At 45.5% G+C, this 533,381-nt stretch overlaps 7 protein-coding genes, 2 long non-coding RNA genes and 1 pseudogene across 34 annotated transcripts; 4 read left to right on the top strand and 6 right to left on the bottom strand.

The window, feature by feature from the left end:
* Nucleotides 1–8,445: 8,445 nt before the first annotated feature.
* LOC142776541 (uncharacterized) lies at nt 8,446–14,361 on the bottom strand. Its single transcript, XM_075880387.1, has 2 exons — nt 13,193–14,361; nt 8,446–9,105 (listed from the first exon to the last, which is right to left on the bottom strand). Exons 1-2 carry the CDS (start codon nt 13,303–13,305, stop codon nt 8,862–8,864), a joined length of 357 nt encoding a protein of 118 aa, XP_075736502.1. The 5' UTR covers nt 13,306–14,361; the 3' UTR covers nt 8,446–8,861.
* An 11,426-nt stretch (nt 14,362–25,787) lies between these two features.
* Nucleotides 25,788–31,129, bottom strand: LOC142776537 (uncharacterized). 2 transcript variants are annotated; one of them, XR_012887618.1, is made up of 5 exons: nt 29,884–31,128; nt 28,442–28,559; nt 28,195–28,347; nt 27,258–27,506; nt 25,788–27,180 (listed from the first exon to the last, which is right to left on the bottom strand). It is a non-coding gene; the product is annotated as an uncharacterized LOC142776537 (long non-coding RNA). The 2 variants fall into 2 exon arrangements; XR_012887617.1 differs by having other exon boundaries at nt 25,788–27,506; nt 29,884–31,129.
* A 257-nt stretch (nt 31,130–31,386) lies between these two features.
* On the bottom strand, nt 31,387–35,787 carry LOC119184946 (PCNA-associated factor). The gene is made up of 3 exons (XM_037434097.2): nt 35,596–35,787; nt 35,412–35,501; nt 31,387–31,707 (listed from the first exon to the last, which is right to left on the bottom strand). The coding sequence occupies exons 1-3, from the start codon at nt 35,627–35,629 to the stop codon at nt 31,529–31,531; spliced, it is 303 nt and encodes a 100-aa protein (XP_037289994.1). The 5' UTR covers nt 35,630–35,787; the 3' UTR covers nt 31,387–31,528.
* Nucleotides 35,788–35,950: 163 nt separating this feature from the next.
* On the top strand, nt 35,951–96,832 carry LOC119184945 (activating signal cointegrator 1). Of its 9 annotated transcripts, XM_037434095.2 has the most exons (11): nt 35,951–36,454; nt 36,571–36,677; nt 36,768–37,073; nt 44,989–45,137; nt 45,857–46,001; nt 49,903–50,082; nt 50,749–50,939; nt 56,730–56,851; nt 83,975–84,078; nt 92,484–92,580; nt 96,685–96,832. In XM_037434095.2, exons 1-11 carry the CDS (start codon nt 36,436–36,438, stop codon nt 96,753–96,755), a joined length of 1,491 nt encoding a protein of 496 aa, XP_037289992.2. In that variant the 5' UTR covers nt 35,951–36,435; the 3' UTR covers nt 96,756–96,832. The 9 variants fall into 9 exon arrangements, 7 of the variants coding, with proteins under 7 accessions (XP_037289992.2, XP_075736487.1, XP_075736484.1 ...); XM_075880372.1 differs by lacking the exon at nt 36,768–37,073; XR_012887616.1 differs by lacking the exons at nt 35,951–36,454; nt 36,571–36,677; nt 36,768–37,073; nt 96,685–96,832 and adding exons at nt 37,119–39,624; nt 67,679–67,716 and having other exon boundaries at nt 83,978–84,078; nt 92,484–92,577.
* Nucleotides 66,196–127,481, bottom strand: LOC119184944 (transposable element P transposase). 12 transcript variants are annotated; one of them, XM_075880365.1, is made up of 9 exons: nt 126,233–127,481; nt 125,127–126,127; nt 124,787–125,016; nt 124,364–124,494; nt 117,203–117,299; nt 114,251–116,300; nt 111,360–111,469; nt 103,159–103,329; nt 66,196–66,871 (listed from the first exon to the last, which is right to left on the bottom strand). In XM_075880365.1, the coding sequence occupies exons 2-6, from the start codon at nt 125,949–125,951 to the stop codon at nt 116,285–116,287; spliced, it is 1,299 nt and encodes a 432-aa protein (XP_075736480.1). In that variant the 5' UTR covers nt 125,952–126,127; nt 126,233–127,481; the 3' UTR covers nt 66,196–66,871; nt 103,159–103,329; nt 111,360–111,469; nt 114,251–116,284. The 12 variants fall into 12 exon arrangements, with proteins under 12 accessions (XP_075736480.1, XP_075736479.1, XP_075736473.1 ...); XM_075880364.1 differs by lacking the exons at nt 66,196–66,871; nt 103,159–103,329 and adding exons at nt 109,389–109,552; nt 109,682–109,787; XM_075880358.1 differs by lacking the exons at nt 66,196–66,871; nt 103,159–103,329 and adding an exon at nt 109,389–109,552 and having other exon boundaries at nt 109,682–111,469.
* A 66,774-nt stretch (nt 127,482–194,255) lies between these two features.
* On the top strand, nt 194,256–194,786 carry LOC142775484 (E3 ubiquitin-protein ligase MARCHF3-like). The gene has a single exon (XM_075876902.1). The coding sequence runs from the start codon at nt 194,256–194,258 to the stop codon at nt 194,784–194,786; it is 531 nt and encodes a 176-aa protein (XP_075733017.1).
* Nucleotides 194,787–259,387: 64,601 nt separating this feature from the next.
* Nucleotides 259,388–431,582, top strand: LOC142776536 (uncharacterized). Its single transcript, XR_012887614.1, has 3 exons — nt 259,388–259,525; nt 266,838–266,922; nt 431,096–431,582. It is a non-coding gene; the product is annotated as an uncharacterized LOC142776536 (long non-coding RNA).
* Nucleotides 431,583–436,057: 4,475 nt separating this feature from the next.
* Nucleotides 436,058–487,219, bottom strand: LOC142775483 (putative ATP-dependent RNA helicase DDX27; annotated as a pseudogene).
* On the top strand, nt 478,959–509,454 carry LOC119184760 (tubulin gamma-1 chain). Of its 6 annotated transcripts, none has more exons than XM_075880353.1 (12): nt 478,959–479,167; nt 482,520–482,704; nt 485,039–485,089; nt 485,159–485,220; nt 485,307–485,474; nt 486,622–486,770; nt 487,224–487,437; nt 489,485–489,634; nt 492,148–492,300; nt 497,311–497,472; nt 503,306–503,507; nt 504,814–509,454. In XM_075880353.1, exons 5-12 carry the CDS (start codon nt 485,376–485,378, stop codon nt 504,837–504,839), a joined length of 1,155 nt encoding a protein of 384 aa, XP_075736468.1. In that variant the 5' UTR covers nt 478,959–479,167; nt 482,520–482,704; nt 485,039–485,089; nt 485,159–485,220; nt 485,307–485,375; the 3' UTR covers nt 504,840–509,454. The 6 variants fall into 6 exon arrangements, with proteins under 6 accessions (XP_075736468.1, XP_075736469.1, XP_075736467.1 ...); XM_075880352.1 differs by lacking the exon at nt 478,959–479,167 and adding an exon at nt 479,324–479,561; XM_075880354.1 differs by lacking the exon at nt 482,520–482,704.
* LOC119184761 (piggyBac transposable element-derived protein 3) lies at nt 505,804–506,999 on the bottom strand (the record flags this gene model as incomplete). The annotated part of the gene is given in 2 exon segments (XM_037434055.2): nt 505,804–506,612; nt 506,615–506,999. Coding segments are annotated over 2 exon segments (1,194 nt in total), but the record flags the coding sequence as incomplete, so codon positions are not given.
* Nucleotides 509,455–533,381: the final 23,927 nt, after the last annotated feature.

Raw genomic sequence — 533,381 nt, 5'->3', positions numbered from 1 at the left:
CCTGCGTTCTGTGCACACTAACTAGGAATTCTTTAAGGGCATTGTTGAGCATCTTATTGATGCTTTTGTGCCGCTCAAATCTTTCAGGTGTGAGAGGGAATCACCTTGGTTAATTAAGTATATGAAGAGACTGTCCAATAAAAAGAAACGTCTGTTCCGCTCGCATTATTGTGCCGCATTATTATTGCCTGTCTTTGTCATATTTCACTCTGACTCAGTATAGTATTTGATGCTAGATGCCAAAAAATAGATTAATATGTCACTTCTCCCATTCACCACGAAGAGGTTTCTTTTTAAGCTATTGTTCAAGGCAGTGATGGTATTCAGCATTCTGCTGTAGAGTATATGAGCAATACTGTTTGTTTGTACAGGACGCTATACCATCGGTCGCATATACATGCTTTTTCGGTCTACACATGTAGCTTTAAAAATCATCAGTGTAAATGCGGCTGTCTTTATATAAATATGAAATAGTGCATTAAAAGAAAGAAAGTCTGTATCTCTAATCTGACCCTAAGGTGAAGGGAAATGGTGCCGTACAGTCAGGGGTGGATCCAGCCAATCATTTTAGGGGGAGAGGTGTTGCTTAAAGTAACACCGGAGAGAGGGGCGTGGTCATTACTTTTTGTTTTTTTACTAGCTTAAAAACTCTATCATAGCATAATTACTATTAATGTGTGCTTGAAGGAATCCCAGTCATTCGTCCTAATTGGTGATAACAGGTGGACGGCAGCCCCGCCGCGGTGGTCTAGTGGCTAAGGTACTCGGCTGCTGACCCGCAGGTCGCGGGTTCGTATCCCGGCTGCGGCGGCTGCATTTCCGATGGAGGCGGAAATGTTGTAGGCCCGTGTGCTCAGATTTGGATGCACGTTAAAGAACCCCAGGTGGTCGAAATTTCCGAAGCCCTTCACTACGGCGTCTCTCATAATCATATGGTGGTTTTGGGACGTTAAACCCCACATATCCATCAGGTGGACGGCAAGCACTGAAGAGAGGGGGAGGGGATACTGACAGGCTTTGGGGCGGGGGGGGGGGGGGCAATCGCCTCTAGCGCCCCCCTTCTGGATCCGCCACTGCGTGCAGTTCTGCACAAGATCACAGGATTGATTCCGAACCTCAGGAGTCTCATTATAATAGTTGTGTTATGTACTAGTGCCCTAGTTCTATGCACCCAGGGAGATTATGAGGTCAAAATAATTAAGCTCTAACTTTAAACAGTGCATCTCATAACCAAATTTTAGTTTTGTGACATGCAACCGTTGAACTTAATTTTATTAATTCTTCTCTAAACCAGCATAGATGTACATTGCTTGCGAAATTCTGCTACCAGTTTTTTTTTTTCATGTGAATGAGTGGTTCATCACAGAATTCATGACATTATTTAGCAGTGCGATTTTTCAAGGCCTTCCCTATTGCCATGACCTTTTTTTTCACATTTGTTCAAACCAGAAGACAAGTTCGCCAGGGAACATTTACTGCATGGGAGGGTGTTTGAAACAGTTGGTTGTGTGTTCAAGTTGGCCCATACACACACCTTTTGCAAATCAACAAAATTTCTTCATCTTCACTAGGCAAACTAATTCTATATAATTGTGCAGCAGTCATGCAGCTATACTGTCAAAGAAATAATGCTTCAGGACAAATAGAAATGTTTAATAAAAGTTACTGACAAGAAAATGTAAAGTTAGGTGTCTGCATGTCATAATCATATGGTGGTTTTGGGATGTTAAACCCCACATATCACCGAAAATGATAAGGTAACCTTGCCTCAAAAAGTTGCTTGTTATTTACTGCACACCTCAAAGATCAATATGAATTCTCTGCAATTAGAGACAAGTGCAAATCTAGAAAAAAGTGCATCTTAAAACCAAATGAGGGAGCAGATAAACATTAATGCTACTGAGCACTTTTACTAAATATCCTATCCAAGATTGCAGCAAAATAAGCTCCTGCAAACATATGTGCTAGTAATAACAACAGAACGCTCAGCTTGAGGTTTTTGATGCAGGAAAAATAAAGAAGCTGTGAAAACGACCACATGTTGGATGATGAAGCCAAGACAATGCTTTATTAGCAGTTTTTAAAATGCTTATCTTATGGTTCGTTTCAATAATGTTCCTGACTTAGCTCATTGTGCACTTGGCTGGAGTGCAGATTCATTTCCACCACTGTCACTTATCCTCCTTTGAGGTCCTTGGCAGCAAGTACACCTACCTGTAACAGACATGGCAAATTACCCCACCTCCTCCTTTATTTTCCTGTACAATTCAAGCAGCAGCCTATCTTTCCACTCCTAAATAAAGGTGGCGGTAGGTAAGCTGTGCATGCATGAACTTCACTGCATGACTCAGGCTGCAATTCAAAGCATAAACTCTCATAAGAAACTGTAATAAGTGTCCACTTTGTTCAGACTACATATATTTAAGCAAAATTGGTTGAAACACAAAAATATGAAAACAAGTGTGCATTTTTACTGTAAAGTATTGCACATGTGAAGAGAACACTCGCAGATAAAGCAGCTGAATTGGTGGCAAGCGTTCCTTGGTTGTACGGGTAGTCACATTCAATGGGCCTCTTGTGCAGCCCTGGCAATGCTATGAAAAAAAAAAACACATGCTAGTGTCTCCATTCCAACTTCAATTGCGAGTGGCCACTGTAAAATACAGAGCAAACGTCCCCTCTCCTCCTGCAATTATTTTTCAACCTGTTCTCCACTACGGAATTCCACAGCAGCAGTTCTTTGGAACCAAAGTTCTGAGAGTCCTTATATATGCGCAATATTGTTTAAACACTTTTACAATGTGATGCCTCGAGGCTGCATTCTGAGTTGTCACAAATTGTCTGAACATTTGTAGAACATCTTTCCCGCCTTGTCATAACACCTGAAATTTCACACAAGGATTCTCCTCGAGTCTGTAAAACAGTAAATGCGTGTGTATTCAATACAGCATTTCATTATAAGCACAGGTGTGCATTTTTCTTAAAAGCACTTTTATATTGAATAAGTGTCCGAGACCAAGCAAGGGCCCCCTTCCAGATCATTTTTCAGCGCCGAGGGAGTGATTTCTCAGGATTTTACAGTAGTATAAAGTTGTAGGTAGTGCTTTGGCCAGTGTGCATCTCTCACTCTAAAGTACTAAGAACTTGGAAACTTGTACCCCTACGCAAAGAGAAGAAACACAGCATACCAAATACGTTTGCACTGTTCCAAGTTTTAGTTCACCATGGTGAAACTCGCATGTTCATCAAACAAGTTGTGTGAATGAGGACAATCTTCAGCCATGTGTAGCCTTTGAGGTTGTGAGGACAGACTTCCCACGTTACCAGTCATAGTCAGCATGGCTATACGCTGTCGTCCTTTATGATAGGAAAAACGTGAGCATGTGGCCTGCGCTCAGCGGCGATTGGCTACACTACCATCAACCTACAGCTGAAGAAAGCGTGCCTGCTTCTGTTTTTATCAGCGCCTATCCGCTGGCCATAATTAATTCTTTTGTTTGCCAATAGATGCCTTCAAAAGGCGATGTGCTTTGTTTAGTGGTTGTTTTGGTTGTTCCAATTCAGTTAGTGAATAATGGTAAGAGAGTACCGACACAAAAACTGGACGTGTCATTTCTTTTGTTGCAATGAGTGGCTAATGACCCAGTTATCTCGACTGCAAACCTTTTTAACGAAGCGCACAACAATTACATTGTTTAAAGACATTTTCATAGCGCTCTGCTCGGGCGTATGAACGTCACCTCACAAGGTACCACAGTGCTGCAGACTTGTGAGACTGCATATTTTTTTTGCTTGTTTGAGAAAAGCAGTGCACGGGTTCATTTAAATGTACATGTAATGTGTGACTGTTGCAATAAATTGTCCTCTTTGTCATGCTTCCTATCTTCCATCCTCCTAGGATTATACTTATTGAGATGTGATACACCTAACAATACAAATACACTGACTTTCATTTCTCTTTGGGCCAGGTGAATGAGCTGGTCAGCTACTCTAAATCATTCTTGTTAATTTTTTTTCTTTGGGTGTTGGAGGGAGACTAAAGAGCGAAATAATTTTTCGCATACTATTCAAGTATGATTTCACAACACCACTCTTACTACGACACGACGCTTGGCAAATGCGAAACCGGGCAAAGAAAATGCCTCACCGAACACAATGACATCATTAAGTTTGATGGCGTTTGCTGGGTTCTACATAGCTTATAATCTATAAAAATGAAGGACATTGTCATCTGTGGGTGTCATAGACCTAGCATACGAAGTTTCAGAAAATATCACAGAGCCAATTGCAAAATTATGAAAGATACATTTAAAAACTTTTGACGTCACGCATAGACATTTCTGCACAACTTTCAATAGTTAACTTCAACCTTAATTTTCTCCGCTAATATTGAACTTGGGATAGTGGAACATATGGCATTGGCATTAGAGTTCTCAGAGTACAGCTTGTCAATCTAAACAAGGTTACTGTTTCTATTTAGTATCCTTGTAATGCTTTTGTAAAATACACACAAAAAGCTTGTGAATCTATTACAAAGCTGCACAGCAAACTGTTGTTGGGAGTACGAAGTTTGTACATTGTGATTTCACCCATGTCACATTGCTGCAGTGAAGGGAACCAAACTGCTCGAGACTACAGCACCAGAGGCCTATAAATCTCTCCAGAGTTTCCTTCCACAGTTTCAACCAATGGGTTCAATAGTAGTAAAACATGACATTTATTCCACTTGTTCTTTACAACTCTATCATAAACAGAGACTAACACGTGCATTTTTCTTGGTTTAAATGTAGTTTTTTTATCTTTCAGTGGATAAGTTGTTTTGAGGTAACACTGATGTTATTGAAAATAGAATCATTTCAAAGAATAGATTCAATAGCTTTGCTACAAGCCTCCTTTCTGATTTTCTGATGCTACCGCTTGCTCGAAACACCCACGGCGCTCGATCTCCCTTCTTTGAAGTATCGGTCAGCTGAGAATCACTGCCACATCACCAGATTCGCAAGAAATAATACCGCAATCCATACACACCGGCGCTTAACGCGACATTACATTCCAGCACCGTTGCAGAGCAAGCGGTAGCGTTGAATGACCAACATCCCGCGTCGATGTGATATGCTCAAGTGCTGGCTGTCATGTGTGTGCTGTGTGGTGGTTTGTGTGACAAATTTAGTTTCCTGCTCATTTGATGATACGTTAGTGTTAGCTGGTTTATGTGAGCTGTAGCGTTGAATTACACCAGCGTAGGCGTGATCATGTTTGTGCAGACATATTTCCGAATGAGATTTAAGATCTGACACACTTAACTGACAACACCACTGTCACACGGGTTCTTGTTTGCTATGTCGTACCCTTTTATATTGCAGTTAGATAACGGCTGCACCGTACTTGATCTGATTAAATTGGGCAGTTAGCGGTGACTAATACTGGTGTCACTCGAATACTTCTGATCGAGATCAACAGGTCTGTCGCTGCTGCGCCGGATCGATTTGGCGCAGACGCCCTAGCTGATTGCAATCAAAAGTGCCCGTGTGACACCGGTATGATCGCACGTGCGAATGCTCAAACCCTTTTTGTGCACTCTTGTGGTCTCTAGTTTCTTGGCTGCATGTTGCGTCAGTGGACGAGCATGCAATAAAAAACAGTTTACTACATATCAAGGCTATTCTATCAAAATTATGCAGAAAAGGTGCATCATACTGGGTAGCTATGTATGTAATAATGGGACGTCCGCAAATAAGCACAAGTACACAGAAGGAATGAAAGCTGGGCCAATTGGTGACAGTACTTTAACACAGCGCACCACTATGCGGGCACAAGAGCGATTTGTCCATTCTCTAGTGTCTGTGTAGTCCTGCCCTGTGTTACGATATGTTCAAGCACATGTATGTGTTCGGTCTTGCTAAATCAAGTATCACATGTAAAATTGAAGGACATTTCATTCTTTAGGAAGTACAATGTCATTTTGGGTCTTATTACTAGTTTTCCTGCTTGTTATTTTTTATTCAAAAGGATGTGATGTTTACTTCACTATCAGATTAGCACACTTGTGCCTGTTTAGTAGTCAGTGCATGATACAAGCTTTTGGTCTTCATTGATGCGTGTGCGCAATATTAAATAGCATCAAGTTACATTTCTCGGCTCCTCTATAATATAAATAACTTCATTTCTTGGGATAGGCACAATGATAAAGTAATATGGTTCTTGTATTGAACGAAATTTCTCAAAATTTTGTTGAGCCTTGTAAAAGACAAGTGCACTTGTCAAAACGTCGTCTCCAGCACCCACCCTTCGTTTACAAAATTTTCATGGCTCCCCAATGTGTAATTTTTACTAATAAAACTCTATCTAGCAAAACCATCTTACGCAGTTTCTAATTTAGTGAAGAATTTCCTTTCACCAGCAAAAATCTGTAGAATGTAATGTTGTCTCCAGACCGATTTAAAGTTTTTTTAAAATGACTATGTAAAAAAGCAGTGATTTTTTTGATAATTTTCCTGCAACAGATTTGGGTATGTGCTCTGACACTACCACATTGAAGCATTTATGTGCCCTCACTTTACTTTTATGGAGCTGCATGCCGTAAGCCTGTGCAGAAGAACAATGAATGCAGCCTTTGGCAGTGCTCTTACGTTCCAGATGGTGGCAGAGGTGACGGTGGTTGCTTTTGTTATTTCATGGCTTATGCGGCAGAAGGCACTGGTCACTCTTAGCCTTTTTCTAGCTTGGAATGCTCGCACAATCACTGCATTCATTCTCCTTGTCATTGCATATCGGTAACTTGTCATAGCCTCATGTCTCCTTAGTCTGCATCACCCAGACACGGTGTCCCTTTATGTGAAATTTGCCCCTACGGATTTTTAAGACACAAAGGTCAGGCTAAAAGTACTCTTTGCTATTCTAATCGGTCCATGTTCTTGCAGAAGCCACAAAGATATGGCTGTTTTTAATGACCAAATAATGACAAAAAGGGTCTAGGGGAGCTCAAAGTTTTGACAGCTTATTCATCATATCCTGCATCAAAAATTGTAGGCACACATGTGTGGAGTAAGCTAGGCTCACATTGAGAGCATACTAACTAATCACAATCTGTGAACTTGTTCTCTACCTACCAGAAAGATAAAGTATCACTGATACCTAATGAACCTCGTGATTTTATACAGAATGCATCCATGCATTCTCGAGTAGTTGTGTCCCTGCTTCTGCCAATAATTCAAACCTTATCTAGGTACGGCTCAAATTTATGAGAATCGCAATGTGTCAGCAAATGTGCCCCATCTATCTTTTAACGAAAGCTCACGTTTCTGTGCATGCCCATTCACGCATATTCTTGCCCGGCCAACGTTCATGTTTTGCCGTAGGATAGTGCAAATTCATAAACGACCACGTTGACACATTTTGTGCATGATTGGCGTGCCTTTGTTGCTTCCATTATATAGTATACATGAGAAAGCTGAGATGATTTTCGTGGCGCAGAAAAAAGAATCGGCATACCAACTGTGTTTGCAACCGTTTTTAGGTCGTGTGCAGCTCGGTACATACACGGTACAACCTCAGGTCTCGCTGTTCTGCGCTCTTGCTCTACCCCAGTACCGTGGTGTTCTCTCTTGATAGTCTGGTGGAGCAACTCAGCTACAGCGTTAAGGAGCATGCGAAGGAAACCAACCACAGACAACCTGTCCAATCGGTTTTGAAAAGTCTTCTGCATAACTTGTGAGTACGACCCTGCACATGCATACTCTGGGCATTGTTCAGCTATGGCCTTTTTCACAGTTTTGGAATGCGTCAACTCGTATGAAAGCAATTTTTCAGCCCACCTAGACAAAAAAGCCAACAGCCGTGACGACTCTGCAAGGTAATGCGCTAAGCCAAAAACTGCAAAAAGACACAAGCCTTCAACTCATGTGTAAACACCAATCCTTTTTCAGTCTGCGAAAGCCTGCTAGAACATTGTTAACAATGGGCTAATATGTGACGGTGGTTAGTTTCTTTAAAATAATAGAAAAATTATCATCATACGTAAGAACTTCCACAACCTCCCACAAATTAAAATTTTGGTGGAACGTAATAAAAGCAGTTACGGTCAAACATAAGAAATTGCACAACACAGGAGCAACATACGAGCTACCTTTAACATAAAACTTGAGAAGGGCCATAAAAGCTTATACTGCCATGCCCGCGGCATTTCTGAAGGCAACCACACCACTCTCGTCCGTGCTACTTCTTATGTAGAAAAACAATTCACCGTGCAGGACAGAATAAAATGAGTCCTCAACATCTACCAAGAACAAGTACCCATCGCAGGATTCTTTGCAGCAAGTAGATGATGCATGAGAAATTCTCAGTTTAAAACGAGTCTCTTATGGCAACTGAGTCTAGCCGCTTCATTAAAAACTGACTAATCATTTCTGCCAGATACCTCAATCACTCACAATTGTCCTGAATGAAACACCGGGCTTATGTGTCTTGGCCGTAGCAAACACAGAAAGGGTTTCTTTTTGCTAGCTGCAGTATGCAATAGACTCTGCTAGTTGTGCTAGTTCCAAGTCCTTACTCAGAGCCACTGCCTCGCTTTTCAAAACTTTTGTTTTGATGACTTTCAACTTGACGAAGTTCATGTAGACTGCTTGTCTTGCCTTGAAAGTTGCACAAATCTACATTCATTACTACGGAGCCACTACTTTTATCCACTTGAAATGGGCACAAATTGTTGCACCTGAAGAATGACAACACCTACCAACGTATCCTACTCATGAAGAGGGTTTTCCTCCTGTTCTTTCTTGAGCTTAGACATTGTCTTGTAAGCAATAGTCCCAAACTGCGACATTGACTTTTGCCGCAACTCGTCGGTGCAATGCCAGTAATTACTGAGCCAGCAACAAAGGTTCGTGGCTATATTTTGGGCCTTTGTTGAGTACATAGCGTACACTTTCTGCAATGTGAACATTTCCCAGCCCAGTGAGGCCTTCTCGGGTCGTGCGAGCAGGGTTCTTCAGTATGAAACAGCGGGCATGCCTCATCTTCAGGTTCCAGTTTGCCTCAGTGATGTGGGCTGCTGAACACTTGGCATCGCGAAACTTCTTCAGTGCAAGCCACTCCAGGTCCAAACTGAAGCGAATAGAATGAAGCAGGTAAAGAAAGCACACATGCTGCCACAAATTATGATTTCACATTGTTACAAGCTGCCACTCTAGCATCGCCAGCTCAAAGTCGGCGATGAGAATGACAGCAGGTTAGCTCGTTCCGTACGCAAGCAGAGACAGTGAAGAGATCAGAGACGTGAGAAAACAAAACAAACTTTATTCTAGTGATATTGCAGCACACGGGATCTAGTAAAACACTTCAATACAACTAACAAAATAAATCAGCTTACACGAGAGAACTATTACAAACTACACAAACTACCAACAATAGACTACGGAGGAGAAAGTTCGAAGATATAAACAGGTGAAGGCATACGTGTGATGACCGGCAGCGTTGCGTCCCCGACGATCGGATGCGAGGAGTCGAAGAGAGTTCTGGCACGACTGCGATGTCGGCGGTGTTGCTACGCTGGTGGCTTCGGGAGGCTAGTGCTTGCAGGTGACCTCAGGCAGGTTGAGCTAACTCGAGGCGAAGGCCAGATGTCTACCTTGCAGACGTTAATATCGCGTCACAACTAGACGAACGGCTAAGTTTAGGTGGCCAGCCGATACAGAGCCACACTAAAAACTTCTAGAAGAGATGCTTGTTGATTTGTTTCTACACCATGTTGGTCAGCGACTAGTCTGCCTAGCAGGGCAAAATCCTGCACTTAAATCCCCCTCGTGTCTCCTCGCTCTCTTCCTTGGGGACAAGAGACCTCTTCATGGATCCAATCATGTGCGTTTAATTGATAAAAACTCCGCCCCAAAAATATTTTGACCCCACCCCTTTTTAATTGGGAGAGGGCCCTCAATGAGCGAGAGTGACAACCTGTCGGGTTGTCGTCATACGGCTTGGCCTTTAGAGCGTTTCCCACGCTTTTCCCCGTGGGAACGGTCAAACCGTTTGGCTCTCAGCCGGTGCGTCTCGTAGTCTAATCCTTGTTCGGGGTATACCGCGGCCTTCTACGACCTTGCAGACGCCGCCGCAGTTACAAAGGATCAAACGTCGGCGGCGACGTTCAAAGGAGAGCACCCCATTCTGCACTTCTTGGCTCTCTTTCATGCACCCGTCGTTCCCACGGAAAGTGGGGGAGTACGGCGCCCGTTAATTGTCGTGACGCAAGGTCGCCAAAAATGGCCGTCCGTGACACACATACTTTCGTAACATCACTAAATGAAGGTGCAACTTCCCCAAAAAGAGCACTCACTTCTTGTAGAACATGGCCTTTCGGGGAAGTCATGCCTTCGTTTGGTTGTGTTAGCAAATATGTAAAATTTTAAAATCCGATGTGTGGTGGCAGGTGCGCTTATTTTTTTACCTCCTTCATGCAATGTGCTTTAGTTTAGAGCTGGAGTGGTTGGTGCTAAAGAAGTTTTGCAATGCCAACCGTATCATACTTGACCAGGCACAATAAGAAGTGTCTAGTCAGGCATGTGTTATCAGTCGAAACGCGTCATCTCTCAGAATTCATATGCTGAAAGCACCCTGAGGAACCATGCATCTACGGTTAAACAGGCACGCCTTTCCACGTGGTCACTCTTGTTCAAAACAGCCCAGCATGTCTATTAGGTCACGCATGCTCCTGGGCACACCACGTCGGAACCCACAACTTCTGCAAGGTACCACGAATTAAGCCTGGCTGCAGATGCACTGTACAGAGTCGGGGTCATGGCTATACATGGTTCTGGTAAATCTTCCAGATATGTTTCAACGTTGCTAGAAACATGTCGAAAAGCAGTTGGTAGTACAACTACAACACGTAAGCAGTAGCACTGCGATGCGAGTTGAATAACCTGTTGGTATTGAAACCAACATGCGATGTGCAACAGCTCGATAACGCATGCTCTTCTTGTATATCAGCCTTTTTTTATGTCCAATTCTATACAAAGGCTTCTCCCAGTTACCTACAATTTTCCCAAGCCTGTGCAAGCTTATTCGATCTTATGCATGCAAATCCCATCTAGCCTTCTGCCTTTCTCAGTTATTTTTTCCATATTTTTGTAGCCACACAATCTCTCTAACTGGTCACTTGTCTCTCCCTCGCATTGCTTGGCCTGCCCAGGTCCACCCTTTTTTTTTTTTCTTAATGTCAGCTAGAATGTCATCTAGCCCTGTTTGTTCTCTATCGAGTTCTGCTTTTTTAATATCTCTATGTTATGCTAACTATTTTCTGTTTCTATTTTGCATAGTTCTTAATCTGTTCTGAACTTTTTTTTTCTTTTCTTCTTCTTTTTTTACTATCATTCAAGTTTCTGCACCATATGTTAGTACTCACAGAATACAATAGTTGACCACTTTCTGCTTTAGGGACAGTTGTAAATTGCCTTTTAATATTTGAGAATGTCTGCCAATAAAGCTTTAGCCCATCTATATTGTTTGGTGAATTTTCTTTTCGTGAGTAGTGTGTCCTGTGAATATCTGACTTAAATACATATATATTGTAAGGATTCTAGTGTGCCGTTGCGAACTCTCACTCTCTTGTTTGGCCTCCTAAGATTAGATCCTTGTCTTTTACTTATCTGTAACCCTACTTGAACACTTTCTCGGTTTGGACCCTCAGTTCATTGTAGTTCAACGGCACCACTGCTGAAAAGCAAAATGTCATTTGCAAAGCGCAAGTACCGAGATATTCCTTGTAAATGTTTATTCGTGTTTCTTAGCAACATGGTGGCTCAAATACTTCTGCTAAGCAAGCTGTAAATATTGCTCAGATTTCGTCTCCTTACCAGATCCACTTCACGAATAAAATTTTTCTGCTCTGCGACAGCTCCTCCCCCATAAAGAGACTTTTGTAGTCACCCCTCAAGACCTTAATAAAGTTCATTGTTTTTCTGTCTGTCTGCTATGGACTCTCTGTAGATGTTGGCTAGGGTATTCACGCATGCATTATGCACTAGCTACTCTAAGACTGCTGGTATCTCTACAGAGTCGAATGCCTTTTATTAGTCTCTGCAAGCTAAGTAAATGGATGTATTCCGTTTCGCAGATTTTTCAGTTTGACAGCGCGTGACTACGATCCGTGAGCCATTCCTCAGGCATCTTTCTAGAGGAGGCGTTGGTTGAACTTTGTTTGCTACAAATTAGGCCAACGCCTCCCCTAATAAGACGCCTGAGGAATGGCTCGCGCTCCCAGCGAAGCTGGCCTGCCTTCATTTTTAAACAAGCTCCGCGATGTGGCGCTCGCGACCGACACTATTATGCCCTCCGTGCCGAGCAGGACATGAGCAGGGGAGCTTTCACAGTGGGGAGTATGGGAGACACTGTGGTCCAGAGGACATTCGGACATGTCGATCAAAGTGCCATAGGCGCTGGGCGAAGTGGCAATGCTTCCGATTGTGTTTTCTTAACATGCACGGTGCCCGCCGGGAACAAAAGTGGGGAGAGCTGTATAATGCCCTGAGAGACGAAGAGTTCTCGCTATGTGCAGTGGCAGAGACCCACTTGCGAAATCTGGAAGAGCCACCAATTCAGCCAGACTGGCACTGGACGGGTCAGAACAGATCTGGCCAGAGTCACAAAGGGGGAGGGGTCGGTGTGTTATGGCGCCACGACCTCCATTGGCAACGTTTGGATGGGGAATGCAGAGACCACATGTGGGTAATAGGAAATGTGCTTTGTGTGAACACTGCGGTGTGTGTTGTATACTTGTCTGTGCAAGGCCTACACGAAGTAAGGCTTATTAGATATGTACGCGAGGACGCACGACGACTGCAGGCAGACGAGCTCATCGTTATTGGCGACTTTAACGGGCACCTGAGTGAGCTGGACGGGCACCTTGATGCCAACGGGGAGCTGCTCCTGCAGTTGGCCGAAGACTTAGACCTGGTCATCATGAACCTCGAGCCACAGTGGGAGGGACAGTTCACATGGTGTGCTCGCGGCAGCGCCACCAATATTGATTATGCCCTGGTCTCTTTGCGTTTGCATGCAATGCTACATAGGTGCGGTGTGGACGAAGAGGGAAAGTACAGTCTCGGCAGCGACCATAACCGCCTCAGGCTCGACTTCGGACACTCCTGTCATAAGGGAAAAATAATTTCCAGACGAAAGAAGATCAAGCGGTACCTACCACACCATTCCATCGACGCTGTCGTTGAGGACTTCGAGACTTGTGCCGAAATGCACGAGGCTACCACTTATGACGAGTACATGTTGGCCCTGCGACGGGTGGTGGAACGACATATGGTCCCAGACAGACAATCGACACGAGCGTTAGAGAGTCCGTGGTGAGATAGCGATGTTAAGGAAGCCTGGAAAAGGCGTCGAGAGGCAAACAGGGAGCATCGAAGGATGGTGCAGTCGTCGGATATAGAGACATGTGCAGCCACCTGGCAGAGATATCTTGAACTGAAGCACAAGGTACAGGCATTGGTGCAGGCGAAAATTGCCGAGTACAACAAGAAGCTATTTCAATCTCTGCGCGAAAAGGGCAAGAACGCAGCCCAGAAGTTCTGGCAATATGTGCAAACACTGTACAGGCGACAACAGAATTCGCACCAATTGAGGGATGCTGACACCAACCAGCCAGTGGCACATGTGCGGCAGCACCTGACACGATACATCAGTGGACTGTTAGGCTCGACGGGAAATGACGGCGACAGGGATGCTTCCGTGGCCGCGACACTGCACCCTGCCCTCAGCGAAAGGCAAGAGAAAGAGGAACCGCGCTGGGCGGTGAGCAGTGTGACAGTCATCCGTGCCTTAGCTCGAATGAGCACTCGTACTGCAACGGGGCCCGACGAGGTGCCAGCGCGCCTGGTGAAGTGCCTCCGCCCACAGGCTAGGGAGAAGCTTGCAGACCAGCTGTCGAGCATCCTTTCTGGCGCTGAAATCCCGAAGGACTGGCGTCAGGGTCGGATAACATTGATCCTAAAGCAAGGCGGCGCGGCGGACCTGCTGCAGAGCTATCGTCCTATTACGGTCACTAGCGTGATGTACCGAATGTTTGCCGGTATCCTATGGGAATGGCTAAGTGGCTGGGCTGAGACGAAGAACTTGCTGATGGAACTACAAAATGGGTTTCGTTCGGGTCGTAGATTGGAGGATAATATTTTCACTCTGACCCAGTGTGCCGAAATAGCGAAGCTTGAAGGGCGATCTCTGCTATGCTGTTTTCTGGATGTACAGAAAGCATACGATAGTGTCCCGCAGGCAGCATTGTTCGATTGCATGAACCACTTGGGCCTTCCAGAGATCCTCATGTCGACCGTGAGACGTATGTACAGAGGTAACACTGTAGTGGCACACTTCGGAGATGTTCAGTCAGACCTCGTTGTAGTAGTGAAAGGCCTGCGTCAGGGTTGCCCACTTTCACCATTACTGTATATTCTTTACGTCTCAAGCCTCGAGAGGAAGCTTCTTAGCTCCAGCCTTGGTTTTCGGCTCCACCACACGACCAGCGGTATCGACGAGAGGCGTCGTCTACCGGGCTTAACGTTCGCAGACGACATCGTGCTCATGGCAGAAAGCACCGAGGAAATGCAGGCACTGCTGGACATCTGCCAGGATGAAATCACCCGCCTGGGGCTCTGCTTTAACGTTAAGAAGACAGCCCTTCTCAGACTTGTGGGGGAGTGCACCAAGGAGAGTGTTGTGACCCTGGGAGATGCCGAAGTGAGCAGCTGCACCGAGTACAGGTACCTGGGTGTAAAATTGTCAGCATTAACGGACATGTACAGCCTACATGAGACGAAGACGCGTGAAGCTGGACTGCGGGCTCACAGCATCCTCCGGCGCCGCTGTTTGTGGGGCTGCAACCGGTATTTAATGATACGTGACCTTTGGAAGCTCGTCCACGTGCCTGGGCTGACGTGTGCGAACGCAGTCGTGATTATGTCAGCGGCCACCCGGGAATGGTTGGAGCGGCGACAGCGGGATGTAGGACGCATCGCTCTGGGCTGTCATGGCATGGTGGCGAACGAGGCGGTCCAGGGGGACATCGGCTAGTCGAGCTTCGAAGCGCGTGAGGCGGCCAGCAAACTGACGTTCCACTGCCGCCTGATGTACATGGCCCGCAAGAGGTGGTCTCGACGAGTTTTTGACTACCTCATGGCAACATGTCTGCGCACCAAGTGGGTACGACGAGTGTACCAACTTGAGAAAAAGTTTGGGTTTTTCCAGGCGCCACTGGCGGCCGAAAAACAACGGGGGCGCACTAAGGAAATTTGCCAACGTATTAAGGAGGCCGAGGAGGAGAAGTGGAGGCAGGCACAAGTGAACAAGTCAAGTCTCCTCCTCTACCGCCAGCACAAGGACACCATTGCTCCAGTCCCACTGTACGACAATGGCCTTGGAAGTGTGCTGTTGTTTGAGGCGAGAGCAGGGGCCCTGCGTACTCTCGTCCGTAAGCAAGCCTACGACGGTGAACTCGTGAGTGTGGTGTGTCGCGCGTGTGGTGGGGCTGACGAGACCATCGCACACATCGTGACTGAGTGCCCGCAACTGAGTGCCCGCAACTGAGCCCATCCAGTTCGAACACATATCTCGCTGCCGCACTGGGTTTCGTGGACACAGGTGATGTGGTGGACTACGCCGCAGTGAGGCGCAGCAAAACTCGCCTAGAACAATGGAGGAAAACAACTCTACGGGGACTTCGGGAGGGTTCTTAACTCGGCAACCCGCCCAGCCTGTATTTTATTTTTTTTTATTTTCTTTGTATTTTTTTATTATCGGCTAGGGCGCCAAAGTGTGCCCGCCCGTTACAAAAGGAATGGCCTCATTATCATCGTCATTATCACCTTCTAGCCAGCATAGGGCGGTACCAGCCAACGTTACTAGATACTAGTAACGTTGGTACCAGCTAAGCGTTCTTCATCTGCAGCCCATAGGGGCACGTCAGTCGAGAATTGTTTGAAATCTGCAACTGTGCGCCACTTTTTTAGAGGCTATGCAAAGTGTTGCGTTGTTGCACCGTCCGCCACAAGTGACGCTAGCGACGGAGAACATTTTCAATTATGAAGGAGAGAAAGGGTGTGGCAGCTGTTTTTTTTTTTTCTCATGCGGCAGGCATCTTCCTAGAGGAGGCGTTGCTTAGGCTTACGTTGATCAGGCACTACCAGCATTAATGTACGCAGATGATATAGTGCTAATGGCCAACATCAAGGAAGATTTGCAGAGATTGATGGACATCTGCGGTAATAAGGGAGATAGGTTAGATTTTAGATTCAGTAAGGAAAAATCAGCAGTCATGATTTTCAATGACAACGAAGGTAGTGAGCTTAGAATACAGGAGGTCACGCTAGAGATAACAGATAAATACAAATATCTGGGCGTATGGATAAGCAATGGGACCGAGTATCTGAGGGAACACGAAATATACGTGACGACTAAAGGTAACAGGAATGCAGCAGTCATGAAAAATAGGGCACTGTGGAATTACAATAGGTATGATGTTGTGAGAGGAATATGGAAAGGTGTCATGGTTCCTGGGCTGACGTTCGGCAATGCGGTCTTGTGCATGAGATCAGAAGTTCAAGCAAGATTAGAAATTAAGCAACACGGAATAGGTAGGCTTGCTTTAGGAGCTCACGGGAATACACCAAATCAGGGAGTACAAGGTGATATGGGATGGACATCATATGAGGGCAGGGAAGCTAGCAGCAAGATTAAATTTGAGAAGCGATTGAGGGAAATAGGGGAAAAGCGTTGGGCTAGGAAAGCTTTCAGCTACTTGTACATGAAGAATGTCGATACAAAATGGAGGAAGCGAACCAGGAAGTTGACTGGTAAATACTTAGAAAACAGCAGGTGGCCAAACCAAAAAGAACTATCGGTTAAGAAGAAAGTGAAGAAAACGGGGACTGACATGTGGAGAATGGGCATGATTAAGAAGTCCGCACTAGAGATCTATCGAACTTTTAAGCAGGAAATTGCCAAGGAAAGGATCTATGATAATACTCGTGGTAGTTCTCTACTGTTTGAGGCCAGGACGGACGGGAGTACTGCGAACCAAGACATATCGGGCCAAATACGAAGGGGTAGACACAGTATGCAGTGCGTGTGGAGAGGAAGAAGAAACTGCCGAACACTTGATAATGTTCTGTAAAGGGCTTCATCCTATAGTTCAGGATGATGACGCAGAGTTTTTCAAAGCACTGGGGTTTAGAGACCGGCAGGGCAAAATAAACTTTAAGCGGGTAGACTTAACTAGAAGGAGGTTATCTGATTGGTGGCTAAAGTCAAGGCACGAATGAAAATTAAACTCTCCACTGCAAAGTACGAATCCTCAAACTCACTTTTTAAGGGGAAAAAATAAATATAGTTTTTGGTTCATTAGGTATTACGGCTTGGTGACGCTAGCCACCGCTCGATCTAAAGGGTACAGCCATATCCATTCATCCATTCATTCTAAAATAAAGGAAAGAAAGGGCATGGCAGCCATTTTTTGGTTTCATGTGAGGAAAAGTCAACGTTACTAGATTGATTCGCTCGCAGGATTTCAAGCTGGACGGTTGTGCCCTCGCGATCTCCGACTTCAGCGTAGCTCCCGCCGACTGGTTCGCCCTCCGCGGTCTCCTGACGCCGTGCAGCTCTCGCATTGTGGCACCCCGCCCTTGGACTGCTTCGACCGGATCCCCACTTTCCTATCTCCTTCTTTTTTCCTCTCGTTGGCTGTCTTCTTCTCCGTCTATTTTCCTTCATCCCTCCTTCCCCCCAACCCTATAAGGCACTGCGCCGTGTCGCCTGAAGGCAGACAGAAATTAGGTGCCTTTTTCCTCTTCATTCTAACCACTACCACCACCACTAGATTCTAGTAACGTTGACGAAAATATCTAGTAACGTTGAGGAAAAGTGTCATGGCGGCTTCCGGTTTTGTCGTTGGGCCAGCGCGAAGTTCAAGCTACGTGTTTATTTGCGGCTTGCACTCTTCCTCGCGATAAATCTACTCTTCAGTGACGACAGTGATGAACACAAATGTTCACAGCTACATAATGCACCTCGTGTCAAGGACGGGTAAGCTGTCAACCTCTAACTAATCTCAGGATGAACGCGCTTTTGCACCTTTAGTTTCGTGGCAGTGATAGTAATACCGCTCTGTGTTAATGTACTGCAATTCGAAAACGTTCTCGCTTCGCAAGTTGCTTGGTTTGTACAGCAGCGTGATGAGATTACTGTAAAGGCTAATATAGATCTTCACAATAAAAGTAAGACTTTCATTGATTACCGCACTTACACCGTATGTGTTGCGTATTTCTCTTGTTGCGATACGTGTACTCGTGATGTCTTTATTGTGTGTGTAATTTAAACACGTTGCTGGTTTTCGGATCACGGTTCGCTTTTCTGCTGTGCCCGATCTGCAGCCGGAGCATTTCAAGCAGGTAAAATCGGCTGCACTGACACTGAGTGACGGACGAGTGCTGCATAACAAATTAGAGTGATACGTCACATTTGGCCCACTTTTCAAATTGCTTTGCTATTTGAACTAATGAACCACCGGAAAAAAATGCAGATGAGCGTCGGCGGGGGGGGGGGGGGGGAGTGTTTCATTTTCGCCCAGGAATGAACTCTTCAATGGTTAGCCAGCAGTCATGCTTCCGGCACTTGACATGCTGGTAATAAAATAAAAAGACGCAATTACTAAATATCCTAATTTCGGTGCTACAGTGTAAAAACATCATTCTTTTTGTTTTTTTCATATTTTCAGTCTTAGTACAGTACGGACTAGCCTGTAGACGCAAGATGGCAGGAAATATATGAAGAGCAGTCATTAGTTCACTAACTCAGCCAAATTATTGCTCAAAAGAAACTAATACAATGGGTGCATTGAAGATCTACCAAAATATAGACAAAAATGAGTTATTATTAACATGGATTATACAAGGTAGTACCAATTTTATTATTTTTTTAAAACCAGAAGTGTCATGTTATGAAACCAAAAAACACAGAAGTTGTGAGGAAGACAAGCTTAAAGAGATGAAACGTTTGTGAACACGGGTTGTCACTACAGCCATCGTCTCAACATGCAGACTTCTTCAAGGCTGCAACTGCCGACCTATCTGAATTGTGTAGGGCAGATTTATCAAGATGAAGAGAACCCACATACACTGGTGCTAACAATCAGCAAATCACCACAAAGCATTTCACATATGTTGTACCAACAAGGCCAAAATGCATTCCTTGCCTACCTTAGTGCATTTTGTATATTTTCATACCCTCTCCTCCAACTTAAACAAAGCAGGGAAGGCCACATGCAAAAACGGGGAGATGAAAACGAGGAGTCGGCATGCTGAACTGGGTGAGTTAAAAGCCAATCCCCCGTAATGGGTTGCACCAGGGTAAAAGGGGCAATCAATCAAAAGCCCATGAAACAGGAAGAAATGAGGGGCAGGAGGGAGGAAGTGTTTTGCATGGATGGGTAGAAAAGGAGAAGACATTTTGCTGAGTTATCTTTGCCTCGAGTAAGCACCACCTGACAATAGGGATAATTAGCCTTAGAAATCCCTTGAAGAATGGCTTATTTTTTTATAGGTTTTCGTTGTGTATGCGCCATGTCAAATTGGTTCATGTGCCCCCTTTGAAACATTTCTACTTGTTGGCTGGAATGTATTAGACTTGTGAATAAGGTGCAGCAATTTTGCTTTTTCGGAAAGCTGGTTACTGTATTTAAGGTTTAAGATCGTTGAAGATATGTCCTGCCACTATAAAATGCTGCACCACTGCTTGCAGTTTTTTGCCATGCTTGCTTGATGCCTATTTAATGAAACGTTATCAGGTTGTCCTGTTTGTTCAGTAGGGTTGAGAGCTGGGCTAGTTGGTGACATATTATTTTAACATGTGGTGTAGTAGCGCAACTTCAACGAGGACACAAAGGACAAGAAAAGCGAGTGTCGTGTTTTCTTGTACTCTGTGTCCCTGTCGAAGTTGTGCTACTACACCTTGTTAAAATGTTGTCCTGTTTGCGACAATATGTATAGTTAATCATGTAGATAATGTTTGAACTAGTGCAGGTAAAACTAGATTTTATACTATGCATAAATCACTTCTAGTGCTTTTAATTCTAACATAATTTTGAAGGTATCTGCAGGTCTTAAATCTTAGATGACAACTACATACTATGTGTACAAAAAAAATGCGGGTTTACTTTTGCATGCACTAACATGTCGGGGAACGTTTCCCAAAGCGGCTCGCTGCTAGTTTATGTCAGGTAGTACTTGCGAAAGATAATATTTCAGTTTGGAAGTGCGTTTCGGTATTTCATTGCAAAGGCTAGCAGCTGGTTAGGCTGTGCTACGGGAAATGTTCAGCTAGTGATGATTTCCTCATTTTCAAGCTTCATTTTAAATTTTGTTCAGAGTGTTGTGCAGGTCATTTTGCCAAATGTCTCCTTTGGCTTACTAATTCATGAGCATAGTGATCGTTGTCGCTACAAACGCTATTTAAACACTTTGCCTGTCTGATGAATATTTCTTTGCCGTGTGATAGATGATGGCTTGTGTAGTCAATGTATTATAGTTGGCTATTCGTTGGCATTATGTAGAGCGTAGCCTTTGATTTCTCTGTAAAACAAAGAACTCCAAGACAGCCCCATTAAGATGCGCATCACAAAAATTCACCACTGAAAATTAAATTTCGCCAAACATGTTAGCAGCGAGAACAACATTGTAAAACAAACAAAAATATTTTTTTTTTCTTCTTTTTGTCCTGTTCGACTGGGGGTGGAGCCCGCTTCTCCTGCACACTCTTCCCCCTCAAAATTTCACTTGCATCTGACCTATTCATTTTTCTTTTCCGATTGGCATTGCCTGCTATATGTTTATAATGTGGGCAGAGGATTTGTATTTTTTTCATACCTCACATTAAAGAATGTTTCAGTAGATACTGTCATATCTAGGAAGTTAATTTTGCTGAAAGGGTGGTGCATGGTAAATTTACTACTAGGGTGAAACTTCTCACAATTGCCAATTAATGCAATTGTCATGAATCCATGTCAGAAAAGAGGCCAGTAGCAAAGGTAATAAATCTATTCTTCGAAATGATTCTATTTTCAATAACATCAGTGTTACCTCAAGACAACTTATCCGCTGAAAGATAAAAAGCTACATTTAAACCAAGAAAAATGCACATGTTAGTCTCTGTTTATGATAGAGTTGTAAAGAACAAGTGGAATAAATGTCATGTTTTACTACTATTGAACCCATTGGTTGAAACTGTGGAAGGAAACTCTGGAGAGATTTATAGGCCTCTGGTGCTGTAGTCTCGAGCAGTTTGGTTCCCTTCACTGCAGCAATGTGACATGGGTGAAATCACAATGTACAAACTTCGTACTCCCAACAACAGTTTGCTGTGCAGCTTTGTAATAGATTCACAAGCTTTTTGTGTGTATTTTACAAAAGCATTACAAGGATACTAAATAGAAACAGTAACCTTGTTTAGATTGACAAGCTGTACTCTGAGAACTCTAATGCCAATGCCATATGTTCCACTATCCCAAGTTCAATATTAGCGGAGAAAATTAAGGTTGAAGTTAACTATTGAAAGTTGTGCAGAAATGTCTATGCGTGACGTCAAAAGTTTTTAAATGTATCTTTCATAATTTTGCAATTGGCTCTGTGATATTTTCTGAAACTTCGTATGCTAGGTCTATGACACCCACAGATGACAATGTCCTTCATTTTTATAGATTATAAGCTATGTAGAACCCAGCAAACGCCATCAAACTTAATGATGTCATTGTGTTCGGTGAGGCATTTTCTTTGCCCGATTTCGCATTTGCCAAGCGTCGTGTCGTAGTAAGAGTGGTGTTGTGAAATCATACTTGAATAGTATGCGAAAAATTATTTCGCTCTTTAGTCTCCCTCCAACACCCAAAGAAAAAAAATTAACAAGAATGATTTAGAGTAGCTGACCAGCTCATTCACCTGGCCCAAAGAGAAATGAAAGTCAGTGTATTTGTATTGTTAGGTGTATCACATCTCAGTAAGTATAATCCTAGGAGGATGGAAGATAGGAAGCATGACAAAGAGGACAATTTATTGCAACAGTCACACATTACATGTACATTTAAATGAACCCGTGCACTGCTTTTCTCAAACAAGCAAAAAAAATATGCAGTCTCACAAGTCTGCAGCACTGTGGTACCTTGTGAGGTGACGTTCATACGCCCGAGCAGAGCGCTATGAAAATGTCTTTAAACAATGTAATTGTTGTGTGCTTCGTTAAAAAGGTTTGCAGTCGAGATAAATGGGTCATTAGCCACTCATTGCAACAAAAGAAATGACACGTCCAGTTTTTGTGTCGGTACTCTCTTACCATTATTCACTAACTGAATTGGAACAACCAAAACAACCACTAAACAAAGCACATCGCCTTTTGAAGGCATCTATTGGCAAACAAAAGAATTAATTATGGCCAGCGGATAGGCGCTGATAAAAACAGAAGCAGGCACGCTTTCTTCAGCTGTAGGTTGATGGTAGTGTAGCCAATCGCCGCTGAGCGCAGGCCACATGCTCACGTTTTCCCTATCATAAAGGACGACAGCGTATAGCCATGCTGACTATGACTGGTAACGTGGGAAGTCTGTCCTCACAACCTCAAAGGCTACACATGGCTGAAGATTGTCCTCATTCACACAACTTGTTTGATGAACATGCGAGTTTCACCATGGTGAACTAAAACTTGGAACAGTGCAAACGTATTTGGTATGCTGTGTTTCTTCTCTTTGCGTAGGGGTACAAGTTTCCAAGTTCTTAGTACTTTAGAGTGAGAGATGCACACTGGCCAAAGCACTACCTACAACTTTATACTACTGTAAAATCCTGAGAAATCACTCCCTCGGCGCTGAAAAATGATCTGGAAGGGGGCCCTTGCTTGGTCTCGGACACTTATTCAATATAAAAGTGCTTTTAAGAAAAATGCACACCTGTGCTTATAATGAAATGCTGTATTGAATACACACGCATTTACTGTTTTACAGACTCGAGGAGAATCCTTGTGTGAAATTTCAGGTGTTATGACAAGGCGGGAAAGATGTTCTACAAATGTTCAGACAATTTGTGACAACTCAGAATGCAGCCTCGAGGCATCACATTGTAAAAGTGTTTAAACAATATTGCACATATATAAGGACTCTCAGAACTTTGGTTCCAAAGAACTGCTGCTGTGGAATTCCGTAGTGGAGAACAGGTTGAAAAATAATTGCAGGAGGAGAGGGGACGTTTGCTCTGTATTTTACAGTGGCCACTCGCAATTGAAGTTGGAATGGAGACACTAGCATGTGTTTTTTTTTTTCATAGCATTGCCAGGGCTGCACAAGAGGCCCATTGAATGTGACTACCCGTACAACCAAGGAACGCTTGCCACCAATTCAGCTGCTTTATCTGTGAGTGTTCTCTTCACATGTGCAATACTTTACAGTAAAAATGCACACTTGTTTTCATATTTTTGTGTTTCAACCAATTTTGCTTAAATATATGTAGTCTGAACAAAGTGGACACTTATTACAGTTTCTTATGAGAGTTTATGCTTTGAATTGCAGCCTGAGTCATGCAGTGAAGTTCATGCATGCACAGCTTACCTACCGCCACCTTTATTTAGGAGTGGAAAGATAGGCTGCTGCTTGAATTGTACAGGAAAATAAAGGAGGAGGTGGGGTAATTTGCCATGTCTGTTACAGGTAGGTGTACTTGCTGCCAAGGACCTCAAAGGAGGATAAGTGACAGTGGTGGAAATGAATCTGCACTCCAGCCAAGTGCACAATGAGCTAAGTCAGGAACATTATTGAAACGAACCATAAGATAAGCATTTTAAAAACTGCTAATAAAGCATTGTCTTGGCTTCATCATCCAACATGTGGTCGTTTTCACAGCTTCTTTATTTTTCCTGCATCAAAAACCTCAAGCTGAGCGTTCTGTTGTTATTACTAGCACATATGTTTGCAGGAGCTTATTTTGCTGCAATCTTGGATAGGATATTTAGTAAAAGTGCTCAGTAGCATTAATGTTTATCTGCTCCCTCATTTGGTTTTAAGATGCACTTTTTTCTAGATTTGCACTTGTCTCTAATTGCAGAGAATTCATATTGATCTTTGAGGTGTGCAGTAAATAACAAGCAACTTTTTGAGGCAAGGTTACCTTATCATTTTCGGTGATATGTGGGGTTTAACATCCCAAAACCACCATATGATTATGACATGCAGACACCTAACTTTACATTTTCTTGTCAGTAACTTTTATTAAACATTTCTATTTGTCCTGAAGCATTATTTCTTTGACAGTATAGCTGCATGACTGCTGCACAATTATATAGAATTAGTTTGCCTAGTGAAGATGAAGAAATTTTGTTGATTTGCAAAAGGTGTGTGTATGGGCCAACTTGAACACACAACCAACTGTTTCAAACACCCTCCCATGCAGTAAATGTTCCCTGGCGAACTTGTCTTCTGGTTTGAACAAATGTGAAAAAAAAGGTCATGGCAATAGGGAAGGCCTTGAAAAATCGCACTGCTAAATAATGTCATGAATTCTGTGATGAACCACTCATTCACATGAAAAAAAAAAAACTGGTAGCAGAATTTCGCAAGCAATGTACATCTATGCTGGTTTAGAGAAGAATTAATAAAATTAAGTTCAACGGTTGCATGTCACAAAACTAAAATTTGGTTATGAGATGCACTGTTTAAAGTTAGAGCTTAATTATTTTGACCTCATAATCTCCCTGGGTGCATAGAACTAGGGCACTAGTACATAATACAACTATTATAATGAGACTCCTGAGGTTCGGAATCAATCCTGTGATCTTGTGCAGAACTGCACGCAGTGGCGGATCCAGAAGGGGGGCGCTAGAGGCGATTGCCCCCCCCCCCCCCCGCCCCAAAGCCTGTCAGTATCCCCTCCCCCTCTCTTCAGTGCTTGCCGTCCACCTGATGGATATGTGGGGTTTAACGTCCCAAAACCACCATATGATTATGAGAGACGCCGTAGTGAAGGGCTTCGGAAATTTCGACCACCTGGGGTTCTTTAACGTGCATCCAAATCTGAGCACACGGGCCTACAACATTTCCGCCTCCATCGGAAATGCAGCCGCCGCAGCCGGGATACGAACCCGCGACCTGCGGGTCAGCAGCCGAGTACCTTAGCCACTAGACCACCGCGGCGGGGCTGCCGTCCACCTGTTATCACCAATTAGGACGAATGACTGGGATTCCTTTAAGCACACATTAATAGTAATTATGCTATGATAGAGTTTTTAAGCTAGTAAAAAAACAAAAAGTAATGACCACGCCCCTCTCTCCGGTGTTACTTTAAGCAACACCTCTCCCCCTAAAATGATTGGCTGGATCCACCCCTGACTGTACGGCACCATTTCCCTTCACCTTAGGTTCAGATTAGAGATACAGACTTTCTTTCTTTTAATGCACTATTTCATATTTAAATAAAGACAGCCGCATTTACACTGATGATTTTTAAAGCTACATGTGTAGACCGAAAAAGCATGTATATGCGACCGATGGTATAGCGTCCTGTACAAACAAACAGTATTGCTCATATACTCTACAGCAGAATGCTGAATACCATCACTGCCTTGAACAATAGCTTAAAAAGAAACCTCTTCGTGGTGAATGGGAGAAGTGACATATTAATCTATTTTTTGGCATCTAGCATCAAATACTATACTGAGTCAGAGTGAAATATGACAAAGACAGGCAATAATAATGCGGCACAATAATGCGAGCGGAACAGACGTTTCTTTTTATTGGACAGTCTCTTCATATACTTAATTAACCAAGGTGATTCCCTCTCACACCTGAAAGATTTGAGCGGCACAAAAGCATCAATAAGATGCTCAACAATGCCCTTAAAGAATTCCTAGTTAGTGTGCACAGAACGCAGGAAAAGCTCCTGCAAGTAATCATCGAGAAAAAGAGCTAGCTCACGATTTATCGCGTTGTAGTCAGCACGTTTATAGTCTTTAATATATTTTGTTTGATTGATGTGTTTACAGACAGGAGTTTCAAGATCAAAATGGAGTAACGAATGATCACTGAGACCAGGTAGATACACGAGTGAAGAAATAACATGCGGTACGTTAGTTAGAACGAGATCTAAAATGCTGGATGTGGCTGAGGTAGTTCGAGCAGGTTCAGAGACAAGTTGTGACAGGTTGAAGTCCAGACAAGCCATCAAGAACTTGTTACACTCAGTCGAGAAAGGGCTAAAATAAGGCGATGCATTATTCCACACACGCGAGGGTAGTTGAAATCCCCAGCCAAGAGGATAGGAGTGTTGGGAAAACGTACAGTGATCATGTTAAGCGCGTCATGCAATTCATCAACGAAAGTGGGACACGAAGATGGGGGACGATAACATATGCCCAAGATCAACTTCTTAAAACGTACGCAAAGCTCAAACCAGAGTAGTTTCAGGTTACTTGGGGAATTAATGGGCAACGCAACAAAATTATCTGCAACAGCTATCAAAACACCACCGCCACATCTGTGCCCTCTGTCGAAGCAGAGTACCTTGAACTTCTTTTTGCAATCAAAGAATTCCATACTCGTTACCTTAGAAAAAGCCATGTTTCAGTCAACAAAACAACATCAGCACCACAGGAATCGATTATAGAGTCAAGTTCATCGTGCTTTGGTAATAAACTTCTAATATTTATAAAAAGAAAAGAGACAGAATTTGTGGTAGTAGGCGCTGAACCACTGCCCCTCGCGCAACCCTACAGCGCAGGGTGCGGTAGAACAGTGACATCACGGGTTAACTGCTGACTCTGGACCAGCGGACGAGCAGAGCGATCAGTATGCTGAGTACGTGACAAGTCAGAGATACTAAACAAACGCATGAACAAACGCATGTTGTAAAGCAACCATCCAACAATGCTGTTCGCACGCCCACTGGAAGGCGCGGGCCGTTGGCATCCGTTTATTTCCAGAGGAAATGGTGATGTCGCAGGCGATGAGCTGAACTTGTGCAATGGAGCCATGGTCCAGGAGGGTTGCCAAGGCAAGTCATGTCCAGCGTAGTCTTCATGGCGGTGGCCGCAATCAGTAGGTGCGCACGAAGCGATAATGGCTGGAACGTTTGATGCAGCGCAAACTTGAAGCCATCCCGCTATCTGCATGAACAAACGCATGTTGTAAAGCAACCGTCCAACGATGCTGTTCGCACGCCCACTCTGATGAATGTGCTCACCGGGTTGGAGGCAAACATAGAACACTTCCAGAGGTCTTGAACGCAAAGCTGGTCTGATAACAAACAGGGGATACCACCCTTTCCAAACTGTAGGACCTCTGAGATACTCTGTAAATGAGTCGTGGCTGCTCGCAGCTAAGCTTGAATTACTTTCGCTTTCTTCATCCGTATGGTACCCTCATTGGTTGGGACCAGGGCCACAGGAACTGCGGAGATACCGTTACGCAAGAACAGGTCCACAGGGACCTCCTGCGGTGAAAGAGAAGCGTACCAGAGGAAAGCCTTTGGTCCATGTGAGGAAAACGGCATGCATGCCTGAACGTAGAAGCGCAAAAAGCACTCACTGATAAACAATAGAGCTATAAAAACACTATGCAAGAACAAAGTTTGGCTGCAAACACATAAACTTTGGCCACAACCCCCAAAACGAGAACGGCTTTCGCGAACCTCCTTATCTTCTAGCAGCTCTGACCCAGCACGCGCACTGTGCCGCACTGTACTATTCAGTTATCAGGCCTTGCGGTTGCTACCTCTGCAAGACATTTCTCGCTTAATGAAGGGACGAGTTCTTGCACAGTTTCTTTTTTTAGAATTTTGACAGTGTCACTCCCAACATGCACGCGGTATCAGTAACTTTGTTTCAGCACTACTGTAGCTGTACCTTCTATTGCCTTGCAACAATCTTCACATTCACAGCAATCTATACTCAATGAGAAAAGGAAGTGCTGCAAAATATGCACTACTACAGGCTTATTTGTTACCTAGTTATATGTGATACTCTATGCGAAGTTTGACACGTAGAGTGAAGTACAGTATGAGCACTGCATCACATGCACTGTCCAAGAAATTTGAAGCTTGCACATTTTCTGCAAACTGAGTAATTCATAAGGCAAGAAAGAACAATCTGTGCATCCAGTTTGGTACAGCTTGAACATACCGTACACTATCACTGCTTTCCAGTATAAGGTTTCCATTTGTCCGCCTGGTATATTGATGGAGCATGGGGATGTCGCTATCGCAACTGTTGAGCTTCTTACATCTTCATGCGGGTAGCAATTGGAAATCAATGGTCTCTCTTTTGTCCAGTTTTCTGATAATAATAAAAAAAACAGAATCATGAGAAGGGTAAGACAGAAATGGTGTAGCAAAAATAGCTTCAATAAATAAAGTGTCTTAAACCATACCTTGCGAGGATTTTGGCCCATGAGCATGCTTTCAGTGACGACACATTCTCCGCTGGCTTGAGCTAGGTTCAGTGATGAAGCATCCGAGCGTACAATGATATGAGGAATTCCTTGGAGGCTGCGGTTGGGTTGCAAGAGAAAAAACAATCCTGGTTACTCTGGTAGAAGGGTGAACCGATCTGGGATGCATGACTCAACAGAATGTATATGTTAACACTGCATATAATAAAGATAGCGTTGACATAACACTGCTATTTTTGCGAATTTATCTTATGGATGTCAGTTTAATGAAGTTGTTTAGGGACATTCTTCAGAAGACAAAGCTAGGTAATTGCCCAACTGGATAGACTATATGGTCATGCAAATGTAATATACTTGATCGTAAACTTGCGAAAAATATACAAATGCATATGTGTACTAAAGGTTCACTTGGCTCTATCATGTGTTTAATTTATGAGCATGTGTTGCAACAGGCCCATTTTGAGCAGAAACAGGCAAAACTTTTGCTGTGATGATGTGGTCTGTGTTACAAGGTTTAGCAGTAAAGATACTTTCAGCGAATGTGACAACGAAGTAAACAATCTCAAACATTCACAAGGTGTGCTTGTGCACAAGGTGTGCACAAGCTGTACAAGTCGAAAAGCCTTGTGGAATGACAAAAACTTTTAGCACAGGCAAAAGAAAGGGGCTATGTTCAGATGCAAAGTAGCGCATTCTCACTCACCAGCGAGAACACGCCCATTGTACATGATTAATCCGTTTTTGTAGGCAGTCTCCGAGCGATTTGCCGCCGTTGAATTTTCATGCTGGAGGCTGCTGTCTTTGCAGCCTTGGCAGTGACGCAAAGGGAAATATGTTGTTAAAGTGTAGCAAAATCTGGTGGTTTCTGGAACTTTTTGTTCTTTCCCAGCATGCTGTTTCTGCCATTGTACTAAGTCATTTTGTTGAGCCACTGCTTACACTCACCTGATTATCACACGTATGTTGTCTCTGCAGTACACCCCATCTTCCCAATTTTTCTCGTTTTCTCCATATGCATGCTTCTCTAAATAGTTGTAATATGGAACAATACAATACCAGTGGATTTGTTTATTTTGTGTCTCAATTGTGTTGCATACGTGATCCTACAGTGCTCTTCATTGTGTCGCTCAGGTAGCTGCCCAGAATTGTAATCATGTATGGACGTGCTATTTCTGCATTCGAGTTTTTGTGTCCTTTTGCGTCTCGCCGATTAAGAGCACTAATCGCAAAACACTTTATCATAATAAATATAGTCAATATTGCAAGAGTAATCGAAGATCCAATATTAAAGGGCCTGCGGACGGGACCACCACCAGCAGCAAGTCAGGCTGATGAGGAGGCGCAAATGCTAAAACAATACATGCGTGAACAAACAAAAAAACAGAAGTATCGATAACTGCAATGGGACTTGAACCACCGACCTCACCAATTGATGTGTTGCTTTAACCAACTACGCCACAGCTGCCGATCAGTTTGAGATGGCAAACAAGTCAGTTTTGTATTGTTGTCACGCTAAACCTAATTTCGTTTGGACGTAATTTTAACTGCTTTTATCGTTATGTCTAGACGTACCGCTAGACACTCCCAACTATTCAAACAAAACGCCTAACCGGAAAATGCATGACGTCTCTTCCGTGCGACGTAGCAGCCGTTTCTGTGTGGGGGTGGCTCGTGCGCCGCAGCAGTCACTGCCTTTCTTTGGAGTGGGGGGGGGGGGGGGCTGGGCTGGAGCATGAAATGGGCGCTGCCATGATTCTATTACCTTTGGACATTATTAAATAAGTCTGATCGACAACTATTCTATAGGTGGTTTCAAGGGCTCCGGAAGTCTATGTTAAGTGTGGGGGCAGGAATATATGCATATATAAAACTTGAAGGGGCATTAATACATATCTCGGTTTTTGCTAAGGTGTGAAAATGAAAGAAGGGGGTCATAGCAGCTGTTAGTGGGGTGCATTCCCCCCCCTTCCCTGGGGGGATGCGATACTTAGAGCTAAATCAGCCCCCAATAGCACATTGCCCCTGCTATAGATAAGCCATCAGACAGGGCATTTGGCAAGTTCTGGGGAATGGTGGCTGGATAAGATTTAGTGAACCCTTGCAAGAAAAATACATCAGCCAGCCAGCTTGGCCACTGTCTGAAACTTTATTCCTTTAGAGGGCACATGTTCTGCTGTTTCAGCATACATGAGCCTCGATTTTGATGGTATCTCAAAGATGTAGGAGTTTGGAAACCTCTCAGTCAGCAGTGCTTTTTAGGTCATACTTGCTAAGTATTATCAATAGGACTAAAGATTGCCCAATAAAAAGTGCCTGGCTACAGTAGAGCTTTGTGTTTACAGTAATACTCCCTCCTATTGTTCTACAAAAGGGGTGCTAAAAAAAAAAAAGTGTTCAGTGGATGGAAACTGGTACGCACACTGTCTATCCTCCCAAGTAGGCAAGTGTGTGGTGGTTTCAAAGCATTTTTTTTTAAACAAGGAAACATCACCTCTTGCTGATGTCTTTTACCTTTGCTCGCTGTAATGCGGGATTGTTTGGCAAGCCATAGGTGTAATGCAAGGGAAAGTTTGCTTGGGCATGAGAAGGTCTTGGGAGATGAAAGCCAGATAAGAAAATAGTTTCATCCCAGAACCCCCTCCTCAATGGTGTGCAGTAATCACACTACACAGATAGCCCTGTACTGAAGCTGAACTTTGTGCGTGCGTGCACACACACACACACACACACACAATGGTGCAATATTCAGTGTGTGTGCCAGAAAGCTACATTTTTGTATTTATCGAAAAGAGATGCAATTCATTTAAATTTTGAGTGAAAAACTATTCCCTTCTCCCTCCATCCTTCTCTTATGAAGATAGTTTAGTCACTCCAGGCCATTCCCTCTTTTTGCGAGTGGCAAGAGAATAAACTGAAGGCATGCAGAATGTTGCAGATACCACAAGGGGTCTCTTTATTCACATCGGATTGCAAAGCATACATATATATATATATAAAACCTTCAAAATGACTCCAGGGAAGTCTATGTAAATGAGAGAGTAAAAACTGCAGTGCAACTGCCAGTGACTAGGAAGACGAGCTGCCACATGCACCGCTGTCGGATGCATCAGAACTAGACGCCGCTTCGGATGGCTGAGGCTTATGTTCGTCTTCGGGTGGCCGTGCCGTTACGAGGAACCCGGAAATTTCTTTCTGCCAGGGTGGGGTTGGCTGGGGGCAGTAGGAGTTTCGACCTGCATACTTGCCTGAAATTCAACAAAATGGAAATTATAGCATTCCAAGCCAAAGCATCTACTTTCATAAGTGAAACATGGGTGGAGTCCCTGCATTTTTTGGTCGAAGCATAAAGTACTTGCAAACACCAGCAGCATTGGTGAAATTGAAGGTTTTTAACAGCCACTCTGCGAGCAAATTGAGTGCACGCAAACCCGATTTTAACAAAGTTGCATCCTACACAAAAATAACTGCGTTATAACCAAAAATTCATTGTAAAGGTGTATCACTAACACATCGCAAGACTTATTAGTTCGTCATATCAAAGCTGAAGGAATTGCCTCATGCAGGTGCTACTAACCTAAGAGAAAAAAAAAAAAAAAACTACAATGAAGAAGCGGAATGTAACCAGCTATTCGGAAGCAGCATCATAGATCTCAAACGTTGGAGTACATTAAGCAGAGAAAACGTGGCCGCCATGAACCAGTTCAAAACACTGCAGTCAAATTAAATGTACTGAAAGACAGGTGTGTTTGCATTGAGAAGCGATAGCTACATATGTAACCAGTTTGAACTAGAATTAGGTTCTTATTTTAACTGCTGAAGATTTCTTGCCAATGAGTTGTAAATCCACACTGTTGCAACCTTACAGAAAAGCGCCGCATTCCAGCATTCTTCATAGCCCTGACATGGCCTGGATCGTGGATGTTGCACAACCTTTGCAGAATGGGCTTGTTACGGAACAAGATTTCTTCTTGAGCAAATGCTGGCAGTTAAGTTTACTGGTGCAACTTCCAATAGTATATTTTCTATGTCTGTTTGCAAATGCAGTGCATGAATGCCAGACTGAATGAAGGTTGCGGTCAATCCTACACTTGTGCCGCCCATACAGGACAAATGCGACCAAGCCAGGTACCTTTCATAGCAGATACCGCTAGTTAATGCACACACAGTCACTTGGTAAGAGAAGTAGATGTACAACTACTTACACAAGAAAAGTAAATCTACATGATAGAGCTATGCTATGACACCATCCTATAATGAAGCACAGAAAGCTCTCACCTCTGCAGCCTACGTAAAGATGTACTGGAGGGATTACGATTGAAGTGAACGTGTAATGAACGGATATGAAGAGAACACTTTCCCATCCAAACCCACTGCCCGCCTACTTTCTTGCTGTACCCTTCTTTGAACAAAGATCGCATTGTCAGCAAATCTTTGAGGTTTAGATTGGTTCTAGTGAAAATTTCACCATGGGGTAGCAGTTGAGATTTGCTATTTGTATTGAAGGTTGTCATGGTCATGCTTGCTTAAGAAATACCAATACTGGGTGACTGAGAAGGGTGCAAGCCAACCCTGTTTTTATAGAAATAAAAACAAAGACATGCACCTGCATAGCCCTCCCTAGCTTGGATCAGATTAGTGCATGTCAAGAGCGGGGAAACTTGAGCGAGAGGTTTTTCTACATCTTTTGACGTATGTGCACAGTTTCAGGTTTCGGTGAAATCGCCGGGAAAGGCGATATCCTCCAGTCATGTTCAGGCAGTCCTTTTTGAAACAGCGACCCTCTCCGTTTTTTCACATTGAAAAGTTCATCCCGATCGTCTACAGTCCCCGTACATCCACTTTTACAGGGTAAAACGGAGGCAGATTTTATTCGTAAGAGTTGCAGATATTGAACTTGAGTATTGGTAACTGCCTTTTTTTTTTTTTTGCGTTATACCTTGGCTTGCCATGCGGCATATAAAACTCTGGCTGATCGTATGAAACAATCTGGTGGTAGCTCACGGAAATTACCGTCTACCTTGACCTGCAGTCCGAAACTGAAGTTTCAGTATGTTATGTAATAATTACTTTACATTTTATGGCAACTTTAGAGAAAATTGAACGGAAAGCATCTCTTCATAGCAAGTCACCCTATCTGTGATGTATCCTTTGGTAGACCACTGAGTAAGTAGGCACAGATAGGCAGCGACTATGGAGACGGGGCCCGTCAACGCAGTACTATCATTAGAGTGAGGGGACCCGTCGCCACAGTGCAATGGTAAAAACGAGTTTGGGCCCATTGCCGTAAGTTGGTAGCCGTTTTAGATGCCACTGCCTAGCTGCTCTGGTGGTGCAGCTGTGGATGTGGTCGTGCTGCAGGTCATCACTATTCCTGTTTGGCCAATATTGTTTTTATAGCGATGCATCAATATTGGTTGATATGTGGGGCTTAACATCCCAAGTGATTAGAGAAGGTTTCAGTTGTATTTATTTCTGTACTGCTGCGCGAGGTACCTATGTGCAAGCTCCCTACCTACCCTCATTGTAGGATACATCGACGCTGCCAGATGTACGTTCATTCTTGCGTATTCGTTCCATTTACTCGGTCACACCTTGTGGTTTACTCAAGCCCGTAGCCGCACCAGCCAGCACTTGCAAATCAAAGCATCCACGACCGGTTACGCCCACGACTTCAGCGTGCTTGCATTTGAGTCATGAGAACGGTATGGAACACAGTTCGCTCCCCAGGACAAGCGTCATCTCAGAATGGGAAGACTGGTACAGAGAGTACACCAACATGCGAGTATCTACAGCACTGCAGAGAGCTCGGATGTTGATCTACGTTTGCATAGCAACAGCACATATTCATGGGACGGAAGCGACGTGCATATCCCCTTGTTTAGAGGAGCCGACTCGATCACGGGAAGGAGCGAGATTTCGGGCGAAGTAGGCCCGAAGTCCGAGCTACATGTATTGTTATATGTACTGTGGTTTTGGGACTTCCTGAAACATACTGTGAAACTACATATATCCCTCAGGGTTGGAACAGATTCTATGTTGACCTGCACGTTTGGCATCAGCCCATTTGTCGCCATAATACAACGACAGAAAAAATAAAAAACACTAGAAACAGATTATGTGGGAATATCACATTATGTGTAATGAATTAGTAGTTGGAGCTACGATAGCGATGCAAAGGAACAGAAACCCGGCCGACGGTGGTTGTTCAATGCGATAATAAAGTTAATTTGCACGCATACAACAGAATCTGCTCATGCAGCGCAGTATCAATCTTAAATCACTAATAAAGGTTTTCATTTCATGTTGGACGTGAAAGAAAGCCGATAGTTGAAACCCAGATGAATGAACACAATTATTACAAAAAATAAGGAACAGTACGTGACACAATGTCGCTAGGAGAAAATGCTAGAGAAATGTTGCTAGGAGACCGAAGTCGGGCACCAACTACACTGCGCCACGAAATCCACATGGTAGGTCTGTTTAACAACCGCCACCGCCAGCAGCGTAATGTTCTTGAATTACCTCGAAAAAAAAAAAAGGGGGGGGGGGTGAAACATTCAAAACCGGACCTCGAACTGACGACCTGCGTCACGTTTGCTTCTCCAACCGCGCGTCAAGCCACTACGCTTACCAGAACAGCTAGACGGTGGCGTCGAAAACTGCGTATTAACGGCAACGGCCCCCCTTCATTTATACAATACCATAGCCTGCAGCACCCCCCCCCCCCCCCCCCCCCCCACTAACTATAGCACTGCGTTAACGGGCCTCGTCACCATAGTTACTGCCGCGCTGATTTGCGACAGCGCTCGTGTGACAACTACCGACTCAATACGAGCAAAAAACGTCATTGCGCTTAAAGAGCAGAAGATTTCGCTCGTTGCCATAGGATAATACGTTATCACTGTTTTGCAAAAAAGCGCACAATGCCGCGGAATTTCTGGTCACATACCTCCTTTCGTCTTGCGAGACCTGGACGAGCTCGAACTGGAGGCACCTCCGGGATTGCTCATGCTTTTCCTGAAGGCCTTCGCACCAACGGCTACAGAGGATATTTATATAATACACAGTCAGTTGAAAGAAGGGCGCCCCATTTTCTGAACTTAGCAAAGCGCGCCCAACTTGAAGCAACTTACCTCGGCTGGCACCATCTGCCTTCGTTCGCACCATGTTGCGTTGATTTCTTAAAATAATAGAAAAAACTCTCGGTAATGCTTGCGAGTGACAAAACCCTTTCTCTAAAAACGCCGAACTCTATCCTAACCGCAATCGCTCGTACACTACGGCCGCGCAGCACATCAGGGACGAGTGTGGCGCGCAAATTTGCGTGCGTATTTATGCGGTAATATACATTCGCTGCGGTACAGTTTTTTGTACGCTTATTTACTTTTATAAAACAAAAATTACAAAATATCACTGCTAAATAAATATGTAGAGTTGTTTTAGTTATGCACAAAATTAATTAGTAAGTAAAAGTATAATTTAATTTGCCGCGGGCCTAAGCAAGTTGTTTGGTGCCCATAGAGTTAATATACAGACTGCTGCAGTTTGTATATTAACCCATGTATATCATTGTTTCTAGTTCTAGAAACGTTGATGCATATTAACTCTATGCTGTTACCCATAGAGTCGTAGAGTAATCACTTATTATAATGCATAGAGTTTGCAGCTGCGCCATGGTGCACCGGTTCATTCTCTCTAGGCTGCGCCGTGCTCCCTACCGGGCTGTAGAAAGTCAGGCCTTCTTCTTCTTCTAACCACCACCATTCTATCTTTCACGCGCATTAAGGAAACATCTCTAGATATTCGGTAATCTTTCTGTTAAACCTCCATCATTCCAAATCTGAACAGTAAATTTCGAAACCACACGATCAACAACAACAACAATATTCGCGTACGCTGTGGTGCTGGTTCTCATTGCATTAGTGGCGGTGAAGCGAGATCTACAGGCGTGTGAACATCGAAGGCGACACACCATGAGTAGCGCTAGTCAAGGTAAGCATCGTGTTATTAACCACCGCCACTTATGTAATATCGGCGCCGTTAAACGTGCTCTTGATGACATTGTCGTGGCGCAGAGTAGTCCACACACGCATTCATTTGTTCTGCAGATGGTGACGCTCCCATGACAGTGTACAAGAAAGCAGAACTTCAGGATTATGTCGAGCCACAAAAAACAAAGTCTTCGAAAAAGAAACGTTCTGGTTCTAAGCACGAGGCAAGCACGTTGTTTTAAAAACTTACGCGTTCATCAGACGTGTGCCTAGGTATATAATACTTGATTTATCGGTGTTTGTCCGCATTGCAGCCAGCACAAGAAAGTTCGGAGGAGTTGGAGTCGAGCCTGTGTGGTGACGAGGAAATGAAAAAAGAGGCTGTTTCCGAAGAAGAGCGTTCGAACATCGCCATGACGCAAAACGCAACGCGACGCAAGCAGCGTTATGTCAACTTGTACAGCCGGGAAGGCCGTGCGCGCGACGTCGTGTTGTTTCCTGGCCGCCATCCGTGCGAGTGTGAGGCCCGCCGGCACGCGCTCATTAACAACTGCCTTCGTTGCGGTCGCATAGTCTGCCGCCAGGAAGGGTCGGGACCGTGCTTCACCTGCGGCAATTTGGTGAGCCGCCCTCCCGTTACGCCATTGGCCGCTGTTTCACAGTAACGCCGTTACATGGGCTCCTGCACCCACGTGACAAACATACAAGCGAGAAACACACACACATATATATATATATATGCAACTAAGGACCTTAACAAACAGATAATGACGCCAAGAAAGGTACAGGGGATGTTAATTGTGCTGTTTAATCTGTATTGTAATTTCACATGCATATAACCACCCGATAAAGTGAAAGAGAGAATGACCGCTGCCATAGCTCGATTGGTAAAGCATAGTGTGCGTTATCCGAAGATTGTAAGTTCTAGCTCTACCGGCATAGACTTTTCTTTACGTCAACTTTACTTTCCTGACATTTATATCACAATTACTACAATACAATTGAACATTACCATGAATGTTTCTAGAGCTTCTTTGAATTCATTATGTGGTGGTTTTCGTTAAAGTTGTTCAACAAAAAAACTAGCCCTTAATATTCCCTCCTTTTGTTTACCAGTGACTCAATTCAAAGTTCCTCATCTTTAAAAAAGAAAGAGAAGCATTTTAATTTGGTAATTATCCACGCTGTGACTGTTGACATCTGGTTGGGCTAGTGTGACGTCCCTGCTGCCACATCAAAATGCCTCGTGATGTCAATCACAGCTGCCCACTTTGTTGTTGTGTCGGAAATATGCGCATTTTGTTTGCGCACGAGCTTGGCGACTCACTCACGAGCTTGCCAATGCATGAATAAACTTTATTTGAAGTCCGGCAGTTTATTCCGGCCGAGGTGGGGGAAGAGGGGATTAACCCCTGTCCCTGCCCACTCTCCGTCGATTATGATGGCAGTGCCTCAGGTGACTGCTCGAAGTCCTTGGACCCGGGCGGCATCTTCGGCTTGCCGCACGGCCCAAAGTTGGTCGGCCAGCTCGTCGCTGGTGAGTGCCGCCTCCCAGCGGCAGCGAAGCTGACGTAGGCGATCCGGAGCAAAAAAAAGATCAAGCATTGAGGGACTAAGGGGGCCACGGAGTGTGGGCGCACGTCGTACCGGCTCCGCAGTTTTTCTATGATTATCGGCACGATATCAAAGTTCCTAGCACCATTTTTCACACCAGTGGACGACGGAAGTTCTGAAGATCTTCTGGACACCACGTTTTGACAGGCGGGCTGCATTTTTTTTGGTGCAACAACCTTGTTTTCTGGGTCACCACGTCAACGTGACAGCTAAGCTCAGCGAACACTAACTGGACGCTAGTGTCTCCACCGCCGTGGCGGTGTGGAGAGCTCGGCTGAACGCGCCGTCGGAGCTGTTCGGAGCCCCCCGTTCCTTTTCGAAGGCCCGATTTATGCCGAAATGGAGGTCGTAACTGTGGATGGAGAAGACTTATCACCAGAAGAGTTTGAAAAAGGGTCAGGCTGGTGCGAAGTGCGAAAAGGCGCCAAGACGCAGGTCGACCGGGAGCCAGGCTCAGCGGGAAATACGCAGCGAGAGACGCCCTTCGCAGAAAAGGCGCCAGGAAACAAATGGAAAAATGAGCGCAACGCTTGACAAATCATCAAGGCGAGTCGACTGCCTAATCTGCCGACGGAAGACTATAAGGTTATTGTGCGTCCGCGTGGTGGGCTTAACGTCTCAGAATACAGGATGGATAGCATATATTGCTGCCTGCGCAACGCTGCGGGTGTCGGCCGGGAGGCGGCTGTGGAAGACAGTATGTGCATCAACAACACGCAGAACATACTCGTCATCAGTACACCATCCGAGGATCGAGCCCGGCAGTATGGAGCCATTACCAAACTACGATTAGGTCAGTAGGAATTTGAGACCTGTCTGTACAGGGCAGCCCCGGAGAACACGTCAAAGGGACTTATATGAGGGGTGTCCAAGGAAGAGAGCCCAGAAGACATCCCTTGCAACTTCGTCACTCCACGTAACCCAGGAGTCCTTCATGCGAAAAGAATGGGCAACACGGACAATATTATTGTGCTGTTTGAGGGGTTTGGCATTCCGAGATATGTGAGGTAAGGAGCAATGCTCGTTAAGTGCATGCTCTACAGAAAACACTTCGATGTCTGCTACGGTTGTGGCAGACTTGGACATAGAGCAGATGTGTGTCCCTACCCCAACGACAAGGTGTGCAGGGAATCTGGAAGCGGTAATCCAGCGCAAGATCACCGTTGTGAAGTGGAATGCAAGTTATGTGGCAAAGATCACCCCACTGGAGACAACAGATGTAAGGCAAGATACAAGATACCGTACCTGGTTAGGAGGCGTCGCTGCGAACGGACGAGGCGAGACGAGGAGGAAGCACGGGCAGCGTGCGCTGAAGCCTGCTATCAGTACAAGGAAGTCGGCGTATGCCATGATGAGGACCACAACACAACAACCAGCCAGCAGTCGGACAAGGACACTAACAGGCAAAACAGTGCGAACGGCCACGCACAAGACCACTCCGCATCATTCTCAAAGCTTACTGGGGGAAAGAGTCTAAGACAGTCCAGGTCTCGCTCCAAATCAAGATCAAGGCCAAGGTCCCACTCAAGAGCCACTCGAGGGAGCGGCAGCACGCAGGTGAGCTTTGCAAGTGTGGTCTCCGGCACTGCCTCTCCAAGTAATGTTATAGGGTCCGCCTTATAAAAGGAAAGGATGCAGATTAAAAAAATGTTAGAACAGTTCACTAGAGCGAACCTAACGCTTAAAGAAAAGATTAAGCAACTGAAAGAAGAAAATGCGAAGCTTCAGGAGGTGCGCAACGCGGGTGCGACGCCTAACACTCCCTCTGTTAGCAAAATATCAACGCTTAACCGAGCCCAAACATCTGTTCCTTCGCAAACGAGCGGGGAGTCACCGCCACTAAAAAGGAGGGTGAAGGAAGAGGCAGAAAAATCCGGTAATTTTTCTATTAGCGAGGTTAAGGGATTGTTCAAAGAAATGTTTGATGAAATACAAAACCAAGTTACTTGCATGTACGTCGAAATAAAGCGGAGATTTGATGGACTCGAGCACAGGGTATTAGCGATAGAGAGCACGCCGAAGGACATTAGGTCGTCTGGTGCGGGGCCAGTTAAGTTAAAACCGTATAGCAGAACACCCACAGTAGAAACCAGCAAGGTCACCGGGGAGGATCCCATAAATAAACATGGCGCCACGTAACCAGTACATTATTTGGCAGTAGAATTGCCGCGGATGCCGTAGGAAACCAGGGAAGCTGCAGCAATTCGTGATAAACAGGGAGGCGCCAGATGTTATCGCCCTGCAGGAGACCGGGGGGACGGCAACGTTATTGGGGTAGAAGTCATATAGTACTTCTGGTGAGAAGGCAACTGTGACAACTCTGGTGCATAGAAACCTCACGGCTGTAGAGCATGATACCGGAGTGCACAGCATAGACCACGTCCTTATAGAAATAATACCCTCCTGTAAGAAAGAGCGAAGCCTCTTCGTGCTTAACATTTGTAGCCCACCCCGACAGAAGCTCAAGTTTGGTCCACTTTTCCACAAAGCCTTGAGCATAGCGGAGAGACAGGCTCTCGTCATAGTCTGCGACTTTAACGCATCGCACGCTGCTTGGGGATACACTGTCGAAGATATAAAAGGACGCAACTTATGGGCAGACGCTCAAAACGAGGGCCTTACGCTGATAACGAATCCTGAGGAGCCCACAAGAATAGGCAACAGCGTTAGTAATGACACAACACCGGACCTAACTTTTACGAAGAATGTAGCAGACTCGCGATGGGTAAACACGTAGCAGAATTTTGGCAGCGATCATTATCTTGTAGTTACAACGGTGCATGCAGGCCCTCAAAAAAAGCAAGGCAGAAAGCTGGCACTTGTAGAATGGGACTATTTCCGCAAGATACGAGAGGAGGATTGGATGATGCCATAGTAGATATAGAAAAATGGGTAGAGAAGCACTAACAGAGTGTCAAGAAAGCCACTAAAATTGTTCCCGAAGAAGAGGGAATGGCGGAGATGGACAGCAAACTGTTGCATCTCTGGGAGGAGAGGACTAGCATCCAAAAGCGCTGGAAAAGACAAAAATACAATCGTAATTTAAAAAAGAAAGTAGCTGCATTAGACAAGGAAATAGAGCTCCATGCGAATCGGCTGAACCAACAATAGTGGGAAGCCACGTGTAACTTGATGGATAGAGAAATGAAGATGTCAAAGACTTGGAACGTTCTCTGAAGTCTCCTAAACCTGCAAAGTACAAAGACTGCACAGAGGCATAAGCTGCAACACGTAATACATAACTATTCAGGAACAGAGGAGGAGCTCTTTCACGAGCTACGAAAAAAGTACTTCGCAGACGCAACAAAAGAACCACTTTCCGGTTACAAGGGGCAGGACAACCTTATAATCGATGCTGATATTAACAGAGGCCGAGGTTAGATTCGGCTAAACCCGAGGTCTGCTCCGGGACCTGATAAAATAACTAATAAGACGTTCAGAAACTTGGACGACAAATCCATTAAGGCGCTCACTGAGTACATGAATAAGTGTTGGAAGAGTGGGACTATCCCACGTCAATGGAAGACTGCTCAGGTCATTATAATTCCGAAGCCGGGAAAGAAAGCCCAGTTGGATAACCTTAGACCAATTTCACTGACTTCATGTATCGGCAAACTCATGGAGCACGTCATCCTTACGCCTCTCACTACCCACATGGAGGAGAATGGACTCTTCCCACATACCATGATCGGTTTCAGACCTAAACTATCAATGCAGGACATAATGTTACAGATTAAGCATGAAATACTCGACGCGAGGACCAGATCTTTAGACTCTAATGCTATCCTCGGCCTTGATCTCACTAAGGCCTTCGATACCATCACACACAGAGCCATATTAGAGAATCTTCAGGGACTGGGGATAGGGCAGCGCACCTACGCATATGTGAGAGACTGCCTATCCGACTGCACTGCGAGAATTGGGGTCGGAGAGGCAAGGTCTGAAGAGATTGAATTGGGCAGTAGGGGGACACCACAGGGTTCGGTGCTGTCTCCCCTGTTATATAATGTGGCGATGATTGGCCTACCTGCAAAATTTGACCAGATTGAGGGCCTCAGACATAGCATATACGCAGAAGACATTACCCTCTGGGTGACGGGTGGGAGTGACGGCGACATTGAAAACATATTACAAAAAGCTGTTGACACTGTAGAGAGATGTAGAAGGTAAGGGGCTAAAATGTTCTCCCGAGAAGTCGGAATTGCTCATTTATAGGCCCACATGTAGGGGACGCAAAAGCATACAGGAAAGGCCAGACATCACGATTTTTGCAGGGGGAAGTAAAATACCCACGGTAGCGAACCTACGAGTTCTCGGCCTCCGCATATCTGAGAATGGCCACAATATAGAAACTATTAGGCTATTAGAGAACAGCATCCACCAAACAAGCAGGCTGATCAAACGAATAGCCAACAAAAACTATGGTATAAAGGAACACAACTTCGTTCGTTTAGTCCAGGCTCTTGTAGTCAGCCGCATCGTGTGCGTTGGCCCATATCTTAAACTACACGCAGCCGAACAGAGCAAAATAGATTGCATCATTAGAAAAGCGTATAAACAAGCAATAGGTTTACCGTTAAATACGTCGAATGACAAGTTCTTGGCTCTAGGGCTACATAACACGCTCGCAGAGCTAATAGAGGCCCACACGACAGCACAGTATGATCGGTTAACCAAGAGCCCTACGGGCAGGCATATTTTGGACACAATTGGCATCACGTACAATGTGCAACATGGGGTAAAAAAGGGCATTCCATGGGAGGCAAGGGGGCTTATCGTGGTGCCTCTATTGCATAGAAATATGCATCCTGAGCATCACCGCGCTAGAAGGATAGAAAGGGCGAAAAGCCTACATAAAAAGTTCGGCAACGCCCAGGACGTGGTCTATGTAGATGCAGCAGAATACGAGAATGGCCGAAGCATGGTAATCGTAGCTACAAATATTCAAAGGGATTCCAACGTCAGTGGCAGTGTACGTACAGATAGGGCAGAAGCGGCGGAGCAGCGGCTGTAGCACTAGCAATAGCCTCCACAAAAGCCGAAGTCGTGATCAGCGACTCCAAAACCGCTGTTAAAAATTATGCCAAGGGAAGGATCTCACCAGAAGCGCTAAGAATTCTGGCAAACTTTTGCGACGAGCGGGTAGTTCATATTGTATGGGCACCTGCTCACTCCTCTCTCCCCTGAAACGAAATTCTGGCTCTAGAACTGGCCGGCCGAACAGGCGCAGCGCGAAGTCCGGGGGCGGAGAGGGACCGCATGATTAGTTATGAAGAGATCACAAAACATTACAGGCTAGGAAGGGTCAGATTCCCCTCGGCACATATCTCGCTCAACAAGCAGCAGGCGACGGCATGGTGCCTCTTACAAACCAACACGTTCCCGAACCTGGTAAGTTTTCACTACATCTACCCAGAGATATTCTTAGGTTTCTGTAAGTTCAGTTCAGTTTATTACCTTAAAGGCCCCCCTTTCTAGGAGGGGCATTACATAAGGGGTGGGGTTTTATTTAGGTTAACAATAAGCAGTAAAAGTTGTTTTAGCATTGAAGATGATCAATAATACGGTCTTGAAAGGCAGATGATGAGGCGATGTTGGCGATGTCCCGGGGGAGGCCGTTCCAGTCCGTGGCTGCTCGAAAAAAAAACGAGGCAGAAAAAGCAGTGGTGCGCGAAGATGGGCGGGAAACCTGAAATGGATGACTGGTTCGATGAGATATGCGTGCTGCGACTACTATATAAGGTGGCTGATCAGTTCTGCAATCAAAGGGCGGATCTCAATCATATAGTGTGGGCTTGCTCTTAGTGACAGGGAAATATAAAAAATACAGCAATGGAGAGCAGTGGGAGACCGCACTGCTAAGCGCAGACCCAGAAGTGCAACTCGACGTCCTTTGGCAAGCCGAGGATGCCGCCAGAGCTCAAGGACTCATGGTTGCCACCTAGGGGAAGGAGATGATTCTTCCACATCTTGCCGCTTTTTTTTATTTAATAAAGTTATTTCCTCCTCCTCGAGGGACTAATTTAAAATTGTCGCTTCTAAACCTAAGCAACTTAACGGCTGCGAGTCACCGTGGTATGAGTGAGCCTTGAAGGGGCACGAAAGAGAAAAGCAGTTTTTCTCTTACTAATGAACTACGGCTTCACAGTTGCTGAAAGCATCACTCGTACTGCGAGAAGACTCTTGGTAAGCGAGAAAACCTAAAAAAAAAAAAAAAAAAAAAAACGGTGGCACCACAGCTTTAAAGTTCTCGTTCCAGCTTACCATGGCATCATAAGTTCTGATGGTCTTGTCTAGAGCCCACATAGTTGATTGTCACTAAAAATGTTTCCAATTGTGTTCCGACGAAACAAATGTCTTACCTAAGCAAGTACCGAAAAATGGTGAAGCCAATATACCTAAAATGTGCAAGAAGACTTACAATTTCATGACATCACACCAGCATTCCTGTACTTAAATTCGAGCCCGAACTTCAGGCATATAACTTGGACCTTCCCTATCCTATCATTGTAAAATCAACAGAAATAGTGTTCCAAACGAATAAATTATTGGTTTAGACTGATATAATATGCTACTTTAGTGTCCCCATAATATTTGCACAGATCCCTTCTCAGAAGCATCTTTGCAGATTGACTGTACATTTTATTGAACAAGGCTAAAGTAAGCCATCCTGTTAATAAGTGTTTAATTAATTCGTTAGGCAAGGGGAGGCCTCTTTTTAAAAGGTTCAGTGTTGAAAAATGTGGAACGTCTTTTGCTGAAGAACCTAGTGGTTGGAAAACACAGTAGCAACAGCTTGTACAACAGTCTAGGTACACCTCCTGCTAATCTTTCACAAAACACTATGCAGCTGTGTGGAAAGTTCATAAGGGGCTTGCCAATGGTTCCTACATTTTTTAATTTCGTGCCTTCCTCTGTCAGGTATGCACTAATGAAGAAAAGGAGCTCCTGTCTCGTGATTCGAAGAAGAGCCTTGAGCTTCGGAACAAGCTGATGAACCATACCGTCGATGAGGGTCTTGCCAAGGCTATTGAGCAGAAGAATCGGCTTCTGGAATATGATCGTACCTCGTGAGTCATTGCGCTTCTCATGGAATTGGTGTGAACTGTTTGTCGTGTGCGCATATGTCGCCAAAGTGTTGCCTGTTTCATGCCCACAATTTTTCTGGTTCCAAATGCAGCCCCTGGAGTGTTTCGTGCTTGAGATTGGCATTGAATTTCTTGGAATTGTGGGTAGGCACAAGTACGAAATGTGGTCCTTCCACATAATGTGCTTGTCTACAAAACACAACATAACGTGTGTGCTTACAGTTGATAATGCACAGGAGACATGACATGAAACAGAAATTAAGAGGGAAACTTTGTGCGAATGCACAGTCTCCATGCGAAATTTTCTTTGAGGGAAGCGTTCAATAGTTTGACGTGAGTGTAGTGCTAGTTCTGTAATTTTGAATATTTGCACCAAGATACAGCGGCTCTTTAGGAAAGGTTACATTTTCATGCTCTGTATTTTATTGACAGTTGAGAAGATAAGAGCGAGATGCAGATCAGCAAAAACGTTCGAACCTTACGGTGCATGAGTATCAGTCTGTTGAAGGCTCTTCATATAGCGCATATGAAAGCTGTGTACTCTGGTGCTCACATTGAATTTCTGAATTCTCATCGACACAACACATGTCCCAGTGTCAGTCAGTTGAAACTTATTTTCAGGCATTTGTTGTTTATTTGTTCAAAAATGACTTTTTTGGTGCATTTGCTTATTCCCAGCTACATGGCGGCTGTCGTTGCAGGAAGCGTCGTACCAAGGTCATAGATGACAATTCCGACTATTACTCCTCAGACAACAAGTGGCTGACGCTTGAGCAACGAGAAATGATTCGTAAAAAGGAAGAAGAGTTGTACGCAGAGCAACATGCTTCACGACGACAACAGAAGGTTTGTGACAAAAATAATGACTATACAACTCAAGCTGGCCTCCTCTTGTATTTGTGTTATCTTGCATTGTTTAAGATGTTATGATGTCACTAAATTTTCCCTCCTTTGTCACACTGCATTACCGCAGGGGTCTAGTGGCTACGAAGTCCTGCTTATTAGGCCGTAAGTTCGATTTCCAGCTATATCATCAGTGATCCCACTCCTACGCCAAAGTGCGCCAAATCAGATTTACTGCACCATTCTGATAATATCAACGAAAATTGCACCGAACTGCACCAAAGTCCGATTTGGGAGCGTCTATCATCGGCAATAGCCACGCTGGTGTGTCAATAACATGTGCACCTTGTATCTCGGGGCCACCAAAGTCGCAATTACTTACCTATTTTATCATGCTGAATAAACAGTGGTCGGGTGTGTGTCTAAAATCCAGGATGCCATGTTTGGTGCCGACGCAAATTTGTTGTGCAAGTCCGCTTAACGGCGAAATGCGCTCTCCGCAAGGGCTCGTGACGTCTGGTCCAATCGGTAGTGTGAAACTGTGGCGGCCTTTCATCGGCGGATGTCGTTCTTTCAGGAACGCTGCTGATAGTTTGTTTGAAGAGATGCGCGGCTTGTAATCCAACAATTTGAACTAATAACTACACGCGTGCTGCCGCAATGTCTGTCAAGTCATGTCTGTACATCGCGATTTAATTTTCCATGCTTCGCGTCTGCAGAACACATATATGGTGGGAACGCGTTGATAAGTTTCCTCTAATATACTTTATCTATGGTTCATCATACAGAAGAACTGTTTTGTAATTATTTGCACCAGCACATCTGCATTTGTAATTGCTATGGTGGTAAAAGCCCCTACAAGACTGTGCCCTTTCCACTCGAAGTTGCTAGGCTCCGAATTGAAAATTCTCGTGTGCTCATCGGCCATACCATGCTGAATGCGTTGGTTCTGAAAATTTTCGCAAGTTTAATTCTTAGGTATCATCTCATTTATAAAAGCTTGTCTCCTGGTCGGAGCAGCCACAATTTAGTTTTAATACGCGCAGCCTTGAGGCCATCGCTGGCCGTTTTGGTGTTGGAATGCCTGTGAAGCGGCTACGCCTTAATACATTTCCACCTCTCGCTTTCAAAGGTTAATAGCTGATGGTTAAAAAAAAAAAAATGAACACAGCTTTATATTTATTGCTTCGTTTTGAAGGGAGGGGTGAAGGGGAGGCTGCTGTGTCGCTTGAAGTAGCTGGAGCACGCTATCTCGAGGCATAATGAGGCTGCTCGTGAACTTTCTGCGCTACAAAGATCTGCTTCGCATTTAGATACCTGACAGCACGAAAGCTTTAAAAAACTAGAGTGATGATTATCCCGTTAGCCAGCGTTCTTTTTAGTTACCCGATATCAGATCTAAAAAATACAATTTGTTAGTTTCATTTTTGTTAGTTTCGCTCTTAGCAATGAATGCGATATCAACAAATTGTATTTTTACACCAAATAATAAGGCTTGACGTCATCTGAGAGAAGTGCTAGGGACGGGGTTGTTATTTCGAAGGTCCGCGCACTCACAACAACTTGCTGCGCGCGCCGTGTTCGATATCCGCGACTTGGGTGACTAGAAACCCCCGAAATATCTCTTGCACGCCAATGTATATACATATGGAACGAGACTTGTCTGGAGCACCCAGCCGGCCACTCTAGCTGGAATTTTCTTCAGAAATGTCTAACAAGAGACGCGGTAATGTTACTAAACATAGCTCTTGCACGCCAATGTATATACATATGGAACGAGACTTGTCTGGAGCACCCAGCCGGCCACTCTAGCTGGAATTTTCTTCAGAAATGTCTAACAAGAGACGCGGTAATGTTACTAAACATAGTCGCGTGTTAGGCCTTTGTGTTGTAATGCTTACATTACAGCACAAGGTCCATTTTCAAGGTTCTTGCACTCGCAAAAGTAGCTGCACGCGCAGTGTTTGACACCATTATGCTGAAATGTAAGCATCAACGGAAGCTTGTAGTTAACGTGAAATAGAAGTCGCTTCCAACAACAGTGTCGACAGGCACGCCCTCCGTTGCTGTGTGCCAGTCCGATTCTATCTGTACAGCATGACCGGCTCTACAATGGCACGGCGATAATGTGGCTGCCTTGCGATCAAGGCTCAGTGCATGCCCTTATATGGCCGCTCTGGAAAGTGAAGCGCTTTACGCACAGTCTTTTTACGTTGAGAGTACCAGGTAGAAGGGTACACCAGCCGTAAATAGCCCGTGCCCCAGCGATCACACCCTTAAAGTCAAAGTTCATAACAATGCCCACCCCCCCCTCACGTTGCTAGCTCGATCCTGCCTGCCTCTTTGACACGGGCGGTGCGTTCCCCTCTGCTTGAATACCAATCGATGGGAGGCCTGGAATGCGAGGTGATGTTATCGCATCCACCATCAGTGCCAAGGGGATAGGTCGGCTCTGCTAATCTCTGCTTTAGCTGCGTTCGCCGCCCCCGCTGGCGCGTTTTTACCCACGTGTAAATCGCGATGCGCAGGGGAATGTTATCGATTAGGACATTACACAAAACATGACGGCTGGTGGCGTAGCCGGGGGAAGGCGCACATATAGAACGTGCTCCCCCTCCCCACTTCCTAAATGTTTTTTGCCATGGCAAAATGATCTTTTGCCTGCGCCCCCCCCCCCCCTTCAGATCAAGGTGCATCTCCACCCCAATTTAAAAAAAAAATTGCTGACTGCACCCCTGGAAATGGCAAAAACCAAATGAAAAATGTCCAAATAATTGCTATCCCATTAAAAAAAATAGATCTTGCCTTGGCGTGGTATGGATGGGGTACCCTGTGAGATTTTTTTTTTATGCACTGCTTTCTGGAGGACATAGTAGGGAGTTTTTGGAGTATAGATACAACACCCTAGCCACATAAAATATTGCTGCAAAAAGAAAATGAAGTTTGTTACATTGTGTAGTTTCAGTACAGAGATGAGTGCCAAAAGAGGTTGGCTTTCTGAGACTAGCTGAATGACGTAATGTTACGTCCTGCAGTTTGATCAGTCAAGAAGAAAAAGAACCTTTTTTATTCTTGAAGTCATCTTAGTGGAATGCACTTGGGACTGTTTGAGGCTCTAGCGTTGTACGTCAGAGCGTTTGTCTACCTTATCTGCTTATAACCAGTTGGGTGTATTTTGATGTTATTTCAGATATACCTACAATTTTATTGAACCAGTATTCTGTTTATTTGCTGCGGAAAATAATCTCTGGACAAGTTTTTTCAGAATGCTCAACAGCATGACATCGTTATTCGTACATCAACTGAAATAGAGAGTGCTTTTTAGATGGTTGGCTCTGTGAAGTTTGCAATGAATCTAAATATTTCTAGCTCTTTAAAGAGCCTCAGAATAATTATTCATGTCCTTGATTGTAAATGCAACTTGCTTCTCCAGAATTTGAAGTTAGCGGCTCCAGATTGCTCCAAAATGAAAAATTCTGCGGCTCCAAAGTGCTCCAAATCGGAAGACCTCGGTGGCATCACTGTATCAGGCATTTTTAAAGATGGGAAAGAAGCAGAAACACTGCTGTACTTATTCTTAGGTACATATCTAGGAGCTCTGGGTGGTTGAAATTCATCGTGGGCCCTTCAATATATAGCACCCCTTGTTCCTCAGGTTTGAAGTATGGAATGGAGTGAAAAAACTTTATTTAATGAAAAAACTTTATTTGTTTGAAGTATCATTTATTTCTTTAGAATGCCACACTGAGAACACGGATTGATGATATTAATTTGCTACTTTAGGGGTTAATTTGCCCAGAAAGTTTATTGAGGTAGGAGTGTGTGTATCATAGTCCATTGTGAAGCTTGAAGACACCAGTCATCCTCCGTGTTTGCCTTGTTAACAGCCGCGTAATTTGCACAGGTGACGCTAGATTTTGCTGGGCGCCAAGTGGTGAAGGAAGACCCACGGCATGCCAGCATGCAAAGCTTGTTTCAATCACTTGTAGAACCTATGGCTGAAATAAATATCAATGACCAATTGTGTAGAGAAGTGGAGTCCATACACTTTGTTGATCCAGCCTTGGATATGCCACCATTCGAGGTGAGTGCACTTGTCTCATTGCACCAGAGTCGCATTGTGTAGTGGTTATTGTGCATGGCGGCGCACCTGAAGGCTGCAGGTTCGATTTTTGTCATGGCAGTCACATTTTGATGGAGACAACATGCTAGAGGCCCACGTAATGTTGCAATGTCAGTGCACGTTGGAAAATACCAGATGGTCAAAATTTCTAGAGCCTATCGCTATGGCACACCTTGTGATCATAAGGTGATTCTGGCATATAAAACCCAAGTAATAATATTCTTATTAGAGTCTCATCTGGCTCTTGTCAAACCCATTGCATGATCTTAAGCAGTGGTTTTTTGTTTTTGTCCCTATTTTCATCATGTATGTTAGCGTTGCGCTAGTAAACTAGTGTTCTGAAATAGTGAAAAAGCTGAATGCTATTGTACAGTTCTGAACGAACAAAAGAGAGTGACATGAATGTCTCAGTTTTTTGTCAGACACTGTCTAATGAAGCCAAGGAAAGCATAAGCTTGATCCCTAGCCCTGATAAGTTTTTTTTTTCATTTGTATTTATTTTTTTTTTACTACACTTCAGCTGAAAACTACAGTTACGACCCACCCCCCCGTGCCTCCTGGGCTTCATAACGTTGTCTAGCAGAGTTTGCCGATTCTAAACTAATGATGACTTGCTCTGTCACGCAGTATGTACCAACCGAGGTCCTCCGTGCACCGACCTGTCCAATGGGGGACAACAGCCTGGTATGCACCTCAAGCAATGGACTAGTCATCAGCTCCCGCATTCAGGATCGAGCTCTCATGGAAATGTCTGATGATGGCTTTGCACTTTCCGTGCAACAACCATTTGCCGGTCTGCTAGTGGCCGGAATCAAAAAGTATGATGTCATTCATGACTGGTTTTCTATGTGTGTAGATATATAGTGAAATTATTGTTTGTATTATATCTCTTTGCGTATGAGCCAGGATTGGTCTTTTCACTGCAAGAGCCGAGTCATCTTCTACATTACACCAATGGCACACTCAAGCCGAGCTTGAGGTTTGGGTTCAATGTTGGTCGCAGTGGTCGAATTTCGATGCAGGTGAAATGCAGAATTGAAGTGCCCACAACTTTAGTTTTACATGCACATGAACTTATGAAGTTGGTCAGCGAAATGAGTTCGGGGAGTTGGCTGAATAATGAGAAATATTGAAGCCGAGAATTCGTGGCTGCGGCTGCCAGTGACAAAATGTTAATGGTGCCATGGTTTCACTAAGCGTTACCAGTCCTGCCTCCCTGGGGTTGATACGAAATGGCAGCTGAATGTACAGTGAAATCTCGTTGATTTGTAATTCTGGTTAATTAGGCCACAGAATCTGGTCCCGTCCAAAATGTACATTGTTCTATGACTGAAAACTGTCAATAATTCGGGCAAATTCGGCGCGCTTCGTTCAATTCCAACGCCCAACCACGGTCGAGTCACGACGGGAAGCAGCCGCGGATTCTGCCAGCCAAATCGACGGTGCAGGTAACAACTTTAGAATCGTATTGTGTCCTCTGAGATTCAAAACTTTGTCCATAGGTAGTACATCTCGGAGGCACCTCCCCCCCTCAAAAAAAGAAAAAAAAGAAAGAAAAACACATGGTGGTTTAAACAACAGAAATGGAAGGCAGTGCATAGCTACTGTCATCCGCAATGGGCTACCTACTAATTTGCCTTTCCTTTTTTCTTGCGCGTCGAACACGTTTGCGGGACGGTTGAATTGGATTAGTCCCTTTTAGTGTGCTTTAAATTATTTATCTGTACCTGATTAGGGCCACCTGCAGTTTTACCGTCTGCGGTTTTTTAAAAAGTTTGTCGGTTTTTATTTTGTTTTTATCACCGTGTGTTGTTTTTTGTGTGTGTGGGTTTGTGTTGTCTACTTCGTGCGCGCACGTGACCACCGCGCGAGCTACGCCAAGTTAGCTTTCCTTCTGTCTCCTGCTGCCCCAACCACCCCATCTCTCGCAGCGAAGAGGGCGAAGTACGAAGCAAAGGATTTGGATGTGAAGGTGAAAATATTGAAGGCGTTTCGAGCGGGAGCATCTCGAAAAGAAGGTGTGGAAAAGTTCAATGTGAAGAAAAGCACGCTGAGCACTTGCGTGAAGAACGAAAAGCAGATTATGCAAGCGTACGACGGGGACATGTTCGGTGACCAAAGGAAGTGGCTTTGATCGGCAGCGCTGTTGTGCTGGATAGCCGTTTCGCGCGATTTGCATTCGCCCTTGAACGGTCCCCTTATCTGCGCACAAGGAGAAATGTTCGCAGTGACCATGAACATTGACCCCTTCAATGCGTTGGAAGGCTGGTTTCGACCGCTTCAAGAAGCGACACGGGCTGGTGGTCCCCAATGTGTGTGATGAAAGTGTTGCGGTTGACGAAAGTGTTGTGCAGGGCTGGCGGTCTGGACTATTGGCGCCTTTCTACGTACGAGCCGTGCAACATTTTCAACGCTGATGAGACAGTGCTGTTCTATAAGGCCCTGCCTGACAAAACAATCGCGTTTAAGGGAGACCTGTGCGTCGGTGGAAAACGAAGTAAAGAGCGCGTGACAGTTCTTCTGGCTGCTAACATGACCGGCACAAAGCGGCTGCCCCTGCTGGTGATCGGGAAGGCGGTGAAGCAAAGATGTTTTAAGAATATCAAGCAGCTGCCTTTCGACTACAGAAAGGCTTGGATGACTGCCGAACTCTTTGAAGCCCGGCTTTGTCAGCTTGACCGCCGCTTTGCGGCCAAGGTTCAGAAGGTGTTGTTCGTGCTAGACAACTGTAGTGCACACAAGAAGGTGTCCGGGCTCAAGAACATTGAACAGCTATTCCTGCCTCTGAATACAACGGGTTCTCTGCAGCTGATGAACCAGAAAATCATACAGTTCGTGAAAAGAGGCTGTTTATGGCAGGTACTCGAGCGGATGTGGCTCTGCATGGAGTTAGGCAAGCAGTACGAAGTAAGCCTGTTAAGCGCAATCCACATCATGACATACTTGTGGAAAAACACACCGCCTGCAGTAGTCGTAAACTGCTTCAGGCATAGCGGCTTCGTGCACGACACCACTGATCCGGGGGTGGTGGCTGATGAGGAAACCGGCGAAGAGCAAGACGGCCGCTATGTGAGCATCATGCCAGCTGATGTGCCCCTAGGTGATTACTTCGCAATTAACAGCTATGTTGCCGTGGCCAGCACAGTGGCCCACAGCGATATCGTCGCCGAAGTCTTGGACGGCGTAGGGGAATCTGCTGACAAGGACGTGATGCTGACGAGCGTCCACGCCACACTGTGACGGAGGCTGCGCATGCGTTGGCCGTTTTGGAGGACATGTGGATGCTTTCCTCAGACAGTGTGCGCGGACTAAGCCACCTGGAGGAACTTTGCGAAATTTTGACTTCGTCGCACATTGCGTCCGTGAAGCAAACAGCGATTACAGACTTTTTTTGAGAAATAAAAGTGTGTGATCACCATCGAACTAAGTCGAGCCCGCGTATAGCGCACCATCCACTAAGTCGAGCACCATCCAACTAAGTCAAGCCCGCTTATAACGAACCTGAGCCTGACGCGGAATCCGTTCGCTGTATCCCGAATTTCGTAGTGAATGAAACACAGCTTGTAAAAAAGTTGCAAGTGAAAACACAAAATTTTTTGCCCAAAAAAGTCAGTGATGCACGTGTATCGAAGAACAGAAGTGATAAGGGCGGTCCCGAGTTTATTTCGAACGGCAGCGTGCTGAGGCATAAGCTGCGTGAGGCACTGGCTCCAAAGTTTCGGCGTTCTCGCAATCCGATTCCACCAAATCGCTCTTGCCACGTACTTAATTCACGATGCCCTAATTTGTGCACGGTTCCGTGGTGCATGCATCATCATCTACCGTAATTAAACAATCGCAACTTATGTCCCACCCGCGCTACCAGGTCGTAGTCGACGACGCGCTGCCACAAATCGCCGCAGGAGTGGTCCTGTTCGGAAGCTTCAGGCTCGGCATCGGGCCGGACGTCGACAAAGTCTGGCTCGTGAAAACAGTTTCGCGCGCATGTAGCCGTCACCGCCGCCCACGAAATATTCACTATCCCCACAACTGAATACCGGGATGCCCATAGCGTCAAGTTGACTGCCAGGTGGTCAACAGCTATGAGCAAGCGCTCCGCAACACGGCACCTAATGTGCGGATTACGCTCAAGCCAAGTGGTCACACTTTCGACGTTTTGTTGAGCAACAGGAAAAAGTGTGCAGGCCTGGAAAAAGTGTGCAAGGCCTGCCAACCATCATCCTGACCACACCTGCACACTGAGAGCGAGTAAGACGCGCACACGCAACACGCATGCCAGAACGCATGGTACAGCTCTGGGCCCGTTTACAGTGAGAAAACAAAACTTGTGAATTCGAGTCAGCATGACGCTGGCATCTCAGAGCGGTGGAGACGGGCGAAGGAGTTGTGTCAAGAGAGGAGAGCCGATTTGTGAGAGAAGGGCAAGGAGTAGCGATAGAGTGAAGAGAAGGGAGGATGTGGTGAGAAGGTGATCTTGAAAACCAAATCAAGCGAGGAGGAGGCAGGTCGGGCAGCTTGCATGAAAGGTTCGTGAAATGCGCAACCCGCGCATAGAATGCATGCGCAGAGGTCTAAGCAATGCTGCCTTGATCGGCGTGTGTGGCGGTGTTCAAAGAATCGGCGGCCGTGGTCAAAGAATCGTTTTGTTGCGCCACGGGTTTGCGTGGCCTCACCGACTTCGATATTTTGCAATTCGTATTGCACAAATAATTTTCGTTTTTACGCTTCTGCACGCGTGCGGAGGGCATGCTGAGCTGAGTGCAAAGTAAGTGAGAACAGGTCCTAAACACAAAGAATTGCGAATGGTGGGTGGGGTAGAGTACGTGCGTGCACTAGAACGATGCGATAAGACAAGACGCAGACGATGAGATGCAGACGATGTTGGCAAATGGGGCAAATGGTCTGGTCATTCAGGCCGAAGACGCCAACGACAGTACCAGCGATCCCAAACGGGAAATGGCCGACCTGTGTTTGAAAGAGGAGTTGCAGTGTGAAAACACGGGCCGCGTCTGGCGGGGTGGGGGGGGAGCGCAAAAGACGGAAGGGTGCGTAAAAAGAGCGGTCGGGGAGAGCAGGAACTGGAGGGGCGCGGATGCAGGGTCGGCGTTTAACAATAAGGATCTATCGGCACCTCGCCGATGCCTCATCCGTGGTCAAAAGTGGTTTCCCGGGAAGGCGGCAGAGTGCCGACTCTGTTCGCTGTAACCGATCGGCGGCGCTCGGAGACCTTGTTGTAAGTGCGATTTTGTGTCATTGAAACAACGTATATTTTCACAGCCACGCGAATATTGTTTGTTTTAAGCGACAGTTTTTTTTAAGTGGGGCCGGTATATGTGGGCTCGACTGTATTTATCAAATATGAGTATGAGGCAGTTTGCCATGTGCTTTGTCCCAGCTCATATTGCTGACCGTAGTACCTTGGTGTGTTTACCATGGTTTTATAATGTGGGCAATGTTTACCTTCAGATAATTCTAACATAAATCTTGATAACACAAATGCTTGGGCTGGTTAGTGATTTGGAATCAATATATTTGCACAGTACAAGACTACGAATAGTTACGACGTAGCAGAAGAAGAGACAAGGACAGATAAAGCGCTGACTTAAGGGTTCTTTCTGTCAGCGCTCTTTCTATCCATGTCTCTTCTTGTGTAGTTTCGTCGTAACTACTCGCAGTCTTGCGCTGTGCAAATATGTTGAACATAAATATGTTGTCATCGTTAATTTGAATGAATGCTCAAGTCTGCTGTATCTTTTTATGGAGCGAATAATCGAAATTTCCAATACTTTTGAAATAGTGTTGGCTATTCGATTTGATTCACATTGGAATATTTGCTATTCGAACTTCTCGTAGGTAAATGCAGGCAACGTCCAAATAAAAGTGAACCCTTTAGTTTTTAATATGCTCACCTCATTACACTTCCATATTGCGGTAAAGCTGCCTTTGAAACTCTGCTGTGGTTGCAAATGTATATTTACTCAAGAAACACTGGTTCCAACATGGAGGTATAGATGTGGTAGAAGCACGGGCTCACCTAGTGCTCTTTTAGACCTGAGATTCCGGCAACAAATTCGAAAAATCGGGTGCCAAAGATTTTTGGCAACCAAATTTTTAAAATGTTCTTGTGTGTATGTTCACGTTTATTTAGAACTCCTAACTCAAAAGGAGTGCGACCTTCTCAGCCACATCACTTGTGCATGTCAGAAGGTGAAAGAGGAGGAAAGGCTGAGAAAACAATAGCATCTTTGCCTTTCACATGTAATGTTCTCGGCAACACTTTGGTTGCACCAAATCGTCATATCATGCAATTCAGCCTCTCCATTGCCTCATTCTTGATAAGACAACCATGAAATACCACCTCGCTTGTGCTTCATCAATCTAGGGAAAAAAGAAACACTTTCGTGTTATATTTCATAAAGATATGATTAGGAATCCTCTCCAGCATTTTAGACCCACAATTGCGCTTTGAGCTATAAAAAAATATTCTAGAAATATTTTAGAAATAATTATTCGATTCGATTCACACTCACACTTCAATATTCAAATTAGTTTCTCACCCAAACTTTCGCTGTTCGCAGAACCTAAATTTTCCACCTTACTTTTTGCAGGCATGAAGGGCGTGCTTGGTTCACAACATACAGGGGTCGTCTCTGGATTCATGCAGCCTGCAAACAGCCCTCACAGGAAGACATCACTGAAGTGACTGGCATTTATCGCCAGATTGTCAAAGGTAGGGTCCTTGTATTTCACTGTTTTATGTGTAAATTAAAATGCGCTGTTGTCATGAGGGCTTGAATGAGAGTTATTCAATCAGACCAGTTGCACAACTGCGTTCCAAAATCTGGACACGCAGTTGGCCCAATTTGTCAGAAATTAGCTGACTGTCGTGCCACCTGAGAGAGGCAGTGCAAATGCGTTTAATAGTGGGTGTCATGAACAACAGGTGGCGTGACAATCTGCTCACTCCCAAAAGGGGTTGGGGGGGGGAATGAGGTGTTCCAATTTCTATAAGCGGAGCCTAGGGGGAGTTTCGCAACTGATATGATTTAAAAACCCTGGACTTTAACTGCTTAACAGCAGGATTGCCAGGTTTCACTATTTTGGGCCAATTCAGCTACTTTTTAGGCCAGTAGCGACAGATACAATGTTTTTGAGCACTTGTATACCTTTTGGTTACTTTGTTGTTGTGCTGATTTGAACCAGGTTATCAATATTAGGTGACTCTCCAGCCATTGGCATACAACTATGCGTTGTAAAAACATGATTGTTAAGGTGTGTCTCCGGCCTCCAAAATTGAGTTAGGTACTTGCATTACGTAAAACAAAAGGCGTTTAATATGTGTGGCTCAGCCTCAGAGAATGCTTTTACGTGGGGCCCCATTTTTCAAACCACCTATTGCTGAATGAGACTTGAAATCGTAATTGGAAGTGACGAGTGCAATCGAAAACACTTCACATTCTGAGCGCTCTGTACTCGCAGGCATTAGAAATCGAATATCCGAGGAACTTCTTGTGTCATTTCTCAGGATTTGGGTAAGAATTGCGACTTGGGAGTATTGTCTGCTCAGGGTTCGTCATCATGCAAGAGGTTATTACGAAAATGACTGCAATATGTGCTTTAATATCATTATCTATTGTTCTGCGAATAGTACAATTCACATTCAAAAAGAACATTTATTTGGCTGGAATTACTTCTAATGGAATTTGAACAGTCAATCCCCTTTATAAAAAGAATGCTCTAGGCAGCAGTTCTTGTTTTTTATATGAGATCTCTCCTATAAGCAGGGTACCTTGTATGCATTTTCTTATCAACCCATACTTTTCTGTAGGCACGCTGCTGTATCTTATGTCCATTTGTTTCTTATATCAGTGTCTCTTATAAAAGGGTTCGACTCCTATAAGAGATACTGAAATAGGAGACATGTATGTATAAGAGACAGCAGTGTGCCAACAGTAAAATATGGGTTGATAAGAAAATGCATATGAGTTTCCTTGCTTACAGGAGAGGTCTCATATAAAAGACAAGAATTCTTCCCGGAACTCTCCTCTTACAAAGGGGTTTAGCTGTATATATTAAATTGCATGTAACCCCTTCTCCTTGTAAAGGTGGCTTCACTGCAGTGATGTGCTCTACCCTATCGTATTTACTCTCGTAATCTTCGCACTCGCATAATTCTCGCACCCCCCACATCGCACAACAAAAATACGATTTCTTTTTTTTCTCGAATAATTATCGCACCTCCCAAAACTGCCGCAATAATGTGGTATGCTCGTTCCAGCCACTGATGATGATAGAGGGTGCCATCTGGCGCCATCTCTTATGGATCAAGCGCACTATTATTGCACAGAGATTCAATTCAATCCAAGCCAAAGTGGCAAGTGTGCGTTGCGGCGAGTTTAGTATGTTGTGTCGGTAATCTTTTCACGTTATGGGGTGATGCTAAAGCTACAACGCTGCTTTCAAGTTTAAAGTGAAAGATCACGCACTAAACAACGGCAACAAGGCCGCCGATCGGCCCTTCGGTGTCTACGAGTTTTGTGTTCGCTACTGGTGACGGCGACTGAAAGCCACCAAGACACGTTGGGCCTGCCGTGTGCCTAAAACTGGGATTGATAGTAAAATTTATTTCTTCAGAAGGAAGCTGAGAACGATTCTGTTAAATAGTCATCAGCCCAATACTGACGTCCTATGGTTACCTTTTGAGGGCTCCTGTTGAGCGACAAACGCTACCGCTACGCCCACATGCTTTGTGTATGGTATTCTGATTCTCCACTATTTGCTTGCACTTTTTGTATCTCAAATAAATCTCACCTTGTGTTGAACCTGTACTTCTATTGTTGAGGTAAGTTTTAATTAGTACTTATCAAAGCTAGCTGTTAGTTGCTGGTGGGAGAATCCCAATTTGCGGCAACTTTGTTTTCTTTTTCGCTCTGTACGTTTCCGTGGAAAGTTTTCCCCGCGTAATTCTCGCACCCCCCAACTTTGCATCGGTTTTCCGCCTAAAGAAGTGCGAGAATTTTGCGAGTAAATACGGTATTACATCTTTTCAGCAAAATCCACACTGCTGTGTAGCACCACTTCAAGGTTAAATCAGAATATTGTTCGCACATCTATTCTTTGTTTATTAAGTTTTTAAAAGCTTGTTATGCTAGTTAATATGCCCCAAGTATAGTAAATTTAAAATGATATATTTCATACAGGTTATCAATTGGATTCTACTGAAAGTCAAATCCTATTTATATTCAAGGTTGCTTTCACTTAATTTGAACCAAAAAGAATGGCATTTTCACATGCCTTGTATCAAGGAAAAAAAATATTTATGTAATGTGCAGGTTGTGGGGTCTGGAAATTGCGAGCGCCACGCTCTTGTATGAACGAACATAGTTGACACTGTCGCACCAAACCAAGAAACACGCATTTACTTAAGTGCATTTTGATCGACGATATCATTAGCCGAATTATTATACATCAATTTTGATGCACACGCTAAAGAACTTTCCACAATAGTATACCTCTCTCACACATGGCAACTTGAGTGCACTTTGAGTGAGTACTTATGCTCGCAAAGTGTCGTTTTGGCGGTTCGCTGCTACATGAGTAAGCGAAGTATACTTTGGAAATGATGACAGTTGCAATTGTTGCGTTTGTAGCGCTATATATATTTGTTACTTTTGCGCCCGTGTCTTATCGTCGGACCACGTTGTCTTTCTGGAAGTAGCACCTGTGGTACATGCCAACTTAAATTACAAGGAACAACTCGCCTACACATGTGCAAGTGTGCCTGGAAGTAAACAACGCGACGGATGCAGCCATTGCACAGCATGTGCTGCCGCATCCCCCTTGCAGACGTGGCCCCAAACTGGCTGAGGTTCAGAGTAGCGAGAATTTTTAATGATTTCTGACTTGTTTTCATGCATACGTGAATTTTATATAACGAAAATAATAGTTTAAAATGAGTATAAGTACCGCTTTAGGTAACAGTGCATTTCTGATTTCTGTGCAAGCCACTGGTACCAAGGCTACACACTTCGTCGCAGCGAAGTGAGTTCGGGGAACGCACTTGCTGGTAAGTGTACTTTGCAGCGAGTGACACTAAACTTGCTTGTATAACAGCGCGCAAATGGCACTCGCGGCTAATTGTACTCGCTCGAAGAGCACTTAAGTTGCCACGTGTGACAGGGGTATTACACAGCATTCAACAACGTAACAAACCTAAGAAGACACTCAAGGCGGCTTCGCCAAAATTTGACTTACCACGACGGCCCCTGGTGCGCAACCGGCGATGCCGTGCACCGGGGACCCGCCGCTAGAGATAACCGTTCGCGCCAACCGCCACCCACCAAAGAGGTCCGTTCATCTCTCCGGTTTCACCACAAGGCTTGCCGCCACGAAGGCTTGCCGCGAGGCGGCACTGCCGGCGCCACTGTTCTAGCCATGATGATAATAACGCTCACGAGCACAATGCCACCTTCCGCTCGATAACTGCGACCGCTGACTGCAGCTTCTGCGGGAGACATGTGTGCTACGAAGGGACTACATTACAGGGGGTAACAGCACCCCCACATTTCCCCAGCCTTAATTCAACCCATCTCCCCCCCCCCCCCCCCCAAAAAAAAAACATCAAAGAAATCAGCTACACAAGCTCTAACAAAAGATGACAACACATGTCCCTAAGGAATGTCCGTGCATCGCGACACCGCCGCCGGTCGACACTGCTGCACTGTCCAGCTCGACGACTTCACCTCAGTACCAGTCCCGCAAAGGCAATGTTGCTATTGAGGCGAGGAACCGTCACACGTTCCGATACGTCTTCTGATTGCGACCAGTACTCACGAAGTCGCTGGATTGCAGGTAGTTGTGCAGGTACCAGGCATGTCGATCGCCCGATCTCACGACCGTAATCCTGGCCAAAGACGAAGACGATGTACAGAAGACAGCCAGCCGCGGGTTACATCACTCCCGCTGTGCATGTTGCAAACCCTCGACACAACAATGCAGTATATAGGGCAAAGGGAAGGGAGCTTCGGGCTCCTCGTCCTCGTGGTACGATGGTCAGTATTGCTAGCTAATACATCGGCGGCGACCGAGACGCCCAGCTCAAATAAAAAAAAAGGTCACTTTTCTTAACTCGTGCATCGCACGATAAAAAAAAAAAGGTGAGCGAAATGATCCTCCTAGTTGTGTCACGTGCAACAGCAGAGCCTTGTATCTACGGGCTTAGTTTATTTCGTCTCATATGGGTCTATTAATTGCAGTTTATATTTACGGTAGTGTCTGCGTGTGTGTGAGCTACTTTCGCTGAGGTGGCTAACGAACTACGTGAGTGATGACGGGAAGCACAATGGATGGTTTGTTTCTTTGTTCACTTTCGCTTTGCTGAGAGCCTTCTGATCACTAATGTAGACATCGAATGGATAACGGGGTGGAGTTGGTAATTTTTACTATATATCGCACTACATTGGCGTGCTTTTAGAATTCACTACCGTTGTGTACAAAGATTACTCGTATGTAAATTTGTTCTCGCTACGGGAGTACGTGCATAGTTCCTAATTTCATGGGCCTGTGCAACGTTTATTTTACTCATTTACTACGAATTTAAACGTGGAACTTTCGTAGTTGTTACTCTGCGTGTAATAGGAAACTTAAAAGACAATGCTCACAACTGCTATATAACGTTACACTAGGGTAGTGTAAAAAGTAGGCATGGTATACTTGTGGCTGAGCATTTGAATTAGACTGCTACGCAAGTTAAGAAAAGCGATCGTGTGCCTTTTTTTTACTTTTGACGAAAACAGCATTTTGAAGTTGTTTTCTTCAATTGGCAGCATATATAGTCTGTTAACAGGAACTGATGTGTGTGTGTATGTCATGTGTTTGTGTATCTGTGTGTGTTTTAATTTTCAAATTTTAACTTCCAAGGATGCCTGAGTAAGCAGGTATTTTTTTTCCATCTTTCTTCTATTTGTCCTGCATTCGAAGATGCACCTAATATGACTGTTTCGAATAGACGTAAACGTTAAGAGGAGAAGCGGGTCTTTGAAACCGAAAATCGCAAAAAATAAAAAAAATTTTCTAGGACGCTATATTTGGATTCTCCCACTATCGCTGCATAATCTCGCCAATTTTCACGCGTCCTAGATTGGTAATTTAGCTATGAGAGTACTTTCTATGATGTTAGCTGAATGTTTGGCGATGGACGTGTGAAAAACGGGCTTTTCAGCGCCGGGGTGTTGCCGTTCTACGCTTGCTACAGCTGCCGTCTTGGTTGCATTCGAAAGAGCCGGCCTTTTTTTTTTTTTTTCATATCCCGCCGCACTTGTTTTCGTTTGTCCACTCAATATGCACGCCGTGAATCCGCGTAAACAAAAAAGGCCCCCTCGCGTGAGCCTATTGGTGCAGTGAGCACACGTGACTAAATCGCGCCTTCCGATTCGCCGGGCCTCCTCAGCTGTCTGCTGCGTGCGGCAGCGGAGCGAGCGCACACGATCCGGCGAGTGCATGTCAATTCGATCTCGTTGGCTTCCTGAAATCGCGAAAGCTAGCAGGAAATTAGAGCAAGCATCTCTGTAGAGTCTCTACGTTCGACGGTATATTGGTACGGCGCTAAACGAGCTCGATGAAGCCCGCCGCAGCTGCCGGGACAGTGGGGTACGCCTACGCTCTTGGCCACCCTTTTCCGAGCTGTCTGCTGCGTGAGGCAGTGGAGCGCACGTGAAGCGGCGAGTGTATCTCGCTCACATGTCATTTTTCTCGTCGGCTTCCTGGATCCGTGCGAGCTAGCGAGAAATTGGAGCAAGTGTTTCTCAAGTCTGCACATTCAGGCGCGCCGCAGCCACCAGGCCAGTGCGTTAGGCCTACGCTCTTGGCCACGTTTTGAACCTGGCTGGAACCTTTCATCATGCCGAAGCCGTATCGCAAGTTACGCACCGCTCACAAGTTTGGAAAAAAGTGCAAGAAATCTACGGCAAAAAGAGATAATGGCGCAGGTATATCCGGCGCACACCTAGTACAGGACTGCGCGGCCGACGGAACAGGATCCGTCGGATGAAACGCCGACATCTCCACCCGTTTCCTCGGACGACATCGGCGATATGCAGCGCATAAGAAAAGACAGAACCTTTTTGACGAGCGCCGATCGTGCACAACAGCAGAAAGTGAGTGCTGATAAGATCAGCAGCTTATCGGCAACTTCGGCGAGCGAGCGCAAGCTGCGAACGCTCGAGACAGCACGCGAGGACTCGGACCCGTTAGCAGCTACCTACGGGATCGTCGACTTATCCGCAGTAAACAAGCTTCTTGAAAGAACAGCTCAGTGCTGGACATGCAGTGGGACCATTTCTATTGAAAAAGGGTGAGCGTGAATATGGACTTGGGATGAAACTGATTTCAGAGTGCCGAAACTGTGGTCTTCTTGACAGTGAGTGGAGCTGTGGGAAGGTACCCAGCCAGGCTAAATGCGCTGCATTTGAAGTGAATATCCGTGCGTCTCGTGCTGTGCAAAACACAGGGAATGGCCAGGCAGCCCTAAACGACATCTTCTTTGTAATGGGAATTTCTCGCAGGGGATTTCACCACAAAAACTATCAGAGCCATTTGAAAAATAAACGGAATCCTTCGGCAACAAGAGCTGCAGACAAGGTCTTTTCTGATTGTGCCATGTCAGTGAAAACATTATACCAAGATCTGTGCTTTGACAACCCAGGTAATCTGGCCATTTGTTATGATGGCACATGGATCACCAGAGGCCACCTGTCGCACATTGGTGTGGGTGTTGTTATAGAGCTGTTTTCTGGCTATGTTTTAGACTACGTTGTCCTGTCAAATTTTTGTGCCGGCTGCAAGTGCACAGCACCAAAAGGGCACCCAAATTATTTGGTTTGGTAGTCAACGCACATCTGCCAGAAAAATACACAGTGCAAATCAGGGCACATGGAAGTGGAGGCAGCAGTCACTCTCTTTGAGCGCTTAATTTCCCGTCTTGGCTTGCGGTACACAGTGATGCTGTGTGATGGGGACAGTAGATCCTTTCATGCTGTTGAAGACTCAACAGTTTATGGTTTGATACAGGTTCAAAAAGAGGACTGTATAAACCATGTCCAAAAATGAATGGGTACCACACTATGCAATCTTGTTCAAAAGCATAAAGGTTCTGGCGAAACACTAGGTGGAAGAGGCCGCTTCAGAGGTGATGTCATAGATAAATTGTTGAGATACTATGGCTGGGCTCTGAAGACCAATGTTGGTGACGTAGATGCAATGCAGCGGGCAGCCATGGCTACATATTATCATGTGACATCGACTGATGAAAGGTCCAACCACACCTTGTGTCCAAGTGGCAGTGACTCATGGTGCAAGCAGAATGCTGCTGCTGCAAGGGGAGAACCACTGCCAAAACACACCTACAACTTCCCACAAAATGTCTGTGATGCACTACTTCTAGTCTATGAGCGACTTTGTGACAAGGAGCTGCTAAAACGCTGCCAAAGAGGCAAGACACAAAATGCAAACGAGGCACTTCATTCTGTCATATGGTCTCTAATGCCTTAAGAGAAGCATGCTTTACTCATAGCTGCTGAGACTGCAGTTGCTGAGGCTGTGATGCGCTTCAATTCAGGAATGAAAGAAGCTTCCACACGTATTCTTAAAGAACTTCATTCAGCTAGAGTAAAACTCTATGAGCGAGCGACGGGCATAAGAGAAGGATTTTCGTCGGATCATGAGTGCCAAGCGAAAGCGTGCAGCGTCTTCCAGGTTCCTACAACAAGCAAAGCGGCTTCAACGACAAAAGTGTGACAAAGACTACTGCCCTGGTGCTTTCTGAGGCATTTATATGCAAAGAGAAGCATTTTTGCTTGTGTAGAATTCCTTGAATATACAGAACTTTGTTTTTTTGCCATTTTCTCAGTTTTAGTTTTTTGGCCACCTTTCATTATTCTGACAAGTGCTTCTCAGCTTTGATACACTGGAATTTGATAATTCTTGTGTTGCTGAGAAGCTGGATGCTTAGTGAGTGCAAGAAAGGGCCATATGCAACAATAGGACACCATAAATTTTTAGAAAAAATAAAGTACAAAAGTTATCTTTCCTTGATAATTGAAGGATGAACTTCTAAACTTTATAACTTTTGGTGTAGGAGAGCTAGAGCCATGAAACTTGCTTTTTACATTCTTTGGTAATTGTAGAATGTAATGACATTTAATTCAGCAAGATCAGTGCAGCCAGTTTACTGATAATGTGATCAAAAGAACATTTAATTAATTACTAATTGCAAACAAAAGGTCAAGAGGTACATAAAACTGAGTTCATATTTGACATCTGCACATTGAAATACACCTTCTCATAAGTTTTCATCACTTTAGCTTAAATATTAAGATGCCTGATGGCTAAGTGCCTCTTCCCCTTTTAAATCTTTGGAGCCTCCGTCTCTGAATTCACACAGCGGTCACATCTTCAAATTTTTCTCTCGTTTCCTTTAATTGCAAGCTCAGAAGCACATTCGTTAGAGTACAAATAACTTTTCAATTTATGTTTTGGCTTTTATTTGCAGAATATGATTGCTGGGAATACCTGTTCAAAAGAATCGCGGTGTCTGTGCTGCAATACAAAGCCTCGGCAGTACATAATTTAAAGGAGATGTTTTATTATTTTGTAAATCATGAAATTGAAGCCGCTTCTGATTTTGGTGCTGTTCTGTCTTAAAAACGACCCAGTGGGTTATCTCAACCATGGAGAAATTGTCGTCAAGAAGCGGAGTAGTTTACTCTGCTTATTTAACAAAAAACCACTGCAAGAAAGTGGTAAAAATGCTCAATAGTATTGCAGTCGTTGCGGGTACATCTAGTCAGGACCCTGTAAATAAAATATCCGCTATTGCTGCTTCATTAGCACGTCTGCCCGTTAGAACCACGCCATCTCAGTTCCGTGGAAAAGTGGTGCTTCTTTATATAAAACAAGTTTGATTGTTGTAGAACTGCTTTCCTGTAGAATAGAAGTGGTTTTTGCAGTCTTGCTTCATCATGAAAAGACAAAAATGACGATAATTATGTATTGATAAATGAAAAAAACAAGTTTTGAATGGCAAATCAATCTTTAATACATGTGGCTGATGAAGAGCGACATGGCAAACACAAGAATGCAGCTGCAAAGTGTTCATTAATCAAACATATGCAACCTACACACTGTAAAGATAAAAATACGCGCTCTGAGGACATCATAAATAAGATCGAGGGAGTAGACACCATAGTGTACCTAATGCAGAGCAGCTGCACTCATTCACTGCAGGTTTTGTCCTTTTGTATACAGTCGCGAACTTATGTGATTCTTAAGAGAGAAATGAAGATAAAAGTGAGCGTCGTAATTGTTTGGATCATATTGCGACACCTCAACAGTAGCTTATGAGGGATGGGGGTAAGTAGGGATTAAAAGATATAGATAGAGAGAGAGGGGGAAGGAGAGAGCGTGGCGCAGGCACAGCGACACCCAGAAGTAAGGAGAAGATAGGAAAGATGGACACGGTCGCAGGAGTCCGAGGACGGGGTACCATTCAGCGAGAGCTCTTGTCGGCGCCAGGAGATGGCGTATGGCGAGCCAGTCGGCCAGAGCTGTGCTTTCGTTGGAGATCGCGGGGGCACAATCGGTCGGCACGAAATCCAGAGAGCGAGTCACAGTCGTGAATACTCTGCAATGCATTGCTAATACGGCACATTTTAGGAGACCTTTGCTCTGTGCTCTTCTGTCGGCAGCCAGTCCCCTGCACAAAAGAGCCAAGAAATAATATTAGAAAAACGTAATAGACACCAAAGCCGCATTTTTCTTGACTTCTAGCAGTGCACACATTCATTAATATTTCTTGCATTCAAGAACAGACATGGTTGAATTATTGAGCTTTGACTTTTTCGACACATGTTTGGCTCAGGAACTTGGGCAGCTGACCAGGCATATAGTTATATAATTTCGTTATCTAATTGCACAAATCAGTGCCATAGCCAGCAATGCTTCTTTCGGGGTGGGGTGGGGGGGGAGGTGGTTCAATCTTGACTATTTAGACACATGTTTGGCTTAGGAACTTGGGCAGCTGACCAGGCGTATAGTTATATAATTTTGTTATCTAATTGCACGAATCAGTGCCATAGCCAGCAATGCTTCTTGGGGGGGGGGGGGGGGGGGGAGGTGGTTCAATCTTGACTACTTAGACACATGTTTGGCTCAGGCACTTGGGCAGCTGATCAGGCATGTAGTTATATAATTTCGTTATCTAATTGCATGAATCAGTGCCATAGCCAGCAATGCTTCTTCTTCGGGGGGGGGGGGGGGGGGGGGGTTCTATTTTGACTACTTAGACACATGTTTGGCTCAGGAACTTGGGCAGCTGACTAGGCATGTAGTTATTTAATTTCGTTATCTAATTGCACGAATTAGTGCCATAGCCAGCGATTCTTTTTCGGAGGGGAGGGGGGCTCAATCTTAAAACAAAAGCCATCTCATTATGTATCTGATGTATTTATATTTCATATATCAAGGTTTATAGAACACTCCATGCATTCTTGTGTACATGCAGGTTTCACAGAGCATGATCCTCTGCTTCATCCCTTAAAGGTGGGCTTAGTTGTTCATTGGTTTTGTGAGCTTTATAGAAACTGTATATGGAAGCTATGTTTCATGTGTAGTAGCAATAGCAGCACACTCATTGCGCCCAATTGTATTGTGTTTTGCTTTTCCTGAACTGTCTCTAATAGTGATCTGACCGAAGCAGGAAAAAATGAAAAAAAAAAACACACAAAAAAGCTTACCTTCTGGTCGATACAGACCGTCGTCTAACGTAGGTATGCTTTGCCGTAAATTTTGGCAAGGGTAGCAAAGATTCACAGGAGAGGAAGCCACTTCGAAGTGCAGTGAATGCAGCGCATCGAAAATTTGCTATTGCGTTTTCTTTCCGCTTGCTTGTCAAGCTTTCGCACCGCACTTGAACTGATGCGGTGTGCGAGCTTTATTGAAACACTTCAAAGCATTGGCATCCGCAATAAATCTCTGAGCACTCGCACGGCGAGTATACGCACACCCGAGGGCAGGTAATCTACTGGCTCATGCATGGAACAGAACACATCACGGCACTAGCGAGCGGTCATCTTGGCACTACACCCGCCTGTCCCGGCCCCACAAAAGCAGTTGCCGAACATTTTGAAGACAGCTCTGTAGTAATCGTGTACCATCTCTGCCGAAAGAACGGGGAGGTGGCAGCCTATTTAATCGAGAAACGCAGTCAAAGCGAGATTGGCTCCGCCATGGACGCGATGTTGATGCAGAAACTTTACTCGATGGACGACTGAAGGTGGCTCGATCGCTCCCTTGACAATCTCAAGGAAACACTCGAGATTTTCTCCAGTGAAGGAAGCGTTTCGGAGCGTTTGTGAATACGGGGGTTAGACCTAATGAGTCGCTCGACAACAACCGGCATCTACCGAACACCCAGCCTTCGCGCCGAAGAGGCAGCCGCAAGGAGACATTCACTCTGTAAGGTGGCCCTACTCGCTCGCCGCACACAGCAGCTTACCGAGCGATTGGCGCCCACTGACCGTCCCGAACGGTATCACAACGCCCCGGTGTTGAGCCGCAAGACAAGATAGCAACCACGCCCGCCTCCCAGAGCCCGAAGAGATACAGAAGCTACGATTAAACCTCTTTGTAAGAGGCATGTTTCGGGCAGCAATTCTTGTTTTTTATACAAGATGTTTCTTACAAGCAGGGTACCTCGTATGCATTTTCCTATCACCGATGTTTTACTGTAGGTATACTGGTGTCTCTTATACCCGTTTGTCTCTTATATCATTGTCTCTTATAAAGGGATTTGACTGTCATCATCATAATCATCATCAGCCTGACTACGCCTACTGCAGGGCAGGCCTCTCCCATGATCCGCCAATCAACCCAGTCTTGTGCTTTTCATTGCCACGTTGTACCCGCAAACTTTTTAATCTCGTCAGTCCACCTAACTTTCTGTATTCTCTTTGTGCGTTTGCCTTCCCTGGGAATCCAGTCACACCACTCGGGAAAACCACTCGGGAAAACGACTCCTTTCGGGAGCGTCTTCCGTTTAAATATGAGGTACGAGGGATGCTTGTGTCTATCTGACGTGCAACGGAGCATTGCCATCACTCTAGTTTTACCGTGGCCCGATGTCATCACGCGAACTTGCTTTGCTCCCTTCTTCTCGACGGTTGTAGTGCCAGGCATGTCGAAGAGGCGTCTGATAGGCATTCCCGATTTGCCTAAGCAGGTAGCCGTTGTGCCGCAAATTTAGGACGGACCTCTAAAAACTGTGAAGCTTTTCATCGTACTCCTCCGGAAACTTTTCATATATGCCCGTTCACCTTCGGAGGGAAAAGCCTCCCGTCTTCATAAAGTTAGTTAGCCAGCACCTGCTCGCTTTAAACTGGCTCCGCATTAGCCCTTTTTCTAAGGCTAACTGCATAGCCTGCACTTGGAGCAGTTCTGTCGTCACGGGCCGCTGTGCCACTCACTGCTCAATCACATACTCACCGAGCAGCTCTTCAATTTGTAGAAATTGACCCTGCTGTAGTCCAATGAAGCCTTTGCGTAAATCTTTGCTGTCGACAATCTTCTGCTTTTGTTTCCGCCAGTCTCGCATGCACGTTTCGGGAACACCGAACGACCGCGATGCAGCCCGATTTCCGTCCGTTTTGGCACACGCGATGACTTTTATTTTCAAAGCAGCATCGTGGTGCACTCGTCGAGTTTTTGGAGTCGGCCCTTCCATGCCGTCGATGCTAATGCTTACCAAAATGGCGAACTCCTCAGCACACGTACGAAGATCCGCACATGGGAAACACATAGGCAGAAATGGCCGATGCACGTAAGGGGCGGCCATTTTGGAAATGCCGATGGCAATAGAATGACCGTATTCGTTTTTTTTCGTACTCGATTCTAACACGCATGCGATTTATCAACTCGCTTACCCTGAAAAAAGTTGCGCGTTAGATTCGAGTATTTACGGTACTTTCCTCTTTAGGGTTAGTGGCAGATTGCCATTCACGATTTGAGAATGCTTGCGGAACGTGACCCACCCCATCCTTATTCTTCTTGTTATTTCACACTCATGGTTCTGCTCTGCGGTTACTACCTGTCCTAACTAGACATATTCCTTCATACTTGCAGCGCCTCTCCACCTATCGCAAAGTGTTGTTTTCCGCCGAGACTGTTGCACATTAGTTTTGTGCATATTAATTTTCAGTACTACTTTTCTGCTTTCCGTGTCCAGTTCAGTAAACATGAGCTGTAATTCATCCCCTGAGTTACTCAGCAAGGCAATGTCGTCAGTGAATCGCAGGTTACTCTAGTATTCCAATAACTCTTATCCCTAACTCTTCCTCGTCTAGGGTCCTGAATACCTCCTGTAAAGAAGCGGTGAATAGCATTGGAGAGATCGTGTCTCCCTGCCTTGCACCCTTCTTTATTGGGATTCTTTCGCTTTCTTTATGGAGAACTATGGCGGCCGTGTATCTTCTGTAGATTTCTTCCAGTATGTGTATGTTGGGTTCTTCGATGCCAATGATTCTGTAGTGCCTGCATTCCTGCTGATGTCTCGACAAAGTCAAGCGCCATCTCATAATCTATGAAAGCTATGTATAGAGGTTTGTTGTATTCACCGCATTTCTGTATTGCCTGTTTGATTGTATGAATATGATCTATTGTGGAGCAGCCGTCACGAAATCCTACTTGGTCCTTTAGTTAATTGAACTCTAATATCGCCTTAATTGTATTTGCAATTATTTTTGTAAATAGTTTGTAGAAAACGGAGAGTAAGCTGATTAATCTAATTTTTTAAGTCCTTGATGTCTCCTTTTTTATGGATTAAATGATGTTGGTGTTCCTCCAAGATTCTGGTACCCTTCCTGTCAAGAGACGCTTTGTATATATAAAGTGGCTAATTTTTCTAGCACAATTTCTCCGCCATCTTTCAGGAGGTTTATTGTTACTTTATCCTCACCAGCGGCTTTGCCTCTTTGCATTCCTTCTAGGGCTTTCCTTACCTCCCCTGTCGTTACTGGTAGGATGTCGAATTCCTCTTGTTCATTTTTGTTTCTCACGTTATTATCCTGGTTCTTTTGGCTTTTGTGCATCTCTCTGTAGAACTCCTCCACTATCTCGACTATCCTATCTATATTGGTTATGACAATGCCTTCCTTGTTCCTCAATGCATACATCCGATTTTTGCCTATGCACAAGTCTGCCTTCGCAGGCTTTAGGCTTCTGCAGCTTTTCACAGCTTGCTCAACTTTTCCATGTTATACATCCTGATGTCGGCTACCTTACGTCTATTGATTAACTTAGAAATTTGCACTAGCTCTATTTTTTGGTTGCATTGGAGGCTTTCATTGTTTGTCGTCTCTTAAAGGGGCCCTGCAACACTTTTTGAGCATGGTCAGAAAATGCTGCCGATCGGTAGTAGAGGCTACTGCACGCCAAATATTATAGCGCAGCAGCGGCCTGGAATTCACAATAAATTATTCAAGTCAGCTAAAAATTGCTCTCTTTTCTCTCAACAAATCTCGCAGTAAGCCCAAAAATAACTCTTAGTAAGCCCATCTATCAGCCGTTGGCTGATTTGATTATGGCACGCTCGGTCATTGCCGAGATCGCCGCGAAAGGCCGTCACTTGTCCACGTGTGCGCGGGTGATCGCACTGAAAAAAACCAAGTTTTCAAAGAAAAAAAAGTGCTCAAGGCAAGACCAGGAGGCGCGCGTGACATTTTTTGTTTGCCCCTCCCATTCCTCCCTGATTAGCTTCCAGCACTTTTGTCGGGACGAGAGTAGAGAGAAGGCGATTGCAGCGTGTGACAAATCTTTGTAACTCTGCTCGTACTGGACGGATTCTTAAAATTTTTGCGGCATTGACTTTGCAAGGCAATACGCTTTTCCAGTGAATTAATTCCATTTTTACTCAAAAAAGTGTTTCAGGGCCCCTTTAATAAGATTTTTCATCTCCAGCGATAGTTTGCCAGTTTCCTGTCTAGTGACTGTACGTCCAATTTCAAGTGCACACTTTTTGACGATACTAGTAAAATTATGTTCATTGTGTCAATGCCAACGCCGGTTATCTCGCTTAGTGCCTCGAATCGATTCTGAAGCGAAACTCTGAATTCCCGTATTTTCCCTCTCACCGGCAGTTCATTATTTGGCTTCTTGCGTATCAGTTTTTGTCTTTGATTTATTAAATCTAGGTGAATACGAGCTCTTACCATTCTATGGTCACTGCATCTGACCTTCTCAACTACTTCTATATCGTGTAGATGTTCGACTCTATTTACAGAAAATTGGACCAGCTACGAGGCTTCTCTACTTACTCGTTTCGGGCTTGGCCTACAGTCCACATGCTCTAAGCTTTGCTCACCCCAGAATGCAGGCCTCGTGGCTCTCATCCCAACTGAACAACATTCTTGAAAACCAGCCACACTCACAAAAAATCACTTGCGAGAAAAAAAAACTTAACGTGCGGACAAGTTCAAACACCCCTCAACAACTGATCTCCTCACTCTAAACCAAGCACACCGTCGACGCTAGCAATGAAAGTCCCCCTAGGCCTACTCTACCCTGGCTCAAACAAAAGCTCGTACCGAATCGCGAAAGCTATTGTCCGATGCTCCGAAGGCTCCACGTTTGGCAGCCAGTGTGGGGTCTCGAAATGGCGAGCGCCACACTCTTGGATTGTGTGAACACAGTTGACCCTGTTGGACCAAACCAAACAACACACATTTATTTACCTCCTTTTTGATCAATGATATTGTCAGCCGAATCATTATACATCAATTGTGATCCAAATGCTAAACAACTTTACACAATATTACATAACATTCAACAACGTAACAAACCCAAGAACAGACTTAAGGCAGCCTCACCAACGCTCGACTTACCAAGAGGGCCCCTGGCGCGCACCCCGCAGTGTTGCGCACCGGAGACCCACCACTAGAGACAACTGTTCGCGCCAACCACCACCCACCAAAGAGGCTCTCTCATCTCTCCCGTGCTACCACCAAGGCTTGCCACCAGGCGGCACTGTTGGTGCTACCGTTCTAACTATGATGATAGTGGTGGTGATAACGCTCACGAGCACTACACCACCGCCCGCTCAATAATTGCGACCTCTGACTGTGGCTTTGGCACGGAACACATGCACCACGAGGTGCAAACAACTTTACATGGAGTGTCAGCACCCCCACAATTTTAGTTGGCTCATGACAAATATCCTCTTTTTCTTTGCAATATGTGCGATACACTATACTGCCCCTATTTGAATACTTCGAAAATTCAAATAATTTAAATTAGAATATGTTAACATTCATTCTAACGCTTGAAGTGTCAAAATATTTGCACAAGCCTACCATTATCCCAAGAACTGTGATCTTGAGCCAGTCACGCCGTACTCATTTTTATTGTCACCGCAAGACTGTGGCTTCTAGTTCATGTGAAGAAAGTGTCGGCAAAAGGGCACGGCGAAAGGCCTACGGAAAACATGCCTGAACCAGCAATACTGTTTTTGCAGATCTTTCCGTCGATTTTCGCCGATTCGCCTTCGATAACCAGTGCCGATGCTCTGCTTTCCTTCATGGGCTATCAGCGTACGCACAATACGTATGTACCACATGGGTGGATCACCTGTCGAGGGTAGTGACGTCACTGATGGACAAGCTACAAAAGGATGAACGCAACAGAGGCACCTTCACAGGGCACGGCGAAAGGCCTACAGAAAACATGCCTAAAGCAGCGATACTGTTTTTGCAGATCTTGTTGAGGATTTTCGCTGATTCAACTTCGATAACCAGCGCCGATGCTCTGCTTCCCTTCATGGGCTATCGGCGTACGCACAGCATGGGTGGATTACCTGTCGAGGGGAGTGACGTCATCGGTGAACGAACTACAAAAGGATGTACGCAACAGAGGCACCTTCACAGGGCACGGTTAATGGCCTACGGAAATCATGCCTAAATCAGCTATACTGTTTTTGCAGGTTCGTAACCATTACAATACTGCATGCCTACGAACTGAAAACGAATTTTGGTTAGTACTTCCGTGCCCGGCTACTTGTGTTGCTAGTATTATTGATTGTTGTTCTATGGTCTTGATGCTCTTGACATCAGGTGATATCGAGGAAAATCCCAGACCAAGCACAGCACAGATGCTAGAAAAAAAATATCTTTGAAAATCAGGCGGCATCCGATGCTAAGCTAGATGCTATGCAGCAGGACATTTCGGATTTGACTGCTCAAAGCGACATACTGGCTGGTTGCCTTGAAGTCATTGAAGAAATGAGCAAATGAATCAGTAGCCTGGAATCACTTGTTCGCCAGCAAGCAGACAAATTGACTGAATGAGAGAACAGGAGCAGGAGAAATAATTTGTTGGTCTTCGGCATTCCAGAGATGCCTAGGGAAACTGTATCAGATTTGAAGAAAGCCATTCTTAATGACTTGTTTTACGAAACTCTGGGCATCACTGCAAAATCGGTAGATTGAGTACACCGCTTGGGTAGACAAAGACCAAATACCACAAGGCCTGTAATCATCAATTTTGTTTATTATAGAAAAAAAAAAAGCATACTTAGGATCCCTAATAAACTGAGGGATAGCTCTATTAGAATCAGTCTTGATTACGCTAAAGAAACAGTCCTGCGCAGGAAGATGCTATGGCAAAGTAGTGAAACAGAAAGAGCTAACGGAGCGAAAGTAAAGCTGATATACGATAAGCTTAAAGTAAATGATAACTTCTATGAATGGGATGACAGGAAGAACATGCACTGCCCATTTAAACGAAGACAAGATACAGTGCCGCACAAAGATAATCCGGATAACTGTGCCCTGAGCATTTCAGAGGCAGCGGGATCATTAGTCGGAATGCGCGGGAAGCGAGTTCTACCGTCACAATCGTAGCTCAGACTGCTTTCACTAAACGCAAGGAGCATCGTTAACAAATTATCAGAGCTCTAATATTTGTTACTTTCATAGGCCACATGTAGTTATAATAACTGAAACTTGGTTAAATAATACTATCAGAGACAGTTGCATTGTTTATCTTGGTTATGGGATCTTCAGGTGAGACAGATTGCGAGGAGGTGGTGTTGGAGTGGTGATTAAAAATAAAATAGTCGCAATAAAGATAAATTTTACCTTATCAGAAATGGTCTAGTGTAATAATAATTATGCTAAGACAGTGTATGTAATTGGAGCAGTGTACAGACCGCTTTACACTCCACCTGAGTTCTTGGAAGAATTAAACATGTTTTTATGCTATAATGTATATTAAAATACAAGGCTAATAATGGCTGGCGACTTCAACCTGCCTCACATTAATTAGGAGAAACTTTGCACGGGAACTGTTGAGACTTCTAGTCCTGATACGTTAATTTACGTCATGCTTGGCCATAACTTGAGTGAAATTGTAAAGGCTTATACAAGAGTTACTCTTACGTCGCAGTCATTGTTGGACTTGGTTTTCATCTCTAGTAAAGTGTACGATTATGATATAACACTTGAAGATGGTATATCTGACCACAGATTGATTTCTATAAATGTGATGTGGGGCCCAGTGTCCGAACAAGACCCTATGAGTATGTTTATGCTAAAGATTATAGCCACGCAGATGATGCAGCTATCTTTGATTATTTGGAGCTTTCGCTTGATTCTTTTCAGATTGCGTCAGAGACGGAATGAATCGAAACTTTGTGGAAACGTTTTAAAGAAATAGTACAGAACTGTATAGACAAATTTATACCCACACGAAAAAAAAAAAGAACAAAACAGTGCAGCCCATGGATAAATAGAAGCATCATTCATATGAAACGCAAGACAAAAAGACTGCGAAAAAGAAAGGCGGCGGCCACTGAAATTTTGATAATTAAGAGAAACATCAAAACAGAGCAGAGGCAAGCTGAAGACACTTATTTCACTAAAACGTTCACCAGCTTTCTGCAGAATTGTCCACGACAATTTTGGATTTTTTTCCAGTATAAGGGTGAGAGAATTGAGCAGATATTAGATGGAATGGAAATCGTACAAGAGCAGGGTGAAATTGCCAACAGGTTCAATCACTATTTCCAGTCAGTGTTCATAAAAACCGAAGACGATACCGAAGAGTATCAATTACCTTCTCTGCTGTCACGCATAGAGGAAGAAATGTGCATAACTCGTGAAGGAATATTTAACATGCTATTATTGTTAGACACAAAGAAAACTGCCGGACCTGACGGTATACCGACTACTTTTTTGCGACGGTATGCAGAGTGGCTGTCTTATTATCTCACTCTACCGTTTCAAAAGTCTTTAAAATGTTACTCGTTACCCCAAGACTGGCACAGTGCCATAGTAGTTCCAATATTTAAAAGTGGGTACCAATTGTTATTCAACAACAACTATATTGCCCCGCTGCGGTGGTCTAGTGGCTAAGGTACTCGGCTGCTGACCCGCAGGTCGCGGGTTCGAATCCCGGCGGCTGCTGCTGCAATTCCGATGGAGGCGGAAATGTTTTAGTCCCGTGTGTTCAGATTTGGGTGCACGTTAAAGAACCCCAGGTGATTGAAATTTCCGGAGCCCTCCACTACGGTGTCTCTCATAATCATAAGGTGGTTTTGGCTCGTTGAACCCCACATATCAATCAGTCAACAACTATAGACCTGTATCTCTGGCATCTGTGTGCTGTTAAATGGTTGAGTGCGTAATGTCAAAGCATGTAAGGCAGTTTCTAGAGGACAATAATATATTATGCCCTTTCCAGCATGGCTTCAGATCTGGTCTTTCTACTGTTACGAAACTTGGTCAAACAATTCATGACTTCACTACTTCTCTGGATGCATGTCAACAAGCTGATGTCTTATGTATAGATTGCGCAAAGGCGTTGGATAAAGCATCTCACGATAAACTTCTTTCTAAACTTCGCAGCCTAGGAGTCTGTACGCAGTTGCTTGAATGGATTCGTGCTTACTTATCACATCGCCAACAAGCTGTTAAATATAAAAGTAGTGTATCGAACAATTTAGAAGTTTATTCAGGAGTACCACAAAAATCCATGCTAGAGCTTCTCCTGTTCCTGATATATATAAATGACATAGCTTGAGTTATTGAACCATCAGTAAAAACTAAACTGTTCGCTGACGGCTGTCTTATTTATTGCCAAGTTACATCTACAGACGACCAACTTAAAATCGACGCTGTCTTCAATCGCTAGGTGAGTGGTGCGAAAAATTGGGGATTGAAATTAATAACAAGAAGACGGCCTACACACACATTACGTAAAAGAAAATTCCGCGTTTGTGTGAATATTAGAGGACAGGCTTCTCAATAGGGCGGCTAGCTTTAAATACTTGGGTGTAATAATTACAGACAATTTAAGCTGGAATCAACACGTGGACAACATCTGTTTGTCAGCATATAAAAAATTACATTTTTTGGGGAACAAAATACCTCGGAAAGGCGAAATAAAGTTTTAACAGCATTATTCTTGAAGCACAGATTTTGACAACTTTCTTTTGCTTGTTCGGTAAAAGTGGACCTAGGACAGCTAGAGCTGTAATTGTTTTTGCACAATGTAGCTAAATGTGCACAAAAACAATGCTGGAAGCCTATTAGTAATGGGCAGCTTCATTTTTTTATTTTAATATAAAAATTTCTGTATTTGGTTACATGCAATGAACTGTGCTGTAATGCAATGCAATGAACTGTGCTGTAATTCGAGAAGTACTCGTTCAATTTTCGATTATCTTGCTGCGTTGCACTCCTTAGACTTTCTAGCTTTCATTTATATGTCAATGGCCATGTGATTCTAAGTACATACATTTTTACAGTTAAAAATCTTAGAATTATATGTTTTCTTCATTTTCTCAAAATGGCAATTTTGCACACCCTGCATGAAAATTACTGCAATAGATCGGAAAATATTACAGATAGCAGAATATTTTTTTTTGGAGCATGAAGCTATATGTTTGGAGCACACAACATAGGAAGCAGATTTTGATTCATCTTGATGCAAATTTTTTAAACTAGTCTTTTGTGTGACCACACAATGGCCACATTCAGAGCTGTGAAGTTTAGTGTACTGTAGAGTTAGAAATAATGCCCCAATCTAAAAAGTGCTTCCTATGTTGTATGTCTTATGCTTCCTACTGTCAATCCCTATGTCATTTATAAATTTTTGATGGGTGGTTATTTTTCCATTGTGGTAAGAACAATAGAAATTGTTATCTTGATTATTTAAATAACTAATGAAGCTACAGAAAAAATCGCTACATTTTTAGAATCAGGAGAACAAACTAAGTAAGCATGCCAACTTTTGTCACATTTGGTTCATAAAATAATCACCCATGTCCCCCCTTAAGATCCACCAGGCAATGCATTGTAGTGATACTAATAAGCGGCAGCTAAGGCAATCTAGCCTTGCTACTTTCAGCGCAGAAAAAAAATTAATAAAAGCCAGTCTCGTGGTCAACTAAACTGTGTGCCTACGGAAAAAATATTGTGCTTCGCTGCAACACAGTGATGACGTGCGGGCAGCACATTGCATGTCTGTCGCACTTTCAGCGCGTCGTGAATTACCCATTTTTTTCTGGGATTGTAAGGAAATTAATAAAAGACAGTTTGGCATAACTTGTGGTGTATGCGAACTTCCGATTTCTAGTTGCACCAGCAACTTGCGCGCTTGTTCTGCTAGCGGAGTTCTCGCCTGCAATGCCTACTTCGAAAAGCAAGTTTGAAAGCTTCAACGATCATGTTTTCCAGCCAAAGTACATCACAAATCTTGTCACACTGGTCATTATTGACTTCTTTATTTTACCGAAAAGAACGGGCGCATGGTTGCATGATGACGTGCTGACGCAGCGAGATACTGGCGACATGCTGCCGGCGTGTTGCTATTGTGTTGCAGCGAAGATGTCTTGTTTTCCGCTGGTGCGCATTTCAGTTGATCAAAACAGTGTCCTCTTTTTTATTCACCGATGACAGCCGCAAGGCCCACCGTCCTCCTGTGTTTGCGACAAAATTTAGACCAGGTATTGCTGGAAAATCTATTACTTTAAGCCGCAAACTAACCTGCAGAGCAAACAACTAGCCCCGATTACTTAGAATAATTCCAGGTACCTCGCATCCAACTTACTTGCACCTTTATTAATTCGAAAACCCGTTGATTTCAAAGATTTTTCGTAGCCCCAGTGACTTCGAATTAAGGAGGTTTTACTGTATATAAACAGCTTGACAAATGGCCTCTGCGAACAGCTCATCACTTCGCTGTGCAACCAATACGAACCCGCACAGATTTGTTTCGTTTTTCTTTTTTTCGTGATGCCGTTAACTTGTGGAATAGTTTGCCAGAGGAAGCTGTGCAAACAAATGATGTAAATGATTTTTTGGTATTTTTAGACAGGTATTGTATCAATTATAATTTTGCTTGTTAGTTGGGCATCGTTATATGTTTGTGCCTGGAGTTGTTCATTGTGCTTTTCCTGTAACAACCTTCAAGTCAAGAGAGGGTTAACAGTATGAATAAATAAATAAGCAAATACTAGGGTTTATGCTGCATGGGCTGTATGCAATATTAGGAATTCGATGTGCTTACCCAAGCAGTTAGAGTATAACATATGCGCAGTGGCACTAAACGCTAATGGGAAACTCTGTGTACTTTCATCTAAAACTGTGTATTTTTAGAACATTGCAAGAAGATTCGTTAACCTGCACCAAATCATTGCTAAGGTGAGTGATCGAGGCTATATTCTTAGCAATTATGATTTTGGAAGATTCATGCAGTACTTGCTTAAATTTTTCCCAAAAGGCTTTTGCAATCAGTGACATAAATGAATAGGTCGCCATTGTTCTCACACACGCGTGGCTACTTTCTCTGCCCTCAGTGGCAGGGGCATAGCCAGAGAATAACACACAGGACACATGCCCCCTCCCCCCTCAGCCCCCAACTCCCCTCCCTCCAATTTTTTTTCACCATAGCATAGAGAGCGAAAAATGACCATTTCAAGGGGGTGCTTAAATCTTACTTTAAGTACCGCTCACAATGTGTAAAAATTAAGGATTCATTTTCTTCTCTCCAGGCAATAACCACAGGGGTTCCGCAAGGTAGCATTCTAGGACTGCTGCTTTTTAACCTATACATAAATGACATTGTCAAGGTCAGTGACAAACCTAAATACATAATATACACGTATGACACCAGCATTTTCTTTACAGGTAACGACATGACTGCCATGATCACACTTATAAACACTACGTTAGAAAGCTCAAACACATGGAGTAAACGAAATTAATTACTCATTAATGCAACAAAAACAAAAGCTGTAGTTTTTCATTCGCAGGGACAGATTTCCTTAGGCAATAGATTACGTATAGGTAGTGCGGCTGTTGAAATTGTAGGAACCGTTAAAACTTTAGGAGTACTTTTTAATTGCACAATGTCGTGGGATCCTCAGATTAATAATATAATTACCAACCTATCAAAATGTGTGGGCATACTTGCACGAATGCATTATTTTCTTCCAGTTTCTATTAAACGAACACTTTATAACAGCTTGTTTTTGTCGCATGTAAATTATTGTCTTTTGGTATGGGCAAGTACGACAGCAACCAACATAAGTAAAATATACAGACTACAAAAAAAAAAAGCGATCAGGTTTATAGCAAATGTCAACTACTATGCACACACAGATGAACTGTTTCAGCACTATATTATTGTCCTAATTCACAAACTTTATGGGTATTCCCTAGCAATAAGATATAAGCAATCTCTTTTTCATAACAATCGTGCCTTCTTAGATATCTTTGTTCTGGAAACGCATGCTATTCCGTACCCTACTCGTCACCAACAACACTGGAACCTTCCATTCTGTAGAAAAAATTTTGGGCAACAAATGTTGTGTTTTAGTGTTCCTTTGTTATTAAATAAATTACTGGAGGCAAAACTAATTCTTGAGAAATGCAGTGCACGTGACATTAGGGAAGTGCTTTTATCGTGAAAATCGAGAAAATGGTGGTCCAGGCATTCATGGAACTGTCTATATATAAATATATATATGTATATATATGTGTATATGTATATATATATGTGTGTATATGTATCTACATATATGTGTGTATATCTATGTGTATGTGTGTACACGCAATTTCTATGCATAGCATTGTTGTCATATATATAGTATTTTGTATTCTGTCATATTTTGCATTGTACTTCAGAATTTGTGCTGAAAGAAATTACTTACACATATTAGTCTCTGTACATAGCATTACTGTACGTGCATCTTCCGACTTGTACTGCGCCAAACATCTCATGGCCCATGTTCATTGCCTATATGTTCATGGCCTATGTTTCTTCACCCATGTCCGCGTTGCTTGCCATGTATTAGGGAGGCTCGGGTTCTCCTCAAGTGACAAAACGTCACTTTTCTCCTGAGCCTGCCCTCATCCTTGGGATGAAATAAAATAGAATTGAATTGAATTGAATCTCTCCTCCCGAAATAAAAGAGGTGCCCCCCTCCACCCCCCCAGAATGTCTGTCTACGCACCTGCTAACACAGCCGTAGATTAAAGACAATAAAGCTATGAAATGACACGGAGATTTAGGGCTCTCCTGTCGTTTACTTATGGCCACGATAGCTTCCGCACTTTCAGTTGCAATATTCAGTTGGCCTCTTGCGAAGCTTTGACACGCTCGTTCGTGCATTGCACTCTGAGTCCACCGCAAGGGTCGCCTGAGTATCATATTTACCTTTCTACAACTTGCCTCTGCATATAACTGGCACCCACAATCGCAAACTGCGTAAGTAAAAAAAAAAAAAAAAACTACCTGCATATTGACGCAATGTCACCTTCCTTGCATTGTTGTGCAGCCGTGCCCTGAAGCACCGAAATTTTCTTTTAACCCGCACTGTGTCTTTAGCTCCAATTTTCGTGCATATTTTGATTGCGTTATGTGTGAGAAAATACATTCACTCGTTGTGCGGCCAGGTAAGTCTCAGTTAACGAGAGTTGAATGTGTGCGCTTGCTGGGACGAAAGGGCGAGTCATAATCATCAGCTCTTGAGGCTCACTCACACCGAACGCGGGGCAGCCAAAGCGGCAAAGCGGAAAGTGGCAAAAATCTTTTCTTCAGGCGACAAAAGCGGGAGCAAAACAACGTGGAAAGGGCGATCGCTTTCAGCGCAATTTTTTGCCCCCTGCCGAGGCTGGCCGTTTGGCCGCAGCCAATTAGAATGCCACGCAGAGGAGGGTGCGGTGGTGGTGCGGTTTCAGCTTTGGGAGAAGCATTGCCACCTCATAGTGACACATGCACAAAATCGTCAAATGCCGGCCTCTTCTGCCGTGCAATGAGCCAAAGGTGGCGGGCGGGCAGAGCAGAAGCACGCTCTCGCCGCTTCGAAAAGCCCACTTGCGCACTTTGCCGCCCCGCCTTTGGTGTGACCTAGCCTTTACCAAATTTTGTTGTCTATAGATGAAATATCGCTACAACGATATTAACGATATTAATCGTTGTAGCGATATTAACTATCGCTACAACAATTATAACGGGTGGGAGGTTCACCACTGGAGGCGCGAATGCTTCAATCGCTGGGACTTGCAGGGTTGGATCACATGATCTTGCCTAGCTCTGGCGAAGGAAAGCTGGCAAATAGATGCATTGTTTTTAACGGCGAGTTGCGGTGTTTTCATTTTTGAACAGCGTTGTATTGCTCTGACTTCATCTGTGCGGATTTCTGCAGGCTGCAAGTTGCAGTAAACATTACCGGCGGCGTGCCACAGTGTGCTACGTACATGATGCTACTGTTGCGGCTGCAGGCAGTGGCACTGTCATCGCTCTCTTTTTTGTTGTGGTTGTTATTTTTTGCCCATGGGGTTTAATTGAGCACAGACCATGAATGTACAGATGAAAGCAGAACGTTTCAGTTTCAGCATGGGAGCTTCATACGCGATGAAAAATGAATGTGCAAACAGTTGAATTATGTATATTTTAAAATGGGACGAAACCTTCTTTCTTGCACGAAACCTTCTTTCTTGCACTACACATGTGCCGCTCTAATCTTCGGTAAAGCTTATTTCTCTCGCCACGGTAACTTTTATCGTGGTCTGCCCCACCACCATCCTCCTCCCCGGGCGTCCGTTCCCATGTGTGTACCACCCGACCATGTGAGCTTCCATCTGCCAGTGGCAGTTCCAGGGAGTTGCTGACCAAGCCCATGCCCTCCCTTCTCCACCTTTCCCAAATTTTTCCATGGTATATAGCATACAAAATAACGGTCGCCCTAACCTGCCTGCCCGGCCCCCAGTTCTAAGGTGGTGCCCCCTGTGAAAAAAATTTCTGCCTGCGCGCCTGCTCAGTTGGCTACTTCCTTGTTAGTTTCTCTAACTTTTTGCCTATTTTCTGTCTTTTCAGCTTGTAAACCATGCTCAACAGTTTACGGACAAGGCCTTGATAATGAATCTCGTTTCTAAGGCAATGTTTCTGATTTAGGCCTCCCTTGTTTGATTACTGTTGTCAAAATCTCTGGAAAGGCACTAAATGAGTCGTGCTGGAGCAGTTAACATAATGGGAAACATTGTAGAAGATAGAATTACTAGTATTCTGCGACAAACAAGTCAGCTCTCCTCTATAACTTCAACTGTACACTAAATATCTGAAGGATGTTGACAGAGTGCTGCATAAAGCTACAGATAAGGTTATATTAGCTTGAAAACATTTTTCAAAACAAATCCAAAATGATTTTTTAGAGTCTGTTTCAAACAGAGTGAGAAAATACCGTCAGGAAGTGTTTTCTCCTAAATTTTATAATCTCTTGTATATATTTTTTTCTCCACTTCTATAGCAGAGACCGAAGAACTGAAATTTCCAGACGAGTACCCAACGAGCTGCCTCTTAGGATGTGTCAATCTTGTTGATTGCCTGCCCCAGGACACCTACCGTGAACAGGTGCCCCTCTTTGTCTCATGAGAGTTCCAGTTATTTTTAGTGCTACAGTGACCTGCGGTTTTTACTGCATGCTAACATCGGATGTGATAAGCTGCACTTATGGCAACAAAGAAAGGGCACTGGTATAGTTGTATGTCATGGAGCAGCAAAGCAAGCTGCTGAGGCATAGATCGGAAGAGTTTGTGTATGAGCTGATTTGAATTGTTTTTTTAACTGCTGCTTTAAGGGAGGACACTCCACCTAAAAAAATTTTTTTGGTTGTGGGTGAATTTTGATCAAACTTCCAAACCTTATGTATTTCGACATGTTGATTTCAAATATGCCATTACTTTTTCTGTGCAACATGTACTTTTCAAAATATTGAGAAAAACTTGTTTTTTGAATTGCCTGATTTGGAGGTGAGTTTTCTCTTGTATGCTTGTAGTGATCAAAGACAGTGGCATATAAAAATGATGTTGTATAGTCAGAGCTTGCTGTGCTGCAAGAATGAATGCTCTGGACTAATTTGGGCCAAAGTTATAGCATGTCAAACTTTTGTAAGCAAAATGCTTTGGTAACACCTTGGAGAAATTATTACTTTTTGAAAACATTTCTCATGTTACTCGTTCAAATTTCATGCCTACTGCTCTCCCCATTGGCCCCCTTTTTCTAACAAAACAAGAATCACTGTGATAGAAAAAGTACCACCAGAGATATCCAAAACTACATCATGATAAAAAGGGCAGTTTTGAGAAAACTAGAAAAAAACATTTCAGGACAAGTTAGAAATAATTATGGAAAGTTGTTGAACACTGCAGTGATCGAGGATGATATACGGGTTCAGTCAGGCAAGAATAGTATTTTACAACACTCTCGAATAAAATTAGGGCATCGGAAAATTTATTTGTAAAATTAAATAATAGCTTCAAAAATTAATTTTTTAAATGTTCGTTAACATGTATTTATGTACTACCGTATTTACTCCAAAATGGGTCGGGCAGGAGAATAGGTCGATCCCTACTTAGTGTTCTACAAGCGAAAAAAAAATTCGAATTAAGGTCAATAAATGCTTTTTTTTAGCTTAGAATGAAATGTAGCACACCTTTATTTACACAACTTAGCGCCTTATCGCTGCCGGGGCCATCATCATCATGTCAGACTCAGATGTACAAGATGATCTCATCGGAGGCTTCACAAGCATCCGCGACTTCTCAAACGATGTCATCCTTGCTGCCACCGCTGCTGATTGCTGAGTCGCGAAAGGCACGAAGCTGACATTGGCCTGCAAACAGACGGTCCCGCTGCTTTTGGCAACCCCTAATCGTCTCATTACACAGAACTCGCGCTGCACGGCACAATTCTGCTCGAGTCTTCGGTAAAAAGTTTCACTTGGTACTTGAAGTCACTTGTGTAGCTCTACCGACGTGACATCATTGCGACCGCGCGCAACCGAATGGTGGTGGTGGTTAAAAGAAGGCGCCTGATTTTGATTTCTGCAGCCCGGTGGGGAGCACGGCGCACCGCCTAAGCAAACGCGAACCGTCATGCCGGTCGTACGATAAACAAAGCGCAAGGCTGCGAGGCCTCAGGCCAGTAGTGCGGCTGAGCGCCGGTAGGCAGCCTAGGGACTAGGGACTTCATGGCCAATACTTTGGGAAATTGTGGGTTTCATTGCTAACACGGCAGAGCAGCTGCATTTTGTGGGGGCGATACATGGCCGTTGCATGAATAACTACTTTTTTAATTACTTAAGTAGTCGGAAAGAAAACTAGGGTCTTTATTTCAAGTTTCATGGTATATAACATGAGTATTCAGCAGGAACCGCTTGAAGAACAGCAGGCGCGACAATTGAATGCCATAAGCTCGGCATTTTCGGTTGGTTCAATCGTGAATGTAGGGCGAGATTTTTTGGTCACGAATATAAGTCGAAAGCGAATTATGAACAACATTTTCAAAAAAAAAAAAAAGGTCGACCTATATACCAATAATTACGGTTCTGATACTGCTCTTGTCAAGTCACCACCTTTCTCACAAAAAAAGAATTATCGAGACTACTTCAGTAGAACCAGAGATATTGTTGCTCCATTATTGCACCATCGGAAATTCCATTTTGGGGAACCAGGTAAAAAAAAAGTTGCCGTTTCATTGTGCAGCTTCTGCCGCGACAGTCCCATGGACACGAAAAAATTGTTCATGAATGTCTGGCGGTTCCCACTACAGAGCATTGCACGCGTGGATAAAATGTTTATCTCAAATGCATTGCATAACATTTCACCATTGACTCTGCGCGAGTTCCATGCAGTCGTCACTTCGCCACAACAGTCGCTTTTCACTATTACTTTCTTATCGAGGTTGTAGTTGCGGCCACGGTCACCCGTGACTAGTTTTGCACACCTGCCACATACTTTGCACTACGCCTTGCACCGTAAGGAATCAGCGAGCAGCTCATTCAAGATCTTTAAGTCGAACATCAAATACGCAGCTGCAGCGTCCGTGGCAGAGGCCGGTATGGCGTGTGGCTTGCATCGGTGAAAACCGCAGTGTTTCGCGCTGTCGACCAAAGTCGTTCAGGCATGCCCTGCTCACGAGCACTCACTCGTGACAGCTTCAGTGTGAACTCGCACAAGGCTTGAGTCGGCGCGAAGAATGCCGTCGTTCTCAGGCAGATCGCTGTCACTTGCATTGTCGCGGGTCGCTTGCTTATCCTTTCTAAAGCTGGATGACGGCATGCCCTTATCTTGCAGACCGCCATTACCTGAGCCGACGAGGCTGGGTGCCCTGGCAGTGAGGGTCACTTGCTCATTGTTTGGAGAGTGGTGCAATACGGTGCCTTTGTGAAGCGGACTGCAATCACTTCCATCGCCGTTATCGGGTGCTGAAGCAATGACGCTCACTTGCTGACCGCTTGCAGAAACTTGCGATGTGCCGATAGCCCCCCCCCCCCCTTTTTTTTTAAAGTTTAGGCTTGCCTTCCGCCGATCTGATACACCGAGTGGAACTTCCTCGGTCCTCCAAGCACGTTCGTCGTAGGATTGTAACCAAAGCCGATATGGCGCCTCAACGAGCCAGGTTTTCAATAGAGCGCCCTAAGCCAATCAGACAGCACCATTTTAGCCACGTGAGCGGAAGTGGCCAATAGCAACGATTTACGCCTACTTTTTTTTTTTTTTTTTTGAGAAAGTGACAAGCTCAGTGTTACCCGACGGAGCGATAAAAAATGCCAAACGCTACAGCTTTTCAGCGATACAAAAATGGCCGCCTTAGAGCGGGCTGTTCAAAAGTTTCGGGCAGCTGAAATAAGCGCAATTTGTCCATAATTTAAAGGGCTGAGGGCATCTTAATGCATCTTTGATTTACTGTTAGGCCGCTAATACGTGTAATTTTGAAACGAAAATGTGCACACAGGGTGTGCGATGGTAGAAAGAATACGAAAATGACACTTCTTAAAATTCGATTTTCGGGCAAATTTTCGGGTCCCAAGAGTCATGTCTCTCCTTAAGCTGCTGTTTTGTGCATCGCATGCTGCTACGATAATTGTGTGTTATCCCTTGTGTTCAGTAGGGCATTTATTTTCATGCTGTTTTCTTACAGTTCTTGTCTGGTGCTTTTTGTAGCTCCTGCTTGAATTCCATTCCTGATAGCTACCACTGATGTTGCCAATTATATAGTCCTTATCCCTGTGACCCTTTATGCATGTTTGTGCCTGTATTTGTATGTGTGCTCTATATAATAGTTGATAGGCAGGCACCAAAAGCCATGCAGAGCTGGATGGAAAGCTCCCTTAACCTAAGCGTATGTTCACTTGTGTTCTGAAGATGACTACATTTAAACCTGCATATACTGAGTTGATAAATTTCCCAAAAAATTCGTTTTAAAGAGGATTTCATTATATGCAGGTTCGGACACAAACATTCGGAAACTAAATGCTCAAGTCAAACAATAGGGTAAACTGAAGGCAGACCTAACTAAAAGCACTTATTTTACAGTAAAAAACTGCTTTATTATTGCAATAGCAATTACATGAACATTCTCAGCGGGTTTTTGCCGTCGCCGCCTTGTTTTGTAACAAGTTCAAATCGATAACATGCCCCCGCGCTTCGGAACTTTCACGAGCGGGTAAAACAGTGCGGGCGCTTCTGAAACAGCTATCAAATAAGTCGGCCCATCCCTATCGCCTGGAAAGTGCATGAGATAACACCCCCCGCGTGTTTGAACTTCCGTCGAATGTTCAAACATAAATTAAACCACCCGTCTTGAACAAGCATAAAGCAACGCGGGGAGGGGGGGGAGGTATCACTCAAGTAGCAATAATGAACTTGGATTTTAAAGGCGGTTGCCATCACTTGTGTACATGCTATCTCGGCGAGTATCAGTGTGGTTTCAACGCGAAAGAACTGAGTGAAAAGAGCAGTTCTCCCTGGAGTGGCCGTATTTGCTCACACCAGTGTTTTGTAGGAGTTTCGTGCTAGCGGATCCAAAAGAGTTGGCTGCCAGCCTTACTTCTTACAACATTATATTTTTTTGCTGTCGCATTCATTGCATTGCATTAGACGCGCTGTCGTGTTGGCAGAACTAATCGGCTAAACGCGAAAGCTACCTGCCTGCGAACTCGCGGAACAGCTCAAGACGAAAGCGCATGACTAGTCGGCCTCCAAAGATCCGTCGTCAGCGTGGTCTCGGAGAGTTTCCATCAGTGCACAATCTGACATCCTCTCGGTGTTGACGACACGGTTGTCCGAAATTAGGGAAAGTCACAGTTTCGCCACAAGGGCAAAGCAATGAAGGCAATAGCAACAACTTGGAATGTAACGCAGAGAATGGCAAGCAAATCGAAACATGCAGGGCACTGCTTGCAGACCAATGACGAACGAAAACATACCCAGGACGAGAGCGAACTAACAATGTTTACCGCCCGACACTTAACGTGCTGTTTAAACAAAGACTAGGCACAAAAGGTAATCACAGGTACACATAGGAGTGCGAAGTAACAAGTGCCCCAGTTTTTAATTCACAGTGTTTGAAAAGTGGACTCTTTTCACAAACGGCGCCTGTCCAGTAAGCGAAGCTATCGTTGTGCACCCAGCAACTAAATCATAGTCGAAGGTGTGCGATTCATCCATCAAAGAACCAGCTTGGGTACAAGCTTCTACCCCCCCCCCCCTACTTGCAGGGCAAAGTACGTGTGGGAGATAAGCGCGCATCTGCGCATTGTGTAAGCTGGGGGCCTAGCGCAGACTTTTTTTCTTAAGTTTTCATGTGAAAACTCGTAGCTTTGCCGCAATGGCGAAGCAATGAACGCGATAGCAACAAATTGGAAGGTCACGTGCCCCGCGTTTCTCACGCACAAATAACACACGAAATGCACTTACAGGTACAGATGAACGCAAAGAAGCATCTCAGTTGTTACTTCGCTGTATCTGTAAAGTGTGCCCTTTTCGCAAATGGAGACTGTGCAACCATTACAGTGACCTTTGTGCGCCCGATAACTACAACAGAATTGTTCTAGTGAAAGCTTAAGGCCAGCCAATACGTTTGATTGTGCCCATCACGAGATAAGAGGGCGCGTTTAGTGTCCATCCTGCTCTCTCTCCGTGGGGCAAAGTACGCGTGGAAGATGAGAGTGCACGTGCTGCTTCGTTACGATGTGACGACCCACACTCATTGCGCCAATTTGATGGTAATGCTGTAAACACGATAGTTCTCCGCGAGATGCCCGTCACCAGCAGTAAGTGGTAGATATAAATAGCTTGCCGCTTGAACGTTGAAGGAGGTGCTCCCTTGTGGGTCAGTAGTTAACGCCTTGCACTCACAATTCAGAGCTCCCACATTCGATTCTGGCACCGGAATCTTTTTCTGAATTATTTTTTTTTCTTGTGTTTTCATATATATAAATACGCATACATATACGGTGAGTGACAGCGACGCTGGTTGCAAAATCCAGCTTAGAGTGTTTGTATAATTGCTATCTCAATCAAATAAATACATATACAGTCAATTCCAGATATATCAAACTCATATATATCGAAATATTGGCTATATCGAACTGTAGAAAAATCCCCTTGATCGTTCCATGCAAAAGTATGGGACCGGTTCACCAGTATATCGAACTCTCGCACAGCGGGATATCCGCTATATCAAACGCCGCGCTGCGTCGAAGCCCAGAAAGTGCATTTTCTGTACCAAATATTGATCAATTTTAGGCCGCATTCTAACAAGTTCCGATCCTTTTTCGTGTGTAGGGGACGAAAAAAACGGGTGTTGTCCCATCGCGCTAATCTGGTTCGTCGCGCAGCACTTTCTACATCTGTACGTTTGATGCACGATCTGCAGGTTTTAGCGCACGGACATAATGTTTTCCAAGAGACCGATTGCGGAGGGCACCGAAATGAGAATGGAAAGTGACTCTGCGATCTCAGTGCAATGATTGCATGTGGTTCGCATTCCCTTCCTTGTTAGCACACAATGGCATGCAAGCCTGAAAAGCATGGCCTTCAAGATGTGCTACCTTGTCACGTATTTTCAGTGTTTTCGGTTTCAAAACACTTGTCTTGGAGGCTACTTTTTTTTTTATCTTTTCGCATCAAGGCCACTAAAAGCAGCGGCTGCCAGCTACTAAGCCATAGTGACATCGATAACGCCAACATGTCGACGGTGGGAACTTGGACCAACTCGGCATTGTGTCTTTCGCGCCTTGTGGTCTTGTGCACTTCTCGCCTTGTTCCTGATAAATCCTCATTCGGGAGTTTTACTGAACGTTAACCCACACGTAGCGATAAAAATTATGGCTGGCGCTTGGAGCGACGTCAAGTAAAACACTGTTGTAAACCTTCCTTGCGGGCCAGGTGATGACTTTGGGTGCGTCATGACTTCTAACAACGGCATACGGTGCTTAGTGAATTCTGTGACTTATCAGCATTCCGGGCACCATCTCGGACAGTAGCGATTTCATTGGTACAGATGATGAAGTTGCTGTTTCTGACTGCATTGATGCTGAGATTTTGGCTGCCGTTGTCGGTGCTTCGGAAGTGTACTCGCACCTATATGATGAATATGCGAACGCCTTCGCTTCTACCGCTAACCAAGCTTTTGCCGCGCTACGAAGCTTGCATCGGCGTTCTGCGTCAGCGAACGTTGTGGCTGAAGGAGCTAAGTTCGCTTATTTGAAAAGCTTCAATGATATTAAGGATGACTGGAACTTGACAGCGCGCAAGAAGCAAGACAAGTTTACGGACTAAATAAACTGTAGTAACCTACAGTTTGCACCTTGTTTTTGAGCTAATCGTTATCTTAGCTCTTGTAACCATTTCAGAGACTTGAAATTCTTTAGTTTAGGCCCCAAATATGCATATTTTGTATTTTGAATTCTCGATATATCGAACTATTTCACGCTCCCCTTCGAGTTCGATATATTCGGGATCAACTGTACTAATACGGTGAATGACGGCAGCGGCGGCAAAAAATTAGCTTAGACTTTCTGTATAGTTGCTATCACAATAATAATACAAAAAAGCAAAGCTTATCGTCATCGGGGGCCACACCATGCGCGTGCAATAAAACTTTGCTTGTGCGCACGCCGTCGAAAATGAAGGGCGAACGACACGGACACGGATACCGCGGAAAACTATTTGGTAAAGCGCCCTCCATATGCAGCGTAGCCCCATATACGTGATGCTACCTAAAAACGGGGTACTGCCAACGTGCAGAAGTAGTTTTCTTCTTTTTTTAAATTTTGGCCAGAGCGGGGTACACATGCGCGTGCGGCCGCCGCGGCGAAAACGGTGGCATTGTAGGCTTGTGCGGTGCAGACCCGCCTGCCCGTCTAGCGGTCGCTCTCACTTGGTGCGCCGTGCACGCCGCCACAGCTTAGCGCTTCGGCAGCGACTGGCCAGTTGCGGAAGGTGCATGCTCGTACCAAAATTCCAGAATGCGGAGAAATATTCCTAGATTGTCCGTGGGGAAAATCCGTTGTATCAAGGTTGTCTCCCGCGGTTACTTTGTTACATAGAGGTAGCAAATACATGTGCTTCTATGGAGCAACGCGGGGAATAGAAAAACTTCGTTACATTGAGGAATTCGTTATACGAAGGTTCTTTATAAGCAGGTTCAACTGTATAATTTTTTTCACCTGTCCCCTGCCGCGGTGGTCTAGTGGCTAAGGCACTCTGCTGCTGGCCCACAGGTCGCGGGATCAAATTTTGGTTGCAGTGGCTACAGTGCAGATTAAAGAATCCCAGTTAATTGAAATATCTGGAGCTCTCCACTACGGTGTTTCGTAAAAGTATGGCGGTTTTGGAACGTTAGACCCCTCATATCTATCGATCTATCATTTTATCTGCCGGTCTTCTTTGCGGCTTTTGCCTTGAAACATGCTAAACCAACACATCCAGCTATCCGATCTAACCTTACTTTTTCTTTTTGTTTTTCAGTATCCATTTGGAGAATGCATTTCCCCTTTTGTCTTCATATGTGAGAGACCTCAAGGGCTGAAAACAAAGCTCCCTATGAAAGGACAACACAAAATCTGTAAGTGTACCAGCTGTGAGCTGTTAAAACAGTTACCGTGTAATGCGGAATATAGGTCGAGGCAGAATATAGGTTGACCCACTTACCTTGACCAGCAAAAAAAGAAAAACCCGGAAAATTGCTCACTGATTCACTTTATTCAGTCCTCAAAGCTGTTGGAGCTCTCCTCCGAGGACGACTGCTTTGTGCTAGCTCCCTCTCATAACATGTCGTTCTCGGTGCCGTCGAGAGCATTGCTAATGCAGCACTTCTCACATGCGTGCACCACCATTTCTTCAGGCAGAGACCTCCTTGCCTCGGACACCCCAACCACAAACTGTCGTGAGAGGTGTCCTGCGCAGCCGGCCTGTCGGGGTTTGTGTGTTGTATAACGCATGCACACGGTCTTTAAAAGGCTTGTTAAGGACGCCGTCGAGCGGTTGCAGTGTTGACTTCATCCCTCCCAGAATGACGACAAGATCGGTCCTTCTGTTGCGAAGTCTCTCCTTCACTGATGCCGTCGTATTCCCGTGAAATGCATCTAACACGAGCATGTTCCCATGCTGCAGGAAAGCTCTGGGCCACCGGTTCCACACTTTGGGGCTCCTCTCGCGCATTAGGGCATCCATGTACCTCTTTTCGTTTACGCGGACGACGACATCCCACAGGAAGGCCTCCTTTGGCAGCATTTTCCGCTTAAAGATGATGAATGGGGGCAACTATCTGCCGTCGGCTGTGCAGGTAACCCTAACAGTGAAGCGCGAATGCTCCCACTTCACCGTAATGGTTGACAAAAGCTTCACTTGCTTTGCCCCACGTTCACAGACTGACCTGGATGACGGCATGTCAAACCACATCGACATTTCGTCGGCGTTGCTGATCTGGCCTAACATATAGCCAGGCTGCCGCCGGAGACTATTCATGTAGAGTTGAAACTCTATCAGCTTGTCCTCATACATTTCGGGCAGCTTCTGGCAGATTGACCTGCGCCGTCTAAAGGCAAATATTTTGCGTCGCATGAAGCGGCGGACCCAATAAATGTACCCCTTGAAATCCCCCCTAGGCAGACTGACTTCACGGGTGAGCTCGATGGCTTTTGTGCAGATAAGCTCTGCATTCACTGGCAGAGACCTGGCACGGTACTTGCGGACGAAATTCGCTACTTTGTACTCGAGTTCCGGGTGCGCAGCTCGGCGACGGCGAAACGATGTCTTCCACGCGTTATATACCGACAGTTTGGATTTTTGGTTGTGCCAGTACCTGACCCTTTTCTCCGACACTCCAAACTGCCGCTGCCCCTCCATGTTGCATTGGTTCTCACAAATTCAGTAACTTTTATCTCACGCGGTGGTGAACTGGTGCCGCATCCCAGTATTCATAGCTGGTCAAAGAGCAAGGTTGCCACTCGCTAGGAACACTGAATGAACAAGAAAAGAAAAATGGCGTTGGCAGAAAACACGTCGGGTGTCGGCCCATGTAGGCGATGGGGATGCTGATGCCCAAGAAATATGCGACGCTCCCTGTTTCCAGATCACTCGGTTTATGCCAAGGGCCGGTATATAGGTCGAGAAGCGACCATTTAGTGACATTTTTGAAAAAAAAAAAAAAAAAAAAAATATCGACCAATATTTTGCACTTTACGGTACTAAAGCAACTGTTTTATGTTTGGCGTGTACTAGGTTGATTCAAACTACTGTTATAAACAGATAAAGAGGCACTTAGTTCGAAATTTCGCTGCTTAGAGCGCCCCAGGGATTGATTTCTATGTACATGCATATACCAGCTACCCGAATATGAACAGTCTCAGTAACTTGGAAGATAATTTATATGAACATTGCAGTGCACATGCACTATACATCATGCCTCGCGAAGTTGACAGTGCCTTAGGTTTCTTGAAAACGCGACGTCATTGCTGCAGCCACGTTCCAAGCTGGCACAGCCAGGTATGGTAACGTCAGTCTCCGTGCTCCTTTTGGTGTGCTTGTGCCAACAGAATAATATTTGGTGACTGCCCTAAAGTTAACGCGTGCCCTGAACGTATCGAAGGCCTCCAGAAAATCATTGTTACAAAATGACATGAACAGTAGCGATGACGCAGCATATGCAACAGAAGAACGATTGTGAGCATATGTCAAGCCATGCTGAAATGTGTCACTGTTCTGTGTGCTCATGTCGCCGAGTTCGTTTACTACGTTGCACAACCTAGGTTAGGTGATGTTAGTTGGACAGCTTGTCGTTTTCAGAGCTCTTGCAAACAACTGATTAGTAATAGAAAGGCTGTAAATATTATCTTTTGGGCTGAAGCAATCAATGTGCTCTGTTATGGGTAATGAGCTCCTGGCAATACACAAAAAAAAACTTGATCAAAAGTTTCGTTTCAGTGCCTCTGTAATGATAAGGCAAAAAAAAAAAGTGTTACACTAGAGAGCTTTAGGAAAGAAGTGTACATTGAAAGGCTCTTTTTTTTGTTAGACACAGTAATAATGAGAGCTGTCAGACAATCATGCCAAGAAATGTATAGAGGACGTTTTGAGAAGTCATTGTAATGTAAATGTGAAGAAAGAAATGGACATGGGCACGGGCCAAACCTGCGGCCTTCGAATAAAGCATCCAATGCTCTACAAACTGAGCTACCACGATGGCTATGCCCCATCCTCTTTATGAGGTATGTATATGCATTCAACGACCTACTGGCGGCGCTGACTGACACTCCCACGTTTAATGCATATACATCCTTCATAAAATTGACATGGGGATAGCTGCTGGGTAGAGCATCGGACAAGGTCGCATGTTCGGTCCCTGCCCACAGCAAGTTATTTTTTCATCCACTTTTCTTTCTTCACATTTACACTACAGTTCTTTTAATAATAATGTCTCCTATACTTTTGTTGGCATGATTGTCTAATAGATCTCATTATTATTGTGTCCAACACAGAAAACGAGCCGTTCAAAGTACACTCTATTACTTCATTCATCGCGATGGTCTCATTCCGACAGACTTTGTGCCTTCAGCTAGTATACGATGTATTTTGGTCAGCTGCCTGCTCTTAAGAAATTCACGTGTTACATGACGCCAAACAGGCTGATAATGAGTATTCCACATTCACTGCCATGGCTACTGGCGGCTCTGACTGACACTCATACATGTAATGCATAATAGTACATACCTCATGAAGTGGAAAGGGGGTTAGCTGCCATGGTGGCTCGGTTAGTAGAGCAACGGGCCCATTATTTGAAGGTCGCAGGTTCGGTCCCTGCCCACAGCAAGTTATCATTTTGTCCACTTTTTTTTTCGCATATACATCACAATTACTTCTACTTATGCTCCCCATACTTGGCATAGTTGTCTGATAGATCTCAGTTATAATCTGGTCAATGAACATAACTAAACTGAATCTGTGGTACCCAAGTTTGCAAGTAGAGATGGAGAGAGGTAAATAACTTTATTGGGTTAAAAAGAAAGGGGTTTAGGAGCCAGATGGGTGGGGCTTCATGTCCAAGGCTCCATTGGCTTGCGCCACTAGCCGGACAAGATCCAGGAGTGCTAGTTGCACCTCCAGGTCTGAGCTAGCGAAGAGTGCCTCCCACTGCTCCAAAGAGTTATCTATTCTATATATACGCTATAAGCGATCGAGTTCATTTGGCCGTTTAACACAGCTTTACGAGATATGGTAGAGGGTCGGTGGTGAGTCGTGACACCACAGACAATCATGCCCATACAAAGTCGGACGAATTTTGTGCAATCGTAACAAATTTGGATAAACTCCCTTTTGAATTTTGCAGAGGTCTGCGGCGTCTTCCCCGTTAAGAAATTCGTGGGGGCTGCCATATTTCGCCATATGGTACAAGTAGTGATGCCGAGATTGTGAACAAGTATTCTGTGGGGCACTTAAATGCCTTTGTTTTTGTTCGTTGTCAGTATTCCATTTCAGCTTTCTAAAATCTGTGGATTCATATGGATTTGGGGCGTCGCTATGCATTATATAGGTGCATTTTACTAATTTGTTACACAACTAATTCTAGCCTATTCTGTTCGCTGCAATGTTGTGCCCTTCTGTCGAAGCCATGAGTGTAATGCCACGCTTCACAGCATAATTTATGCCACGTATAAAATGTTTTTTACAGTCAAAATGGACTCTAGGCTGCACCATGTAGCCATGAAGACACTGCTTTGCCCTCAGATCTTGGAAAGCTGACCAGCTTTTTATAACTGTTGGAAAGAAGTCACTGTTTTTCACACAGAAAATAAACTTTTTGTTATTGTACAGGGGAATGCTAAAGGTGTGTGAACTTTCATAGCTTTATAAAGGTACGCATGAAGACAACCTTGTTAAGGAAGACAAAAAATACAACTGCAAGCATAAGCCAGATCCAGCAGTAACAAGAGCAGCGTAGATGCTCTTCAAGTCATTTCTGCTCATTCTGTAGTTCGTAGTTCTGCAGATTGCACACTCTTCTGAACAGCCTGGAAGCTGAGTGGAGTGTTTATAGTTTAGCAACACTGTAAAAGTCACATTTTACTGCCTGTACACAATAAAACCTTGACAAACAAAGCAGAGTGCGTTGGACCACTACCACTGTTTTCTCAAACTTACTTACTTGCCACGGTGGTCTATTGGTCACGGCGCATGACCCCCACGGGTCGCACAAGTCAAAACCGCAGCGGCCACATATTCAATCGAAGTGAGAACGCTTGAGGCCCATGTACCTTGGGTGCATGGTAGAGCCCCAGGTGGCCGAAACTTTTGGAGTTTTCCACCAACAATTATTTTTTCAAGGTTCCTTTGCTTGGACTGTAATTATGACGTACCCCGATGGCAGAATAATGTGGCTAAAATATTTGATAAGAGACATCAACAAAATATACCCACATTTTATTTTCAAACTCCTGCTTCTAGTTGGAACATGTTTTGACTAGTTAGTGCATCAATCCTCAAACATATATATCAGCATTATTCAGTTCTCTTGTTCAAGCACATCCATAGAATTTTGTTTATTTTAACATGTTTTCACATAAGCCTACACAGTGCCTTTATGTTTCTGTACAATAAGGAGACGACGAAGCCTATTCAAGCATAAACAAAAACATTGATTTCTCCATATTTTCAATGCATCTGTTTTCTTACCATTGAATTCAGTACAGGTTAAGGTTTGAGAACCTCTCTGCACATTGCTGTTATTATTACTTACTGCTAGTCATCAAGGAGCAGTTTCTAATCTTAGCCATGGTGGCTGTATTATGATGGGGTCAAAAGGCTGTGTACTGTGATCAAGATGCATTTTAAGGAACCCCAGATGGCCTAAACAAATTCAGGGGTTTTGTATGTCAAAACAGCAGTGTGAATGTGAGGCATACCATAATGGAAGATTTTAAATTAATACCTTGTTTATTTATTGCTTAGTACTCTATTTTAAAGAACACAGGTATGCTTGCAGTTCAGCCCCATCAAAAGGAGACCGAGGGGTTGGGAATCGAACTTGCGCATCCTGTGCAATGCCATCGCTACTAACCCACCAAAATGGGTCAGCACATGGTCAAAGTTGATGCAATCTCCATCCATGATGGCATCTGAATGGTAGTATACTGCACACGTGGGACATCATGCTTGAAAGCCACATTAACTACCAGCAGTGGACGCATTATTTGAAAGTTGAAGGTTTGGTTTCTGCCAGTAACAAGTCATCTTCTTGTGCACTTGTTTCTTCACATTTACACTACAATTTTCTTTCTTCACATTTATATTACAGTCGAGCCCTTATATAACGGCCCCACTTAAAACAAACTTTCGCTCAAAACGAACAATATCCGCGTGACCGTGAAAATATACATTGGTTCAATGGCACAAAATCGCACTTACAACGAACGTCTCCGAGCGCCACTGATCGGTTACAGCAAACGGAGTCAGCGGTCTGCTCACCTCCGAGGAAACCAATTTCGACCACCGATCAGGCATTGGTGAGGTGGCCATACATTCTTAGTGTTAAACGCCGACCCTGCCTCCGCGACCCTCTAGTTGCCACTCTCCCCAGCCCATGGAGGAAGGAAAGTTGTTTCCTTTCTCCATGCCCCGACTGCTTTTTGTTACGCACCCCTCTGTGATTTGTCCCCCCGCTACTCTGAGCGCCCCGCATCGCCAGACGAGGCCCGTGTTTTTACACTGCCACTGATCTTTCAAAGACCGGTTGGCCAGCTCCTCTGTTTTTGATCGCTGATACTGTATTGGCGTCGCCGGCCTGGAGTGACCAGACCATTTGCCAAAATCTTCGGCCACCGACTGTATCCGATAGTCTAGTCTACGTCTAGTGCACGTGCGTATGCTACCCCACCGACCCTGATAATTATTGATTCGTTTTGTTTTTAGGACCTGTTCTCGCTCACTTCGCACTCGGCTCAGCATGCCCTTCACACGCGTGCAGAAGCGTGAAAATGGCTGTTGACTTGCGCGAGACGAATCACGAAATATTGAAGTCGGTGAGGCCATGCAAACCCGCCAGCGCAACAAAACGATTTTTAGACCACGGCCGCCGATTCTTTGAACACCGCCGCGCGCACTGATCCAGGTGGCCATGCTTTGACTTCAGCGTGCGCAGGCACTCTTTCGAAATTTTTCTACGTGCGAGTTTCGCGAACCTTTCAAGCAAGCTACCCAACCAGCCTTCTTCCCGAGTGTTTTGGTTTTCAAGGTCGCCCTCCTGCCGCATCCTCCCCTATTTTTATCACAACTCCTTGCCCTTCTCTCGCAAGTCTGCTCTCTTCTCTTGATCGTACGGAGGAAAGAAAGTGTTTGATCGCAACCCCTTCGCCCGTCTCCAACGCTCCGCACGCCCTCCACCCTGGCTCGAGTTAGTTTTGTTTTCTGAGTGGAAACGGGCTCCGAGCTGACCCATGCGTTCTGGCATGTGTGTCGCGTATGCGAGTCTTGCTCGCTCTTGGTGTGCATGTGTGGTCATGATTGCCGACGAGAGGACTAGCACGCTTTTTCGTGTCGCTCAACAAAACGTCGCAAGTGTGACCGCTTGGCTTGAGCGTAATCAGCGCGTTGCGGAGCGCTTGCTCATAGCTGTTGACCACGTGGCAGCCAACGCCGCTTCGAGCGTCCCAGTATTCAGCTGGTGAATATTTCGTGGGCGGCGGTGACGACTACATGCGCGCGAAACTGCCGAGACTGTCAGCGACGCAAGGCACCGTCGACAAGGCCAGCCGGACTTCTGCAGCCAATTGAACCACCTTGCCGACCTTTGCAGCAGATTGGTATGGACCTACTGGGGCCATTCCCGACGTCGGCTTTCGGAAACAAGTGGATCGTGGTATCTACCGATTACCTCACCTGCTACGCCGAGACAAAAGCCCTTCTTAAAAGCAGTGCATCCGAGGTAGCTAAGCTCTTCGTCGAAAATATCGTCCTACGTCACGGCGCCCCGGAAGTCCTTATCACCGACATAGGAACAGCATTTACTGCCGACTTAACTGAAACGATCTTGGCATACAGCCAGACAAACCATCGCCGGACGACAGCGTACTACCCACAGACCAACGGCCTCACCGAGCGGCTTAACAAGACGATCGCCGACATGCTGGCAATGTACGTCGATGTCGAACACAAGTCGTGGGACGTCATTCTTCCGTACGTGACCGCATACAACACGGCGGTGCAGGGTACGATGCAGATATCTCCATAAAAATTGGTCTACAGAAGGAGCCTGGCAACGACGCTCGATGCCATGTTATCCAACGTCATCGACGAAGAAAACCTCGATGTGAGTGAGTACCTTCAATGCGCCGAAGAAGCCCGACAACTCGCGCGTCTCCGTATCAAGAATCAACAGACGATTGACAGCCTCCGTTACAATCTTTGACGATGCTTCGTGGAATACCCGCCCCTCTGAACGTGTTTGGGTGTGGACGCTGATACGCCGACGTGGACTAAGTGGAAAGCTTCTGCGACGGTACTTCGAACCGTACAGGGTGGTTCGACGTCTCGGCCCACTTGATTACGAGGTTGTCCCCAACGGCATCACGAACTCTCAACGACGCCGATCGCGACCTGAAGTCGTCCATGTCGCGTGCCTCAAGCCGTTTCATGCGTGTTGACAAACTGAAACAGTGTTTTTTGTATTATTATTGTATCGTAATTTATTCATTGTACTTTCTTGCATTATTGTTGTACCTTCATCTATAGTTAAAGCATCGGGACGATGCCTTTTTCAGAGGGGGGCAATGCCACGTTCCATTTCCCAAGTTTTGTTATCGTCCCAAAATACTACACGATTCTCAGCGCAAACCGCGCCTGCAGTTTTCGAGAAGCTTCTGAACTGTAGTAGATCATTTCAATAAGATCACGCCTACTCTGCGAACTGTACAGATTATTCTGGAACCTACGTCACCGCCAGCGATAACGCTACAACATTTGACGGCAAGAGAATAAATGCCGACGCGCTTCGCCGCTTGTCAGTAGTCGATCGACGGCCGACGCTCCGTTCACTGCTATCTGTGCAAGACTGCTACTGTAATCGAACTTTTCGTTTACCGGGCACAGGTTCTATCAAATAAACAGTTAAATCCCAACATAAAGTCTCCTGTCTTCGGCCATGTCACGAACCCGTGACAGTACGCATAATAAAGAGTGATGCAACATTCTTTAAAACCTGTGGGCTGAAGAAAACTTTTTAAAAATTCTAAACAGGTGAAATCTTTTTAAAATTTGCTATAGTTGAGATTTTCTTTAGTCGACCTCACTCTGCCAGTTAATTATTAAGCCAGCATCTGAAATCGTGGCAGAGATGGCCATTTAGCTGAAGAATGTTAAAATGCTCAATGCAATGTAGAGGCCTAGAAGTATTTCATTTTTAAAGATCATTTTAGTACATATCATTGCCATATGTTACAGGCTTGTGTTTTCAATACATTTAGTTAAGCTGATCTAACTATACAGGTCATGGTGATGCTTTGTTAGTGTCAAGCACTGCTTTAAGTGATCTGGAAAAAATACAGCGTTTTGAGTGCGACATTCCTATAGCTCAACGCAATCCTCAGCTTAAGAGTGGAGGGGGCCACTTGAAGTGTTCATGTTCTATCTTTCGAGGTCGATTGATTGATAAGTGCAGTTTAAGGTCCCCAAACCACCATTTGATTATGAGAGATGCCGTTGTGGAGGGCTTCGGAAATTCAGACTACCTGGGGTTCTTGAACATGCACCCAAATCTGAGCCCACGGGCCTACAGCATTTTCGCCTCCAATGAAAATGCAGCCGGGATTCGATCCCACGACCTGCGGGTCAGCAGCCGAGTACCTTAGCCACTAGATCACCACGGCGGGGCTATCTTCTGTGGTCCTGTGCTGGTGTTCGAGCAATTCAATTCATCGCTTTGTCAGCAAATATGTACGAATCGCCTGAGTGTTTGTCACTGTGTATTGGATTTATGGCATCAAACCTGAGTGAAGCTCACCATAAATGTGCCTTTTCAGAAATGTATTCCTCAAGGTGCCAAAACTGCTTTCCCTCGATAAATATGGTCACATTGAATTGATTTAGAAGCTGAAGCCCACCTTTTTAGGCCGATTTGTCATGTGTCTATTCCCTTAGTGCGTCCTCGAAATGCCGGGACTCGTACCCATATTATTCTCACTGCAAATGAAATAATGCAACATGTTTCTTCATATTATTTTTATATGATCTGCGAGAATGTTTCTGAGTGATATTAAGAAAAATCAAAGATGCGGTTTTTTCAATAATAATTGTCCAATACGCTTAACTGTTGCCAAAATTGAAAGTTTGAGGCCATTATTTAAATTATTTATTCGAGGTACAGCAATGGTATTGGCAGGCAATATTGAAAACATCATGTTGTAATTGGTCACCAAGTTATGAAACACTGGCTGGTTTACCTTAGGAGAAAAAAAAATGGAAATATAGCAACTCTAAAAAATGTTTCTTATCCAGACATTTTTCGAAAACCTTTTTCTTCAGCCCATAAGCTTTAGACAATGCTGCTTCACTCTTGATTATGTGTACATTCATTTAAAAAGATTCTTTTTGTAACATAAATATTTGTTTTTATACTGTTGTTAACTTTCAAGAATGACAAGGAACAAAATTGGTCCTTCTGTACAAAGTAAGTTTGATATATTCTTCCTCCTAAATTATGCAGTTAATAAAGAAAACTTCACTTTTGGGCTACTACGTGGCATGTGCACAAAATGTAAAAAACTCAATCAAAGCTGAGCTATTAAATTTCGGACCCATGTTAATATTTCGTGGTATCACCATACTAATAATATCCTCTATCTTTTTCAAGGCATTGTGTGTTATTTTTTGTTAACTACATACAGCTATCCACAATTCCAGTAAATGCCAAATGTTCTGAACACTCCTTTAATTTGAAAAGGAGGAATATATTATCTTCTAGAGTCCTCTGTAAAGTTTTATTACCCCTACACTGCTTCCAACACTCAAGTGTTTCTGGTACGCAAAGCAACATTTGCCCAGTTATATGTTTATCGCGTGCACCTGTCGTATGCGTCTTGTTCTCAGAATTTTTCGTGAGTGTTCTAGGGTGAAATCGTCTTGACTACAAGCACTGCAAAAACAAAATGGTTACCTCTGTGACCTTCTTCACAATGTGTCGAGTAAGCACAGCATTCTGCTTCAGGTACGGTCCATCTCCTCGGCAATCTTCTCCTTCATAAAGTTGCCCCGCCATGGTGGTCTAGTGGCTAAGGTACTCGGCTGCTGACCCGCAGGTCGCAGGATCAAATCCCGGCTGTGGCGGCTGCATTTCCGATGGAGGCGAAAATATTGTAGGCCCTAGTACCAAGATTTGGGTGCACGTTAAAGAACCCCAGGTAGTCAAAATTTCCGGAGCCCTCCACTACGGCGTCTCTCGTAATCATATGGTGGTTTTGGGACGTTAAACCCCACAAGTCAATCAATCCTTTATAAAGTTGTGGTAATGCAGAACAGTGTCAAAGTCTTCACCACTACCCTGACTTGGAACTCGTTGCCGTAATCCTTTGCTGTCGCTTGCTAACAGTTCAGAATAATAATAATAAAAAAAGCCTCGTGAACAGTTGGGACTGCACAACAAGTAATAGCATGACAAACACTAGGGACATAAAATGAAAATATTATGCGCCCATACGTACTTGCCATTTTTTAGCCATATATTATACACATTATCTGCACCTACATTATCACACATCTATTGGCGTTCATATTCACAACCTGAACTCTCCTAAACAATCACACTCGATTAGCTGCAGTCAATTGCTTCTATAACGTTCTCACCGTTTGTCGTGACAGAATATCAAGATTCCAGCAACACCTCGCGATATCACGAATTGCCTTGGTCTGCCGTTTAAGCAGGATTTCTTTGTCCTTGTCGACAGGGACAGGCTTTAAGGCGAGTTGCTCGTGGGCGAGAGCCTTTTTTGGACTGCTGTGTAACTAAAGTGTTTGGAAAAAAAAAAAAAGACATCTGCAGAAAATTGTACTTACACACAGGATCTGCTAAAAGTATTAGGTCTGAAAAAAAATGCATTAACAATAGAGTTACGTCATTATATGTCCTCCTGCGCCAAAGCAATGCGGCAGACAAGGTGGTCTCGCAAAAAGAAAAAGAAAGAATAAACAGCAGCCGGCTTCCAACATAGTTGTCGGCGCTTCCCCTGTCGAAACCTTGACCTTTGTGGACTTTTGTGATACCCTGTAAAAACTCGTGACGCTATTCCTGCAGCCTTTGCTGGGAACCAACTTAATCGTAACCCTCTGGCTTACAACACCGGGATGTAAGTGAAACCGTTAGTTATCCTTCCCCTATGCACGAAGCACACTAAGTGGCCTTGTCTAACATTCCCTCTCTCCCAAAATCATTATACCCGAAACACCATCTCGTTCTTCGGTAGGAGAAGGTGAGTGATGTTTGACTGAAAGTGCTCTTCCTTCACCATGTTACCTAAGCTTGCGGATGTTCGAAAGACTGTCAGTTTGGCAAATTACGGGTGGCGTATCCTGCCAAATTTCCACTTGCAGTCTAATCTAGCAAGTTGATAGTGCAGTAGGCGCAGTTGACAGTAGTTCGACTGGCCCCCGTTTCATTGACGCGAAGGTTGTGTATATTTCTTGAGGTGTTTGGTCTGTAACAATGACAGAAAGGAACTCTGCAAGTACAAAACAGTTGTAGTGTTATTTCTTTATGTGTGCCTCATCTTGTATTAATGCTGTTTATTGCTATTCATAAGTTGCACGTGATGTTACAGACAGGTTCTCTGTGCTGAGTACATAAAGATGGTGCGCACCGTGACTTTTTATCGCATTTAGAGAGTGCCATAGCTAGGAATGACAGAGAGTCGTTCACTCCTCAAATTCTTTTGTGCTATCCCCACTTCGTTATCTTCGCCAGCCGCATCAAAGGGGAACACAAAGAATTGAAAAGGGCACCGACACTTGGTTGATATCACAGTTTCTTGCTCTGCGTGGTTGAGCTAGAGTTCATGCAGCATCTTGGCTAGCTGGTACCTGAAGAGGCCGACTAAAGTGACGTCAAGGCGAGTTCTGTGATTCATACCAACAAGCCCAGCCAACCACATTCCTTGTCAGCGTTTCTCCTTTCTTTTGTCTGTTGTGTCTCACCCCTCGCCTTTCATAGTATATAGCCCGAGTTGGGCCACAAACAAACGCCCCCACCCACAAGAGACATTCTAGGGATACGGCTTTCCTTTTCAACCGACAACCTTCATCCCAACCTTTCAGAGGACAGAACACCTGCTTTCCCCTATTCACCTGAGGAGAGGCAAGAAGGAAAGACAGGTTCAATGAGCGGGCGGTGGAGGGCTAGTTGGGTGGGGACGAAAGAGGGTGCATGGTTTCAAGTTAGAAAAGACATCCTCTCCTGCGGTAAAATATTTGTACGCGCCACCCTAGAAAAAACAGAGCATTTCGATGCACTGCTTTCGCTTTGTTCATCTAGATGGCGTCAGAGAAAGATTTTTGATGTAGTGGTAAAAATAAAGTAGATTTATCAGTGGTCATGCACTGTTTGTGTATGATTCATGTGTATTATACAATCAGGAGACTGGTTTATATATATATAACAAGCTATTCATGCCGAGATTTCAACGCAGTTTGAAGATTACTGTGGTTTAGTTGGCATTTGGGGTATGATAAATTAAGACAAATTACGAGGTTTGTTTCGCATTCCTGCTAGCTTTATCGAAAAATGCTATGTTGAGGAAGTGGATCAGGGGCTATAGTTCATCTATGTGCCAATTCAGCCACAGAACTTCAGTAGCATGCCACGAAAATGGGCAGAAGTAGCTCCATGTATTGAGGAAGTCAGACAATTTAGATCACTCTAAATAAAAAACCAGAAAGTGTAAATTAGTGAAATTAAACACTAAGATGGGGAATGTTGTTTTCTATGCATGTCAAAAAAATGAACCTCCTCTAGCAAGTAGTGAGCAGCTAGTCTACAGCTACAGTTGCTAATTTTGGCAGTTTTCAAAAGATGACCAATAATAAAGTATAAGTCCAACATAAATTTGCCGCATTAAGGAAATAGATAATTATGTCCTGAAGGTGCTGTGCAAGAAACAGTGCTGTAACTGTAGCAGATTTTTCAGAAAATGGTCACAACAGAGTCATAGTCACCCAAACTGTGTAACTAGCGCCTATTGTTGTGTGCCCACCTCCAAATAGTAATGGTTAACTTGATTTTAATAGACATACTTGGAATGTGCGAAACTCAAGCTTTTCAGTGATATATAAGTCAACCATACAGAACAAAGAGAACAGCCGCCACATCAGTTGGAAAAGTGGTAAAAACGGTGTATTCGTGCCACAGAAGTGAGACCACTGCCTGAAGAGAGCGACAGCCGCCAAAAAGCGTATTGGCAGCAGAAATAACTGGACGATCATGAGTTTTTTTTAATAAGAACAAAATTTTTTATGTTTATGCCATCAAAATATACTTACAAATATTTACAAATATGAGAAAAAACAATCGGTGATATTTCGTCGTGCGATACACCACTTCTGAACAAACGCAAACATCATAGTTTGTAGACTTGTCTGATTTACCATTTCAAACAAACTACAGCTTACATGAAATTGCTACTTTTAGCTATAGTTCGACAAGAGTCCTACATAAAAATATCAGTATGCCTTCAGAGCAGCTGATGATACAATATTTATATCTGATTTCAAAGCTTTCATAGATATGACTATAGTACATAGAATATACAGCTCGCAAAATGTAGATACAATTACTTGAGATGTTCGGGGCCTTGCAGTGTTCACAATCTTCCCTCAAATTTAGTGGTCTAAATTTACAATCTACTTCTTGTTCACCAAAGCTTGTGACTTCCTGTTTCGTCTCCTTAAAATGGTGAAAGGATAATAAAAAGAAAATATGTATCTTTTTACAACTATGTATAGATAGCCTTGGAGATGCTTCCGCATTGTTTACTTGGAACATTTTTCACTGACTTTTCTATGATGTTTAAAAAAAAACATTGAAACACCATGATAAACAGAAGGAGTCACTAGATTTCCTACCTATGGCATACCAGAAATTGGATTAAAATTACAAAATTTCCGGAAAAGACATTCGCAACAAATTGGTCAAATAATAACGTATTCTGCAGTAGCTGTAGAATACGGCTCTCCTTTGAGCGCTATTATAGCTTCCCCAATGCAGTTTTGTAGCAGTTCGCTGACCCGAAGGTCACAGGTTCGATAACAGCTGTGGCAGTTAAAATTCAATGGAAAGGATGTGTAGAGGTCCGTGTACAGTGCGATATTAGTGCACGTTTAAGGACACCAGGTTGTAGACATTTCCGGATGCTTCAACTACGGTGTGCCTCACAATCACGTCACAATTTGGCAAAGGTATTCTCTGGTTTGGCATGCTACACCCCAGATATTATACGTTTTGATGCAGTTTTCTGTAGTGCTGCATGAGGACGCGGTACCTATTATCAATCTGGCGTTAATTTCCTAGTTCACCTTTGCATCCTTTCAGGCCCAGCCCAATGCAGTGAGTGTTTGGTATAGTGAGCAGGGTTTGCAGGGCCCCCTAGTCTGGGCTGACACATAAGCCATGCGTGTGCTCAGCCAGTGCAATGCAACATACTACCCAAAAACACTCTGCCAGACCAGGGATAAAGACTGGTGACTTTGATTCCCAGACTTCTCTACTGAGCAGGGCAGGGTAAGAAGACCCGTGCACTAACCACACGGTTGGAATTCAATATGCTAGAATACCGCATAAAGACACCGCTGTTTGCAGTATAACAGCGCTCTAGCCAATCATAGGCACTCCTCTGCAGCTATCATGTAGCCTCAAGTCCAATTCGGCTTACCATGGCATGTTTTATCACATCAGTACAAGCTGGTCTCTGCTACTCTTGCAGGGTACCATACAGTCAGTAAGGCTGTGATTTTTCCCACGCTTGCTCACAACCCTATGATCTCCAAAACATGCAACATTAACTTATTCTGTCAGCGAACTGTGAACACCAAGACACGACAGAGAAGAGCCACACCGCACGAGAGCTCTTCTGTGCCTGTTTTGTGTTCCCGCACTCCCAGATCGATGAACGAATATGAACTACCAACTAGCCCACCTTCCTATCCTGCTGCAACATGAAACCCATTGCATAGTTAACCCAGCATATAAAGGCACCCAAGCATTGCCTGTGATACATATTGTTACCACATATGTAATTTAGGTATGTGCACCTGTGTAGTGGAAAACAGGGTGGTGGCAGAGAAAGAGCACGATGGGTTGGTGGCAAAAGCTCGCAGGTGCACGCTCTCTGCTGTATACTGTCCAGTCGACCTTTACCTCGGCTCTGAATAAACCCCTCTCGTAGACGTATCAGAGTGGTGGAGGTGCTGGGTACGGCATGGACGAACCACAGAGCCACAGCTGTTCGGAGTTCGCTGGAGCAGTGTCTTGCCGGTCTGCCACCACCCTGTTTCCCGCTACACAGGTGCACATACCTAAATTACATATGGTCTGCCACCACCCTGTTAACCGCTACACAGGTCACATACCTAAATTACATATGTGGTAACAATATTGTCAAAGTGAGGCGAGATCAACCTACAAACTGTGGCAGCCTGATGGACATTTAATGACCCACACTCTCCCACAGGCTTCATGGTTTTTGGCATGTCCAAGAAGTAAAAAAAAATTGTGAAAAGGTAATGGTTTGCATAAAACAAATTTATGGTGCTATTTATTTCACTGTTATAAAATGTGTGTGTCAATTCAATTTAGTTACATACACATTATACGGTAAAATACACTGTGAGGCAAAAGGGTGTTAAAAGGGTGTGTGGTTCATCCTTTTGGGGACTAATAGGGCTGCCACAGTCATTAATTCCTTTAAGGACTAACGGCACCGTGTCTAACAGTTAGTCCCCACAGACGAGCTCAAGGGACTAACATTTAGTCCTCACATTTACACATTGTGAGTGAGTAACTGTTAGTCCCACAATTCAACTCAAAGGACTAACATTTAGTCCTCACATTTGCACCTTATAGAGCAACTGTCGATCCCCACATTTACATCTTACCGGATGAACGGTTGATCCACTCAAATACTCCAATTGCATGAACTTTTTGTCCCCAGTTCAAACATTGTTTCTTTGTTTTTCTGCCAGGCCTAATACTTTTTTCGCCTGTTTTTCTGCGCAGTGAGCAACAAACTGCGCAGAAAAGAACACGTGAAAAAGTAGTTAGCCACCTATGTGTGACTGCTTTCGAAGTCACGGCAACAACGAAAGACAAAAGTGAGACATCAAGATCGTTTTTCTACATACACATAAAGTTTCTTCATTCTTTTAATTGAATTCATGGTGAAGTGTACAAGTCTAGTCTCATTGTGAAATCTTGTTCACTCCTTGGGGAGCTCCTCCGACGGAAGCGATAGATGACAGGCATTGCAGACGCCAGCGCATGCAGCCTTCTGCCTGTTGTGTTCCCATGGCTGCCCGTACAATAATATAGTAAAAATAGTTAGACACACGCGACAGAAGATGAAGATGCACGCATATGAGAAGTACGTGCACGTTAATATAAGAACAAGCGTTAAAATATGACACACAAATAACTTTACCTTCACATCTCGCACAGTCCTTCTGAAGTTGCTCTGACGAAAGAGATGGATGACAGGCATTGCAGACGCCAGCGCGCACAGTCGTCAGCATGGTGTGTGCCCACGGCTGCACAATAAGTATGTAAAATAGTGAGTCACACGTGACAAAGGATGAATACAAATGCATATGAGAAATACGTGCAAGGTGAAATGAAAACATACGTGAGATATGACATGCTAATAATTTCACCGTGATGTCACACATCGTCAAAACTCATTTCGATCCCTGCAGCGCAACAGCTTATGAGCGGCGGCCGCAGCCACACCTCCGCGCACCACCGTGCTGCTAACAAGTCGGCGAGTCCTAAGCACGCGAGACCAAGCACGGCGCTACATGCGGAGTGTCTGCTGCCAGCAAACTTCAAACAGGAGAGCGCGCGTACACTTGGCCGCCACCACGAACAGCGTCGAGCTGGTTTGGAGCTAGCACCAAAGAAATGGACGGTAATGCAGCCATTTTCCACAAATTCGAGCGAGTGCAGCACGCAAACGCGCGTCTGCCGCCGCGGCCAACGGACGACGCCGAGCTGCTTGCGACCGACTGACGGGGAAGCCAACTGTAATGGCGATCAATTTTCAGTGAGTTCCGACGCTAGCGAAAGCCCCGCCAGCTTGTGCTGGTTCACTTACAGCGCGCGACATGCTACAACCAAGCTCTTTACGAGAACCCGCAACGTGTTTTCGACGACTCCCAACACTGCGACGAAGTCTCAGCCCAATATCGTCAGCCCGGAGCTTATCACGGCGGCGAAGACAGACGAGCAGTCGACGAGCGAGTGTACGGGAGGCCGACGGCAATGGCGCCGATTTCCAGGCGGTTGCAGAGCACAGGCGAACTGCAGACGCCGAAGCTGACCTTCGCGATGCATTTCGTGTGTGCGATATACAACACGACCGAGCCCATTGCTGGCAAGCGCGATCTGTATCGCACATGCAACAAGTAGAGTAGAATAAAGAACGATAACCTACTTGCCTTAGAATCCAGCGCTGTTTTATGCCCTGAGTCGGACTGAAGTATATATCCAATAGGCCTGTTATCTTCTCGGCCCCCATATTGGCCTTTCCAACTGTCGCTGTCGTGTGTTGGTCGTGACTATCTTGAAGCCAGAGGTATACAGTGTGGTGTGGTGACGTGTCGAGACTTTCTCCAGACTTCATGGGTGCAGCGAAACGCAAAAGCAGCAGCCCACGCTCAAGCAGCCCAAGCGCCCAAGCGTACACACAAGCACCACGTCGTAATTCTTAGATCGGCGAATCCAGGCGGCCGTTGTCGAGCACTCCGAGCGCGGCGCAACGCGAACTGTCGCCGACAAAATACGGGGAAAGACTGAGCCAGCAGAGGAGGAGAAAGAGGGCTGGTCACCTTGGCAACGCTTTTCGCGCTGCCTGCAATCCTGGGCGGTTCATTCCTTTGGAGCGTGTTTAGAGAGTAAGTAGTTTCGCACAGCACGCTTCCCTCTGTGGTTGCTCCTCAATGGTCTATCCATTCATCGCGCGTGCCTGTTGGGCTTCGTTACTCCTTTTTCGGGTAGTTTTGCCTTAGAGTGTATGCAGACTGAATACAGGCAAGAAAATGAATATTATGCACACGTATTTATAGTAAGTTTAAAATTAGCAGCAACAGCAGCATCTTTCTTACTTTGTTTCTTTCTTTGCTGGTGCAACAGCAGATGTAACTTGATCCGGAAGCCGCTCAAAGAACTTCTTCGGTGAGGAGAGGCTTTTCTCTAGCCAATTGTCACTTTTTCCCTGAAAAATTTGGCAAAAATCAACAAACCGTTTGTGCGATACCTAACCATATTGTGAGAGAACACATATGCACAGGGTTAAAAGATTTAACGTGTGATAGAACAGGATTTTTTTGGCAACGTACATTTCCGTCAACAATATGCTAAGCTGCACTGCTATTTTCATATCTCATTTCAATTTAGTATGCCAGAAGGCATACTAAATACATGGAGCTCTTTTACACAGTTTGCACATACAGTTTAGAGAATGAAGGAGGAGGATTGAAAGAGGAAGGACAGGGAGGTTAGTTATAGAATGAAGATGAAGATGGTTAATTAAATGGTTAAATTGAAGATGGTTAGTTAGAATGAAGATGGTTAGTTAGAGAATGAAGATTTGCAGTTCAGTCAGGACACGCTTCCAGTGTGAACACATAAAAGTTTACTCCCTCATTAACCAATGGTCATGCTAACGCAAAGTAAGAGATGTCTCCTTAAGCATCCTATAACAGGCTTTTGCATATTTCTTTGTGTGAGTGCGTCTTTCAACCACTATGTGTAATGATACGTGCTACGTCATTTGGCTCCCCCTGTACAATTTAGTTTTAACCTCACTACTAAGATAAAATAGAATCAAACACCAAAATACTGTCGGTAAATTGAACATTCTTTTCAACTTCACAGAGTGATACTAAATTAAACCAGAAATTGGCTGATTTCTCCCTGACTTTTAATAGATCTGTGAAAGTTCATTATATCCATGTTTGTTATATAATGCTAACTTCTTAATCTCATCTGCCAACCCAACTTTCTGTCTCCCCCTAACCCGCTTGCCTTCTCTGGGAATCCAGTCAGTTACCCTTAATGACCAGCAGTTATCCTGCCTACGTGCTACATGCCCAGCCAATTCCCATTTCTTCTTTTTCATTTTAACTAAAATATCCTTAACCCCGGTTTGTTCCCTAACTTACTCTGTTCTCTTCTTGTCTCTGAAAAGGATGGACTTATCATTTTCCTTGCCATCGCTCGCTGGGTTATCCTCAATTTAAGCTGAACCGTCTTTGTAAGTCTCGAGGTTTCTGCTTTATAGCTAAGTACCAGAAAGAGGCAGCTGTTATATGCCTTCCTCTTCAGGGATAGTGGCAATATACCAGTCATGATTTGAGAGTGCTTGCCAAATGTGCTCCACGCCATTCTTATTCTAGTTACTTCAATCCCGTTGTTCGGCTCTGCGGTTGTTACCTGCCCTAAGTATACGTCGTCTTTTACAACTTCAAGTGCACTATTACCTATCTCGAAGCGCTGTTCTCTTCCAAGGTTGCTGTACATTACTTTCGTTTTCTACAGATTAATTTTAAGACCTACCTTCTTGCTCTCCTTGTTTAACTCTGTAATCATGAGTTGTAATTCGTCCCCTGAGTTACTCAGCATTGCAATGTCATCGGCAAAGGGTAGCTTACTAAGGTACTCTCCATTAAGTCTTATCCCTAACTCTTCCCATACTACGCCTCTGAAAACTTCCTCTAAGCACGCGGTATTGGAGTAAGTAGGTATAAAGTGGCAGCAGCAAGCACAGGACCGAGTTATTGGTGGAATGTGGGAGATGCCTTTGTCTTGCAGGGGACCTAGTCAAGCTGATGATAATGGTGATGTTATATAATGGTTCAATTCAGCAATAAAAACCACAACAATCTTTTTTAAAAAAGATTTTCAGTAGGCAAAGCACTTTTCACTACAAAATATTTGCACACTATCATAGCTTCTACCTCTCCCTGGAGTCGCTATGATCGTGGCTTAAGGTTTTATTTCTCAAACGACTTGTTTTTTTTTGTTAATCTGCACTGAACTTTGTGATCCTGAGGAGCTTTCGCGGTAACCCCTATCGGGGACCTGCGAAAGCCGCTGGCTGCGTCCAAGTTGGTGCTGGGACACCAAGATGTTCCGCCCTTTCTTGGGCCCTCTGGATTGCCTGGATTTGCTCCTGGAGCAATGGGCTCCTGAGTGCCTCTTCACGGTCGGCTTCGCTGGATAGAGGGCCATTAGGTAACACGGGGCATTGCCAAAGCATGTGCGCTAAGGAACAATAAATTTCATTACATTCCAGACAACTTGAGTCAACGTCTGTGGAGATACGACTGAGAAGGCCCCGCGAGGGGAATGAGCCCGTCTGGAGCCTTCTAAGTGTAATTTACTGAGACCTATCTAACTTCCGGTGAGGAAGAGGATGGGCCCTTCTACTTAGCCGATAGTGAGATGTGATTTTATTAAACGTAAAGAGTGGATCAATATGCTGGATTTCATCCTGACCCCATAAGGCCTCCGTGCCGCTGCGGCGCATTAGATCTCGCGCACGGTCATGGGCAAGCTCGTTGAGGTTAGGTACGTGCTGATGAACGTCCGCACCCATATGGGCAGGAAACCAAGAGATTAAGTGAGTGCCAGGGTCTGTTCTTTTTTCTAGAATGGAGGCAGCCTCTCGCGCTAGGTTACCCGACTTAAAAGCTTTGATGGCCGCTTGTGAGTCTGGTAACACGGTGGTGTGTGAGCGGTCGGTCATGGCCAGGGCTATGGCGACCTGTTCTGCATTTGCGCTCGTAGCTAACCTGACCGAGGCTGAGGAGCGTAATTCCCCGTTGCCGTCAGTGACTGCCAGCGCGAATGTGCTAGACTTGCCGTACTGAGCCGCGTCGACAAAGACAGTCGATTCTCGATTCTCGGTGGCGTTCTGTAATATCGCCCATGCTCTGGCTTTTCGCCTCCCTAGATTGTATTGCAGGTGCATATTCCGAGGGAATGGGCTCACCACAAAGGTTTCCCGGACCTCCCAGGATAAGGTAATTTCCCGTTAAGCAAGCATTCTGGGAGCCCTGCCAGCCTTGTCCAGAATGCATCTTCCTGCCCTGGTTGACGAGAGCCTGATCACCCTGGCGGTGACCTGGAGCAAATAAAAGAGGAAGTAAATATTGTAGCTTTAGCATCTTCAAAAAGGCAATACCGCAGTACACATAAGGCAAATAATTTTTTGCTGGACGGGTCAGTGAAACTGCACTAAATGAATGTCTAGGGTTGATGGACAAAAGTGAATGATGAAAGACAGGTGGGTTCAGTGCAAGAAGCTACTGGGTCAAATGTTATAGTATTGGGTTAGAACATTCTGGAGTGACTGAAACAAATGCCTACTACCACTTTAATTCATACATGTTGTTAAAGGGGCTCCTTTAATTTGACAGCATTTGACAGAAATAACCACAGCGTTTTTTCCATCATAATAATGACATGCACCAAAAATGAGTCAATCACTAAAAACTGCCTTCCTTGCATATTAAGCATCTGATCATTTATGCAGTGGCCTTTACTAATGTAACAGACTTTAGAGTTTCGAGCTTCAAGACACAACATTTTATACTGTTCTTCAACTCAACACTATCTCTGCTCTATCGATTGTAGAAACAGTGATTAAAACTCTGCTACTAAAACAGCAGTTTTCAACAGCTGCACTTGAAGGAAGTGGGTGTATAAGGCAAGTCACACAGCAAAAGAAATAACTTGCAAATTCTTGGCGTTGCTTATGTCGTCTTTTGCTGTGCCATTCTGGTTAGTATTGTGTTCATTCATCCTGCATAAAATTAGGAGTGAGGGAAAAATGAGGCAAGAAAGCAGCTGACAAAAACGGGTATAATGGGCTAGGTACTCTTAAAAAATGACAATGGAAAAAGCTATTTCCACTATAAAATATTTGCACACTATCATGAACTTCAAGGTTGTGACCAATCCAAAGATATTTATACAATGTCAGACATGTAAGCACTTGGCATTTTCACCACAAACCTGTTACAGTTAAACATGTTTAACATATCAACAGTCTACCACATTTTCGGTCTTGCACTATAGCCAAGATTCTCCAAAGCATACTAGGGTATACAAAACCTACAAGAGTCTGAAGAGCACAGTTTCATACCTTGACGACTTTGATGACCGCTTGATGGCCTTGACAGCCTTGATGGCTGATTTTGCATCTTTGCCAAGTTCCGTTTTGGTTGCCTTGATCACTTTTCTCCTCAGCGACTTTACCAGCCTTGGCAGCTCAGCGTTTTTGGAGAGCCTTCTTCAGCCTTCGTTCCCTCAATTTCTGCATCCTCTCACCTCACAAAGCAGAGACAAGTCAGTATGTGCTCATACATATGTATGGTTTTAAGTTCACCACAGCAAGTGGTGCGAAGTAGCGCCATAATAAGTTTGTGAAAAAAAAAAAAAAAAAAAAACGTTTTCTTAGAGTACGCTAAAAGATAAAATAAGAAAGCATTGAGTAAGCCTGATTCTTTATGGAGTGTAAAAAGCTGGTGTAGAATTGTAAGAAATACTGGCATCATTCAATCAGCCTTACACAGGCAACATGTTTATTGTGTAGGATGCTGTGGAAACGCATGCAGGGAGGTAAATGTAAAAACTTACCATAAAATACTTGTAACACCAGGCTGTGTTAGCAAAATGGTAGAGTTCTAAGACCTTCCGATGGAGGCGGAAATGTTGTAGGCCCGTGTGCTCAGATTTGGGTGCACGTTAAAGAACCCCAGGTGGTCTAAATTTCCGGAGCCCTCCACTACGGCGTCTCTCATAATCATATAGTGGTTTTGGGACGTTAAACCCCACATATCAATCAATCAATCAGAGTTCTAAGACCCACAGAGCACTTGCAAATGCCAGCCTTCTGCGAATATGTACACATTTGACAATGCAAGTTCAGCTAACTTTCTCACCTCGACCTCCTGAGGTGCCAAAAGAGAAGCATCGCTCATTCTTTCTGGGTCGCCTCTTCTACGCTCAATGATGACTACTTTCACCTCAGCTGAAACCTGCGAGAGTAATAGCAAGAAGAAAAATTGTTCATAATTATGCTATATGTATACATTAAATGAATTAGGCAAAATGGCAGCATGTATAGACATATGCATTGAATTCACATTTACCATACTTACTAGACTGTAATGGAACCACAATTGTAATGTGATGGGTGACCTTCCATTGCTTACAAAAAAAAAAAAAGAATTTTTTTTGCATCATTGCACTTTTTGGACAACTTGACTTCAGGCATTCAATTGTAACATGAGGGTCGACTTTAGGTGGAAAAAAATCTTGCAGATGCTCGGGTTACAGTTTCATAAATATGGCAAAAATGTGTTGCAGAAATCTACGAAGCAGAGATGTTTCGAAAAAGGAAAACTAAAATTGTCATAGCAATCACTTCAAAGGTGGGTTCTATTTAGCTTTGACCCCAGGCAAGAAAATTCTTCAAATGTGAAGCTTTCTGTTAGCACATTAGCTTACTTATCAACTTTATGCTGCTCTCAGGTCTATGACAAATTCCTTTGCCAATCAAGCCAACGACATTTTAAGATATACTATATATATTAAGTATGTTATATCTGTTTACTCTGTCAAGAGAAAAAGTTAATACATTGGGGGATCATCGTTAGGACACAGTTTCAATGTTCTATTACATTATAAAGGCATATCTTGTATCCAGGCTTCCCACATGCTTCCCACAAGCTCGTAACAGTCCAATGAACTGGTGGCCTGACATGATGTAACCAATGATGAAAGAGCAAAAAGTCAAGGCTGATATCGTTTATGAATATATTAGTTCATTTGGCAGTCCATGGAACTCCCAAAGTTCTACAACACCACCACAGCTCAATAGAATAAAGCTGTTGCTGAGCTATTGTTTGTAAAACATGCCTAAACCAAATCCCCTTACCTTGCAGCAGCCTTTCCAGCACTTTTAGCATTTTTGCTGTCGGGAATGGAGGCAGCAGGGGGATCAAAAAAGTCTTGCACGTAGCATTGCATCCGCCCTGCACAGAAAGACGACACTTACAATTTTCTGTTCTTTTTTGCAATAAAATAAATGAATGATTTGGCTCTGCATAAATGTATGCATAAATTTTGTTTTTCTTACCACACAACAGAGACGAAGCATATGAAGACAGCGGATTCCATGCTTACATGAAGTGTTCAACAGTCATATGGAACTTTGATTAGCGTAGCTGCATATTGCAAGCTTGAACACTGATGTGTCTAGCAGCGAGCACCTACTTAATGAATATCATCATCATTATCATCATCATCATCAGCCTGACTATGCCCACTGCAGAGCAAAAGCCTCTCCCTTGATCTGCCAATCAATCCAGTCTCGTTTTTTCCGCTGCCACATTATACCCACAAACTTTTTAATCTTATCGGCCCACCTAACTTTCTGTCTTCCCTTCGTGTGCTTGCCTTCTCTGGGAATCCAGTCCGTTACCCTTAAGACCACCAGTTATCCGGCCTACGTTTTACATGTCCGGCCCTTGTCCATTTATTTTTCTTGATTTCAACTACGATATCCTTAACCCCGGTTTGTTCCCTGATACATTCTGCTCTTTTCTTGGCTCATAAGGTTACGCCTATCATTTTCCTTTCGATCGCTCGCTGCGTCGTCCTCAATTGAAGCTGAATCCTCTTTGCAAGCCTCCAGGTTTTTGCTCCGTAGGTAGGTACTGGCAAGATGCAGCTGTTATATACCTTCATCAGGAGGGAGAGTGGTAATCTACCAGTCATAATTTGAAAGTGCTTGCCAAATGTGCTCCACCCCATCGTTATTTTTCTAGTTACCTCAATCTCGTGGTTCGGCTCCGCGCTTATTACCTGTCCTAAGTAGACATACTTCTTAACAACTTCCAGCGCCTCTCCAAGTGCTGTTTTCTGCCTAGATTGTTGTACATTACTTTAGTTTTATGCATATTAATTTTCAGACCTACTTTTGTGCTTTTCGTGTCCAGCACAGTAATCATGAACTGTAATTCATCCCCTGAGTTCTCACCAAGGAAATGTCATCAGCAAATCGCAGGTCACTAAGGTACTCTCCAATAACTCTTATCATTAACTCTTCTCAGTCTAGGGTCCTCAGTACTTTCTGTAAGCACGCGGTGAATAACATTGGAGAGATCGTGTCTTTTTGCCTTACACCCTTCTTTATTAAGATTCTTTCGCTTTTTTTATGGAGAACTATGGTGGCTGTGGATCCTTTCTAGATTTCCTCCAGTATGTTTATGCAGAGTTCTTCGATGCCCTGATTCTGTAGTGCCTGCATTACTGCTGATGTCTCGACTGAGTCAAAGGCCTTCTCATAATCTATGAAAAGCTATATATAGGGGTTGATTGTATTCAGTGCATTTTTCCATTACCTGATTGATAGCATGAATAAGGTCTATTGTGGAATAGCTGGTACAAAATCCTGCATAGTCCTTTGTCTGATTGAACTCTAATATCATCTTAATTTTATTAGCTATTATTTTTGTAAATAGTGTAGAAAAGGGAGAGTAAGCTGATTGATCTGTAATTTTTTCAAGTCCTTGATGTCTCCTTTCGTAAATAAGATGATGTTGACGTTCCTCCAAGATTCTGGTACCCTTCCCGTCAAGAGACACTTTGTATATATAAGGTGGATAATTTTTCTGACACAATTTCTCTGCAATCTTTCAGGAGGTTTGTTGTTACTTTATCCTCACCAGTGACTTTGCCTCTTTGCATTCCTTCTAGGGCTTTCCTTACTTCTTCTGTCGTTACTGGTAGGATGTCGAATTCTCTTGGACTATTATAGTTTCTCACAATACCATCCTCGTTCTTTTAGCTTCTGTACAGTTCACTGCAGAACTTCTCCGCCATCTCGACTATCCTATGCATATTGGTTATGACATTGCCTTCCTGGCTAGTCAATGCATACATCCAATTTTTTTCTATGCACAAGCCTGCCTTCACAGCTTTTAGGCTTCTGCCACTTTTTACAGCCTGCTCAATTCTTTCCATCTTGTACCTCCTGATGTCCACTACTTTATGCCTATTAATTAACTTCAAAAGCGCCACTAGCTCTATTTTGTCGGTTGCATTTGAAGCTTTCATCGTTTATCCTCTCTTAATAAGATTTTTTGTCTCGTGACATAGTTAGCCAGTTTCCCGTCTAGTGACTGAACCTCCAACTTCAATTGCACACTCCTTGATGATACTAGAAAGATATTTATTCATTGTGTCAATGCTAACGTCGATTTTCTTATTTAGTGCCTCAAATCGATTCTGAAGCAAAACTGTGAATTCCTGTGTTTTTCCTCTCACTGCCAGTTCATTAATTGGATTCTTGTGTATCAGTTTTTGTTCTTGCTTTAAATCTAGGTGAATACGAGCTCTTACCATTCTATAGTCACTGCATCTAATCTCGCCAACATCTTCTACATGATCCTGTACAATGTCTGAGTGTGCACATAGAATGAAGCCAATTTTATTTTTGTTTCGCCATAAGGACTTCACCACATTCATTTATGGTTAGCCCATTTTCTGACGAAGGTATTCATAATCCGTAAATCACTACGTTACTACTAATAACTCCCCTCTGGCATTTCTAGAGCCGATGTGATATTCCCCCACTGCTTGGTCTCTAGCCTGTTTCTCCCCTACTTTGGCATTAAAGTCGCCCATAAAAATGGTATACTATGTCTTTATTTATGGCTGACTCTACGTCTTAATTCATAAAAGCGTTCAACTAAATTATCATCATGGCTCGATGTAGGCGTGTAGGCCTGTACGACCTTCATCTCTTACCTTTTGTTGAACATAATTATGAGACTTGCCACCCTCTCACTGATGCTATAGTATTCTTCTATGTTGCCAGCGATATTTTTGTATGAGAAAACCCACTCCTAGTTCTTTTCTGTCAACTAATCTACAGTAGCATGGGATGTGTCCATTCTTTTCAGCACTGTATAGGCCTCACGTTTCCTCTGAACTTCACTGAGCCCTATTATATCCCCTTTAACACCGGCCCGTGTACTCAGATTTGGGTGCACGTGAAAGAACCCCAGGTGGTCAAAATTTCCGCAGTCCTCCACTACAACATCTCTCATAATGAAATGGTGGTTTTGGGACGTTAAACCCCACAAATCAATCAATTTCCTTTACCACCCTCTAATTCCTCAAATAGAACTGCTAGACTAGCCACACTAGATAGTGTTCTAGTGTAGAAGCTAGCCATCTTCAGATTCAAATGGCGGCCTGTCCGTACCCAAGGATTCTTAGCACCCTCCGCTGCGTCACAAGTCTCATTGCCGCCTTGGACAGTTGGGAGCACGGAGGAAGGAAAGGTAAGGAGAGGGCATGCCCAGCCGGCGCAGGGCGTAAAAAATGTGGCAGAAATTACGTCACGCGCGGCCATATTCACTGGGCACAATGGCGGCGTTTCGTTATTGTTGATGTAGTGCGGTGCGGCACCGTTCAGGTGGTCCAGCGGCGGTGTGCGCGTTTTCACGGGCGTCGCACCTAACCGTGGCGTACTGCAGGTGTTCGACAGCATCCATTCTTTGTGCCGCATTGTTAGCTACGTGATTTTCCTCCGGTAGTGGTCGTAACCAGGCTTCTGAACTAGAAACCACGGAACGAGCACGCGTATACATACTCCGAATTCGCAGCGTCCGTCAAAATTATGCTGAAAAGCCATCATAGAAGATAACGACTGTGCTCAAGAATTCGTTCAATGAATGCCTTGCAGGTTAGTGACGGTTATGCGGTGTTGCTTCTTATGACAACGGACGATGCATTTGCCGTCCACAGACCCTTACTAAGACTGTTATCTAATCTTGCTTCTCATGTTCCTGTACAGTTACCACATGCTTCTGCGCATTAAAGTTCCTGTTGTGCTTCGCTTAAGATGCTCCATCTTCGCAATATTGTCTCGCTCTCCGCAATATTGTCTGTATTGTAGCAAAGCTCGTTGTAAGGTGACTAGGTGCACCTCACTAGATGCGCGTGCTTGTGCATTAAGAAGCTGACAAAGCCGTTCGAACTATGTTGACCAAATGATGTTGACCTTTTCTCACGCATTCCTTCGGCTAACTTTCCCACCTTTCGCCCTAACGCTATCCTGGTCTCCGTTCTCTGTAGCTACTAGTGCGCTTGAATCGCATTGGAGACGTGTTCCCACGCACTTTCGGGTGGTCTTCGCTGCTTTCGTGCTAATGAAATTATGGCCTTTGGGATATCCGTAGGAACCAGTGCGCGTAAGACAAAAGAGGGGCGAAAAAAAAAAAAAAAGAGGCCGGCGCAAACTCAACGGGCTGCCACGCACACAAGCTCCACCGACGCCGACTTTGCTGGCATAATTACTGACCTCCGGGTTTATTGCAGGGAAGACATTTTTTATTTTTTTATCGTTGTGTCTAGCCCACAGCCTGACCGAAAATTTTATAAAACCTAAAGAGAAGCGCAAAAGGGGGAAAAAGTGACCTGAAAGAAGCTGTACAAATTTCGGTGCCTGGTTCGCCGCACGGCAATGTCCGAAATTTCATCTTTATTTTCACAAAGAACACACCAAATAAAAAAAAAAGCTTAACGTGCAACTTGCCGTGTTTATCGTAAACGCCGGCAGTGCAAGAGTACAAAAGCTGTACGCAGAGATTTCGACAACCGTATCGTGGCAAGACAGCGTGTTTAAATCCGTTCCGTTGGTTTCGGATAGCACCGGCGCACGCGGCGCGCAGGCCACTACCTGCGCAGGCGCAGGTAGTGGGCTGACTGGAGGCTGTGCACTGACGCACTTTATGTCTCACCTGGTAGATGGCGCCACCACCACCTGCAATGGAAGCGACGCGTTGCTGCTCTCGACCAACGCAGCGCGAAGGTTAGTTTGCCAGCGCTTCAAGCACAAACTACTCTTGTGCAACCCCTGTTCATAGCCATTGTCGTTGCTTTTCTTCTTTTGCCTGAGCATATTCTTGCTTTGGCCGTCGTTCTGGCGCATGAAGTATCGCTAAACATGAGCGCGTCATCAGCGGTATGCAATATACGCTGTAAACAGCCAGTTTTGTATTGCGCTCTCGCAGTTTTATTGCCTTTAGATAATTGAATTATGAAACCACTTTCTGCTTATGAAGCACGCCGTAGTGGAGGACTCCGGAAATTTTAACGTGCACTGACATCGATTGCTTTTAGATAAAAGAGACTGATGTTTTCATGATCACTAATTTATTAAGTCGCAGAGTGGCATATAAGCGGCTCACATTTCTCCACCAATATGCTAGCGTTTGTACTCAATAGTAACTTTAGTGAAGTCGTACCCTCACTAAATAAAACAATATTACTACAAACTTAAGCACCTTACAAGCTCTCAGTTGATATATTCTCCTGAAAAGTGCAAGAAAATGTGTGGTAGTGCACAGAAGGAAAGACCTATCCTAATCATGCCCAAGAAATAAAAGCGAATTTGTAATGAAGGTGTGGAAAAAAATATAGACAACAATCGTTCACGGGAATAAGTTAAAAGTTTATTTGGTGGGGCAGCACAACGACCGTACTCCACAAAAGCCATGCATATCAATCACTTTCATTTTTTTTTCTCAAAGTGAAAGCAGATGGAAAAAGCTGAAATAGCTTGAAGAGGGCCTTGCCCCATTGTGTACTTATCAGCGTGTGCGACAAAGGGCATGTCTCCTAAAACAGCCCAATAGATGCTAGAAAAATATTCACAACTACAAATAATCACAAAGAGATGCTAAATATTTTCAATAGCACACTTGGCATAAAAAAGTTCACAAAAACACATGAACACTCAACACATATTGTTCACACAATAAGTAAAGACACTGAATCGGAAGAAATACTGAAAATGACAAATAATAGACACATTTCCATTCAAATAACATGCATTTTTATAGAGAGCTACACATGTTCTCGTAGATCATATTAATCGCACTGTTGATGGCATGTTAAGGACCAAAGTCACCATTCACAATTGAATTAGGCAGTGTTGCCACTTAGTCAAGGGTTTATTGCTATAGTATGCGTGGCGAGTGGCAACATACTATTTTGCTTGTTTTTCAAATCTGGCATTCTCTTGTATTTGGGTCAGTGAAACAGAAAAAGAATATTCAGAAAGGATTCATACATCAAGTTTAACCTACACTTGTAAAATCCACACAGGAACAATATTAAAATTTTAAAAATCTTCTAAAGCAAGGAAAAAATATTTAATAGCAGCGCCTTATCTTTAAGTGCTTTGCTTTCTAGCGTTTGCCTGCTCTGTCTGTATTTAGCCCCTTAATGTAAAAATGAAGTCGTGTAACAACATAGAATTGTATCATTTTTTGAGAGAGCATTGAGACATGGCTTGGGCACCCAACCTCTTGCCAAAGCCTTGCTTTCACAATGGTCAGCACATCTAAAATTCTGTCTGCATGGAGTTGTTCACAAGAAAAGCAGCCCGTGAACAAGACCTCAAGCTTCTTTATGAACCGAAATAGGCAAGCACTTGGGTAGAGGAGTCCACCGTTGTCACGAAATAGTGTCAACCTTGCAAGCTGAAAGCTTTCGTCTGGGGCAGGCGCAGTAAGTAGTATCAAACAATCTTTACAATTGCTTTTCAAAATGCACTTTCGTGCCACGTAGCCAGCAATGTAAAATATAATTCTCGAGTCTCTCCTCGCAACATGCTGGCTGTGGTCCTGGGAAGGTATAATCAACGCCTGCGCATTCTGAGAAGAGCTGTGTGCCAAATCCATGCTTGCTGCATTTTGCGATGTGTCTCGTGGGCTACTAACTTCCAAAAGGGAACCTAGCATGCCCTCTTCGCAGTTTCCTTGACTGACACCTTTAACTAAACCATAGAATGACATGCAGTTTACTGTAATCAAAAACTGAGTTGGTGTTGGATGATAATTACTGCCAGAAGATTGCCTGATAATACCGAAAAGGTTTTCCAAAGGATCCTGGCTAGTTTTTGCAGTCATTAGGTATTTAAAGCCAACATCTTCAGTGAGATAGTCAAGCAACTCTAGTGTACTCGAAATGGTCACACGCAGGCCAGCAGCAGTAGAATTGCTCAGAAAGCCTCCTCCACCTTTCGTATGCTGCTCCCATGCTTTGAGATAGGACAGAAAATACTGCAGCACTGCTGTTCCTGATGAACACGGTCTGAGGGCTTCAGCAGGGAACCGCGATGTCATCACTCTTATGAGCTGGTGGATTTTGCTGAAATATGCAAAACAGCTGTTTTCATAGTTTTGTAGTTTACATTGCATGATGCATTCTTCATAGTTATGAACGGCGCAAAACACACGAGACACAAAATGACGAAAAACACAAGGACGTCATTTTGTGTCTCGTGTGTTTTGTGCCGTTCATAACTATGAACCAAAACCAACTCGCCCAAATGTCGGTGCTAATGATGCATTCTATTAAGATATAATTTTCATTTACAAGTTGGTTATATCAGACATTTCACTACCTAATTTTAACCAGCATATGACAAGAGACGACTAACCTGAAGAACTCTTGTGTTACATCCATCCTTCCCAATGTTGCTTCCAACTTGTCTTTGTATAGGTGGAAAGCTTGGAGGACTTTTGTCCCAAAAAGCTGGAAGGCATAGCTGACCCTCATCTTCTCAAATCCATTAGGATCCAGGTGACACCGTGTTATGCCCGGCATCACTTTAAGGGTCACGTTGGAGGAGTCTATTTTGTGAGCTTCCCTTACATGTTGCATATCAACCTGCAATAAAATTAAGTGGACCATATTGAAATGCACCTGGTTAAGCTTGGAGATAATGTAAGCATATATGAAATCCAATGTGTGATATGCGTTAAAAACATCAGACTTACATGACCTGCAGGGGTGTTGAACCCAGACTTCAGCAGCGAGTTCCGTAGCCATTTGATGAGATGTGGGAAGTCAGATATAAAATATAGGTGCCGTGATGCATCACTGGGCTGTTCAATTTTCGAAGTAGTAGAGTCAGCTGTCGCTTGGATCCCAAGTACTTTCCACATATTTGTATTCCAACTTGCACCATCGCAAGTAATAAAATCCACAAAGAGCCCACTCTTTTCAGCTAGTTTGGTTGCTTCAATGACAACTTTGGCGAGTGTGTCACCTTTCATGTTTCCATGTGTAGCAAAGTAACCAATAACTTGACTCCATTTGCCTTGAAATGGGACGAAAAGGATAACCATACCGTGGTCACATGGTACACCTTTGTCTTTGGAAGTTGTAAATGGACCTAAATCCACAAAACCCTCAATTGCACCCGACTTCTTCACTGAAAAATGTTCTGACAGTTTCAGTTCGTCGATGACCAATCCACCGTGTTTCTTCCAAACATCAAGCTCCGCTGTCTTTTCCTTTAGCTGCTTTAGAACTCTCTCACTAAATCCAAACACAGTGCGGTATGCATGTACATAGCGCTTCAGGGTTGATTTACATGGAAAGGCTAGGATGTTATTGCGACGAAGGTGTTCATACAGGCGAGGGCTCTTCATCTTCATGATTAAACAATCTAAAACCCAGCTTTTCGTATAGCGCAACCCATTGGGTTTTACTCTTGAAGCTGCAAAGCACTGTCGTACAGCTTCCTGCTGTCTTGGTGGAAGCCTTGCAATCTGTGCTTCTAAAGTTTCTGTTTTTATAGCAGCATTCCTAATTTGCATTTGTTCCAGCTTCTTTTTCACACTTTTCAAGCGAGAAAACAATCTAGTGTTTCTTCTGGCCACAACACGCAACTTCAGCGCTGCATATTGGCAATTCTTTGTTGCTGTTCACTTCACCCGGGCTCGAAGGATTTGCAGTGATCGTTTCAAATAGCGGCAAGACACACATTGTGCACCTGAAAGAAAGGTGCAGTGAATTAGGTTGCAATAACTGGCAAGAAATCTTTGGTAGCGACAAGAGTTATAGCTGTCATACTAGTAAAAATGCACATTATAAATACCTTTTTATCAACCTGGCCAAGACAATTAATGCTGAAGTACATTTCGTTGCATGTAACCACATGGTCCTTTAGCCTCTTCGTAAAAAATCGTTCTTCATAGTCTTCGTGAGATATTGCTCCAACGCAAAGCACATACGATCACTTGTTTTCAGCACTTCTTCTGCTGCTGCCTCTGTTTCCACGGTGCCTTCTTTCAACAGGGTACCTCTGATGAACACTTTGCAGTAGCTCACAATGCGTGACTCAAAAAACATGACCACTTTTTCCGATCGTACTTCATTCTTCGGTGTCAACACGGACGTGCAGTACACAATGCCTTTGTGATCTGGAAAGATGTGCTTAGTCCAGTGCGGCGATGGTACCTCAAGACAGCTAAATAATGACATAGACTTGCGGTTTTCCTGCGGATTTTCTGAAGAAGAAACTTCTACATCGATGGCCAGCTGTTCGTCTTCTGGCCTCGATGCTGCAGCGTCTGGATCCGGAGTATTTACGGCGTGTGCAACACCGTTGAGTTGCCACTCGTGCACTGCCGGCGCTTCACTGGCGAAGCATGACTCTCAGACTTCCTTTTTCGAGGCGGCCTTTCTTTCACTGCTTTTTTGGTGAGATACGATGGCAAATTCGGCAAAATAGTGGGAACAGCGTCACTGCTCAACATAGGCCTCCCGCGTGGGATCCGCACTTCTTTACCGCCGATGGTGTGTACATAATCGCGAATTACGTACCGAGGCTCGAAGTGGAGTTCACAAACCACACTTGTGTCTTCGAGTGGCTTGTCCGCACGGTGTAAATTATTCTCCCACAGTCTTCTGAGTCTCTCATCCCTGGGGACGATGAACAGTGACGGTTCTGGAGCACCTTTCACGTGAACGTAGCCCGTCTGGCATCCGGACGCATAACAATGGTTGTGGCGACGTGGTGCCATTCCGCACTAAGTGTCGGTGACCGCGAGGTGTTCACTACCAATCTACATTATTCACAATTATAGGAACTGAAAAATGAAACGTATTGACAGAGCACTGCTCGGCCGTAACCCTACAGCGACGACGACACACAGCCAACACAGAAGCGGAGTGAAAAGGTGAAAACTCCCATTGCTGACGATGGTAGCGCCGCCACGCGGGCACTCAAGAAAACGAAAACTCGTTGACATTTTTTGCGCCACGGCAACGTACCCTCTCCCCGTAGAGTGGGCTCACTACCCATTATTCTAGAACACTATATCGCGGCTTCACAACGAGTCACGTCAGGACCTCTCCTTACCTTTCCTTCCTCCGTGTTTGGGAGGTTGTGGCTAGGTACTGCATCAGGGTGGCCAACCCTGGGAGTGCATTACCAACAGATGGTCGCCAGTGAGGCCGGACCCCAGACCTTTTTTTCTTCTTTTTTAAGGATTTCGTCCTCACGCATTTAAAGTAGACATACAATTGGGAATTGTTTGACATCTCTATTCGAACCGAATTTTGAAATGGCATGCTTGGCTGCTGCGCTATCTCCAAGTAGATGGTATGTTGCAGTTTATTAGCAATGCAGAAAAACCACCTGACCGCCTATAAGCTCCCAACTTCATCTGGCTCGTAGCTTGCCTCACCTTTTTCCCCCTAATTGTCTGAAAATCTAATTTCCTTATATATATATATATATATATATATATATATATATATATAACCAATGTAATGTAAATAAAAAGAAATAAAAGTGGATGAAAAAATAAAATATAACCAGCCCTGAGCAGGCTGGTCCTGCTCACGGCTGGTTATTTTTTCATCCACTTTTCTTTCTTCTTATTTACATTCCATTGGTTCTAATAACTTCTCCTGTACATTCGTTGGCATTACTGTCTGTTAGATCCCATTAATATTGTGTCAAAACACAACTGAACTTTGAACTTCTGACTTTGCGAGCTTGTACCGTATTAGTGCCTTGAATGACCCTCCTTCTCACGCGTTTGTTCTCTTTTAACTTCTTCCTGTCACGCTCGATATTGGTATTGTTGGTTTCAAAGTGTCCGCAATGTCAGTTTTGCTGATTTCAAGTGGTCGCACCCCTGCTTTGACGTTTCCTGTAAACTGACAAGTTGCGCGCACCTGTTTTCGGACTACTCGGCTACTTCCATGTGATTCTTACGCTGAGCGTATACGTTGCGGGCGGTTGGAGTGCACGAAAGTTAATCGCGAAAATTTTTTAGCTGCTGAAGAATAGACAGTTGCTGCCTTCAAGGCTGTATCCTATTTTGCTGACGTTTTGGGGTGGTAAGTAAAAAAAAAATGCTCTGGTAAATAGACATAGAAAAAGACAGTAGCCCTCAGATGGGAGTCAGCTATACGTACCGTGTTTACTCGCGTAATGAACCCACTGGCATAATGAACCCACCCTTTTAACCTTGATCCTTGAAAAAAAAGGGGAAAAATCTTTTTTAAACGTATCTGTTTATTTTATTTTGGTATGATAGCCAGTGCCGTTAATGGTAGAAACAACGTTAGACCAATCCATTATATGACAAAGTAACAACGCATTGAAAGCCAAAGATAGTTATGCAATCAGGCTAAACAGTTTCGAGCTGTGCGAGCGCAGACCATGTCAATTAAAATTTGAAAGTCTCCCGCCACGGTGGTCTAGTGGCTAAGGTACTCGGCTGCTGACCCGCAGGTCGCGGGATCAAATCCCGGCTGTGGCGGCTGCATTTCCGATGGAGGCGGAAATGTTGTAGGCCGGAGTGCTCAGATTTGGGTGCACGTTAAAGAACCCCAGGTGGTCTAAATTTCCGGAGCCCTCCACTCGGCGTCTCTCATAATTAAATAGTAGTTTTGGGACGTTAAACCCCACAAATCAATCAATTAATCAAAATTTGAAAGTAGCGTGATGATGGATGGTAGCGCAGACAACGAACACGGACAAGAGAAGGCACATAGACACAACACTCTTGTCCGTGTTCGTTGTCTGCGCTACCATCCATCATCATGCAACCATACCAACAAGCCCAAATCGCCACCCTCATTGAAAGTAGCGCTTTGTATGGCAAAGTGCCATCTGTCGAGTGCAGGGGAAACCTCTTTGCTGATAGCGCCACACAAACATAGTGGCGTAAAAACAAAACGCGTGGCGTCCTCGTGCTGTCACAGAACACCTACCAGTGCTGTGTCATAAAACACGCCGCGTGCTCGCAATCTCGGACCTATGCAAAGCGCAACCGCACCCACCGCGCCGACGGCGCGTTTGGCACCCGCAACGTCTAGTACAACGTTTGCGCGCCGCCATCCGATGCTACGTTTTCGTTGTTGGGTTTCTCGTTGTGAACTTAGTTGGGACACCTGCCGCGCAGGGCGCGTTCGGCCGGTACGCTAGCTACACGGCTGGTTACTAACAGCATGCGCTGGAGCATTGAGCTGAGTGGCTGGACGACACTTCGGCGTCGATCCATGCACCTTCATTACGGGACGAAACAAAAAAAGCTTCGGGCTACAAAAAAAAAAGTAAACAAAAATTGTCGCGCATTTCACGGGTGAAAACAAAGTCGCCACGCGAAATTTTCGCTGTTATAACTCCCGTGACTTTTTTCTCCAGCGTAATGAACCCTCCCCCTAAATTGGCGTCAACATTTCTGAAAAAAAAAGTGGGTTCATTACGCGAGTAAATACGGTATTAGTAATTATATCAACGGTTAGCCTAATAACTTAAAATAAAGGATGGAAGGTAAGGAGTGAATTATTTGTAGTTCTAGAAATTGGCGAAGAGGAAAAAAAGTTAGTACAAGAGCAATGTCGTGTTCGCATCACTCACCACAAAGCGTCAACTTGAATTTATAGACTCCGACGACTCTTCGCACCCACTCTGTTTAGCTCGCACATGCTTCTACGTATTGTCCTACGTTTGGAGAACTGGTGCTGGTGGGCGCCAATGCTTTAGGATAAATGTTTTAAACTTGCCTGTTTGTTTAGCGCAGTGTACAATTGTATTAGGTGCTAGAGGTAACGTAGCGTAGGACTTTATTGAAATAGTAATATAGATAATCTTAGGGTAATTATGCTCGTTAAACAGGTGCAAAGCAAAAAGCTAGTAACAGTGCTTAATGAATATCATTCGTCATTAATTTATGAAGTCAGTGGGGCACTTGCCTTTTCTCTTCGATCGTCTTCGTCCGATGAAAGCTCACGAGATAATCAATGTCGTCGTTCTCGTCTGAATTACTTCATGGAGCATCCATGGCCTTTTCTTCCCTATTCGCAAATGCTTGATTCCTCACTGGCAAGAGGGAAGTACGCGTCGTCGACAATAGACGACGCTTGCGTATCTCGTGCTTCACCGTGTTCACCGCCATCAGCCCTCAAGTCAAGATCCTTGACGATGTGGCACACGCTGGGAGATTGGCCAAGAACCGGATAGTTTTCAAGAATTTCTTCCTTAACAAGAGGTTAAGAATTATCTATTCACGAGAAATAAAAGAAAAATGCAACAGGACGAATTTGATGGTTGAATTGTTAATAATATGTAGTGTAATGCAATAAAGCGGCGTATTTGATTTAATGTGAATTTGGGAAAGTCAAAATCTACCGAAGAATGATTTCAACACCTAAACCTCTTTGAACTTTTGATGAACTCCTGCAATGCGTCAACAATCTTCCTGTCGCTGTGGCCAAGAGACAAAGCCCCCAAAGAAAGCACATTTTGAGCATTTAAATCTATTCCGAGAAGGTGGCAAACGGCACCTAAAGTGTTTTTTCGTAAGCCAGAGAATCTATTACAGTAAATGAGGTAATGTTAAGTTGACTCATTTACTCCACAAACAGGACAATGAGGGGAGGCTACCACACCAGATCTGTGTAAATATAAATTTAGCTGCGGAATTTGACAGCGCAGTCTAGTGATTGCGACTTCCGTTCCTCGCATTTGACATATTTTACTATTCCAGTGGTATAACAAGTGCTTGAATTCTAGTGTGGCTGTTAGTAAAGGTGCCGAAAATTCCTCTAACAGCAGTTTTCTTCTTAATCTAGCGCCTACCAAGAAATTCGATGCTGGTAATATCTCAATAACGGGCCCATTTAAAGATGACTGCCAGCACATCTGCCATTTCATTCATATAAATGCCCTTATGTCCTGGAACCCAGACCAATTTGATCAGATTGAGATGCGAGGGAACTAATGCTTTGAAAGCACTCTGAGCGTGCGAGTTCTCATTTGCAGTAAGGGAGGCACATACTGATAGGGAATCCGTTAAAATTAGTGCGGACCTAACTGAAGCAGTTTATTTTACTGAGAGCTAGAATTATCGCAAAAACTTCTGCTTCAAAGATGGGCACAAAATCTGGAAGGCGAAGCGAAAAGGACCAGTCTACGGCAGGAGAAAAAAATACCAATTCCACATTTTTCTTCCTTTTGCGACGCATCAGTGTATGACCGCTTGTATTGACGTATGTGCCAGGTAATCACTTAATATGCCTTCTAAAAAACTGAGCAGCATCAATTTTGAATTTTTTGCAAATATATCATCAAACTGTAATTTAATAGCATTGTTAATAGTACTGATTAAAGAAACAGTATTAGTTTGAATGTCTAAATCATCTAGAAAGCGATGTATAACCAGAATTTGGGGTATACGAAATCTCGATTAGTATTGCCCACAAAACAAGTCAGGACGGCTAATAAAAACTGTTTCTAAGCGCCTTGCCGGTGATTCATACAGCCTGAAAAATGCCTGTGTAGCTAACAATTTAAAACGGATAGCAAGTGAGGGAAGCCTAGCTTCCAGATACAAGATCTTGATTGCAAAAAAACTTAGGGAGACCTAAGCATAGTCTCAGCGCTTATCTCTCTATGAATACGAGAGGATGTATCTTCTAAGCAGGTGCTACCGCGTGTAACACGCACCCAAACTCAACCACCGGGTGAACATACATACAATACACTGAGATAAGAGTATTTCTCCGCATACCTAACCGAGTCTTACTGGTTTTCCTTAATATTCCCACCGCACGACCTCCCTTTGCTGCAATGTACTCTATGTGTGTCTTCCAAGACATTGATTGGTCATAGATCACCCCCAGATATTTCACATTCACTACTTGAGGGATAGGATCCAGATGATAGGAGAGCGAGATGTGAAATGGGTCTTCTCCTCCTCCTCCTCATCCCATGGCTCTTACCCAACGCAGGGGATTGGTCGAGTGTTAGGTGAATTTTTTTTGTTTCTTTGGAATGCTACTCGTATATGCTAGGGATAGGTTACACAACAAATAACTACTGAATAATAATATTTAAGTGTTTAAAAGAATGAAGAATTAAGCTCTATATTCTTTTAGTCTGACTGATAAATTCCTCTATGGCGTAGTAAACATCCCTGTGACTGTAGCCTAGAGTAGAGGTGCCGAATGCTAGAACAACTGATTCGGATATTTCCAGACCCAAGTTTCGTAGAGGTGGTGTTATGTATCTTCTTCTCAATGACGTATACCGGCGACAGGTTGACTGATTAGTAATGACTGATTGTTTCCTGCTCTTTACAGAAGATACACAGAGGAGACAATGCTTGACTTGCTCTATGCAGGTAAAAGTTGAGGGAGGTAACCTGGCAGCGAAGTTTGGTTATGGCTACTTCCATCATTCTCGACCGCGATAACTCACTGTTCCAGAGAAATAATAGGTGCTTATATTCTGGAGAAGCTGTCAAGACAGGGTCTAATAAGCATTTTTTGAAAGTGAAGGTGCGGAATCGTGCAATTGTAATGTATGTTGACAGTGGGAAAACCGAAATGATTGACATGAAAAGCGCCGCCTTTGCTAAAGAATCAGCACTTTCGTTTAGAAACAAACCCTTGTGTCCTGTTACCCAAATTAAGTGGAGAGATTGTAGGTGCGCGGGAACTAGTATTCTGAAAAGCTTTAGAAGAGGCATTTCACCAAATTAAGAGAGAGAAGAACACACGGATAATGAGTCGGTGATGATTGCTACTACTGTAATTAAACTGGGTAACTTTTGGAGAGCTAATATTATGGCTATAAATTCAGCTATGAAAACTGGAAAGAAATCCGGTAGGCGTAACGAAAAAGACCAGTCAAGTTGAGGCAAAATAATCCTATGCCAGCTTTTTCCTCAGTTTGCGATGCATCCGTTGCAATAACCACATTCGTTGGCAGATTATCTAGATGCTCTTGTAATAGTCCATTTAAAATTCCATGATGTAATAATTTCGCGTGGTTCAGAAAAATATTGTGGTAGACAATGTCTGTGAATATAGGTTCCATGGTCAAAGCACGCACATCACGAATTTGTACATTCAGGGAATCGAGTAATGTCTGTGCAAATACGATTTGTAGCTTGCAGAATCTAGGCCAGTGCTCGGAGAAAAATATATCGGGATTGGAGATGAAATTATTTGAGTGTGGTTAGACAGTGTTTTGAACAACCATAAGAAAGTCTGCACCATAAGTAGGTTAAATCGGTTTAACAGGGGTGGTGTTTTCGCTTCCAGCTATAATACTGCATTCGCCACATATTTTGGAAGGCCTAAGCACAGCCGTAAAGCCTCTCTCTCTAATAGGACTAGTGGCCGAAGCTGGTATGCTGGCGCACCGGAAAACAGAACGCAGGTGAATTCGAACACCGATAGTACGTACGTTTTCTAGACCATCAAAAGTGCTTTTCTTCTCATACGCGATCTGCGGCTGCTCAGCCTGGGCAATACGCCCATTGCCCATTCCTTTTGTTGTGATATATTTATTATGAGCTTGACAGTTTAGTTGTTCGTTATATATTACTCGGAGGTACTTTAATGATCCCACTTGCGGGATATCCTGCAGCTGGTAAGTCAGAGATATTCTCACCGGATCGTGAACCGGAAAAACCAGAATAGCACAACTGCAGTATATCTAGCCACTTTTCAAGTTCACTCAAGTACGACTGTAAAGTTTCGTAAAGGCGATGTATGTTAGCAGCCATACCGAAAAAAAGCAATGTCGTCTGCATAAACGTAAGCCTGCATCCCTCATCGAATAGGAATAGTACACATCAAGATGTTGAATAATGCTGGTAAAAGTACTGATCCCTGTGGCACGCCTCGGAATTGTGCTTGCAGGAAGACAAGCCATCTTTAACGCAGTAAAACTTCCTTTTCTTTAAAAATTCGAGGTCTACGTGTGCATTCCAGATTGAATGTCCAGATCTAAAGCCAAATTGGCTGGGGCTCAACAGCTGTTGGTCATTTACAAATCTTATTATACGTTAGAAGTGTGGCAGCTTGGGCTAGTTGGTATGGCATGACGATAGTTATAGCGCGAGAACAAAACGACGACACAGACAAGAAGGACACGAAAGACACGAGCGCTAACTTCCAACTGAGTTTATTGTGGAGAGCACGAAAATATATAGAGGAGACAGTAACCATGTGATAAAAACCATATGGCACAAAGAGCAGAACATGAGTAAGAAAAAAACAAAAACAAACAACACAAAAACAAAAGCACTGAAAAACAGCAAAGAAAAAACCCAGAAGAAAACGAAGCAGAAAGGTAAGGAAAATATAACTACCTGCGCGCACCGAAACCTTCGAGGAACCTGCGTTCCTTCTCGGACAAAGCCACGGAGGGCTTGCTAATACAAGGCACCTGTTCGCGTGTCATCTGCGCGGCCTTGACAATGACTCGGGTGCGCCCATCTCTGTGCTTGTACAGCGTCGCTGTATCTTTGAAAAGGGGAACATCATTGCACTCAGTGCAGTGCTGAGCAAAAAAAAAAAAAAAAAAAAAAACATCTTTCCCGCTCGTGTCTTTCGTGTCCTTCTTGTCTCTGTGTCGTCGTTTTGTTCTGGCGCTATAACTATCGTCTTATTATACGACCATGAAGGACCCTTTCAATAAGTTTCACTACATTTGATGTTAATGCCATTGGTTTTATATTGTCTACATTATATTCAGCCGTTTGTTTTTTAAGCAGTCGTATGATTTTAGCAGTCTTCCACGCATAAGCTATCCATGCCGTGTTAAGGGAGTAGTTTATTAGGCTTAACCGGTCCTGGGGGAATTCCTGATATATTATTGTTAGCATTGAGTTTGTAATTCTATCAGTCCCTGGTGCTGAGTTTGGCAACCCTAACATAGCCTGATCTAATTTGGAAATCGATACTGTGGTGTACTCAAAAATGGCTGGTGTATAAACCGATGGTGGAAGGCGCGTTGTGAATCTATTTTTAACTCTTGATTCAATTGATTAAGTGCTTCCTGTAATTCTTGCGAGGTGTAAACCACTGAGTCCACATTTCCTGGTATTGGAATTTTGTTTGTACAACGTAGGAAATTGAACAGTGCTCGATTCTTTTTTTACTTAGATATGTAGTCAAAAGGATTCTTATCATATTCCTCTTTTGCGCGTGATACTGCACGTTTAAATGTTGCCGCAATGAATTAATAATTTTTCCAATTTTGTGGGCTCTGATTTCGTATAAGGCGTTTCCATGCCGCTTTTCTCCTTCTGTAGTCCCGCGCAGACTCAGTGTTCCACCATCCACTGGGTGGAGCCCTCTTGGTTGACTCCGACATAATCACAAATTCCGAAGTGTTTTTTGATAATTCTAAAACAGAAAGAACATTCTTACCGAGGTCTACATTTCTATCACCGGATGCTACCTTAATGTTAGCGCGAAAACAGTCATCACACCTTTTATAATTCACCAGTGTTTTAGATTTTCTTTCAAATGATATAATGGGACACCCTATTTCAAAGTATACCGGAAGGTGATCACTGTTTGAAGCGAAATCGACTGTTCTCCAGGACTTCAGCGGAACTCTTGTGCTACAGAACGTCAGGTCTAATACCGATCGTGCTCGACCACAAACAAACGTAGGCTGCTTCATGTTTAGGCAGGTAAAATTTTTGTGCGTAATCCAGTCCCACAGAAAAGTACCAGCAGAGTCTGTTCTAAAACCCCATGACACGTGATGGGAGTTGAAATCGCCAGTGAGAATTGTTTCATTCTTGCAGCTACTTAAGACACGGTCCAATTGTTGTGTATTGTGTATGCCTGAAAGAAAATATGCATTTATAATAGAGAAAGGGCGGCATCCTGGCATGTTGATGTCAATTGCCAGAATTTCACAGTCAGAGGACATAACTGAAAAGCCAGACTCGCCGTGTGGCAAAATTTGTTTGATATTAATATGATTACACCACGCCCTAGTGAAGCGCGATCTAACCGAAATATTCCAAAATTTTTAAAATGATGATTTTCATTAGGCATGAGCCAGGTTTCTTGTAATGTTAATATGTCGGGATTTAACTGATCAACTAAGCAAAATGAATCTGTTGAAGCAGAAAACAAAGAACGACAGTTCCTTTGCAGAAATTTTAAAGTATCTATGGTGATGCGTAAAAGACTTCGGCAACGACTGTTTTCGAAATACTTTCTTTAAGAATGCGGGCGGGATTCGAATCACATTTTTTGGTTTTTGAATTGGGGCACGTAAATTTTACTGGGGACCCAGTTCACTTCTGGCGCCTGCCATCATGGCCAACTTCCATCTCATCCTGAAATTCTACTTTATTCGAGGTGGAATTTTCCGGTACAGTAGGCTTTGAATTTGCCTGCCGTTCCTGCTGCGTTGCAGAATTAGATACCTCTGTGGGGGCTGCTATTGTTACGCAAGGTGTCAGATTGGTCATCAGTGCTACAGCTTTAGAAAGTAGTTGTGTCATCTGTGAGCAAAGCACTTGCGAGACGCACTCAGTTGCAGTAGTTATTATCTGATCTAATGCCTTCGACATTGCTTTTTCAACTGCTGACTCAACAAGTTCCAAAAGTTTGACCTCATTTAATGACTCTTGCCTCGCAGCAACACCAGCATATCCGAAGGTGCGATCTTTGACAATAGCAATGGTTTCTCGTCGTGAACATTTTCGTCTATCCATTATTTCTAGCAGCTGGATTTCGTTTGACCTTGCCTGACAATTCATGTAATCAGCTGTATGGTCTCTTCCACATAGACAGCACTTTTCTATCTCAGCAGTGCATTTATTGGAGGGATGGTTAGCACCACAGGCTCGGCATCGGGAACCTGATTTGCAACCCCCTATAGGCTGTAGCCAAAACGCCAGCAGTTCCGGCACTGAAGAGGATGAGAACCTAGGCGTTCTACACGAAAGATTAGTGGCCATATTTTCAATTCAGATGGGCAAAAAGTGCCGGCAAAGGTGGCAATAACCGATTTGGTAGGAACTTACTCACCATTCATTACGCGGTACACCGGTATACAGCTATGACGCCATCATCCGACAGCTTCTCAAGAGTATCGGTTGGTGACAATCGAGAGTGAACTCCTCGAACGATTCCTTTCGTACATGCCAAATGAGGCGGAATGAACGCACTCACCGGAACTGACGCAAATGCCTTGCACTTTAGGAGGTCCGCAACACATGATGGATCTGACGATTTACATACCACACCACGGTCTTCCAAACTGTCGAACGTCGCTTATCAATTGAAAGTGCGATGTCATGGCCTGGAGCTCCACTTGGACAGCTTTTGGGTTGTTCAGCCTGATAAATCCCCCACTCGAAGAAGGCACCAGCGCAACAGGGATGTTGTTAACACCTGCGAAAAAAAGTGTTCCAATGGCAGTCCATCATTAGGAAAAAAGGCTGACCAAGGGCTGTGCCCTTGGCCAGAAGACGAGTTAGTCATTGCCACGGTTGCAGTCTTCTAAACGATAGTAATCAATGCCGCTCAGATATTAACTCCGGTCAAATTCACCCAAGACTTTGACAAACCACTGGTCAAAGTCCCAGCTCAGTGCCGCTGTCTGTCTCCTTCTTTTCTCTTGTCCCTTGTTATTGGCGCTGTTTTTTCAGTGAACCAGCTCAGCAGTCTTGGCTACAGCAGTAGGCTCCACTCAAGGCTCCTCCTCTTTGAGTGGAAATTGTTGTTGTTGTTGTAGTTGTTCTCCTATTGTAAGTGGCGCATACCCACTGTGGGGGATTGGCCAAGAATTGAGTGGTTTCAAAATTTACTGTTCAGATTTTGAATGATGGAGGTTTAACAGAAAGATTACCGATAGCCTAGGAAAGTGTGTTGCTTAATGTAATGCATGCAAATATTTACATAAACGAATTTATTCTTAGAATATAGCAATAGTCAGATTTTATACGTATATAATTATGTGGACCTGTTAGGATAATAAAACTGGTTAATTAGTCAACCTATTAGTTTCATCAATATAGTCCCGGACGGCCGCGCATACTGTCGCTTTAGAGAAACCAGAAATGGAAGCTCCAAAAGCCAAATGAACGCAAAGATAAGTCCATACCAATACCACGTAAAGGTATTTCTAATAGGGTTTTTCATAATGTGTTAAACCGCCTGCAGGTCAAAAAGAAATGGTCTATTGTTTCCAGTTCATCACAGAATTCACACAGTGGCGAAGGTGCCTGAGCAGACCTGTGTTTATAGAAATTTAGATTTGGTACCCGGCAACGCAGCCTTGTGATAGCTACTTCTTGTTTTCGAGTGCGGCAAAAGTCTCTTCGCCAGGGATATAATAAATGGCGATATTCTGTAGAGTTTGTTAGTGCTGAACCTTTAAAGACTTGCATAAGCGTACGTCTGCGGAATTGAGCAGCAGTCACATAAGCGGATGATGGACAAAGTGGTAGAATTGGTTCGCTGATTGACGACTTAGCTAAGGAATCGGCTATTTCATTTAGAAACAAACCTTCATGTCCAGGCACCCAAACTAATCGTACTTTTCTCAAATGCGCAGGTACTAGCAATCGGAACGCCTTTGTTATTCGATTATCAGCACCAACAGAAAGTGCCACACAGAGAGATAGGGAATCTGTTATTATGACAGCTGATGTAATTGCTGTATCTAACTTGCGTAAGGCGAGCACCACTGCCAGAAACTCAGCCACAAAAACGGGTATGAAATCGGGTAGTCGAAGGGAATAAATCCAATTTAAAATCGGGCTGAAAATACCAACCCCTGACTTTTCGTCGTATTGCAATGCGTCTGTAGCAATAATAACGTTCGTTGTAATACGGCGCAGGTGATCTTGTAGTAAACCATCCAAAATATTATGGGGAAGTAATTTGGCATTATTAGGAAAAATGTCGTCGAATTGAATTTCCACCGGGGCTAAATTATCACGACTCGGCATGATGTCGCTTATACGTACGTTTAGAGGCTCCAGTAAATTTTGCACAAATATAATTTGTGGCGTGTGAAATCACGGCCATCTAGCAGAAAAAAAATGATTCCGGGGTGGAAATAAAGGCTGTTTCTGAATGTCGTAATGGCGATTCATAAATTCTTAAGAATGTCTGAACAGTCAGAAGGCGAATTCTACAAGAAAGCGGAGGGACCCTCGATTCGAGATACAACACATTGTTGGCAACTGTTTTGGGAAGGTCAAGGCATAAGCGCAAAGTTTCTTTTCCAGAAGAATTAGAGGCCGCAACTTGTAAGCTGGAACTCCAGAGAAAAGTACACACCCAAATTCCAAAATGGGACGAACGTACATGCGATATATCATTACCAATGTGTCTCTTCTCATACCTATGCGGTAGTTGCTTAACCTACGTAATATGCCAATGGCCCGCACTCCTTTTCCGGCGATATATTCGATATGAGCTCGCCAGTTAAGCGACGTGTGATAAATTACTCCAAGGTATTTAACAGATTCCAGCTGTGGTATGTCCTCATGATGGTAAGACAGAGAGATGTTCACAGGGTATTGCAGCGGGAAAACAAGGAGGGCACATTTACTCGGATTAAGTAAAAAGCTGTTGCCATCGAGTCAGCTCTCCAATATATTAAGGTAAGTCTGCAGCCGTTCATATAAGGTCAGAATGTTATCTGCCATTGCAAAAAATGCGATATCATCTGCATAAACATAAGTTGTTATATCCTGTTTACGTGGAATGGTGCTCATTAGTAAATTAAATAGCACCGGGGAAAGCACCGAGCCTTGCGGTACTCCCCTCGTTTGGGTATGAGTAGATGATGAAAACCCATCTTTAAAACAATAAAATTTTCTGTCTGCAAGAAAATTGTGAACCCACGCTACTATGTATGATGGAAAATCAACGTATTCTAATCGATCTATCAAAATAGAGTGCTCCACGGTATCATATGCTTTAGCGATGTCTAAGGTAACTAAGGCTGCATATTTTTTATGCAGCCGAGCTAATTGAAGCCGACTCTCTAAATCAACGTGGGCATCCCAAATCGAACAACCAGCCCTGAACCCAATTCGACAGAGACTTAGAATTGACCTCATGGTAGTAATTTCATTAATTCGTATATTGATGATTCTCTCAACCAATTTCACTAAGTTTGATGTCAGTGTGATCGGCCTTATGTTATCCAACGTGTATGCATCATTTTCATTTTTTAGCAACAATACAATTTTGGAAAGTTTCCATTCTGGAGGTATCCATGCGTTCCCTAACGAATAATTCACTAGTTCTAGCAAAATATTAGGCGATTCCTGGAGTAAACATTTCAACATAGAGTTCGTAATCCCATCTGGTCCGGGAGCCGTCCTCGGTAAGCATAATACTGTCTGACTCAATTCAGCTAAAGAAACTTCTGTAAATTCATGCAAGTTTACCAGAACGGACTGAATAGCCAAAAAATTAGCAGTGAAGCGGCGTTCTAAACCTTGCGCTATGTCTTGTAGAGAGGTGTTCATTTCTTCCGGCGTCAAGACACATGACTGAAACGTTAAAGGTGCTGGCAGTACTTTTCTTGTCCGAAGATAAGCGAACAAAACACGCTTATTTTTAGATTTATAAAGATAATCAAAATGTCTACTGTCGTATTATTCTTTCGCGCGGTTCACTGTACGCTTAAATACGCCAGCAAGGAATTGATAGTCCTTCCAGTTTGTTGGGCGCTGATTAAGAAGAAGTTTTTTCCAAGCGACTTTTCGTCTTCTATAATCGCGCGTACACTCATCATTCCACCAACGAGAGGGAATCGTTTATTTGATGGAATAGAAAATTCGGAATTTTTTCTAGATCCCTCCAGCATTGAACCAATCGTAGATGCAATCTCCTTAGTACTGGCATTTCCAAGCTTGGAAATGGCAGAACGAAGGCAGGTTTGAAACTTGCTATGGTTGACGTATGTGCGTTTTGGCTGATCTAAAGTTATTGTTGGACAAGTAATGTCAAAAACTACAGGAAGATGGTCGCTGTTAGTTGCCGAATCCAGAACAGCCCATGAGAAAACCTTGATTGCATTGGAGCAAAACGTTAAATCTAATACTGAGCTAGTTTGACCTCGGACAAATGTTACATGACCTTTATTCAGACAGGAGAGGTTGTGATCAATAGTCCATTCCCACAGTCGCCTACCACAAGAATCTGTCCTTATACCCCAAGACAAATGATGTGAATTAAAGTCTCCTGTGAGTACAACTTCCTTTCTACATGCTACCAAAACGCTATCACGATAACGCGTACTTTGCACACCGGAGGGGAAGTAACAATTCACAATTAGCATTCGCCCAGACGATAGGGATGCACTGCGCTACCTATGGGTTGATCATATTCCGGCGAAACATGACCCGTTTCCACCAATTTTGTTCACTGGCGAATGACCCGCGTGCCCTTCAGTGCCAAGTCGAGTCCTTTTCGGCTCGCAGCGACGTTGCATCACCATTTACGACACTTCGAAAACAATTCCCCGAAACAGTGGAGTGTCTCAGGCAGTCATTTTTTGTTGACGGTTTAGTGGTTGGGGCGGACAACCTGCAGACAGCCCAACAAACTTACTCAGAAGCAAAGACCATTTTAGCAGGCGCCGGTACGGAGATTCGTAAGTGGCCCTTGAACAGCTCCTTGCTAGGAGAACAGTTCCTAACGGATCAGTTAGCGTTGGAAGATGACGACGGTGATCCGCCTACAACGAAGGTACTCGGGCTCTGCTGGAAAAGAAACGATGATTCAGTTATTGTGAGCACCGACAACGTCCTAAAGTTACCGTCGACTATGCCAACTATGAAACGAACAACGATTCAAGCATTTGCAAACTTGTACGATTCTCTTGGCTTTCTTACGCCATTCACACAGAGCTAAATTGATTTTCCAAGATCTCTGGAAACTAAAGCATGCTTGGGATTGCCCACTACCACAAGAACAGCACACAGCATGGAACGCCTGGTGTGCCGAGCTCCTGCCGCTAAATGAGGTTCGCCTACCACGACAAGTAAAAGGGGCGCTAGGTTATCCAATCTGCACTACTGAGCTACACGTCTTCGCGTATGCCAGCCCGCGGGCATACGGCGCAGCTGTCTACGTATGTACTGAATCGTAGCACTGGCAAGAACGCAGTACATACCTTCTTATGATAAGCAAGTGATGAATCGCACCACTGAAGGTTCTATCTCTGCCTCGTTTGGAGCTGCTTGCCTGTCTTACAGTAGCCCGCATCTACAACCACATCAAAAGCATTCCATGTTTCCTAAACACAAGACCACTCTTTTTCACCGACTCCCAGATATCACAAGATACAGGACATCGCGAGGTGTATGTCAGAAACCGAGTCGCAGAAATACAGCAGCACACAGCGGGCCACGTGTGGCAGCACTGCAAAAGCTAGGAAAATCCGGCTGATCTGTTTACAAGAGATGTCACGATTTTGCGTTCATATCTGTGGTAGAAAGGTCCTCCATAGCTCTCTCATCCCGAGCACACCTGGGAACCTGACACAAGAGCTACAAGGCTCGAAACACCCACTGAGAAATCAGTACCCGAGGATGCTTGTGTCATTACCCTTTCACAATAACAAGTGTTATTAAAGGTCCCTGGTTTGTTCCCGGGTTTCGGTACTAGAACGAAGTGTGAGAAACGAAGAAAAGGGACCTGGAACGGATCGTCTGGCTGCGTTGAAGGTCAAGGGATCAACTGAGCGAGCCAGCGCCCGTGGCTTGTGCGCGTGCCCACCACCCCTTCTTTCTCCTTTATTTACAACAAGTGGTAAAGGGCAGGAAAAAGGGTTTCCAATAGCACATCAACAGGCCCTGACGGCACCTCAATAATGTTAATAAAGAAATTAGAAGCAAACTCTAAGCAAACATTAAGAGAGGCAGCGATCAAAGCAATACTGGATGGTGAAGCCCCCAATGGGTGGAAACTAAGCAAGATGTGAATGATCTATAAAAGAAAGGTGGACGAAGCCGATGTAAACAGCTACTGTCCTATAACAGTGACATCAGTAGTTTACAGGTTGGTGATGCAGATCGTAAAGGAAAGACTACATGCAAGGGTGGAGAATAAGAGGGTGCTGGGGAACTACAACATGGGTTTCGTAAACTAAAGAGGTTGGAGGACAAGCTGTTTTTATTGATGCAGTGTATTAAAGGAGCGGAAAAATAACACAGGCCCCTGCGACAGGCACTTCTAGATATCAAGGGAGTTTACGATAGTGTGATTCAAGAAGACTTGTGGGGACTACTGAGCACAGTATATAAGGAAGATGGAATAACTAATCTTCTAAAGAACATCTAAAAGTTAACATGGTAGTTATCAAATGGGAAGAAGAGGTATCTGAACATATATAAATACAACGCGGGCTTCCACAGGGATGTCCTTTGTCACCTTCGTTATTTATGCTGTATCTACGGGGACTAGAAGCTAAATTAGAGGAGAGTCGACTCGGCTTCAGGCTTTTTTTCGCAATGCAAAGAAAACACATTGAGTAGTGATTACCAGCATTGATGTATGCCGATGATATAGTATTAATAGCTAACAAGGGAGATTTGCAGGGATCGGTAGACATTTGTGGTAATGAGGGAGATAAGTTAAATTTGAAGTTCAGCAAAGAAAAATGGGCAATAATGATTCTTAATAACAAAGGCAGTGGGCATAAGAGACAGGAAGTCACACTAGAAATAGTTGATAAATACAAATATTTGGGCATTAATAAATAACGGGGCTGGGTACCTAAGGGAGCACGAAAGATGCGTAATGACTAAGGGTAACGGGAATGCAGCTGTAATGAAAAATAGGACACTGTGGAACAATAGGTATGACGTTGTGAGAGGGATTTGAAACGGTGTCATGGTCTCGGGTTTGACATTCGGCAATGCGGTCTTGTGCATGAAATCAGAGGTTTAAGCAAGATTGGAAATTAAACAACGTGGCATAGGTAAGATTGCTTTGGGAGCACACGGGAATACCCCAAATCAGGGGGTACAGGGTGACATGGGATGGACATCGTTTGAGTGCAGGGAAGCTAGCAGCAAGTTAGAATTTGAGGTGCGATTGAGAAAAATAGAAGAGGAGCGTTGGGCTAGGAAAGTTTTCAGCTACATGAAAAATGTTAATACTGAATGGAGGAAGCAAACTAAAAAATTGTCAAGCAAGTATATAGACAACAGCAGAATTTATTTATTTATTTATTTACAGTACCTACAGCGCCCGCGAGGGGCATTAGTGTAGGGGGGAGATAACGATTTGAAAATGCAGAAAGGCGACAGTCCATTAACACTGAGTTGAACATAAAAGAAATACAGATACATAATAAAGCATCCAATGGTGACACGTAATAAACATTGACGTGTGTGAAGGTACAGCAGCAAGAAAAATATATATACATATATATAATGCCAAGCCAAAAGGAAACATCGGTTAGGAAAAAGGTGAAGTAAACAGAGAGGGACATGTGGAACATTGGAATGCTTAAGGAATCATCACTGGAGACCTACCGAACTTTTAAGCAGGAAATCGCAAAATAAAAGATCTAAATAATTATCGGGTAGTTTTCAGCTGTTTGATGCAAAAATGGGAGTATTGTGGACCAAGACATACCGAGTCAAATACGAAGGCACAGACACGGTATGTAGTGCGTGTGGAGAGGAGGAGAAAACGGCTGAGCATTTGATAGTGTTCTATAATGGGCTGCATCGTATAGTCTAAAATAATGGCACGGAATTTTTCAAAGCATTAGGGTTTAGGGACAGTGAAGGCAAAATATACTTTAAACGGGTAGAAATAGTTAGGAGGAGGCTAGCTGATTGGTGGCTACAATCAAGGCGCGAGTGAAATTCAATCCTAAAACTCACAGTGATAGTACTTAACTTTGTGGCTAGGTGACATGAGCCAACGCCCAATCTAAAGGGCACAGCCAGATCCATCCATCCATCCCAATCCCATCCCAATCCATCTATCCATCCATGCATGCGTTCGTCCATCCGTCCGTCCATCCATACATCCAACCATCCCAATCCCAACCCAATCCATCCATCCGTCCATTCATCCACCCATCCATTCATCCGTCCGTCCGTCCATCCACCAATCAGTCCGTCCGTCCGTCCGTCTGTCCGTCCGTCTAGTAAGCATACTCGAAACGGGGCAGCAGTAGAGATAGGCAATGAGAACCAATGTGGCCATTTCGCGCAAACAAACAACGATGAAAGGGTTCAAGGGGAGTGGAAACTTTTCACTGTTTGTTCCAAAATTACTGCAGCGCAATATATATGCTTTAAGGAAAGCTATCTATAGGCAAATAAACCAGACCGCACGCCGTTCATCGATTTGAACTTCTTTTTGCAGTGCTCGTATGCAGGTGTCAACATATTGGCACAGCCCAAGACTACAAATAGTTATGGCTCAACTACAGAAGAAGAGACAAGGACAGAAAAGAGCGCTGACTTCAACTGAAATTTTATTAGCGAAAGCGCTGAAAATATATACTTGTGAGAGAAACCAGCACATCACAGCACAATCGCGCAACCTATTGCGTCGCAGCCAAACAATCATTATCTCATAATGCAGGTACAACACCACACCTCAGCGCAAACTTGTGTATTGTGTCAAAGCCAGATACTCGATTTCTTTTTGAGTGAGTGCAACCGAAGGCATGCTGCCCATCCTAGATTGTGTACAGCGTGTGTTAAGCTTGGGTCCCAAGTTCGCCACACAACGTCAGTTGGCACCTCCGGAAATGCTGATTCTTAAAGCAAGTAGCCAAACGGGCTCCCGAGGCCGTAACAAATAGGTGTGTAGCTGAAGGCATTCAAGTTCTGGCACAGTCTAAACCAGACCGCCATAATCTGCCTTTTCACCATGTTGTCCCGTTCTTCTAAGATGATTCGCTAGGTTTGTTGACAGCAGATAAGTATAGGGGCTTCGCTGTGTTGCCGAATGAAGTGCTTCGTTCGAAAGCCAGCAATGCTATAAATTCCGCATTTGAGTGCCGAAGCCACGTAACGCTGACAAAAGTAAATACTGAAGTCAAAAAGTTGTGCAACGCACTGGAATTAAGTAAGCTAGCAAGATACATTGACACAAGTAAGAAGCTTAGCTTGGGTTTATTTTTCACAGTCAAGACTCACAAAGTCGACTGGTCGTTTCGAGTCATTGTTTCGGAAAATGGGACGTGGCAAAAGCAAGTGGCCTTGTTTTTCTGTTCGACTTTGTAAACTCGCGGCAGGGCACGCCGCCGCCTCTCTCTCGCTGTCACCCGTTGCGCATGCGCGAGCTCCCGTAGCTTGCTACTTTTCCCTCTTTCCGGCTTCACAAAATGTGACATAGCGGCCTCTCCTCAGTTTATTCCGTGGATTAAGGAAAAAACTCAAAAGAGGCCCTGACGTCACTTGTTGTGAAGCTGTGGTGAAGCCGGAAGTCGGCCATATTGACTGGGCAAATTCTCCTCTCTTGTTTACATCAGAATGTAAAGCAGATGGCGAGACTCCCTCTCCGGCTCGGAAAGCACGTGGGCTGCGCAGCGCGCGTGCCGTGACGATCCGAAACTAGTGGAACGGGGCTCAACACTCTGGGCCAGCGCGACACCTTCGGCGAAATTATTTCGTTCGAGTATTAACAGCGAGTAACGGCTCACTGACAACGAAGCAAGTACAAGAGAACGCGCGCTAGATGCACTGACAACGGCGAGTGTTTTCACGTCATTAATTAAACAACTGTACAGACATCACGATTGGTTGTGCGCCTTCTTGTACGGTCGCATTCCGACACGAGGCCGACGCGCCCGGCCACTGTGCCCGTTTTCTACGTGAAACTCCCTAGCATCAGCATTCTGCGACCGTGATAACTTCGGGCACGGTGCAAGTGACACTTGAAAGCGGTTGATATAATGTTGAGATTACAACGCCGGGAGCGAGTATAACAAGCGGAACAGAAAAGGTGTTTTATCACGCGCATGCAAGTTGTTACTGTACACTTACCGAGCATGAAACAACGTATGTGCACATGGTCCTCGTTGTGTCTTGCTGGGCACAACAGTTTCGTCCGTTGCCACAAGCAGGAGCACTGTCCTAACCGTCGTTCCGCTTCGTCATGGTGCCCAACGCAATTTCGCTGAACACTTCAAATGCTTCATCCGCATCATCCGCCGCACGACACATGGATATGCGCTCATGCTACGCACTGTTCAGCCCCCTGATGTGCGAAAGGTTTTGTAAACATTGCTAAAAGTACAGTAACAGCCAAGAGAACACTGCGTAACCAATAACGTGGCGCAGAGTTCGGATATTGTCCGCCACGGCTCAGCTCGAGATCTGCGGAAGCAGACATGCCGCCGCCATCCGCTAGTGCTCACTGCTAAAACAGCTACACTGCGCAACACGTAACCATAGCAATGCCGCCATTGTGCTCAGTGGATATAGCCGCCATGATGTCATTTCTTCCACACTTCTCACGTAGCGCGCCGGCTAGCTGGCCCTCTCCTATCTGTCCTTCCTCCGTGGTTTATTCCTTCCTCCACGTTACAAAATAAGCTAAACTTGCTGACTATGGAGCTTTCCAGAGCTCTATGCTTTCCAGAAACTGGCGCGCGCCACCTAGGCTGGTCGCAAAGCATTATGGAAAGCCGGAGTACTGGCGGAGCGTCGTCTGCTCGCAGAAGCGTTGGCTCACCTCGGTTCCTGCAGCACGCGGGCGTATGAGCGCATTCTTGCGGGAATATCACGCGTGATAAGCCTGCTTCAATCTGCACTCACAGAAGAGGCACAACGCAGAAAAACGTAAAGTCAGCAAATGGTAGGTACCCCTGACTTATTAGAGACCCGGGAAAATGCTAACGTACCCGCGAAAGAGCCCATTGAATTGGAAACATTTCTGGGCTTACGTGGCGAGCCCGTTCGCTTTGTTGGTCGCATTTCCATGTAGCAGAAGCTTTTCTCTTTTGTTTTATTTTCAACATGACCGTACAGCTTTACTATTAGTAATTTATATTAGGCACTATATCACTCTTGATATGCTTCCGCGTGATACGCTGTGCAAGACAGTGGCACTTCGCGCATGATAATCAATGCGAAATGCGACCCCTATAAATGGGTTTGATCCCCAATATGCTGGTGGATCGGAATTCTAATTGCCTGTTTCAATTGTTGTGCCTGAGAAACGTTGCACTTGGGACGCAGAGAGTATAGTAAAAACCAGCTTCTAGCACGCCCATAGAGTGGCCATCAATTGAGTGCTGTTGGGTGCGGAGATTGCATAGTTACAGCGCAGCGCCGCACTTCATAAAGCGAGAATACTCTGCACATTTGACTTCGCAGCATTTTTTGCGAAACAGCGTAAAACATGCTGTCTCTGTGTGGTTCCTGTTGAAAACTTGAAAATTTTCTACCTGACTGCGCAAAAGGTAAGAACGGGAAGACATATATAACCGAATGAGCATTGCAGTGTGCACAATTCACACAATATTCTAGTTTACTGTTTGAGCTCCTGTGATCCCTTGTTTCATTACAGTTTATGATTATGCAATTTAGTACTTTGTCGTTTCGATGCAGATGGCTCTCCAAGCTTCAGAAAACATACAGCCGTTCCGGTAACGTTTGCCATAACGGCCATGAGCAGAACATCTGAAGGACTCGCCTCAGGCGTATTCAGAAGCGAAAATTCCACAGAATAGAGCATTCTCATGGTGGTAATAAGCTCTCATTGTCTGGGCACAGTATGATCAGGCCAGAAAACGTTGATAAGTAATGCTGTTCAAGGCTGCTAATGGTGAGGCTGTGACTTTAAAAGCAATGGTGGAAGCCTCATTCAGTGTGGGAAATGTATATAATATTGCAGCAGTGCTTACATCAATTGACAACGTTACCTGGCTGCAAGTGTCGCTTTTGTATTTGTTATAATGAAACTAAAACTAGCACTCTTTGCCTTGACACAGGGAACAAAAAAAAAAAGGAGGCGCGCTAAGCCAAAATAGGTGAAGCCTCAATATTTGTTTATGGGGAATAACAAGCAGATCCTATCGAGTATAACCAAGCATTAAACAGCAAAATAAACGTTAGTAAAACTGCAATAAAATACTTGCAGTGTTTTTTATGGATCTGCCCAAGATGAAGGCGAAACTTCGGCTGTCTTTTTTTTATTCAGTCGGTTTATTGGTTCTTCATGATGACTTTACACTTTATGTGTAAGGTCCAGAATGTTACAGATTGTGTAAGGCGTGTGACCGTTCACATTCTGTGATCCGTTATGTCACGATGGCGTCCTATGGTGACGCGATGGATGACGCGATAATTTTCGCGCCGCTCTTGTTGACGCCACCACCATGGCCAGAGCCACCGATTGAAAATTTTTGTTTTTAAACGAGAACTCTAGGTGCGTCATCAAACGTTAAACTTGACTGTTTGCGTCCCGCGTCGGCGACGTCAAGTGATCCGAAAAATCATCACGTGGGGACTACAACATATATGGCGTCATGCACCGCCAAAAAATTGTGACATCGTTAAAACATGTGACTTCACATGACCACGTCATCGCATGTTATCCGAGATTGGTCAAGGTGGTCTGGTAATGAAGGCAATGCAAAACCTCATTACGCGCAGCAATTTTTCGGAGGGCATGGTGTGGATAGTGGTGGGCGTGGACCCTGGCAGGGGTGCAAAAGGGGCGCTTGCCCCATTCAAGCCACACCATTAGTTAGCCACGCCCATGCTACACCAGTGCTCTTCCATAACCGCGATGCAAGACGGGTCCGCACCCATGCTGCTGACACTCGTGGACTGGCTGGCGCTGAGCCGTGCTCCCAATTAGGGCTACATAAGTTGCGTCTTTTCCTTTCCTGAACGTCTATCTCTCTGTCTCTCATGAATTGGCGGGGTAGAATCTGCACATACACTTACAATAAACACGAGATGGTGTTCACCTTCATGTCGGCAAACGCGCATGGGACTCTGTGATTCTTTAATGAGGCACCTAACGGTGTCGCCTCTATAACTTCGCGTATTACGTGGTATGCTTCAACTGTAAAACCCCAGCCCCGTTATTGCAGTGAATGAGAACTGAAATATTGTTACGAGTGACTGTGTTTATTTACAGATGAGGTGAAATGGCATTCTGAAATATCAGCGTACTTCCGAGACAGGCCTAGAACGCTTCCACCCAACCACACAGTCCAGGTGCCACTCCACTACCCTTCTTCTTCTTCCGCGCCCCGTAGGCTTGCGCATCTTTGTTGCATTTCCCCCGGTGGCAGACGAAGCTCACCGAGCGAGTTAAATAGGCCTATGATGGTACCGTTTGAGGCGGGCTACGTGAACAATTTGCGTAGTGCGCGAACGCCGGTTATTGGCTGTCACTCGGGCGACAACGTAGTTCACGTCACTGAGACGAGTGACTATCACGAATGGGCCGGAATAGTTTGCTAGAAACTTCCGGTACAATCCTTTTTTACGAACAGGAGTCCACAGCCACACGTAGTCACCAGGAGAAAACTCTACGGGGATATGCTTGGCATCGTAGCGACTCTTGCTGTGTTCTTGCGAAGAAAATGTTCGAAGGCGCGCTAGTTGACGTGCTTCTTCAGCGCGACACAACGTCTGAGCGATGGACAGATCTTCCTGATGCGAGAAAGGTAATAGAGTGTTCAGAAAACTCTGTGGATTTCGTGCGTAAAGCAGAAAGAAGGGCGAATGTACGGTAACTTCATGCTTGGCGGTGTTATACGCGTAAGTAACAAACGGTAAGACGGCGTCCCAGTTCCTGTGGTCAGCATCAACGTACATCGATAGCATATTCGTGAGAGTTCGATTTGTTCTCTCAGTGAGACCGTTAGTTTGCGGATGGTAAGGGGTGGAGTGGCGATGAGAGGAGCCACAGAGGCGCAAAATTTCTTCAACCAAATCGGCCATAAATTGTCGTCCGCGGTCACTGATGAGAACCCGTAGAGCACCGTGACGCAGTATGACCCGTCGTAAGAGAAAAGAAGAAACAGCGGCTGCTGTGGCCGATGTCAGTGCGTCCGTTTCCGTATAACGCGTTAAATAATCCACACACACTATAGCATATCGGTGGCCCAATGGGGTCTTAGGAAGGGGTCCGAGCAAGTCGATACCGACTTTTTTAAAAGGGGATGTTGGTGGAGGGATGGGCTGCAAATAACCTGCCGGGGCAGTGGTGGATCGCTTGTGGCGCTGCCATATAGCGCAGCTGGTGACGAACTGTTTTGTGGTCTTCCACATTTTCGGCCAGTAGAACCTCTCACGTTGTCGATGTAGCGTACGTGTGAAGCCGAGATGACCGGATGTTATGTCATCGTGCGCAGAACGAAGGACGACCTGGCGCAGGCTTTCCGGCACCGCCAGAAGCAAGGGGAGGCCATCGGCTGAATAGTTTCTTTTATACAGCAAGCCATTTGAAATTTTAAAGTGCTTGTCGATGGAGTTATGTGCAGCTTCGAGCAAGGGTTTAAGGTTAGGGTCGTGCTGTTGCTCACGTTTGAAGCTGCTGGTATCTGGGAAGTCGGACGAGACAGAAACTAAATAGTCATCAATGTCATTGTCGTCAGCATTGGTGTGTACTGAAGGAAGGCGGGATAAGCAGTCGGTATCTGTGTGACATCGTCCGCTCTTATAGGTAACAGAAAAGCTGTACTCTTGAAGGCGCAACGCCCAACGAGCCAGCCGGCCAGACGGGTCACGAAGTCCCACAAGCCAGCATAGTGAGTGGTGATTGGTCACTATTGTGAACTCGCGGCCATGTAGATACGGTCGGAACTTCTGAATGGCGAAGACGACTGCTAAGCACTCGAGCTCGGCGACGGTGTAGTTCGTCTCTGCTCGGGTCAGTGTCCGACTGGCATATGCTACGACGTGCTGGCGGCTGTTGCAGAGTTGGACCAGCACAGCACCAACACCTAGCCCACTAGCATCAGTATGAAGTTCAGTCAAAGCATCAGGATCAAAATGCTTTAGGATGGGTCCTGAAGTCAATAAAAACTTTTAGCTGTTGAAATGCAGCCTCACATTTATCATCCCACAAGTACGGTGTGTCTTTATGAAAAAGGGACGCCAGTGGGGAGGCAAGTTGTGCGAAGTTCTTAATAAATCGGCGGAAATATGAGCACAGACCCAGAAAACTTCGCAGGTCCTTCACTGTTCGTGGTGGTTCAAAGTTGTGAACCACTGCGGTCTTCTTTGGGTCTGGTCGCGCGCCTTTTTTATCCACGAGAAAGCCTAATACGAGGGCTTGACGTTCTCCAAAATGACACTTCTTTGAGTTTAAAACAAGGCCAGCTTAGCGTAAGCATTCAAACACAAGCGACAAGCGGTGGTTATGCTCTTGAAAAGTCTTGCCGTAGATAATTACGTCATCTAAATAGCACATGCAAATTTCCCATTTTAGTCCACGGAGTACTGTATCCATAAATCTCTCGAATGTCGTTGGAGCATTGCACAAACCAAAGGGCATAACGTTAAACTCAAAGAGAACGTCTTGTGTTGCGAAGGCCGTCTGGTGTTACGAAGGCCGTCTTCTCTTTATCTGAGGGATGCATAGGAGTTTGCAAATACCCAGAACGCAAATGAGCAGAAGAAAAATAGGAGGCAGAATGCAGGAAGTCCACGGCGTCATCTATACGTGACAAAGGGTAGACGTCTTTTTTTGTGATGGCATTTAGGCGACGATAGTCTACGCAGAATCTCCATGAATTATCCTTTTTCCTGACTAGAATGACAGGAGCTGCCCACGGACAACACGATTCTTGTATGACGCCCTTCTTTAGCATGTCTTCAACTTGCTCAGCGATGACTTTCCTTTCGGAAGGCGATATACTTTAGGGCTTCTGATGTATTGGTGGTGCTTGGCCTGTATAGATGCGGTGTTGCGTACGTGAAGACGGTGGCGTAACGGTAGACGTCTCGGGCAAAGTCAAAGACTGAGGCGTAGCGTACGATCACCTCCTGCAGCAGCGACCGTTCAGTTGATGGAAGTGACTTGTTAATCATACGGCCAATGCTGGCAGAATAGTCGGGGTACGAGTTGGCGTGGGGTTTCTTCACATCCACCGAGAGTTGGAGTGACCGTATGGTAAGAGTACTTTGCTCTTGAAAGCTTGCCAATTTAAGTCTCGCAGGCACATATATGGGCTGCACGGAAACGTTCACAGTCCACAAATCGGCACAACCATCGACGGTGAGCACGAGGCAACGAGGCACAATAACGTTTTTCTTAAGTGCGTTACTGAAGTTCGGCTCGGCTAAACCATAGTAAGAACCCGCACAAGAACGTGAAGAGTTTACACGCACAAACATTGCGGTATGCAGCGCCAAGCAGACATCTTCAGACACGGAAAACACTTCCAAGCAGTCATCAGCGGTATCTTTCGTCAATGGAGACGGCAACACGGGATGAAAAATAATCCCACCACTACCACAATCTAGAGTTGCACCACATTCCCGCAAAAAATCTATACCTAGAATGACGTCGTGGATCGCTCGTGCAAGCACCGTTAGTTCAGCTCGAAACGTTTGATTTTCTACAGAAAGTAAAACAGAACAAACTCCAACCGGGCTCAACGTTTCTCCCCTACGCCGCGGAACGTAGCACTCCGATTCCCAGCAAACATTACTTTCGTCCCAAGGCGATTTTTAAAAGACATGCTCATTATGGAAACGGCAGCACCAGTATCAACTAGTGCAACAGTACTCACATTGTCTACAAAACACTCACTTTGTTCTCAACCATTACAACACAAGGGGGTCTTGCGTAAGATGATTTTGCGGCCTCGCCCCCATTGGTCGCACCAGTTAGTTTTCCAGTGGTGGTGGCGTCCCCGAGCGGCGACGCGGGGACGGGGATCGCTGTTGGCGTGCGGGTGGTGGGGTAACGCTGCGGTCGGAGCAAGGTGAGTCAGCACGTGCTGCATGTTGCCTTTGGAAAGAGCCCTGAAATGGTCGAGACTCGCCAGCAGGTACATAGGGCGTGTACACGTTGAATCGTGGAGCTCGCTGCTGGCGACGGTAGCAGTACCTAGCATGTGTCCAGGTAGCCCGCAGTTGTAGCAAGTACGGGTGTCGCGTCTAGTATTCCCCGGCGAAGTAGACCTTGTCGGTTGATAAAAGCCGGGCGATGGTGGCCGAGGAGTAAATTGCTGTGATGCAGCTTGCCTGCGTTCCTGGTTTTCGAGTGGCTGTTCACTCCTTCATTCGAACCGATCGGTGTAATTCGGGCGAGGTTCAAAGTAGCTCTGTCGCATCCGAGGTACCAGTTATTTACGGGGCCGTTGGTCAAATGCACACTGATGGCAGACACCAGCGGTGTCCACAGCTTGCAGTTGAGCAAGTTCTTCCTCAACACTCGTCTTATAAGAGAGGAGATGTCGTCCTGCGATGGAAGGTTGACACTTGCAATCATGGGAACATTCTCAAAACGTCCAAATTTCGGTAGGACTCTCCTCCTCTTTAGCGCTTCAAACGCTCGGCAGTGTCTCCTTAGGTCGGAAGGAAGTGTGTAAGTCTTCCTTAGTGATAAGAAAATTGTACATGTCTTCCGCAATTCTCTTAAGCAGATGACCTACCTTATCTTCGTCACACATGGTCGCACTCACGATTCCGCAAAGCTTCAAGACAGCCTCAATGTAAGTGGAGCATGTTTCGCCAGGTAACTGAGCTCTGCGTGAAAGCGTTTGCTCCGCCTGCTTGACCTTAGCTGTTGAGTCACCAAACACCTCTTCAGCTCGTCTACGAAAATGTCCCATGTGGTCAATGCACTCTCATGGTTGTCGAACCAAAGAGACGCGGTGCCGACGAGAAAAAACACCACGTTCTCGAGCTGCTTAGCAGTGCTCCAGCGGTTGCTGCGTCTCACCCTTTGGTAGTGCTTGAGCCAGTCGTCAACATCGTAATCCGGCTGCCCCAAAAAGGTCCTCGGCTGACGTTCCGGCATGCCGCTGCGATCTTGTCCTGGCGGGTGAGCTTGTTGCTCATCAGCAACAAGGTTGTTATGGCCTGCTCCCACGTCCTCCATGTCTGGTAGCTGCGGTGGCAAGCCTGCCAAGCGTCTGCTCCGTCGCAAAATCGGTAGAGCTGGGTCGTCCAGATCGATGTACCCGGCACCTTCCACCAAACTGTTACGAGTGACTGTGTTTATTTACAGATGAGGTGAAATGGCGTTCTGATATAGCAGCGTACTTCCGAGACAGGCCTAGAACGCTTCCACCCAACCACACAGTCCAGGTGCCGCTCCACTACTCTTCTTCTTTTTCCGCGCCCCGTAGGCTTGCGCATCTTCGTTGCAATATGTTAAAATATGTCAAAATTAGCTGCAGCATCACAAAAATGTAAGTCCTCAAGTACTGAGAAATGAAACGAGACGTCCGGTGTCATTTGCGTCTTATGACACATACTCAAAAAGAGAGCACGTCCACCGCTTTTCTTCTTCTTCGGCATGTTCTGGCATGATTCTGGCTATTTGTGGCAGGCACTACGAGCTAGTTGGCGTGCATGAAAATCTGCGAACTCAGGAGTAGCCATTTCTTCGCAAGTGCAGCACCTTACGCCAGCCAAAACCACTCACTGCACGTGATGAAAGCAGGCGAAAGCGGGAAAACGTCATCTGCTCTGCCCGCCCCGCGGTCTGCTTTTCTATATTGCTCCAGCCCTGATCCGCCTGTAGAAGGTGGGGCGGTGAAATTTCTAGAAATGTCCGTTGACGATCCTTTTCTGGTGAAAGATAACGACTATATTGTATTTATTTCATGTAACAATGGCCTAAGCGCCTGCTCCGTTGACATCAAGGATCTTTACTACTCTTTACCACATGGCACGCTGCTACAGTACGTTGAGGACTGCATGGACAACTTTGGCTCAGTTGCGTTCCAGAATGCAGCGGCAATAACAGTCAGCGGCTTTCTTGAGCTCGGATGAAGGCAATGTTCTCAAAAAAAAAAAAAAAAAAGAGGACTGTGCATCGGCACATGGATAGCGCCTGTTTTAGGTGACATTTTTTTCGCTCACCATGACCGACTCTTGGATAGCCAGCTCGACAAAACGGCTGTCGTGAAGTTTTTTCGTTTTGCCAATTTTCTTGTACTTTTTTACTGCGATGATAGGGGCTTCGGAGCTGCCGTTTCAAACACATTATGTCTTTTCGATAAGTGTATAGCACTTCTAATTCTGACGCATGAGCGGCCGTAGGATGCTTCGTTAGATTTTAGATTTGAGATTGACCATTTCAAGTGAACACAGCTATGCTGGAAATACGAGCCTAGAGGAAGCAAACAACTTGTATACCTGTCGGCTCATGCGAAACTCGTAAAAAGAAGAATTGGTAATCATCGTTTCGTAAACGCTCTCCACAAGCCTTGCAGCCACTCGTTAAACAGCAGCCTGATTGAGCCGGCTTCCCGTCTATCAAGCGCTGGTTTCCCCGACAATGTGCTAGTTTCGGTGGCAGAAAAGTTGCTTAGGACCGTTAAACAGGGACGTGAAGCACCAGTAAACTGGGTGGATAGTAGCTCAAAGCGCGTGGCTGTGATTCCTGATCTACATTAGATTTCTCACAATTTGAAAAGGGTAGGTGATAAGGTTGATGTGAGAGTTGTTTTTTCTGCTCCAGAAAAGCTTTCAGTGCTCTACAAAGTTGTCAATGTGCAGTCCGCACGAAGAGCCTGCTGCGCAATCAAAGATAGGATGCTTTTCTAGCATGTGTGATTGCTGTCGTCTACTTGATCCCGTTGTCATACGGTAAGATGAATGTTGGGCCAACGGGCGGGTGCCCGAATGAGCGTTTAAGAGCACCATTACCGTGTAAGGCCATCCGGGTATTCATTGTAGAGATTGTGGTTGCAGACGGGAATTCGAAAAGTGCACCGTTGTCGAAAAACATCGTAAGCAGCTAGCATGAGAGATTATAGAAGCCAATCAACTGCTAAGTGATTTATGTATCAGCATGCTTTTGGTTACACTCACTCAAAAAGAAATCGAGTATCTGGCTTTGATGCAATAGATTGTGAGTTTGCACTTAAGTGTGGTATTGCACTCACATTATGAGATAATGATTGTTTGGATGTGACGCAATAGGCTGCATAATTGTGCTGTGATGTGCTGGTTTCTATCGCGAGTACATATTTCTAGCATTTTTGCTAATAAAATTTCAGTTGAAGGCAGCGCCCTTTTTTGTCCTTGTCTCTTCTTCCGTAGTTACGCTGTAACTCGTAGTATGGCGCTGTGCAAATATGTTCATTCTCAATCACTAACCAGCCCAAGCATCTTTCTTATCAAGTTTGTTACGTACTTTTTTTCTACATATGCAATGGCATTCCCAAAAAGCAATGCACACATCGAACAGATAACGCTTAGTTCTATGCAATACATATGTACAAAAATGAGCAAAAATGAAGGCTCACATCGATCGGATAACATCTAAATCAAAAACACCTAGCTGCGATCCAAGAACGAGCTCTCTACCTGTGAAAAGAACAAAGTTGTTCCACCAATGCATAATAAACCTCGCGATTTTACGTGAAAAGCTTCCAACAGTTTTCGAGCAGTGGCAGCCTGCTTTTCCCCAAAATCAGAATTTTTTTTATTCAGATATGGCGCACTTGTGTGAATTGTAGTGGGCCGCAAATCTGTCCTTTCTTGTCTGGCTTTTCTCGTGGCTCGCTAATGTGGACAGCGTGCCACTGAATGCCGAGCGGAGGCACCGACAGGCGAGACGCCGCCGCGGCATGCTTCTTGCCAGTGCGCACGTAGTACCTTAATGAAACTAGCGAAATGGCCGCGAGAGCGCTATGAGCGTAGCATGTAAACTTGTTTTACATGACACGCATGTAATGATTATGTTCGCACCAGCCTTATACCTTCGTCATCCATTCACGTCACATATAATGCCATGGTATATGCGAAGCGCGAGTGCGTCATGAGCGTGGCATGTAGTTATATTCTTGCATGACACGCATGTCGTGATTATCATGTTGTCACCAGTCATATACCTTCGTCGTCCATTCACGTTACATAATACCAAATTTGGTGAATGTGAAGCTAGTTAAACGACCACGTGTGCATCATGAACATAGCATGTAGTTGTGCTCTTACATGACGTGCATGTCATGATTATCATGTTCGCACCAGTCATATACCTTAATCGTCCATTCACATTACATATTACCAAATTTGGTGCATGTGAAGCTAGCGAAATGCCCGCGAGTCCATCGAGAGCGTGGCATGTTGTCATGTTCTTACATGACACGCATGTCGTGTTTATCATGTTGGCATGAATACCATGTTATCATGTTCAACTTTGGGAAGGAGAATGGTGGCGATAGTTATTTAAAGTCAGAATAAAGTTGGTGAATATTTCTTATTTGTCAGTCGACTGTGCCTTTCAAGTTTTGGCTTTTCTAGTAATTTTGACCTCTTCACGTAGACCAGATCACGAGCAACAATTTTAAGATATCCCTCAGTCAACCCTTCGACACTATTTAATGTGCCTGCTGAAACTTTAGTATTCTTCCCATTGTTGCACACATGTACACCCCTCCCCTCTGGAATGCCTAGGCGTTGCAGTGCATGTGAGAGAAATTAATGAATGAAATAATGAAACCTAAGCACACGTTACACTTAGCAAAAATGCGGACGCTAGAACTTGATTTGCCTCTTGACACACTTTTTTCGCAATTATGGTACCATAATATTAAAAAAAGATTTGCAATTCTGTACCACTTATGCAATCAAACTTCCACATTCACGCTATGCAAGTGGTTGGTGTTCATCATGACGATCATGAACAAAATGACTTGGCTAATTGTAGGGTACATGCCACTCCCGTCTTTCTGCTATCAACCCGGTCCTCTGTATGCTGCGCCCACGTTAACGTCGGGAACTTATGAGTCTCATCTGTCCATTTTACCTTTTACCTTTTACTCCCATTTACCTCCCATTTGCGCACTTGCCTTTTGTTAGTATTCATGCCTTTCATTATAATCGCCATCAGTTATACTGACTTCTCGCTGCATTCTTATTTTCGACTAAGATATCTTTAACACTGATCTGTTCTCTCACCCACTATTCTATCTTCTTGCCCGTCATAAGGTCACACCTGTCATATATGTATACATGGCTCACTGCGTCGTCTTCAATTTGGCTCCAACGCTCTTCGCCCTCTCGTAAACTTTCTGGTGTCTTCCTGTATAAGTACTGGTGAAATGCATCTGTTGTAAAATTTTCTTTTAAAGATAGTGGTAAAGTACTATTTAATATATCAAAATATCTGTAAATTTGCACCACAGCTTTCAGATTCATTCAATTATTTCATACACATGGGTGGTATCTGTGATCATTACGTTCACCATATCGACGTATTCCTTTACTTGTTATAGCGTCTCCTTGGTTATCGGAAACCACTGTTTTCTTCCGGGGCTGCTCAACATGACCTTTGTGCATAATAAATTTTGCACGCACGGTCCTGCTTTCCCTGTCTAATTCAGTAATTATGATTTGAAGAAATTTCCCGAGTTACTCAACATGGTAACTGGCATGAGCGAATAACTGGTTATTAAGCTACTCTTCATCAACTGTTGTCGCATGCAGTTAAATATTCAATGCTCTAAAAACCTGCTAGTAAGACGCAGTGAATAACATTGGAGTGATTGTGTATGTATAGATTCCTATCTTACATTGTGTTTTCAAATTCAAACGTCAATGTGTTTTTTTATGGAGATCAATGGTGGCTGTGGAGAAACTCTTCATATTTAACCAAAGTTTGCCATCAGAAATATTTCCACGTGACATGCGAATTTCCAAACGGACAGTGATATTCAAAAAGGGAGATAAAACTGAAATGAGCAAATACAGGCCGATATCTATATTACCAGTGTTTCCGAAAGGTTTCGAAAAGAATAATTTAGAGCGCTTGTCAATATTTCTAGACCACAATAATTTTATGCATCTGGTTTAGCTGGTTTTCATTAGAAGACATTCACCGAGCTTTATTTCAGTATGTTTTAATTCACAAAATTTCTGGCCAATTCTACCAACTGGGCGGAAAATAAACAAAAAAAGTTTTCTATATTTTCCCGTTTTTTCCCACACTTTTCTTCTCTAGCGGTGGAACATAATAAGGCAGAAGGGAACAGCACGTTTCAGGCTTATTAAACAGACGGGCCTGGAGCCATAGTCGTAATCATAATGAAGTCGCATGGTGTGCAAATTCGCTGCTTTTACTGTGTACTTATGCAAAATAAGTACACATTAGGTACAGATATTGCTCTTGTACCGTCAGGCTTCCTAAGATAACTGAAGGCAACGTATATAAAAACAAATAAAAAAGCTGAAAATAAAATTTGAATTTGTGGAGCTCTGAGGGCATGGTTAATCACAAAATTTTGCGTGCTTTAATCTAAGAACGAACTGCTGCATGAGATCTCGAGAAGACGAGTTCCAGCACTTTTTGAGGTGTATTGAAGTTCGACCAAAATAAACGGCAAGACAAAAACCTAAGCATCGATGGCGGCAACAAGCAAGCGAGCAGAATGACGTTACTGCTATAGACACCAATTAGAGGAGACTAGTTCTCCCGCTTTCGTTAATGCATGTGGGATGGGCTTGCTATGTATAATTGCAAGCGCAGCCCACACAAACAGAAAGAGATGTTGGTTGATGTCAGACCTAACGATGCTCCCTCCTTTTGGACGTCTCGGAAGAATATGGCAGTTGCACTCAGGGTAGCCTTTGGGTCGATTTGAAAAGAAGCCAATACTTCAGCTAAAAGTAGTCAAAATAGGCACACAAATTGACCTTCACACAAGTCGTGTAGTCAAGCACACAAATCAAATGATCTCATTCTGTATAAGCAAGGAACTGATTATAACGAGCGTACTACGTCCCTTTTGCTTGATCTCCAAGTCACAGGTTACTTGATAATAAATAATAAAGTATTACACTTTTAGTGCGCCCACACCACTTTGACTACAGTAGATATAGTTCTTGCTAGAGTAATAACCGAACATTAAAAAAGAAGATAAAACGTTGAAGCTGCTTTTTCGTTCATTATTGTGAAGGCTTAAGTCGGGATTTGTACAAAGCTACAATAACTTTTGTCGGCTTAACATACCACTATTTGATCGAAAACAATTAGTCCAGCGTCATTTCAGTGAGAACAACTATTAGACGCGCTGCGATTCCCCATAATGGAATCCTGCCGTTGAGCCTTGTGCTACAAATACACCCGTTTCGTTACTTCGGCGCGTCTCTCCGTCTTTTCGAACGAAAGGATGCTTGTTGGTTGCCTCGGTGCTTATTAGCCCACTGGCGGCCAACAACACGCGCACGCCTAGGCGAGCACAATAGAAATGCTTTCAAATAATAGTTTTTTTTCATACTTTCTTGATGTTCATTTTTTAATAGGAAGAAAAATGAGAATAAAGTGCTGCAATATATGGCCTCAGAAAATCAGAAAGAAGCCAACCTGAATATTTGTCTCCCGACAGGTTCAGAAAGTAGCCAAATTGGCGCAAATCAGCCATCAGCTCCAAAGCCCGTTGTGCTTTTTCACCTTGCGGTATCATTGCTGAATTTAGATGAATTTCATCAGTTCGCAATGATCACTCTAGGCCACTTTTTTAAATTACAAAGGGCCGTTCACTCAAAGGTTTTGAACTATTTTGTTTGGTAAAACCACATATACCTTCAATATTTAAAAAGCTTTTTTTCATATTTTGTAATTACTAATCCAAATTATGTGTGTTGCCATCCTAAGAAAACTGAGGTCACAGAGAAAGTAATTGTGAAGGCATTGAACAATATTCCCGTTTCTTTGATCTTATGAAAACTGTGGAACCATTTCTTGCGATGCCAGGTGTACATCACAGTCATACACATAGTCGTACAGAACCTCACCGCAGCAGCAAAAGCACAAGAAGACGCCTATATTTGTGATCACATTAAAACAAAATCTGTATATTTTAATATTGTATCTTCTATCTTCTGCCTGCGAGAGAAGTGGGGCGAAGCTGTTGTTTCTGTACATGAAATTCAATCCCGGAAACCTATAATAAATACACAAGGAAAAATGACCGAAATTTCACAAAGATGGCAACATAGAGTATGCACCCTGCATAATTAACTGCTTTCTTATGTATAAGTATAAATTGAGTGCATAGCAAGCATATCCAGTGGCATCGGGCTCCACTGTTGTGAGAAATGCAAGAAAATGTATGCTGAGCAATAAACGCCATAAAAAGCGCGGTGTGACAGAATCATTATATCTTTCGTGACGTAGACATGAACCTTACTTTACGCTTTCAGCTTGCTCGCGCAGGCAAATAAAAAGGTGCTGCTCCAAGTTGATAATGTTCCATTAGCTGCATGCATCGACCAATCTAAGTGAATGTGAAGTTCTATGCTTAAGTATGCATCAACACAGCTGCAGGCATGCGTATTTCTGCAGATCTACCATATGGTACTCATTCGATTAGTTTATTAAAAGGAATACAGTACGGCGCACAACAACATACACATATTTTATCTGTATTGCACAAAAACACCATGCCACTGAGCATACATGACGGTATGCGCATTGAGAAGGTATTTAGTGCAGGTAACTTGTAAAATTAAGTATTGTACAGTTACGTAATAAAATGCGAATGATACTAGTGTTCTTGAACTGGCTAACATTGACACGATTATATAATAGAAGAATTGGCTATTGGGTCATTCCACATTAGACGTCCCAGCCATTTTGGCGACCTTCTCAAATGTATTCGAAAAAAAAAATTTCGGTGATTTTACTGCATTAAAAAAAGGTAACTGCTAGAATATTTCGCTGACAAATATTTTTTTGTCACGTGGCTGCCTCCTGAACTTTCCGGAATCTCGTATGGGTGTTTGTGAAAAAAATTATTTCATAAGTACCTCTTCTTCTTTCGTGCCAACTTTGGTCTACAAGTGAAGTAAAGGGCTTGCGCAAGTGTTTGAAGCTCAGTAATATTATTACCATTTTTCGACCACATACGCCTAGAATGATTTAGGCGAAATGTGTTATATCTGCATTTTTCTATATTTGCATTTTCTATATCAATACTGCACCTTGAATGAATATTGGAGGAGTGAATACTTAATCCACATAGGTTACATTTGGAGGACGAAATATTTTAGACCTCTCAAGCTGTCAAACTTTCCGAGAAAGATCGCGAATTTCACAAAATATTTCTTTTGTCTATAATGAGGCGCAACTTGCACCATGTGGTGGTTTAATTAAAATAGGCTTTGTACTTAAAGCGAAAGCAAATAAAAAGTTCTTTTCATGTGCCAAATTTTGTCATAGCAATTTATGTTTCGAGAAAAAGATCACAGCATATCCACGGAGTGAGTGATGATGAGTGGGGCGTAGTGTTCGTCCGTCCGGACACACAAACGGTTGGACAAACAGTCTGACGCAAGTATGGACGGACAGAAAGACGGACGGACTCACGGACAGACGACAAACGGAATCTCGGACGGATGGATGCACAGACGAACGGACGAAAGCACAAATGTACGGACGAACGATTCGCCCCACGAATCATCACTTTGTCCGTGTATATGCTGTGAAAACCACTAACGCTATCTATTGTGCAACTCATAAAGTGGCTACATAATATTAATACAACTACAGAGGAGGGAATGACCCACGGCCTCAAGAGCTTTGCCCCTAAATGATTTTTGAAGTTCCAAGTTCCCCATTTGCCCTTGGGTCATACGGCAGCCGACGCCTCGAAGTTCCCCATTGCTGTTGATGGAAAAAATAAAGAATCATTTATTCCTTGAAATAGAAATTGTAATGATGAAACTTCTCAGATACAAATATCGGTTTATTTGCTTTCAATTTAGGTGAAAGATGGCTTTTAATTGGACCACAACATGGTGCAAATTGCGTCTCAATATGAACAAAAATGACAATTCTATAAGATGAGTGATCTTTTCTTGTAGAGGTTAACAGCTAAGATGTCTAAAAATAATTTTTCATCAAAATGTCTTTTCAGTGAAGTAAGTAGTCACAGCTCAGATATTCATACAAAGTGCAGTATCGCAATTAGAAAATGCAAACATGACACATTCTGACTAAATTCTTGCAGACGTATGTGGCCGAAAAATTGTATTAATATTACTGAGTTTCAAACACCTTACATAAGCCCCTTTACTTAACATGTTCCAAACTTGATATAAAAAGAAAGAGCGGTACTTCTAAAATATTATTTTTTCACAGACAACACTCAGACAACATTTTGGGAAATTTAAAAGGCAACCACGTGAGCAAAAACTTTTTCTCTCCGAAATATTGAAGCAGTTCACTGTTTCCAGTGCATTAAATCAGCACGATTTTTTTTCAAACACATTTGCCTTAGCCGCCAAATTGGCTGAGAAGTTTGAAATAAACTCACCCTGCTACTTTCACTCAATGACCATTGCATACTGCTAAATTAGGGCCATTTGTTTTAATCACGCTGGCAGGCCGAGAAAGCATAACTCCTTTCCGATGCAGCGTAGGCTGTTCAGTGGCTGTGCGTGTTGTGTTCCCAGATATATATACTGCCCAGTCTTACATTTTGGCTGCAACGCATGCTTATATACCGTGCAGTATGTATAACATTAGAGTGTTTTTTGTGAAGCAAAAAAAAAACTAATAATACGCTTCACATAGCGAAAGTACTTTTAACATCTGAAGTACTTAGTGAAGTTAAACGCCACAGCGAGGCGATGGCAATAAAACTCTGCATAACAAGAATACTTTGAAAGTTACACATGATGGAAACAATCTGAATAAAATGTGCTCGAACGTTAGCAGTTATGTTCAAACAAGCGTTTGCACTGTTCAAGTAGGCGATTCGACCACACACAGAGACGAAAGGTCTGTTCAAACAAAAGTCCAGCTTCAGTGTTCGATCCGCTACACAGGCACGGCTGTCGGCAGTGTCACGCTACGTTGCGGGTGAACGAAAATACCAGTGAAGATGAATTCAACGAAATTGAATGTATTAGCAGGTAGGCAAACTTCGCGAGGTGCACCAAACGCGAAGCAATATGCTGTGTTGTCACCCGATGCATCAACCCGAGATATCACGGTAGTGTTACCGCACAAAACGAAAAAGGACCGAAAAGAACGACATGAACACCACGCCTTTGTTTGCCGTTCTTGGTCTTTTTGTGCAAAAAAAAAAGAGAGTGAATGAACTACCAACATGCCCCAAAATATGCGTCTTAGATACAGTTGATGCTTAGAGCTAACAGGCGCCGTCCCCACACATGTATTAATTAGTAAACTAAAATGGATGTGCATCACGAGCGGGCCCCGTTAAACACGGCTGCCAACAAAGGGCACCGCAAAAATCTGTTCAATTTCTTCGGTGAACCTCAGCGGCACACGCTCTCTGTTTTGTACTCTAAACAATCTAAACAAACAAACAAAAAAACTTGCCCACAATCCCACTTCGCCATCATCCCCGTGAAACAGTTCGGACAAGTATTCTCGCTAAGTAAACAAATGCTGAATTGTAGTCAACTAGTTGACATCAAAATTGTTTGAAGGCGTTATTCTCGTGCTCACGCAGTTAACGAAGCGCTGAACGGAACAACGTGAGAGTGGTACTCACTATATCACTTCGAGTGCTCCACAATATGAATCCACAGGTCTTCGAGTGCTCCACAATATGAATCCACAGGTCCGGTCTTCAGGATGGTGCACCTTCGCAATAATGAGCACTAGCAGAACACAGAGGCCGAGCACAGAGCGCAGGCACATTTCAAACTAAACACCGACTAATAAACTCTACCGATTGAGAAGCCACGCGCACCGCACGCACACACACGGGAGGGTTTTTCGCCAACGCACGCAGTGGCATGTAAGACGATGCCGGTCCCTTTCCCGCGCTCAGCGCCCGCGCGCGTAGCAATCCCGGGCAGCCAAGGTTGTCTAGGCGACGAGACTTCATGGCGTCGGTGCGCTCTCAGACCGGCTAGATGCGGTTTAATGCTAGCTCCAGCCCTTTACTAATGGCGCAGGCGCTGCTTTCTTTTTCTTTTTTTTTCGCAGTGATCGCTTGCGTTATACTCTCTCTTTAACAGTGCATCTGAATCGCAGTGAATATTGTGACGGTGCAGTGCGGCTAGCACAAGCTACTAGTCAGAACGCGCATTTGTAATATTCAGGAGCAATGTTTAGCGCACCTTCACCGATTTAATGTAGTGAATACTGGTGTAAGGAAAGGACTTAAAGACGCCGAGGAACGTCAAACCAGAACTGAAGAAGACGAGCGGAGGGCAGGTGGCACGAAGGCGACAACAAGAAATGAAGAAGAAGAGAAGAAGAAGGCACGTGCGATTACGAGGCAACTGTGCCCCAATCAGCTTATGACCAGTGGTGGCCCATAGAGGTGGCGTGCCACGATGGGGCCACGTGCGACCATTACGTGGCAGTAGGCTGTGTGGCTGGGGACAAGCTGGAGCAGCGGCAGACGGGAGACAGCGGGCCGAAGCGTCGGACGCAGGCGATCCAGGTTCCGGCTGGGGAACGCGGCTGTCCACGCTACTGCCGTCCAACTACCAGCTGGGGTGGCGTTGCCGGCACGAGTACTGCATCTCGGGGCGCGGCCTGGCCTGCTGTTCTCTTCCTTGCCGAGGGCATCGCGGATCTCGGCGAGGCGTCTCCATGGTCAGCCGTTCGACACAGCGATGAACGTGGCCTGGCTAATGGTCATGGTTGCGTCGAGCATCGCGTCTCGGCGCACGCTTTTCGCTGGACGGGCTGGCCATTCCCCGCATGGAGCATCGCGTCTCCGATGCGGGTTGACTGCTCCGTAGCCGCACCCATGCCAACAAGCGCCGGTGTCACCAGAGTGTTGCACATCGGCAAGGGACGAGCGAGACGTTCTGCCGGGCGAGACGCGGGCGTGTGCACGGACCACGGAGCTGTGCAAGGTCCAGGGTGGCCGAGGATCCAGGTGCCAGGGGAGTTGCTGGCTGAATCGAGGATCGCCAGTGGTGCCGAGACAAAGCGGTGCGCCGCTCGAGAGGACGAGTTCCTGGCAGCATTCCTGAGCCGGATGGGGGACCCGTACGTGTCGGCCAGGTCGAGCTCCGGTGTGTCGGTTCGAGGTCGAGTCCGTCGGCCTGTACAAGGTCCAAGGACGGGGCCTGCTGAATGGCTCCTGCCTGGGTGCAGTGGCCGCGAGCAGGTTCGTGGGCGAGGCCTACCGGGTGTGGTCCTCGTGAGCCGTGGCCTGATCCTGGACCTCGGGAATTGCGACCCAGGCTGCTGGGTTGGTCGCGACGTCCGACTCAACGGCGCTGCACACGGTAGCGCATCCGTGTGCCGTCAGCCGTTCCAGCCGTGCCACCTTTGCCCTCGCGCACGTCGGCGACCGCATAATGTCGGGACGACGGGGACCCAAATTGCGACGTTCCCATTCCTGGACGAGGAAGTGCACAAAACCGAGAAGATCAAGGTGTGCCTGTATAAGTAGGTGTTTCCGCCGCACCTGCCGCACCCGACGCTGGCCTTCATCGGGCTGCTGCAGCTGCTTGGGGGCGTGTTCCCCGCGCAGGAGGCGCAAAGCCATTGGTTCGCGCGCCCATCAACAAGAAAGTGTCACTTCCTTCTCTAGTGTGCAATATAAAGCTTCTTTTGTTCGCATCAATTGTTGATGTTAATCCTTTCTCGTCCGCTATCGACAAACATAGTGACGAACGTCCGTAACCATTACAACTGGTAAGAAAAGGTAAGCTGATGCTTTTTGCTTAGCTGTATGAGTCTTTAGGGACTGCACATTCAGGGTCACACAGGCGATACTTTATTAACACTTTCATTTCGGTAAAGACATTGCAACATTACATGCAACGGCCGTCACACTATTTGATGAGAACATATTGGCACGTGCCACGTGCGTACTGCTAGGAAGACGAAGACGACAGCGCATACGCGCATCTGCACGCTTTCATACAGCAAGCAATAACAAGAAAGAAGAGGAACGCTCTGGCGCGCAGTAAATAAAAATACTGACCTGCTGCTACTTTCTCAACCCGTTAAATACTACTTCTGTCTGCACGTGTCGACAATACATTTGTACTTAGCTTGCAGTCCTTGGAACAAGACCGCGGCTGAAAATATTTCATGAATGTTGTTTTCTCACTACCTAAAAACTCAAAGCTTTGACCGAAGCACGTCTGCTGGGGAAGGTACATAAATTAAAAGAAGGGGATCCACAAAAAAAAAAACGGAGAGAGAGAGAGAGAACTGGAGAATGCGCTTCGGCTCCCCTGAGGAGAGCTTTGTTCGCAATTTAGTCAACAAGGCTCCCGTCATTGTGAGCGAGGCTGCGTCAAAGTCACCGAAATGTCCTTATTCTTCATTTTTCTTTATGGTTGGTGTCCTCTTCCTAATTCCCATGGCGCACTTTTAAGGACACATGAAGAGGAACATTCGCTACAGTAATTAAATAAAACATGCCTGCTAAAAATACATGACGTTAATGTTCGTTTTTAAGAGACGTGATGGCCTGCTGACGTGGCGGTTATGGCTAAACAACTGTGCTGCTGTTGTTTTCTTGGCATGTGGCGGACGTTTTATCTCCAGCTTTAAAAGCTGCGATCTTAAGGGGGGCGCGGGGTGAGAGGGAGTGTTCCATGCATGGCTACACCAATGTGCGCAACATTACCTTGTTCAGGAAAATCTGTGCACTTTGTGAGTGTTGACTACTCACGCAAATGACACAGATCAAAGAAACAGATACAAGAGAATCAGCCCTTACTCTATTGGACAAGCGGCGCTCCTATTGTATCTTCCGTCTTATAATAGTTTGCGTGCTTTATCGATGAAAACTGCGTTTTGGTCACATTACTTCCTGCTTCGATTCATCACTAGACCCGCAAGCAGCTAGTAGTAGGAGCCTTGCTGGTATCAAGATGTGTAATGTAAAGTAACAGTATAAGCAAAACTGCCTGAAAATGTCGTGCATTTGTAGCCTTGTAGGCACGTGTTCTCAGATTTGGGTGCACAATAAAAAACTCCAGGTGGTCGAAATTTCCGGAGCCCTCCACTAAAGCGTCTCTCATACTCATATGGTGGTTTTGGGACGTTAAACCCCACATATCAATCTATCATTAGTAGCCTTGTTCATAATACCCCAAATATAAGGGTGTAAATAGGGTGTTTTGAGGGTGTTTTATTCACGAACACCTCCAGTTTTAAAAATGGAGTGTAAAAGGGTGTTTATAAAAGTGCTTTCAATGCGTATACCCGTTTTACACCTTTTAGGGTGTACATTTTCTACAGTGTATGCAATAATACCGATGTAGAACAGCCGCCACAGCCTTGCTGCATGAAAGAAAAAGACGACTGTTGCTGGTTGTTAGACTGGGGCCATCGTTATTCTTATCAGAGAAAAAGATTTCTAGTAGCCCCATTACAAAAGCTAGGAATACAAGTAAATTTACCAGTAATTTTATCACTTGGCGGAACCTCATTTGGTTACTGCCACAGGGATGTATGCTCCGCTGTGTTTGATTACATCAATGCAACTAAAAGATTACCATGCCAGTGAACCACTACCTTTTCAGATCTTTAGTTTGTAATTCGTAGTTATGTCTTTCAAAGACAAAAGATGGTTTGACCACTTGCTCAGCACACATTTTTGTTTTTTGGTAGTATTATTTTAAGCTACTTTTTCAGATTGGCTTCATTTTCAGTTTAGTTTCATTTAAGTATCCTGCCGCCTGGTTCTTGGCCCATCCCCCTTTGTGGGTAAGCGCCATCTATCAGAGGTCATCAGCATCAGCATCTCGTTCCCCCAGCAGTGCGATCAATTAATAAACTACAAATAATATTATTGGTGGAGGTGGAGGACTCCCATACCTCGATGGATACGTGCAGAAGTCGCAAAACCAGAGACCACTCGGCTACTTCGACTGCCGGTACCTCATCACGGCCGACCTCTTTAGCCGAGTCCACAACCTAAACCACCCTCCCGCCTTTGCGGGATCCCGGCACTGTATTCGCTGGCAGTACCATCAAAGTTGACTCCTGACTGCACAGGTATGAGTGCGTCAGTGGTACTCACTGCTGCCATCACATGCTCATGCTCGCGAATGTTTTGCTCTACCTCGACGGAACGCCGCAGACATGGTTCATAGCCAACGCGGCCGAATTCACGAGCTGAGATGTCTTCAAAACAAATCTATGACCATTTTCGCGATACCTCTGGTCGTCAGCTCGCTGCCAAGAAGACTCGTGTGCACGCACGCCCAGACGTCTGCTGAATCGTACTTCTCATGCATTCTTGGCGTCTTGGCCCTTTGTAGCAAGGCTGGCCAGCTCATGTCAAAAGACGAGAAAGTTGATCACGTCCGAAAAGGGGTTACTGACGATGCCTTCAACCTACTTGTCCTTAATATTGTCACTGACATCAATACGATTCTGAGAGAATGTTACCGTCTAGAACAAGCTAAAGCTAGCCACGTCACGCACGGTATCACGCGCCTGCCGAAGACAGTGGCTACTTCTTGCGGTGACGCCTTCCACCAAGTACCCCGATGTGACAACCTCACCCACATCATTCATCGAGAGGTCCAGGCCGCCCAATCAGTTGTCACTCAATTCCCGACACCTGAGTTCTCATCGACCACGATCTCGCTAATAGAAACAGCCGTTGGTCAAGAATTATTGAAAGTCGGCCTACGTTCTGTTCAACCCGTCTATTCTGCCGAGACATTTAATTATCGTCCATCCGCTCCTCGCTTTGGTTCCAACTATTCTCGGCAACGCAATTTGTCAGAATGGCGTAAACTTGACGACAAGCCCACCTATTTGAACTGCCGATGCTTTGGTCATACCACTGCCACCACAACTGGACTTCACCGGCGCACTATGAGCCTATTCCCCAGGCCACTTCTGTTCATCTATCCGCCAGTCATCCTCATCATTTATGTGCCCTATGTCGACAACATTCCCTGATCCTGCCGCACCTCTGGTGAGACCTCGCTATGCCCACTCACCACCCAGTTAATTTAGAGACTGATCTTGTGAGCGTGCTGATTGATGCCGGAGTGCATGTGTCCATCATGAGTGCTGCTCTTCGTCGCTGACTAAAGAAAATATTCCCACCCACCGTGAACGAAGCCGTACGAGTCGCCGATGGAAAAACCTCCGTATTATTTGCATGTGCTTTGCTCGTGTTACTATTGCAGATCAAAGCATTACAGTTCTTTTCACAGTTATTGAAAATTACCCTCATGATCTCATTCTAGGCATAGATTTCCTAACCACTCACTCTGCACCGTATAGACTGTTGAGCCGTCTCTATTGACCTTGAGATGCCTTTACTCTCCGATACTACCGACCCACCTCAAGGCCGTCTCTGCGCCATCAATTTCATACGCTTTCCACCTTACTGTGTTGCACACGTCGACCATTCCTTTAAACCACCTGTTCCTGACCGCGATTACATGGTTGCACCAATTCCTGCTGTCATGCTTACGCATGGCATCATTGTTCCAAACATGACTTTAACAATTGTTTGAAACCACAGCTGCTTTCCTCTTCTCAATTTCGCGCTCACTGCCCGAATTATTTCCCTAGGTCTAATTTACTGCTCTTCAAGACCATACTGTTGAGCCCTTCAGAGTAGATGATTGCTGCAGCTCAGACCGTGGTCTAACTCCATAACGTTCAGCAGGCGTCGAAGTTTAACGCATGGTGCCATCAGACATCACTTATTATCAAGGTGAAGCCCTCCGCCACGTTGTGGATTATTATTGTGAAATTTTTCTACTTTTCCAGCACGTCCTTAAACTAAACAACTTTTGTTACTTATGGCACCGATGCTGGTGACAAGAGTCCCATTCACCGACATCTATACCATGCTTCCGCATCCTAGCGTACAGTAGCACATCAGAAAGTCAAAAAGATGCTTGGAAAAGACTTATTCGAGCCCTCGTGCAGCCACAGGGCCTCTCATTGTCCTGGTCAAAATTAAAGATGGAATGTGGCGCTTTTGTGTAGATTATGGGCATCTCAACAAAATTACGAAGAAAGATGTTTAACGGTTGCCCAGAATCAAAGACGCCTTAGACTTGCTTTCAATTGCTACCTATTTTCCCACTATAGACCTTCGATCTGGCCATGGGTAGATAGCTCTCAATGAAATGGACCATGAGAATTTGGAATTCGTCAATTCTGTTGGTCTTGAGATTGTGAAGTTATGACTTTCGTGTTGTATATTGGTCTGTTTAGTTTCGGTTCCACGATCACTGCCGCTGGTGGCGACGGTGTTGTTTATGTATATAAGCATGCGCAAGTTGGAATAAAGGGGCTTTTGTTCCGATGAGCACTCAAGTTGTCTAGTCGTTCATTCACCGGCGGCACAAGCCGCCACTACATTGGCGACGAGGATGCTCGTTTAGGAGGGGGTCTGATTTTCGTCATTTTCCCCGACTGTTTCCCGCACCATGAGTGTCTCTGGACTGGCACCACTGCCCCCGTTCCCGCCCACGACTGGCCGCCCTGCTGTTGCCTGGCTGCAATGGATCCACATCTTCGAGAATTTTCTGCTCGCACCTGGTGTTTAGGACTGTGCGCCGGACCGTCACAAGGCTCTCCTAATCCACAGCCTCGGCGTAGAAGGCCAGCGCTTATTTCACACACTACCGCTTCAGTCTTCGGCCAACGCAAAGTCCGGTGAGCCAACTACTGATACGGATTCGGGAAATGCCAAGTATACTTCTCAGACACAGCATGAAGCGTCGTCGTACGATACCGCTGTTGCAGCGCTGCATGTGCATTTCAGAACAACAAATGTTGTGGTCGAACGGCACCGGTTCGGTAGGCGCGTGCAGCAAGTCGGCAAAACAATCAATGAGTACATTACCGCGTTACGTGAGCTTTCTGCTACGTGCTCTTTTCCTTCTCAGGAAGATTCCTTGCGTGACCATTTTGTTGCGGGCGTATTATCTCGGAACTTGCGCGAGCGGTTGCTGCTTGAAGGGTCTTCTCTTTCGTTCGCTCGAGCTGTACTAATTGCGACGCAGTTTGAGCAGGCAACAAATGATTGCAAAGAATTTGCTACTGCAGATGTCCCGAGCATAAATGCTCGCGAAAATACCCCTCCGCCTGCATCTTCTGCCAGCGACCCCTCGAAGCGGTCGCGCAGCCAACAGGGCCAGTGTTACCGCTGCGGTTCACCTCGGCACAACGCATTTTCATTCCGCTGCCCCGCCAAAAACAAGTGGTGTCATGGTTGCGGTATTATGGGTCATTTTCGCTCAGTCTGCAGCAGAAACGCCGCTCCTGTTCGTGAACTAGACGACGAAAGTTCGATAACAGAAGAAGTATTGAGCATTTTTGCCGTGACGACATCCACTCGTCTCGCAATCTATGTATCGGTAGCAGTTGGAGAAACGAAATTAACTTTCCTCGTGGATTCTGGGTCATCAGTATCGATTTTGACGCATGACCTATTTAGGCAGCATTTTGCAGGTCGGCAGCTTTCAGCTGCTCGAATTAGACTACTGAACTATTCGAAGAAACCCATTACAGTCTGCAGTTGCTTCTTTGCTGATGTCACGTTCAATAACTGCACAACAAAGCTTCTTTTTTATGTCGTTGAACAAGGCAACTCGCTTTTGGGTATTGATGCAATTAGGGCGCTCAGTCTGCAGATTGACGGGTCGTCACTACAGTGCCTTGAAACGACAGCGGTGCGTAGTAGCGCTTGAACGCAGCACACCGCAGTCATGACAGAGGCGGAGGAGTCCATTCACCTTCCATCAGAATTAGTCGAAGAGTTTAGCGCTCTTTTCAATTCAAGACTTGGCATCGCAAAGGGTTTTGTTCATCGCGTCAAAACAAGGTCGACAGATCAGCCAGTTGCTTCAAACCTCAGGCGCCTTCCCCTCTCACTGCGGCCACGAGTCTCGGAAGAACTGCGCCGCTTGGAAAAAATGGAAGTGATAGAGCGAATAGAGGCATCCCAGTGGGTGTCCCTCATCGTTGTGGTTCAAAAGAAAGATGGAGATATCCGCCTTTGTGTAGATCTTCGACAGGCAAACAAAGCCGTCGTAGCAGATAGCTTTCCCCTCCCTCATACAGAAGAGCTATTGCATAGTCTAGTGGGGGCAACCCACTTTTCCAAGCTTGACCTTGCATCAGCGTACCATCAGGTCATGCTTCACCCCGAGAGCCGCGATTTAACGGCTTTTATAACACACGACGGCCTCTTTTGTTTTAAGCGCGTGTGTTTTGTGCTTGCGTCGGCATCATCTGCTTTTCAAAGTATGATGTCGAAAATTCTGCAGGGCTGCAGCGGCGTCCTGTTCTATATCGATGACATCATTGTGTTTGGGAAGGGCAGAGAGGAGCGCATGGCGAATCTCGCAATGGCAAAAGAAAGATGGAGGTAACCGCCTTTGTGTAGATCTTCGACAGGCAAACAAAGCCGTCGTAGCAGATAGCTTTCCCCTCCCTCATACAGAAGAGCTATTGCATAGTCTAGTGGGGGCAACCCACTTTTCCAAGCTTGACCTCGCATCAGCGTACCATCTGGTCATGCTTCACCCCCAGAGCCGCGATTTAACGGCTTTTATAACACACGACGGCCTCTTTCGTTTTAAGCGCGTGCGTTTTGTGCTTGCGTCGGCATCATCTGCTTTTCAAAGTATGATGTCGAAAATTCTGCAGGGCTGCAGCGGCGTCCTGTTCTATATCGATGACATCATTGTGTTTGGGAAGGGCAGAGAGGAGCGCATGGCGAATCTTGCAATGACAAAAGAAAGATGGAGGTATCCGCCTTTGTGTAGATCTTCGACAGGCAAACAAAGCCGTCGTAGCAGATAGCTTTCCCCTCCCTCATACAGAAGAGCTATTGCATAGTCTAGTGGGGGCAACCCACTTTTCCAAGCTTGACCTCGCATCAGCGTACCATCTGGTCATGCTTCACCCCCAGAGCCGTGATTTAACGGCTTTTATAACACACGACGGCCTCTTTCGTTTTAAGCGCGTGCGTTTTGTGCTTGCGTCGGCACCATCTGCTTTTCAGAGTATGATGTCGAAAATTCTGCAGGGCTGCAGCGGCGTCCTGTTCTATATCGATGACATCATTGTGTTTGGGAAGGGCAGAGAGGAGCGCATGGCGAATCTTGCAATGGCAAAAGAAAGATGGAGGTATCCGCCTTTGTGTAGATCTTCGACAGGCAAACAAAGCCGTCGTAGCAGATAGCTTTCCCCTCCCTCATACAGAAGAGCTATTGCATAGTCTAGTGGGGGCAACCCACTTTTCCAAGCTTGACCTCGCATCAGCGTATCATCTGGTCATGCTTCACCCCCAGAGCCGCGATTTAACGGCTTTTATAACACACAACGGCCTCTTTCGTTTTAAGCGCGTGCGTTTTGTGCTTGCGTCGGCACCATCTGCTTTTCAGAGTATGATGTCGAAAATTCTGCAGGGCTGCAGCGGCGTCCTGTTCTATATCGATGAAATCATTGTGTTTGGGAAGGGCAGAGAGGAGCACATGGCGAATCTCACCGCAGTGCTGAGGTGCATAAAAGAGGCAGGACTCAAATTGAACATGAAATGCGTCATCGATACGCAGGAGCTTGCGTTATTGGGCCACAGGATCACCGCAAACGGTATTGTGCCGTTGAAAGAAAAGGTTGCTTCCATCCGAGACACTCCAATGCCTACGGATCCAGCAGGCCTTCGATCATTTCTGGGATTGGTCGAATATTATTCTAGGTTTATTCCCAATTTCGCTGACATGGTTGAACCAATGCGTGTCCTGCTAAGAAAGGGGCAGCGATTCGTTTGGTCTGACGAGGTAGACGCTAGTTTCAGAAAGACCAAAGACGCGCTGGCATCTAGCTCTATACTGAGAATGTTCGATGAATCTCTTCCAGTCTTAGTGTCAATGGACGCATCAGAGTGTGGAGTTGGAGCGGTCCTACAGCAGGTGGACGGACATAAACTGCACACTGTTGCTTTCGCGTCTGGAGTCCTTTCGCCAGCTGAGAGGAAATACTCGGTAGGAGAACGGGAAGCGTTGGCCTGTTTTTGGGTGTGCGAGCGGTGGCACGTGTATTTGTGGAGACGCCACTTCACGTTGCTCACTGATCATCAAGCCTTGGTGGCATTGCTTTCAACCCAAGGAACAGGAAGGTGCCCCTTGCGGGTAGCGCGATGAACAGAGCGTCTACTACGGCACAACTATACCGTCGAGTACCGCCAGGGGTCGCAAAACCAAGTGGCAGACGCACTCTCACGCCTGCCCGCGTCGTCTTTCGAGGAAGAAGAAACGCTGTTTGACGAGGTTGTATTAGTTCTCGAAATTCCTTCATGCATTACCAGAGAACAGTTTAAGCAGTCCCGATTGCAAGATAGAGCACTGCAACAAAGCAAAATCTATGTGCAATCGTCGTGGCCTGCACACAAATTGTTATCGGTCGAGCTTCAGCCATCCTTCAGCCATCCTTCAAAGTACGTGACGAACTTTCTGTGGTAGACAATTTTATCTTGCGTGGCGAACGGCTTGTGGTTCCCACGTCAATCACGCAGCAGGTAATCGCTGCAGCACATGAGTCGCATCCCGGACTGGTGCGAACAAAAGCGCGGCTGCGAGAAAAGTATTGGTGGCCGGGCATGGACCGCCAAGTCGAGCTAGCTATCCAGATGTGTAGCATATGCCAGGAAGTAGACAAGAGCGTCAAGGTGCGAGCTACACCCTTGCAACCGGTCCCCTTTCCAGAGCAGCCATGGCTCAAACAAGGCAGGGATATTGTAGGCCCATTTGAGAGGGCGCCCTACGATTGCAGATATGCAATCACGCTTGTAGATTATTATTCCAAATGGCCCGAAGTGCATTTTTGTAGCGAGACGACAACCAGCACAGTAATACGCTTCTAGTCGCTGTGTTCGCGCGCGAAGGCTACCCAGAAGAGGTTATTTACGATAACGGTTCACAGTTTGCATCTCGGGAGTTGGAGGTATTTCTTCAAGATCGCGGTAACCAGGTCAAACATTCGTCCGTATACTATCCACAAGCAAACGGCCAAGTGGAGCGCTTTAACAGTGTATTAAAAAGCTTCATTCAAGTGGCGGTTCTTGAGCAGCGACCGTTGCGCCAGGCTGTAACAGAGTATCTGGGTGTTTATCGATGCACACCGCATGCTACAACGGCAAAGGCTTCAGCTCTTCTGCTACACGGGTGGCTGCCAAGAACTCGGTTGGATGTCGTCGGGCATCTGTCGGTAACCTTCTTTGATGACCCTAACTCGGAACTCTCGCGCTTACGTGAGCGGGTAAAGCAAAAGCAACAGAGCAGCAAGCGATACACGGACGCTCGGAGGGCTGCAAGAGAAACCAGAGTTAACGTTAGTGACTTCGTCAGAGTGAAGAAACCCACAACTAGATTTAAAGGCGACCTGGAATTCAGCCACCCAAGAGAAGTGATCAGCAGGAAGGGACCATCTTCTTTTCGCCTGGCTGACGGTAAAACGTGGAATGCATCCAAGTGCCACGAGCCTCTACCGCCCTGTATACGCGGGGAGGAAACGGTGCATCTAGGGGGGGAGGATCTCCGCCTACATACGGGGGCCCCACCCCAGAGATAACTACCAGGACTTCAGCTGCTACTCCTTCGGCTGCGCAGGCACCCACGTATTCTGCGTACGCTGCGCACGCACCCACGTCTTCTACGTATGCTGCGCAGGCACCTACGTCTCCTGAGTACGCTGCGCAGGCACCTACGTCTCCTTCAGCTGCGCAGGCGCACGGGTCGCCTGCTGCGACGCAGTCAGCCAAGTCTCCAGGAGCAGTCACACAACAACGCAGGGTGCAACCACCAAGAAAGAGACTACCACCAGAGCGTTATGGCTACTAGGTGTAGCAAGAGAAGTTGTGCTAAAGTGAATGAAACGGACGTATCCAGTGCGGTGGATTCCTTTTGTAAACTGTGTGATTTTGTAGTCTTAAATAGTTACGTTCATTGTACAGGTTGTATTTTTGTAAAGTGTTTTTTGCATATTGTGACGACGCGAGATTGACGAGCACACAAAGCTCCTCAAACAAATACGATTTATTGATCGCAGGAAACAGACTGCAACGACTTCTTCGTCTTTTTCCTTCGGCCAAGGACACTCGCGCTGCTTCGTTGTCCTCACCACTGGCACATACGCGCGGTATTATTCCCCTTTAAAAAACATCGTCCCGATGTTAAACGTTTGAGAAGCAAGGCGAAACCAAAACTGCACAGTTAGTCACTGAATGTATGGCTTCATCCGAAGCACGTGGACAATTTCTGGTGAATGTCTGCGCCGCTTTGAACACTGCACGCCGTCCAGAACAACCTCGTAGTTGACGTCACTGATGCGTCAAAGAACCTTGTAGGGTCCGAAGTGTCTTCGCAACAGCTTTTCGGAGAGCCCGCGCTGACGAATAGGTGTCCAGACCCATACTTTGTCGTCCACGTTGTATATGACGGGTCTGTGCCGGAGGTTGTAATACTTGGCATCGTCGTATTGCTGTTTGGTGATTCGCAACCTGGCAAGTTGTCTGGCTTATTCTGCTAGCTGGGTAAACTCTTCGGCGTCCGTCTCATTGCCATCATTTTCACGAGGGAGCTTTGCGTCTAACGTTGTCGTAACCTCGCGTCCGTAAAGGAGACTATAGGGTGTCTTCCGAGTGGTCTCCTGACGAGCCGTGTTGTACGCGAACGTGACGTAAGGCAAAATGATGTCCCAGTTCTTGTGCTCTACATCTACGTACATGCTTATCATGTCAGCCAGGGTCTTGTTGAGGCGTTCGGTGAGCCCGTTGGTCCGGGGATGATACGCCGTTGTCTTCCTGTGAGCTGTACCACTTAGTCGGAAAATGGTGTCCAAAAGCTCGGCCATGAACGCAGTACCTCTGTCGGTGATGACTATTGCGGGAGCGCCGTGTCTTAAGACGATGGCTTCGATGAAAAATTGCGCCGCTTCAGCTGTCGTTGCCCGTAGCAGAGCGCCTGTCTCCGCGTATCGGGTCAGGTAATCCGTGGCGACAATTATCCCCCTGTTTCCAGTGGCAGACTTTGAGAAGGGGCCCAGAAAATCCATGCCAATTTGTGCAAACGGTGTCGCTGGCACTCGGACAGGCTGCAGCAGGCCAGCTGGTTTGATGGATGGTGGCTTGCGGCGCTGGCAATCTAGACATGCCTGCACGTAAGTTTTGAGACCTTCGGCAAGTCTTGGCCAGTAATAGTTCTGCCTTATTCTCGCCAATGTTCTTTCGTAACCCAAGTGACCAGCGGTAGGTTCGTCGTGACAGGCTTGCAGTACCTCACGGCGAAGCGAAGAAGGAACGACGAGCAAGTAGCTGCTGCCGGCAGGTGAAAAGTTCCTCTTATAAAGAACGTCATTTCGCAAGCAGTACGACGGCAGCCCTCTCGCAAATAACTTCGGAACGCTATTCGTTCGCCCTTGTAGGTAATCTATAAGTGGTAGCAGCTCAGCATCGCCACGCTGCTGTTGAGAAAAAGCGGCAGTGTCCACAATTCCGAGAAAGCCCGTGTCGTCATCGTCGTTGTCCGGGGATGCCGTCTCAACAAGAGACCGATAAAGACAGTCGGCATCGGTGTGTCGTTTTCCCGACTTGTAGGCAACAGTGAAGTCAAATTCTGGGAGCCGGAAACTCCATCGTGCAAAGCGGCCAGACGGATCTTTCAAGTTGACTAACCAACAGAGAGAGTAGTGATCGCTGATAACGGTGAATGGGCGGCCGTACAAATAAGGAAGAAACTTCAGGACTGCCCATACCATTGCAAGACATTCTTTTTCTGTCGTAGTGTAATTAGCTTCAGCTCGGGACAGCGTCTTGCTGGCGTAGGTGATCACGTTTTCGTTGTTGTCCTTCGACTGTACGAGCACTGCTCCAAGACCCACATTACTAGCGTCTGTATGAAGTATTGTTGGCGCGTCTTCATCGAAGTGGGCCAGCACGGGGGGTGTTTGCATGCGCTGACGAAGCTCGTGAAATGCCTGCTGTCGGTCTTCGCCCCATATGAAGGGGGTATCTTCCCGAGTAAGCTGTGTCAATGGCCATGCGATGTGCGAAAAATTAGCAATAAACCGCCGGTAATAGGCACAGAGTCCTAAAAAACGTCGCACTGATTTTTTGTCTGATGGCGTCGGAAAGTTTGCCACGGCGGCAATTTTATCCGGGTTGGGTCGGATCCCTTGGCTGCTCACGACGTGACCGAGGAATCGAAGTTCGTGGAAGCCGAAGTGGCACTTTTCTGGTTTTAGAGTAAGACCGGCCAAGCGTATTGCTTCAAAAACTGCTTCGAGCCTTCGTAAGTGTTCCTCGAAAGTCGCCGAAAAGACAATCACGTCATCGAGGTACACCAAGCAGGTTTGCCACTTAAGTCCCGACAGAACTGTGTCCATGAGACGCTGGAATGTTACTGGCGCCGAACACAAACCGAAAGGAGAACCTGAAATTCATAAAGTCCATCGGGCGTAACAAAGGCGGTCTTCTCACGATCTCTCTCATCCACTTCAATTTGCCAGTAGCCGCTTTTTAAGTACATAGACGAAAAGTAGCGTGCGTTTCGTTGTCTAGCCAAAGAATCATCAATACGCGGCAGAGGGTAGACGTCCTTCTTTGTGATCGGATTAAGCTTAGGGTAGTCGACGCAGAAACGAAGCTACCATCCTTCTTTTTGACGAGTACTACAGGTGATGCCCAAGGACTGTTAGATGGCCGAATAACACCATCTTCTAGCATCGTTTTCACCTGTTTTTGAATTGCCTCACGCTCCTTTGGAGCGAGTCGATAAGGGTTTTGCCGGATGGGTCTGGCGTCGGAATCCGTGATGATGCGGTGTTTCGTCAGTGCGGTTTGACCAACTCTTGATGTGGATGAGAAGCAGCCGTGGAACTTGTTGATCAGCGTGAGAAGGCGGTCTCGCTCAATGAGAGGTAACATTGGACCAACGTCGACAGGTGTCGGTGTAGTGATAGTAGACGCTGCTGCTTCCTCCACTAAATGACAATCTTCTGTGTGCGAGAGTTCGTCAAAATAGGCAATAGCCGTGCTTTTAACTATGTGTCGGCGTTCTATGCTGAAATTTGTCAATAGTAGTTCAGCGCATCCGTCAGTAACAGTGATGACAGCCCTGGCAACAGAAATGCCGCTAGTGAATGCGAGCTCCTTGATGTGTTCAGCGATGCCAGTACCGTCTTGTAACTTGTCACAGTGCACGGATACGAGGGAACAACTTCGTGGCGGACGTATGACGTCGTCATCGGCAATACGGAAGCGAGGTGGCTGGTGCTCGTCATCTGTAGCAGTCTCCGAGCTTACCGTGAACGTTACGCTTCTGTCACGGATGTCAATCACAGCCCCGTATTCGCGCAAGAAATCCATTCCCAATATGAGCTGTTTACAGCACTCGTGAAGAATGACGAGGGTGGCGACAAAGGTGGAACCAGTGATGAAGAGTCGGGCCGTGTACTTTCCAACCGGTGTCATCAACTGACCTCGTGCAGTTCTTATATTGGGTCCCTGCCATGGCATCTTGTCCTTCCTTAGCCTGTAGGCTAGCTGCAGGCTTATTATAGAAAAGTGGGAGCCGGTGTCCACAAGAGCTGTCACTTGGGGGCCGTCAATGTGAACGACGAAGTCAGCGCTGATAACGTCGGTTACCTCGGCAGTTGTTCCATTCGTCGGATTAGTCGTTGCTGTCGTCGTCTTCGGCATCGGTGGCTTCGAGCTGTTATATGTCGGCAATGGGGGCTGTTAGGAAGTTCGATTAATGGCAATCCCACCCCCCGTGGTCGCTGCGTCTAGTTTCCCTGTCGCGGGCTAGGGGACCTGCCCCTGGTGACGTCGGAAAAACTGCGACGATTAGGTGAAGTGCCCTGCGCAGGAGATGGAGAACGTGACCCGGGCCTCATTGGATTCTGCGGCGGTGTGTTCATAGGAGTGTCATTGTTCGTGCGTCGATCATCGTACGTAGCGTAATCATGGTAGCGAGGAAATATCGAGTACTGAGCGTTGCGATAACGGCAAACTCTGTAAACGTGCCCGGCTTCGCCACAATGAAAGCATACCGGTCGACGGTCAGCGGTACGCCACAAATCGGTTTTCCGACGCTGGTAGGTAAATGGGGACTCACTATTGAACCACGTTGTGGGCTTCACATTTTGGCTAAAGGCATTCGTCTTGTCGGCGAGATTGGTGCGGTTGGGAAAGTCGTCGGCGGTGACAGCGGCTGTGTTTGCAGGGTTGGTGGTGGTCCAGTCATTGGAGTCTGCTGTGCTGAAGAAAATATTCCCCATTGAACATCTCGATTGGAGCTCTGATTCAGGTTTGCAGGAATCACAAATGGAATTCGACACAAAAAAATGAAACGGCAGGTGTCGCCACAAAAAAATGGATTTCCAGTGAGTCCTAAAGGGAAAAATAAAAAAAAAATGGCATCAAAAGAGGATTTTTGAAAGATAGCTTATTGCAGAAGGCAGTGAATGCTGCCGGCATATCTTCAAAATTGGTGGATTAAAAATCTTGCAGTGGAATTGCCGGTCAATTTTTTTCCGCAACTACTGATTTATTTTGCCTTTGTAATCAACATTCCCCAGATGTCATAGTGTTGCAAAAAACTTGGCTTTCTAAAGAAAAAACCTTTTGTATTAAAAACTACCGAACATTTCGCTTAGACCGCCCCTCTCGAGGAGGTGGTTTTGCAGTGTTTACCTCTTCAAAAATTGCACATCGGGTAAACATTACAGGTCAAATAATAAATTTAAAGTGAAATTTCAACATTAGATATCGCTCTTCCGGGACACCTTCCCTTTTCGTTAGTAAACGCTTATTTTCCGTCAGGTGTTCATAATTCTAGCGTTTTATATACCGTAATTTCGTCTTGCAGAACAGACATAATAAAGGTAGGAGACTTCAATTCTCATCACACTTCGTGGGGATTCAGAACAGATATGAGTGGAAAGCGCTTATGGGGTATTGTTTCAAAAAATAATTTAACATGCATTAACCAGCGAACCCGCACGTTTGTATGCAATCAGTCTCATTCTGCGATTGATCTGACTTTCTGTAGTCCTGGCCTCTATATTTCTACATGGTCTACTTTAAACTCGGTTACAAATAGTGATCATTTTCCTATATTGTTTGAGCTTGTATGTCCTGTGACTTCAATAATCAGGCAGCCCACTTCTCTCATAAATTTTAATACATTTGAACAGACACTACTTGTGGCTTTGTCAAAACGAACCAAGGTAAATAAAGAGCGAAATGTTATCAAGTTTAAGGATGTTATAAAACAATCTTTAAGTAAAGCTAAATTCACAGTTCAGGTCTCTAAACAACGACCTTTGATTAATTGGTGGAACTCTGATTGTTCACGTCATTACAGGCTAAGAAAAGCAGCGTGGCGAAAACTGTTTTATAATCAGTGCTCTAGAAACTGGAGCCATTACAAATACGCGGCTGCAATTTTTAAGCGAACAGTTGCCGCTGCGAAGGATAACTATGATAGCTAACGTTCCGAGTTCCTTTCAAAACCTGGCCACAGGAAATCACTTTTCAACTTCCTTAAAGCCCAAAAAGTAATCCCACCATCAACAAACCTCGAATCGATAGTTTCAACGCCACGTGAGTTGCCTACTTTTCTGGAAAATATTGCTCAAGGGCTGGAAAGCCGCTTCACGGCTGCCAAGTTTTACCACTCGCCATGGCCTGTTAACAGCGATGACTTTGAAGTGGTTACAACGTCAGAAATAGCACAAGTAGTGAAAATATTGCCCTATTCTGCTTCAGGTCCCGATGAAATAACTGCTTCGATAATAAAAATAATCCATAATGTATCCCCTCAAGATTTATTTGCAATAGTACACCACTCCATTAGACATTCGTGGATTCCGCCTGAGTGGATAATCGCGAAAATAATTCCTTTAATAAAGAAACATGAAGCTGGATTTACGTTGGATAACATTAGGCCTATTTCACTCACATCAAATCTGGTAAAACTACTCGAAAGACTTCTACACCTTAGGATAGAAAACTGGTTGGACGATAATGCAATTTTAAGCCCATGCCAAATTGGATTCAGGCGTGGCTGCTCCATTGAGTGTGCCCATGTTGATCTGGAAAGCAGGATACAACTAGCTCGTTCTAAGAAACAGGTTTTCGCCTTAGTAACTTTAGATATTGCAAAAGCTTATGACAGTGTGGAACACATTAAACTAATAAATTCGCTAACGCACATCGGGTTACCAAATTACTTCGTGGGATGGGTTTACTCCTTTCTAAAAGATAGAGAATTCTATTGCTCTCAATCTGGCATGTCATCTTCAAAGTATAAACAAACTAGAGGTCTCCCCCAATGTTTGCTACTTTCACCATTATTATTTAATATTTTATTGTGCACAATTCTAGTACAACATGATGTACAGGTGTATGTATACGCTGACGACATCGCATTTTTGCTACAGCTACAGATATACATACATTATATCAGATGCTACAGTTTTATATTAACGCTCTGGGCACATGGTTAGACGACATTAATCTATCATTAAACATCAGGAAAAGTGCAGTCGTAGTTTTTCCTATAAGTGTTCCAGGGCAGATTTCCATACTTTGCAGACAGGACTTAATCCCGCAGGTGAAATCGATTAAATACTTAGGAGTGACTTATACTGAAAACCTAAATTGGAGTCCGAATATAGAAAATATGGCAGCTAAAGGAGCACAGGCGCTTGGAACGCTTCGTAGACTCAGCAATAAACGTTGTGGTTTACGTCGTGATATGGTAGTAATCATATATTGTATTATAATCGCCAAATATTGGAGCTTGGCTGTGTCTTGTTTTCTGGAATACTCGCCTACAAAATTAGACCACTGGTACTACTAGAACGCGATGCGTTACGTTTATGTCTTGGGATCCCTAAATTTGTTACAATTAATATTTTATATAAGGAAGCGCGCCTGCCTTTTCTTCATGCTAGGTTCCAAATACTAGCAGTCCGTACCTTGCTAAAATATACGGATCCCCACATAGGAGGTCACAATATGTTTTCATTAATGAGCCGACGTCCTTTTTTAACCAACAGTGGTCTAGATTAAAGTGTCCACAAGTCATCGCCGTACAGATGCTCTTAGAAACATTACAAGTTAACCTTCGTGAAGTACGGGTACTAAGAACACCTATTCAAGAAATGAAAATTCAACTTGACAATATTTTTCCTGACAATTGCACAACTCTTCCAAGTAGACATCTAAATGCCATTATGAAAGACCACCTGGCAAGATTAGACGTAAAGATTGTAATAGCAACTGAAGCTTCAGTTAGCGAAGAGAAGGCAGGAGCCGGAATTGCATCTTCAGTGTTAGATTGGTCTTTTTGAATTCGTTTACCCGATTTTACACCTATTTATTAAGCGGAATTACTGGCTATTGTCTTAGCGTTACGAAAACTGCCTCAATCAATAACAGATGCTATTATTCTTTCAGACTGCTTGTCTGTGTGTAGTTCATTACCTGCGCCTAATATGTCCAATGTTTTAAAAGTATTTTACGACCCTGCCCCAAGACATTTACGACTCATTCACTTAGTGTGGATACCAGGGCATAAAGGTTTAACCCTCAATGAATATGCAGATGCACTCGCAGTGGCCTCACATAATTATCCCATAATTTCTATATTGCCAACGCTAGCATATATCGCCGTGGCACGCTTTGAAAAATTTGTCATGTCAGATCAGTTTGAAAAATCTCGCTTGGCAACATCGAATTTTTCCCATCTTAAGTACCCTTGGAAAAATCGATGGTGCTCCTCTAGAACGGCGGAGATATCAATTACGGGACTAAAATGCCGAGTCCCCCCCCCCCCTCCGTGAGCTTTTATCTACACAGGTCTGGTCTGGCACAGTCTACCCTATGCCTCCCCTGCAACGAGAATGAATCCATTCACCATTTACTCTTAACATGCAGGTTTTGCACAAGCCAAAGGAAGAGACTGTTAGAAGAACCTCTCCGTAGGTTGGCTCTCAATTTATCCCGACCGACCGACCGACCGACCGACCGACCGACCGACCGACCAAAATTATTGGAACAGTAAACACGACCATGTTATAGCCAACGCAAGGTGACTCATCTACCGCCGAGCGCAAGTAGTCAATCACAAAGAGTGAGTGCCTCGCCCTTGGTTTGGTAGTCACCAAGTTTCATTCATACTTATACGGGCGCTTAGTCCGAGTCGTCACTGCTCACCACGTAATCTGCTCGCTGACCTCACTCAAAGATGACACAGGACGCCTCGTTCGTCAGGCCCTACATCTGCAAGAATACACTTTCACCGTAACGTACTTCAAAGGACGGTTGCATCAAGTTGTGGATTGTTTTTCTCGCTACCCCGTGGAAGAAACCACCCATACTGACAGCATTGCAGTATGGGTTGCCGTAACAACTAAACTTTTGCAACGAAAAAAACACCGGGATGCTTTTCTGCGAGCCATCAATGAGAAGGTTGAGTTAATGCCTCACGACGCATCCCTACAAATGTTTCTGGTCCAAGACGGTATCCTCCACCGCCGGAACCTTGGTCCATATGGCTCTTACTCCCCGTCATACCAGCACCCCTCTGTGCGACTGTCCTCAATCAACATCATGACGCTCCTTTGGTGGAGCACTTCAGCGCTTCTCACATATGCAACCATGTTCGTCGTTGTTTCTTTCGGCCTGCTCGTTCCCGTTCTTTTCTACGCTACGTCGCCGTTTGCGAGTCCTGCTAGCGCCACAAAAGCCCATCTTCCCTACTGCTGGATGCCTTCAGACAATCAACGTCACCACTGAGCCTGTTTTCGGGTTGGCCTCCACCTGCTTGCCCCGTTCCCGCTCTCCAGTTCGGGCAACAAATGAATAGCTGTCACCACTGACTATGCGCCATGGTGCGCTATCACACAAGCCTTTCGGCAAAGTTGCTCTACCGATGTGACAGACTTTCTCGTGTGCGACATAATACTACGGAGCTCTACCCCAACTCCTCACTCACCGGGCCCAGACCTTTCTCCAAGCTGTCGTTGAAGAAATCCTTCGCTCTTGCTCTAGAAAGCGCAAGTTTCCAACTTCGTACCATCCGAAAACGAACGCTCTTACAGAGCTCCTGAACCCGACCATAACTGAAATACTTTAAATATACCTAGCCAGTGACCACCTGGAATGGAACATTCATGTGCGATGTGTGACGCTCGCATTGCATATGTGACGCTCCGGTAACGACACTGCTGGCTTTTCGCCATTCTATTTTCTATATGGCCGATAGCCCGCCCAGCCCTTTGACACCTTGCAGCCCTATAGGTCACTGAATATGCTTGTAAAGCTTTCGCGCGAACTCACCACGCACGCCAACTTACCCAGCACCGTCTCTATGCCTAACAGGAGCAAGAAAGACCCCTATGCAATTCTCATAATCAAAACGTGCACTTTTTGCCATGTTTCTTTGTCCTTCTGTGGTAACGCACTCGGCCTGTGGGTCTTGATCAAAAACTGCTCTCACGCTACACTGCAACATACCACGTCGTTCACCAGGTGACTTAGGCTACGCCTGAGATTATTCACGCCGATCTAGCGTGGTCAACGTCAGCTGCGAAAGAAATCATGCACATAGCTCGATTCAAGTCTTATCACTGTCTTTCTACCGCATACGTGTAGGCCACGAACCGAGATGGTCATCTACCACCGGGGGGTTATGATACAGAACAGCCGCTGCAGGTTGCTGCATGAATAAGAAAGACGAAGATGGTTGCTGGTTGTGGATGTAATGGTGCCATATTGTTCACCCAGTACTTCCAGTAATTAAAAACCTATCCGTCACAAAATCGACTCCACGTGTTAAACGCGCCCGGAAACGATTTTGACGATTTTGCACAAACACATTTGGCCAGTATACAAAGAACCAAGGGTTATTTAGAGACTGACGTTTGCTCTTTGCGTAAACTGTGTAATTTATTACAACGGTTGAAAGCTTCGAATGTCTGCATATCGGCTGAGATCGTTGTAACTTGGCCAAACGCGTTTTAAATCCTCCATTCACCGAGCGACATGCTCCAGCCACTTGACCAGGTCGGAAAACGTCGGAAGCCATCGTATTTGATTGGTTGACATGGGCTGTAGAATGCGCTCAAGTAAGAACCACTGTTAGAATGGCGGCACCCCTCTGAGCAGATCTGAACCACGCCACTATCTTGCCTTCTGTTGCCAGAAGGCGTGCGTGCTGCCGGGCGCACTACGGAATGGCCTGCGAGACTGCGCACAACCTGTCAAAAAAAACGGTAAAAGCTAAATCATCGAGTGCACTCATGAGAGCTCTGCAATAAAGTGATTCCAGCGTGCCTCATGAGTTGAGGAGGCAAGACAGAGATGAATGGGAAGGAATGATATGGTTGCCTGCAGCGGGATCAGTGCATGGCGTGTCACTAAATTTGAGGTGCGAACGCTTTTATGATGCTGATCAAACGCTGACAAAACTTCAAAAAAAATTTTCAGAGTCCCTCCAAGTAGATGGTTTACTATGTTTTATTGCTTTTCTGTTTTGTGTTGCAATAGAAAGGATGCCATCGAATGTGTCCGACTGTGCAGTGCTTTTTTTTGCAAAAAGACTGAAAATGTTTAAAGAAGTATTTCCCAATATTTATTTATTTATTTATTTATTTATTTATTTATTTATTTATAGAATACTGCGGACGAAAAGTCCAAGCAGGGTGAGCATACATGAAACACACTGAATAACAGAATGAAACAAGGTTGAAAAGCGTTTTTTACACAATTTCTTCGCTATAAGACAGAGGGGTTATACTTTAAAAAAAAGTAACAATTGAACAACAAGGTGATAATACAATTCAAGGAAGTCATGGAAGATAATTATTTACATAAATGGTCAAGGGCGTTGAGGAAATGCTTCGGTTAGTTTATTCCAATCATCTATTGTTTGTGGGAAAAAGGAGTACCGAAAAGTATCAGTCCTTGCGAAGATTGGCGTTAGGGAATGAGGATAGTGGTGTCGAGTGGGTCTGCTTAACAAGGGGGATACGTATGGTGCGGTGTTTAAGGGTAGCCTGTGGTTCACTATGTCTGAAAGAAACTGTAGCCGACTTTTTTTTCTTCGAATTTGTAATAGTTCTATACCATTTGCCGTTAGTAATGCAGTCGGGGAGTCGGTTGACTGAAATTTACTATATATGAATCGTACTGCTTTTCTTTGAATTCTTTCTAGGTTTTGAACGTTAATTTTTGTGTGGGCATCCCAAGCTATGGAGGCGTACTCAAGTTTAGGCCTAAATAAGGAAAAGTAGGAGAAGAGTTTAACACCGGGCGCAGCAGTCTTGAGCTTGTGGCGGAGAAGGCATAATCTACGTAAAGCGGCTGAGCAGATGTTATTTATGTGCAAATTCCAGGATAAGGTACTTGTTAACGTTAAGCCTAACTATTTATAGGAGGCTACTTTAAGTAAAGGTGCTTCCGCTAAATTGTATGTGTAGTCTAATGGGACTTTTTTGCGCGTTATGGGGAGATACACACATTTGTTTGCATTAAGAAGCATTCCCCATTGTTCACACCGTTTTGATACATTGCCTAAGTTAGTATTAAGATCACATTGGTCACTAATGCAGGTTACATCTCTAAACAAAACAAAATCTTCAGCAAATAAACGAATTTGTACCGAGGTGCTAATTACACTGACAATGTCAATAATGTAAACCAGAAACAGAAGGTGGCCTAGTGCGCTCCCCTGCGGAACGCCAGAAGTCTCAGGAAGGCAGCCCGATTGTTTTTCTCCTACCTGAACATATTGGTTGCGATTGAGTAGATAAGCTGAGATCCAGGAGATAAATAATTCTGCTATACCAACTAACCGAAGCTTTGTAATTAGTTTATCGCGTGGAACTGTGTCGAATGCTTTACTGTAGTCTAAGAATATTACATCAATTTGGCCGTTAGCATCAAGACAAGCGGCAAAGGTATGAACGATAGTAACCAATTGTGTTGTAGTAGAAAATCCTTTTCGAAACCCATGTTGATGATTTGTTAAAACTGAGCGTTCTTCTAAGAATTCATTTAATTTTCGAGCTATTATGTGTTCGATAAGCTTACAGCATGATGATGTCAAGGAGATCGGCCGATAATTTTGTAGTACTAGGTGGTCACCTTTCTTGAATACAGGAACTATTCGTTCCGACTTCCAGTCATCTGGCGATTCCACTGACAACAGAGAGACTCGAAAAATTACGAGTAAATATTTTGCAGCAGACTCTGCAAAGCGACGCAGAAATATGTTGGGGATATTGTCGGGACCGCAAGAAGTCTTAGTCTTTGAGTTCAACAACATAGCAATGACACCAGAATAAGAAATGAAGTTTACATTTGCAGCATTGTCCACATTTACGACAGATGGGAAAGCACTAGGAGTAGAAAATACACTATGAAACTACTCATTGAGGTGTTGAGCAATGGCAGCCTGATCAGACACCATTAAACCATTGACAAAAACCTGTGATATGGGTTTCTTTTTTTCGCTAATATTGTTCCAGAACTTCTTTGGGTCATTCTTTATGAAGTTTGCGAGTGACGTATTGAAGTAGTATTCTTTCGAGGTGTGTACGGCATGTGCAAGCTTATCTAGAGCGTCAGCTATAACTTTGGGGTCAGCATGCTTTTTCTTTAATCTTTTAACTTTACGCTTGAGATGAATGAAGCTTCTCGCCATCCAGGCCGTATGTTTATGCGCCTTTTTACGTTTAGGCGGTATAAATTTTTCGATACAGTAGAAGCATATGCGTTTAAATTGGTCCCACAATCTACAAACATCGGTAGCTACAAAATCTATGAGACAGGTTTTTAGGTGCTTGATTACATGTGTATAATCTTTCACGCAATGAAAGGACCAGTTGGCAGTTTCCGAAAGCGGTACCAGAGGGATAGAAACTGACACAAAGTAGTGGTCAGATAGCCCTTGCTCAATTACTACAGCATGTGTACTGAAATCTCGGGGAATAAATACCAGATTTAAGATAGACCTAGCAGTACCCTGATAATGCGTTGGTTCATGAACCAATTGTACCAAATTATGTCCGAGCCTGATGTCAAACACTGCATTTGCATTGCTGATATTAGCTGTAAAGGTTTCAAAACGCTCCCAATATACACCGGGGAGAATGAAATCGCCAATCAAAAGAACTTTGTTGCCATAATATTTAGACATGTGTTCCTTTAGTTTTAATAGGTATTCAAGAGTTGAGTCCGGTGGTCTATATAATGCACATACGATGAATGAGTGGCCCCACAAAGTTACTTTAACACAGATACATTCAAGCTCCAGTACATCATCCAACAAGACAGCATCAAATTTTTGTTGGATCAGGACGGTCACACCACCTCCCCTTGATTGCCTGTCCTTAAGAAAAGCCGTATAGGAAGGTGGAAAAATGTCGCAATCATTCACTTGTTCATGTAACCACGTCTCAGTTATAACAGTAATGTGAGAATCGTACTACAGTAATAGGATTTCGAGGGGCTTGGTTTTATTCATAACACTGCGGGCATTCAAATTAAGTAGACAAAGTTGCTTGTGCGCATGCACCTTACGTCAGGTTTTAGACTGTTGGGGTGCGGTGTTCTTGTAGCCGGTCATTTTTACCCGCTTATTTTGCACCTCATCCCAAAAATACATATCCTTATCGATCTTTAGTTTATCGTGTATCAGGTTGATTGTTTTTCCTTGTTCTATCTCGGCCTTCGCGCTGTGCCAGAGCAGACTGCGTTTTTTTAGCGTTGATTTTGAGTAATGATTCTTAACAAAGATATCTGAGCCCTTCAGTTTGCTTTCGTTTTTCATTATCTCTTTCTTTTCTGTAAAGTCTTGCAGATACACTATTACAGGCCGCTTTCATACGTGTTTACCCAGTCGATGAATACGCCCTACAGATTTAGATTTAACCTGAAGTTTTTCTTGAAAGAGACCCTTCACAACCTTGTCCTTTAGTTCCAATTCTGATTCTGCTGAGGTCTCAGGTATTCAATGAATAATTACATTTGAACGCCTGCTGTGGTCTTCATGGTCTGCTAGCTTTTTAGTTTAAAAAGACATTGCGTGTTCAAATGATTTCAATGTGACATGCAATTGATGGGTGTTTGATATATACAATATATCAAGTTCAGATGACATCTTTAGGTTGCTGCTGAGCTATCTATTGAACTGCAATTCTATATCCATCGAATCTTAACACGCAGAAATTTGTTTGCCATCCTTTACGGCCAAACAAAACACGCGGACATAAATCCAACTCACCTACAGCAATAGACTTACGCTGTTCGTCTAATCATTGTTACCCGAGCCTGCCAATCCACAGTGCAATTTGCCCCGTCTTTAGTGTTGGAATGGCAGCTTCATTAACGTTATTGTATATACTACCTAACGAGGCCAATAGCGTTTCCAAAACATTATTGTAAAGTATGAAGAACTAAGATCAATATACGATTTTAAAGCACAACTTGTAGGTGCACAGAGTATTTTTTAGTCTACTTTGGCTTCTCTACCAGCCACCTGACTCATCATGCATCGGTGTTTTCGTATACCAGAGGCAGAAAATCAAACCTATTGGGCTCAAGGGTCCGACCGCTAGCCTACTTATACCTTCACACCTCCCAAATGCGTACGTGAAGTCGGCATGTGAAAGGGAGGACAATGCATTGCTAACTTCCCCCCTCTTGTGCTCGCTGTTCGTGCCCTCCATTGTGTTTATTTATCTGACGTCACAATGCAACAATTAGTAGAAGGGTTAACAATTTTCGCAATTTCTGGTGTCAATATATTCCCTCAGAAACGCACATTTTCACAAACCACGCAATACAACAGTAATACGTGGTAATTGTCACATCGCTGCATATCCCGAGTAGCGAACGAAAAAGTGAAAGTCAAGTATAGGCATTTTTTCGTATTATCACGAAGCGATCATTTGAAAGCGGTGGCACCTTTGCTCTTTTTTAAGCTGTGAAGAAAGAATTTCTTTATACCAAAAACCTGACAACCTGCAATGAAGACAGCTTAGAGTAACTACAAAGGTGGTCAATATTTCATCTCTGCTTCATTCAAACGTACTCCACGGGGAGCTGCACTAACTTTCACGTGGACTGTCTGGTGTTTCTTTTGTTTTCCCTGTTTTTCTCTAGGAAGTTGGTGACCGTAATTCTAGAGTACAGTTACGCCTAGCAACAGCCACCGGACTCCTTCCCAAGATGCCCTCGAGCAATCTAGCTCTGCTTGTGCTGCATTCGAGGTAGCGGTAGACTTCCCGCGGCTTCATCATGTTACAGTCTACATACGACGCCGCATCGCGTATCGAAAGACCGCCCACAATAACGAGTGGAAGGCTCCCACATTCAAAGAGGAGAACTGCGATTCGCCATTGTCCTCTCTCTCTCACCGCCTCCGAAGCGTCACGGTGCCACCTGGCGGGAGCTCTCTCTTGACATTGAGTCTTCTTCGTCGCACAATCCCCCCAGTTACCTCGTGTTGATGGTCTGGGGCCCCGTACGTGACGAAACACACCGAAAGACTGCAATCGTTTCACCGGTGGGTTTACCACTTCCCGATTCCATCAGCCCAGATACAATGCGCCCCTTCAAAAGCAATCTGACATTTTCTGGACGCCATCCCGGATCTTCTGCCGGCTGTCTCAACGTTAGGAGCAGCAGCACACCATTATGCCGCATTTGCCACGAGGGAGACCAGACGGAATGTCTCGTGTCGCTTTGTAAGTGCTCGGGCAACATGGGTCTGCTGCACGTCTCTTGCCTGGAAAATTGCCTGAACAACCAGAACGTAGACCACTGCGAGGTTTGCCACCACAGCTTTGCAACCGTGGCTCAAGCAACCGGCATCCGTCAGTTCTTCTACTGGGCTCTGCACGCTGGCTCTCTGTGGCGTGCGCTAGGAGACCTGATCTGCTTCACTGTCATGACGCCGCTGACCGTCCTCACCTGCTTCTATTGCATCCAAATCGCCTCAAAGCAAGCGCTGGAAGGACGCATCATGGTGTTGGTTAGCGTGGTCACTCTATCTGGCCTTTTCCTTACTGCCTACTTGTGCTCGTTCTTTTACATAGTGCGCTTGCATTACCGCGAGATCGCTCTATGGCAGGCACAGAACTCGATGCGCAAAACTGGGGTACGGCGCAGTGCGGTGCCGAACTATGGACAATCCAGGACGCCGGATGGACAGCAGGCGAGTTCACGGAAGATTGTGGATGTAGGGGCTGCAAGCTTCACCGAGGTCGAGCGCGCAATGCAGCTGATTGTATGAGTCGGCTTACGTCTGCCATTGCATTACCCCTGAATTATTTGCCTGAGAGTCCGCCTTCTGTGCCTCAGTAGACCATATTCGCAAGCTTCTCATACTGCTAGCAAATGTTTTCTAATATATGTATGTTTGAGCTTCTTGGCACCTCAAGAGCTGTGAGCTACTCTATTGTGAAAATTTCGAGCTGTTACGTAGCCCATTTTATGATGTTTTTATTACATTCCACTATTCAAATAAACGTTTCTGTGTGTTTTGAAATCTCACTGTACTTCATTTTTCTGTAGTTTTTGCAAGACGGAGGAAGCACTTTTGTGAGGAGTTTGCTTTGGGACCATTACTTTTTGGCAAACGTGTTCGCATGTTGCTTATAAGTAATATGCTTCGTGTTTGAGAAGGGCAGTCGCACTTCTTGCAACCAGTGTGAGTGAACGAGGTAGCTTGGGCGAGTTGGTACGACATTATTCACATAAAAACAGCGCCAATAATGAGGGACAAGAAAAGGAGGAGACAGACAGCGGCAATGACTAACAACAAGATTTATTTGCTGGAACCGCGCAATATATCTGTCTGGTCACCTCAGCATATTCTTGGAATTCTTTGAGGAAATCGTAGAACATCAACGTTTAATCAGTACGACATTTTAATAGGGGGAGATCCTAACATATACCTTACGATAGTTAACATGTCCTTCCGGAAGTTCATTAACACACTGTCTGCTAGTGGTTTATTAGAGTTCTTACTCAATGAAGAAGTCAGTTCTTGACTTCTTCATTTTCAGCATAGACACTGATGTACGCGCAGCTGGCACGATATGCGCATGGGTGAGTGACCATTGTCCTGTTTTTATTGCATTTCCCAGAACTGCTGCACAGGAAATGACTTTCAAAAACATTATTATGTACAGATGTATGTCTAACAAAAATATGAATTCATTCCGTAGGCCGATGCTGACAGAATATTGGTCTTCTGTTCATGTTCAGATGGACCCCAATTAAAGCTAACGTGAATTCGTGTCTATATTCAGGAATCATTACAATACACGTTTTCCTTACATAAACGCTAAGCCCGACATAAAAATAAGAAAACTCTAGGTAGAGTGAGAACACCTCAAAATGATCAAGCAAAAGATTCAACTGTTCAAGAACGTTTTGCGTGCAAGATACACTGCGGATTTTGATACCTCTAAAGCCTACTGGAATAAATGAACTGCGTCATGAAAGAAGGCAAAAACCTCTAACCATTACCAGATGTTTTCGGAGATCTATCTACGGTGTCCCAACGAGGTGTGGAAAGCAATCAACCAGGCCCAGATCAGAATACCAATCAACCAGGCAATGCTGATCACAACACTTTAGCGGAAATAACTGTAAACGGGTATAATATATCCAGTGTACCTTTAGCCGAGCATTTCAGTGAGCACTTTGCTAATGCGGTACAACCACTGGGAAGCACTGCCCATACTCAGATTCCTTTCCACAATTCTGACAGAATGTTTTTTGCACCCACAGATGAAGCAGAAATAGTGCGCACAATTTCATCTTTAAAAACAGCAAAGCTATTGATGTCGACAGATTTCAGGTTGAAGCAATAAAGCACGTAATTGACCTCCTTGCTCCTTGTTTAGCTTACGTGTTTAATCTAGTTTTTCATTCTCAATGCTTCCCAAGTCTCATGAAAATGTCAAAGAAATTGTCATGTATAAAAATGGAGATGTTAATGATGCTAATAATTACCGACCAATTTCAATTATATCTGTATTTTCGAAGGCCACAGAGAAAAAAATTTCTGCCACCTGAGTAGTTTGCTTAAAAAGCTCAACATACTTTCAAAAAATCAGTCCGGTTTTCAGCGTGGCAAATCCACACAGACTGGGTTGTTAACCCAAAAAGATTTGATAATCAAAATTATCGAAGAAAAAAAGCTTACGCTAGGTGTCTTCATTGACTATAGCAAGGCATTCCACACCCTTAATCATCACAATTCACTCGGCAAGTTAGACGCCTAAGGGCTACGTGGTGTAGCAAATTTCCTATTTTGTTCATATTTGTCCGAGAGGAAACTGTGTGTTTCGATCGCTAACTGTTCGTCTTCCTACAAAATTATTTCTTGCGGTGAGCCTCAAGGAAGCATCATAGGGCCAATGCTTTTCAATATCTTCATAAATAATATTGTCGACATTAATAACGATGATGAATTTCTACTGTACGCGCATGGCACCAGTATTTTTAGTTCTGGAAAAAATTCAGCTGATAATATTGTCAAAGCCCAAAGCGTATTATCAGATGTACTGCGGTGGTCTACTACTAATGACCTGCAATTAAAAGCGAAAAAAAAAACACGAAAGCTCTCTTTTTCAGGTCCAGGGGCACGGAAACTAATCTTCACCAATTGTTAACGCTTGAGGGAAAACCCGTAGAAGTAGTGGAGAAACATAAAGTTCTAGGTGTAACTTTTTTTTGCTCATATGACATGGCCATGACATGTGGAATAATTGAATAAAGCATTATCGCGTGCTGCTGGAGTATTGTCACGAGGTCGGCACTTTTTTCCGGAAAAAGTTACAGGGCAAATCTACCATGCTTTGTTTTCCTCGCACATAAACCTCGCCTTCTTGTCTGGGGCACCACAACTTTAGGCAACGTAAAGGCTATTCACTTATTGCAAAAAAGGGCACTGCGCTGCATTGCAAATGTCCCACGCAATACTTCCACTGGTACTTATTTCCACCACTACAAAGTATTGAGCATGCAACACATTTACAAATTTCTACTCATTAACAACTACTTATTTGCGAAGGAACACTTCGGAACATTTCTTAAAGACTTATCAAACATAAGTCTTCAACACACGGATTCACGAACCCGAAGCATAGACAGGTAGCTCGTTCCTCGTTCTCGCACGAATTATTTTCTACAGTCCCATATATATATACATTACCATCCCTACTTAGTAAATGGATAAATGATGAGCCCAACTTTTTAATGTTCGCAAAAGGAGAACTGCGAGAATATTTCTTCACCCTGGCCTAGTAATCTACTTTTAATCATGCTATGTTATCATTATTCAATGTATTGCATTCTTTTTTGAGTCTCTGTCTGGTTTATTTAGATACTGTTCAGGGTGTTCATGAGTGCAGATACATAGTTATTAGTTTCGTCTGTGTCTATTTGTTTTACGGTTGTATTTGTAGAATATTCATCTGAATTTTTGTTTTAATAGCCTACTTACATTCCAGCAAGTTTTTTAAGAGCTTTGATTTCAAAACTGCTTCCATGTACATGGGGCCTCAGGCACTCTCAAGTGGTTTTTCAAACAATTTTCGCCTGAGGGACGCTCCAACTGGTTGTTAAACACTTGCTGGAAATAAAGAATGAATATACTTGAGACGTTTCTGACAAATAAGAGGAATGACAATTTAAAGCAAACAGGATTCACCTAACAACCGAGTAATAATCGTGATAATGCGCCTTGAATATCACGTGTGCCAACATTTTGAAGAAAATAGATTTATTTTTGTGATAGAGATATCGAAGGCCTGTTGACACATAGATTGCCCAGCCTTTTTATTTCTGTAGCCTCATAAATTTCACGTACCATCTGATCCCGATGGCGCCTAATGACCGTACAATGCTGAAAATCGGGGGCACTACCGCAGTCCCGGCAATGAATGCCGAGGTGGCCCGATACTGCAAAAGAGACATTGTGAGCGTGCTCTTTCAGCCGCTCATTTAAACATATGCCTGTTTGGCCGATGTACCATCTACAAACATTAAGCGGTTCTTAGGGTAATTTTGTTTTCTTCAGTTTGTCATTGCTTTTCTTTGTCAGAAACTGCTCAAGTATATATTGCGGGGTTCCAGCAACTAAATATTTTTGTAAATCAGTGCCGCTGTCTGTCTCCTTATTAAAGACGATAGTCTTTCTTGGGGACCTTCTACGCAAAAACTTTGGTCTGTCTGATTGTCTGTCTGTGTCATTGTCTGTCTGTCTGTACAATTGCCTGTTTGTCCACTGTTCCCGCGATTAATGTACTCTAATTAGCACCAGCCGATATTTCGAATGACCAACTCCATCCGCAACGCCCACCAATGTTGCTCAAGGATCAGCGTTCATACGTGTGCGATTGTCAACTAAAATGCAATTATTGCGCATATCTGAGGCACCAAAACACACATATATTTTTCCTGTTCGTGTTTTAGTAGAAAAAGCATACATAAGTAATTCTAAGGACTGTAGCGCTTATTACGCTGCGCTGACCATGGAACGCTCGCACAAAGGAGCGAGTGTTTCCAACGCTTTGCTAAGTCGAGACGGTGGTGGCACCTACCCGTCGCCTTGCGTTCTACCCCTTATCACCTCTGAGACGGGCGCGCACGCCCGTCTCAGGGCCACGCACTGTGTTTTTCAAAAAGAACTGTCAGATGGCGCTCATGTATCCCGTGTGACGTGACTTGATGCACTCGTTCGCCTCCGCTGCACGCTCGAGGCACTCTAACGCAGCGCCTCCAGTGTACCATTCACCAATTTTCTTGCACAGAACCTAAAATAAATGTTTTGTTCACTCTCTCCACACGCAAGAGTATTGTCTTTCGACGACATTTGCAGATTACATGCAGATACGGGGCCAATTTTTTTTCTTGTCCCTCCTTATTGGCGCTGTTTTTATAAGAACAGTGTGACTGCTAACGCTTTAACAGTGCCGGAGATAGTGGTAATGCACTGTTTTTTTTTCAGGAACTTAGTAACGTTCTTTCACTATTTCGGAACTGTAACGGGTAGTTGAATTTGTTGCTACCAGTGTTGCAGGTTACGCGTTAACAGTAACGGCATTACTGGTAGTGCGCTGTTTTATATCCCTAACTTAGTAACTTGCTCATTACTATTTCGGATCGGTAACCGGTAATGTACTTGTCTTAGCCTTTTGCGGTAACGTGAGGCGCAGTTATATTTATTTCAATGAACACAAATTTCTAGATGCGGAGCAGCACATGGTGGAGTTTATTCCGGTGGCTTGCGGGGTGAACACCCTTTCGGCGCCTGTGCCGACTTTCCGTACTCCTCGCGTTCACGCGAATGGAGGCGAGAGTTGGCGCATGCGCAGTGGGAGAGCCGATGATCGCCGAATGCCCTCCCCTCGCGTGAGCGCAACGTGGTGGTGGTGGTAGTTGGTAGACGTAGAAGAAGGCCCCTAATTTGCGCAGCCTGGTTGGTATCACGGCGGACTTCCTTAAGGTGGTGGGAGGATGTATCAGAGCGCTGCCTCAGCATCATTTCGCCACTCTCGTTTTTCTCAGTCCCAAAGCTGTGCGCTCGTTTATAACGCTGTCCGCGCACACTTGGTTGCAATCTCGTAGCAGTGTTGAGTGTTCGCTTTGCGGCGCAGGCTACAAATAGGAGGGGAGTACCAGATGCACAACTCTACGCACAAATGCAGCATACACAAAAACATACAAATGGAGACAAAAACGAACTCCAGCGCTTCTCCGAATTCCTACGTAATTTCTTTAAGTGAGAAATGGTGGAATCATTTTACACTTCGTCTCATGGAAGCTGTAAAACAGTGAATACTGCGTGCGCTAAGGGGAAACAATAATGAGCTATGGTGCTTGGCATGTTAACTTTTTTTATAGCAGCGCCGGTATTACAGCCTGCCGAAACGCTACGTCACCGAATATGCCAGCAAAGCCTTTGCTTGAGCTGACCAAGCACGCCAACTCACCTGCCACTGTCTATAGACCTCAAAGCAGCACCAAAGACCGCTCTGCAATTTTCATCATCAAAACGTACACTTTTTGCCGTGTTCCCGTGTCGTTCTGTTGTCACCCACTCAGCCTGTAGGTCTTGATGAAAAACTGCTCTCACGCTACACTGCAAGACACCACGTTGTTCACCAGGTGACGTAGGTTACGTCTAATATCATTCCAGCCGATCTAACGTGGTCAACGTCAGCCTCGAAAGATATCATGAACATAGCTCGAATGAATCCTTATCACTCTTCTTCTGCCGCATACGTGTAGACCACGCACCGAAACAGTGATCAACCACCGGTTGGGGGGGGGGGGGGGGTTATAATACAGAACAGAACAGCCGCTGCAGCTTCGCTGCATGAAAAGGAAAGACGACGATGGTTGCTGGTTGTTAATGTACTGGTGCCGTCTTGTTCACCCGAAAGTTCTAGTAATATAAGTTACCTATCCGTAACAATATCAACTCCACGTGATAAAGGCACCCGGAAACGATTTTGGCAATCTTTTACAAACACTTTCGGCCAGTAGACAAAGAACCAATGGTTATTTGGAAACCAACGTTGGCTCTTTCCGTAAACTCTGCAATTTATTACGACACTTTGAAGCTTCAAATGTCTGCAGATAGGCTCAGATTGTTGCAACTTGGCTAAACGTGTTTTACATCGTCCATTCACTTAGCGACACGCTCTAGCCACCTGACCAGGTCAGAGCACGTCAGCAGCCATTGTATCTGATTAGCCGACATGGGTTCTAGAACGCGCTGAAGTAAGAACGGCTAGTAGGATGGCGGCACACCTCGGATAAGATATGAACCACGCCACTATCTTCCCTTCTGTTTCAGAGGGCGTGCGTGCTGCCGGGTGTTGTATAGGATGGCCTTCGAGATGGCGCTATCATGAACTATTTAGGGGTAGTGGGACGAGTGGAGAGCGAAAGCAAAGAGTGGCGGCGAGGCGAAAGACACGGAAATCTTCGTGCGTGGTGTGGTGGTGCCACTGCACCTTTCTCATTAAGCATCAGCCCAGCAACGGGCGCTTGACAGCAGGCACTGAAGCTCGTAGTTGCTTGTGCGTGGTACTTTTGGTGGTGGTAACGGTGAGTTAGATGGAAAAACCTTGACGGAAGAATTATTTTTTGCGCAAGGTTGTAAAACAGGATGTAACAGAGTGAAACTGCTGCCGTCTGACTACACTGAATGACCGGGGTGGTCGTTTGTACCCTTCACAAGACTTTTAGTACAGGGCTGGGCAGTATCGCGAATCAGTAGTATCTCAGAGATACCTTTATTTCCTGTATCGAGATATATTTGAAAAACGTACTTGTATCGCAGTTGTGAAATAGTTTTCCTTTGTATCGATACTGCCAAAACATGGTCATCTCGCTACTCTTTTGTCAGAACTGAGCCTATGTGTATCTATTATCGTGAGAAAAGCTTGTATGCGCTTAGCTAGTCAAAAGCGCCCTTCCAGTCAGCAACACATAGAGATCAGTGAAGAATCCCCCACACGCACAGAATGTTGTCTGTGGTGAAGGGTTTGATGCAATTGACGGCAGAATCGAGAAGTTAGGCAGTGCTGATGGTCAGAAATCTTGGTCAAGGCCGGTGAAACACAATCAATTTTTTTCGGTAGCATTTTGGTATAACCCGAAGTTGTGTTCACATACAAGAATAGACAGCCTTTTCTTTATCACTACTCTTGAATTGAAACTGAACCTGCACCCTGTCTACTGACAGGCTATTTTATAAGCTGCTCTTACTTTGATGTAATTAGTGTAAGCATTCCTAGCAAAACAGATCGATCACGTGTGTAATTAATAAATAAGAGCATTTTTTACCTCTCGTCAGTGGGGTTTGTTACTGAGTCAAGTCGTACGGGTGACTCAATTGCAATTTAAGTATCTGCAGCGCATTTTTTGCAAAATTATCTTTAGAATATCTCGTTAGGTCTTCTATAAATATTTCTCATTACTAGTAATTTTAGGCTTGCAACACCTGTGTTTAGATATTTGTACTTTGAGAATATTTTTATTAATATCTCTGCCCAGCCCGGATTTATGCCAACACACGCGCTCTATTGCCTCGGAGCTACACATCAACAGCATTATTTCGTAATATTGTGGCTCTCGTGAAGAAAAACTTTATCTGCCCCAATGTTATTCCATGCGACACTCCCAAGGAAGAAACAAACAAGAGAATTATTTCGTGTGTGCTGTCACGCATTTGCGCTTGCACAGAGAGCAAAAAAAAAAAAAGCTCAGTCAAATGACCTAAAATCCTGGGTTTGTGTTCGCCCATATAGCTTTTGAAGAGTGTCCTTGTGTAAGTTAAAATGGTTTGATTCATTCTTTCATTTGTTTATCTCTCACTCTTCCATTATTTTTTTTTTGCAAGCAAGGCGTCGGCTGTGCAGGGCCGCTTTTAATTCTGTGTTAGCAGCCACGCGTAGTTCCGAAAACTTCCTCCCTGACTGGTTTGTCCCTTAAATGTCATGTCTTAGAGCTTTCAAGACAAAAGTACTTGTTCCCTTTTTGCTTACTCAGTTTATAATTTAGGCAATCAGAGGTCTAGCATCGGCGTTAAATGTATCGCACTCGTCATTTGAAAGTGCGGCAAACAAGCGCCCACAGTGCACCCTTCAGGAGAAAGGCGCCGCAGCTCCACCTGGTAGTTTCTGTGAAAACAACCTCACCGAAAGAATCGCCTTTGTCCCACTAACCCTATCTAGTTCACTGTAACTGCGCACAACCTGGCGGGGTGCCATTTTGGAGCTTAATACTGGTAAAGGCTCAAATCGTCGAGTGCACTTATAAGAGCTCCGCAATCACCACTGATGCTAGCGTTCCTCATGAGTTGAGGAGGCAAGACAAAGGTGAAAGACAGGAATGATATGATTGCCCGCAGCGGACTTGGTGCACGGAGTGTCACTAAGTTTGTGGTGCGAACAGTATCATTACACTTTAGACTAAACGCTGATTAAATTTCAAAAATTAGTTTCAGACTCCCTTGAAATAGACGGTTCACTATGCTTTATTGCTTCTCTATTTTGTGTTGCATTGGTAAACATGGCATCGAATGTGTCCAGCTTTGCAGTGCTTTCTCTGGAAAAAGAGTGCGAATGCTCAAAGAAGAATTGGCCACTCTTCGTTATGTCAACTTCAGATGACATCTTTAAGTTGTTGCCGAGCTCCTTATTGGAATGCAATTCAATATTATTCAATTCTTAACCCGCAGAAGTTTGCCGTTCTTTGCGGCCAAACAAAACTCGCGTGGAAAAGTCAAACTCACCTAAAAAAATAGACTTACACTCTTCGCCTAATTACTGTTGCCCGAGCCTGCTGATTTGCAGCATAGTTTGCCCCGTCTTTAGAATTGGAATGACAGTTTCGTAAACGTTATTGTATAATACAGCTTTTGGAGACCTATAGCGTTCAAAAACTTTATTTTAGTTAATGAAGAACTAAGATCAATATACGATTGCAAAGACCGATGGTAGGTGCACTGAGTATAATTTGGTTTGCTTTGGTTTATCTACCAGCCACCGAAATCGTCGCGCATGTTTACCTGACGTCACAATGAACCATTTTGTAGAAGTGTTTCCAGTTTTCGCAATTTCTGGGGTAAATATAATGCCACAGACAACGCACATTTTTCCAATCCAAGCACTCTGACTGTAATATGTGGAAATTGTGAAGTCGCCGCATTTCCCGTGTAGTGAAAGAAAAAGTGAAAGCCACGTAAAGGCATTTTTTCGCTTTAGCATGAAGCGATCAATTGTAAGCAGTGGCCCCTTCGCCCTTCCTTAAGCTGCGAAGAAAAAATTCTTTATATCTAAAATCATGACAACTTGCAATGAAAACAGCTTAAAGTAATTACAAAGGTAGTCTATATTTCAGCTCGGCTTCACTCGAACGTACTCCAGAGGGAGCTGCACTAACTTTCGCGTGGAGTGTCGGGTGTTTCTTTCCTTTTCTTGGTTTTTGTCAAGGACGTCGGTTACCAGAATTTACAAGCTAAAGTACAGTTACGCTTAGCAACAGTCACAGGACTCCTTCCAAAGGTGCGCGCACACAATCTAGCTCTGCTTGTGCTACATTCGTGGCAGCAGCAGATTTCTCGCGGCTTCATTATATTACACTCTACATGCGCCGCCACATCGCGTATAAAAGACCGCGCACAATAACGAGTGGAAGGCTTCCTCATGCAAAGAGAACTGTGACTGACCTTTGTCTTCTCTCTCACCCCCGATGCGGCGTCGCCGTGTCACCTGCCAGAAGCTCTCTGTTGGCATTGAGTCTTCTTTGTCGCACAATCCCCACGGCTACATCGTGTCCGTGAACTGGAGCCCAGTACGTGAAGAAACACCCCGAAAGACTGTAATCGTTCTACCCGTGGGTTTACTGCTTCCTGGTTGCATCAGCCCAGATACAATGCGCCCCTTCGAAAGCAAACGAGATTTTCTGGCAGCTCTCCCAGATTTTCTACCGGCTGTCTCAACGTTACGGCCAGCAGCGCACCAATATGCTGCATTTGCCACGAGGGAGACCAGACGGATTGTCTCATGTCGCTTTGTAAGTGCTCGAGCAACATGGGCCTGCTGCACATCTTGTGCCTGGAACATTCGCTCAACGCCCAGAACGTGGACCACTGCGAGTTTTTCCACCACCGCTTTCCAACCGTGGCCCAAGCCACCGGCATCCTTCAGCTATTCTACTGGGCTCTGCGTGCTGACTCTCTATGGGTTGTGCTAGGAGACCTGTTCTCCTTCTCTGTCATGGCACCGCTGACCACCCTCAGCTGCTTCTAATGCATCCACATCGTCTCAGAGCAAGCGCTGGAAGGATGCATCAAGGGAGTTGTCAGCGTGGTAACTTTATCTGGCCTTTCGCTTACTGCCTACTTGTGCTTCTTCTTTTCCATAGTGCGCTTCCATTACCGCGCGTTCACTTTACGGCAGACACAGAATTTGATGCGCAAAGTTTGGGTACGGCGCAGTGCGGTGCCGAACTATGGACCACCCAGGACGCCGGATGGACAGCAGGCGAGCTCACGGAAGATTGTGGATGTAGGGGCTGCAAGCGCCACTGAGACCGAGGCTTGTTGCATTTGTTGCAACCAATGTGAGCAAACCTGGTTGCTTTGGCGAGTTGGTACGACATTACTTACAGAAAAACAGCGCCAATAACGAGGGACAAGAAAAGAAGGAGACTGACAGCGGCACTCACTTACAACAAGATTTATTTGCTGGAACCACGCAGTATCTCCGTGAACAGCATCTGACAAATAAGAGGAACGAAAAACCAAAGAAAACGAAATTCACCTAACAACCGACTAATCATCGTGGTAACGCGCCATGAACATGACGTGTACCAACATTCTGAACAAATCTGTCTTTTTTGATAGAGCAACTGAAGGCCTGCTGACACATAGATTGTCAAGCCTTTCCATTTCGACGCAAAATCGCGAGTTTGGCGAGTTGGCGGATGGTCATGGCGGAATATTTTACAGCGCAACGGGTGAGATACCGACAGCGAAGAGACACCACCCTGTGTCCTTTCTCCGTGTGTATCTGACTCGTTGCGCTGTAAATATTTCACAATGAACTTTCTAAATGTGTGGCCTCATGAATTTTGCGTATCAGCTAATTCTGATGACACTGACGACCGTACAATGCTGAAAGTCGCGGACACAACCGCAGTCCCGGCAGTGGATGCCGAGGTGACCTTATACTGTAGAAGAGACATTGTGACCGTGCTCTTTCAGCTACTCATTTACACATCTGCCTGTTTGGCCGATGTACCATGTACGATCATTACTGTGTTGTTAGGTGAATTTCGTTTTCTTTGGTTTGTCATTCATCTTATTTGTCAGATAATGCTCAAGTATATATTGCGCGGTTCCAGCAAATAAATCTCGTTGTAAATCATTTCCGCTGTCTGTTTCCTTCTTTTTTTGTTCCTCGTTTTGGCGCTGTTTTCATGTGAACAGTGTTGGCGCTAACGCGTTAACAATGTCACCATTAGCGGTAATGCACTGTTTTTTTTTCAGGGAACGTTTTTATCACTATTCCGGAACTGTAATGGGTACTTAAAATTGTTGCTACCAGTGTAGCAGGTAAGGCGTTAACTGTAACGGTATTGCAAGTAATGAGTTGTTTTATATCAGTAACTTTGTGACTTGCTCATTACTATTTTGGAACAGTGTTCGGTAATGTATTTGTGTTACTTTTTTCCGGTAACGTGAGGCGTAGTTATTTTTATTTCAATGAACACAAAGCTGTAGATACGAAGCACCATACACACTAAGGCGAAATTCCGCGAAAAAGGAGTAACGGAGCCCAAAAGGCGCGTGCGATGAATGGATAGACTGTTGAGCAGCAACCACAGAGGGAAGTTTGCTGTGCGAAACCACTTAGTCTCCCAACACACTCTAAAAGGGATGAACCGCCCGGGGATATCAGGCAGCGTGAAAAGCGTTGCCAAGGGGACCAGCCCTCCTTCTCCTCCTCTGCTGGCTCAGTCTTTCTCCGTATTTTGCCGGTGATGGTTTGCGTTGCGTCGCGCTCTGAGTTCTCGACCACGGCCGCTTGGATTTGACGATCAAAAAAATACGACGTGGTGCTTGTGTGTACGCTCGGATGAGCGTGGGCTGCTGCTTTTGCGTTTCGCTGCACCCATGAAGTTTGGAGCAAGTCTCCACACGTCACCACGCCGCGCTGCATATCTCTGGCTTCAAGATAGTCATGACCAACACATGACAGCAACAGTTAAAAAGGTCAATATAGCGGCCGAGAAGACAACAGGCATGTCGGATATATACTTCACTCCGACTCAGGGCAGAAAACAGCGCTGCATTCTAAGGCAAGTAGGTTATCATTCTTTATTCTACTCTACTTGTCGCGTGTGCGATAAGATCGCGCTTGCCGCCAATGGGCTCGGTCGTGTTGTATATCGCACGCACGAAATGCATCGCGAAGATGAGCTTCGGCGTCTGCAGTTTGCCTGTGCTTTGCGACCGCCTAGAAATTTGCCGCCTCGGCGTCGTCCGTTGGCCGCGGCGGCAGACTCACGTTTGCGCGCTGCCCTCGTTCGAGTTTTTAGAAAAGGGCTACATGGCTGTCGATTTCTTCGGCGCTAGCTTCAAACCAGCTCGGCGTTGTTTATGGCAGCGGCCAAGTGTACGCTCGCTCTCCTGTTTGAAGTTCGCTGGCGGCAGACACTCCGCGTGCAGTGCCGTGTTTGGTCTCACGTTCGCTTGCTCGAGCTGCACGACGTCGTTCGCTTAGGACTCGCCGACTTGTTAGCGGCACGGTGGTTCACGGAGTTGTGGCTGCGGCCGCCGCTCCTAAGCTGTTGCGCTACGGTGATCGAAATGAGTCTTTAACGGTGTGTGACATCACGGTGAAATTATTGGCATGTTACATCTCACGTATGTTCTCATTTCACCTTGTACGTATTTCTCATATGCATTTGTATTCATCCTCTGTCACGTGTGACCCACTATTTTACATACTTATTGTGCAGCCGTGGGCACACACCATGCTGAAGACTGTGTGCGCTGGCGTCTGCGATGCCTGTTATCCATCTCTTTCGTCAGAGCAGCTTCAGAAGGACTGTGCGATACGTGAAGGTAAAGTTATTTGGGTGTCATATTTTAACGCTTGTTTTTTATTAACGTGCACGTACTTGTATATGCGTGCATCGTCATCTTCTGTAAGGTGTGTCTAACTATTTTTATAGAACTATTGTACGTGCAGCCGTGGGAACACAACAGGCAGAAGGCTGAATGCACTGGCGTCTGCAGTGCTTGTCATCTATCGCTACCGTCAGAACAGCACCCAAGGAGTGAACAAGATTTGACAAAGAGACTGGATTTGTACACTTCACCATTAATTCACACAAAAGAATGGAGAAACTTCATGTGTATGTAGAATAATAAAAGATTTCGATGTCTCATTTTTGTTTTTCGTTGTTGCCGTGACTGCGATAGCAGTTACACATGGGCGGCTAACTACTTTTTCGCGTGTTCTTTTCTGCGCAATTTGTTGCTCACTGCACAGAAAAACAGGCGAAAAAAGTATTAGGCCTGGCGGAAAATAAACAAAAAACAATGTTTCAATTTGTGACAAAAAGTTCATCTGGTTGAAGTATTTGAGTGGATCAACCGTTTGTCCGGTAAAGTGCAACTGTGAGGACTAACGGCTGGTCGGTAAGGTGTAAATGTGGGGATTAACAGTGGCTCTATAGGGTGGAAATGTGAGGACTAAATGTTACCCCTTTGTGGTGAATTGTGATTCTAACCGTTACTCACTAAGGCGTAAATGTGAGGAATAAGGTTAGTTGCAAAAGGATCAAAATGTGGGCCAGTTGGTAATTCATTTTCTTCGTTCAGCGAACTGGGAGCGCAGAGAAAACACAAAGGACGAAGCGAGGAACCACACAACACGAGCGCTCAACTAACAACTGATTTATTTTCCACATCGGAAGGACATATATAAACACAAAATGCGCATGTCAAAAAAAGATTATGACGAAATCAAGGGCAGCATGCGAAGCGTGTAATCAAGGCACATGTCTAAGGGTTATCTAGGTAGCTGAATTCACAGTCAAGTAGTGAGAGGGAAGGATGACTTATACATTGGTCCGTATTCCTGGAAATGTGATAGGCTTCAGAAATTTCGCGGGTAGTTTGATGAGGATGCCGGAACAGAACAATTGTATTCTCAAACAGAGGTTGGCACTTGCACGAAACGCAATGTGACGCTAAATGGGAGTAAGGTGTACTTTTCAACGAGCTTCTGTGTTCCCTGAGACGCACGTTCACACATCGGCCGGTCTGGCCAATGTACATCCGTCCGCAAGAAAGGGGTATCTTATATACTACTCCGGTGATGCACTTAACAAACTTAGTTACGTGCTTCTGGAGGCATCCTCTACCTTTAGATGCATTATGTGCCCTCCTGTGCACCATTGAACATATACTGGCCAATTTATTGGGTGCCGAGAAAACCACGCGCACACCGAACCGGTTTCCCACGTTTTTGACTGTGAATTCAGCTACCTAGATAACCCTTAGACATGTGCCTTGATTACACGCTTCGCATGCTGCCCTTGATTTCGTCATAATCTTTTTTTGACATGCGCATTTTGTGTTTATATATGTCCTTCCGATGTGGAAAATAAATCAGTTGTTAGTTGAGCGCTCGTGTTGTGTGGTTCCTCGCTTCGTCCTTTGTGTTTTCTCTGCGCTCCCAGTTCGCTGAACGAAGAAAAAGGTTAGTTCCTTGAGCTCCTCTGTGGGGACTAACTGTTAGTCCCGACGCCTTTAGTCTTTAAAGGGATTAATGGTTGTGGCATCCCATTAGTACCCAAAAGGACGAACCACACACCCTTTTAACACCCTTTTGCGTTAGAGTGTATGGTGGAACTCAATCCAGTGGTTTTCGGGGTGAACACCCTTCGGCACCTGCACCAACTTTGCGCCCTGTATTCGCACTCACTCGAGCGGAGGCGAGAGTTGGCGCATACGCAGTAACCCCTAGTTCACACTGAAACATCCGCTTCCTACAGTGACCGAAATTCTCCTTCCGCTGAAACGCGGCGTCGTTCACACTGGACGTGCCCCACGCCGCTGATTATGCCATCTACCACCGGGCGAACGCAGGATAAATGCGCTGTCAATCGGTTGTTGTCACGGCTCGCAAACGCCACTACGCTATCCGGTGGTCTAGTCTTCGATGATTTTCGTACGCAGGAAACAAGAAGAAACAGTACTGCTTACTTTGCTGGCAAGTCGTTGTCTTGTAATGCATGAATAACAAACTTCCGACGCCTGCGGCGTTGGTGGGTTCGTCTTGCTTTGCAAGAACGCGACAAGCTCGATCACGCCAACGACATGCTCAGTCACCACTTGACATGCTCGGTCACCACTTTTTTTGCCTACGTGAAGTAGGCAAAAAAGTGGGCTAAACTCCCTTTTGTTACAACATTCATTTAGTACTGTGACATGACAAGTGAGTAGGCCTTGGCCGCCATTTTTCAAAATTTCTCGACTGCCGCTCCCATTGATTCGCGGCGACCGATTTGGTGGCAGACGCCACAAAAATCGGTGCGAGAGCGATCGGCGCGCAGAATTGAATTACCCGAATTGAATTCGGCGCACTTTCGGCGGCCGAAATGCTCAGTGTGAACGCGCCGTGAGTGAGCAGGCGATCGCCGAAGGCTTTCCCCTCGCGAGAACGCAAGGTGGTGGTGGTGGTGGTGGTAGTAGTGGTTAGAAGAGGACGAAGGCACCTAATTTCCGCCACCCGTTTGGGAGCACGGCGCAGTGCCTTAAGGTGGTGGGAGGATGTACCAGAGCCGTATCGTATCGCCACTCCCGTTTTTCTCAGCGCCACAACTGTGTGCTCATTCATAATGCTGTGCGCGCACGCTTGTTTGCACTCTCCTAGCAGCGCTGGGTGTTCGCTTTGCGACACACACATAGTAATACCCACAATTCGGAGGGACGTAACATATACACAACTGCACGCACAAATGAAACATACGAATAGAAACACAAATGAGCACTAGCGCTTCTCCGCATTCTCGTGTAATTTTTTAAGTGGGAGATGTTGCAAGTTTTTTACACTTCATCCCAAGGGAGCTGTAATAACAGTGAATACTGCGCGCGCTAAGGGGAAAGAATGATAGGTATGGCGCGTGGCACGTGAGGTTTCTTTTTTAGAGCAGCGCTGGTATAAGCAGGAGCGCCGAGACACTCACTCTAAAAAAGAAGGCAGCGAGAATGGAGAAACGGGCTCCATTTCTTTTTCTCGCAGCGACTTTCTCTCTTTAGAGCACTTTAACCGGCGCACCCTCTCGCCGCAAGAACCAAAGAAGCAACGCTTCTCTTTTAGTGTTAAACTTTCTCCTCAACCACGGGGTCTTTCATGTGCGCATGCGCACGCTGAGCCTAACTGGTCACGTCAGTTGCCCACGATTACTTTTACCTACGAGTGATGCAATCAGTGCAGGAGTGACGCTTATATTTTTGTTTTATTTGTGGAGAGTAAAGGCCCTATTTTTTATCCCCAGGCACTCGCACGATGCTCCCCACACATCTATGTGTGTCTCGTGTTCTTTCATACTACCAATTTGTCACGAAAACAAGGAGCTCTGCTTTCCTAAAGTGTGTTGCGATTGAGTCTACGGTTTTAGGCACATCTCATTGCCTGCGGCCGAGTAAACTAGTGAATAACGTCGGTACACTATGAGAATCTGCGAGAAATAAATACAGCAAACCTAATAGGCACTCACTGGGTGAGAACTCCGTAGTATCCGTGTCTTTCAAAGTGAACGTTGCCTCACTGGCCGAACCAAACCTACTAGCTCCATTGTTGTGTTTCGCAATGTTTTCATCACCACAGGTTTGTCTGCTCGTTGTTATAATTATTTCGTTCGATATCAAGCATAGTGGGACCATTTTTTGTAATTTTAGGTGCCGTGTACTTCTTATCAGTCGAGAATGAATGCATTCGCTAGGCCTACTCGCTTCGCTAACCAGGGATCAGCCATCTTAATTCTCATGTGGAGAAACACGTTCATCCGTGACAAACGGAGCAACGTTTCTCCATTTAAAGACGAACATTGAGGACAACACTGTTTCTTTCTAAATGCAGAGAACGTCAATTCATTTTCTCAAGAGTGTTGTGCTCTTCGTGTCCAGGCGTACTTGTCCTTTCAACCCGGGTATCTGCAATAAAAATCTTCGGATAAGACATTGGTGCGGAAACGCGACCCGGTTTTTAAAGAGGACATAAGAATGCCTGCTAAACGCGAAAGCAGATTGGTTTGGACACATCGCCAAGATAAATGATGCAGTTGATGAGCTTCTATCCATAAGGGAGTTTGGCTTGGCTGGGCTTCGCAGCAGCCTTCAGCACCTCAATAAAAGCGTCAACGAGCTCGCCAAGGCTATCGAAGCACTGCACGCTGACATGACGGATGACGATGTGCTGACAGACATGGACTCTGTGCTAGAGTAGGAGGACCAAACTACGGGGAGCATCGGTCTTCTAAAACATCACATCGAGGAGCTAGCCGTCCGAACTCTCGGGACAGCCAGGTCCAACGGTGTTTCCAACTCAACCTTCTCTGCCACGTCAAGTAGCCCCGTCAGTTATTTCCGGCGGCAGCGGAGCAAGGCTGTCTAAGCTAGACCTACTGAGGTTGGGATCCCGCTGAAACTGGTGCAAGGCTTTCTCAGCTGGATCTAATAAAGTTCGATGGGGCCCTCACGAAATGGCTTCCATTTTATGACCTCTTTCAATAATCCATACACGAGAACCGACACATTAACAACACAGATTGGTTTCACTAACACCGATCTCGTCTCGACGGCCTTGCGTCAAAGGCGATTGTAGGCATACTCCCAACAGACAACTGTTACGAGTAAGCCGTTTCTATAGTGAAGGAGCGGTTCCGAGAAGTGTGCATGAAAGAGTGGAGGCACTTCAAAAATCCTCGCACTCTTCGTCCTTTCACTACAACGGCGAGTGCTAGGGCCCTGAAAAGGCTTTAAGACTCTGTTCAAGTGAACTTAAGAGGGCTCAAATGCCTCAGCGTCTCGGGATCCTGCCACTCTAGCAAGTTGTGCGAGGTGCTAATGAAATCGCTTTCACAAGACATAATGGTGGAATGCCACCGATGGCGGTGACTTGAATTGTCAAGTGCGAACAACCCGCCGCGCTCGGAAGAAGTTCGACAATTGTTCAAGTACCAACGCATCAAAGTCGAGTGCAGGTAGGACACCACCTACCAACGACGGATGTCGCACAGGAATGAACTACATACCTTTGGCAGCTGCAAGAATCAGCCAATGGCATGAGCGGCAGTCTTCAACAGTGCTGTAATAAGGAGGCATTTTTTTTGCCAAAAATCACACCCAACACGGAACGGCGACGTATCGCTTTCTGACTCGGAGTAAATGCGTCTTCTGTCGACGACTGGCTGCTGCTTCAGATGTACCACAAAGGGACATCAAGCAAGAGGCTTTTCACGTAAGGTGAGCCGCTCATATTGTCATGGAAAACGCGTTTCTTCGATATGCTCTTGACAGGCAAGTAAACCTGCTGAAATAGTGAACCCACCACAACACGCAACAAGCAGTATCTTCATGTAGAATATGTCAGATGGCAATAGTAGGTTTGATGCAATACTATTGCAAATCTTCAGAGTATGAATGAAAGGCCCAAAGTGTAGCTACTGTATCAGACGCATCATGTGTAAGGGTAGCCAATGCAGTTCCATTAATTAAGACATTTGTAGGAAATTGAACTTGAAGGTGTTAGGAAAAATGGACACTACCGTCAACGTGTTTGGAAACAAACATGATCAAAGTGCGCATTGGGGCTAGTTGAACAAACTTTACAAAGCCAGTACGATTATATATAGCATTTCTTTGAAGCAATAAAAATAAAGCACATCTGTGAAGTGACTGCTGAAGTACCCGAAGACAACGAATTCATAAATGAGTTACAAAATCATCGTGAACAATTAGCTGATGCACTTCGTTTTTCGCATATCACCCACGAAGAAGGCATTAGCTTAATAATTGTCTCCGACCCAGTGTAAAATATTTTTGGAAGATACGTCGCTTAGCATGAAGATCACAACAGTCTTCTTTCCATTACAACTGCGCTGGATTGGACAGTACAATGACCTGTAAACGATGCAACCATTCTTCCACTCACAAACACAAACGTTTATGTGATATTGACAAAGTTCTGCATGAGCAACACCCTAAACCAGGAACGCATAGGCTTACAACTATGAAAGTTGTGGCCGCTTGAAAGCTTTCGCCTCACAAATGTGAATCTACCATCCTCTCATGATAACAAAGGACTGAAAGCTTTCAATGAAACCATTCAGCTGCGAGACAAAAGGTACAAAGTCTGTCTGCCTTGGAAGGACACGCAGTCGGACCTGCCCGATAATCGCGATGTAGCAGTCAAGCGACTTCGCTGCCTACTTCATTGATTATCTCAGATCAATAAAGTACACCTTCACTGTATAGTAGCAGCCAGACATTACCGTACTGATGGTCGTGCTAAGCCAGTTGCCATCATCGAGGATGCGACAATCACTAAGTATTATATTCCCCATCGAAGGTAATTAGAGGATCATCCCCACAACCAAACTCCGAGCTGTCTTCGATGCTGCGTCTCATGCCTCAGTAGTGCCTTCATTGAATGACCACTTGGAAATAAAGCCCTAACTGAAGAGGTTGCTGCTTTTTTGTCAGCATCAGATCCGCGTAGCGAGTGACGTTCAGAGAGTGTTCCTGCATATTGGAATCAAGTCGAGTGGCAGGCACTCTGAGCTTCGTGAGGTTTGGCAGAACGCTAACGAGAGTGCAGAAAATGAATAATATTTGTCAATACCGCATGATTCGCGTGCCCTTTGGCACTACGGCAAGCTCTTATTTACCAGGTTCCACATTGCAGTATCATCTCCAGAGCATATTCGGAAAGGATCACCGGGCAGCTGAAACGTTGGTGCGTTGCTTCTTAATATGGTCACCAGTGTTCCTATCACATCGGATGTCTATGAGCTATAAGAACAAGCTATAGAAATCTCTGCGAAGGAAAGTTAGAGTGGCAAAACTGCACTGACCTAGGAAAGTTGTTCTGGCTACTGTAAATCACCAGGTTAGACAGACTAAGCTTGAATGCTGATCCTGTTGTTGAATGTCTACAAAAAGATAAGCCAACAAAACGGTTCGTTTTAAAGACTACCACTCGCTTTTTCGACCCTTTCGGTCTTCCAGCACCACCTCTAATGCGCACCGAAATACTATCAGGTGCATTTGGCAAATACGAATTCATTGAGATTTTGCAATTACAAATACACTTGGCCAAGATTGAGATATGTGGCTCAGAAAAGTTAGTAACATTAGGACTCTTTCAGTGCCCAGGTTTTCTTTGCCAAAAAGTGACTTGGGTTATGAGCTGCATGTTTTAACGGACGCAAGCAAGGCTGCTGACAGGGCTCTTGCTTACCTGTTGACACAACAACGATGGTGCACAAGGCGAGATACTCATGGCAAAAACTCGAGTTGTTCCAATGAAGCAGCTTTCACTTCTACGGCTCGAGCTTATTGGAGTTTTATTGGGTGCAAGACTAGCAAAGTTCATAACTGACGCAGTGAAAATCACTTCTAACTGCTATTTTCGCACCGATTCAACATTGGCGTAGGGTTGGATCCAAGGCATCCCTTCAAAGTGGCAGCAGCTTTTAAAAAAAAACAGAGTCACAGATATTCAATATCTCACCAACTCCTCATAACGGACTCTTGTTTTGGAAAAGAAAACCCAGAGGATCAAAGCCCATTGGTAAAACCTTTAATTGAGAAGGAGATTTGATAGGGATGACCAGTTTGGTCGGCAAGAAGCGAATGCCTATGCACTCGAATACTAATCCAAATGCTCTTCAAGATTATCCTAAAATGGAATCCGAAATGGACGCTCTTACGCTATATTCGTCCTCGATGTCGGTGCACGCTGTTTTGCACCTATCAAATTATAGTTCCTGGTTGTGGGTGCTACGCGTCGCGGCTTGGATACTGAGGTTCATCGCAGCCTGCCGTAACCAGCCAACCCCTCAAGGACACCAAATGACCGAGGACCTTGCCACGTCTGAAAAGTATAAACGAATTCCACCGGACACTTCATAAATATGCGGCGGCGCTGTTCGGGCGTTTGGTTTCGCTTGGTAGGCGAAAGCGGCTGCGCCTAACGCAGTTGCTGCTGTATTTTCGCTGTGCGTGCGTCGTTTGTGGCGTGCAAAAAAAATGTGGTGTACCGACAACCTTCATTGTGATTTCCGCGGCAAGAGACGAGAAAGATGGGTCAAGTATTTTTTTTTTTTGCTGTTCTGATTACGAAAATTGTCGCAGATCAGCCACAGCTGTGAGACGCGAGAACTTGCCTTCGATGCTGATTCACCTAATATGATTTGAAGTGGCTTTCTCAAAAAAAAAAAAAATGGCTAGTACTCTCATTCGTTGATAAGCCGTAGAATGACGCACTTTCAATTAGTTATTCGTGAAGGCATATAGAGCACGTTTACCTCAGAACACATTGACTTTCTGCTTAGCATTGCCATATGCGAATCATTTCGCACTGTTGCCATTGCTGATATAACTGCAAAAGTCTTACACCCTTCATAACGTTATCGTCATACTCGCGTGAACGAAATATGTCACTCGGTCATCGAGTTAACAATAGAGCGTGTGTGTTTTTTTCTGCGTAAGTGCGGTGCCTTGGAGTGGCAGGGAACAAAGAGATGATTTAGACTATGCTTTTTTCTTATTATATGCAGCTGCGATGACACCCCTGGCACGAATGTATCGAGCAGGGCTGCTGTGGCTGTGGTGCGCTTTACGAGATTTTCAGGTTTTTGAAATTCGGTAAATAACATCACTCGGGAAATTAGCCGAGTGTGTCCAACGGTTCGTACTCATTTCGCGGTGTCGACTTGAGCATAAAAATTGAGCCGCGAACCATACAGGTACGTACCAGCATTGTGAACAGCATGCAGTTGAGGCATTATCACAAACCTATTGCGAATGGAAGTGGCAGCAAGGTCGCCCTTGTCGTTTGCATGAATACCTTCCCCGGCACGTTTGTTATATGAGAGGTTTAACCGCAACAGTTCATGGCCACGTAATTTTACACCCCGAATTTGCATTTTATACCCCTGAGCCTGTAGCTTAATTGACTCTATCCTTACATTTGTACAAAATAAATTGTGCATGTTTGACATAGGCTGCAGCAACGACGACGACACATCGCAAATGAGCTACACTTCCGCAATTCAGGTAAATATTATATAATGATGAGGTTGTCAGAGATAGAGCTGCACGTCAACATAGCTCACTTGTTCATTTCGGAGTCCCTTTACAGCCACTGAAACTTCCTCTGTTGCGGCTCTCGCTTGTAAAGATGCGAGCGGTGTCTCGACGCACTGTTCTCGAAAGAAGCGTGTGCACCTGCTGCACTCGCCGTCACGTGATCACGGAGGCTGGTGGAAGGCTTTTAGCATGGACGACTGGGCAGAGCCAACATGCTGTGATGACTCTCGGCACGTACCGTGTTTACAAACATGGAAAAGGTTTATTGGCTGTCCATTATCCAAAAGCAACGCTTAGGCCGTGAATTATCAGCCTTTCAGGGGCAGCGAAATCTACCCAAGGCATCCAATATGGAGGATTTGCACCCTTTTTTTTCCGAGGAGGATAGATTGCTGAGACTTCAAAGGGGGCTTTGGATTTTCGTGTACCACGAGGCTATCAAACACCCCATTCTGCTTCCCAATGACCACTTTGCCACTGTACACATCGCAACCGGCTTACAGAGGCTTCTTCCCGCAGGAGTCACAAAAACCTTCACAAAACTCAGAGGGTGCATGTGAGTGACGAAGATGAATAAGTGTGTGAAAATAGTCATCGGTTAGTGTTCCTGGTGCGCACGATTAGGCATGAAGCCTGCGATAGCTTCTATGGCGGCACTACCTGCTGATCAAGTGAATGTGTCCAAACCATTTGACTTTACTGGTGTAGATTTTGTCACCTTTGCCTATAGGTTGGTATAGCGATGTTGATAACGCCTAGTACCTTCGTTTGAGCGAAGAGAAGAAGCCAGCTAGGTTTCACGTGAAAACGCAAGCTTCATTATATTTAAAGATACTGATAACAATTACTGACCTAAATTGATAGGCAAAGAAGGAGAGAAATACTAGAACCACTAAAACAAAGCAGTCTGTCCAACGACGGCCACGTTCTACTTGCGTCTATTGTGAGAAGTCAGCACGCGTCTATTCGCAACTTAATTAAACGCCCCGTGTTCTGGCAGCTCTGCTCAAAAAACAAAAACGGTGGCGCTTGAGAAGGTCAACGCCACCTTATGCTTCGTTCTGCTTCGTATATTTCTTCGCTTTGTATATTTCTCTCAAAAGGTGTATACAGTCGTCATCTATGCCCACTTCTTTTTATATGTAGCTTAAATTTCCTGATTAGCTTTCTCATACACCCCAGGGATGTCCAGATATGCAACAAATTGGGGCGTCTTTTTTGTTTTAGATATTTTTATTCACTGAGTAACAACAAACAGGTTATCGTCTAACCGCCGGTGAATTCGGAATTCATTCTGAAGTTCACCCAAAATATTATATTGCTGTTCTCACGCTTTTATTTGCGAATTGAGTGCCTCCATCGCCAACCAGTATAGCAGAGACATAATGGCTAGTGGTTTATGCAAGTTATTCTTGACCTTTTCTTCCTTTCCTTTATAAAGTGGGCTCATTCTGCTTTTCCGCCATGTGTCTAATAATTTCTTCTCCTGTAAGACGTTTTCTACGGATTTCAGCAGTGCTTCTTTAGTTCCATGTTCTAGATCCTAGTTCGTTATTGAGGGAGACGTGAACCTTATTTAGGTCCGGAGTAGTGCCCTTAAGAAGCTTTTCTTCAGCTTTCTTCCGATTGAAATTCTCAAGTGATACCTCTTCCTCAGTTGCACTCTTTTTCATACTTTTACTACCCGGCGAAGACCCTTGGATGACTTTCTTAGAGAAATCAGCTGTTACTTTTCGGATATAACCTTGTGCTTCGAACCCTTCCAATTTACTTCCTCCTTCACCTCACATATGTTGTTGCATTGTGACAGAATTTCTACCTAGCGCTTTCAGGTGTATCCAAAGCATTCTAGGTGGGGCCTTCTGCTTTTCGCGAATCTCTGTCCTCCAGCGTTCATTTTCTCCTTTACTTTTTGCCTCAACGAATTTTTGTACATTGTTTTTTTCTCTAAAAATATTTCCCATGTTTGGTTCACTTCATCTTGCGGCCACTTCTCCATTTTCGCCTGTCTGTGCTCCCGTAATGCCTCAAGTCGCTTCTCAAAAGCTTCCCCGATTTCTCTGTTCCACCAACTTTTTGGCTTTGTCTTTCTTTTCCAACAAGTATTTTTCTTGTCTTTTCTGTCTCCATTGTCATTTATGTAACAGCTCAATATACTCTAAGCATTTGCCCGGTATTTTTACAATTTGGTCCTCGACATTTGTGGCTATATTTGTTACCTAATTTTCATCTAAAATCCTAGCTTCAAAATTCTACTTCTATATTCTTATTTTCAGTTTTATATCCCATTTGTAATGTTATGAGTTTATGATCACTACCATAGCTGTTAATGCCTTCCTCGTCTATTTTCATTTTTCTATGTCCGTCGTAGATTTGCTCTGTCATAAGGCAACATTGAATGCTCGATCACATGTGTCCTACTTCTCATGTTATCTGTCCCTCACACTTAGACGCTGCCTTAACTGTCTCAAGACTATGTTGCTCGCAGACATCTAGCAATAACCTGTCATTGTTGTCTGAATATTTGTTATGTCCTCTATGTGAGCAATCATGTCCCCCAGAAGAATCGTTTCTGCCCCACGACCAAATTATTTAAAGTCGGAGCATATGAAATTCACTATCTCCAAATCCTTTCATTGCTGTTATTCTCTATCCACAAGTAGGCTACACCTAGCCACGTTTTCTTTCCCCTTACTGTGCCCGAAACCCTTTGACTTTGACTTTGAAATTGACTTTGCTATGCATTAGCATACAAACACCCCCACATTTCCTTTTTGATATGATCATGTTGCATTGTTCTTAAGTATAATTCAGAATCTGTGGTGGCTCTTCCAAGTCTCTAAGGTTTGTTTCTGTAGCCGTATAAACATCTATCTGTTTTTTGTTTAACTGCTCCTTAATCTCTAACCAATTTGCTTATTTTTTACCACCCTGCATTTTTTTTTCGTTCACCATTGCTCTGGCTTTTTGCTATACCACTTGTCAAAGAGTCCCCCTTGTTGCTGCCCTCGTTAATAGCTATCCCGAACCTCGAAAAGTTATTGCGCGTCGTGCAAATCATAAACCCACCTTTCTGGCTCGTTGAAATCACACCACCAATACACCTCTCTCTTTATTTCGACAAACTCAAAGCTTTCGTCATTACTCATCTGCCATATCTCTTTCCTTGCGTCGACAAGATTCTTTGCAGGTTGCCGTCACGCATTGGTGCATCTAGTATCGTGCATACCAATACCTGTACCCGAATGGAATGGCGCACATGTCATCGACCGCTTTTGCCAATGTGGTCACTAGTCCTGCCGATTCTTTATTTTACATCATTTAGACCACCCGCGTATATCACAAGTTTTGTCCATTGCCTTTAGTTGTGAGTTTTGTGCTCACTTGTCTCAACACTCCTTCCAGCTTATGCCGAGTTTGCAAACGGAGTTTCCGTGCAGCCTGAATCACAAAAATTACTGTCAAGGTCAATAGAGACAATGCACTCATGGTTTATAAGTACCATGAGCAGATCGCTTATCTGCCATTAGTACGTAGCGAATTGCAAAGTTCCTGCAACGTCACACTGCCTTGTCATGTGACAGAAAAGCCACCCGCTTGATATAGAAACTAAAAGTGCCTTTTAAAGGTAGGGGTATTAAAAACATATGCGATGCTTTCCCACACAACACAAACTCTCTTCTTGAAACCAATCGTCTTATATAGAACAACAAATCCTAAATATTGAAAATTCGTCTCCAAACTCTTTTAAATGATGCCAACAAGATGAATTGGGACAGTAATATTAGATGGTTTGGCAGAATGCATTTCGGTACATGCACAATTACCTGATCAATTGTGAAGGAAACAATATTAACGAACGGATGATAGATTAGGGACGGCCTATAGGCACTTGCTCGCTCCCTGCTTTTATGGCCTGAGCAGCCGCCGTGAGTAAAATATAGTTGTTTTTATACAGTGACAGCGCACTCCGCATGAGGGCGTCGAGAGCCAACTCGTCAAAACGCATTTTGCCGCATACGCATTGCATTGTAAATCAGCTGTCCCCGGCCACTTTCTCGTGCCAATTACTTTTCCATTAGTAGGAAGCAGTGAGAGCATTAGGTGTGTGTGTGGGCACGGCCTGCACTTTTTTGGCACTCATGCATTGGGAAATGAATACGCACATGCAACGGCACAAAATCTTTTTTTAAGGCTCGAACACATTCTATTCCCTGAATTCATAAATGTTTGAGTCTCGTGTGGTTGGATTTATCATTTAGGTGCACGTTAAAGAACTCCACATGGTGAAAATTCCCAAAGCCTTCCACTATGGCGTCCTTCATAAACATATCAGTGAAATAACTTCCTCGAACAAAAATCTTTGACAATCCCAGTTGATTCTTGAGCCATACATTGAAGATTCACTGCTAATGGACTGTCCGGAAAGTGTGGACAAGAGTCACGCAGAAGCGTCGGCCCCAATTACTTCTGAAAAGTTTCTCCAGATTCTTCTAGTTAATTGCATAAAAATGGTAATGGATCAAAATGACGTGTCATCTGGCTTTGTTTACAAACCCACACAAAAGCCTTTCTAGTTAGAAACAATGTCACTAACTTAGCTAAAAGCATCGCGACAAATTTTGCCAACAGTGCTTTTTGTCTTCAGGCGCAATGAAAATATATTAGTACTAATGAGAACATTTCCTTATTTTCTGATATTGTATTGTTCCCTGCGCCAGTAGCGAGCTTTACTGCATATTAAAATGTCTCACAATTTTTCATCGGCACTGAGGATTGCATCTGGGGTTGTGTGGGCTTGGGTTTTTTTTTTCTTTACTACAACAACTTTACAAAACTGTATCACTACGTGCTTTTACCTGTTTCTAACTTATGTGTTTCCATTTGGAACAATTATTATTTTATTGACATTCCCATTACTATTGCTATTTCTCCTGCTATTGCGAGTGCTATTCACACCTACTTGTGAAAAACAGTGACCATTCCTATTATGCGTTTCCTTTCACTTTTTTTGAAGTACTTATTTTAATAAACACGAAATGTGATAGCTTGAACAAAAATGAGCAAAATTTATCATTTTCATGGGCACTGGCTGCCTGCATGTGGATTCAAAGTAAACGTTCCCAAAACTATTTTTCTCAGAAAAAAAAAAAGATTACGTTGTGTCATTTCGTCTGCCAGTTAGTGATGGATAATGTGGCCAAGCCTTCTAAACGACGCACTATGGTACATGCGTGCAGAATGGAATATTTATCAATTTACTCCTGTCTTGAAGTATCAGAAAGAGCTGTTATATATGCTTCCTACCATGTTTCTATTGCATTGGTACCACCAGGAAGTGCGACAGTAGAAATGAACCTGAGCATAATTTCAGTGCGCTAGTTTTTTTTTTAAGCACCGCGGCGAGTTAGTTTCGAACGAGATTGCGGTGAAAGGTAGAAGCGCAGCCTCATTCCTGTACACGGGCCATAAAGAAAGCGAGCGTGCACCTTCAGACTGGCCGCCGGCAGATATACTCGGGATAATAAAGAGAAACAATGACTTCACTTAGAATAACAAACTGTAGTGTGAGAACTCTAATGCTACAAGTTCCAAAGTCATTATTTCATCAATGATGAATAAAATTCAAGGTTGAAGTTTCAATTTCAAATTTCGTGCTTAAACATTTGCCAGGGGTGCAACAGCCGGACAAGAATGGGAAGCAATTTTCGGAGCAGCGAAGTGTTAGTTTTGGAGCACTAAAACTTAAATTCGGAGTAGCATACGAACGAAAAAACATTCATTTTTTACCATGAAAGACCGAATTTTGAGCAGATTGAGAAAGAAGGCTTAGATTTAAAAATATGTGCAAGACATTTAACATTCCCTAATAATGCACAGTGAATATGAGCACTGCTATTTCAACAAAGCAGTATTTTCTTCAATCACCCCACTCAGCAAACAATGATGAGGTCCACATTAGCAGTCACCAGGCCTTTCAAATTATTTGAGATATCAAATGTGGATTTTCCAGTATGGTGATCATGAGATTCGTAAAACTAGAAAAAAACTGACTTTTTACAGCTGCAGAGATGTCATATTGTACTCCAAATAATTTTGCCAGTAACCTTTTAAACATCAGTGAGCATATTAGCTCTCGCAAATATGTGGCATTTACATACATCCGTCATTGAACAAACTCTGCAGTGTCTAGAGACTACAACTATTAGCCCCTTCTATATATTGTAACGCTTTTCTGCAGGCCACATGTGTACTATGACAAAGGTGGCTTAAGCGCTGTTTCTGCACAGGTTAGAACAAGACCAAGAAATTTTCGAGCTACAACCCCCCCCTCCCCTCCATTTTTTTTTATGAAGTGGTTAGGTTCAGGGCACAACTTTTTGGCTTGCTTGCGAGGCGCATTTGACAAGATAAAGTAATAATGGCACACGCCATTTCGCCTCGCAATGGCACCGGATATCTATCGCACGTGGCGTTGCTATGGCATCTGACGTGGTCACGGCATGAACTACAGCTGGTAGTGTACAAGCTCGATATGCTGCGAGTTTGTACACTTCCAGCTTTAGTTCCTAATGGTTCTTAACATGCCATGGCCGCACTTGCTGACAAGGAAATTCATATTTCCAACGAAGTGTTGCTGGCTACGGCAACACTTCTTTTGTGTTGTAGTTGCGTCGTCCCACCGGTAAATATCTGCTGTGGTCAGCAGACCGACAGGCACGCGGCGTTGTTACTTCATCTTGTCGATGGAGTTTCGCAAGTGTCTTGACCTAATGCGCAGCTATCTTACACTGCGGTTTAGGGTTAGGGTCTGCCCGCATAGATTGACGATGCAAACTACAAGTGGCTAAAGTGGTCTCCATTTCTAGCTCAAATTAGGGCAAATTAGAAAGTTTTGAAGCTGGTCGGGCATTTTGGCGCAGCGTGGCGCAATTTCGGCAATCTTCATGGTTTTCGCACAGCTCGGCGCAAAAATGGGGAATTTCATCAAATTGGCGCAATCAGTTCAGCTGTTCCACCCCTGCATTTGAGCATCACGTAGCGAATTTCAAAATGTCTTTTTTGTATTTTATCGACATTGGCTCAGGGAAGCTTTCCCACCATCGTATACTAGGTCTAGCACCCACTGAACACAGTGTACTTCATATTTATTGAGTAGAAGCTACGTGCAACTCCCCCAGTTGACGCCTCAATATCGTACGTCATTGTGTGCACGGCCATCTTAATTAGTGGAATGTCCACCCAAATTTTCTTCTTGCATTGTTTCTCCGTTGCCGAGCATCATGTTGCGGCAAGAGAGGTGTTTTTGGGATAGTGAAATTACAGTTACTAATATGCAAAAAAATGTTTTGCTCTTTAGTGTCCCTCTAAAGAGAATGGAAGCGTACTTCACTTTACGACAAATTTGCCGCTGGAATTAAACCTTCAGTTTTTAGACGTTAAGCTGATGCTTTACTCAAACTGGGTTGAGACGGGTGAAACTAAATTGGGAGCAGTTTTTGTTGCAGCAAAATTTCAATTTTTGGGCAGTAAGCAGCCTTTACTAAGTTGTCCTAGGAGCTTAAAAATACCAATGTTTAACAACGTGGGGGCACCAGTGCATATTTTAATTGGCTTATAATGCCCATTACCTTGAAACAGATTTTGAAGGAAGTTTTTGAACAGATTATCGGTAGGTATGGACTGCACTACTTTTTTACATACCACACACGTGACCTATTTAACCATCGTAACACGTGAAATAATATCTAAAAAAGGTTTTGTTTAAAGCTAGGTTCCACGGAAACGTTAAATAAACACATCACACTCAAAAAGAAACTTAAAAAAATTGTGAACCTCGGTTACGTAACAGTGGTCGTTCGCTTAAAAAAAAGCCTGACATGATAGCGTCAAGAGCTTTTAACAAAAAACAGCATTCTGCACTGCCGTTCGCTGCCACCTTATGCAGACAGGACCACCTCCAAGAGTGCAACGTGAGAGCCAAAAAATCTCGCCGCATAGACTATCTCGCAAAGCACGTGCATATGGCACTAAGTGATAAGCGAGTGATACTGATAACGCCTCTCGACATGAGCAACCACGTGCTATTATTATAGCACAAGTTGGCCAGTTTTACATTTTTTTCACTATCTATAGGTCCTCACCGTCAATGAAGAACTCCCAATAATACATCAACTTGCGATTGCTGCTCACGCCACTCCGTGACTCGCACAAAGTGTTCGCGCATTACAGGTGAAAAAATCCCTGTTTGCGCAAACAAACTGCTGATCATAGACAGGCAAGTTTTATTGCAAAAAAGAAGAAAAGAAAGAAAACTAAGTCACGCTGCCACCAACCGAAACACTGATTGAGATAAGCCAAAAGCTCGTGTGGCCCAGGGCCGGCACACATGCAGCGACACCTCTTGTTGCGAGTTTCGATTACAAAACAAAGCAGTGGCTTGATTAATATGTGGGGTTTGACATCCCAAAACCACCATATGATTATGAGAGACGCCGTAGTAGAGGGCTCCGGTAATTTTGACCACCTGGGGTTCTTTAACGTGCACCCAAATTTGAGCACACGGACCTACAACATTTCCGCCTTCATCAGAAAAAAACGAAGCAGTGGCGAATCGCCATTAATGAAAACTGTTCCAAGTGATTGCCGATGCGTAATGAGTCACGAATAAAGCGCCAAGGTGCCGGTAATATCGTTTACTATGGTTTTAACACTCTTTTTGTCACCGCGACTTCGCATGTAACCAAGTGTTTCTCTGTACCTGCAGAAACCGATGTGCGGATTCCACTTGCGATGGCTTTTTTAATTGCAAAATGCAATGAAAACTCGCCTGTCTAAATAACTTAGTAGCTAGTGGGTGTAAACTGGGAATATGTTGCACACAATCTGGCGCTCTCGGAACCCATTTCAAGAACCCATGTGCACGTACCAGAGCATCCAGGAGACGCGTCGGATGCAAGAAAAAAATGACTCCACGTTTACAGCTACTCGCTCAAAGCAAACACGTACTCGTAGGTGACTGCAGGCAGCAGCGTCATTATGAAAGCCACAATGCCTGGAGGAACGCACTATGCACTACAGAGAACCGGAGAGTCAACCCCGCTATGCTTGCCACCCAACTCGGTGGTTTTTGCTAGGCGACAGTGGCGCTAGAACACACAGCCTAGCTAGTAGAAGCAGCACGCTCGATGCACGGCAGCACAATTTTTGTGGGGTCACGCATATTTGCTAACGTTTAAAAATTATGGTGGCACCATGGAGCCTTTGTCACCAGAAAGATGAAAAATGAAAAAAAAACACAATTGGGTGCGTCTTGTTAGTTTAACTTGCGATTTTTTCCCACTGAAGCTGAGGTCGGCATCAAAATTCTAGCTTTCGAGGCTGTTTCAGAGCAGCACGGTGCAATTTTCTTGATTACTTTGCTTTTAGAGCAACTTGGCGCAAAAAAACGGAAATGTATCAAAAATGCGCAATGTCTGCAGCTGTCTCACTCCTTACCAGTGCATGTGTATTGGCAGTACAGGCCCAGATCGCAACAGCCTCTTTTGCCTTAAACATTAGCTTATTCCAAAGTGACCAAAGATGAATTGGCTGCCTCTCGGGTACAGGAGGCTAAGGGAAAGTCATGTGTGCACAAGGTATTGAGCAGTGTTTATGCTCAGGTCCACAGGTGTCCAACAGCAGGGTTTCCAGATTAGGCGGTCACTAGATCCTGGGAAAAGGTGGTGAGATGGATCAAACATTTCAGCAAATGTAAAGTCTGTGAAAAAAATCATGAAAGCCGCTTTAGCCTGCTGCCCTACGTTCAAGTTCTTTATTGATACAAGCTCTTAATAGTGCATGAAAATACACAACACTTGTTAGACTTGTCCACAAGATAGCGCACAATTAAGAGTGTCGCATCCAGATATGTTGTGGCAGTACGGCTCTCAACAAGCTGGGCAGCACTTGCACACTTGATAAGCTCGGGGCCAAGGGCAAAACCAAAAATAAAGGTGAATGTGGTCAAAAACACCGAAGCTCCTACATTACTTGTGTTAGAGGAGTAGTGCACAAGATTCCTCAGTGATGCGCCAACAGTTATATTGGTCAGACTGGTAGGTGCATGTTAAATTACGGGGGCACCAAAGGAAATGCGAAAAGTATATCCGAATGTCAACTTGTTTGCTTATTGAACACAGTGTCACTGAAAGCTACTGTTTAACATCATCAGGGGTGCAACAGCCACAATACAACTTGGAGCAAGTTTAGGAGCAGCAAATTATTAGTTTTGGAGCACTAAAACGTAAATTTCGAGCAGGTTACAAGAAAAAATATGCAATTTTCAACACTAGATACCAAACTTTGAGCAGTATAAAAAAGAAGGCTTACATTTAGAAACAAAATATGTATGAACCAATTGACATCACCTAAATTGTGCAGTGTAAACATGAGCACTGCTATTTCAATGAAAGTGATATTTTGAACCACCCCGCCCCGCCGCGGTGGTCTAGTGGCTAAGGTACTCGGCTGCTGACCCGCAGGTTGCGGGTTCGATTCCCGGCTGCGGCGGCTGCATTTCTGATGGAGGCGGAAATGTTGTAGGCCCGTATGCTCAGATTTGGGTGCACGTTAAAGAACCCCAGGTGGTCAAAATTTCCGGAGCCCTCCACTACGGCGTCTCTCATAATCAAATAGTGGTTTTGGGATGTTAAACCCCACAAATCAAATCGAACCACCCCACTGAGCCAACAATGATAAAGTCTATATTAACATTTGCTCTGCCTGTAAAATCATTTGACAGACTTTGCGAATTAGAATATGGATCTGCCAAGCTTGCCACCATGAAATTTGGGAGGTTCCTAAAACCGAAAAGCACAGGTGGTGAAAACAAATTGGTGCACAATTTAGGTAATTTTTTAGGAAGTAAATGTCATACACTGCTTCAAATTGTTCCCAGTAGCATATTTAGACATCATTGATTACACTGATACTCATAATTAGGCAGCGCGCAAACGCATGAGTAAGTGAACAATATGTGCTGTGTCCCGTGACTAGAAATAACAGCCCCTTCCGAATCTCAATACGCTTTTTCGCAAAGCATCGGTGTAAGATGACAAAAGTGGCCTATTGAGGATTCTCTGCATGGGTTAGAATCCCAAACCAAGAATTTTTCTAATCACTACACTTCCCCTTCACCAACTTCCCACCTTGCTTTTTTCCGCTGTGGGATTAGGTATCGCTTCAGCTCTCCCTTGAAGGTGCGTTCGACCAGGTAAAGTAACAACGGCGTGCACCCGTTGACCTAGCGGCAACACCACAGATGTCCATCACCAGGACCATGGCCGGAACGACGCAACTTCAGGACGAAAAAATGGGGGGGGGGGGGGGGGGAGGGCTCAGAGCTTTCAATGATATAGGGTATGTCCAGCTTTTTTAAGCATTATTCACAAACTGTGCGATTTTTCACGGCACCTCTTGGAAGATGAATCAGTTTTTGAAGCTTGCCAAGTTTTTGCGTGTAGATCAAAACAGGATTGAGAGGAATTGACAGTGTCTATGGGCCCATCCTACCGACGTAATCTATAAGCAAAGAACCCTGTGAGCTGAGGTCGTAGTTGGCAGAGGCGTTGCCAGAAATTTTTTTCGAAGGGGGCGCCACCTTGATTAAAATGGGTCCCAGCTAAGCAAGTATATGTGATAGACCGTTATTTTCTGCGCCCCTATATACCATAGGAAAATATTGAGAGGGCAGAGGCACGCGCCTGGTGTGCCACCCCCTGGCTACGCTACTGGTGGGTGGAAACCAGTGTGGTCGAGTACACACATAGGGAAGGAGAGCCGGGGAGGAGGGTGGGAGTGGCACAGGCTATTTTTAGGTTACCTTGGCGAGAGAAGTAGCTCTAACTAGAGCGGCACATGTATGATCTAAGAAAGATGGTTTCGTCCAACGTGCTGGCCGAACACACAGAAGCAACTGACAACGAAATAGACTGAAATAAGGTAAAATTACCAAAATAAAGGAAACAGAATTGGACTTCCGGGCTATATCTAGACTCTCTGACAATTCGGACAACAACGGGGCACATTTTTACTGTAATTACGATGACAGCAACTTTCCCCAGATATACACACCTACATCCTATTTTGAAATATACATGATTGGACTGTTCGCACATTTATTTTTGGTTTTGAAGTGGCTCGCGTGCGGAAACTTAAATTTTTCGCTTTTATGCGAGCATTCATGGTCGGTGCTCATGTTAACCCCATAGTTGAATAACAGCCACAATACAAAAAGAGAGAGGAGACAGTGGCAATGCAAGCCGCCGTGGGAGTACCCTCACGTATGTAGCGCACTGTGGCATGCCGCTGGTAACTTTTGCTGTCAGTCCGAATTGTGTAGTCTACAGATGTCTGCACACATGAAGCCAGAGCAAAACAACGCTGTTCGAAAATGAAGACACTGGAAAGTCACGGTAAAATCAAACATGCATCTGCCAGCTCTTCTTTGCCATTGCAAGGTGAGATCACGTGACCCAGCCCTGCACGTTACAGCAAGTGCAGCACTTGCGCCTCCGGTGGTGGGCTTCACGCGCAATATGTTAGGGAAACTGCAAGACCGACCCTTGGTACACTGGACGGTGCAGAAAGCAACAGAGGAATACAAGAGTGGTCGGTGCAGGGTGAATTAGTGGCCAAAAAGACAGTGACAACAGCCCAAGCTTCCACTCTTGTGAGTGACAAGAGACTTTTCGAAAACAGTGAAACATAGATTCTTGGCTCTCTAACACATTTGTAAGCAGTGTAAATAAACGTCATGTATATTATAGAAACCAAATGTTAGCGAATTGCTGAATCAAACTCTTTTATAACATACTCTGTCCTGTCATGGAAGTTTTGGTTCATGTCAAACATTAGTTGGCAAAAAAATACAGCTCACTCAAACTCACTTATACATACTTCGCGCCTGGGGCTCATTCTGACCCACCAAAATTTATTAAACCAGACTCGCTCGGCCTCAAGCTCGCTAACATATTACTCACCCTTATTCACTCAAGCACATGGCTTAATATGAGTATGAGCGAGTCTCGACTAAGTCGACTTATAGGTGAGTTGCTGACCTAAGGGGTGAACTTAAGGAGACGATCAGAGAGCGCCCAAACGTAATAGGCTAGAATAAATCGATCTATCAGATAGATACTACACAGACCGACTGACAGACAGATATGATTAAGGTGCTTTTAGCTCGCTAAAAAATGCTCTGGTTTAAAGAGCAAGTGACTACCAGGAGCTCAGCCCTTAAGGGAAGCGTCACTTTGAGACTTCAGCTTTTCTGGTTTCTATGAAAAGAAAGCACTTCCGAGACATTTTCAAACTTGCCACTCTGTACTAGCACTCGTGTGCAAGCGATAGCCGACACACTGCTTTAAACAAGCCTTGGAATGCAAACCATAGGTCAACAGCACGAGAAAAAAGGAATTCCCTGTTATCATGGCAGGATGACAACACTTCCTAAAAAACAAATGATTGCAAAACTGATGTGTTTTTGAAACATCCAACAGAGTTGTAGAGACCTTGTGTAGAATCTGAGGCCATCTAGCAGATACCAAGCGCATTTCTGCATTGTTGAAGGCTGGGTGCGCTCCACCTGTGCAGGCACGGAATGTCCATGTTAACTTGTCGTGGCAGATAGGGGTGGCAGTGTCAACAAATTTTCGTGTGCCACGTTGCTCAGACTGAGGAAACTGGGATGCTAAAAAATATTTGCAGGAAATCAACCTCTATGTTATTGGACTTCCTCGTGGCTTACGCGAAGGGCGAGTTCTGTTGCTCAATTTGCTACTTACAATTAATTGCGTGTTTTTGTTCGCCGTTCTATACAGATGTGGCACAGCATAGGCACTCATCACAGCACGCTCTTTCATGCCATGCCAAAATGAAACAGTTTTTGCACCATGTGAATGCAGGCACAGACAAACCGGCCTTGTGCACGAGCTTCAAAGCTGCATGACAGCTACTCATGCTTGCCTCTGCTGCTGTTTACAGCATTACTTTGTCGATTATATTTCGATAACAATTACATATCAGCCACGTAGCTTCAGCACGTCATCAATTCTCATCTAATGGACTGATTGTGTCCAACATGTTGCTTATTGTTACTTGTTTAATGTGGAGTTTGATAAGGTAACATTTGGTGGTGCGGTTTACACACGTATTGCTTCACTATGTGTACTTTTCAAGCATTCCATGTGCTCTTTCAAAGGGGGCGGCCAATTTCATAAGAGCAAACTGAATGCTCTGACCCTCCAATTATTATTTTTATACCCCAAGAAGAGCAAATATGTTGTTCCAAATGGTGATCCTCCTTCATAAAAAATCTTGTATCCACCTTTGTGTGCCCTAAAATGTTAATAGATGTCTCAAGTGTGTCAACACTGTTCAAAACTTAAAAAAACGCTGTTCTGACAAACCTGTTACACTTAACTGTGAGTGTGCTCCCACTGTTTACACACAAAGGTGGTTTTACAAATGTTCAGTAGGCGATACACAACTGCCCTGCTGCAAACGGCGCGAAATTGTAAGGTGCAAATAAGCCCCGAGATTGGTGACGTGAACCCAAATATTTTACATCTACTGTGCTATTTACGAGCGCATGACTACCCCTTTCTCCCAAAAGAGTAGTCAATTGAATGCCAGCTAATCAGCGCCAACTTTATGAATAAGCTTTTAATTTTTTTTTACACAAACAGAAGACTAAAAGATTAAATAAATTTACTTGTGTGTTAATGCTACATATAGTGTAAGTTGATGACTACAGCAGCAAAGCCTCATTTATTCGCACTATAAAGAAAGAGTAAAAAGTTTCATTTCAAGTTAGATGTGCGATAAATCGTAGGGGCTATTTCGTAAGTATTCTATCTAGAACAGGGCAGACATGAAACAAAAGAATTAAATGAAGCCACACTAGATTGGTCAAGGCTATTTTCATGGTCAAGACATGAGAATAGCCATGGAAGGTGCTTATAACGGGTGGAGACCGCATTGCGCCAATAAAATGGAGACAAAATGGCATCCGAACAACATGGATTCGATTGAAATGAAGTGCTTGAGCCCAAAGAATCGATTTAGCCTGTTTTGCACCTCAGTTACTATAATTCTGCTGCGAAAATCACAACAAAATGACTCCTCCGAATTGCAACACCACCTAGCATCTACTCAAGACACACATAAATGGCTTAAGTCGTCCCAGTCTGCAATCTCAAGCTTTGAAAAACAACACGTGTCAATATTGATGATGTGCTGTATTCATTTTATATTTTACATGTGTTGAAAGCATTCCCGAGTTCTCTTAGCTTGCCTACAGGCTTTTTGATCCCTATTGTTTTTTCAATATATATCCTCCTACTCTAAATAAAACGCTTACAAGTTAACCCTCACGTCTACATAGTCCGTTTCTAGTAAATTACGCTTTGCAATGGTGTAACAGGGCTTCCTTGACCCCCAGCCGTGTCTCGCTATAGCCACTTCTCAGCCGCCCTGCATTGTTCCTCATAAATAGCAAATAACTAAAGCAATCCTTATTTTAAAATCCGGCGACCGCTCCCGTCCATTTAAAGGGCCCCTAAACTACCTGCTAAATTTTTTTCAAGCGTTTCAAGTAAACATGTGCACCATATGCAAATGGCGGCATGATCAATGATTCTCCACGTCGCAGCGCAACAAGCCGCCAGTGCTCCACAAATTCCAAGAAACAATCTCCCCATGCCTTTCGGGCTGGCACGTGACACCAAGAAGTTGAATCTGACGTGCAGAAGAAATATGCTGCAATTGGTCAAGCAAGCACCCATGACTTCCTGTTAGCCTGCAAGAAGCGTTCCACGCCACTCGTCGTTTCTCGTGATGCCCGCATGCATGCACGTTCTCGCAAATCAGGTACTGTGGTCCATAGGACAGGGTTCATACCGACACTATTCGTACAAGCACCGGCTGGCACAGCAACAGTGATTCACCAACAAGCACACAGTTGACCAAGGGCGGTGTCGCGGCAACCGTAACAAGACAGTGTTTGGAGCAATATGTCATCGATGATGTATGCCGCGCAAGCTTGGGAGAGGCGCTCAGCAAGAGGGCAAAGCGGCTTCGGGAGAGGTACCAAGGAACGGTAGTGAAAAGAAGAATGAAAGGAGGGATTACCGTGCTTTGATAATCAAACGCAATTAACTCTGCTATTACAGCACCATTTCAAAAATTTTAACGGCTTTATGGTTGTTGTGCACTTGCGCACAACTTCTTCACCACAACTGAATTTCCACCTCTGGGTGGTTAAATATTGCATCTGGTTTCTGGCTGCATGCAGTATAGCACATATTTGTGTGCCAGCACTGTTCAGGTATTAAAATATTTCTTGGTGTATGGATGTGCGATTGGTGGCCTCGAAATCAAGCGGCAAATGTTTAGACAAGCAATGCGCATATTTCCACTGATACACACTGTCAAACGTGGTACTCTGGCGCAGCATGGCATAATATACATTTATATTATTAGGATGGCGCAGGAAACTTAGTTTGGCACATATGTGCGCAGAAGCAGCGTCACTCGATGAAGAATGGGGCGCGTGTAGATTATTATAACCACACGAAGCTATCAGACAATGCAAACATAGGAATTCAGATGAATGAATACATGAAATTTTATATTTAGTTTCTGAATCGCCACGAGTGAATATTCAAAATGAACTGAAAGGTATTCTTGGGCTTGCAAAGCAAGAAAAAACGAAAAAGCAACTCTGACCTCTTTTTGTTGTCTGCTAAGCTAACCCCGCAAGTACCATCATGATCACCACCACAACTTTGTTTACGGCGAAGTAACCGACATAAATGTTGATGCTACTTTTATGTACTCATCTTGATGTCACAAAGCTTTCAAACGTCACCGCTCATTATATGTAATGTAGCTAGCAAGTTACACAAGCCTTGTCTAGCGTACTAACCTCCCACACAGAGAACTGCCTCTAGTTGCAATGGGCCACTCTCCACATAATGGCTACGCTGAGCCCACGGCAGACTGCAGTAGTTGGCCTTGTTTTAGGTGCATCGTAAAGACGCGGTTATGCCAAATGGTGCGACATGTCCCACGTGTATGCACCATTTAGCTCACATTGCCGATTGTCCGCACAAGTTTGACACCCACGCACATAAAATTAGCATTGGTGACAGGCAGGCACTTTTCTAAAAGATACCCGGGACATAGGCAGACGACATAGGCTCTCGTCATAATGCGGTAAGCTTACACAAACTGCACACTAAAAGATTACATGTACTCTAGTATGTACCCTCGAATCGAAAGAAAAAAGATCGATAACTCGGGTCGTACGTACGCGACTAGCCACAACTGTTCATCCTACTTACTCGCCGAATACTCGCACACTATGGCGAGCTGTTGTTAAGGTGCACGTGACAAGTATGAACAAGAAAGCATTCGTACAGAAGAACAGTAACTTATACTCGCAAATGTAATCTGGCTCGTCGCTCGTGTTGTTGATGCTGCTGAAATTTTCCTTTCTCTGCTCAGAACCTGGACGACAAAATCAGTGTTGCCAGATCTTGGTAAGGAAGCGTCGAAGAAATCGGACAAAATCGCCGGAAATGTGGCCAGGGAAGTATTTTTTCACAACAAAACTAAAAATCATTGCAAGCCTCGTTACCAAAACTGATATTTAGCACTCAAAAAGGCAGCGATGGCTTAGTGAACCAGAAAATGTCAAAATGTACTATCGCTCAGCTTGGCGAGCTGGTATCACGACAGAGGTCGTGTTTGGCGCAAAAGACTGTGAAACGAATCCTTTCTAATTAGGTAGCATGCAATTGATAGCTTTTATACAGCACCAGCTGTCTGTATAACCAACAAAGCAAGCGTACTACTTCTTACGACTGTGCTAAGCTTGCGTTGCTTGTCACACGGACACCTATCATAGCGGAGGGAATAAGACGGTCGTGATCTGCGCATCGCAGTTTTCGACTCTCAGGCTGTGATTTGGCTAACGTCTTCACCAAACGTTTGCGTGATTCTGCGCCAAACACAACCTGAGGGGTCTGATCACGATCAAAAGACACCGTTACAAAGAATCAGCACGAAAAATCAGGCGATCCTCGCAAAATCACGAAAACCAGCATCAGCTGATAAGATTGCAGCATATATTTCATTTCATCATGTCGGAGTTTCGGATGGTATGCAGCTGCAGTAGTCTTGAACTGGACATGCGTGAAAAGCCACGGTTGTACGTGCGAGAATGACGCGTAAATACCAAGTGAGAATCCCGACCGTAAAAAGGCGAAGAAGCGCACAATTTTCGTCCTAATTAAATTAAGTGGTGGTATAAGGTGCTAGGCGTTGCCACAAGGTTGGGTTCAAACTATACAATTCAATACAATTATACAGATTCAGCCACACCATGGGTTCGACGCTTCGCCCAGAAAGAAACACTGGTTATGCCATTGAAAAGGTGACCCAGCATGGTTACATGTGTGTGTACTTCTATTGATCTCAGATACACCTCGCTCTGATTGTGACATACACCAGACCACGTGAACACAATACGACAGCTCTTAAAATACAATAACTAAGCGTGTGCCCTTGGATTTTTTATTAGTAGGAATTGTGAAAAGTCAAAACAGTCCCCCTACGCCTGTATGCTATTACTTAGTCCTAACAACATTACATGAATACACTCTGGAAAAGTACCAGATTATGCTACCATTGAGCGTACAAGCAAAACATCGCAAAAATAACGAGGAATATGGTAGAGTGTGCACCACACGAGGGCACATTTTCACCATTTTTGACAGAATAACTGCTAAGGAAAGCTCTGCATCGGTGCGAAGCGATTAGTCAAATTGTTACTTCTGTTTTAAGGCATAGAAATTGTACCTGCTTCTTTTCGTTGCAACAATATTATAGCACACTACATTATCACTGTTTCATATATTAAACGGCGGAGCCACCACAACAGTACGGGATGGTTCTTTGAGAAAGACCTCTAGTCTCAGGTCCCTGCAGACAACCAAATAAGAAATAATTCTGCATATGGCAACTCAACCATGAAATTGATGTACTACATAAATAGTATCAGAAGCACTATCTCAATCGGGCTGCAATTCAAAAGATTTTTCGAGGCAGCCATCCCAATCACGCATATATTTAAAGATTTTGCCGGCTTCACTCAGCCCAACTTGTGCTGTGTGGTGGTGTTACTGTGTTCTGCGAATGATGCTGAGGTCTAAATAAGAATGCTGATGGCATAGCACCAACAGTGAACTGAGCCTAGCTGTTTCATCCCAGCACCTCACATTCGTATTTCATGTCAGATATATGATGCAGATTTCCTCCGAAATTGGCCTCATGTGGTTGAACCATCAAATCCTTTAAGAAGATGTGTAGATTTCAAATAACATACTCATAATGACACCGTTCATTGTGTCTGATCTTCTACATACTCCATGTGGCATGACGAATTCCAGAAATACATTTCAGCATTTTCCCCAGCCTTGAATTCGGTCATGCTTGCCTCGACAACCTACTCATCGCGAGTTCATAAGATGAGCACAGTTCACATCTGAATTCTGTAATACAACATCTGAACAAGGCACATTTGTCAGCATAAGCAGGTGTGTATTTGATGTCCAAAAGCTCAACTGTCTTATCCTCGTGTTTCCGCATCCAGCATTCAGCTCTACCCAGGCAGATTTATAGGTGTTGAGAGCTTCCCATCTCCGAATACTAGATGCTGATAAGCCCTACAAGCTCCTTCGTCTTGCTTTAGTGAACCACGTACTATACTAACATTTTGTATCATGGTGCCAGGCCATTATACAGATTCCCTCCACTTCTTGCTATATATACACAGAAATGCTACAATATTGAGCTGCCTTATACGAAAAACTCCCATAAAAACTTTTGTGGATCAACAAATGTTTGCGCGACAGTATATGCTACTCCCTCAATATCAAATGAGAGTTCCACTATACATCATCGTACGACATCTTGAATGCAATTTGTGCTAGATCACCGACTCGTCAAAGGAGTAGATAAGGCGGCCAATCAGTTCCCCTACATGCCCTGAAAACTTATGCCCGCTATCTGAGCAGCAACACAGCATTTTTTGTAGAGACTGAAGCCTATAGATCCTCAAAAATGTCACTGTATCATGTGGTTGGCCTTGTAAACATATCCAGCAATGTGACAATGCGACTGAATCTTGAAGTGCCGCAAAGCAATCTACTCAGGTGCTACGTACACCCACCTGATGTTATACTACACCTTATGTAATTTGCCTGGGAAAGTCGTTGGATTTCCCGTGTACTTGGGTGTATGTGAAAGACTCTCTTATTGTGATATACCTAATTGTGCTTACAAGTGGGCATTAATGGTAAGTGCTTATGTCATTACATTTTTACACAGAAGAAATTACGTGATTATTTTGTTATAGAATACGTGAGTACATCTCTTATCGGTACATGTTACACTCCTTCAGTTACACTCCCAGAGGTTGAGCTGTTCCTGCATTCAGTTATGTCCTACCAACTTGCCCAAGCTTCCACGCTTCAGTTAGAATCGTTGCGTCCATATTCCCATGAACTGCAGCAGATGTCAAACATATCCGAATTATATCATAGGAGCTGTCAGCATTGTCATTGATGCCCTGTCACATAGCCCAAACAACATGTTAACCTGTCCTAGAAAAATATACACCTTAAAAAAGTGGCGAGTGGTTGACATGACAACACATTCTGCCATCTGCAAGAAATATAAGCTTCGACGCTTCTAGACTTTCAGTGGTGCAGGGTCGTTTGCCAGTAACAGGAGACATATTAGCTTCAACACACGCTGTCACCAAGAACTGACCATTTATGCCCTCTTGCAAGCAGAATGAAGCATATTACTAGACTTTCTTTTATGCCCGAATACGCGGGAAATTCAAAGGCTTCCCCTGGCAGATAACGTAAGGTGTATGGCTTTACGTTGGTTTACGTACCATTTGTGTCGAATGCTTTGCAGCACTTCAAGATTCAATCACATTGTAACATTGCTACATATGTTTGCAGGTCCAATCACTTGATTCAGTGACGTTTCTGAGGATGTTATGGTGCCATTGACTATACTGCTGCCTTCCAAAAGACAAACTTGTAGGCTTGTGTTGATTGCATGGTTAAGCTTTGGGTGGAATATATTCTTACTCCAGACATTTTTAGGTTATGCACTGTGGCTCCTGCTTTTGTAGCTGCTGGCTGCATCACTCATGTCATCCTTGGTCCCAACAGATAAAGCCAATATGAAACGACAGTATTCCACCAAGCCCTACCTCCCAATGAGCAATGAAATTAATGAAACGTATATGCATGACATTCAAGGCAGACCTTGGTTGCAACACTGTAAAACTTGCTTTAAGCGTGACTGTAGGTCTACCCAGTGACCATGTTCTTTTACTCTGATTACACGAAGCCCACCTTCCTGCCAGTGACTACATATCTCGTCAATGTCACATCATAAACATGCTTCTACCTAAAGCTGTGTGGCAGCACATTGGAAGGCACATATGGTAGCAGTGAACTAGATTCCTGTACACACATGCATAATCAAATGATATGGGCTAACCATCCCTCATTGGTGTCATGCTGCCAACTTTAAAAAACCTTTCTCTCAAGTAACTTTTACTGATGTTTTATGAAAAAAGGACAGATGATTCACTTCCTATGCAGAAGTCATCATCAGTTGACAAATGGCCTGAAACAGCAAAAATATCCCACTTACAAAATATCAATAAACATTCCACACAATTCCATGATTAAAATTGCATGTAAACTTATTGTCAAGTCAATATAGCTGATGAAGCTTTTACCAGCATCATTTATACAGGCAAATCAAAAATATTTTTTCTGTGTTTCATGCATCTGTTATATCTGAAATAATGAATTATGTGAGAAAAATTGCCCCATTGAATTTGTTACACCTGAGTTATGATGGCTACAAAAAGTATTGAATAACAGCAGTCATGTTATCATATGATTCAGTAAATCTATGTTTTGCATGGGTTTACAAATGTGCTAGTTCTCGAGTGCCACAAATAAAAACTTAGAATGTAATTTCAATTTATTATTGCCTGGTGCTTACGCTCAAGTGCTATGAAATATAAAGTGTAACTTCATGTTTGCTGTGAGTTTACCTCTGCAACCAGACCTCACTTGAAAAAGGTTTAGGCAGTATTCTAAATACCTGAATTTTCAATCAGTTAGAATAAAAGATGGTGTGGTATTGCATCTTGAGCTTTGTTTCATTTGTAGATCAACAAGCTCGTGGTCGTAAGTCATGCTTAATTGTCTTTCCTAACTCATTCACATCATGAAATCACTGAAGCTTGTAAAGCCATATTTGTAAAAATTAAAGATTAAGACTGTGCATGTGCCCCTCATCAGCAAACAGCAATAATCACGTAACCAATGTGATGAATGCTGTGAACCTTGTCGTACATCAAACAGTCCTCCAAACATTTTGAGAGGTATGCTTGGTCATAACTCTGACATAATTTAGTCATACAACTATAGGGGCCGGAAAGCTTGAATAGGACTGACAGATTAAGTTGGTATGAATTCATGATATTAGAACAGTACAACGAAGAAAATTAAGAACAAATGAGCCACAGGAACACAAGTGCCGATTCGCGGCTGAAGTTTATTTAAAATTACAGAACAGATATACAATACATGCACATGGCAATACGCAAAATTGACCAGCAATAGCAAAAAATAAAAAAACAAGTTGTACATAAGAGTGAAAGATTTGTTTACCCTGCAGCATAATTGAAAGAAAGTTGATGCATGATTGTTTTTCATTTGGACTGTACCTTCTCAATCAGTTCCTTTTTTTAAACATCATCACAGGACAGCTCAGGAAGCCTGTGCTCGCACACGTTACTCAAAAGTCTTTTTTCCTTCTTTGTCGTGCCAATCTAAAAACCAGAAAGCTTACGGGATCTTAAGACTCGTTATAGTCAATCTTCTCCTATTTATGTAAAAATGCACTAGCATGAGCTTTTTTTGACTCCACTGTTGACATAATTGTTGTGTATCTTCTGCCTGAGTAGTTATTTTTTTGTCAACTCCAGCACGCTGATATATTGCTACTATTCCGACTACTGACAGCTTTAGTGCAATGAACTGAATTTGTCGCTGACAGTAAGTCAATGGAGCAAATTTTCCTGCAGTTCACTGAATCAAACACACATTCAAGGCAAATCAAGTAAGAAGACAGCTAGTGATGGCATTTTTTGTATTGAAAAAGTTGTTTGAAGCAAGGCACAGCATTAGATTTTAAGAAAGGCCATACAAATTGAGGAAGTTGTAAACCCTATCTATATACATTTAATAATAATAATAATAATAATGAACATGAGAGCTGAGTCTGACAGGAGTTATACAAGAAAGCACGTTGATTGTCATTCTCTGATCAGATTCTAAGCCTCACTTTAGCTTAAGCAAGCCTGGCTTTATCCACTCATTGCACATGGAAAAATAGTAGAAACACAGTACAAATATTTCTTCATAATATACACAGTGTCAAAAAAGCAACAATTTGTTTTTTTTATTTCTAACACAGTTCAAATTTACAATATAAAAAAGACGTCCAAAAGTTTACATGCCTCTCTTACTGATATTTATGTCTTTCATGCCTTTCATTAGGCACAACGACTACACTAACATGTCAACGTGAATATAACAAGTGGCTCAGACGTGAAAGGCGGTAGAAGATGAACATGCAGGCCATTGCTCATTTATTCGAAGAACACCATCTGCATGCAGCCCCACCAGTGCCCTCTGTCTCCTTTAATTTGAACACACTCCCAGCAACGATGAAGGTGGTGAGTTTATTAGAGAGAAATTTGGTGAGACAGTTTCTAGAGACCTGGAAGCAAGAGTATTTTATTCACATAAAGATGAGCTGTGTGTGTTTGTATATGACCATGTTTCACATCTTGGCGATGGGCAGCAGGTCATCGGAACATGCTTATTGTGTTTGTGTGGTCGAGATTTCGGCTGGAAACGTTGAGTGTTCCCAGCGTTCAAGATTTCGTGCGGCATCAACTCTAGCATAAGTTGATGGTTGGTGGTTAACGTGTTCAATGTGTCGCAGTGTAGTCTGCCTTCGTGTCTCGTTCACATGCAGTCAGCACTTTTGAGGGTATGTTCAAGAGTTGTACTGAAGCCATTGTTAGAAATCCAGGTCCAAGTATCTTCCATCATTGCATAAAAGCCAGATTTGAGTGATGGCTTTCTTTTGCATCAGTGCGTATTCCTTTTAGTGTTCTTGTGCAAGAAAGGCATTGAAGGTAGGTTTTCATGACATTTAAGTGCAGTGCATGAACTGCTGGCACTGAAGGTTTTTCTTTTTGTTATGGTGTTGTCTCAGTCAGGGCCACACAGCCTCCTGTTGCTTCATAATATTTCGCTTTGTAGGATTGCTCTTTGCATGCTTCTTCAGTACTTTGTACTATTATGAAAGCAGGTTCTAGCAGGTGTGGAGTGTGGTGCCTTTATTTGGTGTCCCATATACATCTCGCTAGGTTCATTTGCACACAATCAAGAAGTCAAAGTATGGTGGTAACATTTGCTTTGAGTTTTCTGTTGTTCTTATTATATTTTAGGCAGGGTCGGTGCCAGAATTGGTCTATACCGAGCGTGCACCCACGATAACCAAGGTTCTTTAGGAGGAGCAGAGAGGCGAGGAACTTGGCCATTGTGTTACGACTATGTTTTCTCTTGGGAACATATTCGTAACACATAGTCATAACACAACACAGGGGTGAGGCGAAATTGGGGGAGGGAGGGGCCCTACAGTCTAGCCTCCCTGTGCCTACCCTGGCACCACCCCTGATTCCAGCCTGTGTCATTTGATTGCTGACGACCTCGTGTGGCAACTCTCCCTCGTGCACTCATTGTTTGTCAGTTACTTACCCGCCCTATCAGTTGAAGGCTGTTCATGTGATGAAGACGAATCTCCATCAGTTCTTGTTTTGTCAAGTCCTGACGGCACATCCTCAGTATCTTTTCTCATTGTACCCTTATTTCACTTGGCTAGAAGATCAGCAACATCACAACTTTGAACTCTTAGCATGTTTTTATGGACTGTAAAAGTAATCGCCGCTCTTTATTCCGGCATTCAGTTTTGAATGGTTGGCACGTCAGTACTGCTGCTCTCAGCTGGTGAGTGTTTTGTAAGTACGACTTTGTCCTTGCAGCCTCCTGGTACTGGATGCAGTGCTCACTCAGCCGAAAACATATTAAGTGTGGACTAATCACTACAGGTATGCACTTTCTTGGTTGCGGCTGGTGTATCTTTGCAGTGGTGATGTCCTGAAGATGTATTACAAGCTTGATAGGCAAAGCCTCTTCTATTAGTTTGCTGCAAATCACGTGCGAAGAATACTATTAACACTTGCTATGATTATAGCCCCTTCCGGTGTGAATTATGATGCACTGTCAACAAATGTGGCAAATTCAGATAGCACAATCACAAGGCACTCAATATTACAATTTAAGGAAGAAAATGATGTGTCCTTTTGTGTGAGCTGGAGCAAGTCATTACAAATTCTATGAAATTAATTACTTGATCATTCTGCTGTAAGATATATTCAGTTTTGCTACAAAAAGAATGAAGTCATAAGCTCCTGATGTGTGCGCAATTATTTTTTATTGCATTATTTCGGGAGAAGAAAAGCACCACTTGACGTTGCTTTTATAACAAGATTTGAACGACCCATCAAAGATAACAGTGCCTTTACTAGAGTGATCAGCTACAGTTGTACGCAGCAGACTGAGGTCAAGTCGGGACTTACTGACAAGGGAGAAGGTTCAGTTCATCTAACGAACTATGTATTTTACTCTATTCTGGCCTCAAGTTGACAAAGCTAGCATAAACAAATTGCATACACAAATGTCGCCACTGATACTAAATAGTTATATTTGTTTCTCTTGAAAAAGTGTCTCCAATTGAAAACATAAGGTCGCATAAACCTTCAAGCATGAAGCTTGAAAAGCTTGAACATGGGCCATAGACTTATAACCTGTGATATAGGCGGAACTTTGTGTGGTGGAGGGATAGGAGGATGACGTCCTTGGTGTTCAGTGCAGGCAAGTCGAGTATGTGTTATTTGGTTCTCTGTATTCCATAGCTGAAAATTGCAAGGGTGGGCAATTTTCTCAGGGTCCCCTTTTTTCGCTACACCACTGCATTAACTATGAAGCACACATCTTGCACTTTTGCGCCTTCAGTGGCTCATCAATTAAACTGCCTCTCTGGTGGACTAGACCATTTCAGCCGTTGATAATACAGATAAGGTAAATATCTTGATCTGCATGTCAAACTAAAAGTGAAAAGGGTCGTTTCAGTTTGAAAAGCCTTGAGAAAAACTGTTCATATACCACATGAATATGAAAACCAATGAGAACTTCACGTGTGTAGAGCAGTACAAGTCGCAAAGATATAAAATATCGGAAGAGTGATATGCACCAGCTACTTTGGCCAACTGAGCCATTCCTTGCTTTTATTTCTGTTCGACTCTCTCACTGATTATAGGACGTTCTGAAGACACACACATCACAAAATCACACACAGAGTATGAGATAATTAAGACAAATGAACAAGTTATTCGCTGATCACAACAATCCTGTTTGCTCTTCTGCACTGAGTCTGACTCAGTGAAAATATGACTGAGCTAGACTGAGAAACACTGTGCGAGGAAATTGCAAGATCTCGCATGCCAAATATACAAAAAATGCACAGCTGCTGACAACACAGGCAACAGTCTTCAGTACTACAAACAGTCACTCACTCGTAGCTAATAATTTATTCATAGACATTGCCTTTCAGCTGTGAGGCCCAGTCCTGACACCAGCTCTCAAACGATCCTACTCATGTTTACAGCAATGTTTTACACATTTTCCGGCTTGTAACGTGTACGTCCAATTATTTCTCGAAAGACAGCCAGCGGGCCTTCACCACCCCCCTGAACAGAAAATTAAAAAAGGACAGCGAGTGTGAAATAAAACTCTCTACAGGAGCCAGGTTTCCAGATCTGTGCAGAGCACTTCCTTCTTTCCACAGACTTAAAAAGAAGCAAGAGGGACGGGGGCGGAAAGGGGTCTGTGGTTCTGTATTTGATAAAACTACACGACGCCGTAAACGTGCGTGTTTCTTATTTATCAAACGATTTAGCCTACCGTTATGTGTTCTATGCATCAGCACATATGAACTCAGGGAAACTTTTTTTTTGCGCGTCGTACTGCGGGTTGAATTAGGTCTACGTAGTGCCTAAGATATATATATATATATATTGTGAAGAGGTAATTAGGCGTTAAAGACAGCGACGAGACAGCGTGATGAACCGTCCAGCGATCGGCACAGCAACGAACCGAAGCACGAGCCGAGAGAGCCGGACGTTGGCGATGCTGCTTGCTGCAGGCACATCTTCTTCTTCACAATCGCCCCCGCTGAAAAAAGAGCCATCCTGGCGACCTAAGAAGTTTCAGAGAGAGGCTCATGATACGGTTTTAGGCGGGAAACATGGACGATGTCACGTGCAAGCCGGCACATGTCATCCGATCGGGAAACTGGCTCAATTAGGTAATTAACCGGAGAGGTTTTCTCTAAACCGGTGTAAGGCCCCTTGTACCGGGGGACAAGTTTTGATGAGAGTCCCGGAGTTTGGTATGGGATGGAAAGCCACACGAGAGACCCTGGGGCATAGTTGGGATCCTGTAGAGAGGTGCAACGGTTTTCTTTCTGGCATTGCTGCTCATCCGAGGTGAACGCCCGGGCGAGCTGGCGGCACTCTTCGGCTTGTCGAGCAGCTTCGGAGATAGGTGGACATTCGGAAGCATCAGGACGGTAGGGAAGTAGAGTATGAATTGTATGGGAAGGGTCACGTCCATAAAGAAGAAAGAAAGGTGAAAATCCCGTGGTTGTTTGTATTGCAGTATTGTATGCAAATTTCACGTATGGGAGAACACGGTCCCACTTGCTATGATTAGATGCCACGTACATTGAGAGCATATCACCCAGCGTGCGGTTAAACCGTTCCGTTAGCCCATTAGTCTGCGGGTGGTATGCTGTCGTTTTCCGATGAATGACGTGGCATTCCGAAAGCAGAGCTTCGACGACCTCGGAGAAAAAAGTGCGGCCTCTGTCACTAGGGAGCTCTCGAGGGGCACCATGTCGAAGGATAAATTGACGTAAAATGAAAGAGGCGACATTCTGAGCGGTAGCGCTCGGTAAAGCGGCTGTTTCGGCGTAGCGTGTTAGATGGTCGACCGCCACTATAATCCACCGATTGCCATCTGATGTCAATAGAAGGGGGCCGTAGAGATCAACGCCAACGCGATCAAAAGGCTTGGCAGGGCACGGAAGTGGCTGCAATTCGCCAGTAGCACGTAGCGGTGTTGATTTGCGTCGCTGGCAGTCAGGACAGCACTGCACAAATTTGCGTACGAAATTGTACATGCAGCGCCAGTAATAGCGATGGCGAAGGCGTTCATATGTTTTGAACACCCCGGCGTGGCCACATTGTGGATCGTTGTGAAGAGAAGCGCATACCTGCGATCGCAAAGTGCGTGGAATGACCAGTAGCCACCGGCGGTCATCAGGAGAGTAGTTGCGTCGATTGAGAAGTTGATCGCGGATGGCAAAATGGAAAGCTTGACGTCGGAGGGATCGAGATACCGGAAGGTTGGGCGTACTGGATAGATATTCGAGAAGAGATGCGATCCACGGGTCAGGACGTTGTTCGGTAGCAATTGAGTCAAGATTTAACGATGACAAGTACTGGAGGCACGTGTTTCCGCACGTCGGATCTGGTGGCAAAGGTGAGCGAGACAGGGCGTCAGCGTCAGAGTGTTTGCGTCCGCAGCGGTATGCGACGCGAATGTCGTACTCCTGGAGGCGGAGTGCCCATCGCGCGCGGCGGCCAGAAGGGTCTTTCAGCGTGGAGAGCCGGCAAAGCGCGTGGTGATCAGTTACTAGATTGAACGGGCGGCCGTATAAGTACGGCCGGAACTTTCCAAGCGTTCATACCAGAGCCAAACACTCTTTTTTTGTCACGCTGTAATTAGTTTCGGCTTTCGTCAGAGTGCGGCTAGCATAGGCTACAACGTATTCTGAATAACCGGGTTTTCGTTGGGCGAGGACAGCACCTAGCCCGACGCCGCTGGCGTCAGTGTGCACTTCGGTAGGAGCCGTTGGGTCGAAGTGGCGAAGAATAGGTGGCGAGGTGAGCAGACGGCGCAGAGTAGTGAAGGCAACATCACATGCAGGGCACCAGGAGGAGAGGTTCACGTCACCACGAAGAAGCTGGGTTAATGGTGACATGATGGATGCAAAATTGCGAACAAAGCGCCGGAAATATGAGCATAGGCCTACAAAACTGCGAAGTTCCTTCATGGTCGTCGGCTTGGGAAATTCTGCGACTGCTTGAAGTTTTGCTGGGTCAGGTAATACGCCGTGCTTCAACACGATGTGGCCTAGGATGACGAGCTCGCGTGCAGCGAAGCGGCATTTTTCAGGTTAAGCTGCAGGCCAGCGTTGGTCAGACAAGTCAAAACCTGCTTGAGGCGAAGGAGGTGCGTAGGAAAGTCGTGCAAGAAAACCACGACATCGTCGAGGTAGCAGAGGCACATATTCCACTTGAGGCCACGTAGCGTATTATCCATAAGTCGTTCAAACGTGGCGGGCGCGTTACAAAGCCCAAAGGACATGACGTTAAACTCGTATAGTCCGTCAGGTGTAATAAATGCAGTTTTTTGGCGATCGGCTTCAGCCATTGAAACTTGCCAGTAGCCAGACCGCAAATCCAGCGACGAGAAGAATTCCGCTCCGTAAAGGGTGTCAATGGCGTCATCAATGCGCGGCAAAGGATATACGTCCTTGCAGGTTATCTTATTCAAACGACGATAGTCTACGCGAAATCGGATAGACCCGTCTTTCTTACGCACCAGGACGACAGGAGACGCCCAGGGACTGTGAGATGGTCGAATGACGTCTCTACGAAGCATATCTTCGACTTGATCATTGATGACGCGGCGCTCTTCAGTGGAGACACGGTATTGTCTTTGACGCAGTGGCTGGTGTAGGCCGGTGTCAACATGATGCTTGACTTGCGACGTGCGGCCTAGTTGAGGTTGTGAAAAAGGGTTTATTGACGACTGTTGCGACGGTGGTCCTACGAAGAAACACGATCGTGCAAGAGCAACGGCCAAGCAGATGCCGGCGATGATCAGCACGAGCCGAGCGAGCGAAGCCCAGCACCCAGTACCCAAGCGGTGGCGATGTTGCTTGCCAACGACGCTCTTTCTTCTTCACAATTTGCCCCCGCCGAAAAAGAGCCATCCTGGCGACCTAAGAGTCTGGAGGCAGAGGGCTATAATATGGCTTAAGGCGGGCGACGTGGACGATGTCACGTCCACGCCGGCGCATGTCGTCAGATGGGGAAAGTGGCTCGATGAGAAAATTCACCGGCGAGGTTTGCTCCAAAACGCGGTATGGGCCCTCGTACTTTGGAACGAGTTTTGAGGAAATGCCGGGGGTTTGTTAAGGAACAGCCAGCCATACAAGTGATCCCGGGGAATAGCTGGGGCTTTGGGAAGAGTCGACATTGTTTTCTTTCTGGCGCTGTTGTTCTTGAGACGTAAAGGTGCGTGCGAGTTCACGGCACTCTTCCGCATTTCGGGCAGCTTCGGACACAGATGGGCATTCGGATGCGTCAGGATGGTATGGAAGGAGAGTATCGATGGTGTGGGATGGTTCGCGTCCATAAAAAAGAAAGAAAGGGGAAAATCCAGTGGTAGACTGTGCCGCGGTGTTATATGCGAACGTAATGAATGGAAGAATGCGATCCCAGTTAGTATGATCGGATGTCACATACATGGCGAGCATATCGCCAAGGGTGCGGTTAAATCTTTCCGTGAGCCCGTTAGTCTGCGGGTGGTATGCCGTGGTCTTGCGATGAACAACATGGCATTCAGAAAGCAGAGACGTGACGACTTCTGATAGGAAGGCTCGACCTCGATCGCTTAGTAGTTCTCGAGGTGCACCATGTCGTAATATGAAGCGATGAAGGATGAAGGATGCTACGTCCCGCGCAGTGGCACTTGGAAGGGCGGCGGTCTCAGCGTAGCGTGTTAAATGGTCCACAGCGACTATAATCCACCGATTTTCATCTGATGTTGTCGGTAGAGGGCCATAGAGATCAATTCCGATCCGATCGAAAGGTTTGGCAGGGCACGGAAGCGGTTGAAGCGGACCGGACGAGTGGAAAGGCGGTGATTTGCGACGTTGACAGTCAGGACAGCCCATAACGAATTTTCGAACGAAATTATACATTCCGCGCCAGTAGAAGCGATGGCGAATGCGTTCGTAAGTTTTGAAAACTCCGGCATGACCACATTGGGGATCGTCGTGAAAGGAGGCGCAGATTTGTGATCGCAAGCTGCGCGGGACAACCAAGAGCCACTTACGACCTTCGGGGGCGTAGTTGCGTCGGTGTAGTAGCCGATCACGAATGGCGAAATGAGCAGCTTGATGTCGGAGAGATCGTGGTACCGCAGTGGTTGACGATCCAGAAAGACAGTTAAAAAGAGAAGCGATCCACGGGTCCTTGTGTTGTTCACTGGTAAAGGAGTCGAGGTCGAGAGATGCGATGGAGATACCAGTGGTTCCGCAGGCCGAGTCGGGAGCTAAAGGCGAACGCGACAGGGCGTCGGCGTCAGAATGGTTGCGTCCGCTGCGATAGATGACACGAATGTTGTACTCCTGGATTTGCAGTGCCCACCGAGCTAGGCGGCCAGAAGGGTCTTTCAATGTGGCGAGCCAACAAAGTGCATGGTGGTCCGTTACCAGGTCGAATGGGCGACCGTACAAATAAGGGCGGAACTTGCGAAGCGCCCACACTAGCGCCAAGCACTCTTTTTCAGTGACGCTGTAATTGGCCTCAGCTTTAGTAAGTGTGCGACTCGCATAAGCGACGACGTATTCGGAGTAGCCCGGCTTGCGTTGGGCGAGGACGGCGCCTAGACCAACCCCACTAGCGTCTGTGTGAACTTCCGTTGCAGCTGTTGGGTCGAAATGCCGAAGAACTGGAGGAGATGTTAGCAGACTACGGAGCGTGGCAAACGCGACGTCGCAGTCAGAAGACCAGGATGAAAGGTCTGCATCACCGCGTAGGAGGTTGGTCAGTGGTGACATGATCGATGCAAAATTTCGCACGAAGCGCCGGAAGTACGAACATAGTCCGACAAAACTGCGTAATTCTTTCAGTGTAGTAGGTTTCGGGAACTCAGCGACTGCTCGCAGTTTTGCAGGGTCGGGTCGAACACCATGCTTGGAGACGATGTGCCCTAAGATGGACAGCTCTCGCGTGGCGAAGCGGCACTTTTTAAGGTTCAGTTGGAGCCCAGCGTTGGTTAAACACGTCAGAACCAGTTGGAGCCGAAGCAGATGCGTAGGAAATTCGGGAGAGAAAACGACAATGTCGTCGAGGTAGGATAGACACACAGACCACTTCAGTCCACGCAGTGTGTTGTCCATGAGCCGTTCAAACGTGGCAGGAGCATTACAAAGACCAAATGGCATTACGTTAAATTCGTACAGGCCATCTGGTGTAATGAACGCAGTTTTCTGGCGATCAGCTTCTGCCATAGGAACCTGCCAGTATCCAGATCGCAAGTCTAAGGAGGAGAAAAATTCGGCTCCTTGTAGGCTGTGAAGGGCGTCGTCTATGCGCGGTAATGGATAGACGTCTTTCCGCGTCACCTTGTTTAATCGCCGGTAGTCGACGCAAAATCGAATCGATCCATCTTTTTTTCGAACTAGAACGACAGGAGATGCCCAAGGACTGTGCGATGGTCGAATAACGCGACGGCGTAGCATCTCTTCGACCTGGTCGTTGATGACGTGACGTTCTGCAGCAGAGACACGGTACGGTCTTTGACGCAATGGCTGGTGCGAACCGGTGTCAATGTAGTGGTGCACTGCGGAAGTCCGACCCAATTGCGGCTGAGAAACGTCGAATGAATTCGCGAAGTGCTGGAGGAGATTAAGAAGCACGGAGCGTTCATGGGCACTTAAGGTGTCGGCGATGGAACTCGAGAAGGTGTCACTCGATGAGCACTCCAGTGGGGAAAGGGCATGAAGTTCGGTCGAGGCGCTACTGCACGATTCGTCTGGCATGCTAAGGAATAAAGAGGAATCGAGGTACTCCACTCGACCGAGACATTCGCCGGCAAGTAGCGTAAGCGGTGCAGAAAGGGGGTTGTGAACGAAAATATTGCTTCGGCCCGCAGTGGCGTCGAGTGTAGCGAAAGGCAAGGAAACGGCTCTGCGGCTCATGAAAATGTCGGAAGGTGTAAACATTACTGTAGCATCGTTATAGTCATCGCAGCAAACCGGGACAACGGCAAGAGAGGCTGGCGGAATTTCAGTGTCCTCACGCACGACAAGTTTTGGCGACCGCTCAAGGGTGTCGTGCAAAGGTTCGTCACACAGGTGCGAAAATTGAACTTCAGCGCGTGCGCAGTCGATGATGGCATGATGATTTGACAGAAAGTCCCACCCGAGGATAACGTCATGCGAGCGCACCGAAAGGACGATGAACTCGACAACCTACATAGAGCCTTGGATGAATATGTGGGCCGTACAGGTGCCAAGAGGTCGAACTTGTTGTGCGCTAGCTGTACGAAGCGATAGTCCAGAGAGCGGCGTGGTCACTTTGCGTAGGGAGCGGCAGAGCTGGGCGGCTATAACAGAAACGGCAGCACCTGTGTCGACGAGGGCAAAGGTAGAAACACCATCGACAGATATAGCGACGACGTTAGCTGGTGAAGTGCGAGGACTTGAGCATTTCGACGACGGCGCAGTTCTTGCCTCTGGAACTGCGGCGTTCAGTTTTCCCGGTTGGAGGAAGCGGGTCTAGGACGCATTGGGGACAGTGATCGCCTGCGAGGGGATGGGGAGCGGGGAGAGTGAGTTTGAGGCTGGTGTGACCGAGACTCAGGAAAGTTAGTGTATCCATACTGCGGTGAGGGATAGGGAGCAGGTATGTGCATGGGCTGTGGGTCATACGGTAACGGCCGAGTAGCGTCGTGGAGTGGTTGGAAGCGACGGCGACAATATCGTGCCACGTGTCCTGGAGTACCGCAGGCGTAGCAGATCAGTCGATTGTCAGGAGTGCGCCAGGAATTGCTGACTCGTGGTGCGGCCCAAGGTGTCGAAAATGGGGCGGAGTGGGGAGCGACTGAAGACATGGGTGGCAAATGCTGCTGGCGGGGTCTGCTACGTACCACCTGGGCATACGTGAGAGGCGCGGCCACGGGCTGCATAGCCGGCGCATGGGCAACAGGCATGGCCACAGGCTGCTGGTGGGCAGCGACGGGAACAGCCTGAGCTACCTCTTCGGCAATAACGTCGCGGAGTGGTGAGGGCAGACGAGAGGACGGCGGCTGCTGCGTGAAGGGAATCAACGACAGTTGCCGAGCTACTTCTTCACGCACAAAGTCTTTAATCTCTTGCAGGGTTGGTGAGTGGCCGGGAACAGAAGTGAGACTGGAGAGCGAGTCGGCGTGTAAGGAAAATGGCCGAGTCAGGGCGCGCTGCTTGTTCAACTCGTCGAAACTTTGACACAAAGTGACAAGTTCCGCAACGGTGGCAGGATTACGGGCCAGGAGCAGCTGATATGCACCGTCATTTATCCCTTTGAGGATGTGTTGAATCTTCTCCGACTCGGGCATGGTGGTGTTCACACGGTTGCAAAGACCAATAATGTCTTCGATGTAGCTGGTGAAAGATTCCGTTGGCTTTTGTGCGCGAGTCCGCAAGCGTTGTTCGGCTCTGGACTTGCGGACTGCGGGTCGGCCAAAAACGTCAGCAAACAAGGTTTTAAAGATGGACCACGTCGTGATGTCGTTTTTGTGGTTGTTATACCACATTTCGGCCACGTCAGTGAGGTAAAAGACGACGTAAGTCAATTTGTCCGCGTCATCCCACTTGTTGTTTGCGCTCACCAGTTCATAGTTAGCGAACCAGTCTTCCACGTCGGTCTCATCAGCTCCGCTAAAGACCTTGGGCTCTCGCAAACGAAGAACGCCGGGGTTGCTGGGGGATGGAGTGGAAGAGCCAGGTTGCGCGTTGTTGGTAGCCATGATGGGAGGTAGCGTTCGGTTGCGCAGCTCCAGGTTCAGGCGACGGCGAATGGCAGCACCCAGGTTCAGGCGACGGGGAATGTCAGCACCTTCCACCAATTGAAAAAGGATTTATTGACGACTGTTGCGACGGTGGTCCTACGAAGAAACACGATCGTGCAAGAGCAACGGTCAAGCAGATGCCGGCGATGATCAGCACGAGCCGAGCGAGCGAAGCCCAGCACCCAGTACCCAAGCGGTGGCGATGTTGCTTGCCAACGACGCTTTTTCTTCTTCACAGTTGGGACACATCGAAGGAATTCCGGAACTCATGCAGGAGATCAAGCAGGTCGGCATGTTTAGTGGGAGTGAGGGTGTCGGCGATGGCGCTGGAAAACGTATCCTTGGACGACTCCTCGAGGGCTGACAGTGATTTTGGGTGGTCGCGGTAGCCATCCGGGACATCAGCCAAAGACGAAGGGTCGAGATCCTGCACGCGGCCGAGACATTCCCCCGCAAGCAAAGTGACAGGTGTGGAAAGCGGGTTGAGTATGAACATATTGCTTCTTCCGGCGACAAGGTTAATCGTTGCGAAAGGCAGCGGCAGAGCTCGACGACTCTTGAAGATATCGGAAGGCATAAAAAGACTGTAGCGTCAGTGTAGGCGTTGCATGAAATTGGAACAAGTGCGAAGTTTTCAGGTGGAATATCGGTGTCTTCGTGCACGAACAACTTCGGCGGCTGATGAAGAGCGCCAAGTAATGGGACATCACAAAAGGGTGAAAACTCAACTTCAGCGCATGCGCAGTCGATGACGGCATTATGGCGGGAGAGGAAGTCCCATCCGACGATGCCATCATGCGAACAGACAGCGAGGACAATAAACTCCACAGTGTAAACAATGCCTTCGATGGACACTCTTGCAGTGCAGGCTGCGAGAGGCGTTACTTGCTGTGCACTTGCGGTGTGGAGTGACAGTCCCGAAAGCGGCGTCGTGACTTTACGTAATACACGGCAGACATTAGCGGCAATAACAGAAACAGCGGCGCCGGTGTCTACAAGGGCGAAAGTAGAATAACCTTCAACAGTTACTGCGACCACGTTAGCAGGAGAGGGGCGAGGGCTTAGTTCGAAAATGGCGCAGTTCTTGCCTCTTGAACTGCGGTGCTTAGGTTTCTTGGTCAGAAGGTCTAGGCCGGCGACGCATTGGGGAGGGCGATTGCCGACGAGGAGAGGGTGCGCGCGGCGTCACGAAGTCGGGGTCGTTAGGAGGGGCATAGCTAGGTGACGAGACCGGCCCGTATTGCGCGAAGGGTTGGCTGCTGGGTTGCGACGATCGGACATAGTCGCCGAACGTCTGAGGTCGACGGCGGCAGTAGCGGGCAACGTGTCCGGGAGTAAAGCAGGCGTAGCATATCGGTCGGTTATCGCGCGTCCTCCAAGAATTGGCTACTGGTGGTGCCGCCCAAGGCGCAGTATAAGCAGCCGGGTGTGCGGGCTGTGAGCGCGAGGTATAGGGTGGTTGTGGAAGCCTACGCACAGCGTCTGCATATGTGAACGGCGCTGCTACAGGCTGCATCACTTGCGAGCAGGCGACAGGAGGAGCCACAGGCTGCACTGCATACGTTAGGGGCGCGGCCACAGGCTGCACGGCTGGCGCATAGGCGACAGGACGGCCTACCGGCTGCGCGGCACGCTGGCAGTGGGCAAGGCTGAATAGAGGCGGCTCGTGGTGCGCAACAGGAACAGCTTGGGCAACCTCTTCCGAAATAGCAGTGCGAAGCGGGGCAGGTAGACGGGTGGTGGTCTCGTGAGTGAAGGGCACTAGGGAAAGTTGGCGGGCGACTTCCTCACGGACGAAGGCTCGAACTTGCTGAAGCAGCGGTGAGTTGTCCGGCAGGGTGTCGAAACTGGACAGTGACTGACCACCATGCTGAGGCTGCCGAGTCAGAGCGCGTTGCTTCTTTAACTCGTCGTAGCTCTGACACAAGCTGACGACTTCGGAAACTGCGCTCGGCTTTCTTGCCAAGAGCATTTCAAATGCGCCGTCGTCGATGCCCTTCAGGATGTTTTTGACCTTGTCAGATTCGGGCATGGTGTCATTCACACGGCGACAAAGGTCGATGACGTCCTCAATATAGCTGGTAAAGGTCTCGCCAGTCTGCTGAGAGCGGACGCGCAAGCGCTGTTCTGCCCTCTGCTTGCGGACAGCCGGCCGACCGAACACTTCTGCACATGACGTCTTGAAGACGCTCCATGTGGGGATGTTGTGTTTGTGGTTATTAAACCACAATTCGGCGACGCCAGTGAGATAAAATATCACGTAGCCCAACTTGTCGGCTTCATCCCACTTATTGTTGGCGCTCACCAGTTCGTAGTGCTCGAGCCAGTCTTCGACGTCGGTCCCATCCGCACCGCTGAAGACCTTCGGCTCCCGTAGCCTAGGATGACCAGGGCAGTTGAACTGGAGCGAAGGCGTCGATGTAGTGGCGTTGGTACTCATGACAGGTGATAGCGTGCGGCTTCGCAGCTCCAGGGTGTAGCAACGGCGATTAACAGCACTTTCCACCAAATGTGAAGAGGTTTATTAGCCGTTAAAGACAGCGACGAGACAGCGTGATGAACCGTCCAGCGATCGGCACAGCAACGAACCGAAGCACGAGCCGAGAGAGCCGGGCGTTGGCGATGCTGCTTGCTGCAGGCACATCTTCTTCACAATATATATATATATATATATATATATATTGTGAGCGCAGTCACCGACTCTTTATCAATTGGACGTGTCATCATCATTTGTATAATTTCCTCATCTGTAGATATCCCCATCAGTGTGTGCCAGCTCGAGCTGGCCTCGAATAAAGCTCTTCCTCATAAGGAAGACCTACCAGAGCTAAGCACGCCGCCACACAACACTCCCACTCCTCTATCTGTGACGATAAGCCCTGATTTGACAGCAGCCCAGAGTCAAGAATTGCTGAATTTACTGAACAGACATCGCCTTGTTTGACGTTCATTCCGCTGTCCTTGGTATGACAACTTCTGCGACTCACCAAATTCAGACTGACGGCTCCCGAATGATTCACCGGCGCCCATACCGCGTGTCTCTCGCAGAAAGGAAGATAATCTAGGAAAACGTATCAGACATGCTTCGACGAAATACCATACGTCCTTCCTCGAGTCCGTGGTCTTCGCCAGTTGTGTTGGTGCAAAAGAAAGACGGAGCGGTACGTTTTTGAGTTGATTACCGGGCACTGAACAAAATAACGCGCAAAGATGTTTACCCTCTCCCACGAATTGATGACGCACTAGATTCATTGCATGGCGCAGAGTATTTTTCGAGTCTTGACCTGCAATCGGGCTACTGGCAGATACCAGTGTCCGAATCTGACAAAGAGAAGACGGCTTTTATCACCCCTGATGGGCTATATGAATTTAACGTAATGCCTTTCGGACTTTGTAACGCGCCTGCTACCTTGGAACGTATGATCGACAGCGTACTGCGTGGGCGGAAGTGGAAAACCTGCTTATGCTACCTAGACGACATTATAGTGTTTTCGTACACATTTTCGCAACATCTACCACGTCTCGAAGAAGTCTTAGGTTGCCTTGCAAAAGCTGGTTTACAGCTGAATACGAATTAATGCACCTTCGCAAGCAAGACGATCAAGGTTCTAGGGCACTTAGTCAGCAAAGATGGTATTCGACCGGATCCTGAAAAGCTTCCTGTCGTCATCGAGTTTCCCCGTTCATTGCGTCAAAAAGACCTGCGCAGTTTTTTCGGCTTGGCATCGTACTTTCGGCGCTTCATACGCAATTTCGCAAGGCTTGCCTCTCCGCTGCATCAACTGCTCGCAAGTAACACAGCATTCGTCTGGTCCAAAGACTGTGAAAAGGCTTTCCTGGCGTTGAAGCAAGCCCTGACATCCGACCCGGTGCTATGTGATTTCGATGCAGGTGCACCCCCGATTCTTCACACTAACGCCAGTGGTCATGGTCTCGGTGCCGTTCTACTGCAGCGTGACAACACCGCACGCGAACGTGTCATCGCTTACGCCAGTCATGCTTTGACTGCTGCCGAGAAATATTATACAATAACCGAACAAGAGTGCCGTGCTGTTGTATGGGCGGTACAAAAATTTCGTCCATACCTCCACGGCCGCCACTTCACAGTCGTCACCAACCACAACGCATTGTGCTGGCTTTCGTCGCTAAAGAACTTATCGGGTCGTCTTGGCCGCTGGGTGCTTCGTTTACAAGAGCACAACTTTGATGTCGTCTACAGGTCTGGTAAAAAGCACCAAGATGCTGATGCTCTCTCTCGCAGCCCTCTACCCAACCGTAATAGCCCACCGTCACCCATTTCCACAGCAGCATTACCCATCGCAGGTCTCAGTTGGCTAAGATCCGGCCGCCCTTCTACCTTTGTGTCGCATCAACGCGTTGACCCTTACTGCCGCTCCATAATAGCACGCTTAGAAGGTACATCCACTCCTCCGAACGCCCGACTTCGCCGACAACTGAAACAATTCAAGCTTCACGATGGTGTTTTACATCGCTATAATTACCACGTTGAAGGAAACAAAGGGGTCCCCATTATACGACGTTGTCTACAACGTCAGGTTCTTGCTACATTCCACGATGATCCTGCTGCTGGGCATCTCGGCTGTCCCAAAACGTACGACAAAATACGCAGTCGGTTCACCTGGCCTGGCCTCTCATCCGCGATTGCCAAATATGTTTCTTCGTGTGCCTTATGTCAACGGTGGAAACGACCCACTACTGCTCCTTCTGGCTTTCTCCAACCTCTTCCTTGTTCCGCTTTGCCATTCGAAGTCATCGGGATAGACTTTTACGGCCCTCTTCCCGTGGCCTCCAATGGAAATCGTTGGATTGTAACGGCTTTTGACTACCTCACTCGTTACGCGAAAACCGCCTCACTGCACGCTAGTACAGCCACTGAAGTAGCTGATTTTTTCTGCGTAACATATTTTTACGCCATGGAGCTCCACGTGTTCTGCTCAGTGACCGCGGCAAGGTCTTTCTTACCTTTATTGTTGCTGAAGTTCTACGCACCGCCAACACCATCCACAAAACAACTTCTACTTATCCTCAAACAAATAGCTTGACGGAACGCTTTCATCGTACCCTCTCGGACATGATTGACATGTACGTTAACCCTGACCACATGAACTGGGACGCCCTTTTGCCATTCGTAACGTTCACCTACAATACAGCTACGCAACGTACCACCGGCTTTTCTCCCTATTTTCTGGTCCATGGCCGCTCTCCAAGTGTAACTATGGACGTCTCTTTGCTTTCGGCTCCTGCTACTTCAGCAAGCCCTTTATCCACACAATTTTTGTCTCGCCTCGAGCACTGCCGTCATCTGGCCCGAATCAACACCGGCATCTCTCAGGAAGCTCGCAAGTCTCCCTACGACACAACACACCGTGCTTTCACCTTTTCCCCAGGAGACGAAGTTCTTCTGTGGACTCCCGTGAGTGTGCCCGGCTTACGTGAAACATTTACTTAGTCGTTTTATAGGGCCTTATATGGTGATTGAACAAACGTCCCCCGATAATTACCGTATCTCACACTTAACGCTCTCTCCGACCACCGTTGCCGTGGGACAGAAATTGTGCACGTCTCTCGGCTGAAACTGTACACCCGAAGAAATTTTTAATACTGTCCCTCGCACGGCCAGGAGGCTGCTTCCAGCGTGATGGGCAATTAGTGTGAGCGCAGTCACCGACTCTTCTTTATCAATTGGACGTGTCATCATCATTTGTATAATTTGCTCATCTGTAGATATCACCATCAGTGTGTGCCAGCTCGAGCTCACCTCGAATAAAGCTCTTCCTCATAAGATATATATATATATATATATATATATATATATATATATATATATATATATATATATATATATATATATATATATATATATATTCAAGAAAAAACGTTCTACAACAAAATTGTAACTCGCGACGACCCACGGAGACAAGGTGCAATACAGGATGCGGGCGTCAGTGCGTGTGTCAGATTACGGCAAATGCGTGTGGTGTACCATTCATTCACCGTAACGCAACTGATGACTCCAGTTCGTACACGTCAAACACTTGTGTGCCATTAACTAGTAGAGTGCTGTGACCACAAAAAAACCAAGTCGGTCGTGGCCATAGCATTGTAGGACACACGATACGATACGCATTGCGTCCGATATCCACAAAATTGAAAGCGCTTGGCGTGGCATCGCCGGTGTGATGCGACGAAACGAACGCTGGCACACGCACGCGCCGGGTCACGTCGAAGTGGGTCACGTATGGCAGTGACATCCGTGGTTGCTTCAACGCAAAGATCTGCACGATTTTCATCTGCAAAAGCACCGCATCGAACGTCTGACAGGCGACAAACTCGATAAATGTTTATCAGTAAAATAGTCTACCTTGCACAGCTTCAATCAACAATCATGCATATCAACTTCACCGTGTTCACCGTCCAACTTCACTGTGTTAGACGCCCATTCCTCGCGCAGTGATTGATTTCACCTGCTCGCGAAAGGGAAACGCCTCTTGGCTGACTGACCTCAGCAGACGGCGTCTCTCATAATCAAATGGTGGTTTTGGGACGTTAAACCCCACAAATCAATCAATGACTGACCTCAGCTGTGCTGCGCACAGGGGAGTTTCTGGCTCGTCTTGGCTGGTACCCTATTCCTGGCTTCTGGAATGGCAACCAGTCACGCTCGGTTTTCCAAACATGGGTGTAAGCGATCTTCTCGCCTGACAACATGGCTCTTCTGTCACAATGGCTGGACAGTGCAGTGCTCTATTTAAGCGTCAGTCTGCGACTTGGTGGTTTGGGCTTGACACCGCTGGACGGATGCCATGCTTACGGCATTTGCTGTTTCAGGTTGGTTACTTAAATAATGCTTCTTGCATAAGAAGTAGCAACCGTTGCTTCCTTGTGGTGTGCCCACCTGAGCTTAGGAGTGTTTTGAAGCGATTATTATCTTGCATGTACGTATGTGGTGCCATGCGTGAACTTTTATTAATCCTAGCCGGTGATGTGGAATCAATTCCTGGTCCTATGAATAAGACGCAGACCGACGCATGTGCTCTAGCCCTTACTGATACCCGCGATCTGAAGGAAAGTTACGAAGCTTTGCTCTCAAAACAAGCTACCGCCGAGATTGAAAATAAACAGCTAAAACGCAAAGCAGAAACGCTTAAAAAAGCCAACGCTGATTGAGTTGCTGATGGGGCTGGTGCGAATGCTGACGCCCTCCGTGCCATGTCGGATAAAATAAAAGCAGCAGACAGTGAAATTGAAAGTTTGAGTACCAAAGTGAATTCACTGGAAGAAATCACTGCTACTCGGTCTGTGGCCGCCCCTTCTGGCTCTGTTGACGCTTTGCGCGATGTGATGAACCAACTGTCAAAAATTACGAGTAGGTGCGACAATGCACGAAATAGATTACGTCAGTCTAACCTTCTATTTTTCGGCATTGAAGATGACCCCAATGAGAACTGGGCAGTCTCAGAAGATAAGATAGTGAAGTTTTGTTCAGACCACCTAGGTATTTCCATAACTAGCCCACAATTAGAGTGCGTGCACAGACTGGGCAGATTTAACACAGATAAACTAAGGCCAATTGTAAACTTAGCATTTTTCAAAGACAAAGAGCAAATTTTGTCAAATTCGCGTAAGCTTAAGGGAACTAAATTTTGCATACACAAAGATTTTTTCAAGAAAACGCGTCAAACTCGCCAAAAACTTCTGGAATACGCAAAAGCTCAAAACAAACGCTTTATGCTATCCATTGATAAACTTCGCATTGACACTAACACCTACGTTTTCGATCACTCTAGCAACTTAGTTGTGCTGTCTGCGAGATAGCTAGAGGCTAACACGAGCACGCGCGTAAGCGGAGTAAGTTTAAGTCGCCATCTTTATCTGTGTCTTTTACTAACATTCGAAGCCTACTCCCCAAGAGGAATGAGTTGAGTTTTTACTTAGATGATAGTGATGCCGACATATTAATACTCACGGAGACTTGGCTCTATTCTGACGTAAGCAACGAAGAACTGTTCCCGGATAAACACAACTATAACATATATCGACGTGACCGTGTCGATAGAAGAGGAGGAGGCGTCCTAATAGCAGTAAAAAAGACAGTGTCATCAGTTCCCTTGATACTAACCCCTCTACAGAGATAACTTGGACTGCATGCGTTACAACTTATGCAAAAATACTTATGGGATAGTTATCGTCCACCGGACTCCCATTCCTCTTTCTTAAAAGATCTTCATGACAGCATAGAACGAGCTACGCAACTCTATTCAGCTGACATTATATACCTTTTTGGTGATTTCAACTACCCGCTCATTGATTGGTCTACCATGACTACCACATGTGATGCCTCATCAAATTTTCTCGAAGTAACCCTCAATTACAACTTATCACAAGTTGTTCACCAATGCACCCGTGGTACTAACATACTTGACCTTGTTTTCACTAATGCACCAGAAACCACTGGAGCGATTTCTTACATAGAAGGATATAGCGACCACAAGCTCCTTGACTTCCAAATCAACCACAGGCTCAGTGAGAAAAACAATCCGGGATTACAACCGTGCTAAGTTTCATCAATTCACGTCGGAGCTCGAAGATTTTTATCAGAAACTTTTTTGCCTTCGTTTGCTTCACGAACTGTGAACGAAAACTGGATTCTTTTTAAAGAAAAAATATTAGAGTTAGTTGACCAGCTTGTGCTGCTGATCTCTGCATCCAACGATAAAACTAACCCTTGGTTTACTAAACATCTTCGAACATTACGAAATAAAAAGAAACGTTTCTTTGATACCGCAAAATGCATTGGCTCTGTGTCCTACTGGGATAAATAAAAGGTCTGCTTACAAGACTATCGTAAAGCCTTAGACACAGCTAAGAAGAAATATTATTCGCAGGACATGCCGTCACTTCTCAAAAATAACCCCATAAAGTTCTGGCAAATAATTTCACTGTACAACAAGTCCCCTAATCACATTACAATGCACGATAGTGAACTAACGCCGCTTTCTGATGAAGCTTCCGCTATTGCTTTCAATGAGTACTTCGCTTTTTCGTTTACACAGGAAGATTGTTTCAATGTGCCATTTGTTCCAGATCACTCTTTCGCTTTAATGGCCCCAATTATTGTCACTGCCGAAAGTATAGCCCAACTCATCACGAATCTTAAGGTTTCTACTTCATCAGGTATTGATAACATCAACTCTAAAATACTAAATAACACCACAGATCTTTCCATCCGCTTCCTCTTTCTCCTATTTAACCATTCGCTATCATCAGGCGAACTGCCTAAGGATTGGAAGTTTGGTAAGGTGATTCCCATATTTAGGTCCGGTGACAGGCACTCGCCCCGTAATTATCGACCCATTTCACTTACATGCATCTCTTGCAAAGTACTTGAACATATCGTGGCTTCTCATATCTACGATCACTTTGAATCAGACAACTACTTCTTCTCCCATCAGCACGGCTTTAGAAAAGGCTACTCTTGTGACACTCAGTTATTCCAATTCACGACTGACCTTCACTTTAATATGAACGCTAACGAACAAACCCATTGCCTCTTCCTTGATTTCGCCAAGGCATTCAATACTGTCCCTCACTGTCGTTTAGTCTCTAAGTTGGCCGCACTCCGTATTGATTCATTTATCCTGTCTTGGCTACGAAGCTTCCTCTCTTCGCGTGAGCAACATACGGTGATCAACGACATTTCATCTAACCTTTGCGACGTCACATCCGGTGTTCCCCAAGGCAGTGTGATAGGTCCGTTACTTTTTCTAATATACAATATTGATTTGCCCGATAACATTTCATCTACAGTTATGTTGTTCGCTGACGATTGCGCCATATACCGCAACATTAAATGTTTTAATAATCATTCCGCTCTCCAAAATGACCTTGACCTAACCTTTCGGTTGTGAGAAACTTGGCAGATGTCCCTTAACGCCTCTAAATGCAAGTTAATTTCGTTCACTCAAAAGCATACCAATTCAGCACTTCACTATAAGAATAATAACGCAGTTGTGTCAGCTACACCATCTAACAAATATTTAGGCGTTCACCTTAAATCGGATCTATCCTGGACTTCACATATAGCAGCTGTCTCGTCGAAAGGATCTCAATCTCTCGGTTATTTCCGCAGAAACTTGTGCAACACTCCTTCTAACGTACGCGCATTATCATATATTACTTATGTTTGCCCAAAGCTAGAGTGCGCATCATCTACATGGCCACCATATCAAGATTACTTGGTACGCATGTTGGAAGCCGTCCAGAATAGGGCAGCGAGATTCATCTCCGGAAAATACGATTATCTTTCAAGTATTACCCTAATAAAACAAGACCTTGCATTTCAGTCACTAGAAATACGCCGCAACATTACTCTTTTATGTTTGTTTCATAGGTACATTTATAGTAGCAAAATTCACTGTTTTCCACTTCTCCTGCACGCACTTCCCAGCGCATTTACAATGCACGTAGTTTTATGCGTATTTATGGTCACACGCAGGCATTTAACTTATCATCACTACCTCGAGCCATTGCATATTGGAATGGTCTTCCGAATCTTGTTGTATCCATTTGTAACCGTGAAATTTTTCTTGACAACCTGATTTCTTTGCACTCTAGTATTGTATAACGCTGTTGCACCTTGATTTTTTTGATATTACATATATGTATATATATATATAAATATATATATATATATATATATATATAGATATATATATAGTCTAGTAGATCCTCCGTGGGCGGTCACAACGTGGTTTATTTCGACGTTTCGGCCTAGAGTCTGGCCTTCATCAGGAATATTCCTGATGAAGGCCAGACTCTAGGCCGGTTGCCCCGCCGCGGTGGTCTAGTGGCTAAGGTACTCGGCTGCTGACCCGCAGGGCGCGGGTTCGAATTCCGGCTGCGGCGGCTGCATTTCCGATGGAGGCGGAAATGTTGTAGGCCCGTGTGCTCAGATTTGGGGGCACGTTAAAAAACCCCAGGTGGTCTAAATTTCCGGAGCCCTCCACTACGGCGTCTCTCATAATCATATAGTGGTTTTGGGACGTTAAACCCCACATATCAATCAATCAAGACTCTAGGCCGAAACGTCGAAATAAACCACGTTGTGACCGCTCACGGAGGATCTACTAGACTATATGCAACGCTACGGCCACTCAACCACCATGCCTGCCTATATATATATATATATATATATATATATATATATATATATATATATATATATATATATATATATATATATATATATATATATATATATATATATATATATATATATATATATTGTCCGCATTTCTCCTTTATGGTTATTTTGTTTGTATACTGATGCCCCCCTAACTCAATGCCCTTCCGTTAGCCTGTAAGGTATTTTGAATAAATAAATATATAAACTATGTGTGCATGATTTAAAGACAAAAATATCTTACTCATGCGCCCGGCATACTACTCTTTCGAACTTGAAAAATTGGCACTCGAGTGGGACCAGAACAGCGCCAAAAGTAGCAGACGCAGAAATAATCTCATACCGGTCCAATCTTATGCCAACGAAGTTGACTCTTTAGCCGACGCTGGCAATAACGTTCGAACGATGGGCCAATAATGCCAGCCTAATTGCATGGCTCTGCCCATATTGGCTGCTGGTGGTACAACTCGGTCCAATGTGGCTGTTCTAATACGCTGGCACAGCCAATAATGGCGGGAAGTTCTGACTGCTGGTCCAACATCACCGTTATATTCGGCTGGCACAGCCAATATTGGCGGAACGTTGTCAATGCTGGTCCAACGTCGCCGTTCTATTAGGCTGGCACAGCCATTATTGGCGGTACGTTGTCAATGCTGGTTCAACATCGCCGTTCTGTTCGGCTGGCTCAGCCATTAGTGCGGTACGTCGTCAAACTGGGCCATTCTTGGGCCATTAACTGCCGAACTATAGCCAACACTGGGCCAACGTTCTGTGCTGCCTGTGTTAGTGAACCAAAAATAGGATTCATTTTTTTTCTTTAAATAGAGAAGTTGAGGACTGGTACTTTGCAGTGAAGGGTTTAATTTTCATTCGTGCTTTGACTTTAGCCAAACTCAGATAACCTTCTTCTAGTTAATTCTACCCGCTTAAAGTCTATTTTGCCCTCCCTGTCCCTAAACCCCAGTGCTTTGAAAAACTCTGCACCATCAGCCTGAACTATTAGGTGAAGCCCTTTACAGAACATTACCAAGTGTTCGGCAGTTTCCTCCTCGTCTTCACACGCATTGCATACATATCTACCCCTTCGTATTTGGCCCGATATGTCTTGGTTCACAATACTCCCGTCCTCGCCTTGAACAATAGAAAACTACCCCGAGTATTGTCATAGATCCTTTCCTTGGCAATTTCCTGCTCAGAAGTTCGATAGATCCCTAGTGCGAACTTCTTAATCATGCCGATTCTCCACACATTGGTCTCAGCTTCATTTACCTTCTTAACTGATAATTCTTCTCGGTTTGACCTCCTGCTGTTTTCTAAGTATTTACAAGTCAACTTTTTGGTTAGCTTCCTCAATTCATGTACAAGTAGCTGAATACCCTCCTAGCCCAACGCTCCTCCCCATTTATTTTAATCACTTCTCGAGTTTTATCTTGCTGCTAGCTTTCCTGCCCTCAAATGATGTCAATCCGATATCACCTTGTACTCCCTAATTTGGTGTATTCCCGTGAGCTCCTAAGGCAAGCCTACCTATTCCCCGTTGCTTAATTTCTAAGCTGCTTTAACTTCTGGCCTCATGCACAAGACCACATTGCCGAACTTCAGACAAGGAACCATGATCCCTTTCCATATTCCTCTCACATCATACCTATTGTAATTCCACAGCAGCCTGCTTTTCATCACTCCTGCATTCCTGTTACCTGTAATCATCACATATATTTCGTGTTCCCGTAGGTACTTGGTCTATTGCTTATCCATACGCCCAGATATTTGTATTTATTTGTTATAGCGTGTCTGTATGTTATAGGGTGACTGTATTCAAGCTCAATATCTTCATTATCTTCATATACATAGGTACAACACCCTCTAGTAACCAGCAAAGCGGTTTCAAAACCGGAACCAAAACTCCGATACCACAACATTCTTGCGCTCTGCCGGCGTGCCGAATCATCCATGCCAAAGTGCGACAAAGTACACCACGTTATGAAGGGTATAGGTGCTGTCGCCTTCAATGCACTGATTGCTCAGAACCCGGCTACCATAGCTGACGTCGTCACGACATGTCAGCGCCTCGATACTCTAGACTCGGTTAGTCTACAACCAGACATTGGCGAACAGTATTCTACGACAAACAGACCTCTCCGTGCACTCATAAGAGACATAATACGTGAAGAGTTGCAGAGCATGGGTTTCTCACCTTCTCCACCCTGTTCTCCACCGTCTACTGGAGCGGCATTACGCGACATTATAAGGAACGAACTGACATCTCTGAACTGTCCGGCTCACGTCCAGTCACCCCCGTCTCGGCCCATACGAGCCTACGCGCAGGTTCCTGTTACGTTTCCCAGCGAAGTAAACATGACGTTGCCGCTAACATCGTACGCGTCGGTCGCTGCAACTTCTCCCCTCAATTTTCATTCGGTCCTGCCTGACTATTCCTTCGCACACCTGACCGCACTCTTTTCAGGCACTCCACATGGTTTCTACTCTTTCCCCTGGCGCTCATCTCGCCCAGTTTGCTAATACTGGGGGTATCGTGGCCACATTTCTCGTTTTTGCCGCACGTGGCAGCAAGACGAGCGCCGCGGTTACGACATGCGTGAACGAGATACTTCGTACTATCAAGGTCAACACCATTCATCACCTCCACACCGGTCTCCCTGTACACCCACATCGAGTGCACCTCGGAACAGCCGGAACTCCAGACACTGTTCAACTTCACCCTTTTGCAATTCCTCCTCCCCTCTTCAGCCTGCCTCATTCGCCACTGCCAGTCATTCGGAAAACTAGGTGATGCAGTTTCTCGAGAAAAAACTGCATTCCAAATTAGGACTGACATTTCTCCATCAGGCCCGTGCAACTTCATTCTCGCTTCCGGTGTAGTTCGTAGTTCGCTTTTACTAAGGTTCCGCACTTGTCACCGCCATGAATATAACATTCGAAAAAATTCTACTTCCTCAGAATACCATGGTGACCTGCGTCACGGATCCTGAGCCTGCGTGCCTCGTGCCACTTCATGCCGTCCCCTCCAACGACGGCTATAGTGGTGAGCCTGCTTCTTCTTCCGCCTTTACTGCAGCCATTAGCAATGACTTGATACCTTCACAGACGCAACAGCTGCTTGCTTTGTTAAAAAAACACGCAAGTTCCTTCGATATTTACTCCTCGACGTTGGGCTACACTAATACCACAACGCATCAAATCCACACAGTCGGAAAATCTGTTGTACGCCACCAGTCCTATCACGTGTCTCCTGCTGAGAGAAAGGTTATCGAAGAAAACATAGCTCACCTGCTCAAACGGGAGGTAATTTGCCCCTCATCTAGCCCTTGGTCGTCGCCTGTAGTTCTGGTTCGTAAGAAGGATGGATCCATGCGTTTTACGTTGATTACTGGGCGCTCAACAAAATCACTCGTCTTCTGCATCTGTACCCAATGCCTCGCATTGACGACGTCCATGATTCTCTAAAAGGCGAGTAATACATTTCCAGCCTCGACCTGCGTTCCGGATACTGGCCAATTTCTATGCACGAAGAGGATAAAGAGAAAACGACAGTCGCGACCCCTGACGGGCTATACGAATTCAACGTTATGCCTTTCGGGCTGTGCAACGCACCCACTACATTTAAGCGAATGATCGATACCGTGCTGCGCGACCTCAAATGAAAGACCTGCCTCTGCTACTTGGACGGCATCGTCATTTTTTTTTCAACGTTTCCATAGCACCTACAACGTTTGGATAACGTTCTGACATGTCTTGCCGCCGCTGGTCTCCAACTCATCACAAAAAAATGCCGTTTCGCCACAAAAGCTATCAACGTTTTGGGCCACATCGTGACCAAAGACAAAATTCGGCCGAATCTAGACAAAATTGCTGCGGTGCTTCGCTTTCCGTGCCCCGAAAGGCTGCAGGAGTAGCCAAGTTTTCTTGGTCTCGCCTTCTATGTTCGCCGTTTTGTACACAACTTTGTATTAATAGCGGCTTCACTGCACCGGATTCTTGCTTTCAATGTGTCCTTTCTGTGGTCGGAAGAATGTCAAACGGCATTCGCCCTCCTAAAGTGTGCCCTCACGTTCGAACCTGTACTCCGCCACTTTAAGAAGGCCGCACCGACCATTCTACATATGGACGCTAACGGCCGTGGTATAGGTGCTGTTCTGCTCCAACGCAACACCTCTTCACATGAGAGAGTAGTTGCATATGCCAGTAGAGTACTAACTGCGACCGAGAAGAACCATACCATAACAAAACAGGAGTGCTTGGCTGTGGTGTCGTCAAAGCTAAAGTTCTGTCCCTATCTCCACGGCTGTCATTTCACGATCGTTACGGACCACCACGCCCTATGCTGGCTTTCCACGCTGAAGAACTTGTCTGGGCGCTTGGGTCGGTAGATTCTACGTTTACAGGAGTATGACTGCGATATCACTTACAAGTCAGGTAGAAAACGTCAAGACGCCGACGCCCTTTCGCGCTGCCCGCTACCAAATACCCAGCTCAGCATCGGTCAAAGTTCGGCCATCACTTCTACTGTAGCGCCCGCGCTCACCTCAATAGACCAGCTATTCTCGGACGACAAGCACACATTTCACTCGTGCCAGTTGTATGATTCGTACTGTAGGCGTATTATGAACCAGCTCCCAGGAGCTTCCCATTCACCGAACGCGCGGCATCGCGTCAACTCTTGTGGTTTAGGCTGGAGAATGGAGTTCTGTACCCTCACATTTACCGCACTCAGATGGTCAAAGCTGGGTTCCTGGGCTACCACGCTCTCTTCGAATTGACGTGCTTAAAGCCTTCCACGACGATTTGACTGCCAGACATCTTGGTATTCGACAAACTCACGACGGCATTCAAAGTCGCGTCTGCTGGCCTGGTATTTCTACTAGCATTGCACGCTACGTCAGTTCCCGTGTCCCGTGCCAGCGTCGTAAAATCCAAACACCTGTATCCACCAGGCCTATGCAGCCAATTCCGGGCCCCACAACGTCATTTGAGGTTGTAGGTGTCGACCTTTACTGCCCTCTTCCCGTCACATCTATTGGCAAACGATGGATAGTGACCGCCGTAGTCCACTTGACACGCTACGTGGTGACAACGTCTGTATCAACTGCCTCTACTTCGGAAGTTGCCGACTTCGTTCTGCACGCCATCATTCCGCGCCATGGCACAGAATTATGAGTGACCATGAAAGGGTGTTCCGGTCAGAAGTGCTATATGAAGTATTGCGCGCCTCTGGAATAACACACAAGACAGCTTCAAGCTACCACCCTCAGACCAACGGTCTCACCAAGAGGTTTCACGGTACTCTTGCTGATATGATGGCCATCTACATCAATTCAGATCACAAAAACTGGGATACTTGTCTGCCATTCCTCACATTTGGCTACAATACGACCATTCAGCGCACCACCGCATATTCGCCGTTCTACCTCGTTTACGGGCGTTCTCCTACTTTCTTTTTCGACGTTTCCTATTTCATCAGTGACGTTGACTTGTCTCCGTCATCCAGCGAGGAATACATTTCAAGACTAGCCCGGAGTCGCGGTCGTGGTCGCGTCAACACGAAAGTGCGATAGCAAGATCGACCTGGTGACGAGGTGCTCCCGTTCACACCTATTCGTACACCTGGTCTGTGTAACAAGTTTCAGCCACACTTCATTCGGCCTCACATAGTTATCGAGAAGACTTCGCCTGATAATTATAGTGTGACCCCACTCGTCATCCTATCAGACCGCCTCTCTCTCTCTCTCTCTCTCTCTCTCTCTCTCTCTATATATATATATATATATATATATATATATCAAGGGAATAAGTTACAATGACATAAACGATTGTGTTATTTATCAGCCAGGGCCACGTATCCCAATCAACATAGCGTCCCACAAGTCGCCAGGATGAAGACCTGCCTGCCACTTCATCAGTCGCTCATCATCGAAGCAGTTCTCAAAAAGACGCCCTGACCATACATAGAATACCGAATCGTCTCCTTGCAGAACGCAGTGGTATTCACCAAGTCAGAACCATCGGCTGACCTTGACATCCTTAAGTACACCGAATCAGCGGACGGCAGACCCGCACAAAACTGATTCAACCTATTCAAGCTCCACGCCGCCGTTGAATCCAAGACGGAACGCGAGATGGTCACAAAGTTCACCGACTGCGTAACCGGGGAGGTATTAAAATTTTACCTCACCCACATATTTGTTAAGGATGACTCATGGCATAAATAAAAAAAGAAATAGTCACTCAATTTAAAGAATACGATGAATACATTAGCGTAAGGCATCAACTGTTGTTATTTTATCTCACTCAACACAGTGATGAAAATTCTTCCCGCAGCAAGCACAGTTACCAAACAAGAGATCATCATAGAAAGTCATTGATTGATTCATTATGCTAATTTTCTAAATGCAACGCAACGTGTTCGAACATCGATTACAAATGTACAGCTCCAGTCACGGAACGTGAAGCCTCTGCGGGCTGACAAGCATCTAGCTCGTTTGCCTGAAAGACCCTACCTACCAAGTTTGCCATTGGCAAAGAGATCGATATTTTATATCTGTTCCCGGTATTATAGGGCTTGATCCTTTACAGAACCACCTTAATTGCGTAGTGCTTCATGCTGTATACCTGGCCCACATTGCTTTGCATCAGCTGACGTCTGTATTGATGATGAGAGACGCGACACGCCTTTCGCGATCGGTTCAATTAGGCAAGACGAGGTGGCTAATGTGCGTGAAACCAAACCAGACCACGACTTTTCAGGGAAATTTCAGTCATTGAAGGTATTCAGCTGAGCAGTTCCACAAAGACAGATACATTCCCAATCAAAATCTCGTGAAGAAGCGTTCAGCGTTCAACAACCACAAAGTCAAGAGGATGTAAATTCAGCATGCAGAACCCCACTGCCAGCAACAAAAAAATGAAAACGAAACTGCAGGTGGGACTCCTCACTATATATATATATATATATATATATATATATATATATATATATATATATATATATATATATATATATATATATATATATATATATATATGGTTGGTGTGTGTGCGTGCGCGTGCGTTATAGATAAAAATAGAGGGACGGGTGTTGGTACTTCCTTCTTCCATGACACTTGTAAAAAATGTTTTTTTGTAATACCATATGTCACCATCTATCACAGATGCCAAGAGAAATAGAAAAAGAAGATTAGACAGAAAGTGAGTGGAACTGGAGAAGAGCAAAGAGATGACAAAGATGTGATTCCGCCCATGCGATAAAACTGGAACGCTTGTACGCTCGAAGGAGTACGTTGGCCAGGAGGTGGAGAGGACGACGGATGGTTGAGGCAGCCTTGGTCCTGCCCCAGAACTGCAACGCTTTGACAGCTACGCGAGTTTTCACCTCGGCGAGCTGCCGTGTTCGTGCTCCCGTGGTCGTTGGCGTAGCAGCGAGTGGCCGGAAAGAGTCAGCGTCACGCCCCCGACCTTGAAGGAGCCCGAGAATGCAGACACCCGTCTGCCACGCCAATGACTCAAGGGCCACAAGGGCCTGGGATGTGCCCGAAGTGCCTGTCAGCACTAATCCAACTTTTGTATTAGAGACGACGCCTTCTTTCACGGAGCAACCTTTGGCGCCCACGGCAACCAATGTATGAACAGACAAGGCGAGTGAGGGGAGTGTGTCAGCGCTACAGACAGTCGTCACCTTCGATGCGGTTCGTCCTATTCGCGACTTTAACTGAGCATTCGCCACCGAGCATCTGACCTTAAAACTGTACTGTTGAGGTGAACCTTGAAAGGGGACTTGTTACCACGTTGTGCGTGTTGAGAAGCAGCCGTATATTTCCTTTATTTTTGCCATGACGCACGTGTGAGCTGAAAAACTAAGAAAGCAATGTCTACACAACATTGCAGTGTGCCGCAATTAGAATACTGCATTGGCTCTGGCCAGCCCGAAAACGCGGTACAGGTCGGCCAGGTAAGGCATTGTTGCATCGGGCCCGGGCTGGCATGGGGCCCATGAACTTCGGGCTTGGGCCAAGCCCAGGCATGAGATAGGCCCGTATATGGCCTGGGTCTTAATACCAGGTGCTTGAAGAAATTCAAGATAGGAGGCCTTCGCGTGCAGCCAGCCCCATTCCCTTTACTTTCGTGAAAGGCATCTTCAGATGTGCAGAAACATTATTTACAGCAGCAATTACATAATTAAAAATTGTTGCCTTATCATCATGGGTGTTTTTAAAGTGAATGATACATGAGCTGCTTGGTGCGCAGGTTTTGGTTTCGCCAGAAAAATCAGCTAGATTTCCTCGCTCTTCGGCGATTACCTGTGGTCACCTTTCAAGAATTTCAAATTTGCTATAGACTTTTCGTAAAAAGAACTTTGATTTGTCTATTTTACTCAACCGCCTATTTATTGTGCTTAAAAGCTTGCTTTATATCTGCTTTTACTGTTATAATTAGTGCAGAAAGAAGCTGTCGTCATTCCTTTCATCTGCGGCGACATCATTGAATCGTCAAAGACGAATAATCTTCATGAAGTCATCACAGCAGAAGATAAAACATTGCCGGGTGCAGTTGTTTTTTAAAGTGCCACCTGCGAACCCGGAGTAAGTCTTCTGATTGCGTAGCACCCATTCTGAAAAGTAATGCTAAATTACAGCGGAGGTATTTAAGTGTCAAATAACAGAGCACTATACGCCAGTCGACTCTCCAAGGACCATCATTGGCGACGAAGAGTGGGACATTATGCGAGTAGTCATAGCTGCGTCCGGTAGAGGGATTTATAGACAAAGAAGGTTTTTCTTGTCCCAGCGGGTTTCTGAACCTGATACCAGTGGTATTGCAGGAAATACATTCCCGAAGCAGGACATCGGTATATGAGGGTTCAACAAAGCCATCGATTCCCGAAACGGTCACGAAGACGTTGCACTACCAAAGACATCACTGAAAGATCTTGGGAGTGTTGTTTTTTTCTTTGAAGGAAACAACAGTGCAACCATGTGCAAAAAGTATGAAGCCAGGCACGAAAAAGTAATTACATCATGTCCCACTAAATCGAACCATGTGAAGACGCGAAGCAGTGAGGCTAGCACTTACACTACATGATTGACTTGTGGGGTTTAACGTCCCAAAACCACCATTTGATTATGAGAGACGCCGTAGTGGAGGGCTCCGGAAATTTTGATCGCCTGGGTCCTTTCAATGTTCCTTTCAATGTTCAACTTGAAGAGGGAGCTGAAGACAAAGACACTCTTGGTGTCAGCTCTCCCTTCGATAATGCGACAACTTTAGAAGGCGACAACTTTCCTCAATGGCTGCCGTCATATAAAAAATATGCAGAGTTGTATTCGAGTGACATGCATTGATGCCCGCATCATGGTAGCTTTTATGGCGGTTTTACTCTATGAGAATGGTTGTGGTCACTAAGACGAGCCCTACGTGGTAAACAAGTGCGCAGCGATTGTGATGCATGGGAGCGATTTTCGCTCAAAGCTCACTTAAGAGCTACAGCACCTTCCTAAAAGACAGTGTGTTCCGATCGAAGCTGCGTCAAGTCAACAATGCTGACGGTGTTTGTGCCTGCAGCTGCGGAGGACACTTTACCCTGAAAGGGTATATTTTCATCGTTAAACGTGTGCAGGTTAGTGCAGTGCACATATTTGAAACGGCGTTGTCGCTAACACATCTCTGAAGGCTTTCTGACCTTTTACCGCACAGAATTTTATATTTCGATAAGAAACAAGCGCTCTTGAAACATCTGCACACTGAAGATGCATTGTTTTAGGACTTCTCTACATTTATGCAAATATAGTTAAAATTGTTGGTCAGCGCAATTTATTGTGGAAACAATTCGTGAAAGGATGATACGGACTTTGAAAGGCTGCCTGCGGACTATATTAGAAAGATAATTGTGTAATTATTTTACGGAAGAATGCAAAAATTAGCGGGTGGCATGAACTGAACAGACGATGAAGGATAATTGGGCTGAAGCTTGTTTGTTCTTGGACTGTTTGAACGTACGCCATGTTGTAGACGGCACTGTGCTGAGCGCTAATAAAGGCCTCAGAGAGCTTTTGTCACAAAACATAACGATTTCAAAGATCGACTGCCATCGTAAGAAGACGCGATAGGCATTTTCAGGGAAAAAAATTCACAGCATTCTTGCGGAGTGAATGATGATGAGTGGGGTGAAGCATCCGTCCATCCATCCGTCTGTCTGGTTGTCTCTCTGTCCATCCGTCAACTATATGAAATCGTCCGTCCGTTCGTCTGTCTGTCTGTCTGTCAACTGTACAATAACCACTACCGTCATCTAGTGATTTTATTTCCAAGGGCATATACATGCAGAACTCCACTGAGCAGTTCGAAAACTAAAGGTGGCTACACACTACTACTACTACTACTACTGCTACTACTACTATTACTAATACTATTACTACTACTACTAGTAGTAGTACTACTACTACTACTACTACTACTACTACTACTACTATTGAAGAGGGAACAACCCACACCCTAATGAGCTTCGCCCCTAAAACGAGGATGGTGGCATGCTTGCTTAAGTGTGTAGCTCACTTTGACAGATTATAGAACTGTAGTGGCAGCTACTTGTAAAAAAAGGGTGGAAAAAACCTTGTTTTGAGCTTGAAAAGATATTATGCCTTGGAGACAGCCGAGGAGTCAATATTACAGCTTTAATTTTAGTAACACTGCCCATCCTACTATATCCCTCCCAGAAGTAGATAGAGCTTGCTTTAATGGGCAAAGTTCCTTTTAGTCTAATCTTGTACTGCGTCAGGCGTAACCAGCAGACTCTCGCAAAGTGTATCTATTTTATTTAGATACTCTAAAAGACCATTGGGCATTACATAAAAGGGGGGTAGTTACAATACTGCAGTGTTATGTGCAAATAGAGATGTGGTTGTCACATTAACATTTCTCGACTCATTCCCTAGATGGCGTTCATTCAATATAAACTCTGTGCAACAGAACAGACACTCGGAAGGACGAACTGACGGATGCATGGACGGATGGCTGCACGCACGGTCGGATGCATGGACGGACAAAAAGATGAACGTACGGACGAACGCACCACGAACGGACGGACAAGCGCACGGATATACGCACAGACGGACAACCGTACGGATACACGGATCGCTACACCAACTAACGCACGGTCGGACAAACGCTTCGCCCCACTCATCATCACTGTTCCCATAGATATGGTGTGATCTTTTTATTGCAAGGCGGAATGAATTGCGCCCGTGGTGTTCGTGTCTTCACCTTCTTGTGAATGTTGCAAAAGAATAGCTATAATACATAACGTTTGCGGGAGACATGTTAGTTTTACTCATCAGCCACTGCTCGCATGCAATTTATGTAGACTCAAACTATAGGTGTCTGCCATTTTCCACACCTTATGTGGGTCGTATATTTTCTAGTGCTTCTTCAAAATGCCAAAATAGTGTTTTGTGGTTAGGACTGCCTACGTGATATCATCATCATTATCATTATCATCATCATGATCCTGACTACGTCCACTGCAGGACAAAGGCCTCTCCCATGTTCCACGAATTATCTCGGTCCTGTGCTTGCTGCTTCCAATTCATACACGCAGTTCCTAACCTCATCTGCCCACCTAACCTTCTGTTCCCCCTAACCCGCTGGCCTTCTCTGGGAATCCAGTTATTTAACCTTAATGACCAGCGGTTATCCTGTCTACACGCTACATTCCCGGCCCATGCTCATTTCCTCTTCTGGTGATGATGATGATGATGATGATGATATGTGGGGTTCGACGTCCCAAAACCACCATATGATTATGAGAGATGCTGTAGTGTAGGGATGGCTCCGGAAAATTCGACCACCTGGGGTTCTTTAACGTGCACCCAAATCTGAGCACATGGGCCTACAACATTTCCGCCTCTATCGGAGATGCAGCCGCCGCAGCCAGGATTCGAGCCCGTGACCTGCGGGTCAGCAGACGAGTACCTTAGCCACAAGACCACTGTGGCAGGGCCATTTTCTCCTCTTGATTTCAACTATGGTATCATTAACCCCCGTTTGTTCGCTAATCCACTCTGCCTTCTTCTTGTCTCTTAAGGTTACACCCACCATTTTTCTTTCCATTGTTCGCTGCGTCATCCTCAATTTAAGTTGAACCCTCTTTGTAAGTCTCCAGGTTTCTACTTCGTAGCTAAGTACTGGCAGGATACAGCTGTTAAATACCTTCCTCTTGAGGGATAGTGGCCATCTACCTGTCATAATTTGAGAGTGCTTGCCAAATTTGCTCCACTCCATTCTCATTCTTCTAGTTACTTCAATCTCGTGGTTCGGCTCCGCGGTTATTACCTGCCCTAAGTAGACATATTCTTCTACAACTTGAAGTGCACTATTACCTATCTCAAACCGCTGCTCCCTTCCAAGGTTGTTGTACATTACTTTCGCTTTCTGCAGATTATTTTAAGACCCTCCTTTCTGCTCTACTTGTTAAATCGTAATCGTGAGTTGCTATTCATCCCCTGAGTTACTTAGCAACGCAATGTCATCGGCAAGTGCAGGTTACTAAGGTACTCTTCATTAGCTCTTATTCCTAGCTGTTCCCACTCTACGCCTCTGAAAACCTCCTGTACGCACGCGGTAAATAGCATTGGGGCGATTGTATCTCCCTGCCTTACGTCCTTCTTGTTTGGTATTCTGTTGCTTTCTTTATGAACACTATGGCAACAGTTGATCTCCTGTAAATTCTTCCAGGATGTTTATACATGCTTCATCGACGCTCCGATTCTGCAGTGTTTGCATGATTGCTGATACTTCTACTGATTCAAACGCCATTTCGTAATCAATGAAGGCTATGTATAGCGGTTGGCTGTATTCTGAGCATTTCTCTATTACCTGATTGATGGTAGGATTGTGGTCTATTGTGGAGTAGGCTGTTCGAAATCCTGCTTGTTCCTTTGGTTGCTTGAATTCTAATGTTTTCTTAACTCTGTTAGCAATTACCTTTGTAGACAACTTGTATACTAAAAAGAGCAAGCTGATCGGCCTGTAATTCTTCAAGTACTTCTCATCTCCTTTCTTAAGTATTAAGATGATATTAGCATTCTTCCAAAACTCTGGTACTCTTCCCGTCACAATCTGTCCTCCTTCTTTGAGCACTTTGAGCAGATTTGATGTTACCTGATCCTCACCAGCAGCTTTGCCTCTTTGCATGCTCTCCAAGGCTTTTCTGACTTCTTCTATCATTACTGGTGGGCTGTCATCTGGGTTACTGCTAGTTCTTATAGTATTAAGGTCATGGCTGTCTCGGGTACTGTACAGATCTCTGTAAAACTCCTCCGGTATTTTAACTATCCTATCCATATTGGTAGTTATTTTGTCTTCTTCGTCCTTAGTGCATACATCCGGTTTTCGCCTATCCCAAGTTTCCTCGTCCCTGCTTTGACGCTTCCTCCGTTTTTCAGAGCATGTTCAATTCTCTCAATGTTATACCTTCTTACATCGGGTAGCTGACGCTTATTAATCAGCATTGAAAGCTCTTCCAGTTCGATTTTGTCTGTTAAGGCTTTCATGCTTTCGCGCTTCTTAATGAGATTTCTCGTTTCCGGGGAAAGCTTGCCAGTCTCCTGTCCAACTACCGCGCCTCCAACTTCCACTCTACACTCCCTAAAGATACTCGTCAGATGATCATTCATCGTATCTACGCTAAAGTTGGTTTTCTCAATAAGAGCTGAGCACCTGTTCTGAAGGGAGACTCTGAATACCGGTACTTTCCCTCTCAGTGCTAGCTCATTGATTGGCTTCTTGCGTATCAGTTTCTGTCGTTCATTCTTCAAGTCTTCGCGAATTCGATACCATACCATTTTATGATCACTGCATCGTACCTTGCCAACCACTTCCACATCCTGCTTGGTGCCTGGGTGTGCGCCCTTTAAAAGGTCTATTCTGCTCTTATTTTAACCATTAGTGCTCCTCCATGTCCACTTACGGTTTCCTTGTTTTTTGGTAGAAGGTATTCAAAATCCGTAAATTATTGCGATATGCAAATTCTACTAGTAGATCTTTTTTGGCATTTCAAGTACCGATGCCATAATCTCCCGCTGCCTGGTCTCCAGCCTGCTTCTTCCCTACCTTTGCATTAAAGTCTCCCATAAATATAATATACTGTGTTCTTACCTTACTCATTGCCAGTTCCACGTCTTCATAGAAGCTTTCAACTGAAGCGTCATCATGGCTGGATATAGGCGTGTAAGCCTGTCCCACCTCCATCTTGTATCTCTTATTGAGGTTATTTACAATACCTACCACCCTTGTATTAATGCTATAGTTTTCCTCTATGTTACCAGCTACTTTTATGTGAATTAGGAACCCACTCCAAGTTCTCTTTTGTCAGCTAAGCCCCGATAACAAAGAACGTGCTCATTCTGTAGCACTGTATAGGCCTCATCTGTCCTCCTAACCTCACTGAGCGCTATTATATCCTAAATAACACCCCCTAGCTCCTCGAATTGTACAGATAAACTTCCCTCACTATATAAGAATCTAGCGTTAAACGTTGTCAAGTTCAGGTTCCAAAGGCGGCCTGTAGTCCAGAGATTCTTACCACCCTCTGCTGCGTTGCAGATCTGACCGCCACTATGGTCAGTTGCTTCGAAGCTGGTGGGGACTGAGGACCATGAGTTAATCGGCGTATGCATGTCGGAAGCAGTGGCCCGATACTGCAACAGGGTGGCCAATCATTCTCTGTTGAGGGAGTGCGTTACCGGTGGTCGTCACCGATGAGGTCGCACCCCAGGCTTCTTAATGCAGTTCCATCACCACGCAGATTTTTTATCCGTTTGCGAACTGCGCGGCCCCGGGATTCAACCCACGGACCTTTTGCATGCGAGGTGGATGCTCTAAATGCTACGCCATCGCCTCTCCTACGTTATATAGCCAACTATACCGACAAATATATTATATACTACATTGCAAGTATTTGTGTTACGGGCGTAATTAAACAAAAGTGCATACAAAGAGCGCACCAAATAAAGTCGTGACACTGAAAGAAGTTCCAAAACGCTTGCTAGAATATATTTTTGCGAGGAAGGCACCTTCACAATAAACGGAGAGTGGACAGGGCTGGGTACGGGCCGTATTCAAAAACACTGGGTCGGAATTGGGTGGGCCAGAACGCAAAGTCTTTGCGCTGGGCCGGGCTCAGCCGAGAAGAGTCGGTCAAAGCAGTGCTCAAGCCGCAATGCATAGTATTGCGGTGAAAAGATGGAAACTTATCGTTCTATCACATCCCGAACGACGCAGACTGCGCGTGATGGTGTACGCCCTTACAAAATGGATAGTGACAATCTACAAACGGCCAACCAACGTTCTACCAACTTTAGTTACGGGCTTTGCACTTTGGGGTTCTAATACCATGCCGTTAAAAGAAATTTTTTTAGTAATTCTGCCTAAAAAATTTCAATAAACAAGTTTAATAGAAGCTTTTGTTGCTTTTGTGTAAAAGAGATTCACGCAAAATTAAGGACATTACATGATCAATTGCGATAGCAATTATATGGACACTCTCGGCCGGATTTTGCCGCCGGCATCGGCGATGTCATGCACAGTATATATATATACGAATGTATATATATATATGTGAAAACGCAAAAAAAGAAAAAAAAAGCAGAAAAGAAAGACTTTTGCGCTCGCAATTGAACGCGGGACTTCCGCGTCGTGAATGCGAGGCGTTAACCACTGAGCATCAGAAAAGCACGTGCTGCAATGTTCAAACAGGCAAGCTATTCATATCCACCACTTACCGCTGTTGGCGGGCAACTCGTGGCGGAACTGTCGTGTTTTCAGCATTATCAGAAAGATGGCGCAGTGAGTGCGCAGCAACTCTCATCTCTCACGCGTACTTTAGCCCGCATAGAAAATAAAGGGGTGTATGCTGGATCACGTTCCCTTATCTTGCAGTGGGGAGAATTTCACGCCTTGGCTAGCCTTTGAGTTTCGTCGGAACGATTCTGTTGTAGTTACCAGGCGCACAAAGGCCACTTCAATCGTTGCACAGCCTCCATTTGTGAAAAGTGTGCGCTTTTTATACACATGATGATTATGTGTGGTGTTTTGTGGTGCAAGGGCCATTTGATGGCCAAAGAGCGCCAGGTCATGAGACGATACGTGAACAATGATAATGTTCGGTGGGAGTATAAGGGACTTAAAATTCCTTGCACTAAAGTGGGTAAAACATAGAAGTAATAAAATATTGAAAGTGACGTGAAATGTATAGTAAAAACGTGTGGCGAAAGGTTCTGACAATAAAAGCATGTGTGAAGATATTTGACACCAGCACAATGCCTCATCAGCGCCCTTGTGTCCATGTGGCGCGACGCAAGTGCTTTTCAATTTAGCCACCGAAGCAGCAACCTCTCTTAGAAGGTCGCGCTACGCAATGCCTGGGCATATTACATGATAAAAGCGGGCATCTCTTAAACAACCTAGCACAGATTTATGAGTGAAAAGTGGTTTCCTACCAACGAACATTGCAGGGTGTATTGGTATACGTTGTCGTTAGGGTAATGGAAAGCATTGTCTTCTTAGAGTGTCTAATTGTGCACACTTAATTAAAATTTGAAGAACTGTGAGTTCTTCACCTTATCCGCCAAAAAAAGATGGATTGCCACCAGACAAGAGATATGAGTGTGTCGTGCATGTGTATCCCATCCTGAGCCTTGTTAGTGTTGACTCTGTATGACGTTATTTCGATACTGGCAAAACAAATGACCAAGGTGTGGCTTAATAACGTGTAATTTGTTTTGTTTGTGTCTACCCCACTCCTCTACCAGTAGTCCCTGAGCTTTCGTTTGAGAAATGGTTTAAGGTCAAGGGCTGGGCTGGCAGTAGTGTAGCGTAGTGGCAGTGCTTTCGTAAACGGATGCAGCAACCTGATCCGCCATCACGTTGCCATAGATCTTATGATGACCTGGCACCCAACACACTACGACACGTTGTTTGAGTGTGTAAAGTGTGCATAAAATAGAGTAAAGTGATACGAGGACAGGGTTTTCTCAGGAATTTGCAGCGCTTTTACCACACTGAGGGAGTCCGCATAAATTACTGCTTTTTTTAGTTGTATTTGTTTGATGTGTTTAGCAGCCAAAAGTATCGTGTAAGCTTCCGCTGTGAAGATACTTGTTTTTGTATGTAGAGGGCCAGCCTCCGAAAGGATGGGCCCACAGCCGCATAGGACAAAGAAGATTTAGATATATAGGCATCTGTAAACACTCAGGACGTGTGTATTTGTGTTGAAGTTCCAGCAAATATGTTCGGATATGGGCAATGGGCGCGTATTTTGTAACTTCTCGGAAAGACAGATCGCATTGTACAATCTGTCACTGCCACAGGGGCGGGTATGATGCAGGAGCCTATGAACAGTGCTCAAGTGACACGCTAGTTTCCTCAGCTAGGCCCTTTAGGTGAACTGAGTAGGGCTGCCTCATCGAAGGCCTGCTTTGAAACACAATGAACCTTGGCAAATCAATATTGGTGGAGTATGAGGAGTGATTCTTGTCTGCTTTCACCTTAAGAAAACATACACAAGACATGTAAGTTCTCTGTAGATGAAGCGACCACTCATTTGACTCAACGTAGATGCTTTCTACGTGGCTGGTGCGAAAAGCATTCGTAGAAAGGTGAATGCTCAAATGGTGAAGGCAGGGTCAAGAATTTGCAGGGCACTTTGTGCTGCAGACAGATAAATGATCGCTCCGTAATCAAGGCGTGTCCATATAATCTCTTATGAATATTCATCTGACATTTCTTACCAGTGCCCCATGATGTCTGCGGTAAAACCTTGAGTACATTGATTGCTTTCAAGCACTTGTTTTTTAGATGTTTAATGTGAGGAATGAATGTTAGTTTCTTGTCGAAAATGATGCTTAAAACTTTTTTTCTCGAATTTCACTGGTAGCCTCTGACCATTCAGGTCAATTTCCGGATCTGAATGAACACCTCTCTTTCTTGAGAATAAAAGCGATGTTTCGTGATCGGGGTATGCCGAATTTTTGATGACGATGAAAAGCAATCTTCGTATTGCAGAAGAAGGACCTTGAGCTGTTCTTGCAGGTGCTTTTTTGTGGGTTAAGGATGAATCCATTCTCGTCGGCCCCCTTGGTTACCTGATTCAAGCCAAGTTGAACGTGCCGCTCACACATTGCGAGTTTGCATGGTTTGTAACCTCTCTGCACCTTGTTGATTGATTGATATGTCCGGTTTAACGTCTCAAAACCGCCATATGACAATGACAGACGCTGTAGAGGAGGGCTCAGGAAATTTCCACCACCTGGGGTTCTTTAACGTGCACTCAAATCTGAGCACACGGGCCTACAACATTTCCGCATTCATCGGAAACGCACCCGCCGCAGTCGGTATTTCATTCCGTGACCTGCGGGTCAGCAGCCGAATGAGTACCTTCGCTACTAGACCACCGCGGTGGGGCGTCTGTACGTTGTCGACATATGTGCAATAGAACATGTTTCTTGCAATACAGGTATACAAGTTATTCATTTTCATAATAAAAATGTGCAGCACACCACACCGCTTTGCGGCACTCCCGTCTCTTGTACAACTATTACACAGAAGATATTCCCCACTGGAAGACGAAAAGTGCGTTTGTACAGATAGCTCTCAATCATGTTCAGCATATTACTTCAGACACCTAAGTGTGAGAGGTCTCGCAATATCCCAAAGTGCCATGTGGTGTCATAGGCTTTTTTCATATCGAGAAATACAGAGAGAAAAAATTGCTTATAGAATAAAGCATCTCGTATCTGTGCCTCCATACGTACCAGGTGGTTAATGGTGGATCTGTCTTCACGAAACCCACACTGGTACGGATCAAAGAGGCTGTTAGTTTCAAGGAATTGTACGAGTCGTCGACTTATTATTTTTTTCAAAAAGTTTGCACAGGCAGCTTGTCAGTGCTATGGGCAAGTGACTCGTAACGGAAGATGGATCCTTGAGTTTGTTTTTTGTTTTTCCCAATGGAAATAACAATGGCCTTTTTTCCAGCTTGAGGGGATGTCGCTAGCAAATCGAATTGCATTTTAGAGGTAAAGTAAGGTTTCTTGCGTTTTGAGAGGCAGGTTTTTCAACATTTCATAGACCACATGGTGAGACGCCGGAGCGAAAGTGCTGCAGCAGCTTAGAGCTGCCTGTAGTTCAGCTAGGGAGCATGGTTGGTTGTATGCCTCGTATTTTGTACATTTGGTATCTAGTTTCTGATTTTCCACTTTTGTCTTATACCGTTTATCTCTAAGATTAGTGTTACGAGCTGGAAACTTCCTCAAAGTGAGCCCCTAGGTGGTTTGCCACGTCTTCCAAGACATCACCTTGTGTGTCCACCAGAGAGAGCGCATATGCTTGTTTTCCTTTCACCTTTTTCAGCCTATTCTAGACCCCGCACCTCCACCAGAATGTCACGTAATACAAGAGAGGGAACACACAATGATTTATTGAGGGCAAACTTGTGCCCAGAAAAGTAGCTATGTCACAAAGAAGACTCTGCTAAAAGCGTTCCGCCTACGTGTCTCTTTCTGAACAACTACTCCGTCAGTTTTCACGGCTCGTGCTCGTACACCAGAGGCATGCGCTGCTCTGTCCATGATGCCTGAGCAGGCGCAAGGCACAGTAGACGCATACATAGCGTCTCGTTGGCTGCGAGGTACTGCAGACGTCCACATAGCGTCTCGTTGGTTGCGAGGCACTGTAGACGCTCACACAGCGTCTCGTTAGTTGCGAGGCACTGTAGACGCTCACATAGCGTCCCGTTGGTCCTTTTTGTAAAATAATTAGTAAGAGCAATCTCTGTGGCACTATCTTCATGTGTTTATGATGTGGTGCCAGAATATAAATTTTTCCAGCTTTCCCTTCTTGCCTGTCTGCGCGGCCTCCTACCATGGGACCTCATGTTTTCAAAATTTGTGAGATTCTCGCCTATCGGTGATTCTCGATGCAGTCTCCATGCTTTGTTTTGTTTATATGCGGTTTTCTAAACTCATTGTTCTACCAAAAGACACGTCGTTTGCCAGATAGTCCATTTGTTTGAGGAATAGATTAGGCGGCAACGTCAATTAAAATAGGTGTGAAGTATCCCATGGCAGCCTCTATGCTTAACGCGCATAAGTTAGTACAGGTTAAGGGGGTATCTTTTTGAAACTGTTCCCAATAAGCTTTTTCAATGAGCCATTTGGGAACCTGTGAAGGACATTCATATAAATTGGTGCACTTGAAACTATTGGGAAGTGATCGCTTTCGTAAGGAGTATTTATGGTTTTTTATATGAGTAAAGGTAAGAGCGATTAAGATGCAATGCTTATGTCGTTGGAGGAGTAGATATTGCTAGCGAGGTTGTAATATGTAGGCTCTTTACGATTCAGGAGACAGGCAACGGAACAGGAACAGCTCAACTAGGCAACCTCGCGCGTCACGAGAGTCACCCCATAGAATACTATGTGCATTAAAGCCCCCTAAACAACATAGGATTCGCGAAGTTCATCTATCAAGGACTGTAATTAATTTTTGTGCCGTTTAAAATGTGGAGGTATGTTTATAGGGCAAATAGTGAAGAGTTTGCTTAAAAGCACCGCTCGAAAAGCGACTCTCTCAAGAGGCGTTTGGAGGTTTAAGTAATTACATGCTGTTCCTTGCTGAACTATAACAGCAAGACCTCCAGATGATGCCACCCTAGCATCACCACAGTCTTTCTGCAAAATAATGTAAAAGCGTAGAAAGTTGGTGTGTTTATATTTTAGGTGTGTTTCCAATACACACCACACTTTTCGTGAGTGTTCGTGTAGGAGTTCTTGGACATCATCGAGGTTTGTAAGAAGCCTTCTGACATTTCAATGTATAATCAATGTTTTCATATTAGATGCAAATTGGTGCTGTGTGTACTAAAATGAAGTGGCTGTTCAATTGGGTAGTTGTAACTTATGTAGCAGGGCAGTGGTAAGGCCCTGTTGTTACTTTCTTGGTATTCTTAGCGCACTCCATGGACCCACGCCACACTTCCAGCCCCTGAGATACTGTGCTTGTGTCCAGTGCCTTATGTGAAACAGTGGACGCCCACATACGAGAGCTTCTGCTGCGTATTTGCGAGCTTGCCTGGTGAGACGTGGTCGGTAGACCCGACGAACCTGTAGTCGCCTGAGTCTCTGGCTTAATAAATGGAGCAGGCTTGGCTGCTTTCAGCACGGGAGCGGCCGCCACACCTGATGGCTCACTTTGCGTGGGCCTAGGTAGTGCTAGAGGGTGATGCGACGCTGCCCCCTGACGCGCCACGTGAGCGTTAGTTGCATCATTAAAAGCCGAACACCTTCGGTGTGCCTTTTTAAAGGAGATGTTTTCGCGGATTTTCGGTGTAATAATGTCTTTTTTTCTTTTTTACCATTGTGAACCAGAACGTGAATATGACACCTGGTCTCCGTCACAGTGTACACAAAGTGTGGTTTCATTGCATTTGTCAGAGACATGGCGTTGGGCACCACATTTTGCTCAAGCAGGTGGACCATGACAACTCTGACATCCATGGCCGAACCTTTGACGCTGGTAACATCGGCGAGAGTTGGGTATGTAGGGTCTGATCAGTGTCTTAGTATAGCCAGTATTGTTTGTGGTAGTTCACTGGTGGCAAAGATCAGTACCAAGTGTTTCGTGGGGGTTTGCTGATTGTTCCTTTCGATGAAGATTCGCTTCACATTTGTCACAATCTGTTTTTTCAAGCCCTCGAGGAGTTCAGCCTCCTTCATGTCAAGAAGGGCTGTGTCGGAAATAACTCTATGGGCGGAGTTCATGGATCGATGGGGTGTTACACTGAGGGGAATGTCGCCGAATGTCGCAAGGTTTTTTATCTTGTCAAATAGATTTTCGTCATGGACTTGAAAAAGAAGATTTACACTAGCCATTTTTGTAACTTTATAGCTATCACCTAACGTGGCTGTCAGTGACCGCAATACTATGAATAGGGACACTGTTCTGGCTGTCTTGTTGGGCTTCCCTGTGCACGACATGATATCGGGGGAATACTTCTTTGGGTCGGCTGAAAATGAAAATTCTTCGGTGCGTACGTGTTTTTAAGTGGCACGATCACCGAGGAGTCGAAAAGTTATATGCATGACAGTGGAATATAAGTCAGTAACGATGGCGGCCAGCCACCACGGAGCCAAATAAGGGGATGCTACAAGATTCGTGAAATGAGAAACGTGCAGACGCAAGCCGTACACCGCAACGATAACATAATGCGTGTAGCACAAGGTTGGCTAGTTGCACAAGGTTAACTCAAGCCACCTATAAAAATGGGGAACTAACAGAAGAGATTAGAACAGCATAAATGAGAAACAGGACACGAAATAATAAGACCGGAGAGGAGGACAGGAAAATGCGACTCCCGATTTCCCCTGAGTGCCCAGGGGTGCCGACTGTGTGAAGCCAGGGTCAAAGAGGTGTGTTGCCTCAACCGGAGAGCCCTAAAAGTCCAATCACACGGCGCCGGCTGAACCCCCAGCTTTTTATAAACAGCGAAGTAACAACTGAGAAGCTTATTCGCGTTAATCGGTACCTGTGAGTAAGTTTCGTGCGTCATTTGTGCGTGAGAATTGAGGGGCAGGTTTCAATCTGCTTGCCATTCTATGCGTGACCTTCCAATTTGTTGCTATCGCGTTCATTGCATCGCCTTTGCGGCAAAGCTGTGATTTTTCTTGTAATAAAAAATCACTGGTCACATCAGTTGCCCACGATTACTTTTGCCTACGATTGATGCAACCAGTGCAGGATTGACGCTTATATTTTTGTTTTATTTGGGGAGAGTAAAAGTCTTTTTTTTTATCCCCAGGCACTCGCACGATGCTCCCCACACATCCATGTGTGTCTCGTGTTCTTTCGTACTACCAATTTCTCACAGAAACAAGGAGCCCTGCTTTCCTAAAGTGTCTTGCTTTATTGATTACCTTAGAGTGTACACATAAAGGAATTTTCTCGATTCGACTTACTTGGTAAGCACACGCGTTTTTACTTTCGCACGGCACCAATAACACTTATAAATTGAACGAGGTGCACAGAAAAGCATCACAGTTAATTTTTCAACATTCTAGGAAACGTGATACCACTGAGTAGTCCATGGATGAAAGCACAGCCATATACACTTGCTGGGGTTATACGTGCCGCTTCCGCAATATGATGATACGCACGCCATGGTGGTGGTGTGCGGGTGAACTTCGGCCCACTGAAGTTTTCCATGAATTAAAACATAAGAACATGGGTGTCATTTCCATCCCACCCCCAATAAAAATACGGCCACCGTGGCCGTGTACCTCAACATTCGCCGGTACTCGCTTGGAGTCATCCACAGCTCCATCAGCACTCTAAATTTTAAATACGAGTATGGCATTACTCTAACTTCTGCTTGATTGACAACGAACGTGTGTATCTTGTCACTCAAGAATGGTAATAAAATCGTGCCCTGTACTTCCTCAGGTATGCTCAATGCCGCAAAAAGAGCGCCCACAAGTTTGACGCAAGCGGCTATCATTGGCTCATTAGTGGGCATAGGTGCTGAGACTGCCTCAAGTTCTTTCGCGTACAGTTTGACAGTGATATGCTGGTCCCCGCAGGGGCGTCTGCGCAAGCACGCGTTTGGTGTGTAGCGACACCACGGACTCGAGCTAAAAAGAAGATTTTGATCTGCTCCCACGCCTAGCTGTGCGTGGCTGAGCCGTGTCCGGAAAAAAGGGGATCCTGGGGTAGAGCCGACGCCGGGTGATTGGACCTTTAAGGCCCCCGGCAGAGGCAATACACCCCTTTTGCCCCGGCTTCACGTAGACGGCACCCCTGGGCTGACCCACCCAGGGAAAAATCGGCAGTCACCTTTGCCATCTCTCCCTCCCTACATCTTCATAGTTTCTCCTCTTTTAATGTATACTGTCTTCTTCTCTTTACCATTTATTTCGAATTATCCTAGCGGCTAGGGCTAGCCCTGTGTAATTGCTCAAACTTGGGTAGCTATATATTGTTATTGCGGCGATGCATGGCTGGCGCCTTCAAATGTTCTACCTTGCAGCGTCCCCTTGTTGGGCTCAGTGGTGGGTGGCCACCATCGCCATCAATCTTCATATTACTTGTATGGCACAATTTCACCCCACTCCCGGATCGCTGCCCGAAAAAGTGCTGCACCGAAGAACAGCCTGTACTTTTTGAACCAAAAGAGTCCTTCCCAAAATACTATGTGGTCCATAGTCAGAAAGACAATCAAACTGTTCAATCAATCTCACCTTTTCTCGTGTGCACGTTAAAGAACCCCAGGTGGTCGAAATTTCCGGAGCCCTCCACTACGGCGTCTCTCATAATCATATGGTGGTTTTGGGACGTTAAACCCCACAAATTAATTAATTAATTAATCACCTTTTCTCGTCTCAAAAACGCTCACAAAAACGATTGGTCCCGGCTATTAGCCTAAAGGACATACCATATGGCACCACATACGCGATGGCGTCACTTATAGAATGCCAGGTTGAATTTGTCTAAGGAGCACATCGCATTTCCTGCGCTTTTGCTGTGAACACCGTGCCTGTTTTTCTTTGTTTTGAAGTCTAGTGCTTAACGAAGCGTTAAGATCTGATAATACGGACAAGCAAACTACAAATCGGGACCCCCGGTGGCTTTCTCTTGTCTAATTTGCATCGTAAAATTACAACTAAGAACCAGTGCAGCCATAGGGCACAATGCGAGCGGTATCGCGAAAACAAAGTGGCCGTATTCCACAGCTACGCATTCTATCTGTGACGTCAAAACGATCGCAGTGCTTCCCTATTTAGTGGAGGCCTTCGCAGCCAATAACGTAACCAAGTCTGAAAGCTGTAACCTCCCTCTAGAGGTACGCGAGAAGCTCCAGTAGGACAATTTATTTGAGCTCGTAGAATTTGGGGACTTTCCAGTTTCCGTGGGCCCACACAGGTCACTGAATACGTTGCGTGGTGTGGTCTCTGATGGCGACTTTCTTGAACTGTCCGAAAGTGAATGATTGCAAGCCTGGCAAGACCAGACTTGGTTATCATCACAACTCATTACACGATGATAACCAAGCACCAGTGTCTGCTAGCGAGTGTGCAGCACTGTTTAATAATTTTTTGTGTGTTTTTACGCGTGAAGACCACTGCAATATACTATTTATACCGGAGCAGGACTTGCGCTATATGGAATCCATTATCATTACTGTTGATGGCATTTCACGTCTCATTGCTAACCTTAAGGTGTCTACATCTGCGGCATTGATAACATCAATTCAAAAATACTGCAAAACACCTCATTAATATCAAGTCAGATATTATGCTATTTACTTATTCAATCTTTAGAGTCAGGGAACCTACCGGCCGATTGGAAGGTTGCTAAAGTCGTCCCGTTTTTAAAAACGGGAACAAGCACTCACCAGATAATTATCGTCAAATAGCCCTCCCATGCATCGGTTGTAAGATGCTTGAACACATTATTGCATCACATGTTTTCAGTCATCCTGAAAGTAATAAGTTTTTCTTCCCCAACCAGCATGAATTCCAAAAATACTTCTCTTGTAACACGCAATTGCTAGAATTTACTACCGACTTGCATTTAAACATGGACGCTAATCAGGAGACCAACCGTGTATTCCTGTATTTCTCAAAAGCCTTCAATCGCGTAGCGCATTGTCGACTAATATCAAAATTATCAGCCCTTAAACTACACTCGCTATCTTTAACTTGGATACGTAACTTCCTGTTTCTCCGTCAACAATTTACAGTAGTTAATAGTTTTTCCTCTTCACGTTGTCATGTAACTTCTGGTGTTCCTCAAGGTAGTGATTGATTGATTGATATGTGGGGTTTAACATCCCAAAACCACTATATGATTATGAGAGACGCCGTAGTGGAGGGCTCCGGAAATTTAGACCACCCTCAAGGTAGTGTTTTCGGACCCCTTTTATTCTTGATATATATTAATGATTTGCCACATAATGTATCATCCAGAATGCGTTTATTTGTGGATGACTGTATTGTACCGCGCCATCACGAACGACGTTGACCACACAGCTCTTCAAAGCGATCTTAACGCTGTTTCGCGTTGGTGTGAAATCTTGCTTATGTCCCTTAACCTGTCCAAAGACAAGTTTGTATCATTCAATCGCAAGCGTAACACTTCCACCTTTAAATATATCCTAAACAACTTACCTGTCTCCCAAGCTTCCTCATACAAGTATCTGGGCGTGCATCTAACTCAAAATCTTTCTTGGTCCCTGCATATAACTACTGTTTGTCCAAAAGCCTCCAGAACCTTGGAATACTTACGTCGTAATTTGAAACACTGCGCTACGAATGTCCGTAAACTAGCCTATTTAACGTACGTCCGTCCTCAACTTGAGTTCGCTTCATCTGTTTGGTCCCCTTATCAAAAATAATTAATTTCTATGATCAAATCAATTTAAAACCGTGCTGCACGTTTAATCTCTCAGAAATATAGCCGTCACCTTAGTGCAACTCAAATTAAATTTGATAACTCTCTTGAACTCTTGGAAACACGTCGCGCTGTTGCAATCGTTTGATTACTTCACAAATATGTAAACTGCCCTTTTCTATTCCCCCTTCCCCGAGAAACTCCCGTGCGCATATCAAATCGACTAAATAACCAGCGAAGTTTCAAACGCATTTACGTCCGCACTCAAGCATTTAACTTATCAGCACTGCCCACAGCCGTTACACTATGGAATGATCTTCCTAACACAATAGTTTCAATCACTGACCATACACTATTCCGCAACCAAGTATACCGGCATTAGTTTTCATAAAAATATAGCTCTGTATACCTGTACATATCTGCAAATGTGTTCTGACTTAGTTCCTCATGCTCATGTTTTGACGCCATTTATTTTGAGTACCTGCCATTTATTGAACTTTGTATTAGACACCACGATTGTCACTACATTCTTTGCATGCCTTTTCTCTATATATAATGTTATATTACCACATGGTAAGGTTTATGTACTCTGGTGCTTCTGATATATTTTGTGTTTTATTTTCTCGCCCCCCTTACTCAATGTCCCTACGGGAACCTGTAAAGTAATGTGAATAAATAAATGTGATAAATAATTATACGACGACACAAAAAGGAAACGCCCACAAAACACTTATCATCACCTTGGGTACCAGTGACTTACCTGAATAAGTTGAAACTGGCTACAGCAAGCTCCGTGTCCGGCCCTATGTGCCAAACCCTCGCCGACGTTTCAAGTACCAACACTTTGAACATGGGTCAAAAGGCTGCAGAGGGTGCATTACTTGCGCAAAATGTGCATCCAACTAGCACCCATCTGATACGTGTACCTCAACAACATCATGCTGTGCGAACTGTGAAGAAGACCATGCTGCTTACTCCAGATTGTGCGCAAACTGGAAGAAAAACAAATCCTTGAGAATAAAGTGAAATAGAATCTGTACTTTCAAGCAGCACGTAAGCGGTTCTCTATCCATCAGTCTCATTCCTCCTTCGCCGATGTGACGTGCGGGGGCACCGCACCGCATCTTTTCGTGCCCGGAAAAGTGGAACAGAGTGCTACTGCGGGCGCACCATAAGCGCCCCTGGTTGGAGCAGCCAGTATTGCTCCGCCAACTTTTTTTATTTGTTTCTTTCTTTCTTTATTTGTTTCTTTCCGTGCCATTACAGTAAATGGAGCGAAGACAAAAGGCTGAAAGCCTCTCAAAGGGCCTTTGCTCCAAATACAGTGAGGCAGACAGGCTGACATAAGAATTTTGCAGGATACAGAAAAAATACAAAAATATACAAAATACATATGGTACATGTGCAAATACTGTAACACATGCAACAGTAATAAAGTGTTATTTATAGTAAACAGAAATATACATACCCATCCTAATGTTTTAAATACCAATACATATAAGTTGCGATTTCTCATCGCTATTGCAAGACATACAAAAATAACAATACACATAGGGAAGCATAGGAAAAGAACACACGCATAAAAAGCATCAGATACAACCTAGGCAAAGGAAACACATAGAACGATAGTCAAGAAAATTCAATGTAGTTCTAGATCAGTACCATCCTGATCGTATGCTTCGAAACTGTACAATTTATATCTAGGAGGCTGTCGATTTTGTTTAAAAACGTGGGTATCTGAAAAGATGAGTGTTGTCCGTAGATCGTTCGAGTCTTCGGAGTCCTTCTAGCGTAAGTACGAAAATCGTACAGACCTGACAAACAGGGCACCTGACAAACAGGGCCAGCAGACTCCCCTGTCTGCTGGACCCCGGGCCGCTGCAAGCATAGTGAGGTCCGAAACCACCGTGAATGCGTCTGTCGAGTAGACATTATATGCCACCTCACAAGAGGCGATAGATACAAGTCCCAATCCTCCAGCGCCTGAGACGCCGAAAGAGAGGCACAACTCTGTGGAGCGCACTAAAATAAAGACTACGCATTACAGGACCTCCCAAAGACCCTGTAACCTAAGGCAACACTTTGTGTACACATAGTGACATACAGCTTAAAAGTGACACAATTCTAAAATAGGAACGTCATAGGACTGCTGAAAAACCTCAACAATATTCAAGAACTTATACACAAACATACACTAAAATTGCTGTGTGTAGAAGAGGCACACTTGAAATTGAAACACACAAACTTTCTACACCACTACGTTATGTTTTGAAAGAATCAGAATGATGCAATTGTGTCATCAGGTGGTGTTGCCAATGTTGTGGATTCATAAACTGCCTGCACTGTACACATATACTATTTGAGGCGTCTCTTGAGGCAGTAGCTGTTCGAGTCGTTATTTTAAACAAATTGGTCACAATTTATTTTAATTATAAACCTCCTCGGCACCAACTCAGTAAACAAGAATTCTAGGCATTCATTGATTAACTTCCAGAACCCTATCTTCTTTTTGGAGATATTCATGCACATGGCAGACTGTGGCGTGGCTCGCGCGGCGATGCGCGAGCTCATCTGATTGAACAGCTCTTTTCTGCTCTGATGCCCGTCTTTCCAATAGGAAAGAGGCAACATATTATAGCCTCGCTAACAATACTACTCCTCAATCAACCTATACGTTGTATCTCCATCGTTCGTTCCCATACTCCACTGAAAAATCCCTAATAATAATTTTGGAAGAGACCACTATCCTGAGCTAATGTGTACCAAATTAATGCTTTCCACAGGTTCCCAAATGGCTGATAGAAAAAGCCGATTGGGACCAGTTTTGCAAGGTTTCTAGCCCAAGTTGAACGGACATATGCGGTTCTAGTTTAGATGCAGTTGTACACTACTCTACTGCTCTTCTTGTTGAAGTTGCAGCTAAGTGGATTCCGTAAACATCTGCGCTGGTCGGAAAAGGACGCGTCCCTTGGTGGAACAGTGAGTGCCGCAATGCGCGCAAACAAAACATAGCATGGACGCTGCTTCGAGACTTATCGATGGCTGAAAATTTTGTCAATTTTAAAGACATTGCGTCCCAAGGCAGGAGAAGGCATTGACAGTCCAGGAGAGAGAGCTGGTGGAGCGTTTTATCTAGAATCAACTTATATACGCATAAATCAAGAGTCTGGAGCATAGTCAGTAGGGAAGGAGGACGAGAACCTTTTTATTTTTTATTCGTAATACCCCTAAAGGCCCTCGTGAAAGGGTATTACATAGGGGGGGGGGGGCGGTTACATCAGCAAAATTACCAACAATAAACGTCAAAATCGAAAAAAAGGTCAAAAAATTCAAATTAAATACAGACTAAGGTTGAGATATATGTTATAACAAGTAATTGGTAAAGACAGCAAAAATAGAGAAAAGAATAGGCAACAAATCATTGGAATACAGATAAGTACCCAGTGAACAACCTATGAAAATGCAGGAAAAAATAATCAATACACTTGATAAAAAAAGAAAACAAATAAAGCGTACACTCAAAAACGAATAAAAAATATTCACTCACTCATCACACCTCAAATAAGCTGAATCAAGGTAAAAATACTACACGTGTGCTCTGCACGTTATAGAAAAGAGAGAAAAACAAGTAAAAGAGCAAAAATTAGATGATGTCAGTATTTTGAATTAGTTCTTGAAATTTCGTGGCCTTTTTTTCTAAGGCAATGTGTGATGGTAGATTATTCCAATCGATTGTGGTACGCGGAATGAATGACTTGGAAAAAGCAGATGACTTACAGTTTAAGCGTTTAACTTTGTAGGGGTGATCGCGGCGAGGAAAAATAACGGCAGGTGGCTCGAAGAAATCACTGTGAAGTGACACGTGGTGATAAAGTTTGTGGAAAAGTGATAGGCGTGCAAGTTTGCGACGATGGAATAGTTCGGGTAGCTCTGCTCGGCGTTTTAGTGCTGTGACGCTGGAATGACGTGAATAATCTGAAAATATGAAGCGAGCGGCGCGATTTTGCAGTGATTCAATGTCGTTTATGATGTAAGCATGTTCGGGATCCCAAATGGCTGATGCATATTCTAATTTTGGACGTATTAGTGTAGTAAATGCAAGTTTGCGTATGTTAGGAGGAGCCTGTTTAAGGTTACGCTTGAGAAATCCAAAAGACCGGTTAGCAGCCGCCAGGGTTAGTTTTATACGGTAGTGCCATGTCAGATCAGGTTGCAAATGAATTCCAAGATATTTATAAGTGCAGACGAGGTCAACAGTAGTATTACTCAACACGTAGGAGGTAGGAATCCGGGTTACGTGTTTACTGAAAGACGTAGACTTCGTTTTAGAGCAGTTTAGGGTCATTAGCCAAGATGAGCACCATGTATTAATAGCATTTAGACCAGTTTTGAAAGCTTTCCGGTCATTGTCAGAGGAAATTATTCGGTAAATCACACAGTCGTCAGCAAAAATTCTAATTCGGTATGAGACACAGGATGGCAAGTCATTAATATAGATTAGAAACAGTAGTGGACCAAGTACGCTACCCTGTGGGACTCCAGAAGTTACTGGTCTGAAGGAAGAGTTACAATTGTTAGCGGACGTGAACTGTGTTCTAGAAGAAAGGAAATCTTTTACCCATTCCAAAATGTTAGGGTGAATGTTAAGCCTAGACAGTTTGGTTAGAAGCCGGTGATGAGGGACACGGTCAAAAGCTTTAGAAAAGTCGAGGAAAATAGCATCAACCTGGGATCCACTGTCGAGAGCTGAATATATGTCATGAATGAAGCCGGCGAGCTGCGTGTCACATGAGTATCCTCGGCGAAAGCCATGCTGATATTTATGTATAATGTTATGATCTTCCAGGTAGTTAATTACTTGGGTGTGGATTATATGTTCAAGAAGTTTACAAATGGTACTGGTTAATGAGATGGGACGATAGTTTAATGGCGATGAGCGTTCACCAGACTTGAAGACGGGAATTACTTTAGCGATTCACCGATTCACCATTAAACATCATGTTCTTCTAGTAAACACACAAGGCAACGGTTCGGAAGACCAAGCAAACTTCCTCGGTGCACACTTCGAACAGGTCTCCAGCTCATCCAAATACAGCCCAACGTTCCTACGATACAAAGCAAGAATAAAAAACTGAATATAGAACGCAAATTTACAAACAATGAGACATACAATGAATCTTTCGTCTTAGCTGAGTTACAAGTACCGTTAAAATGCTGTAATAAAACCCTTCGACCGTATATTATACGAATTGCTCAAACGTCGGCCCCTTGAAATTGAAAAAGTCTCTCTTTTTGTGTAATGCCTTTGGTTTTTCGGTGAGATCCCTTGCACGTGGGAAGAAACAGGCATTATTCAGATTCCCAAACAGGGCAAGGACCCATGTTAAGCATCAAGCTACAAGCCAATAGCATTGACGAGTTGCCTTTGCAAGGTTCTTGAAAAAATTGGAAACAGGCGACTGATGCATTTTCCTAAAACAAATCGCCCGCTTGACCGATGCCAGCGCCGGTTTCAAGAGCCTAAGTTTTTTACTGACCACCTTGTCCGTATCGAGGCAACATTCGTGGTGCTTTCATTCATAAACAATTCTATCGGTGTTGCTCAATATAAAGAAGGCCTATGACATGACGTGGCGATTTGGCATACTCCGAGACAGGTGTGCAGGGTAGAATGTTCCCAGTAAGTTAAAGCTACCTACCTGTCGAACCGGACATTCCGCGTCGGAGATCGCTCTGTCTTGTCCCGAATATTTGTCCAAGAAACAGTAGTGCCACAAAGTGGTGTATTGAGTTGCACTTTTGATAGTCAAATTGAACTCCTTGCATTGCCTCTCACACGCAATATTTTTTACTGCACATATGTCGATGATGTACAGGTTGGTTTCAATCGTGCAACCTTTCAATGTGCAAACGTAAGGTTCAACAAGGTTTGAAGAAAGTTTCTTTATGGGTAGATGATAATAGTTTTAAACTCAATGCGCAAAGGAGCACTTGCATCTTGTTCTGCCAAAAGAGGGGCCTCCATCCCGAGCTCTACAATAACCTGCATGGTCAACGTCTGCCTGTGAAGACCGAGCATAGGTTTCTGGGCGTAATATTAGACACAAGGTTGACATTCATCCCATACATCCCGTATTTAAAAACAGGTGCTTAAAAACAATGAATATTTTAAAAGTATTGTCGCGAACTACGTTAGGCATTGACAGGAAATGTCTGATAAATCAATATAAAAGTCTCGTACACGCGCATCTAAATTACGGTGCTATAATCTATCAGTCTGCAACACCATCAGCCTTAAAATTTTTTGACCATACCAACCATCTAGACATTCGCCTCTCTACGGGTGCTTTACGAACTAGCCCGTAGAGAGAGTCTACGTAGAATCAATTGACTGGTCGCTCCATCTGCACAGATGTTACATGTCTTTTACATACTATCTCAAGGTTAACGCAGACGAGAAACATACAACACACTCCGCAATTATTGATCTGTCCAACTCTACCTTTTTCAATAAGTATTCATCTCTGAGGCAGCCCTACTCACTCCTTGTCAGGAGGCTTGCTGAAAAAATAGCTGTGTCACTTGTAGAAGACCGTTTGTATGCTCCACCAATATATCCGCCACCGTGGAATGGCACGTTATAGACTGCGATCTATCTTTCATGGAAGTCACTAAATACGCGCCTGCTGCATATATTCGCACGCAGCTCCTGGAACTGCAAACCCAAGTACACTTGCCCAAATTTTTCACGGATGCTTCAAAGTCTCACACTGGTGTGTCTTATGCACCTGTTGGCCCATCCTTTTCTAACTCTGGCATTCTGCGCTCCAAAACAAGCTTATTCACCGAAGGCTCACGCGGTATCTATGGCCGAAAGCATATTAAAGGAGCACTGACATCAAATTTCAAGATCAAGATGTCCCAATCATTTCATCGCTTGGTATGCATAGTTCTTCTTGGCCAAATTTGAATGGGATTCGTCGCGCGCAAGTAATTTTAAATCGATGTCAAACAGCGTAGAAAAGCTAACGAGAAAAAACAAAAAATAGACTGCTCTGCGACATCGATACTAGTGCTACGTGTTCGGTGTGATACATTTCACAAATACCATCCTGAGTGACGATGCCCTAGTAGCGATGACGTGTACGTTCCGAGTGTTCTTATCGTGGCGCCGACTGGCGCCGAACTGCAGAAACGCACTCGCTCGTCCACGGCCGGGCTAGGGCCGGCCTAGCACGCGCAGGTGCAGTCTAGCCCGGTCATGACTTGTCACGTCTGATCTTTATCGCACCATTTGGAATGATTAAAGGAATGGCAAAAAAAGAGCAAGATTAGACGTGTGCTGGTTGGTCAGCTGTCGGGTAATCGTTGTGAATTGCAGGTGAGTTGCAGTCGTCTAGTGATGCAGGGAAAAAGCGCAATGAGGGTGTCTTTTCATATCACGTATGCGTTACACATCAACGCGACCACAAGCTATCAAAAGTGGAAGATTGTGTAATCAGATATAATCGCTAACAAGTTACATGCAGGTATCATTGAATTTTAGTTGATCTGTATACTTTGCGTCCACGTAAAATTGGTAATACCGTGTTAACTGCGAGAGGCTGGATAGGTGGGGCCAGCTGAAGGTTCACAAAAGAACCTGACAAGCAGGATAAACGTGTTCTTTTTCTCTGCTGATGCTCATTCGCGATAGCTAAATTGCATCGACCCCTCTGCGTATACCTAAATGCTTTGCACGCCAAACCACACCAATTCAGCTAATTGAGACAGATGAGCAAACATGGCTGAAGCGTGCATCCTCGGGCACCTCTGCAGTGCTGCTTGGAATGGCGTTCATTTCAGAATTGCTGTTCTGCAAAAGGTCAATCGAAGCAAAAATATTTCGCGACGTGGCGAATCACGGGGATTTCATGCTTTAGACTCTCGTATTGAACCCGAGTCGACGCTTTGTACGGCGACGACATCAATGCAGGTAGCAAGGCATGGCTGAATGTGTCCGCCTAGCAGGCGAAATGTTTGTGGAGCAGCTGAGACTGATGTCACTCTTTTCTGAGTAGAAGTGGTCAGCAGTGGCGTGATCTGGAGCTGAACGCGAGGTAGCGCCACTGCTGGTGCTCCCAGCACTAAAAATGGCGGGATTGCCGGCCGTTTTTAAATAGTGCTAGATACCAGTAATATAAATCAATAAAATTTATAGTTATATTCATCGCACAGCAGCGTTTTACGTCACGAATCGCCGTTACGGGGTCTACAGCTACTCGCTGACGCAAAAATCTTGGCATGAGTAAATTCGATGTCAGTGCTGCTTTAAGGAACTGCAACTACAACGCGCGGTAATATACACCGATTCGCTGAGCGTAGTAACAGCTTTGAAAGTTCCGTGAAAACATAAAAATTCCACCTTCGTGTCGCTGTACTGTCTGTTATGCAAGATCTATGCTCTCAAACGACATGTTAGAGTGTGCTGGGTGTCACGGCACTGCGGGATCGTTGGAAACGTGTTGGTGGATTAGCTTTCTGTTTTTTCTCAAAACCATGCTGCCACCAATACATTAGTAGCTGTCCCTGCACTTTATCTGAAACCTTTCCTACCATGGGAGCTCAGGGCGTGCTTACAGCGCCTAAGAGATAAGCAAAGAGAAAACAAACTACATTTTATCAAACTGAGACTCATAAATTGGTCAACAGTATCGAGAACACGCTACACACCACTCAAGCTTACTAGACGGAAGATAAAACACGCACCCTTGACGATTTCATTTTTTTTTTGTCTGGTGGCAACGCACAATTGTGTGAGAGATGTGGAGAACCGCTCACGGCTCTCCACATTGTCGTCCAGTGCAGTGATTTAGATTCTCTAAAAAAAGCACTTTTCATTACCCTACCGACGAAAGATACTCTTGTACCACAGTGTGCATCAATAGAGAACCCTTTTTAACACATAAAGCATTGCTGGCAATTTTAATAGACGTACGTACTTTTAACGTCATACACACGGGCGCTCCATAGCACGACCTCTGAAGAGATGTCGCTGCCGCGGTGGCTACATTTTCATCATTATCTGACTATCACCGTTTGCCATTCATTATCACTGCACATACTTCACGTCAATGTCATGGTTATATTGCTTCTATATGTTTACCAACGTGAGCGCGAAAAATTTTAGAGCCCTTTTACAGCCACCTATCATAATCATTGTTCACATCACTTGTCCATTCACCTGGTGCTCTTTCGCCATCAAACGTCCCTTGCGCAATAAAACACCACACATCTTCATCATCATCACTAGTGTGCCGGTTCACGTTTTCCGCCTCCTTTCATAAAGACACGTGATGACCTCACCTTCTCCAGCTCAAGCTTGAGTTTAGCGCTTCAATCTCAAGCATCAACTCGTGGGTACAATATGATTAATTCACAGTCACCTTCCATGACATCTCTATTTGAATGCGCCATCTTCCACAGTGTGCCTGAACGCAAGTGCACTAAAAATGGAGGCAACCACGAAGCACAAAGCAGGCCTCACCTTGTAATGATGCGTCGCCCAATGGCCTTATTCCTTGGAACCGCGTCCGTCTCGTCATCAACGCTAGTTGTGGTGAACTCTTTCAGGGCTCCAGGTGCTCAACCGGACCACTCCTGTCATTGCCTCAGTCGTCCAAGTTTACTGTTCTTGCTCCTCTGCTCCTGAAGCAACACCTCGCAGCTCCTTTTTGGTGAGTCAGTCAATCAACAAACCCAATCGCTTCAGCTCTTGTTCAATGACGCGCAGCGCTCTTGTGCTGCCAAACTCCAGGCTACACTTGCTGGCTCCTGGATCCTGAGTTGACCAGCAGGCTCATCCAGAATGCCAACGCTGCTTCTCGTCTCTCGCAAAACAGGTCCCAAAGCAGCGAGCGTCTCGCTTCTTCTCACAGCGCACCAGCAGGTCCAAAAAGCGTGGAAAGTCTTGTCAACCGTCCTCGTGGCGGCCTCTCCACTTCACGTCGACTGTACCAGTCTATTTCTTCACCCTCGGCAAGCTTGTGCACTAGCAAAGGAGGGAAATCGTTGAGGTTCGGAATGGGTGCCCCTCGATGACCCGAGTGTTCGGTGGCTGCGCGAAGGAAGAGCCGTAGTCCGGTGAAGAGACGCTTTATTGCAGCACTCTGGCATCTGCCCGGGTCCAAGCCCGAACCTCCGCACTGCATTTTACATTCAAACACGCTCTTTTCAACTTTAGGTTGAACAAAGGGTCTCCACACAAGCCCATAAAGCGTGTGGGCTCGCATCACCACAACCAATCGCAAAAACACTTTCATAACAGGCACTGCATTGATGAAAAACACGTTATGGAATATAACACGAGAGAAGACAGGTTCTCAGCTTGTCACACTATCTCCCATGTCGGCCGTGCTGGCCTCTGTCGGCTGACCTCCGTTGGTAGCCGTTCTCACGCTCGAGCTGCGTCAGCTCTCTCATAAAAAGTTGCTTCGTAGAAGCCTCCTTAACAGCGGTGAGTACGCCGTCAGGCCCTGTGCGCTGACCAGGTGTGCATGCGACAGCGAGGTGTCCCGCCATCCTAACAACACTCGGTAACGACGTATCGCGGGACAGGGCAAGCTCGTCTTTGTGCCGCAACCATGATCTTCCCAGTGGTCGTGTCCCTGCGGCATTTTCAATGGCGCATGTGCATGCCGACAATGACTTAAACTCAAACGACCTCGATTTGGCCTGACTCTTGTCAGACACGCTTTCTAGTATACTTTGCCCTTCTAGTTTCAGAAGGTGGTGACCTTGAGGGCTCCGCTTGTGAACCGTGTGAACGAACGAGTCTCCTTTCTTGCCCATGTGCGGGTCTTCTGCGTTCATCTTTGCGGAAATGATCGGCGTCGTTAGTTGACGGGTCGGGAACTCCACGCTATCTAGCAGCCGCATTAGCTGCGCTACACACAACCCTCCGCAAATGGTTGCCTCATACTAACTTCTACTAACAACTGTCTGATTTGCAGTCACTAGCTGCAGGCGTAGATATAGTTGACGTTTACTCAAAGGGGCTCGACCAATTTTAAAATATATGTTTGTGAACAATTCATGACGTTTTATACATCAAAGTTTTCAGTAAACTTAAAATAGTGCATTGCTGTAGCTGTGACAATATCAAGCATGTAATGTGTTCAGTACCTACGAAATAAAAAAACTTTATTGTACTTTAGAGGAGCTCTTAAGCTCTGTTGCCTGCTTAGCTGATTCGCAGTTTGGAAGGAAGGCCAAACATCAGTGAAGGTTCCCAACGAAAAAAGAGAGAAAGGACCATGCAGTGCAGAAGTGCCTGCATTTATTTTCGGCCACTTTCTTAAAGCAAGAATAAACGTCATTAGGTAAGATAGATCAATATTACCCCAGTGACCAACAGTATACAAAACGTTGGTAACGGGCATATAGTAATCTTGAAGACACTGTATTTCTTCAATCTTACATAGAACATATCTTTTGATTATAAAATAATAATAATCAATAGATTTTGGCGTAAATTTTTCGAAGATGGTGGACACAGTGCTAGTAAACCTTTTTTACGCTGCTTTAGCCCATCGATTCAGCGTCTATAGAATGCCATTAGGAAACCTTTGTTGGTTATCGGTGGCCAATAGTCGAAAAATTGTTGGGTGAATAATTTGAAGATTGTTGATATAGGGAAACCTCTTTTAACCTGTCTTTAGCACGTAGATTCAACGTTTATAGAACTTTACTTGTGAAATTTTTCTTGGTCAATGGTGGCCAAGAATCGACAGATGGCTGATAGCTGGAATAGAGCGCGGTCTAACAACTTTCAATTTGAAGTGCTATTGATTTTTAAGAATAAAACGTTTATCGACGGTTGCCGCAAGTTTTCCTAAGTGCAGTGCAAATCGGGAACATCCGAATTGGAAATAAAGTGATAGACCCTATGGTAGTTTCTTCTAATGAATTGGCTAGCGACGAGTTAGCTTTCCTTGTGAACATACCATTATTTAGCTTGTGTGCACTCTTATCAATATTCGGAAGTATTCGGGAGTGTGTGGGGGAATATTCTGGAGTATTCTGAAGTATTCGGGTGTAAAGTGTGAAGCATAGTTTTTTTTCAGATATGCAAGCTCCTTAGTGACTTTATTGTGTTCCATGTGAGACTGTATAATTTTCGCATATGCTTTTTTTCTATGACACTTGTAGTGCTACGCATTCTAAAACTAAGCAGATGTAATCATTCCCCTCGAACATTTTTGAGTTCACATATGTGTATTTACGCGCACACGAACGCCCGTGCGAATGTAGCGCGTGTGTAGCGAACGTGTATGTATGTTCGTGTGTATTTACTTCACGTCCATGTTTTTGTAGCGTGTGTAGTGTGCGAACATTTATCTGTTTTGATTATAAACAACTGCCAAAACGATCAAGTGAGTTTTCCGAGGCGCAAGATCTTATTTATTAGAATTCTAATAACATGACTCGGTGAACAGAAAAAAAGAAGCACTCTAATTAGTAAGTGTAGTGTAAACTACGATTTTTCTTATCTCAAGATACACTGGCCTCCAAACGTAGCTCCGTTCTGTAAACAAGTGAATGGCGTGCGCATTCAGATTGTTAAGGGATAACGAAACTCATTGGGGTACATGTAACCGGCAGCACGAATCGCGGCGCACTTACCTCAAAAACTGACAAAACCTTGCTGGCAGCAGTGCATCAACGCCATGCAAAAGGGCATTCTCCTGAGAGGAGTGGTACTCATGAGCATTTGCGTTGTTCAACTTCGCGCCCGCTTGAGATGCTCTTCAACTTGAAGTAAGGCTGAAGCGGTTTTTCGAAGAGACGCGATGTTTGCGTGCAGAGCGCAACTATTTCTGTTATTTCGCTGGTGAAATAATTTTTACCGATGAGCAGGAGTCAGTCCAAGGCCAGCACCTTTTCGCCTTTTACGAAATAACGCTATCAGACGCCGCACTCACAAAACTTCAGCGCAGCGCCAGGCGAACGTGCCGCGTCGACCTCGTTAAACGCTGATATCTTTGTTCTTTTCGACCAGTGTTGCCAGCACACGGAGGGTTAAGTGAAATTGAGAATAGACACGTGCTGACTTTGGACAATGGGCACAAGTAGAACGTGGCTGTCATAAAACGAACTATTTCGCTTAAGTTGTTCTAGTTATTATTCTTCTATGTATGTCTATTTATATCAGTGTTTGTTATAAGCATAGTTAAATGAAATAAAGTGTGCGTTTTCACGTCACTCCTGGCCCCCATCTTGTGTCAATCGCGCTCACTCAAACGAACGTGCCGGGTGCTGTCAACATCGTGACACCAACCTATGAAAAAACGTGCACTTGAAGGTCACACATGGTTCACTGCCAGGTAACATCATGTCGTAAAGATAAAGGACACACCCTACAGATGACAAAAAGGAATGCTTCAACAGCAAGGGGAAGAGTTTTGAAAACATAAACTGGATGTGTACAACCGGTCACATCATCGAAGGGAAACAATAAAGCTCATGTGCAAAATCAGTAGCAACCATACAATACATCGCATGCACATAAATATTTTCATACGGACAATAGCATCGGAGACAATTTGTTTGTAGAGTTGTGTATATGTTATTTTGTGTGTAATACTGACTGGTTTGTGTGTAATACTGACTGTGTTTTGCAAAGTGAAAAACCAGTGCTACTGTGAGAGTGCAACGGATTTGGCGGGGGTGCAGCATGGTATACCAGCGCACAGCCGTGGCGGAGGGATAAATGGGAGAGCAGAAACGAAGCAGAGGCAGCGCTCTGCCACATCCGCCTACCTCTTTTCACTAACGCGAGAAGAGGGCCCTCGGCGATCGTCCACTCTACCACTGCGCATGCGTCAATTTTCTTCTTTACTCTTCACTCGCGTGAGTGAGAAGAGAGGGGAGAGAGTGGGCGCGCGTGCCGTAAGCGTGGCCACCCTGCGCCCCACCTTAATTTCAGTATCGATTCAAAATTCTGGGCTCATAGAAATATAAATAACTAAGCCTCACGTCACTGTAAAATCGTAATGCAAGTATTGTATTCAATACAATTCTGAAATAGTAATGAGTATGTCACTAAGTAACTGAAACAAAATCACGTATCACCGGTAACGCCATTACTGTTAACGCGTTACAGCCAAACTGGTACAACAATAGCAAATACTCTCCTCATAGTCGAACAAGTCACCTCTAGATAACAAGCGAAGCATTTCGCCTAGAAGTGTTACCATCATCTATTGGCCTCACCAAAGCCTTCTTCTACACTGAAAACACCAAGGCAAGGTGAAGGGATATTGAAGTTTTGAAACGCACAGAAACATTTATTTGAATAAAGGAATTCAGCAAAAAACATTTTAACCGGGCTTATACAGTTTCAATATTCGCAATAAAGTATTTCACTTAGAGTTCTACAGGAGGCAAAAGGCTCAAACGCACATATCATCAATAGTGATTAAATTTACCAGCTCCATTGCCAGCACTACGAGAAACCCGCGAATATCAAGTGCCGAGGACCTGAAGGCCAGTTTTCTGACAACAATTTCGGGGATATTCCAATGAGAGACGTCAGCTTACTCATATATGCAGCTGCATTGTGCTCTCGGTCTCGGAATGCTTGCAGCCCCGAAGTCCACCATCTCCCTCGAGCTCACCTGCTTTCCATCCGGTCCATCCGGTCTCCTGGCAACTCCATTTTCGGCCTCCGCACTACGTGCTACCGAAATATTGCGCATAATATTCTGCATCTGCCATAGAGCGAAAGCGCGGTAATTGAAGCGCACCAACAAAAAGAACCCGCACAAGTAGGCAGTAATCCAAAGACCAGCTAGAGTGACCACGCTGACCCCTTCCCATGATGCGGTCCTTCAGTGCTTGCTGTAAGGCATTGAAGGCTCAAAAGAAGCAGCTTAGAGAAGCCACCAGCGTCATGAGGGCGAAGCAAAAGAGGTCTCCTAGCACATCTCGTGGCGGGTCAGCGTGCAGAGCTCCGTGGAAGAACAGGCGGATGCAGGTGGTTTGGCCTACTATGGGAAAGCGGTGATGGCACAAGTTGCACTGGTTCACGTTCTGGGTTTACAGCCAATGTTCCAAGCACGAGAGATGCATCAGCCCCGTGGTTCCCGAGCACTTGCAAAGCGACATCAGACATTCCGTCTGGTCTTCCTCGTGGCAAAAGCGGCATATTGGTGCGCTGCTGGCCGTAACCTTGAGACAGCTGGCAGAAGCTCCGGGAGGGCTGGCAGAAAATCTCGGTTTGCTATCGAAGGGGCGCATTGTATCTGGGCTGAAGGAAACCTGAAGCAGTAAACCCATGGGTTGAACGATTACAATCTTTCGGTGTGTTTTTTCAAGTACTGGGCCCCAGTCCACGAACACGAGTCAACAGCGGGGATTGTGCGACGAAGACTGCATGTCAAGAGAGAGTGCCCGGCAGATGGCACCATGACGCTTAGGAGAGCGCACAATGACGAGCCGACGTTCTCTTCTTCGGGTGCGGGAGCCTTCTGCTGGTTAATATAGCAGGCTTTAGATACGCGATTCGGCGTGGTATACAGACGGGAATATGATGAAGCCGTGAGAAGTTGGCTCCCGCCACAGACAGAGCACACAGATCGATTGCTTTCGCGCTTCGGCAGGAGCCCTGTGATTGTTGTTAGGCTTAACTTTGCTTTTGTTTGTACATTCTCGTCACCGACTTCTCTGAGAAAAAGCGGTAAAACGAACGAAACACGTTACCCTAGACGTCAAGGTTAGTACAGCTCCCTCTGAAGTACATTTGAGTGAGGCAGCGTTAAAACAGTGATCGCTTTCTTTTCTTTGCAGTTATTGTGCGCTTTTCTTCCTGGATGAATATATCATCATTATTGGTATAAACTGTCCGTGAGCAACTCATGGAAGCGCTCAGGTGTCAATGCTTACGAATGATGGCTTTATGATATACTCGCGAAATGGCTAGTACTTGGCTTGCACTTCATTTCACTATGTGGGTTAAGCAGCGCCGTCACCATTTGAACATTACTGTCGTATTGCCTGGATGGAAAAAAATATTGGTTATCATAGGGACTACACTTATACCAGAGAAACGGAAACTGTGGGCACTTCTAATAAATTTTGTATGTCGATGTGAGGTGAATAGGCCCAAGTGCGGACACGTAGGGGTGTTCAGCAAAGCATCTTCGTCGCTTCAGCGAGCCAAATTCAGGCACGCATTCGGAAAGAATGAAGATATAAACAACTTAGCAGTAATGATGTGTAGTGCAAAAGGTTTGATTTTTGCTTTCCAACAAAACTCAAAGGCTAGCCAAATCCTATGATTCTCCCCACTGCAAGATAAGGGAACAAGATTGCGCCTACACCCCTTTATTTTTTACGCGGGCCAAAGTACGCGTGTGAAATGAGAGCTGCCGCACGCTCATTGCATCATCTTGCTGATAATGCTGAAACCACGGTAGTTCCCCGCCGAGATGCCTGCCAACAGCGGTAAGTGGTGGATATGAATAGCTTGCCATTTGTACGTCCAAGCAGGTACCTATCGGTGGCTCAGTGGTTAACGCCTCGCAATCACGACGCGGAGGTCCAACATTGGATTCCGCGCGCCGGAGTCTTTTTTCTGAGATTTTTTTCTTTCTTGCGTTTATATATATATACATATATATATATATATATATATATATATATATATATATATATATATATATATATATATATATATATATATATATATATATATATATATATATATATATATATATATGATTGATATGTGGGGTTTAACGTCCCAAAACCACCATATGATTATGAGAGACGCCGTAGTGGAGGGCTCCGGAAATTTCGACCACCTGGGGTTCTTTAACGTGCACCCAAATCTGAGCACACGGGCCTACAACATTTCCGCCTCCATCGGAATATATATATATATATATATATATATATATATATATATATATATATATATATATATATATATATATATATATATATATATATATATATATATATATATGGAGAGAGAGAGAGAGAAAGAGAGAGAGAGATACGTATTCCTATGCTATGCATGAAAACGACGCCAACGTCCACGTCGAAGCCAACGCCCCCGCCAACACCGGTGGTGAGATCCAGCCGAGATTGTGCATATCATTGTCATCGCAATAAAAAAAACAGCTGCAACATTTCATGATCCTGCTGAGTAACCTGGCTAATACTTTTGCAATAGCTCTATATATTGTTGACAACCTTTATGTGAGGGCGCTGAAAAGGCAATCATTTGTTATTCACTCTAACGTAGCCTGTAGCTTAGAGACCAAGCTAGAGGAACCTATTGTTCTCATTATAGAGTGTTTTTTTTTGTTCATACAGAATATGGTCACTTTATATTTATACTGGAATACAAATCTTTTGCGAAAATACAAAATCGCAGCTCCCACTACAGTGGCAATCGAAGATTGCGGGAGCACGAATGAGGGAGGTTGATTTGTCACTTAAAAATTAGAGCAACGTTACTGGTCGGGCGTAAATTATGCCGTACGTCACTTCTATGTCATGATTTCCATGTTGGACGCGCCACCTGTATTCATTATCTATTCAATTTACGGGATACTAAATTTGGTATATGTGGAGCGATCGAAATGACTGTGAGGGCGCTATGAGCGTAGTATATAGCTTCGTTTCACATCACACACATGCCATGATAATCAGGTTTCGACAGGCCATTTATCTTCGTCATCTATTTACGTCATGCAATACCATGTTTGGCACATGTTAAGCTAGCGAAACGGCAGCGAGTGCATCATAAGCGTAGTATGCTGTCATTTCCCTACATGACACGTGTGCTAAGACTATCACGTTTGCACCAGTCATATACCTTCATCATTTATTGACGTCGCACAACACCGAAATTGGTGTAAGTGACGGTAGCAAACCGACCGCGAGTGACCTATGAGCGTACTACGTAGTCATGTTCTTACATGACACGCATGTCATAATCATCATGTTTACACCAGTCACATCCCTATCGGAAAAATTGACATGGTGGATACTGGAAAGCATGGTGGGCGTAGTGGAAATAATAGTGGACATGGTGGAAATTATGATGGATATGGTGGGACGTAGAGGAAAATATGGTGGATATGCCGGGACATACTGGATGGTATGGTGTACAGATGATGGGCAAAGTGGAAATGATGGTGGAAAGCAGAGGCTAGATAGTGGGCAATAATGGGACACTCTGCCCACCATTGCGATAATGCTGGGAAGCCCTAAGCATACGGTGGGTGGTGCTTATTAAGGTGGGCTACATGGTGTACCAAGCTCAGAAACTCTTCCCACCATTGCGATAATTCTGGGAAGCACTAAGCAGATGATGGGTGCTGCTTGTTATGGTGGGCCACATGGTGTACCAGCTGAGAAGCTCTGCCCACCATCGCGATAATGCTGGAAGCAGTGAGCAGATGATGGGTGGGCTTATAATGGCAGGCAATTTATATAGTGTACCAAGCTGGAATCTATACACTACACACATGTTCTACCTCCATGATTTCCACCAAAAGTTAGGCCTACCGACCGAGCCCGTACAATTGTGTTATCCGTGCTTCCGGGTTTCAGAATACACAATTTCGATGATTGAGTATGACAATACAGCGCAGCCATGGCATCAAATAACCTAAATGAAGCATTTTTCATTGTGTATGGTGTCCGCTCAAGAAGCAACAAACATCGATGCGAGGCGATTAAAGCACTCCCAGAGAACGTAAGTGTCTTCTCACCGACCGCCACCGGTCACACTCACCGGCATTTCTCTAGCTTTTGTACAGGAACTCAGACGTGGCAATTCGTATGCTTGGTGAACCAATATCATAGCGTAATGTTTCCGGCACACTGCATTCGTTTTGGCCAAGCCGTTATGTAGTTGTTGCTTTAGCGAAAGAGCTACAGCATTGCGCTGGCACAACCGCCCCCTATATTGCGCGAAAAGCATCCCAATACTCAATCAAATAAATTAGGCGGGCGTATCTATGAAATGAGCCTAGAGGCGTCATAAAGCGTGAGCAGATGTCGCCCTTTAGAACGAGCGCGAAACGGATATTAAACTTGGCAGACCACGCCGGTAAACCGTTCCTGCTCCCCAGTCCACTTGATTTTTTTTCTTGAAGTTGTGAATTGTAAAAAAATAGCACTAGTGCCATTAACACAGTGGCAATCGTTACAGGCCGCAGCTGCTTGTGTTTAATAAATGTGCAATTTTTAGTAGCAGGGGTAGATCTTGTCTATGTTGTGTACACGACAAACATAACTCAAGTTGAACCGTAGGTTTGTATGCCAACTAAGTATTTAACACGAAATCAACGTCATGTTGGTATGGCGCAGTGGTCTTTCACTGCGCCATACCAACATGACGTTTCACACACAATGCACATCACACACAATGCACAATATTCTCAGTTTCACTGTCCGTAAGGATGAACCAATATTGTCGATGACTTTCAACGTACAGAAGACGCCACAGTCAAAACTCCACATTTTCGAAGACGATGCCACAGTTCCTCCCACAGGCTGCCACGTGTGTTCACTTCTGTGAAATAAACAGCCAGCCACCATGGCAAATATTTCATCACGCACTTTACCACACACCTATAGAAGTTTTCTGACACATACCACAGCTAATATTGCCACTGTAAGAAGAAGATCAAGCTTTCAAAAAGAAAAAAAAACTTGCCCCAAGCACAGAGCGACTGCACCCGACTCAGCCACCGGCGGGAGTGTTTTGCCAACCACCGCCTTGCACGTGCACCGGTGACGCCACGCTGTGACGCACCCCGGTAGAGGTCTATTGCCAAACAGTTCATGATTTGCCAGTGGATTGGTTGAATTTCGCATTATTGAGTCCTAGTTTACCTAGCTCGAAGTGTAGGTAAACTAGTCGTCCCCGTTTTTTCTAGTTTTTCGAGTTTTTCTACTACTTAGCATTGTCTGTCTCTATAGAAAGTGGTTACACCTCGCATAAAAATTGCTGGTGGTTCTGTGTCCGAAAAACGCGATATGAATATGAGATATGCCTTAGTTTAGGGCCCCATTATTCGATGACGTGGCGTTAACATGCTTCAAAATCCGAGCACATGGGCTTCTATTATGTTACGTCCATCCAAATGTGGCAGCCGCGTCCTACTGTAGGTCGGGCAAACAAAACTGGTGTTACCTAACTTATGACTGAACGTAGGAAGTACGGCTGCGGTGGCCACAGTTAGGGATGAAGGTGAAAATGTTTGAGTCCCTTGCGCTTAAATAACGTGTACGTTAGAGGACCTCAGATGTCGAATTTTAAGGAGACCTGCACTATACGGTATCTGTCATAATCATCTATGGTCGTTTCGGGAAATGAAATCCCAACAGTTACGATGATTATTGAAGTACAAGGTCATCGGTGCAGAAGGCGTTGGCTCGTGGTACACACAAATTGGCACATTGCAAAATGATCAAACTCGTGTGCTACTACTACATATCTATCGGTCACATTGCGTAATTTACAAAAGTACTTAACAGACCATACACCACCAAATAACGTCAAGCTAATGCTCAGTGGTACACTATCTCTTTAACAAACTCGAATTACGAACAAATAAATGTGCAGTTTTCCATGCCAAAATAACGACGTGGTTGTGAGGTCCTACGTGAAGATCTCCGGAAATTTTGACTATCTTGTGTCCATTAAGGTGAACTGACGTCGATGATTTGTCGGTCCTCTATTATTTTGCCTACGTAAAAATGTGACCGCTGCAGCTCGTATCGAACCTGTACCTTTCAGCTCACCAGCCACCGATCTTCATAGCCACAGTACCAACGTGGTGGTATATCTACACTGTGTTAACAGTGTCCTACTGTGTGTAAAACTAAACGAAAAACTGATTAACATTTGAATTCAGAAAAATGTGAGGCAGGGAGCTATACATATTGATACGTGTATGGAACTGTCGCTTCGGCAAAGCTGGAAATGACACCCGAAAGGAGGAATATGACAAGGTGGTTGTAGTAAGTTAGTCTCTCGAGCTTTCCTTGTTGGCCTGCATGACTGTGCGTTATTTAAGCTGTTAGCAAGACCTGCTGTCGGAGAACAAATCTTCCCCGTAACATCTTTTGGTGGAAGGTGGGGGGTCTCCATAGCACCCGGCTCTGGAACTCCGCAGTGGACACCAGCTTTGTCCACTCGCGATGCCTGATACCAGCACTCAGGCCTCGCCATTCGCGCCGGCTTCATCACCTGTACTCCCCCCTCCCATCTTCTCGATCCTGGCACGTTTTTCTGGACGGACAGCACGGACGTCGAAGAATTTCTTGCATTATTTGAGCGCGTCAGCAAGCATTACAGGTGGGACGAGACGCTTATGCTGGCAAATATTCTATTGTACCTGCAAGGTGCGGCACGCGCCTGGTTCGAGACGCAAGAAGATATAACCAGCTGGGACACATGCAAGGAAATGCTCCGCGACTTGATCGGTTGTTGAGTTGCTCGTCAGATGGCAGCCAGGCAGGAACTCGCGTCTCGTGTTCAATCATCGATGGAGTCGTACGTCAAGTACATCCAAGACGTACTGGCACTGTGCCGGAAGATGTCCGAGGCGGACAAAATTGGCAACGTGTTGAAAGGCATTGCTGATGATGCTTTCAACATACTAATGTGCAAGAACTGCACCACTGTGGACTCCATCATATCGGAATGCCGACAATTTGAACAAGCTAAAAGCACCCGAATAACCCACCTCATAACGAGACTACCAATCACTGCTGCGACTTCGTCTTGCTAGGATTCTGCAGCACCCCATTTACTTGCGCCTCCTGCCAATATCACAAGGACTGTTCGCCAGGAAATGGAAGCCATGGCACCCGCTTCCTATCAGCCCCCTGCGCAAGACAACTGGGCAACAGTCTCGCTTATTCAAGCCGTCGTACATAAGGAGTTTGCTAACCTGGGCGTCAAGGTTCCCCAGCCCGCCAGGACCATGCCACAGCGCATGAGCACCACCGTCCACAACGAACACCACCACGCTGCTCCACTTGCCGCTCTAACAGCTTCGATTTCTTGGTTTCCACCACGCTACTACCCAAATCCATCTGAGTGACACACGCAAGATGATCGACCAATCTGCTTTTCTTGCTCTCGAGTTGGGCACATCTCCCGCCATTGCCGCAACAGGTGAAATTTCCGGCCAAGCTTTCCTAATGTGGACCGCCGTCAGGAACGCGGACACTATTCGCAACCCGCTTTGCCGAGTGACCATCTTCAGAACCCTTCACCTCGCCGTTCATCTCCACGCTCCGAACCGTCCTACACGGACGTCGTCGCCCAAAGAAACTTGTCTAGCCACTCGCCATCAACCCAGGGTCGGTCGTCATGCTCCCCTCAACGCTGCTGCTCTCCGTCACCGGCTTATTCCTGTCATCCTCCGGGAAACTGACGTGTGCAGCTGCTGGAGGTGGCGCTGCGGTAATGACTCGAAACGAAAACCCTCAACCGGCTACAAATTCAATACACAATTTACTTCGAGTGTTCCTTGATGGCCACGGCCTTACTGCTCTGATAGACACTGGTACCCAAGTATCTGTTATAAGTTCCACACTTCGATCTCGCCTGAAAAAGGTTCTCACAACTGCTATGTTCTCAACTGTTCGAGTGGCCAACAGAAGTCGAACATGGGAGCTTGGCATGTGCACTGCCCGCGTTACTGTTGCCGACCACCATGCTTCCGTTCTCTTCACAGTCCTTGATGCTTGCCCACACGACGTCATCGTTGGAATTGATTTCTTAACAGCCCACTCCGCCCTCATCGATTGTTCTACGGATATCTTACGGATCGAATTAACTTTATGCACCAATTTCACTCCTCCAAGTCGCACTCGTCTACGACCCGAGAAGTCTCTACGGCTACCGCCCCAGGCTGCTATGTACATTCATGTGTCGCCCATTCCGCTCGTTCCTGATAGAGACTATCTGGTTGCTCCGCTTATTGATTTGACCCTTGTGCACCACATCGCACTACCGCATACTATTTGCTTGTTGCTAACAAAATGGCGCTACTTCCAGTTCTAAACTTCTCTACGTCGACCCAAGTTCTTTCCCGAAGCAATGTTTCCACCCTTGATGAATGTTCAATTTGTTCTTTTACCCTTGACACTAAGACCGTGGCGAAACCTGTCATAACCTCGCAATATAAGGCATTCCTCAACAAAATTATATCTAGCGACCTCTTACCTTCCTAAGTAGCAGCGCTCCGGGGTGTGCTATTTTCTTACCTGGATATCTTCGACGTCGACGACCGTCCCCTGGGCCGCACAAGTGCCGTAACCCACCGCATCAACACCGTCGACGCCAGTCCACTCCACAAACGCCCTTATCGCGTATCACATGCTGAGCGCCAAGTTATACAGACGGAGGTCGAGAAAATGCTGAGCAAAGATGCATAGAGCCTTCATCAAGTCCTTGGGCATCTCCTGTGGACTTTGTTAAAAAGGAGGACAACACCTGGCGTTTTGCGTCGACTATCGCCACCTGAATCGGATCACCAAGAAGGACGTTTACCCTCTACCCCGAATCAATGATTCGCTTGACTGCCTCCACGGCACCAACTGTTTCTCGTCCCTTGACCTTCGATCCGGATACTGGCAAATTTTGGTCGATGACCGCGACCGCGAGAAGATAGCAATCATCACACCCGACGGCCTTTACCAATTCAAGGTCATGCCTTTCGGGTTGTGCAGCGCCCCGGCTACATTTGAACGTATGATGGACTCTCTTCGAGGTTTCAAATGGTTGACCTGCCTTTGCTATCTGGATGTTGTAATCGTTTTCTCCTCCTCCTTTTTTCGAAAGCCACCCGTTTCGTCTCTCGGATATTCTTGACGTTTTTCGTTGCACTGGTCTCCAAATTGTTTCGTCGAAATGCACATTTCGAGGCCAGAAGATTAAACATCTCTGCCATCTTGTTTACGCCACTCGTGTTCAACCCGACCATGACAAAGTCCGTGCAGTCCGCGAATTCCCGGGAACACGTTCCGCACCAGAAGTGTGCAGTTTTTGGGGCATTTCTCTTACTTCCACCGCTTTGTCTTCAACTTTGTGGATAATGCAAGACCCCAGACAAATCTTACAAAGAATGTGGCCTTTTCTTGGGCCAAGGACCAAGAACATTCCCTCTCGTCGCTCATTACCGCCCTCACAACACCACCTGTGTTGGCTCATTTTGATCCAGTGGCTCGAACAAAGCTTAGCACCAATGCAAGTGGTCATGGCATTGGTGCTATACTCACTCAGATACAGAATGGCACCAACCGTGTGATAGCCTACGAGAGTCACCTTCTGTCGCAAGCGGAAAACAAATATTCCATCACTCAGCGAGAACGCTTAGCCCTCGTTTGGCCCATTGCGAAATTCTGTCCGTACTTATACGGACATTCATTCGCAGTCATCACAGACCATCATGCAGTTTGCTGGCTGTCGACGCTTAGGACCCTACAGGAAGACTCAGCCGATGGGCACTTCACTTACAGGAGTACATGTTCTCGGTTGTGTACAAATATGGAAAGCTGCACAGCGATGCTGTCTGCTTAACCCGACAACCGTGCTCTCACGGCACGCGTGGTATCCCGCGGTCGGTTATCGTCATCGCAGACCGCACAAAAGTCCCTTTACGACCGTCGATATAAGAAAGCCTTTTTTTCGCGATCTCTTCTTCTTCTGTGGCTCCCATCTCGAACTGTCGGCGTGTGCGAGAAACTACTATCGTGATACGCTGGGCCCTGCCGAGTTCTTCGTCAGGTCACACCTGTGACTTATGAGATTGCCGCTACCACAAACTCATCGTCTGCTGCCCCCAGAACGGAACTAGTCTACGTTTCCCGTCTGAAGCCTACAACGCGGACTCGCTCATTTAACAGGCACCGAGACGGTGCCTTACCAGCCGGGGTGATGATACGTGTATGGAACTGTCACTTCGGCACAGCTGGAATTGGTACTCCAAAGGAGGAAGACGACAAGGTGGTTGTAGTGGGTTAGTCTCTCGAGCTTTCCCCACTGACCTGCATGAATGTGCGCTCTTTAAGCCCTTAGCATGACCTGCGGTCGGAGAACAAATCTTCCCCGTAACAACATACAATTTTACCAGTGTCTTTATAGGTTTTCAAGATGTTCAAGTGTGAATTGCACGTGACAACAGTTTATAGAGAGTAGTTTAGTAACCAGTTATTCGCTGATGCCATTTACTATGTTGAGTAACTCGGGAAAACTATTGAAAATCAGAATTACTGAATGAGACAAGGAAAAGCAGGACCGTGGGTCCAAAGAGGATATGCAGAAAAATTAGTTGAGCAGCCTCGGATGAAAAAAGTGGTTTCCGATACCAATGGAGACACTATAGGTAGTAAGAAATACATCTATTTAGAAAACGTATGAATCGCAGGCATGAACCATGAGAATGAAGTAACTACACGAATATGAATGTTGAGCTGCAGATTTGCAGATATTTCATATATAGAATCGTACTTTGCTACCACATTTCAAGGAAAGTGTTTACAACAGCAGCATTTCACCGATACCTAATATACGGGAAGAAACCCGGAGGCTTACGAAAAGGCCAACAGCGTTCAACTTGAAATGAAACGACGCACTGATTCATGAAAATATTGTTACGGGAACAATTTATTCGCCGACCGTGGGTCTTGCTAATGCCTTAAAGAGCGCACAGTCATGCAGGGCAACGAGGGAAGATCGCGAGTCCAACTCAAACAACCACGTTGTCGTCTTCCTCCTTTTGGGTGCCATTTCAGCTGTGCCAGAGCGACAGTTTCATACACGTATCATCACCCCCGCCGGTAACGCACAGGCTCGGTGCCTGTTATATGAGGGAGTCCACGTTGTAGAGCTTGAGAGGAGAAACGTGGACTACTTCCGTTCTGGGTGCAGCAGCCGATGAGTTTGTGGTAGGGGCAATCTCTTAGGTCACAGGTGTGACCTGACGAAAGGCTGTATGGCCAAGCGTATCGCGATTGTAGTTTCTCGCAGAGGCCAACACGTCGAGATGGGAGCCACAGGAGAACAAGAGAACCCACAGAAAAAAAGGCATTCCTATGTCGACGGTCGTAAAGAGACTTTTGTGCTGTCTCCGACGACGATAACCGAGCGCAGGCTACCGCGCATGCCGTGAGGGCACGGGTGATCGCATCCTGAGCGTACGAAGTGCAGGATGTGTGGTCTCATAAAAGCAGTGTTTCGAAGGGCAGTAAGGGATGACGTCCGAAGAGTAGACAAAATGGGGAGTTGCCTACTGTTTCATGGCGCGACCAGTTATAGGCGAAGGTGACGAACGGCCGAGCTTTGCCCCAATCAGTGTGATTGGTAGATACGTACCTAGAAAGCATGTCTGTCAATGTGCGGTTTAGGCGCTCCGTCAGGCCGTCAGTCTGAGAGTGGTAAGATGTGGTGAATGCGTGACAGGTAGCACAAGATCAGAGTAGATCATCAACCACACGATATAGAAGGTAGCGACCAGTGTCTGTGAGCAAGTGAGACGGAGCCCATACTGGAAAATTATGTTGTTGAACATGAAGTCGTCAACATCAGTTGCGAAGCTGCTTGGTAGCGCTCGAGTAATTTCATACCGAGTGGCATAATCTGTGGCGACTGCAAATCATTTATTTCCAGTTGTGGAAGTAGGAAAGAAACCTAGCAAGTCCGACCCCACTCGATCAAACGGCTTAGCTGAAACTTCAATAGGATGAAGGAGACTGGCAGGAGGAGTAGTAGGCTTCTTTCGGCGCTGGCAGAGGTCGCAAGATGCAACGCAACGGCGAACGGAGCGGTAAAAACCCTTTCATATTAGTCGTCGTCTAACATGGTCGTAAGTGCTGGAGACGCCTTGATGTCCAAAAGTTGTAGCATCGTAGAATTGTCGCAGAACATCTTTTCGCAGGTGATGTGGTACGACGAGTAAAAATTAAAATTCAGCGCCATCGGGATGTAAGTGGCGGCGATACAAAACATTGTCTTGAAGCAGGGTCAGTATGACACAATTGAAGGCGGTCAATGATGGTGAGCAGCTATGGATCGCGGTGCTCTTCGTCAGCCACGTTCAGAAAGTCAGTGATGGCTAACACGCAGGCATCGGATTCCAAATCAGTACAGTTAGGTTAGCAGTCAGCATCGCTGTGCAGCTTTCCAGACTTGTACACAACCGAGAACATGTACTTCTGTAATCGAAGTGCCCATCAGCCGAGTCTTTCGGTAGGGTCCTTAAGCGTCGACAGCCAGCAAACCGCATGATGGTCCGTGATAACTGCGAATGGACGTCCGTATAAGTACGGACGGAATTTCGCAATGGCCCAAACGAGGGCTAAGCATTCTCGCTCAGTGATGGAATAATGTTTTTCCGGTTGCGAAAGAAGGTGACTCGCGTAGGCTATCACACGGTTGGTGCCATTCTGTATCTTAGCGAGTATAGCACCATTGCCATGGCCGCTTGCATCCGTGTGAAGTTCTGTTCGAGCCACTGGATCAAAATGAGCCAACACAGGTGGTGATTTTAGGGCGGTAATCGGCGATGCGAAGGAATGTTCTTGGCCCTTGCCCCAAGAAAAGGCCACATTCTTTTTGAGGAGATTCGTCAGGGGCCTAGAAATATCCACAAAGATGAAGACAAAGCGCCGGAATTAAGAGCAGAGCCCGAAAACTGCACACCTCTTGTGTGGAACGTGTCACTGGGAATTTTCGGACAGCATGGACTTTGTCAAGGTCGGTTTGAACACCAGTGACGTAAACAAGGTGGCCCAGATGTTTAATTCGCCGGCGTCTATATGCACATTTCGACGAATTCAGTTGGAGACCAACGCAACAAAAACGTCTAGAATTGCCCGGAGACGAGACAGGTGGCTTTCGAATGAAGAAGGGCGAGAAAACATTTACATCGTCCAGATAGCAAAGGCAGGTCGACCGTTTGAAACCTCGAAGAGAGTCCATCATACGTTCAAAAGTAGCCGGGGCGTTGCACAACCCAAAAGGCATGGCCTGGAATTGATAAAGGTCGTCAGTTGTGATGAATGCTGTCTTCTCGCGGTCGTGGTCATCGACCGAATTTTGCAAGTATACGGATCGAATGTCAAAGGACCAGAAATAGTTGGCGCCGTGGAGGCAGTCGAGCGTACCATCGGTTCGTCGCAGAGGATAAACGTCCTTCTTAGTGATCTAGTTCAGGTGGCGAGAGTCGACGGAAAAGCGCAAGGTGTGGTCCTTCTTTTGAACTAAGACCATAAGGGATGCCCAACGACTCGATGTAGGCTCAATGAAGTTTTGCTCAGCATTTTCTCGACCTACGTCTGTATAACTTGGCGCTCAGCATGTGACACGCGCTAAGGGCATTTGTGTAGTGGACTGGCGTCGCCGGTGTGGGTTACGGCACTTGTGCGGCCCATGGGACGGTCGTTGACGTCAAAGATAACCAGGTGAGAAAATAGAACACCCTGGAGCGCAGCAACTTGGAAAGGAAAAGACTCAGCAGATGTCAATTTGTAGCAGATGTCATTTTGTCGAGGAACGCGGTATATTGCGGGGTGATGTTAGGTTTCGCCACGGTCTTAGTGTCAAGGGTAAAAGAACAAATCGAACATTCATCCAGGGTGGAAAGATAAGCTGAAGTAATGCCATGGGGAAGATATTTGGTCGACGTAGAGAATTTCAGAACAGGAAGTAGCGCTGTGTTGTGTGCAACAAGCACTATAGTATGCGGTAGTGCGATGTGGTGCGTAAGGGTCAAATCAATGATAGGAGGCACCAGATGGGCTCCATCAGGAACGGACAAAAAGGATGACATAAGAATGTACATAGCAGCCTGGGGTGGTAGCCGTAGAGATTCCAAGGATCGTAGCCGTGTGCGACTTGGAGGAGTGAAATCGGTGCAGATAGGCAATTCGAGCCGTAAGATACTGGTAGAACATTCAATAAGGGCGGAGTGGGCAGTTAAAAAATCAACTCCAAGGATGAAGTCATGTGGGCAAGCATCGAGGACTGCGAAGAGAACGGAAGTGTGGTGGCCGGCAACAGTAACGCGGGCAGTGCACATGCTAAGCACCGATGTTCTACTTTCGTTGGCCACTCGAACAGTAAAGATCAGGTGTGAGAACCTTTTTCAGGCGAGATCGAAGTGTAGAACTCAAAACAGATACTTGGGCCCCAGTGTCATTTAGCGAAGTAACTGTGTGGCCATCAAGGAACACTGAAAGTAAATCCCGTCTTGAAAGTTTAGCTCATTGATGGTTTTCGTTCCGAGTCATCAACGTAGCAACACCTCCAGCAGCTACACTCGTCAGTTTCCCGGGGGATGACCACAATAAGCCGGTGATGGAGATATGCAGCGTTGAGGGGAGCGTAACGACCGACCCTGAGATAACGGAGAGCAGCTAGACCAGTTTCTTTGGGCGACGAAGTCAGCGTAGCACGATTTGGAGCGTGGAGATGAACGGCGAGGTGAATGGTCCAGAAGATGGTCATCTGAAAAAGCGATTTGCAAATAGTCTCAATAAGGAAGCTTGACCGGAAATACCACCTGTTGTGGCAATGGCGGGAGATGTGCCCAACTGAAGAGCAAGAAAAGCAGACGGGTCATTCATCGTGCGTGAGCAACTCAGATGCATTTTGGTAGCGTGTTGGAAACCAAGGGGTCGAAGCTGCCGCAGCGGTAAGTAGAGCATTGTGGTGGTCAGCGTTGTAGACGGGAGTACTCATGGGCTGCGGCACGTGACTGGTGGGCTGGGGACCCTGGACGTCCAGGTTAGCAAACTACTGACGTACGACGGCTGTAATAACCGAGAGTGTTGCCCAGTTGTCTTGCGCAGGGGGCTGATAGAAAGCGGGTGCCATGGCCTTGAAGTTCCATATAATACAGTTTTCAGTAAACCTGAAATGGTGCATCGCTGTAACCAACACAATATCAAGCATGTCATTTGTTTAGCAGCTACGTAATAAAAAACTTTATTGCATTTAAATTCTTTCAGACACGGTGTGTACAAATGAAGAAATGCACTAAAATGGCACGTCACGCACCACGTGTTTGATCAAATGACTGTAAACCTAATGTACACATTAGAGCAGGCGTCCTGAGTGGACAACTGGTGATTATTTAACATCAATACAATGTGTATGGCTGCCGAGGATCATTTTGCTGAGTGTATTACCATGTTCGGCGATTCTTCGACATGACCCATTCCAAGACAAACCTGAAAAGTATTCTTTTTCTTCGCTTGAAACAAATGCAGCCAAAAAAGAAACTATGCGTGCATTTTGAGGCTAATAGCTGATTCTTGTTATGCAGATACTGAATCTGACTGGTGACCAAATAATTGTATAATAACTTACATACTCATTACCTTAAATTACTAAAACTCAAGCTACACAACGCTTTCTTTCATTCTGTTACTTGGATTGTTTTACTGAGCACCTAGAAATTGTGCCACACGAATTGACACTTCTGTGACAGCGAATCATCATTTGTGATTGAAGGGGTAAGTGGAGCTCTTAGGCTATGTTGCCTGCTTAAATTTTCAAGGGAGCCCGAATATTAGGGAAGGCTCCTAATGCAAAAAGGGAGAAAGGACCATGCAGTGCAGAAGTGCCTGCAATTAGTTTCGCCCGCTTTTTTAAAGCAAGAATAATCCTCAATAGATAAGATACATCAGTATCACTCGAGTGACCAACAGCGTACAAAAGCTTGGTAACGGGCATATAGTAATCTTGAAAACACTGTATCTCTTCAATCTTACTAACGACATATCTTTTGATTATAGGTGACTAATAATCAATAGATTTGGCGTAAATTGTTTGAAGATGGTGCACACAGTGCTAGTAAACATTTTAACGCTGCTTCAGCGTCTATTGAACGCTATTAGGAAAATTTTTCTTGGTTATCGGTGGCCAATGGTAGATAGATTGTTGGTTAAATAATCTGAAGATTGTTGATATAGCACTAGGAAACCTTTGTTATACTGTCTTCAGCACGTAGATTCAACGTCTAAAGAACGTTACTTGTGAAATTTTTCTTGGTGATTAATGGCCAAGAATCGACCGATTGCTGATAGCTTGTATAGAGCGCAGTCTGACGACCTTAAATTAACGTTCTACTGATTTTCACGAATGATTCGGTTATTGCGGTTGCTATAATTTTGCCTAAAGGCAGTGGAAGTCGGGAACATCCGCATTGAAAAAAAAAGTGATAGATCCTTTCGTAAATTCTTCTAGTGCATTTGCTCGCGACGACTTGATTTTTCTTGGTGGGCAGACCAATATTTATCTTGTGTGCACTCTTATCAATATTCGGAAGTATTCGAGAGTATTTGGGAGTATATTCTGGAGTATTCTAGAGTATTCGTGTGTGAAGCGTGAAGTGTAGTTTTTTTTCATGTATGCAAGATCCTTAGTGACTTTGTTGTGTTCCATGGGAGAATCCGATTTTCGCATATGCTTTTTTCTGTGCCAGATGCAGTGCTACGCATTCTCAAACTGAGCAGACGTAATCATTCCCCTCGAACATTTTTGAGTTCACATATGTGTATTTACGCGCACACGAACGCCAGTGCGAATGTAGCGCGTGTGTAGCGCACGTGTATGTGTGTTCGTGTCTATTTACTTCCCGTCCATGCTTTCGTAGCGTGTGTAGTGTGCGAACATTAATCTGTTTTAATTATAAAAAACTGCCAAAAATGATCAAGCGAGTTTTCCGAAGCGCACGACCTTATTTATTAGAAACCTATTAACATGACTAGGTGAACGGAAAGAAAGGTGCACTCTGATTAGTAAGTGCAGTGTAAACTACGATTTCTCTTATCTCAAGATACACTGGCCTCCAGGTATAGCTCCGTTCAGTAAAGAAGTGAACGGCTTGCGCAAGCAGATTGTTACGGTATAACGGAACTCATTGGGCTACACACAACCTGCAGCATGAATCACTGCGCGCTTACCTCCAAAACTAACAAAACCTAGCCGGCAGCAGTGTATCAACGCCGCGCAAAAGTGCACTTTCCGGAGAGGCGTGGTACTGATGAGCATTTTCGCTTTTCAACCTCGGGGCCCCTTGAGATATTCTTCAACTTGAAGTAAGGCTGAAGCGGTTTGTCGAAGAGACATGATGTTTGCGGGAAGAGCGCAACTATCTCCGTTCTTTCGCCGGTGAAATCATTTTTGCCGCTGAGCATGAGTCGGTCCATGGGCAGCACTATTCGCCTTTTACGAAATAACGTGTTTTGACGCCGCACTCAAGAAGTTTCAGCGCAGCGCCAAGCGAACATGCCGCGTCGACCTTGTTAAACACTGATATCTATGTTTTTTTCGACCAGTGTGGCCAGCACACTGAGCGTTCAATTGAGTTGAAAATAGACACGTGCTGACTTTTGACAATGAACACAACTAGAACGAGGCTGTCATAGAACGGACTATTTTGCTTAAGTTGTTCTATGTAATAATCTTCTTTGTACGTCTAGTTATAGCAGTGTTTGTTATAGGTATAGTTAACTGGTAAAAAGTGGGCGTTTTTCCGTAACATCTTGCTGCCTTCTTGTGTCAATCACGCTCGGTCAAACAAACGTACCAGGTGCTATCAACATTGTGACACCAAATTATAAAGAAAGGTGCTCTTGAAGATCACACATGGTTCACTGCCCGGTAACATCCTGTCGTAAAGATAAAGGACACAGCCTACAGATGACAAAAAGTAATCCGTTCATAGCAAGGGGAAGAGTTTCGGAAACATAAACTAGTGTACAACCGGTCACATCATCGAAGAAAAACAATAAAAAATCATGTGCAAAATCAGTATCGCACATACAATACATCACATGAACATAAATATTTTCATACGGACATTAGCATCGGAGACAATTTGTGTGTAGAGTTGGGTATATGTTATTCCGCTCCTGTTTGTGTGTAATACTGAGTGTGTGTCGCGAAATGAAAACCCTGCGCTGCTAGGAGAATGCAACGTATTGGGCGGGCGCAGCATGGTTTACGAGCGCACAGCTGTGGCGGAGGGATAAATGGGAGAGCAGAAACGAAGCAGAGACAGCGCTCTGCCACATCCACCTACCTCTTTTCACTCACGCGAGAAAAGGGCCCTCGGCGATCGTCCACTCTACCACTGCGCATGCGTCAATTCTCTTCTTTACTCTTCACCCGCGTGAGTCAGAAGAGAGGGGCAAGAGCTAGTGGGCGCACGTGCCGTAAGCTTGGCCACCCTGCGCACCACCGTAATTTCGGTATCGATTCAACATTCTGGGATCATAGAAATAAAAATGCCTACGCGTCAAGTCACTGTAAAATCGTAATGCAAGTACTGTATTCATTACAATTATGATATTGTAATGAATATGTTACTAAGTTACTGAAACAAAATAACGTATCATCGGTGACGCCATCAGTGTTAATGCGTTACCGCCAAACTGGTCCAACAAACGCAAATACCCTCCTCATGGTTAAACAAGTCGCCCCTAGAAAACATGCGAGGAATTTAGCGAAGAAGTATTACCATCAGCTAAACGCCTCATCAAGTCCTTCTTCTACACTGAAAAGACCAAGGCAAGATGAAGAGATATTGAGGTTTTTAAACGCACAGAAACATTTATTTGAATAGAATAATTCAGCAAAAAACATTATAACATGCATATTACCCTTTCGAAATTTTGCAATAAAGTATTTCACTTTATTGCGAAATTACAGTTACAGCTATACAGGAGCCAAGAAGCTCAAACGCAAATGTCATCAAGGGTGAATAAATCTACCAGCTTCATTGCCAACATTACGAGAAACCCGCGAATATCAACTGCTAAGGACTTGAAGGCCAGTTCTCCGACAAATATTTCGGAAATATTCCAATGGGAGACGTCAGATTATTCATACATGCAGCTGCAATGTGCGCTCGGTCTCGCGGTAGCTTACAGCTCCGAAGTCCACCATCCTCGAGTTCGCCTGCTTTCCATCCGGTACATTCGGTCTCCCGGCTACTCCATATTCGGCCTCCGCACCACGTGGTACCCAAATATTGCGCATAATATTCTGCATCTGCCATAGAGCGAAAGCGCGGTAATCGAAGCGCACCAACAAAAAGAACCCGCACAAGTAGGCAGTAATCCAAAGACCAGCTAGAATGATCACGCTGACCACTTCCATGATGCGGCCCTTCCGCGCTTGTTCTAAGGCATCGAAGGCCCAAAAGAAGCAGCTGAGCGCAGCCACCAGCGTCATGAGTGCGAAGCAGAAGAGGTCTCCTAGCACATCTCGTGGCGGGTCAGCGTGCAGAGCTCCGTGGATAAACAGGCGGACGCAGGCGGTCTGGCCTACTGTGGGAAAGCGGTGATGGCAAAAGTCGCAGTGGTCCAGATTTTGGGTGTTCAACCAATGTTCCAGGCACGAGAGATGCATCAGCGCTGTGGTACCCGAGCACTTGCAAAGCGACATGAGACATTCCGTCTGGTCTCCCTCGTGGCAAAAGCGGCATATTGGTGCGCTGGTGGCCGCAACGTTGAGACAGCCTGCAGAAAACCCCGGGAGAGCTGCCAGAAAATCTCCGTTTGCTATCGAAGGGGCGCATTGTATCTGGGCTGAAGGAACCCTGAAGCAGTAAACCCACGAGTGGAACGATTACAGTCTTTCGGTGTATTTCTTCAAGTACTGGGCCCCAGTTCACGAACACGAGTCAACCGTGGCGATTGTGCGACGAAGACTGGATGTCAAGAGAGAGTTCCCGGCAGATGGCACCATGACCCTTAGGAGAGAGCACAATGACGCGCGGATGTTCTCTTCTTCGGTTCGGGAGCCTTCTCTTCGTTAACATGAGTGGGCTTTAGATACGCGACGCGGCGTGGTATGCAAACGGGAATATGATGAAGCCGCGAGAAGTCCGCTCCCGCCACAGACAGAGCACAAAGAGAGATCGATTGCATGCGCGCTTCGGCAGGAGAACTGTGTTTGTTGTTTGCGTAACTTTGCTTTTGTTTGTAAATTCTGGTCACCGACTTTCTGAAGGAAAAGCGGGAAAACAACGAAATCACGTTACCCTAGACGTCAAGGTTAGTGCAGCTCCCTCAGGAGTACGATTGGGTGAAGCATCGTTAAAACAGTGATCGCATATTTTCTTTCCAGTTAATAAAAGCTTTTTTCCTGGATGACTATATCATCATTGATGGTATATATAAATTGTCCGTAAGTAACTCACGGAAGCGCACAGGTGTCAATGCTTACGAATGATGGCTTTATGATATACGCGTGAAATGGCTAGTACTTGGCTTGCACTACATTTCACTATGCCGGATAAGCAGCGCCGTCACCTTTTGAACGTTACTGTCGTATTGCCTGGATGGAAAAAATCTTGGTTGTCATAGGGACTACATTTACACCAGAGAAGCGGAAACAGTGGGCACTTTTTCTAAATGTTGTATGTCAATGTTAGGTGAATAGGCACAAGTACGGGGACGTGGTGGTGTTCCGCAAGTCATCCTCGTCGCTTCAGCGAGCCTAATTCAGGTACGCATTCGGAAAGAATGAAGATATAAACAGCTTAGCGGCAACAGTATTGAGCACAAAAGATTTGATTTTCTGCGTCTTTCACGCGAAAGCGCCCGTGCGCTACAATTCCGGATGATGGCAAAAAATGCAAAGCCGGCAAAATAATTACTCAATGCACGACCATGACGGGCTTTACGATCATATAGTGTTCATGACTCATATTTCAATAAAGATTAGAAATGGCACAGGCATCCAAAGATAATATTATCAAATAAAGTTTGCGAAGCTTTCATTCCGACACTAAAGGCTCATTCACAACTAAGGTGGTGTGGCAAAGCAGCCAGGCGGTCTTTTCGAAGCGGCGAGCTGACGAGTAGGCGTACCTATTCAGACTGCATGCCTCTTTCGGCTGTCGGCACGACAGATGAGGTGGGTATCTCGCGCTTTTGAAGACACGTTGCTATGTCGTGGCAATGTTTCCCCCAAACGTACTCCTGTGCCACCTCCGCGCCTCTGCTGAGTGCCGTTCTGATTGGCTGCAGTAGAGTGACGAGCTTTGGCAGGCGGCCGAAAAATGTTTCAAGAGCGATCTCGCTTGTCGGCTGCTTTTTAAAATGATCGTCTTTTTGGGGGAACTTCGACCCAAAGGGTGTGTTCTGTCTGTACGTTTGTTTGTTACCGCTAGTACCGCTAAGGTGGTACCTAGTACCACCTTAGCGGTACTAGGTACTTTAAACGCTCCAGCAGGTACCCCAAACGGCCAATCCCATACAACGCGCCTATCAATGTTGCTCAAGCTTAAGCGTACATACTTAAGCGATTGTCAATCAAAAAGCACATATTGCGCATATCTGAGGCACTATAACAACATGCATATGTTCTGTATGGGCATCTTTTACTAGAAAAGGCATACATAAGTAAATTCAAGGACTGCAGCGCTTAACACGCTGCACCGACTATGCGACGCATAACAACATGCATATGTTCTGTATGGGCATCTTTTACTAGAAAAGGCATACATAAGTAAATTCAAGGACTGCAGCGCTTAACACGCTGCACCGACTATGCGACGCTTGCACAAAAAGGCGAGTGTTTCCGAAATTTTCCTAAGACGACACGGTGGTAGCACTTTGCGTTCTACTCCTTACCACCTCTGAGACGGCAGTGCACGCCCGTCTCAGAGCCGCGCGCTTTCTTTTGAAAGAAAACTGCCAGATAGCGCTCATGTCTCACGTGTGACCTGACTTGGTGTGCTCGTTTGCCTCCGCTGCACGCTCGAGGCACTCTAATGCAGTGCCTCCAAAATACCATTCACCAATTTTTTTGGCGCAGAGCATCAAATAAACGTTTTCTTCACCCTCTCCACGCGCAAGACTATTGTCTTTCAATGACATTTGAAGATTAACATGCAGACGCCAGGCATGCTTTTTCTCTCGCTTTCCCATCCTAGAGAGAAGCTTTTTTTCCGTTTTCCGCGTTGCAGCTTCGCCGCTTTGACTGTGCCGTCTTCGGTGTTAACGAGCCTCAAAGACGCGGCCTACGGTAATGCAAGTTGGCTGGCCCAAAGATCACTGATTTGATGAACTTTGAAAGTCTATTGCTTTGAGTGGGTCAATTGCTTTCTACACGAACTATACTTGGCTGCAGATGATGACGAAAACATTTCTGCGGGTTTGCAACCTCTGGATGTTCACTTGCAGCTCGAAAGATAGCATGGCAACAATCGACCACCAAATAGGGCAATTTGAACCGATAAATTGACATACAGATAGATACCAGTGATGATAGAGACATTTCGTATATAGGCCTGCATATATATATATATATATATATATATATATATATATATATATATATATATATATATATATATATATATATATATATATATATATATATATATATATATATATATATATATATATATATATATATATATATATTGCTAGCGTCGACCGTCGAGAGAGGGCTCAGCAGCTGCTCGAGTTAAGGCTTCAAAAACCTAACGAAACTGTGGCAATGTTTGCTGAAGACGTGACGCGCCTCTGTCGTCGGGCTGATCCCAACATGTCCGAGGAGAAGAAGTTGCGCTACCTTATGCGTGGCGTCAAAGAACAACTGTTCGCTGGACTCGTGCGCAATGCCCCAACTACCGTGGCCGATTTTATAAGAGAAGCCACTGCCATTGAGCGTGCTCTGCACCAAAGATCGAGGCAATATGATCGCTCGTCCACTACCACCCCAATCAACGCCGCTTCAGTGACTCTGGACAATCAGGGTTCCCTACGTGACCTTATCAGAGATATTGTCCGCGAAGAAATGCAGAAGCTTTGGACTCCTCCAGTGGATACACCAGTGACCGCCGTTGCCGCGGTCGTTCGTGACGAACTTAGGCACGCTTTTTCAGCAGCTGATCTCGATCGCGATCAGCGTCAACTGAGTTACGCCGACGCTGTCCGCCGACCACCACCCGTCCCGCCCATTACATCATACTACCAGCCACCTACAGCCGCACCTTCGTCGCAACCATTGCAGGAGGCTTTCAGACGTAGGCCCATGTCTCCGATGTCTCCATGCCACCAGCCACCACTTGCCGCGCCTTACTCACCACCACGAGAGGACATAAGACGCCCACAATTTCGCAGAACGGACGCTTGGCGCACCGTCGATCGGCGCCCTCTCTGCTTCAACTGTGGTGGTGCCGGCCATATAGCTCGCTATTGTTGGTACCGCGACACATCGCTTCGCCCGTCTCGGCCAGGGTACGACGGTCGCCGTGCCAATGACGACTACATTGTTCGCCGTGACGACCCTGGTTTTCGAGGACCTTCAACAACGTGGTCTCCCTATCACGAGTCGCCTCCTCATCGACAGCCCGATTCCGCTCACAGGTCACGCTCTCCATCCCCTGCTCAGACAACATCACCGAATCGACGTACTTTTGCTGACCTTCGGGGAACAAGGTCGCCCAGCCCTTACCGGGGAAACTAAAGGCGGCGACCTCTCGGGGTAAGGTCGCAGCCCGACCACAAGACGATAAAAAGTCCCCAGTACTGCCGCGACAGAACGACTTGACGCCAACAAATATTAACAACGACGAAATGGTGAGCGCCGACCTCCATGTAATTATTGACGGAGAGCAAGTGACGGCCTTAGTCGATACGGGTGCTGATTTTTCCATAATAAGTCGCAAGCTGGCTGATCATCTTAGAAAAGTAAGAACGCCATGGACAGGACCACATATAAGAACAGCGGGTGGTCAATTGCTGCTCCCTACTGAAAGATGCACAGCAAGAATCAGCATAGGGGACTCTTCTTTCGTCGCGACTTTCATTGTTCTCCCAGAGTGCTGCAAAGATTTAATTATAGGAATGGACTTTCTCAGGGAGCATGGCGCAATAATCAATATCCCGGACCGCGTGGTTTCATTTTACGAGAGTGCTCGTGTGACTGATCCTACATTACCAGAGCACAAATCCTTTCGTCTCAAAGACCACAATGTAGTCGTGCCGCCTCGATCATGTATCCTCGTTTCAGTAGCATGTGACGTACCGTTCGACGGTGAAGGAGTCACCGACCAAATAACCTCGCTGCTTTTCACTCAGGGGATTTCCGTAGCACGAGGAATAGTCAATGTCACCGACGGCCGAACAAACTTGCTGTTGACCAATTTCACCTCCGCGCGACGGCACCTTCCAAAAGGCACAACGTTGGCACATTTCGACGAGATCGCAGATGTTCATGACTGCTTTTCAGCACTCAAAGCAACACCTGCACAAGACCCACGTGACCTAGCACCTAACCTTGACGTCAGCCCTACTTTAACTCAGCAACAGCGGGAACGCCTGCTTGTGCTGTTAGACGAGTTCCACGACTGTTTTGCGTCGACCTCGAAAGTTGGCCGGACGTCCTTAACCAAGCACCGAATCATCACAGAGGACACGGCTAGACCAATTCATCAAAATCCGTACCGTGTGGCTTCAAAAGAGCGAGAAGCGATAGAACAGCAGGTAACAAAAATGCTTGAAGACGACGTCATTCAACCGTCGAAAAGCCCCTGGGCATCACCTGTTGTTCTAGTGAAAAAGAAGGACGGCAGCCTGCGTTTCTGTGTGGACTATCGAAAGCTAAATCAGGTTACAAAAAAGGACGTGTACCCGCTTCCCCGCATAGATGATTCGATTGACAGGCTTCGAAACGCACGTTACTTCTCTTCCATGGACTTAAAGAGCGGATATTGGCAAATGGAAGTAGATGCCAGGGATCGTGAAAAAACCGCTTTCGTGACGCCAGACGGACTCTACGAATTTAAGGTTTTACCATTTGGCCTGTGCTCCGCTCCTGCTACTTTCCAGCGTCTCATGGATACCGTTCTCTCTGGCCTTAAATGGAGAACCTGCCTAGTATACCTTGACGACGTCATTGTGTTTTCTACAACGTTTGACGAACACCTTGAACGATTGCAAATGGTCTTGCAGGCCATACGGGCCGCAGGCCTGACGCTCAAGCCGGAAAAATGTCACTTCTGCTTTGAGGAACTGCAGTTTCTCGGCCACGTCGTCAGTTTGCAGGAGTTCGTCCAGACCCCGAAAAAGTTGCCGCCGTCGCACAGTTTCCAACACCATCAGATAAAAAGGGAGTGAGGCGTTTTCTGGGTCTCTGTGCATATTATCGGCGATTTATTCCAGATTTTGCACGCATTGCGTCACCTTTAACTCGTCTCACGAGGGATGACGTTGCATTTGTTTGGGGCGACGAACAGGAAGATGCTTTCAATGACTTGCGGCAACGTCTACAGACGACCCCCGTACTTGCCCATTTTGATGACACAGCCCCTACAGTGCTCCATACTGACGCCAGCAATGTTGGCCTCGGAGCTGTGCTTGTACAGCACCAGGATGACGAGGAAAGAGTGATTGCTTACGCAAGCAGAACTCTGTCACGCACAGAAGCAAATTACTCGACCACTGAAAAGGAATGCCTGGCCGTGGTGTGGGCAGTTATGAAATTTCGCCCATACCTGTACGGCCGCCCATTCAAGGTTATCAGTGACCACCATTCGTTGTGTTGGTTAACAAGTCTGAAAGATCCTTCCGGGCGATTGGCACGCTGGAGCCTTAGACTGCAGGAGTTTGACATAACGATGGTGTATAAGTCGGGAAAACGACACACGGACGCCGACTGCCTATCTCGATCACCAATAGAGTCGGCTGCTGCTTTTGATGAAGAAACAGCATTCCTCGGAATCCTCGACACGTCAACCATCGCAGATTACCAGCATGACGATCCTGAGCTACTTGGCTTGATTAATTATTTAGAAGGACGAAGCCAGAATGCACCCAAAGCCTTTACAAAAGGACTATCGTCGTTCTGTTTGCGAAACAATGTCGTTTACAAAATGAACTTCTCGTCAGACGGGTCCACCTACCTGCTTGTCGTCCCTACCACTCTTCGATCTGAGGTGTTGCAAGCGTGCCACAACGTGGTAACATCTGGACATTTAGGCTACACGCGCACACTGAGCAGAGTTCGAGGGAGATATTACTGGCCTAGACTCACCGCTACCGTGAAGCATCATGTTCGGACCTGCCTCGATTGCCAGCGGCGCAAGTCACCTCCAACGAAACGAGCCGGTTTGCTACACCCTGTCCAGATCCCGACAACGCCGTTTGACCAGATCGGAATGGACCTTTTGGGCCCACTTCCCACCTCTAGTGTTGGTAACCGTTGGGTTATAGTGGCGACCGACTACCTTACTCGCTACGCCGAGACAAAAGCCATCCAGAGAGGCACAGCAGAGGAGGTAGCCCGGTTCTTCATAGAGAACATTGTGCTGAGACACGGTGCGCCATCGATCGTTATAACAGATCGCGGAACCGCATTCACGGCCGCGCTTTTAGATCATGTGATGGTGCTCAGCGGTACTATTCATCGCAAGTCGACAGCTTACCATCCACAAACCAATGGGTTGACCGAGCGACTTAACAAAACTCTAGAAGACATGCTTTCAATGTATGTGGACTTCGAACACAAAAACTGGGACGACATTCTCCCTTACATAACGTTCGCATACAATACTGCGAAACAAGAAACCACACGGATGACCCCATTCAGCCTTGTTTACGGACGAGAAGTAAGAACGATGTTAGACGCGATGCTGCCACACGAATGCGATGACAACGAAACGAGTGCTGACGCGTTTACTCAACGCGCAGAGGAAGCCAGGCAGCTCGCACGTCTGCGAATATACAAACAGCAAGAGTACGACGCAGGCCGCTATAACCAACGTCATACACCTGTAACGTACGAAACCTGGGACAGGGTATGGGTGTGGACACCTGTACGAAGACGGGGACTATCCGAAAAATTGCTCAGAAGGTACTTCGGACCTTACCGAGTGCTGCGACGACTAAGTGACGTTACCTATGAAGTCGTCCCGGATAGCCCAAACTGTTCAAGGCGTCGCCAGCACCGACCTGAGCTTGTGCACGTAGTGCGCATTAAGCCATACGTCAGCGAGTGACTTTGCGAGGCACCATCACTTCTACAAAGTGACTTCTTGCGCAAATTACTGTCTCAGCTATAGCATCGGGGCGATGCTCTTTTAAGGGGAGGCAAATGCCGCGCCCGAAACAAAGAACGAAGACGATGTGCGCGCCAACAGTCTCGTAAAAAGGGGGACTGAAGAAGACGACGTACTTTCGTTTTTGGCTCGCCTGCTCTTGGCTCCTGCTTAAAAACACACGCCGTCTGTTCTCGGACTCAACGTCTCGGTGCACTGCTTACGTTGAACCGCGACAATATATATATATATATATCAGATCGACAGATTCTGCTTTACTCTATAACTAGAGAATTCGCTGTAAAGTTGGACACTTTAGATGGTATGCTTTCCATTGCAACAAAATAAAAAACTGAATAACAATAAAAGATGATGAGACATTTATCTGAAGGGACACTGAATTGGTGTGCTGAATTTTCGACAGTGTTTCGGTTAACGCATCATCAAAACATTCGAACCGAATATTTAGTGACAAGCTATTTACTAAAGCCACTACGGACAATTTTGTCATACCCTTCTTATCACCTCTTTCTTGCCTCCTCAACTGATGAGGCTAGCTGACACCACTGGCGATCGCAGAGCTCTCATGAGCGTGCTACGATTTGAGCTTTTAGCAGTTTAAAACTTTGAGATGGCACACCTACAGTTTGCGCGGAATCTCGGGGGCCATCACATAATGCACCCGGAGAAAAAGATCGCTGAGCAGATCATGTATGATCCGGCGAGTCCCGAAGCGCTACCAGCCTATCATGCTTCCGTGCATTCTACAGCCGATGTCAGCCAATCAGATAACAGTCACGTTGTCGTGGCTGCTGATGTGCTCTGGCCTAGTCAAATGGACAAAGCATCTCGCTCTGGGATTGGGCGCGGTGGTCTAGTGGCTAAGGTACTCGGCTGCTGACCCGCAGGTCGCGGGTTCGATTCCCGGCTGCGGCGGCTGCATTTCCGATGGAGGCGGAAATGTTGTAGGCCCGTGTACTCAGATTTGGGTGCACGTTAAAGAACCCCAGGTGGTCAAAATTTCCGGAGCCCTCCACTACGGCGTCTCTCATAATCAAATGGTGGTTTTGGGACGTTAAACCCCGCAAATCAATCAATCAAATCTGGGATTGGGCGGTTTGAAGCGCGTTTCACCGAGTCCTAACGATTTTCGCTGATCTGGAGCGATTCGGAGTTTTTAAGCGTTGTATTATTTTCCATAGTTTATGCAGAGAGCTCAAATCGTTCCTTAAGTGACCCTTCGGATTACCTGTACCAGACCTATGTGTTTATACAAAATCGCTAAAGCAATTTCAGGGTTTAACACATAGAGTTATTTTCATAGCATACCGTAAAAGATACAAGTTTAAAGCGTAAATAATTTGTTTAAATGTTATAGCCGTTACATGCGTCTTTTCTTTGTGCTTTTGCTATCACCGTAAGTTTTTGTATGACTATGTGTATGTCTTTGATGTACACAGGGTGTCTGAAGAAACGGTTGCAAAATTCTCAGAAAATCAATGAAATGTGATATTTCTCCGATCCCCTTGAAGTAACTTCATCTGTGAACTCAGAAATTTAAGGACCGCTAAAGATATCATTTGGACTAATAATTAAAAAAGTTAGATAAAAATAGTTTTAAATAATCTAATTAGGTGGTTTGTCAAAGGAAGCGTTCAAATGCTCCGAGTGAAGAAGCCATTTTAACTTAGAACATGAAAAAGCAGCCTACAGTAGTGTATTTGCGATATTGAAGTTCAATGAAATTAGGCGACGATACCAAAAGGTGAAAGAGGGCAATAAGGATTGCAGTTAGTGGCTGCACTGCGCCACTTTGGCAAGCTGCCGAACCTATTGGGAGACAAAAATTTCATGTTCGCTATTTTGTGACTTTCTTGTAGTCAGATATTGGAGCTTTTACTTCCCATTTTTTGTTATTAAGATAACATAGCAAGCAAATGCAAAAAATAACCAATACTTGCAAGCATTTCATGTTCGCCTAGAAGCGCGCGTGTCTTTGCTCGTCAGTGGGCTAGTGAGAACCGAGGCACCCAACAAGCATCCCTCCATCTGAGGAGACGGACAGACGCGTCCACGTTAGGAAACGTGTGTATTCATAGCGCAGTGCTCACCCCAGAGTCTAATTAAGCTGAAACGCAGTTCCTGAAAGAGCTGTCCTCAGCTAAATGACGCTGAGCTAATTAGCTTTGAACAAATAGTGGTAATTAGGCCTTACTAAAAGTGTCGCAAGGCTTCATTTTCCAAAAAGAAGTCAAAGCTTTCTCGCAAAGACGAGGCAATGAACGCGAGAGCAACAAATTGGAAAGTCACGCGCAGAATGGCAAACACATCGAAACGTGCCCCCTGTTTCTCACACACAAAGGACGCACAAAACGTACTCACAGCAACAGATTAACGCGAATAAGCGTCTCAGTTGTTGCTTCGCTATGTCTCAAAAGCGCGCCCTTTTCGCAAACGGAGTCTGTGCAACAATTGCAGTGACCTTTGTGTGCCCTGCAACTACAACAGAATCGTTCCGAAGAAACTCAAAGGCTAGCCAAGACGTACGATTTTTCCCACTGCAAGAGAAGGGAACACGATTGAGCGTAACCCCTTTATTTTCTATGCGGGCCAAAGTACGCGTGAGAGATTAGAGCTGCCGCGCGTTATTGCGCCTTCTTGCTGATAATGCTGAAAACACGGCAGTTCTCCACCGAGATGCCCGCCAACAGCTGTTAGTGGTAGATATGAATAGCTTGCGGTTTGAACATTCAATGAGGTACTTCTCGGCGGCTCAGTGGTTAACGCCTCGCAATCACGACGCGGAGATCCCATATTGGTCTCCGCACGCCGGAGTCTTTTTTTTTCTGAGATTTTTTTTCTTTCTTGCGTTTTCATATATATAGATACGTATACCTATGTAGTGCATGACATCGATGCCAACGTTAACGTCGAAGCCGCCAACGCCGGCGGCGAGATCCAGCCGAGATTGTGCATAACGTTGCTATCGCATTGAAAAAATAGCTGCAACATTTCATGATCCTGCTGAGTAATCTGGCTATTACTTTTGCAATAGTTCTATATATTGTTGACAACCTTCATGTGAGGGCGCTGAAAACGCAATCATTTCTTATTCACTCTAACGTAACCTGTAGCTTGGAGACCAAGCTAGAGAAACCTATTGTTCTCATTACACGGTCTTTTTTTCACACAAAATAAGATCACTTCATATTTATACTGGAATACAAATCTTTCGCGAAAATAAAAATTGGCCGCTGCCACCTACAGTGACAATCAAAGATAGGAGAAGCACGAATGAGGGAGGTTGATATGTCACTTTAAATGCAGTGCGATGTTACTAGTCAGGCGTAAGTTATGCCGTGCATGACTTCCATTACATAATTTCCATCTTGAACGCGTCACTTACATTCGTCAACTATTCAATTCACGTGAAACAAAATTTGGTATATGTCGAGTGAGGGAAATGACTGCTAGGGCGCTATGAGCGTATTACATTGTTTTGTTTTACATGACACACACGGCATGATAATCATGTTTCGACATGTCATTTATCTTCGTCATCCATATACATCATGTAATACCAAGTTTGGCACATCTTAAGCTAGCGAGTATCAGCGTAGTATGCTGTCATTTTCCTACATGACACGCGTGTTATGACTAGCACGTTTGCACCAGTCATATACCTTCGTCATTTATTGACATCACATAACACCAGAATTGGTATAATTGAACGTAGCGAACCAACCGCTAGTGACCTATGAGCATACCCTGTAGTCATGTTCTTATATGACACGCATGTCATGATCATCATGGTGCCCCAGTCACATACCTGCGTCCACCTGTGTCACATACCTGTGACGTAATACCAAATTTAGTATGCATGAAAATATCGAAACGGCCGCGAGATCATCATTAGTGTGGCAGTTAGTAGGCAAGGTATTACATCACACGCAGGTCATGATTTCCAATGTTAGGGTCTGTCACTTGCGTTCTTTATGCAGTCTCGTCATAAAATACCATTTTTCAGCATGTCATCATCAACATCATCATCATTATCAGCAGCAGCCTGACTACGTTCACTGCAGGACAAAGGCCTCTCCCATGTTTCACCAGTTAACCCAGTCCTGTGCTTGCTGCTGCCAATTTATACCCGCAAACTTCTTAATCTCATCTGGCCACCTAACCTTCTGTCTCCCCCTAACTCGCTTTCCTTCTCTGGGAATCCAGTTAGTTACCCTTAAAGACCAGTGGTTATCCTGTATACGCGCTACATGCCCGGCCCATGTCCATTCCTTCTTCTTGATTTTAGCTATGATATCTTTAACCCCCGTTTGTTCCCTAATCCACTCTGCTCTCTTCTTGTCTCTTAAGGTTACACCTACCATTTTTCTTTCCATCGCTCGCTGCGTTGTCCTCAATTTAAGCTGAACCCCCCTCTTTGTAAGTCTCCAGGTTTCTGCTCCGTAGCTAAGTACCGGCAAGATACAGCAGTTATATACCTTTCTCTTGAGGGATAGTGGCAATCTACCTGCCATAATTTGAGAGTGCTTGCCAAATGTGCTCCAGCCCATTCTTATTCTTCTAGTTACCTCAATCAATCTCGTGGTTCGTCTCCGCGGTTATTACCTGCCCTAAGTTGACATAGTATTTTACAACTTGAAGTGCCTTATTACCTATCCCGAAGCGCTGCTCTTTTCCGAGGTTGTTGTACAATACTTTCGTCTTCTGCAGATTCATTTTAAGACCTACCTTTCTGCTGTCCTTGTCTAACTCCGTAATTATGAGGTGCTATTTGTTCTCTGAGTTACTCAGCAACGCAGTGTCCTCGGCGAAGCGCAGGTTACTAAGGTACTCTCCATTAACTCTTATCCCTAACTGCTCCCATTGTAGGTTTCTGAAAACCTCCTGTAAGCACGCGGTAAATAGCATTTCGGAGATTGTGTCCCCCTGCCTTACACCCTTCTTGATAGGTATTCTGTTGCTTTCTTTATGAAGCAGTATGGTAGCAGTTGATCCCCTGTAGATTTCTTCGAGGATGTTTATATATACTTCATCGACACCCTGATTCCTCAGTGTCTGCATGACGGCTGATATTTCTACTGAATCAAACGCCTTCTCGTAATCTATGAAGGCTATGTATGGCGGTTGGTTATATTCTGAGCATTTCTCTATTAGCTGATTGATAGTATGAATGTGGTCGATCGTTGAGTAGCCTGTTCGAAATCCTGCTTGTTCCTTTGGTTGATTGAATTCTAATGTTTTCTTTACTCTGTTAGCAATCACTTTTGTAAACAGCTTGTTTAATACAGAGAGCAAGCTAATCGGCCTGTAAATCTTCAAGTCCTTGTCATCTCCTTTCTTATGTATTAAGATGATGTTAGCGTTCTTCAAAGACTCTGGTACTCTTTCCGTCAGGAGACGCCTCGTAAACAGGGTCGCTAGTTTTTCTAACACAATCTGTCCTCCATCTTTCAACAGATTTGATGTTACCTGATCCTCACCAGCAGCTTTGCCTCTTTGCATGCTCTCCAAAGCTTTTCTCACTTCTTCTATCTTTATGGTGAAGTGTCATCTGGGTTACTGCTAGTTCTTATAGTACTAAAGTCATGGTTGTCCCGGCTACTGTACAGATCTCTGTAAAACTCCTCCTCTATTTTGACTATCCTATCCATATTGGTAGTTATTTTGCCTTCTTTGTTCCTTAGTGCACATCCGATTTTCGCCTATCCCAAGTTTCCTCTTCACTGCTTTGATGCTTTCTCCGTTTTTCAGAGCGTGTTCAATTCTCTCCATGTTATACCTTCTTATGTCGGATACCTTACGCCTGTTAATTAACTTCGAAAGCTCTGCCAGTTCTATTTTGTCTGTTGTACTTGAGACTTTAATGATTTGATGCTTCTTAATGAGATTCTGCGTTTTCTGGGAAAGCTTGCCAGTGTTCTGTCTAACTACCCTTTCTCCAACTTCCACTGCACACTCCGTAATGATACTCGTCAGATTATCATTCATTGTATCTATGCTAATGTTGGTTTCCTCACTAAGAGCCGAGTACCTGTTCTACATGTCATGTGAACGAAATTACCGCAAGAACAGTGAGACCATGAAATGTAAGTCGTAACATTCTTGACATAAACGTAATGATTTACATATTAAGACTAGTTACATATTCTTGCCATATAGTAATCTTATGCCAAACCAAATTTGGTATCGATACCATTATCGAAGCAGCCAGGAGAGCTAAAAGTCCTAGGCGGCAAGATAGATAGATAGATAGATAGATAGATAGATAGATAGATAGATAGATAGATAGATAGATAGATAGATAAATAGATAGATAGATAGATAGATAGATAGATAGATACGCTCATAGTCGCTTAACTTCGCTAAAAAGTGTTTCGGATCTAGAATGAAGTACCTACTTTGGCTATTTTTCGTTTGGCTAAAGTATTGGCTCCTTCTTTCATCTAGCCAAAGGCTGTGCAGAGTGAAACTGTCCTATTTTTCAGAGACGTTCAGAATGAGCGAGCGTGGTTACATAAACCATCAACGAACATTGTTGTGTGTATGTGCTGGCTGCATTTCCAATCAAACGTTGCACGCCGAGACTGCAGACAAAAATGAAAGCAGGAGATGTACTCTTCTCTCATTCTTGTCTGCAGCAGTAACGTCATTCTGATCATTTGCTTGTGGTGGTCATCGGTGTCTATAGGTTTCGGTCTCACCGTTTATTTTGCTTTAGCTTTATTACGGCTTCAGAAGGGCTAGGGGCCACCTTTTTGAGATCCCAAGCTGCACAGGGTTTTTAGCTAAAAGGACGTCAAACTTCCTATTTCACATACCCGCACAAATCCGCGAATGCAAAAGTTGCTTTTGAACTTTGAAAACTCCTTGTTTTTATGTTGCCTTTAGGTGTCTTGGGATGCCTGAGAATATAAGGGAAATGCCTGTACTTACCGCGCATTTATTTTGCATACGCGCACTCAAAACAGAGCCTTTTCAGAACATCTGCCTTCCCTTTGTTTACGACCATGGTTCCTGACCAATGTCTTCATTGAGCCCGCAACATGCCCTTTTCTCCTGCCTTATCATGCTTTTGAACCATTTGAGCCAGGTTCATTTGTGTCAAACCATTTTGAACCAGACAAATTGAGCTTTTGAAATTATAATGAGCTACGCACAATTGGACTAAACAAATAACGTCATGGTAAGCCCTAAATAGGACGATCTGAGATTCTTTTATGCCTAGACATGCTAAGCAAAGTAAGTTATGCCGAAATTAGTGTAATACTGATTAAGGCTGGGCCTAGCTAGTGCTAACTCGGTTACATAGTTAATTAGGCTTAGGGTAGCATGACACTTGGGCTAATCTACACAATTCCCGCGAACATTTCTATTAGGTCAAATCCATATTAGAAAATTAAGATAGTTTGTATTGGTATTACAAGGTGATTCCCTATAGAACCCGATCAATACCCAGCCAATGCTCGTGATCGAAATCTGATTACGTGAACATTTTGTGCATGAAAATATGAATGAACGTTTGTCTAGTCAAGCCTCGACCAGCCAGCTCAACTAGATTTGCTCTGCCCCAGCCTTGCACAAGTCGGCGAAAGCTGAGCATATCATTACCGAAAGGTTCGGACATTGGCAGATGTTGAAGGCGTTGGCCAACAGTTTATGATTTACCAGTGCAATGGTTAAATGTCGCATTCTTAGGTGCTAGTTTACCTAGCTCGAAGCCTAGGTAAACTAGTTGTTCACGTGTTTTTCTAGTTTTTTTCTACTACTTAGCCTTGTTTGTCTACATAGAAAGTTATTACACCTTGCATAATAATCGTTTGTGGTTCTGTGTCCAAAAAACGCAATATGAATGTGAGAGAAAAAATGTGGCCTTGGTTGCCTCAGTTTTTCATAAAGCGGAAAATGTTTGAGGCCCATGTGTTTAAATATCGGGTCAGATAAAGGACCTTAGATGTTGAATTTTTAGGAGGTCTCCACTATACCGCATCTCTCATCATCATTTATGGTCGTTTTGAGAAATTAAATCTCAACAGTTACGATGGTTATTGAAGTACAAGGTCATCGGTGTTGAAGGCGTTGGCTCGCGGTAGGCACAAATCGGCGCATAGCACAAGCGGTCACACGCGTGTGCTGCCACTACTTATCTAACGGTCACATTGCTTCATTTATAAAGTACTTAACAGAACGTACACTACCAAATAACGTCATGCTAATGCTCAGTGGTACATAATCGCTTTAATAAACTAGAATTATTAATAAATAAATCTGGAGTTTTCCTTGCCAAGATAACGATGTGGTTGTATGACCCTACGTGGAGATCTCCGGATATTTATACCATCTTGTGTCCATTAAGGTGAACTGACATCGATGAGTGGTCGGTCCTCTAGTGGTTCGCCTACGTAAAAATGCGACCGCTGCAGCCGGTATCGAACCCCTACATTTCAGGTCACCAGCCACAGATCTTCATAGCCACAGTAACAACGCGGTGGTGTATCTACAGTGTGTTAATAGTGTCCTACAGTGTGTAAAACAAAACGAAAAACTGAATAGCATTTCAATTCACAAAAATGTAAGGCTGGGAGATATACATATAGGATCCTCCCAGTGTATTTATAGAAGGTTTTCAAAATGTTCAAGTGTGAACAGCACGCGATAACAGTTATTGAAGAGTAGCTTAGTGACATGTTATTCGCTGATGCCATTTACCAAGTTGAGTAACTCGGGAAAACTATTGCAAATTATAATTACTGATCGAGACAACAAAAGCAGGACCGTGGGTCCGAAAAAGATATGCAGAAAAGTAAGTTGAGCAGCCTCAGACGAAAACAGTGGTATCCGGTACCAATGGAGACACTATAAGTAGTAAGAAATACATCTATTTAGAAAACGTAATGATCGCAGAAACGAACCTTGAGAATAAAGTAACTTCGCGAATATGAATTTTGAGCTACAGATTTGTAAGTATTTTCATGTAATGAATCGTATTTTACCACTATATTTCAAGGAAAGTGTTTACAAGAGAAGCATTTCACCTGTACGTAATACGCGTAGAAACCCGGAGGCTTACGGAAAGGTCAAAAGCGTTGAACTGAAGATGACCCACTGACCCTTGAAAATATTTTTACAGGGAATATTTATTCACCGACTGCGGGTCTTGCTAACATTTTAAACAGCGCACAGTCATGCAGGCACACGGGGGAACCTCGAGATTCCAACCCACAACAACCACGTTGTCGTCTTCCTCCTTTTGGGTGCCAATGCAGCTGTGCCGGAACGAAAGCTCCATACACGTATCATCACCCCGGTCGGTAACGCACCGTCTCGGTACCTGGTTTATGAGAGAGTGCGCGTTGTTGGGCTTGAGAGGAGAAACGTGGACTACTTCCGTTCTAGGTGCAGCAGCCGATTAGTTTGTGGTAGCGGCAATCTCGTAGGTCACAAGTGTGACCTGACAAAGGACTTGGCAGGGCCTAGCGTATCGCGATAGTATTTTCTCGCAGAGGCCAATTCGTCGAGATCGGAGCCAAAGGAGAACAAGAGAACCCACAGAAAAAACGGCATCCCTGTCTCGACGGTCGTAAGGACACTTTTGTGCTGTCTGCGACGACGATAACCGAGCGCGGGCCACCGCGCGTGCCGTGAGGGCACGAGTGATCGCATCCTGAGCGTACGAAGTGGAGGATTGGTTGTCTCATGAAAACAGTGCGTCGAAGGGCAGTAAGGGATGACGTTCGAAGAGTAGATCAAATAGGAAGTAGCCTGATGTTTCATGACGCGCCGAGTTAGAGGCGAAGGTGACGGACGGGAGAGCTATGTACCAATCAATGCGGTCGGTAGATACGTACATGGAAAGCATGTCTGGCAATGTGAGGCTTCGGCGCTCCGTAAGGACGTTAGTCTCAGGGTGGTAAGATGTGAAGTTGTGAGGGGTAGCAAAATGTGAGCGCAGACACCGACACTTCTTTAGTAATTGGACGTGGTCTCATCATCATTTGTATAACTTCCTCATCTGTAGATACCATCATCAGTGTCATCGGCGGTGTGCCAGCACGAGCTCGTCTTGAATAGAGCTCTTCTTCATAAGTGGTGGACCGTGCATCTCGATCCCCAAATCGTTTCGCACATGACGAACCGAGCGGAGCTCAAGTCGTAATCTACAGCCACCTACTATGGCAGTGCAAAACAATCCTGGTTCATGCAACACCGCCGGCCCAGTGCAGTCTCCACCGTCGACCTTGGCCATCCACAGCCACCAGCGTGATCCGCCAGTATTCTCGAGCCTCAAAGGCAATGACGTTGAAGAATGCCTACACACCTATGACCTCGTCAGTAAGTTTAATAGGTAGGATACTCTACACAAATTACTTACGGTCCCTTTCTACCTGACTGATATATCCAAAACCTGGTTTTGGAACCACCTCCGAGATCTCTCCGACTGAGACACGTTCGCACGGCAGCTTCATCAGATTTTTGGTTCCCCAGTGTTCGCGCTGAGGCAGCAACGAAAAAGCTTGCTGAAAGCATTCAACAGGCGGGTGAATCATACACCTCGTACAATGAGGATGTTCTTGCCTTGTGCAAGCGTGTGAACTCATGTATGCCCCAAAGCTACCAAATACGCCGTATTATCAAAGGCGTCAATACCGTCGCATTCATTGCCCTTGCGTCACAACATCCTACCACGACTCGAGATGTCATCACCATTTGCCAGAGAGACTAGACGAACTTCAGTCTCTTCGTCTCTGCCTAGATGCCCCGGACATTTGTCATCTGGCGGCCCTTGACATCCATGCCCTGGTCCGCGACATCGTTCGTGAGGATCTTCATGGGCGCTGCTCTTCCTGCGCTCCACCATCTACTTTAGCCTCAGCTCCAACCAACTTGTGGGACATCATTAGACAAAAGATTGCATCTGCGTCCCATCCACCTTGTTCCGTCAAATCCAGATCTCGTCAGGTACTAACGTACGCCGAAGTTGCGGCGTTCTCAGCACCCACAACTATCCCAGTGGCTACACCAGGTGACCTTGTACCTGTGGCGTCAGTGTTACCATCGATGCGTTCATAGCCGTATTACACCATGCCACGTCCCCCTCACCAATCTGTTATTATTGCGGCTATAAGGGTCACATATTGCTTTGGCCGAAGGCGCCAACAGGACGAGCTACGTGGCTACGCTCCAGAGGAACGCGGAAGCTTCAGTCCACTCAAGAACTACCAGCGCACGCCTTCCGGTCTTCCTTTCACCGCTCGCCATCTCCTCCTTACAGTATGGGTATGCCTCTGAACCCCCGAGAGTCTCGCTGCCACTCACTATTTTCCAATCGCCATTCCGTGTCGCCTCTGCCACCCGCCTTCAGTGTTTTGAATGACCACTCGGAAAACTCACCAATGCAGTTTTAGGAGGAGAAACTGCATCCACCGGACAGCCTGCAAATCCTCCAGACAGACAGTCAAACTTGTTAATAGTGTTAGTAGAAGGTATACGCGTCGAAGCTCAAGTGGATACCGGCACTGCTATTTCGATTATTCGCTTTGACCTTTGCTCCCGTCTCCGCAAAGTCCCAACACCTTACTCGGGCCCGTCTCTCTGTGCTGCGACGAACGCCATTACGCGCCCAGTCACCCAGTGTACAGTTCGGGTTTTCATAGACGGTACTCCTCCTCATATTGTCGTTGCAGTTCCCCGTGAGTGCACCATCGAACTCAATTTGGGGTGAAATTTCCTGTCGTCTACATGCGCTTCTAAATCTTGTCGTCGGCGCCTCATCCACCTCAACTCCAGTGACTATTCTGTATTGGAACACGAAGAGCGTATTCGCCTCGTCAACACTTAAGATTATGTTCTTTGGCTATACCGAGAAGTAATTAGCGTTAATTGCATCAACATTATGGATGGCGACGTCCTTATACTACCTTATGGCCACACGGTACATCGAGGCATTCTCATTATTCCAGGCCTCGTTCGTTTTTCTGAAGAGTCTGCTTTTATTACTGCATTAAATCAGACCCCCGAACCCTTATTTTTGCCCTGTGGATGCGCTATTGACCCGCATCCTGTGCCAGTTGCTGGCCTTCCAAGTCAAGAAGACCTACCAGAGCCAAGCTTGCCGGCACTCAACTCTCCCACTCTATTGGTGACGATAAGCACTCATCTGACAGCAGCCAAGAGTCAAGAATTCGTTGAATTTATTGAACAGACATCTCTCTTTGTTTGAATTTAATTCTGCTGTCCTTGGTATGACAACTTCCGCAACTCACCGAACTTGACTGGCGACTCCTGATTTATTCACCGGTTCTCTTACCAAGTGTCTCTTGCAGAAAGGAAGATAATCGAGGAAAACGTTTCAGATACACTTCGACGGAATATGATACGTCCTTCCTTGAATCCATGGTCTTCGCTGGTTATATTGGTCAAAAGACAGACGAAACAGTACGTTTTTGCGTTGATTACCAGGTACCGAACAAAATAACGCGCAAAGATGTTTACCCTCCCATGAATTGACGACGCACTAAATTCTTTGCATGGCGCAAAGTATTTTTCCAGCCTTGACCTGCGATCGGGCCATTGGCAAATACCAGTGTCCGAATCTGACAAAGAGAAGACGGCTTTTACTGCTGAACATGGGCTATATGAATTTAACGTAATGCCTTTCGGTCTTTGTAACGCGCCTGCTACCTTCGAACGTATGATCGATAGCGTACTGCGTGGCCTGAAGTGGAAAACCTGCTTATGCTACCTCTACGACATCATAGTGTTTTCGTCTACCTTTTTGCAGCATCTGCAACGTTTTTAAGATGTCCTAGGTTGCCTTGCAAAGGCTGGTTTGCAGCTGAATACAAAAAATGCCCTTCGCAAGCAAGATTATCAATGTTCTAGGGCACTTTAACAGCAAAGACGGTATTCGACCGGATCCTGAAAAGCTTGCCTCCGTCCTCGAGTTTTCCCGTCCCGTTTGCGTCAAAAAGACCTGCGCGGTTTTCTCGGCTTGGATTCTTACTTTCGGCTCTTCATACGCGAGTTCGCAAAGCTTGCATCTCCACTCCATCAACTGCTCGCAAGTAACACGGCATTCGTATGGTCCGAAGACTGTGAAAAGGCTTTCCTGGCGATAAAGCAAGCCCTGAGGTCCGACCCAGTATTATGTCAATTCAATCCAGGTGCACCCACTATTCTTCACACTGACGCTAGTGGTCGTGGTCTCGGTGCCATTCTACTACAGTCTGACAACACCACACGCGAACATGTCATCGCATATGCCAGTCGTGCTTTGACTGCTCCGAGAAAAATTACACAATAACCAAACAAGAGTGCCGCGCTGTTGTATGGGCGGTACGAAAATTTCGTCCATACCTTCGCGGCCACCACTTCACAGTCGTCACCGCCCACACCGCATTGTGCTGGCTTTCGTTGCTGAAGAACTTATCGGGTAGCCTTGGCCGCTGGGTGCTTCGTTTAAAAGAGCACAACTTCGATGTCCTCTACATTTCTGGTAAGAAGAGCCAAGATGCTGATGCTGTCTCTCACTGCCCTCTACTTAACTGTGGAAGCCCACCGTCACGAATTTCCACCCCAGCACTACCCATTGCGGGTCTCAGTTGGCCAAGATCCAGCCGCCCATCTACCTTTGTGTCACATCAACACGTTGACCCTTACTGCCGCTCCATAATAGCACGCTTAGAAGGCACTTCCGCGCCTCCAAACGCCCGACTTCATCGAAAACTCAAACAATTTAAGCTTCACAATGGTGTTTTACGTCGCTATATTAACCATGTGTAAAGAAACAAATGGGTCCCCGTTATACCGCGTTGTTTACAACGTCAGATTCTTGAGACATCCCACGATGATCTTGATGCTGGGCATCTCAGCTATCACGAAATGTACGACAAAATACGCAGTCTGTTTACCTGGCATGGCCTCTCATCCGCCATTGTCAAATATGTTTCTTCGCTTGCCTTATGTCAACGGCGGAAACCACCCATTACTGATCCTTCTGTCTTCCTCCAACCTCTTCCTTGTCCCGCTTCGCCATTCGAAGTCGTCGTGATAGATGTGTAGCGCCCCCTTACCATGACCTACAATAAAAATTGTTTGATTGTGACGGCTGTTGACCACCTCACTAGTTACGCGGAAACAGCCTCGCTGCACACTGGTGCAGCCACTGAAGTAGCCATTTTTCACAAGATTGGAGTAGATCATCAACCACTCGAGATCAAAAATAGCGACCATGGTCTGTGAGCAGGTGAGACGGTACGCCATGCTGCAGAATAATGTCGTACAGCAGGAAATCGGCAATGTCTGTTGCGCAGCTGGTTGGTAGCACTCGAGTGATCACATACCGAGTGGCATACTCTGTGACCACTGGAATTCATTTAGTTCCAGTTGTAAAAGTAGGAAAGGGACCTAGCAAGTCCAACCCCCCTCAATAAAACGGCTCGGCGGGAACTACAATATGTTGAACAAGACCGGCAGGGGGAGTCGTAAGCTTCTTCCAGCGCTGGCAGAAGTCGCAAGATGTGACGTAACGGCGAACGGAGCGGTAGAGACCCTTCCAGAATACTCGTCGTCCAACATGGGGTGTTCGTAAGTTCTGGAGACGCCTAGGTGTCCAGAAGTAGGAGGGTCGTGGAATTGTCGCAGGACATCCTTTCGCAGGTGATGTGGTACGACGAGTAAAAGTTCCGCGTCGTCGGGGTGTAAGTTGCGGCGGTACAAAACGTTGTCTTGAAGCAGGAATCTGCTAGGGGAACGGTCAGTATGACACGACTGAATGTGGTCAATGATAATGAGCAGCGATGGATCTCGGCGCTGTTCGTCGACCACGTTCAAAAAGTCGGTGATGGCTAAAACGCAGGCATCGGATTCCAAATCAGTGGAGTTAGGTCAATCAACGGGATGCCGGGATAAGCAGACAGCATCGCTGTGTAGCTTTCCAGATTTGTACACAACCGAGAACATGTACTCCTGTAGTTGAAGTGCCCATCGGCCGAGCCTTCCTGTAACGTCCTTAAGTGTCTACAGCCAGCAATGCGCATGATGGTTCGTGATGACAGCGAACGGACGTCCGTATAAATACGAATGGAATTGCGCAATGGCCCAAACGAGGGCAAAGCATTCCCGCTCAGTGATGGAATAATTTTTTTCGCTTGCGACAGAAGGAGACTAGCATAGGCTACCACACAGTTGGTGCAATTCTGTATCTAAGCGAGTATAGCAGCAATGGCATGGCCGCATGCATCGGTGTGAAGCTCTGTTCAAGCCGCTGGAACAGAATGAGCCAACACAGGTGGTGATGTGAGGGTGGTAATCAGCGACGTGAAGGAACGTTCTTGGTCTTTCACCCAAGAAAAGGCCACATTCTTTTTGAGGAGATCCGTGAGGGGCCTAGCAATATCCGTGAAGTTGAAGACAAAGCGGCGAAAGTATGAGCAGAGCCCAATAAAACTGCGAACTTAATGTGTGGAACGCGGAACCGGGAATTCTCGGACTGCACGGAGTTTGTCAGGGTCGGGTTCAACACCAGTGGCGTCAACAAGGTGGTCGAGTAGTTTAATCTGCCGGCCTCCAAATGCCCATTTTTACGATTTCAGTTAGAGACCAGCGCTACAAAAAACGTCAAGAAATGCCGAGAAACGAGACAGGTGCCCTTCGAAGGAAGGAAGGAAGGAGAAGAAAAGGATTACATCGTCCAGATAGCAAAAGCAGGTCGACCATTTGAAACTGCGAAGAAAAGAGTCGATAATACATAGAAAACTAGCCACGGCATCGCACAACCCAGAAGGCATGGTCGTGAATCAGTAAAGGCCGTCGGGTGTGAATAATGTTGTCTTCTCGCAGTCACGGTCGTCGACCGAAATCACCCAGTATCCGGATCGAAGATCAAGGGACGAGTACAGTTGGCGCCGGGGAGGCAGTCGAGCGCATTATCGATTCGGAGTAGAGGATAAACGTCCTTTTTGTTCATCCGATTCAGCTTGCGATAGTCGACGCAAAAGCACCAGATGTTGACCTTCTTTTTAACTAAGACAACAGAGAATGCCCAAAGACTCGATGAAGGCTCAATGACGTCATTGCTCAGCATTTTCTCGACCTCCGTCTGTATAACTTGGCGCTCAGCATGTGACACTCGATAAGGGCGTTTGTGGAGTGTACTGGCGTCACCGGTGTCGATGCGGTGGGTTACGGCTTTTGTTCGGCCCAGGGGACGGTCGTGGACGTCAAAGATATCCAGGTAAGAAAAGAGACCACCCCGGAGCGCTGCAACTTTGGAAGGTAAGAGGTAACGGGATATCATTTTTTAGAGGAACGCCTTATATTGCAGGGTAATGACAGGTTTCGCCACCGTCTTAGTGTCAGGGGTAAAAGAACGAATCGAACATTCATCCAGGGTGGAAAGATAGGCTAAAGTAATGCCATGGGGAAGATATTTGGTCGACGTAGAGAATTTCAGAACAGGAAGTAGCGCTGTGTTGTGTGCAACAAGCACTATAGTATGCGGTAGTGCGATGTGGTGCGTAAGGGTCAAATCAATGATAGGAGGCACCAGATGGGCTCCATCAGGAACGGACGGAAAGGATGACATAAGAATGTACATAGCAGCCTGGGGTGGTAGCCGTAGAGACTCCAAGGGTCGTAGCCGTGTGCGACTTGGAGGAGTGAAATCGGTGCAGATAGGCAATTCGAGCCGTAAGATACTGGTAGAACATTCAATAAGGGCGGAGTGGGCAGTTAAAAAATCAACTCCAAGGATGATGTCATGTGGGCAAGCATGGAGGACTGCGAAGAGAACGGAAGTGTGGTAGCCGGCAACAGTAACGCGGGCAGTGCACATGCCAAGCCCCGATGTTCAACTTCCGTTACATACGATACACCGTTTTGTAGAAGTGTTCACAGTTTCCGCTACTCTGGTGTAAGTATAATCTCACAAACGGAAATTTTCCCCATCCGGGCAATGTGACAGTAATGTAGAAATGCTGAAGTCACAGCATATCTCGCGCAGTGAAAGGAAATGCGAAAGCCAAGTAAATGCATTTTTGCTATAATATGACGTGCTTATTTGTAAGTGGTGACAGCTGTTCTCTTCTATAAGCTGAAAACAGAAACTTTATTTAAACCAAAAATGTTGACATAATCTGCAATCAAAGCCAGCTTAAAATTACTACAAAGGTGGTCACCATTTCAGCTCTGCTTCACCCGAACGTACCCCTCAGAAAGCTGCACTAACTTTCACGTGGAGGGTCAAGTGCTTTGTTCATATTCCCGGTTTTTCTTGAGGACGTCGGTGACCAGAATTTATGAACTATATACGGTTACGCCTAGCAACAGTCACAGCGCTCCTTCGAAAGAGGCGCGCACACAATCGAGCTCTGTCTGTGCTCTATTCATGGCAGCGGCAGACTTGTCGCGGCTTCTTCATATTACAGTCTGCATACGGTGCCGCATCGCGGATCGAAAGAGCGCTCAAATAACGAGCGGAAGGTTCCACATTCGAAGACAACTACCACGCACCATTGTCCTCTCTCTCACCGCCTACGAAGCGTGGCGGTGTCACCTGCCGGGAGGTCTCTCTTGATATTGAGTCTTCTCCGTCGCACACTCCCCACGATAACCTCGTGTTCGTGAACTGGGGCCCAGTGCGTGAAGAAACACATCGAAAGCCTCCAATTTATTAATTTGTTTATTTCGCAATACTGTGAACTCCCATGCAAGAGTCCTTAGAGAGAGGGTAACATAATAAAATAATATAGTGAAAAAAAAACATTATTATCAAATACACAAATAAGGGCTAGATCATAATCAAACGTTACACGTTATACTTGTAAAAATATTCATTGAAAGTCTGTTCAAATTTCTACAAATCGTTCTCGTCAGCAGCCCTCACCGTTAATGTATTCTACATTTCAATTGTGTTAGGGGGAAAAAGTATTTTGAATCTACGCTTACGAATCCTGTATGCTTTAATGGCTCGGTTCTGGTTGCTTTCAGAGCTCTGTTTACCTGGCGGCAGTAAGTAGACTTCTTTGCTCAAATTTACTTGGACATTTAGAAATTGAAGTAATAGTTTCAGGCATTTTTCCTCCCTGCGCATTTCTAGCAAATGAAGGCCAGAAGAACGGAGCATTTCTGTGACTGATAAGTCGCACCGTTTACCGTTGAATTTTTCTATTTGTTTTTTAAATATTATTGATGAGGGCTCCATACCACCGACGCGTACTCAAAAAGAGACCTTATAAAGGTCTTATAAGCAGCAAGTATCACATCGGCTGTCGCACCGTCTAGCTTTTTTTTTCGTAGGAAACATAGCCTCCCATATACCTTTGGGCAACCATTGCTAATAAGTACGTTCCAAGATAAATTTTTCGTTTTCAGTACTCCTAGACTTTGGAATAGAGTAGTATTTCTTAAATACTTGTCTCCGATGGTATAGTAAAATAAAAGATGGCTCTTCTTTGACGTAATATGTGTGAATGTCGATTTAAATCAATTTCCATATTCTATTTTTTGCACCATTTGCTCGACGCCTATAAACACGTGTTAATTTTAACTTGATACTCTTTGTTTCTTATAGTGGAAATAAATAAACAGTTATCCGCGAGCAGTACAAGTTTCACCCCTTGCTCTGTAACAGCAGGAATATCATTATTATACACCAAAAACAAGAGTGGTCCCCGGACAGATCGCTGCGATACTCCCGAGAGCATTGACAGTGATTCAGAGACATGTCCATACATTCCTACCTGTTGCTTGCGATTAGTTAGGTATGCCTTCATCCACTTTATAACAGTGGCATTAGGTCTGAATGTTTCTAGCTTGTAAATTAGCTTATTGTTTGGCACCTTATTGAAGGCTTTAGCAAAGCCTTTGACTATTACATCAATCTGCTCCTTGGTATCAATAGCTTTAGCAAAATTGGGAACCATCTGTATGAGTTTTGTGATAGTGGAGAGGCCTGTTCTAAATCCATGCTGGTAAGGATACAGGGTTATTTTCTAAGTAAATGAAATGGTTAGCCAATATGTGTTCTGAAAGTTTACAAGAGATGGGTGTGAGAGATATAGGCCGGTACTTTTTCACTGTCGTTCGGATCGCTCCCTCAAACACTGGAATGTCTACCGCACTATGCCAGTCTTGTGGCACAGAATGTGTTTTCAGTGATTTTTCAAATATAGGTGTTAGGTAATGAGACACCCATTCGGCATATCTTTGAAGTAACTGGGTCAGAATCTCACCTGGTTCGTTCGCTTTTTTCGAATGTAACTTTAATACCAGTTAAAATACGCCCTCCTGGGGGATTTCGCATCATCCATTTGGCTACGAGCAGTGCATTCCAACCTGACGTCGACGTCGCTATCGTTCTTGGTGAATACGGACTGATAGAAGCAATAGAAATGATCTGCAGTATGTTTTTGTTTATCAGTACTTCATTGTCTTTTCTTATTTCTTGTACCTCTTCCTTCCTGTTACCGAAGTATTGCCAAAAACTTTGGGGTGATGTTTCAAGGAAGTGGCTAAGCATAACATCAAAGAGCTTTTTTCGAACTGTTCAGCGCTTGCTTTAACTCTGCTCGAAGTCAAGAAACCTGGGCATACTTGTTTTTCTGTTTCCGCAGCCTTTTTATTTTTTTCTTGGGAAGTATATCGCTGGTCATAAAAGGGCTTCGCTGCTTTGTCTTTTTTACGCAAGTTGGAATATAGCTCTTCACACAGTGCTGTATAATTACCTAAAATGCTAACACAACTTTTCTAGTGTTTAAGTATCAAAATAAATTACAAAGTCATCAAGCGCTGACTCCAGGTAATCAGGAATAGATACGTAATCAGCGCGAGCGTAATTCTCAATGCGTACAGAAATATGGATCTGAAACAACTACAGGCTCCTACTGCGACCGTAACAACAATCATCTTGTGGTAAGAAATACCATCTTCAACATTAACAGTATAAGCACCTATTTTATCGGACATAAACACCAGATCCAACAATAACCCTCGTGTTATGCTTGTGTTTTCTTCTACAATTTGGTTTAGTTTATGACGAACATAGCTTCGAAAACATTTCAATTCCAGACGAATTGATGCCAACAGAACAAGGGTTTTGCCTATCTATGTAGGGAAGGTTAAAATTGTCGGTCATCATTAGTCTGGTGTTCGCTTCGACATTCGCACAGAAAAAGGGGCTCATTCTGTGCAGGAACTCAGGCTAGGCAGGGGGTGCGCAATACACTGATCCGATAAAAAGAAATCTTGCACCGCACTGATTCAGGAACATCGCAATCAATCATTTCAGTTGACACAGTATCTTTCACTACAATAGCAACGTCCCACCACGTGCACCTCTCTCTTTCCCAATTGTTCCTCCCGTGGGTTTACTGCTTCCGGGTTCCCTCCGTCCAGATACAATGTTCCCCTTTGAAAGAAACCCGAGATTCTCTGGCCACGTTCCCGGATCTCCTGCCGGCTGTCTCAATGTTATGGCCAGCAGCGCACCAATATGCCGCATTTGCCACGAGGGAGACCAGACGGAATGTCTCATGTCCCCTGGAACATTGGCTAAACACCCAGAACGTGGACCACTGCGAGCTTTGCATCCACCGCTTTCCCAACGTGGCCCAAGCCACCGGCGTCCGTCAGTTCTTCTACTGGGTTCTGCACGCTGACTCTCCATGAGTTGTGCTAGCAGAACTGTTTGCTACGTCAACAAGACAGAGTTGACTACCCTCAGCTGTTTCTATTGCGCCCAAATCATCTCAAAAAAAGAGCTGAAAGGACGCATCATGGGGGTGGTCAGCATGGTAACTCTAGATGGCCTTTTGATTACTGCCTACTTGTGCTCAATCTTTCTTTATAGTCCGCTTCTATTAACACGTTTTCAGTCTATGGCAGACACAGAATTCATTGCGCAAAATTGGGGTTCGGCGTAGTGTGGTGCCATACAATAGACAAGCCAGGAAGCCGGATGGAGAGCAGGCGAGCTCACGAAAGATGGTGGACGTAGGGGCCGCAAGCGTAACAGAGACAGAGCGCACAATGCAGCTGAATGTATGAGTCGGCTTACGTCTGCCATTGAAACATCCCCCGAACTCTTTGTCTCAGAACCCACCCTCTGCCCCTCAGCAGTCGATATTCGCAAGCTTCTCGTACTGCTAGCAATTGACCTGGTAGTCCTAATGAGCCCTGACCCTATGGGTGTTTGAGCTTCTTGGCGCTCAAATAAGTGTAAGTCATCTAATTTAATGCAAAACTTTTTAACTGTTACGTAGCCTATTTTAAGATGGTTTTATCGCATCATTCAATTCAAATAAATGTTTCTGTGTGTTTTGAGACTTGACTATCACTTCATCTATCTATAGTTCTTGCAGTGTGGACGAAGGACTTTGGTGAGGCGTTTAGATTGATACCAGTACTTCTTGACAAACTTACTCACATGTAGTTTAGACGTAACGTGCTTCGTCTTTGAAAAGAGTAGTCGCATTTTTTGTGACCAGTATGAGCGCTAATGCGGTAACAGTGTCAGCGTTACCGGTATTGCGTTGTTTTTTGAGGAACGTAGTAACGTTTTCAACACTATTTCGGAACTTTAACGGGTACATGCATTTGTTACAACCAGTGCTGGAGTTAACGCGTTAACAGTAACGACATTACCGGTAACGCGTTGTTGTATATCAGTAACTTAGTAACTTGCTCATTACTCCGTCAGAACTGCAACGAATAATGTACCTGCGTTACCATTTTTCGGTAACGTGAGGCATAGTTATTTTTATTCCAATGATCACAGGGTTTTAAATGCGAAGCAGAAAATGGTGGAGTTCAATCCGGTGGTGTGCAGGGCGACCTCCCTTACGGCACCTGCGCCAACCCTCCGCCCTCTCCTCGCACTCACGTGAGGGGAGACGAGAGATGGCGCATGCGCTGTGGGGGAGAAGAATATCGGCGAAGGCCCTCTCCGCGCGTGAGCGCAAGACAACACTGCCTCCGCATCGTTTCTCCTCTCCCGTTTCTCTCTGCGCCACAGCTGTGCGCTCGTATACCATGCTGCGCGCGCTCGCTTTGTTGCACTCTCCTAGCAGCGCTGGGTGTTCCCTTTGCGGCACACATATAGAAATACCCACAATTAGGAGGAGAATAACATGTACACAACATCACGCACAAATGAAACATACACAGCAACATACGAATGGAATCACAAGTGAACACCAGCGCTTCTCCGCATTCCCATGTACTTTCCTTTAGTGGGACATGGTGCAATTTTTTTTACACTTCATCTCATGGGAGCTGTAAAAGCAGAGAACACTGCGCGTGTTATGGGAAGAGAATAACGAGAGATGGCGTGTGGCACGTGAGGTTTGTTTATAGCGGCGCCGGTATATCTTCTTCATGTCAAGACGCATTTTTTCTTTAAACCCGGTTATCTACAATAGAAGTCCTCGAATATAACATTGGTGTGGAAACCTGACCCGCTTTTTAAAGGGACCCAAGAACGCCTGCGAAACACGAGAGCAGCTTGATGGTGACACGTCACCAATATAATGATGCAGTTGATGACGATCTGTCATCCGTTTGGTTTGACTTGGCAGCGCTTCGCAGCATCCTTCAGCACCTCAAGGAAAGTGACAACGAGCTCGCCGAGGCTAACGAAGCACTGCACGCCCACATGACGGATGAGGTGGTGCCTCGGAGGTGCTGACGGACATGGACTCTGTGCTGGAGTACGAGGACCAAACTGTGTGCAGCGTCAGCCTTCCGAAACATCACATCGAGGAGCTAGCCATCCGAGCTCCCGAGCCAGCCATGTTCACTGGTGGGTTGCCAACGGACTCTTCACTGCAGCGTCAAGCAGCCCCATCAGATATTTCCGGCGGTACCGGAGCACGGCTTTCTAAGCTGGATCTAATGAGGTTCGAATTCCGGCAGCAGCGATGCAAGACTTTCTAAGCTAGACCTAATGAGGCTCCTTGGGTATCTCACTAAATGGCTTCGATTTTACGACCTCTTTGGAAACTCCATACACAAGAACCCGGGCCCTAACAACGTCGATCCTTTACACTATCTTCGATCTCTTATCGACTGCCTTGCGGCGAACGCGATTGAAGGCATACTCACCACAGACATTTATGAGGACGCCGCTTCTATACTGAAGAAGTGGTTTGCAGACGTGCGCGTGATTGAGCGGAAGCACCTCGAAAAGTTTTGTACTATACGCCCTGTCACTACATCGGCGAGTGCTAGTGCCCTTAGAAACCTTTAAGACTCCGTTCAAGTCAACATAAGAGGGCTCGAAGGCCTTGGTGTCTCGGAATCCTGCTACTCTCATCACATGCTCTACAACCTGCTCAGAAAATTGATTTAACACGACATAATCATGGAATATCCCCGACAACATAGGCTTGAATTGTCAAGTGCGAACGACCCGCCGCGTTCAAAAGAACTTCGAAAATTGTTCAAGTACCAACGCATTGAAGTCGAGTGCAGGAAGGAGACCACCTACCAACGACGGATGTCACACAGGAATAGACTACATACCTTTTGCAGCCGCAAGAATATGCATGGCATCAGTTGCAGGCTTCAACAGCGCCGTTAATAAGGAGGCGTGTCTTCTTGTCAAAAGTCACACCCAATGCTGAGGGGTGACGTATCGCTTCTTCACTAAGAGTAAATGCATCCTCTGTCGACGACTGGCTGCTGCTTCAGATGTACCACAAAGGGACATCGAGCAAGAGACTTTCGACGTAAGTTGAGCCACTCACATTGTCATTGAAAACACGTTTCTTCGATGTGCTCTCGCTAGGCTAGTGAACCTGCTGAAATATTGACCCCACCACAACATGCAACGAGCAATACCTCCATGTAGAATATGTTAGATAGCAATAGGAGCTTTGATGCAATGCTATTGCAAATCTTCAGGGGATGAATGAAAGGCCCAAAGGGTACCTGTTGTATCAGACGCAGCTTGTATAATGGCACCAGTGCAGTTTCATTGAAGTATACATTCCTAGGAAATTGAACTTGAAGGTGTTAGGAGAAATCAACATTACCGTCAACGTGTTTGAAGCAAAAATGATCGAAGTGCGCGTCGGAGACAAGTTGAACAAACTTCACAAAGTCAGTACGATGATAACAGCATTTGATTGAAGCAATAGAAATAAAGCAGAGCTGTGATGTGGTTGCTGAAGTACCCGATGCAAACGAATTCCCCAAACAGATATAAAATCATTGTCAACAATCAGCTAAGGCACTTTGCTTTCCAAATATCACCTACAAAGAAGGCATTAGCTTATTAATTGGCTCCAACCAATTGAAAAAGATTCTTGGGAGAAAGCCACTTGGCCTAAAGATCACAAAATTTTTTTCCCTTCAAACTGCACTGAACTGAACAGTACAAGGATCTTTAAACGATGCAACAATTCTTACACTCACAAACACAAATGTTTGTGTACTACGGAGAAATTTCTGCATGAGCGATGCCCTAATGCAGGAATGCATAGCTTGCAGGATAAAGCTTTCACATCACAGATGCGGATGAACCATTCTCCCATAATAAAAAGGTGCTAAAACTTTTCAATGAAACTATTGAGGTGCGAGACGAGACGTACAAGATATGTCTGGCTTGGAAGTACATGCAAACAGACCTGCACGATAACCGCGTGGTAGTATTGAAGCGATTTCGCTGCCTACTGCATCGGTTATCTCTGAGCAATGAAGTACTGCTTCACTGTAATGCAGCATCAGACAGTACTTTACTGATGGTCATGCTGAGTTAGTTCCCATCGTCGAGACAGCGACCACCACAAAGTATTACTTGCCCTATCGGGAATAATTATAGAACCATCGGCCACAACAAAACACCGAGTTGTCTTCGATGCCGCGTGTCGTGCCTCAGGAGTGCCATAATTTAGTGACCACTTAGAAAAAGGCTCAAACTTGAGCAATCATATGTTGAAGATGTTGCTGCAATTTTGTCAGCATTAATTCGGTGTCACGGCTGACGTCCAGAAAGGATTCCTGCAGATTGGAATCAAGCCGAGTGACAGGGACACTCTGAGCTTCGTGTGGTTTGATAGAACGCCAACAGGAGTGCAGAACAAGAATATTATTTGCGAATACCGCATGATTCGCGTGCCCTTTGGCACTACGGCAAGTTCTTTCTTACTGAGTGCCACATTGCAGTGTCATCTTCAGATAGCTCAATTGTCTACTTGATCCTGCTCAGCGGTGGCAAGGTGTACACTGGCCATTCGGGCTGATGTATAAACGATCACTTGAGAGAACATGCTCTGTCAATGAGAAACAGCATGGGTTCGCATTTGCCGTATCATTGTAAGGAGTGATCGTGTGAACCGTTACTTCACTGCACGAGGATCTTGTGAAGAAGCAAAGACAAAGTGGCGCGTGAATTTGCAGAGGCGATGTTTATTGTTACGTGAAGGTACACGCGAAACTAGGCGTTTGAAGATATATTTACACAGCGCCAACACGCAAGCCAAGATGAAGACCAAGAGCTGTGCCCTACGCCAAAATCACGTCGTCTTTCTCCGTGCCTATCCAACTGCTTTTGTGGGACATTGTCTCATAACATAACCCCCGGCTGCTGAAGCACTGTCTCGGTGCTTTCTATGATGTTGCCGAGTGGTAAAGCTTAAGGCGAGATACATGAACAAAGTCTGTAGAAGGTGAAGGGGAGGAGGAGGAAGGCTCGAGCGGGGCTATCTCGTAGGTCACATCTGTCACCTGGCGCAATACGCGGTAGGGTCCCGAGTAGCCGGAAAGCAGTTTTTCAGAAAGTCCAACGCGCCTAGTCGGAGTCCACAATAGCACAAGAAAATCCGGAGTAAAAGAAACTTGGCAATGATGGGAGTTTTAACGCTACCACTGCTGATCTTGCGATGCTAATAGGCGCTGACGGGCAACTTCTCGTGCTTTTCGAGCTCTGGTGATAGCATCGCGGGCGTATTCAGTCGTCGAGTCGACGGCTGTCGGAAAGATGGTGTCGAATGGTAAGGTTGGATCACGGCCAAACACGAGATAGAAAAGTGAAAAACCAGCTGCATTGTGGCGTGAGGAATTATAGGCGAACGTAACGAAGGGAAATGCAACGTCCTAGTCCTGGTGGTCAGACTATACGTACATGGCGAGCATATCGGTCAAAGTCTGGTTGAATCGCTCAGTCAGTCCATTTGTTTGCGGGTGGTAGGCTGTTGTAAATTTATGTTTTGCCTCGCACGAGCGAAGCAGGTCGTCGATAACTCAGGAAAGGAAACAGTGCCCTCGATTCGTGAGGAGTTGGCGTGGTGCGCCATGATGAAGTATGACGTCCTGCAGAAGAAAATCGGCAACGTCTGTGGCACAACTGGTTGCTAGAGCCCGTGCAATGGTGTACCGGGCTGTGTGATCCGTCGCAACATCTATCCACTAGCTCCCAGAAGTGGACGCAGGGAAAGGGCCTAGGATGTCAAGACCAAGTCGAAAGAATGGATCAAAGGGAACGTCAAGAGGTTGGAGGAACCCAGCAGGGCTTGCCGAAGGTTTTTCTCGGCGTTGACACTGGTCGCATGAGGCGACGTATCTGCGGACCGAGCGATAAAGACTGGGCCAATAAAATTGACGCTGTACACGGTCATACGTCTGAGACAGTCCGAGGTGCCCGGCAGTGGGAGCGTCATGGGGCTGGCCCATAACGCTCGCACGTAAGTGGGAAGGTACCACAAGGAGCAGTTCGTGTCCATCAGGGTGGACATTGTAACGGTACAATGTGCCATCCTTGAGCACAAACAATTGAGTAGATGGATCGAGTGTCACAAAATGAAGGTTCTCGATGATGTTACGTAAGACAGGATCTCGGCGCTGTTCCTCAAGGATGTTGCTTAAAGCGGAGAGAGACAGGACGAATGGCGCTTCATCGAACGCCTCAGGTTGGTCCACTGGATTCCGATACAAGCAGTCAGCGTCATGGTGTAAGCTGCCAGATTTGTAGGACACCGAGAAGTTATACTCTTGGAGTCGCAATGCCCATCGACCAAGGCGCCCAGTGGGGTCCTTCAAGGATGCGAGCCAGCAAAGTGCGTGGTGATCAGTTGTGATGGTGAAATGTCTACCGTGTAAATAGGGCCGAAATTTCGCTACTGCCAAAACGAGAGCAAGGCATTCTCTTTTGGTGAGTGAGTAGTTCCTTTCCGCCTGCGAGAGGAGATGGCTGGCTCAGGCGATAACGCGGGCGACACTGCTTTGATGCTGGACAAAACAGCACCAATTCCATTGCCACTGGCATCGGTGCGGACTTCTGTAGGGGCGGCATTGTCAAAATTGTCCAGAACAAGTGGTTCTGTTAGCAATGCAATAAGTGTAGAGAACACCGTAGCCTGCGCAGCACCCCATGTGAGTGAGACATCTTTTCTCGGTAAGTTTGTGAGAGGACGGGCTACTTCCGCATAGTTGTTCACAAAACGTCGAAAGTACGAGCACAGACCGAGAAAGCTGCGGACTTCCTCGGTGCAGGTCGGAAGGGGGAAGTTGCGCACGGCTCGCACTTTATCGGGGTCAGAGCGTACACCAGAGGAGTCGAAAAGGTGGCCCAACATGGTTAGTTGCTGACGTCTGAAGTGGCACTTTGACGAGTTCAGTCGGAGACCGGCATTGCGAAAAACAGCCAGTATTGAGGATAGGCGGTCGAGGTGGGTCTTAAAATCGCAGAAAAGACGAGAACATCGTCAAGGTAACATAGACAAATTGACTAATTGAACACACGCAAAAGAGAGTCTCTCATTCGCTTGAAGATGGCCGGATCGTTGCATAACCCGAAGGCCATGATCTTAAACTGGTAAAACCATTGGGCGTGACAAAAGCGGTCTTTTCGCGGTCCATGTCGTCGACAGCAATTCGCAAGTACCCTGATCTTAGATCAATGGACGAAAAATACTTAGTGCCGTGAAGACAATCCAGGGCGTCGTCTATGCACGGTAGCGGGCAGACGTATTTTTTAGTAATCTTGTTCAGATGTTGGTATTCAACACAGAATCGCCAAGTGTTGTCTTTATTTTTGACAAGAACTACACGGGCAGCCCATGGACTACATGATGGCTCAATTATGTCTCTGGCAAGCGTTTTGTCGACTTCTTCTTGAATTATGTGACGCTCGGTTGAAGATACGCGGTATGGCCGTCAATGGACAGAGGAGGCATCGCCGGTGTCAATGCGGTCCTTTACAGCAGTTGTTTGACCTAGCGGACGATCACAAAAGTCTAATACGTCCCAGTATGACTCAAGAACGTGACAGAGTGCGTCTGTTTGATGCGGCAAAAGGTCTGACGCGATCATTTGTTTACGTCAGCAGACGGGCTTGCTTGCGAAGATCGAGCATGCCTGTAGCTACAGTGTCCAGCATCGTTAAAAGACAGAGCTGAGATGACGCATTCGTCAAAGGGAGTCAGCATGGCGAGGGCAATTTCAGGCGGAAGCACTTGTGGACACATAGCAAACTTGAGCGCAGGAATGAAGGCGTGGTTTGCACGTACCTGAATAACAGTGTGTGGTAAGGTAACACTGTGAGTCAAAAGAATGGATGTAATGGGCGCAAGCACATAGTCGCCATCGGATACAGGTGGTGAGGGCATTACGATGATGCAGGTCACAGTTTGCGGTGACAAACGGACATGCTCAGCACAGCACATACGAGATTGGGGTGGACTGGGCGGATCAATAGGACATGGTAGGTCAAGTGTACAGTACCAGCTGAACAGTCGATGAGGGCCGATATAGTGGACAAAAATTCAAGACCGAGGATCACATGATTGGTGCAGTGAGAGAGAACAGTGAAGAGAACTGAAGTTTGACGGCCGGCGAAAGTGACGCGTGCAGTACAGACGCCAATAACAGAAGCTGTACCATCATCAGCAACACGAACACTGCGTGAAGGGGCTGGAGAAAGGACTTTCTTTAAGTGCTCATGAATCTGCAAGCTCATCACAGAAATATGGGCGCCAGTGTCCACCAAGGCATTAACAGATAAACCATTCACTTCAACGTTGATAACATTCTGGTTGGTCGGCAGGTCAACAGAGGAATTGCAGAGCAAGTCGTATCAGCAGCATCACCTACAGGAGCTGCAGCCCTTAGTTTTTCGAAGAAAAGCGCCGGGCGGAAGATGGGGACGGAGAAAGGGGCGGTGGTGGAGACCGGGAAAATCTACGTCGAGGTGAAGGTGAGTGACTTTACTGGATTGTGGTCGCAGTGGTCAGGTCGTAATTAGCCGAGCCATCACGCCGTCGTAGTTCCTGGCCATAGAGATGAGCTTGTTGGACCTCTGAGCCTTTCTCCTGCGGCGCGGCTCACATCAAGCAAAAACCCGTATTGCCAGATGAAAGGCTTTAATGGAACTAAAGGAGAAAAAAAATACAAGGGTGAGCCGGCGCTGCACGAGGCCAAGCGTTAACTTGTGAGGAAGCTCAATAATGATGATGACTGCTATTCTGCTGTAAGGGATGAATAAAGGAAGTCACAACAGTCTCCCGCACCGACTGATAATGCTAGGTGACTCCCAATGGGTAGAGTAGCTGCACAGGACGCTTCACAACAGTGCCGTCAGGCAAGCGTAGAAAGCAAGTCCTCGTGATGTTGTCACGTCCACCGATCAGTTCTTCTATGCGAACCGAGGTCCACAGTTGCTTGGGACAATGTTTTTCTCCGAGTAGAACTACATTGCCTTCCTTAAATATGTGATTTCTTATTGCTTGATTGAATGTGTAATTCCCGAGTTCATTGAGGTACTCCTTTAACCAACGAGACCAGAAAGTTTGCAGATTCTCTTCTCTCTTGCTTCAAAGTTTCTTCAGTTGATCTTTGGTCGACTTGGTTTTGATTTTGAGGTCGTAAGGTGGTAGCGTTGTCAGTCTTCTTCTAACGAGAAAATCTGCTGGAGATAGGGGGCACGGATCATCCACATCATTGTACACATATGTTAAAAGCCGAAAATTTATTACTGCTTCCACTTCCGTTAGTAAAGTGACCAACTCTGTCTGAGTTTCCAAACGTCGACCAATCATTTTCTTCAAGCAGGTCTTCACAGAACGTACGAGTCTCTCGTAAAATCCGCCCCACCAACGAGCACTCGGGCAAATGAATTTCCACTGAATCTTCGAGGAAGAAAAATATGCAAAAACATCGGGATGCCGAATTCTTCACCAGGGCTTTTTTAGATCTTTGGACGTTTTGACGAAGGTTCGGGCATTGTCGCTGTAAATTGTGTGACAGAGGCCTCGACGTAATACGAATCTCCGAAGTGCACAAAGGAAGGCCACCGTCGTGAAATCTTCAACAAGTTCCGAGTAAACAGCTCTTGTTACAGCACAAGTAAAAAGAGCGATGTAAGAGCGCCGGTGGAGATGCCCTTTGATGTAAAGTGGACCCGAAAAATCTACTCAACTTACAAGAAACGGAGGCGTTTGTTTACAACGATCCTGGGGCATACAAGGTGAAATTTGTTCAACTGGTTTAGGCTGTAGGCATTGGCAGATGACACGCCGTCGTATTGTTTTTTTTTTCACCAGCTGCCGTACTTGTGGAATCCAGTATCGTTCCCTTATTTGAGACAGTGTGTCTCGTACTCCTCCGTGGAAGACTTTTTCGTGAGCATGATTGATGATTAAAGTAACGATGTGACAGTCTTTCGGTAGGAGGATTAGATGGCGAGAACCGTACGAGTCGTCCGTAATCTAAACTTTTCCTTGTACCCGAAGCAGTCCACTGTTGTCGAGGAACAATCTTGATTGTCCAACTGGACTTTGGGAAGGAATCTGATTCTCCTTTGCGACGCAGTTGGCTTCACTTTCCGTTCTACGCGAATCAAGTAGCACTCCGCCTGTTGAATTTCTTCAGCAGACAGCTCCTCGAACCTATCGCTTTCCTTCCTCAACTTTTTAACATAACAGAAAACCCATGCCGTTACTCTTACAAGTTTTGTGAAGCTGCTGAATTGTTCGTTATCAATCAGAGTTGGCATCGATGTTCTCGTGTTAACAGCGTGGATATTGATTTCTGGCCCGTCTCAGCTGCCTCAAGTTTTCCGTTTTCGAGGTCAAGGTTTCTCCTGAATACAGGCCAAAATGTATGAGACATGGCAAGCCATCCAGGTCCATACCACCACAACTGTGATTTACTCAGTTTGTGTACAGTCAAGTCTCGAGTGAGCAAATCTGCAGGGTCTTCTTTTCCGGGACAAGATCGCCATCGAGAATATTCTGTCAAATTTCTGATCTCCTGCGTCCTGTTTCGTACGAATGTCTTCCAAAAAACGGGGTCCTTGTAAATCCAGCAAAGGGTAATCTGGGAATATGACCAAAATGTTACTTCACCAATGCCCAGGGCGCAGTTCTTGATGATGTAGGCATATAAGCGGGCTGCAAGCAAAGCTGACAATAATTCCAGCCTCGCCAAAGTAACCGTCTTTAACGGTGCAACTCCTGTCTTTGCCATTAATTGTAAAGTGTGGACGGTACCACTTGAGCCAACGGTACGAAGGTAGGTTACAGCACTGTATGCTGACTCACTAGCGTCGGAAAAGATGTGCAGCTCTGCCTTTTGATAAGCGCCTTCGCTGCCCGCTGCGAGGAACCTGGGAATACTGATTTCATGTAGCATGGCTACCTCCTTGCTCCATTTTTTTTCAGACAGCTGACAGCTTCATTGGCATGGTGTCATCCCAGCCGAGGTTTTTCCTCCAGAGATCTTGTAGGAAGATCTTCGCCCTCACTATAGAGGGTGACAGAAACCCCAAAGGGTCGTAGATCCTTGCAACAGCTTGGAGCACAAAGCGTTTGGTAATTCTATGCTCCTCCATAAACTGTAGAGTATCCTGGGACCTAAAAGGAAAGGTATCCGTCTGTTTGTTCCAATAAAGTCCCAGGACTTTCAGAGGTCCAGAGGGTGAGCAAAGTGATTTTTTGGAAGACGTTATTCCTTGTACGAAGACGGTAGACACAACGGGGTCGTTGCTGGCCCATTTACGAATGTTCATTGAAGCATCTTTGAAGATTTCAATCATCTTTTTATGCATTTGATAAGCTTGTTCAGTGGTGTCAGCGCCAATAAGAAGATCATCCATATATATGGAGTCTTGCAATAGCCGGGCTGTCGAAGGAAAGCGATTTTCTTCGGACCTGAAGTGGTGCTTTAAGGTTGCAGTCAAAAGGAAAGGACTTGAAGTAGCTCCAAAGGGCACTCTCGTCATTTTCCTAACTTCTGTTTCCGGCAGTGCGCTGTCCGATTGAGGTGAAGTCTTGAACCACAAGAAGCAAAGTGCCTGTCTGTCGTGTTCTTGCAGGCCAATTTGAAGGAACGCCTTCTCAACATCAGCATTCATTGCTATCTTGTTGCGTTGGAAACGAAGCAGTAGCGTCACCACGTCGGGGTTTATATTTGGGCCGGCTTCTAGATTGTCGTTTAAGGGCTTCATACTGGATTCGTGAGACGCAGCGTCGTACATGATGCGTACCTTCGTAGTAGATCGGTCCCCTCGCATAACGGCTCGGTGTGGCATATAATACCGGGGTTCCATTGGTTGGTCTTTTTTTGAAGGTACTTTTTCAGCATATCCCTCTTCGAGGTACATTCGATTAGTTGCTTCGTATTGTTTTAAGAGCTCACTGTCTTTGTTAAGCTTCTTCATCAAACTGTGCAGACGTTTGAGTGCAACTGCGTAGTTTAAACCCAGATCAACTCTTTCCTTCCACGGTAGCACCACTTCATATCGATTGTTTTTCTTATTGATGTTGTTCTCCAAATTTGCCAGCACCGATTCAGCAATCGTTGTTTCTTCATTTTCGGCCTGGATACCGGTGCTTTCTATAACCCAGAAACGAGTCAAAAGTTTTGAGATATTTTGCTCGGTCATTTTGGATTGTAGGACTGCAATACTGGCACACTGTGTAACAGCGGCTGCAGTAGACAATTGTCCTTGCACAGTCCATCCCAGTTTCGTCTTGAAAGCTTTCAACTTTTCGAACACAGGCTTCACAGTACCCGTTACTATATCCCAATAATAGCCTGATCCAATAAGGACCGCAATCTGTTTGTCTTCTACTCCTTTTAAAGAGAGAGCTCGCGTATCGAAGTGCATCTCGTTCATTTCTCTTATAACGTTTTCTTCTGGTACCGGAATGCATTCAGTGCATATCGTGACCACCACCAGCACCTCTATTGAAATTGGAAGCTTCTGGTTCGCAGGGAGAATCGATACACGTACCTTCTTCATGGTTTTCCGTATGTTATCACCCCCTAACACACCGATGGCTAATGTTTCCTCTTCGATTAGTTCGCATCCAAGTCTTCCATAAGCTTTGGTTGTGATGAAGCTTCGCTGACTTCCGCCATCAAAAAAAAACTCGGTAGCGACCGGATGATTTGGTGCCCAACACGGTGGCTGTCAGACTCTGTAGCATTTTGACTGACCTTGTCTGCTTGGACACAGGATTGACCGATGCAGATATCACCTTCTTGTCGTTTTTGATGTCGTCGGATGCGCAAACAGATGTTGCGTGCATTCTTGCACACTTGCCGCATTTTAACCAGCTTCTGCAATCTTTTGCCATGTGGCCCTGCTTTGGGCAACGAAAGCATCGTCCAGCTTTGATGAGCATCTCCCTTTATTTTTGAGAAGCCGATATTCTTCGTATCACAGACTTCGGCAGGATGCTTTCAGATCGGCAGAACAGGCATTGTTGTGGACTTTTTGTTGAACTTTGTAGAGCAGCTGTCGTGCAAACGTCACGTGGATGACCGTATTTTAGTCCTCCCTTATCTGGGGCTCGACGAGTTTCTGTTATGTCTTGTTGAGCAACAGCTTCCCGACAAGTGAGTTGAAGTTCGAAGAATTCCAGAAGCATTCGAAGATCGCTATCTTCTGGAACCGTCCCACGGTTTGAATTGCCTTGCGTAATCTAAAAGGATGCAGCCGACGAGGATGCCTCGTGCATCTCTTGAAAACGCAGCACCGTGTCCGTCGGTAGAACTCTTAGCAGGATTTCCCGAAGCATGGAGCAATAAGTTGTCGAGTTTGTGCCAAGTGCCTTGAGGCTTCGAATATAAACCTGTACATTGTCGTAAAGTTGCCTCAGCTTACGAACGTCTGCTGACAACGACACCGCCTTTAGATCCATCAAACGTTGCAAAAGTTTGTGCACTATGATCAGTTCATCTCCGAAACGCTTCTTTAAAATTTCAATAGCAGCTTTATAGCACTCTTCGGTAGCTTGTAATCCCGATATGGCCGACGCGGCCGCTCCGGTAACCAAACTGTTCAAGTAGTTGAACTTGTCAGCTGGGCTTAACTCGCTGTTGTTGTGGACTGCTGATGTAAACTGCGTCCAAAATTTCGGCCATAGTCTGCGGTAACCTTCAAATTTTAGGAGTTCTAGTTGGGGAAGGTTGCTTTTGCCAGATAATAACGGGTGAACGTTCGTAAGTAGTGGGGCTGGAGGAGCCAGACATTCATTCAGCTTGACTCGTAGATTCGCTATGAGAGTAACAACCTTGTCGCGGTATTCTCCAGCGTCTAACGTCTTGCTGTACAACAGGTCGTCTGGCGTCTCCTCAAAAATTGCCTCATCCACTTTCTCTATCTGACCATAAAATGAGCTTATTCCGTCGAAGAATACACTTGCTTCTACTGCCGTGACGGCTTGATTTCCTCGCAAGTGGTCTTCCGCCTCGGACAAAAGGACATCCTGTTGTGACCGAAGGCTGTGGCGTCGTCTAAGATGTCGTTCCATTCTGCCGCCCGCTGCCGATGTATCTCGCCAAGATCTCAGGCACCGTCTTCCGAGGTGTTGCGGCTCCTAACGTCGATGATGTTGGCGTCCTCAAAGGTCCCGGGTTTTCGGCACCATGTGTTGGACCTCTGAGCTTTTCTACTGCGGCGTGGCTCACATCAAGCAAAAATACGTATTGCCAGATTAAAGGCTTTAATGGAACTAAAGATGAAAGAAAAAGACAAGCGTGAGCCGGCGCTACCACGAGGTCAAGTGTCAGCTCGTGAGGAGGCTCAATAAAGATGAAGACTGCTATTCCACTTCGAGGGATGAATAAAGGAAGTCACAACATAGCTGGTGAGTGGAGGTAGGAGAAACTTGAGTTTGCCCGATTGGGTGAGGTTCACGTGCTTCGGCAATGGCGGTAAATGTGTCCCACTCGTTCAGATTGAAAGCAAATCGGCCTGTCGCCAGACGTCCTCCACGCATTTGAGTCGCGGTTACGTGGAGCAAGGTGGCGATAATGCTGTGGGTGGCTGGAGGTAGATGAACTGACAGCGTCGGGAGGGTGCACAGAACAGGCCGTGTGAATACCCGCGTTGCCTAGTTCTTGGCGAACAACGGTTTGTATTAGTGATATGGTCAGCTGAGGATCACTCGGTGCTAGTGCTCTCAAGGGTGCGGGTGATATGGCCTCGATTTCGCAGCGTACGATTCTCGTGATGTCACCGGAGTGTGAAATGCGCTTGGTCGCTATACGAAGATCCTCGCAAGTTGAAGTAGCAGCAGTGTTGTGAAGGCACGTAAAGTGGTGGGCAATGGGATGGCTTTTAGCCTCTTGAAAGCGTTGGCACTCCAAGATAACATCTTGCACGGTGGAACAGCGTTTGCAGACAAGGAGGTTAAATGCATCGTCTGCGATGCCCTTGAGCACGTCCGCTACCTTGTCTGCTTCAGCCATGGTTCGGTCAATTTTGCGGCAAAGGGTCAGCACATCTTGTATATACGCCAGGTAAGACTCGGTGGACGTCTGAACACGTTTGCCAAGATGTTTCCTAGCGGCCTGCTTGCAGCCGGCAGATTGACCAAACAACTCGCGTAGCTTGGTCTTGAACGTCCCAGCTCGTGATCGCGTCCACGTTGTTATTAAACCATGTCTTGGCCGTTCCTTGCAAATAAAAGATGACGTTTGCCAGCATCAAGGCTGGGTCCCACCTATGGTTTTCGCTGACGAGATCGTAGAGTTTAAGCCACTCATCCACGTCCTCACCTTCCGTTCTTGATAAAATGCCGGGATTGCGGGCTGAAACGGCCACGAGAAAAAAGGGGTGGTCGGCGTCGTTGATGCATTGGGCGCGGCAGTTGACGAAGCGTCGCTGCCGGTAGACATTTCGGAAGCAGCTACTAGGCGTCCGCTGCGTAACTTCGTCGTGCGTTGTAACCCAGCACCTTCCAAAAAACTGTTACTGAAGGTACACGCAAAACTAGGTGTTTGAAGATATATTTACACAGCGCCAACGCGCAAGCCAAGACGGAGACCAAGAGCTGTGCCCTACACCAAAATCACGTCGTCTTTCTCCACGCCAATCTAACCGCTTTTGTGGGACATTGTCTCATAACAATATTACGCAATTTCGCGAACATTGTATTATTGTTCTGTCCCTGTCATTGTTTATAACTAATTTGCTTTTCTATCTGATAGGTTGTGATCATAGCTGTTTGGGCTTTTTGTGTGGTTGTAAGCATGCGTGAGAGTTTCATAAGATGAACTTCGTTTCAATAAAAGTCCGTTGTGATTGTGCGCTTTTCCGAGTTTCTTCTGTCGTCTACTTTCAAGTTGGCGCCAACGATGTTTGACTCACCTCCATAACTTATCAGAAAAGTATCGCCGGACAGCTCAAAACGTTGGTGGGTTGCAATTACATGAATTACACTGTCACCATTGTTTCTACCGCATCAGATTCCTGTGAGCTATGCGAACAAGCTACATAAATCTTCGCGAAGGCTGGAATAAAGGTACAGAAGTGGTAAAACTGCACTGAACTAGAAAACTGCGTAAAACAGCTGTACCACGCGAAGATACTTGGACTACTGTGAATCACCAGGTCAGATAGACTAAGCTTGAAAGTTGATCCTGTTCTTGAATGTCTAATGTCTACAACGAGATAAGCCAACTCGACGGTTCATCTTACAGACTTCCGCTCTCTTTTTCAACCATCTCGGTCTTCCAGGACCATTTCTAATCCGCGCCAAAATACTATTTAAAAGCATTTCACAAATACAACTAGATTGGGATTGTGCAATTCCAAATCAACTTGCCCAAGAATGAGATATGCGTTTCAGAGAAATTTGTAATTTAGTAAAGAGAAATGACCACTACTGCAGGGACATCGACACGTTGGCACGAGGCGCGAGCTAGGACTGCCTGGTTGCTGCTGCGACGACGCCCGTATATACGGCCAGCTCTTGCTGCTTCTGTCCCGACACTGCTACCGCTTTTCGCTTTGCATTTGCTTTATATTTTGGTGGAGGCTGCTGTGGTTTTCCCCGACTCTGAAATGGCGTAGCTGAAAGCTGCCGTCCGTCATGCCTAACAACGCTGTATTCACAAACCCAGGGCTTCACCATCCAGGGGCTGTCCCGGTGCCCAGCTACCGCGAGAACCCGACATCTTCAGCGGCACATACGTAAAAAACGTTGAGGATTGGCTGGAATCCTATGAACGAGCCAGCGCTACCAATAAATGGGATGATGCCATGAAACTTGGTACCATGATGCTTTATTTAGCGGATGTCGTCAAGCTGTGGTAAAAAAACCACGAGGCGGACATTCCTACTAGGACGACCTTCAAGACCTGCATCGCAGCTGTTTTTGGACGCCCTGGGGTGCGCAAACTTCGCGCAGAACAACGCCTACGAAGCCCGTTTCAACAAACTGGTGAGATATTCACCAGCTACATCGAGGACATGCTCGACGTCTGCCGGCGTTTTGACCCGACGATGGTAGAAATTGACAAAGTATGACACATTATGAAAGGCATTTCCGACGACGCCTTTCAAATGTTCCTCTCGAAATACCCTGCCACTGTCTCGGAGCTCATCGAGCTGTGTCAAAGTTTCGATGAGCAACGACGACAGCGTCTTCTCACACGACGCCCTAACGTCCCGGACGGCACCCTTTCAAGCCTGACAACCACTACTGACCGTCAGTCACTGCTATCGCAGATCAGGGAGTTTGTTCACGCTGATGTCGCTCGTCAGCTATCGCTTCTATCAACAGTCGACCAACCACCATCACATCTGCCAGCAAACATTAGTGAGGTCATCCAGGAGCTAGTTTGCGCGGCTCTGCCATCTGCCCACGACACTTCGCTTGGCCAACCCCAGTGATCTGTGCCGAAGTGAAGCACCTCTGAGCTATGCTGATGTTGCCGGAAAGCCACCTGTTCAGACTTTCAGGTCACTACCATCAGCTGCGCCCACTCCTCGGTTCGCTCAGCCAAAGTCCCTCCAGAGTAGTGGACAATGACATACACCCGACAATCGGCCAATATGCTTGCCTGTGGCATGCCTGGCCACATAGCGCGATACTGCCGTCGGCGTGTCCCTGCCTATCACCAGAACTACCACCAGAGCTTCGAACAGTCCCCTTATGTGCCACCCCGCTCTTCGTTCGCAGGCTCTCAGCACCCCGACCAGATGTCATCGTACGCCGACCACCACCCTCCTGTTAGCCGTCGCTCCCCATCGCATTGACGCTGCTTTCCATCGCCGATGCGTCGTCGTCCTTTATTGCCGGACCACGAAACCTAAATACCGCAGTTACATATGCAGGAACTGCACCACCCGCGAAAAGACCAAGGCCTCTCTCTTCACCGACTAATGTTCTGGACGTATATGTGGATGGCAGCACTGCACTCGCTCTTGTCGAATTTGGTGCCGAAGTTTCCGTGATCAGTGCCAGGTTCTACCGCTTGCTCAAAAAAGTTATGACGCCGCTAACAAAGACATCGCTTCGTACCGCAAGCGCCGAGCACCTCACGCCAGTGGCTGCCTGTACTGCTCGCATTGCGTTTGACGGCTTCTTCTATGTCGTCAAATCGCAAGGGTTGGATTCCTGCTCCTATGACCTCAATTTGGGTTGGGCATTTCTTTCCGCTAATAAGGTCATCATCGACTGCTCTCGCACTGAGGTGGCTTTTGGTGTGTTTAGCGACACTCCTTTATGTGACGCTCTTGAAACCGGGGACAAACTATTTGTTGCCGAAGACGTTACCATACCGCCACACTCTTTTGCCCTTGCCATGGTGTCTTGGAACGCGCTCGCCGAGTCGAGTGCCCTTTTCACGCCATCTGCCATTTTCGTACTTCACAAGTGTTCGCCAGCCACGCCGCGGTGGTCTACTGGCTAAGGTACTCGGCTGCTGATTCGCAGGTCACGCGATCAAATCCCGGCTGCGGCGGCTGCATTTCCGATGGAGGCGGAAATGTTGTAGGCCCGTGAGCTCAGATTTGGGTGCACGTTAAAGAGTGCCAGGTGGACGAAATTTCCCAAGCCCTCCACTACGGCGTCTCTCACAATCATATGGTGTCTCTGGGCTGCTAAACCCCACATATCAGTCAATTAATAAAGTGTCCTCCACTACCTCATGCCCTTTTGGAACTTCATAAGGGCGTCAGCAGACTGCTCATATCAAATATGCTGTCATGTCCGGTAACACTATTTCGGGGTGAGTGCGTCAGACGTGTTTACAGTCTCGACCCTTCTGCAATTATGGACATGCTGACTAGTTCCTTCGCCGAACACAAAGTCGCTGAATTGACATGTGCTTCTTCGCCGCAGACTACTAGACCTGAAATACTGCGCAGCTCCATCATCCACATGTTAACCGTTTCACAACGTGCTCAGCTTCTACGACTCCTGAACAAGTTTCATTCTTTCTTTGACTGCTAGCATAGTCCCCTCGGTCATGCGTCACCTGTGTGTCACCGCATCGACACTGGCACCAATGCACCACTGTGTCCAAGGCCTTATCACGTGTCCGCGACAGAGAACCAGTTTATCGGTGACCATGTAGCTGACATGCTCAAGAGTAGTGTCATCCAGCCTTCGAATAGCCCCTGGGCATCTTCAGTTGTTTTCTTTAAGAAGATGAACGGGTCGATTCGCTTCTGTGTTGACTACCGTCGTCTTAACAAAATAACTCGAAAGGACGTTACCCCTTACCAAGAATCGACGAAGCCCTTGAATGCCTCCAAGGTGTGGAGTTCTTCTGTTCTATTGACTTACGGAGCGGCTACTGGCAAGTCCCTATGACGCCTGAAGATCAGCCTAAAACGGCTTCTGTCACACCTGATGGCCTTTCTGAATTCTGCATCATGCCTATCGGTCTTTGCAACGCGCCCGCAACATTCGAGCGGATGATGGACAACTTTTTGCATGGTATGAAGTGAAAAACCTGCCTGTGCTACTTAGATGACGTGGTTATATTTTTGCCAGATTTTCCCACGCATCTCAGCAGGCTAGATAAAGTACTACAGTGCCTAACTGACACCGGCCTTCAGTTAAACCTGAAAAAATGCCGCTTCAGTGCAAGTCAGCTCACGATCCTCGGCCATGTTGTCTCTAAAGACGGTATTCTTCCTGACACCGCCAAGTTTCAGGCAGTTGCAGAGTTCCTAAACATGCATCTCTGAAAGAGCTGCGCCACTTCCTTGATTGGTCGTATTTCCGCCGCTCTATTCGGAATTTTGCGATGATCACCGCCCCCTTGACTTAATTTCTACGGAATGAGTCGAAAAGTTACGCTTCGTCACCTACCTGTGATGATTGACGCCTTGAAAAAGTTGCGCCACCTGTAAACGTCACCGCCAAACTTGCGTCACTTCGACTCGACTGATCCGATCGAGATAAACGACGATGCCAGTGGTGTTGTACTCGGCGCCATGCTCGCGCAGCGCATATTGGGATTCCAGGAGTACGCAGTCGCATACGCAAGCTGTACCCTCACCAAAGCGGCGAAGAATTATTCGGTGACAGAGAAGGAGTGTCTGGCAATTATATGGGCTCTAGGTAAATTTACACCGTACCCATATGGTCACCCTTTCGACGTATTCATCGATCACCATGTACTTTGTTGGTTATACACGTTGAAGAACCCCTCCGGCCGTTTAGCCCGCTGGGCATTGCGGTTGCAAGAGTTCAACATGCGTGTTGTCTACAGGTCTGGCCGACGTCACACTGATGTGGACGCTCTATCGCGTTCACCTGCATCATCGGAAAGCTCTGCCTATCTTTCTGCCGCGGACGAAACGGCTGCGTTTCCAGCAAACTGCGACATCGCGTCTGAGCAACGTAATGATGTCTGGATCAGCGCTCTTCTGCAATTCCTTTCAGACCCGTCGACTTCTCCATCTTCTCAAACATTGCGCCATCAAGCGGTTCACTTTGAGATCCGCGATGGCCTCCTTTATTGCAGGAATTACAAGTCTGACTGTTGAAAGTGGTCACTGGTCATACCTCGCCATCTTCGTGCTGCAATATGTTCAGCTTTCCACACTGACCCTCAGTGCGCACATGCAGGCATCTTCAAAACATACGCTGGGCTTTCTTCCTGGTTTTATTGGCAAGCCATGTAAACCTTTTTGCGCAAGTACATTCAGTCATGCGCGCAATGCCAACGGCAGAAAGCTCTGCCCCATCACACCTCTGATGCGATCCAGCCAATCCCTTGCCTAGCCATACCTTTCAACCGCATTAGAATCGATCTGCACCCTCCTGTTTCCTTCACGGCTTCCGGACACCGTTGGACCGTTGTCGCTGTCGACTACTTGACGCAATACGCAGAAACGGCCACCTTGATTGCTGCCGCAACACGCGGGGTATCATAATTTTTCCTGCGGAACATAATTTTCCGTCACGGTGCACCGCGTGAACTTCTCAGCGAAAGAGGACGTGTATTCCTCTTTGTAGCTGTTAACGCACTCCTTGCCGAGTGTCGTATCATTCACCGGACTACCACCACCTACAATCCCCAAGGGAATGGCTTGACGGAAAGATTCAATCACACCCTGGGCGGCATGATATCTAAGCATGTTGCCTCAGACCACTCCGATTGGGACCTCATTCTGCCTTTTGTGGCATACGCATACAATACTGCTCCACAGGCGACTACGGGCTTTTCGCCATTTTTCCTGGTATATGGCCGAGACCCTTCTACCACACTAGATATCATTCTGCATTACCAGCCTGACTCCTCCGAGTCTACGTCCATCTCTGAAGTTGCCCGCCGCGCCGACGAATGCCGTAAGGTCAACCAGTCGTTCACAACCATCGACCAATCGAGACGAAAATCTCGGCGTGACGATAACCACTCGCACCCTGACTTTGTTCCGGACATACTTGTGTGGCTTTGGGTTCCAGCTGTCCCTACAGGCATTTCTTCGAAACTTGTTTCAAAATACCAGGGACCCTACCACGTTGTTTCGCAGTCTTCACCTGTTAACTGATCGTTGAACCCGTTACGCCATCCACGGACCAGCGCTTTCGGGGTCGTGAAACCGTTCACGTACAGCGGTTGAAACCATATTACAATCCGCTCATACTCTGTCTCCTTTAGTCGCCAGGATGGCTCCTTTTCCTAGGGGGGACGATATGTAGTGAACAGGAATGCCCACTACAGCAGAGACATCGACACGTTGGCGCTAGGCGCGTGCTAGGACTGCCTGGTTGCTGCTGCGACGACGCCCGTTTACATGGCCAGCTCTTGCTGCTTCTGTCCCGACGCTGCTACCGCTTTTCGCCTTGCATTTACAACATAGTAACATTAAAACTCTTTCAGTGCCCAGGTTTTGTTTGCTAATCAGTCACTTGGGTTATGAGCTGCATGTTTTCAAGGACACAAGCAAGGCCGCTGACGGGGCTGTTGCTTACCTGTGGCACAACCGCCAAGGTTCACCAGGTCAGGTACTCACGGCAAAGGCTCGAGTTGTTTGCATAAAGCAGCTTTCGCTTCTATGGCTAAAGCTTCTGTGAAATTTATTGGGTGCCCGACATGCAAAGTTCGTAACTGACGCAACGAAAATCACTTCTTATAACTCCTATTTTTGCACTAATTCAACAGTGATATTGGGTTAGATCCGAGGCATCCCTTAAAGGTGGCAGCAGTTTTTTTAACAGATTCGCAGAACTTTAATATCTCAGTGACTTTTCATAATAGAACTATTGTTCTGCGAAAGAGATCCCAGCGGGCCTAAGCAAATTGGTAAAATCTCTAATTGACAAGAAGATTTGATAGAGCAGACTAGTTTGGTTGGCAATAAGCGAATAATGGCCTAAGCACACGAATACTAATCCGAATTCTCTTCCCTATTATCTAAAAGAGGAGCCCTGAGTAAATACCGTTATGCTCTATCCGTCCTCGACGTCAATGCGCGCTGTTTTGGACCTATCAAATAATAAATAGTTCCTGGTTGCAGGCACTACGCGTCACGGTTTGGAAATTGAGGTTCGCCACAGCTTGCCATAACCAGCCAACCTCTCAAGGACACCTAACTACAGAAAACCTTGCCGCCTCTGAAAGGTGTAGACGAATTCCACCGGACAGTTCACTAAAGTGTGGAGGTGCCTTTGTCGGGCGTTTAAATTTGGTCTCGCTTGGTAGGCAAAAGGCACTGCGCCTACCGCCCTTGCTGGCGTATTTTCCCTGGTGCGTGTGCCGCTTGTGGCCATGAAAAGAAGAAAGAGTGGTGTACCGACAAGCTTTCACGGTTATTTGCGCGGGCAAGCAGAAGAAAGATGGGCCAGGTCTTTTTTTAGTGTTCTGTTGACGAAAACTGGCCCCGCCACGGTGTTATAGTGGCTAAGATACTCGGATCCTGACCCACAGGTCGCGGGATCGAATCCCGGCTGCGGCGGCTGTATTTCCAATGGAGGCGGAAATGCTCAGATTTGTGTGCACGTTAAAACCCCCGGTGGTCGAAATTTCTGGAGCCCTCCACTACGGCGTCTATCGTAATCATTTGGTAGTTTTGGGATGTTAAACCCTACGTATCAATCAATCATCATGTTGACGAAAACTGTCGCAGAGCACCTGCAGCTCTGAAACGCGAAAACTTGCTTTCGATGCTACTTCACCTGTTATGTTTTGGAGCGACTTACCCAGAAAAAACGACAAGTTTTCCCAGGTGTTCATAAGCCATGGAATCGCGTATTTTTATTTACTTATTCGTGGAGGCGCACGGGGCATATTTACCTCAAATCCCAGTAACGTTCTGCATAGCATTATTATATGCGAAGCATTTTCATGGTTGCCTTTGTTGATATAACTGCAAAAGGCTTCGACACGTCAAAACTGTATCGTCATACTCGCGTGATCTAAAGGTGTCACTCGGTCTTCGAGCCGCCGATCGAGCATGCGTTTCTTTCTGCGTGGGTATGGTGCATTGAAATAGCACCGAACGAAAGCATGATTCCGACTATGTTTTTTTTCTCGTTGCATGCGGCTGCAATGACACACCTGACACAGATGTATCGAGCATGGCTGTTGAGGCTGAAATGGGATTTACGAGATTTTGACGTCTGTTAAATTGATAACAAACATCACTAGCAAAACTTGCCGACTCTGTCTTACGGCCCGTACTCAATTTGTGGTGTCGGCTTCAGAGTACGAAGTGAGCCGCGAATGTTACAGGTACGTAACCGCATTGTTTACATCATGTTGTTGAAGCATTATCGGAAGCCTATTGTGAATGGAAGTGTCGCCGAAGTTGCCCTTGTCGTTTGCATGAATAACTTCTATGGCACATTTGCTATATGCGAAGATTTACCATAATAATTTATGGCCACGTAATTTCACACCCCACATTTGCATTATATGCCCCAGAGCCTTTTGCTGAACTGGCTCTGTCCTCACATTAGTACAGAGTTAATTGTGCATGTGTGACAAAAGCTGCAACAATGATGATGACATATCGCTAATAAGCTACATTTACGTCGTTCAGATATTTCATATTTTTATGAGGTTGTCAAAGATAGAGCTACACCTCATCATAGCTCATTTGTTCGTTTTAGAACCCCTCTACAGCCACTACATCTTCCTCTGTTGCGGCTGTCACTTATAAAGATGCAAGGGGTGTCCCGACGCACTGTTCTCCCAAGGCAACTTGTGCACTTGCTACACTCGTCGTCATGTGATCATGTAGGCTGGTGGCGCAATTTTAGCATGAACGACTAGGTGTAGCCAACGCCCCGTGACGCCACCAGGCATCTACTGTGTTCACAAATATGTTATAGGTTTTTTTCGTTGTCGAATATTCAAAAGCAACAATTCCACCGGAAATTGGCAGCCTTTCAGGCTGGGTGAGATCTACCGAAGGCGTGGAAAATAAGGATTTGCACCTCTTTTTTTGCCGAGGAGGATGGATTGCAGAGAACTGAAACAGGCATTTGGAATGTCATGTACCACGAGGGTATTAAGACCAGGTTCTGCTTCCCCGTGATCACATCGCCACTGAACTAATTGCGACCGGCTTACACCAGAGGCTTCTTCCAGCAGAAGTCGCAACAACCGTCACATAACGCAGAGGGCGCTTGTGTGTGACGAAGATGAATGAGTGTGTGAAAATAGTGATCGGGTAGTGTACCTGGTGCGCGCGATCAAGCGTGAAGCCTGCGACCGCTTCTGTAGGGGCCCTACCTGCTGACCGAGTGAATGTCTTCAAACCATTTGACTTTACTGGTGTAGATTTTATCGGACAATTTACTTGAGAATTGAGCCAACACAGAAATTCACTGGCGCGTAATACTATTCACTTGCGCAGTAATATGCGCTGTTCATCTAGAGCTTGTTTAAGCTCAACAGAAGACAGTTTCTTGGAAGCCTTTAGGCGTTTCGCTGCACGTAGTGGATTCCCTTCAGTGATTCTCTGTCTTTAAACATGCTTCTCGGGAACTTCATGCTGCGTATGCCACTTCAGGGGAAGTGAGGTTGGCGAATAGGTGTCATTTTATAGCATCTCTTAGAAATTCTCTGCTGACCATGCTCCATGGTGGGGCGAATTTTGGTAGCATATGGCGAGGTCGTCAAAAAACAACTTGCGAAAAGCTCTAGGAAAATCTCTTCTAGATTATGGTCAAATCGGCATGGTCTTAGCGGAAATAGAAGCGATCATATATAGTAGACCGCAGATGTGCTCGTATCCTGAACCAGAGAAACGAGAAGTCTTTACACCTGTTGATTTCCTACATGACAAGCGATTTACGGCCATCCCCGACTTGCAAACTGCAGCCGTGGTGTCCAGCTACCATACGAAGCTGATTAAAACTTGGATACGGCGTCAAAAGCTGCAAAATGACTGCCGTAACCGCAGTTATAAGGAATATTTTTCACTTCTTAGAAGCGCTCATAATAGGCTAGTAGTCGGCATTACTAATACGGAAGCTAATATAGTGGTAGTGCGTGATTATGCTGTGCTAAAGTTGTGTTCGAAACTCGAACGTGTTCTGAAGAACATTGCGGGAAACGGCAGTATGCTGCGTGCATGTCACCTAAAGCTAGCAGATGGCAAAGTTGTAACCAGGACTATTTATCATTTGTGTTTGTTAGAAATGCGTCTACAGCAATTCGTAGGCTGTAAGTGTTAAAAAATTGAATATTGCGCACGCTAGAGAAAGAAAAGAACATGGAATGGCGCTTGGCACTTGAGGTTTTTTTTTTTTTGCGCCGCAATGAACAGCAGCGTCGAGATGCCCTACTTTTCATCTCCAGGCGTATGTTATGTTAACCCGGTTATCTACAATAGAAGCCTCCGGTTTTTACAGGAGCTACGCCCCACCGCGGTGGTCTGGTGGCTAAGTTACTCGCTTGCTGACTGCAAGTCACCGGATTCAATCCTGGCTGTGGCGGCTACATTTTCTATGAAGGCGAAATTGCTGTAGGCCACTATGCTCAAATTGGTGTACACGTTAAATAACCGCAGATGGCCGTAGTTTCTGGAGCCCTCTAATACAGCATCTCTCATTGACGAATCGTGGTTTCCAGCCTTCATACTCTACATATCAATCAATCAATTCATCGATCGAAGCGTAGGAGCAACTTTGGCCGACCTTTCCGAGGGACATTTGACCACGTCTGTGCTTTTTCATCCCAGTATTAGTAGTTCCACCATTATTTTTTTGTCTCCAACCCTATTTCCTCTATCAAAACGGTTATGTCGATGCGATGCCTTGCATGTTTCCTACTGGTTTTGCACGTGACCTTTGTTGTTTGTCTTGTTTCATGTGACCTGTAGCACACTACTTTATGTTGGCGAAACTCTTCCTCTTGCTATGGAAAAATTACTTCTTGTTATCTGTAGGGTGTGTCCTTCATGTTTACGGCAGGATGTTACCTAGCTGCTCTCCAAGCACTAAACTTCCTCGCAGGTGACGCATCGGCTTCCCACGCGTTGCGATTGTGTGGCGTAATCGTTCAGCTGTTATCATGTTTACGTTGTGCTATGGCGCCCCTACTGGGGCGACGCCCTGCGCATGCGTGCCATACAGGCACAGGTGTACATTCAGTGTAAATAAAGAGTACGGGGGCGTTTTCCCTTTCGGGTTCAACACGGTGTCGTTCGTCACAGAAAACCGACATGGTGTCAGAAGTGTAGCGCACTGCTTTTCGAGCTATGGCGAGTGCAGAAAATACGGGTTTCAGCATGCCCTTTCCAGTACAACCACCAACAAGCTTCAACTTTGACAAGGTGTCAGAGTGGCCGGCGTGGGTGGAAGACTTCAATGATTATCGATTTGCTTCCGGCCTTATCGAGTGAACAGGGGAGGCCCAGGTATGTACGCTGATGTATACGATGGGGCGACATGCTCGCAACATATTCCGGACCTTTGAATTATCGGGAGAATAGTCAAAAGACTACGAAGTGGTGAAGAAACGCTTGGACACATACTTCATTGCCACACGGAATTTGGTCTACGAAAGTGCGTGCTTCCATCGTCGCCACCAAGCTGCAGGTGAATCGGTGGACCAGTACGTGACGGCGTTACATACGCTGGCAGATAGGCGTGACTATGGCGTGATGAAAGAGAGGATGATCTCAATCACTTCGTCGTAGGACTACGCGACTACAAGCTGTGCGAGGTCCTCCAAATGGACGCAACACTGAATCTGAAAAGTGCACTGTCCAGGGCAAGAATGAAAGAAGCGGTCCAACAACAACAACATGATCTTCACAGCAGTGCGTACCACCAAGCAACCGGCCTTGAGGTCGACGCAGTTCATCGAGAAGCTTGCGGGTGGGCAGAGCACCAACGGGTCAACAAAGACGTCCGAAAGTGTGCGGCGTGTGGCAGAGCCCGTCATTGGAAGTCATCGTGTCCGGCAAAAGGAGCAATCTGCTATGGATGCCAACTACGCGGACACTTCGCTGCGGTGTGCCTACATAGGCAGGACTTCACAAATGGCGAAGCAAGTGCACCCGAGGTAGGCCTGTGCAGTATTTGCCGGAGTCATGCTTTTAGTGAGAAATTAGATCGAAAAGGCGTAACGAACTTTGTTGGAACTATAGCTGGTACGTTTGCAAGAGCTCGCTTTGTTCAAGTCGCTATTGATGGGGTGACCGTATCTGCTAAAGTCGACACAGGATCAGAGGTTAACGTTGTTCCAGCATTCTTTCCTGATGGTTCGAAAGATCTACATCAGTCTAAGGTAGTTTTGAAGGGGCCAGGCAGTGAAGTGTTAGTCCTAAATGGAAAATTCACTGCCAATATTCTGCGGAGACGATGTCAGGTCAGGCAGGACGTTTTTGTCATCAACTCGGCGAGTAATGTAATTTTAGGCTTGCCAGCAATAGAAGCTTTAGGAATTGTGAAATTTGTAGACGAGGCCTCAGTTCGTCAAACTGCGCAAACGCGTTTCCCTTCTCTGTTCTATGGTTTAGGTACCATGAAAGGAGAAGACTGTATTAGTCTCAAAGAAGACGCAGTGCCCTATGCTATTCACACCGCTCGTCGTATACCCATCCCGCTGAAGGATGGCGTGAAATGCGAGCTACAGGAAATGGAAAGAAACGGAGTCATTTGTAAAGTTGAAGGGCCGACCGAATGGTGTGCTTGCATTGTGCCCGTCTTGAAGCCTTCCGGGCAAGTTCGGATCTGTGTTGATCTTATGCAGTTGAATAAGAGTGTGAAACGTCAGCGGTTTGTGCTCCCCACTGTTGATGAGTGCGCTGCTTAGCGGAGCAATGGTGTTTTCTAAACTTGAGGCGAACTTGGGATTCCATCAGGTAAAACTAAACAAGGGCTGTCAGCTACTGACAACGTTTATTACTCCTTTTGGACGTTATTGCTTTGAGCGTCTGCCGTTGGGAATAATATCTGTTCCTGAGTATTTTCAAAGGCAGATGTGTGAAATTTTTGTTGGAGTGCCGGGGGTCGTACACCTAATGGACGATGCACTGGTCTTTTGTTCGTCTCAGAAAAAGCATGATGAGCAACTGTTCCAGATTTTAAACCGATTGGTAGAAGCCGGCGTAACCCTGAATTGGAAAAAAGGCCAGTTCACTGTAAAATAGCTTTGTTTTTTGAGACGCCGAGTGAGCAAAGACGGGATACGACCGGACCCAGCTAAAGTTAGGGCGATCAGTGATACGAAGCCACCGGAAAATGTAAGAGACATGCGCTGATTCTTTGGTCTTACAAATCATTGCTCGCGGTTTATCCCCGACTTAGCAGATAAGACCGCGCCGTTACGTCAGTTGCTGCAAAAGAACAAGAAGTGGAGTTGGTCTGCACCTCAGCAGATGGCCTTTGACAGCGTAAAGCAGGCTATCTGTTCCGATAGATGTATGGCAAAGTTTGATCGACACAATCCAACAATTCGTTCTGCAGATGCATCTTCGTACGGTTTAGGGGCAGTTCTGCTTCAAGTACAGCCAAACAAAGAAAGACGGCCAGTTGTGTTTATTTCCAGATCATTGACAGCAACAGAAATGCGCTATGGGCAAATTGAAAAGGAGGCCCTAGCTCAAACCTGGGCGGCCGAACGTCTTGAAAGTTATGTGCGTGGCCTTTGCATAACGCTGGAAACAGATCACAAACCGCTAGCCACATTGCTAGGAAGGACCCCGCTTGATTTGTTGCCGCCGCGCATTCAGCGATTTCAAATGCGTCTGATGCGATTCAGTTTTGAGGGGGAATAAGTTCTAGGGAAAAACTTGGAAATTGCTGACGCACTTTCTAGAGCGCCAATGCGACTGCAAAACAGTAAGGGCGTCCTTTCGGTAGAGGAGGTCAACTCGTTTGTTTCTGGGATGTCAGAGTTGGGCGAGTCGGACCAGTTTCGAATGGTTGCCGAAGAACAGGCAAAGGACGAGACTGGCCGTATGTTGTGCCGCTATATTCGTGAAGGATCGCCGAGACGAGCTTCGATGTCAAGCGTATTGAGGCCATATTGGCAGGATCATGCAGCTCTGAGCGTCTGCAAAGGAGGGCTCATGCATGGCACGCACCTCGTTTTGCCGCACTCGCTCCAAAATAGAATGTTAAGTCTGCTTCACAAAGGCCATCAGGGTATCGAGAGGTGCAGGGCGAGAGCAAGAGAATCCGTCTGGTGGCCTGGTTTAAGCTCTGAGCTTGCTACCGTGGTTGGGGATTGCCGCATTTGTTCACAGTTTCGAGACCAGCCGAGTGAACCTATGATCTCAACCCAGAAAACTAATCGCCCACAGCAAAGGTTCGCAGCAGATATCTTCCACCTCCATGGCTGGAACTACTTGCTTTTAGTGGACTATCTATCGCGCTTTCCTGAGTTGTGTTTGCTGACATCTCTTACCAGCACCAGCGTTGTTAGTCACATCAAAGATGTGTTTGCAAGGCACGGAATTCCGGAAGTGCGGGTAATGGACAATGGTGCTCAATTTGTTAATGAGGAATTTAAGGCGTTCGCGAGGGCTTAATGATTCCAGAGTGTGGCGTGTAGCCCGAGGTACCCGCAAGCGAATGGGGAGGTAGAACGAATGGTGAAAACAGTAAATGGGCTACTCAAAGTCTCATGATCCCTATTTGGCTCTGTTAGCCTACAGGGACACCCCTGGACTACTAGGCAGAACACGAGCGAAGCTGCTCATGGGACAGCGGCTTCCTACCACTCTGCCTCTCCATCCAGACAAGTTGATTCCAAAGACGCCCAACCTGAAAGAGGTGCGGGAAAAGGATGCGGCTGTCCGGGTCAAGCAGAGACGAAAATACGATCGCCGCCACGCTGTCCGCCACCTGGTCCCATTGGCACCCGGGGACAGTGTCTGGGTCAAGGACTGCAGACGGGAAGGCGTCATCTGTCGGCGCGCTAAACGGCCGCGGTCGTATGTTGTTCATTTGGAAAGCACCCTCCAGATCAAACGCAACAGAAAATTGCAAGTCAAACAAGCGCGAAGCAGAGTTCCAGAATCCTACGACGCGTCGTATGACTTTCCCCCTGGCCTGGAAAGTTCAATTGCTAGCAGCCAGTCCAACTCCAAAGCTCCCCCCTGCGATCACGCAGACGATCGCAGTAATGCTCAACTGCCACAAATCCCAGGCGAATATGTCACCCGATTCGGTAGAATTGTGAGAAAACCAGACCGTTACGGTATTTCTGAAAGTGCTGTAGGTAACTTTTGGACTTGTGTGTGCAGGTATCTTTTGACTGGTGTGTGGCTCTTTTCGTTCTGTTCGGTTAGTCTGAATGCATTAAGAAATGTTTTTACGGTGTTTTTAAAGTTCTCTAGTTTATAAGGCGAGATGTGGTGAAATCGTTCAGCTGTTATGATGTTTACGTTGTGCCATGGCGCCCCACTGGGGCAATGCCCTGCGAATGCGTGCCATACAGGCACAGGTATATATTCAGAGTAAATAAAGAGTACGGGGGCGTTTTCCCGTTCGTGTTCAACACGGTATCGTTCGTCACGGAAGACAAATTGCAGGATGCCTCTTTACTTTCTGGTGGTAGACACACTATTCTTCTGGTGGAAGCACCAGTCTTCACCCTTCAGGTGGAAACCCTCTTTATTACCTGCTTTGTCACAGATGACAAAAGCCTTCGCTGACACCACGGAATGACCCTGCGTTCACTTGCGCAAAACTCCCGTAATCTCCTGCTTACGCACAATGGCGTAAACTGTCTTCGTCTCCTGCTTTGTCGCTAAGGACAAAACCATCGCCGACACGGTGGAAAGACCCTACGCACCCTGGCACAAACTTCCTTCTTCTGCTGATTGCCCTTCTCCGCTGCTCGCTTAAATACCTTTCGCACTAGATTCCAGAAAATTATAATCGTTTCGTCGGCGTGATGCACAGCCAAGGCTGCAAGAAAGAACGGAACGTTTCCAGGACCATCCGCGACACGTGACGCAACTGCACATCACCACGCGCCTTTCCTTCAAGATCTTTCCGGAGTTTTCTCCGTGGCCGATGTGAGGAGGTTGGTCGGCGAAACTACACTTCCAAGGGTGAGAGATGGCGTGCCCGGGGAGTCTTTGGATGCCTGTTTTCTTCTTAAACGATGACCTTGACGCGTCTCTCTGGCACTTGGTCGCCAGAATTCGGCGCAACGCTCTTTTTTGAGCGCTGCTTCTGACAACCCCAACTTTTTGATTTAGGCACGAGGAGTATAGGAGTATAACGTAGAGCCTAGATTCGTTTGCATCGTCTCTACAGGTCCTTGGTGAAAATAATAGCTCACGTAGCTGGTGCTAGACGAGCATCTGTCAATTGAAGAGACGTTTTGCTGCCCTGTAACTTCATGTAGTAGAAACAAAATAAAGAGCTCAGTTGTACTGGAAACGTCTCACCGAAGTTGCGGTTAAAGCTGTGGCTCATCTGCTAGTACCTTACTTGTTTAGAAGCAATTTTTGCGAGTATCGTCACGCTGTGCACATTAACTTGCGCAGCAAAAAGCACCTCGGCGGGCCGTACCGTAAAGGAAGTCGAAACCCAGCCATTGCTGTAAGTTATCAGCCACAGTTGAAATCCCACTAAACCAACTCTGTTTCTCTGTTCAGCTGGAATATAAACCGTTGCACTTTCTTCTTTCGAATTATTCAAATATATAGGTGTCTGAGTGGATAACACTTAGAATCATAAAAAATGCAGAATTTGCGGAAATAAGAAAAAATCAGTGTCATCATCATCATCATCAGCCTGACTAAGTGCACTGCAGGACAAAGGCCTCTCCCATGTTCCACCAGTTAACCCGGTCCTGTGCTTGCTGCTGCCAATTTATACCCTCAAACTTCTTAACCTCATCTGCCCACCTAACTTGCTGTCTCCCCCTAACCCGCTTGCCTTCTCTGAGAATCCAGTTAGTTTTCTTAACGACCAGTGGTTATCCTGTCTACGCGCTACATGCCCGGCCCATGTCCATTTTTTCTTCTTCATTTCAGCTATGATATCCTTAACCCACGTTTGTTCTCTAATCCACTCTGCTCTCTTCTTGTCTCTCAAGGTTACACCTACCATTTTTCTTTCCACTGCTCGCTGCGTCGTCCTCAATTTAAGCAGAACCCTCCTTGTAAGTCTCCAGGTTTCTGCTCCGTAGCTAAGTACCGGCAAGATACAGCTTTTATATACAGGTTTCTGCTCCGTAGCTGAGTACCGGCAAGATACAGCTTTTATATACCTTTCTCTTGAGGGATAGTGGCAATATACCTCTCCTAATTTGAGAGTGCTTGCGAAACGTGCTCCACCCCATTCTTATTCTTCTAGTTACTTCCATCTCGTGGTTCTGCTCCGTGGTTATTACCCACCCTAAGTATACATACTCTTTTACAACTTGAAGGGCACTATTACCTATCTAAAAATGGTAGGTGTAACCTTAAGAGACAAGAAGAGAGCAGAGTGGATTAGGGAACAAACGGGGGTTAAGGATATCATAGCTGAAATCAAGAAGAAGAAATGGACATGGGCAGGACATGTAGCGCGTAGACAGGATAACCGATGGTCATTAAGGGTAACTGACTGGATTCCCAGAGAAGGGAAGCGGGTTAGGGGGAGACAGAAGGTTAGGTGGGCAGATGAGATTAAGAAGTTTGCAGGTATAAATTGGCAGCAGCAAGCACAGGACTGGGTTAACTTGCGGAACATGGGAGAGGCCTTTGTCCTGCAGTGAACGTAGTCAGGCTGATGATGATGATGATGATGATGATGATGATGATTACCTCGAAGCTCTGCTTTTTTTCCGAGGTTGTTGTACATTACTGTCGTTTTCTGCAGATTCATTTTAAGACCCACCTTTCTGCTCTCCTTGTCTAACTCCGTAATCATGAGTTGCAATTCGTCCCCTGAGTTACTCAGCAATGCAATATTATCGCCGATGCGCAGGTTACTACGCTTTAAAAACCAGTGTATTGACACAAAAACACTTGTCACTGTCACACACTTGTCACGAGCATTCGAATTTCAATTTCAAACAAGCGAATAGCTCAATTCCTGTAACCATTCGGGCTTGTGCGAGGCAAATGATGCATAAGACAATCTGTTGTGTAAGTATACCCATTCGGTCATTTTGCTTGTTTCATGATGGATGTACTATGAAGGCACACTTCCTGCACTTCAGCATATCTTCAACTAGATAAGTGAGAGTCACCGAGCATGCAGTCTCATTTTTTTTATTCAGCTGTCGTATTTCAAGCTTTAGCTGTTCTCAAGTGGCGGTGGCACAGATCAAGCGTTTACTCAATTCGCTGGTTGCAATGTACACAATGTTCTTGCTTGTTTTTGTCATTATGTTTTTTTATTTTAACCGTTAAATTGACTGTTAGCCCCAGTCATGCCAACACAGTCCTAGTGATAAATACTTTTTAGAGGCGCACTTTGTCTTTTCGCTGTGCCATTAGATGTATTCTGTGCATTCTGTGTTATGGTTATCAGCGGAGGTTCTTTCTTCTCCTCAAGGACCGCTGAACTATAGTAGCAGGAAAATCGAAGCGCACCTTTTTTTTTCAATCATTCGAAAAAAAAAAAAACTGGAGTCCTCCGAAGGAGCGGGGACCTCTTGCCGGCATTATTGTGGCAGATCACAAGGCAGCAGGAGTTGGTTGTTGTACAGGTATCCTTTATTTTGCGGCTCCATTAAAATGATGCTGGGAAATTCGGAAATAATTAATGAACTTCATCACTCATCGACATCCATGCACCTTGGTCGACTTAGACTTCTCTACTTATGGTATGCCTATGCGGCTTCAGTATGACGCTTTTTTAAAGTAAACAACGTCCACCTTGCGCGTCTTTCCCAGACTTTCCCATGGACTTTCCCACATCTCTAGTAACAGCGTGGGTCGGATGGCGGAGAGATGGAGCGTTTTTAAGGGATTTTCCTCTACCCGCTGGTGCGCCCGGTCTCACAACACATCGTTATGATGTCCGGAGGGTCGGAGCTATGGTGCACAGGATAGCAGCAACAGTGTAATTAACCTCGGGAGACGTACGTACGTACTCGATGCGTCCACACGTGGTCAATGCTTAGATCATGCCCGCGATGTCAACAATCAGAGAGTTTTCTACATCGTGAATGTCTCAGTATTTTCGTGACTGTAAGCGTCGAATTGTTATCAGAAGGCCGTTAAAGCATGTCATGCGACGAGACATATACACAGAAAAAAGTGCGACCGAACACCGGAACGGAACGCACGAAACTGCTGCTGCAGTGAAGCTAGCGGGAAGCAGCTGGTTACTTGGCGCAAAGTTAGACGGCAGCGCCCTCACACTCTCTTGGAGCAAATCGCGCCCGCCTCGAAAAGAGGAGATCAAAAACTGAAAAGAGTATCTATAAACGTTGGTTCTATCCTCGGCGGGTTTGATGGGACACAGGAGTGCAAGGTGGCTGCCTCGCCAGAAGTAGCCGAGCAAGGGGAACAAAGCAGGTCACCACCGGGAAACTTAGCGGGGCTTGGAGGCGAAGCGAATGGGTTTCGCAATAGTTCTCTCCCCCGTTCGCCAAGAAAGGCTCACAGGGCACGACGGCCACTCCTTCCACTCAAAACTGAGTGACAGCGGTGAGCGTTTGGAAAGGCCCGTTAGCATATTTGTTTGTTTTTAAATGCGAAGCATTTCTTAGCAAACTTCGGTGACTTTGAGCGTATCTGTCTATCTATCTATCTAGCCTCTTACGTTTGGGTGCTCTCGTGGTAGCACTCTTAACTTGGCGTGAGTCAAAATTAGCATGGTAGGATAATATGGTTTAACAAATATGACGCGCTCGTCAAGACATAAATAATGTCACAATGTCGACGCGCACGTCATCAAACACTTTCCGTCAGGCAGCGGCACATACCCATGGGCGGGTATATGCATCTGGCATGCGAGTATGTGCCACAGGTGCTTGACACTTTGTATCTACCCAGGAACGACGAGAACATACAATGGCAATTTTGACGCGCGAGCGTTAACAAAACCCGACATCGGTAGCATTGACCCCACGAACGCAAAGAATAAACGTCAGGGTCCCAGCTGGAATCTAACCCAAGCATTCTGCGCGGCAACGAAGCGTTTTACCACAGAGCTACGCCCGGTCTCAGAACTACTTTTCAAATAGACGCTAATCTTTGTGAAATGCTAATTGGGGTTGCAGTGTTGCCTACCCAATTTTATAAACATTACATATGTACTCCTTTGATACAGCCATCACGTTGGTTCAATGTCAATTGGGGCTGGTTGCCATGCCCTTAAGTTTATTTATGTAGCAGTGTCTAGGGCTGGAATCTTCGTGAGCATGAGTGCTTCATATCAGCTTCCGGTGTTGCTGATACGCATGTTCCAGTTGGCATCATGGCGCAAGTGCAAACAACTTTTTATATAAACATCTGCAACTTTTCAACCTATGACTGTGCGTGCAACATCTGTGCCTACATTTAGCGTCAATTCATCACGTGTCACTGAATAAACAATTGCAACATGGTCACCCTTCCTCCGCATGCTTCGCATAACGCCGATTCACAGGTACGTGGGACCTGCTGAATTTTTTATGTTCTGAGTTTTTGTTTTGACTGTTTTGTTAGTTTTGGTTTTGTAACAAGTTCTAGGTTTCTTTAAGCGGTGTATGTATTGCGTTTAAAGGTAAGCGCTGTGCGACTGCATGACGACACGCCTAGGAGCGTTTGTCGACTAAGAAGAACGTTACAACGGAGTTTGAATGAGCGCGGAGACGCAAGGATATTCCTTGTAAGTTTTTCAGTGATCATGCGGAAGCTTTTTTTGTTGTTATTTTGTTTGATTCGCATGTGTTCGGTGTGGACGTGAGTAAGAGTGTTAGTTTATGAGGTTACGTGTATGTGCTAGACAAGAGTGGTAACCACATGGGAAAGTTAATAGGTAGTTAATCCACGCAGTAGCGCTATAGCGTGCGTTTGTGGACGTGTAATGTGGATGTTCCTGATGCTTGTGCAGCATGCCAGTTATCTCTTTGTCAGCTCAAAGGAAACGGACGACTAGCTTAGGTGGCACAAAATTTTGGGAACCAAAAGATAACGCGAAGGACAAGGCTTTATTTTAGGAGTATGATGCCTGGTAGGTTACAGCGGATTACTAAAGCTGGCACACCAGTATGCCACGAAGATCGCATCAATTGGGAGTTTATTTTCTTAAAAGCATTTTAGGGGCAGATAATGCTCGCATTAGTATTGGGAGCTTGAGGAAAAGCTCATAAATTCGCTTCGATTTCTGCATTGTGTTTGATTATAAGCTTAAGAAAGGTTGGTTTTAGAATATTTTCCGACTCGGTGTGTCTCAAGTGCGGGCAGGGTGCTGTCCTGCGCCTGTGATTGTTTGTATGTCTGTGTAATCACAGGGAGGAAAGGCCCATGGATGTTTGAAGATTACCGTAAAGCGTCATAGGCAGTGGCCTGGATGACGCCACCGAAAAACGACGCTTCGGGCAACCTGTACGGCTGGTCCCCCTGTGGTTTATTTTCCCGCCGGTAGACGAGCTGTTGCGTTTGGCGGGCTACCCTTTTGCCGCGGCTGCCAATACGGAAGAAAAGCAGCCGCTTCCTTTTGTGGAGAAAAGGAGCAGCGTCAAGACGCCCTGCTATTTCCTTCCACTGGGCGCTGCATGGCTGAAATTACTCTACGAAGCACCTCTGTCCTTCGGGTCCGCGCAGAGATGCCACACATGGCGCCTTCGTGCCCCGGTGAAAGCCACAATGTCGAGCTTCTGCCGATTACGGACGTCGGACTTCCACGCTGTGCGTCTCTGACTGATGAGCCACCGACGCTCAAATCAGTATCAGATGTCCAGATATGGCCACTCTGAGGTGCCTAGAGCACGATCGCCGTTCGACAAAGCTTCAGTGGTCGGCGTGAGCGGCAGGATGACAAACACGTTTCACACCGCTCGCTGGAAGCAAGATTCACCGGAGGAGGCAGCATCGCCGGGACCATAGACGTGTTTCCTCTGTGTATGTGTGTTTGCTGGGGGTTGCGTCGGCATAATGATGCTCGTGTGCGCTGCAGGACATGTTATTGGAGAGTGCCGTATGAGCACATTCCCTGATCTAGGTATCTCGGGAGATCAGACTGTATTTAATCAGCCTTCGTGCGCTGCCTAGTGTGGTTCACGGAGCTTGTTCAACAGACAGCCTTTTTCAATGTAGAGCTTTCAAGTTAGACCTTCTGGCCAGAGAGCCCGTGCCATGTTAAGAATATAAATAAACCCTCTCTACGAAGTTCAACTTCCTCATACTTCGACATCTTGATCCCTGATCTCCGGTGCCGCGAACCCCGGTCGCAACAACGCACGCAGTCGTGGCCAAGTGGTTAAGGCCATTCACTTGAAATCTATTAAGGGTTTCCCGCGCTGGTTCGAATACCGCTGACTGCAGCTTTTGCTATACTCTTAATATGAACGTTATCTGTGCATAAAAATAGAACAGGGTGCCACGCACCCAGTAATGGCCGAGTGGTTAGGGCGATGGACTCGAAATACATTGGCATATTCCCGCGCAGGCTCGAATCCTGCCGAATGCGATTCTTTGCTTTAATCTCACTGTAAACGCTATCTGTGCGAAAAATAGAACTGGGTGCCGCGTACGCAGTCGTAACCGATGGATTTCCAATTCCAGCCACCGCAGTGTACGGACGTGAGCATCATGAGCTGAATTGGGGTGGTTACAGTGGCCCAGATAGGTCGTGGAAACGGAATTGTAGCTGCAGAAAAACAAGATTATGAAGTCGTGCCACCGCAATCGCCCTCAGGTGCGTGTGTTCAGAATACAATTCTTTTACACGGAGATATCAAGGCAAGGCCCTATCTTGCCGAATTTTTACGCATTGACTTGATCCACATGGGTATGCTGCATGACGTAATTATCTTAGGCGCATTCCAAATGAATCACGTGGTGGATGTGACTTTCACTACAGCACAAACCACGAAGAACTTGTTAGCGCTTGGTGACGTAAAGGTGAAGGAAAAGCGCTGCCCCGTCATTGACCCGAACAAACAGGATGTGTGGCTAAAGCTTTATTGGCTACTACATAATGAACCAGACGAAGATGTCCGCACCGCGCAAGTAAACTGTTGAAAAGTGACCGAAGTAACTAAAGAACTATGGCGTGTCCATGGAATCGCCGACAAAGGAACCTCGATCCAGATCGTCAACCTGCAGCTAAAATATTGCGTGACCATCGAAGACATGCCACACTAAATCCAATTGGGTGGCATTAACACGCTTTGGTCGTGCCAAGATGGGCGACACTTAGCTTGCGGTGCCGACGAACGGGTCATTTACGGTGGGACTGTCACGTACCTCGCTGCGGGCGGTGCAAACGCTATGGGCACGAACACAGCGAATGTGTTCAGACCTACGCCAGTGGAGCTAGGGCTGTGGCTAGTGAACGTGTCGCGGAATATGTAACAGACGAAGTTGATGCAGAACACGTCGCCGGCATCAACATTCACGGTCAGGTGTACACGCCCCTCTCTAAGGCCCCAAGGAGTGTGGAGGCGATGCAGCTCAGGTTGAGCAAACGGGTCGTGTCAGTCAACAGAGCAAGGACCTTCGCATCATCTTCAGACAAAGAGCAACCGAAGAACCATCAAAGTACCGCGACGTCAACCGAACAGCCTGAAGGCATGAACGCCACTAAAGGGGGGGGGGGGGCATGTGCAAAGCGACCACACGGGGAGAGTTCAAAAGAGAACGCAGGACAACAGAAAACGATTGGAAGTGGGCCAGCAGCCAAAACACCAGCACACAGGCGACGCCGCTCAGTGTTCATGCCGAACGTTGAACGTTGTGGCGGCGCGCGTCCGCCACCCAAGCCACCCTCGCAACAATGGGGGACAGACTTTCAACGAGGAACCGAAATCAGTACGTTGAAAAGAATGTGACAAAGATGGCTTCATCATTATGTAAAGTGTGTGAAAGGGGCACGATGTGTTCGTGTATACCCAAAAATTAAACCGCGGAAGCCAGGGTTTTGTCACTTGGCCCGCACTAGCTGCCACACAGCCTTCACAGCATGAAGCAAAGTTACGTGTGGCTACCCTAAATGTGCGTGGCCTACGGTCTAGACGAAAGCAGTATCAGGTTAGTCGCCACTTTCTCGAGAACAACGTCGATATCGTAGTGGTACAGAAAACGAAGGTCGAAAGCCAAGAATAAGTGGACTGCATGGTCGAACCTTTTAGGTCCCGCTATAATGTTAGTATTTGTTCAATGATATGTGGGGTTTAACGTCCCAAAACCACCATATTGTTACGTACAATCCAAATGGTGTACGAATAACTGTTTATTGGGGCGAACTTGTGCCCGAAAAGTAAAGAAAAATGTAGCGGCGTCTCTAACAGGCGATCAGCAAAAAAGAGATCAATCTCCGAGAAAACCCTCGAGTGGTGCACTTCTTTTTCATCAAAATCCCGTGCTGAGGAGGCGACGTCACGGCCTTTTCTTGTTTGATCTTCAAGCCGCTGATCTCTTGGGGGGCGCACGAACTAGCGCGCGTAGTTTGAATACTGCGTTTGCTTTGCGTCATTATCCCTCCTCCAAAAACGCATCGTCCCGATGCGTAAAAGCAGTGTTGCTGAGATGGTCGGAATGCGTGATTTCCATTGGAGAAATAGGTATTCCTCATAATCGGGTGTGTATAGTTCGATGTTCATCGCCTGTCATAGTATGGCTTCATTCTGACTACATGCACAATTTCTGTGCTCCTTCGGCATCTTGATGAGCTCACTTGTCCTTCCGGTGACACCTCGTAGTTCAAGGAGCTGACGCGACGAAGGACTCGGTAAGGGACGAAATAGCGGCGCATGAGCTTTTCGGAAAGGCCAGGCGTCGGCACAGGAGTCCAAATCCAAACTAGGTCACCTGGTGCGTAGTCGACTCCTCTCCGACGAAGGTTGTAACGGTTTGCATCCACGCGTTGTTGTTGTTTTATGCGATGTCGCGCCAACTGCCGTGCTTCTTCGGCTCGCTGAATGAATTCGCTGACGTCAGGCTTGTGCTCTGTATTGTCGCCTACAGACAGCATTGCATATAATAGTGTGGTAACTACTCGACCATAGACTAGCTGGAATGGCGTCCCTTTAGTAGTCTGCTGCACAGCAGTATTGTAAGCGAAAGTGGCGTACGGCAGTATCTTGTCCCACGCATGGTGCTCCAAGTCAACGTAAATGGACAACATATCGATTATAGTTCTGTTGAGTCGCTCGGTTAGCCCATTCGTTTGGGGGTGGTAAGCCGTTGTTTTTCTATGACTTGTGTGGGTAAGTTTCATAATGGACTGCGTCAGATTGGCTGTGAATGCAGTTCCTCGATCCGTGATAACCACCTTTGGGGCACCATGCCGTAGTACAATGTTAGTGACGAAAAATTCAGCTACTTCTAAAGCCGTGCCCCTGGTGAGAGAGGCTGTCTCAGCATACCGGGTTAAGTATTCTGTCGCCACTACTATCCATCGATTTCCCATTGATGACGTAGGAAATGGACCAAGTAGATCCATTCCTACTTGTTCCAACGGAGACTCAGATGGTTCGATTGGTTGGAGAAATCCTGCAGGTTTCAATGGAGGCGTTTTGCGTCTCTGGCAATCTCTACATGTCCTTACATAATGCTGTACAGCATCCAGTAACTTTGGCTAGTAGTACTTTGTGCGGATGCGAGCCAATGTTCTACTCACTCCAAGGTGTCCTGCTGCTGGGTCATCGTGGCAGGCTTCCAGGATTTCGGGTCGCAAGGCCGAAGGAACGACGAGTAGGAATTTCTCCTTGCTGTGCTCGAAGTTTCTCTTGTATAAAACGTTGTTTCTCATGAGGTACGAGGACAATTCCCGGACGAAAACTCGAGGAACACGCACGGGTTGCCCTTCCAGATGCTTGATCAGTTTAAGCAACCCCGCGTCAGATTGCTGATATTCAGTCATGTCTGCGGTGCTGACGGCCCCAAGAAACGGAAAGTCGTCTCCATCTTCCCCAGGTGCAGATTCCATTGGTGCGCGTGACAGGCAATCAGCATCGCTGTGCTTGCGACCCGACTTGTATACGACTGTTATGTCGTATTCTTGCAACGTGAGGCTCCATCTAGCAAGTCGCCCAGAAGGGTTCTTTAGGCCTGCGAGCCAGCACAACGAGTGATGGTCGCTCACTGCTCGAAATGGTCTGCCATATAAGTACGGTCGGAATTTCTGTATGGCCCATATTACCGCCAGACATTCTTTTTCCGTTGCCGAATAATTTATTTCAGCTCTCGAAAGAGTGCGACTAGCATATGCGACCACTCTTTCCTCTCCGTTTTGCAGCTGCACAAGGACGGAGCCTTGTCCCGAATTGCTTGCGTCCGTGTGAATCTCTGTTTCGGCTTCTTCGTGGAAATGTGCCAGGACGGGGTGGTGTAGGAGTCGCTGTCGTATCTCATTGAACGCCTCTTCTTGGTCGCTTGTCCAGGTGAAAGGCATGTCTTCTTTCGTCAGTCGGGTTAGTGGCTCCGAACTCTTCGAAAAATCTTTAACGAATCTTCTGTAATAGGCACAAAGTCCTAGGAATCGTCTCACAGCCCTTTTATCTGTCGGTCTAGGAAACATTTCTACAGCTGCTGTCTTTTCGGGGTCAGGTCGAACGCCTTCACAGCTAACCACATGACCGAGGAAAAGCAGTTCATGAAAACCAAAATGGAACTTTTGGGGTTTTATCGTCAGCCCTGCTGAACTAATCGCTTCGAGCACAGTCCGTAGTCATTCCACATGCTGATCGAAGGTGGCTGAAAAGATCATGACGTCATCGATATAAACAAGGCAGGACTGCCAATTTAACCCGGACAGCACAGTATCCATCATCCGCTGAAATGTGGCGGGTGCGGAACACAGGCCAAATGGGAGTACCTTGAACTCGTATAGCCCATCTAGGGTCACGAAAGCAGTTTTCTCGCGATCTCGTTCGTCCACCTCTATCTGCCAGTATCCGCTCTTGAGGTCTAGAGAGAAGATTTCGCGTCTCATAGTCTGTCAAGGGTGTCATCGATCCTTGGACGGGGATAGACATCCCGCTTTGTGACGACGTTCAATTTTCGGTAGTCAACGCATAAGCGCAAGGTGTGGTCCTTTTTCTTTACCAGTACTACAGGTGAGGCCCATGGGCTGGCCGACGGTTGAATTACGTCGTCCCTGAGCATTTCTTTAACTTGGCTTCTGATGACTTCTCTCTCTTTTGGTGACACTCGGTACGGGTGCTGGCAAATAGGTCTAACAGATTGATCGATTATGATCCGGTGTTTGATGATAGATGTTCTTTGCACTTTCGATGACGTGGAAAAACATGAGGCGTACTCCCGTATAAGGCTCTCGATTTTTTGTTTCTGATTCGGTGATAGGGCTGCTTCGATGTGGATAGATGCGAGTATGGAATCTATACCGTCAGGGTGCAGTGGTGCAGTCTCGGAAGAATTCAAACCCGTAATCGGAACGTAATCGTGCAAGTGACCAACAACAGTTCCCTTCGCAAGGTGCTGAACCTCATTTCGGAAATTTGCCAGGAAGACACTCGTACACCAATCACGCAGTCGTACAATACCTCTTGCTGCACAGATCCCTTTCTAGAGTAATAGCCCAGTATTGCTTTCTGCCATTCCTTCATAGTCGTTGTACACATTGCTTTTTACGGTGACAACAATGATGGATCTTGCAGGTACTGTTACATCATCACCTGCAATCTGGAGCGCATCGAATCGTTTTTCACTCTCGAATGTCGCGATGGCGTGTTTCGTCGAGAACGAGACGCACGTTTCCTACAAGTTTATCACTGCGCCATTGGCCTGCAAAAAGTTCATTCCAATAATTACATCTCTTGAACACTCCGACAGGACAATGAAGCTGGCGACGTAGGTGAAGCCGCGTATCCCGACTCTAGAGATACACATGCCTGTCGGATTGATAAGGTGTCCCCCAGCGGTTCGCACTTGTGGTCCTATTCAAGGAGTCAGCACTTTTTTCAGCGTTCTGGCAAGTCCCCTGCTCATGACGGAATAGTCTCCGCCTGTGTCTACTAAAGCATTCGTTTCGTAGCCGTCTATAATTACGGACAAATCAGAAGCGACGTTACCATTTCCGCACGTAGTCTCGTGTCCATCATCACATTTTGAAATCGGCACTGGAGGTTGTTTTTTTGCGTCGGCAGCGGCCTTGCCTCCCCAGGTCGCCGATTCTAGTTTTCCCGAAGCGGGCTTTGGGGAAGTCGCCTCGGCGAGTTTGAAGATGGGCGCGGACTTGGGGACCGATACCTCAGTGGCGCTGTCGACCGAGACTGATGCTGCTGCGAGGAGTGAGCACCTTGACGCGTTGACAAGTACTCCTCGATTTCAAAAGGTCGCTCCCCATTCCGTGGACAGGCAGCGTTTACGAGAAAACCCCGAAGTCCAGCTCGGCGATATTCACACATCCGGTAAGAATGACCAGCTTCGCCGCAGTGATAACAAAGCGGAATTCGATCAGGAGTGCACCATATATCAGCTTTTCGGATCTTAGTCTCGGCTGAGGACGGTGTAAATCGATGTTTCGGCAGATGCGTGCTTGCTGCGGCGAAATAAGGTCCAGGGGCGGCGAAAGGAGGTCCAGGGGCGACGAAATGAGGTACAGGGGTGTTTCTCAGTACCTCGGCGTACGAGACTGCGGGCTGCATCGGAACCGACGCTTGAACAGGCTGGGCTTGTGGCTGCTGCTCACGGACTGCCTGTCTCACCTCCTCCCGAACAACTTCCGCTAATGACGAGACCGTTGAGGGGTGGCCGTTTAGCTTCTGGAGCTCTTCTCGAACCACCGATCGAATGAGCTCTCGTGATACGTCGATGCCATTCCCGAAGACTGCTGACACCGCGTCTATAAATGCGACGTTAACATCTCGATTGTAGTGCCTCGCTCGCTGTTGCAAAGTCTTTTCAACCGCTGTCGCCTCTGTGCGAAATTCAGTGACGTTCCGCGGGGGACATCGGAGCAAACAAGCAAAAATCTCCAGCTTCACCCCACGCATCAGGTGCCGAAGTTTCTTGTCCTCGCTCATATTTTGATCAGACCGGCGGAATAACCGGCGCATGTCTTCCACATACATTGCGACGCTTTCATTGTTGCGCTGGTTTTTTGCTTGCAAGGCAGCTTCAGCTCTTTCTTTGCGGTCTGTACTCGGGTATGTGGCCAGTAGCTCCCGTCGGAAATCATCCCACGATCGAATGGTACCTTCATGGTTTTCAAACCACGTTCGTGCGCTGTCCTGCAATGCGAAATAAACTCGGCGGAGCTTCCGTTCTTCGGTCCATCCGTTGCAGTTGGCGACGCGCTCAAAACCCTCCAGCCAATCCTCGGCGTCTTCATGAGGATCGCCATGAAAAGGGTCCGGCGTCCATGGCTCATCGACAACGACGTGCGTGGCAGCGACTGGAGACGAAACGACGTGTGCGGCAGCGGTTGGAGACGACATTTCGGTACTCTCACCAGAGACAGCTGAAGACACTCTGGGCTCTGGTGGCAGGGGAAATTCCGGCGGCTCACCACGTAGACGACGGCTGGAGCGCTGATGAACTGGCGTGAGCTCAGTTGGTTCGACTGCTCGTAGTTCCGGGCTACTTCCTCGAAGTCCAACTGGGTTTGGGATAATTACCCGGCTCCTCCACCAGAATTGTTACGTACAATCCAAATGGTGTACAAATAACTGTTTATTGGGGCGAACTTGTGCCCGAAAATTAAAGAAAAATGTAGCGGCGTCTCTAACAGGCGATCACCAAAAAAGGGATCAATCTCCGAGAAAACCCTCGAGCGGTGCACCACTTCTTTTTCATCAAAATCCCGTGCCTAGGAGGCGCGCGCCATCACGGCCTTTTCTTGTTTGATCATCAAGCCGCTGATCTCTTGGAGGGCGCACGAACTAGCGCGCGTAGTTTGAATACTGCATTTGCCTTGCGTCAATATGATTATGAGAGACGCCGTAGTGGAGGGCTCCGGAAATTTCGACCATTTAGGGTTCTTTAACGTGCACCGAAATCTGAGCACACGGGCCTACAACATTTCCGCCTCCATCGGAAATGCAGCCGCCGCAGCCGGGATTTAAACCCGCGAACTGCGAGTCAGCAGCCGAGTACCTTAGCCTGTAGTTGTTAGTATTTTTCACTCTATTGGTACATTGGGGAAAGGGGGGGCTGCACCCTTTTCTTGCGCAATTCCTTAGGTTTAGTTGAAGAATACGTTCATACTACCAATGATGACCGTCTTGTCTCGTGTGATTTTGTGGGGCTTCATGTGAAATGGTGCATTATTTGTGCATATGCACCAATGCACAACTGAGCAGTTACCCTTCTTTGCACGCGTTTAAGAGAACTTAAATTGAGAAAGAAATGTGATAATTCTGGGCTATTTCAACTGCGTTTGTTTCAGGGAAGATAGGAGCAAAAAGCTAACCGCACTTGATCAAAGTGCCTTGTTGTTTTCAAAGCTTATGCAAGATAGGGGGTTGGAAGATGTAGGAAAGTTCTGCTAACAGAAAAGCGCCTTAGGTACACGCAATTCCAGCACAATTTCAGTCCACGATTAGACAGCGCACGCATCACAAGCACTTGTGCCGCTATGTAACATTCATAAGCATAGCGTCTCCGACAATAGCACGGGAATGTTTACAATAAATGTGAAAAACAAAAAGCCAATCTTTTCGTGCAGTTTGGACGATAAGTTCCTTAGCAATGTAGTCCTGGTCGACAAGGTTAGCATGCTTATCGATAAAGTACACTTGACCGAGTCGGGGCGATTGGTCGCTGCATTGGAAGAGTTCAAGCAAGAAGCTAAAATTTCCGCAATCGAAAAATCTTGCACGGTGCGTTCCAAGGGAAAAAAATGAAAAGGAACTGCTGGGCCAGCTTGAACTCTTTTTGTCACTTGAGAGCACGCGACCAGGCACTTTAGCTAAAAGATAACAGATGTAAAAAAAACCTCGATAAAGTGGACATAGGAAAATACAGAGGAGCAGTTAAACGCGCACGCGCAGAGCACTTTTGGGTAGACGAAACACCGACTAAATGCTCACTGTGCAAAGAAAAGCGCTACGTGTCGCGTAATGAAATAAGACACATAGAATATGGAGAGGAGACCACCACGAACCGAGAAATGATAAAACAAGCATTTGTCAATTATTATGAAGGATTGCTGGGCAGCAGGGGTAAGAGAGAAAAAGCCTTGGATAGCGAGTTCTTGTCAATAATGCCTACACTAGATAAGGAGACTACCGAACGCCTCGAGGAGCCAGTTTCAGTTGGAAAAATAGAAAAGGTCATTCATGAACTGACTGAAGGTAGAACGCCCAGTCCAGATAGAATAGGTGCAGCGTTTTACAAAACATTCAAGAATAAGCTGTCGGAACTACTTAGTCGCCTCATAGCTAAGGTATAAACTAAAAGAAATGCCACCACCCGTTGAAAGGTCACATACCGTACTTATCCCCAAGAGCTAAGACCCGATAAAGCTCTTGTCAGAGAGCGCTTATCGCCCCATAAGCCTCACTAACAAGGACTATCAGGTTTTTGTGAAGTTGCTTGCCAAGTGACTGCAAACTGTCATAAGTCATTAGTAGGACCACACCAAACACGTTGAAATAAAGGTATATCAATTGGCGCCAACATCCACACCGCGAGAAGCAATCTTCAGTGCTGCGATATATAGTACAGCCAAGTAGCAATGTTGCAACTAGACTCGGGAAAGGCTTCTGACGGTGCTGTGCATGTAGTACTATTTTCAATAGTGGAACATGTCAATGTTGGAAGTGTCATATTAGAAAGCGTAAAAATGTCTTATAGGAACTGCTTTGTTGCCTTTGTTATCAACAAGGAAGTCACGGAAAGCTTCCCAATTTCTAGGAGTGCTCTTCATAGAAGTCCAATTTCCTTATTGTTTTTTTACTTGTATTTTGAGCCCCTTTGTATGAACATAGGTAGCAATGACAGAATACGTGGCATTTACTTGATGACGACTGAGGTCAAAGTATTGTCATACGCACATGATAGTCCTGTTTTTTGCAAGGACAGGGAAAGCCTTAGTGAAGCCGTTAGCGCAGCAGATAAGTATTGCAAGTGGTAAGGCAGTGCTTTAAATTGGGATAAGAGTGCAGGTTTTCGGCATAAAACCTGGGCGAAAAGCCCGACGTCTTCGAAAAGGTGAAGTGGAGCTCCGTGCCGACGAAGTACCTTGGCGTACAACTGCAGAATTATATTGATTCCACTGAATATTGTAAAGAAGAGATGGAAAATTTGAGAGGGAAAGTGAACAAGTGGGAAAGATAAAACCTCTCGATATTCACGAGGTCTACGATTTGTACTATATTTCTAGCGGCCGAAATTTGGTACGTACTTCAAGTGTTGTGCATGAACCGTTCAAGCATACAAAAGATACTCGGAGTTTTTGCCATTTTTGTTTGGGCTTCCAAGTGGGAACGCTCGAGCCGTACAAATCTTGTCCGCTCAGTGAAGGCGGGTGGCTTTGGTTCAGCCCACTTATTTCTCAAGCAAATAGCTTCAAGGTTTATTTTTTGCGTGATCAGAGGCATCCTTTCTTATGTAGTAGGCTTCAAATTAGGTAATGCCATTATCTACAAACATTTGTTGCATCTTGCTGTTGTGCTGGGCGCACAGGCATTCATGCTTATCTGCGTGAAGTTGTGTCTGCTTTCAATATACTAAAAGTACCGTTTTCTTTACAGTATCTAAGTGGGGTGGCAAAAAGACAACTATATAAGGACCTTACCGTCGTAATGCTAGCTGTGCCGATGCACCGTTCGATATACGAGAAAGCCTCTGAGAAAAAACGTCCTAAAAAGGGTAAAAGAATGCGGGTACGAACTTTAGCAAAGACTTTTTTCTTTCAACTACACACACGACACGCTTCCGGTTAAACCATGGCTACAGAAAAGGGGCTTATTTGTTCCATGGTCTGGTAATTATCTTTTGTGTCACAAGCCAGAGAGCATTGATCACCTCGTTTTGGATTGTTTGGACGCTACATTTCATTGGGACATTCTGCAACGAACTTTAAAAAAAGAACTCCCTTTAACACCTTATGGAATACGTTTTCTACCAGTTTATAGTGACACTGGCTTACCGTATGACATGTTTATGTTTTTAAGTATTCACGCTATCTGGAAATCATGCATGGCATATTGTCATCTTGATGGTAATGCACGCTCTGCCAGAGAATGCTTTATTGAAAGCATAGCCTTTATAAGAGATGTACTTAATACAGACTTTGCATACTACGCCATGCAAAGTGTGTTTGGCGCTTGTGATGCTTTTTTACTTCTTTCTAAAGTGTTTGTACTTATTTGTGTACACGATGTACTTATCTCTGAATAAAGGACAAAAAGAGCAGTCATTGCGGAGTGGTTAAGATGATGGACCCGAAATCCATTGGAATATTTCTGCGCAGGCTCGAATCCTTCGTACTGCATTTTTTGCTATATACTCAATATAAACACTGTCTGTGCATAATAGTAAAACAGGGTGGCATGCACGCAGTCGTGGCCGAGTGGTTAATGCGGTGAACTCAAAATCGATTCGGATATTCCCGCGCAGGTTTGAATCTTGTTAACTGCAATTTTTTGCTATATTCTCAATATAAACGCTATCTGTGCATAAAAATAGAACAGAGTGCCACGCATGCACTCGTGGCCGTGTGGGGTTGTACTTCCGGCCACGGTAATATGCGGACGTGTTTGTCATGTGTGCCGCAAGAGGGGCTTCAGCGGCGCAGCAAGGCCGCGATTCAAGGTTTTTTGCCAACGATGACCTGACTTACCAGGTACTTCTGCCCCAACTACCAACAAGACGACTTATTACGAGCACCTTATTTTTACACGCCGACGTACGTGCAAGGCCATAGAGGGCGAAGCATTTCCGTGATATGCTTTCAAGCACGAAAGAGCTTACAGACGTGGTTGCACTGGGGGCGTATCGAATCAGACACTTTTGGGCCGAAATGTTCAAAAGTGGTGACCTAGTGAAGGAATTGCTACGGGCGAAAGAAGTGAATGTGAATGACCGCCAGTGCATGGTCATTGACCCTGGCAATCAAGCTTTTCACCTAAAGCTTAATTGGATGCTGTATATTGTGCCGGATGAAGATATTCGTGAAAGTCGGCGCCCTACGGCCGGGTCACTGACGTAGCGAGGGAAACGTAGCATGTGCTTGGACTTCAGGTAGGATAAAGGCTCTTCGACGTGACTGGTCACCCTGCTGTTAACGAAATGCGTGGGAATGGACAATCTACTCCATCTGCTACGCACAACAGGTGAGGAAGCCTTAGTTGTGATTATTGGAAGAGCACCCTTCTGCCTTCGATGCCACAACAAAGGGCACTTCCAGCGTAAATGTCATGTCCCTCGCTGCGCACGTTGTCGCTGTCACGGCCATGAAGAGTCGCAGTGCGTGAGGACTTATGCAAAGGTTTCGGTACCAAAGACTGCGGATGGAAGTGCAGAACTTCTCATTTATGAAGTGTAAGCTGAGGAAACCTCGGCGCGAATTGTGAGGGTGGTGAAGGGCGTGTCGGCGAAATCACCAAGAATTCAAGGACAACCCGTTGCCGAAAAAGTAGGTGTGCCTTTAACCCTCTAAAACCTGTCAACAAGGACTCGGCCATCAATTCTCGTAGTGAAGATGCTGTAACGAAAACAACGCCTACCTCTACTGTAGAGCCAGCCCTGAGCGAACCTATGGACGCTGCCAGTACTGGCGGCTTAATATGAAAAAGGACACGCAAGAAGTCAACAAACGAAGACACAAAAATTGTCTCTCAGAGCAGTGAGAAAAGGCACCAGGAATGCGGCGGTTGTCAATACTGCTGTCGGAGCTAACACGGGAAAGATCCAGTGCTGACAGCGTTCAGTTTTCGAACTGATTTTTTTTATTATTGCGCTGCACCCGCCGCGCGGCCCAAATGCCAACTTCTTCATCCTTGACGAGCGGCGCATTGAGGCGCTACAGAGCTCCCCCCCCCCCCCGTAGAGCGAGAGCCGTGGGAATCACCAGAGGAGTCGCCCAGTGGAAATGCTTGGATGTTGGCATCCAGACTTTAGGTTGAAACCCCGCGGTCGCGAGAGCAGCGATATACGCAGGTTTCAGTCGATCAGCAGCCACGACGTCTTCACGGCCATTGATGTCCAGCGTGAACGTCTTAGGTGTACAATGGAGTACGCGGAATGGGCCATCATAGGCTGGTGTTAGTGGTGGCCGTATTTGGTCACGCCGAACGAAGACAGACTGGGGGTGTCGGTGGGCAGGAATCACAGAAGCAAGGTTCCGAAACGTGGTGCGCAGCTCTCGAATGTACGTGGAGGCATCGTGAGTGGAAGGTGGCAATGATGGCTCGAAGAATTCTCCTGGAAGACGCAGGGAAACGCCATAGACTAGTTCGGCTGATGAGCAGCCTAGATCCACTTTCAATGCTGATCAGATGCCCAGAAGTACGAAGGGGAGGTGGTCGAGCCAACGTTCCCTTGGCTGGTGAGCAGTGAGGGCAGCTTTCAGTTGTCGATGAAGCCGTTCGACCATGCCATTGGCGGAAGGATGGTAGGCAGTTGTGTGGATGTGTCGAATGCCCAGGATATTGGCAAGTGCGGTGAAAAGGGCCGATTGAAACTGACGACCGCGATCAGTGGTGACGACAGAAGGGCATCCAAAGCGCGATACCCAGCCGTTTGTGAAAGCCTTGGCAACTGTTGGTGCTTTAATGTCGGAAATGAAAAACGCTTCCGGCCATCTGGTGAAGCGATCCACACATGTCAGCAGGTAACAGGCTCCTTGCGATGACGGACCAGGACCGACGATGTCGAGATGGACGTGAGAAAACCTTGCGTCTGGAGGCCGAAACGGGGATGTTGCCGTGACCATGTGACGGTGAACTTTCGCGCGCTGGCACTCAAGGCAGGTTTGCGCCCAGCATCGGACATCAGCATTGATGCTTGGCCAAAGGAAACGAGATGTGACTAGCTTCTGGGTCGCACGAATACCAGGATGGCGCATGCTGTGCAATTGATCAAAAATTCCACGATGAAAAGCTGAAGGCACGAAGGGACGAGGGACACCAGTAGACGTTTCGCACGTTATTAATGAGGTATAAAATGGAAGCGGGCACCCCGTGAACGATAGAGACGTGGATGAAGAGCGAAGGTGGTGCAGCTCAGGATCGTTGCTTTGGGCAGCTGCTAGCTCTTCCATGTCTAGTGGTGGTTGGGTCGACAAGGCATCGATGCGGGATAGTGCATCAGCAGCAGCATTTTCCGGCCCATGTACGTGTCTGAGATCCACAGTGAACTCAAAAATAAAGCATAGTTGACGGATCTCCCGTGCAGTATAATTGCTGTGATTGCGATGGAAGGCAAACGTCATGGGCTGGTGGCCTGTTAATGACGTAAAAGTCCCGGCCCTCCAATAAATGACGAAAAGGGTTGATGGCAAGGTATACCGCGAGGAGTTCTCGGGCATATGTACTGTATTTTGTCTCTGGTGGCTTCAGTTTTTGCGAGAAAAACCCAAGGGGCTGCCAACTGGATACGTGCTGCTCGAGAACGGCGCCAACCGCCACGCTTAATGCATCGGTTATGAGACGAATTGGGGCATCAGGGACGGGATGTATGAGCATGGTAGCGTCTACCAGAGCCTTCTTGGCAGTGTCGAAGGCAGATGCAGCGTTCTTGGGCCACTCCAGTGGCACAGCCAAGTTTTTATTTTTACCCAATAGGTCAGTCAAGGGCTTTAGGAATGTGACGCACTTTGGAAGAAAGCGGCGATGGAAGTTTAGTAGGCCCAGAAATTCTCGGAGTCTCTTCAGTGAAGTCGGGGGTGGAAAGTCTTGAATAGCCTTCACTTTGCTGGCGAGTGGTTGGATACCCTTTGGAGTGACAACGTGGCCTAGGAACTCTATTGTAGCGACGCCGAAGAGGCACTCATTGGGATTAATTACGAGGCCGTAAATCAACCAGGCGGTGGAACAGGGTGCGCAGGTGGGCTTCGTGCTCAGGGCCGGATGAGCTTGCTACAAGGAGGTCATCGAGGTAGGCAAATACGAAATCGAGACCTCGCGTGACCTCGATCATAGTGCGCTGAAAGGTCTGTGCAGAGTTGTGCAATCCAAAAGACATCCTCACATATTCAAACGGACCGAATGGGGTGGTGATGGCCGTCTTCGGAATGTCGGCGGGTTCTACAGGAATCTGATGGTAAGCCTGCACTAAGTCAATCTTAGAGAAGATTGTGCACCCAGCCAAATTTGATGTGAAATCCTGTATGTGAGGAAGTGGATAGCGCTCTGGTAAGGTGTGGGCATTGAGAGCGCGGTAATCCCCACATGGTCTCCAGTCGCCAGGATCTTTCTTCGGCACCATGTGGAATGGCGACGCCCAGTTGCTGAAGGAAGGCCGCACAATGCCGAGTTCAAGCATGTGCTCAAACTTACGGCGTTCTCCAGATAGTCGACGGGGTCGTGTAGAAACGGGAGGTCCAGTGGTCACGTGTAAGAGAGCGTTGGCCGTATGTGCGAATGGCGGAATTGTTGATCACTTGGAGTGGGCAGGTCTGTTCGTTGCGACGGCGATCTGCACACGAGGCCGAGATGACGCTAACCTGGGCTCCTGTGTCAACTAGGAAGGAAGCACCAGTGATCTTATCAGAGACATAGAAAAGGCGGCATGACTTTCGACCAGTACCACTTGCCACCGTCAGTGGCCGGTCGTCGCATTTCCCGACCAGGAGCACGGGCGAGTGCACTTGCGAGCTGAGGCACCAAATCGGCGGTGGTACCAGCACACGGTTGAGGATGAAACGTCCCGCGGCGCGTCGGGTGGCCGAAGTTCCGGAGAACGTGGAGGCGTCGAGGAGCGACTGTGTATCTGGAACCTAGATGACGGTCGACGATGAGCAGGTACAAAGTCATCGAGGCGCCTGACAAGGGCGTCCAAACAATTCTCGATGCTCGCGAGCGCCGGCTCTGCAGCGGTGGCCGGTGGCGTTGTGGTGACGGCGTTGAGGCTATGTGCCCGCGAGTAGTCCGCCACTCGGTCAGCCATTTCAGCGAGTGTGTCTACTGGGACATCTCCTGCAGCTACGAGAACCGGGACCAGGCTCTGCGGTAAGCGCTGGAGGAATAACTCACGTAACAGCTTCTCCTCTTGAGGGGCGGAGGGGCCGCCAAGGAGCTGGCGCATGCGTCGCAGGAGCTGTGATGGGTGACGGTCACCGAGCTCTGTAGCCGTGATGAGCTTGGAGTCTGTTGTGTTCGGACTCAGACTTGCGGGAAATGATAGCTGCCTTCAACGTGTCGTAGGGATGGCTCGGGTGCGGCGACGCTAAAATATCAGCTAAGTCGTCGGCTACGTCCGGAGGTAAGCAGGATACCAGATGCCAGTACCTGGTCTGTTGGCTGGTGGTTTGCCGTAGACGGAAGTGCGCCTCGACCTGCAGAAACCATGTGCTGGGGCTGTTGGGCCAAAATGGTGGCAGGTTGACATGTTGAATCGCAGCAACTGCAGCACCGCTAGGCCTGGCGTCTTCTTGGGCGTCAGGACCGGTAGGATCGGTGGCAGAGCCGGCGGGACCCATGCGGGATGATTGGGGCTGTGTGTTTTTTATCGGGTCACCATTAACTGTCTGAGCTAACACGAGAAAGATCCAGCCCGAAAAGCGTTCAGTTTTCGAACTGATTTTTTTTATTATTGCGCTGCACCCGCCGCGCAGCCCAAATGCCAACTTCTTTTTCCTTGACGAGTGGCGCATTGAGGCGCTTCACTGCTTTTGCCGACGATCCCGCTGGACAAGCGACCGGCGGAAAAGGCACCGGAGTAGACGGAAAGACCTTTACCTGCGTAGGCACTCGGGCGCGAGTGCTAGAGCGCTAACAACGCACTACCAAAGGCGTGACGTGGGCAAGGGCTCATCTAACCATGTACGCTGTGGACTATATTTAGTTAAGAAGCTAGTTCCAGGAACTGGTTGCGTTGAACACTTGTTCATTGAGTATAGTTAAGAGTTACATGCGATTAAGTGTTCGTGTTCAGACTAATTTTATTCAAGTAGTCACAATAGATTTAGGGAAAGAAATTCATGTTGCTACTAATAATGTACGGGCCCTCGCTGCAAGGCGGAGGCAGTACCAGCCGAGCCGACTACCCGTCGAAAATGACCGAGTTATCATCACTATACAAGAGAGAAAAGTTGAAATTGAGGAGCTGATGAAGAAAATTATAAGTCCGTTTAAAACATATTACAACGTAGGTATTTGTGACACTGTTGGCGCGTCTGGTGACTGTGCGGTCTTGGTCCGAAGGGACATGGGCAGAACTGAAAAGGTCGTCATTGTAAGCGGAAACGAACGGCTATATAGTCTTTCATTTCCATTTTAGCGGATCACAATGGCGACTAATTTGCGTGTATGCCCCAAACGACGCATGTGAAAGGGAACGTTTTTTAGCTATGTAGGTCAGTACCTGCAATGCGAAAGGCACATAATCTTTTTCGGCGATTTTAACTGTGTGTGTTTTTCAGAAGATCATGCCAAACGTATCATCACCCGTGACAAGAGTGTCGTGTTCTTGAACACTTTAATAAGCGACTACAACCTAGAAGATGTAGGCCGCTTTATGGCAAGTACATTGCAGCCGTGGTTTACGCACTGTCAGCGAGATAGTCAGGAAAGACTCGATAGAGTTGTACTACCGGTGTCCTTTACGGATCTTAATTAAGTGTGGTTTACACTGGCTACTAAGCCCAAAAAAGTTAAGGTTGATTGGGCGTTCTGGAAGTTTAACGAAGAACACCTAGATAATGACAATTTTGTGAAGGATGTTATGAGCCCGATTAGAAAGTTCTTAGGAAAAATGTTATTGCATTACGCGGAAGCATGGGAAGAATTCAATGTCCACGTAAAGATGGTAACGATCTCAATACCTACCACCAGACACTATTATGAAAGAATGAAAGAAAACGAACTTCAGAAGGACCTTATAATCTAAGCCAAAACAGAGCAACGGGGGCTTAGGGGTTTCTCCTTTGAGAGAGCAAGTGCATTGTCACTCCCATTACTCCCCTAAAAGGAGCAATTGCAAGAGGACGAAACGTTACTCTCCTTTCACTTACTCTGTTAGGGGATGAACGGTTACTCCTGCCACTTGCTCCTCTAAGACCAAACGTTACTCCCGCCAGATGCTCCTCAAAGACCAGAGGTTACTCCTGCCTTTTGCTCTTTAAAGACCAACTGTTACTCCTGCCAGAAGCTCCTCAAAGACCAACGGTTACTCCTGCTACTTGCTCCACTACGTCCAACCATTACTCCCGCTAGATGCTCCCCAAAGACCAACGGTTGCTTCTGCCACTTGCTCCCCTAGCACCACCTGTTACTCTTATCACTTGCTTCTCAAGGACTAACGGTTGGTCTCACCGACTGCTCCCCAAGGAATAAATGTTTGTTCTTGCAGTAACTCTGCAAAATGAACCACTCAATCCCTGCTTACTTTCCAGAAGATGAACTACTCAGTTCTCTATGCATATCTGCAGTTACTCTTCGAGTGTAAATTTTGATTCTGGAAATGTTTTTCAAGGTCTCAGCACGTTGCCCGAGCTACAAGGATTGTGGTTGAATTTTTCAAGTCAAAATCACTATTCTGACTCTTGAAAAATAAGCATAGGGGCTTCATGAAGAGCTCTTTTGGTGCTTGCAACACAAAAATAAAGAAAAAATAGCCATTCAGACATTTTATGGGTTCTTTACTGCAGCAGTGTCTGTGCCACACGCACTATATGTGTTGGCTGCGCACCGCTAGCAACTCCTATCCGTCGGCACAACAAATCAAATGTTCTTTGTGCTTTCACAGGAAATACGATATCGAAGGCCCAGTACAAGGCAAACGAAGTTGCCGGAGCGCACAGGAGGTTGTTTTCGACGATGGTGACTTTTTCCAACTGTACATTGAGGCCCGTTGACTCAAACAGGCTAGTGCCCTCAAATGTGTCCCTGAGCACAAGGTACGAAGTATCAGGGCACTGCAAAAAGAACGCTGAATTAAAAGATGCTACATGTCAAACCACGATAGAGCTATGAGGCATGCTGCAGCAAACGTCTTTGCATTAATTTGGACCACATAATGTTCTTTATTGCATCGCTGCAAGGATACAAGTCGATTCTTCTCAATGTAGCATAAAGCCTTTTCAACACAGGTATTAGTCTGTCAGCTAGCAAGTTCCTTCTGATAAGAGTAATGTGAATACAATTTCTCAGTAGCACATTCAGCCTTTTATAGCTAGTGAACGTTCTGAAATATCTGACATTTCTGATGCGTAGTTTCAGCCAGGATAAGGAGCCTAGACTTTTATACCCGTTTTACTGGTGAGTAGTTCCTTTAACTAAAAATACAGATTAGGAACAAAAGCTAGCAGGACGCTTCAGCTTCGTCTTCAAGAGCGAAGAGCACGATAGCATAATCGGGCCCCATGCACACAGCAATCAATCGTGCCACAAACATTGGTACATTCATGTGTAACGTGGCCATTTGAAACAATTCTAGAATGCCTACTGCAACTACACTTGTAAAGCACGCACTACGTAAAAATTCGTCCTTTTGTAAATTGTTGAAGTACTCACTGTGCGACTGTAAGCTGCCACGGGCACCTTCGCTTTTACACACTTTGTAATGGGTGGGCCGCTTTAAACTACCCATTTATTATATAATCCTCAAGTTTATAAGGGTATGCTGGAATCCCGCCTGGCCGGGGAATTACATCGATAGTGAAAACACAGCACCGATCAGAGTAAAAGTATATTGCCCAAGAACGACGTTTCGGCCCTCATACGGGAGCCTTGTTCACAATGAAGCATAAGCAGCAAATTCGCTTATTTATACGGTCATGTAATCACATGTCTGGAGCCACGCATATGCTGGTGGAAGATTACCACAACTCTTGGTTTGCATCAACAAGGATTCTCGATTAAACCATGGAAAGTTGTTCTTTTTTTGTGGTAATGGAGGCTGCACCTTCCAAGTTGATCACATGGCCGGTGGTTACAACATGTTCGACGAAGGCATTTTACGTCACCCTTTTTGTTTTTCACGTCGTCGCAGTGCTCGCGTAACTTTCCCTTGAAATGGTTGGTCTCACTGATGTAACGCTGTGTGCAATCTGCGTATGGGATTCGGTAGACGCCACCTGAATACTTTTTCCTCTCTAACGAGGTTCGCAAAGGGGGAAGGAGGTGTAGACACGGCTCCGCGTCGGCTCCGTGAAATGACCACTTTTTCACACGGAAAAGACAACAGCCAGCTGATAAAGTGCTGTGTGTGTTGGCGGACGTGCTCAGCATCCTGTGGCTACCATTCTGAAGACTGCAAGTGGATTTTAAAGGTTTTTATTGCGTCTTTGGTGTTCGGCCACCTTGTGCGTTTCGGCAACTCCACTGTTTGGCCTAGTGCCAAGGCGACCAGATCGTCGTTAGAGGCTCCAGGCGTCGGCTCGTAGAGCGTTTGCGGAGGCACTATAACAATGGAAGTGACTGTTAATGGTAGAGATGCCAACCAAGAAGAATCGGAAAGCTCGGACTGGGTGACGAAAGTGTCGAAGCGTGTGGCGGAGCTCCAGCAGAGTCAACAACGAGAACGCGATGGTGCCACCAGGGCGGCGTCTACCAGCAGTGGATGCGGAAAAGAAGGCAGGACGGTGCCGGCCGGCTTCAATGGCGACAAGCATGGTGTAAGCGGGAGACCCTCATGTAAAGCGGCGGGAAAAAAGCTCGCGGAGTGATCAGTAGCGTCGCGTCTACCGCGTTTTCCGAACGCGGATTACAAGGTTATTATCAGGCCCAAAGAAGGACTGACGCTCACCAGACACTCGGCACCTGTGATTGGTGGAGCAGTAAAGATGGCAGCAGGCATTCTATGGCAGAAAGGTTGGGAGGAGGACAGGATCGTTGTCAATGACAAGAAAGAAACATTGATATACAGCAAGCCCAGAGAGAATGATGCCAAGAAAATGTTGGACCTGAAAGACATAAAGCTCGACGGCAAGGAGTACGAGGTGAAGACGTATATGGCTGCGCCTCAAAGCTGTGGCAAAGGAGTGTCAAGTCAAGTTTATTAAACAGTTCAGGTAAGTTACATGGTTAGCGTTTTACAGCAGGAGGTTCCAAAGTTTCAGAGAAACTGAAAATTAGGGACCGTGGACTTGATATCAGACAGTGGTACGTGGACTTGATATCAGACTCTCTGAGAGGGAATTAGAACTGGCTTTCTCACACGAAGAGAATCGCCCTATTCTTGGTGTGCGAAGGATGGGCAACTCCACCTCGGTAATCATCAACTTTGTTAACGACTACGTGCCGAGATGGATAATCTGCTTTAGAACGCTGATGAAATGTTTTCTCTACAAGAAGAGATATGAAGTGTGTTACAGGTGTGGTGAGCTGGGACATCGATCCGACGTATGTGACCGCCCGCACGAAAAATGCGGAGGTTGTGGGGTGGCCTTCCCACCAAAGGACCATGAATGTACACCGAGTTGCCGTCTGTGTGGCAAGGAGCACGTGACCGGAGACAAAAGGTGCAAAGAACTTTTTCGGACACCTTATATAGTGAAGAAGCGACAGTGGGAAATGAAGCTTGAAGAAGAGCGGGAGCAAGAAGAACGACGAAAGGCCGAAGAGGAAACGCAGCGGCCGAGCAGGGCAGACGGGGTTCAAGATCGTTCGAGGCGCAAATCCAAGCATCGCAGTAGATCGAGAGGGCGCTCGGAATCCTTCCCCCGATCGCCACCGCTGGAGAAGCCGGGAGTTTCTCACAAGGTACCCCATGATGGTGGTGATTGTGCCCAGGAGATTGATTGATTGATATGTGGAGTTTAAGGTCCCAAAACCACCATATGATTATGAGAGACGCCGTAGTGGTGGGCTCCGGAAATTTCAACCACCTGGGGTTCATTAACGTGCACCCAAATATGAGCACACGGGCCTACAACATTTCCGCCTCCATCGAAAACGCAGCCGCCACAGCCGAGATTCGAGCCCGGGACCTGCGGGTCAGCAGCCGAGTACCTTAGCCACTAGACCACCACGGCGGGGCTGCCCAGAAGAAGTCAAAATCCACAGGACCACAGGTGGGTGGGGTAACTAAGGTCTCCCTGGATGCTAATACAGAGATGAATAATGCTGTTAAAGAGCAAAACAAGATATTACAGGAGCAAAATGCGGGATTACGCAAACAGCTTGATGAGATTAAGGCTCATCTAACCAGTAAACCAGGGCAGGTGCTGGAAACACCTCAGGTAGCAAACCAGCCACCCTCGAAGAAGAAGATGGCTAAAGAAACCGAAATTGAAGAAAATCATGGAGCGAGAATTGAAGTGCTCGAGGTGGAAACAAAGTCATTACAAGGTATGCTCTGAGCTGTACTACAACAGATGAAACAAGTAGACAATGCGATTAAGAGAGTTAAGGCTGAATTTGCCTGCAGGGACCGACAGATAGAATGGTTATGCCAAGCACTCAAGCTAAAACATGATGGCTCTGCACCCTCGCAGTAATAGGATTTGGCAGTGGAACTGTAGGGGCTTCTCGCGTAAACGTGCGGTTTTACAATCTTTTCTTACCAACGCCGATCGACCGGAGGTTATTGCGATCCAGGAGTGTGGGGAAAATGCAAAATTAGCAGGTTACGAATCTTTTGCCATGGTGGGTAATGATACCCAAGTTACGACCTTTGTAAAGAGAAACATTGCGACATTGCAGCACGAGACGGGGGATTCGCAGATCGATCATGTTTTAGTCAAACTCGTGCCTCGCAAGCACAAAGACAAAAGTCTTTTTATCCTGAATGTGTATAGTTCCCCCAGGCAGCGCGAAATCAACTGTGGTGATCTTTTCACGAAAACAAAGGTTATTTCAGCAAACGGTCTACTATTGATTTTGGGCGACTTTATGCGCATCATACGGCATGGGGTTATAAGTTCACCTAGGTTAAGGGGAGAAATTTGTGGAACGAAATTTAACAACATGAGCTGATATTATAACAGACCCACTGCAGCCAACGAGGAAAGAAAATAGCGTATCTCAAGACACGACGCCAGATCTTACCCTGGTCAGCATTGCCACCGCTGCCACGTGGTGCATTACCGGGGAATACCTAGGTAGTGATCGTAGAATTTTAGAAATTATCGTTGCCAATGGCCCGCTGGTAATTGATAAGAGGAAAGTTAAAATTACAGATTGAGTGACCTTTAGAAATATCAGGTCGGAACAGGACCCCATAAATGATATTAACGATTGGAGTAAAGGGGTGATCCAGTCGGTTCAGAACGCTACCGAAGTGATTGACGCTGGTGATGAGGAAGTTGTTGATAGACATCTTGTAAGCATGTGGAAAAAAAGAAAACTTACAGCAAAAAATCAGTCAGGAAAGACGAGACAGAAATCTCCGAAAGGAAGTTGCTGCACTGAATAGAGAGATCAAAGTTTATGCATTGGAACATACCAAAGCAAAAGTGGGGTAGTATCTGTGATCAGATGGATAGAAAGATTGGCAGTGCTAAAACGTGGCAGCTACTACGGCATTTTTAGACCAAGAGAAAACCAAGTCGGAGGCCCGACAGCAACTTCAAAAGCTTGTGTATAAATGTGAAGGTAAGGATGAAATTATTAACGGAGGTTAGGGATCGCTACCTCAGCTGCGCAGAAATTCAAAAGCTCTCTGACTACGCTGGTCAAGAAAACCCGGACCTAGACAGCCCGATCACGGTTGGAGAAGTCAGGTCTGAAATCAACCGACTTAAAACAAAAACAGCTTCCGGTCCGGACAAAATCAACAACAGAATGCTCAGGAATCTTGACGACGGCTCCACTCGTCAACTTGCAGCTTATATGCAAGAATCCTGAGACAAGGGAGAAATACCGCAAGCTTAGAAAACGGCCAATGTAGTCTTCTATCCTAAGCCAGGGAAAAAGCTCAGTCTTGAACACCTCAGACCCACTTCCATCACATCTTGTGTAGGGAAATTGATGGAGCACGTCATCCAAACAAGACTGACTAGGTTCATGGAAGATGAAAACCTGTCCCCTGATACTATGATAGGCTTCAGATAGCACCTATCGACGTGCGATATTATGCTACAGCTAAAGGAGAATATAATAGACAAAAAGACTGTTGACACCAAAGTAATTGTGGGTCTGGACGTCTCCAAGGCGTTTGACAATGTCAAGCGTGAAGCCTTACTTAAGAACCTAAGTGCGCTAAACGTAGGCGTCAAGACATAAAACTACGTGAGGGGCTTTCTCTCAAATCGTACAGCCACTATCAGTGTGGGAGGGCAGTCGCTCTAAAATAATAAATTAGGGAATAAAGGGACACCACAAGGATCTGTACTCTCTCCGACTCTTTTTAATATAGCGATGATTGCACTTCCTGAGAAGTTGGAAGGAATCGAAAATCTGCATCACACAACATACACAGACGATGTGACGCTGTGGATAAACAGGAGTAGTGACGGAAATATTGAAAGCACACTTCAGGCGGCTATAGATACTATCGAACAATATCTCGAACCACTAGGGTTAAAATGCTCGGCAGAAAAATCAGAGGCTCTTTTTCTACCAGCGCAAAAAAGGAAAACAAACAATCCCCTCTGAAGGGGTTTGACACCGCTTTACGAATGAATGGTAATGCTTTTCCAACCGTAGATAGTGTTAGAAATCTAGGGATGCGCTTACAAGCAAATGGAAAAAACACTGAAACTATCCGGAGACTCAAAGCTAGTGCGAAGCAGACGTGCCGCCTGCATAAGCGCATTTCTAACAAGAATGCGGGGATGAAGGAAGCCTATTTAAGATTAGATTAAGCTTTCGTGATAAGCCGTGTACTATACATTGCCCTTTATCTTAAATTAAGTAGAGCAGAAAAAGATTAAATTGAAGCCTTTATAAGGAAAGGCATCAAGGCTGCGCTAACGCTTCTCCCGAACACCTCTACGGTTAAACTTCTTAGGCTGGGTGTCTCCAACACTCTAGATGATCTAATAGAAACCGCCATAATGTCCCAGCACCAAAGACTTCTGAGAAGAAAACCGGGATGAAAATCATGGAGCGCTTGGGGTTCGAGCCCACGGAGTGTTACAGACAGACAGCTAGCACACCTAAATCAACTAGGGTAAGACTACAAATTATACCGCTGCCGAAAAACATGTATCCGGTGTTTCATGAAGGCAGACGCAAAGCTAGAGCTGTAGCCCTGCAGGCGAAACTTGAAGGTCGATCTGGCGTGCTTTACACGGGCGCTGCAAAATACGAAAGAAAGGGAGCATACACAGCGGTAGTGGTTCGCGAGGGCGCGGACCTGGTCTCGTGCTGCACTTCTAAGAACAAAATTACCACAGAGGCAGAAGAACTTGCGATTGCTTTGGCAACAGCTCAAAAAGCCACACGAGTGATTGTTAGCGACAAGTCAGCCATTAAAAACTGCGATATGGGTAGGATCTCTGCTACAGCCACCAAAATTATAAGACAAGGACCAGTACCCGCAGAGCTAATCTCACTAGTATGGTCCCCGGCCCATCAAGGTCTGAAGGGGAATGAGAAGGCGCATGCGATCGCCCGAGGGCTCACTTTCCGGTCGATCGACGCTGACGCGCCGCCTTCACGCGAGCAGCCCCTCTCCACAAAAGACGAACTACGAACGTTTCAGGAAATCACCACACACTATAAAATTCACCGTAAGATTTATCCAGAGGCAGCTAAACAGCTGAGCTAAAAGGAGGAAATTATGTGGCAAAAATTGCAAACCAGGGTGTTTCCGAACCCTCACCTGTACAGTAAATGGCACCCGGAAGTGTTCTACTCCAGATGTGCGCACTGCAACAGCACTGCGGGTTTGATGTACATGGTATGAACCTGCCCATCCTACGATAATCCAAGTAGAAACGTAGTGTCCTGGGAGGCTTTATTAAACAGCCGCGACGCCGAAGAACAGCGTCAAGTCATCGGTCTTACCCTCACCGCCGCCGAGTCCCAAGGGATTCCGGCCGATAGCTAGGGGGATGATTGGGGGCACAGGCCGAAGCCTCCTCCCCCGTCGTTCTAGACGGGGGCAAATAAACGTTATTTCTCTTTCTTTCTCCACTCTAACTTGACCTTGATGCTTGAGAGGCTGTTTCCAAGTTTCAGAGCAGGCTATGTGAGACCTATATGCCGAAGGAATGTAAACTTCTGGAGAGTGCCTCACTGAAGTCCGGAACACACGGCACCAATGTTCTCTTCTTTACTGAAAGATTGCATGTTTGGATTGACCAAGAAAGTTGACGATTGACTGAATTGATGCATGAGGACAGGTAATCACATATGACCAGCTCCTGATGGACGATCTCCACGTCGCTCCGTGCGTCCGCTGAGCCCGTTGTAAGTGTCCAGACTCAGCGTTTGTGGCAGGGAGGATTCAGGGATTTTAAATTCAGGTAGCAGCTAGTATGCGTGCTTTTCTTGTAGACGAAGAACTTCAAGCCCCTCTTTTCTCGTTTTACGACGATGTTGAGGAAAGGAAGGCAGTCATCCGATTCTTACTCCCGTGAACAGTATAAAGCCATGGATTGAAATCAGGTGATCCTCGTAAAGTAAGAAGACAGGGGGCTTGAAGTTATCAATATAAAGGAAGAGCACGCCTACTGCCTGCCACCTCAATTTCACACTGCTGAGTCTACCCGGTTACCCGTCTTTATTCATCAACTCTGTCTGTTGTCAACTTTTACAGCCAATTCAGCCAAGCAATCTTTCAGTAAAGAAGAGAGCGTCTGTGTAGTGTCTTCCAGCGTCCAGTGAGTCACTCGCCAAAACTTTACGTTTCTACGATGTACAAATCTCACATGTGCCTGCTCTGCAACTTGTAAACAGCCTCACGAACGTCAAGGACAAGTTAGAGCAGAAGTTCCTAGGTGTCGTCCATCGAATCCCATGCGCAGATTGCACACACGTTTATATTGGTGAAACCGTCAATTTCAAGAGACATTTATGCGAGCACTGTGATGACGTGAAAAACAAAAGGGTGAGGTGAAATTCCCTCGCCGAACATATATTTACTGCCCATGTGATCAACTGGGAACGTGCTCCGTTCATAGCCAAAAAAAAAAAAAAAATTCTACGACTTAATCTAGAATCCTATTTCATTCAAACCAAAAAATGTGGTAATCTTCCACCAGCGTATGCGTGGCTTCAAACATGTGATTACGCGACCGTATAAAAAAGCGAACTTGCTGCTCATGCTTTATTGCGAACTAGGCTGCTATGTGAGGGCCGAAACGCATTTTTTAAAAAATATACTTTTACTCTGGTCAGTGCTGTTTTTTCATTGTCAATACTCATGTTTTTATAGGCACTTTTTTACGTCATAATTTCAAGCACTGCTGTGGTTTCATGGTAGAACACCTGCTTGCCACACAGAAGGTATAGGTTCGATTCTCACTTCGGTCAAATTTTTTATCTCAGTACTTATTTCCTTTACCTTTGTAAAATTTTCGTTTGTATACAATGTCAGCTTTTCACTCTCAGCCATTGATGTTGCCTCCACGACGCCAGAACATTTGCGGAACGAGCGCTTTAATTTCACGTGTTTTTAAAAGGTTCCTGACACACTCAATGTATCTCCAAATACTTAGAACCATTGCTCCCTCACTCCAACTATTGCCTCCATAAAAGGTTGCTGAAGTGGCGTCGCTGCTTAGCATATAGTGATTGTTGTTCACAAACAATTATTTAGTAGTCTTTTACATGAGAGCACCAAAGCCATCAAGACTTTCAAGGCACTGTTCATTTTTGAGACATTCGTTTGGAAAATTTGGCCAACCTGCAGCACTGCACGTAGCTGATGCATGCATTACTTGGCCTAATCAGTAACACATATGAATTTTGTCAGTAATTCCTGAAGCTTATGGGAAGATACCAAAAGTCTGATCAACATAAAAGTTGCAGGTTATCTTACATAGGGGGAAATGAAAGCCTCCATCATCTCTTTTACAAGTCTTGGTAAGACGCAAATTGAGGCGGTGAGCTCGAGGTCTGAAACAAACATATTTTATAAATTAGGCTTGAATAATCCCAAATTATCAACGTAAAGCTCCAGGCATGACCATACACTGAAATGATTTACCCTGCTGTTATGAGGTAACTATATAATGGTCAATAAAGACATCTTTTTAGTTATATTGTTATACATCTATGAACACCTAACCTATTGCTCAGCTCAGAGGGTAAAGAGACTGCCATGGCAAGTCAGTGGTACCATGTCGAAATTCCTGACGAAAACAAAGTTTTTTTATTAAAGAAACTCAAGCAGTCAATCAACACACAAAAGCAGCTGGAGAAAACGTTGCTTCGGAATGTGAAATTCACAGGCGAACCAGGTGAAAGCACGCAAACCTGGCTTCGCAAAAGAAAATAAACTAAGTGAATTTTTCGACATGCAGCTTTGATCACATATCCGCTAAACATTTCTTAATAATGAGCAGTTTGAAGCACCGTCTGTGCATTGTGATCCAAGAGGCCGAAAAGACTCGCTATATACTTACAAAGTACAGGATATGCTGCAATGTCAGCGAGAACTCAACCTTCTCTGGTGAACCAAACAAGCTGCAATAAATTGAGTGCTGCTCAGTGCGAAATGGCATGCAAGGTAAACTAACTTGGAATTATGAAGTTTTCTCACCAGTACGAGAAAGGAAACCCTACATACAAAATTAAAGAAGTCGCTGCGCCAATTCTGACAAGAACAAAGGGGTAGTCCTGACTGCCATTTTCGACGATGATGAAATTTACTTTAGCCACAGTTTTTGAACTGAGAAAAATGATTCAGAATCTAGCTTCATGAAGAAAGAAATGTCTAGTTGAAAATAACACATTTCATCTGCTGACAACACTTTCCTGTCATTTTCATAATTTCTGAACTTTTAGTGCACTATTAACCAAATGGTACACTTCTTGGACTTAATAAGTTTTCATGATGAACGACAGGTGAAATGCAACTATAGGAGCATTTATTCTAACTTCGCTGTAGAAAGAATTTCAACACATAAAGTATCAAACATAATTAATTTATCAGAAATAACAAACCAGAAACCCAAAGAAAGTATAGAGGATGGTATGTGTAGTATATATAGTGCAAAATCTGAAGAAAGTAAGATGGATGAAAAGATAGCTTGCCGCTGGCAGGAACTGTGAAGTTATCTTTCGTTCATTTTTATTTTTGAATTTCTCATGTTAGTGTAAAGAAAATAGCGTGTTATTTTTTGCAAATTAAAGATTGCATTGTTTGAGTTTCTTACAAGCCACAATGCGTGAAGTCTGAAGTTTAGCCTTGCGACAACATCATTAGTTTTGTATTAAAATTTAGATTCACCGAGAAATTTGTAAACAGGAGTGACCAGTTTTGTCTTGAAAAGAACAAGTTTACTTGTTGAAACGTTGAGTCAAGAACAAGCCCCCTGTTTACAAATTTCACATCACGAACTTCCATCTTCTCCTTAAGTTCGATACACATTGTTTGAAACATTTGTACTCAATGTAGAAATTCCTAAACAAGGGTTGTGTTATCGAGGTTCAAGAAAAGAACCCTTGTCTATGGATTTTTTCATTGCAAGCTTTCCTTTTCCCCTTCGTGCAGTTTTTTAGTACTCAGTGTGGTCACCAATAAACTGTTGATATAGAAAAAATGTGCCGCCTGGTTGAAGAAAATGGAGAGCTTTCCATTGCAGCCTGCCACTTGGCACACTAGAGCATAGCCCCACCGCTGTCCCGCAGGTCGTGGGATCGAATCCCGGCTGCTGCGGCTGCATTTCCGATGGAGGCGGCAATGTTGTAGGCCCGCGTGCCCATATTTGGGTGCACTTTAAAGAACCCCAGGTGGTCGAAATTCCCGGAGCCCTTCACTACGGCGTCTGTCTCTCATAATCATATAGTGGTTTTGGGATGTTAAACTTTACATATCAATCAATCGCTAGAGCATATGACAAATGGTGACAATCCCTTGTAGTGAGTGGAGTCGGCTGAAATAACCTCCTCTAGGCATAAACGAGATGAACAAACCACTGCAAAAAATTTGATATATTTATTGATATGCGAGGTTTAAGGTGCCAAAAGCACCATATGATAATGAGAGACACCGTAGTGGAGGGCTCCGGAAATTTCGACCCCCTGGGGTTCTTGAACGTGCATCCAAATCTGAGCACACGGGCCTGCAACATTTCCGTCTCCATCGGAAATGCAGCCGCCGCAGCCGGGATTCGATCCCGTGACTTGCGGGTCACCACTGCAAAAAGTGAAAGCTGTTAGCTGCCCACAAAGGTGCTACAAAGGTGTTCACTGCAAAACTACCGACAGTCTTTGTTGCATGATTGGGACCATTGCTGGTGATTATAGGCTTCCACTTTTGACAGTGATACGTTCCTTATAAAAACATCGCCGTCTGTATGTCCCTTTCATGTGCTAGTAGAGTTCACCTCAAAGGGGCACTGATGTAATGCAAACATTAGCCACCGTAATAGGTTGTCAACACAGATTGTCTACTGCAAAATTTCGCTAAGCGGAAGATATTAAGACTAAGCTGGTCACACCGTAGAATCTGGCAGAGCCAGTAAAGTTTATTTGGGACAATATTGAGTAAGCAGTCTGCATCTGATCTGCAGCACATACTCAATACTACATTTGCAAGGCTGAGTTCATCACACAAAGTTTTCTAACTTTCAAAGGGCTGAAATAATGAGTATAATTTTTAGAAAAATGAGTAGACATCTGCAATTGCAAGTTCAAAGTACATGTCGTTGGGCTAGCCTGTTCATGTTTAGGTGGAAACCACAGCCGTGGCTTTTTCACACAAAGAAATAATGAGAGAAATATTGCTCCCCCAGACCCCTTGTCTTGTCATTCCTGTGCGTGAAACAGCCGCAACTGTGGCTTCCATTTCATCTGCAATTCACCAGAGAAATAAAATAAATATCACTTTTTAATGAATTTAAGATTTAAATAATTTTGTAATCCATATCTCAGCACAACTTTTATGTATAAAGGGCTGTGGCACAGCCACAAATACATTCAATAGTGCATACGCCAGTCAATATCAAGTTTCAGCATTTTAGCTTCAACTTGCCAGCAGCAATTATTTCAATTCTTTATAATGTATGCCTGCATTCCAGCAACACATTCCTAGATAATTGACATTTTGGGTTCTTAACAGTTGCTGTTTTTTTACTCGGAATTCTTCCCCCAGCAAACTGAAATTGTTCCTAAAGTTGAATTTCATTTGTTTTTTTTTTGTTGGAAAAATATACTGTGCCATAAATGTGTATTATTTTTCACAAAATGTGCTCAAACTTCCAAAATTCTTGAATTAGCAAAGAAGTTTTTACGCACCAGAACTGCCAGGCTGACAAATTGAGGCAACTTTTTTTTTTCACGGAATTATTTCACAATCACTGTTCATTTATTAAATTGTACCCAACATTGTTCAAAGATCTGGAGCTACCTTCAGTACAAACCTATAAGGCACAGGCATATTTTGTTCAATGCATTCAATACATCAGACTGATTCTCCAACAATGTAAAACTAAGTTGTCACTAAAATCCCTCAAAGCTCATTCGAAATAATATCTTTGTGGAGAGGCCGTGTGGCACTTTCTGACTCGTCAAAAGTGGAAAAGAAGTGTTTCAGGTGGCGCTTCTTTCTGGCCACCTCAAGAATATTTGTAGATGCTGCGGTGAGCACATCTTGAAGCTTCTCTAGCAGAGAAACTTCCGTCTGGGACTGAAACTCGTTCCGAGCCTTTACGTAGACAGTGTAAAATAACATCAATACTATTATTACAAGGACTACATAGGTCCTATGGTACCCCCTTCGGCTAGAGGTCACCGCTATGCTCTTTGTGTCGTAGACTTATGCACCAGATGGCCAGACGTAGTATGCCTCCGTTCACTAACGGCAAGAGCTGCATGTGGCGCGCTACTGCAGATATTTTCTCAACATGGGGCACCAGAACCAATTTTCTCAGATCAGGGCACCAATTTTACGTCAAAGTTGGCACAGGAGAGGTTACAAAAACTGGGGGTAACACTGAAGTTTTCCACACCTCATCATCCGCAAAGCAACGGCTTAGTAGAGCGCTGGAAGGGCACGTTCAAAAGAATACTTTCTCACATAGTGAGCGCACATGAACGCGAATGGGATCGAATGATTCTGTTTTTGTTATGGGCATATCGCGAGCTTCCACATGTGACTACAGGGCAGTCTTTGTTCGAGCTCATTGACGGGCGGGTGCCAAACGGGTTCCTAGCCATTCAGCCATTCTCAAAAAGACTTGGTCAGCAGACTGGGTAGTTCCGGAATCACAGGGTATACCAGCAGCGGAATATTTAGCGAAGCTCCGTAGTAGTTTGGACGAAGCCAGTGAAGGAGCCACCCGACAGAGTGAAGTCATTCAGAACGAGTATGTAGAACGCTCTAACTTGAGAGCTATGGACAAACAGTTCGTCGCAGGGGACCAGGTACTATGGCTCAAAAAGGAAGGAGAGGGGAAGCTAGTGGCAACATGAAAGGGACCAATCACTGTGCTCGAAAAACTGAGACCGTACAGTTATTTAGTTGAGCTCGATGATGGTTCACGCAGAACCATTCAATTAACAAACTTCGCCCATATCACACGCATTTCAGTGCAGTAGGAGTGATATTCGAGAACGATCAGGTGTTTGCAAACGTTCCGGTCCCACCATGCGGGCCAGAGGCGCAGGTGACGCAGCAGGTTGTTGAAGTAGCACATCTGGAACCCGCACAAAAAGAACAGCTGTGAGACTTAATCGCGAGGCATTCGAAGGTATTCGCAAACAAACCCAGCTCCTGCAAAGTGGGAATGCACAAAATAAAAATCAAACAAGGAGAGCAACCAAGACGTGCAACCCCTGCAGGGTGCCAATGGCACTGGTGCACGAAGTAGAGAGGGAGGTAAATTAGCTAGAGCAGCGGGGATTTGTGTACCCCGTTGAAAGTCCGTACGCATATCCACTGGTCTGCGTATCAAAGAAGGATGGCGGCATCTGTCGCGATCACAAAAGACTGAACGAAATAACAGAGACAGACGCATTTCCCATGAGCGTGGCGACTGATCTGTTATACTAGAGGGCGAAGGCCAAGTACATAACTCCGCTAGACATGTTCAGGGGTTACTGGCAAATACTTTTCGACAAGGAGGCGCAAGTTTGTACTGCTTTTGCCACTACCTCCGGCCAGTACGCATGGAAAGTGATGTCCTTTTGGATTAAAGAATGCCGCCAGCAGCTATCAGAGGGTCAGCAATGCTGTACTGGCTCCGTATAGACATTCCGCTTGCGCTTACATTGACGATGATGCGATAAACTCTGAGAGCTGGGACCAGCACCTGGAACATTTAGACAAAGTGCTTGCGTCACTGGCGAAGGCAGAGTTGACGTTCAACCTAAGCAATTGTCGTTTTCCACAACAAGAAGTGAAATTGCCGATGACTGTTTGCCGATGACTGTTATTTATCGTATCATTACTAACGCTTCTGACCAAACATTACTGCGAGAATACCTGGACTACATCCTACACAATGACGTGATGACTGGCATATGTCCTTAAATTATTCTAAAACTTTTAAACTATTTTATAAAACCACTCAATTCTTAGCCAATCCTGCTGTGTTGGGGGATGGCTGGTCTCGACGAAGCAGAAGAAGAAGACGGCCGACGGTGACGAACGCGGCCGGCGGGGAGGCCGACCAGCCCAAACACGCGGGTTAGCGCGAAGCGCCGAAAAGAAGAACAACAACTGCACTCCAAGGTTACCCAACGCACACTCCTTTTATTTAACAGTCGCCTTGAAATCCTGGATGCCAGAGCGGCGCCCCCTGGCATCCTCACATGTCATTCTGAAACAGAAACCGACAACCCAGAACATAACAAATCCCACACAGTGGGTATGCGTTACAGTTAATACGTGAACCAGAACAAGAACGTCTCCAGAGCCAGCCGGAGAAAAACCCATGTATCGATCATGACGGCTCGTGAAAGCCTGGGATACGGCCTGATGGGCTTCGGACCGGCGCTGTCCATGTTCGCGCTGACAATCGCGCGACACCCGAGCCGAGTCGTGGTGCTGCTCCTGTCCTCTTTCAGCTGGATACTGCCGCTGCTGCTGTCCTCGCTCGCCTGGTTCGTGCTCTCGCCGCTCGGCTCATCCCTGGACGTGGTCGTGGCCATCGCCGTGCTCTTCCAGGAGGGCGCCCGACTCGCCACCCTACAGGCGCTGTGCAAGGCAGACTGCTCGCTCAAGTTGGCTGCGCTCGCCGGAGATGCGCAACTCGCTCGGAGCAGGGCTGCGCTGGCGTACGCTTCGGGCCTCGGCTTCGGCGTCGCCAGTGGCGCCTGCTCACTGCTCAACCCGCTGGCGGACATTGCCGATGCGGGAGTTCCTCCCGGTGTCGCGGGTACCGCCAAGAGGTACGTCTCATGGTAGCTCCACACTGCGCGGTTTCCCATCGCGATTCTCCTCGGTGGTCACTGCGGCTTCACATGCCCTGATGTACTTCGTCGCAGCGACAAGTGCATGGGATCATATTAACGATAGGCCTGCGCGTAGACTCACGTGAAACACAACCGTTTCCGTTCCTACACCATCTTTTGTCTTTGTCATTGAGAGCGTTGCTGATGTAAGATGACAACCGTATCAACTTGAATAATCTATCCTTGCAAGACAGAGCGCTGCTACGCAAGGAAGAATGGAGGAAGAAGGTATAATCCTAAAATGGAGATCTCAGTGACAATTTTTAGTTCTGGTCATAAAAAGAATGATGAGAAGGCTCACAGGAAAAGTACAGACTTATCACGTCATAGGAATTTTTTATTCGCTAAATGTCGAGAGCAGAGCGGCTAGATCACATTGACATTGGCATCTCTAAAAACTGTGATAGATGCAGTAATGTCTTAAATGGTTTGGCGACAGTGAGTGGGGATTAGTTTCCAAGAGTCATATAGCGCATATAGACTCTAAAGATGGAGGAAGAAAGGATCCAACTTCTCGTTAGTGTGATGATATGTCTGCTTGACGTCAGTCTTTTTCCATTCTCCGAAAGATAATGCACGTATTGGTTGGGAATTCTGGAATTTCATGCGATGCGTGTGCGTGCTTTTTCCTGAGAAGTCCTCTGGGCGATAGCTAGAATATGCCACCATGTGTACGTGTTCAAAGTGGTCACCTCATTGCCGGCCCAGAAAATAGAGAACCAGCTCTTTAGTAACGTCTTTCGTATATAAGAAAACCAATGCAAGGTGTAAAATGAAAACACATCACTTAAGTAGAATTATACTTACCAGAACAGGTGACTAGATACTAGTTGAAGTATTGTTAGTTATAGTGACAGAATTAAGCATCCTTTTTGCAATTTTAATAGATCAAGCTTGTTTTTGTTTTGATTTTCCTCACTTGTCTTGCAAGGTCGCAAACAAGCGGCACTTCTAGTGCTGCCCTGTGGAAAAGCCTTGATACTACGCCTGGTGTCCTTTAGTGCTAATTTGTAAGATGTATACTGTACTTACTTGTTCTCGTTGTTTCGTTTGTTTATGTACAAGTTGCGTGTGCAATAAAACTTCCCTACTGCAAAATAATTCGTGATTACTGCATCTATGTCGTTAGGCATCCCTAATTTATCCCGTGGTAATAATCACGAGGCAAAAAAAAGTGACCCCGATATGTGGCGCTACCTTCGCAGCAGCTTGTGTAACAGATAACCCGTGTCGAGCCGCACCATTGCACACGTCATCCACACAGGCGCGGCGCACGCTGTGCAAGCCCGAACCACCACAACGCAGGCTTGAATGATAGGACCTTATTTGTTTGCCGACGAGTATACAATGAATGTCGCGCTTGACAACCCATGTTTGCAGCATGTGCGGCGTGTACCACTTGACCGGCGTAGATGTGAATTTTCCTATTTAAAATAAATTCGGGGATCTCTTCCCCTATCGGGAGAATGGAGGCAATTAAGCGAAGCTTGGAATGTGCGTGTCTGGCATATTAGGGAGGAATTATCTTTACTGACAGAAACCAGCAAATTTAGGTGGCCAGGCTTAGGCTTCGCATGCGGGGACGTCAAAGCCCTGCAACGACGCCACTTCACAGGGGTGCCTATCTTGTGCATTTTCGTAAACGCAGCGGAACAAACATGGAAGAAAAGGACACGTGAACAGGACCAGCGCTAGACTTCCAATGTAAGTTTACTGATATAACGGGATGAAAATATACAGACGTTCGCAAAGCCCACAGTGTCAGTTAACTTCTGTTTGATATCTAGTGCCCGTCCTGCTCACAAGTCTGATTAGTTTCTTTTATTCCGCTGCGCTTGCTGAAATCCACAGGCTGTAATCTCATCAACTGAACCACATCTCTGCGTTGAACAGTGTGTTTTCTTTTCCGTTTTTTTCTTTCTATGTCATTACGGTTTTTATGTTTCTATGTCATCACGGGCGGATTGCCGGAGGGACGAACGCACATATGGACGGATACACGGAAGGTGGCATGGACGGAAGCAAGGACGGACGCACGTATGGACAGAAGCAAGAAGGAACGGACGGACGAAAGCACGGGCGGACTGACGGATGCTTCGCCCACTCATCATCAATCATTCCGTGAATATGCTGAAGTTTTTGCCTTCCTCGTGCCGGTTTCACCCAGCGCGACACTTTCATTATTACAACATTCAACAACGAAGGTCACGTGGCCATATTCAAGAAAATGTGGCACGATGGAACTACAAGCGACCTCAATAAAATGTCAGATAGAGATATCAGGAACGGTCTATTCTCGACAAGCACATGATGAAGAGACCACCAGTCTTTGGAAAACTGCGCGTAATATTAAGCATGTCACCGGCACACACTATGGGGCCGCATTTCCACAGCTTCATCGTCGTCTGGCACTCCACGTATCATGCCTATGTACTCTCTTGTATAATAAAGTGTGACCACGGTTGTGAGCTCTCCCATGGTAGAGTACCGAGTACTCTAAATCGTTACCCACTTCTTAACACAGCCTCTTAACGGGACGGCTTATGCTCTCCCATAGTAGAGTACTTCGTACTCTTAATCGTCATCAACTCTATCCAAACACACAGAGCTGTCAACGGGATGGCTTTAAGCTCTCCCATAGTAGAGTACCTTTAGTGCTCTAAATCGTTACCCACTTTTTCTAAGCACACAGCTGCATTAGATTTTTTATGTATAGTGGGACGGCTTCCTGCTCTCCCATAGTAGACTACCAAGTACTTCAAATCTTTGAACACTGTTTCTAAACACACGCTCGTCCCATGGAATCCTTGTTCCGGAATGGCTATATCTATGTTACTCTATGGCTATAAGCTCTCCCATAGTAGAGTACCAAGTACTCTAAACCATTAAAGGGACCCTGCAACACTTTTCGAGCATGGTCAGAAAACGCTGCCGATAAGTAATAAAAGCTCCCTACAACTCGCGAGCCGAATATTATAGTGCAGGACACGGCCTAAAATTCACAATAAATTATCAAAGTAAGCAAAAATTGCTGTCTCTTCTCTCGACAAACTACATGATATGCCGAAAAATCACACGTAGTAAGCCCATCATCAGCCACTGGCTGATTTGAACTTGGCGTGCTCACTCGTTACAAATATCGCCACGGGAGGCGGCTACTTGAACACGCGTGCGCGCGCGATCACATTAAAGAAACTGCGCATTCGAAGAAAAAAAATTACAAATAAATCGGCAGTTCCCACGTACCTGGGAATCGACGCTATGCGAAGTATGTGGAGGGAAGGTGACTGTGTTGCAATTATGTATTGTGCGACGCGTCATGAAATGACGCTAGGTATATGTACAAATGTTGCACGCATAGACAAAACTTGAAGAGTTCCAGGGGTTTATATAACCGGATCTTTGCACTTGCTTAACGATGCCAACTGGAACATGCGTATTAACAATATCAGAAGCTGATATGAAGCGCAGATGTTCGCGAAGATGCTAGCTCTGTGACACTACTACATAAATCAAGCTCAGCATATGGCAAATAACCACAATTGGCGTTAACCCGACGTGATTACTCTATCAAAGGGGTACATGAGTAATGTTTATACAATTGGGTAGGCAGCACTGCAACCACTATTGAATTTTCACAAAGATTAGCGTCTATTTGAAAAGTATAGTTCTGAGACCTGGTGTAGCTCTGCGGTAAAAAGCTTCATTGCCACACAGAATGCTTGGGTTGGATTCCAGCTGAGACCCTGACATTTATTCTTTGCATTCGTCGGGTCGACGCTACCGACGTGGAGTATTTCTTAACGCTCGCGCATCATTAAAATTGCCCATGTGGGTTCTCGTCGTTCCTAGGTGGACACGTTCTATCACCTGTGGCACGTACCTGCATACGTACCAACGGCACATACCCGCCTGTGGGTATGTGCCACTGTCTGTCGAGAAGTGCTTGACGACGTACGTGGCGGAATTGTGACATTATTCATGTTCTGACCAGCATGTCATATTCGTCAAACCATTTTACTCTCCCATGCTAATTCGGTTCATGCCAAGTTCATGGGGTGACCACGAGAGCACCCAAATGTAAGCGGCATGGACGGACGGACGGACGGATGGACGAATGGATGGATGGATGAATACGCTCAAAGTCACCGAAGCTCGCTAAGAAATGCTTCGCATTAAGAAGTGCTCAAGATCGCGATGCGCGCGTGACGTTTTTCTGTGGCCCTGCCATCCCTCTCTTCTTAGCTTCCAGCGCTTTCGACGGGTCGAGAGTAGAGAAGGCAATTGCAGCATACGAAAAACCTTTGTAACTCCACTCGCACTGGACGGATTCTTAAAATTTTTGCAGCATTGATTTCGTAAGGCAATCATCTTTTTCAGTGAATTCATTCCATGGTTACTTGAAAAAGTGTTTCAGGGCTCCTTTAACCACTTTTCCTAAACCGACTCACTAGCCGTTACCGGGACACCCTTTGGCTCTCTCCTAGGAGGTTTAAACCTTGGCTCTGCCATAGTAGAGTGCATATAGGGCTCTGAAGCGCTCTCAATTTTTTTCTAAAGACACACAATCACTGAGACCACTATCTGCTCTCCCGTAGTAGAAAACCAAGTGTGACCGTCACATTTTGAAACATAATTTAGCTATTTCGTAACTAAAATTAGCTACTTTTGAACTCCAGTTGTTGCCAATATTTTGATTAAGCTACGAGTACCTACTTTATCTTTGTATTCAAAATTAATAGCATTTGAAAGAGTTATTTTAGCTAACTCTAGCTGTGGTGTTATGACATTTTCGAGAAATACTTGCACAGGTCATTTATTCAAGCAAAGCATAGGAGATACGAAAATCGCTCTTTCCACCGACAAAATCCCACCAATGGAAGGGAAGATTTTTTGTCTGCTTTATTTCATTTCACCTAGCATCAATATGTCATGACACACACACACAAAAGACAAGATGGCACAAGCTTGCCAGGTGATTTAGCTTGCTAAATGATGTATATATATATATATATATATATATATATATATATATATATAGAACTTGAAGGGAAGGCACGACAGGTCCGGGTATTTTCTATATTGAATTAACTTGAAGATAGCACATAAGAAAAGGATCGTATTTACTAACGTTTCGGCCGTGGCACGGCCTTCGTCAGAGTAAGTACTTACTCTGACGAAGGCCGTGCCACGGCCGAAACGTTAGTAAATACGATCCTTTTCTTATGTGCTATCTTCAAGTTAATTCAATATATATATATATATATATATACATTGTTGTTCAGTACGCTTTATTTGATTCCTAATTCAAATTTTTTGATTATTCACACACCGCTAATGTTTACAGAGTTCTCTGCATACGCAGCTCGTTTTTCATAAGCGCGGAAGCCTGGTCGCTTTTCTGAAAACCCCATTTGCCCTAAATTATTGGAATCAAACCGGGAACCCTTTTCTTTCATATCATTGGTGTTCTGCGTAGTTGCGTGCAAGAAAACATTTCATTTAGTTTTGTTTATAATCTGTAAATTAAAACAGCTACCAGTAAATTTGTTGCATTAGAGAAAATGCCTTACAAATGCTTGGCAAAATTAATTAGCTACTTTTTAACTCTTTGCTAGGTTTGTTTAGCTACTTATTACGCTTCAATCTAGCGATTTTTGCTCTACAACATTCGGCAACACTGCTTGAAACGTATGCAGTCCCAAAGTATTTTGAACACAAATAAGACAAACACTGCTTGGACATGTTTCACGAAACTTTTTCGTATTACCATGTCATCATTACACACACTATGCGGCAATTTTTCTGCTGTACAGAAAATAAAATTATGGTAACAGTTTTGCACAGCTGGCTATAGCCGTTTCTTTGTTCACCTTTATGCAGCATTCCTGAATCGTTCATCCTGGCGTCGGCATTGACCACGGGCATTCTGACGGCGCTGCACACCCTGTGGAGCGTGGTCGCCTTCCAAGCCCTGTGCCTTCAGAGCACGCTGCTGATCGCCTTCGCGCTAGTAGCACACATGTTCGCTTCAGGCGCCACGCTGATAAACTCGAGCGGACACTTCGGCGTACTGCTGGCCGCCATCGTGGGCCTCCTCTTTTTGACGGCCGCCGTGGCGTTCGTCGTAACCAGCGGCCAGGCCGGTCGCGCCTGGTCCTGACTGGGTCTCGCACAAGGCAGCAGCTCGCCCGAAGGCTCCGAGCACGAGACGGCGTAGCCATGGTAAGGCGGCTGTGAGAAAGTTCGGCCGCGAGAGGTACTTCAAGCTGGGCCTGCTGGAAGTCAAGATGCCTTCCTCACGATTTACTTTAGCAACTTTCGAACTTTTCAATTTCGCGGCAGTTCCTAATAAACGGTTTTACGGGTTCGCGTATGTGTCTCAAAAGCTAGAAAACGGCCTCATCCAGGTACCATGCTTCATGAATGGTATCATGCCCCCTTAAACTGGTTGTCTAGGTTGTCTCGGAGGCCATATATAAAAGCAGCGCGTTCTTGCTTTGCATTTGCTTGCCATTTTTCACACTCGGTAAATGATAATGAAAGTGATAACATATATATATTTTTTTCACATGAAGCATTTTTTTTTCAGCAAACTAAGGGCACTTAATGGCCATTTATCCAGCTAGCGATAACTTTGTGCTCTCGAGGCTCTTTCGTTAGCTTGATATACTACACCAAAATCGCAACGGCCCGACGTGCACGTATGAATACACTCAAACGTTTTTATAACGAAGTTGCATAATATGATAGATTTCAGATTCAGTAAGCGAAAATCAGCAGTCATGATTTTTAATGATAATGAAGGTTGTGAGCTTAGAATGCAGGAAGTCACGCTAGAGATAACACATAAATACAAATATCTGATATCTGGGCGTATGGATAAGCAATGGGACCGAGTACCTAAGGGATGACAAAATATACGTGACGACTAAAGGCAACAGGAGTGCAACAGTGATGAAAAAGAGGGCACTGTGGAATTACAAGAGGTATGATGTTGCGAGAGGAATATGGAAAGCGGTCATGGTCCCTGGGCTGACGTTCGGCAATGTGGTGTGTGGCAATGTGGTGTTGCCGACGCTTTGGACTTCTGCGAACAAAAGCTAAAGCTGCCGCAATTCAAGGGTGCCAGCACAAGATCTACGTTTATTAGAACTTTTGATGGCTTGTTTGACATTTTAAACTCCAGGAACCCGCTGGCAAGGTCGTACAAAGCGCCCCTTCGGCAAGGGAACGAAGCATTCTGGAAGTCGTTTTTTTTTTTTTTTTTGTGGAGACTCGAACGTACATAAACGGGCTGAGAGATCCGGCAGTGACAGAAGGACTGAAAAAAAATGTATTCATTGGTTTTTGGATATGCATGGCAAGCACCGAAAGAATGTTTGACAGACTTGTCAGCCAGGGTCAGCTGAAATACTTACTGACACACAAACTCAGTCAAGACTATGGCGAAAACTTCTTTGAATCAATACGTGGATGAGGCGGCCATAACAACAACCCAACAGCTTCGCAGTTTATGGCTGCGTACAAGCGTCTCTTGGTTCAGACGGAAGTCATGTCTTCAAGTTCTGGACACTGCTCCCAAGATGTTCTCTCCGTATTGAATGCAACGACTCCTGCAGCCATGGTACATCCAAAAAGCAATCTCACTGACATGCGCTAGGCCCCAGTCCTGCAGCTCGATGACCACGACAATACGCATCGCATTGACTAGCCCGAAAGCTTTTCTGCTTTTGTCAATTCCGTGGTGCCATACATAGCAGGCTTCATTGTTCGAAAGGTCGAACTGCAACTACCTGTGAATAGTGCATAGCAGCCATGCACTCAGATGAGCTGACACCTTTAATTAAATGTAAGAGGCGAGGTGGTCTTGTTTTACCGTCGCGAGATGTCATTAGCCCCTGTAAAGAAGTCGAGGACTGAGGTGGCTACAGGCTGAATGTGATTCCATCACAACTGTGAAGTCTAGAGCAAGACACCTCATCCTAAAAAATCTATGAGCTTCCTCCGAGAAAAACTGGTTCCATAAACTAGAGCAGCACGTCCTAGACTTTGATACGCTTGATAATCAGGTTTACAGTTTGTGCAGGCAAATCGCTGAACAATAAGTAAAAGTGAGGATACAACACATGACGAAGGAAAAAAAAAACCGAGAATCGGTCAAAAGCAAGGTGGGACCACTTTTGACAAGGGCAACAATTTTCAACCACCAGTAGGGCACCTATGTTTTCGATTATGTGTTTGCTTTAGGCATCGCGATTTGATGCATATGCACTTTAATTGAGTTCTCTACATGCCACTTGGCTGCGTACAGGTCGCAATAAACATTTACAACCAGAGTTACTTGTTTTCGTTGCTTTATAAACACACGAGTCACTTCACCCGCAGCGCGGTGAAGCATTAAATTTGAAGCGCTCGGCTCTTTTCTGCCACTGGCAACATGGCCGCCGCTTGCTGGGCGAGGCTTCACTCTCTCCCGTAGCGGCGCATAGGCGGCTTCCACTCCAGCAAGTTTTATGTATCCTCCTTGCTTCGGCCGCTTCTACCGATAATTTTTTCGATCTGAGTAGTGCAGACGACTCGAGTGAGGACATTTGAGTTCCGACAATGAAACTCCCGACCAGACGCCTCACACTTCGACAAGTACTATCAGGTATCGTTTTTGACTTGGCACTGCATATAAAAAAAAAACGCACTCAATAATTGACGACAAAGGTATCATTTCTTTGCTTAGGGGCTCAACAACGTACGGCAACGATGTTTTGCCAAATGCAGCACGCCGTTTCAAGTTTTCACCCGCAAAACAGCCTGGTGCCCATCTTAGAGCAGCGCTACAGAGTGACGTGCGTCGCTTCTCAAGGGCGCTTGATTTTTCCCTCTTGTTTTTTATGACAGGAATGCTCCAGACGTTATGTGATAACACAAACAAATACGCCTGAATGCATATTTTGGACAGGCGAACCTACGCCCGCCGGGACGGCTCCTGGGAAGAGGTACTGCCACTTGAGATGCTGAGGTTCATCGGACTTATCCTCTGCATGGGTGTTGTTGATGTACCTGGCTCCACATGTACTGGCGGACGATGGGAATATTTTTAGGCCTTCTCCCTCCAAATATTATGAAACAGGACCGATTCTTTGTGCTGTAACCTTTACTAAGCGTAGGGGACCCGGAAGATCTTGCGGCTGCAGCATCTGATGGGAAGGCTTGGTGGGTGTCATGGCTCCTGCTACACATAAAATTGCAGTCACGAAGTTTGTTTTAACCATAGCGCAACCTTGCGGTGAATGAATGCATGGTGAAATCGAAAGCCAGGTCATGAATCGGGCAGTACATTCGGGACAAATTGACGAAATTTGGATATAAGCTGTAGGTGCTGGCGGATTCGAATACCATTTATACAATTAATTTTTTTTTGTACACTGGAAAGCGTGATGTACCAGGACCCCATGGATTAGCGTTTGACGTTGTGACTCGGCTTTGCACAGAGTATCTCCATCAGGAATATAAAATTTTTATGGATAGCTTTTATATGTCGGCAAAATTATTAGAACACCTCCTTGAGCACAAGACGCTTGCCTGTGGGACCACTCGTAAAGATCGTCGGGGCTTCCCAAAAGAATTGAAGGATGCTACGTGAGAATGAAGGGCCCAGCGTGGGGACGTTCGCTGGATTCAGGAAGACAACATCCTTTTCATGCAATGGAATGATCGACATTGTGTGTGTCTGATCAGCACGATGCACACAGCCAATAAACATGCTGCTGCTAAAAGGAGAGAGAAAAGGGGAGGCCAATGGGTTGTGAATGCCATAAATAAGTCCCTCCTCGTTCATGAGTACAACACCGGAATGCTCGGCGTGGACAAATCTGATCAAATAATTGCCGCGTACAACATACTCAGAAAGTGGGTACGTTGGTGGAAAACCCTGTTTTTTTCACGCCTTGGACATTGCGTGCATAAACAGTTTTATTTTGTTTCAGGAGCACCAGAAAGAGAATACAAATGTCGAAGAACTATTCAGAAACAGGAACTTTGACCAATTGGCGTTCAGAGAAGAATTGATTCAACAGATATTTCAATACGATGAAGTTTCTCAAGGACACGCCCCTTTCTCACCCCCCCTTCTCCCCTCTAGATACTCTTCGGCACCAGCCCACAAGAATAAAAAAAGAGAAGGAACTGCAAGCTCTGCTACGAAGAAGCAAAAACGCAAAACAGAACGAACGTATTCTCCTCGACCTGTAAAATTTACCTTCGCATCTTGCCTTCACGAGACTGTTTTGCCGAGTGGCACAGTCGTCGGGGCCAGTAGGTTGATGAGCCGAGCCAAATTGTTGACATGCTATACTGGATTTGTGTTTATACTAGAATGATAGCTAAGAGAACAAGTAGGAATTTGTATATTTTAGATTTCTCAAAATTTTTTCGCTCTCTACATTCACTAACTTGTGAAGTGCTTGTATAACTTTTTGTACGTTTTTGTTATTTAACAATTAAGTTTTCCAATTCTATAAGTTTGATACCAAAGTGTTTTATATGTATGAAAAGCCGAATCAATAAGCTACCATTTCATATAGTACAATGCTATATGTTTCTTGATAAATTTTTTTGTGAAAGCACAAAAAAAGTGCCGTTTTCTCACCGTAGTGAAAGAGTAAGCGAAAAAAGCTTTTTATATCCAAAAATTTGTTATAAAGAATATTCATAACACTACACCTATGGCAATACTACTATTTGCTTTGTTATAACTGCTGCTTCGTTATATCTGAGTTTGTTACTATTAAGGTTTTAGTTACATCAGAATTATGACATGTACGGAATCATCAGTTACATGACATCATCTTGGTGCTCAAGCACTCTTTATTCATGAATCCCAAAATTGGTATGCCATAACACGTCTCTATAAGAAACATAAATGACCTGTCCTAGCATGACAATCACGTCATGCATATCATTTGTGTCACGATTGACATTGCACATCTTGCTTGCAGGCCATTTCACTAACTTGTTACAGTAGACCCTCAGTCGACTGATGTCTAAACAGAACTGCTCCTTAAATCGAACTAGCTCTAATACAATGGGCTTCAAACTACCCCTACTCATCTTCTGTAAATGAAGCTCCTGTTAAGCTGAACATATTTTTCCTCGTCCCTTGAGAGCCTGTTTAATCAACCTACATCATATACCAAAATTGGCATGGCATGAGTCCGTATAATAAATATACATCACAGATCATGCATGGTAAATGCCACAATTTATGTTCTGTTAACATGGTACATCGATCGATCGATATGTGGGGTTTAACGTCCCAAAACCACCATATGATTATGAGAGACACCGTAGTGGAGGGCTCCGGAAATTTTGACCACCTGGGGTTCTTTAACGTGACATGGTACATGCATAACAAGTATGCAATAGTGAACATGTCATGACATGAATGCTTTGATTAGTCTCAAAGCATCAACAATGCAATCTCTGCAGCTTCTTATTGACTGCTTCGCATTGCATTGATTCATAATGCAGTGGGTCTGCCATATATTTTGTTTTTGTTTTTACAGTGAAAACTGTATATGGCTAGGGGAAATGAAAATCCGTCCGGCAGCGGTGTCACTATTGGTGTCCATTGACTGTGTTATCACTTGCCTCGTTCCCAGTGTCGTACTCAAGAACGCACGCTATTGGCTACAATGTGAGTGACGTCTATCCCGTCGCAACTGTGCGCCGAGCGCGTGTCATGGGTAAGTGTTCCTCGGCGACAAAGATGGCGATGAATTTAGAGAAGATTAGAAAAGGCGCGAGCACGCACACTGTACCGCGAGGCCCGAGCGCGTGACCCAAACTGTGATCGATACTCGAGCAGTGATGAGCTGGCATAGTCGATGTGGGCTAGCAAGGAGGAGGTCGCATTGCCCGCAAGCGCCCTTGCGATGGGAGCACCAGGACAGCGACTCGGCAACTTGTGACGCGGGCGTCCTGAGAAGTAGACTGAGACCTCAGCCTGCTTCGAGAGAGACTGCTTGAGATGCACCAGCCAGACACAGCAAGCGCCGACGTTCCTAGCGCCAGCCTCCTTCGAAGCAACCCGCCGAAGACAGTCCCTAGGTGACCAGGCAAGCGTGCAGCACCGGGTGTCGCCTACAGCCGCTATGCCCAACCACCGAAACATCCGCCACGTCAACAACGGCGTCAGATGATGATTACAATGAATGAGGAGCTTGCGGCGGTGGAAATGGCAACGTTCACCAAGATCGTCGAGACAAGGACCCGACACAACTAACAGGGACATTGACGAGCAGCGCGTCAGTTACAAGTAAGGTGACGAGAAGCACCATTAGAAGCGCTTAGGTGGTAGTGATGTTGGACGATATTTAGGACAGTCTAGTTTGTAAAGGAATTTCTTTGCATATTGAGATTGGAGTTAATTCTGCTGGTTCTATACATTTTTTGTGTATATTTGTAGAGTGTCGCGAGTGTTCACTAAATGATTATTTTTTTATTAAAGAGAGTCTTGTCGCAGTCCATTGCCCGCAGCAGTAGCCCCCGATCCGTGACAGCACGCAACAGTTTTTCCTGGCATCTTCTACATGGGTATGCAATGAACAACTCGAAGAGCGCCGAAAGTAGAAACGTGAGAGGGCTCGCATTCACCGGGCCAATTGTGCCATCCAGGCACAAAAATAGGCCCGGAAGGCCGAGTGCAGGCACCAACTGCGTACCAATGATCCGACAGCCTTCCAAGCCGCGCTAAATCGCGAAAAAGAATGCAAGCGCCGGTGGGGGGTGGATCCTGCAAACAACATTGCCGAGTTTGCTCGCGATGTCAAATGCTTGCAACAACACTGCGTTGCGGCGTCAATGTAATAATTACGGGAGCGCGTTTGCCAGGGTGAACGCCCACTTTCGAGCGAGTTTCTTCAGTGGCACATTGACTACAGCTGCGACGTCTATGACGACCTGTGATTCAAGAACAACCACTGTAACTAACGCATTTAACCGCTCATTACACTTCTCCATGACCGTGCACATGCGAGGCACAGTGTGCGGCATATGAAATAAGCGGCATATGCGGCGTGAAAATATGTGGTAAATCCAAGCCAAAACGGGTGTCTAGCCTCATTAAGAAGCACAAAAATGTAACCAATAATTGTGAATGGTTTCAGTGTTTCAGGTTTCTGTGTGTGTTTGTCCAGGGTTGACACCGTGGACAAACACCGGGGCCGCATGTTTCAGCTTTTGCTGGTTAACAGTTTGTACAGAGTGCTTGGGTAGTGATTTTTATATGAAAGATTCAAGACACTTACGCTCGCATTTCCAAGATCAAAATGTACAGAGGCTTCATCATATCTTCACTATTTGAGGAAAAATAATTGTTATGCAGTGCTGTGTACACGGCTGTGATACAGTCCTCAAACGCATTGAGTCACTAGAACATGCCCAGATACGAATACCAGTAGGAATAATCTATTATTTATCAATATATGTTGAACACCCCATTCACTTCGTGCGAATGTGTCGCTGCATAGCACTGCTGTGTTATACCAACTCGAGATAAGTTCCCGTTCAGTGTTGTGTTTGTGTGAAGCCATCTAGGTATTTTATTGGCTCTGCACCACACATTTTCTCGCAGAAGTCTATTCACAATTCACAACTGCTCCAAATGCAGACCAGTTCTGTAGTTTCATAATTATTTTCTCCTGTATCAACTCTTCGACTTGAATTTTTTTACAGGACCTTTGCTCTTGACCAGAACCATCTGTACTTTTTCCTTGTAGTAAGGCCTAATAAAAGGAAGAAAAAAAGGGAGAATGTTGCTCAAGGTTCCATCAATAGGGCTCTCGAAGCAGATAAGCCCGCGCTAAAGAGTCATGAAAATAAGCAATCCCTAATACTCACACCCACATGCACACAAAATTTGCATATTCACTGGATGTGCTCAGAAGAGATGCATCCTGATGTTATGCAATAATCTCTCATGTAAATTTGCTTCTTTTTTTTAACGGAGCTGTTACGAGCTAGTTTTCAGCAAAGCACCGAGTGCTTAGACCGAAAACCCCTTGTACCACCTAAAGAGCAGTGTTGTATTTAAAGGCAAAAAAGTGTAACCTCTTCCACCCTCTGTGGAGTGGTGGAAAAAACTAATGCATCAGAAAGCAAAGCCACCGCATAAAAAAAGTGTCCGAACACCGTGCTAAGCACCCATGTTAACAGAATGTGAATAAAGAAATAATACAAATGTGTAATATCCATGATGCAAAACAAAGCTAGGAAGAGAAGGCTATCCACTAAGTTGTCATTGAATTTGGTGACGGTGAAAGCCCTCTGCTGGAAAATATGTATCGCTGCCATTGGCAAATGTACGCATCAGGACAATTATTCCTTTGAGAAAATTACATGCCTAACATGCATTTCACCATGCTGTGCTGCACGGCCCCAACCACAATGCAGCGTGTTTAGAAAGCACTGCTGATCGGTAGCCAAGGCTCCTGAGAACACATGAGGTAAGCATTATAGTGCAGCCCGTGCGTGGCCTGAAATTCACAATTAATTCTCAAAAGCAGGCTAGCAATCAAACCACTACCACGCAATATGCATCCACAGTTCCATCAACATCAACGTACAGCACAGGCCTAGGCTCGCGACAAATACTCGGACAGTGAAGGCGCCTTCTTTGTCGATGTGGCTGGACCAGTGAAGAGCTAATACAGAGCAAGCATAATTTATCAAGAAAAACAGGTTGATTGTATATCAGCCCAAGACATAGGCACAACTAGCACGAAAAAAGCACAAATTGCCCTCACACTACAAAACCCTTAGTCTACCTTTATTTTGACAGCCTACCGAAATTTCTGTAAAGGCCACATTGGCCTCAATGTGCACCAAACCCTCACGCAGCTATCATCCCCACACACAGAGGGTGAATGAAAGCAGCCGATATCGATTGCCGACCACTGCGGAGATAGAGACTGTGAGCTTGTCCACAGCCAAGCTGAAGAATTAATCGTCCAGATCTCCGATCCCGGCATATCGCACCCACCCTCGGCTATACGTATGTACCCACTTAACCTCACCGTCTTGTAGCTCGTCACACACGACATCAACCAGAATGCTTGAACGAGGGGGAAACGTGATTATGTCAGCCGAAACACAAACATGCTGAGATGGCTGTCTTGAGGTTTTTTTGCTGCTTTGCCTGTCGAGAACATCACGGTGCGCTGTGGGAGGTCAATTATAGCACCTATTCACGTAAAAAGTTGATGCCTAGAATGAGGTCTCGGAAGCATACGGGAAGTATCAGGCAGCTGCAGAGACATGTGCATCCGCGAATGCTGACTCTAGCCGTACACATACCGAGAGGGGTGATGACGTGCCCACCGGCTGTACAGATTTGTGTTCTGTACAACGGCGTAGCAACTTTCTTAAGATGCGTAACCAGTTTTCTGCTCATGATGGAGTAGTCAGCCCTTGTGTCTAATAAAGCACTAGCATCGTGCCGGCCCTCGAGTGCTACTGTTAGGTCCAGGGAAAGTCGGCTTTCTGATTCAGAAGCTGTCATTGTCGAACCGCTGCTGGTATGTACTCATGTCGATGGAAGCCCTTGCTCATAACATTTATCAGCGGCCCCACCACCGAAAATCGCAGTCATTAATTTTCCCACCTAGAGCTGAGCGATCGCGTTGGCGCCGCCCCTGGGTAGTTCGAGACGCTTGAAGAAGACTTTCTTGGAGGTAATGATCATGACTTGTGCCGCGGGGGCAGTAACATGCGCTGCTAGGACAAGTATTCCTCGATAGCTCTGGGTCTTTCGCCAAATCTTGGCCTGGGCGAGTCGACGGCGAAAGCCTGAAGTACGGGGTGGCGGTACTGGCATTCGCGATATACATGTCTGGCTTCGTCACAGTGATGGCACAGTGGCCACCTGTCCTATGTGCGCCATATGTCCAATTTCCGCAGGAGAAGCTGCCAATTCTCGAAATGCTGGACTGGTTGGACTTATGCAAGTGCATCGCAGGGTGCAGGGTATACGAGGCGGTGCGGAGGCACGTAACAGCTCACAGCCTTGTGCACGACGAGGCTCTGTCGGTACAGGCAGGGAAGCATCGCTGGAAAGTGGGACTTGCAGAGCCTGCTGTACTTCGTTCCTGATGAGGCTGGAATTGGATCCGCCAGCAGGTGGAGGCGGGCAGTGAATCTTTTGCAGCTGGTCACCTACCACTGATCAGATAAGGTCGCAGGGAGCTTCGAGACTGATGTTCCTTTTCGCAAATCCAATCTGGTCCATCGACGAAGCAGCATTGACATGATCGTACTTAGGCGATCGCTAGCTGCAGCATATTTTTCATCATCATAGCTTAAGGTAAAAACTCTGCCACAGTTTTTTCGGTACTTCGAACGAGACCAGCAAAGAGCTGCTCGTTAGCTCCTCACATTAGGTGCCGCAACTTCTTGTCTTCTGCCATACCTGGGTCAGCGCGACGGAAAAGGCTCGTCATGTCCTCCACGTACGTCATCACGCTTTCGTTTGGCATTTGAATGCCTGTTTGAATTTCCCGCTCCACTCGTTCACGGCGATGGGGGTCAGTGTAACTTGCCAGCAGCTGACGGCAAAACACCGTCCACGAGGAGAAGGATTCGCAGTTCTCGAATTAAGTACGAGCGCCATCCTTAAGGCTGAAGTATACATTCCACAGCTTGTTGGCGTTGGTCCACTCGTTGAAAGCTGCAGCGCGTTGAAAGTTAGCTAACCAGTCCACGACATCCTTCAAAATGGGCCGCGGAACACCTTCGGCACTTGTGCTTCTGCAGCTTGCAATTATTCGTCGTAGCATTTTCGTACCGCTCTGACGTAGTGCAGTTGACGTCATCTCCTGTAGGTTCACGCTCAGGAGACAATCCTCGGATTCTCCGGCTGGCCCTGTAGACAGGTGTCGTGACTACAGGTATAGGGCTACCAGGAGGCATTTGGATCATTGGCTGGGAATACCCAGCGACTTTAGCAGTTGACGCGTGTGAAAAAGAGGGACTTCGGAGAAGGAATACCGCATAGTCACAGAGACGCAGGTCAGTGACGCGACACAATCAAAAAGCCTCAGTGAGAGCACGTGCTGTCCCAAATTGTCTTCCTCGTTTGTTTGTCCTGGATGTGGGCTCGTGCTCGCTGCAGTTCATGACCAGGAAGAAATATACATTCATTAAAGTGTTCTTGCCCCCTCGTCGATCCCCCAACCAACGTACTATTCAGTCCTTTCAGCCCACCCACTCGTACGAAAGAAAAAAAGCTCTTAAACCATGTGACAAATACCTGTAACTCCGCTCATACTTCGCTGATTCAAAACATTTTTGCAGCGATCGATTGACTAGGCAATGACCTTTTTTAATAAAGCTTAATAATTACTTCAAAAAATGTTGCCGGGCCCCTGCAAGGGGCTGCTGAAATGCTAATCAACAAGACACTGATGCTTCCCAAAAACAGCATTCTGGGTAGCATTACAGAACCTACTATGAAGCTCTACGCTTGCAAATCCCTTAGACGACTTCCACGGGAAGTTGCGCCGGTCAGTTCCGTTAGTCACCAACATTTGCAGAGTGGAATGATGCTGAATTTTCTTGACTCTTTTCAAATCAGTCTGTACCATTACTGATGTAAGAAGCTTTTCAAAGCAAGTTTACAACTCAAAGACCACTTCTTTTTGCCCCTTCCTTTACCCCTCTTGCTACATAACCATATCGGAATTTTTTCACGGCCTTCCGGCTGGTGTCCACAAGTTCTGCATCGAAGCCTTTGCGTTTCTTGGCACTTTTCTTCCCTTTGGCTGCAATGATAAACATGTAAGTGGCATGAAATATTGAACGAAAATGTGTCACATCATGTTCATATCTGCAGCCCAATATCGCGAACTACAGCACACTCACGTGGATGTGTTTTTGAGCCGTCATCCTCGGTGACGGCCCGTATGCGCTTAGGTTTCTTTGCCCTCTTAGCCAAGCGTGCCTGGTACTGAGCTGTTTTCTCCAGCTCCCTCGAGACACGATCTTCGGCCTGTATAAGATAGGGGAAATTAGCCAAGTTTACCTAACTGTGCCTATGCTGCCTGCTGTGTGGCCTAATGTAATTGAACAACACAGTTTAAGAGAGTATGCAATGACACTTTTACGGATGCAAGCATGAAATAGCTTCTTAAGGGGGGAAGCTATCCTGGAGACCGAAATTTTTTATTTTTTAAGATATCTGGATGAAACTTTCAGGGGTTGTTCACTACAATAAAACTAGCAGAACTGCTAAGCTTCACGAAGCTGTGTTTCTTAGTTCCAGAGTTATTGAGGTTTAACTGGGTGCTTCACATGGGTGCCTGAGGAAGAGTCGTGAGAAACCCCAGGACATAATATAAAGCTGAAATTCATTGTGGTCATTCCTTGATAGCTATCCCAGGGCGCTACAAAGCCGTTTTTTTTAATTTCCCCCCCTCCAAAAATTTTCACGCAACTTTGAATTTGATGTAACCAGTAATGAGCAGATTCATCAAAAATTAATTGTTTCTTATAAATTAATAGCACCAATTTTCAAAAAAAGGAGCTTGTTACACCCTTGCAAGGTCATTCAGGAACAGAATAAAAAAAACGGCACACAAATCTGAAGAACGGTTTTCGAGTTCTTGCTTTCCTCAGCACCACAACTAGCAAAAAAATCCGTTCTGAGAAAACAGGCCGAGAAAGTTCAAAACTTGTGTTTTCTTCAAAAAGCTCCAGCACAGTAGCTAGAAGTGTCCTGGCCCACTCTTTTCTTCTTTTGCCTGGCCTCCATCTTCTCTTGGTGTCTTTTAGGATTCTTTTTTAGGCGTAAAGCGTCTTTTTCACGAGCTCGCTGGATGGCCAGATGACCTGGTTGAAGTCCAATGGAGTCCGATATCACTTGGGTTGCTTTGCAGCAGCTGGCATTGTAGCGTAGCACTGCTTCATGCAGTGCTGTTTCTACCGCGATCAAGGATGAGTGTTGTTCCTTCGGCATCAGAGACCACAGAATGAAGTGGAATGATTCTGATGCATTTTGCGTCTTCGCTCCCAGGCAGCGTTGAAGAAGCGACTTTTGTGACAGTCTTTCGTAGATGGGCAGCATAGCTGCAGCGACATAGTACGGTAGGCTGTGTTTATGTTTTGGCTGTGGCTCACGCTTTGCCTCTGCAGCTCTATAGCGGCACCACGATTGAGCCCCCTCTGGGCAAAGTTCATGGTGAGGGTCCTGGTCAGTCGATGTGACGTAATGATATGTTGCCATCACTGCACGCTCCATGGCTGTTAGGTCAGTTGAATTGTTTCTCAGGGCCCAACCATAATATCCTGTCAGCTTTTCAATGAGGGCTTTAGTCAGCTTCCCCTTCCCACTCAGTGGCTTATCACTTTTCTGCACAATGTTTCGAAGAGCACTTCCAATCCTTTTCTGAACATGGTTCAGACATTCTTCTTCTACAATTGGCACTAGCCCATACACATTCTCTTCTGTGAGGGCACCGAAGGTAAGGCTGTCTCCGTCGGACACAAGAGTGGTGTACCGCAGGCCATGCTTGGATACAGACTGCCCAAAGAGAGTCAAGCCTGCCTCCACTTCCATGCTTCCCGATTTTGCATCTGTGTTTTTCTGGCAAATGTGGTGCTTCTGCCAGGTTTCGTATGCTGCATCTCCAGGTTTGGCCCTGTTTGGCATCCAAGGCAGTGGTTTGAAAGAACTACAGCATCCAAGATGAGACCTGTAAAGAAGTCAATTACCGATCTCACTCCGATGTGTGATGTGTGACCCCGCTTATGCCATGTGCCATCGTACACTACGGTGATGTCCTTGCAGAAGCTGGGGTCCATTTCTTTATATGTTTTGATCACTGCTGTGGCAGAATCAGCATAAAACTTCTCCAAAGCGGTGGCCTCTGGCTTCCTGAACGTCTCTTTCAAGTGCTTTTGAAACGTCTTGTGGTGAAGACCTCTGTAAGAGACGTTCATGGCAGCCCAAAAGTCATTAAGAGCTGTTTGCCCCTTGCCTATTTGCTTTATAGCCATTATGGCGCGGACATTTACATCGAAGGCCTGCGTGTCCTTTTTGCGGGGTGATGTCCATAATTTATCGACGGTGCCACAAGAGGCACACATGACTTCAAGTTTTGTTGCAAGTCCAAGCTTGGTGCTCTCTCGGACAGTCATAGCACCTTTCAAACATTCTTTGCACACTGTGCGGCTGAGCACGACGTTAAAGATGTTCATTTGAATGAGCGAAAAATGTTCGCCATCACTTGTCACTGCAGGTGCAAGAGCCGGCTGCATCAGTTGAAATTTATTCTGCGTCGCCGGCGTAGACTCGAGTTCAGCGCGAACGGCGTCACGACGCTTCGCATCGATTTCTTCCTTCGTTTGGAAACGCGTCCGCAGATGAAGCGACGGTCCACTCACGCTCGATGGCGGCACCGATTCAGACGAAGTGCTGGGTCTGGCGATATCAGAAGCACTTGGTGTCACGCTCGATGGCATCGATTCAGACGAAGTGCTAGGTCCGGCAATATCAGAAGCACTCGGTGTCACACTGGAGGGCATCGATTCGGAGCACGTGTCGAGCACGGCGATCTCGAAAACACTCGGTGCATTTGCGGCTCCAGCCACACTCGATGTGTCAGATTCTCGACTGGCGACAGCCGACAACACAGTTCCGTCGCTGCAAGCGTCTACGCAGTCGGCACCCGCAGCAGAATAGCGGAATTTCGATGATCGTACAAGCCGCATAGCGCGCCTCCGCGCACCGGACTTCCGCACTGACTTCGGCTTCGTTGCCGGCATCGCCCGCAACAACAAAGACGAAAGGCACCGAACTAGTGCAAAAAGAAAAAAAAAACAAGAGAAAATGATCGAAAAGATAGCACAAGGCGAAGAGCGGCTCGTAAGCAGACGTCTGTCGAGGCGGACAGAGCAGAGAGCAACAACGAAACGAGCGCGCTGGACGCGCCATCGAGAGGAGCGACCGCCCCCGCTGCTGCACAGCAGCCAATGGCGGGCACGCTTTCTCCCACGAGATATGAATGCGCTGCTCTAGCCAATCAGCGCTCCGCATCGCATCGCGGGAAAATGCCAATAGCGTCTCAACTGTGCTGCCGATGCCATTTGGCAAGGCGGCGAACGAGAGAGAAAGAATTCACGGTCAAAACAACACCAAGATGGCACGTGACGACCGCATGGTCCGGGAATGGCGCGCGCGCGAAGTTTGGTTTGATTTCGGGATTTGCGCCTGTTTTGGACACCGCGGCGACCTCGAAAATAGTATTTTTTTTGCACTTTGCGGTTGAATTAGGTGCTGATAATTACAGAATAGGTAGTTTATGAGACATACAACCCAAAAATGAGGTTTTTCAAAAACCGACTTTTTCGCGATTTTTCGGTTCTCAAGGGCCGCGTCCCCCCTTAAAGGGACACTAAAGTCAAATAACAATTTATGTCAGGGTGAAAACTCAATGTACGACAACATCTAAAACGACACTATTATCAGCAACAGTGCTCTACTTACCGAGAAATTATGGTGAATACACAAGAACATATGCACCGCAGTAGGACATTCTCAAAATGATCCCGATGACATCAGACGAACCATCTCCAATTAATCACTAGTAATCGATCTAGTTGCACTAAATAAAGAATCTTCCGTGCATGAAGAGACACAATAAAACGCTGCTTGTTCGTTTGTTAAATTTATGAAAAAAAGAACCAACGGACGTTACTATGGGGAATGGCACGAGTGATTCGAAAATTCAATTTTCACATAGTTACACAGGACAGATGGTGCCATCTAGCAAGGCGCAGTTGAACCAAAAATGTGTGCGATCTCGGAGCCAAGAGCGGAAAATTGATCAAAGGCCGTTGTTGCTGCTGAGGCTAACGCTGCTTTCAGTCTGCAGCTAGCGGCGCAGTAAAGCCTAGCGACATTGTGCACGACAACAGTGACACGAGGCAATCCTGTTGGTCCGCTTCTTGAGGTGGGCGATTTGAAGTGCGCTACCCTGATGCGAACCACTAAAACGTGATTTTATTTCGAAATAGGCCCTTCCTTGGCACAAAAATAACACTACGAGGTTTCCGGACCGCTATTTCAACAATCAACTTTGACTTAATGGTTGCCTTTAGTGTCCCTTTAAAAGAAGAGAGAAGCTGATTAATTGTGAGTTTTGAAAGGAAGAAAAAAACCTGAGTCATTTGTTTTGCGAGACAGACCAAAAAGCATCAATAGCGCGTCAAAGCTTTCCCAGCATCAATTCCCTCTTTGATCACTTTGAAATATTAGCACTGTTGTACCACACTTCTCATAAAGTATCTAGTTTGGCTGAGAAACGTGATGTTTCATTTCAAGTTTTGTTTTTTAACTGGGACAGAGAAGAGCTTAGCTCCAAGCCTGCTCCTTCAATGCTACTCAACAAAGGAATCGTGCTAGACACAGATTAGCACAAAACATCAGCAAAAGGTTATAAGCATATCGATTAGCTATTTTTGTTTCTGTGCACAATTAAGCCAAATTTCTACTTATTAAAGTGAGTATTCATTCTGGTAGTGCAGATGTAACAATTTTGCTAGCAAGCAAGAGGTAGGTGGCAGGTTCACTGCCTAACCATCACTGGTACATCTTGAAATGCCGAGAGTATTTTCAGCAATCACTAGCTTGCACAGCCAGGTACATATGTGAACATGCTTAGTATCACACATTGTATTGAACGAGCACTGACACAAAATTTTGAAGGCAAGACAATGAGTCAGATATATTTGTGTGGAGAAATAAACAACATCTGCGAAATATCAACGGCAAATATAGCCTAGAACGTAATTAGAATCGATTTCAAGGTGTATGTCATGCGTCTGAGTGAGATGTGGAGCACCTCGCAGTGCCATCATCAAGGCGGTGTCAATGTAAACAAACCTACATCTCGAGTTTATGCTCACTGGTTGCTGGCACGCACCTTGCGCTTGCACTACATGCAATTTCTTTCTCCGTGACTGCAGCTCTGTATGTGCAGGCTGCCAGTGCAGCCCCCGCTCTCCCGCACAGCACCCACATCACCGTTTTGCATTGTCACACAGCCAGCCATGGTTGCCCTGACACTAGAACTGCTCCTGCTATTTCAGTGCTCTTTGAAACCGAAACTGCGACTGGGCATTCTAAAGACGTCTCTACATAAACAACCGTCACGCACTTATGCAAATGAGGTTTCCAGCCATGACGAGTGGTTCATGAGCTACATTTTGTGACAAAAAAAAATCAAGTGCAAAATTTTTTCGTCGTGCTCCTCCAAAGAAGCCAAGTAGGACCATATTATTCTAATATTCTACTCTGATCTACATCTCAAATCCTATGTAGTCCCAAACAATAAATGAATAAGTCATCAAGTGAGATCAACTACCCGTACTCTGTAAGATTAGCACCAGCCACCGACCAAAATGATCAAGTGCCATGCAGCAATTGTGCTGCCGTATTATCCCACACTATGCTCTCCTAATGCAGTACACTAATGATGATAAAATTGCAACCTGTTTTTCCACTGAGAACACTACACTCACATTCTGAGCACGTGGAGCTATCTTCAACTTCTTGAGGGTGTGCTTGCTGTGCTTTCCGAGCTTGAGTTGCACTGAAAGATGGTTCACAGAGCTCACAAAAAAGCATCGTATTCACGTGTGCCTGTCTTGTAACAGCGCTAACACAGTGTTTACAAGACAGGCGCATTACACCGTACATAGCAATTCAAGTCTGCTGGCTATTAGTCATCTGCTTCTTCAACAATCTGATAGTAACAGTATTCATCACATTCACTCACACCACAACCAAACATAAGCATTAAAGCTCATGTGCAAGGCTTAGCAGTATGTAGCTAGTAAAAGGCAACATGAATTAGCTCAATTTAAAAAAAAAGCAAGTATTGGTTACAAGACTGCTACCTAATGTATCACATAAACACGGAGAAGATAATTTAAGCAATGAACAATACTGGGAAAAAATGAACTCCACAAGACAATAAATGTAATAAAAGCAGGCAGCACTACACATAGAAACACATTTTTTTTTTCAACTTTAACCAACTTCTTGTTCTGCAAGTACTACTACAGAGTTAGTAGCACATATTGCAGCACCTACTGTATGAATAGTACCCTATATACATTACAACTTATTATGACAACTTCAGACAACTTTTGACAGCCCACCAAATTAACCTTACACCGGTGTCACATGGTCACTTTTAATTGCGATCGAGCCTGATCTGGATCGAATTTTGGCGATTGTGATTGGCTCTTCACACAGGCTGCAGGAGGTATAGCCAATCAATGTTGAGAAATTTGATCTCGATGGGGCTTAATAACGATAAGCAGTACCAATGTGTGACACATAATCGGAAATTACGCATGATCATAAATTACTAAGAGTCACGTGACCAGATAAGAACATGCCGTGCAATTCACACTGCTAGCCAATTAGTTAAAGTAACACCTCCAAAAAACAATTCCTTCTTTGATTAAAGATTACAGAATTAAGCATCTTTTAACCACCACAACTGAGCAATGACAGTAGACAAGTCACCTTGCTCACGAAACTTTTCTTTGGGCGTCTGGAACCACGAGCGCTGCGGCTCGTTGGCATTAGCCTTTTTGTTGACGAGCTCAGACGCCTTCTAAACCTCTTTCTCAATGACTCCCAGCTCCTTCTCAGCCTTCTCCTCTTGCAGGATGCTCTCAATCTCTTGCTCAAGGCCAGCTATCGTCTCCCGAAAGTGGGCCACGACATCTGGACAAGGGTGTAAAAATAAGGAAATACACTGGTACAGCACAACTCAGCCCTTAAATTGAAACCGAATGAATGCAATGTGGCAAATCTTTAGCCTTTCAAAACTTACTGCACATCGTATTTACTTTTCTATTTATTTCTTGCTTTGCTATCAAGTGCAAAGAGTCACATGCTGCCAACTGAGCAGCCATCAAGGCTATTAACAGTGCTAAACACTGACAGGTTAACAAGCATTCACTTAATACCAGATAAAGTAGACGAGAGAACGAATTCCATCGTACTTAGATAGGCAGAGCATTGGGCACATTATTCGAAGCTCGCAGGTTCAGTCCCTGCCAGCAGCAAGCATATTTCTGAAAAATAGCTATTAGAAAGTTTTGCTAGGTTTATGAAGCACTGGCAGGATTGTTTTTTATAGCTTTCGTTTTAAGAATGAGGCATTGTAGCAACGGAAATGTATTTATGCACGTGACTTGGAGCAACCTAAGTTTTGCCGGCAACACTTTACACGTGAAAAATAAAGATGGTATTTCCTGAGCCTCTCCTCTTCTTTCACCTTCTGTAGAAGCCAAACTGATGTGGTGGACAATGGTGTGCTCCCTTCGAGCAAGAAGTGCCAGACCTGCCTCTTAGACATCAATATATAAAAACATCCGAAATTTTGGAGGCTAAAGATCATCTACGTCCGAATTTTTACATTTGGTGCCCAAATCTCTAGTTAAAAACGACATTAACTGAGCACCCACCTCTGCAATATTCATCATTCCTATGTTGGAGTCGGCCTTATTTCAAATTAATACAATTGAGACTAAAACAAAATCTGAAGAGCAGTTTTACCACAATACAAGAGTGTAATAAGGTGAAGCATGTGAAAGATCTGAAGGGGTCACTTTTAACTGGATGTAGACAGTATGTCTTTGGGAAGTTCAAATAGTGAAATACCAGTGCTTATTGAATTGAATAGCAAACACTATTTGAAAAATATTTGGAGCTTCAAATATTCACACACCCCTATTAAAATCCTTTGCTACTAATGGTAAGAGTGATTGATCATTACTCAAGACCAATTAGAAAAATATTCAATGTTTGATTTAATTTACTACACTTCAATTTCATCTAAATATCTCTTTCTGGCACATTTCTACACGTTATCACCAAATTCAAGAAATAATAAATAAACGAGGCAGGGCACAGACTACACAGACAAGTTTCGTAAGATGAACTCTTTTGCCTTCCATATTAAGGAATCTCTGCTATAAAATAAAAGACAGGGTCATTCTAGTAATCAGCCCAACCAGCTCTAATGTGCTGGTAAAGCACTGATTGAACATTTCTCCCACTGTCTATCGAGCCATGAGCTTAGTTTCCTTGCATGGCAGTTATGAAGCACTTTTTCCAAGCAACTTCATCGCTAGGGTCTACAGAGTGTTCAAAGAAAGCATTCCTCGCTTTCCTTTCTGCTATTTTATCAGCTATGTGAATTTACGACCTCTTCAAAAGCGGTTCAATCAAACCACCTTATGACAAAGTTGCATCTTACACGAAAATCAGTTCTTTATGTCTTAAAATTCATTACGATGGTACATTCTTTTAACACTATTTCAAGACTATTCTTCACGTACTCTGTTATAACCAATATTTCATTATGTCTGGGTTTGTTATATCCAGGTTTGAGTGCACTGCCAAATCATCAACTACAACCTAGAATGGAATACATCGCCACGTACCGTCCACTCTTGCCGGCTCGAGCTGTTCGACCCACATGGTGAACGTAGTGCTGAACAGTGTGGGGTAGCGTGAAGTTGATTACCTGCGTTACATAAACATGCTGTGGTCAAGAAGTGATCCGTCAACAAACAAACTGTCAATGTGACGTGCTTCGGCCTTGCTGGCATACCAGTTTTTCAAGACCAAGTGCACTAAAGGAGAGCATATCTGTGAAAATATCGACTTAGACTGCAGCAAGGCTCAGTTTGAACTGCTCAAGTATGGATAAGTTATTACAGTTAAACCTGCTTATAACGAATCTCTATATAACGAATTCCTTGATGTAATGAAGTTTTTTTATTCCCAGCCATTACTCCACAGAAGCACATGTATTTGCGACTTCACATGTATTTGCGACATGTATTTGCGACAACTGTGTCGTCACTGCCGTGGGAATGTCAGATTAAGCGCTGATGGAAACTCTCTGAGACCACAGTGAAAACAATGGATCTTCGAAGGTCGACTTGTCACGCACTTCCGTGTCGTGAGATCGTAGCCTTTACGATTGGCCGATTAGCTCTGGCAACAACAGGACGCTGCGTTGAATGCAATGCAGTGAATGTGATAGCAACAAATTGTAATGTTATACGAAATAAAGCTAGCAGCAAACTCTTTAGGATAAGATATCACAGAACTCCTACAAAATGCTACAGTGGAACCCCGATTATACAACGTTTAGGAGACCACGAAAAACCGTCGTATAATCCAGGCATCATATAATCAGAAAACTAAGGTTATAGACTGCGAAACTAAGCCTTGCCCAAAAAAATGGATACAGACTGCCTGAATAAGCCCACGACATGATCTTCTATCTCTACAATGAGGGTAGCTTAAATAATTGTTGGTAGTGATAGTTAATGGCAGTAATAATTAGTTGAAGAAAGTTCGAGCGAATCTTTATTCCTAGCCTTAAAAACAATGAAATCCAATGCACATCTTTCTACTGATAAATAAGTTCGAAAATTGCCTGAGCGTAAAAAAACGAAACCGTGTTCCCGTTAGCCACCCATCAGAAGCGTAAGACGCAGTGCCATCGCTATCGCATAATGGCGACGGACGAGTCTACCTACGATGCCTTCGTGTGCAACTGAGCAGTGCGTGTTTTAATTTGTTGTCTCATGAAGTGCAAATAGTGGTGTTTCGCTGTTATAAACGTTGGCATCAAGTGAAAATAGTTTTTTATGGCAAAAGCAGCTGCGTCGTGCCCTTTTGCGTGCGAAAACCAGTGACAGCGAGTGTGACAGAGGCAAGAGAATGGGCGTAGGTCGACTAGAAAATGTTTCCATGGGCAGAAAATCTAAAAATATCGGCTTTCTGGCCAGTTGAACCTACTCTATGTGGCTAGAGCTTGACTAGGTAACGACCCCGGATACGCATGCACGCGACTGAAATGCATGTAGAAGTGCATGAACATTTTGGGAGGATAAATTTTCCATTCGATGAAGATGACTACTTTTCCAGTAGGTCCCTTTAGTGTACACAAGTTCACATTTCGTACTCGGGAATATTTGATTGACATGTGATTCGAGTAAAGGTGGTTTTTTTCTCTCCGTCGGAATCTGAAAGTCGTTGTAAGATGCGGGGTCGACGTAAAGCTGCGTCGTATAACCAAGGTTCTTAATACATTGTTTCTATGGGGATTTTGCTGGGACCAAACCTATTCATAGTAAAATGCAGGTCGTCGCGAAACCAGGGGGACGTATAATCGAAGTTTCACTGTATGACCACTCCAGGGAGAAGTGCTCTTTTCACAAGCTCATTCAGGCTAAAAGCAAGCTGATGCTTGTGCAGATAGCACCCCCACCGACGATTGCAACTGCGCCCTTAAAATCAAAGTTCATCGTTGCTGATAAGTACTGATAAGTAGAAGCTTCCCGTTAACGAGCCAATGCTATGACAGTTGGTTCAAGATGCACGTGTGCGATGTTCACAACAAGTGTGGCGCGCAATCATAATCTGATGAGTGAAGTGCCATTTGCTGCTGCGTTATCTCAGGCGTAAATGTATCCCGAATAATTGTCGACTTATGAACACAGAACGAGTGCGAAAAGGTCACTAAATAGCATTATTTTAGACGGCCGCGATTTCGTGGCGCACAACAAGCAGAAGGCACTCTCCTGGAAGCATATCCCAAAACAAGCATCAAACCAGCGAGTTGTACTGGAGCAACACGGTAGAAGCAGCCAATTGATCGAAGGCCTTGAAATGAATTTCAAACATCTGCTTTTGAACATGAAATGCTCTTTAGGAAATACTTTTATGACAAGCAAAAAATGATGGCAGGCAGTTGTGCTGTTACGAGGCTATACGAATTCTCGAGAAATGCTGTCTTTTTTATATTTATTGATTTATTTATTTTTGCGACTTTCAGGATGATTTTCGCCATCTCGGCAGGCACAAAAACCCTTTACAGCCCATCTACGTAGTTATCAGTGAATATTTTTTGAAATCAGATAGAAAAGTGCTATAGGAAATGAAGATGTTATATTCAAAAATCAAAAATTTTTATGCCCCATAGAGAAAAAATTCATATGGCTCGTAGTTCTCTCTGGTTACCGTAAATACCCGCGTATAATACTAGGTTTTTCCAAATATTAGTGTTCCAAATTTCCGTTTCGTACTATGTGTGGATCAGAATGAAAACTTGCTCGAGAAACGAAATTGCGCTTGAAGTTTCGCTTTTGTAACTGTCGCTTGGCTACGGCTTCGTTTTGTCAACAAGTGGCTACGGCTTGGCTTTTTATCTTTGCGCCCTCGCGTGTCAAAAGTGAGCGCTAGGGCCATGTCTCTCGTTGTTGTTGAGTTTTTTGGGTGCTTGGACAGCGGACGGGTGGACGTGTGAACCTCACTATGTTCTGTGCCTCACTTCGCAAAGGTGCAATATGCCAGAGCACCGAAACCAGTACTTGGCTGCATTCAAAACAAAGATCATCACAGCTGCCGAGGAAATCAGCAACAGTGCGGCCGGAATACAGTTCGGAGTCAGCGAGGGAAGTGTCCGTGGATGGCGACAACAGAAAGAAGTGCTTTTCGCATGCAGCGGAAAGCGAAAAAGCTTTCGCGGTCCAAATAAGGGGGCCTTCCCAGAGATTGACCTCGCACTGACAGAGTTCGTTTGAAAGCAGCGGGCGGCGCACTTGCCAGTCAACATGGAGCTGATGCAGATGAAAGCGAAAAACCTGGGGAGAGAAAAGGGGATGTTGCGCTCGGAGTTCAAAGCCAGCAAGCACTGGATCTACCGTTACATGTGCCGAGCCGGATTTTCCCTGCGCCGGCGAATGTCTATTTCTCAGCAGCTCCCTGAAGCCTTTGAAGAGCTTCTTATCTCATTTCAACGCAATGTGATTACGTTGTGCCAATCACAGAGCTTTCAGCTGGGACAAATCGGCAACGCCGATCAAACGACAGTTTACCTGGACATGCCATCGCCCCTTACAGTTCATGAGAATGGCTAGAAGCAAGTTAGTGTCCGTACCACCGGCAATAAAAAAACGCGTGTCACAGTGATGTTATCGTGCACGGCGGACGGCCACAAACTCCCACCTTATGTCGTCTTCAAGTGCAAGACGATGCCGAAAGGGGAGGAGCTACCAAAGAATGTCATCGTGAGATGTCACGATAAAGGCTGGATGAATGAAGACCTTGTCCTAGACTGGGTAAAGTCCGTGTGGTGCAGACGCCCTGGTGCCCTGCTCTCATTTCCTTCCATTCTTGTGCTGGACGTGTTTCACCGCCATTTGGCTGACTCAGTGAAGAGGCTCTTGCGCGACGGCGGCACGGAACTGGTCGTGATCCCGGGTGGGATGACCTGTCAACTGCAACCTCTGGACGTTTGTGTAAATAAGCCGTTCAAAGATGCGGTTAAGAGTTGCTATGCCGAGTGGATGTGCTCAGGTGAGCCTGCAGTGACGCCGACCAGGCGGCTGAAACGGGCATCACCAGCCACGCTATGCAAATGGATCGTGGACGCTTGGGCAAGCATCCCAGAGGACCTTGTGCGTCGTTCCTTCAAGAAGTGCGGCATCTCTAATGCCCTCGATGGCACGGAAGAAGAGCACCAATTTGACGATTTGTTTGACAAGGAAATGTCCGAGGAAAGCGCAGTTGAAGACGACAGCGATGGGTATTGCGGATGTGTGCTCGATAAATGTGTTTTCGGTTACCTTTCTTACGTCGTTTATACGTGGGTACAATTTTTTAAATTTCATTTCTCACCACTAAAATTTGGCCTCGTATTATGTTCGGTTTTGTATTATACGCGGGGATTTACGATATAACATACTCATTCTGTGTTTTGATAAAAGTCTATTGTAACAGTACACTTGACTCCTCTTAAACGAAACTGAAGGGGCAAAAAAATTTGTTTAATTTATAAAAAGTTTCATTTAAGCAAAGCCCACAAAATGCATGAAATATGACTTTACTTCAAAAGCACCAACTGTGGCCAACAGAACGAAAACATTTTGAAGTATTCAATACTATTATAGCCGATTAGAAAGAAAAATGTTGCTAATATTGCTTACAGATATTTATGTTTACAGCCGCACTTTCTCCAGAAACTATATTAAAGACAACACCACGCCACTTTTCAAAACGGCTCAGACAGCCATCGCTCACCGGCAAGTGCTCGATTTCCATGCGAGTAGCAATCTCTTTGGCCTTTTCTTCGAAACTGGGGCTGCTGATCAAAAAGTTCGCACTGCGCCCACGCTTGAATCAGAGAAAAAGAGCATCTTCAATTTCCTTGTATGCTGCCGTTCTCATCCGCATTCTATCCGTGGCAAAGTTCCCAAGCTTTGCAGCTTCTTCGATCTTCCTTGTTCTTGAGTATCCTCAACAGTGTGGACTTGGGAATATTGAACTTCGTGACAATTTCTGTCTTCGACAGGGGGTTGCGGTCAAGTTCTTGAATTATTTTTACTTTCGTTGCGAGCAAAAGTGCATTGTGCTGAGGTTTTTTGTTTCTATCTCAAGTTCAGGACGAGACGGAAACAAAAAGATGAAAACAAGATAGATCGTTTGCTGGTCAGTATGTGCAAACATGTGCAATCGCTGGATTAACTTGGCTAGGCTAGCTTCGGCATGTTTCATGGTTGCTTGACTGCTGTGGCCACTTGCGCCATTAATGAATTTTGCCAGTTTTAGTTTCATTTAACCAATGTAAGTGAAAAAAATGTTTTGATTACCCGAAACTTTTTATCAATAAATATATAACAGATCAACCAAATATATCTAAATAGTTTCGATTATGCGGCTTTTCATTTTAAGTGAGTTTCGTTTAATGGGAGTACACTGTACTTGGATTTTACATAATTTTTGTACAACAGACCAAGACCGTTTTTCTATAAAAGTCTGTTCTAATGAGGTTATACTGTAATATTATTAATTTAATCGAAACACAAAAGCTCTAATGACAACTCATCTTCCAGTGACATCCCAAACAAATGTCCACTTAGCATGCAGCGAGTACAAACATGTTCACTGAACAAAATACCTCGGCAAGCTGCCCCGTTCCTTTCAGCAAATTCCAAATTGTCCTGCAGTCAGTCACTCATGACGCAGGCAGTACACTAAGAATTTTCAGTGGCCAAATCTGACGGCATTGCAAGTAAGTAAAGATGCACGTACCGTCTTCACGTCTTTGATGTCAAGTCCACGGGCGACCAGGTCGGTAGTGACAAGCACGTCCACTTCGATCTTCTTGAATCGGTGCAGAGCTTCGAGACGTTGCGCCTGGTTCAAGTTCCCATGCAGCTCGTCCACCCGTCCTCCCAGCAAACCCAGAAGGACACGCAGGCGGTGGGCAAGCTTCTTGGTCTGCACAAAAACGATGGTGTGGTCGTGGAACGTCCAGCACACCAGAGCTGGAAACGAACAAACGAGCATGCATGGCCAGTTAGCATTCCATTATAATCATCCTGTTCATTTGATGAGAGCTTACCGCCCGATTAGGCCTTTAGACTAAAGCCTACTTCAAAATCATGATACCTCGATACAACATGACCTTAGTATTAACACATGTATCAGATTACACTTAACCTTAACGAACTTTTCTACAAAAGCTAACAAATGCTATGAAGTTCCTGCTCACATAAGACATGCTATAAATTGAGAGGCTTTTTAAACGTAATCTCTGATTCTAATCAGATTGCATATGTTTCGTGAATAGTTATGTGCATTTTGTATAATACACGACCATTGGTAGTACAAAGATCAAAGAGCCAGTGCATCTCGCCAAGAGATTACATATCGTCGACTAACAGTTGTGCTTGCTGCTACTTTGCATAGCAAACATTGCTTGTTTTGCTCAGCACGAGAATGTGTAAAAACGAGTTAAATCTGTACTTTAAACTTTGGTTGCCAGACACTTCACCAGACAAGCAATGTGACACTATGGCGTCTCCAAGGAACCATGCAACACCTGCCCTAAATGCGTAACATCAGACATTACTACTAACCCGCAAGAATCGCTTCTCGATCTCCTTCCCTCTGTGGGCGGATACGAACGAATTCTTCCCGCAAGTTGAGCGCCACGTCTGTGTTGTTGTTAAGGAACAGCTTGACTGGCTTATGAAGCGACACAGCTGCCAGGTCCTTGACCTGTGTTCAAGCAATGAAGATTGAAAAGAAACTTCAGCTGACTGACTCGCTTTGACTCACGTTACAGCACAGCCAAACAGGTATCATAAAACCACGTTTCGGGCTAATGAAACTGCGCTTGCAATGCAGCTCACCAGCCAAATGAGCTTTTATCAGAAGCTCATGAAGGGGGACACAGGCATCAAATTGTAAAAACCAAGCAAAAACTCAATTTCCTGAAAACACTCACTTCGCCATTTACAACACCTAATCAGTGAAATAACACAATTACACAAAAAAGAATGCACCCTACGAACCCCAAAACAATAATCTTGTAGTAGTTAGTGAAAACACAGTACACAATATATTGGGAATAAGCAAGTCATCTATTTATTGGCCCTATAATGCAGTCACTTCACCAGCCAACTTAAAAAAAATAGAATAAAAAATTTACCGTATTTGCGTGATTGTGGGTTGACCCGTTTTGTCTTAACTTAAAATTGGAAGTTGGCGGGGTCAACCTAGAATGGAAAACGAGTTTCGTTTGTGAAGTCTTTTTGAAAACCATCTCCGCGCATTTTCGCAAAGCTAGCTTTGCTCCACAGCTTTAGAGTAGTGCCGTGAAGCCACCTTTACACACCAATGGCTTTACGATGTATTAAACTTTTTTTTTAATAAAATGTCCTCGTGCTCCTATCTTTTTTTTTATGCCGAGCCATTTCGGGATCGACCTACATTCGAGTCGACTTACAATTGTGTAAATACGGTAGTTGTCACAAGCATTGACAACACAAGGAAACAATGAAAGCACTCAATGAAATCACACTTCTAAGCCTAAAAGCATTCGCAATGGTTGGGTAATAATTTTGAGTTACACGACACAACACAGTACTGACCTCTTCTGTCATGGTGGCTGAAAACAGCATAGTTTGCCTAGTTGGAGCACACTGCCGGATGATCTCCTTCATCTGGGATGCAAAGGTTTCATCGAGCATTCTGAAGAGAGTGAGTGAGTGAGTGAAACAACTTTATTCGGTCCACAATAGACGCGAGTAAACTCAGCGTCACCTGGCTAGGCCCTCTCGGGGACCATCAGGTTAAACCTGACGGCCCTCGCGCCGGATGATCCCCTTCATCTGGGATGCAAAGGTTTCATCGAGCATTCTGAAGAGAGGAAAAAATATAATCAGAGAGCAATATATTTTATGATTACCTACATAGATATTACTGCACAAAGATTCTCAAGTGTACTGGCCTTGAAGAATTCCCTAGAGCTTCTCCTACCACACTGCTGAGAAACCCTCCACCTGTTTTGACAAGTTTTAGCATAGATAAATGAGAGCAGCGGAGAGGATGCTTTTAAATTTGACGAAGCACAGCACTAACTGCTTTTACGTTGCTGGAATTGCAGATACAGTTAAACCCCTGTATAAGAGGCATGGTCCGAGCAGCAATTCTTGTCATTTATATGACATGTTTCTTATAAGCAGGGTACCTCATATGCATTCTCTTATCAACCTGTATATTACTAACCATATCTCTTACACCAGTGCACCTTATAAAGAGGTTAAACTGAATCTGCATCATGAGAAAGAACAATATATATTTCAAATGTTGTACATGCGCAAACATGGCAAGCATTCAACGGAATGTATCCGAGAATCGAGGCATACAAGCAGAATATTTACATCCGTTCAAATTTCTAAATACTGGAACGTTAACATCTGAAGACCAGCATGGACAGCAAATAAATGTGAAAAAAGGAGTGTTATAAAAAAAGGTCGCCAATTAATTTCAGTACACATGTAAGTACACATTTGCACACAGGTGGAAACCTATAGAAGGGTAAACAAGGGTCGCGAACAACTATTATAGCGTAGGCTACACTACAAGCATTAAGAGATATGAGCGGTCTGAGCTTTATGACCATCTTTTTGTGTTTTATCTTTAACCTGAAATACCATCACTCATACAAACAATGCTTTTTCCCAGCCTCATGAAGTGCCACGATGCGAATGTCAAGTGCAGGGTTACTGCTCAGGCAATGTGTGCCAAACATTCACCTTGTCAAACATCCACTGATGTCCACTTTGACAAACATCCACTTTGACAAAGACAATGTTTGTCTTTGTCAAACATCCACTTGACCCCAGTACTAGATTACCAATAGACTAACCACCAAAGACTGGCATCCTGGGATGACCACAGAATGACTGGAAATACCCCTTAGCAACAACACCCCCCCCCCCCACCCCAAAGAAGAAAAGGACAATAATCCAAGCCACTCACTTCTCGGCCTCGTCAAAGATGAGCACTTCAATGTTTCGAAGGTCAAAGCCTGGCGTGTTTTCCAGATGGTCAATAAGACGACCTGGGGTGGCAATAATGATGTCTGGCAACTTGCGCAGCGCAGCTTCCTGGGCTTTCAAGTCCAGGCCACCTGCGATATGACGAAACGACATTTCCTTATTAGTAACTGGTCCCATTAGATTGACAGACAGATTTTAGAATAGTGAGTGAAAATTTAAACATTCACTGTCTCCTTGGTACATCTGCACAAAATGAATCAAGGAGCTTTACTGACTGCATAAACATTCTATCTTTCAGGTTTTGCCCTGCAGTCCTTGTGAAACCTTACAAGAGATACCACTAGCAAAGTAAAAGTACGTACCTTCATTCACAATTACTGGTGGCACCACAGTGCTGGGGATGAGGAGATTGCACAAAATGAATCAAGGAGCTTTACTGACTGCATAAACATTCTATCTTTCAGGTTTTGCCCTGCAGTCCTTGTTAAACCTTACAAGAGATACCACTAGCAAAGTAAAAGTACGTACCTTCATTCACAATTACTGGTGGCACCACAGTGCTGGGGATGTGACATACTTTACTGAAAGATTTCTGATGAATCTGCGTAGCGAGCTACAGCCATATTCAATGCAACTGCCCAAGTGACTACTGCTTTCGTCAAAACTGCCTGATACTCTCACGCTTAATGATGTTTGGCCAAATTAGCAAAACAAAATGCACTGTAGAAATGCAGCACTGTAAAATTTTGCTTTTTGATTATTTTGGAGCAGTAAAATTTCAGTTATGGAGCATTTTGGAGCAGGTAATCTTGCTATTAAAAGCATTTTACAGTAGTGAAAGTTTAGTTCTGGAGCAGGTAATCTTACTATTAGGTTCGGCATAGGTATACAGTCAAACCTTCGGCATAGGTATGCAGTCAAACCTCATTATAACGAAGTTGAAGTGGAGTTGTAATTACTTTGTCATAACGATTGGTTCGTTATAGCCATTATCTGTTTCTACTGACAATTAGCCAGCAAAAAAGAATGTACTCACTACCGAATATCACAGCAACACGCTGCGCAAAAAAGAACGGCCGTCGGAAGGCAACAAACTAGCAAAATAATAAAGAACAGCGCACCTTTATTTCCACCAAATTCAGCACACCAGCTGGAAGATAACTTCGAAAAAAATAGTCTACAATAGACTTTTACCGACTGTTCTTCACGCGGATTACTGCTTTTGAAGCTTCAGCAGCTATTTCGAGTCTGTTCTTGTGGTCATCGTAAGCACCAAAGGAGCGTCTCAGCAAGTCTGTCACATCAAGCGCTTGCGCGGGCGTTGGTACGTAGGGTTCGCTAACATTAGGCGCCGGGGTGTTGACACTCTCGTCACTGTCGTCATGCACCCCTGTCACTGTGCGTAAAACTTCCACATCTGAAAAGTCTTTGGTTGTTACCCCGTCGGCATCAGTACCGACGTACGTGCAGAAAGTTAGGCACAACGCCGGCGTCAAGGAGAGCGTCCCACGACGTCTAGGCCTGGTCGCCTGCGGCACCCTCACTGGCGACATCGCCAAAATCTTTGACTACGTTTTTTTCTTAAGGGGGGAGGCTACCTTCGAAGGGCAACTTTTTTGTTTGTTGAGATATCTTAATGAAATTTTCACGGTACCCTAATAGCAAAGCCATTTGAATAACCACAAAGTTTCATGCAGTTATGTTCACTGGTTCCCAAGTTACAGCCATTTATCAGGGTAGTCCACATGGGTCCCTTAGTCAGGGTCTGGAGAATTTGAAAAATGTGCTAGCACTGTGAAATTCACTATGATGATTCCTGGATAGGTGCTTTAGGGCAAGACAGAGCCCTTTTTTAAAATTTCTTTGCCAAAAAATGTTAGCAGAGCACTGAATTTAGTGTTCACAATTTGGCTCTCATCAATGAAGTTTTAGTTAATTATTACAAATTACAGACACAATCAATTGAAAAAGCGGGCTTGTCTTGCCCTGGGCAATTTATTAAGGTGCATAATAAAAAAACCTGATAGAAATCAGACCAGCAGTTCCAGAGAGATCACCTGACTAAGCAGCCTCACTGGCCAAAAAAGTAATTCTGAGAAAATTGACTTCGAAAGTTTCAAACATTTATTATGGTCTAAAATGACCCTGCAGAGTAGCTAGATGTGTCCTTAGGCTCTCTTTTTCTTTGCCGCTTTTCCTGCTTCTCATTCATCCGTTTCTGAGCCTTTCTCAGACGCAGAGAGTCTTTCTCTGCAGCTCGTTGATTGGTTAGGTGGCCAGGTGTGAGTCCCACTGATGACGAGAACTCTTGAGTGGCCCTGTAGCAGCCGGCATTATACCGCAAAACTGCGTCATGCAGTGCTGTCTCGACAGCAATCAATGATGCATGTTGCTCGTTGGGCATCAAGGACCATAGGACAGAATGGAATGACACCGATGCATTTTGCGTCTTTGCTCCCAGGCAGCGTTGCAGTAGAGAAGCCTGCGAAAGGCGCTAGTAGACTAGCAGCAGCGCTTCTGCAACGTAGCCCGGAAGATTGTATTTGTGCTTTGGAGGTGGCACGCCATTCCCCTTGCAGGCATTATGACGGCCCCACGAGTCTGCACCTACCGGGCACAAGTCATGGTGAGGATCCTCGTCAGTTGAGGTGACGTGATAATATGACGCCATCACTGCACGCTGCATTGCTCCACATTGTTTGAATTGTTCCGCAGTGCCCAGCCATAATAGTCTGTGAGTTTATCAATAAGGGCTTTTGTCAATCTGCCCTTCCCTCCCAGAGCCTGTTCGCTTTTCTGCACAAGATTACGTAGGGCTGTGCCCATTCTCTTCCGGACATGGTTCAAGCATTCTTCTTTCACAATAGGGACTAGCCCATAAACATTGTCTTGTTGAAGGGCAGAGAATGTGGCACTGTCCCCATCAGATACAATGGTTGTATACCGGAATTATGCTTGGACAGTCAACGTGAGAACAGAGTTACAGCTGCTTCAACCTCCATCCTCCCAGACTTGGCATCAGTGTTTTTTTGGCACACATGGTGCTTCAACCAGCTTGCATAGCCCTCGTCTTCAGGCTTCGGTCCTACCTGGCAGCCGAGACACTGATTCGATAAAACTACAGCATCCAAGATGAGGCCTGTGTGATACTCGATGATTGCACCAACTTCAACGTGAGATGTATGTCCGCGCTTATGCCACGTGCCATCATAGTTCACTGTAATGTCCTTGCAGAAAGATGGGTCCATCTCCTTGTACACCTTTTTCACAGCAGAAGCCGATTCTTCATAGAATTTATCCAGGGTCTGTTGCTGTGGTTCTCTGAATTGCTTCAGGTGCCTCTGGAAAGTTCTGTGGTGCAGGCCACGGTGGGAAACATTCATAGTTGCCCAAAAGTCGTTGAGGGCTGTCTGTCCCTTCCCTATTTGTTTCATGGCCGTAATGGCTCTTATATTCACGTCGAAGGCCCTTGACTCGTTCTGACGAGCAGAGCTCCACGAACTTGAAACTATTCCACAATGTGGACATACCTGCTCAAGCTTCGTGGCAAGTCCAAGCTGGGTGCCTCCTTGAACTTTCATCCCGGTCGCGAGGCAGCACAGGCACGGGGTCTTGGACAGCATGTCGCTAAGGGCATCCCCTTGCACGAGGAAATATCTCTCGCCTTCGGTCGCAGCGGTGGCAGCTTCGGGTTCAGGCATCATCGCTTGAAACTTCCTCTCGGTCGCTGGCATAGCGCCAAGCTTTCGTTGCACAGCAGCACGTTCTCTCTCCGCCGTCGCCAACTCCTCGCACGTCCGAAAACGTGTTTGGATGTGCACAGTCGACGACGCGGTCTCACTGTTCGGGGCCGCAATCAATGCGGTTGGCGAGCGCGACACACCGGGCGCACTTGAGCACGAAACACCAGCCTCACTCGTCACGACGGATCCTTGTGCCGATGGTGTAGAAGTCTCGTCGCTAGAAACGTCGACGCAATCGTCTTGAAAAGATGAAGCGGAAGCATCGGTGCAACTGTCGCCGCGCGTGGGCGTGCAGATGAGCTTCGCCATGCGTACGAACTTCAGCTGACGCTTTCTTGAACTGAACGCGTGCCGAGTCTTGAACTTCGAAATGCCCATCGTGACCGTCAGCGCAACAATCCGCGTCCCGTGAACACGGCGGAAGATCGTCTCGTGAGGACGGTAGTGATCGTCTCGTAAAGACGGTAGAAGATCATCTCGTGAAGACGGTGCCGTTGTCAGATAGAAAGGAGACACGGCGCCGAAACGCTTTGTCCCAGAGTCACACTTAACTCATCAACCCATCATCATCCTACGTCTGTCCCGGCACCGCCTCCCCCCAGGGTTGTGTGGGGGGAAGATTTGTTTCGGGCAGACGGCCATGCCCTGGCAAGGGGGCCACCGTTCGGCGCCAGGCACCAAACAGACGCGGCCTGCCTCCCGGCATACAAGCCAGGGAGGCCCGACAAAGGGACTACCCTCCGGCGAAGCAACTTCAGTCGCAACGCGCAAAGTGAACGTACCCTGGCAGGGTGGGCTATCGCAGCGCATAGGGTGCGCTGCGGTCATGGCCCGTCGCCTGACCGCTAGGGCCCAGCGAGACTCGACACAGGGGCTACCCTTCGGCACGGTAGCTCTCGCCACCACACGCAAAGTGGACGTTCCCAAAAACATGGCAGCTGGACAGCCCTCGGTTGCGGTAACTTCAGTCACCACAACCAAAGTGCCCACGCTCTCACACTGTCGCGCGGCTGAGAGCCTGCGACGACACCCCTTCAGGGCGGATGGGCTATCGCTCGGCGCGAGGCGCTTTGCGGTCATGGCCCGTCTCCTCACCACAAGGGTGCAGCGAGACACAATCCGTCCTGTCGGGTCTACGGGACTACTATTTGATGCAGAGGCCAGTGCCGCTGCACGCAAACCAAACGTACCTACGGAAACCGGCACGGCTGAAAGCCGGCTTAGTCCTTCGCGAAGAAGGGAGCCACCTTCCGCCTCGACGAGTAGAGTTGCCGAGCCTACAGAAGGGGCCAACTCGGACCTTGCGGGTAAAGCCCGACAAGGTGGCAGGATCACCTTAGCACATGCGAAGCTCGGGTGAAAGACCATGCAGACCAAACTCGGGGGTGACTGGCTCACTAGGCCTAGTCGTGGAGCCTTAGAGAAAGCCATCATTAAAAGTTGATGGTTATCTGCCCTCCTGCCTGACTGAAAATCACTGCCGGACGGTGCCACGTTTCGTAAAACTTCTTTGCACCTAGGCGCTGCCACTCTCGGTGGAGAACGAACCAGACCTCCTTCCGTACTTTTGCAAGCACTTCGTGAAGCTCGGGTCGCTTGCCGTCAAAGACGGCACAGCACCGTGCAACCCACACTTGGTACGAGCACTCAACAAGCAGAAGCAGCACGTATTGCTTAGCCGCTTGTCACGACAGGGGATGGAGAAAACGAACGGTGTTGAAAGGAACACCTGGGGCCAAACAAGCTAGCTATCCTTCGATGGAGGGCAGCTGGTAGTGCACACTGAGAGAACACGTGAACCAGGTCCTCCATAGTGCCACAAAAAGGGCACGCTCCTCGTTGAGCAATTCTTGTGAAGGGCCTGAACCTTAGAGACAGGCGATCTCTGGCCAGGCGATAGATGAATGTAGCGCGCTTGGCATCCAGGAAACTGGTGAAAGATAGAGGAGCACGTGTGACGACCGATCGGAATGATAGCAAACGGGGCACACAAAGAACGCCGGCATTGCAAGCGCCGGTGCAGACGACGAGCCGGCGCATGCCGGAGAAGCAGCTACGTCATCGCGCGCAGCAGCCAATAGGAGCCGCGGGTTCCCCCATTCCCTCGAGAGGCGCGCGTTTTGTCCAATCGCGGCTTCGCATCCAGGCAGCGGGACATTCGAAAGCTTCCGGGAGCCCCCCAATCGTGAGCAACTCCCGCCTCAGAGCGCCACCGCCCCTGCCGCGGGCGCCGAAAAAAAAAAGCGCAAGAATTCACCAGCAAAACAACATCAAGATGGCGGCGATCGGCCGAGCGGTTGGGAAATGGCGAGCGCGCGAAGTTGGGGTATTTTTGGCGCTCGCTCGCCGCTTGCCGGCTGCCGCGGCATGTTATAAAATTTATTTGACGTACTTTCGCGATGAATTAGACATTGATATTTACAGTAGAGGCACTTTATGAGTCATACTGCCCGAGTATGTGGTTTTCAAAAAATCGACTTTTTCGCGATTTTTCGGTTTTCAAAGGGCGCGTCCCCCCTTAACGCCGGACTCAGCGGCTCTCAACATTGCCGAGTTCTGTTTTATTGTTATATTTTTGCGCTTACGTTTGCAGCTGCTGTTGTCCATCTCGTGTCGGGCGGCAAAATTAATAGAGGTGGTGTTGCTCTTTCACAGCGAAAGACAAGGAACATAGCTGCAATTTGGTGGTGGTAGTGGTTCGAAGAGGAAAAAGGCATCTAATTTCTGCAGCCCGGTAGGAATCATGACGCAGCACCTAGCCGCTATCTCGACCGTCCCAGTCCGGAGCTGAAGGGGAGGAACAGGTCAGATACGCGGGCGGGTCAATGAATTCTACAATATAGGGGAGGCCGGCTGACGTGCACGCTCGCGCGAGTTGTTGTGCAGGCAAGTTAATTAGTTCCTGAGCAAAGGTGAGTCAGGGAGACACATCCAAGCACTTGTTGGCAGGCGACTCCCAGCGAGCGCACGGTGCGAGTTATGAATAGCCGCAGCCGTGATGACACGCAAACCGCTGCACACTACAAGATCATCAGTGCATGCTCGTTGATCAGTAAATGCTCGTTGCGGACAACGGATGGTTCGTTATATCGATTGTGAGAAAATTTTCACTTCGTTAGGCAAGGTTTTAAATACAAGGGCGTCTATCAGGATTTCAAGGGGAATTACAATTGCTTCTTTATAACCATTGGTTCGTCATATTGCGCTTCAATGTAATGAGGTTCTACTTAACACGAAGCAACGTGAGAAATGAACGGCGGCTCTGCCGCTGCTCGGCAGTAGTGCTCCGAACATGAAATCAAGTGCACACGGGCGTGCACTTGATTGGATGCCTTGGATATCGTCGTTGTATGGGATTCTAACTTCAATGGCAGGGTGATGTCCTTAAAGCGCGAAAATCTGGTTATTAAACCAATACTTGAGGCCTTTTGCAGTCTCGTCCTTTTATTTTATAAAATAGATGATATGTTGTGCATGTTGGTTGTGTTCCTACGTGTAACACCATATTTCCTAGTGTAATGAGCGCACTCGCATAATAAACGCACCCCCAGCTTCAGTGGTCAAATTTAGATTTTCATGCTCGCATAATAAACACACCCCCTACAGTCCCGCTAACTGACACCTGGCGTCTACTTACCCTTTGGATCTCTTCCGTTTTTTTGTTTTTTTTTTAATTTTTATGCCGACCCCCCTTACCTGCTGCCTCGGCTTGCTTCCTCCCTACCTTCCCCCTTTGCCACGTGTCGTATTGTTTTTCTTTCTATCTGTGCACGGTACGTACCCCATTTTCTTAATCTGTGCGCCACAGCGGAGTTTACGAATGCGAGTGTAGAGACATCATAGCTAATAAGCACACAGCGAGCGAGAGCGAGCGAAGGTTGCGAATCTGCCCGCGCAGACGGACAATCGCTTCTTGGAAATACAAAACTTCAAGGCCCAAGGAATCGCATGTTATTTTCGAGCGACGATGACGGGATTTGCTGTCGCGCAGGGTCATTTGTCGCTATCACGTCTCAGGTTTTTGGAAAACGAGAAAAAATCACCTGTCACCCAGAAGAGATTGTGACAATTTCCGCAACATGGTAGCATCCGTGATACTCGCCCCGTTTGTTTGCTGCGCATACAAAATACAAAAACTTCTCATCTGGAAGTGAGGCGGCGGCAGTATTTTGTCGTTAATCTTGTTATCGACGGTTTGTTTTCATGCTTTGGGGGCAGCTTGCTGATTGTTCGTTACCGTATTTACACGATTGTAAGACGACCCTTTTTTTCAAATTTGACAATCCAATGTTGGGGGGTCGTCTTAGAATCGAAATCGAACCATGTACCTTAGAATCGAAACCGAACCATGTATTGTCATCTCGAATAGTTTCCCGCTCAACCCAAAGCGCATAGTTTTCCGCGTGCTTATACAAAAGCTTTTCTTTTTTTAGCATCTACTGCGCGCATTACGAGTGCCTTTATGACGAGCGCACGGCTCTTGAGGGAGGAGCCGCCGTAGGGGGGTATTGGTAGTTGACGGAAAAGCTCCTCTTTGTGATACAATTTTCTAAGCAGGCGCGTCGCCGCGTGCTCCTGTCGCTTGTGTTCACGACCGGCTCTCTCGAGTCACTTCTGTCTGACATGAGTGCCATGACATGAGGACGAAAGTTCGGAATCGGTGAATGTGTGGTGCGGAAGTGGCGGCTTCAGCGCGAGGAAATTTTCTCGTGCGACTACAACCGCCGTGGCTTTCGCGGGCCGAAGTCTGGCCGCTTTCCGGAACTAGAGGCGAAGCTTGCGGCCTACGTGACTGACCTATGCGATCGATCGTTGTTGGTCGCGTAGGTCGCGTAAGTTTTTTTTTTTTTTTTTGAGATGCGATTTTGGGGGGGGGGGGTCGTCTTACATTCGAGTCGTCTTACAATCGTGTAAATACGGTAATTGCTATAATGACAACGACGTCGTCGTGCGAGGTTGCCCCGAAGTTGGCAAAGTGCATCGTAGCGCACACTTCTGGGTGCCCTCCGTCAACCACCAAAGATGACTAAAGTGCAATAAAGAACCTGTTTCCAAACAGTGTACGCATATGCGAAAAACTAAGCGGCCTAACTTTTTTTTTTGCATTTCAGCATTTTTCGCTTATGCCAGAAAAGTTCTCATCAAATCTGCCTTGCATAATAAATGCTCCAGCAACATTGCTCAGGTTTTTTGAAAAAAAAAAAAAAAGTGCGTTCATGATGCGAGTAAATATGGTATTCTTTGCTGCAACCGGGTTTCCTTTGTAAACGGGTTTTGCTTGCGATTAGAGTACATATATATGGCGTTGGTATACATGAGTGAACCCATGCAGAACTAACACCACTGCAATCACAATCGTAAACAGTGACATATCTCTCGCTTTCTGCTATAGTTGCGCTCATCGGAGCTTTAGTTGCGATCCCGCCGCAGAATGAGGTTGAATTTCATTGCTTCGCAGAAGTACTGGCAACCAATTTTCGAAAGCGGCAATGGCCTGTTCGCAAGAAGGTAAAGAATTTTCTAATTGGACTCGACCGCTGTCTTCAGTAATTCAAGCATTAAATAATGAAATTTAAATACTACCACAATTACAGAGTCTAGTGATTTCAAGATTTCTGACGTTGTTCCAGGAGCCGCATAAAACTGCCCTGAGAGCAACATACGCCCTCAGGTGACAGGTTGCGGACACCTGAGATAGACCGTTTGGCGCAGTTTGGTGCAATTTATGTCGATTTTATCAGGCTGGCGCAACGAATCTCGTTTGGCGCACTTTGGCGCAGAGATGGGATCCCCGGCCATGTTACAGGGGGGAGGAAGGACTTGGGCATGTACAATTCTGAGAAAGTTCTCACAATCCATTGGAAAAAGCAAAAGAGCCAAACAAGCCCGGCTTCAACTTTTCCAGTAAGAAAATTGACAGGCAGCAATGAACTGAAAATAACGAGATCCGTTCAGCCACTGGATCTCAAGAAGGCTCCGCTGTACAGTAAAACCTTGTTAATTGGAAGTCACTGGGGCTGTAAAAAGTTTTTGAATTAAGCGGATTTTCAAATTAACAACACATACAAAAAGTGGAAAGCAAGGAGCAAGGAGCTTGAAATTATTCTAAGTGATCAGCGCTGGTCGTATGCTGTGCAGGCTAGTTTGCACATCTGAGGGTCATGTTTTCCAGCAACACCTAGTCCTAATTTTGCCTCAAATGCGGCGGAATAGTGGACCTCACTGCTGCCAACAAAGAAAAAAAAAAAGGTAGCTGACGTGATCAAATGAATTGCGTGCCTGTGGAAAACAAGACATCTTCACTGCAATGCAATAGTGTCACGCAGGCAGCATATCTCTCGCTCTTTGCTGCGTCAGCACGTCATGACGAGACCATTAGCCCGTTCTTGCTGGTAAAGTAAAGAATTTCATAATGACTAAGGTGATAAAAGTTGCGATGTGTTATGGCTAGAAAGCATGATGATAGCAGCTTTAGAACTTCGTTTTCAAAGTAGGCATTGCAGGCAAGAACTCTACCACCGGTGCAAGTGCACAAATTGCTGGTGCGACCAGCAATCGGAGCTACCCAAACATTGTGAATTACAGCAAATTGTCCTTTATTATTTCTTTATATATTTGATATTCTATGAAATAATAATCAAATCATAACGCGTCAATGTTGTGAGAAGCATGCAATATGCTGCCCGCACGTCACCTCTGTTTTGCAGTGAAGCATATCTTGTTTTCCACAGGCGTGCATTTAAGTTGACCACGTGATTTCTTTTGTTTGTTTGTTTTTTTTTTCCTTTTTTTGTGCTGGAAGTAGCAAGGCTGGGGTGCTTCATCTGCCACTCATTAGTATTGCTACCTTGCATTGCCTTGTGGCTCTTGAGGGCCATCGTTTTCACGGTTTCGCGGCAAAATCAGAATCGCGAATTAGCACATGGCACCCAAAGTTTTCAATTGAACTGGATTGATGCTGACCGCCACTTGAAAGTATGTGCTCAGACCTGCATTGCAAAATACAGGACCACGAACATATTTCAAATTAAGTGGGATTTCGAAATATCCGAGTTCAAATTAATGATGGTTTACTGTACTACACCAAGATTCCCAGGAATTGACTGCAGTAAGATTAGGTATACAATACAGACAAAACAAAGAAGCAGTAAACAGTAGCCAAGACTCACCGGCTGACAAAGTGATCATGATATTGGTGAACTGGGCGAGCTGGAGGCTGATCTGGTAGACCTGTACGGCCAGCTCACGAGTGGGCATGATGACCAACACACGGGTGACCCCGTCCTGCTTGGGACGAAACAGGAGCCGCTCCAGCACTGGCAGCATGAAGGCCGCCGTCTTTCCTACGTTGGCCCATTGCACGTTACATATTTTATCTCAAGTGACCTCCTACAATATGCACCAAGAATGTCCATGAATCAGATAAAATACTACCATCTGGGGTTTAACGTTCCGAAACCATGACATTGTTACAAGCAATGCTAACAAGAAATGCTCCATCAAGGCGATCAAGATGACGAATAAAGATAGCACACTCATTGTTGCTGCTCTGCCATCTTGGCTGAAGGACTCTGCATACTCTGTTTATATTTTGCAAATATATTAATTTTTTTCTTCCCTTTGGTTAATCACCCCGTGACATTTTGGTGGATGTGCTGCAGTGGAGAGACGATCTAGTGGAGAGGTCAAGAAGTTTTAACCACCTGATGTTCTTTAAGGGGGGGGGCGTGGAAAGTAAAGTACCGATTTTGGTCAAAATATGCGATTTTCTGACTTAATTTTTTTCGTAATCTTTAGACCTTCAACTTCCTTGTTCTAAAATATTACAGCGAAACGTGCGCTACAAATCCCGCGCAAATAGTATTTTTGCCGAGGCTAGTCGCCGAAAAGTGCGAAAAAAAAAAGCCCCTGAAACGGTATTGTTCACGCCGTGCAAACGTGCCAAGTTGTTCACCATGAGCTGCCATTTTGGCAGCTTTAGAAAGAGGAGAAAGCCGGCTTCCCGATGGTCGCGGTCTCGTATTTCGCGAGGAGCACGAGGAGCAAGTAAAAAAACGGAAACGAAGAACGGCAATTGGCTGCGCGGGTCACGTGGTAGCAGGCGCGACCTCTTACTGGTCAAAGCTGCGCCGCGCACCTTGGCAACCTTGGAAGCGCGAGCGCATCCGCGGCCGCCGCGCCGAGAATCATCCGGCATGCGCTTCGTTTTTTGCCAGTTTGCTGTTTTTGTGACAGTTCGCGTGCTTTTTTTACCAAGCTTTGTTTACATCGGTGGTCTCTTCTGAGTGCTTGCTCATACTGCGGTGCTATGTTGCCGCAAAAAAAGTTCCGGAGCGTCCACAAGTACGGCAAGCGTCGGAAAGCTTGGAACAAAGGGCAGACGACTGCGGCTGCCGTTACAGTCGCAGTCCTGGACAGAGCATGCTCTTCAAGCGTCACGGAGCCTCTACTCAGACCCTTCGCTGATTGTTGTGAGGCCGAGAGTGTGGAAGGTGCCACATCGTCGTATATCGGACCGCCGGATGCCGTCGATCGTGATGGACGCTCTCGCGAACCCGATTGCAATGGCACCGCGTCGGCAGCCGTTGCAACTCCGGGCGTTCGCGCGTCGAACATTCTATCACGAGTTTTGGCCCAGATTCTGAGCAGTGAAGAAATCGCGCAGTGGGCGCAGACAAGGCGGGATGTTTTGGATGCCGTAGCATCGAAGTCCGCTTCAAAGCAGAAACTCGAGCTTCTGAACGAAGGCTGCGACGAAAATGACGGCGGTAAGGACTCCACATTCTTCATTGTAAATAAGAAGAGTCTGAACGGTCTGCTTTCGTCAGCAAAGTGCAACAAGTGCGACGAAGGGTCGATACGCCTCGAGACTACGCACTGCCTTGGACTCGCGGCGAGGATGGAACTTTTTTGTGACAATTGTGGCATAGTGAACAGTGCGTGGTCGTCCCCGAGGTGCTCCGGGCAACAAAAAACGAACCCCTTTGAGGTAAACGTGCGTGCTTTGATGGCTGTGCAGTCAGTTGGCAGAAAACAATCTGCCATAAATGACATTTTTTTCTGCGATGGACATTTCGCATCGAGCACTGCACCACAAGTCCTACCAGAGACTGCAAAAGAAGTACAGCCACCCTACCACCACATCAGCTGCCACCCGCATTGAAGCAGAAAGTGCACAGAAGGTGCATGACATTTACAAGGACCTAGGAGGAGTGCCAGGCAACATTGACGTCGTTTACGACGGCACGTGGATGACGAGGGGGCACAGAAGTCGTATTGGCGTGGGCTGTGTAATCGAGCTGTACACAGGCTTGGTCTTGGAACTACTGCCAAGGCTGTGCTGTTGGCCCCAAGCCTGGTGACGACAACTATGAGGAGTGGCGGTTCCGGAGAGTCCACAGGTACGGCAAGCGTCGGAAAGCTTGGAACAAAGGGCAGACGACTGCGGCTGCCGTTACAGTCGCAGTCCTGGACAGAGCATGCTCTTCAAGCGTCACGGAGCCTCTACTCAGACCCTTCGCTGATTGTTGTGAGGCCGAGAGTGTGGAAGGTGCCACATCGTCGTATATCGGACCGCCGGATGCCGTCGACCGTGATGGACGCTCTCGCGAACCCGATTGCAATGGCACTGCGTCGGCAGCCGTTGCAACTCCGGGCGTTCGCGCGTCGAACATTCTATCACGAGTTTCGGCCCAGATTCTGAGCAGTGAAGAAATCGCGCAGTGGGCGCAGGTCTTGGAACTACTGCCAAGGCTGTGCTGTTGGCCCCAAGCCTGGTGACGACAACTATGAGGAGTGGCTTGAGAAACACAAGCCACAGTGCCAAAAGAACACCGATGCTAATGCAGGCCAAATGGAAGTAGAAGCCGCTAGGATCATGTTTGAAAGATCGTTTACCAAGTACAAGCTTCGATACATCAATGTGCTCTGCGACGGTGACAGCCGTACGTACCTTATTACGATGTAACATCCACAGACCTGGATCCACACCACGACCTGTGCCCAAGTGGGAGCGACTCCTGGTGCCCGCACAATCAGGCATTGGCCAAGGGAGAGCCGCTGCCGCCTCACAAACATAAACTGCCCCCTCACGTGCGAGTGGCACTGCTGCCAATCTACAAGCGCCTCTCGAACAAAGAGCTCCTTGAAAAGTGTGCGCAGGGAAAAACCCAGAACGCCGTGGAGAGTATGAACAGCGTCATTTGGTCACTCCAGTCCAAGAGCCAGTTCGCCTCCCTTCGGAGTGTGGAAAGTGCAGTTGCAGATGCAGTCTGCCGTTTCAATGTTGGCTGCAAGAGTGCGCTGCAAGAGATCACTGCTCAACTGGGCTTCAATCCAGGAGACTGGTCTTTGCGGCGAGCAGCCGAAAAGGATGCCAAAAGGGTAAAGAGGGCTCAAAAGGCGCATTGTTCCACGACAAAGAAGCCCGAAACTGGGTTGCACTCTACAGGGGCCAAGGCCACAGCATCTCAGGATTACTGCCCAGGAGGATTCTGAGTGTTTTAGGCATGTTGTGAACTTCCAAACAAGAGTGAACTTTCAAAGTCAGTTTTCTCAACTCTTGATTTTCGCCTATGTGCCTTCGCTAGAACATCTGTCATTTTCTAACAAAGACTGATAGAGTCGTTCCGTTTTTTGCACTAGGCTCAGGAGGCTTTTAGCAGTGCAATAAAGCTTTATCTCTCTTCTTACTCATCATTTAAAATTTTTAGAACACATTTTATAATTACTGCGATGTGTGCGCGAAACAACATCCATGTTTTGGAAATTTTATTTATGGTTACAAGAACTAGAAAAATCAACTAATAGCTTCTTTGCACAAGTTGATGCTTTGGGAACATAATAATATAAAAAAATAATTTCATTTAGCAATAATTATCTCTTTATTTGTGAAGAGCATTAATTAGTATAATTATGCTTGTAACTCAAAAAGTACAAGTGGTATTTGAAAACGGTTTTCGTATTTGGAATCCTCACAATCATCTATATACACACACCAAATTGCATCACAAACAGTACAATAATAAAAAAATTAGTTTTACTTGCCACGTCCCCCCTTAATGTGCGCTGACATCGCACAGTATATGGGCCCCTACCTTTTCACCTCAATCGAACTGGCAACCCCCGCAGCCGAGATCGAACCCGCTACACCACTGTGGCAGACGAATCGAATGAAATATGCACACTAAAGCAACAAAACGCACCTTAGCACACCATACGAAAAATGCAGGAATCAAGACGCATGCATTGCCCCTAAAAGCTACATTTCCAGCTCCAACTGGTTCAGAATAAGTTGATAACCACAAAGATTTCTGTCATACTTTGATCAATAATTTCATTATACAAATCATACTATCCGAAATGAATATCTTACATGCCCCATTTATTTTTTAGTATTCGCCAGACATGTATGAAACTTCGGTGTGTGTTGCGAAAGTTATGCCTACTTAGACATATATGTTGAAGCATAGTAGTCACATCAAATAACAGCAGCAGCAATGTACACGATTTGTTAGCTTAGATCAGGTATAGCAATGAGTTTGCACAAAATGCTTTTTGTTGTTGTTTTTTTAGCGAAAAGGGGGCAGTGGGAGAGCGCTTGCCATGTGACGAGTTACCAGATCAGTGCATGAAAGGCATTAAATCATGCAATGCTGCTAAAAAAAAAAAAAGAAGAAGCTCGCAATACAAATACATAGGCTCAACTACCCGGTCTTTATCTGCCAATTATTGTGATGCGAATGATCAATCTACAGTTGTACAGTAAAATCCTGAACAATCCCTTCCCCCCTCTTCCCAATGAAAGACAATGCGGCAAAATTCGGAAGGGAATCCCTTGCACTGTCACAGATCAAAATTTATTGTGGTGGTGGTGGAAGAGCTGCTAAGAACAAGGAATGCAAACCCATGCTTCTACCGGAATGATTCATTGAATACTACACACTCAATAAAAGATTTTATTCACCGTTGATGGGCGAATAAAAGTAAAACTGACAGAAAAAAAAAAGAAAAAGGCGGGAGAACTCGCTTAGGTTGGTGCGCTTGCTCGGGATATTACGGCAAATTTACTGGTACAAACTGCAAGGCATTCTAAGGCCTGGCAGTTTTGAGCTAACTGGACACACTGCACACGCCTTCTCACCTGTTCCTGTTGCAGCACATGCATAGATATCCCTGCCTAAGAGTGCCATCAGTATGGTTGATGACTGTATTGGTGTCGGGTAGACGAAGTTCATGGCAGTCAGTGCCTGGAATGATTGACAAGGAAGAAGCAGTCATTGGACCAAAGGAGTATATTTTTCACATAGAGGTTCTGTATCTTGAGTACAAAAAGAAAACACTTGAACACCTCAAAAGACACCTTAGCATGACCAAAATCTCTGTCCTTGTCCTTTTCATAAGCATATTTATTCCTCTGGTTCAATCTTTTGAAGATGCTCAAACTAAGCCCATTTTCTGGTGTCATTATGGATGACCAGTCTCTTTCTGACTCGCTATTTTTAAGTCTGAATTAAAGTTTCACTTAAATTCTACAAGGTCATGACTAATGCGACCTTATATTAAACTCTGTCCAGCTTCAGCTTTGAGACTTTCAATTTATGTACCTTAAAAAAAAAAACTGCTTCATAAGTGAATTATGATTACTGATAAGACAGCGAGATATTCTACAGATTCCTTTATTACACAAGATTCCATTATTATTACAAGGTGCTGATGTTCATTATAAATATGATACATTCCTGTTCAAAGCACTGATATTGTAGTACCTAAAAAATTACTCTTTCAATCTATTTAATGATCAGTAAATGATATACCTTCAGTAATGGTCTGGATAAATTCATCTGCTGAAACGAGGTGTCCTCGTCACCAAAAAATGCCTGCGTCCCGTCTTCTGGTTCATCTTCCTCATTCTGAAAAAGCAGTGGCGACCCACCCCAAACAGGAACATCAAAAGTTCGTAACCATGACTGCATCAGAATTCAGAGTTTCCGAGCATGGCGTGCAGTTCACACGTAGAGAAGCTTGAATGCATTAAAAGGCTGATTTACGCATCCCACGAGGGTCGAAGAATTATAACAAAATCATGATAGCAAGTCATGGTATTCGCATAAATGATTTTAATACAGAAAACACAGGAAAGACATTGGCATGCAATCCATTTGTCCACCCAGTCTCACACACATGCTTGCTTGCTTCCGAACTTGAATTAGATGCCACAGGACTCTGTGCTACAATCCACATTATTTCACAGCAATCTATGTCACCACTGCCAATTTTGTGAGCTGTATTGCATGTATACCTTTTAAACTGACACTTCTACTCATTCCTTACAAAATATTAAAAAAAGCGATCTACTTACTTCTGACTGGTGTTGAAACAAACATTTACAAAACCTGCCTATTGATCAAATGGCTTTTCTAAAGATACATCCCAGATTAAGTAGCACACCAATCTAAGTACATACCTCAACCCCTTCTACAGTGATAGCTTTCTGCTTCGCTCGGGGATCTTTTCCTTTCTTCTTTTTGGTCCTCAGGGTGTCTGGTGGTAAATTAAAAATACATTTTAGAAATGCTCACTTCAATCTTTATTACCAGCATATCTCTCCAGTGAGCCGTAAAAACATTGCGTTTTTGAAGGTGTGTTTATCAGTAATCATTGTTAGTGCCATACAGTAGCAATATAGTGCACAAGCCCACAGTCTGCAATCTAACAGTCTTGGAAACCGTGGCAGAAAAGCATAACAAAAACGGAATGCTGATCAAAACATCAGGTCCACAGACGGTGAGCCTGAGAAATGCACAGCGGAAATACAATGGAGGTTTCATCGAACCATGGATAAAATAACGGAATAAAATTGGAAAATTGTTAACTTGCCAAGGACAAGAGCTGAACCCACATTTCTGCACTACGAGTGCCAGGATATCAACTCAGCAGCATCGGCGCCTTAGGGCAACATTTCAGGGTTTATATTAGGCAATCGCCTGAACGTAAGTTCAACTGTGGTCAAAAATGGGTTAGATCCCCCTACCAAGGCCATACTTCTTCAAAATATACAAATACACCAGAAAGCACATGGGAAAAGAGCCCAATTAGTGAGAAAATCAACAGGATGCACAAAATATAAGCTTCGTGGCAATTTGTCTTTATACACCTTCTGCCATTTTCCTTTTCTATATGAGTATGTTTACAAATGAAACCAAAGATTAGCCCTTATGATTTCCCTGAACTCTTATTTGATTTTGATATGGTTGTGACCTCGAGAAAGAGATTGAAAGCCCAGTTTTTCTTCTACTCATACAGAAGCGGAAAGCATCTTTCCGATTCACCGAGGGGACGTGCATGTTTGAGGCTTGTAATCTCTGACAGCTGTGAATAATCCCACCGTCGCTTTGGCAGGCTTATGAAGTAAACAGGTAAGATTTGTGGGGGAGCACGTGCGCCCAGCCACCCCTTCTCTTTTACGGTCGCGTGACAGCCTAGTCGCGAGGACAAGTCTGTCCTTTTAGGTACAAGTCAATAAAGCCTCTTGCGAAGGAATGGAACGCCCCCGCGACCAGCGCTCGCGATTCCCACTTTCCCAGCGCACAGAACAGATTTCACTCCCTCAGCGAAGGAACAAACCTTCCTCAGAGAGAGGGAAACCGGGTCTGTGAACAAAACTAGTGTGCGGACAGCCGCACACTCACTCTTTCTGACACCGGCTTAGGAAGGAGGAGGTCTAACCCGCAACCCCCTGCGAGCTGAGGACGACAACGACAAAAGAGTAAGCGTCAACACCTTTGTTATCTGTCTCTCAATGCGACATTTACCCACTATTGCTAACATATAGCAATAAAGTGTCATTTTGTTGACCTAGCCTGTTGCCTTATTCGCCCGAGCCTGTGTAGCTGCCATGAGACAAGCTACAGATAGGGGACAATAATTGTGCACGGTATAACTGTGTGCGGCTGGAACATTAGCTATAGGCTTCTGGGTCAGCCGTACATAGGACAGACCCCCTACAGAGTAACACTACAAGTAGCAATTGTATTACTAGCCACTATAGCTTGTCGATTCGTGAAAGGAAAACAAAGCTAATGTGCAAGTTGAAAGCAAGGTCGGCGAACTCACTCATGAGTCGACTCACTCAGATTAAGCCTTGAGTCTGAAGAGTCCGGGTAAGTAATATTTTGGTGAGTTTGAGTCCGAGTTAGTCCGGCTGAAGAAAATTTTCGTAAGTGTGATTCCGAGCGAGTCCAGCTCAGAAATATTTTGCCGAGTCTGAGTCCGAGTGAGTATTCAGCCTCCTATACCTCTCTGACCATGGACATTTCGCACCTGCCCTTCCACAGACCTCCTTAAGCCTCCTACCTTTCCGACCATGGTCCTTCCACACATTACCCTCCCTACTAGACCTCTTAAACCTCTTACTCTCGAACCATCTACCTTTCACACTTGGTCTTGACCCCTGACTACTAGCCTTCGCAGACTAGACCTAGACTCATGGCAGCAGGCACAATATTAGTTACACCGAGCAACGCCAGGTCAGGGACAATGAAGAACCTTCTACCTCACATTTAAGTCGTATGACTGGCTCCTAATTGGCTACTGTGTCGCGACAGCAGTGCCACTGGGGCCGCCCACAGGCAACAACAAACACGTATGATCACCACGTCTTATAATGAATATTCAGCGCGAAATATATTTGATGAGTAAGTCTAAATGAGCTCCACAAGTTTTGCCTACCTATGTTTCGAACTATACTTTCATTCATGATATGAATTGGTATTATTTCTCCGCAGTCTCACATCTTTTATTTTTGCCACATGATGCAACTTTACAATGACAAAGATTACTTAGAGCAAGAAAAAGCCGCATCACATGAGAAAGACACAGATAACACTTGTCTCTTGTGTGTCTTTCTCGTGTGCAGTGTCTTTTTCTTGCGCTAAGCGATTCTTGTCAATTCGCATCAACTAAACCTTCAAAAAGTGCCTTCAAGGCAAATCGACACAACTTAGTGAAAACACCACTGAAAGAACTTACATATCCACAGCCCCAAAAAGTAGGCCAAGTCAACTCCATATTCATAATTCCAAAAATAATAAATTACAGATACTGACATGTTACGGACAATATGCTGTAATATAAAATGACCTATTATATTTGTTACAAATTTATACACTGGTTATTATTACGTTTTGGGGCCTTCTAGTGAAAGAAAACGACACTTTAACGCTGCCATATAGAGGAAAACACTGATGTTATCATCGAACATGATGACGCACACCTCGTTAGAAATATTTTGCATTATGCTAGCCATACTTTTTATTTTATTGTTTTTTATGGGGCTGTCAACTAGACATGCTGTTTCACACATAGCTTTGTTTTTTTAAGGTCTTTTCTTTCTGTATGACATAAAAAGATAAACTTGATTTGATACTACAATGTTATGCGTGCTATTGAGGCACACACACAAATGTTATGCACATGTGAAACATAGATGCCAGCTTATACTTAAAAATTCCACACCGTCAAGGCCCTATAAGTGACAATGTGCATGTAAGGCATTTCATACTCGGCCAAAAGGCGATTCTTGTGTAAACGTGTCTTCTACATCCCTTCATAGGTTTTAAAAAATCTATACTAAATGTGTGATGGCTTGGGGAGATGTTCTAGTTTTTTTTTATATCTGCCTTGTCTATTTGTCATCTGAACAGATCCTGCTCGCTGTATATTAATCTACATCAGTGCTTCACACGCCAGAACCACAATATGTATCACTGCACTCGACATAAAATTTTACTAACTGTAGTTTCTTGAGATGCACCAGTACCTGTGTTACATGGGCCCTTTTGATCGCTATTAGGACTGATCAGGATCAGAGTTCTTCATAACAATCAACAACCATTGCTGCTACACGGTACCAATTTGGATCAAGTTTGCCACAGACGTCCATCAGGTTATGATCTGGATCATCTTGATCGGCATGATCACGACTAAAAGTTACCGTGCAATAACATCTGATTTGGATCAAGCCAGATTGGGGTCAGCTCTTATCCCAATTGACAGTGCCCGTGTGACACCGGTATAAATCTATAAGTACAGAGGTTCCATGGCCTGGAATGGGTCTAGCATCCTCAAGCTTAGCAGTGAAACATCTTAGCTGCACAGCTACAATGATGGGTATCGAATTGAATAGAAATATATTTCCAAACTCTAAAACAGATCTATAAAAACAGTATAATTTTGTACAGCCACCATGCAGCATTACATTCGAAGCCTCACAGAGTGTGTACTTTATGCCACAGCTACATAGATATGCTGAAAATTCTTGTTTACTTGCATTATTTACAAAACACAGTTTTAACTATTATTTTATCAAGCTACCTACTTAATCGCTGAATGCGCTACACCAAAATTTACGTAAAAAAAGTGATTTGCGAAGCTTAATTTGTCGGGAATCGTGTGCACAATTCTCTACAAATGAAGTCAAGGCTTTCCTGTTTGCTTTTTTAAAACAAAAATATTACTTCCTATGGTGACGGCCATAAAATAAGCTACACCAGCAGTACTATCTAAAGGCATTATTTTTCCAAGTTTTCCTTTTTTTTTTTCTTTAAACAGAAAGTCATAGCACCAGCGACAAGTTATGAACGAGCAAGAAACAACACTGATCCGCTGGGCCTCATTGGCGCCTTCTTCCGGAAGGAGTCCCTTTCCTGCATGATGGGGCGCTTCAGCCGTCAAGATGATGAACCTATGCACAACTATGCTACCTAAAGATAGCATATACAGTAGCTCTAGATGAAGGCGCTTACTGGCACCCTCTGGTGAACCGAGCTCACTGTTACGAATACATCGGCAGTAACGTGCAGAACGCGCTACCACTTTGACAGTGCTCTTTCTTTTTGGCTGGCATCTTTCAAAGGGATACTTGACACCTTCTTCACGGACACTGGAGGCGTTCGTCAGAGACGCTGTGCGCATCTAAACAGAGGGGCTGCACCTTTATTCTCGAGCACCTTGGCGCTTATAAAAGGCCGGTGCATGTGGCATCGGCTGCTTTCTCGTACACATTTTGTACATACATTGTAAATTAACTGTTTTTTCCCTCTGCCGATCGGCAACATCAGTTGCACTGCCACTGGGAGGCAGCACTCACAAGCGACGAGCTGGACGACCAGCTTTGGGCCGTTCAGCAAGCTGAAGATGCCGCCCGGGTGCAAGGACTTCGAGCGGTCACCTGAGGCATCACCATCATAATCAACGGAGAGTGGGAAGGGACAGGGGTCATTCCCCTCTTCCCCCGCCTCGCCCGGTAAAACTCCCAGACATTAAATAATGTCTATTCATTCATTCATTCTGGCTGCCTTTTGCCTGGCCACAGCCTGGATACTCCCTGCCCAGTCCGTTGGCCCTCACGATACGCTACCCAGAGACCGTGGGGCCTCTCGTAACATCATTGAATATCTCTTATACCAACAGAAAAGTACCTTAGTCCCCCTCAAGATTACCAGATAAACTATTGTAATTACAAAAATGCTCATACCTTGCGTTTCTCTATCGCCCTTGATATTTTCTCATCTAACCTCATTGTCTTTTTTCTCTTGACAAGTTTTGTCAGATCGCTCCATGTGTCGTGAAAATATTCGGCTGCAGTGTCCACAAAATGAAAGTCCGACGAGAAGGCACACTACAAAATAGGGACAGAACGGGTTTTAACATAAGCACACTTCAATACATTTTAGCAAGCTCTGCAGCAAAAGCACTTCTTTTTCTTGGGATAGGATGGCTTCATAGGATAATAGTACAGATGAAAACTAAATCAATTCAAATGCAGTTTGTAGCTCATAAGCAAGGGCAGGTTTGCAAAAGAGCGGCAGGTTTCTTTCGCCCATGAAATGAAGAAAAAAAAAACATCCGCTTTCCACTAGTCTCCACACAGCGAGGAGTGTCAGGGTGTACACAATAGTCTGCGTACAATTCAGCATGCACTAGTTGTAAAATAATAACATGTGGCAGTGCTACACACTACTGGTACCAGACTGTGTTGCGATGTAATTCGCAACACAGTCTGGCACACACAACTGGTGTTTAAAATCAGAGGTAACGCGTCCCCTGTTGGTAACCTGGCACCATATGTCACTTTCCGAGAAACAAGGCCGATCGCAAGTCAAGGAAACAGTTAACGCACTCTGCATGAGATTGCAAATAAAATGTCTGGCTGGTGCTATGCGCAGCACGCCCGTGAAACTTCAATCCCTCGAAAGTATGAATATTCAGCCTCAAAATCCGGCCCTCCAACAAGACATATGAATCGCAAGTTCAATCAGGACAGGTGCGCAAACGCACAGGGTGCATCCGTCGATCTAAATGTCTACACAACGTGAAATTGCGGGCGCACGTTTGAGAACAAGTCATGCCACTGCGCTTCAAGTTTCTGCACTAACTGTGAACGAACCACTAAACTTTCTGGAACAAGGTTCTGGTATCAACCAACGGATCAGACATCGTAGTGCCGGCTTCGGTACACAAGAAAAGACAGCATTCACTATGAATCACATGTATATGATGAAATTGTCACGGACGGCCCTTCTTTGCGAAATCGACAGCGTGAAAACACCACGCAGCAGCGGCATCTTCAGTTCCGAAGATTGAAAAAACCTGCCCATCACCGACATGTTCTTGAGGCACAATAGCAGATTTGGAAGTCTAATTACCTCATCTTCACTGTCGCTTTTGTCGGACACATCAAGTTCCTCAGTCATGTTGAACGACACACACAACCAACCACACCACGCGCACACGTGCGCTGTGCAATGCAATTACAGAACGTTTGCACCGTCGAACAAGTGATAGCGCTACCATCACAGTTGCGAAATTTCCCTAGAAAACTCTAGGTACGTGCCTAGGATGAGGGCCAAACCTCATAAGCGCGACAATGCACGCGACAGCGACGAGCGATGCGGCGTAGATGGTCTTCGCGCGATCAGTCGCTAGCGCAGGCAAACCTCATACACGCGACGGCTTCGGCGAGCGAACTCCACTGTTGCTGGCATGAGGCCGTCTACTCGCACCAAAAAACCGCGTAGCGAGAAATATGCAATTTAAAAATAAGATATATTGTTGTGTAATGAAACGGAAAGTGTTTATTATTGCCTTGCAGCACTTTTTTTTATGCACATGCGTAATAAACGTTGCGTTATTTCTTGTTGTGCGCACGTGGCTCGGGCCGGGTCACGTGCACCCATGTATAGTCTTTGTCTTTTCTGGTTTTTCGCTATTTGCTGCTTGAGAGGTCGAGATCTCACACGCACGCGCAGAGTTAAACCCTAACCGGTCGTTAGAACGAACTTGGATTATTTCGCCGATATTGCCGTGCTTCGGTGACCACAGCCAGGGACACGATGCCACGGGAGATGATTATGCTTCAGCTGGGCCAATGCGGCAACCAAAGTAAGGCGGTAGCGTCCGCTGCATTGAGTCCGACGCTTGACCGTTTCTGGCGGGAATAACGCATGCTGATTCCGGCTTTATGAAAGCTCAATCTTTAGGCTGTTGCCATATTTCCGCTATCTCAAAACATGCATGCATACCAATTCCTTAACGCAGTGGAAATGATTTCAATCGAACGTTACTCTTTATATTTCAGTTGGCTTCGAATTCTGGAAGAAGCTATGCGCCGAGCACGGCATCAGCCCAGGTACCGTTTATTTTTATTCCCCTGTTTTTGTTATCTTGTAAGAATCTAACATCGTCTTACCGCGTCTAGAGGGTGTCCTGGAAAGCTTTGCAACCGACGGCATCGACAGGAAGGACGTGTTCTTTTACCAGGTACATCCGTCTTAGTAGTGCAGCATCTTCGATCGTCCGAACTGTCCTGTTTCATCGTTTTCTAAATGAATGAATGATTCTCGCAGGCCGACGATCAACACTACATACCTCGAGCGGTACTCCTAGACTTGGAACCTCGAGTGATCAACACGATCATGAACTCTCCGTACGCGAAACTGTACAACCAGGAAAACGTCTACCTCTCGCAATCTGGAGGCGGTGCTGGAAACAACTGGGCCGTCGGTTACTCGCAGGTACTTACGCTCATATGCTTGTAAAAAATTCTGCCGCGGTTTCGTGTAGCGTTGACTTTTTCGACGTTGTTTATTCGTGCTTTGTCAGCCCTGATTGGCGGCTGTTAGCAGAGATGAATGATAGAAGTGCCGTTTGGTCTGTCCAATGCTTCCTACAAAATTGATAAATTTAGCTTGAGCCCTTCGACCACTATAAATCCAACGCTAAGTGTGCGGACACTCACACGAGACAGTGGAAATGAACAGCTTGCGTTGTCTCTTTCCCTTGTATGCATCCGCGCAACTAAGAAGTGTGACAGTTTGGGCTAGTTGGTATCACGTGACGATAGTTATAGCGCGAGAACAGAACGACAACACAGAGGGTAGCGCTCGTGTCCTTCTTGTCTCTGTGTCGTCGTCGTGTTCTCACGCTATAACTATCGCTCAACTAACTTTTAGATTGTGAACCCTTGCTGTTTGTTACAGCTGTTTTATTATGATCAATATTGATTGACTTCTGTAACATCAGTCTAGGGAGCCTCAATGCAGATTTTTATACTACCTGTTCATTGGTTGACGTTATTTACAGGGCGAGCTAATCAATGTGCTTTGTACATTGTAATGCTCATGATGCATTTGCAATACCACGTGACTGCTGTTGGTTCTGCTAGTTGTGTGAGAGACATCCTCTGAACACCTGGTAGCATTGTGACTTCAGAATAGCCCTGTTGCACCTGTCTCAGTTCGTGAAAAAGCAAGCGAAGTGCTTTTGGTGTCTTATGGCCCACCACTATGGCTTCTGCAAACTATATGGGATAACTTCATTTTCCATTTGTGTGTCTGTGAATTGGGTTCAGCGCAAATCGTCATCCAGCGCGTTAAGTTGCACCTCATGCAATCAGCCTCACCGACACTGCCAGCATACTAGAAGACAGTGGCGTTGTTATTGTCAATGGTAACCAGATTAGATTGCTCGAGGCAGTGATAAGTTAGAATGAGTAGGGTTTGATTTCCTCCCTTCCAAGCAGTGCTGCCAGAGTGCGATCACCCACCATCGTGCACTACTTTAAACATCTTTTTCGAGTGGATTTTCACTCCAAGTCAATGCACTTCCTTTCTGATTGATCTTTTGAATGATGGTGTCCTTTCTTTTTTTTTCTCAACCAAGGGTGAACGTCTTCATGAGGACGTTTTTGACATCATAGAGAGGGAAGCCGAGGGCAGTGACTCCCTAGAAGGCTTTGTGCTTTGCCACTCAATCGCTGGTGGCACGGGCTCTGGGATGGGCTCGTACATTCTTGAACGTCTAAACGACAGGTGTGTTGTTGTCACCTTTTCAGTATTCATGAGCATTGCTTAATTTCTTAATTACAACAAAGATATTCTATTTTTGCTCATCATTAACATTATGAACAAATAGAGGATAAAAACATCAGGAAACATAGAAAAGTTTAATGCTTAATTGTTACATGAAAGCATTGTCATGCAAAGATTACCAATTACGCTTACCAATTACGTATTTATGAAATGTATTTGCAATGTTGCTGGGTGCTGCATTTAATTCATTTATCGCAAAACAGCTCAAGAAAGGACAAAATGCCATAAAAAAACACATGCAAGCGCTGATTAAAAACTGTAGCTTTATTTCTGATTATAAGCCAGTATATACAAGCAAATGTGTAGTGACTGCCTAAGAGACGCGGGAGCTGTGAGCGATTACCAGTTGCCCAGCCTAGCACACTTACGCCCAACCACCGGAATGTGTTCCAGGTTCCCAAAGAAGTTGATCCAGACATACTCGGTGTTTCCCAATCAGGACGAGATGAGCGACGTTGTGGTCCAGCCCTACAACTCCCTGCTCACCCTGCGCAGGCTCAAGCAAAATGCAGACTCTGTTGTCGTCCTCGACAACGTTGCTCTCAACCAGATTGCGGTTGACCGGCTGCACATTGAAAACCCATCTTTTGCACACATTAACACGCTGGTGAGTGCCCTTTAGGAAATTACATAAATTAGACTTCTTCGTTTTCTCGAAGTCTTTCTTGTTCCCTGCATAATCTGTTCAATAGAGATTAAAGCAGACTTCTTTTAGTTGAAAACGAGGTGCTAACTCAGACGAGAGTGGCGATGTGGGCTTGTTGGTGAAACATTTGAAAGAAATTTATGTAGCGCGAGGCGAAAAAACGAACACAGGAAAGAATAGACTGAGAAGACAGAGCGCTACTATCAACATGTTTATTTTCGACCTCTAAGCCGCTTTTAAGCCATAATCGTCAGGCGAGCAAGAAGATAAGCACGTGTAATTCAGATACATACACGACAATGCCATCTACCCACAAGAAAAAGCGATAAATAGGACAACAAAAAACCTCACAGATAAAGTCGCGTATCACTGCGTACGCAGGAACGCCAGTTCCTTGGGTGACAAGGCAATTGAAGGCTTGCTAATACATACATCTCCAAGAGCATCAATAAGTTCGGCTTCTATGATCAACCGAGTCATCTCATCCTTATGCCGACCAACAATGATTGTACTCTGGAACAAAGGCCGGCAGCCACACGCGTGAATGTGAAGAGCGCGAAAACCTTCTGGCGGCAGTTTATTCGCCTTGTAATTGTGTTCTCTCAATCGCTCATTCACACACCTACTGGTTTGGCCGACACATTTTTTCCCACGTGTGAACAGATTAAGATAAATGACGAACGAAATGCACTCCACAAATTTGTGTGTATGCCTTTTGCGCACAACACCCTTCCCCACGTGACGAATTCGTCAGCACACACCATTTCCCAAGTTAATCACGTGCTGAAAATAGCACTGGAATTTTTACTATTTGAACTTTCCAAAGGCAAATGCAGTTATCGTCCAATTAAAAGTGATCCCTTCAGATTTTCGGGTTTGCTTCGCCTTGTCACATACGCGTACTGCAGCAAAGCTGCTCTTTCAGGCGCTGCTACGGTTGCAAAAGTATTGACTAAAAAAAATACTTGTTCCAGCATGGAGATGACAGATGTGGCAAAGGTGGGGCTCAATGAATACTGTTTTGGACCTGAAATTTGGGAAGGAAGTCCGAAACATCGGATGTCAAAGATTTGGAACTTGGAACTTCTCACTCAAAGGGAGCATAACATTGTATGTCACATCAGTTAGGCTTCCACAGAAGTTGAGAGAGGAGGAGAAGCTGAGGAAATAGTGTCTTTGCCTCTCACGTGCAAAGTGTTGTCAGCAGCAGTTTCGTTGCACCAAATCGTGTAGATAAGTACAATTCGGCCTCTGCATTGTCTCATTATTTACAAGACTGAAATACCACCTTGCCAGCGCTTCTTCAACCTAGTGAAAAGGAGCACTTTCATGTTGCTGTCTCATGAGAATATGCCTAAAAATCCTCTCCAACTTTTTTTTTTTACTGCAATTTTGCTTTGATGTAATCAGAAAATATTTTTGGCAAAAGTTTTCAAAAAAATATTCTATTTGATTTGCACTCACACTTATTTATTCATATTTCCTTTGCACCCAAATATTGTTATTCACAGAGCTCTACTTTATTTGTATCTTCAGAAAACCTACTCTCGCAAAATTCTGAAATCTCAATATTAGCAGCCATGTCTTGTTGAAAAACATATACAGGCATCTGCAATGTGCAAGTATGCAAAAGTGTCTTCGAACATTCCTAAAATTATCATGCTTCAAAACACTACTCTAAATTTTAGCAGTAAGTCGCATGAACCAGTTTTATTATATATATATTGCCTGCTATGTCTAAGAAATGAAAATAGACAGTTCTGTGAGAACCAATTTGGAAATGATGCGTCTTAACATGGGAGCTAAAATATGATTTGGCAGTTTCATATACGCATAGTTATGCTTCTTGACCCGTCTATGTTTTCAGTGTTCTATTGGGGAGGGGTAGGGGAAGTTTGCTGATAAGTGGAGGGGAACCTTTCTTAATGCAAGGTTTTTGCAGCTGGTTGTCCTTGTACAGTTTATTCAAAGGAGATACACTCTTCTCTGCTTAACGCTTTGGCTGCAGGTGTCGACAATCATGTCTGTGAGCACGACCACCCTTCGGTATCCCAGCTACATGAACAACAACCTAATCAGTCTCATTGCACAACTAATTCCAACGCCGAATCTTCACTTCCTGATGACGGGCTATACGCCTCTCACGACTGACCACGAGGTGAGAGTGCACCGCTCACGATTGTCTGTAGACGAAGTGCCTTTTGTCTCAACATGCTTGTTGTGTTTGCATTTCTAGCAGCATCGCATGTTGCTACAGCTTTCTGCAGCGAAACTTTTGACCTTGTAAAAAGCTTAGTTTCGGACATTAGATGCGGCCTCCATGCAGGCTTAGCTTCCATTTCATGCAAAGGGAGCACTAATTGCCCATTCAGAGAGGAGTACAAAGTGTCATTCATTATTGCAATAGAAATGTGGTTTTTGTTTACAGATAATTTTTTTGTGCATGGTCGTCATTTGCATGTGGTCCTTTACAACAGAATCTACATGTTCAGAATGAAATGTAGAACGTTGTTGGAGCTGCCCAAGGTTTGCTGAAAGGCGGATGTTGGGGGAGCACATATGACTCCCCATGAGTTATGATTTGGCCCAGATCCAAGTGTAGTATCACTGCATTTGAGAGTACCCGATACCTCACTACACTTTAGTAAGCTCAAAATGAAAAGGCCACAGCTAATGACCTGTTGTATGCATACGTTGTTTTTTTCCCTTACTCGCATCACTTACGCATACCATTAGAGTCGCTGCTAAGTGCGATATGTTGATGGCACCTACATGGTGCACGGGGTTAACAGAAAGCTTGCAGCAGGCCTGCAGCATTTTGCAAGCCCAACTGGTCTCATTATAATGAATCTAACTTTCTTCGCAAATATCTAACTTATCATTGCCACGTGTCCTCTTGCAAGGGCCACACTCCATTTCACAGTTGTTGTTTCTTAGATGCAGCCCTTGCACAAAGTGGGTTGCTTGTGTTCAGGCTGTCAGATTGCTCACGATTCCTTAAATCTCTGCACCAAAAGAGCAAGCGGGACTGTCTTGCTTTTTCCAATTGTTTCCTATGATTTCCTCTCTGTGTTGGTACTATGCTTAGGTATGTTTTGTCAGCACTGAAATTGTGGCTAGTTACAAGCTTCGCTGCTCAGAGTACACGGCACCATAGCCTCTATCTTGAACAGAGCAATTTACAGTGTCCCACACTGTTCCAGCTGTGTTTCACAAAGATATGACTGGCCGTACCAACTCTATAGTAGTAGTACCGTATTTACTCGATTCTACCGCGCCCTCGATTGTAACGCGCACCCGATTTCCACCGCGAAAAAAAAAAAGTAAGCCATTGATTGCAACGCGCACCCATTTTTTTTCGCTGGCCCGCACGATCACACCACTCGAAAAAACGATTCCTTTCGGGATTGTCTTCCATTTAAATATGAGGTACGGGCGAAGCTTGTGCCCATCTGACGTGTAACAGAGCATTGCTGTCACTGTAGTTTTACCGTGTCAGCATGCGAACTTGCTTCGCCCCCTTCTTCTCGACGGTTGTGGTGCCAGGCATGTCGAAGTAAAGAGGCGTCTGATCCACATTCCAGATTTGCCCAAGCAGGTAGCCGTTGTTGCGCCGCAAGTTTAGGACGAACCTCTGAAAACTGTAAAGCTTTTCATCGTACTTCTCCGCAAAAGTTTTCGCATATGCATGTCCCCCTTCGGAGGGAAGAGCCTTTCCTCTTCATATAGTTAATTAGCCAGCACCTGCTCGCTTTAAACTGGCTCCGCATTAGACCTTTTTCTAAGACTAATTGCATAGCCCGCACTGGGAGCAGTTCTGTCGTCACGGGGCGCTGTGCCGCTCGCTGCTCAAGCACATACTCGCCGAGCAGCTCTTTAATTTGCGGAAACCGACCCTGCTGTGGTTGACTGAAGCCTTTGTGTGAAGCTTTGCCGTCGACAATCTTCTGCTTTTGTTTCCGCCGGTCCCGCACGCACGTTTCGGGAACGACCGCGATGCGGCCCGATTTCCGTCCGTTTGTGCACACGCGATGACTTTTCTTTTAAAAGCGGCATCGTGGTGCACCCGAGTTTTTGGAATCGGCCCTTCCACGCCGTCGATGCTAATGCACTACTAGATGACGAACTCCTCAGCACACGTATGAAGTGCCGCACATGGGAAACACATAGGCAGAAACAGTCGACGCGCCATGCCGACGTACGTAGGGGGCGGCCATTTCGGATTTGCGATGGCAATAGATTGACCGTAACTTTTTTGTTCGTACTCGATTCTAACGCGCATGCGATTTATGAACTCGCTTAACCGGAAAAAAGGTGCGCGTTAGATTCGAGTAATTACGGTACTTCCCAACTCCATGCCTTCCTTTTATTAGATACTGGTTTTCATTAAGGTTGCATCTAAAAATGAAAAAGAAAAACTAGTCCTCAAGGTTCTTTGTATTCATTCAAGTCTAACGCTATTTGGTGACTCTCAACTCTATTTTTCTTTCTTTTTTTCCGATTTCGCACTGAAAAGCTAGCTGTATAGCCCCTAGTTGAGAACATATGGAAGCTTGTTTGATTGAATAACTCGAGCAGTTGAAATGTTTCATTCGGAAGTCAAAATTTGGTGATGTTTTGTCAGTGTCCTCTTGTTAACAGTTAACATTCGGTTTACTGCACCTTGTGCAGGCGCCCAGTGTACGCAAGACAACTGTGTTCGATGTCATGAGGCGGCTGCTGCAGCCGAAAAACATGATGGTATCTATCGGTCACGACCGTACGGCCAGCCATTGCTACATCAGCATCCTCAACATCATCCAGGGCGAGGTGGATCCAACACAGGTGAGTCCATGGCGCAAAAAAAAGGACAGTTACTGCGATAATCACATTTTGATGAAGGTGAAATGCTAGAGGCCCTAGTACTGTGCTGTGTCAATACATGTCGAAGGACCCCAGGTGTTCAAAGTTATCTGGAGCCCACCACTAGGCATCTCTCATAGCCTGAGTCACTTCCGAAACATGAGCAACCAACCAGTCCACCTGTGTCCACATGTGCACAAGTACATATTGTTACCTTTGCTCAGTTTGCTGAAAAACTTTAAGAAGGAATAACATATGATGAACTAGAAAAGCCTCATTCTATAACCAGTGTCCCGGCAAGAAAACTTATGAAAGGCAACAGCTGTTGCACCGAAAGTGGCAAGTTTCCTTCTTCTCTTACTGAGCCTGAGTCTCGCTGTGAGTGAGTCTGGCAGCAAAAAGTTTTTGCAGGTCTGAATCCGAGCGACACTTGAGGGTAAAGTATATATCTTGAGTGAATCTGAGTAAGGTTCACTTTTTTGTTGACCAATTACAACATTTCAATACCTGCCAAAATTCGGGAGACTCCTGGATGTCGACCAGCTCTTATGTTTGTACAGTTATCAGGAATCTCCCCCAAAATCGAAATTTCCGGGCGTGATCCGGCCACATTGAAAAACATGCAGTCCAGTCTCATCCAGGCTTTTTGCGAACCCAACGCATTTGATTGTACACGAATTTAAAGGACCTTCATATAAACATACAGTATAATCTCAGTGATGCAAAACTGGCTGATACGAATTCGGGAAATTCCCCTGCAAAATTTCACTCTGTCTGTTGGGCCGAAATTCAAATGTTACAAACACTTTTCCTAATCACGGCGGGTCGTATGAATTTTAGTACCGAAACCGTCGAACGAAGGTCAAGAGCAGCATACTCGAAGCTTTAGAAGGACGTGCGCAGCCAACCGACACTCTGTCGGAACTGTGGTTATCACTTGTCAGAACCACTGTGGATGAAACCATCGTCGCTCTTGGCACGATAATGTATGATGACAACGTAACTCACAGAACTCTTAAAGTGCGCGCGCGTCCAATACCTGACCAGTCAAAGCGATGTTGCTTTCCTCAAACGCTGTGGAAAGCAGATGCGATCATAGACCACAGCAGATGCGATCATAGTTAGCAAAACACGCCTTGGTTTTGAAGGCACGTTCACAGCCAGCGCATGCAGATTGAAAACAGAACTCCCGTTTTCCGCAACCGCCACGTGTGATACCATGGCCGCGGCGATGCGATCATCTATAGCGACTACTAGCTGAGGGCACACGACTGATGCAGCGGTAGATTAACCCATTGGCTTCCGTGCACTGCACGCCCAATCCTGCCTACCACTTCGCGGCAAAAGTTTCGCGCCAGCGGGCGGCATGGGGCGGTGTATAAAAATCACAATAAAGTGCAAGAAACGTCATAGAACCACAATTCTTGCTTTATACTGTTTGCAATGCTTTACTGCAGCAACTCGTTCAGTATGATTTGCGTGTGTGAAATTCTTTAAAACACACAGGCATGTGAAGCGCAACTTCGCATTTTTCGCACTCCCACCGAGTCTCGGACTTTTTGCCATGTGAATTGCGAACTACGCAAAGCCTGGATGGATTTTTTTTACTTCGTTCGAAAAGATCTGACGAGGAAAAAGAGCCCACTCGGAAGCTTGCAGGCGCATTGGTGTAGCCGCGACAGGTGGGTTTCTTCGGCCGCGGTAAAGGGGCAGAGTGACCTCTTCGAAAATGGCCTCGGCGAGATTGACCTTCCAATCGGTGTAGTGGAGCCGCTTGCTGGTAGCTTTTCCAAATAAAACATAGCTGTTATAGACAGCTATGTCCATAATGTAAAAGAAAATTTTCTTGTAGCCTTTTGCGTATCTTCTCATAATGGGAAAAGAAGCAAGTTGTTGGTCCTCGCGATCAACTCCTCCCATTCCTCTGTTGTAGTCTAATACAACTTACGGTTTCAAATTTGGCAGGCCGTTCCCGCGACCCTTCTTGCCGGAATCAATCACATTTGCTCCACTGTGCACGGTTGACAGCATAGTGACCTGCTTTTTATCTTGCCATGTTAGAGCCATGATCCCTCTCGCAAAGAGAACTTCGCATTCACCTTTTTTCAACTTGAGCTGCTTGAAGCCTTTTGGCATATTCTTGCGGTGTAGACGAACTGTACCAACGGCATTCGAACCCGCATCTTTGAGGTGACCAAAAAGTGTAGGCGAAGAGTACCAGTTGTCCATAAATGTTGTGTGGCCGTCAGGAAGGCGTTTTCCAACGAGGTCAAGAACAACGGACTTACTGCACAATAGCCCATCTGTTGCTGGCGTCTTCTCACTTTTTCCAGTATAAATTGAACAATTGAGGTAGTTAGCCACTAGATGACTCACAGAGTTTGTAGAATTTCACTCCAAATCTTGCTCGTTTCGAGGAGTTGAATTGTACGTAGGACAGGCGACCGCGGAACTTCATCAGACTTTCGTCCACCGCAACACTTGCTTCGGGATTATACGCCACGCCAAAGGACTTGAGTATGATATCGAGGACAGGCCGTATCTTCCAGAGCCGGTCTTCACTTTGGGGAAGGCTGTTGTTGCAGAAATGCAGGTACCGCGACAGCGCCCAAAAACGATGTCTTGACATCACAGTGGCAAAAAATAGTGTACTGGTAACAGACCTCGTTGACCAGTAGGACTGAATGCTACTCTTCTTTACTTGGCTCATCAGCACACACAAGGTGAAGTAGGCTTTCACTTCGTCGGCGGTTGTTTTATGCCATGAGGAGTCAGGATGCAAAAGCTGCCTTTCGCGTGCGAAGCCGTTTGTGTGCAACGCGATGATGCTCCAAATCGCCACTCCAAGAAGCGCATTGAACATTCCAAGAGCAGTGGGATTTCCACCTACTTGAAGCTCGATGGATCTCTTGATGCCAGGCTGGCCGCTGAAGGAGTGCTTGACAATATTTTCCACACTGTCATCTTCTTCCCATTGCCATTCTTTCATCTTTCCCGCCTTTGAAGAAGGCGGCAAAGTATCCAGCGGATATTCTGCTGCACACACGTTCTCCTCCTCCTCCTCCTCATCACTACTACTTTCATCACTTTGATCCTCCCCATCGTCTAATGAAACATCTTCATCATCACAAATGTCACTTTCGGCGTCGCTGTCAAACACAAGTTGCAGAATTTCGTCTTCTGTCAAACCACGCTTTCGCCGCGATGCCATGTTTTGAACAAGACCGGTCGCAATGGCCTCGCTCACTTCGCACACAAAACAGCTCCCAACACGCACAAAAATAACTACAGTGCAGTCCACTTATAACGATACCACATATAACGATATATCGGTTATAACGATGGGTCGACTTAACAGTCTCATTTTATGCATTGGGGCTATGGGGAAAAAAACCATATATAACGATATGTTATCCACCGCATATCGGATACAACGATGAAAAGTTTGCCGCGGACGGCATGTTTCATTCAGAATAATCGTAACATTTAGATTGATAAGTTCCTCTGAAACGAACTATGCCGAGACAAGACGAAAAGTTAGCGTAGGCGAGTACGTATCTGCCGCCACTGCAGCACAGCGCCGGCAGCGCGTCCCGGCCGCTCAAAAAGCCGAGGAGAGCATCGCGAGTTGGCGCGACGCGCTACAGATGGCGCCAGCTGTGTCACGTTTTGCGCCTCGCCGCGCGTCGACCGCGGAGAGGCTAAGAGAATTAAAAAAAAAAGCGAAAAGCAAAGCGCCGCGCTCCGCGGCTCCCCGCCTTCTACAACGGCAAGCCGGCAAGCTACTCGTAGCTTGCCGAACGAAAGCGAGAAAGAGAGAGAAAATAAAAAAAGCGAAAAGCAAAGCGGCGCGGCGGCATCGGGGCGGGGCCTCGTTGGCATTCCGGCTGTGTACCTCTGGCTGTGCTTTCTTCCTCCCACTGCTCCCACCCCGCCGTCGGTCACTCTCTCTTCCTCAGCGAACCCGTGATGCGTTCTTCGGAGTAAGAAATAAAGTCTTGTTTTTGACATCCTACTATCTACAATATTTATTAATTGGTGAAAATAGCGAAATGAAGCCTGGAGCTACAAAAGGTACGTCCGGCGACGATTTTTTGGCGGCAGTCCAGATATAACGATCACCGGTTATAACGATCATATTTTTAGGTTTTCTCGATATCGTTATAAGTGGACTGCACTGTATAACAGTGGACAACTATGTCCATCTAGCGGAGAACACATCAAACAAAAGGCAAACACCAACCAATGTACTGTCATCTATGAACGATCATGAAAAACAATAATTTTCTAAGTGGCCGGCGTTTCGCCGGTCAAAGAACTTTTGGCCTCGGCCGTAGCGGCCGGCCAATCGCCGGCTAAAGGCAGTAAAGATGTAAAAAAAGGCTGAAGCGTGTTGGCATTCCTGTCCAAAGTTAAGTTTTCAGTTAGCCTGAAGTGAAGCTTCAATCCGCGCTTTTGCCGCAGCCGGCTGCGCCATCCTGTTCATTCACATGTATTCCAGAAGACAGAAATAAATTCTGCTAATTGATTTGATGACGCAAAATTTTGGGAGATACAAATATTCACAGACCCTTTTTCAGACTCGCACCTTCTACTGTAGCTGCAAAACCCTACCTTGTTGTGTTCAGCCACTCCAAGCCATTATAAGACAGCAACGCCAAAATTTATAGACCCCTCCCCCTCGTTTTTGCGTGATACTTTTTCATTTTGGTGCAAAAAAGGGGGAGGGGAAATAAATTGTGTGATTCCCCCCTCTTGTTGCGGAAATCTTCTCGATCCCAATCCTCAAACTTGGTAGGTATGCATTTCTCGTGTAAAAAAGAAAAGAAAAATGCACGGCTCAAATGTTTTATTACCGTACTTTGAAGGAAAGGTACAATTTCCTGTAGCACAGCGAATTGCCGATGTCGCCGACTTCATTATATGGTTCACTAACTGTAAGTGTGCCTTGCTGATACGATATGTACTGAGCGTGGCAGGACGTCCGTGCAGGTACACAAGAGTCTAGAAAGGATACGTGAGCGCAAGCTGGTGCAGTTCATTCCCTGGAACCCGGCCAGCATCCAGGTGGCGCTGTCCCGCAAGTCACCGTACGTCCAGACACAGCACAGAGTCAGCGGCCTTATGCTTGCCAACCACACCGGCATCGCCTCGGTATTTGGCTAGTTTTTTTTGCTACACAGCTCTTGCTTAATGCCTGTGTATTATTCATACTCTCACTTTTGTAACTCCTTTTATACCTGTCGATGTACCACTGCCATCGCCTTGTATAAGGTAAAAGCAAATAGCTTGACAGTCTGTTAAAAGGAGCACTGAAGGTACCATGAAAATGTGTTTCATTTAACAGCAGTTTCCTTTACTGAGAGATAGAGAGAGGTGCAGAATTCCAGTGCAAAACGAATCGTATCAGAGGCGTTTGTTCCATTTGAACAGCGAAGAAAGTTTCGTTCACTGAGAGTCTACTGCAACTTATGTGATACATTTGTGTGGACGAATCCGCAGAATATTAATGCGCAATATAGTCTACAACATATAATTAATTTTTAAATGTGTGCAACACAGCTGAACACAGAACAGAGCACCTCACGATATGAACGTTGACTTGGTTTGAATGTTATCAATCAAAAGCCACATAACAAGATTGTGTTGACCACAGTCAAACCTCATTAATAGGTGCCTATTTTAAACAAACTAATAGTTGCAGTTAGGAGTGTGCAAATATTCTAAATTTTGAATATTTTTTTAGTAGTGTTTTATATTTGACTCAATTTGCACTGGAATTTTACTATTCGAACTTCCCAAAGAGAACTGTCAAAGTCCTAATAAAAGAGACCCCTTCAGATATTTAAAAGTCATCACTTCATCTTAATACATAAGAAAGGAGATGACAAGGACTTAAAGAATTACAGACCAATCAGCTTGCTCTCCGTAGTATAGAAGCTATTTACAAAGGTAATTGCTAACAGAGGTAAGAAAACATTAGAATTCAATCAACCAACAGAACAAGCAGGATTTCGAACAGGTTACTCATACTCAACAATCGACCACATTCATACTATCAATCAGGTAATAGAGAAATGCTCAGAATATAGCCAACCACTATACATTGCCTTCATAGATTACGAGAAGGCATTTGATTCAGTAGAAATATCAGCAGTCATGCAGACACTGCGGAATCAGGGCGTCAATAAATCATATATAAACATCCTGGAAGAAATCTACAGGGGATCAACTGCTAACATTGTGCTTTATAAAGAAAGCAACAGAATATCAGTCAAGAAGGGTGTAAAGCAGGGGGATGCAATCTCCCCAGTGCTATTTGTAGCATGCTTCCAGGAGGTTTTCAGGGGCCTAAAATGGGAAGAGTTAGAGATAGGAGTTAATGGAGAGTACCTTAGTAACCTGCGCTTCGCTAATGACATTGCATTGCTGAGTAACTTCAGGGGACAAATTGCAACTCATGATTACAAAGTTAGACAAGGAGAGCAGAAAGGTGTGTTTTAATATTAATCTGCAGAAAACGAAAGTAATGTACAACAACCTCGGAAGAGAGCCGTGCTTCGAGATAGGTAATAGTCCACTTCAAGTTGTAAAAGACTATGTCTACTTAGGGCAGGTAATAACCGCGGAGCCGAACCACGAGATTGAAGTAATAAGAAGAATAAGAATGGGGAGGAGCACATTTGGCAAGCACTCTCAAATTATGACAGGTAGATTGCCACTATCCTTCAAGAGGAAGGTATATAACAGCTGTGTCTCGCCGGTACATAGCTACGGAGCAGAAACCTAAAGGCTTACAAAGAGGGTTCAGCCTAAATTGAGGACGACACAGCGAGCAATGGAAAGAAAAATGGTAGGTGTAACCTTAAGAGACAAGAAGAGAGCAGAGTGGATTAGAAAAGAAACGGGGGTTAAGGACATCATAGTTGAAATCAAGAAGAGAAAATGGACATTGGCCGGGCATGTAGCCTAGTCTGTCTGACTTTCCGTCCATGCATCGGTCCGTGCGTCCATCTAGAGAACACTCAAAGTACCTCCATCTCGCATACCCAGTGGCACATAGCCGCTTTACGCGTCCGTCTGCCTGTCCGTCCGTCTGCTAGTCTGTCTGTCTGTCCGTCCGACCGTGCGTCCATCTAGTGAACACTCCAAGTACCATCTGTCTCATACCCTGTGGCAAATAGCCGCTTTACGCGTCCGTCGACCTGTCCGTCTGCTAGTCTGTCTGTCGATGCGTGCATCCGTGCGTCTATCTAGTGAACACTCCAAGTACCACCATCTCGCATACCCTGTAACACATAGCAGCTTAACGCGTCCATCTTCCTGTACGTCCGCCTTCTAGTCTGTCTGTTTGTCCGTCCATGCGTCCGTCCGTGGTTCCTTCTAGAGAACACTACAAGAACTGCCATCTCGCATAACGTGGCACATAGCCGCTTTACGCGTCCGTCTACCTGTCCGTCGGTCTGCTAGTCTGTCTGTCCGTCTGTGCGCTAATCTTAAGAACACTCAAAGTACCGCCATCTCGCATACCCTGTGGCACATAGCCGCTTTACGCATCCGTCTACGCGTCCGTCCGTTTGCTAGTCTGTCTGTCTTTCTGTCCGTCCATGCGTCCGTCCGTGTGTCCATCTCGAGAACACTCAAAGTGCCACCATCTCGCGTACCCTGTGGCACATAGCCGCTTTACGCATCCGTCTACCTGTCCGTCTGTCTGTCAGTCTGTCTGGCCGTGCGTCCATCTAGAGAACACTCAAAAATACAGGATAACCGCTGGTAAATAAGGGTAACTAGCTGTATTCCCAGAGAAGGCAAGTGGGTTAGGAGGAGACAGAAGGTCAGGTGGTCAGATGAGATCATGAAGTTAGCGGGTATAAGTTGGCAACAGAAGGCACAGGACCGAGTTAACTGGCGGAACATGGGAGACGCCTTTGTCCTGCAGTGGACGTAGTCAGGCTGATGATGATGATGATTTCGCGACGCGCCCATGTTTCCGCAAAGCTGCCTTTCAAGCTCCGCTATGGCGTAACTTTTCAAATACAGCCGACATGCGCTTGGAAGTAGCCCCTTCAGATTTCTCTATATGCTTCTCGTCATTACTCTTTCGTACTGTGGCAAAACTACCTTTCAGACTCCACTGCTGTCACAAATGTATTGGCTCAAGAAAATGCCGGTTCCAACATGGAAACGATAAATGCAGAAGAGCTGGGAGCTCAGTCAATGCCGCTTTGGAGGGGAAATTACTGTTGCAACACGTGAGCATAACTCTACATCATATCACATGTTACTTGCACTTGCAGTATGCGGCATGCAATGTTTGGGGTCACAAACACCTTAGCTGCCTGTCACTAAGCTTTGTAGCCTGACTCATTTGCTGGTAAACAAGTTCAAAATTCTATTGTTATACTAATTAATCATACTTTGTTGTGAAACGCATGACTTAGGAATATAACGCTAAATGACAGGGCAAATTGCAGTGTCTTTCTCCTAGATTCTATGCATTATGCATTTTGGTTGCAGATATGAGCATTAAGAGAGCTTTTTCAGCCTTTATAGAATTGGGTGCACCAATGAATAAATTAAAAGTCAAGAAGGAAATTTAACTCTTGTGTCTTGTTTTTATGAATGTGGGAATCATTTTAAAAAGGGTTCTTTCCCTTACTTCCCCTTACATATGTCGATGTACCGTATTTACTCGATTCTACTGCGCCCTCGATTGTAACGCGCACCCAATTTCCGCGACGAAAAAAAAAAAAAAGTAGGACATGGATTGTAACGTGCACCCATTTTCCGCAACGGGAGAGAAAAAAATAGTCCGTAGGAGTCAACTTTTGCGCATTGAGAACAAGTATTTGGGTTTTAATGCACTGAAGTTTCAAAAGATAAAACACAGTCAAACAGCCAGCCCTGTAGCTAAAACTGTGACCACTACGGCGGCGTTACGAGTCGCATAATAGGTCAGTCCTCGTCGCTGTCGGACAACTCCTTATCACTGTCAACAGCCCAAAGCATCTCATCCTCGGTACCATCCATGGCATTCGAGATGCCACATTTCTTGAATGCCTTGATCACCATGGCTGATGGTATTGCACACCACACGTCCTTCACCCACGCAGCGAAGTCTTGCAGAGAGGCGCGCTTCATCTTGTTGCCTGGCGTGAAATCACGTCGTTTATTGATCAGCCAGTCGGTGTAAAGCGCCCGCATCTTGTTCTTCAACGGCTTGTTCAGGCAGACATCCAGCGGTTGAAGTTGTGACGTCATGCCGCCAGGTATGACTACAAGGTCAGTATTGCACGCAGCGGGCTTGTTCTTGATCTGCTGGTCGAGATGGCACCTGAACGCGTCGAGCACGAGCATCGCTCGCAGGCCCAAACTGGCGCCAGGCCGCTTCTGCCAGACGTGATGGATCCAATCGGCGACCAGGTCCGTCGTCATCCAACCTTTCTCGTTGGCTCGCACGATCACACCACTCGGGAAAACGACTCCTTTCGGGAGCGTTTTCCGCTTAAATATCACGTAGCGGGGAAGCTTGTGCCCATCTGACGTGCAAGAGAGCATTGCCGTCACCCTAGTTTTTTCGTGGCCCGATGTCAGCACGTGAACTTGTTTTGCCCTCTTCTTCTCGACGGTTGTAGTGCCAGGCTAGTCGAAGTACAGAAGCGTCTGATCGGCATTCCCGATTTGCCCAAGCAGGTAGCCATTGTTGTGCCGCAAGTTGAGAACGAACCTCTGAAAACTGAGAAGTTTTTCTTCGTACTCCTCCGGCAACTTTTGGCATATGCCCGTTCGTCTTCGGAGGGAAAATACTTTCCTTTTCATAAAGTTACTTAGCCAGCACCTGCTCGCTTTGAACTGGCTCCGCGTTAGCCCTTTTTTCAAGGCTAACTGCATAGCCCGCACTTGGAGCAGTTCTGTCGTCACGGGCCGCTGTGCCGCTCGCTGTTCAAGCACATACTCGGTGAGCAGCTCTTCAATTTTCGGAAACCGACCCTGCTGCGGTCCACTGAAGCCTTTACGTTAAGCTTTGCAGTCGACAATCTTCTGCTTCTGTTTCCGCCAGTCCCGCATGCACGTTTCAGGAACTCCGAACGACCGCAATGCGGCCCGATTTTCTTCCGTTTCTGCACACACGATTACTTTTCTTTTAAAAGCAGCATCGTGGTGCACTCGTCGAGTCTTCGAAGTCGGCCCTTCCATGCCGTCGATGTAAATGCGGTACGATACAACGAACTCCTCAGCACACGTATGAAGTGCCGCACATGGTAAACACATTGGCAGAAATGGCCGACGCGCCATGCCAACGCCTCCTCTAGAAAGATGCACGAGGAATGGCTCGCGCTCCCAACAGAGTTGGCCTGCCTTCAGTTTTAAACAATCTCCGCGCGGTGCCGCTCGCGACCAACACTATCATCACGACGACGGGCGATACAAGGTAAGCGTTTTTCATCTGCGGCCCATAGAGGTGTGTAAGTCGAGAGTTGTGCGAGACCTGCAACTGTGCACCACTGTTTTGGAAGCTAAGCAAAGTATTGCATTGTTGCACCGTCCGCCACAGGTGACGCTAGCGACCAAGAACATTTTCAAAATGAAGGAGGGAAAGGGTGTGGCAACTGTTTTTTTTCTCATGCGGCAGGCATCTTCCTAGAGAAGGCGTGGGCCATGCCGACGCACATAAGGGGTCGCCATTTTTTAAGTGTCGATGGCAATAGAATGACCGTATTCACTTTTTTTTGTTTCGTACTCGATTCTAACGCGCATGCGATTTATGAACTCGCTTAACCGTAAAGAAGGTACGCGTTAGATTTGAGTAATTACGGTAGCTAATTATTTTTTCTCTTCCAAAACCATTCTAACCACTTAACGTCTTTCTGATGAAGGTTCGCTATATCCTTCAGAGAGATCTTTTCTTGCTTTTTGGAACCACTGGCTTTCTTTTTGTGCGTCTGTGTGTCAAACCTTACCCTTGATGAACCTCTGCTCCATCCAGCTGTTCCAGCGCACGTTGCAGCAGTTTGACAAGCTGCGCAAGCGAGAGGCCTTCCTGGAGCAGTTCCGCAAGGAGCCTATGTTCAAGGACAACCTGGAGGAGCTGGACAACTCGCGTGATGTTGTACAAGAACTCATCGACGAATATGTGGCTGCTACGAAACCGGACTACTTCTCGTGGAAAACTACTCGGAAACCAACAGGTCTGCATAGTTTATAGAAGACTTTTTTCCAATCTGAGCAGTCTGTAAAAAAAAAAGTAATAGATTACCTTTAAGTCACTACCTTTCCCTTCTTAAAAAAATGTTTTGTGTTGAAAAAATATAATTATAACCTCACCATAGCTGTGTTTGCTGTCGTGCCCCTCGTGGCAGTGCAACACGACTGCAGCGGCTAGTGGTCAGGCACTGCTCAACTAATTCTTTCGTGGTTGATTCTTGCTCACGTTTCTTTTTTTATTGCATTATAGGGGATTTCTAAATTGGTAAGTAAATTCTCTTTGCACGAGCTGATTTCTTTAGTTTTAAGACTCCAAAGTGTTAAAGGGGAACTCTGGTGCATTTTCAACTGTACTGAGATACTAATGCTGTTTTCAAATAGTATTCAGAGTTGTACAGGAAGGTATTCAAAGTCGTACAGAAATAGTATACAGAGTCGTACAGAAAAGCACAGAGAGATGAGAGTGTCGGGGGAGGTTGGCTTTATGAAGCTAGCTAAGTGGCATTATGTTATGCCTAGCAATATAATCGATAGTGAAAAAGAACTTCTTTCTCCTTGGAGTCATCTCAGGGGAATGAAGCTGGGACAATGCGAGTCTCTTGCAATGTACGTCGCAGCGTTTGTCTACAATTTCTGCTGATAATCACATACGTGTACTTGGAATATTATTTCATAAAGTACAGTTTTATTGAACCAGTATTCCGTTTATTTGGTACGAAAATAATCGCTGAATAAGTTGTTCCAGAATGCTCAAGAGCACAACGCCATTACATCGGCATCATTTCCCGTGAAATAGAGAGCGCTCCTAAGATGATTGGCTCCTTGAGATTTGTAATCATTCGAAATATTTCTAGCTCTTCACAGGGGCATCGAAATAATTATTCAAATTTTGAATGTAAATGCAACTTGCTTCTTCAGTGTACACCAGGATGGGAAGCTAGCTGCTTCAGACTGCTCCCAGATTCAAAATCGCCTTCCCCAAAGTGCTCCAAAGTGGAAAGCTTTGCTGATCCGAAGTGCCTCAAAATGAAAATATTTCTGCTCCTAAAATTGCTCCAAATCGGAAGGCCTCAGTAGAATAACTGATCACTTAATCAGAGGATGTTATAAATGAAAAGCTTAGTGTCCAAGTTTTTTTGTTTTGTGTGACAAGTGAATACTTGAGTATCTACGTACCATGGTCATAGATGTGATGTTGCTTTTGTCTGGAAATTTATATATTCTAAAACATTGCTAGTTAGAGCTATTACATTATCCTCACGTGTCTTCCATTCCTTTCTCTTTTTCCAGTTGACATTGGCAGCGAAGTGAAGTAGGCTTCAGCTGCTTATGATTTTGTCCAGCCCTGCAACTTGTCGTGCGGTTTTCTTTTTTTCTAGTAAATGGCATTATGGTGGTATGTACTAGTTTGTGAACTATATACTAACATACCGTACACGCGTGTCCATGTACGTGCGTTGCTGTTGACGGTGTTGTAAATTAAGTTGGAAGCAAAATAGCCTGTTAGTGTAGTCATCACCAGAACTCTCAAATAAAAGAAAAACATTTGTTAATAAATGTGCCAAAACTACCTAACATGGATGCTGTTTGACGAAACTGACGTGCATCAAACGTAATGTACATAATTTTGGAGTGTATAACCCTTGCAGACGCCACTCCCTATTTCCATCTAAAAAAATTTTTTTGTGTTTCAACTCTCTATAATTGACCAAATAAAATGAACTGACAGGCTTCCGAAAAAAGTACCAGCGCAGTTTATTTTTTACAGTCATGTACACAATTGTGTACATAGCGTCATAGAGTTCAAGAAACAGGAAAAAGTCTTTCAAGTGTGAAATTTGTAGTAGCAGTTATAATTCTTGGTCATGTACACAATTGTGTACATAGCGTCATAGAGTTCAAGAAACAGGAAAAAGTCTTTCAAGTGTGAAATTTGTAGTAGCAGTTACGATCCTTGGTCATGCAGAGCGGCACTTCACATTTCTTGCAAAAAACTTTTGATCTTCCTTTGCAACCTTCATACTTGCATCTAGAAGGAAGCGTTTGGTCCCGAACTTCTGGCCAATGATCCGTTCCATCGTAGCGTGCATCCGAGCAAGGCCGTCGGATGCGGGCTTTCCTCTCCTCAGGAACATTCGCCGGTTCGACTTCGTAGGAAGGCCTTCCACGCTTTGTGTTTGGTACGCTGCTAATGAGAGCCTCAGCGATTTGCAGACGGAAGTGCAGAAGATCAAGCAGCTTTGATCGCCGTGTGTATGCATTCTCACGCAAATACTCCATTCAAGTATTACAGACAGCTAGGTCTACAAAATGGAATATCGCCCTCAGCGTCCATTTCTTTGACCTGATCTTGGTGCGGTACAAGCTCAAGAGAAAGTCCATCTTGTCCACGCCTCCCATACTTTGATTGTACTTGGCGATCACCTCCGGCTGCTTCACTAATATGTGTTCACGCTTAGTTTTGTCCCACCTCCGGACATCCTCTTCATTACCAATGCCAACAAAGTTGGACGCGACCGACACATCATTGTTGTCTTTCCAGATCACTACAACATCATCACTTGTGACATATTCAGCAGAGTATCCCCGCGGCTTTTTGTTGATCACCTTTTTGGATTCAAGAGGGCACTTTCCCAGCCTGTTTTTTCGCACAGTTCCAGCTGCCAAAATTCTGTGCTCTCGTAGCTGGCGAAGGAGAGGCACTGATGTAAAGTAGTTATCAAAGTAAAGTTGGTAATTGCATCCATAAGAAATTCTTTTAGATAGATGCAAGACAACACCAGAATAAAGACCGTATTCTTTCTTCAGGTCGACGGGAATCGTGTTTTCCCCCTGGTATATTGCAAAGTCGTGGAGTAAACCACTGCTACCACACAGAGCAACCACTTTTATGCCCCAGGGAGATGGCTTGCCTTTCACATACTGCTTTATGGAAAGCTGGCCTTTAAAAGGGATCATTTGCTCGTCGACTGAGCATTCCTGTTCAAGAGCCTGCTCCAAGCATCGCTTTCGTATGAGCTCCAGAAATGGACCAACTTTCCACAGGCGATCTCCACTGTCAAATCCAGAATCTTCTGGAACAATGTTCAAAGATTATTTTGAAGCTTGAAAAAGCGCTTCTCCATCATAGTTTCGCTGATGAGAGGAACCTTCTTCATTGGGTTCCAATACAGCCTTACCCGAGGTAAGTGAACGACGCTCATCAGGATATGCATACCGAACAGCTGTCTCATTTCAGTCGCTGTGGTATTCACATTATGCAGAGTTGTTTTCACACTATATTGATTCATGTTTTCTGCTATTACTCTGAAAATGGACTCGGGCACGTACCTTGAAAAGTACGTGTATGGCGTACAAGTTTCATCCGCCTCCGGTGGGCACTCGTTGTGACCGCGGAAGTCGATGTCTAATGGGGGTGCGTAAACTTTCTTTTTCCACTGAAAGTTCTTCGGTACGTTGTCTTCAACACGTATTTTTTTTCAATGGAGACCTGTCGCCCCCGTCTTTGCCTTTATTGGAACTCTGCGTTTCACAATTTTCCTGCGGAACATCTTCCTGTGGAATGTCGTCTTCATCGTCACTTTCACCGATATCAGACACATTCCTGGAAGCAATCTTCTCTAGTAGTCTGTCGGCTGTTTCTTTGGTTGCATGATGCGACTTTGCTTTGTAAAAAGTCGCACAAGGCAAGCCGATAAAATCTGAAAAATAGCAGTGCCGTACGCGGTTAGACAGCAATTGTCGTGTGGCCCTCTTTTCTTCCACTATCACGCTTCGTACACAATTGTGACCATGCACTAAATGCTCCGCTGGCAATGCAGTCTTTTCCGTAACGCTGAGTATTTGCAGATACGCACATGTTCGTGTATAAGACACGGTTACCATATTTTTTAGAGCCACATGACCTTTAATAAAAGCAGGAGAAATCATCCAAGGAGCTCTCCTACGGAAGCCGTCGCGTGCGCGGTCATGTTGTTTGTTTATGGTCGTAATTCCTTTATTATCCGGCAGATGGCCCTAAAAACTTCAGTGTTGCTAGATGAGGGACACACAAATCGACCAAAGTTATCGAAAACCTTCATTTTTCCATTGTTTTCTCGTAAAACCGTAAAAATCAAAGGTACACAATTGTGTACATAGCGTCTGAAAGGGTTAAACTCAAACTTGCATTTATAGAGTGCTGTAGTATAGATGCATTTTTTTTTTTTCTAAAACTTTTCTCTCTTTTTTGTTTCTTTTTTTTTTTTTTTTTTTTTTTTTTTTTTTTTTTTTTTTTTTTTTTTTTAGTGTGTTTGAGTGTAGTTGAGATCGCCCCGGCACAGTAGTCTAGTGGCTAAGACACTCGGCTGCTGACTCGTAGTTCACGGGGATTGAATCTCGGCTGCATTTTCGGTGGAGGCGAAAGTGCTGTAGGCCCGTGTGCTCAGATTTGGGTGCACGTTAAGGAACCTCAGGTGGTCGAAATTACCGGAGCTCTCTACTACGGCATCTCTCATAATCATATGGTGGTTTTGGGGCCTTAGACCCCACATATCAGGGTGGAGTTGACCTTATCAGGTCATTCTGCTGATCGTGCGCTGTGGTTGTTGCCATACTTAACTTTATGCTTTAGATGTATATAGTACATGAAGCATGCATTTTGCTGCACATTATGTTCATGGCCTAAATTTTGCACATTTTTTAGTTATACCCCATGCAATCACTGTCTGTATTAACAGTAAATAATTTTTTTTTGCTGATTAAAATTGTGAGCATCGCCAATACTTATTGTACTTCTTTGGGGCCTCTTGCTTGTAGTGCACAAAGTTTTCTATTGTAGGACGATTGTTGTTGTCACTCCTGGCTATGCTTACACTAAAACCAACAGAATATTTTTATATAAGAGTGAAACGACCAGTATTCAAAGTTCTTGAAGTGTTTTTGTCCTGAGCAGCGAGGTTCTATATACCTCATTCTGTGTTATACAATCATGGACATTTTTTTTTTATGATTTTGATGATGGCTTGCATGAATGCTTGCAGAGCAGTAATAGGCAGCTGTTTTAGAACATATTTAAGGTAAACGCATAAACGTGTCCACACAATCTCTTCACATTACCGAAGAAGACGCTGCCTCGAATGCATTGTTTTCAAAAAGTGCGTATTGCATTGATTTTGTGAACACCTGTTTAGGTGTAGACATGTACACGTGTTGCACTGTTCTGAGTTTGAAGATTTTCAGGCTAGTGATTGTGTCTATGTCTGCTCCACAATTAGAAAGCCATCAATGGCACTTTTGTTCTTTGTGTGAATAGACAACTTGCCAGTCTCAGCGACGCACAATCCATAATTTTTGGCGCACAATTACGACTGTGTACAGAATTTTTGGTGTATATTGCATTTTGAGACAGTACGCGTATAGTGTCTTCGCCCACACAGCCCGCATAGCTGTAGCTTTGCTCCCTCCTAAATGGAGTGTAGACTTCAAGAAGTTATGTAACAGCTGCTCTAAACATTTGTCTATGCAGAAAACTTTCTTATTTTTTGTTTTTGTGTGTGTAGCCTAGGCTAGAATGTAATTTCAGAAGAGAGCGAACTATTGCAGAGAGTTTTTTTTTTTTCTGCATCAGCCAAGTGTAGAAGCTAAATAATGTAGTGTTGATTTATTCACCAACACCAAATTTTGTAGCTGGGGCAAGCTTAGTGTAAACTTAAGTCAAGGAGCTGTGCAGGGCTTTTGTGATCCAGGCTGAATAAATTTGTGTTTGATTAATGCCTACTTGCTCATAAAAACTGATGTTCCTCATTCGTGCCTTCAAGGTAGAGTGGCATTAGCCATCTGTAAAGCTGTGAATTTTTAATTTATCATCTTTGTATACTACTTACTGCTGTGCATTTGCGACTTGTGTTGTTGTTTGATGTTCTTGAATAGAATGAACCCTCAGAAAACAAATTCAACTTGTGTCATTTGATTTGCTCATTCTATTGACAACCTCTGCCAGGCTACTTGTGTATTGAGTGGCAGGATAGCAATACTCGAAATTCACTGCTACAAACGCGTATTCCCTTACAGCAGAGACTGGTTCTTGGGCACATTTGTACACAGGTAACCGAATCTAGTTTTTTAATCAATGTCATGTTTTGTTGATTTTACAATATGTAAGAACATTTCATATTTTAAAGAAAGCCTACATTTTACAATGAGGAGCGTGTTTTGTTTCAAGTACCGTTTTCTGCATAATCGATTTTTTCTAATGGGTTAAATAGCAATAAGCTGTAATGGCCAACACAGCTCTGAAGCTCTGGCTGCAATAGAAAGCCTGCTGTTGCGATGCAGCCACCTTAGTGGTTGCATGGAGGGTGGGCAAGCAAGCTCGACCGGGAACTTGTTATTTATTTTCTCAACTTGGCACTCCACCAAATGTCAGCCACCTTATTGAACTACTGCTATTGCTTGTTAGTAAGTACACTAGAACCAGTTAAATACATGACCTAGGACTGAGACCAAGACGTCCACAATATCTTTTAACTTTCTTTGCCACTGGCTGAAACAATATGGTAAAGGCTCTTGTTCCTGCTAAACCTGTGGTGTTAGACGCTCGCTAAAATATCATCTGCTAGCAAGATAAGCATTCATCGTGTAATTCATCACGTACTTAAGATGCCGTGCAATGCGTCGTGAGGCATTGCATTCTCTCAAAATACGCAGCATAGTGGCAACCTCAATACCACGCTACAATCTTGGTGACGCTACACTCTTTGTAGTTGTTCTTAAAGGGCTACTCGCCAGGTTTGACAATTTTAAGCTGACAAGCGCAATGCGTAGACGAGCCATTCATGATCACGTCTGCCAAAATTTGCAACTCCATGCGCTGCGGAAATGGGTAAAATTTTAAGATGAAAGCTGCTCGCCCTCCCTTCTACCGGCACACGCGTAGAGAATGAGGGAATGACGTGGGCGTAGGAATGGCCCTACGTACAGCACTGTAGTCACGTTGGTCCTCAACGTAGACTACTCTGCTCTGACGTCAACAGTATACCACGTGACATGGCAAAAATTATTTAGCACAACATGCGTAGTTTATGCATTTGTTGCTTTAAGAGATGAATAAAACTTGAAATAAATAATGAGACACAATACAAAATTGTGCACGTTTTTCTTACATTTTTTTCCCGTGAAATGCTATGAGATGCGAGGCTAATAATGTACCAGCCTTTCACATGCGTTCGGGTTCCCGCGGTCAGCGCATTGAGCAGACGACCGCCGTGGAACGCTCCTACGCGTTCGCGCACTCATTGTGCTCATCTCTACCGCACCTAAGCCAGCGTTTCCAAACAATCCCGCAGAAACAGGCAGAAGACCACATAATAACGCTGGTCAACAAAGTAACGCCACTCGCGTGCACAGTTGGTTGGTTGGTTGGTTCCTCAACACCTTGGCGCAACCCACCTAGGGGGATAGGCCATAAATCGGACGGTGCCTTGCTTTTTAAATTAATTCACTTCTTGAAAGAGAGGGTTGGATTAATTAGGTAATATAGGTAATAATAAAAAGGTTTTAAATGTCCATAAAAAGGAACCTTGAAAAGAAAACATAAACATACAAAAAAGAAAACAATATATACATAAATCCACTGAAGTTACATATTTTTAGCACTCCATTCTTTCAGATTCTCGTGAGAAATTTGTAACAGCGGTAAAAACGCTCCTGTGGCTGAATCCAAATGCGACTGCGCCAAATAAAAGAATCACCGGAAGTGTAAAGTTTAAGCCCAACTTTCGTAGGGGTTCTTCTAGTAGATTTTCCCTTTGAGTTTTCAATTTTCGGCATGACAAAAAGAAGTGCTCCAAAGATTCCCTCTCATTACAATAAAGGCACAAAGGCGAGTGTGCCAGACCCGACCTGTGAAGGTAAAAGTTCAATGAGGGGACTCGACAACGCAGCCTGGTAATTACTATTTCTTCCTTCCTTGATGAACACCACTTGTTCTTCCATAGGAACTTTAGCTGTGTGAAGTCTGATAGAAACAAAGGGGATTTTTCAAAGTTATTGGCCGTTGTGCATTTTTCAAAGCGCACTGCTGTGATATATTCCGAAGTAGGCAAAATAGGTAAAACAGGACAATCAAGGGAAGATACAGCTAGTGCATCTGCATGCTCATTCTGAGCTAAACCTCTATGACCTGGTACCCAAACTAGTCGGACGAGTCGCACATGTGTAGGAATGAGCGAGTAGAACGTTTCTAAGGTACGCGAAAAAGTTGGTGAGCTTAAGGCAGTACAGACCGAGAGACAGTCTGTTAGAACAATCACCGCTGATAGATCTTGCGGCACTTTACGCAATGCAAGGACTATTGCCATTAGTTCAGCTTGGTAAATAGGTGTAAAGTCGGGTAATCTAGTTGAGAAAGCCTAATCTAGAGAGGATGATACGATTCCTACACCAGCCTTCTCTCCATAAACCGAAGCGTCAGTCGCTATCACAATGGATGTTTCTAGATTGGCCAAATGATCTTCCAAAATGCCATTTATATACTGATATGGTAAATTTTTTGCATTCTTGGGATATATATCGTCAAATTCTATCCTAATTGCATCTACAGTATTGAGCACAAGTGTTTCCCAAAGGTTAACTCTTAAGGGCTCCAAAAGTTTCTGAGTCAATATTACTTGAGGACACCTTAATTTAGGCCATTGGTGGTTGAAGAATGAGGTCTGCTGGTTAATGAACAAATACTGTGCCCTCCGCTGAGGTGATGCATAGATTTTAAGGAATGTACGTACTGTTAGAATATGTAATCTTTTCATAAGAGAAGGCAGGCGGGATTCTTCATATAGGATATTGTTGGCAACATATTTGGGTGGCCCTAGGCATAAGCGTAAAGATTCGCGTTCTAGCAGAATCAGTGGTCGAACTTTATAGGCCGGAGCGCCAGAAAACAAAACACATACGAATTCTAGTATCAGTCGAATGTACATGCAATATATCATAATGAGCACGTCTCTACGCAAACCGGCACGATAATTACTGAGCCTGCGCAGCATCCCTACAGCACGTGCTCCTTTAGCGGCCATGTTTTCTATGTGGGGACTCCAGTTTAGTGTTTCGGTGTAGGTTACCCCAAGTACCTAACTGACTCGACCTGAGGTATGGCGTCCTGTCGGTACGTTAGTGAAATTCGCACTGGGGCATTTTGTGCGAAAACTATGATTGTACTTTTGTTTGTATTAGGCATAGGTTGATATCCTCCAGCCACGTTTCCAGACTATTCATGTATGTCTGCAGAAACAGGTACAGTGTGTGAATGTCCGCCGACGCAGCAAAAAATGCAATATCATCGGCATACACATAGACCTGTACATCTTGCTGTATGGGAATGGAACATAGTAGAGCATTAAATAATAAGGGCGATAGTACTGACCCTTGCGGTATACCTCTCGTTTGCCTGTATACCGAAGAGTTGACACCAGATTGCGAGCAGTAAAATTCTCTATCACCTAAGAAAACATGGATCCAGGCCACAAAGTATTGAGGCAGTCCTAAATCCTCAAGTGAATCTAGCAGTTTAACGTGCTCCACGCTATCATAGGCTTTTATGATATCTGAGGTTACCAAAGCGGAGTATTGTTTCTGATATCGAGCTAGTTGAATTCTGCTTTCGAGATCCACGTACGCACACCAAATGGAGCAACCACGCCTGAATCCAATCTGACATGGGCTCAGTGTCAGTTTTTCTGACATCCATCTATCCATACGTCTATATAAAAGTCTTTCAACTAGTTTTACTAGGTTCGATGTAAGTGAAATGGGCCTGATATTATCTAAGGTAAGCCCAGCGCCTTGCTTTTTTAATAATGTAATCACTTTTCTCGTTCTCCAATCAGGTGGCATCCAAAAGCTTCTAAGTGAGTGATTAATAATTTCGAGTAGGCCAAGTGGGTATATTTTATGCACAGATTTTATCACCGATGTCGTCATGCCATCAGGACTAGGAGCAGAATGGAGTAGTGTTCTGACTACGTTTGCTAATTCTGCAGGCGTAACCTCTTCAAAATCCTCAGCCCTTGTGGGGGACTGGGCTTGGTATGAGAGAAGTGTCGTAAAGCGACTTTCTAGGCCCTGAGCTATGTCTTCTAGAAGGGCCTTCAGTTCAACTGGTGATGATACTACAGATTCTATATTTCTTTGTACCGGAAGAACTTTCTTAGTTCTCAGAAAGCGAACAAGTGCTTTTCCCAATTGCCAAACCTTCAAAAATATTGCCAAACATCCACCTCAAGTTGGGTAGTCTAGACGAAATGTGCGGTAATTTTTAATCCTAAAATACTTATTTTCTGCTAGCCAAGTTTCTTGTAAAGCAACAATATCAGGGGAGTAATTATCGCAAAGTTGAAGTAAGTCTGTAGCTGCTGAAAAAATGGAGTGGCAATTCCACTGTAGTACTTTTAAATTCCCTATTTTGAAGAGATACCAGCAGCACTCACTGCTTTCTCTAAGATGCTATCCTTTAAAAAATCTTTTTTTGATGGGTTTTCCTTCTGATATCTCTTATTTCTTGATTTAGGACTAATTGAGGACCGTTGTGCCTCAGGAGAAGCACGTCGTTTCATATTTTTTGAGTCAGAGTCCATTTTTTCTGGTTGTGAGACATGAAAATTGGAGTCCGAGCTCAAATCTAGGTCCTGTACAAGAGGCTTAATTATTCTACGGCCAGTGTTCGGCGTGTCTGGCTTTGACTTTGAAGGGCCTGGTTCCGATGGAATATCAGTAACCTTAACTGGTGAAGGGGGCACGGTAGGTTGGTTCCCTCCCTGCAATATTTGATTCAACTGAGTGCTCACTATTTGTGCCAATGACTCCGTTAGGCTCACAAATAGAGATTCCATAAGTTTCGTCATGGTCTTTTCCACCGTTGATGTTATTAAATCAGGCAACGATGACTCAAGCATCTGGTTTGCCCGGTTGGCAACGGAGGCATAGCCACGTGAGCGCTCAGAAAGAATAGATCGGGCCTCACGCCGGGAGCATCGTTGTTGTTCGATGATCTCTAGAAGTTGCAACTCACATGTCCTCATGGAGCAACTTTCATTGTCAGCCGCGTGATTTCCTCTGCATAGACAGCATCTCACCTCTTGGGTTGAACATTCGCCGGGTTTATGTTGGTCAGTACATGTGCGACACCTCACATCCGATCTACATCCCTTGATGGTATGCCCATACCTCCAGCATTTTTTGCACTGCAGTGGACGAGGGAATAGTGAATCTACACGATAAATTAATGGCCATGCCTTAATTTCGGTTGGTCGAGCCGTGCCGACGAAAGTCACAATCACTGATTCTGTGGGGTACTTCGTGTTCTCAACGTTTCGCGAGCATCGAAATACAGAGACTGCTCCTGCGGCCGCAAACATTTCAAGTATTTCGGGTGGTGTACGGCTCAAGTCCACTCCTCTAACAAGTCTCTTCACACAGGCCAAATGGGCAGGTACGAAACAGCTCACGGGATTTGAGGCAAACGTTGTGCATTTTAGAAGATCTGTGATGCAGGCCTGGTCCAGCGAGCAGCACAGGATGCCTCCACACCCAAATTGACGCACCTCAGTAATCATTTGGTAATGATCGGAAATCTTCCGGAGTTCTTCCTGAATTAGTTTCGGATTTTTCATGCGAATAGACTCGCCGTTGGTTGGAATCAGGGCCACAGGAACACTCTTCAGACCACTGCGCAAAAATAGATCGATTGGCCAATCACTGTTAGGAAGGGAAGCCGACCAGGCAGAATATGCCTGGCCGGGAGAGGAAAGAGACATTAGGTTAATAGGCTTAACAGCACCGCCCGATCCGGCCGCTCCCCCACAGGAGGAAGCACGAAGGTGCCCTTGAAGCAGTCAGGAAGCACCGGAATGGAAACGCGACGTGGCGGAACGAGACGTCTAGAAAGGAGAGTGAACACGCCGCTTTTGCACGGGGGCTGGGCTTGTTCGGGCACGTCATGCGAACGTCACCTCTTGGTCAGATGCCAGAGAGGGTGAGAAGAGGTTCGGCTTGCGAAAGTTACGTGGAAGAGCGGCAAGGGTTTCGAGCTTGTCTGCTCTCACCCTCGTTTCGCACCGCCTCAAAAAAACATGTTTTCTCCGCTCGTAATGAACCGATTCAAAAAATTTTTGTGGCAAAACGTTCCTCATCGGACACCCAACAACTTCCACTGTCTAACTAAAATTCGGTATAGGGCCTGTTGAGTGGCCCTTTAATGCTAAAGCTTCGTCATGTGTGCAGAAAAAGCTGTTAACGATTTAGAGTACGATGTACTCTACTATGGTAGAGCAGAGAGCCGTCCCGTTTAATATTCGGTAGTCGCAACGTTGAATGCATGTCAATATAGTATTACCGCAGTATTACTTCTACATTTCTGTGACCGAGTCAAACTCGACATCAGCGACCATACAGGAATGTGGCCTTCAAAGGTGTGCGGGCCATTTGCACATTTGTATGCACTATTTTTCCAATAAGTGATGCTTTCTCTATTGTGTGCTTTTTGGATGCCAGCTGATTTTGATCTGCCAGTGTGATCTTTTATTAAGGTGACTTGTTATTTCATTGAAGCTTTTATTGTTGTTGCCTGTAGTAACTGAAGTGTTTCTGTGCTAAGCATGTGAATGAGGAGATACAGCCAACTGATCAAGGACTTATAGAGAAGTCCAGTGCAATAGGTGACCAGTAAAAGAGCAAGGGATTGTGGGATGCGCCGTCTGCTACAGGCTCGAGAAGAGTAGGCGACGGCGAACCGGCCGCAAGCCTCCGATTATTCGGGATACGCGCGCGTGGTCGCCCGTTTATCTTCGTCCCGATAAAGCATGGTCAGTTGTTCAGCCGTTAGCTGCTCCAACTCGAGCGTGAAAGGCAAACGGCGTGTATCGATTCCCATGGAACGAAGAAATAAAATGAGGTAGGCTGTGAAGAGAGCCACAGTGACAGGTCGCCTTTGAGTACGGAACATTGAAGCCACAGTGTTCGAAAACCATTTTATCACAGATACGTGTGTATTCCACACTAAAAGAAGCTTACGCATGAATTTGCTGCGAATATTATATTGAGAAATAAATTGAAGCGCAAACGCCTAGCGAATATATTATGGGAACGCGCGGGTGAAATCGACTTGTCATACGAGATGAGCGCCGACCATTGCAATCGTATATATGACAAAAAATGCAAACTCTTCACTCAAGAGTAAGTTCACACGAAGCGCTGGACGAGTCCATTTGCGTTATCTTGGTGAAACTGTGTGTCAGGACGGCATTCAAAGGAACAAGTGCGTTAAAATAGCGCAGGGTTTCGATTATTCGGCGCCGTCTACGTCTGACTGGATTGTTTATGTGATGCCGTGCCGTGCAGCTTGACCAACATCAGCGTTCAAATAAGCATCTGGCTTCGCCTAAGAAACACATCTTAGAGTGCGCTGAAGGCTAGAAAAAAAAAAGATATCCCAACGTACTCAATAAGTGCTGCGCTTCATGCTGACCGCGACTGACGATGTCAGCCGAAGAAGCGATACCGAAATGAACTCTGAGCACACTGCTACAGTCATCCCCATCCCCCGAGATCTTTAAAATGGCGATTTTTTTATCAGCAGTAACGTATCATACAATAAAAACTGTTTTTTGCATCGATTGATCTGCTAGCCAAACTGATCAGTACCCCCGAGCAGCATAAAAGCATTGCAGATCATTTTAGCGCGATAAGAAGTTTTCTTGTCATTCATGGCTTTCGTAGCTTGTCATCGTCACAGTCACGGTTAGCAACAACAACAACAAAAAACAACTTCTAAAGCACTGACATTGCACGCAGAGGTTTTTTTTTTTTTTTTTTCAACGGAGCTGTACAAAAATGCGCGCAAGCCCCTGCTAATCCTTGTGGTGCGTCGAACCGGAAGCCGTCGTATCCCACAGTTCTCTGCGATTGCCCATTTTACCGGTCACCCGCTGCCTTCATGGCAAGACCGCCATTGTGTTTGGGGTACTTAGGCAAGTAATGAGATTGCTTTACTAGCAAATTAACATTCTCGTAAAGAAGTGCTTGCAATTGCAAGCCAATTCTTCGTGCGTTCAGCATATCGAAACGGATCACTCACGCATTACCCGCGAGCAGGGAACAGGACCGCTATGTAACAAGCAAGCAAGTGCCAAAATTTAAATGAAGGCGCGTCGTGGCCGTGTCGATTCTCATGAAACGCGGCAAGTCATCTCAGTTGTGTCATTGAATCTCCTTACGCCCCACCGTGGTGGTCTGGTGGCTAAGGTACTCGGCTCCTGACCCGCAGGTCGCGGGATCGAATCCCTGCTGTGGCAGCTGCATTTCCGATGGAGGCGGAAATGTTGTAGGCCCGTGTGCTCAGATTTGGGTGCACGTTAAAGAACCCCAGGTGGTCAAAATTTCGATTCCCGGCTGCGGCGGCTGCATTTCCGATGGAGGCGGAAATGTTGTAGGCCCGTGTACTCAGATTTGGGTGCACGTTAAAGAACCCCAGGTGGTCGAAATTTCCGGAGCCCTACACTACGGCGTCTCTCATAATCAAATGGTGGTTTTGGGACGTTAAACCCCACAAATCAATCAGGTGGTCAAAATTTCAGGAGCCCTCCACTACGGCGTCTCTCATGATCATATGGTGGTTTTGGGACGTTAAACCCCGCATATCAATCACTGAATCGCCTGACGTTTGCGTAGGGTGATATAGGCGATACGCGTGCGTGGGGAGGGCTGCAATGATCTTTCGCCCCCTCCGATTAGGAAACGCGCGTACAGTGCTTGGTACTTATCTGCTGTATTCGAGCTTTGCGCGAGAAAGCCACAATATCTACGTTTCCTTTCGCTGCGCAACATTATTCAGGAGCAGCCGCTCCAGCGCACCTTCTCTCAGACAGGTGAGATGTATATAGTTTTTCGCGCCTATTTATAGTCTAAGAAAGAAGCAGACAAGCATCACACACACAGCACCCGTAGTATGAACTGTCTATATACTATTTAGAAATGCCTGCCTATTTTCCTGACCCGATTCTGCTCAAGCCCGCCTTGATTCAAATTTCGTCACTCTCTTGTCACATTTAGTTTTGCTAACACGTGACAGAGATAAGACGGCCTATTTAACAGAGATACCGCGTTTCTTGCGCGCTGGGTCCTGTCACTTTCGATCAATATTGACCGTGATGTTCAATTATGAATATCCTGAATTACGTGCAGCTTTGGTGATTTCCAGAAAATGAGTATGTCGTAGATTGGCACGCATATTGCAACTGCCCTCAAGTCAAAGCTCAACTACCTAGTCTTTGTTGGTCAATTATTAGTCGCGTCAATGCCATTTTAGTTGCTGTGAAGTTTTCTGCCTCGACATATTCGTGTGCGAAGGCGGCAGGACAATGACTGTCATTGCACTTTCATTTTAGAATTCGTATTGTAAAAAAAAAAAGTGTATTTTTGTCGAAGCACCCCGTGTGTCGTCTTTTCGAGCACGTTTTCCCTTCCGAGACGTCGCCCGCCTCAATTTTCCTCTTGGGGGAATTTTCCCGTCGGCCAGGTGTGGGGCAGCAGGTCGTGAATAGCCGCCATTTATTTCGCTGCCACCCCGCCCACAGAGATTTAACACGGTGTCCTATTGGCCTGATTCTAGCGGTGCTCGCCGGACAAGCGTGGAGACCGAGGTGGGATTTGCGCAGCCCACTTCGGGAATCGGGACGAGTAGGAGAGTGCATACGCTTGTTGGCCTCTTGGTTCGGAGGCAAGTTTTTGTTCTCCGTCACCGGGCGGCGTTTCCGTCTTCTCGGCGAGATCCCTGGCGTCGGCGGGCGCGCTTGCGCCTTCTGTATCCTCAAAGTCCCGATCGAGGCAGCGCCTCGGGATCGCGCACCGTCTGTTTCTCTAAACTGTGCCAGTATCTTTTTCTCCTACATCAGAGTGCCCGATCGCGGGAGCGCTGGTCGAACAGCTGGGTCAGTCCTCCAAGATTTTTATCTATAAATATAAATAGCGTTCCGTTCTGTCTACTTGTTTCCTGTGCCCCGTCCTTATTTGCGCTCTACTTTTATTTTTACACATGCACCAACTCGCCCAGCAACGAATTTTACTTTCTTGTCTATAGACCATTTTACCTAAGACATGTGGGCGCCACCATCTTGGGTTGCGAAGTTAATGTGTCATTGTTTTTGGATATGGTAATGTGAATCAATAAGGCCCTGAAACATCGTATGCACAACTTCAACCATTTTCATGTGTATGCGTCTACTGTAACACTATTCGTTTAGTTGCTAAAGATACACAACACGAAGGTTAACAACCCAACAAGGAGGCACTAAAACCGCCCCGTAAAATAGTCCATATATAGACCTATCCCATGTTTGTAAACAGCGGTAGGTGCCGTCAACATAGTGATTCGCTTGTAGCGACATCACGGCACGCAGTCTCCGCCTAAAGTTTCTATTTTGGGGGGAAAATCTAGGCGATTTAGCTCCCCGAGCCCACAGCTCGCCACCGCCCTCTATGATCATGTGACGAGCTCAGCGCGCTGAAGTGCCTCCCACCTGATCGTGACTGCAAACGGCGTACATTGTAACCAGCGGTAGGCGCCATCGACACGCGCTTGTAGCAAGTTCTGCGGTAGAAACAGGCTGAGAGTGACGGCGTATGCTTCAAGCTTTCATGTTGACCGCCTCCTAAAAAGCGAATATAGCTTGTAAAGCTTGCTTCTTTGCGTAATGACGCTTGATGCGGCGAAGCCAGCTTTAACGAGTGCTCTTCGGAATGTTGCGCGCATACGTGCGTGACGTTCTAAATGTCTAGCAGGCACATACATAACGTATACATAACTTTCGTCATATAAGCAATAAATTGGTGTCCCAACACCACTTTTAAATATGCCCATAAAGCATTAATGTAAAGTTCACATTATCACCGAAAAAAAAAGAACTCCAATACTTTTGCGCAAGCTGTGAATGAGTATCAGAGTTGTTCTTTCAAGACGCGCTATTTAATAAAAACAGTTTACTCAACGTATTTAACTGTTTCCACTATATAGTTATGAATTTCTATTGTAAACATAGTGCTTCTATAGTTTGTTCACAAATTGCTAATTTCTAGCACCGCCTTCTGAAAAAAAACTGACATAGTAAATAAGAATTACGCTTGGCAGACTTGCTGCAATTAGAACTCATTTTTCACATGCAACAAATGTTCAAATTCGTCCCGTGGCAGAGCTGTAAAGACGCATTTTTAATAAGAATCATATGTACTTGAATGCGGCAATTGTTGTTGGCTGCAAGCTAGTTTCCGCTGCGTATAGGTTAACTATGAAGTCAAATACGCTGACTAATAGACGACTGTCGACAGTCGCTGTACTTTAATCATTACATTATCGCGAATGGACTTCAAAAGTATTATAGCTCTCGCTTTTTCGTTGTCCTCACGAAACGGTATGGGACAGCATCTTGGAGTACCCAGCAGGCGTTGAGGGAGGTTTGAGCGACGCGGCGCAGCTTGCCAAACGCGAACAGCGCAGATGCCGAACCGGACTTTCGAAGCTAGCGTTCGCTCATCCCTTTTGCACTTGGCGCGCTCTCCTTTGTTTGCTGTTTTTATTTCTTTAAGGTCGTGCAAACGAGCTGCATCTTGCATCCGTCCTGCAGTGTCTAAAGAAAACTGTGGCCAGAGGGCGGCAGTCCCGTGGGAGAGATAGATAAGGTCTTCGCGAGTCGATTAAAACACACGAAATAAAAAAAAAAGCTTAAGAAACGCAACTTTCACCCTTCTTTCTTTCTCATCTAATCTCACTCGGCCAACGCCTCGCTCAACGGTGGTTCGCCCACGCGACTCCTCGCGCGATGCAGAAACGAAACTCCCCGCTTCAACCACCGCCCATCAAAAAAACTCCTCGCGAGTAACCACAGCTCCTCCCTCTACCTCCTTTCCTACTCTCTTAGCGCCGCACTTTTCTTCGCAACCACCGCCGCCGCCACTTTTAAGCCGCACCCCATGAGCGACACAACGCGCGTTCACGCTTAACTCTCTCGGAACCAGTGTCAATTAAATTCTCGCCCTGCTTTGTTCCGCGTGTCACTCCACGCGGACCTTTCACCCAACACCAGCGTTTCTCTCTCGCTGCCCCCTTCGACGCTCAGTTCACTTCCTGCGCGCTTTCGAGTCCGTATTTTCTCCCTCCCTCTGTGCAACTGCCGTCACACTGAAAGGGCAGGCAGATATCCGGGAAATTACCGAGATACGAAGCGCTTGCCCGTCGGAGCTGCTGCGGTTGTCCCGTCAACGACAAAAGGATTCGCTCGCAGGATTTCAAGCTGGACGATTGTGCCCTCGCGATCTCCGACTTCAGCGTAGCTCCCGCCGACTGGTCCGCCCTCCGCGGTCTCCTGAAGCCGTGCAGCTCTCGCATTGTGGTGCCCCGCCCTTGGACTGCTTCGACCGAATCCCCACTTTCCTATCTCCTTCTTTTTCCTCTCGTTGGCTGTCTTCTTCTCTGTCTATTTTCCTTCTATTCTTTTTATCCCTCCTTCCCCCCAACCCTACAAGGCACTGCGCCGTGTCGCCTGAAGGCAGACAGAAATTAGGTGCCTTTTTCTTCTTCATTCTAATCACTACCACCACCACGACAAAAGCGGTGAGCGCCCGACCGACTCACCGGCCGTGCAGTGTGGAAAGCAAAACCAACTGTTGCGAAGCCGCTGCGGTTTCAAAAAAATCTAGCTAGTTTTTTTTTTGCATCTGCACTTCATCGCTGAAAGAAAGAAGAGAAAAACACTTCTTGCGCCACTTTCGTCGTCGACCTACTGACTGGAATGCCACTTTGAGCGCAGGTGATTGAGTGTGGCTTGCGTTACGTTTTGGGCGTGCGACCCTTCACTTCTGTTGCGAAGCGCACCTCCGACGACGTTATGAAGGGCGCCTCGAAATCTCAACGCTGCAACCACTGTTTACGAAAGACGGCGACGCCAACACGGACCCGAAGGCGCCACTGCTTCGAATTACACCGGGAAGGTCACCAGCCGTTTGGTAGCGTAGGTTTCTCAGCTCGCGACTGCTTCTGCGCAGAGCTGATAGACGAGCGGACGAGACGACGGTGAGTTAAACAAGGTTTATGTACAGCATATATACAGAGGCGTTACAAATTCGGCACTGGGGCCGACAGAGACGTGAAGTCTTCAGCCGAGCTCTTCTCTCTAACACATAGCTCTACTCTTAAATGGGTCTCCTGTCAAAGGGGTCTGCTAACACATAGCTCAACTGCGTCACACATGTCTGCTCTCCAACACGTCTCCCGCTCGCGAAGCGCCGCAGGGCTTCTTTTATATGCACCGGGTGTAACCCAAATGTCCAACCAAAAGCGCCGCTGGTCGTCAGGTCAGACTCCTCCAATGGGGGTCGCCGCTGGGCCGCGTCATTCTTTCTCAACGAATCTGGAGAGGCTGCGCTGCAGGTAGCTGCACCCAAGGACGAGTGACGTCGCCGCGCATTGCGTCTGACCCCCAGACAGGAAGACGCCGGTTGTTTACTCGACGGGCTCGCTTGCTGCGCTGACTCACTGCACGTGCGCGCCAGAAAGGCGCCTCGCGTGTTTACGCCGTTGAATTGTTCGCGTCAGGCGGGCTGGCCTTGACACAGATTGCCTTTTTCAGAGGCACGGACGTTCGCTGTCGACTCGCAGGCATAACAGCACCCCCGCCGCCAGACAATGCACCGAAAAAAGACGAGCTGCTTCCACGGGGCTCGTATGTCAGGCGCGCTCGTTCGCCAGGTCCCTCCAGGCTCGCCTCCAGGGCCATGGGGAAAAGGCAGCTCCAGAATCTGTTCCGGGAACACATCCCATTCTTGAGGACGGATCCCAGCTCCACTGGCTTGTCGCCACAACTTGCCGGCCAGCTTCACTCGTCTCTTCTGACCATCTTTGGTTTCAGCACTTGTCAATCTTCTGCAACTTGTCAAGAACGGTTCGACAACAGACAACACACGACACAAGCATAAGCCCTCGGTCACCCGACAGAACACCAGACAAAGCATTGTACAACATATACCTATCTACGTGTCTATCGGAATTTCGTTCCCTCTACATCAAGAGGCACATGTGGGACACAAGACTCTTAAAATAAGAACTTGAATTTTTCACACTTACAACAACGCAACGAATTAGAATACCACATAATGTTGGCCCCTTGAGATCACTCTGAACGAGAGCGCTCAGCCCAGGTCATGATGAGGTCAAAATTTAGCCCCGAATCGCCAGCGAGAAACCGAAAGTTTGAGAAGGTACTAGCTATAACACACTGCTCAATGCACCTGCATTAGCGTTAGGCTTTCCCTTTTTTTTAGCGAACGTCAAAGTTGTGCAATTGGAGCATCATGCTCCACCTCTGTAACCGGCCACTTTTAGGCGACGATACCTATGCGGTACCAAGAGCGGCTCACACTTGCGACGTTGCACAGGGGAACAACGATACGGCTTGCTACGGATTGACTCCTCACCGCTTAGCTCGATATGGTGTTCGATCACCCTCGTGTTTACAGGGCGGTCCGAGAACACGTCTCCAAACTCAGAAACAATCCTTCTCAGGTCCTCCTTCCGGACTTCACTTAACCTAGGCTCTAGGTTTATCTGCTCCCAGATTACTTTCGATCCCCCTTCGATTACCTCACAAGAACTAAAAATTTCTGCTTCCTCTTCCTTTGAAGCATTCAACAGCTAATTTACGACCGCTTGATGTTGAACGTAGGGTTTCATCAAGTTGTAAATTTTGTTCTGCCGCCTTCCTAATTTCACTTCATAATTCGTATCGGGAAGCTTCGATATCACATTGGCAGGCCCTTCCCAATCAACCTCAAGCTTGTTCCTTTTGGACGGCTGCAGCAGCATTACCTGACTTCCTACTTCAAAAGCGCGCTTCTTCACCGATTTCTCGTAGTGCTCCTTCGACAGCACTTGTGCCGCGTTTTTGTGGCTTTCCACTAGCGCTTTAATCGAGAGATCCTCACGCTGCTCTCGAATGAGCGTCTCTCGATCATCCCTCGACAGCTCGCTCCAACTTTCCGCTACAGGCGAGAGCGTTGCAACCTTCTCGCTCTGACTCAATGGCGCCATGTCGTCTCCCCCTACGCATACCGCGCCGGTCGCTTCGGTGACGGGCCGCTCGCGTGACTGCTCACATGACTCACGCGGAAAATTTCCTTTCTGGGGTTCCGTCGACCCGCCGACAAGGTCACTTGAGAGTTCACCGCATTGAACAAGATCAAGCTTCTGCGAAAGCTTCCACGCTTGCGATCGCGTGAGGGCCATGTACGCTAAGTTGGGGAAGAACGATTTACCCTGTTCTTTGAGAGGCTGCTCTGAGTTGTTGGAGAAAAGATAAGAAAAACGATTGTTTAACGCAGCAGACACAGCCGCTTCGGTGCGAAGCTTACCGAACGGGCCTTCAATGACAACCGTGGCGATTGGTAAGCAAACACTCTGCTTTTCGGCGACTTGTCTGATCCACGCGCATTCTCCTGTAAAGTCATCCGGAGACACCAATGAAGGATGGACAACATCTATGGTTGCCGCTGAGTCTCTAAGTGCTCGGCACGTTTTCTCATTCACCCTAATTTCTTGGAGATACGGCTCCAACAACCGCAAGTTTTTTTTCTGATTCTCGGATTGTTGCGAAGGCAAACTTTTCCTGACAGTTTATCGCGATGTGTCCTTCCTTTTTTGCAGTTGTAGCAGATTAGCGGCTTCCGTTTGTTTTCCGATTCTAGGATAGTTGCAAACTTTTGCTGACAGTTTATCGCGATGTGCCCTTCTTTTTTGCAGTTGTAGCAGATTAGCGGCTTCCGTGATTCAATTGCCCGTGTGGTAGAAACCTCACTCGATTTCTCCGCTTCCGTTTGCCCTTCCCCTACAGTGTCCTTCGTAAGAGACGGGTACTTCTTGAAATTACGGTGCGGAGCGGGTTTCCGTTGATCAGGTTTCTTTGAAAAGCCCTTTTTTCTTTCATCCTTTTCAACGCGCACTGCCCTGCTGTGCAACTTTCGGCGAGTATAATACTCCTCAGCTAACTCTGCTGCCTTGTTTAGCTGTACTTCACCAAGTCTGTCTTGCAGCCAAAAGTTTGACATCCTCCTCGATACAGCGGTAGAATTGCTCCAATGCAATGCATTCTACCACTTTATCGCGGTCGTCATAAACACCTTCGCCCTTGAGCCATTCAATTAAATCGGTTTTAAGACGAAACGCGAAGTCAACGTGTGACTCATTCCCCTTTTTAGCATATCGGAACCTTTGCCTGAAAGCCTCGGGTGACAACCTATAACGTCTCGAGAGCACTTCCTTAACCTCGTCATAGCTCTCAAACGCTTCCCTCGACAAGCAAGTTATCGCGTCAGACACTTCGCCGGGAAGACGAGCTAAGAGGTTCTGCGCCCAAAGAGACCGCTCCAAAGCGTTTCGCTCACAGACGTGTTCAAACTTGACGAGATACTTCGCCATGTCCTCGCCTACTACGAACGGTGGCAGTTGGTCCCGAATTCTAAAACCGCTGACCTGAATCGTCGGAGAAGCTACGCTAGGCGACTGCGAACACTGTAGGATTGCCAATTCTATTCGTTTCATCTCGAGGCGCTCCTGTCTCTCGTCCTCCTCGCGCTCGCGACGTTCGCGCCTTTCAGCTTCTTCACGTTCGCGAGCTTCTCGCCTTTCAGCTTCTTCACGTTCGCGAACTTCTTGCCTTTCAGCTTCTTCACGTTTGGGAATTTCTCGCCTGTCAGCTTCCTCGCGGCGTGCTTTGATATCCTCCCAGGCCTCATCGACTTCCTCAGCCGACACTCCTTCATCCTTCATGATCTCAAGGATCACTTGCTTTCGTTTCGCACGGCCCAAAGTAATGCCGAGTTCCTCACAAATTTCGATGAGTTCCTTCACTTTAAGGTTCTCCATCGTTCACACTAGCCTCTTGCTGTTTGCCCCTGTTAACAATTTACTTGCCGTACCCACTATAAGTCAACTAGCAATACGCGCAAGCAATTTTTCACACTCCCGTGTTTACCTCCTCCGCATTAACTTTGGTTTCAAAGCGCTTCGACTTTGCTTGAAACGATCAAAGCTCACTTCAATGCTTCACACAGCCCTTCTCTAAACTACTACAACCTGAGCTAGCGTAGTCTGGTGAACTGAGGGGAAAACATCAGGCACTCACCGCATCGATGTCGCTGACGCCGGCTGATCCCCCAGCTGCCAACCACTGTGGCGAAGCGCACCTCCGACGACGTTACGAAGGACGCCTTGAAATCTCAACGCTGCAACCACTGTTTACGAAAGACGGCGACGCCAACACAGACCCGAAGGCGCCACTGCTTCGAATTCCACCGGGAAGGTCGCCAGCCGTTTGGTAGCGTAGGTTTCTCAGCTCGCGACTGCTTCTGCGCAGAGCTGATAGACGAGCGGACGAGACGACGGTGAGTTAAACAAGGTTTATGTACAGCATATATACAGAGGCGTTACAAATTCGGCACTGGGGCCGACAGAGACGCGAAGGGCCGAGCTCTTCTCTCTAACACATAGCTCTACTCTCAAATGGGTCTCCTGTCAAAGGGGTCTGCTAACACATAGCTCAACTGCGTCACACATGTCTGCTCTCCAACACGTCTCCCGCTCGCGAAGCGCCGCAGGGCTTCTTTTATATGCACCGGGTCTAACCCAAATGTCCAACCAAAAGCGCCGCTGGTCGTCAGGTCAGACTCCTCCAATGGGGGTCGCCGCTGGGCCGCGTCATTCTTTCTCAACGAATCTGGAGAGGCTGCGCTGCAGGTGGCTGCACCCAAGGCATTGCGTCAGACCCTCAGACAGGAAGACGCCGGTTGTTTACTCGACGGGCTCGCTTGCTGCGCTGACTCACTGCACGTGCGCGCCAGAAAGGCGCCGCGCGTGTTTACGCCGTTGAGTTGTTCGCGTCAGGCGGGCTGGCCTTGACACAGATTGCCTTTTTCAGAGGCACGGACGTTCGCTGTCGACTCGCAGGCATAACACTTCTTATGCGGCTGCAGTATGTCTGTCGAAAGTAAAAGCCGACAACACGCACGCGCTGAATCGATGGCACGTTGTCGTACTTAAGTGGAGGGAAGATGACTGTTGTAAATTGTTTTTGTTTGCCTTTTTCTTTTATTGAGAGGACGGAGCTGTGCGTCTCGCGGTACGCGCCGCTTTTGATGTGCCTGACTACGCACGTTTTGGCGTCGTGTCTCGCGCGCGGGTACACATCTTGTCGTATATGACCCCCTCACCTTCAACCACCCCTCCACCGGAGGGGTGTAGATGAGGAGCTGCTAAGACTCCGCGAGATTTTTTCACGCTTTAACATTTCGGGTGATACTGAAGTGTACTTACTCGCCTTCGCATGGGCGACTATCAGTCGCCAAAGTTAGCCGTTCTGCACATAAACGCTCCCCGAAAAAATATGCCTGAGTATTTATTCACAATACTGACAGTCTCCATAGAGACCATAGCAGGTGGGCACTACAGTATACAGTTACAAAGAGCACTTAACACTTTCAGGATCGTAAATTGGTAAATAATGTGTAAAAATACAAATCAGCAACCTTGAAGCATACAATCAGCACTTATGCACACCATACACACCAAATACAAGCGAATGCTGGTTTGCATGTCACAGAAAAGCAGACATATCAAGGACGCTAAAAGACGTTATTTTCAATTCTTGATAAGAAATCGCACAATGACTGGGCATTAGTGGTGAAAGGGGTTAACAAATTCCATTCGTGGATGGCAACTGGAAAAAAAGAGTATTTAAACGCATTATTGTTACATTTATATTCTAATAGAGTATTTGTATGTTGGTGCCGGGTAGCTCGTGTTTGCGAATATTCAACGTAGTTTGAGACATATATTTTGAAATAATTATGCAGGGGTTGATTAAAAAATTTCAAGCGTGCCTGCTTCGCCCGTGTTTCGAGCGTGGGAAGCCCAGAAACAGCTACAAGGGTAGCGGGTGAATCAGCCAGTTTAAATTTGTTATGTATGAATCTTATGGCCTTCCTTTGTACCTTTTCTATTTTTTTGATGTTAGTCACGGTATGAGGAAACCATACAGTATTTCCATATTCAAGGATTGGCCTAATGAATGTTTTGTAGGCTAGTAGTTTCGTCGAGGTGGGTGCCAGATGGAGCGATCTGTGAATAAAAAATAGTTTTTGCATAGCAGAAGAAGTAACATTATCAATGTGAGCGTCCCACCTTAGATCTGATGTTATTGTTAAGCCTAGATATTTATGTCTGTGTACAGTCGTGAGAGCAGCACCATTTATGTTATAGCAAAAGTTAGAGGGTTCTTTTTTCCGTGTTATCGTCATGCATGCAGATTTTTTTACGTTGATTGTCATCTGCCAATGAGAGCGCCATTCTGCAACGGTATTAAGAGACTTGTTGAGAGAGAGGTGATCTTGTTGATTGTTAATTTCTCGATAAATGATACAGTCATCTGCGAATAACTTTATTTTACTACCTATATTAGTAGTTATATCATTTATATAAACGAGAAATAACAAGGGTCCAAGCACGGAGCCCTGGGGCACTTCTGACGTCACTGGTACTGTGTCTGATGCAAAATGTTCAAAAATAACAAACTAGGATCTATTAAACAAGAAATCTTGAACCCAAGCGATAATTTTTCCATCTACGATAAGGCTTCTTAATTTAGCTTTTAGCTTTGTACGACAAACGCAATGAAATGCCTTGGATAGGTCGAGTAGGATTATGTCGGTTTGGCGGTGATTGTTAATGCCTAACGCGAGGTCGTGTATTACTTCGGTTAACTGTGTTATGGTGGATAAACCTTGGCGAAAACCATGCTGGTTATTGGACAGAATGCCTTCTTGTTCACGAAAAACGGTTAAATGTTTTAGAATGATATGCTCGAGTAGTTTACATGCCGTGCTGGTTAGCGATATTGGTCTGAAATTTGTTTCAATGAATTTATCTCCTGATTTGTGTATCGGAATAATTTTTGCTATTTTCCAATCTTCTGGTAGTTTGGATGTTGAGAGGGATTTCCGAAAAATAATCCCCAGGTATCTGCTGCACCACTGTGCGTATCGTTTAAAAAATTGATTTGGTATATTGTCCGGACCACAGGCTTTTTTCGTGTCTAGGCCAAGCAGAAGATTAAAAACACCGGCGTCTGTGATAACGAGTGGCTGGATAGTGGGACCAGGCCGCGGATGTAAGTCCGGCACGACACCATTATCTTTAGTGAAGACAGAATGGAAGAATTGGTTGTATCTGTTGGCTTTATCTTTTTTTTTCAATGGACGAAAGCTTAGTTGTGAGTGTGTTTTTTTTGGCGGAAGTGGTTCCAAAATCTATGTGGGTTGTTTTTTAAGAAGCTGGGGAGTACAGTGTTGAAATAATGACTTTTCGCTTCTCTGGATATCTGTTTAAAAGTTTTTACTGCAAGCGCTAGCCTGGGAGCGTTAGATGGGTTGGTGGCTCGTACCTTGTTTGCCTTCCGAATCGTTTTGAGTTGGCGTTTTGCATGTATTACTTCACGTGTAATCCACGGGTTATTTTTAACGGTTTTTTAACCGCACAGGAATAAAATGTGTTACACAGTGCGACACTATATCTTTGAAACACAACCCGACATCGTGTACATCAGACAAGGGATCTGAGGCCAATTACGAAAACACTGGGAATTTATGAACCAAGTAGGTTTGTATGGAAGCATCATTTGCTTTGTCAAAATTTATTATGGTTTGCGCTGCCGTTTGCATCGGTATTGAACAATCTAGCGGTAATACACACATCGGTATTCTGTGATCTGATATCCCTTCAATTATTTCAACCTGTGTTTGTTCTAAAAGGAAGTTGTTACTCAACAAGATTAATTCAAGTACACTGCACACTCGCCTTGTACCCTTGTGGGGCATTCCACAATCTGGCGCAGCTTAAAACTTAGCATCATATCGACAAGTGCTTCTGAAGCCTTTGTCGTGTACTGCATGGTAGCCCAGTTAAAGTTGGCAAGGTTGAAATCCCCCATAAGAATAACCCGGCACTTTCCAGCATGTTGGCGCAAATACTCGTGTATGGCGGTTATGCATTCGTGCCCACATCCGGGGCTTCGATAGATGCAGCCAACAACTATACTTGAGCTTTTGGTAATAATTTTACAAAAAACTGCCTCAGCATCTGCTACTTCCGGAAGGATGATTAGTGGAATTGATTTCTTTATTACTAACGCCACGCCTCCACCACGTGACTGGCGGTCTTTTCTAACAAGTACGTAATTTGGGGGAGCAACTTCATGACTCGAGATGGATGCCGATAACCAAGTTTCGGTAACTGCCACTATATCGGGTTCTCGATCGAATAGTACGCTTTCAAATGGCTGTACCTTATTCAAAATACTGCGGGCGTTTATGTTCAATAACGTTATTTTTTCTTGCGCTGGGTTTGGCGCGTTGCGGGCCGGCTTGCTTCGTTTTTTCTTTGTTCCACTTTGTCGTACTTCTCTATTTCTACCCTTTCGTTCTTTTCGTCATCCCAGGTGAACACACGGCTGTTAATTAACAGCTTATTATATGCTAACGACACTTTATATTCATGTTCGCGGTTTTGCTTAGCACTGTCCCAGAGTTTTTTTCTGGTTTCTCTGAGTTTTCGGCAAAAATTCTCTCCCATAGAGAAACCTGTGCCCTTCAGTTTAAAGCCGTTTTTTAGTACCGCAGTTTTTTCTCTGGCATCAAGTAACTTAAGTATGACTGGCCTTGTCTTGTTTGGTCCAACTCTTCCTAAGCGATGAATGCGCTCAATGGCCACAGGTTCAAGTTGAAGAATTTTGTAATTATGCCGTCATTGACTGCCTGTTCTAGGGTTCCACTTGTTTCTCCTTCCGGTTTCGGTATGCCATAAACGATTAGGTTTGACCTCCTGCTGCGGTTTTCCAAGTCGTCTATTCTTGCTTCAAGGCCCCTGATTACCCCCTTCATAGAAGCCATTTCTTTGTGGCATGCCGCGATTTCAGCCTCAAGTTTTGTAATTACGTTAAGCTTGTTATCAATATCCGAGAGTCGCTTTTCTTTGATATCCTTAATGTCTGCAGCGATTTCCGTCAGTTGTTTAGCAATCTTTTCGAGCTCGGGGCTGGGATTGCTTTCGATATCTCCACCCATTAACAGTAGTTTCTTGAAATACGTCATGCATCGATCACGCACAGCGCAATACTGCCATGGGCACGGCAACACAAGCAAGAAACGGTCACTTGAGCGGATGCATTTTCCATATTGCTTCCTCACCTGAAAAATGTAGACGAACGGGCAATTTGTGAGCCGCATGTCGACGGTGTCACCGTGCCCAGTGACAGGGGGTTCTCTGAGGAACGCATATATAGTCCCAGACAGCGCAGACGCCAGGTGGCGCTCCAGGGCAGATGGGTGGATGCATGTGCCTGTAAGCGGATGCAGTCGATAGTCGAAGAAGATCCGTGTCGGCAGCGTCGGCACGTGGTCGCTCTTTGCACGCTGGTCCAGCGCAGTCGCAGTCACCCCGGTTGTTCCGAGGCCCACATCGCCTGCGCTGTGCAGCAGGCCGAAGAAGAACTGAAAAATGTAGACGAACGGGCAATTTGTGAGCCGCATGTCGACGGTGCCACCGTGCCCAGTCACGGTGCCACCGTGCCGAGTATGGTCCTGCTCTAACACACACACAATTGTTTTCTTCAATATATATAGTAGAATGTAAATGCAAGGTAAACAGCGGTAGCGGCGTTGGTACCGAAGCAGCAAGAGCAGGCCGAGTATACGGGCAGCGTCGCAGCAGCAATCAGGCCGTCCTAACTCGTGCCTCGCGCCCACGTGTCGATGTCGCTGCAGTAGTGGGCATTCCTCTTCACTACACTTCGTCCCCCGTCAGAAAAGGAGCCATCCTGGCGACTCACGGTGAACAGAGTACGAGCGGGTCGTAATAAGGTTTCAGCCGCTGTACGTGAACAATTTCACGTCCCCGAAAGCGCTGGTCTGTGGATGGCGTAACGGGTTCGACGATGTAGTTAACTGGTGAAGTCTGCGAGACAATGCGGGAGGGTCCCTGATATTTTGAAAAAAACTTCGAGGAAAGCCCTGTAGGCACAGCGGGAACCCAAAGCCACACAGGAGTGTCCGGAACAAAGTTGGGGTACGGGTGGTTATCGTGACGCCGAGATTTTTGTCTCTATTGGTCGATGGTTGTGAACGACTGGGCGAGCTTACGGCATTCCTCGGCGTGGCGGGCAGCTTCAGAGATGGGCGTAGACTCGGAGGAATCGGGGTGGTAGGGCCGAATGGTATCTAGTGTGGTGGAAGGGTCTCGGCCATATAACAGGAAAAATGGTGAACGCCCGTAGTCGCCTGTGGAGCAGTAGTGTAGGCGTATGTCACAAAAGGCAGAATGAGGTACCAGTCGGAGTGGTCTGAGGCAACATACTTTGATATCATATCCCCTAGGGTACGGTTGAATCTTTCCGTCAATCCATTCGTCTGCGGATGGTAGGCGGTCGTAATCCGGTGAATAATACGGCATTCGGCAAGGAGTGCGTTGACGACTTCAGAGAGGAACACACGTCCTCTGTCGCTAAGAAGTTCGCGCGGTGCGCCGTGACGAAGAATGAAGTGCCGCAAGAGAAAAGAAGATACGTCGCGTGCTGTGGCAGCAGGCAAAGCGGCTGTTTCTGCGTATCGCGTCAGATAGTCGACGGCGACAACAATCCAACGGTTTCCGGAAGCCATGAATGGAAGAGGCCCGTACAGATCGATCCCAATGCGGTCAAAAGGCCTGGCTGGGCGAGGAATTGGTTGGATCGGACTAGAGG

Source organism: Rhipicephalus microplus, chromosome X, assembly GCF_043290135.1.
Source record: "Rhipicephalus microplus isolate Deutch F79 chromosome X, USDA_Rmic, whole genome shotgun sequence".
NCBI classification, from domain to species: Eukaryota; Metazoa; Arthropoda; class Arachnida; order Ixodida; family Ixodidae; genus Rhipicephalus; species Rhipicephalus microplus.
Note: the sequence above shows the minus strand (reverse complement) of the source record. Positions and strands in the feature narration are given on the sequence as shown.

What these genes read in the sequence shown, in the direction of transcription:
- LOC142776541 (XM_075880387.1), bottom strand. Translation starts at nt 13,305, where the DNA reads ATGTCGTTCCACCACCCGTCGCAGGGCCAACATGTACTCGTCATAAGT. An exon ending in AGCGTCGATGGAATGGTGTG is followed by an intron (nt 9,106 to 13,192) that starts GTAGGTACCGCT and finishes TATTCGCTTCAG; the next exon opens with TTTGGACCTGGAGTGGCTTG.
- LOC119184946 (XM_037434097.2), bottom strand. Translation starts at nt 35,629, where the DNA reads ATGGTGCGAACGAAGGCAGATGGTGCCAGCCGAG. An exon ending in GGCAGATGGTGCCAGCCGAG is followed by an intron (nt 35,502 to 35,595) that starts GTAAGTTGCTTC and finishes TATCCTCTGTAG; the next exon opens with CCGTTGGTGCGAAGGCCTTC. An exon ending in GTCTCGCAAGACGAAAGGAG is followed by an intron (nt 31,708 to 35,411) that starts GTATGTGACCAG and finishes GTTGAATTTCAG; the next exon opens with GCAAGTATGCAGGTCGAAAC.
- LOC119184945 (XM_075880367.1), top strand. Translation starts at nt 39,085, where the DNA reads ATGCTCGTTAAGTGCATGCTCTACAGAAAACACTTCGATGTCTGCTAC. An exon ending in CTTCACGACGACAACAGAAG is followed by an intron (nt 46,002 to 49,902) that starts GTTTGTGACAAA and finishes TAATTTGCACAG; the next exon opens with GTGACGCTAGATTTTGCTGG. An exon ending in AGGACACCTACCGTGAACAG is followed by an intron (nt 84,079 to 92,483) that starts GTGCCCCTCTTT and finishes TTTGTTTTTCAG; the next exon opens with TATCCATTTGGAGAATGCAT.
- LOC119184944 (XM_075880356.1), bottom strand. Translation starts at nt 125,951, where the DNA reads ATGCAAATTAGGAATGCTGCTATAAAAACAGAAACTTTAGAAGCACAG. An exon ending in TCAACACCCCTGCAGGTCAT is followed by an intron (nt 125,017 to 125,126) that starts GTAAGTCTGATG and finishes ATTTTATTGCAG; the next exon opens with GTTGATATGCAACATGTAAG. An exon ending in GTAACACAAGAGTTCTTCAG is followed by an intron (nt 124,495 to 124,786) that starts GTTAGTCGTCTC and finishes TGCATATTTCAG; the next exon opens with CAAAATCCACCAGCTCATAA.
- LOC142775484 (XM_075876902.1), top strand. Translation starts at nt 194,256, where the DNA reads ATGGGTCTGCTGCACGTCTCTTGCCTGGAAAATTGCCTGAACAACCAG.
- LOC119184760 (XM_075880350.1), top strand. Translation starts at nt 484,794, where the DNA reads ATGCCACGGGAGATGATTATGCTTCAGCTGGGCCAATGCGGCAACCAA. An exon ending in GGGCCAATGCGGCAACCAAA is followed by an intron (nt 484,843 to 485,038) that starts GTAAGGCGGTAG and finishes TTTATATTTCAG; the next exon opens with TTGGCTTCGAATTCTGGAAG. An exon ending in AGGACGTGTTCTTTTACCAG is followed by an intron (nt 485,221 to 485,306) that starts GTACATCCGTCT and finishes TGATTCTCGCAG; the next exon opens with GCCGACGATCAACACTACAT.